The 564873-nt window shown below is 40.2% G+C and overlaps 2 protein-coding genes across 2 annotated transcripts; both read right to left on the bottom strand.

Moving 5' to 3' along the window:
- Positions 1-3393: 3393 nt before the first annotated feature.
- Positions 3394-82658, bottom strand: ABCC3 (ATP binding cassette subfamily C member 3). Its single transcript, XM_083353917.1, has 31 exons — positions 82097-82658; positions 66590-66766; positions 60535-60660; positions 58111-58248; positions 54462-54587; positions 52603-52664; positions 50711-50842; positions 47809-48027; positions 46806-46983; positions 39574-39735; positions 38518-38610; positions 36879-37082; positions 34607-34753; positions 33123-33210; positions 30948-31014; positions 25920-26046; positions 25646-25822; positions 22304-22471; positions 20574-20757; positions 19332-19437; positions 19080-19224; positions 17141-17348; positions 16153-16463; positions 14913-15112; positions 14678-14804; positions 11650-11751; positions 9933-10079; positions 8431-8589; positions 6837-7003; positions 5265-5459; positions 3394-3797 (listed from the first exon to the last, which is right to left on the bottom strand). Exons 1-31 carry the CDS (start codon positions 82124-82126, stop codon positions 3689-3691), a joined length of 4581 nt encoding a protein of 1526 aa, XP_083210043.1. The 5' UTR covers positions 82127-82658; the 3' UTR covers positions 3394-3688.
- A 49616-nt stretch (positions 82659-132274) lies between these two features.
- Positions 132275-557901, bottom strand: CACNA1G (calcium voltage-gated channel subunit alpha1 G; the record flags this gene model as incomplete). The annotated part of the gene is made up of 38 exons (XM_083353918.1): positions 132275-133304; positions 139053-139222; positions 145657-145849; positions 148964-149098; positions 156539-156679; positions 160022-160366; positions 161831-161952; positions 162063-162141; positions 164452-164522; positions 167016-167149; positions 169404-169513; positions 179882-180033; positions 187983-188033; positions 193665-193878; positions 194054-194143; positions 195329-195454; positions 204557-204683; positions 215756-215940; positions 218588-218656; positions 233088-233211; positions 236906-237006; positions 251507-251947; positions 252124-252308; positions 253976-254069; positions 259212-259280; positions 264785-264940; positions 266043-266157; positions 267142-267327; positions 269201-269352; positions 311459-311820; positions 319594-320392; positions 328032-328124; positions 328800-329091; positions 333930-334089; positions 343726-343823; positions 368811-368944; positions 370493-370604; positions 557648-557901. The coding sequence occupies 38 exons, from the start codon at positions 557899-557901 to the stop codon at positions 132444-132446; spliced, it is 7302 nt and encodes a 2433-aa protein (XP_083210044.1). The 3' UTR covers positions 132275-132443.
- Between the last annotated feature and the right edge of the window lie 6972 nt (positions 557902-564873).

Here is a 564873-nt window from a genome sequence, read left to right as displayed (position 1 = left end):
TGTGACTACTACTTATAGCTGCCATTAAGGCCTATCTCATGGCAGTAAAAGTGGTGAAACGTTTCCCCACTCTTACGGCATCTTCAGAGCAATGCCTGATGGCCCTGTTCAAGATCACCCAGTCCCTCCCGGGCCAGGGGGGCTCGGATATTCATTTTAAGGGTCACACACCTGACAGACAGATTTGCTTGAATTCATTCCCAGATAGAACCCATGCATTGTGCTAGATGCTTGGAAAGTAGTTATCTTGGAGCAGTTCAGTGATGAAGTGGACAGGCTCCTCGATGCTGTCAGTGCAACTACCTGTCAATTAGATCCTTCTACGTCTTGGGAGGTGAAAGCCTCCAGGATGCTGACTGTCAGGTGGTTTCAGGCAGTGATTAATTCTTCACTGCAGGAGGGGACATTCCAGGGTCCATTTAAGGAGGTCCTGGTTTGCCCCCTCCTAAAAATAAAAAATCATCTCTTGGTCCAACCCGCCTGGACAATTCTCATCCAGTTTCCAGTCTTCCCTCTTTAGGGAAGATGGAATAGAAAGTGGTTGCTTGGTAGCTTCAGAGGATCCTGGATGAAATTGATTATCTGGACCCCTTCCCATCAAGATTATGGGACAGAATTATGGGACAGAAACAACACTGGTCACACCTGATGGGGTCCAGGAGAAGAGTCTTTTCTGCCATACTCTTGCCCTATGGAACATTGTACCTCCTGAGGTGAGATCCACCCCCACCCTTTTAACCTTCTGTAAGGGCCTGAAGATGCTCTGCTAATTGGCCTGGAGCTCCAAGTGGGGCGGGAACCATTCTGGGTGTGGCTATTGGATTAGGAAAGACCCCTACTTCTTCCTGTGTATTTCATATTCCTCTCCTCCCCATCTTTTAATAGTATTTATTTTTGTTGTTATTTATTGTTTTATTATTTTAATATATACTAGTTTTAATGTTTGTAAGCCACCCAGAGTAATTTCCGGACAAGATAGGTGGCACAGAAATTTAATAAATAAATAATAAAAAGTTCTGGAATGATCTGGATTTCTACATGCTTCAGAAAGTAGCCTGATTGAAAGAGATCCATATTTAACTCTGGAATAGATTGTAATTTAAACACTTAACAGGGTCCTTGTTTCTCCTAGGAACTGGAGTTTGCAGCTCCAGAGAGAAAACCAATTGATTTATGACAATCAGTGACAGCCACCAAAGGTGCATAGCTGAAGCATCCTTCAGTTTGTGTTTGCCTAGAGCAGTGTTGTTGCAAAGTTACAGCTTCTCATTAAGTGTTCCTGAGTCTTGATTCAATAAAGATGTTCTCTTCAGATATTTTGTCAGCTTAAATATCCATCTACCTAAGTTAGAACCTAATACACTGACCCATTAAAAACCAATTGAATTTAGAGCCCCCACCATTCTGTTAAAACACAATATATTTTACATCAGTGGAATAATTGATGGCAATAGATCCATTTTGTCATATAGCCTAAATTTAGGAGATTAAGCCATATTCTATCACTATGATTGCAAGGATTTAGACCTACTAAATCACAGATAAATGAAAGGATACGACTGCCATTGATCAAGTTTGCCTAGGGCAGGAGTAGGCAACCTTGGTTTTTTTATGACTCGTGGACTTCAACTCCCAGAATTCCTGAGCCAACTATGCTGGCTCAGGAATTCTGGGAGTTGAAGTGCACGAGTCATAAAACAGCCAAGGTTGCCTACCCCTGTCCTAGGGCATATAAGGGCTGAAAAGCTAGTTTTATCCCACCCCTTCTGTTGCTATTTAAAAGGCCTAGGACTTAATCCTTGAAGGTGTAAAAGACATAGGTGCCCAATTAAAATCAGAGTTCATTAAGGGCTGCAATTTGAAGTCTGGGAAGAAAAATCTACTGTTTCAGATAAAAGATTCAAGTTACAAATTTTAACATGTTTTAGGAAGTAATGGAAAGCGAGAGGCCACAACCAGCACAGAATCAGTGTGCTTAAGAATGCTCTTATTATGTGTTGAAAAGTATTGGAAATATATTAGGTTTCTCATTTATAAGCAGATATCAACATACATTTAGAATGTTGTTGAAGAGTCATTGTTTGAGTAAATACAGTACAATTGCTGACATCTTTCTATGCACTCTGAGAAATATTTTTATATTGTGTAACTTCTGCAATTTATAACAGATGATTTTAATAGCTTTGCTAACCAAATGTATTAATTTATTGAGTAATTCTTTTTTGACATCACTGGATATAAGGGAATAAGGACTTCCTGCATTGTTACATAAATAACCTGGTTAAAATAAAGAATTGTCTACATGCTATAGGTTTAATATTATTTTTTTGGGTTGTATCCTTTTTATAGTTAATAAAATGTTATTGCCCATAAAATGAGTGATTTGCTTTTTTATCTTAAATGTTGATTGGAATAATTGTGTGCTACTTTTGTTGTGGAAGATTAACAATCCCAGCTAAGAGTTAAGTTTGAATTAACATTTTTACCTTAAAAAATTCATTATTGTTTGCCATGCCATGAAAACCAGTTCATCAAATGCACAGCTTTTTGATTGATGTTAACTTCATAAAGAAATTTATAAAGAAACAGAAAGAGAGTTGCAGTGGTTATTAATTAGAAGTTCCAGCTGATTAAATAATTGTGCCCCAGCTGTGATCTGACATCAAGAAATTAAGTATTTTTTCAAGTGCCACCTTTAAAATACATGTCCACCAGAAATGGGAACTATTTCCTTTAAAACAAACCCTTGCATGTACAGCTTTCCAAAGGAACTACATGTCTACGGTGTCTCATCCAGTGCAGGATAGAAATTCTGAAATCTCTACTAAAGGTAATGCATCTTGCTGGATTGGAAGATTTTTTTCAGGAATTTCTTCTATTAGAAATACATAAGATGGACTCTCCCAGAAATTGTAGAAATATCTTTGGGGGAAATAAATTGTATTCAGCCTAGGAGCAATCATTACCATGGTACAGTTTGTTAGGCAGCCAAATTTTACTGATCATGACAAGTAAACGAGGTTAATGGGTGAGTGGCAAACAACTAGGAAATCTAAAACTAAGGCTAGATGGGGAAATTTAAAAAGGTATTCCAAAATATGCAATGGCAAACTGTCCTATAGCTGTATTAATTGTACAGATGTGACCACAAATCACCTATGTCAATCATTTATGTTTGTTAGGCTGTGAAGTTGTAGGTGTGAGGAAGGTTTTATTAGGTGAATTGTAAATAATATATATATATATATATATATATGTATATATATATATATATATATATATATATATATATATATATATATATATATATATATATATTAAAATTACCTTTCTTTGATTTTTTTCCCCATTTAACAAAAACCTAACCCAAATAGGAAGACTTTAGTATTTCTATATCATCAAATGTAATTTATTAGAAATGAAATGAGTACAGATATGCATACATACTTGTATCCAAGTACTTAAGATGTTTGTCAATTAAAAAATATTTCAGTATTTAGAAAATACATTTAAAAATAGAAAATGACATTTTCTGTTTCTCAATCCCATGAAACAGTTTTGCTTCTCTACTGCTAAATCTGATAGAGAGGCCTGCTCTGAAAAGCACAGTTCATTCAAGATGCTATTTTGGAGTGAATATAACACAGCCCAATAATTATTCCTTTGATGGAACAGAGTAGCTCTGCTGTCATGCCAATCCAGCATCTTTAGCCATACTATAAAAAATCCCTCTGGATGAAATAAGACTTGAAGGAGAGTCAAATTCTGCAATTCTTCCTCTGTCCAGAACTAGGACTCTGCAAAGCAAACAAACAAAGAAAAAAAATTGATTGCTGAAGAGAGTTGATTGCCATAAAACCATTCCTTTCCTAATTGTGGAATCTAATAGAATCCTTTTCAGTTCTACAAAGGCCCTGAAACATTATTGCTGAACCACATGAACAAAAAAATAACATGAGAAAGGAAAAGCTAAATGTGCAAAATAACAGAGTCCGGTTTAGTACAAATGTACCGGATACATCATAGGGAAAAAAAGTTGGTGATAATTATTCCAGCATTTCTTGTTCCTACTGGATGATTACAAATCACCTGCTTTTTGATGAAGATGGCAGTGGACATGATCCAACTGATCCAACATCGATAACCAGCTGGCTTTAAAGGTTTGTTCCCAAAGAGGAACAAGCCTCATTGTAAGTTGCAACCTGTGCTGCAGCTTGCCAAAAAAGCCAACACAGTCCTAGGTTGCATTAATAGAGGGACATAATCAAGATCATATGAAGTGTTAGGACCGCTTTATAATGCCTTGATGGCCACACTTTGAATATTGCATCCAGTTTGGTCACCACAGTATAGAAAAGATGTTGAGACTTTAGAAAGAGTGCAGAGAAGACCAACAAAGATAATTAGGGACTGAAAGCTAAAACATGAAGAATCGTTGCTGGAATTGGGTATGTCTAGTCTAACGAAGAGAAGGGTGAGGGGTAACATGATACCAGTCTTCCAGTATCTCAGGGGTTGCCACAAAAAAGCGGGAGTCAACCTATTCTCCAAAGCACCTGAAAGCAGAACAAGAAGCAACGTTTGGAAACTAACCAAGGAGAGAAGCAACCGAGAACTAAGGAGAAATTTCCTGACAGTTAGAACAATTAATCAGTGGAACAATCTGCCTCCCGAAGTTGTGAATGCTCCAATGCCGGATATTTTTTTAAGAAGGGATTGGACAACCATTTGTCTGAAATGGTACAGGGTTTCCTGCTTGAGCAGGAGGTTGGACTAGATGATCTACAAGGTCCCTTCCAACTCTGTTATTCTGTTGTTCCTTACCCATCTGATAATGGTATTAATTAAAAGGATGGATTCATTTTTTTCTTGTTTCGAAGAGGACAGGGATATATCAGAACCCAGAGTCCAACAAACACTTTTTACACCACTTAACAGTTGGAGGTAATGTGGAAAACATTTAACTGTCTTTTAAGTTATAAATGGTGAATCTAGGAAGACTCCCAAACTCTGTAGCACACTGATCCCTTATCTCAACTTTGACAGCCTGCCCAGGAGGTTATCATGTCTATCTGCCCAAGTAGGGAGACTGATGGGCAGCAGTCGGCCGGACACTAACCAAATCCCCAACGTATCGCAATTGCCCAACACAAGGTACACACTTTCAAGAGTGGTACTCAACCCAGAGAGGAAGCCTGTTAAAAAAAGCAACTCCCTCTCCCCGACTCTCAAATTAGCATTACGTATTGGTCATACTTAACTACCTGGTGTAATCCATAATTGTATTCAGTCTATGAGCAATCGTTAGCACAGTAGAGTCTTCAAACTGCGTTCTTATTGTCGTCTGAATGAGATCATCTGTCTCAAGATCAATTGCTGCTGTGGCTTCATCCAGAACAAGTATTCTTGTTTTACGAAGGAGTGCTCTTGCCAAGCAAACAAGCTGCCTTTGGCCAACGCTGGAAAAAGTAAGTGAAAGTTTTGTTTTAATCAATGAGCGTGTGAAGGATGCGGCTTTAAGAAAACCTAATGCTGTGCCAAAGAACGATTCAGGGCAGAAACAATTATTAAGCAGTAGTGTCTGGCTGTTGATAACGGTATATCCCATAGAAACTCTTGAAAAAGAGGAAAAATACAGTTCCGTAAAAAAAAAAACACTTTGCCCTTAACATTTTCTGTAGTGGAAACAAGCCGCTAAACAAATGTGAGATTGTGATAAACTGTTTCATTTCCTCTCCACCTTGCCTGTACCATGTTCTGGTTATGATTAGCATCAAGACCTGTATCATGTATATAAAACAGTACTTCAACGAAGTGCAGTGTCTATCATGAAAACAGCTCCATGGGGCCACAGACATTTCTTATGTGCATTCAAGGAGAGCAACATAAAAGAAGTCTTCCAATAATTTATAGAGACAGGCAAAGAGGAGGACTAAATACAAACAGTCCCAGCCCTGCGGTATATTCTAATGTTATATTTTATGCCAGCTTGCATATAGTATTTCCCTCAATTGATTTATTATGTGCACCCATGAAGTTGGTTCTGACTCTTAGCAATTGCATTAGATTTTCTCCAGGAGGATCTGTTTCCTAGCTGGGTCTTTCAGGTTTTCCAACAGTGCACCCATCTTGCTGCAATAGAGTCATTCATCTTGCTGCTGATCTTCTTCTTCTTTTCTTTAGTATTCTGTCCAGGCGTCCTGGCCTGTCTATAGGTTTTGCATGAGGACAATGAGATGTTCTGTAACTCCTATTTTGCAAAGCACATTCCAGAGCTTGACAGTATTGAAGACCTTTCTATTAAACAATGAATATTCTCTTAAACAAAACAAAGTAATTCAATAGTGTAAAATGTCGAGAGACCCAAGAGGAAACAGCCTGTATGGAAAGACTGATAAAATGGGATGGCTGGGGAAAAATGAAAATTATGAAATGGCTGGGGAAAGAAGAAAGGAAACTGGGAGAGAATCAGATTGGGGAAAGACAGTAGAAAAGATTGGGATGAAAAAATAGAAATAACTAATTGACTAGATAGGTTATTTCTGGTTCAAGCTGACAGCTATTTTAAACTATTGCCCGGGATAGAAGTGAGAAGTATTCCCAGATACTGTAAGAATAGATAGACAGTATTCATGTGCATGCACACACATACACAGTTTGCAACAAAGGGTAGGGCAGGAGATGATGGGATCTTAACATAAAAATCTAATGAGAACTGAGCATAGACAGTGAATTGCTAGGGGAAAGGAGATACGAAGGCAATTCGTATATTTCAACCTTTTTCTTGAAATGTCTCCTTGTTATATTTATGTCTTCCAAATTAGAACTGTAATTACCTCAGATTTTCTCCTCCTTCTGAACATTCATAATCTAGCATAGCAGGCTGACTGCTGACAAACCTCTTCAGATGGGACAGTTCAAGAGCTTTCCATATTTCTTCCTCAGAATATTTATTAAATGGATCCAGATTCATTCGGAGTGTTCCAGAAAAAAGAACAGGGTCCTTAAGAAAATGATCAGACTGGATTTAGAATGCACGTCTAAAGAAATATGAGTTACCTACCCATACAGAAATATATATTAGAGTATTTCTGAAGTAAATTCTAACTCGAGAAGACATTAAAACAAGTTTGAGTGTATAATCTGCACTCTTTGAGATTGAGCAGCCATACCAGTATGCCCAATCTGGATTAAATTGTAAGGCAGTAAGCACTGGGAGAAGATAGTCCCTTAGATAACCCAGCCCCAAACCATGAATAGAGTAGAAAAAAGCTGGAAGGGACCTTGGAGGTCTTCTAGTCCAGCCCCCTGCTCGAGCAGGAGAACCTATACCATTTCAGAGAAGTGATTGTCTAGTCCAGGGGTATCAAACTTGCAATGTCACGTGATGCAATGGGGTGAGTGCATTTTTGCCATGATGCATCCGGCCCATGGGCCGGCAGTTTGACACCCCTGGTCTAGTCTCTTCTCAAAAATCTCCAGTAATGGAGCCCCCACGATAACCAGCACCTTCAATTATACCTGGAGAAACAAAGGCATTTATTTATTAAATTTATATGCTATGCATCTCCCCGATTAGGTGTCTCTGTGGCAGTGGCGTAGCGTGGGTTGTCAGCACCTGGGGCAAGGCAAGTAATTTGCGCCCCCTAACTCGCTATCTCTCCGCACCGCACCGCACGCCTGGCACCCCCCCTCCACAGTGGGTGGCGACCCAGCGGCTCGGATCGGATTCGCACAGCCAGCACTGCAGTGAGAGAGAGTGAGTGAGCCAGGCAGGGGCAGAGAGCTGCGAGTGCGAGCGCCCCCCAGATGTTGCACCCAGTGCGGCCGGGGCCCCCTGCACCCCCCACGCTACGCCACTGCTCTGTGGAGCTCTTGGAGCAGTGGTGTTACATAGGCTGAATATCTGGTAATATTTATTATCCATGCAGCCATGTTGTTATATTGTTTGTTTTGCTGTTTTATATTTGTTTTAATTGTTTGTAAGCAGAACAGAGTCATATGTATGAGATAGGTAGCTATATAAATTTTAATAATAAAGCTTCAGATTGCAGAAACAACTATTTTCCGGCACACGGAATGATACAACTCTGCTATTCACCAGAATCTTATGAGATAGAAAACTTTGAGGTAAAAAAAGAAAAGAAATAGGAAATCTTGCTTTTAGGCATCTTTAAAATTCCTTTCAAAGTAAGTGGACAAAATACATTGATTATACATACAAAGATCATCTCATTTAAATTACAGTGTTTGGTTCCCAACTTACATTTGTCCTGGGACACAAGACAATAATTCTAACACAAAAATCTGCAACTGTTACTGTTTGGCTATACATTTGCAATCCAAAGTCTACTGGAGTTGGGGAGCCAATAAATATAAACAAAGCAATAATCCCCACTAGAATGATTTAATATATAAAAGTAGGCTTACTTGGGGAATTATAGTCAGCTTGGATCGCAAGTCATGAAGGCCAATATCTGCAATTTTCAACCCATCAATGGTAATCTCTCCCTTTGTGGCTTCCAGTATCCTGAAGAGGCAGAGGGTCATTGAGGATTTGCCAGCTCCAGTTCGTCCGACAATCCCAACCTAATTCAGTTTTGAAGAATCAGCAATGGTTAAAATGATTGTTCCACATGTCACACATTAGCACAGGAAATGTTTTATGACATTTTGTATTATGTCATAAACTGCTTCATGACAAAGATTATGTCATAAATTGTTTTATAAAATTATCCAAATTTCAATTTCACTGGAGAAATGGGTCACAGATTTTGTATGCATTCTGTAAGTTGGCCTATTTGGTTCGAAAAGGAGTATTTTGGTTTTCCCCTGTACTGTGTGTGTATATATGTATATGTATGTATGGTATGCATGAGTGTGTGTGTATATATATGTGTGTGTGTGTGCACGTATACAGTATATAGGTATATGTATGTGTATACACACACACACACGTACACAGACATACACACACAAAGCTTTTCTAAACTTCCTTTAATGAAGCTTATCTCATTGATGCTGAAGCATGGTGAAGGTTCTGCTGACAGGATAAGTGTCAGATCCCCAAAGAAAATGTATTCTATGCATATATCCATTTGCTATTTTCTGCAGCTTTTCTTTGTGTCCTGTCATTCTGTTGGGAGCGGGGAGCTTTGGGGAATGCTTTGCACCGTCTGCTAAGATGCCCTTCCCCTCTTCCTTATCTAAGAGATGGTTTGTGCTTGGAGCCAGAAGAAATCCAAAGTGAGAAAGACCTTGAGGAGCCCTGCTGAAAAGACCGGTTACCAAAACACCAGGCCACCTGTGGATTGGCTGGGATTCAAATGAACACTGACACCATTGGGGGGAGAAATATTGAATGCTGCTTTTAATATACTGCTTGACGGGTTTTCCTCTCGGATCTCGCCTTGATTCCCTACTGTCACTAGCCCCTAATAAAAAATTCTTTTGAGACAACGCCTATTTCAAGAGTTCTGCTTTCTTGGGTGGCTTAGCTGAGGTAGGTCCTTACAATAAGTTATTGGTCATTTCTCCTGTTAAATGTGGATGCCAAAATTTTGAAATAGGTTTTGGGCAAATATAGACAATCTTTTTTATTTATTGGATAAAAACATTCTAATTTATACTGTGGCCAGATTTTTCCACATGAAATTACTTTCTTACCTATCAAAGTATCTCACGGAACTCATGAAGGTTGCCCTTTATATCCTCTTATAAATTTGATAACGGAACTGTGGTCTGTTTTATCAGAAAATTGAAGAACTTTTGGATATAAATGCAGCTAGGGCTGAACATAAAATATTTACTATATGATGATCAGTATATGTGTCATTGATAATTATGAATGTTCTATTTCTTCTATCAGCTAAAGAAAACCAAAGTCTTTATTGTTGATTCACTGCAGTAAAGTGGCTATGTTAGAAACATACCTTTTCTCCACCTTTTACACTCAGGCTGAGGTCTTTCAACACCAAATCCAAACCTTTCCTATACCTGACAGAATACTTTGTAAAGACCACTTCTCCCTGGGTGGGCCAGTCTTCTGGAGGTCTTTTATCCTCAATGATCCAGGGAGCCTGAACATGGAAGGAATGTTATAGAATACTGTGTTAGCACTGGAACCCTACTTTCAACTCTGAAGGAATATATTGTATTTAAAGCTCCATGATTAGTATTCAGTCTTCCACTAAATATTAACAGCAAGTGGCTTGTTTAATGAACCATTTAAAATGGGGGCCTTCAAACTTGGCCCTTTTATGACTTATGGACTTCAACTCCCAGAATTCCTCAGTCAGGCATGCAGGCTGAGGAATTCTGGGAGTTGAAGTCCACAAGTCATAAAAGGGCCAAGTCTGAAGACCCCTGATTTAAAAGGAGAGCTAGTTGGTAGGGTGGTAAGGTATTGGATTAGGTTTCATGTTCACCCTTATTTATGGAATGCCTTGGTGACTCTGGAACTCTTTTTCAGCCTCTTCTTCCCAAGGTTGTTGGGAAATAGGTTGGTTTATTTAGTTGAAGTCTAAGACCTAAGACCAATCATTGAAATTATATAAAATACAATAAATATATACACATGCACACACATGGAGAGTGCATGAGAGGCCTGAAACAATTAGCATATGAAGAGGGCACCAGATGGGTTTTATAAGCCATAGCAACTGATAATATTTTTTGAAACCTTTTGGATATCTGAAAATCAATCACAAAAGAGGATAATGGTCCCCTCACAGTTATAAAAGGAACTAAGCTTTCTAACAATTAGTAATATAATGTTCATTTGCCACTGTGTATACAATTGCATTTTAGTAATACATGTGATACAGTTTAAACCTCTGTATCAGAGTATAAACTTTTGCGATGCATGTAAGGGAGGCCAGTATATCTGCCTGTTGATTGTGGGGATAAAATGAAGATGTAAAGTGCCATCAGCTCTAAGAGGAAAGGCCAGCTGTAAATTTAATGAATCAATACATAAACAAATAGAGAAACCTTTCTTGAATACAAAGCATTTTGTACACAATATCATTAAGGATAAGACTCGCAATTATTAATCTTCTTTGGAATAACAAAGCTCCTAGCAACTTAGCACAACCAATGGCAAAGAATACTGGGAATTATAGTTCAACAACATTCATGGAGATGGCAAACTTGCATGTTACTTACTATATTCAATAATATAGTAACAATGAATGACACTGAATAACAATGACAGTACTAATCTTTATCAAGGAAAACATTGCTATATACTGTTGTATCTTTCATTGTTACAACTTGATGAAAGCAAAAACTACACTAGTTATGACGCAGGCTGACACCACTGTATATTAGTATGGAATAGTCTATAGGACAAATGCTCTTCCTTAGTGTAGGAGCAATCTGTGTTTTAAAAATATTTAATGTATTTTCCACTGCTGTGTTATTTCTGAAATGGAAAGAAAACTGGATAACAGTTGCTTAATGGGACTTCATTCTAGTATACAACCTAGAGTCTTATCTAGTTATTTTGGGTCCAAAGTAGACTATGATGAGTTCAGTCCGAGAAGCCTGTAATATGTAGCACTGAATTAATCCAAGTCAATAGAGGAATTATATATTTACATTACTGCTTGCTTTTTGAGAAGTAATTTCCCCCACTGAGGAACTCACCTCAGTTTCATTTTCAGAGTATTCTTTCACTCTTTCTACAGCCACAATGTTGCTTTCCAGATCAGATGTCATTCGTACTATCCAGTTCAGAGACATTGTCACCTACACAAAGATTAAAAAGGTATTACCTGTGTCAGAAGGTAATCATGGCTATAAAAAGTAACCAGGTAGCTACCATTGGCAGAGATACTTCTAAAATACTATTAAGCAGTATTTTTCCATAGCATATCTTTAAAAGATAAGGCCAGAAATCCAGATGTTATACGGTGATCAACATCCCCAATACCTATATCAGTGATGGTGAACTTTTTACAGACTGAGTGCCCAAACTGCAGCCCAAAACCCACTTATGTATCGTCAGGTGCCAGGGGCGTGGCCCATTGGGTGGGTGTGGCCAATTGGGTGGGCATGGCTGCAGTGGTAACGGCAGACTGGGTGGGACTAAAAAGTTCAAACAATCAATTCCAAATTTGCGAGATCTCTTTTTTTCCTGCAAGAAGTTGAAATTGATTGATTGATTGAACCTTTTTTTTTTGCACACGGCGCCGGAGGCCTAAAGTGAAAAAGTTTTATAAAACCCAGCTGAAGGCCTAGGACTGGGGCAAAGGCGCACATGCCCACAGAGAGGGCTCTGCGTGCCACCTGTGGCACATGTGCCATAGCTTCGCCACCACGGACCTATATCTATCTTCTTTGTAGAGAAACGGGATTCTCTGCTTGAAAAGGTCCCACTGATATCAACATTATCTGTAGGGAGGGCAGTATTACGAGAGGACAAAAGCTGAAACTTTACATTGGAAGACCAAGTAACTTCCAGATATATGACAGCCAAACTGAGAATGGGTAATCCTTAGGAGCTTTTTCCCAGGTTTCCATATGAGGTACTTATAATACTAATATTGAAAGATTGAGAACTGGTATCTGAGTTTGCATTTTTTTTCTGTGTGTCTGTTTTGAACTTGCGTGGTACCCTGGCTCAAGTGCAGAATAATAATGAAAACTAAATAAGAAAATAGGGATGGAAACTTTCTCTAAACCACAGTATCTTTACTACTGTATCTTTAATTATACTGAAAACTGCCAAAGGCATGTATTATTTCTCACATTTCATTTAAAAATAGGTAAGGCTAGAATTAATTGCTTTGCCAATCTGAATGTGTCACCTTATTGTTACCTGGGATAGAGATTCAATCGATGTGCTTCCTCTTGCCATAATCTCAACTTTAATAGCTTTTAAAGCTGGGAGGCCCAATTCAAATCCTTTGATCTTCCCAGATATTGTAAGTCCCAAATTTCACACGCAATTTCACTACTGCAGATTGACGTTTCTGAATGCACTTTGTCAGTGCTGTGCACATTTTAAAGCCCAATCTTTGGCTTTTCAATTTCGGGGCCACATAATCCACCCTGCTCTTAGTCAAACAGATGACTTCTCCTCTCTCCCCCCACCCCCTTCATACTGAAAGTGAAGTTAAATCCCTGACAGATTGTGCAGTCTGATAGCCTTCGTAATATGTTGTTGTTAACTAAAGGCCTTTTGTTAGAAAAGATATGGAAGCAAACAGTAAATCTAAACATGGTTTCTCCTTAAATACAAGCAGAACACAACCTTAGACAGGCCCAATGAAAGGAAAACTCATAGATGTTATATGCACATTTTGTTACAATGTAGAAAAATTCACTTTTTTCTTTTTCTTTTTCTTTCTTTCTTTATATAAGGTGATACTAATAGCAGTGTTGAAGCCAGGGAAGTTGTAACATGTCCACTTTTGTTTTTAATTGTATATTCAATAAAATTTGTAGAAAGAAAGAAAGAAAGAAAGAAAGAAAGAAAGAAAGAAAGAAAGAAAGAAAGAAAGAAAGAAAGAAAGAAAGAAAGAAAGAAGGAAGGAAGGAAGGAAGGAAGGAAGGAAGGAAGGAAGGAAGGAAGGAAGGAAGGAAGGAAGGAGGGAGGGAGGGAGGGAGGAAAAGGGCCCCCTGTGTATTCTGATTTATTTACCACCACTGGTTGCCACCTTGGACTGCAGCAATCACTGTCACTTTCTACTATTTGATCTTGCCCTACTGTGTGAAGCCCACACAGCTGGGCAGGATCAAATAAACAAGAACAACCCAGAGTCTAGGAAGGTGTACTTAATGCTAGTGTGGGCTAAATGTGGAATCTTGCAAAGTCAAAGAGGGAGTCCCCAATTTCATTTACTCAACTAAACTCTCTTTGATGATTGTACAATGTTTTTTCCTCTGGGTTTCTTTCCATCTGGACCAAGTTGTTCTTTATAAGATAAGCTGTCAAATGACTCACTCATTATCTGATGTCTGATCTGCCTTCCCTTCTTTTCCCAGCCTCCTCACAATATCTCACACTGCAATTGCTTCTAATATTGCCATTGGCTGTACCTTCCCAGAAGCAACTCAACCTTGATTTGAATCTAGATCACAAGGAAGCAGCTACTTCTTCTTTATGATTATCTCTTCTGTTGGACCAAGCTATTCAGACTGAGGCTGGACAGAGAGTCTGATTTCTAAGCCCAGAAAACATGGTTAGCAACAAAGCTGATGCAAGAATGCATTTTCAAACAATGGCACAGTAAGAACTACAATTGTGACTACATGTTCAAAATGGGACAACATGTCTAGAAGATGGCATCCACATGGAGAACTCCCTCCATTAGATGCACAGTTACTTGGCACCTTTTTTTAAATGTCTCTTGGGTGCCAAGCAAACACTTTATTTTCCCAAATGTTCAATCTTTGGTTAACATGCTGCTCATGTACATGATACAGTCATACTCACTTGGCATCCACTGTCCTGCTCATTACTGCCTCCTAAATCAGCCCAGCCCTAGACATAAGAGGCAACCCACTGCAGTTCATTCTTACATTCTTACTTTGCCACAAAAAAAGTGGAGAGTGGGAGAGGGAGAGATGCTGTAGCAATATGCAATTAAAACCAGAATGCCAAATGAAAAGGTCATAATGTAATGAGGTTTCACTTCCACTTTTAATATAAGCAATCTATTATACACACCTGAAGTGCATAAGATACAGAAAGTCCAACCAGGCCAGCACTCAAATTGTTTTTACTTAGTACGGCAAAAAGAGCTGCAAAGAATACCACACAGTTTCCCACAAATTCAACTCTAACTCCCAGCCACCTAGTAAATAAGAAAGCATTTTTAGTACACAACACACACTTCATTTGGAACTATTTGTCTTTTCAAATGAGAGCCTGACATTAGAAACAACTTTAAAAACAACTTTACCTGTTGGCTACAATTCCAGGATAGTAACTTTTCTGATTGTTATCCACCTTTGTGTCACTGCTGTAAACAAAAGACTTCCCTCTTTTGAATGCTCGGATGACGCTGGCTCCTGTGACCGTTTCCGAAAAGTGCGAATATATGGGGGATCTGCTAATGGATTCCAGTCGCTTTAATTGACGAGAGGTAGCTACATAGAACCGCTGCCATTGCCGGTTCAAAAGCATTATGTAAAAAAAGAACAACACAAAACCTCTTAAAGCATTTTACATATTTGATCTCAGCTTTCAAGACTATCACATCATAGATAACCAGTACAGTTCCCAAATGAGAAAGGCCTTGAAAAAAGAGGTTGTATCCAATTCTTTGGGATTTCTCTCACTAAATCTTGGGAAAGTCTATGAGATATCAGAATCAATAGTAAAGATTTTTCTGAGCTGTGCCATTTTAGGCTTCAGGTGATGTTTACATGCTTGAAAGCTCTAAGTACAAAAATGTATTGCAGACTGAAAAGCAACTTCTGAGGAAAAGCTAGATTTTGAGGGTATATTTTCTGGAAGAGTTTCAGATACAGATTTCGCCATCACTCCTCCCCATCCCAGTATATTAGCTGCATCCATGTCACAGTAAGGACAGCAATTCTGAACACAGGTCTTCCAATTATGGAATGCAGGAGGCAGGGAAAGAAGTCTTAGCTTATTACGATAAGATTCTTTTCCCACTGTTCATGTAAAATCCCCGTGCCAAAATAGTGCTAAGGTGATCTATGCCAGTGGAGATTACATTTATCTTCCATTTTTCTGCTGTATTGTTATTTTTTTTAATGTTAGCAACTGCTTTGACTTTGATGATGTTTAATGTTTTTTTTAAAATTTTTATTATTTTGGTTTCTGCCGATAAGCGTTTTCTACTGTTGCTGGAGCAGCTTATAAACAAAGGGCAGGCTATAATTATTTTAAGAAAGATCACAATAGCTATTTGGAGTTGCACAAAAATACTTAGAATAGGGCAGTAAGTAAATGACTGTGAATAAGTTATTCAGCCTTGTAAACTGAGATTCCTCTCAGAGCTGGCTTCGGTGTTTCAAAGAAACTGAACCCAGCAAAGTATACATCTATGTAAATATGTAACAGATTAATTCTTTCAAACTGAAAGAGTGCATTAACTGCCCAGCGTTCTGCTACTTCAAAAATGATCATGCAAATAGCGAGGTAACAAAAGGAAAAAAAATGACGTGAATTACCTGTGCAAAATAATACAAAATGGCTAAAGGTATTATAACCACAGCAAATAGCGGAGTGCTTGCTATGATCACAATCATTGTTGATACAGAGTTAAAGAAGGTTCCAAGAAACATCAATATTGTTGGCGGTATCACTTCATCAATCACATAGATGTCCTTAGAAAAGCGGTTAATGATTCGGCCTGTTGGAGTTGTGTCATAGAAAGACTGTGGTGTGTGAAGCTTATTTTCTAGCAGCGATGCGTGCAGAATACGGGCTGCCTTGATGCCACCGATGGCTAGGGAAAAGGAGGAGATCAGAACAAACAGCCCTGTTGCAAAAGAGGAGACATAAGAAGGAGATTTTGATCACACTGTATCCTAGAATCCTTGGACATTCTGTTTTAGGCCACTTTGCTACACTGCTGTTCTGTCTTCTTTGGGAAGGGTCCTTGGTGTTCTCTGAGCTTGCTTGTTTTCTTGCAGACGTTTCATTACCCAAACTGGACAACATCAGCGCTGACGATGTTATCCAGTTTGATTAATGAAACGTCTGCAAGAAAACAAGCGTGCTCAGAGAGCACCAAGGACCCCTCGTGTCAACCCTGAGTTACAAATATTCTCCTTTCTTAGTGTCTTCTTTGGTTTTTGCAATCACAGTATCTTCTCTCTTATTATTTATTATTATTACTACAGTGGTGTCAGGAGCACTGAAGTGCTTCTGGGTTGAAAGCATTGAATGGTGACATCACCATTGCTTGGGGTAAAGCAAGGATACAAAAGGCCTGCAGATCAAAACCCAGTGCTGCCATAATACAATAAAAGGATTGCTGTAGCATAACTCTTCAGTATTTTGTTCACTGTCTGTTCAAGGATCTTTTGAGTAGGTATTAAAGAATGCCAGAAACCACAGTTATCACTATTTTAAAATATTATTATCCACACCCTTATAATCAAGAATTTGAGTAATTGCCCTGTATAGACGGGCAGAAACACGTAACACAATTACCTTGCAAGATACCGAGGGCAGCATAGACTCCAATTCGCCTGTTCACATTCTGTTGAGTCCCATTTATCACCGGATCATTGGTCCACTCACTGAGCCATACATTGGCCCCAACTGCAGCACCATTTTGACAGGAATACAGGAAGCATATCAACAAAGAAATAAGAGGACCAACAGCCTTCATGTATTGCCAGAAAACAATAAATTTGACCTGTAAATTGAGGGAAACAAAGTAGATTTACATAGATGCAAACCTCTTACAATAATATTGTTGTTGTTAGCTGCAAAGTCGTGTCCGACCCATCGCGACCCTATGGACAACGTTCCTCCAGGCCTTCCTGTCCTCTACTATCTTCTGGAGTCCATTTAAGCTCACGCCTACTGCTTCAGTGACTCCATCCAGCCACCTCATTCTCTGTCGTTCCTTTCTTCTATTGCCCTCAATCTTTCCCAGCATTAGGCTCTTCTCCAGTGAGTCCTTCCTTCTCATTAGGTGGCCAAAGTATTTGAGTTTTAGCTTCAGGATCTGGCCTTCTAAAGAGCAGTCAGGGTTGATCTCCTCTAGGACTGACCGGTTTGATCTTCTTGCAGTCCAAGGGACTCGCAGGAGTCTTCTCCAGCACCATAGCGCAAAGGCCTCAATTCTTTGGCGCTCGGCCTTTCTTATGGCCCAACTTTCATATTCATACATTGCAACTGGGAAGACCATAGCCTTGACTATACGCACTTTTGTTGACATGGTGATGTCTCTGCTTTTTAGTGTGCTGTCTAGATTTGTCATGGCTTTCCTCCCAAGGAGCAAGCGTCTTTTAATTTCTAATATTAGCAACTCGCTAAGAAGAATTGGAAAACTGGAAATTGGAATATTTTACATGCAGACCATTCCGGGGGAAAAAATGGCTGAAATAAAGGAAATTCCAGAATAGAAGTACCACATTAAGGATGTGCTCCATGCAAAATTTGGTCAGGAAAATACTTTTTTCCCCCCTTACAAATCTAGACAATGTAAGCTTCCATTACATTCTATAGAATTACCAAATGAAAGCATTAAAGGGATTTTCTGTACCTGTGTTCCATTATCAAGAGCAATGACAAACGCTCCAGCATATCCCATTTTCAAACTGGCTCAAGCAGCTTTTTAAATTCAGCAGTAGTATAATATAATGTTAAAGCAAAATCTAGCCTAATGTCTCAGAATATGTGTGAACTCTGCTATGAATCCAATTTCCAGGATACGCTTAAAGAACCTGCAACCACGCCTTGATTCTCCATTTGTAACTGCTGTTCACATAAGTAATATTTGGATCACTTTTGGGGATAGGATCATCAAAAGCACATTTATTCCCTGTCCCACCCCAAAAAACATCCCTCATCTTATGCTGATGATAGCAAGAAGGGCATCACACTATGCATGTGTTCTAAAAATTAAAAAAATCCCCCCCAACCTAGTATGCTTAAACTCCCTAAACTCCAATCGGTAGTACTACTAGGATACTAGGGATTATAGTCTAACATATGCAAGGCATGCTAGATTGGCAAAAGCTGAATTATTCCTTTTTTCTCATCATAAAACAGCTGTGGGCGACCTACAACCCTAAATTCTCTGGATCACTTTTATAGCCGGCAGAATCTCTTTGAACACTAATTCTGAAAAATCAGGTAGGGAGGTGGTAGTTTCTGTCATCTTGGCAACAAAACATGAACATTGTGGTAGAGAGCTTTAAAAAGTTTATTAAAAAAATCCCACCAAAAATTTGGCCAAATTTTTTTTACATCATTGCCCTCCCCACAAAAGACTGTCGAGCTTTGTCTTAAAAGAGTAAGTTTCAAGGTCCCCTTCTAAGTTGCTAAACCTCTCCGATAGCTATTCTAGATCCCACATAGTTAATTATACAGTAACTCTACAACAAAAAAGAATTAATGTTTAGCAAAGGTTCCTTACTGTGCCAGTTTCAGCAGTTTCTGCCAGGATGAGTTTCTCAGAAGTGACTTTTACAGGAGGCTCCATGGGCTTTTTGTCACACACCTTTCGTTTGGTAGACTTTTTGGTAGATAATTCACCATCTGAAGATAATACACTGAGTTGCCTGGTTTTTTTATAGGAAAAAAAACCCAGAAAGATCCATTACTTTGAAGTACAGGTGCTTGATTTCAGTGGTCAGCATAGTGGCTTAAAAAGCAATTCCAGGTTTACCTTAGGAACTGTTTGCGGACTTCATTTGTCACCGGTTCACTATCTGCCAGATCTGTGTGGTTGCTGAGAGTATCTTCAGCGAGAAGGACCTCTTCATCCTCCATTACTACAGAGGGACAAATATTTAATCATTTGGGTTTTCTAAAAGAATATCTTCTAGAAAGTCTGAGTTCATTGCTTTCTAAGTCACAAAAAACAAGAAGCAATAACAAAACTCAACTACAGGTAGTCCTTGACTTACGACCACAATGGAGCCCAATATTTCTCTTGCTAAGTGAGACAGTTGTTAAGTGAATTTTGCTTCATTTTACAACCTTTCTTGGCACAGTTGGTAAGTGAATGACTGTAGGTTGTTTTTTTTAATTCCATTTATATCCCGCCCTTCTCCGAAGACTCAGGGTGGCTTACAAGCTTAGCAGTAGCCTTCATTCTATGTATATGCCTGCTTATTAGGGCTTTCACACACACCCCAAGCGGCATTATTACAAAGTCAGCTTAATTGCCCCCGACAATCTGGGTCCTCATTTTACCTACCTCAGAAGGATGGAAGGCTGAGTCAACCTTGAGCCTGGTGGGATGCGAACCTGCACTAATTGCAGGCAGCTGGTGTTACTTAAGGAGGCATTAGCCCACTGCTCCACCAAGGCTCAAGTTAAGTTAGTAACACGGTTGTTAAGTGAATCTGCCTTCCCCATTGACTTTGCTTGTGAGAAGGTTGCAAAAGTTGATCACATGACTCCGGGACACTGCAACCATCATAAATATGAGTCTATGATATGATACTGGCTCTGTCACATTTGAGTGAGCACATACTAAATGAAAGCAAGAAGCCACTGACTCTGAGATCTATGGCTGGACTCTAGAACAATTATTTCTGAAGTAACCAGAGAAGAATATATCCAATGGAAGAACTGAAACTTCCTATGTTTATCTTATTTATTTTAAACATTGATAAATTGGTGGGACTGTCTACTCTAGATCAAAATACAAGTGTTTAAGCCTGCTCAGTTTTAAACATTTCTTAAACGTTTTGTCACTATTCCTTTCTCTTTGTCAATGCACATTCTAATGTTTCTCAAATTAAAACACACACACATAAAGACATAGGGAGAGAGAGAGAGAGAGAGAGAGAGAGAGAGAGAGAGAGAGAGAGAGAGAGAGAGAGAGATTCTTGCATAATCTAACAGACTGAGCAAGTCAGAAGAAAAACAACCATAACAGCAACAATAAAAGTATTATCACTTGTTGGCTCATCTTCTTCTATGTCTTCATCAGGTGCATAATTGCGGAGGAATTCTGCAAAAGACCTATTTTGTTGCAAAAGCTCTTGATAGGATCCCATTTCAGAGATTCTACCATCCACCACAACTACAATGTAGTCCACCTGAGGCAAAAAATGAATGCCATGGGTCACCAAAATTCGAGTCTGAAAATAAAAATAGTGCAGTGGTCAGGAGTGCTATCTTGCTTTAAGAATTAAAGCATTCTAAAAACTCAATTATGATAATTACAATTAAGAAAAGCTTGACTACATCTTGTGAAATGAACACTACTACAAACTCCAAGATATGAATTGCATGTCACATATTACCAGTAGGCCTCACAATAAATAGTGGCATAGACATTTTTTAATAAGTTTTTTATGCCAATAGTGGCATAGACATCTTGTCAATCTGACTTTCAAGCATCATTTAGAAGTGACAGTAACTAGAGAGAGAAGATACAAGTAGTCCTTGACTTATGACCACAAATGAGCCCAAAATTTATGTTGCCAAGTCAGACATTTGTTAAGTGAGTTTTGCCCCCATTTTATGACCTTTCTTGCCACAGTGGTTAAGTGCATCACTGTAATAGTTAATAACTAGGTTGTTAAGTGAATCTGTCTTCCCCACTGACTTTGCTTGTCAAAAGGTCCCAAAAGCTGATCACGTAACTCCAGGACAGGGAAACCATTATAAATATGAACCAATTGCCAAGCATCTCAGTTGTGAACATGGGACTATGGGGATGCTGCAAGGGTCATAACTGTGAAAAAAGGTTATAAGTCACTTTTTTCAATGCCATTGTTGTAACTTTGAACAGTCACTAAATGAACTATTTTAAGTCGTGGACTACCTGTACAGAGGAAGAATATGTTCTTTCTTTTATAAACTGCTGTTTTTTTAAAAAATAAAATAATCAGAAAGAAAGGAATCCTAAGCAAAGAAAACACCACATATACGGTAGATGAAAACTAGGCACAATCAAGATAACATTGAAAGGAAAAATCATATTTCAAGACAGGTGTAGTGAATTTGCAGCCCTCCAGATGGTGCTGAACGACAACCTGCAGCAATCCTAGCCAACATGATGGTTGGTGAGGAATGATGGGAGTAGTGATTCAGCAATATCTGTGGGTTTCTTCTTCCTGCCCAAAGATGGAAGGAAAATCTTCCAGAAAAATATCAAAGGTCAACCAACAGTAATTGAGGACTAGTGAAATGTAAAGATTAGAGCCTTGGGCCAGGAGGTAGGAAATCCAGGGTCCAAATCAACCTTCAAATATAGAAGTTCATTGGGCGACTTTGAGCCAGCCACTATCTTTTAGTCCAGTGACAAAAGGGTTGTTGTTCTGAATGTAAAATCTGAGGAGAGACTATGCCACCTTGCACGTCAAGAAAAAAGTATGATGTAAATAAAATTATTTAATGATTCAAGAAAAACAGGACTGGAATTCTAGGATGGAATGGATGAGCAGTACTGGACTACAAGCTCCACTCTTTTTGCATAGCTTATAGCTGTACCAAGAATAGCCATCCGTGAACTGGAATCATTGCAGTCCATGGCATCACATAGGCACCACAGAGAAGGTTTGACTCATTAGACTTTTCAAGACATTTTTTCCAAGACTTTTAGGACCAGCCATGAGAATCTCTCTTTCAGAGATGATATGTGTCTATAAATATGCATATTTTAGATCTCTTTGGGCTCACCTTTCCTTTAAGTGTTCCTTCGGGTCCAATTACATTGTCAAAGATATGTTTTGCCACATGAGAATCTACTGCTGAAAGAGGGTCATCTAACAAATAAACGTCAGCATTGCTGAACACAGCACGGGCAAGGCTCACTCGTTGCCTCTGGCCACCTGAAAGATTGATGCCCTGTGTGGTGAAAAGAGGAGAAAGGAGAAAAAAATATATATCATGCCTTTCAAATGCAACAGGCAACGACGGTGTCAGTTCTACCGAAACCCACCATGTCTGCATGGAGAGCTCAAACATTTGAAAGCTAAGGTGCAATTCAGATTCCTTTGACCTGGAAAGACAAGAATCTTTGGTGCCTACTGGCTGGTTGCTCCCAAAGATAGTATCCAATTGATTCAAAAAAATATGGAAAGGAAGACCTGGATGGGTTCTAGATCAGGGCTTTTCAACCTTTTCACCCATTGTACCACTTTTAGGATATGGCAATATCTATGTACCACCAGTCGCCTAGCAAGCTGTCAAAAACATGATGACCAAAAAAAAAAAAGAAAGGAAAAAAAGTGAGTACAGGTAGTGCTCGACTTACAACAGCTCGCTTAGTGACTGTTTACAATGGCACTGAAAAAAGTGTTACAATGGCACTGAAAAAAGTGCCCCCCAAGCCACAGCCAAGCAAGACACCTGCCTGCCCGCCTGGCGGCGCTCTTCCTCCTGTCTGAGGTTTTCATTGTTGTGAGCATTTCTGTTGAGGATTGGCAGCGGGGGTGGGGTGGGGATGTTTCGTTTTTATTTTTCCCCCCCTCTGCTGGGTGGTTGCAGCAGGTTTTGGTCACTTCGCATGACCCTGGGACACTGTGACTGTCATAAATATGAATCAGTTGCCAAGCATCTGAATGTAAATCACAAGAACCTGGAGATGCTGCAACATTCCAGCTGATCGGCGCTTCTTCTGGGCTCAGAAGCACCAGGATCAGCGCCGAGCTCCAGCTGGAGTCTGGTGCTGATCCTGGCACTTCCGCTGAGCCCTGACAGCCCTGCAGCTCCAGCCATCTCTCGCTCAGGCTTGTGTGGTGCTGCCACCAGTTCAGCTCATTCCCCTCCCCCCGCTACTTTTCTAGGATAGTCACGTACCACTTGCCAGGGGCCAATGTACCACAGGTGGTACCCGTACCACTGGTTGAAAAGCCCTGTTCTAGATCACCTACAGTAATTCACCCTTCTGCTCAATGCAGGAATCCACTATTATAGCATCTCTGAGGGATGGCCATCCAGCTTCTGCTTACATACTGCCAGAAAACGAGAGCCCAGTAGGGAGGGAGTCTGTTCCATTGTTGCTTCACTTCACTACACCTAGATTGATGTGCAGCTTCAGCCTCGTCACAGACTTTCTGCTAGTTGGCTAGTGGTCTAATAAAAATAGGGAAGTTATAGTGGTCACTAGTTGCAAGACAAAAAACCCAAAGCAGTATGGTCTTGTGGCTCACAGGGCAATGGGGGAATGACCAAGATAAATGATTCCTTCTTTTTAAGAGACGACACCTCTGGATGATGCATTTCAAAAAGGAGACTTAAAAAAGTACAGAAAAGGCAACCTATATGATCAGGAGCTAGCTGAGGAAAGGCTGAATTGCAGGAAAATGGATCACCATAAAGCTGCTGGAAAGTTATGAAGCCAGAACTTTTTTCCTCTGTATTTCCCTAATTAATCCACTGAGGTTGCATGATGGGAATTCTCTGCTATAAGATCTGGTACCGATATTGCCAAATCAGCTTGAATGACTTTCAAAGGAGTCCACTTGAATAACTTTCAAAGATTAGACAAATTTGTGGAAGGTAAAGCTAAAATACCCTTTATTACTCTACTGCAATATTATAATTGGAAATTTTATATATTTCCTAACAATCTGCCATAAATAAATAAATGAAATGACGGTCCCTGTACTGCCTTAGACCATTAATTAATGTGTCCAAGAGAGACTTGCTGAATCCATGTTGGACTTGTGGCTTCTCCAAGGCATCAGAAAAGTAGTATGGAAAATGGATCCTGGACTGGGTCAGTTTTTGCTCTAATACAGTCTCAGGGCCTCTTCTTCCATGAGAAAATAAAAGAGCTTTAAAAAATGCTGAGGAATTAAGACCACTCTTCCATTTCAGGACCTTTCTTATCTTCTTAGACTAGTAATAAGAAAATAGCATCTGAATCAATCAATCAACCATTCATGCATGCATGTACTACTTTAGTAATTTGAATTCAAATAAAGAGTAATTGTTTGGAAAATCCCACCATCTTTTTCAAAATGATGAATGCAAAGCTTTAAATCCACTACATTAGTCAAATGTCACTTCTTCCCATTTGCTCTTCTCTTTCATTCTCTTCTCTTTTCCTCAACTCTGACTTTATAGACACACTTCATTTCTATCCCAATTACTCCTCTGCTTAGCATACTTTCTTTCACAGCCTGGCATATGTCTACCACGTTGCTTTCCCCCCCACTGTGCTTTCCTCCCTAGCTATATAAATTTGCAGAATGAATAAATATAAAAACTCAAGCTCACCACAGCCACTCCTCATTTAGTGATCACTTCACTGAATGGCCATTTGCAAATACAATGGTAAGAAACAGTAGTAAGCGGTAGTAAAAAAAAAATCACTTTTCAATCAATTCCTGCACTTAAGACCAAATTTCTGCACCCGACAACAATGCACATTGCTGTGAGGCTGGTGATGCTGTATGAGGGAATTTTATCTAAATTAGATGGCATCAACTCTCCCTCTTTCTCTCGCAGACACATGGTTTGCTTAGTAACCATTTTGTTGGAGTGAATTGCGGTTGCTAAGAGAGGAGAAAATATATAGCTTTCTTTCATTCTCACTATACACAAGGAGTTGATTGTCCTTATCCTATCTAATCTTATTTATCCTTAACTCCTGTGAAATGAGTAACTATTACATTTTATGGGATGAAATTACTTAATTTGACTTAGATTTGACACCTGACTTATACCTCTTTCTGGATCACATTACTGGCTTCTGAATCTCATTAGCTTTTGTGCAAAACATTTGATGACAGAAACCAGGATTCAGCCATGTGGATTTAGGCTCTGCACCTTTGTTTTTCTTTTTTAAGCTGCTTTTCTTTTTGTCTCACCCATTTATATTTTGAGAAAAGGGTACTGATGGCCATGCCCACCCGCAAATTATGTATTTCATGAATGGAATGAATAATGGGATGGCCATTTTGGGGAGTGTTCCCTAGCATGGTCAAAGGGTCTTCATCCAAAAGCCTGGCTGTGTTGGCAGTGGAGAGGACTCTGAGAGGCAGCTATCACAGTTCTTGCTAAAGGTCTTACCTTCTCACCTATTTCTGTTTGATCTCCTCCAGGAAGCATCTCAAGATCTTGTTTCAAGGCACATGCCTCCAACACAGTCTGATATTGCTGCTCATTAAGAGGGTGGCCAAACAAAATATTATCTTTCAAAGTATCATTTTGGATCCAAGGTAGCTGGGGTACATAAGCAATCGAACCCTAAAAGCAGCAATATAGGATGGATGTGATTAGAAGCTACAAAGATATTTCAAATGTTCAGATTGTCAAAATATTTTTCACACTGCTGAAAACCAACCTTCACAGCCACATCTCCATTGAGTTTCTCCATTTCACCAAGGAGAGCTGACACCAAGGAAGACTTCCCACAGCCGACTTGGCCCACTATGGCTACCAAAGAACCACTGGGGACTAGCCAATTTATACTGGAGGAGAGGACAAAGGCAAAAGCATAATAGAGCAAAATCAACAAAGAATTCAAAGGATTCTTAAAGGCTAACAGATGTTTTGTTTATTTATTTATTTTATTTTAATTCCATTTATATCCCGCCCTTCTCCGAAGACTCAGGGCGGCTTACAAGCTTAGCAGTAGCCTTCATTCTATGTATATGCCTGCTTATTAGGGCTTTCACACACCCCCACCAAGCGGCATTATTACAAAGTCAGCTTTTGTGACATAAGCTTGAGTGGATTACAGCTCAATTTGTCAGAACCTGAAAATGAAAATAGACTGCTGCTGCAACAGATTAAGACAGGCATGTCAAACTGCCGGCCCATGGCCCGGGTGCGTCATGGCGTAACCACGCCCACCCCATTGCCGGCAATGGAAAAAAAGTCACGATATGTTGCGACACATCACGCGACGTTGTGAGTTTGACACCCCTGGATTAAGACATGTTTCCTGGAATTTGTCATAATAAAAACACCAATTATGCCTGCCTATTTTCCTTTATGTGAAAGTACAATGCAAAATTCTAACGGGAGTCTTTATTCAATCAACTTTTACCTTATTCCTATGTTTCGGTAATCTGAGAAAGACTGAAGAAGACTAGCTACAGAAGAGGAAGGCATGAAAGATATTATGAAGTGGTCATGAACTCAAGGGCCGCTGTTTTCTCTCTCAGCACTGATTCCTAAGATCATGCTAAACAGAATGGGGTTGATTTTTGAAATCTGCATGCAAGCTAACTGGCGATAGCCATGATATATGGAAGTTTGTGACCTAAAGTGTAAAAGAAGTAGATGACAGTGTATGAATTAAGAAATGAAATGAAAAAAATAAAAACAGATATTTGTACATCTGTGAAATTAAAAAAAGGAGAAGGAAGAAATAGATCTGAATGAAGGTTATTTCACTTGAATACAAGAAAGTAATTGGCCTTTTGGAGATATTCAGATGGATCAGAAGGTGACAATTACCTCTTTAAAAATGTATGTTTTGAATATATGATTTAAGAACGTTTATATATACTCATTGTAAAAGAATGCATATCAATCTAAAAGAATAATTGATTCCAGATGACTCTAAATGGCTAATACTTTAAAAAGAGAAGAGCAATACAATAAAGATCATGCATGTCCAGAAAAACAAATGCAGCACACCAAAGAAAAACTGACAAGAAGACAACAATCATTCTTTCTCCAGGCCTAGGAGAACAGCCAGGTTTCAGTGATGTTTGGAATTAGAGTGGGAATTATATAGATCTCTGGGGAGAAGTTGTTCCAGATAGCAGGCATTATGACAGAGAAGGTGTGTTTCTTAGATTCCGATAGATGGAATTATTCAACTGAAGGGATGTGGAATGTAATCTTACTAGACTGGCAGAAAGTATTGGACACAGGTGGTCTAGCAAATAACTAGCCCCTGTGTCATAAAGTGCTTTATGACCTTTCACATTGAATTGCATCTGGAAGCTACTGGCCACCAATGTGACCAGATGCTATGGCTTTGGAACAGGCCATTTTTTTGACACAGATCTTGAGAAAAAAAATGGATATGGAAGAAAGAGGAATAAAATAAATAAAAGTAGAATGACTGCAGGAAGAAAAGTACAAATTCTGCACGAAAAGGTATTAAAAGACAGATTCATCACCCCAAAGAATGAATAGACAGTTGATATAAGGTATAGGTTGTAGAAGCTGCTTAAAACGGAGCGAAAAGAAGGCCGTTTGTTACAAAGTGCCATCAAAATAAGTGAACTTACATTAAAATGGGACACACACATACACACACACACACACAAAAGGCTTGACAGAATGAAGAAGTGAAAGAGGCTGAGAGTGAGGGTGGAAAGGTAACTCACAGAATGATTGACGAAAAAAATGAAAGCTCTGTAAAAGGTCTATAAAAAGAAAAAAATCTAACTACAAAGAACAGTGTCAAAGAGAGGAAGGAATGGTTAAGATTAAGAGGAAGAGAAAATGCAGAGTAGCTTTTAAGGAAATAGAAAGCTATTTTGGATGTATCAAAGAGGGTTAAAAAAAAGAAGTTGAATTTAAAATTTAAAATAAGGCATTAATACTGATTTGAAAAGTCACTCAAAAATATTCCTTGCAGTAATTTGTGCCAACGTGGACAAGTAAGAAGGGCCTGTGATTGGTGGGTCTAATAAGCATTTTCAGGTGTTTTTTTTCACATCTTGGATATGGGCAGCTGGGAGATAACATATCTATTGACATGAAAAATCTGTACAATAAATGGGAAGCTACCGTGCCATCCAAGAGAAAAGAGTATTGCATAATATCACAACCTTCCTTTCCTGTTGCTTGGTGACTGGTGATGGATCGTTTCCACTTGGATCAGGTGGCAGAGTTTCGACTGTGGGATCTTTTGTATCTTACTTGTGCATGTATTAAGATTCTTCAGAGGTAAACATGGCATTTTTTTAAACAAGTGATCACCAGAACCCCATCTCTACATGTCTCCTATAAGCTGCATAGGAAGGGGGACAAAAGCAAGCAGATTTGTCATGAACTAGTCAGGGGAAGTCCAATTCTTCTGCTGCTCATGGTGACTTCTGTTCTTTTCCCAGAATACATCAGGAAGATACAAATGATTCCCTGCTATGTCCACCATCTCCTGAAACATCCTGTGAGCTAGTCCAATGCTATTTATGGGTTGTTGTTTTTAACCTTTGAGGCTTCATTTTTCTTCTGTCCTCACTGCATATGCTCTGTATATTGAGATACTGTTAAGAAATTAGATTTCAGTTAAGAATAGTATAGTGGATATAATGGTATAACTGTTATAATCACTATGTATTGGAATATGAGCTTTGTAAAAGAATATACTGAGATACTGGCCTAATCAATTGCAAAAACAGGCTGTTTAAAGGAGGCACAGGCAATAAATCAGAGGTGCTCTGGGCCACAGAACACCAGAGAAGGAGAAATATTTGATGTAACTTCTGTGGGTGAGACAGTTATCAGATCTTATCAAGGACATTTTAAATCCAGAGAGAAGAAAAAGAATATTTGAAATGGCAAAGCCAAAAATCAAATTCTTCGGACTTGGATCAATCGGAAAGGAAAGTTTTAAAGAAAGAACCTGGACCTAGAATTTAAAGGAACCCCTAAAATCCTGACACAGGAGAGAACACCTCAGTAGACTTGGGCTTATGTTCTCCACTCCCTGTTTTTTTTTAAATCCCATTTATATCCCGCCCTTCTCCGAAGACTCAGGGCGGCTTACAATCTAAAGCACAAATCAATGTGCTTAGCAATAGCCTTCATTCTATGTATATGCCTGCTTGTTAGGGCTTTTGTGCCCCCCCAAGCGGCATTATTACAAAGTCAGCTTATTGCCCCCAACAATCTGGGTCCTCATTTTACCTACCTCGGAAGGATGGAAGGCTGGGTCAACCTTGAGCCTGGTGGGACTCGAACCTGCACTAATTGCAGGCAGCTGGTGTTACTTAAGGAGGCATTAGCCCACTGCTCCACCAAGGTTGGTGTTCCTCCTCTCACTTGCCTAGGAAAACATCTCACAGAGCAGTTATCAGGCTGGCTTTGTATCTTGCTAATTATTTATCCTCAGGCCTTTGCTTGTCACGATTATGTTCATACAGAAGAAAAGCTTAGCTGAGCTGGATTTGTTTAGTACAGGGGTGTCAAACTCAATTTCATTGAGGGCCACATCAGCATTGTGGTTGCCCTCAAGGGGCCGGGTGGGTATGGCCAGGGTGGGCGTGGCCTACTGGGTGGGCATGGCTAGAGTGCATATGGCCTATTGGGTGGGCGTGGCCAGCTCTACATCGTTCGCATCAAGGGTGCCTATGGGGGCCTGGGCAGGAGTGGGACAGATCTGAGGGTCTCTGGCAGAAGGAGGGTCTCTGGGCCAGGGCCAAGGCAGTGGGGGCTGTTCCCTCACTGTTTCCAGGATGGCTTCGCGGGCCACATGAAACCACGTTGCAGGCCGGATCCGGCCCCCGGGCCTTGGGTTTGACATGTCTGGTTTAGTATATTTGCCACTGCTTTATTGTAATATATTGTATGCATGTAGTTTTTTTCAGAAGTAAAATCTCTTTAGTGAATTGCATATATTTGTTTATGCTTACAGAGTCAAAATTAGTACACGAAACAGACCTCTGAGCATATATGGGCTTTGAAAAAGAATGTACATGCCTGAATTTTCTGACTTTTCCATGAAGATAAATCAGTTTGATCCTGGATATGAGTTAAACAAGGAAGCCTTAAGAGCTGATAGCAAATTTGCTACTTAAGGACTGCCATCCAGTACATAAATCATCCCATCAGTGCAAGGGATTGAACTGAAGAAGTAAGTTGCAGATTGGCTCCTGATATCACTGTTGTTCACAGTGCGCACCTAGAATTGTTCTACAGAACTTATAAATATATAAAGCCATCCTGCCATTTATGAAAGAGATGTAAAACTGCAGAATCCATTTTGGCCTGAGATAATCTATTGAAATGGTAGAGCCAACATTGTAAAGTCTGCATTCTCTTAATATGCAATGGAAAGAGAGGCACAGCAACAGCTTTCGAGACATTTTCATTTTGCAAAATCCCAGCTGCAGTTCACTGAGAATTATGTCACATGTGATGTAAAGAAAACCACAAGCTGTTTAGTGACATTTAAAGATCTTGCTCTTACCTCAGCAACCATTCAAGAAGTAGTTGGGATTAAAAAAATAGCAAAAACTCTGCCAAGTTTGAAAGGACTAACTTTCACTTACATAAGCCATCAGTTCCAAATTAAAAATATGAATTTGGGGGTGGGGGGTAGGTGGGTTTTCAAATAACATTTTAAAAAGCTGTTCACTCCCGGAGAGACCCCAACAAATATAATTGAAGAAAGTTTCCTTACTCCTTCAGAGCTGGGTCGAGATCCTTTGCCCAGCTGAATGTTCCGTTCCTTATGGTAACAGCATATCCTATAAACACAACAAAACATAAAGGAGAAAAAAATGAAGCTGCAATTCTATGCATCAGCTTTTCCCATTGAGGGGCCCACCAGATATGTTGAAATGTAACTGCACCCAAAGCCAGCAAGTCCACCAACATTTAAAGAGCAACATCTGAGAAGATTCCTATGCATGCATCCTGGTCGAAAGAAGTATGATTTATTTCAGAACAGACGTGCACAGAATTGTACTGGAAAGAGTATAGATCCTTAATGTAAAAGAAGTAGTAGACTGATTGGATGCCTTTGCTAAAAAGATTTGAGGAACTGCCATGAAAAGTTCACTCTTATTTTCCCCAACTCTTTAAGCAATGTCCTGTCACATGAGTAATCACAAGTCATGATGCTGGGGTCAGAGCAACAGAAAGCAGATTTTGGAAAGCTGAGGATCAGCTTTCAGTTATAAAATGTCAGAAGCTTCTGTAGCCTCTTTCAGTTGCTCTCTGAAGCCACACTGTTTATGAGATAAGGAGAACTATTTCAGCATAAGCAACCTTAGCTTAAATATTTATCCACTAGCAATTACTAAAACTCAGGCTTGTTTATCAGCTAGTTATAGCTGCTTCCTGGAGACTACGCTCAATCCTTGCTCCCTTTCCTTTTCCTACAAATGGAAAAGCCTCTCAAAAATAAAGAGTAAGGGTCATTAGGATGGCAAGCCATCAGTGGAAACTCTGACAAGCTTTCAAGTTGAACAGAGGGAAAGATCAGGCTTCGTCTGTGGCGCTACATGCAATACATCAGGCCTTTCTTCACCTCTGCTTCTTTTATTCAGACACATGCCATGGAAAACTAGATAAAGGGAAACAACCTGGAATCTGCCTGCACATCTAATTGGGCCTGGAGGCTTTTCCATACAGCTACAAGCAATCCTGCAACCTTGAAACCTTCTTTCTCAGTTTGGCTTCTTTTTCAATCCATCAAATTAAAAACAACCTGAGCAGAAGAGTACCTGGGATAGCCACCACTTGTCTTTCAGCTTGTGTTCGGATGTCACAAGTAAAGCCAGGGTTTATCAAAATGCCCTTGGACTTCCTTAGCCCTCAATTTACTCTCAACTTTCTACTCTCTCTCCTTGAAACCGCATTTCTATTAATCTATGGGTCTCATCCAAGAGTGGGAAAAAGTAATTAATCTGAACTACAGTTTATTTGAAACAAATCAGCTTTAAACTATGATTACATTCACACAAACCAAAATCTCATCTCCTTCTACCAGCAGAACTGGAGAAGGAAGGAGTGAATCATGAGCCCAAAAGATGTCCTTCCTGTCACACAAAATTATGGCTTATGATATCAAAATACAATAGAGATGAATCAATTAAGATTTCAGACACATGAAAGAAATACTGTTGTTAATCTCACATATAAACTACCAACAATAGGATTAATTAGTATAAAAATCCATATATCATATGAGAAAAGATTGCATGTTTAATTATCCTTATTCTATTAGAAATGCTTCAGGTAATATAATCAGTTTTGAAATATATAGAAAGAATGTGTCAAAGTTTAAAAATATCAAGTATGCTTCAAGCAAAATGAACCAGATTATTTATCTTATACATAACCATATCTCAAAGTGAGAAGCATCTATGCACAAGGCCTAAGCTGAGAATTTATCTAATTATATTTTTAAATTGCCCAAGCAGCAGTGTTCTCTTTTTAAAGCTGAAAATATCAATTGATTTCACTAAAAAATATTTGCGCACATTGCAGATTCTATTGAGAATATGACAGATGAACTAACATGAGTTCTCACTAGGTGCTGCAACCTTTCCATGCACTTATAAAGCATATTTTATCAGAAACCCAGCACTTTATCAAAAAAGCATTTATGAAAGCCTCCTCAACCAGGCACACTTTGGATAGGATGAGAATTCCCATGCCAGAATTCCCAGCAGCATAGCCATGGTGCTTGCAAATTATGGGAATTGCAATCCTAATGCACCTGTCAAATTGTACTAAGGGTTCTCTGTGTAACCTTTAGATGTTACAAATTAGCCCTTAGTGTCCTCCCCCCATATACAAACCCCACTTCACCCTCCATGCTTCTATATTGACCAAAGTAGAGTGTTACCTGGAGTAATTGACTTGGTTTCCACACAGTTTGGATCAAGTTCATCATGTGACAAGAAGTGCTGAATCCTTTGCAGTGAAACATTTGTCTGGGGAATACATGGGAAAACTGACTGTTTTAATAAGAGATGGGATATTCGGAGAATCCTCCCAAGGGGATACAGCAGCTCATGGTCATGATGGTTCTTAGTCTATGTCTCAAACTGTTAAGCTGTTGAAGATATTAGACTAGGCCTGGGGAGACCCAAGTTCAAGAACAACATCAGCCATGGAAGGTCATGGGATGACTCACTGGAGGATTCTGGACCAGCCACCATCAAAATTGGAGGAGGGAATTGGAGAGAAAGGCAACTTATACATTTGGAGGTATATAAATATAAAAAAAAATAATTTAGAGAGATGGTCAGGTTATAAATTTAACACGTGGAATTTGCTAGTGCAATGGTTGTCTTAATTATCTCAATTCAACAGAATACTGTATATCTGCATGTGATCCAGACTAGATCCAAGCTAAATGAGGCACACTACAGTGGCAGATTCATTTGGCAGGAGTTCGATATATGTTTTATAACAATTTTTTGATTTTATAACAATCTGCAAATTTGTCCCTCAGAGTTTGGATCCTCCCCACATCATTTTCTCTTTAAGCTAGAATTGCAACAACACAAATGAACATAATTGAAAATAGAAAGGAAAATAAAGAAACCAGAGGAGCGAATTAAATTTCTCTAACTACCAGGCTACTGGTGTAAAATTGGATTCTCTATTCTTATTTTATATTTGTGTATTAGCATTTGCTTTCAACTTCCCATTAAATATTAGCTGGCTAAAAGACAATCAAATACAGCATACATAAATTTCAATATCAGCAAAATAATCCCATATTTCCCCACAAATGATGAACATCAAGAATAATAACGCTCCACACCAGTTTTCCCCATAGATTTCCAAGTTTTCCACAACAATACTACAATACCAACCTACCAAAAGAAGAAGTGAGTCAGATATTCTAGAGAGGAAGTTTAAAACTTTGGGGCCATGGACGTAAAGGCCTTCTTAGCCTGTCATATACTAGTGGGAGTCAGTCACACCTCAGAATCTCTGAGAACCTCTTAAAGTAACAAGTTAGCTATTGAAAAGTGATGGCCTTTCCAAGTTAAAATTAGCACTCTGAGTTAGATCCAGAAAGGAACTCAGTGGTTGCATTTTTAGTAAAACTGAGCTAATATTCTCCAAGTAACCCAGTCCAGTTATCAATCAGTGAGCATACTGACTAATGGTTGCTAGAGGAAGCTGTGTAGAAAGGAAGAACTGTAGCAGGAGTTAAATGTGTGTATGCTCAAGACATGTATTGCTACAGCCCATATGTGATAGTGGCATTATATATAAACCAGCCATTGGTCTTACTTATAGGGGACGAGATAGCCAGTATTACCATCCTCTTTGCATTCAGTGCAGTTTTAAAAAAATAAACTCTATTCTCACCTGTACAATGTTACTAATGACCTGAGGAAGCATGTTGAGTGGGAACCTTAAGAGATTAAATAGGGAAAGTGACACAAAGGCTTTCTCTGCATCAAGAACATTTCTCTCATCCACACTGACATAGACAGCAAAGGTGGTCAGGGCAACCTGGAAACCAGAAAGCACAGACAATAACACGTCAACAACCCTTGACTTTGAATTTTTACTTTTTAAACTTGAACTTTAAAAATGAAAATTAACCGCCTGTCTTATATTGCTCTGTTAGAAAGGAAGATGGGGCCACTTCAAGGAAAGCACAGACCCTATACTTGTCCTCAACTTACGAACTCAATTGACCCCAAAATTTCTGTTGCTAAGTGAGTTTTGCACCATTTTATGACCTTTCTTGTCACATTTGTTAAGTGAAACAGTGCAGTTGTTAAGTTAGTAACATGGTTGTTAAGTGAATCTGGCTTACCCTTCGACTTTGTTTGCCAGAAGGTCGCAAAAGGGATCACATGACCCTGGGACACTGCAACAGTCATAAATATGAACCAGTTGCCAAGCATCTCAATTTCGATCACCTGACCGTGGAGATGCTATAATGGTTGTATGTGTGAAAAACAGTTATAAGCCACCTTTTCATTGTTGTCTTGTAACTTCGAACAATCATTAAACAAACTGTTGTTAAGTCCAGGACTACCTGTATGTCTGTAATAAAAGTGATTTAGTCTCTAGGAGGCTGCGATTCATAACAATCGCTCAATGTTCTATAAGGATCACAGACCGCCTAATGGTCCCAAACCATTACGGAGCAGAGTAGAAAGAGTTACATGTTTTCTTTCTATTGGGGTTCAATAGGAAATGTATCTGTGGAGCCTTGCAGCTTTCGAAATAATGAGCACAAAAGGCCCATCTTTACAAGGATGCTGTTCCTTGTATTTTCACTTCTATACTCCTCAGTTCCGAATGCCATCAACTTAGAGAAATTATTCAGAAGCTGGAGGAAAAAAAGGTGAGGCAGGATTGTTATGATTTACCCAAGTAGGTCTTTTGTGTTACAATCTGCTCACAAGATAAGTAAAACTTAAAATAGGCAGTTGGGGTGTCAGCTCCCACAAAATAAGAGACTCAAGAGTTGAATAATATTGGTGGAACTTTTCTATCCCACCAAGTGGGATGCAACAGACATCCTAGTTTACAGTTTCTACTTATATCTGCTAAGCAAGCTGAGGCCTTCTTAAAAGCTAGCTACAATCCCTGAAGATCCTTCCCCATTTGCTACCTAAATTATTCATGATGCGGCTGGGGACTGAAATGTGGTGACAAGCTGGTCACCAAATTTAGGGTAACGATTAAAAAAAAGCAAAAATTGGAAAAAATATTTTTGCCAGTTTAAATATAAAACCAATGAATAAAAGTAAATTAACAGTGAATTTCAGAATTTTTTTAGCATTTAGCTAACTGTTCAACAGTTTGCTTTAAAACATACATGCACTTCTTTCTGACCAGGATCTTCAAGGGACAAAAACTAGGCAAGCAAGGCAATGCACGTCCTTTATGGATTTGGGGGAGCATTTGGCTGGCCATTGCAAAAGATAGACTATGGCTACTGTTAATTCATTTATTTCACTTCCAACTCTAAATTTATTCAGGGTTAATGTGGGCTCTTTATTTGTGAGTTTCCCAGGATTTTCAAACAATTGTATCTGGGGTCTATTAGCTAAGCTATTTTATTTTGATTATCTCATAAATACTAAAATGATACGATTGGTCTGTCAAGAGGTCTTCTTAAGTCCGGCCATCTTCTGTTTCTGTCCAAGTGCAATTTTTTTAGGTAGCTCAGAATTTCCTTCTCATAGTCCTTTCGAAGATGGAATCAATCTTCAAATACACCCCTGCCTTCCATGAAGAGTATCCAAGCATGGAATGGGTCAACTCGCCATGGGCCAACTTGCCGCAGGACAATTCAACCAATACAAAAGTTGTATTAATTTCAATAGAACCATGGCCAGTAATAATAAAATAAAGAAAGTCAATCCAGAAATAAGAAGAGTTAAAATAACGTTGACGAAAACAGGGTCACCAATAATAAAAGTAACTGAATGTAATGATTAATACACTGTGGAATTGCCCTACGGCAAGTTGTCCCATGGCAAGTGGACCGTGGAGAGTTGTCCTGCAGTGAGTTGGCCATGGCGAGTTACCTGAGACCCATCTAAGCAACCCTTTCTAAAGCTGACCTTCCATGTACTTGGGAAGCCACAAAAATAGCTGTCCCTACAAGACCTACCAGAAATGGTGCACTGATCCAGGCAAAGGTCGATACAGAATTTAAATAGGCAGATTTCTTCAAAACCCGAAGTTCATTCTTCCGAATCTCCAGTACTTTTTCTGCAAAGGATGGTTCCCAAGCATAGAGCTTGAGTACTTTTATGCCACTTAGAATTTCATTCATTAGCTTAATGCGGGCATCTTTGTACTTCATCTGTTCTACCTAGATGAATATAAAGAATATCATTAGCCGGTGACTTTTATACCTGTGTGTCCTGTGCTTCTTACGGAGAGATTTCCATAAAATCAGACAGAAAAGAATCTTGAAGAAGAAACTGGTACTTTAAAAATATTACCCTCTGGTTCTGTGCAAGCATGGCATTTTTGCCTAGTTTTGGAAGCAGCTGGGTTGGTTACCATAAAAATGAAAATTTCTATAGAGGGAAAGGAAGTAAAATTTGTACTTTTCATAGGAGAGGACCACAGCTTGATAGGTCAGGAACAGTTAAGTCATTTCAGTCTTTTCAGTACAAAAGTTTTATACTCTTCTACCAGAGTTTAAATATTTCTTTTTTATGGACACTCTAAATGGGCATCTTGGTGACAAAATATGTACTTTGCAGTCCTTGGCAGGATAGAGTGACTTAAATTGAAACAATTTAAATCTCAAATTTGAATTAACAAGGGAGAAAAAAATGATTTAAATGAAGATTCTCACTGATACAGTTTTATGTATCTGCCAGACAGTAGTGAAAATCATATATTATGTATTATAGACTATAAATATTAATATTTGAGATATGATCAAATTGCATCTTCCCTGACATAGATCACTTTTTAACACACTGCAACTGCCAAAAGTATGGATTCTCTTTACAGGTTTGCACACATTTATGAACTTATTATGGTCAAATTATTATGTAAGAAAAAGTTAAGATTTACATTTTAAATTTATTTTTAAAATTGAAATTCAGTTTAATTGAAAATTAGCTTTTAAATATTTTTTTATTTATAAGATCAATTCTCCATTTTCAACCCGAAGTATTGTATTCAATTTATGTACTCAATTAGTTACCACTGTGCATCCAATTGGGTCTACAGAATAGGTGGACTGGGTGGGTACAATTGTTTGGCTCCGACTTTAACAATTCTAGTTAATGAAATGGCATTAGTGGAGATGTTTGCTTGATTCATTGCCCTTTTCAGATGTATGCTAATCATTTTAATCCAATAAACCTTGAAAAGAAGACAGAGCTTTTACCTAGAAATATTATATTGGTTTTATTGCTTTAAGACTGTACTTCATCTGATCTTGAAAAATTGTGCAAATCATCAGGAAATTCTAGGACTATTGGCTAGACTGAGAAATTGAAAAATATCTTGAAGAAAGGTATGGCAAACCAACTGTATGCAATGCAGAAAATAACCCAGTGCATAGTTAAATACAACTTAATTCGTTATCAGACGAGTGAAAAGCCACCCACAGAACAAAGTCAAGGAAAAGCCCAGATCTAAAACCATGAAAGCAGACGTATGGACAAGCTCTCCATGATGAAGGCATGTTGCTGTACTGACCAGTATGAAAGCAATTGTCCTGCCTTTTTTTTTAAACAAGAGATTCATTCATGGACAGAACTTCACTATGGACATACACCTACCTGGAATGCTCTGGTTTTCATAGCAATCACAGCATTCAGTGGGATGAGTAGAACCATTACAGCCACTCCGGCGAACACAGAAGGCCCTAAAGCCTTAAAATAATGTAAAATACATTCATTATTATTCTGGTCGCTTGAATTAAAAAAAATGGTGGAAATCATCATTCACTACTCTTTGGAAAAACTTGTAGGTTTAAAATCATCAGGAGATCTTCAACAAGGGATGAAAAGGTCATGAACACTCTTGCCTTCTCACAAAAGATTTTCATTCCCCCCCCTACAATGCAGCCAATGTAGAATACATATGAATATTAATACTTGGTGTTTTTGTTTTGTTTTTTCAAAATGGGTCCTTAGCTGCTTTTCATTGGCACTCTAGACAGAAACATGTTGCTGTTTTCATTTTTAAAAATATAACAACAAACAAATGTACCCTTTGGTGGCAGACAAGGCACTGTATAGAGATAACAGCAGAACGAACTTGTGCCCAGAAAGTTGTTTTTCTGTTTGACAGAACTTTCACAGTAGTGAATAAACCAGAAATTATAATAGTGCCAAGAACGTGCCAAAACAATGGTGTATTTTTAGCCTGTTATGTATAACTTGTATTTTGTATTCTGCTTTTTCCAGGCACCAGTAGTAGATTTCCAGTGGAATGTTTTTATTTGCATGGGACTTCTATAATATTATTACAAAACAGATAGGACTTTATGTCAACCACAAGCAAAGTATAAATATTTTAATGAAGAGAAAGAATGAGGTAAGAATTCCCCTCCCCCCCATCCCTAATACCATTTCTCTTTCACCATCACTACTATACCTTCATACTCCAGTTGTGGCTCTTGAAATCTAAATCTATTGCTAGTAATCTCCATAGGCTGTTGTATCCCCAGTTAATCACTTGATTATTAATAAAAGTTACTAAAACACATGCTTTGCATTATACTGGAAGCAACCAGTTATCTGTTGACTTCCTCTACTAGAGTTTCTCTAATACAGGGTCAGATGCAACGTAATGGTTTTACATAGCAACAAATCCAAGGAAAGGTTCTATACCTGCCAGAGAAAGCATAAAGCAAGGCAGATTTGAAGTGGTGCAGACCACAGCATGTTGAGGAAGGTAGTCAGGTCCATGAATCTTTGGGCATCCACTGACATCAAGTTGACAATTTCTCCAACAGTGGAAGAGCGCTTTGCTGAATTGCTGATGACTAAAGACTAAGAAGACAGGGAGAAGAATTCCATTATGCATTCTCTTTTTCTTCCAAAAGACTCATGATGGTGTAAATGTTCCTCTTCTTCACTGTTTAATCCTGAGAAATAATAATTGGTCCAGGCTTATCCAGTGAACTTCATGGATTTGAATCTGGCTTTCTCTCTATGTTGACCCTCCAACTTGTGCAGCAGACTAACCCTCATCTCATTGATTATTATAGCACAGCCATTCTACCTTTAAATGCCTTTCATATAATTTGCCTGTCAAAGGGTAGGGACAGCGATTCAGTATGTTTTCAGCTATATTCTGCATATTCTGCAATCATCAGCAAAATCTTTCACTGTTAATCCAAAGCAGTCCCCCTGAAAACTTGGATGTGGTCCTCAGAGCATTCCAAAATTTTTTGTAATTTTTAATGTAACAAGGGGAAAGATTATTAAATTTGGTGGAAATAATCATATTCATTGCCTAATTTATTTTTAAGTAAATGTAAACCAAACCCAATTTATCTTTTTTTTAAATCCCTTCCACACAATTCTTCCTTCTTCTTTGCCATATTCCAGTTACTGGTTTGGAAATGTAATCAGTTGGGTGACTTAGCTTTTGAATTAAAAGAATCAGAAAGAAAACAGCAATTTGTTTTAGGAGCAATTGGCAGACATGGTAAACGATTAATAAGGTATTGATAATCTTTGTTTCATCTAAAAAAAATGATAAAGGTTTTCCCCTCTCCAGTCATGTCCTACTATAGGGAGACTGTATACTTACTCTAGACTCATCTTTGTTTCTTAGTCAAGGGAAGACACTTCCATGGGTCATGTTGCCAGTATGACTATATGCTGAGGCACACAGAATGCTGTTACCTTCCCACCAAATTTATCTACTCACACTTGCATGCTTTTGGAATACTAGTCTGCTTTTCAGAAAGACTGTATTTCAGACAAAGAATTCTATAATACAAAGAATTCTACAATACAAATCTTTAGGAAAAGATTTTAACTATATGTTTTTACTCTCACCCATCAAGAAGTGCATTTTCTGCAACATGGCTTAAGGGGATATTGGTAGACATTTTTTTTCGCTGACTTGCACATATGGTTCTCATTCACAATCTTTCGAGAAACTTTCTTCAGTTTTATCTAAGCTATCCTTAAAAATCTCTTAGTTACCTTCACTACATCTGGTGAAATAATTCCCTGCATCTCCTCAGCTGTAGTAATAAAAGAACAGTGTTTGCCATATAGCGTTGTTGCATGAACTCCTGAGGTACAATATATAAATATGAGAAACAATGCGTTATAGCATTGAAGATACTGGATTAGGATGGAGAAATTTCAGCTCAATCTGCCTTTAGCTATTAAAGCTCACTGAGTGACTTTGGTTTGGTCATCTCTCACTCAGTTCAAATTATTTCCCAGGATGGAATTAGACAGTAAAATTGCAACAGGCAATAACATATATGCTGCCTTGAGCATCTGACAAAAAAAGATATAAATCTTATAGTGATCATGTTTGAAATGTATCATTTTCTTATTGGTGACTAGTATAATGACTTTTACAATAAGGGAGCCATTTGGTTTAGTGCACGGGTCGGTAACCCGCGGCTCCGGAGCCACATGTGGCTCTTTGAGCCTTCTACTGTGGCTCCCAGTCCTCCTCTGCCATTTGCAGAGAGAGAGAGAGAGACAGAGAGAGAGAGAGGCACTTGTGCTTCCCTGCTCTATCTCACTCACTCTCTCTCTCCAATCTTCTGCCTCACACTGTTCTCCGACAAGCTGACAAGCTTATTGGGTGCGGCTCTTGCCTTTGCTGCGTCTCTGCAGGAAGCAGCAGAAAGCAGCAGATCTCTCTCTCTCTCTCTCTCTCTCACACACACACACACACACACACACGCACGCACACACACACACACACACACACAAAGTCACACTCTCACACTGAGTGAGGGAAGAGGACTGGCAGACCAAGGGCAGGAGACCAGCCTAATAAGAATGTCTGTCAGCTTGTCGGAGAACAGTGTGAGGCCAGCTGGCCAGCTGAGCAAAAGATTGGAGAGAGGGGGAGAGGGAGAGGAAGAGAAAGAGGGAGAGAGAGGGAGGGAGGGAGAGAGAGAGAGAGAGAGAGAGAGACAGAGAGAGAGAGAGAGAGAGACAGAGAACTCATGCACAGCAGCCTCTATTTCTTTTTAAGTAAACTCTTCAATCAAGCCTCCTTTCCTGCGCGCGTGCATGCGAGTTTTGCAGCTCGTAGTGTTTTCTTTTCTTTTCTGTGGGAAATGGGTCCAAGTGACTCTTTGAGTTTTTAAGGTTGCTGGCCCCTTGGTCTACTGGGTTAAGGTACCAAGCTACAAACTGGGAGACTGTGAGTTCTAGATCTGTCTTAGCCATGAAAGCCAGCTGGATGACTTAGAGCCAGTCACTCTCTTACAGCCCAATCCACCTCACGTTATATTGTTGTGGGGTGAATAAGAGGAGCAAGGAATATTAGATATGTTTGCTGTCTTGAATTATTTATAAAAATAATAAAGGCAGATATAAAATAGGTAAAAATAAAGAAATTATAAAATAATGACCACTCTACTTATTGGTCCCTAAAATATGATATTCCAAACACATCCAATGTCCACTGATCTGCAGCTTATAGCTACTTGGCAAATGTTGTTCACAGTAAAGATTCTCTTCCACATAAGTTATTCATCTGAATACATAAACTTAAGCCCTTTCACTCTATCCAGTATTATGACTTAAGAACTATCTGGCAGCTGTTCTCTAGAATAATCATGAAAAAAACAGCTTCTCTTCTGCATTAGTCATTCATTTGTATATACAAACATAAGCCGACATCTAAAATATGATCTTAGTTATACAAATAGCTTGGAGAACATGCAAACATGAATAATTGAATGGGAGACATGCAAAACTTCTGAACAAGTGAAGGGGAAACATGCAAAAATCTGTATAATAAAATGGTTTTACTCAAAGGAGAGTCATTTATGAAGTTTTCAGAAGCAGCTGTGGCAAGTCTACTAAGAACTTCATGCATACACAGTATAAATGTAGTTTAGAATATGTGCTGATGTCAAATCTCATTACAAACATGCATTGCTCACTTATTCATGAGGGGCTGACTAGTTGTTCAAGAGTGATTTTCAATTGCCAAAGTTTTATTTAACTTGTAGATGTACAATTTGAGATAGATAGATAGAAGCATTTTATAAGAAAGAAACAGTAGGTAAAGAAAAAGTTAGCTTATCAAGAATTGTTACAGCAAGAACATTGAGAATATAAGATAAAATCAAAAGAGCAATTGGTTGCAAAGGGATTTAGTTTTAAATGGTTTTTCTATGCACAATTAAGGAAAAGATTTAAGGTAAGATAACAGGCAATTTAGAATTGAGCATCAGAAGACAGAATTTGAAGTTGACCTATGTAGAAATGAACATGTAATTGCTAAAATAAACTGTTACTGAAATCTAGTGAAAGAAGAACAAGACTATAATAAAATGGGCTAAGAATTCTGGACATACCGTATTTTCCGGCGTATAAGACGACTGGGTGTATAAGATGACCCCCCAACTTTTGAGATGATTTTCAAGGTTTTTCGTCTTATACACCGGAAAATCAGCGAGCCCGGGAAGGCACGCCCTCCCCTCTCACTGTGGAGGAAGCAGGGCAGGTTGGCGTCTGGCGGGAGCCGGCAGGGCAGTCCTGCGCACGCGCGTGCTCCCCGGCTGTTAAGGAGCATTCCTTAGCAGCCGGGGAGTGTGCGTGTGTGCAGGACTGCCCTGCCGGCTCCCGCCCGACACTCTTCCCTCTTGAGGCAGCATCCCCGAGGACTCCTTAGGAGCCAGGGAGCGATGCTGCCTCAAGAGGGAAGAGCATCGGGCGGGAGCCAGCAGGGCAGTCCTGCACACGCGTGCACTCCCCGGCTGCTAAGGAGTGCTCCTTAACAGCCAGGGAGCGCACGCGTGCGCAGGACTGTCCTGCCGGCTCCCGTCAGACGCCAGCCTGCCCTGCTTCCTTCACAGTGAGAGGGGAGGGCGTGCCTTCCCGGGCTCGCTGATTTTCCGGCGTATAAGACGACTGGGCGTATAAGACGACCCCCCAACTTTTGAGATGATTTTCATGGGTTAAAAAGTCGTCTTATACGCCGGAAAATACGGTAATGTGCTGATGAAGATTGGGAAAATATACAGTAGGAAAATATGTGAGTAAAAGATTGAAATTTACATGATGTTATAACTTAAAGGAATTTTTTTTATAAAATGATGTTCTGCTAGTATATGACTCCAAAAAGATTTATCATGGAAATATGGACAAGATCAAGGGTTATTTTTATCACGCTGGGTGGAGTAATAAAAAAGCCAGAAATTTCTGAGTGCAGAAGCAGAGAATTCTAAAGATTAGAATTCTTGCTGGGATTAATGTTACAATCAATTAGAAAAGAGCCACTTTTATAACGATTACTCATTACTGATTACGAGACTATTTTCTGCACAAAAATGGAAAGATTCTGAAATACCTACACTGAAGGAATAGTTACTAAAGTTGACAGAAATAGCAGAGATGGCAAAATTAATTTATTAGATTAAAGAAAGATCAACAACTACACTTATCAGTGACTGGAAACCACTTGTGGTCTTTTTGTTGAAGAAAAGAGAAAAATGAACTTGTGATTTATGAATTTGAAGATTAGAAACAGTAGCTTATGAAAAGGAAATTATGATGTAACCTTAGAAAGAGAGGGTAAAATATAAATGCATTTATAACTGCTGTGAAGAAGATGAGAAGTTCCTTCCCTTTCCCTTCCTTTTTCTTTTCCTTTCCTTTTTTCCTTTTCCTTCTTCCTTTCCCTTCTCATTTCCCTTGTTTCTTTTCTAATATTTGTACTGTTTTCATCTTGTCAAAAATGTATCAATAAAAATTATATTTTTAAAAAAGTTATATGAATATGCAAGGAAAATTTCCTTCACCCCCAAACTATGGATGCATTACACAGTGTTAATCATTGGGAAGACATGCACATCCTTGCAAATGATTTGTTATCTTACAAACATGGAAATCAGGCAGTAAAGTTAGCAGCTGGAAGCACAGTTCAAAAGCAGCATCAACAGCAATATTGATGATATGCAAAAAATAATGTAAAACAGTAACGAACATGGTTAAATTGCTCTAATTATCTGACTGAAACTATCAAAGGCATATAAGTTTATACCACCATGCTATGATACTGGCACATGGATATGGTGATGGAAAAGAATGCAACCAATGACTGGGAAGACACCCCCCCCCCCATCTTTGGGTCATGATTCTGTTATGTGCCCATCCAGTAGTAGTGTTGTATTAGGCATTACTTCCATCTGACTTGAAGTGAGGGTATACGATAAGCCTTTTATCAGGAGGTTATAGAAAAGCAGCCTGGCTGGATTGCTTTTAGAATACCAGTCAATCAAAACAAGATAAGTAGATCAAGAAGATGAAAAAATAAGTCAAGCTGCATGTCAAAATCAAGGAAATCAAGAGAAAACAAGAGTTCTGGAGCTGTCCCCTTTACTGAAGTGATGTCACTAGTTTAGAGACCACAGCTGAGAGATAGATTAAGGAATCTTGAGCAACAGAGAATATACTACATCAGGAGAAATTCATGTAGGCATGGAATTCATTTCAAAATATTTCTGAGGAGACTGCAAATACTAGACCAGCGTTTTTCAATCTTGGCAACTTAAAAGATGTGTGGACTTCCAACTCCCAGAGATCCTCATCCAGCAAAGCTGGCTTCAAGCTGCTAAGGTAGAGAAACACTGTACTAGACCATGGACCAGACCAGACCAGACCAGAGTGTTTAGAATTAGAAATGGCAGAAGCAAAATAGCCTCATGTATAATCTTATATTTAGTTTTCCTTTTGGTTGCACCTGAGGCACTCACTCCCTATTTTCCATCCATCTCTATCCAGAATCTTGCTGCCTAAGTTATTCATCTCATCATTCTACCTGGGTACGCTACGGTACTACTAGCTTGTCTCTATATAAATCCTGCACAAAATAGTTCGTTTTTAGTTTTAAAGTCTTCCTGGCCTTGCCCTGTATGCCAGGGTTGGTGCATTTATAGCTCTCTGCTCTCCGATTTAATCTATACCTGCAAAGCATGGAGATTTTTCAATTTTCTATGCTTGGCTATACAAAACTTTCTACTCTCTGCTAAAACCTCTGCAAATATCTCCTTTTCTTTTTATTCTACAACTTGAAGAAAAGTTTTTCCTTCAATAAACTTGCCTCAAAGATTTTTCCAAGGCCAATCTTACAAAGCCATTTCCCATTGAATTAAGACTGAATTTATGTAATTAAACTGAATGCATCTTGGGACTCATCTCCAGTTTTCATCTTTTTTCATGTCTAGAACAGAAGATTATAAACTTCTTGGGGAGAGGATTACCTTATCAGTATTGTTCAAAGCAGATTTTATAAACAATTTTATTATTATAAACTTTGTTCTGCCTAATCTAATTATTTCCATTACTTTTTATAGTGGCACATACCATTTTCAGATTTTGATGTATCAGCATCTGGTGAACAATGGATCTTTAAATTATTTGCAACTAATATCAGGCCAAAGAATAGCTAACATTAATAACATAATTAGCTCTTCCTTACTTTATGCTTTTCTGTACTAAGCAGCAGCTGGTAGATGGAAGGGTATTTTGAAGCAGAACAGAGCTGCAGTAATAGATGCCTGAATATCACACACACTTTAAAAATCCAAAAATTGCTCTAATTTGGCAAACTAGCTCTAGGGCTGATTTATTAATTTATCAAAAAGTAGCAATAGTCTGTTGAGAGTGTTATCCAACACTCATTTGCCATTTGTTGACTGTACATGCAGCAAGAAAATCAACTATTAAACCACTTCAGATTCTGCAAGAGCGTATATACACACAGAGATAAATATTTGATCTACAGCCAATAGTTCTAGTGTACTCTTTCTTATTTGGAGATAAAACACAACCCAAAGGTCTCTGGCCTCTAGACTGTCTGTGACTTTTCATGGTATGCTAGGATACACGCTTGCTCTTACCTTTCTATAGACCATCCCTATGATGCCAGTTCTCAGCCTCATTCCAGTAATGAAGCAGTACTGGAAATGGTGGTGAAGGATTATTGTCTGCAGCACAGCACAGAAAAACATCAATGCCGCAATCAGGTATCCCCACCATAAGGGAGCATCTTTATTCTTCACAAAGCTAATTAACATGCTGTTTAAAAAGAAGATTGAAATAAACAAGACAATACAGGGAGGAGAAAATAAAAAGATTAATGGGGCACAGCAAAACACCACTTCCTTTTAGGCCGCTGGTAGAGTAGCCCCCAAACTATCCCTCTGTGAGAGAGCCAAGCTTTATTCATGGGTCCAAATTATGGCCAAATATAACCTCAAACACTTTATTTATTTTGTAATGTTGCATTTGTTTTTCATTAAAACATTTAAAGTGAAAAAGGCATGCATTTATGAAGCAGAGAGAGGCAAAGCTATTATCCTTGAAATATTGTTCAATTGCAAAATATTCAATTTTCAAAATCCCTCACTTCTCAGTGTATGAAAATAGCAAAAGTATATTTCATTGGACTAATATGGAGGGTGCAGATGCTGAGAACTGAAGCAAATTACAGCTTCATAATATAGCACCTGCAGCAAAGTATGCACATCTGTAATTTTTACACTTGACAACTTACACTTGGGAATCTGAAAAGCAATTCTAAGCAGAATTGATTTTCCCTTAGAAAATGCATTTTGAATATGAGCAAGTCTAATTGTGAATTAGAAACATGGGACGAGAGGAATATTATGTCATCTACTAATGTTATTAGCAGGCCTAGAGGGGAAACCTCCATATATTCCATTCAATCCATCATTTTTATTCACAAGTAATCTTCTCCAATTTGGCCTCCTTCCCCCCATGTCTTAGGGATCATGTTCCCAGATTTCCCAAATAACTGCAGATTGCTGTACTAATGTATAATGCAAAAAGAGTGTGGAAATTCTCTTGCCCGTAAGAACTAAGGTTGAAAATGGAGCTTACCTTAACAACTGGGGATTGACAAAAGACAACAGATCTTGGATCATTTTGAAGAAGGAGCCAATTAAAAAATAAGGGCCAAAAGATCTGAGTAAGGCCTTGAGAAAGGAAGGCTTTTTCTGCTTAGTGGGAATATTTAACATGAATTCTGTTTCTCCTAGATTTTCATCCACATGATTCATCTCCTGATTAGAGTCCTTTGTATAGGATACGTTGTGTTTCCTAAGACAAAGAAACACATTATTTCACTCACTTGAAAAGAAGAGCCCTGTTACAAATAAGAAACTTGAACAGCAGGACAAGCAGTCTGCAAATGTAGCTTTGGAACAGCTGTAGTAACAACAAAATTACTATGGCACAACAGGAGCCACACTTTTACTGTCCAGAAATGAAAAGGTGTTTGCTCCTAAAAAAGAAAAAAAACAAGGGAAAAAAAAGCAAATGATTGTGTTCAAAACAGTTTCACTTTAATAATGTTAATCCAATGTTACTGGAAGAAGCGTGCTTGGGAAAAACTCGGCAAAAGAGTTTCTGTTTTGTGAAATTATCACTTCAAAATGCCATAAAATAAACCTGACTAGCTCAAATTTTATACCTTCAGAAGTCTCGTGGTGTTTTTTTAAGCAAAGCCCGTTCATTATCATGGCATCAGGTGAGACATTGGCTGTGAAGACTTGCTGCATTACTAGCGTTCACAGATAGGCTATTTTATTCTCAGACTTGGTGTGTATGCTTGCCAAACAGTGGCTTTCTTCTTGGAAACAGAAAAAGTCATTTCTCTTGCAATCGCTTTGCAAGATTCATGCAAATAGTGGCTTCTATTCCTCAGAATCTTTGTTTCATTTTGATAAGCACAGAATTTATCTTTGGTGTTTTGTTTTTCTTACCCCATCAATAAAGTGGACAGACAAAAGCATAGCATAGGCTTGGATTCTAAAATGTCAGTCTCTTGGAGAAGGTCAGAAAAGTTGAATATCGAAAAGAAAAGAAAAATTGACAGAAAAAAATCCTGAAAAAGTTCCTCTTAGCCTGGTGATAAGGTAAAGAAAGCAGCAAGTTATCTATTCCATGTCCAACCAATCCAGAAGCCTCATACTCAGTAACCTGAATCCTTTTTTTTTTGTTTTTGCTATACTGAAATAACTTTTCAAAGCTTATGCAGTGACAGTTCCAGGTGCTAACTAGACAAGCTGCACTCTCATCCTCCTTCTTCATTAAGCATTATAGTCCCATGGCAATTCTCCTAAAATTCAGCTGTAAAACAGGAGTTTATATGGCAATTTTTTATTTTCTTGATACAAAAAAAATTAAAATAGGTATTTTGTGTACCTAGTAACCTTAATACACCTATTTTAGTGCCATCCATTTGAAATGTCTTCAAAAGAAGCAAAAATTCTAAGGCTGCTCCTTTGGTGGTGGCATCACCTCTCTCTAGTCCCCTAAAGGCTGAAAAAAGTTTGTTTTCAAGTGTGATCTCTGACTGGAGAGATTTCCCATCTCTGTGGAAATTTAGATGGTATTTCCCTGATTTTCTAACTTTCTTTCTGACAAGATGTGACGTTAAGATGCTTTTACAGATTGCAGGGGAGTGGGATAATTCAGCATGGCGACTATCACAGAGGGCATAGCCACAATTATCATGAGAGTCACCTTTTAGGATTACACTGGCAGAAATGTAAGGGATGAAATGGTACTTTGCATAGGTTTAAGGCACCTATTTTGACCCTTAAATCCTCCCAAACTTTCATAAATGTAAAAAACACACACAAAAACCCAGCTCGAAAATCCAGATTTTGTTCATTTAGCTCAGTGTTTTTCATACTTGGTAACTTTAAATCGGTAACTTTAATATATGTGGACCCTCCAAAATTCCTTAGTCAGCATGCATAATTTAGCTCAATGCAGAATTGCATTTGGTATCCTCAAACCATTCTGTGAATGTTCTGTTTCAATGATTTTGCTGAGAAAATCCATTTTCTCTCCAATTTGCCACACAAAGGACAAGGTCTGAAAGTACGAGAGTTGTAGTAGAAGATAAAATCTTTAACACAAGATAAAATCTGATAAAGTACAATGCAGTTGGATAAGAAGTTCTAGAACTAATTTTAAAAAAGTATGTAATTCTTTGCATCTCCTACAAATGGGAAAGGTGATGTAAATTATGCAGAAAAGCAAATATATCTGGTAAATTAATGTGCACAATACTTTCAGGATTCAGAGTCTGTATTTTAACAAAAAATATGGATTATTGTGATATACGTTCTGCTCTTTCAAGAAGTCCTTATGCTGTGCACAGTATCTCCCCCTTAGCTCTGCGGTTTATAAAGACATTCTTCTATAAACTGTATCAAATTGCACAATGCAGAACTGCTACCTCTGAGAAAATTGAAAAGAGGAAACTATAATAATATCTGGGTGGGGGAAAACCAAGAGTTAAACTTAAGATTCTACAAGACGCACGGGAAAGAGGAGGACTTAATTTTTTTTTTAAAAAAAATGAAATAAAAAGGTTAAATAAGGGGAGTGCATAAAGTTAAGATGGGCAAATGCAGGAAGGCGGGGGAGGGTATCCATGAAAGAAAGCAAACACTGAGGACTAGTGAGATGGGACCAAACCCTTAATGGAAAAGGCAGGCCCAGGAAGCCTTGCACATTCCATTACCATCTATTAATGCTCAATTTCCCTGCATAGATGGGAAGGACCAAAAGCAGAGGAATAACCTGCACTGGCCCTAGAATGAACTGAGCATCAACCCCATTCTGCTGTCAACTCACAGCACGCTGGGAGCCGCACGGTGACAGGTGGCTTAGGCTACCATATACAAATGCCCTGCATTTTATTCATTGAAAGTAGAAGTACACAAAGTCTTTTTTAAAAACAAAAACAAAAACAAAGCCAACTTACAATTTCCCACGTTGTTTTTGTTTATCCCACTCTTTCTGGAGCTTCTGGACGACCACTTCAGATTTATCATCCGCATTCAGAGACCATAAATCTTTGTCTTCAAGAGGCTTCTTATAGCCTTGTATTGCCAAACTAGACAGCAGTAACAAAAGCAAATTAATAACTGAGTCAGTCTGGACAAACAACCTTTTTGTACCTTAAATGGGCAAATACCTCCACCGACAGCAGGCATTTATCTTAATTTCTCTCTCCACTACTCCAAGGGCAACCTACAGAGCAGGCAAAGCATTTAAAAGAACTATTCCACAATGCACATTAACAAGAGCCCCTCTCTTCAAAATGCTAAAGCAGTTTATCTCTTGCAAGGCTCACAGAGATGCCTTCGAATGTTATCCTACTTGTCTCTGTGTGCACAATACTATAATGAGAAGGCCCACGTGCTCTGCAGGTGATGCGGCTGCTTTTCTCTTTTAGTGTGTTTGTGTGTGCAGTTTTCTATATGTTAGAGCCTTGTAGGGAGCTTATAAAACTAATCTAAAAGTAGTGCCTAATCTTAACTGCACATTCTCCTGTCTCTTAATCGCTTCTGCACATCCACCATGGAAATAAGAATAGGAGTAATGTTTATATTACTGTTGGTTTTACTCCCTCTTTTCCTCTTACCCTCCCATAGCAATGCAGCTGATTGAAAAAAGAGTGAGTGTATTTGATTTTTATTTAATCAGAAGTTCTATAGCAAAGTAATAGAAATCCAGGTTGCACCTTTGTGTTTGAAACTGAAGAACTGGTTTAAAGGTTGCCAATTTTAAAATATTGTTGGCTTTAAGTGACCCATTTGATCTCATGCTAGTGCAGCAAATAACACACACACACAAATGCAGACTCTTATATTCATTACGATTCCTTTCCCTAAAGAAGCCAAAGAGACCAGGCACAGGATTTCTCCCACCTTCATACCAAAGTTGTGAGATATGCCAGGTAAAGAAACACTGGCTGGCTGAAAGTCACCAGGCAAATATTTGGCAGCATTCCATCTTTTAAAATATTTTTTTGGAGAGAAAGATTAGCAGAAATGTGATTCATCATTTTATACAAGATTTATGTTTCCTTCTAGTGGCATATTAAAAATAATTTAAAAGTTCTATAAAACGTGATTCCAACAGGAAATACAACCTGAACTTTAATTCCAAAGCTAACATTGCAGTGGTAGTTCTTTGTGGTAAAACTCAGTATTCTTACATTTCAATTCATTGGAATATCTGAGATTGGAACTCATTGTGCCTAAACTTATAATTTACAGTTTTACAGTTCTGAAAAAGCAATCTTCTTTGACTTTGTCAAATTATTAATAAAAATGTAATCTCATCCATGATAGCCTGACAATTAATCCTATTTATTTCAGGGCAACCTCATTTCAAGTAAGCATGCCTGCAATTATAATCTAAATTTCTATCACTAGCTGGGTTTTTTGGAGGGGTGGGAGGGTGAAGTGCTTGGTGGTTGACTCCTGGTGACTGCCTGGATAAATCCCTGCAGGTTTCTTGGTAAGGTTTTTCAGAGGTGGTTTGTCCTTGCCCTTTTTCCCCCCTCGGGCTGAGAGGGACTGGTTCAAGGTCACCTAGCTGGCTTCATGCCTCAGGCAGAACTAGAACTCACACAATCCTGGCTTTTAGCCTGGTGCCTTGGCCACTACACTAAACTGCCTCCCATCTCTACCCTACCAACATATAACTTCTAGCAAAAGAGGGAAGGGCATGAAATGTAAATGAATGGTATGGTACTTCTGTGTAGGAATGTAGCTGAATCACCAAGAACGCAAAGGACAGCTTTTCAACTGGCTCTTCTCCAGCAATACCAAAGAAGCAGAATAAAATGTGAAAAACCATGCTTACCTTGTGAACCACCAAAATGTTATCCTTGAAAGAAAACCAGCATTTAATTCTGGACAGGGATTCTATGAACAATTTTGGAGACATTAAGAGCAAAACAAACAAAAGGTTATTTTTTTTTAGCTAAAATTGCAGTGAAAGATCACATTACACCTTCAAAATAAGTTGAATGTAAATATGTATGAAGTGAATCTATGTATGAAATGAAGGTTCATCTCCAATTTCTGGTTCCCTCCCCCAGAACCTTGAGCAGCGGTTCAGTGCAGTAGTTGGATTCCAAATCACAACTTCTACTAACAACCACCCAAAACAAAGAGTCTAGTAGTTCTACTACTACCGGTATGCCTGTCTTAGGAAACACAGAAGAGTCTTGTATCTGAGGAGAAAGAAATTCTCTGACCAGCTTCCAGAAGACTTTATTAGGGCCAGGAGGTACAAAAGTAAAAGAAAACATTCTGCTCTTAGCCCTTGCATGGCTTTTGAGGGAATATGCAAATAAGGTTTGATTAGCCCAATATTTTCCACACCCGTACACCATTCAAAGGGGAACCATAAAATATACCAGACTATTGCTGCTTTCTAAATTATATCTCATGAAGTCTAACTACCAGCAAATGGACCCTGAGGATGGATCAGATTCTCTGTCCTCTGTGAGTCCCTGCGCTTTCAAAACCTGCTCCCAAGAAATGGAAAATCCCTTGGGGGAAAAAATGCAAGAACATATAATACGGAGAAAGGGAAAGGAAATTCCTCATGGTTGAGAGTAGTAGTCCTCTTGAACCAAAATGGATTAGCTCTTTGTTCTCCAAGTCAACATTCTGTCCTGGGGATTTTATATGGTTTGCAGTAAATCTCATTAAACAAGGATAAGATTTCTATAACAAACTGCACAGATGCTCTTCCATTTTTTTTTTTTTGCTAATTACCCTTTCTGCAGAAACTTAACATGTTCACTGCTAGGTCAACCAACCGTGCAAACTCCTGCTTCAGTTTCCCTGTTTGTGTTTTTTTCTTTTTTGGGGGGGGGCAAGGAGCATTTCAGCGAAATTAATCTATCTTTAATTAGATGCAGACCCTATCTTCACAGAAAGCTCATAAAAATGAAGATAGTCAATCTCTACAACCTGCCTTTTGTCTTCAGAACGAGCTGGCAGCTAGTTCTGCCCCCCCCTCCTTATTTGGTCCATGGTTGGTTATTGGTAGTCAAAGGACAATAAAACTTGTGAGTTTTATTATATGGGGCTTCTCATTAGTGATTGCTGAGAGGCAAACTTCACTCTAACACCGGCTAGAAACAGAGCAATAAACTGCAACTGGGTGTGTGATCTTTTGGCAGCCAGAGGCTTCATTTCACAGTTTTGAAGAACAGAGGATGAAGTCACATTATCAGGCAATGACTTACAGCAGGGGAGGGCATAAAATTCATGGAACCCCGTCGTGCTCTCTCTTTTCCTCTCTTCTGTTTGGAGGACATTTGGTAGCGGTTCTTTTGTTTTTATAAATGCACTTTAATCTATTCTAGAATTTACACAGCACAGTCATCATATTTTTCACTTAAAAACAGCAGGAAACTCTGGCGCTAAGTTTTACAGCAAATCAAGCAGCGACAAAACTAAGATTTCAAAAGCAAGAAGTGCAGCCAGGATCATAGGCTACCATCTCCCAAATTGGTGTAAGATGCAACCTATACAAAGTTGGGAGGGAAAATGGGTTTTGATGAACAAAACTGGCCTTCTGAAGCATGATGAGAACAGCCCATGCAATATGTAGAATGGCAGGCTAAACCCCGGGAAGAAGGCCCAGAACAAACCAACTATTCAGCATTCATGAAAATCTAGTGAGAATAACAAAAATGTACTTACCGGATCTAAATTCACAGGAGAGAAGAATGGAGGTTTTTCTTTGAAACACGAAAGAATAAATTCAATAAGGATCAGTGCAAAGTAGATATAAAATATGATAATCCTAAATCTGCCTTCCATTTGGTCCTAAAGAGAGACAGAGGTAGTCAGCAAGGGAGAAGTAACATAAAAAACAAATATGTTGCATTCTCAATGTATATTGAAATTGTATCTCTGAGGGAATAATGAGGATGAAGGTAACTATAACAATAGAATGTTACCCAATTAATGGATGAATTTCATTAAGATGGTGAATAACACCACGACTATCCTGATTTGGCATGCCAACGTCCTATGTAATGAGTAAAGAGATTTGCAAAACAGAAAGGAATCTTTTGGATTACAGGCACTCCTCGAGTTACAACATTTGTTCCGTGACCATTCAAGGTTACAGTAGTGCTGAACAAATGGTACTTATACCTGGTCCAAAAATTATGGCCATTACAGTACCCTCACAATCAGATGACCAAAATCAGATGCTTGGCATTCACCCTTAATTATAATTGCAGGGGTGCTTCATTTTCTCCACACCCGCCTATCTCCCCACCCCATCAACCACAATTCTGCCCTTTTGGCTGTCCTGCATAGTTGTCTTCCTTGGCAAAATGGCGGTGATGAGGCTGAATTAGTGGCCCAGACCTTTGGCAATCTCAGCTGGCTGCCACCATCCCCAGCTCCTCTACTTCATCCCTGGTGCTGCTGGTACCACCAAGAAGTGCCACAACACTGGCACAGTGCAAAGCCCCAGCTGCCACCATCACCCTGCGTTCCATTGGCCATGCAACTCTGCCAGCCCTGCTACCCTAGCGGCTTCTCTTGCTGGCCCTGCCAGCCTTAGCTGACCTTCGCTGTATTTCTCCTGCTATTTAAGAGGCACGCCAGGCTTGGCCGTAGGCAAGTCAGCTGCTGCCATGCCAGGGCTTCTTCTCAAGGCTGCTTGCACAGTTTTTCCATTCTCACGAAGCTATGGAAGACTTCTGAGGCTTCTGAAACCTTGTGAGAAGGCCACGCCCACCATTCTCCAAAGAGTATGGGCCATTCTCTTTGGAAAGTCTTCAGAAGGTTTCTGAGGCCTTTCCGAAGCATCCTGAGGACAGCCAGTGTGATTTGGAGAATGGCAGGCTCACTCTCAGGAAGAAGGCTCAGCACAGCCAGCAATTGCCTTGCCTAGGCCCAGGCCAGGTGCAATTCGTCAGCAGAAGGAGATAGAGGTTAAAGACAGCTGTGAGCAGCAGGGCCCACAGGGCCAGCAAGCACAAGCTGCCAAGGCTGGTACAATGGCAGGGTCAGCAGAGTGCAGGGTGACGAGGCTGGAAGAGGCAGTGGAGTGCAAGCCAGCCCAAAGGATAGAAATGGGGAGGTTGATGGGGGAGGGAGTTGAAGAGGAGGCAATCCCTTAACTTACCAAGGCTTAGGGCTGTGAGAGAGCAAGCTGGGAGTGGGTACTGGCAGGATTTGGTTAACAATGGCAACAGAGAGTGCCAGGATTGCTGTGGCTGAGTGATATGGTCACAAGCTTATGACCACATTGCTTAGCAATGGAAATTCCGGTCCCGATTACCACTGTAACTTGAGGACTAGTTTTATTTACTTTTGAGTTTCTTCCAGTTAATATACTATGAGTGATAGAAGATTGTGTATTGAATAAGAAAACTTAGGATGAATAATCAAATATTTATAGGTGCACTACCATGAGATATGTGATTTCCCATGTCCTACACTTGAACTTCATACCCATTATTACGGTTGTACCAAATACAGTTCCATGCACCCCACTCTGCATGGAAATGCCTTTTCTAAGGAAATCTCCCAGCAATCAGAGTTCTTTTTTCTGTCTCAAGCATTTGGCCAGAAGCTTTTTCTCACAACTCTGTTGCATTAGAATAGAATAATAGAATAGAATGATAACTTTTATTGTCACTTCGAATGTACACTAATTGGCATACATTAAAATGAAATTTCGTTGCATACAGCTCTCAAAGGGTCACCACCTCTGATATACACTACATAAATAGGGCATACATATAAAGGAAAATAAAAAAGGTTATTCTTTTATAAATTGAATCAAATGTAATACCAATGAATTGTATCAAATGTAACACTAAGATGTGGGGCTATCTATTTCCTGCTCAGGCAGAGGACTCACAAATGGTAATCAACAAAGTTTTTTTTTTAATGTTAAAAAGCTTCAAAGAAGATAGGAACATCCCAAGGTTACAAGTAAACAAGATAAGATAGTGACAGATGGAAGGAAGTTGTCACAATAAGTCTTTTGAAGTGTTAAAAAGCTTCAAAGAAGATCTTTTAGAAATGTAAATGACTTCAAAGACTAACTTAAGTTTCTTAGGGTGGGCATGTATCGAGAAAAGAAAGTATAAATGCCTGGTTTGAAACTTTCTCAGGGCGCTCTTTGAACCCAATCCAAATTGGGAAGGGTCTAAGAGGCCGAGTTTGCAAATGCTTTCTTTCTTTATTATTTTCAATTTTCTTTTCAATAAATCTTTGTTTTTGTTAACCAGACTTGTCTTCGAGTTGTGAGTATAAAATTTTGGGTTTTTAAATCTCACACATACATACATACATAAATAAGCATATACCCACATGCATTATATGACACAGAGAAACAACACAGTCTGGTTCGGGTTATGTATACATGTGCATGGTGAGAAAAACGAATCTTGCGTGTTTACCAGACGGATGGCATAGGGAACAAAGCTATTATAGAATCAGGTAGTCCTGCTAGAAATACTTCAAAACCTCCTCCCAGAGGGGAGCAACAGAAACAGACCATAAACTGGATGGGGTCTCTAATCAGTGGAGGGATTCAAATATATGAACAACCGGTTCTCTATGTGGATGCCCCTTCCGGAAGTCCATTCTGACCTGGGCAACAAAAAAATTAGCTACGGGTTCTGCTGAAGTGGTGTGAACTGGCTGAATCCCACCACTGTCTCTAATAATGCTTTGAGCTCTAAGCACATAGCGCTTATATGCAGCATCCTGAATACCAGGAAGTGAGCTTCCTATGATCTTCTCGGCTGTCCTTACCACTCTCTGTATGGGCCTTCTATCTGAAGCACTGCTGCCACCAAACCAGACAGTGATGCAGTTTGTTAAAATGCTCTCAACTGTGCCTCTGTAAAAAGTGGCCAGGACAGAAGGAGAAAGATGTGCTCTCCTCATCCGATGCAGGAAATGCAGATGCTGGTTTGCACGCTTCACTAAGGATGACGTGTGGAGAGACCAATTCAGATTAGTGCAATGTTTTGAAAAGCATATCACGAGCAGCCCTCCCTCCATGGTTTAATAGTTCTCAAAGATTTCTAGCTATTTAAGCTTCAAAATGACTTTCCTTTCATGACCCTAGGAAGAAGAATCTCGTTTTTCCCAGGTGTAATTCCCATACCACTGCCACAATCAAAACCTATTAAGTGTGCCCTTATCTCAGTCTGAAACAGTGTCTGCTACTCTACTTTTGGTTTTGGACAAACTATACATCTGCCACATACTCAGCCTTCATAACTCCCACAGATGGATTGTCAAGCATCTTCCTTCCAGCATTAACTCTGTGGAAAGATGGCATAATTCAACACAAGCACATTTAATTTACCTGAGCTGGAGAATGAAGGATTTTGGATCGCAAAGGACCAATAGCACACAGCACACACAAAAACCAGAAGATAATGAGGATCCCTGAAGACTGGACACCATGAAGTCTTTCATACTGGATGAGCAACATGGCTGCCAGCTGCAAGGAAAGTCAGTGGAGATGAAGTGGAATGGAATGATGAGAAACTGATTAAATTCCCTAAAGTTTTTTTCTCCCTGAGATTAATTTCCAGTGACCTGATGGACACCTCCATATCATGTTGTTAACAAAGAATAGAAAAGCAGTTAGCTGAAATATTCTGTTTTATATGGTGTTAGGTGTTATTACTTTTGTGCTTTGTGGCCTATGTTTTTGTCTCCTTTTAGAAACCCATTTTGCTCCAGTGATGGTGAATGTATCTTCATTTCTGCACATGAGAACACTGCTTTTCTTTCTCTGTCCTGGTATTCAGAGCGTATCAAATCCCCATGCTTAAGTCAATCTTTATTATGTAAGTGTTGGATTTTTAATATTTTCTCAAATATTATTTGAGTTTTCAAAGAATAAGGCAGTGGAAAAAATTCTCTAGAGCCTAGAAAAGAAAATATTTTCCCCCATATTCACCATTACAAGAAGAATAGACAATATTAAAGGATGAAGGAAAAATTGTTATTCAACGTTTTGGCTTGCCCAAAGCAGAAATCATAATATTTTTAATTTAATTCCTCTTAAATATATAATCTAAATTTCTTCCTTCTTTACAGAACTAAAATATTATTTCATACTGTAGATGTTGAGTGATCCAAGAAACTGTTATCTTTTTTATTTTTTTAAGTGGCAGACCTTAATGGGATCTCACTGCTGCAGACAAATAAGCAAATGAGTAACCAATCAGAAGCTTGCATCTCACATCTTTCATCTCTTGTCCAAGATCTATTTGTCTTTTCTACTTCAAACCAGAGCATGCATACACGTCAGCTCTTCAATACCACTCCTTTTTTTTATTGGACTGTAGAAGATGTAATTCATTATCGTAATGCAGTGGTGGTGAACCTTTTAGAGACCGAGTGCCCAAACTGCAACCCAAAACCCACTTATTTATCGCTGGGTGCCAGGTGGGCGTGGCCCATTGGGTGGGTGTGGCTGTGGTGGTCATGGAAGGTGGGTGTGGTCACCTCAATGTTGCTCGTGTGGAGGGACACCTGTGGGTGGTGAGCAGGGTTGGGGGAGCTCCAGGAGGTCTCTGGCAGATAGGGTGGTAGGCAGGAGACTCATCCTGTGGGGTGAGGTGAGGCAGGGTGGGGGTGCCATTGCCATGGGGCAAGGCAAGGGCTGGGGCAGCTGCTGCCTGACACCATCGGCCCCGCACACACAGAGGCCAGCGAGTAAATGGGGGCCAATGGTGTCCGTCAGTAGCCACAGCCTGCCGGCCCTTTGACAGGCACACTCTGGGGCTCTGCAGCCCATCGCCAGCAGTTCAAAGAAGCAGTTCAAACCATCCGAGAGGGATGGTTGGCCAACAGCTGAGGAGCTGATGCAGTGGGTTGTGCCTGGGAAAAGGAGAGCATGCGAGGCCAGGAGGGACGGGATGGGGGGGGAGGGAGGGAAACCAGCCGTGCCAGGATGCATTCAGCCAGGTTGGACCTCAGCAAATTAGCAGGCGGCTGGTTGAAGAGGGGCAGTTGCCACCTCCAGGGCATGGCGCGTGTGCCCACAGAGAGGGCTCTGCGTGCCACTTCTGGCACCCGTGCCATAGGTTCGCCACCACTGTCCTAATGCATGGTAGGTCCCAAATCCAACTGGGAAAAAGAAGACAAGTTCCAAGGTCTGAGAATTTTGTGTGTGTGTGTGTGTGTGTGTGTGTGTACGCACATACACACACATGTGCATTAGGGCTGTACTAACAATACAAAGCATGTTGGCTTTCCCTGGTGTTTTGCACATGTGTGCATACACATAGTATATTTCCCCTGAAATTGCCAATGAAACACAATGGCTATACGTGCACACCCATGTGCAGAGAACAGGGGAAAGCCTTCAAAGCACATTCTCCAGCCTTACAAAGTTGCAGGTGCTTTAATACTCCACAGGAAGATCCTTTGCCCATGCCATCATACTTTGCAATGTGTGTCTTTCAAATGCCTTCACTGCTCTTTTTTCCCCCCTCCTAGTCCAGCCTCCTGTTTGGAAGATGGAAGGGAACTAGCAGATCCAAAACCATTTTAGTTCCGACACTCCAGGATGCCTCCCTTTTGGCCAATATCACTGGACAGCAGGACAAACCCTTCTGTTACTAAGTAAACGAGACAGCTGTGAAAATGGAACTATCCCCTGCCTGTGGCTTTCCGTGGCTCTGTAGTACTTCAGCTAAGCAAAATATTTCCCATCATCACATTTGTTTTCAACATGCAAATGATAATAGAAAAAAGAGAAAGTCACACCTACCATTGTGATGCCAACAATTAAAGGTGTTACAAAAAACACCGGTGGTGGAGTTCTGTTCTGAGCGATTTCATGGAAGGCATAGAAAAGATTGGACCAGCAAACCCCCCAAAGTACAAAAGCAAAGGCCTGTATAAGGAGAAAGATAAGCAGTAAACGCTGCAAAAGCACAAAACTTATCAAAAGTAGTCACATTTCAGCATATTTGCAAATATTTGCAGCACTAGTAGCCTGTAAAAATTCTGTCTACACCTACATATGCTAGTTCTTGGAGATACACACTTTATTTTAGTTTATAAGTCTTTCTTTGCTGGCCATCTTGAGATTATATTCACTTGCCATTCCTAGCTTATCTTTTGTCGGCTAAGAGTTCTAATAAAGTTGATCTACGACCCAGCTTAACTTCAAATAACGATATTTGCTGTGGTTTCAAAGGAGCAGTGAGAATAATTTGGTAATTTTGTTGAAATTTTCCTGCAATATTCTTGCAGGATAGTACTAATCGTTATATCTTACTAAGGAAACTGTTTGTATTGCTGCTTATGTGAGCCTTCTAACGGGTGAAAAAGAATCTCAGCAGATGGTCATAGAAAGTAAATCACTGCTTAAGTAAAAGAAGAAGAAGGCAAAATAACACATTGCTGGAAGAATTAATCTTACAGATGTTACTATAAACAATCAATATTCTAGCCCTCTGATATTGAAATAGACTGAGAAGGATAGACACATTTCCTAAATTTTAAAGTGCAGATGAAGTGAGATAAATATGCAGGGGGAGCTTGCTTCCTTTGTTATCAATTACATCATAAGCAATAACAAACAAGCATCATTATTTGGGTGCATGTGGGAGCTGTTAGACAATTTCAGATTTAAATTAATTGAATTAATTTACACTCCCCTGGACCACCATGTTTATTTGGACACAATTTTCTTTCAAATTCCAGATTTCTCGTTTTGTTATGCAATTCTCTTGTAAAAGAATGATTCTCTCTCTCTCTCTCTCTCTCTCTCTCTCTCTCTCTCTCTCTCCCTCCCTCCCTCCCTCCCTCCCTCCCTCCTACACCAGGGGTGCGAGACGATATTCCACGGGGTGCAAAAAGTTCGGTTTTCAAAATTATACTGCATAGGCATAATTTGTTGCCGTTATTTTGAACTTTTGTAAGGGGTGCAAGAATATATCAGAAGCATTCTAGGGGTGCGGGGTATAGGAAAGGTTGGGAGCTGCTGCCCTACACACATACAAACACACAGAGAGAGACTTAGGTGGAGTTGGAGACAAAGTTAACTCTGCCGCCAAACAGCACAGGAAGCATGAGACAAATCCTAAACAAGCCACAGGTGGGTCAGGCTCTTTGGTAGCTGTCTAAAAACAGGAAGTGATTCTAATAAAGGAGAATATTTGCAGCTCAGGGTTGACATGAGGGGTCCTTAGTGCTCTCTGAGCTTGCTTGTTTTCTTGCAGACGTTTCATTACCCAAACTAGGTAACATCTCCAGCGCTAGCAAGGAGTGCTATTGGCTGTCCAAGCATTCTTTCCAAACGTGATTACCACAGAATTATCCTTAGCAAGGTTGATTGAGATGAAGGGGTTGAGGTTACACTATTTTCTAGTTAGAACCAATATAATACCATGTACAGTACTTGAGGGCGGGAGACTCTTCTTTTTCTTTGTAGTAACCTTCCTGTGATCATCATTAGGAAGGAAGAAGCTTGCAGTTAATGTAAGGGAGTCCCGAATACTTATCAGTCTGCAAATCAACCCTTAAGGCAAGCAGATATACTCATGACAAACACAAACTCTGCTTCACTATTTAATAGCTAACTACGGCAAACCATAATCTTTGTACAATGGGATACATACATACATGCATTCATACATTACATATATACATACATAAGCCAGCCAGCCTGAGAAGCATTCTCAGGATCCATGAGCTACAAATCAAGCTGTACAAATGGCATTAGTTAGGTTGGACTTAGTTAGGTTGGACTCCATTTTAAATCTGCTCAGCACAAAGACTACTAGAGAATAACATCCAGTGGTGGGATTCAGCCGGTTTGTACCACTTCGGCAGAACCGGTAGCTAATTTTTTGTTGCCCAGGCCCAGAATGGACTTCCAGAAGTGGCATCCACACAAAGAACTGGTTGTTCACATATTTGAATCCCACCACTGATTACATAATTCCACAACAGTGTTTTAAATAAAGGGGATAAAAGAACGAAAGAAAAGAGCTATGAGGAAAAGCTTATTCTAATTTGCAAACTGCAAATGAGCAGAACAATATGGCCTTGATCTGCTAGCGTTGGGTGGGTTTGAATTTTATCATTATCACCGAGAACCCAAAAAATCCCAAGGTCAGAATGTTTGCCCATGGCTCACATGAAGCAGCCCAGCATCCAGTGGACTTTGGGGCACCTAGTAATATTGGAACTAGTGGAAGACTACCAAGAATAACCACAAAACCGCAACTTTAGGCTAGACTAGAAAACTGAGAAAACACTTTGGGCTGGAAGAGACTATATATACCACAAACCACTGACATACTACTTTCAAGAAAAGTACATGAACTCAAAGGAAATTATCTCAATACAGCTCTTTTTTAAATAAAATAAAATAATAAAATAAATGCAAATGTACTTGCTTACTTCAATGGGATGAAAATATCACTATAAGCTTCTGAATTAGATGATGAATACATTTAGATTACTGCATTAAAATGATACAGTGGTAAAGTTGTTTTAATCAATTTGGCACTCACTTCTTTGATAAGTTACTGAAGTGATTAAAAAACCTGTTTGGATATTTTAGTACAGAAAATATCAGAAAAAAATATCATAAAAAACCCTATGAGCTGGAGTTAAGCTTCCCTCTCTTTTCTGATTATTGCCTTGGTTGAATCCCAATAAGCTTTTAGAAATATCGAACAACTACCTGAGAGTTTCTTAATTCCTAAGAATGTGATTGAAAGAAGGCAATGAAAGAGGGCAGGCAAGATTAAAGTCTAATTCAAAATTCAGTTCCTTAATCTGTGAATAAAGAGATAAGGAATGTTTAGCCACTTAAAATTGATAGCTAAAGGGAGCATTTACATTAAACACTGAGAATTCTCCTGAAGTACCTGTAAGGTGACTTTTTATGAATAGGCACGGAGGTGGAGGAGGAACATGAGCACCTGCGAGGACCGGGCAAGGGGACCAAATTACAAAATGTGTCCTATGACATCATGGTACAAAAAAGCAACCTCCACACTTGTGTCACACATTAGAATGCAAGTGTAGTATGCAAGGGGTGGATTTGCATCATGATGCTACCATGTGCATACAGGTAATCTTGGTGCTAGAGAAGACTCCTGCGAGTCCCTTGGACTGCAAGGCGATCAAACCAGTCAGTCCTAGAGGAGATCAACCCTGACTGCTCTTTAGAAGGCCACATCCTGAAGTTGAAACTCAAATACTTTGGCCACCTAATGAGAAGGAAGGACTCACTGGAGAAGAGCCTAATGCTGGGAAAGATTGAGGGCAACAGAAGAAGGGGACGACAGAGAATGAGGTGGCTGGATGGAGTCACTGAAGCAGGAGGCGTGAGCTTAAATGGACTCCAGAAGATGGTAGAGGGCAGGAAGGCCTGGAGGAATGTTGTCCATCGGGTCGCGATGGGTCGGACACGACTTCGCAGCTAACAACATCAACAACAACAGGTAGTCCTTGAGCCCCAAATTTCTGTTGCTAAGCAAGGCAGTTGATAAGTGAGCTTTGCCCCAATTTATTGTATGCCAATTTATGTGAATTTTGATCATGTGGCCATGGGTGATGTGGCAACTGTTGTAAATGTGAAAACCAGTCATAAGTTTCCCCCCCCCCACTGCCATTGTAATTTTGGTCATTAAAGAAATGGTTGTAAGTCAAGGACTATTTGTATGGTCATTTTGACATTCGTGGTTTGCTGCAGACACCCATGGGGAGTAAGAAAACACTTATCAGTCCCTTAACCCCCCCCCAAAAGGAAGGGACCTCGTTGTTACTACAGGCAAAGAGGGGAGTTTAAAGAGGTCAGCAGGACATTTGAGAAGGGACACTAGAGTCAGAGTGAGAACAAAATGGGGAAAAAGTCTTGTTTGTGAGAATAAATGGTAGACATTAATTCTTAACATGGGAGAGACTCATTTGTTTTTATGAACTGCTCTGTGTTTTGAAGTTCATGAGTTAGTCTTATAGGATAGCCAAATTTGTGTAGTACCCCACTGGATCAGAAGGTCAAAAAAAAAAACAGTTTCCTTAACTATTTTTAACTTAAAATAAATTTAAATTTTCTTGTGACTTCAGATTTGGCAGGTATTTTATGTTGGTTTATATCCCTCTAAATGCTTGTGTACATGTAGGATTTAGTTATTGACCATAATAAAATGACTACTAACTGAGTTGCATGTTAGTTTGTCCTTTGGTGAAATCAAGTGTTTCATGATCAATTGAAGTTCTTGATAGTGTAGTTCCTTAAAACTCATCATTGTCCATCATTTCATAGAGATGACAAGCCATTGTTGTACTCAGCAAGGTAACGGGCAATATGAATGAAAAGAGGGCTATCAAAAGGAACCTTCAATGACTTGTTCTCAATTAAAAAAAATACAGGTAGCCCCTGATTAACAGCCATTCATTCAGCAACTGTTATGGTGGGACTGAATAAGTGGTAGTTATGCCAAGTCCCCAAGGTTTCAGCCAAAGCAGGGCACCTGCAGTCACATGATCAATTTTCTGGCACTTGGCTGGCTACCTGCACTAAGGAAGATTTCAACTCCTTTACCTGTCTATCTCCCATCTCTGCCCTTTTGGCCGCCCTATATGCCACCTCCCACAGCCTTGGGGAAAGGCTACATGGAATTTGAAGGCCTAGCGCAGCCAGCAGCCACCTTGCAGAAGGCCAGGCCAGGCACATCTCATCAGCAGTGGGTGGAAGAAAAGGGTGAAGGTCAGCTGGAAAGGACAGGGCAAGTGGAGTGCAGGACAACTAAAAGGGCAAAGATGGGAGCTGAAGAGGAGACAGTCCCTCAAATCAAGAGGAGACAATCAAGGCTTGGGGCTGGCAGGGACCGACTTAGGAGTGGCTTAGATCAAGGTAGGTCCTCAGATAATGACTGGGTGGGATTTGGTTAATAGCAGCAACCAGGTCTGCCAGGTCTGCCATTGTTAAGTGATGTGATCATGTGACATTGTGCTTTGCATTGTTTAAGCAACAGAAATTCTGATCTCAATTACCATCATTAATGGAGGACAACCTGTACCTTACAGACTACCTCATTTAACAATCGTTCAAAATTATAACAAAGGTTAAAAAACAAAAACAAAAATGGTTTTGCAACCAATCCTCATATTTACATCTGTTGCAATGTCTCTTAATCATGTGATCACCATTTGGGTGCCCGTAATTGGCACCCATTTATGACTACTGCAACTCCTCATGGTCATGCAATCACCATTTGCATAGTTCCCAACCAGCTTCCAACAAGCAGAGTTAATGGAGAATGAGGAAATAAAACCGCAAGTCACAATCATGTGATGTTATGTATGTCCAATTAATTAAACAGGGTACAAAAGAATTCATTCTTCAAAAACAGTTGATATATAGTTGGAAAGCTATTGTCTGACTCATTGGTGGCAGGAGTATGATTTAAGAACATGACAGCCATTCTGAAATATTGTTTAATAAAATCAAGCTCTATTTCAAAGACTGTATTTGCAAGTTTATCTATTGCTCAAGTCACTATCAAGATGAATCATAAGCTTCAGATATAAAATATGATTGTATTCTGTTAGTTTTAACCAGTGCTTTTTTTGTAAAAGAAAAAGGTGCCGGAACTCACACATGTCATACAACCCGCCTTGCCTACCCTACAAGGTTCCATCCAAAAAAGGTGCCGGAACTCCATTCTGAGCATTCTATGAGAAAAAAAGCCCTGGTTTTAACTCATTTGGCACCACACTTTATCTATTCCTTGCAAGTTAATTGTTGCCACATCTGCCACTGTCTATATAGTGCCTTGGGGAGACAAAGATCTTACCGTTTTGAACCTGCTCAGCATAGACAATACAATGTAGCCTCGGTTATTGTATTTTAGATAAAGGAGGTAAAATGGCAAGATGCACCCAAGGTAGAAGCATGGGATCCAAGCCAAAACAGTGTTCTGGAAACACGGTGTTAAATCTGGATTATTAGTGTACAATGTAAGATTTGAATCCTGTAGAGAGAAACACAAATAGAAAAGGATTAATAAATACTTGGGGAATATTGGCTGCTCCAAAATTTTCAAACAAATCATCAAAGACTTGGGTACACTGTAATATATTTTTAAAAGGACATGAAATCCACCATTTTCTGTTTGCTACCCCTTTGGTCCTTATTCAAGAACTCAGTACATTTATTGGAAACTTCTTGTGGACATTTTAGGTAAAAAACAAAGAAACAATGAATTTGTGAAGTATGGTTAGACAAGAGGCTTTATAGTTTATAGAAAGAAGTGAGTCAGGATCTAACATTAGAGATGTGAAGAATATTTTTATGTCTTTATATCTTGCTCTTACTCTTTTCTATTTTCTTTTATTTCTGTTTCTTATTGCATTTTTAGCTTTCTCTTTTCCACTTTTTCTGATTTAGTTTGTTGTAGTTTTTATTATTGTTCTTCAAACTTTTAATGAAAAGTATACATAATGCAAGAACTCATTAAAACAAGCACATTTGTCTAATAAACTACAATACAGATAGTCCTCGATTTAGGACATTAGCATGAACTGGTCATTAAGTGGGTAACCATATGACAGTGCCTGATTTTAAGACCTTTTTCATGGCAGTTGTTAACAAACATGATGGTTGTTAAGCAAATATTATTAGCCAACGAGTGTCTTTTTCAGAAACCAGAAGTAAATGCTGGAAACTGGCAAAAAAATTGAATATTATTGTCATGTGACTGCAGGATACTGCAAACATCAGTAAAGGTGAGCCAGTTGCTAAACTCCCAAAATGGGATCACATGACCGCAGGGGTGTATGTGCAACTATCAGAATGGGGTTGCAAATACATTTTTTTGGGGGGGAGGTCTGTTTTTTTTTTAATTTTAATCCCATTTATATCCCGCCCTTCTCCGAAGACTCAGGGCGGCTTACAATCTAAGAAGCACAAATCAAATGTGCTTAGCAATAGCCTTCATTCTATGTATATGCCTGCTTATTAGGGCTTTCACACACACCCAAGCGGCATTATTACAAAGTCAGCTTAATTGCCCCCAACAATCTGGGTCCTCATTTTACCTACCTCGGAAGGATGGAAGGCTGAGTCAACCTTGAGCCTGGTGGGACTCGAACCTGCACTAATTGCAGGCAGCTGGTGTTACTTAAGGAGGCATTAGCCCACTGCTCCACCAAGGCATGTACCGGTAACTTGAATGGTTGCTAAGCAACTGATTATAAATCAAGGATAACTTTGTAATCTAATCTACTTTCTGCCTTTCCATATCTTCGGAATACACTACAAAATACAAATAAATGCACTGACATACAGCTGATAAGGCTCTGCAACTTAATAACAACTGTAATAAAGGCATGAGTAGATCTGTCACTTTTTCCCATGGGCTCTTTCTACTGCCTGCAAGTTCCATTTAGATCTATTTTTGAGGGCAAAATAAAGCTCACAGGAAAGTCAGCTATCTCAAAGCCATTTTCATTGCCTTCATTTGCAAATGTCACAGAATGCAAAACACTGGACGGTATTTTGGATGGGCTAGCAAAACATGTTCACTTATTTCTTTTTTAGTGGCATACAGGAAATTCATTTCAACTGGGTTATTCTTTGCTTTTCGTGTTTGGAATGCTTCAGTTTCCAGTTTTTGCACAAGAAAGAAACCATAGCAGCTGTAGCAAGCCTTTATTGACTCTGTCCATAAAAGTCATTGCAAGATAAAATAAAGCTAGGGAAACGAACAAGAATGAAAAGGAAATGTGTGACTATAAATCTGCCATGGGACCAGCTGTGAATGCATGCGTACTAGCAGTCAAAGTATAAAATAGAGGAACTTAAAAATATTTGACAGTACTTAACTTTTTTAAAAAATAAGTGTCCTCAATATGGCCTGTGATTCTTTGGTATATAGCAACAGACTAAATATTTCAAAGTACTTGCATCTAGAAAGGTCAGTATTGAGTAATAACATCAAATCTCCTATTTATTGTGCATAGTGACCATATTTGTGGAAGGAAATGGTCTTCTCTGGAGGCCCTGCTGAAGAGTTTCTGTTTCCAACAGCCTTGAAAAACATTTTGTCTCTAAATCATAAAAGGACAAAGAAAAACACCTCGCTGTATACGGTGGAGCAAATTTATTCCACAGACTGCTCCATTAGGTTAAGGTGGCAGTCTCAAAAACCAATAAACATGAATCGCACAGAGCAATTTCCTTTCAAAGATCACACATATTGCAATTTAGTCTTGACTAAGAGAGCTTTACTCTGGTTTAATTTTTTTTTAAATGATAGGAAGATGTGTCCCAGGAAACCCAATTGGGCCCAGATATACTCTGGAAGTTGGTACAGAAGAGGAATAACATATTATATTTACAGGCTGGCAGAAGCTGCAAGTTCCCCATTAATTTTAAAAGCAATTTCTCATCCAGTATATTGCCTTTCCCCATTATTAATTACTGCAGATACATTCCACTATGGATAGCTATGCCAACGACAGAAATGAATACAACTATCAATTTAAATTGAACAAAGGATTTCTAAGTCTGTCAACCAGAGATCTAAGTCCCCTTCTTCAATATTACCAGGTCTGGGTTTTTAAGAAGGGTTCTATCATATTTAAACAGCTTGGTTTCCATGCTGTCAGATGAGCAATTCTTCTCACCAAAATTGATTTTATCTTATTTTTAGGTCAATATGATATTGTGAATTTGAGCAAGAATGGAATATGAGAATGTGTAATGAATGAGAATTCCAAAGGCAGCGCACATCTCCATTAAAACAAAAAGACACATCCGGGCAATTTAATAGATTTTTGGATGTGCAGTATGTATACAGTAGAAGTATTTTCAGAAGTGCATTTCTAATTGTATTGATGGCAAATGTGATAGGCTGCTGTTGTTTAGAGCTTCCTTGCTGAGTTTAAGCTGTATTGTTTAAGAGAAATACTATAGAAGGTGTATTTTTTTAAAAAAAGAAGTGGCCCTTTAATACTGTAGAAGCTACCAGAATCATAGATGGTAAGGTTAGCCTGTTCACTTCATCTTCTACAGTGATCCAGAAATTCCTAATGTTCCTAAAATTTCATCGCCTTGGTGGAGCAGCGGGCTAATGCCTCCTTAAGTAACACCAGCTGCCTGCAATTAGTGCAGGTTCGAGTCCCACCAGGCTCAAGGTCGACTCAGCCTTCCATCCTTCCGAGGTAGGTAAAATGAGGACCCAGATTGTTGGGGGCAATTAAGCTGACTTTGTAATAATGCCGCTTGGGGTGTGTGTGAAAGCCCTAATAAGCAGGCATATACATAGAATGAAGGCTACTGCTAAGTTTGTAAGCCGCCCTGAGTCTTCGGAGAAGGGCGGGATATAAATGGAAATTAAAATAAAAAAATAAATAAAAAAAATATACATAGAATGAAGGCTATTGCTAAGCACATTGATTTGTGCTTAGAGTGTAAGCTGCCCTGAGTCTTCCGAGAAGGGCGGGATATAAATGGGATTAAAATAAAAAAAAATAAAAATACTAATTGTCCCACCAGGATAATCTGCCAGCAAGCCAAACACAACTTGCATCTTCAATCTATCTGGCAGATAATAGGTTGATCAAACCAGATATATGAACTGCTTTTGTCTTGCCAACAATTCAGCCACTAGATATTAAATATTTGTCAACACAGTATTCAAAAAAAACCGGCACATAATTGTTAGTAATGAAGTGGTAATTTTGGCTTTTTAAGTTCAGCACCAAATGCTGTTAAACTAATTGTGTAGTAAATCTCAAAAAGATCTTTGGAAGGGAACAAAATCAGCTCCAACCTTAGTATCTTTAAGAAGCAATTTAATTTGTTAGCAAATTGCTAGCAGGATGTTGCAAAACAGATAATCTTCATCAATATAACCCCAATTTTATTTCAGGAAAACCTGAGCATTGCATTTTTATAAATTTTGCAATTCAAGTTATTTTTCATTGGTTCCATTTCTTTATTTCATAAACTTTATTTCTCACAGGCATGAAATTAATGATAAGCTTTTCAGCTTTATGTCTGTGCTGTTTTCTATCCTATGGGATTTCTCTCTCCGATTTCATTTTTTAAAATAAACAAATAAAAAAAAAGTCAAGTTTCTCAGCATATTGAATGTCGACAAATAAAAATAAATGATGTGATATTCTGTGTAGAACCACAAAACACACAATACATAGTGACACGTTGTAGTAAAGTACAACTGACTTTATTCACCCAGGCTTTCTCACCAGCATTTTTACAGGACATTCTACACACGAAATTACAATTTGTTTCAACATTTCCAGTGCCAAGACTTACTTCTTTAAGCTTCCATATAAATTATAAAAAAATAATTGCAAAGTAAATATCTAATGATAGCTTTATAATTTACTAGACAAACTGTTAGGTAATCCTTATAATTAGTCCATTTGAGGTATCTTGGTTCAAAAATTGTTGCCCTAAGATGCACTGTTTTGTCCTGTAAAGGGTTATGAGAATGATACTTTTAGTAGTGTATAGGTATATGGCAACAGAGCATACTCACATGTTATATTCATCTTCTGTTTTATAACTCACACTGTCAATATTCTTGCCACACAAGTTAGTTTACTGGGATTTACTGCTTTCAACAAAAAACCTCTTTTTGTCCAAAAGAACACTTTGAAACCCTTATTCACTGGACAGTATATGCATATCCTTCAGTTTTCCTCAAGCTAGTTGTCCTCCAGACTTGCTACAATTTGGAAGGTACAATGGGGGAAAAGCTAAACTAATTTGTGTAGAATTGAAAATACCCTGGGATCAGGTAGTTCACAAATAGGTTGATATTTTTTTTTTGACTTAGCATGCTGTGTAAACACATTCATGATGGATTCATACTATATGTGTTCTCTGAGCTTGATTGTTTCTTTGCAGATATTTTCATTACCTATTCAGTGCTAGAAGGGAGTGGGGTCTGGTCTCTCTATAAACAGTGGCTCAAATAGTATTAGACAATCAAGCAGTAAACAACAGCCTAATCAAGGAAATACCAAGGAGAAAATAATACCCCCACCAATAGGCAATGACAAGGCAAGTTACTGCATATAAATAGAGAGCAAACCCAATGCCCTTCTAGCACTGAAGATGTAACATAGTCAGGTAATGAAAATGTCCACAAGCAAACAACCAAGCTCAGCACCAAGCACTTCAAGGCTGCAAAATTCTAGATATTTGTTAGGTGACTACAAAGGGTTAGAATTTCCTGCACTACTTTGCTGCCATATGATAGTCATCCAGATTTTCAGATCTGGTAGTTCTCTCACAATCATAAACTCTTTTTTTTAATAAACACAATGTTTCATTTTGTTGTATGTGTGTTACTTTTAGAATGGGGCTGTCTATGTGGTTTTAGGTTTTATCTATTTTAGGATTTTTTGGAAGGGTTTGTACGCTGCCCAGAATCTATTGGAGTTGGGCTAACAACAACAACAACGGGTTTCAGTGTTCATTTCTCCTAGAAAGCTCTAAATATCACTGAAATTTGATAGCAGGCAATAGTACAAGGCCAAGGGATGGTGCAGAAACTCTTCTTGTATTGTTGGATCTCTCATTGGTTTTTGAGAACTTTGTTAGAGACCAAAACAATCAGTTATTCTACAGAGGGTGGCTCGCAGAGGCCCTGTGGTCTCTGAACATGTCTGATAGCACCAAAATTGTTTGAGGAGCTGAACAAAGATACTGCACAGAAACAGCAACCCTGCCAATCTACTACATGCTTGTAATGGGCGTGCCACCAATCAACTGACTGACATCTTGCTGCAGAAAATGGGCAGTGTATTTTTGTACGTGGCAACAATCCCTTCTCCTGAGTGCATAAGGGTGGTGGTGACCTAGATGCCTCCGTGCTGGTGAAGATCAGGCTTCACGTTGTGCTGTAAGGAGACTGATGAAGTGAACTTTAAGCTGTCTGCTTTGACGGCTGCAAATGCTTTCACCTTATTTATATCTCCAGTATCAGAGGAAGTTGGGACTGCAAGGACTAAAAATTATGAGTCATGTTCTGAAGAACTGAAGTGGACGTTTTTCTTGAAAGAGTTCATTCTGAAATAAAGTTCATTTATTTTCTCTCTGGATATAAGATGGGGTGCTGGATGGGGAGAACAATATCCCTCTTACATCACGTTAGTTCAGGGTTTCCCAACCAGGGGTGCTCATACCCCCTGGGGGTGCAAGACGATATTCCAAGGGGTGCAAAAACTTGGGTTTTCAAAATTATAGTGTATATGCATAATTTGTTACCGTTATTTCAAACTTTTGTGAGGGGTGCGAGAATATATTAAAAGCATACTGGGGTGTGGGGTGTAGGAAAGGTTGGGAACAGCTGCTTTAGTTGGTAGTTGGGTTGCAGTGGTTTGTTTCTACATCTCTGAGGCTTAGTTGCACATCGTAGTCCCTAGTTGCTCAAGGTTATCATGCAGGTTCTGTCTCAGTGTCTGGAGGCTGAGGGAGACTGGATGGGCAAGAACCAGCTGGAAGTCAACCCTTGCAAGACTGACTTTGGCTGTGGATTTTGAGATTTCCCATGAGTGTTTCTGAATGGGGTTGCACTTCCTGTGGCAATCTCGGTATAGGTAGTCCTCACTTCAGGACAGTTAACTAGGATCAATAATTCCATTGCCAAACAATGTTGTAAAGTGCAATGTCACATAACTGTGCCAACATACAATGGCAGTTGCGATATAACCAGTTGCCATCTTTAAGCAAATCCTGCTTGGTCACAACATCCAGCTTAGCTTTCCTGTTACATTCACTGAAGCTGGCAGTGAAGGTTGCAAATGGCAAACAAATGACCACAGGATGTGGGACCATTGTAACTGCAAACCCGTTACCAAGCACTAGAAGCATGATCATGTGACTATGGGAACAATACAACCATCGCAACTACAAGGAACAGTTGGAAGTCCCCTCGCTCAGGAGCACTGTAACTTGAAATGGTTGCTGAATAAGGACCACCTGCATATAACGGGCTCTTCCTAGATTCACAGCGGCTGCTTGAAGAGCAGGTAGCCACTGTCACTCAAAGCATGAATCTATCTTTTGTGTTTAGTCCATTCCTGAATTGGGAGGCCTTGCTTACAACCCACCCATGCCTTGGTTATCTCTTACCTGGATTATAGCAATGCGCTCCACATGGAGCTGCCCTTGGAGACAACTCAGAAGTTAAAACTGTTCTAGAATGTACTGATAGAAAGTATTAATACTTAGGGGTATAAGATACACCCACTAATTACACCCAAGCAGCACTAATATTCCATAAGTTTGCCAGAGGGCTCCCAGCTGTACCTTAAGGTGCTGGATATCACCTTTAAAGTTCTCCGTGCCCGGTTATTTGCAGAACCACCTGAAAACTACCACCTGTTTCTAATTATCTCTGATGTCTGATAAGATCTGACAGAGTCACCATGCTCTGGTCCCAGCACTTAAGCATTATCACCTTTTATCAACAGAACAAAATAGTTCTGTCACTTAAGTACTTATCGACAGTGTTTTGTCTGTTGCTGCACTGCATTCTTTCCAAGATCGGGTTGGCCCTGATCCTGCCTACCTTTCCTACGGCTTTGAACATCTGATTTTTTTGCCCCCAGGCAGAGGGTTAGGTGATCTTCTCAGCCAATCCAGATTCACTGTCTTTGGCAAGAGTGTGTCCCATTATATTTTACGTTATTAAAACATTATTCTATTTGCGTAGTCTTATTTGTTGTCTTAGTTATGTTCGCATTCATGCCAAGTGATCAGCTATGTAAACAGCCTACATAAATAAGCAAACACAGTGCTGTATTTTTCATAGAACTGATAAAAACACTCAATAAATAATCACTATTGGCCAAAAGAGTAAGAGGCAGCCCTTGGTTTAAACCAAATAGGCACCACAAGATAGATGCAGGTTTTCTTTCCATCATCAGAATCTAAACATGCCAGTATAATAAAAATGCCTGCAACCAGCTGTTGATTGCACTAGTAATATCCCTACTTTCAATATTACAATAGTGGAGTAAGGAAGACAAACTGGACAGATGGGGAATATAGTGTGAGAGAAATGTATTTTCATGAAGCAATGGTTGCAGCTATCACGTGTCCTGATATAACATCACAGCTCTATGAAAGATGGCATGACTGCACACAAACTCCGAGTCAGTGGAGATTCACAGAGAAGTCTTCTGCATAGATCCACAGTCTCTAAGTCACAATTTTAAATTATCCAGAAATCATTAATAGAGCCAGCCCCAGGACCAGAAACAGCTACTTATAAAGGTTGGTTGAAGCCAGTGGGATCTAAAACACTAACTTTGAAGTGTTTGCTTGAAAAATCTGGACGATCAAGTTCTTCTGCACCTGCCTTTATTTAGTTAAAGGTTGCTGCTATCTACACATGCTTCTAATGCAGTGTTTCTCAACCACAGCAAGTTCAAGATCTGTAGACTTCAATTCCCAGAATTCCTCAGCCAGTATGCTGGGAATTGAAACCCACACATTTTAAAGCTGCCGAGGTTGAGAAACACTGCTCTGATGCGTATTATTTTAATACTGTACAAATTGCAAAATATGCATACAGGTGGGTGCAGAACCATTTCCCAACCCTCACCCCCAAATGTAAAGACTCCTGTCATACCCATGCTGCTATCTTTTGGAAAGCCTGCAGGGTTTATACAACTATGTTGTCGATCTTTCATAATTATGTTCATAACACACGCTGTGGTACATGTGTTTGAACATAATTCAAACACATTGAATTAAAGACATGCATAAAGACATGCATCTGTAACATGATGGCCATAACCTCTACAGAAGTACCAACTATGCTACCTATTTCATCCAATTCTGCCAGAAACCTAAAATGACTGTTTCCTTTAAAATAAATAAAGAGCAAAAGACAAAAACTAAACTCTGGCATCTATTTCTCAGACTTTGGAAGGCTTCATATCTATTAAGGTGTTATCATCCATCCATTTTTCTATTTGTCACAGCCATAGATCTGCTTGTTAATTTTTACTGATAAATCAACATCAAGACGGGGACGATGGGACTGGAAGCCAAAAATCTGATTGAAAGGAATTGGGCTGCTTTATAAGTTACCAAAATCTGATAAAATTTTGAGCGTCAGTCATTTCACATTGGAACAAATTTGTTCATCTAACAAAATATTTCACTGCTACAAGTATTTTAGATTTTATTAATTTAGCACCAGCTCCATTAAATTTTAATAAGCATCACCTTCAACGTCCCTTAGTGCACTGCATATACCCACTAATTGCTGAATTATCAGTTTGCAAGATACCCTAGCAAGGAATCCTAGCTTGATGGAATAGCATGAACATGTTTGGGTAAGTTGTGACTGGATGGATTTGACAAAATCGACAAGAAGACATGAGAAGTTAAAACAAGTAAAGGTACCAGGTGAATGTCGATGGAGATTCTGTCGTCCAGGTCATGGTTGTCCCAAAGGTGCTTTTTCAGGAGGCAAGTGGACTTTCTTGTTTTTCCCCACCATCTAATCAGAGCTGAAGAAGCTTCTTGGATGAAAAGCAAAATGTCTTCAATGAAAAACAAGAAAGTCCAGTTGCCTCCTGAAAAAGGACCTTGGGGAGTACCAGGTGAATGAAGTAAAAACAAGGGTTGTTTGTAAGAACTGAACAATAAGGTAAAGGTAAAGGTTCCCCCGCACATGCGTGCTAGTCGTTTCCGACTCTAGGGGCCGGTGCTCATCTCCGTTTCAAAGCCGAAGAGCCAGCGCTTGTCCGAGGACATCTCCGTGGTCATGTGGCCGGCATGACTAGACGCCAAAGGCGCACGGAACGCTGTTACCTTCCCACCGGAGTGGTCCCTATTTTTCTACTTGCATTTTTACGTGCTTTCGAACTGCTAGGTTGGCAGAAGCTGGGACGAGTAACAGGCGCTCACTCTGTTACGTGGCACTCGGGATTCGACCCGCCAAACTGCCAACCTTCTGATCGACAAGCTCAGCGTCCTAACTAGTTTTTGGCTGTTTTCTTTTCTCATCTCAAGCCTTTAATTTCTTTGGCTTCCTATTACTTACTCCTTCCAGGTGTAGCCCTGAAAGGAAACAGCATAATGGGTAGGTATGTAGCTACGTTTAGGAGAGCTCTGAGCAGCTGCATCCAAAATTGCAGGAGCTTCAGGAGACCTCGGATTGTACACCCTTATGCTAATATCATGGATTGTTTATTTTTAGCTCAGCATATCTGAATCTATCCACCTTGATTTGGACACCATAATTCTTCCTTGGGACAGTTCACGTACCATGCAAAGTGACAACCAAATCAAGCTTTAGTTTGGCCCTCTGGTTTTCAAACTCTGTGCCATGGCCTGTAACAAATTCACAGGGGTGCTGCAGAATATTTTAAATTTTTGTTGTGAAGCTGAGTTTGGAGTGGACTTTTGGCCTAGGGTACCATAAAAGATTACTGAGACTCTAAGGGTAATGAACCGAGAAAGTTTGGAAATTTCTGGTTAGTGTAAAACAGGGGTGTCAAACTCAATTTCATTGAGGGCCGCATCAGCATGGCGGTTGCCCTCAGGGGGCCGGGTGGGTGTGGCCTGGCTGGGCGTGGCCTACTGGGTGGGCATGGCTAGAGTGCGTATGGCCTACTGGGTGGGCGTGGCCAGCTCTACATCTTTCGCATCAAGGGTGCCTATGGGGGCCTGGGCAGGAGTGGGACAGATCTGAGGGTCTCTGGCAGAAGGAGGGTCTCTGGGCCAGGGCCAAGGCAGTGGGAGCCACTCCCTCACTGTGTCCAGGATGGCTTCGCGGGCCGCATAAAACCACTTCGCGGGCCGCATCCGGCCCCCGGGCCTTGTGTTTGACATGTCTGGTGTAAAAGAAGAAAACGTGATCCTCATCCTTGTGTACAGCCATATAGCAACTTTTAACACTTATGAGCTGAGCTCATGATTGATAAACTGTTGGAACAGGAGAGACTTCTATCAGCCCCTCATCATGGGCAGATCACTTCCTCTTACCTGTGTAGTTAACTGGCATTCTCTGCTGGAAGGATGGACCTATAAAGATGGCCTACCATAGGCAGCTAAATATGTAGTTATGGGCTTTCAAAGACATTTGTGTAATTTTCCTAACGACCTGTTCTGGTGGAAAGCTCTACTGAGCATCTAATTTTATTCCATGAAAGTTGATAGGTTTGCTCTTGAGTGGGCTCTCCCTGTTTGCCAAATCTTGGAAGTTAAGTTAGTATACTGAAGAGCTGCATGAAATGGGGTGACTTATAGCAAATTGGCAAGGACAAAAAATGAATATGACTGGATTCAGACACTGTATAAGCTCAAGTTTGAAGCGCTTATTGCATTTACCACACATTGCCATCTGGTGGTACTTCCGTCCTATTGTGAATGACGGACTGGAAGAATCTATAGCAGAGCACCATGATGTAAGACATTTTGCAGATAAAATCATTCATACTTGCTCAGAGGTGGAAACTGAGAATAATCTGAAGAGGTAACAGGGGTGACATTATGTGGGAGGTGTCTTTGAGCCTGTGGAGCTTAAAAAAGTGGATAGTATTCCTTGTGAGTCCACTCTGCCACATGCAGGCTTTATTCCAGCTCATCAGATAAGTAGACAAGCAGTTATATCCAGATAATATGGAATATAAAATTGTGATGGGCGTGTGTGTGTGTGTGTGTCTGTGAGTTGCCAGTAGTTTTGAAAGACATACCAGTATGTTCCTTGCTCAAGAAGGCATCCTTGAATCTGGTAGTATTACATGTCAAGTGCCCAGTCTTCATTCTTCCCTTTTTAGTAGAAGTGTTTTGTGGAGCATGGTGACTCACAAAATTAGGATGATCAATAGGCTCACATTTGAGACCTGGTGCTGCCGTGGGATGGTGAGTTCTCATCCCACACTCCAGCTCCTGCTGATCCAGCAGTTCAAAAGCAGGCAACTGCAAGTAAATAAATGGGCGCCACTTTGGTGGGCAACTTAATGGGGACATGAAAAGAACTCCCAAATAGGTGTTCCCTGGGCAACAGTGATGTCACCATTCAATCCTTTCAACCCGGAAGTCCTGACTACTACAGTCCTGACATGACTGTAGTAGTAGAGGTGTTGAGATGGCAATTAAAAAGGAGAAAGCAGATTACCTAGATCCATTTCAGGCAAGAGTCAGGCCTATACATGCAGGAGATGGAAACCAAACTATGCTAATGGATGATGTGGCAGGATTGAGGTTACTTGCATCTCAGAGGGAACATTGTTACCTACGGCACGTAGCAAGACAGAGAAGACACATCTTCTGGGTTCCTTAGATGATACTGCCTCATATTAGGGACTCAATGCATACACACAATGCCAACTTTTGTGGCAAAAGCAGAAACAATTGGAAATAGGTGATCCTAGCCTTGTCTCATGCAAGGGGATAATAAAAACCTTCAGTTGCATCTGGAAATCTATTAGAAGCAAAGCAGTAGTGTTGGGATCTAGATAGGAAAATCAAGACCAAGCTTAGTCCAAGCAGGATGGAGTAACTATGGCTGTAGAAGCTCAATAGTTATGAGATACGTCCAACTTCAGCTCTTATGGGGTTGTGCTTCTCCTAAAAGCGTAGGCTGGGGTGGGCAATTAGTTTTCCCAAGGGGTGGGCACATGAGAAACTGTTGCAGAAGGCTGATGCCGCCACCCCCTCTGTCCCACCTTTCAGCACCCCACCCCCTCCATGCCACCCCACCCTCAGTCACCGCACTCTTCCCCGCTATACTACCCCCTCCAATGATGCCCCACAACCCCCACTGCCAATCCCCTGCCCCCCACCAATGCCGCTGACACTGCGAGCCAGGCTGGGACTGCTTGCGGGCCACATGTGGCCCACAGGGTATAAAATTCCTAGGTCTGATGCGGGCTCATAATCTGGGAATGGTACTGATCTCATGGCTCCCATTATTAGAACAGGTGGAGGCTGTGACCAGGAAGACCTCTGGCTAGTTGCAGCACATGTGCCCATTTCAGTTTTTCTTGGAACCCTCATGGCTTTCTTGCCTTCAACCGGCAGCAGAATGCAGCTGCCTGATTATTAAAGAGTCGACCCCATTATTGCCACTTAACATGAGTTTCATTCTTGCCTTATTTATAACCAGCTAGGTGACTTTGTGCCTAGTTACCCCTTCAGCTCTGAAAAAGCAGCAATGGTGAACACTTCCAAAATGACTGCCTAGAAAGCAGTATGGATGGCTGTCAGCTTTGCTGAACAGAATGTACTGGTAGTCCCAGACTTATGGCCAGTTGCTTAGTCACCATTCAAAGTTATGATGGACCTCTCTGGAGGCTCCAATGATCCGGTTCTGAGGTTTTGACTCGCCCACCCACCCCTTGTTCATGTGACTGCATGCCTACATTTAAGGCTATCTGCAGTCTCCCAGGGGCACAGGACTGCGTTTTATTATGGTTTTGCTGAAATCAGGCATTTATTTCCCATTTTTGGAAAAACTGGCCGGTAAAGAACCATAGGTTCACTTTAAGATAGCAATGTTTGCTTTATGACTGGAAAAAGGTCATAAAATCAGGTCAGTCGTGTGGATGACCTGCTTTACAACCATGATGGTATTGGGTAGGCTCCCTTACAGTCATAAATCAAGGGCTATCTGTGTCCATCCAACCAAGTTAGGACTGAGCAAAATTCCAATAATAAAGATGAAAGGCTCAGCCAATCTCAATGTATACATGGTTGTACTTTGACAATAAAGGTTCATTCATTCATGAGTCATTTCTAATAATCAGTGAATCAATGCCCAGTTCCTTGTTCAAACTTGTATTGGTTCTATACAGCATCACAATAAAGTAGGATTGTAGTAACAAGAGTGAAAATACCTGTTTAGTCAGGTGATCCTACAGTTAATCTGCAGTGCTAGGGATTAACCTTATTTGCCTTTATAAACACATCAACAGGTAAAAGAGTCGTGTTTCTATTGATCTTAAAATACAGTTTGAAGTTTCTAGAAACTGAACAGGTGTGCATGTGCTTTGTTACATCATTTGCAGAACAAAATGAGGCATTTACATATCTGTGAGGAGTGTTACAAGTTTTGGATACAAGTTTTTCTTAATCTTCCAACATCCTTCCCAGTACATGGTGTGCAATACCTTCAGTGAAACTTACTTCTCAAAGAATAAAGAACAAGAATGTATTATTTCCCAATCACATTTCACTTCTGTAATACAAGACACACTAACAATATGGTATCTCATTTTTCATTTATTCTGGCTGAAAGTAGGATTATTTTGCTGCATAGTTTAGCCTCCATACAGTGAGATGCAGGATGTCCGAGAAGGACCAGGGACCCCCAAATTTAAGTCCACCCTCACAGAAGTTTAGCTGTTGACCATTATTTCTTATGCACACCTACTTCACAGGAATATTGTGGGGTTAAAGTAAAAAGATTGAAATCTAATCAATTAATGCATCACAAGAATTCCCAGATGTAGCTTAAAACCAGGGATCCCCAACACCCAGTCTGTGGACGGTACCGGGCCTCAGCTACTGGACCGGACAAACAAGGAAAGTCCCATCCGTGGGATGCAGGCAGCACAAAATCACACACTCTCAGGTCCGTGGAAAAACCTTTCTCCATGGAACCGGTTCCTGGTGCCTAAAAAGTTGGGGACCTCTGGCTTAAATTTTACTTTTAAGCAACTGTCCTACAACACAGGAGTGGAGGCACCTCAGGGAGTTTGGGACTTCAGTTCCCATCTGCCCCAGACAGAATTGTGTGTGAGACGAGCGCCAGGATGGTGTAACAATTAAGGGGTAAACTACCACCAGCGAAATAAAAGGTGTAAGGCCACCTTCAACCAGGAAAGAAAACTCAAGGAGTGACTTGGGGTCACTTATTCTCTCTCAGCCCCACGGAACTCTCCCGGTTGCTGTTGTGTGGAGCTAAAACGGGGAGAGCCTCAAGGCGAAGCCCCTTGAACTCTTAAGGACGACAGAAATCTAGCCTAGCCCCAGCAAAAATAAAATGCAATACAGTAGCCGGAGCACCACAGGCTCCTTTTCTCCACCCCCAGCAACCGAACTGCAGCAGCTCATCCCAAGCTTGGCTAAAGGAGAGCGTAGCAGACACGTTCGAAAACCTGGACTCCTTCCCACCACATTTCTCCCGTTAAACGGAATGCTTTGCCATTCCTCCCCCTCGAAGGAGCCGCGCTTTCCTCGTTGGGGCATTCCGGAAACTCCCTTCCCTCACAGCCGGGGAGAAACCGCACTTCAGCACGCGCTCGTCTCCAAAGCGCCCCCGAGCGTCCAAGGTCCGGGACGGGATAAAGCTGCTTACCCAAAAGCTGGAGCCGCAGAAAGCCTCCATCGCGCCGGGCTGAGCCGCTCAGCGACCTTCTCTTTCTTTCTTTGCCCGACCGCTTGTCTCCGGATTCGCCTCCGGACGCCGGCGCTTGATGCCACCGCTTTCCTTTCGTCACGGATGGGCGGATGTTGGCTTCGCGGAGGAAGGTGGGCGGGAATGGCTTTGCCCAGGCGGCGTCCGCCTTTGCCGCCAACCGGGAAAACTTGAGGTCTTGCTTTGCGTAGGCCACGATTTCCCGGTGTGGAGGGGGCTGTGTAAAGCGGAGCCCGCCCGTGTCCGGTCAGGGAGAGAGTTGGCCCCTCCTAGGTGCTGCGGGCCTTTAGCGATCCCGGCTCTTCTCGGCCACCTTCTGCGGAGGTGGCGCACATCGTCCCGGCCTTTCCCGCTTGACTGCAAGGGCGGCAGCCACCGCACCCTCGGGCTGCCTTGGCTTTTTTGCCTGGCTGAACGCCACAAGAGGAAGCGGGAGGAGTGTCTATGGGCGAGAGGCCTCTGTTGCCTCGGCTGCTTACTCGCTTCTTCGGGTCCCAATACTGTAGGGGAAAAAAAAATCCATACTTACCCCACCCTTGGCTTGCAAATGGAATATATATGCTTTTCTGCTTATAGTAATTGTACTAATACAATTTGCGATGTGCAATTATGTACACAATTTGGCTTTTAATGTAATGCTGTATACATTTTTTTGCAATGTATGGCAGTGAAAGCTGGACCATAAGAAAGGCTGAGCGCCAAAGAATTGAAGCCTTTGAACTATGGTGCTGGAGAAGACTCCTGCGAGTCCCTTGGACTGCAAGGCGATCAAACCGGTCAGTCCTAGAGGAGATCAACCCTGACTGCTCTTTAGAAGGCCAGATCCTGAAGCTGAAACTCAAATACTTAGGCCACCTAATGAAAAGGAAGGACTCACTGGAGAAGAGCCTAATGCTGGGAAAGATTGAGGGGAATAGAAGAAGGGGATGACAGAGAATGAGGTGGCTGGATGGAGTCATTGAAGCAGTAGGCATGAGCTTAGATGGACTCCAGAAGATGATAGAGGACAGGAAGGCCTGGAGGAACATTGTCCATAGGGTCGCGATGGGTCGGACACGACTTCGCAACTAACAACAACAACATATACATTTTTGTTGATGTGTAAATATAATTAATTAATACAAAAAAGAAAAATAGAAAAGAGTATAAGAAAAAGATAAAAAAGACAAAACAGGAATATATAAAGAAATGACTTCCCATATCCCTCTAATATACAGTTCTAATGAAACCACTTTCTCTCATTTAATCCTATTTTCCTTCTTTCTATAACTTTCTAATCATCAAAACCACAAGTAACACACACAACATTTGTCAGGTTTCACTGCAGTGGTAAGTGAAAATTACCTGTTCACTAAGTCCAAGCAATTGCACATTTGTGTCAACAACTCATTGAATGAAACCTGATTCTATCTACTAAGTATAATGTGGGAAATGCCATGAAAAGCAGTTTTCCTCCAAAGGTGTGGACACTTTTTGGAAATTGTTCTCCTTTAAAACTTGTTTGAGCTTCTGCATCACTCTGTAATTCAACTAGTGGTTTTTTCCCAATGGAGCAGCAACATCAGCCACATTCACCTGAAATGGATCCAGGCTGCAGCATCTACATTCAGCAGGTCACAGAAACAAACTTCTGTATTATTTGGAACTGCTTCAAGTGATCCACATACACAAGGTAGTCAATCTTTCAATTCAAGACTTAGTTGCTGCCAAGAAAGAAAACTGGGCAAATTCCCAGCATTGTTTGCGTAGCTTCAGTTTTCTAAGAAATCCCATATTAACCTCTTTACATGATAAAAGGTTATACTTTCTTCCCTTTGGTTGCTTGTCTAACATCTTAACATTAGTCCACGGGTAAAATGTCATCCTTAGGAGGTGATCTATTTTTTGTTTACTAGGGCAAAGAACCCACAACTGTCTCCAACAAAGCAACAAAACAACAATGGCAGTTCCCCTTTGATAACCAACAGACTTTGGATAACAAGAGTTTAAAGCCTTCCTCATTTGCCTTCGCAAAGCTGTCAAAGCATGATCTTGAAGTGCATTCAATTTTTACTACTTTTATTACAACACTTAAAGACTGCAAGCGTCCTGCCAATTTTTTTTTAATTCAAATGTTGCTAGTGAACCATGCAGTGAACACAAAACACTAATAACACAGCACCTTTCAAAAATAAATCTTCTGTATCTACCTGTCATGGAAATAGCACAACAAGCCATAATGTTTTTGAGAGGCTCTCGTTGAAATAATTGTTCACTACTTCAAAAATAGTTTCGCCTTTAGGGTCTGTTTTAAGTTTTTTAACAAAAACCATTTCTTCTCTAAAAAGAGTTGCTAGAGTTTATTATTAACAAAACCATAACTAACAAAAGCCATCAACATGGCTGATATTTCATCCATTTGCAGAGCAAACTTTTTAACTGGGAGACTTTTTCAAAATTGTCAGCCATTTCATCAATATATTTTCACCTGTGGCCTCCTTGAAATATCCTATGACCCCCAAGTTGAAAACACTAGGGATTTCTCAATATTTTCAAGCCCTGGAACCTGTTACTTAAAAAAACAACAGCAACCCAAGGTCCCCTGATTTCAGAGATTCTAATGATAGAAAAGTAATTGTGTTCAAATGAATATTGTGGTTTTTTTGCCCTTTGTCTTTCATGGAACCCCATCAAGTTTGGAGAAAAACCTGATTGGGTACAACATTGTGTGGTTAGTATATAGTTCATTATTCCTTGTGAACCCAGAATATTGGGTTAATTGAATAAACCACAGTTGAATTAATCCTTGGTAAAAGGGCACACTCCTTTGTTGCTGTGTTCACACAGTATGCCTAATCTGGTTACACATATACTGTTTTTGCAGTACATCGAACCAAGTAGCCTAATAGTGGAGTTAATAACATCCCAGGGTAAAATTTTGTTGAGCGGCTTTGGCTGTTATATCTCAGCCCCATAATTTTATTTGTAAATAACTGGAGGTATTAAATTTAGGGAAAATTTCAGATAGGATTCCATTGATGCATTCAGAAAATGTACTAAGGTAAAAATAGGATTAGCTAGTTTGAATTTAGCATGTGGTAAGAACTTAGAATAGAATAGAGCTGGAAGGGACCCTGGAGGTCTTCTAGTCTAGCCCCCTGTTCAAGCAGGAGAACCTATACCGTCTCAGACAGGTGACTGTCTAGTCTCTTCTTAAAAATCTCCAGCGCCCACAATTTCTGGAGGCAAGCTGTTCCACTGGTTAATTGTCCTCACTGTCAGGAAGTTTCTCCTTAATTCCAGGTTGCTTCTCTCTTTGATCAGTTTCCATCCATTGTTTCTAATCCTTCCCTCTGGTGCTCTGGTGAATAACGTGACCCCCTCTTCCTTGTGGCAGCCCCTCAGATACTGGAACACTGCTATCATGTCTCCCCTATTTCTTCTTTTCTTTAGACTGGCTAGCGGCTAGCCAAAGCCAAGTCCTGCAGCCATTCTTCATATGTTTTAGTCTCCAGGCCTTTGATCATCTTAGTTGTTCTGCTCTGAATTTTTTCCAAACTCTCAACATCTTTTTTATGATATGGTGACCAAAATTGGCTGCAGTATTCCAGGTGTGGTCTTACTAGGGCTTTATAAAGTAGTACTAGTACTTTGTGTGATCTTCACTCTGTACCTCTCTTTATACAATTTAGTTGGTGTGTTTATAAATTATGGTTTATAAATTTTAAAATATTGAAACCAGCTGTGGTTTGTGCAATAAATCCTGGTTAAGCCATTGATACCTTGACCAAATTATATGATCAGCTGGGATTTGCCTGGAAAAGTTGGTGAACTTTTTCTTTTGATGTTCTTATGGAAAGATTGGGAAAAAGAGAGGTATCATTTATAGGCAAACTGAATCCCCACATTTGCTTGTTTCTGACTATTGTATTCTGTCTACCCTGTTGTGCTTTTTAAAACTATAGCACATCAGATAGGGTTTTGTAAAAATGCAACTGTGGATTTTTCAGTAAAATTTGAATTAAAGAAATTATAGTTACATGAAACCATGGTTTAGTGCAAATCCAGCCTGAATCTGAAAGCACCTGAAATAATTTTCATTAGAATGCCCATTATAATAGTCAAGGGGCAAAGGATACCAGTCTTCAAAGACAATAATAATGATAGAAGATTAATGTGGGGAATGATAATAAAATTAGACGGGATATTAACCTTCAATATTTGCTCAATAGTAAAGAAATAGACTCCACTGCCAGAATACTCAAATAGGCAATTCACAAATGGTTGTTTTTAGTAATAATTTGTCTTGTAATAATTTATATTTTATTAAGCTTTCCAAAGTTATATTTAGCATTCTGGTTCAATTGCAAATGAATTGGTTGTATTCCAGCATTCAGACAGTATTTTGTAACAATAACAAGTGATGTCCAGTAACACATTCAATTATTGTCTAGATACTAAATTTGTAAGGAAAGTTGAGTTCTGAAGACTACTTAGGTATGTATTCCTACCAGTGATTGCATATATTATGACAAGAACTTTTGTTTTGCTGATTTCACTCTTAACTATGATTGCAATAACCAGCCTGTTATGGTTAATTTGTTGCACTATGGTTATAAATAATCCTCCCTGAAGTGCATACCCAGTTAGATTCATAGTAATTCCATTTTAGGTGGCTACTTTAAATCATTGATCAGATTAGGTTAAAATTACTGGAAAATATTGCATAATTCATATGATTTTTAGTTTCAAGTTGTCATATGCAGATCTACAAATATGTTTACAGAATTGGTTTTTTTAATCTGTTAGGAAAATTGTGATGAATACTCTGAATAAACCTAACATGTTTTTCATAAGTTTTTTTTTTAAATCTTGAAGTAAAAGAATGACAAGAATATTTATTTATTTATTTTATTTATTTATTTTATTACATTTATATACCGCCCTTTCCCGAGGGGCTCAGGGCGGTTTACAGGGTAATTAAAAACCAAAAATACAAAAGTTAAAAACCAAATTTAAAAAAGATTAAATTTATCCCTGTATAAATAAAACCCCAATTAAAATAAATTAGTCCTCAGTCTGGGCCAGAGAGCTCGAAGAGCCAGGTCTTCAGGCCCCGGCGGAACGAATGGAGGTCGGGGGCAGTCCTCAGCTCCACTGGCAGCTGGTTCCAAAGGGCAGGCGCCCCCACAGAGAAGGCCCTATCCCTGGGTGTTACCCGCCGGCAATCTCTTACCGGTGGCACCCTGAGCAGACCCTCTCTGTGGGAGCGCACTGGATGAAGGGAACTTGATGCTGGCAGCAGGTGTTCCCTCAGATATCCCAGACCCAAGCCATGTAGGGCTTTATAGGTCATCACCAGCACCTTGAATTTCACCCGGAGGGCAACCGGAAGCCAATGCAGCTTGCGGAGTAGAGGTGTTACGTGGGAGTATCGGGAGACCCCCATCACAACTCGCGCGGCCGCATTCTGCACCAGTTGAAGCCTCTGAGTGGTCCTCAAGGGCAGCCCCATGTAGAGAGCGTTGCAGTAGTCCAAACGGGAGGTCACGAGCGCATGAGTGACTGTGCGTAGGGCATCTCGGTCCAGATAGGGTCGCAACTGGCGCACCAGGCGAACCTGGGCAAAAGCCCCCCTGGTCACGGCTCCTATATGGTCTTCAAAATTGAGTCGTGAATCCAGGAGGAATAGCATAGGACCAATGCAAATTCCAACTAAGATAAGGTGTGTATTTTTGTACAGAATTATCTGTTCCATTTCCTGTTGAAGCCATTGTCCTGTTAGTACCTATTTATTATAAAGTCAAATGTAAATATTAAAAGCCAACAATGACACTATTCATTGAACAAATTCAAATGTAATAATGAATGGGAGAGTTTTCATCTAAGATGCTACTGTACCGTAACATGATATCTAACAGTTCCCTTATGTTACTGGAGGAAATATGTAGATAATCCTACAATGTTTTTCATGTTTTCATTTTCATGGCAAAGGATAATTTTATGTAAATGAAAATAAATTTATTCTGTTAATTTTAAGGATTGACTGCAGGTTATGAATATCTCTTTTTGAGAAGTTTCAATGTTCTAAAAATGAGAAGTTGATGCAATATGTTCCTACATGGTCTAGATTTAATGATAAACATAAGAACTGAATTAACATTAACATTCTCTTAGCTTTTCTTCTTTTGTCACATTTAGTTTATTTTAATCACCATTATATATCTAGGGTTTTTTCCCCCACTGCATAATTGCTATTCTTTCTTCTGCTTGTGATGTGGGTTTTAGAAATTTCACCATTAAAAATAAAGCAAATTAAATTTCATATAATTGTGAAGCTAAATTTAATTTAATGTAATTTAAAAAGTGGTTCATCTCTAATCAGAATCTTTATTCCATATTCATAATCTCCTGAGTCATAATAGGAATACCTGTTTTAATTTTGCATTTTCTAAATGACAACCTATTTTTAAACATACGCCAACCTTTCTTCCTGTTTTTCGCGTATAGTATAATATGGCTTCACTATGGGGGCTGCAGGGGAAGGGGAAAAGAGTTAAAATTACTTCCAGCACAAGATTAACCAGACTGCAGTAATTTTGGCTTCTTGGTCTTTTGGTTAAGATCAAGACGAATAGAATAGAATAGAATAGAATAGAATAGAATAGAATAGAATAGAATAGAATAGAATAGAATAGAATAGAATAGAATAGAATTGAATAGAATAGAATAGAATAGAATAGAATAGAATAGAATAGAATAGAATAATAACTTTATTATCACTTTGAATGTACACTAATCGGCATATATTAAAATGAAATTTCATTGCATACAGCTCTCAAAGGGTCACCACCTACACACTACATAAATATGACAAAAATAAATAAATACAGAATTATGCAGAATTATTTAGAGAAAAGCAACCCTAGAGCTAGCTCATGTTAAATTATGTGACATAATAGATAAATTCAATGCTTTTTTCACAGTGTAACAGATTTCTAAACACATTTTAAAGTTATCAAACCATGTTTTGTATATTTCTGGCCTGAGAGTGGTTTAAAAACAACTGTTAGCTAAGTAGACTAATTGCAGACTCGAATATTTTCTCTGTAAGGAAAACATACAAACCCAACTAATAACAGGCATTTATACCAGGACAAGTTTCTGGGACATGTCTAGACTGTATCTTCAGAGATAAAGGATTACAGCTTTAGAGATATTCATTATCTCTAAAGCTGTAATCCTTTATCTCTGAAGATACAGATATAAATGTGTAAATTTCTCTAAAGAAATGTCTAAATATCTTTAGAGATATTCATTATCTCTAAATATATTTAGACATTTCTTTAGAGAAATTTACACATTTATAGATACAGCAGGAACATTCCTATGAAATCAGTTCAAGAGTTCAAGTACTGTACATAAAAAAAAAATCAAAGGGAAATTGCAAGTAGAAGTATATACATGCAGTCATTTTGCCCTTTCAAATTACCCTAGTATTTATCTTCTATTTCTGCCATTGAAATTCATATATAGGTCCCGTTGTATGATTTGATGAATAAATTAGGGACCTAACATTGGAGGCATTTAATACGCATTTCTGTCCATAAAGCTGTGTGTACCCAAATAGAAAATACACTAAATTCATTGTGAAAAAACATAGGCAAGTTCTTGCTGGGATAAATTCCAAAACAAAGTCTGTGTAAAATATCAGGCTGGAATTACCTGAAGAATCATATTTTTATTTAAAATTTCTAGTCACTTACCCTTGCACTAATTTTCAGAGTAAGAATGTTTTGAATCTACTAGTAGCTCTATGGGTACAATTCTGTCAAGAATATGGAAGGTGGTTGCTATTGCCTTCTTCCAGGTCCCTTGGGGTAAAATGGAGGTGTCTCAGTTTAGCCTAGACTAGAGGATTTTCTAGTGGCCTCCCATTCAAATGCTTAATTCAGTGACCCTGAATTTTCTTCAGGATCAGCCAAGATCAGCTAGGTGGTGCCACCCGCTGTAGAACAGGAGTAAGTAGAATGAGAAATACCATCTGGGCGTAGGTACACTTTTTAAACAATTGCATAAAACTGGCATCTAGCAGGCTAGCAACTAATGCAACATTTTATAGAGATTAATTTCACTCTTCTGAAAAACTGTCATTGTTCTGAAAAACTAAACTTGTTACTTGAGAAAAAAACCATTAAAAACAAATGTCAGGCCCAAAGAACCAAAAATGACATGTGGAGTTATTTCTGAGTAGGTTTTTTTTAATTGTTATTCCCTTACAGACAGAATCTTGCCAGATTAAAGCAACTATCTGCATAACAATTAGATATACTCTGTGAATTACTAAGATGAACTAGAATTCACAGTTTCCTGATTGCTGGGCCAGCACTTTAACCTCAGGAACAAACGGATTGTTTTTTTTGTCCCCCAGGAATTACATATCTTAAAATGGTGCATAAATATCATGTTGGGTCACAATGGCTGCACCATGCCATGTGAAATACATGGTTCCAGATATATTTGGAATGTCCTTATTATGATATCCAATATGAACATGTTTGGATTTAGTTCTTAATAGTTCTTGATAATTTTAGTTGCATTTTATGTAAATATGTACATACTGCATTTACACCCTGTGATGTTATTCAGAATTATTGAATACTAATATATACAGTTATTATGCACTATATGTGGTGTGTTGTTTCTTTCAATTAACATTCCCAATATGTGAAGAAATTGGCAGTATGAGCATATTTGAAAGAACAGTCACAAGAAAATTATATTTTGGAATGGAAAAGGTGGATTGATTATATTCAAAACAAATATGGGACTAAAAAGTTTCAAATAGTATGTGAATAATTCTTAACAGTTATAGAAGTGTTATTATAATTACTTTAGTTTTGTTATAAGGGAGTTAAAGGGTGGAAGGTTTGTTAACGTAATAGATATTTAGCATATGTTTGCATAAGATTGCTATATGTAATACCCTGTATTCTGCTTTGGGAAGTCCGGGGGGGAAGGGGGGAGGGTTGATGGGGAGGGGGGATTATTATTAAAATTTTGTAAAACTTTTCAATAAAAAAAAAGAAATTGGCAGTATGGTCAACTGAAAGAATATAAATAAAGACAAACTACACGTAGTCCTTGACTTACAACCACAATTGAGCCCAAAATTTCTGTTGCTAAGCAAGACGGTTGTTAAGTGAATTTTGCTCCATATTATTCTTGCCATAGTTGTTGGGTGAATCACACATTTGTTAAGTTAGTAACACAATTGTTAAGTGGATCTGGCTTCCCCATTGATTTTGCCTGTCAGAAGGTCACAAAAAATGATCACATGATCCCGGGACCCTGCAACTGTCATAAAATACAGGGCAGTTGCCAACCATCCAAATTCTGATCAGGTGACCATGAGGATGCTGCAATGGTCGTAAGTGTAAAAAATGGTCATGACTTACTTTTTTCTGTGCCGTTTTAACTTCAAATGGCCACTAAACCTAAGTCAAGGATTACCTGCACTACAATAGATTTTGGAAAAGAATTGATCAGCAGGGTTTCTAATGGTAATAAACACTTGGAGGGAAAAAATGAAGTTTTGTGCAAAAGTATTTCTAAACTGGCTTCTGATACACTGTAGAATTCAAAACTTTATGGGCAGATCTCAGAACATTGCAGTAGTTTTAAAAACACATACACAAATTTTAATGAAGAGTCTTCCCCAAAATAAATGAACTGTACAAGACGAAAGAGTATCTGGGGATTTAGTACCATAAAGCATGAGAAGAACTACTCTGGAATGACATCCTGCACAGGGACCCCGGTTCTCTAACCTTGCACTGAAATGACAGGAATGGCTTCTAGAAAGCTACAGGGCAGGAGACAGAGATGTCAACTGCCTGGGGGTCTATTCAGCTGCAGAAAACGATCATTGCAAAGAGGTTACAATTTGCTAATGTCTGCAGATCACCTTACTATAATGGCAAATGGGCAAAACTAATGGAAGAAAAACAAACCCCTCAGGTTTAGATACAACATCAGCATTTCCACCAGTGTTTATGGGTGCTTTCATGGACTTATCAATAAGAATAACTGTTTGCTCTGCCATAGGTGATCTTATGGGGTGGTGATGGCATAACAGGAAAAAAAAGATAATTGTAAAATGTTACCATTGAGAGATAGCAAAAGACAATCTAATATATTAAGTTCTACAGTTTGACAAGAGATGAGGAGAAGATAGCTTTGCATTAAAACTAAACATATAGTTCTTTATCCAATGAACTTTGACTGAATAAAAGTGAGAATAAAACAAATCTTGGAATTAAAAAGCTTTTTTAGGGAAAAGAAAAAGAAATGGGGGAGAATAAGCTATTAGGTCTGAAAAGTGCATTGACATGTTTTTGCACTGACAATATAAGAGGCAGTCTTTTGCTTTAACTGTTTGGCTTTGAATCACTAAAGCGCGGGAGGAATTCAACCTGGATGTTTTGAGAAGATAAGGGACAGCACGCTTCAGAAGGGAAGTGAAACTTTGATCTGTCTCATTAGTTGGAACTATGACATGCAGCACCTTTAGCATCCCATAGAACAGGGGTCCCCAATCCCTGGGCAGCAGCCCACTACAGGGCCATGGCCTATTCGCAACTGGGCAGTGCGAGCTCAGTTTGACTTGGACAAGTGGTAGGTTACCACACATGCACACATGTGCACAGCTCAACTTGCATAAGTTGAGGTGCATGTTCATGCATGTGCACATCGGCCCACCACTTGTGCAACCTGAGCTGTGTGCATGCATGCACACCAGCCTGTTCTTCATGCAGCCCGGTTTCCCTCTCCCACCCGCCGGGCCATCAAGATGCAAAGTTGATACCTCTGCCATAGAAAGAACCCAATCTTTTAAAATAAGTGTTAAAACAATTATTGGGGAAAATGTGACTTTTCTTGGAAATGCCATCATCATAATCTATGTAATAAAATGCCTAAGATGAATGTATAATTCCCCAGATTAAATTTCCTTTAGAACCAGCCCAGTGAAGCTCAATCAGTTGGTAGGGGGAGTGACAATTTAGTTTTTCAAAGACAGAGAAAAAGAGAAAAACTGAGTACTTGTCAGCCACCTTTATGTATGCATCTAGTTGACAAACCAACTATGTATTCCCCGAGAGAGCTGTAGTTCAAAAATGATTCCATCTTTCATCAAGTGCTTAGAATGTCCATGCTAAGAAAATACCCAGTGATACACATTGCATACTTAGGTTTTTGAGGTAAAGGTGAAACAGAGTTATCTTGATGTAAATGTTTCCTGAAACTTACTGTTTGGACAGCTCTGGATGGCTGTTTTATTATTAACCTCAAAAACAGAGATGTAGCTTATGTAGTCAATCAATCTGAGTGTAATTTTTACCTCAAGATGCTTTGCTTCAGGAAGAGTAAAAATAAGTTTGTTTAAAGAATAATCCAACTGTCTTTGGCTTCATGGTCTCCTCAAACCACACTTAAGGAATATTAGAGGCTGATGTATATTTAGAGTAGAATAAGAATAGAATAGAATAGAATAGAATAGAATAGAATAGAATAGAATAGAATAGAATAGAATAGAATAGAATAGAATAGAATAGAGTTGGAAGGGACATTCAAGGTCTTCTAGTCCAACCCCCTGCTCAAGCAGAAAACCCTATACAGTTTCAGACAAAAGACTGTCCAATATTTTCTTAAATACTTCCAGTGCTGGAGTATCCCCAACTTCTGGAAGCAGGTATTCCACTGATTTAATTGTTCTAAATTTCAGGAAATTTCTCCTTAGTTCTAGGTTGCTTCTTTCCTTGATTAGTTTCCATCCATTGTTTTTTGTCCTGCCTTCGGGTGCTTTGGAGAATAGGTTGACCCCCCCCCTCCTTATTTCTTTTCATGTAATATCTCACAAAAACAGCTTTCTCTCTTTAGTGCCTTCTAAAAGTTCTAAGTTCTAGTTCAAATCCCAATAGCCAGTCTAGCTATCAGACTTTCCACTACTTATAAATGTAGTAAATGTGAACAATCGTGCTGCAGAAATAGGAAGCTGAAATGAAATATCTGGAAGGTAGTAGGTCAAAGTTAATGTTTCTCTTTGGCAGTCAAAGCAATTTCTACCCATTGTCTTAGAGAGGTGTGGTGATTTTGTAGCTGATGAACATTAAGCTCTGAACAAGATTCACAATTGTTCATACAGTATTATGTCCTTTGAGCCTCTCTAGAAGTTAAGGACCAGAGTATCCACTATATCCCTTGCCAATGAACAGATGGAATTGACAGAAATTGAAGTCCTGAATATGTGGAGAGCAAATATCTCCCTCTGCATTATGTAATCAAAATTTGTACTGTGAGGTATCAGATCTAGTCACTATTCTGTCCGTCAATATTCAGTAAAGAATATGTCTGTATAAAGGGTTCACAACTGCAAGTAGATTGCATACTGTGTTCCAGATTCCAGTTGTCATGAAAATGTCTACTGTTGTGCACCACCCAAAGATTGCCTTCATTAAGATGGGTGGCTTTGTAAATCTGTTTAATAATTAAATAAAATAAAAGGAAGTTGAATGGAGTGTTTGTTCTGCTGTGTCAACCATGCCCGTGAGCAGTTTCTAGTTCCTAAGGTTGATTCCCCCCCTGCTAGGTTAATGAGGCCAGGTGTTCCAGGCTGGCAGCAGCCTTTCACTTAGTTCAGACTAAAGCATATTCCCCAGGTGACTTCAGTGGGAGGAAACTTCAGGAGCAGACTTCAACGCAGCTACAGCTGGGAGGGCGTCTCTTCCCTTAAACTTCTGCCTTTGCAGGTGGCTGCTAAAAGTATGCAGGAAAGGAGGCAGCGCTCTATGAACCTTTATGGGATGCTCAAGAGTGCCTTCTGTTGGACATAAGTCTTCCCTCTTGGGCAGGAGTCCTTCAGTGAATCAAGGTCACGTTCTGCCCTCCAAGAAAGTTGCAAAAAGATCAGGGCACAGCAGGAAAGCAATGTGACACTCCTATTGGGTTGGTCAACAGTCCTGCCAAATTCTAAAAAGTGATTAGTAAGAAGAAAGCAGGCTTCAGTCTTCCTGAAGGCATCCCATATTGCACAAGATGCCTGGTGCCATTTCATGTCCAAATGTACATCAAGGCTTAATGCACTTTTTTTTCTCGAATATTCTTCCTGCTCTTCTGCACATTTAATTACTGAATTAAACCCTTGCTGAAACCCCTGTCAAATCAGACTTCCGTTTAACATTTTCTTGAGAAGCACGATCAGACTCTTGGCTACAAATGTTCCAGAATTCTCCACAGCCATTTAAAGAACAAGGCAGGTGCTCCATATATCTTTCCAAGAAAGAGAAGATTCCAATAAAAGAGAATAGCTGTAGCTCAAGGTTGACTGTGGAGACCTTTGGTGTTCTCTGAACTTCGTGGCTGACTTTCAGGTATTTCATTACCCAACTAGGTAAATCATCACATACTGAAATGTCTGCAAGCTAACTGCCAAGTTTGGAAAGTGCCAAGGACTCTAAAGAGAAAGTTGCATGAATTGTTTCTATGCTAATTTGTATATATGGGTGTATTTTAATAAAAAGGGTAGCATTAACATAGAATTTTATTTGGATACTTAAAATAATTGTGCACCATTCTTCATGATAAATTGAAACAAAGTATGCCCTAGACGAGGTAAAATAAGCAACCAAATTATCCATAATAGAGAATAAAAGTAATAGATGGGGGCAGAGATCAATATTTGAAGGTCCATCTGGTGGCAAAAGTTTGCAGTTTGGAATTCCAGAGACAAAAAGTATGGATGAAATGAGATAAAGAAAAATATCGTATGGCTGTGAAATTAAAAAAGGGAGAGATGTGATAGATCTGAATAAGGTTGGCCTGATCTTTTGGACTGGAGTTGTGGAATATAAGCAAAAACAGTGAAGGGTTATAAATTATAGGAAAAACTATTATTGTTATCACCTGTTTTATTTTGGGTACATATGATGGTAGTGCAATGAACCGAGGTTCCCCCACAGAATCAGTACTGTTGAGAACTTAACACTATAAATACACAGAAAAGCAGAGATAAGGTTGGCAATGATATGCAGGAGGTGTTTGCAGTTGAAAGATAAGATAACCCCACCTTGCTTCTGTAAAGGGTAACAGGGAAACTCAGGACAGCTTTTAAGGTAATGTTGTACTCTACAATAAAATTAAGTTCTAGTAGTCCTTGTGTATTTCCTGATGTAGCCTACTTTGAAGGGCTGACAATGGTTATTAACCAAATGTACAAATTCAGAAGTCCAAAAATAAAAGTATAATTAATAACCAATCAGTACAGTTTAAGACTGTAATGCATTCAAGGGGTACAAAGCAATCAAATTATATAACTTATTACTGAATGTTTTGAGTTAATATTTTGCAGACTTGAGTTAGTGGTTTCAAGGCTAAGGTTAAAATCTTGGTAATGGAGATTAATAGAGAGATTAAGCAACAATGATTAGTTCCACTAAATTGACTGACAGTAGCAAGGCAAGTGGATGAAACCAGCTTTCAAAGAAGGAAATGGACATTGTTCAGTTCATGAAGAAAATTCAAGAAAAGGATGTATAAGGAGAGGTGAAAAAAAAGGAGTTGCCTATCCTTGTCTGCTGGATTGGTTTGAATGGAATTTGAAGTAGCTTCTGTGGGATGTAAAAGTGAAGGCGAGAGAAGAGCCGTTCATTTGAATGAGAATCTCTTGGATAAAAATAAGAGAGACAGAGAACCTAAAGGAAGCAAGGATCCTGGTTTTTCTGTGAATAACAAGAAATGAGACAGAGAAAGAGAAAGAGGAGAGGTGTTAGTTGCCATGGTCTTCTCTGTAGGAAAAGGGAGATTTCTGTCTGAGAGCCATTGTTATATCTTCCTTAGGAAATTTAGCAAATAAGAAAACCAAAACCAAGTCTTTACTTCAGGAGTTTGGGAATTATTTGTAAGTTGTTATACAGATAGAAGAAGTGGAACAGCTTATTTTCTTATTTTCTTTTTTACTTAGGCTGAGAAAAGGGGACAAATAAGATTCTTTAGCACAATTAGTGCCCGCCAGTCAAAGGCCTGTAAATTATTACTCTAAGGGAAAGGCTTTACTTCATGAGAACCTCATAAGCCTTTAATACTGGAATGATAAGTATCTCGAGATGACTCCCCCTTTTTGGCATTCAACTGCTGAATAAAGGGAAGTATGGAACAAAAGATGTGTCTGTGTACACATGTACATAACAATCAGTGCTTTTTTTGTAAAAGAAAAAGGTGCCGGAACTCACACATGTCATACAACCTGTCTTGCCTACCCTACAAGGTTCCATCCAAAAAAGGTGCCGGAACTCCATTCTGAGCGTTCTATGACAAAAAAAGCCCTGTATACAATATAATTCATCCTTCCCTTTTGTTTTAAATAGGAAAATTTCAACCTCTATAGTACAAATCTTATTTGATGACCATTTCTATGCCTTTATACCTTTAAGCAATGTTTCAGCTTACAAATATTAACAGAGGAGGGGCAGTGTTAACTGCCTTACTCAGAGCTGACAAGAGACTTTTTCCTGGCACCGGTTGCTTTGCTAAGTTTCAAAATTGTGCTTTTTCTAAGCTTTAAGATGGAGTAGCTTCTCCTTAGCATAGCGAGGGGCAGCATCCTAATTATTCCCCTTGTTGCTGGGATGGTGGCAATTCCCAGCCAACTAAGGGAGATGAAGTCCACAAGTCTTAAAGTTGCCGAAGTTGGATTAAAGCATAAGAAATGGTTGGAGTGGAAAACTTTAATCGTGGGGAAAATGAATAGTTCATTGTCTGCTTGGGTTGGCGTTTTTTTTTCTGGTGTAACAAAGATGGCCAAAACAGTTGATAGTGTTAGGATTTTTTTTTAAGGCTCCTTCTCCTTTTTTTGGCCAAAAAGATGTCACAAGTTTATGTAAGACAGCTGCTGTCACTGTTTTACTAACAATAAGGAAGAGCTGTTTGCACAGTCTTAATCACATGCTCCTTATTGCTGTCAGAAGTTTGCTGTGCAAAAAAAAAAGTGGGTTCTCAGGATATTTCTTTTTGTGTGCTTGGCAGATGTAAGAGGTGATCAGGCTGGGCCCCAAGGAGGGGGGGGTGTCAAGCGCTTCCTTGGTTTGGAATCCCTTCATGCCCACGTGAGATCTAAGTCCAGCCCTCTCCTCCCCTCCCACCCCCCGAATTCCATATTGGCTCTTATCTGCTGCCAATTTGCCTTGAGCGTTAGCAGTTCAGATTCTTGTTTAGAGATGGCATGGAATAAACTTGTACTTATTTGAACAACCCCAGTTCCTGTGCCAGCCTCGTTCAAGCACAGAGAGGTACTGCTTTTCTCAATAGGAGTGAGCTGCTTGTTGCAAATAGTTTGTAGCTGTGATGGTATGTGGGAAAGACCTTGGGAGACAGGACAAAAAGATACGTCTAGGGAACAATCAGAAACAGTCAGATAAAAGACAGCATAGCCTGCAACTGGTTAGTGGGTGGGGCGAAATGCTCAAGAAAGACCCTTCCTAGTTTTTCAGGCTCTAAGGGAGATATGCAATATTCTGTTAGTGTAGTCTTACACTAAAGCAGAATTAGATAATTGGGTTGTCTTTCCTGTCTGACAGTAGCAGTGTCAGCAGCAGTGAAGACATCAGCTGTCCAAACCCTGAGTTACTTAGGATTACAGTTTAGTCACCTGGCAATTTCATAGGAATGGTAGCAGTTGAACATTACATTCTGATCAAAGTTTGGGAGAAAATTGAGTCGTTTTCTGAATGAACACAATCTAAAATGGTACAAATGAAAAAAGTGGAAACAAAACAAAAATCTTCAGGAAAAAGTATTGGGCTGTCTGGAGATTCAAGAATGAATGAGTATGACAATTTTGTGAGCATCAGCTTAGAAAAAAAATATTTTTGAATACATAGTTTGGCAATGGACTTGCTTAACCTGTGTGAAGGCTATATCTGTGTTTGACAGTTGGAATAATAGCTAATTGTCAATAATATTTTTATTCATTTTCTAATTTTACATTTAGGTATTTAAAAAGTAACATGGTGGCTGGGTTAATCAATAGTTCAGAAACATACAAAAATCTTTAGTACAAATCTCAAACTACAACCTCAAATATTTCCTCTCTTTTTCCCTTAATACCTACTATCTCATATTTAAGCTAATACAGTTATTATATCAACTAAATAAAAACATCATTATTACATTTATCAATAATTTTTAGCTTATACATATCTTAATTACTTTTACATTCAATCTTTACATTCAATCAATGTTCTGTTATTGGTTTCCCCCAATTTTTAGTTTCCCACCAATATTCAAATTTAACATTTGATATTTATAATTTCCAGGTTTAGGTAACCAAGGTTTCCTTTATCTCAATTCATAACAGAATCTAATATTCAAACACACATCTTATCTATTTGGTTATAATCTTGTTCTATTTCCTAAAAGCTATCTATTTTCCCCCAGCTTACACTATCTAATTAATAACACAGTATCGGGACTTCCGGTGGCTCCGCGGCGACGGAGGGAGCCTTCCCGGGCTGCCCGCGGCTCAGCTGGTGTTTTTTCGCCCGAAACAGCGCCGATCAGCTGTTCGGGCGAATCCGAAGCCCCCTCCTCGGGAGAAGAGGAGGGGGCGAGCTCCCAGGTAGGGGTAGAGTTCTCCAGGGCCGCCTGAGCTTATGGCTTGGGCGGCTGAAGGATTGAACTCCCCCGTAGCCTGTGTTGCTCCCAGCTGGCCGTCGCCTCTGCTCCTGACTTCTTGGAGCAGAGCCAGCCGTCTGCGACCACCCCTGCCTGAAGGAATGACTATGATTTAAAGGAGCAGGCAGAGCGATACAAGAGGAAATGGTAAAGAGGATTACTATGTTTTACTCTCCAGCTTGATGGACTTTTTTGGATTACAAATCTGAAGTGAAAGTGCGTCATATTTGGTAAAAGATGGCGGCTAAACCACCCCCTAAAACTCTTCGGAGTGCTGGAACTTCTCCCGTGCAACAATCATTATTGCAGGCGCTGCATCCTCCTGATGTATTGACATCAAAGGACTTACAAGATGCTCTTGAAAAACATACCCAGGTAATTTTGGAATCAATTAATATTAGATTTGCACAGATGGAGGAGAAATTGGAGAAATTGGAGGAGAGAATGGAGGAGAGGATGGAACAGAAGCTCAAAGCGATGAGGGTAGACATCTTGACTTCAGTGTTTAAAGTGGCTCGGTGTGTGGAAGAATTGGAGGAAAAGCTAGAAGACTTGTCTCAAAAGAATGCTATATTAGAAGCAAAACTATTGGAGAATGAAAATAAAATGGAAAGGGAACTGTGTCTTGCTCAATATTTCCAGATGCAGTTTGCCATTAGAATTAGAGGCTTAAAGGAGAATACTAAGGAAGATCTAAAGCAGCTGGTTTCTGAGGCTTTTGAAATAGTGTTGAAACAGCCAGCATCTGAAATAAAAGGAGGCATGGACAAAGTGTTTCGTGTGAATTCATGGATTGCCAGACAGAGAAAGTTGCCTAGAGATGTGGTGGTATATTTTGCAAAAAGGGAAACTAGAGATGAAGTTATACAAGCTGCTTATGATACTAAAGTTATGATTGCTAATCAAGAAGTTTTGGTCTTAAAAGAAATTCCTCCAAAGATTCTAAGGAGAAGGAAGGATTTTACATTTCTTGTGCAAGAGCTCAAGCAGCGAGATATAAGGTTCAGATGGGAGATCCCAGTGGGGTTGATGGTGACGCACGAAGGTAAAAAGTACCGTTTGGTTACTGTGATGCAAGCGCGTGATTTCTACAATAATGTTTTAAATGCAACGCCATTAACACTTTTGGAAGCTGGAAAGGGATCTGGAGAAGGAGTGCATCAAGAGGCCGAAGATGGTCAGATAGAAGACAACGGTGTTGGAGGAGATCAAGATACAACCTCGTCGGATGAATCTATAAAACAGAGGGTGACGCGTGCTGCTGCAAAACGATCTAAGAAGAGAAAGTAGCAGGAATTGCAGAAGTCTATGGAACTTTTACGATATAGTCAAGTAGTCAAGTAGGGGAGGGGGGAAAAGATTTGGGTGTAGACGCAATATATTTTTATATTTGGTGGTTCTGTGGAAAGGGTGAGCTTTTTTGGATTGTGGTACTGGAAGAGGAACGGCCGATTACAGAAGAGTTGACTTTAAAGTTTTTTGATTTGGGATCCTTGGTTAATTTGGAAAATTATTTGTAAGAATGTTATATCATGGAATGGATAAAATGGATGGAGTTTATTTAGGATAAGTATAGGGTTGAGAAGGGGTTTTTTTCTTCTTTTTCCTTTTTTTTTGTCTTTAATATATATTTAATACTATTAAGGTTTGTTCCATTCTATATAAGCTAGAGAGTGTCCTTTTCTTATTCTAGTTTTTTTTATACATATATTTAATATTGTTTTTTTTTTATTATTATTAAATTTATTATTTAAAAACATTGGACACAGTACCAGCGAGCTGACAAACCTTTTTGTCTACAATGTTTAAATATATATATATATATATACATGTATATATGTACATCAAAAATACACTTAAATACACTTAGATTACAAATCGGTGAAATACCACAATATTTAAAACAGTGAGCTAGTCTGTAAAACCTAATAGAGACCTTTCTTTTTATCCATCCAAAGATACAATTTGTTCCAAATTCTATAATAGTCTGATTGATCTTTATTCTTTAATTCCAAAGTTAATTTGTCCATTTCAGCTACATATATTTAATATTGTTAAGGTTTGTTTTATCCTATATAAGCTAGAGAGTGATGGATTTTAGAATTTATAGTTGTTAGTATATGGTTGCTTAGGTTTGCTTTTATATATATATATATATACCTTGTATTCAGCTCTGGGAAGTAGGGGGGGGAGGGGGGAGGTAGGGGGGGAGGAGGGAGGGGGAAGGGGGTTTTTAAAGGAAAATTGTATTTTAAAACTTTTCAATAAAAAAAATATAAAAAAAAATAACACAGTATCCTCTTTAATAAATCAAAGCCCATTATATATATATTATCTGAGTTAATAAATCAAACATATTCATAATATTTTTCCCCTTTTGGGTCTCATTTTTAAGTATTAAACAAATAGCATCCTTATTTTCAACTAATTTCCAAATATTTTAAATTTAATGACCAAAATTTCCCTTTTCTCAACTTCTCCCTTTGACCCTCTAATTAGTAATACGAAATCCCCTCTGATAAATCAAAACCCCATTTTTTTCAGCCTTATTCTGTCTTTCTTTCTTTGCCAACTAGCCTTCCATGTTAACACTTTTAAATCATCAAATAGATCTCCCTCTATTATTATATATATTGTTTGGAATAAGACAGACCATTTAGTTGCCACTTTTTTGGAAGGGCTAGCCCATTTGTATTCCTTAAACCATTTCTCTATTATTCCAAATCCCCACAATTGTCCTGGTATATTTATCCTCCATTCAGTCTGCTCTTCTTCTTGCTCCTCAAATTTCTTCTGATTTATATAGAAAGTCTTTTCCATTTTCAGTGTTGTCAGTCCCTTTTCTGTATATTCCATTGACTGTATTTGTTGGTCAATTGAGTCCTCTGTCTTAGTATTTGATTGTTCCATTTCTTCTGTTACCTTCTGTGTTGTTAGTTCTTTAGTTGTAGTCAGAATTTGAGTTTGTATATCCAAGCTGACATCTTGTTCTTTTCTGTAATGTCTTATTTCTTCACAGGCTGAAAGGATGGTTTCATGTATTGCTTTCAACATGGAAAGCATCAAACCAGAAGCCTGTGCTGAGGAATTTTAGAGGTGGACTTCAGTAATGGAAGTCCTAGAAGAAGTGAACCTAACTTTAGGGGAGAAATGGTGGCTGTTGTTTTATGCATGCATTTGATGTCTGATGTATGAAAAAAATGGAGAGCTCAGATAGCTGTTGAATGCCAAGCCTCTTAGAGTCTTAAAAATGTTCCAAGCATAGGAACACATTCCAATGTGCATTTTTGGTGCCTGATGTTTCCAAAAGCTTACCTCCATTTACTTTCCTATCAGGTGCATCCTTAAAAAAAAGACCCTCACTAATTGCACTCGGGTTCTGGTTTAAGCAGCTGCTTCCAATGAGACTTAAGCATCATATGAAAAGAGAAAACCTGTTCAGATCCTTGAATAAGGGAGTCTCACTGTCACTTGATAGATTAATTGCTTTCTTGTTGCAACTGTCGTAAGAGGTTAATTAAACTCACATCTTACTTTGGCTATGTAGTGGTTCTTCCTTCTGGGAAAGGAGATTAATCGGGTGAATGAACAATTGTAAGTCAAAAGACCAGTTCACGTGGGCAGGTTGATTTAATCACCAGCCTAGTACAGGAAATCCTCAACTTACAGCCATTCACTTGGTGACCATTCAAAGTTGCAGCGGCACTGAAAAAGGTGACATGGCTGTTTTTCACACTTACAACCCCTTGCAGCATCCTCATGGTCATGTGATCAAAATTCAGATGCTTGACAACCAGATCATATTTATGACGATTCCAGGGGTGTCCCAGAATGATGTGATCCCCTTTTGTGACCTTCTGACAAGCAAAGTCAATGGGGAAGCCAGATTCACTCAACAACCGTGTTACTAACTCTAACTTAACAACTGCAGTGATTCATTTAACAACTGTGGCACAAAAGGTCGTAAAATGGGGCAAAGCTCATTTAAAAACTCCCTTGCTTAGCAACAGAAATACCTCTAGTATAATGGAAAACTGCTGTGATATCCCATAAGCGGTATTCACACAGCGGGTATACTGATAGTTAATGCCAGTATAATTTTCTCAGTTTATTTTTTCCAGTTCGCAGAACCCACCAAATATAAACTAATAATATAAACTAAATGTTATATAAACTTGATATAAGAAACTTCTCGTATCTCTGTATGGGAGCATTAGACCATTTTCACAATACATCACAATGTAAATTATCGCATTTATGAGAAGTTGTCAAAAATATCCAATATATTCCTACCACTGCTACATTGCGATTCTGTCACAGTAGAGAAACAAAGAAATAAAGCACTTATACAAGAAAAATAGGCAGCTGAGTGTATCTCAAATGTGTAATTACCGTAACATCCTGTACTGCAAGTTCTCCCCTCCATAAATCAAAATAAATTCCTGCAGATGCCCACCTGCTTAGACTGATGGAAGAACTCAGTGGGTCTAGTTGCACATCGCAGCTGACTCCCCTTGTTAACTGACTCCCTAGGAGAATCCAGCAAAGTGATTAATGGTGACCCAGTTAGCTGGGTGTGGGTGGGGTGAGGGGGGAGGAACATAGTCATTTCCTAAGTCCTCCCACCCACCATAAAAATACCCTTGCCTTTTAAATGCCCCTCTCCCAATTTATCAGGGAAAAAAAATCTGCATTGGTGCAACTGAGGCTAGACTTCACGATAGGGCTCAGCAGTAAATCACAGCTCTCCTCACCCTTAACCTCTTCAGCACTTGGCTTGGCGGGGAAGATGTCTCCCAAAGATAACTTATCTGTGTAAGAATTTTACTGCAGACAACAATGAAGTTTTAAAAACAATAGTGGATTAGCGTTGAGGGCTTGTCTATTTGCCTATCAGCATTCCGGTTTGAATTGTCAGTTTTCATCTTTTGACTTTCTGAATTGAATCAGAGGGCTTCCACTGCCCCCCCACACACACCTTGGACCCTTTTCTCCCCTCCCCTCGGTGCAGTAGTAGAGCAAGCTAGTACAAAATAACAAAAATGAGAGACATGAAGTTCTCATAAGGCTGCTACAAGTAGTCATTAACTCACAAACACAACTGAGTCCATAAAATTCATTGTTAAGCATTGTAGTCATTGTCAGGAATCATGTGATTTTATGCCCCCCTTTTTTGCTGGGGTCATTAAGCAAATCACCACAGTGGTTAAGTGAGCCATCATAAGATTGCAGTTTGCAACCTGGGAAGGTCACAAATGGTGATCACATGACACTGCAACTGTTGTAAATGCAATCTGTTTACCGAGAGCCTGATTATATATATATATATATAACACTGCCTAATATGCAATCATCCCAGGTTCGAATCTCAGAAGGGTATAGCTGACTGATGAAGACTAAAGAGTTAGAAATGCATTTCAGTTTCCCTTTAATTCTTTGTTAGTAATTTACACACACACACACATATATATGTGTGAAAGCCCTAATAAGCAGGCATATACATAGGATGAAGGCTACTGCTAAGCTTGTAAGCCGCCCTGAGTCTTCGGAGAAGGGCGGGATATAAATGGAATATATATATATATATATATATATATATATATATATATATATATATATATATATATATATATATATATATATATACACACACACACACACACACACACACACACACACACACACATATATACTTATATACATATATATACACATACATACATACATACATATTATATATCTATATATATCTATATATATCTATATCTATATATCTATATCTATATCTATATATCTATATCTCTATATCTCTATATCTATATCTCTATATCTATCTCTATATCTATATCTATATCTATATCTATATCTATATCTATATCTATATCTATATCTATATCTATATCTATATCTATATCTATATCTATATCTATATCTATATCTATATCTATATCTATATCTATATCTATATCTATATCTATATCTATATCTATATCTATATCTATATATCTATATATCTATATCTATCTATCTATCTATCTATCTATCTATCTATCTATCTATCTATCTATCTATTGGTGCTGTTGCAACTTTGGTTGTAAGTTGGGAACTATCTGTATAGGACTTTGCCTCTCTTTTACATGGAAAGATGTAATTAGTTCTGTACTAACCCCCTAGTTCCTGTTCCTAGAAAATGGTCAACTAGAAGAGAGAGCTACAATCAATCTTTCAGATACACTAACTTTAGCAAGCAAAACGGAATGCCACTTAAAGATCTTGAAAGTCCTTTTAGTTTCTGACTCTTGTCTCAGAGGGTTAGCTAAAAGAATGACCTGACTGAGAAGTAAATTGTTAAACTATTGTTCAGGAGAAGCTTCTTGTAATGAGTCCTTTGGGAGAAGGGCGGTATAGAAATTAAATAAAATAAATAAAATTAAATAAGTAAATAATAACAGTCCCTTCCTCAGTGGCCAAAGGCAGAATTCAGGCATTCAACCTCCATAGAGAAGATCAGGATAATTCAAGTGCAGCTGTTTCCTTTACTAAAAGGAAGTGAAACCTTGTTTTTGTTGTTTATGTTAAATTTAAACATGGCAGATTTTAGCCCAGCTGGGAAGAAGCTCCTTGTGAATTAAAGTGAAGGCACTGTGTGTGCCTGCTTTAAAAGCAAAAAAAAAAAAAAGGTTAAGTAACAAACTTCAGCATCATGGATGACAGCTAGTTAAAATTCTTTCCCAGGTTTTCTGATGTTTTTCCAGGATTTCAGAAGAGAGGTTGGAATGTTTAGGACACGGGGGTCAAACTCTCAACATCACATGACATCTTGTGACATATCGTGACAGTTTTTCCATTGCTGGCAATGGGGTGGGCGTGGTTTCGCCATGACGCATCTGGCCTGTGGGCCGGCAGTTTGACACCCCTGGTTTAGGAACACCATGTAGATAGCATAAGGATAACTCAACTGCCTATCATCCCCTTTTGCAGAACATCATTGCTTTCCTATTCTTTCCTGAAATGCAGTACAATAATCACTTCAGTGGCATGCAACCATCTTCTAGTCTTTGCACTGGAAGGCAAATTACTAATTTATTGTTTTTATCCTGCCACAAAACAAGCATGAACAACATCTCCTCACAAACTGGGGTTGCAACATAGATGGGTGTAATCAGAGACAGATGATACCGTGTCTGCTTGTTGGATGACTCCCTCCATTGTTTTCACACAGATGTTAAAAAGGAAAGAAGCAAGAACTGACCCCTGTGGGGCCCCATCAATGAAGGTGTCAACTCCACGTCTTCGCCGGGGAAGCAAGCACTCAAGAAGAACCACGACGGAGTACGGATGACTGGAAAGAGTACCTTTAATAGCAGGATCTCTAAACATTAACAAAGTCAGCGTTGGGAACCACTCATCCCAACGCTTCTTTTAAATGTCTTTACTAATTGGGTAATAGCCCCACCCGTCAGCCCCACCCGTAAGCCCCACCCTCCTCCACGCAGACCAGCATCTGCGTAAAACTCCACCCCTCTATCCTGTTGCCCCATGGCCCGCTTCCGCCTCTGGCGCCGGAGTCCATACTGCGCGCAGGACGGTGTAAGTCCAATATCCCCCTCTCTCACCCCCTGGAATCCCTAACATGCTCCCCTCCACCAACCCGGTGTCTCGACTCACACCCGTTTCAGGCCGCCGCACAGCTGTTACGGCTGGCGCGGCTTCCCCATGTGTGACGAGGCCCGCTGTCGGCTGCTCAACAACCGTTCGGGCAGGGGCAGATCCTTTGCTCCGCGCTGCCGGCCGCCGATCAGCTGTGCGAGCAGGTGCAGCCTCGGTGTTGACGCCCGGGGTCCTCGTTAGCCGCCGATCAGCTGGTCGAGCCGGCCGCCGATCAGCCGTGTGAGCAGGCGCGGCCCGGGTGTTGACGGCCGGGGTCCTCGTTAGCCGCCGAGCAGCTGGTCGAGCCGGCCGCCGATCAGCGGTGGAAGCAGGCGCGGCCACAGTGGTGATGTCCGGGATCGTCGGCAGCCGCCGAGCAGCTGATCGGAACGTTGCGGCTGGAGCTTTCTTCGGCTGCGGAGCAGCTGTTAGGCGCCGAGCAGCTGTCGGGCGCGGCTGCGGCTGTGGCTGCGGGCTGCGGGCGGCGACCGGAACTCCCCCCCGGTGAGCATGTCGAGAGACCATGCTGGCCTCTTCTCCCCCCTGAAACCATTCATAGATGAAGGAGTGGAACCGCTCCAAACCAAATGCTTCCAGTCCCCACTGCCTGCAGATAATCGAAAAGGATACCATGGTTCAAAAGCTTCTGAGAGGTCCAAAAAGGCAATGTCCCCATCCCTGTTCCAAACTTCCAGGAGGGTGACCTTTGTTCCCTTTGTCCTATGTCCAAACCTGAACCCAGACTGAAAAGAATACGGATAATTTGCTTCCTGTGTCACTGATTTGTTACCATTGTTGCCAGTGTCTATAATCTTTCACAAAAAGTGAAGGCTGGAGGCCAATTGGTAATCATCCAAGATGACAGGATGAAGAGATAGCCTCTTCAGCAAGGGATGCCAGGAGCTGCCTCTCATAAAAGGAGCTATTGACAATTTCATGGATCCATGTGATCATTTCTCCATCCACTCCTCACATCAGCCACGATAAATAGAGATCCAATATATATATATATATATATGTGGCAGAGAAAGGTCTAGACCAGGGGTCCTCAACCTTGGCAACTTTAAGACTTGTGGACTTCAATTCCCAGAATTCAGTCAGCTTTGCTGGCTGAGGAATTCTGGGAATTGAAGTCCACAAGTCTTAAAGTTGTCAAGGTTGAGGACCCCTGGTCTAGACAACATATTATCCACTTCCTCAGAGTTCACAGGCACAAAAGATGCCCAGATAGCAGGCAGATACACTGCTCCAGTCATGCTTACAGACTCTGCACATTGGGGATTTATTGATTCTAAGTAATCAGTCCTACCACCCTGCAGATGTTATAAGTAGCTTTTATTCCCAACTGGATCAGGGCATAATCTGACCATAGCAATGGAGTAATAGAAGACAGTCAGGTTTTGGTAACTCTGCTGCTTTGTCCTCTATCACAGGACTTTTCAACCTTTTCACCCATTGTACCACTTTTAGGATATGGCAATATCTGAGTACCACCAGTTGCCTAGCAAGGTGTCAAAAACTTGATGACCAAAAAAAAAGGAAAAAAGTGATGAAGTACAGGTAGTCCTCGACTTACAACAGTTTGCTTAGTGACTGTTCAAAGTTACAATGGCACTGAAAAAGTGCCCCCCAAGCCACAGCTGAGTAAGACACCAGATGCCAGCCTGGTGACACTCTTCCTCCTGTCCGAGGTTTTCATTGTTGTGAGCATTTCTGTTGAGGATTGGCAGCGGGGGTGGGGTGGAGTTGGTTTTTATTCCACCCGTCTGCTGGGTGGTTGCAGCAGGTTTTGGTCACTTCACATGACCCTGGGACACTGTGACCGTCATAAATATGAATCAGTTGCCAAGCATCTGAATGTAAATCACAAGACCCTGGAGATGCTGCAACATTCCAGCTGATCAGCGCTTCTTCTGGGCTCAGCAGAAGGGCCAGGATCAGTGCCGAGCTCCAGCTGGAGCCTGGCACTGATCCTGGTGCTTCCGCTGAGCCTTGACAGCCCCGAAGAAGCACCGATCCTGGCGCTTCCGCTGAGCCCTGACAGCTCTGCAGCTCCAGCCATCTCTTGCTCAGGCTTGTGCAGTGCTGCCACTGGTTCAGCTCATTCCCTTCCCCCTCTACCACTTTTTTAGGATGGTCATGTACCACCTGCCAGGTGCCAATGTACCACAGGTGGTACCCGTACCACTGGTTGAAAAGCACTGCTCTATCAAATAATGGATAAAGATAATATTGTAAACAAACCTGGCATTATGCCACAGCACTTTGGGGCCAAGGCCTCCAAATTATGTTGGGATATGAAATTGGACCTTCTTGATACATACCCAACTCAATCACTTTGGTCTCTCTCCCGACATGCTCTGCTTTGTTTCCTTTCCAGAAAGTACCAGATATTGTAACCTGAACAGCTCAGATAATTCATGCATCTCTTGAATCCCTTGGGGGAAAAAAGCAAGCCATAATTTCATTCTCCTATCATAATATCTCTATTCTCGTATTTGGTAACAAAGAAAAGAGCGATTACATATAATTAATCTTTTAATAGCATTCATGGGGAGAGAAAGAGTGCAGATTAATGTGCAGATTAGCATCTCTGGAGAAGAACAATCAGACTGCACTGGAAAGGTTGTGAATTGTTTTACATACCTCTTGAATTCCTCAGGGTACTTCCACACTACTACAGTTTCCACTCTAAAAATCTCTATTAAATATTTTGAAGCTGACAGGCGATTGGAAAATGCCATAAACAGCCACTACCTGCTGCAATTGCTGTATCTGGAGCTCCAAAACTTCCTAGCGTTGCCAAAGGAAAAGAAGATGCATCCTATGAAGATTAGATTTAGATTAGATTAGATAATCTTCATTGTCATTTTTTTCCTGTGGGCACAATGGCACACATTAAAAATGAAATTTAGTGGCTTCCTCTCAAAGTGTACGCATACATAGCACACATTTAAAACATACTATATACAAAGACGGCTGCTAAAGCTTGTGGGATTAAGCAAGAATTTCACCTGATTTGCTGGACACAGATGATAAGGTTACAGAGCTTCAGATGGATTGATTTTAAATGTATTTTATCACTTTCATTCTGCCAGTCTCATTACAGTGAACAATGGTATCTCTACAGTAGTTAAAACATCCATGATAGAGATAAATTAAACATCCAATAAATATGAATTTTTAAGCAAAAGCAAAACATTGCAGCAACAATGATCACATCCCAACCCAGTTATCATAGATGAACATGTCCTATTATAATAATCATATAATGGTACAAACTAACATTTAATACCGTAGCAGTAACATGATGTTCTAATTGCTGTCTGGGTGGCCATCACTGCAAAGGGCAAAAGTAATATCTATTTTGAGGGTGGGGGGGGAAAGAGAGGAGCTGTTCCACAACATCAGTGCTGTATCAAAAAAGCACCATCTCCTTGTCATGGACCCCTCTTCTGGATGACTGGATGACTGAGAATCTCCATAGACATCTACTGGGTAAGCTGTTCTCTCAAGAGCTTGAGTCACCACCACCTGCTGCCAGAGGCCAATCAGGCAGTCAATGGAGCTGCTTACCAGATTGTTGGGAAATTCCCTAAGTGCCTGCTGGTATCTATCTGGGTCCATAAGTTATCTGGGGTACGCTATCTTAACCAGTCCATTGATCCTGGAGGGGCCCTGGGTAGTGGCCAGTTTCATCTTGATCAAGGTATCCGAATTGCCCATCTCTGTACTTACTACAAATAGGAAAATATTCTTTCTATGGTGCTATGAAATCTGAAAAAAGAGAAGAAGAAAGGCTGAAACGTTAATTTCAAAACAGCAAAGTTATAGCATTTTGAAATTCTGTTCATTCTATTTGAGCTTCCGGAGGAAAGGAGGGATGTAAAGCATTGTAAATAAATGGAATTCCTGTGAAATGCAAATCATTCTTAAACAATACAATATGCACACAGATGCAAACACACCTGGCTGTCCAACAGAGAGAGAGCAGAAGAACAGAGGAATCAAAATAATCTGTTAAAGCTGTAGCACCCATAGTGTTATGGAGCGTCCTTAGAGGTTCAGTCCGCTGTTCCTAGTCATGTTGTCTAAACAAAGCATCTCCAATTACCAGTATTTATCACTATACTGATCCCTGCACATGAAAAGATCTAGTTGGAACAAGTCTGGCATGCAGCTGAAATAAGTGTGTGTAGATGATGGTTTCGGATAGAACTGTTTGCTCTCCTCAGTCTACTGACCTCTAGATTTGTTGGCCAGCAGATCTGTAACACGTGCATAAATCTTTCTTTCTAGAGCAGATTACTGTAAAAGAAAAGCTTAAAGAGCTGGGTCCAAATCAGATGCCATTATGTTCACCTTAAAACACACAGACACTTTCTACCTGTTCATTGTAATAATGCATTTTTACATGATTTCTGATTTAGGTCATAAAAAATCTTTAAAAAACCCCCCAAACCTATTTGGATTATGGCAGTACAAAGCAACAGAAAACACACTAACTAATTAGACAGCCCCCTTTTAAAACCCTTCATTCTTCTACTGTAGCTCCAGGGGGATTTTTTTTTATTGTAATATGAAATGTATGGAGTTAGTTAACAAAATATATTCTACTCATACCCTCGGAATGGTTGCAAATTACAGTGTACATTGACTTTGGCAATAATACAGTAAAATTGTTCTGGAACTGTTGTGTTACATAATTTAATTTGCTTTGTATGCATCCAGAATTTTCCACATTTTATTAAGCGCAAAAGGGACTTAGATTCCCATCAAGCTCAAACAGTAGAGCATCTGATGGTCAGAAAATTTAAATAAAGGGCTGAGGGAGCACCATCTACTTAGGTAGATCTAGGAAAGCAGAAGTACCATTCCATCAAAAGCCTCATTTTAGTTCATTACTGGGTTGCCCTCTAGCGATCAGCATCTTCAGCAGAATTGCCTTCTTTTCCCAATGGCTTTGTCACTTGGCTTTATCACTTTATCACTTTATTCTCACTGGCTTTATCACTTAAAGCAGACATGTCAAACACAAGGCCTGGGGGCCGGATCCGGCCCGCGAAGTGGTTTCATGTGGCCTGCGAAGCCATCCTGGAAACAGGGAACGGCCCCCTCTGCCTTGGCCCTGGCCCAGAGACCCTCAGATCTGTCCCACTCCTGCCCAGGCCCCCATAGGCACCCTTGATGCGAACAATGTAGAGCTGGCCATGCCCACCCAGTAGGTCATATGCCCTCTAGCCACGCCCACCCAGTAGGCCACGCCCACGCTGGCCATACCCACCCGGCCCCCTGAGGGCAACCGCAATGCTGATGCAGCCCTCAATGAAATTGAGTTTGACACCCCTGACTTAAAGGATTTATGTTTTGCTTTGGCACAAAGATTTCTCTCTCTCTCTTTCTCTCTCTCTCTCTTTCTTTCTCTCTCTCTCTCTCTCTCTCTCTCTCTCTCTCTCTCTCTCTCTCTCTCTCACACACACACACACACACACACACACACACACACAAAGTATAGTAAAGCAAGTTGCTTTACTAAGCATATTCAGTATTGGCAATGGGATTCCCAAAAGCAAAATAGGTCTGAGAAATAGGAAACCATAATGGGAGAGCTGGAGGATTTATAAGGCCGGGATGAGACATAATAATAATAATAATAATAATAATAATAATAATAATAATAATAATAATAATAATAATAATAATAATAATAATAATAATAATTTGGAAGGGACGTTGGAGGTCATCTAGTCCAACCCACTGCTAAGGCAGGAAACCCTATACCATTTCAGACAAATGGCTGTCCAGTCTCTTCTTAAAAACTTCCAGTGTTGGAGCATTCACCACTTCTGGAGGCAGGTTGTTCCACTGGTTAGTTGTTCTAACTGTCAGGAAGTTTCTCCTTAGTTCTAGGTTGCTTCTCTCCTTGACTAGTTTCCATCCATTGCTTCTTGTCCTGCTTTCAGGTGCTTTGGAGAATAGCTTGGCTCCCTCTTCTTTGTGGCAGCCCCTGAGATACTGGAACACTGCTATCATGTCACCCCTCATCCTTCTCTTCATTAAACTACACATACCCAATTCCAGCAACCGTTCCCTATATGTTTTAGCCTCCAGTCCCCCCCAACCTGAGCTCCGCCAAGTCCTTTGGTTATTTCTCTGCCGAAGTAGCAGATGTTTCCTGATCTCTGAAGGGTCAGTTTTGAACTATAGAAGGAGAATATACATCACTACTCCACAGCACATCTGTAATTCTGTTCCTGGACCTACATTCTATGTAGGAAAAGCTGCATTTGGTTCTAATTGGCCTAGGTTATCCTTGCAGCAAATCATTTGTTCTGCAGACATTGAGATATGTTGCCAAGGGCCAAGGTAGCAGAAAGAAAGAGATTTGTCAGTAATGGGGAAAAAAAGAGATTTATAATCCAGTACAATTCTCAATCATTTTGAAGGGGAGCATGACAGAAGACTTGGGGGAATTGGAAAACTTATGTTTGCATTTAAGAGATTCCCTATTTTCCCCCCTCAAAGAAAATGTGCTTCATTATCTTAAAACATCTTCAGAGTGGAGAGACAGTTATGTTTAGCATGCCAAACTTAGTGGCCCATCAAAAGACAAATTGGGCAGATTTTTCACTGTTTTACAGCTTGATCGCAATGAGCATGTCAAGTTGATTTTCCAAGGACCTGAAAACAGCCATAGAATCATGCATTAATGTGCATTAAAAAGCAAAGCATCAGGCGAACAATGTGACTTTGCCAGCATTCCTTTTAAATTGGCCTTCATGGAAAGACCAAACCTTTTAATGGGAATGAAGTAGTAAATCCAATTACGATTAACAAATGGAAATGCTTATTTTCTACAGGCTTTCCCCATTTTGCTAAAAGTATGTTGTCGAGAAGTTTCCAGATGGCTGCTGGAAGCCACACTTAAGGGCTGAAGAAAAACTGTGAACTCAGGTGCACAAGTATTCCTGTCTGGATATAAAATCTGCAGACAGGGGTCTTCTTTTTCTGGCGCTGCGTGCGAAGAGGCCTCTTTAAACAAGGTGTCAAAGCAAGAACATCCGATGTCTCTGATCTGGTCAGCTATTTTGCAAGGGAAGACATTTCCCCACCAGCGACTTACAGCATCTCTTAATGTCTTCCATCTATCACTGCAGCAATATAAAACCTCTTTTCATTATTATTATATGTCAGCATAATGATGGTTGGATTGACTCTAGAAGATGCTATAAATTGTTAGGAGGGATTCTGCCTGAGGCTTCTGACTCCCCCCTTGTTTCTTGCAAACCATTACTCAGCAAGAAGCTTATTTTTTGAAGGAACTCCAGCTGTAGGAACATTTCCACAATGTCAGATTGTGAATCTAAAGAACATCCATGCCACACAAACACTGTATGGGCAACATCATTCTCTACTTGCCCTCAGCTTATTGCAAACATGGCTACTACCCATATTTTCCTGCTCCACAATGAGTTTTCTGGATTATGGCAAATCAAGGTGCAATTTATTTATTTTTCACATTTTTGAACTGTCCTTTGTCTTCAGAAGGGATTCTGAGTGTACAATAAAAGGTTGAAATATAAAAAGTGTATGTACAACTGAAAAATTTAGAAGGAGGCAAGGATGGTTATTATTAAAGTTGTTTTGCTTGCTGCATTTTTATGCTTTTCTAGGTGAAATTCTGCACATTTATTTGCTACTCCTCACCTGATTCCCTTGTCATCATTGCTGCAGTGCAAGTAAGAAAAAAAAATCCTTTATTGAATTTCCCTAGATTTGCTCTGTAAATCTCAGTAGCTGACTTCTGCTGCAATTACTATTACCAGTAGTATTCAAGTAGCATAATGGTTAGAACTTTTTCTTGAGTTACTAGAGCATTGTTGGTTTGAATCTTAGTAGCACCCATTTCCTTTATTTTCCTGGGCTACTCACTTTTCCCCTGGTTTTTTTTTTCAATACATAAATCCATTAGTGAACCAGTGAAATAGGCAGAAAATTAGCAGAGTCCATCCCTGAACACCAACTAGCGGTCAGAAGACATAATGAAAGCTCCTTAATTTCATAACACGTGGACAGACGTAACCATAGTTTCGACTGGGAAACTGAGCATCCTAAACCAAGCCAAGTCCAAAACTTCCTGAAAGCCTGGAATAGCCATCAACAGGCACATGGAGATAAACAACATCTATATGCCATTCAAAAGGGCTATTCAAAAAGCCAAAAAGGAAACACAAAGACCCAAACACCTCTTCGCTAGCAATCGACAGCCAGATGAGCAAAGATTAACACCAATATTAATACTAGACTAAAAATCAAGAACTAAACAAAAGCCTAATCCGATTCTTCCAGGATTCAATTTCATTGGGTGCCTTCTTGTTCTAGTAACATCTATTCAGGATTCTCTTCTATGGGAGAAGTAATTCATTTGAAGGAATGTTAGCATTTGTGTTCTAGCTTTGTAGTTCCTTTTTTATGAGATATTATTACTACGGCGAAATAGGTCTTTGGGAGGAAGTTGAAGTTTAAAGATGTCAATATCTTGCTGAATCATATTAAAAACATTTGGAATCTATCTATTTTTGAAGAACTTGTGCTTGAGTGGTTGCAAAAAAAGATGATTATGCATTCCTGGAAGGAAACATATTTCCCACAGTCTAAATGTTTGCTGTATGAAGTCAGTCAGTTACAACAAATCTTGGAAGTAGACAAGGTTGGAGAGGACAATATGATTCTGAATGGTCTAGGGCAGGAGTAGGCAACCTTGGCTCCTTTATGACTCGTGGACTTCAACTTACAGAATTCCTGAGCTAGGTGGCTCAGGAATTCTGGGAGTTGAAGTCCATGAATCATAAAAGAGTCAAGGTTGCCTACCCCTGGTCTAGGCTCAATCTGTGAATCAGAAAATTTATATAGTTATGTTAGTGAAATTTTGAAACCTGCAGAAAAATACTTTGGTTTTATTGCATTTTTCCCTTTTTTGTATTTGTGTGTGTGTTTTTTTCTTTTTGCTTTCTTTTAGTCGTTTACTTCACTTTTGCGATATCTGAGGGTTTTTTTTCCTTTTTAGATTGTTTTTAGCATTCTTTTTTAAGTATAGTAGTTTAGAATGAATGTAATAAGCTTTGTTTACAGTTGTAAAAACTTGTGTTAGCGATCAAACTCGATAATGTATTAATTTAAAGTATCTAATCTAACAAGAAAATAGTGCCAAGACTCTAATTTCAGCAGGGTGTGCCTGCACATATTTCTGAGAAACACTTGCCTGTTGAACCTCAGACAAAAGAAAGAGAGAAGGAGAAGGAGAAAAAAGTATGACTGCTGATACTTCTGAGTAGACAACATCATGCCCTTCAGGTGTTTGGGATGGCCAATCCCAGAATCTTTTGCCCCTTGGTCACGCTAATGGGGGGTTTTGTGCATTGACATCTAATGATATATCTAATCTAGGGACTTGCCTGAAAAGCTAATTAATGGATACAATCTCTGTCAGATGGAGCAGCTGCTCTACACTATAATGGCAACGTCAGCATTAACCTTCTCGGTGAATCCTTAAGGGAGTATGCATTTATGAGCTTGGTGAAGTTAGGAGGCCAACAGTTTTCAAGCCTACGCATTCCCATCACTCCAGTCTCACCAGTGGAGAGGAAATATGTGCTATTGAATTGTTATGTCTCACAAGTATACAACAGTTTGGTGAAGTAGTTAAAGCATCAGGCTAGAAACATGGGGGAGGGGGGCTGGGGGTTGTAATCTCACTTTAGGTACAAAATTAGGTAGGTGACTTTGGGCCAGTCACTCTCTCTTAGCCCTAGGAGGCGGGCAATGACAGTCCACTTCTGAAAGAATAACGGTATGTGGGAATGGCCTTGGGAGACAGGGGAAAAAGCAACGCTCTGAGGGAGTTAGGCTGCTTAGCTTGCAGAAGGAATAGGGGCATAGCAAAATGTCCCAGAATGAACCCTCTCTATATTTTCTGGGCTGTAAAGGCAATGGGGAGAAACTGACTTTTAAAGTAAAGTAAACTTACAAAAAAGTAGAATTAGATCATCTGGGCATGCTTTCTGTCTGGATTACCTTGCCAGGCTGATCGATCTTGCAATTCTGAAAGTACATTTCCCACCCCACCTGTGACCTATAGTTTGCATTGTCTGGGATTAATAGCAGAAGAGCTTCTAAGTTATTAAATCAGTGATCTCGATCCCCTCCAGTGCAGCTAGAAATTGGTCTGCTTCTCGTGCTCCCGTCACTTGAAAGGCTTGGATTATCTGGGAGTCAAGAAGTCTTGTGCAAATACAGGATTTGCGCAAAGCGCAAAATGAAAACTGAAGAGGCCTGAGTTTTTTTTTTAAACAAGTGAACAAACTAGGTACGGATGTATACGAAATGGAGAGGATTCTAGGTAGGTTTTTCCAGCAAGCTGAGAGTGAATATATTGAAATGCATTTGTGTGGCTGCCTCTTTCAGGCAAGAGGAAGGAGATGCCAAATGAAAGGTTCTGCTTACGTGCAAGCAATAATTACATTCATCTCACTCATCAACAAGATTGCAATTAGAATAATACAACCCCTATTTTTTGCATTTGTGTAGCACTTCACTCCTCCAAAGAGCTGTGATTAGCCAGCAGATGGCACCAGAGATGGGCTGGAGATGAATCTGAAAAGGACCAATAGCAGAGAAGAGGAAAAGATACATTTTGCTCTTTAAATGAATAATTACTGCATCTTGTCAATTAATTACATGAATGGAATGAGGGGGAACAACCTCTCTTTTTTGAAAAAAAAAACACAAACCCAGGATATGGCAGAACATCAACTTTATAAGCAAATTGGATATGAGGACCAGGGGAAGGGTGTTTTCAGAAGCCATGAATTGGACTCTGGATTTTCTAAAAATCTCAACATGGTTTATCAAGCAGAGCCCTGGGTGCCTTCTAGATTTTACTTGGGATGCTAGAAAAAAATGTCTTTATTCTGATCAGAGGATGGAGAAAGAACTAGTACAATGCATGATAATATCCCTACTCATGTGTTAATGTGTATCTTCTCCTTTGGATGTTGCAAGAGGACACCTTTTTACTTTATCTGCAATATGAGTGCTAAATGTGGTAATTTTTCCAAAATTCTCATCCATTCACTTTTTGCTTCTATACCACCACCAGCATTTCCCGATACTCCCATGTTACACCTCTGCTCCGTGAGCTGCATTGGTTACCAGTTGTCTTCCGGATTCAAGGTACTAGTAATGGTGTTTAAGGCCTTACATGGCATGGGTCCGGAGTACCTTAGGGAGCACCTGCTGCCGGCATCAACTTCCCTCCGCCCTGTGCGCTCCCACAGAGAGGGCCTCCTCAGGGTGCCACCGATCAGAGAATGTCGATTGGTGGCCCCCAGGGGGAGGTCCTTCTCTGTGGGCGCCCCGGAGCTATGGAATCGGTTGCCGGTTGAGCTCCGGATGGCGCCCGACCTTCGCTCCTTCCATCGCGATCTGAAGACACTCTTATTTGAACAAGCTGGCCTGGCCTGATGGGGGATGGGTTGGGTTTTTTATCGTCATTTTAATATATGTATTCACTGTTTTTAGTTGGGCATATGTTTAATTTCTTTTTAACTTTTGTATTTTTGTATTTTTTATATATCTGCTCTGTTCACCGCCCTGAGTCCTTCGGGAGAAGGGCGGTATATAAATAAAATTATTATTATTATTATTATTATTATTATTATTATTATTATTATTATTATTATATTATTATTATTATTATTATTATTATTATTATTATTATATTATTATTATATTATTATTATTATTATTTCCACTTCTCAGTTCCTCAGAAGCAATGTGAAGTTGACGTCTTCATCTTTGCTATTGACTGTCCTGAGCCAATCAATGCTCCCTCCGGCTGACCAATCATAGCTAGGAAAAAAGAATAACTGGATGGAAAGATGAAATATCCATTTTCCCATCTTTTAAATTCTGTGCCTGTCTTCTGAGATTCCCCTTCCACTGATTGCTCTGGAAGGGTGTATGCAAAACAACCAAGGGAGTATCCTTCTATTTTGGGTTAAACTCTTATGAAAAACACAACACTGTAAATGGTACAAATCACATTCATTTATTCATCTATATTAGAGGAAGAGGTAGGAGAAGGATCACACCCATCTGGGACTGCAAAGGAGTCAGCATTCTGAGTCAGGAATGTGCAGAAACTCTATATTCACTGATACAGTGAAAGGGAACAGGGATGCAGGATTTGTACTTGCAACTCACAGAATTAAGTGATGTAAATTAACAGTATTTTTCCATTCCAACCGAATTGTTAGTTCTACCACTTCCCTGAAATGAATACTTTCCCCTCTTTCACTATTGTATAGGGAAGTCCTCTGGATGGCAGCAGTGCAACCTGTATTCTCTGAGGGAAAGGAGACGTGGCTATACATTATTGCAATATTTTGGCCAGCGGTCAGCCAGCTAATGGAACTGAGGGTAGGAAGGTCCCTTAAGATTGCCTGATTTGTGCTGTCACACCATATAAGCATATGTTACACTCCAATAGGACCGTGGGATGGTGAAGGGAGCCCTTAGGCCACACTCATTGTGAAGAGGCAGAAGGCAATAGAGAATCAAGCTTCCCTTTCTTTGAAGGCTTATTCCATACAATGGCTGCATTCAGCCTAGCATGAAGGGGCCACCCCTCTGATCAAGGTGTGCTTTCCATTGTCTATGCTATTTCCAGATGTTGCATGCAGCCTGGGTTCTCACAGGCAGTTGCTTTCCCAGTTTGAAGCAGGCAGGCTCTAGTTACGCGGCGGCAGCAGACATACAAGAAAGACAGGACCACAACACTGTCCTCCTTTCGTGAACCATGTGCGTTTGCTGATGACTATAAGGTGGGGTTTTATTTTTATTTTTTTGCATAAAACCAGGAAGTGTTTTTCTCACTTAGTAATGTCTTGAAATTTTATCAAGATACATGGCCAGAACAGAGCCATATACTATCTGTACTTGAATGTTAGAAAAGCAGGAGTGAAATAAAAACACCTTGTTGAGGCTGTTAGTTTACTAAATTTTGAACCAGTGAGATGTGACGAGAGGCATTTCCACAGAGACTGTTACCTTTGAGAAAGGAACAGGGTCCTCCAAATAAGAGAGAGCTACTTTCAGTGACTTTAAGGGACGCGGTGGCTCAGGGGGTTAGGACACTGAACTTGTCGATCAGAAGGTCGGCAGTTTGGCGGGTCGAATCCCGAGTGCCACGTAGCAGAGTGAGCGCCTGTTACTCGTCCCAGCTTCTGCCAACCTAGCAGTTCAAAAGCACGTAAAAATGCAAGTAGAAAAATAGGGACCACTACGGTGGGAAGGTAACAGCGTTCCGTGCGCCTTTGGTGTCTAGTCATGCCGGCCACATGACCACGGAAATGTCCTCGGAGAAGCACTGGCTCTTCGGCTTTGAAACGGAGATGAGCACCGGCCCCTGGAGTTGGAAACGACTAGCACGCATGTGCGGGGGAACCTTTACTTTACCTTTACTTTCAGTGAGCAAAACAACCTGCTGCTAATTTGTTGTAGCTCCTAAACTACAAATGGCAAAAGCAGCCCAGAAGGCCCCCATAGCTATGCTCTCTGTATTTGACAAAGCCTGGATAAATTAGATGCACAAATATGATTATGTTTCCTTTTAATGGGACATAATCCTCAGAAAGTATTGGAGGGGTAACAATATATTAAAATTCTTCTAAGCTTTTAGAATTCCTTGGGTTTATAAAAAAGACCTCTTGAAAATGTATAATTTATTAAGCCATTGACCTCAACAAGAAGACATCACAGTACTTTCTTAGTCCGTGATCAGGTGACATCAAAGAATGATAACACGTTGCCCTCTTTTACTTCATTTGATTATGGGTATAAATTGGGCTTATTGACATCATAAGCAATATATCCAGGACATTTCAAATTACTCATACAAGCTAGCCATGGCCACATCGTTCTGGGTTCAGCATAGCAGACCTTTTGAGTCAGGGATGAAGCAGAACTTACCTTGGATTGACCCAAATCCATGGCTCCCGCAAGTTTAAAAGACTTGGGAAGAAAGTTCCGCTTTCCATTAAGGCAATAGTCAAATGTCTATGATGCAAATATACTATAAAATATTTGGTCTTACTGTAAAAAAGAATATAGATTAAAATTATGTATGAACTTATGAAAACTTCGTGAAACAGGAACTACCGTTTCCTGGAAATTGCCTTAGCAATGCAGAACAGTAAATAATGAAAGAACAGAACTAGATTTATTTGAATAAAGATTACATAAAGTATTTTCATTATGTGAAAGCACATTACTGAATAATAGAGTACTAAATTAGGTATTTACATGCAACATTATTGTGGCGCTCTTTCTTGGCAATTGTGGAACAATTGCTGGAGTTGTGCCAAGTGAATAAATGTAAGTAATCTAACAGATTTCAAAAGTGGGTCACAGGCCCAAGAAACCAAAAGTATTTAATGCCCTTGTATATCATTCATCTTCAATGAATCTATACTGCAAGCCTGGAAATGACTACGTGATGTATGTAGTCTGGAAGCTGGTTGGAATCCAGAGAAACAAGCTCAAATGAAACGGACCAGAATCCTACACACAATAGAACCATTTCATGTATTTCTTATTTCCATGAGGTCCCCAAGCCTGCTGAAAAAAATCATGCTTTGAAAGATTTTGAAGTTAGTAGACTCGGGGCTCATCTTACCTCGGGGGGGGAGGGGGTATGTGCCAGAGGATCGGCACTACAGCAGAAAAGGCTTGCCACCTGGTCCTGTCAGATGGAACTCTCTTAGTGAGAGAGAGAGGAAACCTGACACCAGCCCTTCTCAGGCTTGGCAAGATGTTCCCTGATTTACATCCCACAAGATGGAACCGGTTAGCACAGGGGTAGGCAACCTTGGCTCTTTTATGACTCGTGGACTTCAACTCCCAGAATTCTGGCTGGCTGGGAGTTGAAGTCCATGAGTCATAAAAGAGCCAAGGTTGCCTACCCCTGGAGATAGGCCAGGATATTAAGGAGCCTTTTGCCAAGCTTGATTCTACCCACCAGCATCAAAGAAGGACATGTTTCAGATTTCTTCTCTCCGGTCAGGAGATCAAGAAGTCTTAGACCAGGAGATAGGCCTTCTTAGTGGTCTCTCCTAGTTTATGGAAAACATTCCCCCTGGAGGCATAATCAGCTTCGAGTTAATTCAGGACCGCCTCAAAACAGTTTTATTTTAGAGAGCTCGGGAGCCCTAGGATGTTACTGGCATACTGTTTTTTTTGTTGTGGTTTGTGATTGTTTTTCTTTTATAACGATATTAAACAAAGTTTATTTTTATGTATGATGATATTCATTTGTTGGATTGTTCATATACCCATCTGGAGTTGTTCATACTGAGGTGGTGTACAATTTCTGTCAAATTAATTCTACCTCAGAAAGTAGCACAATGCAGTTATACTAACTGTTCATTCTGTTTGCTATGGCTTTGGGGAACATTTTCTTTGCTCCATGAATTTCAGATAGTCCACACACGCAAAACAAAAGCCAAAAAAGCCCCTTCTTTGTTTGCCTCTATCATACTGTCAACAAACCCAAGAATCTTTCACACTGTTTGGCACTAAACCTGATTAATTAAAAACAGATTCATCTGTTTTCTGGCTCTGATCTGGTTTGGTTGAAACCACAACAAAGCTGTTATTTTCCTTTGGATCGCTGTGCATCTGTAGAACTTTCGGGGCAATTTCCCATAGTTGGGAACTCTTGCTTCATCCCATTTCCTGGTTCCTGGCTAAGCCAGCCATTACTCTCCCCTGCCCCATCCCTAAATATATTCTTTCTAGAACATCTCTTTCTATGTTTTTAGAAATCGTTTTCTCCAGTTCCCCAACTGAGCCACCATCTCAACGTGCAATCATAATTGTGGCTACTATGAAAAGCATCTGGCTGTTGAATTACCAGCATGGTATTTGTTCATTCTCTTAACTTACAAGAGGTTTTAAGTGTAATTGAGGAATGGGTAGCAAGACCGGCATGGTGTCATTAGATTATTTCAGTGCATTTGTTTATATGTTTAACTGACCTTCCATCAAATAGCTTCCCTTCATAGCTGTCTGTCAGCACTGGAAAGTACATGTGCTGACAAACACAAAGACTAGAGGGCATAGCAATTTATTTCATTTCTGTGTAGAGTGAAGCGAAATGATTTTTTTTAACAAACTCTACAACTAGTAGTTGTTCAGGTCTTGAGAGAGGCTTTTCTTTGCACGCTCCAATTAGCTGGAGGGAAAGAAAAGGTCTGTTGACTCAGCCCTTTTCTGGGTCTTCTGTAAGTTTTGAGGTCAGCAGGAGTGAAATCAATTGTAGTTGCTTTTCAGAGTGGAATTGGGAAATGCTACTGTTGTGGAAATTTTCTATTTTAACAAAAATTATTTGGAAAAAATGTTTTTTTTATTTGGGTAAATACTGTAACAGTGATATTTTTCCCCATCTGGTACAAAAGTAAGAGCAAACAGTACTCAAATCATATTCACTTCTACAGAATAATAAAATTACAGAATACCTGTGCTGAACAGGTAGCAGTTTTGAGATGTGCTTTCTTGCTGCATAACTAAATGAGCAATGATGAATGATTTGCTTAAAAGCAAGAATGAAGAGCAGAACCCTGTTTGCCAACTGCTCTGGGGTAGAGCAAACAGGATTCAGCTTGATTTGAACCAATGGATACAGACAATCATGGCTATTATCTCCTCTCCAGAGATTCAGTCACTCGACTCAGCTCAAGTCTGAGAAACTGCTGGCTCTCCATATTTCGCTATTTTGCAACTCCCAGCAGCCCAAACGAGCCTACTAAAGGATGCTGGGAGTGGCTGTTCAACACTATCTGGATGCAAAGAGGTTTTCCCACCAGTGTCTTAAGAAAACAAGGAAAGGTAGGGTAATCTAAAAATCCCCGGTGGAGCCATTTCACTACTGTGGTAGACATCAAACTAAATTGGACAATCAAGTATGAGGAACAGAAGGCTTTGTTTCTACTTATTATCCTAGTATAATTTCTTATTGGGGATGACAGGAACTAAACTGTTTTGTCTATCTAGAGCAGTTTATGCATTGAATACTTGATATGTTCCTACATGTCATGAGAATTCCTTTTGAGTGGTATGCAAATCTTTCTGAGTTGAAGCTTTGTGAAGTGAATGTCTATGTTCCCATACATTATTTATAATTTGTAGAATGATATAAATCAAGCCAAATATTTAGAAAGGATCCCTCTTGGAATTTATACCAACTATAGCTAATAGCCCTGGAAGCTGGAAATTTTGTGGAATTATATTCCCAATGAATTAAGGAAATCTTTAATAAATAATAAATGTTCTGGACACCTGTTCTGTTAGATACATAGTTAAAAAGATAGAGATGTTAGGAATAAAATAACAAAGCTGCATATCTTTTACTTTCAAAATCTTTTAATAGTACACATTTGTCTTTGTCATATGTAAAGATTTACACTTGTTAAAAAAGACATTTTAATCTAATACTCCCCATTCATTTCACCTTTTGTTGCCCTGACCACATACCCAGTTTTCAGTCTCTGTACCTGATATAACAATAAGTTGATTATTAAATACAAAGTTCTAAAATAGTTACTAGATTGTTTATGGACATTGGTACTGTGGCTACTCTAGAAATTTTTGTGAAAGATTCTACACGGGTTATTATAGTCAGGGGGCACAGAAGGGAAGAAGGGGGCATTGTTAGCCCATAAAACTTTTCTTTTTCAGTTGAGTACATTCTACAGAAGCCAAAAAAAGTATGGATTGTTTTTGTTCTTCCAAATTATCTACAGTTTAAATAACCTGTTATCTCTCTAAAAGTCATAGAAATACTATGTGCAATGTTTGCAAATATGGAATTTACATTGTCTTTTTTCCCTTTGATGTGGTAGCAAATCTTTACTCTCATAAATTACTATAACCTGGCAAAAACAGAATTGTCTCTTCTTACCAGCAGACACTAAGTCATAGTATTAAAGTGCCGGTGTGCTTTGAAAAAAACTGGATAGAACTTGCCATGGGGGATTAGGAACAGAAATAATTTTTGATTAATGCATTTTAAAAAATAATGTAGAGCTGCAGCATTAGGGAGAGCTAGAGAGAAATCCAGTTCTAAACACACTCAGATGCACCAAAGTCTTAATGAACAAAATATATATCATATTCATGTAAATGATAATCAAATCGCAAAAGTTTTTTCTTCTTCTATAATGATTACAACATAGAGTTAGCCTACTTATTTGTAGCATACATTACATCTCAGTAGGGCTGTTGATTTATTTAAGATTTTTTTATCTGATTAAAAATGGACTTTTAAATCCAAAAGTCAGTGTCTTATACATTCATAAATTAGCCTATTACCAAAGCTGTTAGCATAACAAAATATTCCTTTCAATAACAATAATAAAAGCTGTAATATCTCTTTTAAGATTATTCATTCGGCTGCTTTTTTTCCTGTAATCAAGTTTTCCAATATACTAATTTATTAATATTAGCAGAGTTCGGACCTTAAACCAGTCACATCTGTAGAGCTCTTTTCCTACTTGCCTTCCTCATTCTTACTTTAGCATATATGTACTAAGTATGTGCATAAAGCTACACAATGCAACTGGGATCAATTATTTAGAGCTATACAGTATAGAACAGACATCTCACTCAAGTCATAGAAAGTGTATGTTAAGTTTGTAGCTTACTTTTTAAATCACATTGACAAACTGAAGTTTATAGTACGGCTTATCATGATCAAAGACAGAGTAACACACAGCTACATGAATTCCAGAATTCCATTCAGGTCAACGGGGGCAAGACACTTCTGACTGGAGATACTGGCCAATCTTTTTCTTTTCCCCCAGCCTGGCCTCAGCCATTTTCCTTTGGAAAAATCTCTTCCACAAAGAGACAACTGACCAGGAGTAGGGGACTTAAGGATTACATCTGCAAGCAACTAGTTATCTACCCTACCACCTTGAAATGTGTTTAGAACTGGGCAAAAAGTTTTAGTTTACATTTGGGAAAGCAGGAAAAACCCCAAATCAAAGCCTTAACATAGAACCAATTTTGCTCCTAAGTCTTCATATTAAAAGGCAAGACTTCAGTTCACTTCTATTACTAAGATGCTTGGCAGGAATAGACACTGCTTTAGCGATTTCTAAAAAAAATTACAAAAAACTTTGAACAGAACCATTCTACAGAACTGACACATATCTCTTCAGAACCATTGTGTTTTGCTTTTTATAAAAAAGTTAATGTTTAAAAATTCCATGAAGATTATTGCACACACTGTAGTACTTCAACTGGATTTTTCAAAAGGGCAAGTAGAAAATATTTGTATCACAAAGTATGCATGCTTTATTTTCCTGAATGCATTAGCTTACAGTAAGTTGTATTGATTGGTCTTTATTGAATATAATTCCATGAAGCAACTCCTTAGTTTGATTGACATTCCAACAATGCTTCCCAAGTACTGAAAATATACTAATTTTAATTCTTTTTAATTTGGGTGGTGTTAGTTCCTTTCATTTCAATGCAGGCTACATTTTGCACTTTAGTTTCTTCCTAACATATTGCACTTTACCTTACCCAGAGATTAGATACTGAAGGTGTTGGGCAGAATAGATTTCATAGTAGACAACTAGTGCACATTTTAACCACTGTAGTTACTGCCGTCCATTTGGTTGCCTTAGCAAATTAGGCTGTTAGCAGAAGAGCTGATTCAGATATTTGTTACTATGCAAAAGGCCTAGAACAGGGGTCTAGGACAACTCGCCATGGCCAACTCATTGTGGGACTATTCAATACTGTATTAATTGTTTCATTTAGTTACTTTTACTATTGGTGACCATATTTTTGTCAAAACTGTCATAATTCTTGCATTTCTGAATTGACTATATAATAGTCAATAATAATAATAATAATAATAATAATAATAATAATAATAATAATAATAATAATAATAATTGTAATAGTAATAATTGGGGGTCATCTAGTCCAGGGCTTTTCAACGTTTTCACCCACTGTACCACTTTTAGGATATGGCAACATCCGAGTACCACCAGTCGCCTAGCAAGATGTCAAAAACTTGACCAAAAAAAAGAGAGGAAAAAAGTGATGAAGTACAGGTAGTCCTCGGCTTATAACAATTCGCTTAGTGACTGTTTGAAGTTACAATGGCAATGAAAAAATTGCCCCCCCCCCAAGCCACAGCCAGGCAAGAGAACCTGCCTGCCCGCCCGGCGGCGCTCTTCCTCCTATCCGAGGTTTTCATTCTTGTGAGCATTACTGTTGAGGATTGGCAGCAGGGGTGGGGTGGGGTTGGTTTTTATTCCACCCCCTCTGCTGGGTGGTTACAGCAGGTTTTGATCACTTCACATGACCCTGGGACACTGTGACCGTCATAAATATGAATCAGTTGCCAAGTGTCTGAATGTAAATCCCAAGACCCTGGAGATGCTGCAACATTCCAGCTGATCGGCGCTTCTTCTGGGCTCAGCAGAAGCACCAGGATCAGCTCCAAGCTCCAGCTGGAGTCTGGCACTGATCCTGCTGCTTCCGCTGAGCCCTGACAGCCCTGCAGCTCCAGCCGTCTCTCGCTCAGGCTTGTGCGGTGCTGCCACCAGTTCAGCTCATTTCCCTCCCCCTCTACCACTTTTCTAGGATGGTTGCGTACCACCTGCTAGGTGCCAATGTACCTCAGGTGGTACCCGTACCACTGGTTGAAAAGCCCTGATCTAGTCCAACCCCCTCTTCAGGCAGGAAACCCCATACCATTTCAGACAAATGGTTGTCCAGTCTCTTCTTAAAAACTTCCAGTGTTGGAGCATTCACAGCTTCTGGAGGCAGGTTGTTTCACTGATTAATTGTTCTAACTGTCAGGAAATTTCTCCTTAGTTTTAGGTTGCTCCTCTCTTTGGTTAGTTTCCATCCTTTGCTTCTTGTCCTGCCTTCAGGTGCTTTGGAGAATAGCTTGACTCCCTCTTCTTTGTGGCAGCCCCTGAGATATTGGAACACTGCTATCATGTCACCCCCTCGCCCTTCTCTTCATTAGACTAGACATGCCCAATTCCAGCAACCGTTCCTCATATGTTTTAGCCTCCAGTCCCCTAATCATTTTTGTTGCTCTTCTCTGTACTCTTTTCTACTTTATTTTATTATCATTGGCCACACTTCTGTTCAAATTAATTTATCTTTTGCATTTGTTGAATTGTCCTGCGGTGAGTTGTCCTGCAGCGAGTTGGCCACGGCGAGTTGCCTGTGGTGAGTTGTCCCATTCCACCTGAACAGGATCATATTGCCTAATTCTGATGCTTCTGCATTGCTCTGTCTCATTAACTTTATTGCCTTCACGTGTCAAATTGATCTAAGTTCCATATATGGGAAAGCCAAACTGGATGCTGTGTGTATACAGACCTGGGGATAAACATGATGGATGAATGATTGGATGTTCAGAGGAGCATGGTTACATGAGGGGGAGTGACAAAACAAGGGGACACAATTCCTTCACTATACATGAGGTTGATTATCCGCATTTGATGTATAGAAACCAAGTAATTAAGCCAAAAACAAAGGATCAAAATCATTTTGATCATCATATTGTGCTTTTCCCTACCTTTTACAAGAGAAGATTGCAAGGGTTTTGTAAGAATTGCACTAATTGCCTATATATTAAAATGATTAATAGGTTCAAGAAGAGTAGTCTAATTTAGTTGGTGACCTGGTTAGATTTCATTTCCTGCTCAATGGACTGGAATAATGACAGCATTTGTATATTTATAATCTTCCACAAGCAGGGTAGTAAGAGTCTATTGGTATGGAGCATTAAATGAAAAAAATGAAGACTTTGATACACAATGCCCCTGTACTTCAGAGTGATTTAAACATTTACCAGTTGTCAAAATTAATTTGGAATGTGTTTTTAGGAAAGTGTCCATTGTGAGTTGATTTTAGAATCATAATGAGACATGTTTCAGTGTTTAAGATTATACCCTCATATTCAAACTGGGTTTTAAAATATGATTAGGGATTGTTTTCAGTCATTATTTATGTCTGATTTAGTTTCTATGTTTAACAAAACGTGGTCTATATGAATGCATGACCTAGAATATCTACTAACTGGGTTTAAAACATTTATTAAGACTGCAGTGGTAAATACAGTTAACAGACAGATTAAGCTGAAATCAATAATTTTAGCAAACATTCATGTGGCTTGAAAAGCAAAGTCATTTTATCCTACTATTCTTTTTAAGGATGAATAAAGGGATAATGTGATCCATAGAAAAGAGCAACTTGGTCACATCAATACTGACAAGTTCACATTTGGACTCTGAAAAGGCTCCCCAAATTGTGCCAGCACAGATCTGAGGATCCTTGTATATGTACAATACTGATTTATTTGAAGAATCATGCTTTTTCTTGGACACAAGAAATCAAAGATATGTTCAAAAACTAACTAACTCTTATATTTGCCAAGTTAGATCAGTACAACAGATAGCTGGAGACGACTGTAAGAATGTAAGATATTCACAGAGTTCTAATTAGACCTTCTAGTAAGAGCTTCTTTATTTTTTTGAAAAATAAGGCTGTGGATCATAGCACTCTAGAAAGAAAGGCTTGTGACTTGAAAAGCCTTATACCAATGGGGAATTTCTGCTGCTTATTTAGAATTAGAAGAAAGGAAATGCTTGGGGCATTTTTAATCTATTTGTTCTTCTTCTATTCCAAGGTTAAGCTCTGGCACTGAAAACTGAATCCTGGCATTCCACTAAAATGGAGAAAAATGTCTAGGACTAGGCATGGTTAATAGTTAAAGCCGAGTGAGGTTAATGCCAGCTGGAACTGACTTGCTTGGAAGCCATTCCTTATCAAGTTTGCATGTGGGTTTATAAGTGGTAAAAAGACAGCAGAACCCATCTCCCCATCTGTCTCTCTCTCTTAAATCTCTTAAGTGGGAAAAAGAAAAAAAACCGAACCTTTCTAGGATTTTTCTTTCATAATTATTTCAATATCAAAATACAGTTGGAGTCTCTCTCTCTCTTAAGCAAGGTCAGTAGAAAAAGAATGTGTGAGTGGATTGCAATATTGCAAATCAGCATCAGTTTAAGTAAAAAAAAAACATCCCATTTTGTAACTGCCAGTCCTCTTTGGCTATATGATGCCCCCTGTAGGGGAAAAAAACTTTAATTTTTAATTTAATTTCTACAATTTGTTTGATGATGACGAAGATGGCGGTGAGGAGGAAGAGGAGAAGAAGTAATCATTCTAGGTGTCTGATCATTAAATTGCCCATTAATGAAATCACTCTGGGCTGCCTCTACACTTGATTGATTAGAAGTTAATGTAACTTAAAGTTCCTTCACATAATTCTCCTACTGCAGAATGTGAAGCTATCCTCAGCACATACCTTAGAGGATTCCTTTATGAGGCGCCAATAGGACACACTGAATGACAACAGTATTCTCAGCCTCTCTATTGGGAATTAGAGCAGCTGAGCTACCCATTGATCAGGATACACATACCATTTCATTGATCCATATTGTGTCTTTAACAGTAGACTGACATATTTAGCATATCTCATATCTGTAGGGATGTGAATAAACAGTAGAAAACTTCACCTGCTGTATCTGTGGCAAATTTGATTTCCATCCATATGATCCACTCATTTTCACGTGTATGTTGCTGATCTTCTTAGCCGCAGGTGCCATTGAAACAAACAGAATGTACACATTTATACTACATATCACAAGTCAAAGGATGTATTCCTGTTGTCAGACAGTGTACATCTGCCACTACAGAGATTGAGTTTCAGGGGAGCATATGCTTTCCCATAGCGCAATGGTTGCACTGCATAAAGATAAACACAAATGTTAAGGACCGAAGTTGCTCAAAAGTAAGGAAGTGTCCACTCTCCTTGGATACATGGGCGTGAAATGTTCCAATTGAGATGGATTTGTAAGCAGCTGTTCTTGACCCTCAAGTTAGGTTCTTCCACCGAAAGAGAGAGTGAAACAAAGACTTTTAGGGGTAGGAAATAGCTGGAGTATCATTTTTTCCCCTTCTTTTCCAACCTACCAGATTTGGGCAGTGGGACCAGAGAATGTTTCTCATCCTAAGAATTCCCGCTCCTTAAGATTTTGGAGATTATGGAAAGCCATAACAAAATATATGTTTGTATATTAGTGGAAGGCAGTTGAATTCTCAGCGTAATCGACATTTTTGCAAATCTGTCTCTCTATAGACTGTTCATTGTTTAATTTCTGTATTTCCTTTTGCTTTGCACTGTGATAAAATCCAATTTGGAAACAGATATGGCTAATCTCTGCAGAAAATAGTGGATGGTTCAGTACATGAAAGGCATTATAATTGCAACAATTCTTATTTATGGTCTATTAAGGGGCACATGTTCTCTGTAATGCACTAATGGCTACATCTTGTGCTTTGCAAAAGAAAACAAAAGAAAGAATAAAGAAAAAAAGAGGGAGGGTTAAAATGTAATTTTAAAGTTTAAAATATTCATTTTTTTTAAAAAAAAGACCAACATAGTCTCAGGAATATTCTGAGGTACATAAAACAAGAGAAAATAAATCAGGTTTTTAAGCCACAAAATGTACTACATACTGCCATACTAGGTTCAATTAATTTAATAAAATAGACTATACATATAGACTCTGAACAATGTATTGCTTTTACCCAAGCAGAACTTATGCTTAAGTAAGCGTGATATAGCTTAACCATTCTTCTACCAGCTAGCTCTTTTTTAAACTTTGGATATTTAAAAAATCAGTGCCATTTTAGAATAGAGAGGTTTAATTTATTACACGAGGGAGGGGGAAAAAAAACTTTTGGCACCAGTAACAGAAAAGAAACCATTTCAAGGGTCGACATCTGGTTGATCAAAGGAAAAACTAGGGAGCGTCAACAAGTCTTTCTTTGGAGTCGGAGTTACTGACAGACTGTCTGGGAGGGTGGAGTCCCCTGCATCCACAGAGTCCTTCGAGTCCCAAGATGGAGCACGTCTTCTCAAGCAAACATCTGCACTGGAGGGGGATGCAGTGCAAGACCTCCTTAGTAGCAACCTCTGTTCCTCAGGAGGGTCTATGGATATACACGGGGGACTCATTTTTTTCTTTGGCCGTGTCCCTTGCAAGCCTTCCATTTCACTGAAGACCTGACTGATGAAGCCAGAAGAACTAGATGTGGAATGATGCTGGGGGCTGTTTTCCATGGAACAAATTTCTATGGAATGTCTCCTTTGATCATCTAACCATGATGATGGTTTTTTAAGAAGACCTTGTGTATCTACACTGTAGCATTTCTTCAGGTCCTTCAAAGGAACATTGCCACTGTTGCCTACATTTCTCTTAGGGGTCTCAGGCTGGACCACTGATGAGGCACTCATGGCTGAACAAGTTCCAGAAGTAAAACAGCTGTTTATTTCTGATACTTCTTGGTCCATTGGATCCCCAGGTAGTTCTTGAAGAGAGTCTGTACAGGCACACAAATCTGGAACATGCTTGGAGATGTTATATTGATTATGGGAATGTTGCTGAGTGTGAACACTTGATCGGACCCAGCTGGCAGGCTCTCTTGCTCCCGAGGATGTCAAAGTGATAGAAAGGTCCTCGGTTGATGGGGCTGACAAATTGGAATCAGAGAGCTCACTCACCTCAGCGTGGAGGTTCTCTCTGCTTTCTGAACTAGGAGTATCCGAAGAGTCATTCCGTATTGCCATCTGTGCCGGGGACGGGTGGGGGTGGGGGTTATCAAAGAATCAGATGGGAAGAAACACATAGAAGAAGTATTAGTGCAGGCAAGGTGCAAGATATAAATGGCATATTAAAGATGACAACTGGATTTTAGCTTTTGTGTGTGATGGATTGACAACTCCAGCAAGCTCTGCTTTCAAGGTTTCTTTACCAGCTGCTCTCATAATGCCCTGCAGTCACATTATCTATTTTGCACATGAGGTTTAGGTCGTACACTCTCTAATTCATGACATTCTGCTTTGGGATTAGTTGGGAACTCTTGCTATTTTTTAGATGTGCTCAGCCTAAAATTCCCTTTCCCTTATGCTCACAAAAGAACTGTGATAGAACAGCCTTCAGAATAATCTATATGGCATATATGGCTCAAAGCCAAGAGGTCCCTGCAGAAGACCTTAGGGAACACCTGATTATGAACACAACCTAAGCAGTTGTTTTACTCTTGGGAATGCCTCTTTTAGGCATTCAGGAGCTTAAGTTGCATTGATGCTGAATAAAACATGCAAATCAGTGCTCACTGTAGCATATTACAATAGGTTTGCCTAGCATAGTAGAGCTTGCCCCGATAATTCTTGTTTTTTCAAGGCACGAAATCAGCCCTAGGAAAGCTTTTATACAACAGGGTCCAGTTCATAGAAGAAGATGGAAATACATTAATAAGGGTAGGGGGTTGTTGTTGATTTTTTTTTAAAAAAAATCAGTGTTTTTAATTAAAGCTTTTACATGTTTATTTGTATTGCTAACAGAGAAAGAACAATTTTGGGCTTGATTATGCATTCCGATAAATAAAAGCATGTTGCTACAGTGTTATGAAACTAAAAATGCTGCATAATATTTTTATTTGTTGAAATGGCACTTTCATGTGTCCATGGAGACTGCTGTTAAGGTAAATAAATAACATTTATTAGATTTACTATAAAGGTGAGTTTTAGTATATTCACAGAAGATTTGTCAATATTCTTAGAAGGCTCTTGTTTCTACCACTGTAAGTCATATTTACAGAGGTAAATCTGTCTGCCCCCGGAAAAGCAAAGTAAATACAAGAGAGTCTTTAGACCTGCAGGAGGATATTGAGATGGTTGGATTCCCACTGGAACTGCTTGTAGAGGGGAGATGGCTCAAGTTCTCACAGTGCTAAACCTGGCAAATCTGCCCCTTGTCAATTTTGGAGCTAGGACGGTAGAAGGACTTGAACTCAACATGTCTGCAATTGGGTTTAGTACCTAGCATTTTGAGAAGTTTTAAAGTTGAAGGATGCAGTAGGTGTGAATATCCGTGTTGGGCTGACACTTAGAAGAAAAACACTTTTGCAGTGCACTGGCAAGGAACAACTCCGTACGCAAGATTTTCCTGTTCTTGAAAATCAGCAGATTGACTTTCACCAAGGAATCCATCACTAATTGTCAGGGCAGCACCAAGAAAAGAAAGGGAATTTGAATGGCAGGAGATTCTGGAACTATAAAAGAAAAACTGCCTGATGTACAAACTGGATTTGGAGGGAAAACACTCTGCTGACGCACAGAAGACAATGGAAAAAGCAAAAAGACATCTAAGTTTGCTGCCTGTATTATATAAAGAGTTTTTAGTCTATATATGAAAAAAAATCCAATAAATTGTGGATGGCCCTTAAAACAATAAGATATACTGGGCTAGCTCACCTGCCCCAATGAAGAATTGGTATGCAAACAATAGCTATAATGGAATATAGAACATATCCTGGTTCAGAATTGGGAAATAAATTTGTCATATGTTCATTTATTAAATGTATCGGCCACCTATCTTACCACAGGGTAACTCTGGGCAGATGTGTATAAAAACCTAAAATGTTTGGGCTCAAATATATACAGTGAACCAGAGGATTTTAAAAAATGAACGCTCAGTTGAAATCAAAACATTTCCTCCTGGGACTGATGGATAAACAGCTAGAAAAAAAGTCATGGAACACAATTTTCATATATGATAACTGCAGCAAATTATTGTATGTACAAAGATGAAAATACTTGCCAATACCTACAGTGGAGGAATGGTTGGTAAAGATGACAGAACTTGCCGACTAAGCTAACTTGTCAGATTAGAGAAAAGACAATATCTAAATTATTGATGACTGGAAATCCTTTACAGACTTTTTGCATGAAAAGCAAAACAAAATAAAAAAAGGAGTTTGCAATTTATAGTTCTGATTATTAGATAGGATCAGTGATTCTCAGTCTTGACAACTTTGAGATTTGTGAACTTCAACTCCCAGAATGTTGGCTGAGCAATTCTCAGAATTGAAGTCCACAAATTTTAAAGTTGTTAAAATTGAGAAACAGTGGGACAGATTATAGAAAGAAGAGAATTATGAGGTAACTTTACAAAGACAAATTAAAGTGTAATTGGTACTTATAACTGGTGTGGAAGTGACTTCTTTACACCTTTCTTTATATCTTTTTCTTTTCTACTTTATTTCTTAAAACTTCCAATTATACGTTTGTGTGTGTGTTTATGAGGGTGTGCACATGTTTACATGTGTACATAGTGGACTAGAAGACATACAAATTGGAACTAAAATTGGTGGCAGAAAAAACAAATGAGGAAGGTTTAATGGAATCTCTTGTTGAAGATTAAATAAGAAAGTACAAAACCTGGTCTGCAGTTCAATATTAAAAAAATAAGATTATGTCAACAGACATTACAACCAATGCAAATATGCAGAGGAAAAAATGAAGTAGTACAGATTGTACTTTTCTAGTCCCAAAAATTCATAAGGGTGACGATTGTAGTGAAGAAATAAAGACCTTTTATATGCAAGAGACTACAACAGTTTTAGGCAAAAATGCAGAGACATCACACTCGCAACATTATCAAAACTATGGTCTTCAGTTGAAACATATAGCTGTTTCAGCTGTTTTAGAAAGATTAAATGAAAACAATGAATTTTGAAAATATTGTTGAGAATATCTTGGACAACAAAAAGAACAACTCATTTAACACTAGACGATGTAAAATCAGACAGTTCATTGAAATAATTAATATTGAAACTAAACCTTAGATACACAATCCAAAGATGTTTGGATAGATCAAAGGCAATAGTAAAGGTCCGCAGAAGAGAAGGAAGTGAGATGACAGAGAAGGAGCTTACAAGAACTCAAAAGAAGCAAGTAGTGACAATCTATCAGTCCACCAAGATTGAATGAGCCAAAGAGAAAATAAATAAAATTCAGCTCAACAAAGAAATAATAAGAAACAAAGAAGTGAGAAGGAAAGAAGAGAGAGAAGAAGAAAAGAGAGCAAGAAATATTACACAGAGTAAAAATGTGAAATTTTATTTTATTATTTTATTTTATTTTATTTTTTGTATCACCAATACTTCACGTATAATTATCCTAACTGAAGTACTTTGAAGTAAGTGAAACAATAAGATATTTACAAAAAATGGCAAGCCAAATAACGGAAATACTAAAATCAGCAATTAAATAGTCAAGAGACATATTGAGAAGACTCATTTCAGGAACAAGATTTACCACAATTTCAAAGGCCTGTTGCTTGACTACATGCATATTTAAATGAAAGCATCTGGGGATGTGTGTCTTTGACATGAATATGCCTTTATTGTTTGCAATCCAGTTTTCTATCTTGAGAATAGCATTTAAATTTATGTGACCTGTCAGGTTCTGTATTTAAAACTTGGGTTTGGAAAAAAAAAATCAGTTAGAGTAAGAATAAAACAGCAGCCATGAAATGAATTCATAGTAAATATTATAAATAAAATAAAATAAAAATTATAAATAAAATTAACTTTCTCCCTCAGGTCTCAGCCAGATGCTTCACAATGTTGAGGGCAGGACTGCCCTCTCCTGGTTTAAAACAAAGGTGCACAGAAGAAATGAACTGGCCAAAATGACAGAGGGAGGCTCCTATTGATGGGGTATGACCCCTAAACCTGGTTCTCCCTTTATTAGAGATGTGCCAATCCTGGACTGCCTGCAGCCATCTCATAGTCTAAGTGGCAGTGCTCATCTCCATTTCTTAGCTGAGGGAGCCAGTGTTGTTCAAAGACATTTCTGAGGCACACGGAATGCTGTTACCTTCCTACCAAAGTGGTACCCATTTATCTACTTGCATTTGCATGCTTTCAAACTGCTAGGTTTGGCCACAAGCTGGGGCAGTAATGGGAGCTCACTCTGTCGCATGATGCTCTGGTCTCAAGCCTGGGTTGCCAGCTATCCGGCAGATAGCTCAGCAACTTTAACAGCTGAGCCATCGTAACCCATTTTATACACTGCATATACAATGTATAAAAAAACCTTAATAAATTGGTACACCCATCCTCCAGGCATATCACTGTATCACTTCCATGCCTCCTTGCAACTCTTCCACCCTGACATAGGGTAGATATGTATGTATGTATGTATGTATGTATGTATGTATGTATGTACTGTATGTATTATGCATGCATGCATGTATGTATGTATAAAATAAGGTCCCAACACTACAATGTGTACCTGGAACAAGCTGAAACTTTTCTCAGTGAATGGGAAATGAGAATGGATTTTGCATGGCTGTTAGATGGCCTTCCTAGTTTAGGAATAGACAAGATGTTACACTATTTGTAGCATCAACTCTTGGTCAATTCTGCCCTGAAATACTTTGTGAAAATTAGCCTTACACACAATGGAGGCTTGATGCTTAGTAACATTAAGTCTTTGGCTGCTAATTATAATGGCCAAATAGGCAGCTAATGAGACTTATTATCTTTGGGGTGCTGATTAAAAAGGTTTGGACTGTTAGCTTTTTAACAACAAGAAGCACATTCAGGAGCTGGAGCCATGAAAACAATCTGATTATTTGTTAATATACCCTGGACTAGCCCAGCATTGATCTAATAGACTTTAGGAATTTAGCTTACCACTTTAATACTCCATATTAATGTAAACAGTTTGCCTTGGAAAAAATTGCACTTTATTTAGTTAGCAGGGAAAGGAAATAATGGTTTTAAATAAACTGAATTCTGAAGTAATCTTAAATTTGTATAATATGCTATTTGGAGAAAATGAAGAGTGATCTTTTGCATTTAAGATTACAGTTTTTCAGTCCTAAATGCAAAAGATCTAAGCTTTAACTTTTCGGCAAATTAAAAAAAAACCACATAGATAAAAATTGTAGAATTTTCAAGAGAGTTCCACTGTCAAGCTGAAAAGCTGGCAGAATAAAATGCGTGGGCCAACGAAGCTTAAAAATTCATTCAATGTAAAGAATACTGAACACACATGGATGAAATAAATTTCTTAAAAATAATACTGTGATAAATTGATGCAGTTATGCAGGTAGATGATCTATAAGAGGCACAACTACATAGCTGGGGGAAATCAAAAGAGGGAACTAGAAGTAGTCAGCAGACGGAAACACCATTTGAGTAAATTTGGGTGTAGTCTGCCAGCAAGACTCAAGAACAAGGACTGGATCAGGATAAAGATATCACTTCTTGCCAGATATTAATGCTTTTTTCATGAAGTCATACATGTGACTTGGATAGCCCACATTGGCCAACACAGTTACTATGGTCCCGCTAGATGTATGTTCAGAGAGAGTGGAGAGAGTGGAGCCTGGACACATTATTTCAACCTTTCTAATTTTTTTCTGCTTCTTATATAATTTTGCAACCACATCAGATTAAGCCTGTGGCTTGCATGTTGAATGAAAACCAATGAGAGGACCACCTCGCTAGCCCAGCTTACCTGTCTACGAAGTAGCCGTTCTGCACAGGGAGAACGTGCAGGTGGAACCACTTTGGGTTTGCTTTCCCAGTCCAGATTGTATTGGGGCTTGAGAGGGTGGAATCGGTTTCTGGCAATGTGTAGAGCAGCATCAATACTCGCAGGCTGAGACTGCACCGACGTAGCTGACCCTGAGGAGAGGACAGGAGACTTGAGAGCAAGCATCTAACAGATTCCGTTCCATAATTTCATTTCTAATTGTCATATTCAGATTCTCTCTAAAGTAGCGAATCCTCTGAGGTAGTGAAGAAACTTAATCAGCAAGTCTCTATTTGGGGACTTACTGGTATGGCTAATGCAGGACAAGAGCAGTGGCGGCTGGTTGTATCAACAGCAAAGGAATTATGTTGACAGGCTTCAAACTCTAGGAAAGCTGGAAACTCTGGAATAAGAAGTGGCTAAGAAATGGTCAAAAGAGAACACACCCACAACTGAATAGAGATCTCATCTCTGCAGCTACTTTACACATGTGGTGTGCTTGATTCCTGGCATATACAGGTAATCCTCAATTTACAACAGTTCATTTAGTGATCGTTCAAAGTTACAACAGCACTGAAAAAAGTGACATGACCATTTTTGACACTTGTGACCTTTGCGGCATCCCCACAGTCACGTGATCACAATTTGGATGCTTGACAAACTGGTTCATATTTATCACGGTTGCAGTGTCCTGGGATTATGCAATCATTTTTTGGCTACCTTCTTATTCCCAGATCTAGGATTGTAACATTTGCAGCACACAGAACCTTATAAAACTTTTCCCTACAAGATCCAACACGATCTTTTTGTGGGGAAAAAAAGCAATTAGAAAAAGTAATTCATTTTATCTGGACCATCTCCCACAGAAAGGACCTCATTTGTCCTGGACTGTTTCCCAGAATATCTGTCCTATTATGCAGGATTATTGAAATAAATAACTTTTGCAAAGGCCAAGTTTACTTAAACACAACGTCCTTTTCCAGCTTGAAATCTAATGTTAATCTTATTAACGTATTGGTGATATATGGCCTTAAGTAACCATATAGCACTTTACAGAATTGCATATTAATAAACAGAGGTCAATGCAATCAGTTCTGAAAGTCAACTTTTTCACAGATGCTAAGTGTCAAAACAGAGGTTGCTCTGTTTTGGTTAGAAGTCAGGTTTCATCACTGGCAGAACATCTGTGAAATTAGGGTAGATGCCCATGTGATATTTATTTATTTATTTATTTTATTACATTTATATACCGCCCTTTCCCGAAGGACTCAGGGCGGTTTACAGGGTAATTAAAAACAAAGATACAAAAGTTAAAAACAGATTAAAAAAATTATATTCGTCCCTGCATAAGTAAAACCCCAGTTAAAATTAAAATTAAAACTAAAATTAAAATTCTCAGCCTGGGCCAGAGAGCTCGAAGAGCCAGGTCTTCAGGTCCCGGTGGAACGAACAGAGGTCAGGGGCAGTCCTCAGCTCCACTGGCAGCTGGTTCCAAAGGGCAGGCGCACCGACTGAGAAGGCCCTATCCCTGGGTGTTGTCCGCCGGCAATCTCTTACCGGTGGCACCCTGAGAAGACCCTCCCTGTGGGAGCGCACTGGACGAAGGGAGCTTGATGCCGGCAGCAGGTGTTCCCTCAGATATCCCGGACCCAAGCCATTTAGGGCTTTATAGGTCATCACCAGCACCTTGAATCTCACCCGGAGGGCAACCGGGAGCCAATGCAGCTCGCGGAGTAGAGGTGTTACATGGGAGTATCGGGAAACCCCCATCACAACTCGCGCGGGTTGGGGGTTCCCCATCTCTTCATTTTTTAGACTAATACACTATCCTGTATTAGGCTAACAAATGACAAAGAAGTGTAATCCTCTCCCACATAACTTTCAGCCAGTTTCTTTTTTCATTTCTTAATTTCTTGAATGTTCTGCAAACTGCAGATCTATACCTTGAATGGAACTAAAGTTTTTGCATCTTGCAGATGTGTAAAGGTACTACAAACAGTTAAAATGAAGAAAAAATTATCATTTGTGATCATGAAATAGCCTGATTTCTGATTCATATGCTTTGATTTCCTACTTGAGGAAGAACTCAAAAAGCCCCTAATTCATTTCTGGGTTATGAAACATATATATCTGTTTTCTTTTTGGCCAAAGGCTTGCAATTGCCTTTATAAACAGAGAGAAAAAAGTTTGCAGAAAAATATTCACAAAGACTGAACAGTCTAGTTAGAAGCCTACATTCACTAATTCCCCCCCTCCCCATTTTACACTATATAGATTTGATTCCAGGTGAACAATCTATCTCATTTTTATTCTGAAAGCCCTTTCCTTTGGTCTGCCTGTTCTCAGTGGTCAATCACATCTGAACTGTATTATTTGGTTTTTATTGCAGGCATGGATTCCCAAAATTGAATGCTCCCTCTTTGGTCCATATGCATGGATGAACATGTGTGCCCATCCTCACCATTCTTTTCATACAGACTAGTCTTAGAGAGCCAGCTTAATGTAGTGGTTAAGGCACCAGGCTACAAACTAGGAGACCGTGACTCCTAGTTTGGTCTTAGGCATAAAGCCAGATGGATGACCTTGGGCTAGTCTCTCTCTGCCAGCCCTAAAAAGAAGAAGGCAAGGGCAAACCAATTCTGAAAAACCTTGCCAGGCATCCAGGCAGTCTGAAGGAACACACAGATACAATTTGCAGATGGTAGAAATAGCCAATACTCCAGAAGATAGGCTTAAGATACAGGAGGATCTGGACAGACTCGAACACTGGGCACTATCTAACAAAATGAAATTCAATTGTGAAAAAAATAAGGTTCTGCATTTAGGCAGGAAAAATCAAATGCACAGGTATAGTATAGGTGGTACCTTGCTCGATAGTAGTAACTGTGAGAGGGATCTCGGAGTCCTAGTGGACAATCACTTAAATATGAGCCAGCAGTGTGCTGCAGCTGCCAAAAAAGCCAACACAGTGCTAGGCTGCATTAACAGAGGAATAGAATCAAAATCACGTGAAGTACCAATACCACTTTACAATGCCTTGGTAAGGCCACACCTGGAATACTGCATCCAGTTTTGGTCACCACGATGTAAAAAAGATGTCGAGACTCTAGAAAGAGTACAGAGAAGAGCAACAAAGATGATTGGGGGACTGGAGGCTAAAACATATAGGGAACGGTTGCTGGAATTGGGTATGTGTAGTTTAATGAAGAGAAGGATGAGGGGTGACATAATAGCAGTGTTCCAATATCTCAGGGGCTGCCACAAAGAAGAGGGAGTCAAGCTATTCTCCAAAGCACCTGAAAGCAGGACAAGAAGCAACGGATGGAAACTAGTCAAGGAGAGAAGCAACCTAGAACTAAGGAGAAACTTCCTGACAGAACAATTAACCAGTGGAACAACCTGCCTCCAGAAGTGGTGAATGCTCCAACACTGGAAGTTTTTAAGAAGAGACTGGCCAGCCACTTGTCTGAAATGGTATAGGGTTTCCTGCCTGAGCAGGGGGTTGGACTAGATGACCTCCAAGGTCCCTTCCAACTTCTTCTTCTTCTTCTTCTTCTTCTTCTTCTTCTTCTTCTTCTTCTTCTTCTTCTTCTTCTTCTTCTTCTTCTTCTTATTATTATTATTATTATTATTATTATTATTATTATTATTATTATTATTATTATTATTATTATTATTATTATTATTATTATTATTGTCTCACTCAAGTCTCCTGAGATGTTTTCTCTGCCACAAGAAGTACTTGTGATGATGACCCAGATATGAAGGACTTTAAGAACATGCAAAGTTTCCCTGGCACCATTTCTATTACTTTCCAGAGACCTTCTTGACTCTGAAGTTGGCTTTCTGGAATTTGGGCTGAGAAGGATGCACAATAGAGATTGTAGACTCTAGTCTAAGAAGTTCCCACAGACATTCTTAAGGAATGAACGTGGCTTCACAGATCAAGTCAAACATAGACTCAGGGCTTTGTTTAGAGGTGCACCTTCTGCTTGGAAAAATGAGCCAAATAATAGTAGAAAACATCCCATGCTAAGAGGAGATGGGCAGACTGAGCATCAGGCAGGGATCTCCTGGGAATGGACGTTCCAAATTTGCAACCCCACAGTAATATCATTTTGAGATTAGGCAGGTCTTATCCTTTTGTGTATAATCTAGCAATGGATGGGACGGGAAGTAAATTATTTCAGTTTTTATGGCTACTTGTTCCTGCAACCAGTGTTATTCCACCTTCTTTACAAATATTTAGTGACATAAACAAAATGGTCTGCCTTGGAAAACAAATAAACACCTTATGTAAGCTCTGACTTGCTTTTAAAATACTGGAAGATATTTAAAGCACTTTCTTCTAGAACAGGGGTTCCCAAGTAGGGGTACTCGCACACCCCGGGGGTGCGAGACAATATTCCAGGGGGTGCGAAAACTTGGATTTTCAAAATCATAGTGTATATGCATAATTCGTTGCCATTATTTCAAACTTTTGTAAGGGGTGCAAGTATATATCAGAAGCATTCTAGGGGTGTGGGGTATGGAAAAGGTTGGGAGCCACTGTTCTAGAAGAAACCCATCTCCCACTGTATTTCAAGGATGGCAACTCATTTTTTGTGAATGCTGAAAGAAAAAGACCTATTCTGTTTTGGAAGCAATTAAAAGGCATATGATCTCTTTTTTGGGGGAGTCTTCACATTAATCCTTGGACATTTTTATTTTTCCAGGAATTTGAGGACACCAGTTTAAAGTTTGGGGTACCATGTCCCAAGCATTTTGGGAAAACAGAATATTGTTTTGATGTAGCTTCTACTGGGACTTTAGCTGCTGCATTTATTATGATTTTTATTGTTATATGAAATACGTTACTACTTTTTTATTTTATCCTGTATTGCCAAGAAATTTTTTACACTGCCTAGGGAACTGAGATTCATAGCTGGTTTACAAATGTTATTTATATTCATATGCAAATATAAATTATGGACACTCTAGTATTTTTTAAAAAGTATATGCTATGTCTACATGGTAGTTCATCTTCATTATAAAACTTCAGTTTTCTGTTGTATTACCAGCTAGGTTGATACTGCATTAGACTCTAGTGGTTTTTTTTGTTTGTTTAGATTTTGTTGTGCTGTCCTGAAATCAAGGTTGATTCCTTGATTTTGACATTCTAGACATGGATAATTTTATAAACTCTTAAGTTATGCTATGTTGAATACTGCATGTGATTTTACATTATTTTATGCTAAGCTAAAGTGTCAAGGTACCCTTGCTTGGCTTAATAGCTATAGTTTCTGCGTTTTCATTCCTGCTGCTAAACAGCAATTAATATGCAAATTTTAATATCTTTCCACTAACCTCTTCACATATTGTATCTTTCTGAACAGTATTCTCAAGTGCTGGGTGAAGACACTTGACAATAAATTCTCCTTGATCCTGAAACAGGCTTTCTGAGAGAGAGAGAGAGATTTAGGAAATAAACTAGTCTCAGCCCGCCCTCTTAGGATTCTTGTTAAGGAAGCCTTGGTTCTTCTTCCGGGGACTTTAATAAGATTGCTTTTCATTGCAGAGACCAGTGATTGTGCAATTTCAACTCTTTAGAAAAATGAATACTGTACAGATGTTGTCCTATCACTTCACATTACAGCTAAGGGAGAGCAGTACTCAGTCTGAAACAAGTTGGAGTGGCTAATAAAGGGCTGCCACACAAAATAAACACTACTGCATCACTCCCTATTCTCATCCTGTAATATTGTTGGAGATGCAATCTCATTGTACTGTATATTCTTCTTCCCCACCTATTCCACCACTCTGTGTTTGGTCAGGCAGAATTTTCAGCAGTGCCACAGCAAGATTCACAGCTTTTCATTGTGTTAGGAAGAGGGGTGTCACAAGAGAGCCTTAGTTTGTCCTAGCATCCATTGTAAATTAATCTAGCAAGTTTGAGTTTCAATTTTCACATCTTAAAAAAAAAGTATACCTAAGATATTTCACAATTGAGAAAACAAGTGATGACATGAAATAACTTGATGAGTGTGTACAGCAGTGAAGGACAAGTTTAACCATCAAAAGATTTGAGCAAGGAGCCATTCCTAGAAAAGTCCAGGTTCTTTTCAAAAATAAGGGCCTTGCTCTACGTTACATGGGTGTATGATTCATGGAAAAAGCTGTTTCAGGTGGGCCAATCTGGAGTGGTAAAACAACGTGAGGCAGGTGGTCTGTCACTCTTCCCTGGTCTAAATAATTGCCATGCTATTTCATATAAAACTTGGTAGAAGAGCTTTTAGCAGAGAACCAACAAGAAATTGAGCATTCCTGCCAGCCCAGCTTGCTTCTTGTCCTCATCATCCATTTCCATTTCAAGTCAGTTGGGATTTGTATGGATTTATGCGGAAGGCCCATTCAATTCGACAAAGGGAGTTATCTGTCAGTTTCTGATCTGGAATTTCAGTCTCAGCACTAGACTTTTCCACACACCTTGCAAATTATATCCAAGGCTAAAAAAAGCAAACAAACTAACACTTCCATAAAGCTCTCCCTGGGAAACCACATTTGTATGTTTAAAAGGTGTTTTTTTTTGAGGCAATATGCTTTGTACCTGACTGAGATTTTTGATGAGATGAGTTTTTTTCTCCTGAGGAAGTATCAAAGGGGCCGGTATCTGGAGTCTGAAACATATAGCTGTCATTTGGCAGAGAATGGGTGCGGCCCACAGAAGTCTTCCCTACTCTCAGCAGATCCTGATTTGATGAGAGAATCAGGGGGTCATCATTAATGGAAGGAATATCAGTCTAAAAAAAGAAAAAAAGAGAAAGAGAATGTCACAGAAGTGGAAAAAGCATGTGTGTATTGGAACTGTGGTGACAACCACTGCAACAGACATGAGATGTGGTGAGCATGCAATTTATTAGGCTGTACAACTTCTAGTATAACCAAATGAAATTGCACACATGAGTTGACCAGGAAGCAATAATCCTACATTTTTACTATTACTCAAGCACCAACATAGAATGAACCACATTAAAAACAAAATATACAATACAGGGGAACAGAGAAACAACATTACAACAATAAACCATGACTATTTCGGGATTAATTGAACAAGCATCATGCCTCAAGGCTTGGTTAACAGTTGCACGCTTTGCAAAACTTTAGTCTTTTAAATGAGTAATACAAATCATTTCAATCTCTTCCTCTCACAGGAAGCTTTTGCAGGAATCAGCTCATAATTCTAGCTATTTTTTTTAACAAACAGGGAGCTACGTTTATCTATGGAAAGTATATTCTGTTTGTGACCTTTATTTTGTATTGCTAAAAATAAGCCTGCATTTACAAGCAGAATTACAAAGGAACATTGATAATGTATTTTCAACAATAAGGAAAATATTTTAAAAGGAAAAAAATCTAAATAATAAAAATGTACTGTTACAAAAGTCTCTGGTCTCATTCCAGCTGAAATATGATGTTAGATTTTCTAATCTAATTCACAGTGAAACAAAATATAAATAGAGTACCTTTTATGCAGTAGATTTAGCCAATAGTTTTAAATTTTCCTAATACATAGAATGAATTTAACTCTTGTTTTCAATTCAGGATTTAGATATTAGAATTATCTATAGCTAATGATTCAGATAAATACAGTTAAATGCATTGTACACTACTATCAAGTCTTTTTTATCTCTTAAATTAGATGATATCCTAATTCAATTAAAATCAGTGGAATCACTATATCAATTATTTTCCCCTCCCTACTGCAGTGATATATTTCATTTTATGGCAAATACTGGGCTATACCCAGACAGCTTCAATGAATGTATGTGCAATTTGTGGAAATTCATGGGACAAGATAAAATTGACATTCATTATGGTTTGGATAAATCTATACCAGCTGCTCCTTCTGTTGTCTACATATAGTATTTTTAAAAAAACTTTTATTATCTTTGCTTTGCTGCATACATTTGCTCTTCTAACAATACTGTCAGCCTGAGCAGATACAGGTTACTACTTCCAAATAAGGCTTTCATCACTTTGCCTTCAAAATCATTCCTACTTTTTCCCATGGTTTCATTTCTCTTAGCAGAAATAGAAATGTTAAAATCTGTTAAGATAGGATAGATGGAATAGTTGTGGGTTGTCATTCAGTTTGGGATGTACTGTAGAATATATATATTTTTAAAAAGGATACTTCAGAATAGACTTACTACTCATTACTAACTCAAGACCCAATAATTTCAATGAGATATGATATCATATAGTCTGGGATCCAACCCTATCTTTTAGAAATTTACTGATTTTTCAAAAGAATATGAATGCACACATGTGTTCTTAGATATTTAACTTTGCCAAATTATAGAACTGTAAAATAATTGGATACTGTACAGTCTGAAACAAGAAGAGTGAAAGTATCCATGGAGATTAGTAAATAAGTCAACATAAATAAACTGTTAATAATAATTACAATAAACTCTTGGGTCTTGTTGGAGTAAGAATGACCTGATAGCTTAGATGAAAAGCAATAATGTTTTCCATTGTTGTATTTAAGCACCAATCTTAATTAGTAGCAGTTTTATGAAGAATTCATTTCTTACGACTAAATCATACTAAGAAAACACAGTGGGATAATGTGTCAGATTAAGTCTAATATTATAAGCCACACATAACATTTGCTAATTTAATACACTGTGAAACACAGTTGGTGCAGTTATACCCATAGTTCCCTAAGAAGAAATAAAACTCATTTTATATTTGTGATATATCTGAAACTGGCATTAAAACAAAACAAATGATGAATTTTGTAACATATTGAACTCTTCCAAAATATTTTTAAAATTAAAGAGCCACATTTTAAAAACATAGCTTTTCTCAAATGTATAATAGTGCTGAAAGGTTTTTTTATATATTATGTAATAATATAAAAGCAATTCACATTAAAACAATTTGAATTATTCATACTGAAGGTATGCATTCTTAAATAATATTTAAATTTGTTTACAAGCTTCTATGGTTTGTCTGAAGTAAGAGCTCTTAATATTTTTGTCAAGTGAATGGATTGACTTGTGATTTGATACAAGTAATCTATGGGACTTTAGAGTTTGCCAGAGCTATAATCCTACTTTATGATTTATCTTGATAGATGGTAAAATGCTCCCCTTCATTTGGTATCTCATTTTGAATGGAAATTCACCATTCGAAAACTTTCACCGGAGCCTTCTAAGTCTTTTGCAAATGATGCCATGAAGCATGATGGGAAATACCGTCACGGTTTAAAAGAGATGTGTCCCACACAAGTAATAACTGTTATGGCAATCTACTAGAATGATAAGAGAATTCATCAACACGACACACAGCTTAAAGGTAGATATGTGAACAAGAGCAAATTAAGAATGGATCCACTTAATGTTGGGAAGGAGTTATGTCTGTTGTACAGCAGAAATAAAGCATTTGATTGCTATTAAGCAGCTAATAATATCTAATGTTTCAGGAGGAGATGGTTAAAGCAGGGCTCAAAATACTGATAAAAATGTTTCACAATGTTTTAAAAAGCCATTTTTGATTAAAATTTTAGAGCGTAAGTTGAGAAAACTTCCTAGACATCTGTTTGTAACAGTTTTGATTCAAAGTGGGATCCTTATATCATGGCATTTTCCATATAACTGTAATCACCTTGATGTTGCTTGATATACTTTTCAAGAGAATCTGATTTTCTTAGTGGCTAATACACATAACAAGGAGTACAAATACACTTCAAAGGTAGTATTGAGGTTAATCCCAATGGGACAGATTTCTTTATGCTAATAAAAGGTTAAGAACTGCTCATCTGAAAATGCCATAGCTGATATTACCCTCTTGACAACAGTATTTAGAACCCTGTAAACATCATAAAATACAGTGACCAGTGTATGTACATTGCTCTCCAGGGCATTAAGTAAGAGTGTGTTATTATCATCAGGTAAAGAGTCATCCGTCAGAGCTAAGGACCAGGAATTTTCAGAGAGAATATCTGACGTCAGAGACAAAGCCTCCATCTCAGCTAGAGGGATCTAAACAAGGGAGAGATGATCAAACATAAGAAACCAGGACACATATAAAGTCTTTGAGAAAAAAGAAAGCTATTACCACAATCATTATCTTTTAAACAATGAGGTGCTTCCCCTGCTATTAAGTGCATTTATGTCATGCACATTATTGTGTAGCTAAGATCATCAGAAAAAAAGCAAGTAAACTTTTTTTGGGGGAGGTCTTCTTCCCTTTTTTTCCAATTAATTTAACCAGGGTTACAAATAAGCAAAATGGAAACCACAAACTGCACCGATAATACTGTCTTTGAGGGATCAAAGTGCTAGCATCTCCAGAACATTTAAAAACTATCCTAATTACATTCAAATGATACATATTTTCAGAAATATAATTCTATAGCTCCGAATTTCAAAACACTAGGGCAGCACTCTCTTTCTAGTAGTCACTGTCTCTGATGTTTTCAGGGGTTGCTTTTTTTTTTTGCTTTAAAGAATTTAGCAAACTGAGGACCAAAGAACTACTGTATATAATTAAATCCAATTGCATATAAAAAGGCTATGATCCCCTAATTTTTTGAACAGAAGGATCCCTGGGCTTTATCAAAGTATTTGGCAACACAGAGTCCTTGGGTACCTTCATAAATGTTATTCCTCAAATTGTGCAACTTGCCCCAATTAAAATGATTTTGAAGCAACGTTAAAGCAATTTGAATTTAAAAGTTGCACAACTCTTCAAATTAGCAATCTCATGAAATTTTGGCTTGTTCTTTGGTGGAGAAGAAGCACCTGGTATCACACAAGATCAAGTATCTGAAATCTGAAGGAGTTGCCAACCCCTGCCTTATCCCAATCTTCTGAAAACTTTACTGTCCCAGGCTCAAGCAGAACCATTGTATAATGCAGCAGAAAAACTCTTAGCACAACACACCGGATCCAGCCTTTATATTTAACTATCAAGGGTTCAATGTAATCTTTTTTTTAATTTTATGTTGCAAAAAGATAAACATCAGATAGGAGAGCTAAAATAACTTAGCAATTATGATTTCAATGATTCTTTAATTTTATAGACAACAGATAGGTGAAATTTATACTCAAAACTGGAATTCATACACTGAGCACCTATGAAGAGTATTTTTTTCCCAATCCCTTTTTTGCCAGGAAATAGGCAATTTTTTTAAAAAAAAACAACCAAGCAAAAATAAAGATGAACTCTCCATTCCAAGTCTCAAGATCAAGGGGAGATAGATTACACAGGCCTTTAATCACACCAACAGCATGGTTAAAGGCAGGACACATACAGAACCACAGAAATGACCTTGGAGAAGGAATGTAGGAGTCAGAGAAACATGAACTAACCTAGGAAAAAAAGAAAGGTTTAGAAAGAAACTTGAAGTGACTCTGCCTCGACTCTCTTTAGCATAAGAGGGAGGGAAGGGAAATGCCGTTAGGCTTTCAAGATTGTTACTAATGTATACCCTATATTAATAAAGTGCTCCAGTATTTCTTGTGGAGTATATATGCCATGATCTATCTTGAAGGGCTGAGTGAATATGTTCAACTATTTAGTGCATATCCAATAAACCTATGTCTTAAATTTACTTGTTCATTATTTATATCCCACCTTTCAAGGTGGTGAACGCTTCTAATATGCCTTCCTCCTTCTATTTTCCCCACAACAACAACTCTGTGAAGTGAGTTGGGCTGAGACTGAGTGACTGACCCAAGGTCACCCAGCTGGCTTTCACGGCTATGGAAAGACTACAACTCACTGTCTCCCGGTTTCCAGCCTGGTGCCTTAATTACTAGACCATACTGGCTCTCTCTGTATCTTATATCTCTTAAAATTTATTTCCATTGATTTTAAAAAAATGCCTCCCAATAATTGTTTGAAAAAAATTAATGTTTCAAGACAGATTATTTCAAATAAATTGGCCAGACATCTCAATGTATTGCATTAAATAATCTTCTATTGTAATTATTACACTATACGAAAATACTTATATGCAAGTCAGATGTACCCCTCCAAACTGCATATCCAACTCTTGATTTCAAGAAGGAATCAAGCAAACCCTAGTTTTCAAGAAGGAATCTATTGCTCAAGTTGAACCAAAAATGAGTAATATCTTCCACTATTGGTGAACTAGCCTGTGTCTATATAACTGGCAATGCGGTGACTTTATCCTTATCCCAGTTGGACCTAAGGTTGAGTTTGCAATTAACAATATACTATAACAAAGTAATGTTAAAAAAACTATTACACCAAAACTAAAGACTCTCGGTAATCTTTACATGCAGCAGATATATGCATAATTGGAAGATTAATAATGTCACCATTGAGCAAGTGAAGGATTTTAAAGATGTAGAAGTTATCTTCCAAATCCTCTTTAATGTGGAAGAACCAAATGCACATTTGCCAAAATAGCCCCCTTCCAACTCAATTTGCTAGCAGCAAAGGCAATAATTTTGTCCCTGCAGCAGTAAAAGCCTTTAAGGCAAAGGTACTAAGCTTGATGCTTTATGGTGCACACACAGCATTAGAAACAGTACAAGGCTAAATTTATAACAGTGATGTTTCACATCCATTGCTGCATTCCAATGCTTTCCCAGATTGCAATTAGGTTTCCGATATAGAGGCATATATGAGAACTTGTCAGCTAAAACATTGGCTAAAAGTAAATTGCATAGAGGATTCTTATGCACCCTTAATTCTTATAGGCAAGTTCATTTCTCCTTGGAAAAATATAGTTATAGATTTAAATTACAGTGGCTTTTCACTTCATTTTTTAATTTAACAAAGATGGAGCAAAATGACATAAAAAATAAGCTCTGTGCACTTGAAACTAATCTACAGAGGCATAGAATTCTAGCACTATACTATTATAAATATAGTCTGTGCAGGAGATTGTTTAAGCTAGTTAATTGCTTTACTAATATTTTGTCTGTTCAGTACACAATAGCTTTTTTACAAGCTATACTTTATGCTATGTCATCCACAATTCTGGACTGCAGGTACAATAACATTCTTCTCTAAGACTGTCTGTATCCCTATTTGAAAAAATCCATAGTATGCATTTTGCATGTCTTGTACAGTTCCAGGTATTAATTTTGGCTCTATATTAATACAGATGTAAATTGGCTGGCTGAATTGACTGAACAGGAAAACATGTTTATTTCCTGTTAATTTTCCATTTTCCTGAAATATGTAAGAAAGTTGCTGAGTTTCATTCCATGATAACTGCTGTAAGGAGGATTTGGAGTCTAAGACTAGAATTGTTAATTCAAAATTACTGTATAAGGATTTCCTATAAATTTTGATTTGGTAGTGAATGGAACTGAGATTGAGAACTAAATACTATCTCAATTTGAACAAGACAGATTTTCATGTTATCGTCAATAAAAATTAAAATAATAATTCTTTACTTTCCACGTAGGGCAAACATTCTGGAAATGGATAGAACAGCAGGTATCTTGAAAAATTCCTCTCAACTCTCCTCTGTCCCATGGAAAGTAACTAAATATAATGGTGTATGGGAATGACCTTGGGAGATCAGGGAAAGAGATGCTGCCTGGGGAACAAGCAGACAAAGAAGGGGGGGAGGGGGCTACAGTTGAACAGAGGGCAGAAAAAGAAGAAAGGATTTGCCTAATTTATCACGCAGTAAAAAGTAATGGTGGGAGAGTTGTACATTTGGACTTGCAAGGTTCCGTTAATGTAGCTGTCAATGCTGCAACGAATTGAACTGAAGCCATTTTCACTTTGTTTTCGGTTGCCACATATTTAGAAAGGGAGGAGCAGGGGAAGTGTAGTTTTAAAATAGCCATAACAATTCTTAGGTATGGGAACCAAGGTCATTGCTGATTATGTTTTGGCAGGCTGGAGATCTGGGAGGAGTGCCCGCATTTAATAGCAATTGGTGAATGTGATTTATGACATCTAATTGGGGTGGGAATTTCAACTTTGCAACTTTGTAACCAGGGGGAGGGGAATTTAGTCATGGGTTCAACTTTGTACGTGCCATTATTTTGTAGCCAAATAAAAATGTTCTTTAAGGAAGAAATCCTTGCCTTGAAGTTTTTTTAGTTGGTCTCATCTATCGGGAACCATGACAGTAGCTTTACAATAAACATCTTGACATGTTTCCTCTCTGGTCTGTTTGGCTTGCTGTCTTAAATTATTCTTGGAAATGAAGTTTCCAGACTGATATTAGTACTTGTTATTTCAGCTGATAAAAATGAAAGTTGATTTGATAAGTATATTTTGGAGAAAATCACCCTTGAACTATTATATCTTTTCTCTAAAGTGAAGGCCAATCTACTAGCATAGATAAATGGAGCTGAGATCATATAGTCTCCACCATGTTGTAAATTGCTGCATCATAATAAATTTGTTTTATCCTCCTGACCAAGAAATTTTATAACTTTGTTGGAGAGGGAGTGGTCAAGCCAGGGAGAGGAGTCAAGTGAGGATTTAGTCTGGAATCTTTATGTAGGCACAAGAGGGCAAGTTTTAACCCTGCTTGAATGCCATTGAACCTTATGTAGTCTGGCTCAGGAGCAAACTGTCGGGCTGGGAAGATTGCTGTGAAATAGGTATAAAATAATAAAGTTGCTAATTTGAACTTTCACATGTTGGTCTGGTTGTTCGCCTCTGACAAATTTTCTGCTATTTAGTGGGCTGACAAACTTTGAAAAGGCATCTGGTAAAAACTTCAGAGAGCCAGTTTGGTGTAGGATTAAGGCACTAGGCTAGAAACCTGGAGACTGTAAGTTGTACTGCTGACTTAGGCACAAAGCCAGCTGGGTGATCTTGGGCTAGTCATTTTTTCCTAGCCCTTGGAAGGAAGCTGAAGGAATCACTTTTGAAAAACATTGCCAAGAAAACTGCAGGGATTTGTCCAAGCAGTCTCTGAGAATGACATGATTGAATGAGAAGAAAAGAAATCTTAACTCGTGTTTAATTTAATCATTTAAATTAGTTGATTTCAGTAATTGGGAGTTGATAAAAAAGCTTTTTTTTCCTCACCTAGAAAGAAGTACTCTTCTGTGATTATACCTTTTAGGATATCTGTATGGACCATTTAAGGGAAAATAAGTTTTATCCTTATCCATCTGCAAATTTAATTCAATGATCAATTAAACTATAATTAATTTACTAAGGCACCAGAACTACTAGGAACTCTTACTGGCAGACTGATGTTTCATTAAGCAAACTAAATCTCTTTACAGGAGTGGTGATATGAATAAAATAAATACATATTCTCAGCTGGTGGCTCACACATGGAAGGTGTGAGAGGGTTGGCATTTAAATGTGATCATTCTATGTTTTTAATGATCATTTTTTAAAATCATTTTTAAATCATTTTTTAGATCTCAAAATGATTGGAAATGATTGAAATCTGTGCTATCTGTTTTCAACATTTGTGATTAAGGAGAGTTCTAAGGACTATCAAAAAGGAAATTCAAGAATCATATGCCTGTCCCTGACCCCGAGAGAAACTTTGTTGGTGGTCTTACATAACATAACAGATACAAATGCATATAAATTAAAAATGTTTTTTAAAATAATATGTTTATCTGAACAACTCGGCTTCCAAAGAACTGTTGCAAATGTTGCAGTTTCAAAAACTTTAATCAGGAAACTGGGTTAGTGGGGAAAAACAGTGGGAAAAGGTTACAGATGGAGCACTTCGGACAAGGACATTGAATATTATCAGATTCTAATGAATATATGGCTTCAAAGGCTCTTCCAAAGCTTGCTGAATGAAGAAATAAAGTGTCAAGCCCTGTGGGCTTGCCATTTCAGGGAAGGGAAAGGGAGGGAAATTTCCCTTTGCCTGAGGAATCCCTTTGCCTGACCTCCCAGCAGCTGAGGCTCCTGGCTGCATTTTGGACTGCTGGAGACAACGCTGGAGGGGGGAGGCGGAGGCCAGCTATGCCGGTTTTAGGTACGGACTCCGGATGCTGGCTGGTTGGATGGGGGGTGGAGCTAAGGGGATTGCTTGTATATAAGGCACTGGGAGCAAGTCACTCAAGCAGTGCTGACTTTATTTGCTGTTTAGTTGCTGTTAATTGCTGTTACTTGCCGTCAATAAACACTGGTCAGAACGTTCCTACCTAGCCAGCTACCTTGTTGACCATCATTTATCATTTGTGGAACCAGGGCTGGTTAAGGACTCTGACACAAAGCTTACAGCAATTTTGTAAAATCTCAGTACTATAGGCCTAAGAGGAATACATAGCCTCTATGTATTTTGGATGTATTTGCTCCACTGTATTTTAACATGAAGTTATTGCTTTATTGTAATTAGATTATTTTAGCTCAGTCAGAATTGGATTTAAAAGGAAAAAAAAGAAAAGAAGCTTCTTTTTGATACCGAAATTAAATATTAATTTAATATTTAAAATGTCAAGTTACTTCAGCCCTTTTGTCCCAATGAATGTACTGAATATAGTGCCAAGAATATCTGTACATTTTCTTGGCTGTCCCCACTTATCTTGATTTCTAGTTATAAGCAGGCCAGTTCTTCATTTGTTGACATGTAACACAGCCCACAACTTTCAGCTTAGGTTTCATGTAGATGAATTGAAAGATCAACACCTTATCTCTACAGTTATAGAGAAGCTGTCCAGTTCAATTCCATACTAGTTTATTTTACAGGAAATTGCTTTTCATTGGATTCTGACCTCAAGACACTGTATGGCAGTGCTACGTTTTCCCTTTTAAATTGTCATGTTCATGAAAATAGGAGGGAAAATTTAAAGGGGAACAAAAAACATGATTTCAGAAGTGTATGCAGAATTCCATTTTAAAAATTTTTGGGGGTGGGGGAGGAAGAAGGATCTGCCTATTAAGTTTAAATACCATAGCTTTGTCTGATGTTCATTTTCTAAAGATAGTAACATATGGATAATTCATTTGGTCCTATATGCACATGCATTTTTTTAAAAATAACTTCAATTAAACTGAAGAATCTACCCTTGCAAAGTAAGATGATATCACCTTCCCCTAGTGTATTGTTTTGCAGAAACTATTTTGCCCTCTGCAAAAGGAGATAAAAAACTGTGCACGGCACTTTGCTTTTTTGCACTTTGCATGGAATAAAAGATCCAAGACATGCAGAAAGAAATCTTTAGCATGGCTTTTCATTTAGTAAATCCTTGGCTTGAATTTAGTTATGATTATACTTGTATACATAGTAATGGAATTAAATCCTACTGAATTCAGCAAGGCTTCTAATTGAACACTAATAAGACTAGGTTGAAAATAATGCCTATTTTCAACAAGAAGAAATCCATTTGCCCACAGCTTCATTTGACAGTGCAATCCTTAGAAGGTTTACTCGGAAATAAGCAATGCTGAATTTAATGTGAGAAACTTACAGGTGCATGCATACCCAATGGCATTCTTAGCTAAGTCTATTTTATATCAAATAAGAAACCCTTTTGGAAATTCATAATATTAACCTGTTTCTCAGGGTTGTAAGTGTCAGTAGTTGGAAGGGCATAATGATGGCATACAGAGCCTGACAGGTTGTCCATCAGCTTCAACTCTCCTTCCAGAGACTCTTGGATCAGCAGTGATATGGTATCAAACAAGTGTCTTTCCTGGGAGGAATGCCAAATAGCATGCAGAAGAATAGGCCAGACCAAAGAGAGAAAAATGGAAGGGGGAGAGAAAAGGAGGGTTGGGGAAGGATAGAGAGAGAGTGAGAGAGAGAAAGAGAGAGAACATGTAGAAGACAGAAGAAGGAAGAAAAGAGAGACAGAAAAAAAAATGTTTTCAGACAGAACAGTCATTGTTGAAATGGCCAGGAAGAAAAGACAGGGACAGAGAAGGGAAAAACAACAGTGCAGTAATACCATAGTTAGAACTTTTCTAAGACATTGCTACACACAAGACTGAAACTAAACGCATGGTAAAGGCAGTGGGACACATTACATTCATCCAGAGCAGCCACTGGCAGCTATTTACTAATTGGCAGAAGTACGGCTTTTTTGCAGGGCTATCATACCAACATGACAAGGAAGAAGTTCAGCAGAAATAAACAAATATGCATGATTTCAAATGGAGGTGAGAATGGAAGCCAGCATGAAGCATTGGCATCACGCAATAGCATCACCGTAACTACTTGAGAATAACATGGTTTTCAGAGGTGCTGGTGGCTTGCCATATCTGTGACTTAAGTGCTCTCAATCTCTAAAAATCAAACCCTTGACCTAGCCTCCAAAGAATGAATGCAACACAAACAGGAAGAGACTGAACGAACACTGGTTTTCCACAACCACTATCTGCTGGTGCAGGCATGTAAATGCTTCCTCTCAGTTCTTGGAAAATAAATACTATAACTCAGTTGTTACAGCAGTGAGCTATTCTTGCCTATGTCCTGCTTGAGCCAGGAATAATTATCTTGATATACTGGCAAACAAATCTCATATACAGCCGGTGAAATTCTGCTCTTAATCCTATTCCCAGATGTAGATACAGGCAGAACTTACCTGAGTCTGGCTGACATTTGAGTAATGCAGAATGCAAAAAGAGACACCCACTTGGTTTCAAAATACAAATCACAGCAATGTTTTCTGGTCTGGTAACAATTTCTGTTCTTTTAGTTACAAGTGAAGGGTGATTTACAAGAACTCCATATCGTCTTTTCTTTTCACCTCATCTGGTACAATAATTCCAAAGCATTTGGAGTTCAACATTAGACTAGGAACTGCGGCCATGGGAGGAATTTTCAAATAAAAGACCTTTAATGTCACTGGTAACAGGACTTCCTGCTCAAAATGCAGCCAAATGAATCACCTTTGTGTAGGAAACTATTGTGTGGGGATGCTGAAAAAAACAAGGGATTGGGGAGTTTATATGGCTGTAGTCCAGAAGAGGTGGGAGGGAATTCTAGAAAGAGAAAATACAAGTGTGGCTACACATGAACACGGGGAATATTAGTGTTAGTTGTCAGAACTACATTGGAAGTATTGTGATATATCTTAGTGCAGGGGTCTTCAAACTTGGCCCTTTTATGACTTGTGAACTTCAGCTCCCAGAATTCCTCAGCCAGCGTGCCTGGCTGAGGAATTCTGGGAGTTGAAGTCCACAAGTCATAAAAGGGCCAAGTTTGAAGATCCCTGCCTTAGTGGGAAGAGTCCTATTTACTTCAGTCACATAATACTACAGAGAGGGTTCATGAGAACTTCAGTTTAGCTACCTGTGGAAGCTCGGAATAAGGACTATTACATACAGTAAAGTTTTAGAATTGTTTTGTAGAAGTGGATATACAGTACTATCTGAACTCAGCCTTAAGATTATCTTAATGAGTTTCATAATTAAGATGGTATAAGAACAATGGCTGCACTTTGAATGGCCTCAAGGTAGTTCCTGCCACAAAATACATGCTATAGTCCGAACTCAAAGTCACTCCAAAGGCAGAGCTTTATGTTGCAATCTAGTCAGCTGTCAAAATCAACAAATCTAATCCATCTGAAATCCAAATGCTCCAGTTTAAATTATATACACAGCATCACTGAGTTCCCTTTGACTTTCCATGATAAGGGTTTAATCTGAGATTACAGAAATAATTAAAAGTTGTCATCCTATACATGCTTGCTCTAAATCCAGAGAAATATATTTTCTAATAGTTGAGGACTGAAACCTTAAAATATTGTGCCTGGATTGCGCACAGGATTCTGAAAGCCAAAGAATCTTTGAAAAAATATGATTCTTAATTTCCATTTGTCAGCTCCCAATTTCAGAAATCTCTGAGATGTTAAGATTAATATACACTGTAAAGCTTCTGAAGTAACAAGAGGAGTAATACCTTAGCAGCAGTACTACTTTCTATGCAGGAAACAGCCAATGTGCATGATGCCATGAGTTCCCACAGCTATAACCTAATACAACAATGCATATATTTTATGGAACATGCAAGCAAGGAAGCATGCTGATCATATGACTCTGCAGGGTTATAATACAGGAACTGTATTCCTCTTTCATCAGCCATTTCATGGAATGTAGAGGTTTTAATTAAGAAAGAGTACCTCCATTAGCTATTAAAATGACACTCAATTTTAATATATAATTGGCAAAGTAATGTGGGCAAACGTTATTTTCAGAAGTATTTTTTTAAAAAAATCAAGAGAGACCTTTCCTTCTGTGATAGGCTTTTATCAGAAAAAAGAATTGGCAGTTTTAGAGAATTTTGAGAGCTTCTAACCTTCTCGTTTTGATCAGACACAGTTTACAACCTATTTGAGTAATGGACAAAAATATTACAGCAATTTGCAATGGGCAATATTTCTGCAGGTAATGAACATATGATCAATTAATGAGGAAAGGCAGTTTCCAGATATGAAATAGGAGGTTCCCCCATTCTACTTATGTGGAGGTTTCCAGTCTTGACTGTTGGTGCTACACTCATGTGAACAGCAGCTGGAAGTTTTAAACAATGAAACTGAATATTGCTCTGTAATGGTAAAAAGCAGACACATACCTGAATAATTAAACTGCATGCCAGACATGTAGATGTGATAGTGAACAGGCACCTATGTATACAGGATGCCTGACATCTCACATACTACCTGTAGGCACAATTCCATTGAGCAGCCTTTAAACTGCAAAGGAGTATTTGAGAAAAACCTTAGAAAAACCTCTTCTCTAGCACTGCCAGTAAGGAAAGCTGTGTCTGAGGTCTCAGGGCCTCTGTTATAAATGAGCTGGTCAAGGGGCTGCAGAACACTCTTTGCAATTGATTAATAACTTTGCATGGACATCTAATGTTTGGCCTGCTTTTGTTGCCTAAGGCTTTTTGAGGGGAATTTTGCATAGAAAAAGGAATACAACTCCCTGATAAATCATTGGAACCACTCAAACTTAGATTTGAGTGCATACAGTATGTTGCTGGAGACAAGTGAAGGCCACTCCCCACTTCAACCACCACCTGAGGTTCTCACCATAGGATGAATCACTGACAGCTGAGAATTCACTTTGATTTGCATAGGGTTGGCATATCCTCCAGGACTCTCAGGCCGTTCTCCTGTGTTACCGCTTGTCCACATGAAAGAGTCAGAAGGTGGGTGCCCACCCGGTGTGATTGTCTTCATTTCCATTTCCAACTCCAGCTCCAGTTCCGCTTCTTCTTTAGCTTCCTTGTTACTCTCCTCCAGGTGCTTCATCAGGACAGCAATCACCACATTCACCAGGACAAACTGGGCTGTCAGCACAAAAGAGACGAAGTAGATAGGCGAGATGACGGTGTTGTAACAGGTAGATTCCTCATCGCAGTCCCGCAAAGTGTCCTGGGAGGGAACAGAGGGAAGTGAAGGGGAAATGGTTGTGGCTGAGAACTACTTGTTGGAATTGGCAGTTTATGCCACTCAGATTCTAACTTCAAGCCTATATGGCCCGAACCCATGTGGAAGATGGTGAATGAGTGTCCTCCAGGTTGATCAGTTTCTATAGAATTTTAGGAACTTGACCACTGAAAGTTCCTTCTTCTGGGTCTACTAGAATGTCTTATTTTTCATAAAAGGTAAACGTAAAGGTTCCCCCCACACATGCGTGCTAGTCGTTTCCAACTCTAGGGGCTGGTGTTCATCTCCGTTACAAAGCCGAAGAGCCAGCGCTTGTCCGAGGATGTCTCCGTGGTCATGTGGCCGGCATGACTAGACGCCAAAGGTGCAGGGAATGCTGTTACCTTCCCACCGTAGTGGTCCCTATTTTTCTACTTGCATTTTTACGTGCTTTCGAACTGCTAGGTTGGCAGAAGCTGGGACAAGTAACAGGCACTCACTCTGCTATGCGGCACTCGGGATTCGACCCGCCAAACTGCCGACCTTCTGATTGACAAGCTCAGCGTCCTAACCCACTGAGCCACCGCGTCCCTTAGTACTTAGTATTTTTCATATGCTGGATGAAATCTTTGAAAAGATTACCATCCCGCACACAGGCACAATGCATTTAGAACTGCATAACATTCTGACATCTACAGATAAATCAGTGTATTTGCAATGGCTGCTTTCTTGCTTTGGCCAAGAGAGAATGATTTCATGATTCCAACTGAAAAGGCATAATCCACCAGAGCATTTGTAGAAGTGATTAGGGCCTGGGAAATGTGAATAACATCAATTATGTGCTGAGTTTGGCCGCTGGCATTGTTTGAAAACATTTACCTAACTCAGAAGCTAATTACTCTGGCTTTACTCATATTAAGCCTTTTCCTTTTGATTAGTGCTGGGCCACTTTTTGGTGGCCTTCACTTTAACTGAAATAAAATAGTAGGTTGGTACAAAATGACATTGTGCATAGCCAGGAGTCTTTTAAAAAGTTTCGAAACAAACCATGATGCCAAACCTCAGATGCAAATTACAAAAGGATTCTGAAAGCTGCAAATATCAGTGAGGTCTACATGGTTCTGTGGGTTGCCTCTCCATGATCCTGATGATGTCACAATCACAATGTGATGCCTGATTGACTAAGGTCGTTCCATGAATAATGCAGAAAAAGTGACAGCTTAATCAAAAATGGGCGTGGAGGGGGGGGGAATGATACCTATTGTTGCAAAACTTAGAAGAAACAATTTGGATAAGTATATAATTTGTTATTCACTTGTATATCCTGAATACTGCCGGAGCATCTTACTTATACTTAAAATTCAGAGAATGAAAATATTCCAAACAGTAATTGTGCCAGTCTTTCAGAACCTGAAAATATATGTTGTGTTTTTCTACTCATTTTGTTTTTCTGATGACAGACAATTTTACCTTCATTATCCCATTCCAATTGTCTCCTGTGGATACACGGAAGAGTGTGAGGAAAGCCATTCCAAAGTTGCGAAATGTTGCATGCCTCCCTAAACCCTCGCAGGGATGAGTGTCATCACATTCTGTGTGTGCAATAAAAAATAAATAAATAAAGACAATTTAGTCATAAAGGGGTTGTTTTGATGTTATTGCCACAAACAATTCTATAGTTCAGGCCATGCAGAGAACTTACCAAGATCCCCAAACAGCTCCACCCCAAGAGCTGCAAATATGAAAAACAACAACATGAAGAGGAGACCTAGATTCCCCACCTGCAACGAGATAAGAAATGAAGGGGAAAAAGACTCATTGAGGTTATACATCACCCAAGTAACTTTCACAATGAGGAATGTATATGCTATATTAGTTTCCCAAAGGTGAGAACGTGCCACTTTCCACATACTGCTGAATTCGTTTTATCAGAGTAAACATGGCCAACAGTGAGGGATGCCGGGAACTGTAATTCATCAGTATTTAGACATTTGCAAGTTCCTGCATCTGAATATCTCTCCTTTCTTTCTTTAGCTTTACTAAATCTCATCTGGTCACTAGTCTATTGCTAAGATTTCTTGTGTGTGAACATGTACACGTATTTTAAATTTAGACAGTGGCGTAGCGTGGGGGGTGCAGGGGGGGCCGGCCGCACCGGGCGCAACATCTGGGGGGGGCGCGCTCTCACTGAGCTGCTCAGGGAGCCCCAAGGGCTGCACAGAGTTGGCTTGGCTCCGCTTTCGAGCTGCTCTTTCTTGCAAAGCGAAATGAGTCCAGCAGGTGAGATGGGCGGCCACATAAACTGAATAAAATAAATAGAAGCGGCCAACTCTCCGCCCAGGCTCAGGCCAACCGCAAGCGCCCCACAGGCGCCCTGGCAGGTTTGGCCGAGCGAAGACGGACCCGCTGGCCGGCCGGCCTAGCTTCGTGCGCATGCGTGGCTTTATTTAGCGGGGCTCACGTGCGAGCTTGAATGCAGCGGCTCTTGCAGGTCGGAGCCCCGCCCAGCCGCCCTCGAGAGGGACCCGGAAGCATCCCGCATGCGCGCGACTCTTCTTGGAAAGTCTACGCCGCTGCGGGGCACGTCTTTTCAGCAGTGCCGTGACATCACCGCCCGCCCGCCCCTCTATTTCCGCTTCCGGTTGCCTTGCCCCGGGTGCTGACAACCCACGCTACGCCACTGAATTTAGATGTCCATAAGTGTTGGTAATAAGAGAAGGACTTGCATTGAGAAAAATGATTCTGAAAGCTTTTCCTGATCCCCAAATGCCTGGCTGAATAAATAAACCAGTTTTAAATGTCAAGTGACTAGTCCACTGACTACAACTTGCTCCAGTAAAAAAAAAAGCAAAATATTTGAAAGTTTAAAAGCTGAGCATATGTTTCTGCTCCATCAAGAGTTGTAGCTTTGGGATGTTGTGCATATTGCATGGTGCATAAGCACAATATCAGATTACCACCTGGCCCATTATATAGCACTAACAAAAAATCTTGTCTTCTAAACTTGGTGCTTTTAAGATGCATTGGACTATAACACCAAATGGCCATACTGCCTGGGAATTATGAGAATTACCACATCTGAAGGGAACTAGGATGAAGAAACTTGTTCAGGGTCTGGAAAATTAACATTTCTGAGCTGTAGAATTGATTTTTGCTCTGAAGATAAGGAAAAAAAATCAGGAAAAGAAAAAGCATCTGAGTGCTTACATTTTTGGACTTTTGTTTCTATTTGGGTTTTTAAATTTCAAAAGAGGTTTAATTTTACACCATTAAATTTGTGTGAATTATACTCAAAAATACAGGAAGTATTGTCATGAGGCATCAACTAATTAGCTTTAGAGATTGCAATCTTTTCATTAGAAAGAAAGGTTCTCTCTTGAATTGGCACTAACTTACACACAATGTCTTTTGCTCATAGATGGACAAACATAATGCAATTTTCTTCCTCCAGCCTTTCCCCTCTGTTTTATTAATGCAAATTGTTTCTTACTTTTTTTTAAACAACTTATTTTAAATAGATAGATGGTTTCTGAATTGGCACAATTCCCTCACTCTTCTTTTTTCTCACTGTATCAAGTTACTGATTTACTTTGGGGTATGTAAGTACGGGCACAACTTATAGAAGGAATAGCAAAACCTGGGCGGCAAAGTTAAAAGAGGGATCAGCCTAGAATCCCTATGTAGCCACAAGCAGATTTAACTACATAGGGATTCTAGGCTGATCCCTCTTTTAACTCCACCCCCAGGTTCTACTAGTCCTTCTCCTTTACAAATGAACACTTATATTTGATGCAATTTTCTTGAAAAGGCCAAATCTCCAACTGGATAGGGGCAAGCAAATCTGTGATGATTAGCAAATGGATAACAAAACTGACCAGGAGGCAAACTACACTGAAAAACATACTAGGAAAAAAAATACTAGCTGAAGAATTCAGGGGAAAAGCAGTTGATTTCAGCCAATCCCCAACAAAGTTCTAGCCTTCAAGAAGACACAAATATAGGAACCTTGCACAGAATTATCTAAATTCCTAAGATAATTAGGCAGTGAAGGAAACTTAACTGAAGTCTGGATGATTAGACTGAAAGGTTACCTGAGGCAGTGCTTGCATGACTGTATCCAGAAGAGCTCTCATCCCTACAGCCATCTTCAGCAATTTTAACACTGCAGAAAAAAGGTTTGTGATATCATTGTCATAATAATGATGCATGGAAAGGAAATGTAAATTTCAATATTCACAACAATTACCCGAAGAATCGTGTCCTAACATCCTCCACTAACAGTCAATGTGCAGGACAATGTTTTATGGAGTCTTCTTCAGCCTAGAATACTTCAAATGTATTGGACTTCAATTCCCAAACTTTGCACTGGGAAAGCTGTTCAATGAGGTAGCCTATCATGAGAACACAGTGCCTAAAATGTCTACAAAACTATGTTCTACACAGAGGTCCCAAGGATGAAGTCCCAGTTCTTTCACGTACTAATTGAGGTGATGCCAACATTATAACAGGAATGCAAAAGGGGCAGTGGTGGTTCGGTAGAACCGGTAGCTAATTTTTTGTTGCCCATGCCTTGAATGGACTTCTGGAAATGGCATCCACACAGAGAACTGGTTGTTCACATATTTGAATCCCACCACTGAAAAGAGGCCTACACACACACACACACACACACACACACAAACACACACAAACACACACACCAGCTACTGAGCAAAGCAAACCAGTTTTCAAAGGTGAGAAATTTATCTAATCTATCATTTCTGAAAATTCATCTTTGATCTCAGAGCTAAGAGGCCAAGTACATGTTCACTGATTTAAATGGCACCAAGACTGAGGAGGAAATCAAAGTTGTTTGTACTCTTTGATTCCAAATCTAGGACACAGCAATAGTGAGCCTGTGATCTTCCAAGCTGAGGACTTCATAGCCTAATGTCACCAGCTTCACTTGTTCCATAATAAACTCCTTTAATACTTTGTTGCCTGGAGCAAACAACACCATGTATAATTAATAAATAACACCATTGGAATACAGTGGCACAAATTAATCAGAGTAGTTGGGACCAACTAGTTTTAATACATTACTATTTGTAATGTCTGACACCCAAACAAGTGTTCACAACAGTAACAGAAACCTGTTTTTGAGAAGATATGCTAGTCTAGTATTGGAGAGATCCAGAGACAAATCCCTGCTCAGCCATGAAGGTCAGTGATCTTGAGTTGGTCAGGTTGTCTCAGTTTAACTACATGCATAAAATGGAGGAAAGGGAGAACTTTGGGGGACACCTTGAGAACTGAGAAATGCAGGAAGCTCCTTTGGTTGAGAAAAATCACTGTTTCATCGTTGTTGTTGTTAGTTGCGAAGTCTTGTCCGACCCATCATGACCCCATGGACAACGTTCCTCCAGGGCTTCCTGTCCTCTACCATCTTCTGGAGTCCATTTCAGCTCATGCCTACTACTTCAGTCACTCCATCCAGCCACCTCATTCTCTGTCGTCTCCTTCTTCTATTGCCCTCAATCTTTCCCAGCATTAGGCTCTTCTCCAGTGAGTCCTTCCTTCTCATTAGGTGGCCAAAGTATTTGAGTTTCAACTTCAGGATCTGGCCTTCTAAAGAGCAGTCAAGGTTGCTCTCCTCTAGGACTGACCAGTTTGATCGCCTTGCAGTCCAAGGGACTCACAGGAGTCTTCTCCAGCATCATAGTTCAAAGGCCTCAATTCTTTGGCGCTCAGCCTTTCTTATGGTCCAACTTTCACAGCCATACATTGCAACTGGGAAGACCATAGCCTTGACTATACGCACTTTTGTTGGCAGGATGATGTCTCTGCTTTTTAGAATGCTGTCTAGATTTGCCATAGCTTTCCTCCCCAGGAGCAAGCAACTTTTAATTTCTTGGCTGCAGTCCCCATCTGCGGTGATCTTGGAGCTCAGGGAAATAAAATCTGTCACTACCTCCATTTCTTCCCCATCTATTTGCCAGGAATTGAGAGGGCCGGATGCCATGATCTTGGTTTTCTTAATATTAAGTTTCAACCCAACTTTTGCACTCTCCTTCTTCACCGCAACAAGAGGCTCTTTAGTTCCTCTTCACTTTCTGCCATTAGAATGGTATCATCTGCATATCTTAGCTGTTTCATCTAGCTAGCCCATAATTAGTTCCGGGGATGCAAGAGATCAAATTGTCATATTTTCCACGCAAAACTAGACAATGGGTTGGCTACAATGGAGTTATTAGCAATAGCAATAGCAATAGCACTTACTGTATATATTGCTTCATAGCACTTTACAGCCCTCACTAAATGGTTTACAGACTCAGCCTATTGCCCCCAACAATCTGGGTCCTCATTTTACCAACCTCGGAAGGATGAAAGGCTGAGTCAACCTTAAGTCGGCGAGACTTGAACTGCTGAACTGCTGGCAGCTGGCAGTCAGCAGAATTAGCCTGCCATACTACATTCTAACCACTGCACCACCATAGCTCTTAGCTCGATTAATAAGGCAAGATAATAGACCAAGGTTAGCATTAGCTTTGTAGTGGATGCTTAAGATGTATACATGCTACTAGGAAGAGTCTATTATGCCAGAAATTATCAGTTCCTATTTGGCCAAAAGATTTATAGGGTGAAGAGCTCCAGAAACAATGGGGTGGGGACTGACCTCGAGCAATCCTGAGGACCCTCATAATGCGGATAATGGTAGGGTTGATGGGCAGTGATGCATTCACCTCAATCTCTTCCAGTGTGATCCCCATGATGGACAAGAGGACGATTGCTAGGTCTAATTGATTCCATCTGAAGGTGAGACAAAAATCAAATGGAAAAAAATTCTGCTAAATTATTTGCTAGCAAAGGAGGGGGTTATGTGACAAAGAATTTCAATCATTTCAGGCATTTATGCATTCATGAACTGACACTCCACCTTTAGCAGTTTTTGAGATAAATCAAATTAAACAAAAGATGCATTATTAGAATACAAATTTAGTCAAGTCTGAATACACCAGCACCTGGAATGAATTAGTCTGCAGGGCAACAGAAAAAAAATAAAAAGATAATGTTGACTTCAGTTTTTAAAAATATTTTATTCAAGCTATGTTTCTCTAAATATTTTATTAAAGTGAACTTAGTTTGTCCAAAATGTTTTTAAAAAAGACTTGCTATTGTGGGGGGGGGGCAATGCAAGGAAAATTTTCAAGGTTATATGGCCAAGAAGGGGTTCAGGTACAAACAGAACAAGATGCTCTTGATGGAGAGGTATCACATTAATTCTATATCATCTGAGTTTATTCAATATATTCACTATTTATGTCTATGTCTGAGAGAGTTCTTCACAATCTAATCAGCTCACTAAAATAATGACAAATAACTAGTACTGAGAAACTCTGCTCTGCTGCAACTTCTCCATAAGTAAATGAATTATTTGGGACTGCTGAACACCTGAAGAGATATGACAGTGGCACTAACAGTTGGACCGTTCTACATGCTCATGAGGAAATAACATTCAAGATCCCCATTTGGCACACATGGGCACTTTTAGCACAAAATGGCTGCCATGGCAAACATGACCATCTTTCCTGAGCTTGCTCTTCACTGTCCCCTCTAAACTTCCCCATATAGCAGCTGTCACCTCAGTTTGCCTTTGACATTTTACTAAATAAGTAGGCACACCAAGCTGCAGTCTCCTTTCATTTCTTTAAAAAAGAGGTGCCTCAAGGATAAATGCATTTTTGGAAATAAAGCTTGTGTTTGAGGCTGGTATTTTGCATTGCAGCATGCTAACTTTTCATTTTAAAAACATAAAAGAATAAAGGCACAAGCTACGTACATTAAGCAACAAGGGAGAAGCCAGTATTTTCTCTCGTGTCTATGAGGGCCACAGTGACAACCCAAGATATCAGTGTGATGGGAACAAGATTGGTTCACATTATAGGTAATCCTTGACTTATGACCATAATTGGTATTGGAACTTTAATGTGGTCATTAATGGAGTTGCACCTAATTTTATGACTTTTTTTGGCCAGGGTCGTTAAGCAAATCAATGCAGTCATTAAATGATTCATGCAGTTGTTAACTAATGCTGGCTTTTCCTGATGACTTTGCTTTTTCAAAACTCCTGGGAAGGCTACAAATGGTGATCACATGACCCCCGGATGCTGTAACCATTGTAAATATATGCCGGTTGCCAAGCATTCAAGTTATGATCAGTGACCTTGGGGACACTGTGATGGTCATAAGTGTGAGGATCAGTTGTCACTTTTTCAACATTATAAGTTCAAACCACTATTAAACAAATGTTTTTAAGTTGAGGACTACCAGTAATAAGAGAGTTACAACTGCTGCAAATGTGGTGTGCAGATGTGGTGGAGCAAAATACACCAGTATGACATGAGTTTGGGGACAACTACTGCATTAGATGATTTTACCATAAAGAGTTTAGCAAAACACGGACTCCTTCATAGAGGGAAGCAGAAATTGAGAAAGGTAGGCATCCATGTTCATATATATTTCTGTATCATTTGAATTCAGTTGGCAAAGATGAAATATCAATATAAGCAGCTGGAAATACTTCTACAGATCACAACTAACTCAGCTAGTTTCAATAGGAAATCAACCTGGCATCTTTCTAAGTTTTGCCCACTTATTTTCTATTTTTTATTAAGTCATTAGTAGTTAATTGCCAAATGTGGTAAACAGATAGGTAAAATTAAACTTTCTAATATATAAATCAAGGCTGATTCTAATACGATGAGGATCCACTTTAGAAAGATTTTGAGGTACAATTAAAAAGGCATAAAATTACTATGTGAGTATTCCTATTTTTCCAGGTTTTCTCTTTTTTTTAAGTGTCACAAAAAAGATACTATTTATGTATTCAACTAATTTTTCTGTTAATTAGCACATTAGCATTAATAATGGTCCAAAAAATAATCTACATCTATATATTTAGACAACAGAAAGAGCTGTAACTGGAAGCATTAGGAATGGGACTTTTTGAAGGAAATAAACCACCACAAAACCACCTTGCCATGTTATTCTGAATCATTATTACCTATCTTGAAAGAACCGACGAAACCCAAATGCAATGAGCTTGAAAACTGATTCCATGACAAAGATGATTGTGAAAATGTAATTGCAGATCTTCAGAGCTTCCTCGAGAATCTGAAAGCAGAGAGAGAGACAAACGGTAGATAACTGCATATTGTTAGGAGGATATTGGCAAATTTCAATTTCAGTTGAGTCCATTCTATCCTCTGCTTTATAGGAAAAAGAGTGAACTGCTAAATGAAGAGAAGCTTGTAGATGTAGTATATCAGACACCAGGATAGTGTTAGTTTTTGAAATGTTGCTGTCATTCCAAGTAGAGAGATGATAAGGGCAAAAGTCAACCCTCGATGCTTTTCAGGAAAGTTGACAACAACAAGTTCAGGGCCTAAACATCATGAGGACTACCTACATCCACTGGATTTTGCCCATCCAAAAGAACAGGAGGAGTGGACTCTCTTTTCATCCCTTATTTAAGAGATCCCAGAGAGCAGCAAACTGTAAAGACTTGGCTATTCCAAAAAGTTTCCATTGAGGAACTGTTGGGCAGAGAGAGGCCCCCTGCTACAAGATATGTCCATGTAAGTTTACCCTTTCGGTGCAAAGTGTATTGCAATTGTCAGTCGCTGGTTTGCCTTGCCCTTTCTTTTGCCTTGCCCTTTCTTAATTGCCTAACTGGACAGGGTCTTATGGTCTGTTCTGAGTCTTCCTGGATTAGGCTAGCATATAAATCCAAGTATAATCAAGCAAGCAAGCAAATAAACAATTTAGGCTGGACAAATAACAATTCCCTTCGCCTTAGTTCTCCAAAAGACAGAATCTATTACTAATATGTCACTGCTTCCTTTTATCAAATACTGCTATCAAGAATGTATCGCTGAGTAGAGACTTTGGGGAGATAAAATTCTAATTGTTAAATGACAGTATTTCATGAATATTTAATCCTGATTCCAAATTTAGAGAGAGAAAAAATAGGTTATTATGGGAAGAAAATATCATGCAGTTATTAGAGGGAAAAGATCTGTATAGGAAGTCATTGATTTAAGACCACAATTAGGACCAGAATTTCTTTTGTTAAGTGATGTGGTTTTAAAGCACAATATCATATGACCACATAACTGAGCAATGGCGTTCTTGGCACTCCCATTTGCTGTCATTAACTGACTTCCACTGGTCATTAGCTGAGGACCCACCCCAAAACAAGCCATTTCACGCTTGGTCTCTCCCAGCCCCAAGCCTCAGTAGCATAAGGGACTACCTCCAATTCAACTTCCCCACAAACCTATCTACCCTCTATCTCTGCTCTTTTGACCATTCTGCACTCTGGCTTATGGGGCAGCAAGCAGTGCCATAATGGCTGCTTGCCAGGCTGTGGCTCAGAGGCTTCTTACCATATAGACCGCAAGAAGTCGCTGAGCCACAGTGCATGAAGCTATCAGGATTACCTGTAGATAAAATATAGAAAAGATAAAGCATCATGGAAATAGAGGCAAATGTCCCAATTCCAGTTTTCAATCTTCCTTGCAGTCATGAAAAAGTACAGAGAAGAGCAATAAAGCAACAAAGATGATCAGGGGACTGGAGGCTAAAACATATAAGGAACGGTTGCTGGAATTGGGTATGTGTAGTTTAATGAAGAGAAGGGTGAGGGGGGACGTGATAGCAGTGTTCCAATATCTCAGGGGCTGCCACAAAGAAGAGGGAGCCAAGCTATTCTCCAAAGCACCTGAAAGCAGGACAAGAAGCAACGGATGGAAACTAGTCAAGGAGAGAAGCAACCTAGAACTAAGGAGAAATTGTTCCTGACAGTCAGAACAATTAATCAGTGGAACAACCTGCCTCCAGAAGCTGTGAATGCTCCAACACTAGAAGTTTTTAAGAGACTGGATAGCCATTCGTCTGAAATGGTATAGCAAGGGGTTGGACTAGATGACCTCCAACGTCCCTTCCATCATCATCATCATCATCATCACCACCACCGTTGTTGTTGTTGTTGTTGTTGTTGTTATTATTATTATTATTATTATTATTATTATTATTATTATTATTATTATTATTATGATGCTTGTTTTAAAGAGAGGTGGCAGGTTTTGCAGTTTGCTTGTGAGCAGATTGGCTAAAATGTGTGGGATTCCATCTAAATTCACAGCCAGGATGTAGCCTTTATAGACAATCAGTTTAGCCAAACCTGGAATTAATTATTCTATAGATTAGGATATTTTCTTTTATGACAGGATAAGATTCCTCTTGGTGAATTTCATTTTTTTTTTGGATTTACAAAACTAAAAATTTAAAGGTTAAAAAACATTTGACAAAAAATCTTAACAGGAGATGATTTAACAAAGTTTAAAATGGGCAAAGGGAAGAGTTATAATAAAAAAAAATAAATTATTTTATTAAAGTGCATTGGAATAACTACAACTGAATTAGGCAAAATCAGATCTTCCATGGGAATGTTTTTTACATATTGCTAAACACTGCAGATAGTTTGCGGAATTTACAAAACGAAAGATAAGTGTAACATGAGTTGGTTCCAAGCATGATTGTAACTATAAAGATGTTGATGTGACATTTGACTACAATTATGGAATTAAGAAGATAAAACAAGAAAAAAAGTAGGGAGAATTTGCCTTTCTTTCTTCCTTTGAGATACTTTCCACTTTTGGATTACAAAACTCAGAAAGTAGGAAAAGAGGGAAGGAGAGTATCCTTAGAGCAGCCTGAAGAGAAAGCAATTCAATTAGATTTACTTCAAAAAAATATTTGAACAACTTGGCAGTAAATTAACTGAATTATTTGAGACTACATTTACAACTTTTGAGGAAAAAAAAGGATAAAAGATTTGTAAAGATGAAATAGGAGATGAATAATGTTAAAAAGTAGGAAATCTCTGTCAAGTAAGTATCTGGAGATATAAAACAAGTTATGATAGAGTAGAAGTTGTGGATCATAAGACAGACGTTATTGATAAAACTGAAGAGAGAACTGCATAATTCCACTGGAATTGAGAAAGAAATAATCTTGTCTGAATCTATTCCAGAGAATTCTGATGAAAATATTAGAGAAAAAATTCTACAGGTTTTGACAAATTTTACATTGGGGAGAGGAAGACATAGAGGCAGAGATAGATAATGTTTATAGGCAGTTGGAAAGAAAGGCATGGAACTATTTTTATATATGATAACTGCAGTGAATTGTTATATGCACAGAAGTGGAAAATTTCAACATTATCCACTATAGAGGAATCTATGGTGAAGACGATGGAACTTGCTGAGATGGGCAGTTAGACATCTCTGATCAAAGACATTGTCAATATGTATTGCTGACTGGAAACACTTTATAGATTTTTTTTTGCATGAAATAGAAGAAAATGAACTTATATGTTTTTTATGATTAAAAAAAATTAAAAAGAGTCATGCTGTATAACCATAGATCAAGAGGTAAATTTATACTTATAACTGCTGTAAAGAAATTTTAAAGGCCTTTCCTTCCTTCCTTACAATATTAATAAAGTTATATATAAAAAAGAAAATGGAGTACATTTTTGAACTTTTTCAAAGTATAATGGGCTTTGTGTTTTTGAATGTGTCTTTTCCCTTCCAGATTACTGCCTTGCCTGATCTTCCTATGTTTGTTCAATTTTTTAAATGTTTTTCTTCCTGTTCTTTCTGGGTCCCAACCAATCGAAAAGTCTACACCTGAGTAGTAGTATCATGGTGCTAAGTGGCCTGTCAGATTTGTTTATATGGTAATATCCTGCCAATGAGGTTCTAATATTAATGCCAATATTCTACTGGACAGATAGAAACTAGGGGTGACATGATAGCAGTGTTCCAATATCTCAGGAGCTGCCACAAAGAAGAAGGAGTCAACCTATTCTCCAAAGCACCTGAAGGCAGGACAAGAAGCAAAACCTAATCAAGGAGAGAAGCAACCTAGAACTAAGGGGAAACTTCCTGACAGTTAGAACAATTAACCAGTGAAACAACCTTCCTCCAGAAGCTGTGGATGCTCCAACACTGGAAGTTTTTAAGAAGAGACTGGACAGCCATTTGTCTGAAATAGTATACTATAGGGTTTCCTGCCTTAGCAGGGGGTTGGAGTAGATGACCTCCAAGGTCCCTTCCACCACCACCACCACCATCATCATCATCATCATCATCATCATCATCATCATCATTATTATTATTATTATTATTATTATTATTATTATTATTATTATTATTATTATTCTGTTGTTTTTAATATATCTATTTATTGTTTTAGCTTGGGCATTGTGTTTAATTCTTTTTTAACTTTTGTATCTTTGTATTTTTATATGTTTGCCCTGTTCACTGCCCTGAGTCCTTCGGAAGAAGGGCGGTATATAAATAAAATTATTATTATTATTATTATTATTATTATTATTATTATTATTATTATTATTATTATTATTATTATTATTATTATTATTATTATATTGGTCTAATTTGCAAAACAACCAGTCTGATCCTGCCAACAGACAACAGAAGCAGTTTATCATTGGATTCTTTGCTCCAGCTCAGGAATCATCTGTGCAAGGAAGTTTCTACTGCTACTTGTTGGATCACAAAGTTCACAGGAACTCAGAGTGTTTCCAAATGAAGATGCCATTACAAATCTGCCACTGAGATTTGTGAAGCTGTGGTTGCATGTTTCAATGGAAGTTATGTAGTATTTAGTGACCAAATGTACTGCACATTCAGTTCAATTTACATCAAACCTATTTGGCTCATTGTATCGGCATGAGACTATTATTATTTCTAGATGGTGACACTGGCTGACAGAATTAGCTAAACATTTGGGTAAAAAAACCCAATGATTGCATCCTTCTGTGTTTCATAATCATACAAAGCTAGTCACTGTTAAGACATAATTAACAATCTACTTTAGCGTGAAATTTACGGGATCATAGTATAAGCAACCAGCCACTTGTTCAAGATGAAGCAGCCACCGAGGTTATACACTCCCATATTTTCTCATCATATTAGACTTTTAAGTACTTTTGAGTTTCCATCTCTACTTCATCTTTGTTTACCTATGGCATTTGTTCCTTCTCAAAGCGGTAGGAAATAAAAATAACTCTGGTACACAAATTGGCAGCCATTTCCATCTAACTGTCATAAGTAAGTGATTTGGAAGCAGTTGTTCTTATAATTTGAACGCACAATTTTAAATGGAAGAGTGCGTCTGCTAATGGAGCAGGGAGTAGCTGCTCAGCCAAAAAGCTGAATCATCACAGCAGGAAAGAAAGACAGGCCCTTAGTTTCTGGTCCTGCTGAAAATTAAATTGTTGAGGTTACAAGAACAGGTTGGGCTGTTATTTTGTGTAGTCATGGAGTTAGGTGAGTTTAAAGATTTCAGGATTCTGAATATAAGGACAGGATTCTGAATATAAGGACAGTAAAATCAACATTTATACTTTGCTTGAATTAGTCCAACCATGGTTGGCCTTGGATATTATTAATTGCTACCACCACCACCACTACTAAAAAAACCCCTTAGGGCAAAATGGCCTATTCTCTTAGCATAGTATAGTCGTACTCCAGCATTTAAGCTTCTACGCTCTGTTGGTTCTATCCTTTCTTACTTAGTCTCCATTTCTGCCTCCAAGAAGAGGAGATCTACAGTGTGTACTACTGTATATGTATGTGTGTGCGGGTGTACACACATCCACATCCATGGTTCCAGGGCTCCTGTGATATCTCATTAGCATTTCTGCTTCAAAGCCAAACTAAGTTTACTTCTGGCTGGATTTCCCAAATTTTAAAATGGCAGAACAGTTCTGAAATTTGAGAGGATGAGCTCCTTAGGGAAAGGATTGTTTTCCCCAAACTCCCCCCAACCTCCCAACCTTCCTTTTTCCCATTCTTTCATCCCACTGGCTGGCAAGCTGTCCTAGTGTCCTCATATACTAAGTTTCAGGATGGACTGTCAGACATAATATGGTGGGTTTTTGTTTTGTTTTTGCTGCATCACAAGTGTGGCAATGTAAAGGCAAGCCACTTCTAGCAATTTCTCTGCCAGTTGGAAGTGGGTGGGGCTGCCTGGCATTGCTAACAATTATGGTGGAGGTTCTTGTGACCTGAGATCTGAGGGAATGGTGTGGGACTGGGTGAGGGAAATGTGTTGGTGCAAAAGTGTCAAGTGGTATCATGAGTGTTACAAGTATTTTATATTTACACATCTTATTCCATTTAACTGTGGCTCAGATCATGAGCTTCTCGTTGCAAAATTTAGGCTTAAACTGAAGAAAGTAGGGAAAAGCACTAGGCCACTCAGGTATGAACTAAATCATATCCCTGACGAATATACAGTAGAGGTGACAAATAGATTTAAGGAATTACTGTAGATCTGATAGAGTGCCTGAAGAACTATGGACGGAGGTTCGCAACATTGTACAAGAAGTAGCAACTAAAACCATCACAAAGAAAAAGAAATGCAAGAAAGCAAAATGGCTGTCTGAGGAAGCTTTGCAAATAGCTGAGGACAGGAGAGAAGCGAAAGGCAAGGAAGAAAAAGAAAGATACACCCAACGGAATGCAGAATTCCAGAGAATAACTAGAAGAGATAAGAATGCCTTCTTAAATGAACAGTGCAAAGAAATAGAAGAAAACAATAGAATAAGGAGGACTAGAGATCTCTTCAAGAAAATTGGAGAGATGAAGGGAACATTTCATAATGCTTTTTCCTCTCAAGACACTCAGCAAGTAAAGCCAGTTTTCTGCTGAAGTTCTTCACAGAAGAACTATACAAGAACGAGCTTAACGTCCCTGATAACCACAATGAGGTGGTCACTGACCTCGAGCCAGATATCCTAGAATGTGAAGTGAAATGGGCCTTAGGAAAGCTGAGCAACAAAGCTAGTAGAGGAGAGAGTATTCCAGCTGAGCTATTCAAAATCTTAAAAGACGATGCAGTAAAAGTGCTACACTCAATTTGCCAGCAAATGTGGAAAACTCAACAGTGGCCACAGGATTGGAAAAGATTGGTTTACATTCCAATTCCAAATAAAGGCAGTGCCAAAGAATGTTCAAACTATCGCACCATTGCACTCATTTCACATGCTAGTAAAGTTATGCTTAAAATCCTACAAGCTAGATTCCAGCAGTATGTGGATCAAGAATTACCAGAAGTACAGGCAGGATTTTGAAGAGGCAGAGGAACTAGAGATCAAATTGCCAAGATATGCTGGATCATGGAGAAAGCTAGGGAGTTCCAGAAAAACATCTACTTCTGCTTTATGGACTATGCTAAATTGTGTGGATCACAACAAACTGTGGCAAGTTCTTAAAGAGACCATCTTATTTGTCTCTTGAGAAACCTATATACGGGTCAAGAAGCAACAGTGAGAACTGGACACGGAACCACTGATTGGTTCAAAATTGGGAAAGGAGTCTGGCAAGGCTGTATATTGTCACCCTGCCTGTTTAATGTATATGCAGAGCACATCATGAGAAAGGCAGGGCTAGATGAATCAAAAGTTGGAATTAAGATTGCCGGAAGAAATATCAACAACCTAAGATATGCAGATGATACCACTCTAATGGCAGAAAGTGAAGAGGAACTAAAGAGCCTCTTGTTGTGAGTGAAGAAGGAGAGTGCAAAAGTTGGGTTGAAACTAAACATTAAGAAAACCAAGATCACGGCATCCGGCCCTCTCAGTTCCTGGCAAATTGATGGGGAAGAAATGGAGGTAGTGACAGATTTTATTTTCCTGGGCTCCAAGATCACCGCAGATGGGGACTGCAGCCAAGAAATTAAAAGACGCTTGCTCCTGGGGAGGAAAGCCATGGCAAATCTAGACAGCACACTAAAAAGCAGAGACATCACCCTGCCAACAAAAGTGCGTATAGTCGAGGCTATCGTCTTCCCAGTTGCAATGTATGGCAGTGAAAGCTGGACCATAAGAAAGGCCGAGCGCCAAAGAATTCAAGCCTTTGAACTATGGTGCTAGAGAAGACTCCTGTGAGTCCCTTGGACTGCAAGGTGATCAAACTGGTCAATCCTAGAAGAGATCAACCCTGACTGCTCTTTAGAAGGCCAGATCCTGAAGTTGAAACTCAAATAATTTGGTCACCTAATGAGAAGGAAGGACTCACTGGAGAAGAGCCTAATGCTGGGAAAGGTTGAGGGCAAGAGAAGAAGGGGACAGAGAATGAGGTGGCTGGATGGAGTCACTGAAGCAGTAGGAGTGAGCCTAAATGGACTCCAGAAGATGGTAGAGGACAGGAAGGCCTGGAGGAACATTGACCATGGGGTCGCGATGGGTTGGACACGACTTCGCAACTAACAACAAGAAGTCCATTTAATCCCCACGATGTATTTATATGGTTGGATGCATTACATTTATAGTGGATTTTGAATTGAGGTGTGTCTGGTGGAAAGGTCAAAATCTCAGAAAAACTGGCTTCTTCTAGTTTTTCGGTGAAGGATTCATTATCAGACTAATTCTGATAGTCTGAATTGAGAAGAGAAGAAGTTGAGGCTTATTGTGGCCATTTTCTATATTCTAAAATTGGAAATGCTTTTCACATGTAAACAGCCATAAATTAAATGCAAGAGGATATAAAATTGGCAGTGTTAGTCATCATCAGACGAAAATAGATAGCTGCAGTAGTGGAGAATATACTGTATTTGGGAGTTTGGCTGGTTCTTGATGGTATTTGCCCATTTTTTTCCTCCTTGCAGGCATTTCTATAACATGTTACCTAGTCTGATAATGAGTCATCTCTAAGAAGAAAAGTAAGCTTAGAGAACACTAAAACACCCACAGAACTAAGTAGATTGACACATCTTTTGCCTTAAACTTCACAATGAGCACAAATGAGCCTTGGTGGAGCAGTGGGCTAATGCCTCCTTAAGTAACAGCAGCTGCCTGCAATTAGTGCAGGTTCGCATCCCACCAGGCTCAAGGTTGACTCAGCCTTCCATCCTTCCGAGGTAGGTAAAATGAGGACCCAGATGGTTGGGGGCAATAAGCTGACTTTGTAATAATGCTGCTTGGGGTGTGTGTGAAAGCCCTAACAAGCAGGCATATACATAGAATGAAGGCTACTGCTAAGCTTGTAAGCCGCCCTGAGTCTTCGGAGAAGGGCGGGATATAAATGTAATAAAAATAAAAATAAATAAATTTTAAAAAAGCTTCAAAAGAATTGCATGCATCCTTCTGTATGTATGTCCCCATAATGACACAGGCAGAATAAACATACAGCATTCAGATATACTGTACAGTGCTAAAGCTACTAATTATCATGTGGTTAAAAGCAGAAAACTGGCTTTACTTGCTGAGTGTCTTGAGAGGAGAAAGCATCCTGAATGTTAAAAAGTCACCAAATTTAGCCCTTCCTTGGGAAACACTAGCTTTGGCACAACCGGTGTTCAGAATCTTGACTGCTTCTACAGTATCTTAGCAGCAATTAACATCAAAGGAACAAATTCTGTGATTCAGCAGAGGAGCCAGTTATACAGACACCGGCCCCGCCCCAGTCACTGGAGCTGTGGCAGCCATCTGGTTGGGTGTTTAATCAGGATTCCGTTCAGAGAAACATAGTGGACTCATTGGCCTAAATGGCACTTTCCAACTTCCGTAAGCTTAAAAAAAGGAGACCTTTAGAATTTCCCACTGAGTTTTATCCACCAAGGAGGTTTAAGATGTAAACCCAAGAAGGCTTATTACCTGAGTTAATCTTTATTTAATTTTTCAGCATATTCATTCATGCATTTTTTTGTAACAGATTATTTAGATATCTGAAAATCTGAACAGTTATTAGAAAGAAGGCTGTTAGTACCAAAAAGCTTTGGGACTGAAAGAAATTACACAGAATGTTCAACTTTTAGGATTATTTTATACATAATAAAAGCCCTTCAGTGGAAAGCAACCTTGTAGCTTCTGTAACTCATTCTTGCATTTAGTTTGTAATATACAATGCATATTGCATGTCCCCAATCCAGGGAAACCATGTTTCCTACATGTTTCCCTGACGCCATAGGAATGCAGCTTACCTGATCTTCATGGATTTGGCTGTGAATTGATGTCATCTGCAAATACTGCATAACTCTTGGAAAAATATCAAAGTGTCAAAAGTGCAGATATGATTGTGTGTCTGTGTGTCTGTGTGTGTGTGTGTGTGTGTGTGCGTGAGAGAGAGAGAGAGAGAGAGAGAGAGAGAGGGAGAAATGTAGGGTTTGCGAAAGAGTATCTTAAAGTATTCAAGTCAATCATATTTGGCTAAAATCCAACATTTAAATAAGTGTGTGTGTGTGTGTGTGTGTGTGTGTGTGTGTATGTGTGTGTACGTAACAATCAGAACTAAAGGAACTGAGTCTCTGATCCTCAGTGCCATCCAAGTGAAGAAAGCAACATGCCACTACCAATTATTCTATTATAATTAACAGAAATGCAGTTCTAATTCTTTCTAGCAATGATGCTAATATCCACCATTGACCAATACTCTTCTATCCTACCTTGGGCTGGTGGTAATGCTCCATGGCCATGGTGATGACATTGAGCCCAATCACACCTGTGATGAATAAATCCAGATAATGGGTGGTGCACATTTGGTGAATCAGAAGTCGGAAGCGAGAATAATCAGAGTAATACGGTTTACACTGTGCTTCTGAAAAGGAAAAAGTGAAAGAGCAGTTCAGAAAACAATCCCTTTTTCTCAAGGCCAGGTTCAGCACTGGCTTTCAGATCCATTTAAGTAAGATTCCCCCCCCCCCACAGAAGTGGGGTAGGGCAAATGTGTTTACAAACTACTGTAATTAATGCACAGCAAGACAGTACATTCATATACCTGTTCTAGCAATTCCAATAAAACATGCACAACAGCCGGGCTTCTGTAACTAGATATAAGGTGAGTGAAGCATAACATCATTTCAGGTTTCAAAATAATCTTAGTAAAAAGATTATTGTTTAAATATATTACATTTTCTTGTTATTGCTGTAGAAGGGGAAAAAAACTACCAGACTTAGTAGTATGTGACCAATTTTATTATACATAATAACAGCAGCTTGAAGCATTAGCATGAGATATTGAAAAACATAAAAATTTGGGGGGGAAAAATCAAAGTTTGGGGCAACTTGGAAACAATATACAAAGCCTTTTGACAATAGTAGTCTTACATGTAGAGATCATTCATGACATATTTAGGGTAGAAATGCTGTGGTGGAATGCTTACATGTCTGCGACATACACCTTTTGTTTTACAATGTCCAGATAACCTGGAACCTTGTATATGTCAAGCTTGTGCTCTACAGTTTATCCAAGAACTTAGGGCACTTAAGACAGTGAACAGATAAAAGGATACTGTGTGAGAGTAGCATTTTACAGTAAAATACAAAAACTTAAAAGGAGATACACGATTGTAAGACATCTAAACAAACAAACAAACAAAAATAAACACCCCAAGAGCATTTCAAAATACATGCTAAAGGAGTAGAGAGAAAAAAGTGGAAACATCTTGTTCTCGATTTCAGGAAAACAGTTTGTGAAAAAAATGTTTTCTGAATGCTCAGAACTAAATGATCTTCCATTTAAGTGTGACTGCTAAAATGCAGCCATTCCTGTGAATCCCTGAGGTTTGGCTGCATCAGGGATGACACTCTCTCTTTAGACCCTGAATGTTCCAGCAGATAAACTCATTATACATCTAATCTCTAATGAGGAAATGTCAAGTCTGTAATTCAGGGCAATTTTCGAAGAGGCATTATAATGCAACCTTAAATGAAAGGCACTGTCTTGAAGATGTCAGAGATAACATTATGCCTGCAATTAAATGATCAACTGGTTATGAACATGACTGAGCCAAAGGAATTGAATGGTATGGTATTTAGCAACACTGAGCAAATATAAGAATTCATTTGGGGTGGGGGAAGTGTGGCTATTTGTGATTATAAAGAAAAGCTACATTTAGGAGCCATCAGTTTTGCATGTAGAGATCATCTAGCACAGGGGTGTCAAACTCAATTTCATTGAGGGCCGCATCAGCATTGCGGTTGCCCTCAGGGGGCCTGGTGGGTGTGGCCTGGGTGGGCATGGCCTATTGGGTGGGCGTGGCTAGAGTGCATATGGCCTACTGGGTGGGCATGGCCAGCTCTACATCGTTCACATCAAGGGTGCCTATGGGGGCCTGGGTAGACGTGGGACAGATCTGAGGGTCTCTGGCAGGAGGAGGGTCTCTGAGCCAGGGCCAAGGAAGTGGGGGCCGTTTCCTCCCTGTTTCCAGGATGGCTTCGCAGGCCGCATGAAACCGCTTTGCGGGCCGGATCCGGCCCCCGGGCCTTGTGTTTGACCTGTCTGATCTAGCTTGTCTCCTAGGTACTGAAAGGTTGATGTTCTAATTCCATCTTAGGGACTCAGAAGTCCTTTTGCATGGCAGAAGGACATTCTTGTTTCTGTCTGCAAACCTCAAGTAAATAACAGCTCCACATATAAAGATCCCTCCACATAAATAAACATTTGTGTTATCTTTCCATCTGATTTGATAAGAAAGAATCAAATGTGCATGATACCTGTGAAGTTGTCAGGAGTCAACACATTATGTTAGGAATGATAGCACAAATCTGTTTTTCCTGAGTAAAATGATTGTCTAGATATGGAAGGTGCTGAGAATAGGATTATTTTTGTAGGCAGGATTGACACTGCATATCTCTTGCTTGTCGAAGAGAAAAAAAAATATCTTCTTGAGACTCTACTTTTTGGAACTGACAAGAAAAAGGAAAGTGTTGTATTGTGAGTTTTCTTCAAATTATCCTAAATATTTGCACCAGTTTTTCAAAGAGAGAACTTGCTGCTAGTCTATATGCTGTCTGATCCTGAATGTCATGTTATAATATGGAAATTGAGACATACAAGATGAATCTGAATGCTCAATTCATTTCTAAAAAGAACAGCAAAAAATTTAGACAGGTTGGTAGCTGGCAGAATCACAACTTTCATCAGAACTGTAACATTCTGCATAAATATCCATAAAAACAGAGATATCTCAATGGCATTATGCAAAACTCTGAAGAGGAAATTAACTAAAATGTCTGAATAAAATTAAGTTTTGAACTGGAGCCCTGGCTATGAACCAAGTTATACTTTCAAAGAGAAGCCCTATTCTAATTTGCTGATCTCTTATTGTTCAATGCTTATCCATAATTCACATTCAGGCAGCGAAAAAATGTTACAATTTCTGTCTTTTATTTGGGACAATTTATTTATGAATAATTGCACTGGCATCCAAGGGTTCAGCTATGACTGGCAGATTAATTCCAAACAATAACAAAAGAGGCTGTTAATATATAGCAGGGATTTATACTTAGATTGCAAATATTACCTGCATAGCAACAAAGCATGTGGTAGCATAATCTTATAAGCAGGGTTGCTCATTTCCCATTTCTTATGCTGTGGGTGAAGACAGACCTTGTATTTAAATAAAAGCACAGGGAGGTTATTCACCTGCAGTGTGTGAATTCAGCTTCACAGATTAAACAACATATATATGTATATATAGGTGAATCCCAGATCGCTATCAGCCTTGCCTCTCCATATACCTCCTCAGGTGAAAAGTTCACCTTATTTTGTTTTCTTCCTCCTTTTGTTCCCAAAATGCCATGTGTCTTTTTATCTGTTTTTCGATTCACTTATTTATCCATTTTTTTAAAAAAGGAAAATGCTTAGAAACAGTTGCAAAACAGTTCTGAACAATAGAGGGAAGTATATCAGTCATGGCTTAGACACTGGCGATTGAGACTGGTCCCGCCAGCTTTGGATTTTTCCTTTGATATCCAAGGAAGATTTGGGTATCAATTCTCCCGATTTGGAGGGGGAAAAAATGAACTTTTAAATGACAAAAAAATCTGCATATTCCAACAGCTCCTTTCGCCTCCTGCACATTGTTTAGTCTGTCTTCACCATGTATTTCCAACTAATATCCTATCCTGTGATTCAAGGGCATTCACTATCCCCAGTTTTTTTAAAAAATTACAGTTAAAATTATTGTGATAAATTTGTAATGTCGTATTTTATTAATGGCTCTGCATCTGCCAATAAAGTTATTAATATGGTATTTAATAAGCCCTGCTTCTAAATCTTGCTAACCACTAGCTTTGTCATGCTTGGCATTGCAGTCATGCATATTAGTAGAAATTATATCTTTTACTTTGCAAAGAACCACACATAGTGACACCATGCTTCTTGTGGGTTTTAAAGTAACAGCTCCTGATTTTAAGAGGGCAGGAACCTTATTTTCAAATACCAATATTATTTCTTTTTAGGAGATATAAAGAAGCCAGATTTATGACTGTTTGTAAATATTGGTATTTAGACATTTTTTATATATACCTTAAATCCATGCCCTCCTTTCGAAACAACATTGTTTGTACCTGTACATATATATCTTGGGAAATACAGACACCTGTTCAAAGGATGAGTCACACCAAATAACACAATACCACAAATACTGCTACAATACATTGGGATTTAAGATGACAGGATGCTGCAATTAGTCTGGAAGATTCTAGAAAAATTGAGATAGCATCCTGTCACTGAGAAACCAGTGGGGTCTGTGACTGTTTATATGTGTGTAGGTAAAGGAGAGAAAAGGGAGGAAAGAAGATAAAATGATTGAGTAAGAACATGCATCAACTGGGAGATATCCACCAAAAAGCCCACAGTAAGCACAAGATATTGACAGATGATCAAAACAGGTTTTAAATCAAGCTGCTGTATTATGGCCCAGAGGAAACGGAGTGGACATGCATTGATTTAAACTCATCCTGATTCCGTCAAAAAGTAGAATGAGAACAAAGTTGCTTTTTCTATAAATAGCAAAGTATCTGCCCTGTAACCTGTAGTTGGTTTTCAGATATCTATTCATGATCGTAGTAGGTAATTTACCCTCTCAAATCATGTGGAGAACTACTTGTCAATTCCCATCTCTCTCTTGATGTTTATTATTTTTTACTTAATGTTCACACCAGAGAGAAATTTTAAAATGTGATCATATTATCATATATATATATATATATATATATATATATATATATATATATATATATATATATATATATATATATATATATATATATATAATATATGTTAAATGCTTGTTAACTATTTAGATTACCTTGCTAGGCCCCAAACATGGGACAAATCTTTATTTCCTGTTTCAGCCTAACCAAAGGCCATCGACAGGCAGTAGTCACAACAGTGACAGCTCATATTTGTGTAAATTTTTTAAATTGCTAACAAAGAATTAAAGGGAGACTGATATGCATTTCAAACTTATTTGTTTTCATCAGTATGGGTATGGCTGACTGATGAAAACAAATAAGTTTGAAATGCATATCAGTCTCCCTTTAATTCTTTGTTAGCAATCTAAAAAATTTACACACACACACACACACACACACACACACACACACACACGTGTGTGTGTGCTACTACTGCCTTAGCCACATTGTGACTAGAATATTTATGAATTAAACAAATTTATATGGCCATCCAACTCACACATAGCATCAGTGGGAAGGCAGTCTTTTATTCATCATATAACCTGAAGCCAGGAAAACTTACTCTTCTTCTTTTCTTCCCTATAGATTTTCTAGAATGATGCTGTGAAGAGATCTGGTGTGGCAGCTGTAACCAGCAGTCTAATAGCATTGGCATTTATGTATCATTTTGAATGGCACATGAAGTGGCTGGTTGCTTAATGTTTCACAGGCAGGGAGTTGAATGCTGCCTCAAGCTTTCATAGAATGGAGGAGAGGTCACAGGCAAGCAATATCACTAAGCAGCTGGATTTACAAACTGTCCAGGGAATATTAAGTTGAAGGTGATGTGCATGGAAGGAATGTTGACATTTAAAGAAGTAGCTTTATTAGTCTTTTTAGTGAATGACATTAAAAAAAGCAATGTGGAAAATGATTAAATTATTCCCATTGAGATTTTTAGTTATAAGAGGCAGCATCTTCCAAAAAATGAAATATCCACTCCAAACCAGCAATCAACAGAAAGAGATTATGCAAATATAGAACATATTTTCCCACATGGTTCAGCTTGTAAAATGCAAAAGCAAGAATAGACAACCTGCATTTTCACGTACAAATTACTCATTTGAATAAGGAAAGTTTGCACAAGGTGATGTAGCATTCCTTGTTTCCTTGCAACTCACACGTTTAGATACTGTCTTTTCACACTAACAAGCACTGCAGATTACATATGATAGCACTAATACGAGTCTCAGACAGCAACGAAGAAACACCAAGTACCGCTTTGAAAATAATATATACAAAAGCCAAGAATTACGAGATTATTTCTGAGCCTGCCGTGATGAATGGCCCTTTTTGAACCCAACACATTCAAAACATAATGAAACACTCAAATATGTACAATGAGTATTTAACCACACTGAAATTGCACATCTAAGAGATGTTCTCCTAATATCTGTCCAAAAGGAGACCCAGGTTTAGCCTCCCAGCCCATATGGAGAATATAGATATACAAACACACTGAAATGAAATGTAGGAAACAGCAATGTTAAGGAGATTTAGGATTCAGTAAAACAAGCTGGGTCAATTTTAATTAAGTCATAATATATGGATAAATATTTTCTGGCTTATTCTTTTTCATTGTTTTTTTTAAATGTAATCCTAGGTGTTCTTTCAGAGCTGCATTTCAGATGAACATGGCACATCAGGCACTTCTAAAATCATCTTAAGAAAAATAAGATAAAATAAAATGAACTTGTATCTTTCCATGGGCACCAAATTCTGATTTTAGAAAAAAGTAACAAAAATGGCAAAAAATTGTTAGCAAATTTATATAGAGTAGAAAAAAAAAACAATGTTAAATTTAAAAAAATTACAAGATTCAAAAGATAGAGGCATTCTTGCTGTTCTAAATTTCAAACTATATTACAAAGCTAGCTGTTTTGTCATGGTTATAGGATGGGCTTTAATTTTAAGAACTCACCCAGTTTAGGAGTTGGTGCCCAGGGAAATTTAAGAGAACTTACTTTCTAAAATGTGGAAATTGCAACCTCCTTCCACCACTATCCAATAGAATCAGTTTACACTCTTCCTGTCTGAATTCCTTCTTCAAATGTATTGGGTAGGATGCAGCTGTGGCCAGAAGGACAGGGCTCCAGTTGCTCCCTCCCTCCATTGCCAGAGAGAAGAAATTTACCTCATTAGTATGGTCACCCCAGTTAGTATTCCTGCTTAGACATCTAGACTTGAGTCCAACCACCCATCTTTATTTCAGTACATGGACTGGAACTGAGAAATTAGCAAACAGTCTACAGATCCTTCCTCTAAAACAGGCATGTCAAACTCCAGGCCCGCAGGCTGGATGTGTCATGCTGAAACTGTGCCCACCCCATTGCCAGCAATGGGGAAAAAGTCATGATATGTCACGCGATGTCACATGATCTTGTGATTTTGACATGCCTGCTCTATAAGATGATATATTATGAAATAAGAGAATGCAGCTTTTTATTATAACTCTGAAACATGTGGCTTTGGTAATACCATCTAACTTCCGCAGAGTCTTTCTTCCCATGCCTTACGCATGTTCCATGTACAAATACCTGGAGCCTCAGAGATAATGAAAAGGACTGATGACCAGAATGTAAATCAAATTCACCCTAAACTAATCTGAATATAAGGTATACCCAAGATACCTACAGAAAAAGGCAGTTAGGCCTGATGCAATTAGAAGTAAAGTGAGCACATTCACTCTTTCCATGCTGGGTTTATTCTATTGTTGCTATGCTAGAAGAATTTAAGCAAATATAAACTGCCTTCTAATGTGGAAGAACACTGGGTTCAGAAATGCATAAAACCAGTCTCCATTGGTTAGCCTGGTGCCTTTCTTATGGTCAATGGAATTTTCTTCTAGATTCTTTAGGAAACTTGGAGAAGGAATTATTTAAATTTCCTTAAATTTTGGCAAGAAGGGGAGAATGAGAACTGTGTTTCTTTCTCTTTTTCTCTCTCTGCTTCTCTCCAAGGTCCAGCAGAAAAAAAGAGGAACATTTATTTATTTTATTTTTATTTTTATTTATTTTATTACATTTATATACCGCCCTTTCCCGAAGGACTCAGAGAACATGCAGAGAACCTGGAGGAAAAGCATGGAAACTGTAAGTTAGAAAGAATAATTATTGAGGAGAGGCAGAGCCTGTTGGATCCATAATTGTATAAAGGGCCAAGCTGTTTAAAGGCAGAACATTACAAGGCTGAGTGGTGCATATAGAATAACTCTAAAGTAGATGACCCAGACATCATCCAAAAATCTCTTTCTGAAAGCAGCAAAGGAGGACAATGTTCATGATGAGAAATAAAATTATCCAAAAACCAAGACAACATACAAATATCCCAAATTAATTGTGTCAGTGATCGGCCAAGCCTGCAGATGTTTAAATCAAAACAAAGCATGCAGAGTAGAGAGTGAGCAAAGAAAGACCTTCCACTACACACAGTCTAGTGAGATGACTCAAAGAACCCATGGTCAGCCGTTAAGTCACACAGCATGAAAAGTCACGTGAGACAAAGACGGCAAGGACATCCCAGTACCTGGCACTGCACTGGCTGAGCTGTCCATTATTACATCATCCAGCATTAGATCTAGAAGAATGAAAGGTCATTAAATCACCTGAGAGGACAGGAGGCAAACCCTTCATCCCACTTCCAGCATTTATCACCATTATGGCAAGGCAAAGCAAGACCCCCCCAATGGCTAAGGCACTTCCTTAGAAGGAAGCATTGTGCAAACTCTGGAACACAATTACACCCCATGGAAACAGCCAGAGATTCTTTCTGTTCTATGACTCACCAGAGCTTATAAACTGGACATATTATGGGCTATCCTTTACATGGTGCCTCAGTTGGCTTTCTTCAGTCTGTGCCAACCCTTCTGGAAAATGCCCACCTCAGGAGGCCTATACTAGAAGGTCAGGATGCATCCTTCTTTTTCTCCAATCCTGCCCCTCACATTACTGCAACCTCATTACTACTGCTTACCTGGCTACTCAGATTAAAATCTTCAAGATAGCTTTTGTGAGTGTGTATAAATTAATCATATTAATTCTGTTAGATATTAAGCATAAAAATAGGACTTTAGAAATTCTTTGGAATAATGCAACTTGAAGACTTTGTTTCCTTTCTAAAGCAGATATTCTCTTTCTACCAATTAGCGGAAAGCAAATTTTTATCCAATTCCTGAATTTACATCCAGATTACAGGAAAATTATACATCTATACGTAATTTTTCCAAATTTTGTGAACCACTTTACAACTCAAGAGAGAGAAAGTAAGAGAGATCTGTGCAAAAATCCATATATTAGGAAAAGGTTTGCAGCTAAAACCACTATATTAAAGATAATTATTTCTAAATATTTTGTACATTAAGATGTTTACAAAAATGCATGTGAAACTTTTAAAAATGCAAATTTTATGCTACCTTCATTGCAAACAAATTCAGAAAAAAATTAGATAAAGTTATGGCTGGAAAAATTGGATTATGAACATAAACAAACTTGAAAATTTGTCTACTTTGAGTGATACTTGGGGATGGTATATATTATTAATTGGATGTTCATATGAGATGCTTTTATTCCAGTAATACAAGCCATGGAAGCTCATAATAAGCTTTATCTTTGCAAGATTTTTGCATTATGAGCCTTGGAATTAATAATACGTGGCACAGGACAAAAATAATTTTCTCCGCTGTGAGATAATGGTTAGCAACTACTGTTAGGGGAAAAAATCTTTCATGATAATAGAATTTTTTAGGAATCTGTAAATCAGGGAAGAAGAGGTTTACATAAATAGGAGCAGCATTTTATTTGGTAGTGTTTATATGGAAGTTCCCTACAGGATTACTGGCTAGGTTCCCAAAAGACACTAAATTAGGGTGAACCATGTGTGGCCCTTAAATTCCTTTCTTGCATCCCTCAGAGACTTCTCTGACCATGACAACTGAAAACTTCCCATATAGAAGTGGTCAGCACATGAGAAAGATGAGTAAGTATATAATAGGTATGTCACAGCTTATTTAAACTGAAATATCCCATGTCACATGTATGTGTGTGATGTCAGCTTGGCTAATTTGGCCCCCAAAATGTTATGTGGCTCTTGACTATCAAATGGTAATCATCTTTACAGTAAGCCATGGTGTGGACAGTGTCTATTCTGCTGTTCGTAAAAAGTGTCTATGACTTTCTCAAGAAACACGAAAATGTTGTGCCAGGTGGTTACTTGCCTCACTGATTTTTGTATGATGTTAAAATGTAAGGTATATTAACATTCCTTTTATTTTGCAAAGCACTATTAGATTATGAAAGAGTTTCCCTTAAAATGAATTATTCCTCTCGATGTGAAATTATTTTTTTAAAAAAAATATTAATGGATAATGAAAAGCCATATTATTCAAAAAGCTTTCAATAAGGCTGTGTTGGGGAAAAAGCAATTATATGTTCACCACATTTGTTATAACTTTTTCTAATGAGACTCATTAGTGAGAATCATAATTGTTTTATTATGTTATGGAGACTGTAGTTTTGTTACAGTTTATACTAAATAACTTTATTAATTAAATTGGACTATGTAATATTGATTCTGTTCACACATAATACTATGTGAACAGCAAATCAAGATTTGCAATAGTGATGAATAGCGTCGAAAGCAAGATTTTTCAAAAACTGTGATTTCTTAACCTATAATGATCTAGCTTGCACACAGCATATCACTCATAATAAGTGGGTTAGCAAATCACATTGAGGTAAAAAGTAACAAACCAAGTTATGGCTAAGCATTATATATGAATCCACCATTATATTTATTACCTCTAAGTATAGCTTTATTCTTCCAATTTAGCTTATCAAAAGTTTATTTACAATAATATGTAGTTAGAATATTTTATGTTCTGCATTATTATGTATAAGTAAAACTACTGTTAAATATCACTGATAACATGAGACTGTGAATATTATTATAGTATTATAAAAATAAGAATTGTAAATAATTTTCTCAATAATGGAGTAATTATTCTTAAATCTGCAATTCATTTGTCTGCTTTAGCTCTAGTCACCTTTTTCAGTGTGGGCTAACTCCCTAGAGATAATTATTATGATTTATAAAATTTATTTCTGGACTGCTTGTATTTTTGTTCTTAGATACTTCTATGTAATTCCTGAAACCTTAATTCTGGGATTTTGGGAGAGCAGCAAGGTTACACTACTGATGCAACATCAGATGACTGGAAACATAACGTTTTGTATATTTCTGTCTTCTGAGGAACAAGAGCATGGCTGGAGGTCTGTGCTGTAGGCCAGGGCTTTTCAACCTTTTCACCCATTGTACCACTTTTAGGATATGGCAACATCCGAGTACCACCAGTCACCTAGCAAGGTGTCAAAAACTTGATGAGCAAAAAAAAAAAAAAGGAAAAAAGTGATGAAGTACAGGTAGTCCTTGACTTACAACAGTTCACTTAGTGACTGTTCGAAGTTACAATGACACTGAAAAATGTGTCCCCCAAGCCACAGCCGAGCAAGACATCTGCCTGCCTGCCCGGTGGCGCTCTTCCTCCTGTCTGAGGTTTTCATTGTTGTGAGCATTTCTGTTGACGATCGGCAGCGGGAGTGGGGTGTTTGGTTTTTATTTCCCCTGTCTGCTGGGTGGTTTCAGCAGGTTTTGGTCACTTCACATGACCCTGGGACTGTCATAAATATGAATCAGTTGCCAAGCATCTGAATGTAAATCACAAGACCCTGGAGATGCTTCAACATTCCAGCTGATCGGTGCTTCTTCTGGGCTCAGAACTGCCAGGATCAATTCCAAACTCCATCTGGAGCCTGGCGCTGATCCTGGTGCTTCCGCTGAGCCCTGACATCCCTGCAGCTCCAGCCATCTCTCGCTCAGGCTTCTGCGGTGCTGCCACCGGTTCAGATCATTTCCCTCACCCGCTACCACTTTTCTAGGATGGTCACATACCACCTGCCAGGTGCCAATGTACCACAGGTGGTACCGTACCACTGGTTGAAAAGCCCTGCTGTAGGCAGCCCAAAGCAATTAGAGGAAGCTTACACAATAAGTAATTAACAGGAAAATGACTTTTCTGGCAGAAAAAAAAAGGCAAATTAGGCAAGGCACTGCTTCTCAACCTGGCCAACTTGAATAAGTGTTGTCTTCAACTTCAACTCAAGAAGGCAACAAGAGCTAAAGCAGACAAATGCTGGCTGGGGAATTCTGGGAACTGAAGTCCACACATCTTTAAGTTGCCGAGATTGAGAAACACTGAGGTAAGCTAAGCTAAGGTAAAATACATTATACAGTGGGGCAATATATCAAATTTTAAATAAGGATTCATTGAGAAACTAAAGGCAGATTATAAGGGTGGAGAAAAAGTAGGTCCTTAAAAATGCAGTACAGAATGGCATGCCAGATACAGCCTTTTTATGCCAAAACCTGTCAGAGGAACAATTCTGTGGAATATTTCAAAAGTATTCATAACTTTCATTCTTCACAGGACTTTTTTCCCAGATAGTTCAACAATTCTTAAAATGGCACATTAAAAAAAGAATGGCAAAAACTTGCAGCTGGGAAGACAAAAGGATTGCTGGTAGAGTTGAGTAACATGAGAAAAAAGTCTATGTCTTCTTTATGCAAAAAAATATATCCAAAGATTTGGTGTATATTATGCCCTTCACCACATTTATACTGTAAATAGAAGTGAAGATGTGCAGAAATTATGAAAGTAGAAACCCAGTTGTGGGGTGTTTTTTTTACTGACATGCTATATGATTAAGACAGTCTACAACTAGCTTCTTCACTTTTGCACAATACATGCATTCTGAACCCAAATCCCAAGGATTTTAGCAGAAGTAAATATGGCTTTAATATTAAAGAAATTGATAACCCCTTGATATACATTTCTTGATACATAGGTCAACATACTTGTGTCATGTCAGTTGTGCAAAGATATCTGGAGCACCTCATAGCATCATAGTTCATAACAGATCTCTCTTCTTTTAAAACATGAAGTTTCATAGAACTCAACATAAGGAACCAGAGTGCCAGTATGACTTAGCTTTGAACGTTCAGTCTGGAATCCTTATATTTGAATAAAGAGAGTTAAAATTTAAGTTTTATAAACAGCTTTATCGTATGATAAAGAAGGATTAGAGGTGGATTGATTTGTTTATGGCCTTATTAATTAGTATATGAAACAAGCAGATAGAAAGCAAAGCAAAGCATAAATAGATTAAACATCCGTATTAAAATGAAAGAGAATTTCCCATAGATATACTGATGCTTCTCTAAAAAGGATATAATAAAAGTAAAAATTGGAAAAAGTTTCAGAATATATTAAGATGACTGTAACATGAAACACCATGAATGGGCACATGGAATGGTAACATGACAATAGATTTCAGGAACAATAGAAAACATGCAAAATGATGGAGAGTTCCTCTGACCTGTGACCTCTGACCTGATCATTACCTCCTGCTTTTGCAATCAAATAAAAATTGAAGTAAGAAAGACAGCATGTGAAGTTTCTCAGATTTCATGTAAGTCTAATGTGGTTATCAAAAGTTCTAAGTTTTATTCCACAGTAAATAGTTTTACGAAGTTTGGGTTTCAGTAGATTTATTCCAAATTGGTTAATTTTATTTGGTTAATTTCTATTTTGACATTTTGTTGTCATTGTTAAGAAAAAGAATCTGTATTTCTCAAGTAAATGCATTATATTTCCAAGCAATTCTAATACAAAATGGCTTTATTATTATATCCTTGAAATTTTATATTTTGTCAGTCCATATGGAAATTAGCCTCACAATTAGCAAAAGTGATTTCATTTTGACATTACAAGGCTTGTAATAAACCAAATAGTGAAACTAACTATCAGCAACAGTGCAAAATGTGCCTAAGGTAATTGGCCCATTCTGGAACCGTTGGTCTTTGCATTCAACACTATTTGGGTAAAGCTATGCTTATGCAATGGAAAAAAATTATATTTAAATTACTGTAGTGCGTTTTAAACTACCTAGCATATAAAATAATTGCAAATCATGCAGCCATTGATGGATTTCTAATGGGTTTTTGCTTAGCCTGTACCAGAGCTATATTCTTCATGCAAATTTTGTAGCTGGACATGCTTGTGAGGGGAAATCTAGCTTTCAAATGCTAGGTAAGGAATAGGGGAAACTGTCAAAGGTCAAGCAGGGCTCAGAAAGATGAGGAAGGACTACCGACCAGCCATCTGTTTCTCCTTACTCCTTCTCTTTTTCTCCAGGCGTTTGAGCCTCTTCTCTTCTCTTCTCTTGGCTTCTTCTTCTTCCTGATGCTGACGACATTTATGGAAATTCTCCACCACGACCCCCACAAACATGTTGAGCACAAAGAAGGCAACAATCAGCAGGAAGGAGATAAAGTAGAGGAGCATCCAAGGGTTATAGTTCATGACTGGCTATAAAATAAAGGGAGAAGTCATTACGCCCTATCAGGTTTAGAATTTAACAATGTCAATGATAAATTTAGGAACTTCAAATATTTGTATTTCACATTTTTTTTTAAAAGAGTAATCTCCAAAACAAGCATGCCTCTTTCCTGGGCTTCTGGCAGTGTAATACCAAAACACCCACCTGTTGATCTACTCCTACAGCATCCAATCCATCGTACATGATGTCCACCCACCCGTCTTTAGACGCCAGAACAAACAAAGACATTAAAGCCTAGAAAAACAAAAGGAGGAAAAACAATATAATACATATCGTATTCTACCTGCCTCTTGACTCGTGTTTGAATTTGGACTTTTTTGTTATTCAATCTAGTTGATAATAATAAGCCAAAACTTCTTACTAGGAAAAAAGGTATCAAGTATTGATCTCACAAGGAGAGTTATTCCAACAAACAGGAACAGCCTTAACTCTAACCTTCATACATTTTTTACTTAGCCCTTATCATCGTGCTCAAATATGATTTCCTGGGATAATAGTAAATTTATTTATGGCCACCCAGTCACTCTCAGTGACTCTGGGCAGCTTACAAAGAATAAAAACCCAATATAAAAGAATAAAAAACAATAACTCCCCATCCTCCTAGTGACAACATACAATCAAACAAGCCACTTGATGGGTTCCATCTCACTCTGGGTTCCCCAGGCCCGTTGGCAAAACCAATACCTCAGGGCCTTGTGGAAGTAGGTCAGAGTGAGGGGCCAGTCTAATCTCTGTGGGGATGATATTCCAAAGGGAAGGAGCTACCATGGAGAACACATTTCTTCTGGATCCTGCCAGGTGTATCTCCTTAGGAGACAGGACCTGCAATATTTCCTGCCTCCCCACTCTAATGGGTTGGGTGGAGGTAACCAGGAGAAATGGCCCTGGTTAGATAAACGGGTCCCAAGCCATGAAGGGCTTTACAGGTGACAACCAACTTCTTGAATTGTACCTAGAAGCAAATCATCAGCCAATCCAGCTGCCACAGGAATGGTGGCACACATGTATACCTGAGTCTGCACAAAACCATGTGGGTCACTGCATTTTGAACCAGTTGGGGCTTCTGGATGTTTCAAGAGCAGCCCCATGTAGAGCGCATTGCAATAGTCAAGACATGCATGAGAGAGTAGATGCGCTGGTTCATGGTTTCAGTCTCCTGAGACAAACTTTTCTTCATGCTAGATATGAGTTTGATTACACTATTGTACAGTCATTAAATGTCCAAGGAAAAAGTGTGTGCTGGTCTTAATTGTGATGTGAATGTATACTAATTGAGGATCTTTAAATGTAGACACTATGACTAGGAAGTGCTGTAGATGATTTGCTATGGTGGCTGCAATATATACAAAGCTATTTCACATCTGCTTTGAATGAAAGCAAATAAGGGAGCACTGCAGCAGATTACCGTTCCATCAGTACCTGGCCAAGATTATCAAAATTATACTTGTGCCGGATCCATTTATAGTTGGCTTCTGCACAGTCTGACTTGTTGGTAATGTTCCTTGTGTCTTCCCCTTGGCAGACAAAAAACTTCCCCTTGAACAGCTGTGAAAAATGAGAGTATACTCAGTCACTGAGGGGTTTTTTTGTAGGCTTCCACAATGTACCATTTGCAAATGTCTGATTTTAAGCTCTTCCTACAGAGAGGGCCATCTGCATCTCACTTGAGCTTTTGGCACTGGCCCCAAAGCTTTTAGCCATCCAATTTTATGGAAGGAATATTGTAGGATTGCTGTTTTTAAGTGCTGCTTTTCTTCATTTATACACATTTTGCTGTATAATTACGGCACTATACATTTTATACTTTGCTGGTTTTCAAAAACATAGTAATGATTTAGTGTGAGCCCATCCTATTTCACTAAAAGGTAGCATTAAAATACTCACAATAAATGAAAGAAGCAAATTTGTCAATAAGTTGGTCATGGCTGAACCTTTCCTAGCTTGGAATCCCCTTAAAAATGATAGAATCTTAACTCTTGTAAAGTCCACGTGGCTATACAAAACAAGCTGTACAATGCTCTTGTAAAAGGGAAGGGGGTGGTGTTTTCAGATTGAAATATGAAAAATGTATTTGAAAATCAGGCATTAACTGAAGACTCCAATCAATGCAGATTTTGGTATTCTGTAACGTTTTTCAATAATATTATCCCTTTGTCAATAGAGCTTTGGCATTCTGTTTAAAAACCATCTGAGTGCAATGGCAATGCTAGGATAAATATACCTTCATCTTACTTATTACAAGTATCTTGCCTGGAAATTACCCTATGTGCTAATTTATGTTCCAAGTGAATTTTGCACTTCAGCCTTAATGGATACTTTAACACAAATAAGCATAAGGACAATCCATAGTTGACTAGAGGCAGTGGGTAAGACTTGGACACCCCTCCTCCTTTTTAATGATTACATTTTTCCAGAAATTAACTACCCTGGGAGCTGCCAAGCAGGACATGAGGGCACTAGCAGTCTCCTGCCCTTACTTCTTAGCAAATTGGTATTGTCTTAAAAACGGCTGCTAAAATATACCTTTCATGATCAGTAGCAGCTAAAAAACTTATTATCTCTTTTTTGGTCTGTAAGAATGGTAGAAACTGCATGCCAATGGCCTTATTAGTCTAGCTGTGAAGGCCGCCAGGGAACTAATAAGAGAGGAGGATTAGAATAGATGGTGGTGTATACATACTTGAGGGAGAAGCATTGATCTAACCACCTTGAGAGAGGCAATGGTGTGCCTCCTTCTTAAGAAACTATCCTCTGACCCAGCTAATTTATACAACTATTCCCTGGCTCCAAATTTATATTTTTAGATAGTACTCTATAGGGAAGATTTTGAAAGGTGGACAGTATAAAGCTATAGATTATTTAGACCTTTGTTAAAATCAGGATTCATGCCTGACTCTGGGATGGAAATCAGAGTGTTCACCCTGTTGGATAATCTTCAGCAGGACTGGAATGGGGAATGTGGCTAGACGTTTTCTGAATCTCTTGGTAGCATTTCCATTGCCATTAAATATGCTATCCTTCTGGACCAACTGAGAGGCTGGGAGTGGGAGAAACTGGGTTGAAGTGGTCTCCCTTTTTCTTGAGTTTTAGTTTTAGTTAGTGATGGTAGGGGGACAGGTTGCACCCTTAGCTACTCCACTGTGGGTTCCCAAGAGGGCTCAGATCATTCTCTCCTACAGTTTAGTATCTATATGAAACTGCTAGAAAAGGTAATCATTTAGACTAGTGCTCGTGGCCCGGAAGGAAGGAGAGCAGCTTCCAAATTGGTGTGCGCGCACACACAAATGGACCCACGGGGACTGGTGCGACACTAGCGGCCCCATTCACCCATGAGCAAACAGGCTGTTGCACACCCGCCCAGCACTAGCAACACCATTTACGCATGTGCAAACAGGGCCGCGGGCACTAGCTCGAGTGGGGGGGGAGTGCACATGGCACGCACACCAGCCAGCCATTTCCACGGCCCACCAGCCAAGAGGCCACGGCCTGGTAGTGGGCCAAGGCCCATAGGTTGGGGACCACTGATTTATTTATTTATTTATTTATTTATTTATTTATTTATTTATTTATTTATTTGATTTATATACCGCCCTTCTCCCGAGGGACTCAGGGCGGTGTACAGGGCAATTAAAATATAACATACAAAAGTTAAAATTAATTAAATTAAATTTAGCCCCAAACAAAATAAATTAAATTATGAAAATTTAAAACCCCAATCCCTCAGTTCAGGCTGGCAAGCTCAAATAACCAGGTTTTCAGGTCACGGCGAAAAGAGCGAAAGTCGGGAGCCATCCGGAGCTCCACAGGTAGCAGATTCCAGAGGGCAGGCATGCCCACAGAGAATGCTCTCCCCCTGAGGGCCGCCAGCCAGCACTCCCTGACCGACAGCACCCTGAGGAGACCCTCTCTGTGGGAGCGCATGGGGCGATGGTTTGTTGACGCCAGCAGCAGGTGCTCCCGTAAATAATCCGGACCCATGCCATTTAGGGCTTTATAGGTCATCACCAGCACCTTGAATCTCACCCGGAGGGCAACCGGAAGCCAATGCAGCTCGCGGAGAAGAGGTGTTATCGGGAGACCCCCATCACAACTCGCGCGGCTGCATTCTGCACCAGCTGAAGCCTCCGAATGGTCCTCAAGGGTAGCCCCATGTAGAGAGCATTGCAGTAGTCTATTCAAGAGGTCACGAGTGCATGAGTGATTGTTTGTAGGGCATCTCGGTCCAGATAGGGGCACAACTGGTGCACCAGGCGAACCTGGGCAAAAGCCCCCCTGGCCACAGCTCCTATGTGATCTTCCAAACTTAGCTGTGAGTCAAGGAGGATGCCCAAGTTGCAGGACACCTCACCCCCCATAGTTAAAGATGGAATAGGCTGGATTGCCCAAGATGCTGGTATGTACAACCACTCAGTCTTGTCGGGATTAAGTCGAAGCCTGTTCCTCCCCATCCAGACCCAAACTGCCTCCAGGCAGTGGGACATCACGTCGAGGGCATCACTGGGTTGGTTTGGGGTGGAGATGAAAAGCTGGGTATCATCAGCATACTGATGATACCTCACCCCAAAACCATGGATGATCTCACCCAGTGGCTTCATATAGATATTGAACAGGAGGGGTGAGAGGACCGACCCCTGAGGAACTCCACAAACGAGAGGCCTCGAGGCTGACCTCTGCCCTCCTGCCAATACTGACTGTGAACGTCTCAGGAGGTAGGAGGAAAACTACTGTAAAACATTGCCACCCACTCCCAACCCCCTGAGGCACCGCAGTAAGATACCATGGTCGATGGTATCAAAAGCCGCTGAGAGGTCTAATAGGACTCGGACAGAGGAAAAACCCCTGTCCTGAGCCCGCCAGAGATCATTCACCAGTGTGACCAATGCCATCTCCGTGCTGTACCCGGGCCTAAAACCCAATTGGTACAGGTCCAGATAATCAGCTTCCTCCAGGAACAAAGGGAGCTGATGCGCCACCATGCTCTCAACAACCTTCGCAAGGAAGCGAAGGTTGGAGACCGGACGATAGTTGTTCAAAATAGCTGGGTCCAAGGCAGGCTTCTTGAGGAGGGGCCTCACTACCGCCTCCTTCAAGGTGGCAGGGAACTACCCTCTCTCAACGAAGCAGTTATTACTGCCTGGAGCCGTGCCTTATTGGCACGGGTCCAATAAACACGTGGTGGAACTCAGCCTCCTCATGATCCTGTCCACCTCTTCCGGAGTCACAGGGTCAAATTCTTCCCAGATAACATTCCCAAGACTGCTTGTCTCCCCCCCCCATCAGACTCTGCCCAGTCGGAGTCCATACTGGCCCGAATCTGAACGATTTTGTCCGCCAGATGCTGACTAAACTCCTTGGCACAACCCTGCAAGGGATTCTCCCTCACCTCCTGATTAAGGAGGAAGTGAGTCACCCTAAACAGGGTGACCGGGCGATTATCTGCGGACGCGATGAGGGCAGTGAAGTATTTAGACTTCGCTGCCTCCATCGTCGCGAGATAAGACCTCGTAGAGGTTCTTAGCCGCAATTGGTCAGATTCAGACCGGCTGGACCTCCAACAGCTCTCTAGGCCCCATCTCCGATGCTTCATCTCCCGGAGCTCCGTGGAAAACCATGGAGCCCACCGGGATCTGCGCCAGGTCAGGGGCCGCATGGGCACAACGCCGTTGAGTGCCTCCGTGGCTGCCCTTTCCCAGGCCTCCACCAAGGCATCGACCGGGCTGTGAGCGAAGGTGGGAGGCACAGACCCAAGCACCACCTGGAACTGTTCAGGGTCCATTAGGCGCCTGGGGTGGAACCACCTGGTCGGTTCCGCAGCCCGGCGATGGGGGGGTGGCAAAGCGGAAGGCCAGCCACAGGAGATGATGATCGGTCCATGACAGGCCGATCCCCACTCTGTTGGACATCCAACAAGATGCAAAGACAGGCCTCTTCAGGAAATCATTAGGGATGATGGAGATTTATCTATCAACCTTAGGTGGCACAGTTAGAGAAAGCTTTTATAATGTTATTAATCCTGTTTGTTGCTTAATGTAAACTGCTCAGAAATAGTGGGAACTGAATGGCATAGAAACTATAGTAAATGAATATAACAGATAAATGATATATTCAAGATCATTCCACCAAACCTTTTAGGGAGACTTCATTTCAACAATTGTCAGAAAATTCTGGAATTTATTTTTTTCTTGAAGTGAACATATTTACATTTTGCCTCTCCTTAAATTTATGGTGTATTATAAAGCATTTAATTAAAGCCTTAAGACACTACAGCCACAAGATGTAGACATTAATTTACCAAGAACTGCAAGGAGATCAAAGTAGATATTAAATTTGTGAGTTCAGCTATCAAAACCTGTTCAGGAAAATGGAAGATAAGATTCTTTTTTTCTCCCAAAACTGCACTGAGGGGAAGAACTGATGCACCATTTTCAAAAGGAGAGACTAAAACCTCAACTATATTACTGACAAAGCTGTGACTTGCATAGCTATTGTTCTGACTGCTACCAGGACAGAAGCTAAGCAAGGCAAGCTAGCTGAACCACAACTATGTATAAAGAGAGTGGCTTCCTTTTTTAAATTGGAGATTGATCTTACTTTTGATAAACATGATGTACTAGCTGCTAGGTTAAATAAGATACAAGAGTGCGCATCTGAAAAAGTGACAGAGAAGTGAGAGTTTTGAAAGGTGCTGCTTCTCCTACTTGAGCAGAGACGTCATACAGATTAGCAGATAAATCACTTTGTATTGAATCAAGCCAAACAACCCTTAAGTCTTGACTTCAACAATGTCAGATGTGATTATTAACTAGGAGTAAACTATAAAAATCATGGAGGATTAATTTTGTCACATACTCAGTGGCAAACATAAAGTGGCAGAGCATGACAGCTATTATGATAGATGGAACATAGTGGCCTGTTTCAGCTTAAACTGAGATGCCTTCACTTTTTTATTGAGTGACAGCAGGTCCTAGCATGGTCATGCCTTGTTTCCCTGTGGCAAAGCAATATTCCCACCAGCTTTCAAAATATTACCTTTTTATCTGAACTCAAGAATAAATGTCAAACCTGTGAGCAGTCTAAATAATAGGGATCAGCATACTCTGACAGATCTCACATAAGGTGGCATTTTTTTTTTTTACCTAGGAGAACTAACGGGGTGGTAGCAGCATAGAAAGCACCAACAGTGGGTGAGTTCCCTTAGCTTAATCATAGTTGGGCAGTAATTCTGCTTTCTTGACTGAACTTTTTCAAACCAAACCAAACTAACCAGATTCTTATCATAGTGTCTATGACCATGGTGGCGAACCTATGGCACAGGTGCCAAAGGTGGCATGCAGAGCCCTCTCTGTGGGCACACGCACCATTGCTCCAGTCGTAGGCCTTCTGCTGGGTTTTATAAAACCTTTTTGCTTTAGGCCTCCACCGCCGTGTGCAAGAAAATAAAATCAATCAATCAATTTCAATTTTTTGGGGGAGAAAAAAAAGTTCTCACAAAGTTGGAATTGATTGATTGAACTTTTTAGTCCCACCCAGTCTGCCATTACCACTGCAGCCAAGCCCACCCAATGGGCCACGCCCACCCAAAGGGCCACACCCACCCAAGGGGCCATGCCCACCCAGCACCCGATGCTACATAAGTGGGTTTTGAGTTGCAGTTTCGGCACTCGCTCTGTAAAAGGTTCACCATCACTGGCCTATGACATTAATTTGCTGTTGTTTAGTCTACAGCAATGGAAGCTAAGACAGAATCCAGGAATCAGCATATTTGGAAAGAGTTCCAAGCAAGGAATGGAATGTCCAATAGACAATTCTTGTGTTTGGGAACGGGACTGATTGATAGATTGACTATATGCTATCAAGACTGTGTCAACACTTCAAGATCTTATCAGACCTTCTCCAGAATAATCTGTCCCCATCCTGACCTTTTGGGTTTTCTTTGGAAGGCCAGATCCTGAAGTTGAAATTCAAATACTTTGGCCACCTAATGAGAAGGAAGGACTAACTAGAGAAGAGCCTAATGCTGGGAAAGATTGAGGGCAAGAGAAGAAGGGGACGACAGAGAATGAGGTGACTGGATGGAGGCCTGGATGAATGTTGTCCATGGGGTTGCGATGGGTCGGACTCAACTTCGCAACTAACAACAACAATGGTACACCCCATTGCCACTATAATAGACTTCCTCCTCTTTGCTGATGATCATTCTTCCACCTTTCTCAGCACTGTGAAATTCTCAAGGGATTTGAGTTTTTACATAATGTGTCCAAATATGATAATTTGAACCTGATCATTGCCCCTTGTTTGAGAGCGCTAGATTGACTTGTTCAACCATTTCTTTGTCATCTCCAAAGTCCTCTCCAACATCAGCACTCAAAAACAATAATATTCTTTCTATGTTGCTTTTTCAAAGTCAAATTATTGCTTTCATAGTATAACACCAAGAAACCACTAGAAGACTTAAAGGACCAGGTTAGGGACCAATTCTTCTGTAGAAAATCTATGAGATCACTAACAGTTGACACCAATTTGAAGGCACTTAATCAAATCCCCATGTTATTATCAATTTTAAGGTTGGTTGTTGTATGTTGTCATTGGTTTGATCTTGTGATTGAAATGTTCAATGCCAGCACACATCAATCTGCTATTGCCTAAAATGTCAATGTGTAGAACATTTTGTCTTTTACTATGCTGAGTTATTCCATGTTCATGCTTCTTATATTCTGTATTTCCATTGTAATTCTCTCTTTGCAGCTTGTATTTTTTTTCTTGCATTACACCAGCAATTAAATGTTCAGAAGGCTTTAATCTGGCTGTGTTATAAACACCATTAGTGCTTCAAAGGATCCTCAGGGCTTCCTAAGTAACATGTTGAGTGTCATCTGACCTGAGGGGTGGATCATCTGGCACTATATTGTCAATCATTTTGTATGATCTATCTATGTTGTTTTCTTGGTAAAACAAAGGACTGTTTTACCTTTTCCTGCACTGTTTGAAATAATACCTTTGCCACTGTTGTTGAAGTGATCATTCAACATCTTCTCATATTGCTGCTTCCCTACATAGGCAAGCTTTAACTCAGGGGTCTTCAAACTTGGCCCTTTTATGACTTGCGGACTTCAACTCTCAGAATTCCTCAGCCAGTGTGGCTGGCTGAGAAATTCTGGAAGTTGAAGTCCACAAGTCATAAAAGGGCCAAGTTTGAAGACCCCTGCTTTAACTGGTCAGCTGGTGTGATCTTGGTATCTTGAGTGATGCTATGGAGAGTACATATATGAAAGATAGTTGGGTGACTTTAAGCCAACCACTCTGTCTGAGTTCTGTTCACCTCACAGGGTTGCTGTTGTGTGGAACATAAGAGGTGGAAAGTAGGTTGGATATGTTTGCCACCTTGAGTTATTTATAAAAATAATAAAGGTGGAATACAAAAAATCAAACGCCCTTAGTGTATATGCCCTGCAGTCTTTACTCATCCCTCCCAGGAGCTGCCATCCCTACCATGAGGCAGCACAGGAGGACTTTGGAAGGAAGAAATGGAACTAAATATGGATAAATAAAAGGCTTACAAATGCTGAACATGAGCTCTGGTTTAGTTGAAAGGATGAAACAGATTATGTATCAATACATTTCTCCATAAATAATATATGAAGAGAACAGATTGGCAACATTATTAAATTACTACAAATCTTGCACTCACTTAAAAAACAAACCACTGGCATTATAAAAAATATGTGGAATGAGTTTAAATTTTAGTTGTTTTCATTCCAAGTTTTGATTGGCTTACAAAGAATGCTCATTCATATTATAATATTTAATAATGCTATCATGTTTTTTTCCATAGAGATCATGTACTTATCTAAAAGGAGAGCCCTGAACTTAACTTTCAAAAAAGTAGATAGAAAAAAAATGAAATTGCTGCACAATATCTTTCTTCATGTTGTTAATCTAGTATGTCAAATCTAGCTGAAACCAATGAGGATTCCCATGCCCTCTAGAATTGTGCACGTATGTATGTATGTATATATGTATGTATGTATGTAAATAAAGAGAAGAAATTGATGAAGAAGAATGGAAGGGAAGGGAAGGGAAGGGAAGAAATTGGCATCAATGAGAATCATTGTATGATCATGCAGGGTAACAAAAGTCACTCTCACCACAGGCATGCACATGGCCAAAATCTTATGATTTTGCAAAATCTTTTAAGATTTTGATTATCTCAACTCAAAGAATTTAAACTCATGAGCATGCTGAAATCTTTCACCCGCTTTTCTGAAATCTTTCAAGAATTCATGAGGACACAGAAACCTCCTGAGATTTGGAGATCTCTTGAAATGTTGCCCATTCTAAACTTGGTTGAATTTAGGGGTTCTACAGACTTCATGTATGAATGTCACAAGCACCACTCTGCTTTCCCTGCATTATGTGTCCACTGTTGTGATCCAAGGTTTCATACTGATCTCTAAAAAAGGATTCTGTATGAAGCAGCACTAGAACACTCAAGTGTGGACTTATTTTCTTCTTTCTTAGTTGCGTCAGCACTTGTAGGATCTGCCTCTCATGAGAGACTCAATATTAGAAAAGATTGGTGTGTATGAAATTCTCAAACCCTCTGCTCTGAATCCGTAAAGTTCTCAAGGAACTCTATCCAAAACCTACCTGGACTCCCAAGATGCCAAAAATGATGAAAAAAGCACAGCAAATCACAACAATGTTTCCAATGGGTTTCAGGGAGGACATCAGGGTTTCCACAACCAGCTTCAGTCCTTGCGCTCGACTGATGACCCTGAAAGGCAAAAATGGCTTATTAATCATGAGACTAGCAAACCACTTGGAAGAGAGCCTTCCAACTCTTCACAAAGGACTAATCAATCCACAGAAGAGGAAACATGGAACTGCCAAAGTGCCAATGAGAGAGCTCCATTGGCTGACACCTATTCTGTTCAATAGACTTCAGTGACACCCAAGAGACGAAACCTCTCTATATTTTAGGCAATACATTTATCCAACAATGACAATCACAACAGCAGGCTAAATGTGACGCATGGCATTTTCATTTTACAATGGCTTAGAAAGGCGGTGATTCTTCTTAATGTCTGCATTTTTTTAAACTTTTCCTCCATGTCACAAAAAGTTTGTTTTATTGAATTACAATAATTCCTGTAGGAATCTGTACCAAAAAGTGTCTTGCTGGCTGGGGATTCTAGGAGTTGGTCCATGCATCTTAAGGTGGTCAAGTTTGAAAAATACTTATATGAAAGTATTTTGTCAATGCTGCTAACATCGGATGTTTTTGCATTGACAACAGATGGAAATGTAGCCATCTTTTCCCTTTCGCTTTTAGAGTTAGATGAAGCTGGGAGGGGGGGATGTGAATGAGAATCCAGCTAGACATAAGACCATTAAACCTAGTGTGAGAATCAAGGTTAATGAGCCCAGAGTTGATAAAGAATTGGCAGGCTGGAGAGCTGGAGAGGAAGCCCATGCTTCAAGCTAATTGGGGAATGTGATTTATGACTGTTAATTGGAGGAGGGAATTGTGCTTTGACACTATGTGCCCAGGGGAGGGGAATTCATTTTTTGGCTTTGATTATGTAGTGCCGATATTATGCTACTTGAATAAAAGACCCTTTAAGGCAGAGCTTTTCAACCAGTGGTACGGGTACCACCTGTGGTACATTGGCACCTGACAGGTGGTATGCGACCATCCTAGAAAAGTGGTAGTGGGGGAGGGGAATGAACTGAACTGGTGGCAGCACTGCACAAGCCTGAGTGAGAGAAGGCTGGAGCTGCAGGGCTGTCAGGGCTCAGCAGAAGCACCAGGATCAGTGCCAGGCTCCAGCTGGAATGTTGGAGCATCTCCAGGGTCTTGTGATTTACATTCAGATGCTTGGCAACTGATTCATATTTACAGTATGATGGTCACAGTGTCACCCAGCAGATGGGGGGAATAAAAACCAAACACCCTCACCCCACCCCTGCTGCCAATCCTCAACAGAAATGCTCACAACAATGAAAACCTCAGACAGGAGAAAGAGCGCCACCAGGCGGGCAGGCAGGTGTCTTGCTCAGCTGTGGCTTGGGGGGCACTTTTCAGTGCCATTGTAACTTTGAACAGTCACTAAGCGAACTGTTGTAAGTCGAGGACTACCTGTACTTCATCACTTTTTTCCTTTTTTTTTTTGGGGTCATCAAAGTTTTGACACCTTCCTAGGCGACTGGTGGTACTCGCATGTTGCCATATCCTAAAAGTGGTAAAATGGGTGAAAAGGTTGAAAAGCCCTGCTTTAAGGTAAACAATGCCTCAAAGTTCTTTTGAGGAGTTTCATCTGTCAGAACCATGACATATTTGCTATCCTGAATGGAATGAATATTATAGAACACCTGACTTTTCAGGTTGTAGCTTTGAGACATTTTTTAAAGAAAAGCAGCTCATGTAATGTAGTAGTTGAGGTGTTTGACTAGAGAAACAAGGTCTTCAGCTATGAAAACCCATAGGGTGACATGGTCAGCTGCCAGCAATCAGCTGAAGCTACACCACAGGGCTGTTGTGAGTTAAAATTGGAGGATATAAGTCTGTCTATCTAATCCCTTAACTCCACTTTGAACAGCAGATAGGACAGTGGCAAAACACCCAAAGTAACTGGATTGCAGAGTAATATAATAACTTTGCTACTGTAGACATTTCTGAACAGTTATGTCTAGCTAAACTCTCATGCACATTCCACCCCTCAGCATCATCTAACTCTAATTCTAAGAGTAAAACATAAGAAGAAAATGGTTGCATCTCCATCTTTTGTCAAAGCAAAAACATCCAATGTTAGCAGTGTTAACACTTTTTTATAAGGTTCTAGTGATAGAATCTTGCAAGTCTGAAAGTGCTTCCCCCATCTCCCCTGCCTTTACTTTCTGGGGAACTAGGGAGGGTCCCTTCTGATTCACTTTTTCTAGCCCCCTCCTTTCTTTGGACTCAGATTTTTCTTACCAGATCATTGTCTAAGCTGTAGCTCTTTCTTCTGTCTCCCAAGGTTATTCTCACATCCCATTACAGAGACACATCAAAAATAAAATAAATCTAAAGGACGTTCTCCATTGTGTGAAATATATTAGGCTACTACCTGCAATTTTTGTCTTTTGATATAGAATTTTCCTCATAGTTTGACATTTTTTGTTGGCAGTAGCCTTAAGGGGAAAGAAAATTGGAGAGATGAAGGGAACGTTTAATGCAAAAATGGGCATGATAAAGGACCAAAATGGTAGGGACCTAACAGAGGCAGAAGAGATTAAGAAGAGGTGGCAAAATTACACAGAAGAACTATACAAGAATGAGCTTAACGTCCCAGATAATCACAATGAGTTGGTCACTGACCTCGAGCCAGACATCCTAGAATGTGAAGTGAAGTGGGCCTTAGAAAAGCTGAGCAACAACAAAGCTAGTGGAGGTGACAGTATTCCAGCTGAGCTGTTCAAAATCTTAAAAGACAGTGCAGTAAAAGTGCTACACTCAATCTGCCAGCAAATTTGGAAAACTCAACAGTGGCCACAGGATTGGAAAAGATCAGTTTACATCCCAATTCCAAAGAAGGGCAGTGCCAAAGAATGTTCAAACTATCGCACCATTGCACTCATTTCTCATGCTAGTAAAGTCTTGCTTAAAATCCTACAAGCTAGACTTCAGCAGTATGTGGATCGAGAACTACCAGAAGTACAGGCAGGATTTCGAAGAGGCAGAGGAACTAGAGATCAAATTGCCAACATACGCTGGATCATGGAGAAAGCTAGGGAGTTCCAGAAAAACATCTACTTCTGCTTCATTGACTATGCTAAAGCCTTTGATTGTGTGGATCATAACAAACTGTGGCAAGTTCTTAAAGAGATGGGAGTACCAGACCATCTTATTTGTCTCTTGAAAAACTTATATGCGGGTCAAGAAGCAACAGTGAGAACTGGACATGGAACCACTGATTGGTTCAAAATTGGGAAAGGAGTCCGGCAAGGCTGTATACTTTCGCCCTGCCTATTTAACTTATATGCAGAGCACATCATGAGAAAGGCAGGGCTAGATGATTCAAAAGTTGGAATTAAGATTGCCGGAAGAAATATCAACAACCTAAGATACGCAGATGATACCACTCTAATGGCAGAAAGTGAAGAAGAACTAAAGAGCCTCTTGTTGCGGGTGAAGAAGGAGAGTGCAAAACTTGGGTTGAAACTTAACATTAAGAAAACCAAGATCATGGCATCTGGCCCTCTCAGTTCCTGGCAAATAGATGGGGAAGAAATGGAGGTAGTGACAGATTTTATTTTCCTGGGCTCCAAGATCACTGCAGATGGGGACTGTAGCCAAGAAATTAAAAGACGCTTGCTCCTCGGAAGGAAAGCCATGGCAAATCTAGACAGCACACTAAAAAGCAGAGACATCACCCTGTCAACAAAAGTGCGTATAGTCAAGGCTATGGTCTTCCCAGTTGCAATGTATGGCAGTGAAAGTTGGACCATAAGAAAGGCTGAGCGCCAAAGAATTGAGGCCTTTGAACTGTGGTGCTGGAGAAGACTCCTGCGAGTCCCTTGGACTGCAAGGCGATCAAATCGGTCAGTCCTAGAGGAGATCAATCCTGACTGCTCTTTAGAAGGCCAGATCCTGAAGCTAAAACTCAAATACTTTGGCCACCTAATGAGAAGGAAGGACTCACTGGAGAAGAGCCTAATGCTGGGAAAGATTGAGGGCAAGAGAAGAAGGGGACGACAGAGAATGAGGTGGCTGGATGGAGTCACTGAAGCAGTAGGCGTGAGCTTAAATGGACTCCAGAAGATGGTAGAGGACAGGAAGGCCTGGAGGAATGTTGTCCATAGGGTTGCGATGGGTCGGACACGACTTCGCAGCTAACAACAACAACAAAACTCCCTTCCAGTCTGAAAAGTGGCCCATTTCTCTTTGTCTTGAGTGTTAAGTATTCCGGGGGCTGCAGTTGTATTTTTTCAGGGCAAGCTTCCTCAGCCTTACTAGCCATCCTTTATTACGGCAAATCTTGGTGGGACATGAGGGGAAGTTCAGCCCTGTTTAAGGTTACAATACATGTATAACGCAGGCTTTCCTGGTCTGGCGATTTTCAGATGGGCTGGAATGTCAACTGGTTTTTGAAGAGGAACTGCTTTGGCTAAGACTGGTAAAAAAATAATCTTCATGCATCTGAGTAGTTCTGATTAAATTAACCATGCTAAGCCCAGTCTGCAGTATTTCACTGAATAGTTAAAAGCAGTAGAGCTTTTAAAAGCTGTCCCTAAGTGATAGAAATAAACTAATTATATTTTCAATATTATACATACACAGAGGATCACTTCATGTTAATAATAGAATATTGGATTCTCTGCTTTTTTTTTAAAAAAAGGAAGCAGATGGATTGTGTTTATTTTCATCAGCTATGCACAAATGCGCAAACTTAATTGTGCCTTAATTCAGGTAGAAGGTAAGATATGTGGTAGCCATCACGTCAACTGCCTTAGACAGGAAGCCTTGAGTAAAGTCGCAACCACATGACTCTGGCCACTATTAACGATGCTTGCACAACTTCTATGAAAGCGAGGGTTTTAATGGTGTGGTTAAAGCTGGCTTGGAGCAAAAGGCCAAGACTTCACACAGATGGCATACCATGTAGAGCAATGCCCATCTGGTTTGCATCCTCTGTGGCCACCACATCACAGGGTGCATGTATGAAGTGGCGCCCTTTGGGCTAAAAAAAGACAAGTTTTTGTTTAAGCTGTCTTCTACCAAAAGAAGGGGGGAAAAGCCATGTGCTGGAGAAACAGTTTTGGAAATATGCAGGCACGTTTTGATGAAAGGTTTGTATGAGCTATGTAGGCTTTCCAGCAGTCTTCAGAGCCAACATGAATTCTTTGTCCCTTTCTCATGACCTTTGTTCCCTGTCTCCTATACCCTTCTCCTCCAGAAATCTGACCTTCTATGGTTTCTGGGGGATGGTGGAGAAAGAGGGAGGATAATAGATTCCTTGAAGCAAACTGTATCATGAAAAATAATCATCTGCAAATGGTTACAATATGCATTATGCAACTTGCATCACTTATTCTGAACCCTGAAACCACATTCAGATTTCTTTCGTGCAAAGGACATACAGTTTGGCCTTAAAACGCCTATACCCTTTCATTGGCTTCTATGATAATGCAGTTGTTATGTCTCCAGGAAATAAAAATGTAAAGACTTTTTGCAGAAAAAACTAATCCTGAATCACTGAAAGACGACAGCACAATTTTGTTCATGGACTCCAGGCATCATTAATCGATGCAGTTTTCTCAGATGCAGAGCACTGCCGGATCCTGTTTGTGAAGGACCACCAACAATGAAGAAACTATATTTTCAGCATCTTAATGGTAACTTGGACAAGCAAATTACCATATCTTATCCATGGGAGCCATTTCCATTTGCCACAAAGAGAGGGAAGAGGCATGTGGCAAGAATATGAAAGAAAAGAGCTACAAAATGATTCTTGTATCCTCATGTTATGAAAGCTGAATAATTCATACATACTGGAAGTCAGGGCATTCAACTTACCAAAATTATTCTACATAAATTTGTCTTGAAGATGATCCCAGACACTGCAGTTTGGATTCTTTTGGTAGAAATACTTTGATTGTGATCAATTCATACATACAGGTAAAGGTAAAGGTTTCCCCGCACACGCGTGCTAGTCGTTTCCGACTCTAGGTGCCGGTGCTCATCTCCGTTTCAAAACCAAAGAGCCAGCGCTTGTCCGAGGACGTCTCCGTGGTCATGTGGCCGGCATGACTAGACGCCAAAGGCGCACGGAATGCTGTTACCTTCCCACCGTAGTGGTCCCTATTTTTCTACCTGCATTTTTACGTGCTTTCGAACTGCTAGGTTGGCAGAAGCTGGGACGAGTAACAAGCACTCTCACTCTGCTACGTGGCACTCGGGATTCGACCCGCCAAACTGCCGACCATCTGATCGACAAGCTCAGCGTCCTAACCCACTGACCCACCGCGTCCCTATATACAGTATATACATACAAGGGAACTACAAATACTACTGTACATCAGGGAATTTTTGATAAACAGTTGTTATCCTTCCCTTCCCTTCTTCTTAAAGGGCTTTCAGAGTGGTGTCATATACCATAAGCCTTAATAAACAAACCCCTCATCAACTCTTATGTCTCCAGAATAAAGTATGTCACTTTCCTAAAGGCAGTCTAGATAAATTATTTATCCCCAAAGACCTTTTCTCTGGATAAGAGGAAAATAGAAGTGAGAATACTGTTCCTATATTTCATATAATCCTGCTCTGCTCAACCATAAATCTTTTATCAATTAAACAAGGAATAATATCAGATGGTAACTGGTTGAAAATCCATTTCATCTTTATGGAACCTATACTTAAATATTAGTTTTTCCCCCTTTATCTCCTTTTCTGTTATGGTAAATTTCTAGAAAAAGAGATTCATCTGGATAGTATGGTATAAGGTTTATGCAGATTAAGAATATGCCATTTTATACTTTGTGGTTGAAGAGACAGAACTGGAAGACAGGAGCAAAACCTGTACTTTGTATCTGATTGTACCTGTAATCTGACTTAGGCAGGAAAATATCCATGGCATTCTTCTGGAACAATAAGAGAGTCAGTTTGGCCTAGTGTTTAAGGCACCAGTCTAGAAATCAGGAGACTGATGTCTGCTTTAGTCATGAAAGCCAGCTGGGTAACTGGGCCAGTCACTGTCTCAGCCCATGACTTCAAGCTTGAGCAACAAGCCAGCTAGTCCATTCCTGTTGCAACCAATGGATCAACACTCAGTTGATGTGAAAAAAACAGACCCTGCACTTGTAGGAAAAGGCTGGGAAGAAAAAAAAATCTTCTGGGACAATGAAAGACAACTAATGGCCAGGAAAACTAGACAATCTTATAGAATGGTAACTATAATGGTTTGTAGGAATGATCTTGGGAAACAGGTGGAAGAACCATAGCCATGAGAAGAGTTGGATAAGATGCAGCTGAGCCAATGGGAAAAAACGAGCATGTTAAATGGTTCAGAAGGGACCCTCCCTAGTTTCTTGGGCAATAAAGGCGAGAGAGAGAGAGAGAGAGAGAGAGAGAGCAAGAGAGAGAGAGAGAGAGAGAGCTGTATTTTCAGACTTGCAAGATTCTGTTAATGTAACCTTACAATGAAGCAGAATCAGTCCATCTGGTCATGCTTCCTATATGGAGTACCTGGCAAGACTGACAGCAACAGAGAGGGCATTTCTTGACAGGGCTGTCTATGTGTGTGTGATATCTCCCTTGGGCGACTCCCTAGATTCCTCCTCAGCAGTTGGCTCAGGGGAGATTGAGCCCATTCCTAGCATGTCAGGAACTGGGTTGATTGATGGCTGTGAACCTCCAAAAGAGATTTGGAGGAGGCTTCAGCTGGGGAAAGTTTGCAGTGGCAGATGGCCAGCAAATAGGAGGAGGAACTGTCTTCTGCACCTGATCTGAGAACAAGCAGGGCAGAGAAAAGGCAGGAGCAGTGGAGGTATGTAGAGAAAGAAAAAAGAAAAAAAAACAACAACAAACAAGAGGAGCAGTGGAGGTCAGCCAGACTACTTGAGAGGAGAAGATCCTGCTCATCTTGAGGGGCTGCCCTGGAAAACTGGCTATTTATCACAGCAAATAGATGGAAGCATTCCTGGGAACAACGTGTTAGTTTTCTAGATGATTGTTTGATCATTGTGATTCTTGCTTCATTCTGAATTGACACCATGTTTGGAATTGTGCCTTGAAGACTTTGAACTTTTCTTGTCATGAGTTCACATGTGTGTGGATTTAAGTTTTGCCTGGTGAAGTTGTTTTGTTTGAGCAACTTTCAATTGCTTTGGGGACTAGTAGGCCATTGCTCTGTGTACTAATTTTGGCCTGCTCATGGCTAGACTTAACTGGGACAGTTCTAGTTTTTGGTGAAGGGAATTGCTGGGAAATATTAATCAACTCGCCAAACCACAGTTATCTGCGTGTGTGAGTGAATGGGGCAGCACAGTGTGTGAAGTTGGCTCATCAAGCATGTAATCGCTGCTGAAAGGGTGGCTTTGGCTGCAGGAAATATCGCTATACAAGGAGCCTATAGAAACATTGTAGTAGTGCTTCCGAAGATGCTGTGGCCACTAGTAGTTATTGTCCCCACTAGGGTCGCTGCTCTGGAATAAGTGGTCTCTGAGAAAGAGGAAAAATAACTTTCTCTTTCTGCTATGTATCTTTAAGTCTGCAACCAATATCTTCCTGAAAGACCTGAACAACAATTTGCAATCATGAATTTGTCTGTGTTTATTTCAGTTACTTGTTCTCTTGCCGTTATAACAAGCTTTGGACCTTCCTGCTACTTAAATTGTTGAGTCTTTCTTAAAAATTATGTGCAAAAAGAAAGGAAAATACGAGATGAGATAGAAAAAAGTTCCATAAAAGCATACCTCTTATAAAATCAGAACTAGATTTACATTTATAGTCACTATGAGTCATATAGTTAAATAATTATGCAAGTTTAAACTGACTTAGTTTATTTAATAAGAAGAAAATATAGAAATTGAACATATAAACTAGTATATGCAGTTCTAATTTTTAAATAGTCCCCCATTAGGATTCTTGCTGATAAAATTCATATTTATATATAGAAAAAGAGGCATGTTTTTCAAACCATTTGTTTAATTGATGGCAAATGGAGACTCTTTTAAACCTTTTCTCCCTTATGTTGTTCATAGTAATAATCACATTGCGTATTTTATTATTTTAATGATGTGGATTGCTGCTACACTCTGATGGCAGCTGCTTTAAAGCCTTCTGCAAGGAAATTCTAAAAAATGCAATACAAGTATTTGCAGTAATACATGCACACTGTTCTACAATGTTTGTGTATACTGTATTTAGTTCTTTCCTTCTTTAGGCTTCTACCTCACTAAATTCCCACAGGTTCTAAGCAGCTTACAGAATACCAACAGAGGGAGTTAAAATAGTCCCATGTATTAAGGACCAATCATGACAAGGCCACCCATGGGGTAAGCTAATCTCTGCATCTCAGAATGCCTTCCTAAAATTCCAACTCTTTACAGCCCTCTGGAAGTCCAGTAAAAGTGGAGGAAGACTGGCTATTTGGGGCTAAGATGTTCTGTAGAAGACACTTTGTTCCAATCAAAGTTTCCCTCAAATGAAACTTTTTCCCAGTCTAGGCACAATTTTTATAGCAAAAGACACTGGCAGTGTATACATGTGGATAGATGATCCTAAATCTCCAGCTAGCAAGCTATTCAATCAGTGAAGCCCTGATTTGGCCATCAAGACCTGGGTTGCCATTTCAAAAATCAGCTGGAACTATGTGGAAAATTACTACTGTAAATGGTTTATTGCAGAAAACTACAGAGCTCATATATTTAATTTCTACTGGATTACTGCCAGTATGAATTGGGTCTCAGGGCAATCCTGCCTTAGTCTTTAAAGAAAACTAAACAAGGAGAGAAACAACCTAGAACTAAGGAGAAATTTCCTGACAGTGTGAACAATAAACCAGTGGAACAGCTTGCCTCCAGAAGTTGTGGGTGCTCCATCACTGAAGGTTTTTAAGAAGAGATTGGACAGCCATTTGTCCAGAATGGTATATAGGGCCTCCTGCTTGACAGGGGGTTGAGCCAGAAGATCTCCAATGTCCCTTCCAACTCTGTTATTCTATTGAAATATGTATGATTCTCATTCTTTCATATATATCTTCTGGAAGCTTTGTTAATCATAAAACCAGATTGCTTTTGGCAACGCCATATGCAAACCTCTACACATCTCAGTTACGTAATTTTCAGATTGCAGAGGATTCTGTGGATAAAACAGGCACTCTCAGCTCACCCATTTTTTCTTTCAGGCCAGCAGATGTTTTTGGTGAATTAGACTCAAAGGGGCCATAGACACAGTAACTATACGAGAATATAAAAGACATTAGGATAATATATATTGGGGGATTAACAATTAGCACATAGCCCTTCAGGCATGTTCTCTACGGTACCTAAAATCTGCCTCTCAAAAATTGAAATTCTTGTTTGCTTTGTTTGCTTTTGTTTTGCTGTTTACTTGATACACATTTTATCACAAAGTGTAAGCATCTGAGTCACAATTATGTACACAATTATATTAACAAAAAATACCCCCCCTCCCCCCAAAAATCAAAGGTCTGATTCTGCACTTTCTGCGCAGTTAAATCCCATGTGTTATTTAACCTGAGCAATAAGTTGCTTGCACCAATAACATGCTGAAGTGGTACAGTGTATGTCAATTATCTCTGACAGGTGTCCAAGATCTCTTTCAATGATTGGCTTTTTATTTAGTTATCAGCCTTTATTATCAGAATCTTCTTTCACTCACAGTTCTCTAGCATCCTTTGTGTTTGGCCTAGTTTGCCTATAATACTAACCATAAGTGGCATGTATATTTTTTGCTTTTCAAGGTGTGTGAACTATAGATAGCTTAGTGCTATAGGCATGGCTATGGTGGTGCAGTGGTTAAAGTGCAATATTGCAGGCAAACTCTGCCCAATGCCAGGAGTTTGATCCTGACTGGCTCAGGGTTGACTCAGTCTTCCATCCTTGTGAGGTCATTAAATGAGGACCCGGATTGTTGGGGGCAATATGCCGACTCTGTAAACTGCTTACAGAAGGCTGTAAAGCAGTGTGAAGTGGTATATAAGTCTAAGTGCTATTGGTATTGCTATGGCAGACTACTAATATTTGTTAAAATGTCCTTGCCTCGTGTTTTGTATCCATCACAAAGTTCATTAGTTTCTCCTTTCCTAATTTATGCCAGTTCTGCATCACTCAGACTTTTCTTACCTTAGTGGCCTAAGAGTTCGCAAAAGCCTTAAAACTCTTAGCATTCCAAGGATTTTCGTTCCACTATCAGAAACCATTGAAACCAGGACGTCAGCCACAGAGATGAGGACCAGCACCCCATCCAGCACATTCCAACTGCTTCGCAAGTAGGCCTTCTCTCCGAAGCACAAGCCCAGAGCCACCACCTGCCAAGATTGCAAATTGCAACAAAATATGACTAATTTAGTCACCACACCATCAGTGTGTTTATAATGCATGATTTACACATACGTGACTGCAAATGCACTGACTTCCCAGTTATAGAAACATAACTAAGCAGTTCTACGAAGTGTTATGGTGTAAGATTCATAAAAATAACTCTGCAGAAACATTCCAGATTGTTCCTTTAACACTGATGTATTTTTAATGCAATTCAAATCCTAAGTGCCATATCCACCATAATATGTGGCAATTTCGTAAAAGAATGGCACACGTGATTATTTTTGTCAGTAACTACAGAGGCAAGCACTGAGGATATATTATCCTAGACCTGAAACTTTGGAATAATGTTCAAATCTTTAAACATTAAAGAATGGTTAGTTCATTTATTTTTGTATATGCATGCATGTCTATGTGTATATATACACACAGACACACATACACTTTAACTCTTTGCTGGAATCTTTTTTGTTCTCCTTAGAGTCTGTTGAAAGAAGGATGATTTTTTTCCCCTCAAGGAATTAAAAAAATATGAACAAAGCACTTTAGAAAATGTATCCCTCTGGTTTTGTCTTAAGCAAGCAAGTTTAAAGGGGAAGGGTTTCAAAAAGAACATGGTACATACAAACTGAGATACTGAAAACAAGTCCTGAAATAAGCATAATCTTTATACAATGCATGCACCACACTAAAATGTTGCAGAGAATCTGAATTCAGTGTTTACAAGTATATGCAATGGATGGTGGTATGTAGTCTATTATGAATGCCACAGACTTCAATTTTTACATTTCATTACCCTCTAAATTTGCTTCTTACAATTTCTTGCCCCAACACGTGTCTCATTTAGAATAACATTTTCTGCTCTTCATTTTGGAATGAAATGGATTCTAATCCATTAAAGATTACTCTTTAGTAAGTTTGTTTAGGCTTTGCATTAAAACACTTTGTTGTATTTTCTGCATGAGTTCAACCACGACCAGCTGCTTTGTGATTAAAAGCCTTTATGATTACAAAGATATTATAAGAAGACAGAGGGGGAGAAAGAAGAGAAGAAATCCAGCAAATAGATGGCAGCTAGTTTTAACAGACTAGCTGCATTAGCATCCTACTTCTGCAAACAGTTCTTTCGCTGATTCCTCTGCGTCAAAATGAATATTCTGTTCCTCATAAGATGTTACCAAACCATTCAAAGCAAAAATAAATAAATAAATGTCTTTCTGTAAATGAAATACCTGTGGGGAAAAAACTTTGAAATTTGCCATCTCAAGAAAACATCATTGATATTACAATCTTAATCCAGAATTGGTTTTATTTTATTTGGAGGGAGATTCTTCTCCAGATTCAGAGTTCAGTTTAATTGAATAGCTATAGCTGCTGTATCTCCAAGTCCCTCTATAACTAACTTCAAATATAGCTGCAATGAGAAACCCATCAATCAATCAGAATTGGAAGGAACCATAGAGGTCTCCTAGTCCAACCCCCTGCTATACCATTTCAGACAGGTGACTGTCCACTCTCTTCTCAAAAACCTCCAGTGATAAAGCACCTACAACTTCTGAAGGCAAGCTGTTTCATTGGCTAATTGTCCTCACTTTTAGGAAGTTTCTCCTTAATTCCAGCTTGCTTCTTTCCTTGATTAGTTTTCATCCATTGTTTCTTGTCTTGCCTTCTGGTGCTTTGGAAAATAAGTTGACCCCCCTCTTCTTTGTGGCAGCCCCTCAAATACTGAAATACTGTCATCCCTAGTCCTTTTATCTAGATTGGACATACCCAATTCCTGCAACCATTCTTCATATGTTTTTGTCCCAGGCCCTTAATCATCTAACTTGCACTTTTTCCAAAGTCTCAACATCTTTTTTGTAATGTGGCGACCAAAACTGCATGCAGTATTCCAGGTGTAGTCTTACTAAGGATTTATAAAGTGGTACTAATACTTCACATGAAGTGTTAGATTAGATTAGTATTAGTATTAGATTAGATGGGATAGATGAGACAGAGATTCCCATTTACTGCTGCCTGAATCTCGTCTCCTTTCCTTTCCTGCCACAAATAATATAATGCAAATTTTCTGGGCAAGTAATTTTCTTATTTAAATCTACTATGATAACATCATGTACTCTGTTGGTATAAAGTAGGTGTAGTTGTAGAAATGATGATACTATGATGAGGCACTTTATAAAAGAGTATATGTTTGATATTCTTTCCATAATGCACAACACCTTTAACAGCAGCTTAATTTTAGGCACGTGCTTAAACTCTGGAAAGAATAAATAATACACTTTGGGTGGGGGAAAAAGCATTTTCTTATCGGAATCTATATATGCATTCTCACATATGCATTTTACAGAATAATATACAATCTACACAGACATTAAAATTACAGAAATCATTAACCTTATTTTAAAAGAAACTGCAGTTCACCACTAAAAATGTGAGTCTAGCACCTAGCCCTAGGAATATGGATCCAGCGCTCATGGATATTTATGAGTTTCAATCACACGGAGCTTTACATGGATCTGGGAAAATTCATGTCCATGGTGATATACAATGTGGGTAGATAGGATACGTTCAGTGATGGTGAAGTTGCATAATGAGATGATAGGCAATGATCAGAGACTGGATTATGCTATTTACCTTTACGGTCATTTCTGCCAAGAACACTGCTGTGAAAATATAGTTGGAGAGAGTGAGGAAAATCCGTTCCTGTTGAAAGAGAAAGGGAAAGGTGGAGAGAGAGAGAGAGAGAGAGAGAGAGAGAGAGAGAGAGAGAGAGAGAGAGAGAGAGAGAGAGAGAGAGAGAGAGAGAGATGGAATTTAAAACTGTTACTTATCAAGCTTTTCAAGAAACAACACCAAAATAAATGCAAGATCAACCTTTTTCTTTTGTAATCCTTTATTTCTCTTAGCACCTTGGACAGCTGCCAGATATTGGGCTGGAACAGAGATCTTATTTTTATAACATGGTGCCTTGCTCCTGTCAAGACTTGTGATGTCATTGTAGTTGTCCCAAAAAATTCAACATACATAGAGGGACATAGGAGAAAGTGGAACGCATGAACACAGTATCATTCTTTCTTAATCTTTAAGCTTTTAGAATAAAACTTTGAATTATACAATAGAATTTAGAATCTTATAATAGAAGATAGTATTGCTAAGCACATTGGTTTGTGCTTAAATTGTAAGCCGCCCTGAGTCTGCGGAGAAGGGCGGGATAAAAATGGGATTAAAATAAAATAAATAAATAAAAAATATTAAGTGTTGAATGGTTAAGACAAAAAAATCTTTTTAATAATTGGTGATGTGTTAAGATGGAAATTAGATTTTACTGTTAAATCATAAGAATGATTTGTAATGAACAATGTAAGTTTTGTAGACAAGAGAATTACTCTTTATTGAAATAGGGAATTGTAGGTTATCCGAAAAGTAAGCTCTTTTTTGTATATTATAGGCTACCTTAGAGTATTTTTATTGCAATTAGGTAAAACTTAAAGACAGGATTTTGATATGTATTAGACTAACTATATTGAAAACTTTGTTAATTGACTAGCTCATAACTAGAAATGTATTAACTTAATTACTTTGACTATGTGAAGATTAAGGGAACCAGAGAGGGAATTTTTATTGATGCAACCTGAACTACGTACAAACAACTTGTTATTTGTTACTTTTGACTACCCAACCACCATATTGCTTCACAAATATATGTATATACCCCAACCCCTACCCTTAACCTTTCTGCTACCTTATCCCAAATCCCCATTTCCTTACCTTCCTTTTTTTTATTAAAGAGTTTTACAAAAACAATATATCCCCAAATCCCTCCCACCCCAAACCCACCCACTTCCCCCCCCACTTCCCAGAGCTAAATACAGGATTATAGTTACAATAATCATATTCTAAATAAAAAATATGCATAATATACAATTAACCAAATTCATAATGCGCTTTAACTCTCTTTTAACATAACTACAAACAACGTACCAATAACAATATACCACTAAAATCTACTCATAAGCTAAATGGTACTTTTTAGTCCCATATTTGTTTTGAATATAATTTATCCATCTCCTCCAAACTGAAATATATCTTTCCTGTGAATGATCCTTCAGATAAGCAGAAATCTTAGACATTTCTGCAAGATTCGAAACTTTAAACACCCATTCTTCTACAGTGGGCAAACTATCCTTCTTCCAATATTGTCCCACCAGTAACCATGCTGCCGTTATCATGTTCAACATCAAGTTAGTTTCTTTAACATCACAATCTACAACAATGCCCAATAAAAACAATTGTGGGGAAAACTTTATCTTTCTCTTAAAAATCTTTTGAATGTTTCACCAAATTTTAATCCAAAAAGCTTTTATATTTCTACAAGTCCACCACATGTGAAAATAGGTAGCTTCTAAACTACCACACCTCCAACATTTAGACTGTAAATTAGGATACATGTTGGACAGCTTCTTGGGATCCAGATGCCATCTATAAAACATTTTATAAAAATTTTCTCTTAAATTTTGAGCCTGGGTAAATTTAACATTTCTGACCCAAATTATCTTCCAGGTGTCCAACGAAATTGGTTCCTGAATATTTTGTGCCCACTTTATCATGCAGTCTTTAACCAGTTCCGTTTCCGAATCCAATTCAATTAAAGCATTATATATCCTCTTTATATGTGCACAATTTGAATCTCTAATTTGCTTTACTAAATTTTGATCTGTCTGAAACAGAAAGAGAAACTTTGGTAGAACATTCATTTTAACAACTGCAATTCTTCCCAGTAATCATAATTGTAATTTTTTCCAATTATTTAAGTCCCTTTGTACCTTCAACCATAGTGTTTCATAATTATTCCTATACAATTTTACATTTGAGGCTGCAATATATACTCCTAGATATTTAACCTTCTTCACTATTTCAAAACCTGTTAATTTAGATAACATATCCCTTTCACTCATAGATAAATTCTTGGATAATATCTTAGTCTTATTACTATTCACCTTAAACCCAGAAACCTTACCATACTGAGTTATAATTTCCATCAAGTCTATAACCGACTGTAACGGTTGGGATACTGTCACAACCAAGTCATCAGCAAAAGCTCTCAATCTATAATCATTCTGTTTTATTTTAATTCCCCTTATCAAAGAGGACTCTCAAATTTTAATTAGTAAAATCTCTAATGTTAAAACAAACAATAATAGTGATAGGGGGCAACCCTGTCTTGTACCTTTTTCAATTTTAAAAGTCTCTGTTAATCCCCCATTAACTATAATTTGTGCAGTTTGTTGTTGATATATAGCTTTAATAGCATGTAGAAAACCTTCTCCAAAATTCATCTCCTCAACAACTCTTAATAAAAATTGCCAATTCAATTGGTCAAAGGCTTTCTCTGCATCCAAAAATATCAATGCTGCGGAGACTTGATTGTTCTTATCCAAATATTCAAGCAAGTTAACAATTTGTCTTACATTATATTTCATATACCTCCCAGATATAAATCCTGATTGATCACTATGAATCATTTGTTTCAAAACTTGCATTAATCTATTAGCCAATACTTTAGCAAAAATCTTATACCGTATATACTTGAGTATAAGCCGAATTTTTCAGCCCACTTTTTGGGCTGAAAAATTCCACTTCGGCTTATACTCCAGTCAACAAAAAAACTTACCGAGGACTTGTGCGCGGCCGAGGCTTTGGAGCTTCCGGGATCGCGCTCACCTCTCCCAAGCCGCCGTCCAGAGACCTGCCGAAGTTTGGGGAGGTTTGGGGAGGTGCGCGCGCACCTCCCCAAACCTCCCCAAACGAAGCTGGGTCTCCGTTCCTCCGCCCCCTGCCTGCCTGCTTCTTTCCACAGCGGAAAGAAGCAGGCAGGCAGGGCTCGGAGGAACGGAGACCTGGCGACGTTTGGGGAGGTTTGGGCGCCTCCCCAAATATCCCCAAACGTCGCCGGGTCTCCGTTCCTCTGTGCCCTGCCTGCCTGCTTCTTTCCACAGCGGAAAGAAGCAGGCAGGCAGGGGGCGGAGGAACGGAGAGCCGGCGACGTTTGGGGAGGTTTGGGCGCCTCTCCAAATATCCCCAAACGTCGCTGGGTCTCCGTTCCTCTGTGCCCTGCCTGCCTGCTTCTTTCCACAGCGGAAAGAAGCAGGCAGGCAGGGGGCGGAGGAACGGAGACCCGGCGACGTTTGGGGAGGTTTGGGCGCCTCTCCAAATATCCCCAAACGTCGCCGGTTCTCCGTTCCTCTGTGCCCTGCCTGCCTGCTTCTTTCCACAGCGGAAAGAAGCAGGCAGGCAGGGGGCGGAGGAACGGAGACCCGGCGACGTTTGGGGAGGTTTGGGCGCCTCTCCAAATATCCCCAAACGTCGCCGGGTCTCCGTTCCTCTGTGCCCTGCCTGCCTGCTTCTTTCCACAGCGGAAAGAAGCAGGCAGGCAGGGCACAGAGGAACGGAGACCCGGCGACGTTTGGGGATATTTGGAGAGGCGCCCAAACCTCCCCAAACGTCGCTGGGTCTCCGTTCCTCCGCCCCCTGCCTGCCTGCTTCTTTCCGCTGTGGAAAGAAGCAGGCAGGCAGGGCACAGAGGAACGGAGACCCGGCGACGTTTGGGGATATTTGGAGAGGCGCCCAAACCTCCCCAAACGTCGCCGGGTCTCCGTTCCTCCGCCCCCTGCCTGCCTGCTTCTTTCCGCTGTGGAAAGAAGCAGGCAGGCAGGGCACAGAGGAACGGAGACCCGGCGACGTTTGGGGATATTTGGGGAGGCGCCCAAACCTCCCCAAACGTCGCCGGGTCTCCGTTCCTCCGCCCCCTGCCTGCCTGCTTCTTTCCGCTGTGCAAAGAAGCAGGCAGGCAGGGCACAGAGGAACGGAGACCCGGCGACGTTTGGGGATATTTGGAGAGGCGCCCAAACCTCCCTAAACGTCGCCGGGTCTCCGTTCCTCCGCCCCCTGCCTGCCTGCTTCTTTCCGCTGTGGAAAGAAGCAGGCAGGCAGGGCGCAGAGGAACGGAGACCTGCCGACGTTTGGGGAGGTTTGGGGAGGTGCGCGCGCACCTCCCCAAACCTCCCCAAACTTCGGCAGGTCTCCGGGCGGCGGCTTGGGAGAGGTGCGCGCGATCCTGGAAGCACCGAAGCAAGTCCTCGGTAAGCTCTGGGCGGTCACTTGCTTCGCGTCTCCTGAGGGAAGGGGGGGCAACTGGAGCAGGCGTGTTTCCTCGCCTGCTGGGCACCGCGATTTGCCCGGGGAACGCACGGGCCCCGAATAGCAGCGTGGAGCGAGGAAGCGGACAGCCAGGGCTTCCCGGAGAGCCAAGGCCACACAGGGTATTCCTGTGTATTCAGGCTTGCAAAATGGCGGATCGAGCCTCTGCTGGCGGCAGAGGCTTGCAGAACGGCGGATCGGCTTATACTCGAGTCAACAACTTTTTCCAGTTTTTGGGGGTGAAATTTGGGGTCTCGGCTTATACTCGAGTCAGCTTATACTCAAGTATATACGGTAATCTGTATTTAAAAGCGATATAGGTCTATAATTTTTAGGTTGAGTAAGATCTTGATCCTCCTTTACCTTCCTTTTTAACCCTATAAAACTAATAATTTTTTTTTTTCAAAAAATAAAATAAAATAGAGGTAGTCCTCAATTTATGACCACAATCAGGATCACAACTTCTGATGCTAAGTGAGTTTCACCAGATTTTACAAACCTTTTTGCCATAGTTGTTAAGCAAATCACATAGTTGTTTACACAAAGGTCATTAAGTGAATCTGTCTTCCTTCATTGACTTTGCTTGTCAGAAGCACCCTGGAAAGACTGTAAATAGTGGTCAGGACACTGCAACCATTCTAAATACACTTGCCAAGCACCTGATTTTTGATCACGTAACTTCAGGGATTCTGCAATGGTCATAAGTGTGAGGACTGGTCATAAGTCACTTTTTTCAGCACATAGGTTTGAACAGTTCTTAAACAAATGATTGTAAGTCAAGGACTACTTGTACAATAGCTATTTTGATGTACAGTACCTGTTGTGAACCGTGCTGTCTCCTGTGTTAACTGTGTGGGCCAAGAAGGGTCATAATAATTTTCATATTCACATTAATTAAGATGCACAAGCACCATTCTTTCAGCTAAAGTAAAATGTATTTTCTACCTTTATTTAAAAGCAGTGGGTGGTTCAGAAATAGAATTGTAGTGAGAATTCTTGCCAATGTTGCTCCTTTCATCAGTAAATAAAAGAACAATAGTGCTACATTAATTTACAAACTGCAAGGGAATTATACAGCCGAAGCAAAAATATAAGCAGATGCAATGTGAGTTTCAAAACAATTATAAATCCAGTTAACAAGCTCTGAACAGGCGGTCAAACTCTTATTTATTCCAGTAACTCTTTTTAAGTGAACAAAACCTCATTCTTTCTCTATGATGCCTGTCACTTTGAACTAAGTTTTATATTTCCTTCTTAGTCACCTCAGCATTAGTGGGTAATTAGCTCCACTCAAGATTTTAGTGTTTAAAGAGGAAGACAGTGCCAAAGGGCTATTTATGGCACCAGAGACAGCTTGATTGAACAGGTGGTGAGCTTCCAGTTAGTATAACTTTTATGTTACATGTTACTATAAACATGCAAGATGTCTTACAATACATATAGCAAATTCGTTTTCATAATAAAGTCTCTGTTGTTATTCTTCCCATTTTACTGAAATGAAGAGCCAAAAACATCCTGACAATTCACAGTTCATCCCAGAGATAAGGCATCTGGTGTCTTCATACTATTATGAACGATAATGCCCACAAACTCCTGCTGGCCTATGGATAATGTAGTCCATGATGTCTGGATAGCATCAGACTGACTATCTTAACCAAAATTATTAGCTGCCTTATAATCTTCTGGACAACACTATTATGGATAAATTGAATGGCTCTAACAAAAATAAAATAAAAATCCCCTTCATGGATTACTGCCTTGTTGTGGCAAAGGGACTTGTGTAATTCAATGAAGTTATGAGCTATGCCATGCAGGGCCACCCAAGACAGACAGGTCATAGCAGAGAGTTCTGACAAAATGTGATCCACTGGAGAAGGAAATGGCAACCCACTCCAGTATCTTTGCCATGAAAACCCTATGGACAGTACTAAAAGGCAAAACGATATGATGCTGGAAGATGATCCCCTCAGGTCGGAAGGCATCCAATATGCTACTGGGGAAGAGCAGAGGGCTAGTACTAGTAGTGCCAGAAAGAATGAAGTGACTGGGCCAAAGCCGAATGGATGCTTAGTGTGGATGTATCTGGTGGTGAAAGGAAAGTCCGATGCTGTAAAGATTTTTTCTCCATAGGAACCTGGAATGTAATATCCATGAATCAAGGAAAGTTGGACATGGTCAAACAAGAGATGACAAGACTGAACATCAACATCTTAGGAATCAGTGAACTAAAATGGACAGGAATGAGGGAATTTAATTCAGAGGACCATCAGGTATACTACTGCGGGCAAGAATCCCTCAGAAGAAATGGAGTAGCCTTCATAGTCAATAAAAGAAAAGGAAAAGCAATACTGGGATACAATTCCCAAAATGACAGAATGATCTCAGTTCGAATCCAAGGCAAACCATTCAATATCACAGTAGTGCAAGTCTATGCCCCAACCACCAGTGCTGAAGAGGATGAAATTGATCACTTCTATGAAGCCCTACAGCACCTTATAGAACTAACACCAGAAAATAATGTCCTTATCATCATGGGGGATTGGAATGCTAAACTAGGAAGCCAAAAGATAACCGGAATAACAGGCAAGTTTGGCCTTGGAATACAAAATGAAGCAGGACACAGGCTGATAGAATTTTGTCAAGAGAATACGATGGTCATAGCAAACACACTTTTCCAATAACCCAAGAGACAGCTGTACACATGGACATCACCAGACGGTCAACGCAGAAATCAGATTGACTATGTGCTCTGCAGCCAAAGATGGAGAAGCTCTATACAGTCAGTAAAAACAAGACCAGGAGCTGACTGTGGCTCAGACCATGAGCTCCTCATTGCAAAGTTTAGGCTTAAACTGAAGAAAGTAGGAAAAAGCACTAGGCCACTCAGGTATGAATTAAATCATATCCCTGTTGAATATACAGTAGAGGTGACAAATAGATTTAAGGAATTAGATCTGATAGACAGAGTGCCTGAAGAACTGATGGAGGTTCGAAACATTGTACAAGAGGTAGCAACTAAAACCATCCCAAAGAAAAAGAAATGCAAGGGCTTCCGGTTCGTGCAAATTAGAGAGGGCATCTCTGTTGATGTAACCTGACCTATTTACAAATGGCTATTTCTTATTTTAATTACACAACCACCATCTTGTTTCATAAATACATGTACATGTAAATATTAAAAATCAATAAAACTTTTAAAAAAGAAAGAAAAAGAAATGCAAGAAAGCAAAATGACTGATTGAGGAAGCTTTGCAAATAGCTGAGGAAAGGAGGGAAGCGAAAGGCAAGGAAGAAAAAGAAAGATATGTCCAATTGAATGCAGAATTCCAGAGAATAGCTAGAAGAGATAAGAATGCCTTCTTAAATGAACAGTCCAATGAAATAGAAGAAAACAATAGAATAGGGAGGACCAGAGATCTCTTCAAGAAAATTGGAGAGATAAAGGGAAAGTTTCATGCAAAAATGGGCATGATAAAGAACCAAAATGGCAGGGACCTAACAGAGGCAGAAGAGATTAAGAAGAGGTGGCAAAATTACACAGAAGAACGATACAAGAATGAGCTTAATGTCCCTGATAACCACAATGAGGTGGTCACTGACCTCAAGCCAGACGTCCTAGAATGTGAAGTGAAATGGGCCTTAGGAAAGCTGAGCAACAACAGAGCTAGTGGAGGAGAGAGTATTCCAGCTGAGCTATTCAAAATCTTAAAAGACGATGCAGTAGAAGTGCTACACTCAATTTGCCAGGAAATTTGGAAAACTCAGCAGTGGCCACAGGATTGGAAAAGATCAGTTTACATTCCAATTCCAAAGAAAGGCAGTGTCAAAGAATGTTCAAACTATCGCACCATTGCACTCATTTCACATGCTAGTAAAGTTATGCTTAAAATCCTATAAGCTACACTCCAGCAGTATGTGGATCGAGAACTACCAGAATTATAGGCAGGATTTCGAAGAGGTAGAGGAACTAGAGATCAAATTGCCAAGATACACTGGATCATGGAGAAAGCTAGGGAGTTGCAGAAAAAACATCTACTTATGCTTCATTGACTATGCTAAAGCATTTGATTGTGTGGATCACAACAAACTGTGGCAAGTTCTTAAAGAGATGGGCGTACCAGACCATCTTATTTATCTCTTGAGAAACCTATATGCGGGTCAAGAAGCAACAGTGAGAACTGGACACGGAACCACTGATTGGTTCAAAATTGGGAAAGGAGTCTGGCAAGGCTGTATACTGTCACCCTGCCTATTTAACTCATATGCAGAGCACATCATGAGAAAGGCAGGGCTAGATGAATCAAAAGTTGGAATTAAGATTGCCGGGAGAAATATCAACAACCTAAGATATGCAGATGATACCACTCTAATGGCAGAAAGTGAAGAGGAACTAAAGAGCCTCTTGTGGCAGGTGAAGAAGGAGAGTGCAAAAGTTGGGCTGAAACTTAACATTAAGAAAACCAATATCATGGCATCCGGCCCTCTCAATTCCTGGCAAATAGATGGGGAAGAAATGGAGGTAGTGACAGATTTTATTTTCCTGGGCTCCAAGAGCACTGCAGACGGGGACTGCAGCCAAGAAATTAAAAGATGCTTGCTCCTGGGGAGGAAAGCCATGGCAAATCAAATACTTTGGCCACCTAATGAGAAGGAAGGACTCACTGGAGAAGAGCCTAATGCTGGGAAAGATTGAGGGCAATAGAAGAAGGGGATGACAGAGAATGAGGTGGCTGGATGGAGTCACTGAAGCAGTAGGAGTGAGCTTAAATGGACTCCAGCAGATGGTAGAGGACAGGAAGGCCTGGAGGAACGTTGTCCATGGGGTCGCGATGGGTTGGACACGACTTCGCAACTAACAACAACAACAAAAATAAGCAAAAGTAGTTAAAACAATGCTTCCTAATAGTGATGTTTAAAGAAATTATCCTTTAGATCAGTATTTCTTGAACTTGATGACTTAAGATATGTGGATTTCAACTCCCAGAATTCTCCAGCCACCTGATCCAGCCATTTGTCTGGAATGGTACAGGGTCTCCTCCTTGAGCAAGGGGTTGGATTAGAAGACCTGCAAGGTACCTTCCGCTATTCTGTTAGAACTGGCAAATTCTGTTGCTAAGGTAGGAAGGCATGCTTTAGGAATCAATGAAACATCATTCCTTCTGCAAGAAATAGTCTACAGTAGAACAGACAATATTACGAGTCAACAGCAAAGGATGCAAGACTCTGAATGCATACATCTGTCTTCAAAAACAAGTTCCATTCATTGCAAGAAGGCTTGCTCTTAAGCAAGCGAGCACAACATTTTATTTTCATAATAATGTCTCTCTTGTTATTGTTCCCATTTTCCTGAAATGGAGAGCCTGCATCTGCTTCTAGTTACTGACTGCAAGTAATTCCATTTTAATACACAGCTCCCAGTTGGAAAAACAGTTTGATGTATTGGTACCAAGGCCTACTTTTCCTCAAAGTAGAATGAGCATGAAGGTGTGGCACGGTTTTGCTCAGTCAGCCAGTTTATTTAAAGTACGGACCATAACAAAATCACAGCACTGTCTTAAAATATCCAAGATTATAAAACTTTCTTAATCATAGCCCTGAGTAACCTGACATATTTATTCAAAATATGACCCTACATAATTTTAAATAAAATTGCTTCATTATCCTAATTATCCTAAAGACCTTTGGTCTTTCCGCTGTGACCTGAAGACTTGGTTATTCCAACAAGCGGGTCTGGACTGACTATGTTTTTTAAATTTGGCTTTTATTGAGTTAAATTGTCATGTATCTATTACATTTATTGTTTAATTCTTTTTTAAATTTTGTATTCCATGTTTCTTAAATTTTGTTGTGAGCCACCCTGAGTCCTTAGGGAGAAGGGTGGCATATAAATTCAATAAATCTAATCTAATCTAATCTAATCTAATCTAATCTAATCTAATCTAATCTAATCTAATCTAATCTAATCTAATCTAATCTAATCTAATCTAATCTAATCTAATCTAATCTAATCTAATCTAATCTAATCTAATCTAATTGCACTAGTTAGAAACTTTAAGACCACTAAAATCTGACTAACAAAACCAGGGGTCTTCAAACTTGGCCCTTTTATGACTTTTGGGCTTCAACCCAGAATTCCTCAGCTAGGCACTCTGGCTGAGGAATTCTGGGAGTTGAGGCCCACAAGTCATAAAAGGGCCAAGTTTGAAGACCCCTGAACTAAACATTGCTTAGTTAGGGCTGTGGTGGCGCAGTAGTTAGAATGCCATATTGCAGGCTATTTCTGCTGACTGCCGACTGCCAGCAATTTGGCAGTTGGAGTCTCACCTGCTCAAGGTTGACTCAGCCTTCCATCCTCCTGAGGTTGGTAAAATTGTTGGGGGCAATAGGCTGACTCTATAAAGCACTTAGAGAGTGCTATAAAGTACTGTGGGGCAGTATATAAGTCTAAGTGCTCTTGCTGTTGCTCAGGGTTGTACCTTCATGGTAAATATTAATGTTAATAATAATAACTCTAAAATCTATTTCTTCTTGGTTTGAATCCTCACAGAAAAGTACCAATCCCAGTGAAACTTACACATTCTTGTTACTAGCTATACAACTGAAGCTGAAAAAACAGAAATTTTAGTGGCTGGTTCTCAACATATAAAGCATTTCAGTAGCTGACACCAAATTTGCTTTATTGAAATGTTTCATTTGCAGATTTCAGAGGACCCCAGAGTGCCACAATAATTGCTTATTCAACTTGCCAAATATGCATTTAACATCAGTTTTTCTTTATTCATAAGGAGCCAAATGATTTATGCTGCCTGAAATGAATACATTTTCTCTTTGTTTTGCATATTATTAAATTGGTACCCCTAAACTTACAGGAAAGTAAGCCCCACGAAACTCTGGATCTATGCTCAAGTAAACAGTTGCATTTCCAGGCAACAATAAATTAATATGAAATCACAGAATAACAGATTAATGAGGGTTATCTGGTTGGCCCTTGACTGCTTGGAAGTTCTGGCTTGGATAAGAAATTATGCAAATCTAGCAAAACAAACCCGACAAAGAACCAAAATAAAGACCTTTGTTCATATCAGTACTGAGACAGAGACAAATGAAGAAAAAGAACGACAAAAGGGATCATTCTCTTCTCCTCCTCCCTTGCCACACTGGAAAGCAAGTGCAGACAAAGAACCAAAACCAGCACTAGAGCAAAAAGAGAGAGAGGAAGAAAAGGTTTTGAATATTTATTGATGAAAATCATGACAGACAGCATTATTATATCAAGTAAGCTATTTCTGCTCTGAGGAAAAGGACGCATCTCCCCTCTGTCTGCCAAAAGAGAGGAAATCTTGATCTCTTTAACATATAGATGTTGTTGTTCTTGGCTACAACAAAGTAGAATAGAGGCAGTTTGGCCAGGGCAAAATTAAGAATAGCGAAAACCCTTTTTCCTTCCTTCCACACTGTTGGACAAGGAACATTGCTTGCTGGAATTAATAATACACACTTAAAAGCCACCCCCCCACACACCCCAACCCCCAAACTAGACAATTACAAACAGATGAGTCCTGAGCTTCATTTGTAGCCAACACCCCTAGTCTAACAGCAGGGACTAAAAGCAGCACTTGCGATAGAATTTCCACTTAAATTAAATCTCCCTTGGAGGCTAACTGTGCATCCATAATGGACAGATGCACAACTAAGTTGCTAGGGCTCCGTGGCAGATCAACAAATTCCGCCAGGATGGGGACTGGAGCCAGTTTTGCCACGGAATTGAACACTATTGCTTGGATTTAGCTGGAGAGCCTACTTAGCCAGTCAAGATGCTGATGTTGCTTGGATACAGTACTAGCACTGCCTGTGTTCTTGCTTTCGTGACCCTCCATAATACTTGCTCAAAGCTCTGTATTGCAAAAGAGGTAAAGGGGCCAGATTTGAATCAGGTTTAAATCTCTAACCTTCTCTAATCTCCTGAAGAATATACAAGGGCATTTGCATTCATTTCTTTAACAGTTCTATGGGACTATGCATCCTACGCAGTTTCCAAGAGAACAGTTGCATGTTGCACTTTGGTTGAAAAAACAATGTAGAGCATGTTTTTCTCTATAAATGGGTGTGCTTTTGATTCCTGGTGACTGCTTGGACAAGACCTTGCAGTTTTTTTGACAAAGTTTTTCAGAAGTGGTTTACCATTTCCTACTTCCTAGGGCTTAGAGAGAATGACTGGCAGAAGGTCTCCTAACTGCCTTTGTGCCTAAGATAGGACCATAATTCACAGTCACCTGGTTTCTAACCTGATGCCTTAGCCCAAACTGGATAAAATTGCCTTTTTTTGGGGGGGGGATAACCACACACAAGGGGACGCGGTGGCTCAGTGGGTTAGGACACTGAGCTTGTCGATCAGAAGGTTGGCAGTTTGGTGGATCAAATCCCGAGTGCCGCGTAACAGAGTGAGCGCCTGTTACTCGTCCCAGCTTCTGCCCACCTAGCAGTTCGAAAGCACGTAAAAATGCAAGTAGAAAAATAGGGACCACTGCGGTGGGAAGGTAACAGCGTTCCGTGCGCCTTTGGCATCTAGTCATGCTGGCCACATGACCACGGAGACGTCCTCGGACAAGCGCTGGCTCTTCGGCTTTGAAACGGAGATGAGCACCGGCCCCTAGAGTCGGAAACGACTAGCACGCATGTCCAGGGGTACCTTTACCTTTAACCACACACAAACCTGTTACCCAAGCACAATAGGAACATTTAAATAGAAGTAGTCCTTGCCTTACAACCATTTGTTTGCTGCCATTCAATGTTACAGCAGCAGTGAAAAAAGTGACTTATGACCATTTTTCCCACTAACAACCACTGCAGCATCCTGGTGGTCAGTGATCACTGCATCCGGCATGTATTCATGATGGTTGCAGTGTCCCAGGATCATGTAATCACCTTTTGTAACTTTCTGACAAGCAAAGTCAATGAAGAAGCCAGATTCATTAAACACCCATGTTACTAAATTAATTACAGCGATTCACTGTAAAATGGGTCGTAAAATGGGGCAAAACTCACTTAACAACTGTCTTGCTTAACAATGGAAATTTTAGGCTCAGTTGTTGTCATAAGTCAAAAACTTTGTATAGAATAGAATAGAATAGAATAGAACAGAAGTTGGAAGGGACCTTGGAGTTCTTCTAGTCCAGCCCCCTGCTCAAGCAGGAGAACCTATACCATCCCAGACAGGTGACCGTCCATTCTTTTCTTGAAAATCTCCAGTGATGGAGCACCCACAATTTTTGGAGGCAAGCTGTTCCACTGGTTGATTGTCCTCACTGTCAGAAAGTTTCTCCTTAATTCCAGGTTGCTTCTCTCTTTGATCAGTTTCCAACCATTGTTTCTCATCCTTCCCTCTGGTGCTTTGGTGAACAACCTGCCCCCTCTGCCTTTTGGCAGCCCCTCAGATACTGGAACACTGCTATCATGTCTCCCGGACTTTCTGAGTGAAAAGGACCTTCTGTTAAGCTTTTTTGGGTAATGAAAAAAAAAGTTTGAGAAGCACTACCTTAACTAAACTACCCCTTTAGGTAGCTTTTCACTAATCCTTCTTATTGTATCATTTTAAAAGCACTGGCTTATACATCACATGTTTCTAAGAACTATAAGAAATGTTCAGTTCAATGGGATTGGGGAGGCAGAATGGTCAAACCTTGACAGTAATCAAACAGAAAGGGTACGCTGAGACAGCTGCCACACACATCTGCTCTAATCTTTTGTCTGGACTATCTCTTAGCACACACATCAGGGTAATTTAATTTCACTCCATTTATTCCCTTCCATGGCCTCTGAGTTCTACCTTCTGTTGATAAAATAAACTAATAGAAAGAACAAATATTGACAAAAGTCCCACATAAATCCAGCACGACAAAGTGGCTAGGTTAATTGGGAAGTGATAGAGTTTACTCACAGCACTGTGGGGCTCAATTTTAGGACGCTCCATTGCAATGGTGATACAGTTCAGGAAAATGATGACCAAGACGATGTGATCAAACATCTTGTGGGAAATGATTTTATTGCATATGATACGGAATCTAAAGGGAAGAGGAAGAGAGGTCACTGGAAGCTGCTGTAGAATGAAACCTGTGGAAAGCAGAGAAACAATCCTATTGGACTACCTTTTCTTTCCTGTTTTATATATATATTTTATACACACACACACACACACACACACAAAGACAGACTTTTCTTGACAGGGACAACCCTCGTCTGACTTTTCCCTCCTCTTCTATCTCCTGCATGCAAGTTATCTAAAGAAAATCATCGCCCAAATTGGTCTTGACCTATACTACCTGTCTTTCCCAAATGGTGAGATACTGCTCACATGTCATGAGGAAGGAATGGATGAATGACTTTTGTGAGGTAAAATAGGCATATGGAGAGCAGGCTGCCCAGTGTTCCCTACAGGATTCAGGCTTCTGGCCTAGCTTCCTTGCAGTTGGACTTCACTGAAGGCTGGAGGTGGTTAATTCGTTTCTTCTGTGGTTCTGTTTGGGATCTGTTGGAATCGTTGACTCACTCCTGATGGGCAACATGGTTCTTTTTATAAAAGCCAGTGGTTCATGCTTGCCATCTTGCAATTAAAGGGATGGGTGGGAAGAGCTTCCTTAGATTCAACGACTGGCAAAGATTCTGAGTTCCTCAGCCTCAAACATTCCCCAAGTTCATCCCTATCCTGTCCTTCAAAAAATTACAAAAAGGTGTTGGCTGTAACTATAGTTTTGTTTTTTGTAGATAATCAAGGAAGGAAGAAAAAAAATGATTTGTTCAAAAGAGGGGGAGGGAGAAGAAACAATACAGGTAGTTCTTGACTTACAACCATTCATTTAGGGACCATTTGAAGTTACAATGGCACTGGAAAAAGTGACTTATGACTGGCTTTCACACGTACAACTATAGCAATACCCAAAGGTCACATGATTAAAATTCGGACCACTTGGCAACTGCCATATATTTATGACAGCTGCAGTGTCCTGGGGGGGTGTGTGTCATGTGATCACCGTCTGTAGCCTTCCCAGTTATCCTCCAACAAGCAAAGTCAACGAGGGAAGCCAGATTAATTTAACAGTCACATGAAGCACTGAACAACTTTAGTGATTCACTTAACAACTGTGGCAAAAAAGGGGGCACTGTTCACTTAACAACTGTTTTGTTTAGCAATGGCAATTTTGGACTCAGTTATGGTGGTCAATCAAAAACTAACTGTAAAGAATAGGCTGGGAGAAGAAAGAATGGTTAGGAGGGGAAACAAGAGGGAACTGGAAGATGGAGAACTCAAAACTGTGTGTGAGGGCTCCCCTCAAAAGATCTTGCCAAGTTTTTCCTTTAACCCGCAGAACTACTGGAGATTAAATTAATCACGCTTATAAAGAGATGGGGAAGGCGGTTGAGCCCTAGAGGAAAAGCATTCTCACTTGTTCTGAGAGGAAACCGCTCTTGAAACTGTTGGCAATATTTGACGAGAATTCTGAGAATAGAGTCCCAGCATATTGGGAAGGAAATGGGTTGGGAAAGGCCAAATTAAAGCTTTGATGTAAGTTCCTTTTTTCCTAGTAGCCTCTAAAAGTTAAACCAGTCCTGCTCATGCTGGTGTCTTCCAGATGTGTTTACACTCATACTAACTTGGAATTCTGGGAGCTGTCCTCCCAATACATCTGGAAGACACCAGGTTGGCAAAAGTTCAGCTGAAAGAACCAGAAAAGAGGTAAAGGTCACAGGAACCTGGACAACTTCTCAGTCAAGCAAAGAGCAATTTGAGGGAAGGAAATTACAACTAAGAAAATATCCCTACTCTCAATATACAGTAGTTTATTCTAATTTGGGTCCACCTGCTTTAACATTGGAGAGGGGAATGATGGATTATTCATTGAGGTGGATTTTACATTTCTTTTAAGTGTGACATTTTATGAAGTAATAAGGTAGATTAGCATTTCAAACATTTGTTAATTTTGTAATTACTTTGAGGCATATTTATGGAAGCCTCATGTGATCCAGGAAAAGATCCCCCTCCCATAATCTTATAGTCCAAAGGACATAAAAACATTTTATAGTCACCTAGGGACACGAAATTGCTGGAGCTACTCTGTTCAAAATGTTATGCCCAATTTACTCTGACATTAGCTTATGATGAAGATATTTTGGGGATCCATTTGGTGTTAATTTTTATGGCTATATACTGTATGTATGTGAGGGAGACCGTGAGAGAAACTGTGTACATTTAATGTAAACAGATTCTAGCAGAAATTTTCAGCAAAGTGTTTGTTCTCCAGGAAAAGTTTAAAAACTGTCTTATATTAAATTTGGTTATAACAGAAAAGAATATATGTAGCTCAGGACTGAACTGTGGAATCTTTCGTGCTCTCTGAGTTTAGTTGTTTGCTTGCAGACATCTCATTATCTGACTAGGTAACATCATCAGTGCCGGGTAAGTGTGGGGCTTGCTCCCTGTTTATATACAGTAGCTTACAATACAGTACTGTAGCATTGGTTGGGGGTGGGGTTTTTTTCTAAGTAGTTCCTTTATTAGGGTTCTCTGCTTGTTTGTCTCTTGTTAATTCCAGCTTATCTGGTTGCTGAAGGAGATGGTCTTTTTTGTTTCCACTTTAGGTTTTTGCTAAGCACTATTTGTCAGAATGCTAAGCTTCCAGGAATTCCCTAGTGGTTTTGGATTTTAGCTTAGGTGGCTGGATGGAGTCACTGAAGAAGTAGGCGTCAGCTTAAATGGACTCCAGAAGATGGTAGAGGACAGGAAGGCCTGGAGGAACGTTGTCCATGGGGTCGCGATGGGCCGGACATGAGTTCGCAACTAACAACAAGAAGTCCATTTAATCCCCACGATGTATTTATATGGTTGGATGCATTACATTTATAGTGGATTTTGAATTGAGGTGTGACTGGTGGAAAGGTCAAAATCTCAGAAAAACTGGCTTCTTCTAGTTTTTCGGTGAAGGATTCATTATCAGACTAATTCTGATAGTCTGAATTGAGAAGAGAAGAAATTGAGGCTTATTGTGGCTATTTTCTATATTCTAAAATTGGAAATTGGGAAGTTTTAGCAGTAGACAAATCCCCCAGGATCCAGAAAGTTTCTGATTCCTTCCAAAGTGTAATAAAAAAAATTTGACTTTGTGTAGCAATACTACATTACCTTCATATAATATTGATATTGCTGGTGGGAAGGCTTTATAAGACAAGGGTAATGTTGGCATACTAAGGAAGGATTTTAGGGGCCATGGATGGTAGGTGAGGTGAAAACTGATGAGCAGCTGAGCAAAGCTAGAAATAATTTAATAGTTATTGCTGCTACTACCATGATATACTATTTTACACTATGACATAATTGTCTGGAAACTTTGCGCTTCTCTAAATTGGCAGCAGTTCTTCAGGATCATTCCTCCATTACTTCATACTAGATACTTCTTTAAAATGGAAATATCATATCAGGACTTTTGGCATGCCAATCACATGGCTTTTCACTGGGTTATAATTTTCCCCTAAATCCGTCTGTGTTATGATTTATAGATTATAACATATAGTAATTGTCTTCTCAGAAATATTAGATGCAGACAGAACTTGTGAATACTGATGCCAATCTTTTAGATAAGAAGGCTTCTTTCGCCATTTTGGCCTCTGATAATTCTGCAGGAATGTTGTGATTGCTACTCTCAGCAAACATTAAGCCCAGCATGTTCCAACATACTTCCACCAGTCAAATATGGGATGCCTTACTTAGATTGAGGAGCAAAGATGTAGACAGACCAGGAATCTCTCTCCTTGCACCAGGAAGGAAGGTGTGCCCTTATCCAAGCCTTCATGCGATCCTTTTTACTCTTAAAGAGAAAGAGAGAAAGTCATTGGGAAGTCAGTCATTCTACATTGAACACCAGGATCTGAAAACCAGACAGCAGACCAGTGAAGAGTTCATTTGGTTCTCTAATTTCCGTTCTTCTGCCCCCAGTCCTGAATATATTTTGCTGGTCCTCAAGCCGGAGATCATCTCTGACTGGGACATCTAGGTTGTAAACCATGGACTAAAACAAACAAAGCTACTTTTCAATCCTTTATACAGGTAGACCTTGATTTACAACAGCTCATTTAGTGACCGTTCAAACTTACAACAGCACTGAAAAAAGTGACTTATGGCCATTTTTCACACTTGCAACCAGCATCCCCCTGGTCACTTAATCAAAATTAAGACACTTGGTAACTGGTTTATATTTATGATGGTTGCACTGTCCCAGGGTCATGTGATCACCTTTTGCAACCTTCTGACAAGTAAAGTCGAAGGGGGAGCCAGACTCACTTAACAACCATGTCACTAACTTAACAGCTGAACATTCACTTAAGAACTGTGACAAGAACGGTAGTAAAATGGGGCAAAAAATCACTTAACAAATGTCTTAGCAACAGAAATTTTGGGCTCAGTTGTGGTTGTAAGTTGAGGACTACCTGTAGTATTTTTATGAGACCAAAATGGTGTGGAATGGAAGCAAATAATGGGTATCCTTTTCCACTCCATACAGGGAAGGAAGAAAATATATGTAAAATACACACAGTTTAACAGCTTAACACCGGCCTCCCAAGTCAATTCTGCATAAGTTCACAGAGATTAAAGGTTCCCCCGCACATGCATGCTAGTCGTTTCCGACTCTAGGGGCCGGTGCTCATCTCCGTTTCAAAGCCGAAGAGCCAGCGCTTGTCCGAGGACGTCTCAGTGGTCATGTGGCCGGCATGACTAGACGCCAAAGGCGCACGGAACGCTGTTACCTTCCCACCGGAGTGGTCCCTATTTTTCTACTTGCATTTTTACGTGCTTTCGAACTGCTAGGTTGGCCGAAGCTGGGACAAGTAACAGGCGCTCACTCTGTTACGCGGCACTCGGGATTCAACCCGCCAAACTGCCGACCTTCTGATCGACAAGCTCAGCGTCCTAACCCACTGAGCCACTGTGTCCCTTACAGAGATTATGTCCCATTTAAAAGCCTAACAGCCCACGGATAAAAGCTATTTTATACAGCTACCGGCACAATGAGACAATTGTGTTGCAATTGCAGGTGGCCAGCTATGACTGTAAAAATTTCCCCAATTGGCATAAAATGAAGCCACTCCCCTCACATTTGCTTCCTGGAAAATCCTAGAATGAGGCCATCCACCATACTGCAGAGGTAAGGGAGTCTATTTCTCTTTAAGAGGGCATCAATCCTCTAAAAACAGATTTCACTCTGACAGGAAGCAAACAAACAAACAGAAGCTAAGTTTCCATACCACGCATTTTGGAGAGGTGGTTGGTTTAAAAAGCCACAATGGCTTTACACCAAGAAAAAACAAGTCAGATTGTCTCCAGGGGTATGGATGGGTGAGTGTAGGGTTTCTGCTGCTACCTGCATTATCACAGAAAGAGATACATTGGGATAAATTTTCCAGCACCAATCCTACAGTAAAAAAGCAACCTGTGCATACTATATAGGCAAAAATTAAGCAATGTCAAAAAATATCCTGAAATGAATAATATTTCAATTCTCTTTTACCTCAAAAAGCTCTCTATATTATGAAAGGGACATGGTGGCTCAGTGGGTTAGGACGCTGAGCTTGTTGATCAGAAGATCGGCAGTTTGGCGGGTCGAATCCCAAGTGCCGTGTAACAGAGTGAGTGCAGCTTCTGAAGATGGGATTGCTGGTCTCCCTGGGCTTTTAGCAATTCTATGATACTCCGAGAGCCACTTTAACTAAATGTAACCCACATTGAACTGCACTGAATTTATTTCTGAAGAAATACATCTTGCATGGTGGTGCAATATGAATAATAGTGCGTATGGTTGATACAAGGGACATGGTGGCTCAGTGGGTTAGGACGCTGAGCTTGTCGATCAGATGGTCGGCAGTTTGGTGGGTCAAATCCCGAGTGCCGCATAACAGAGTGAGCGCCTGTTACTCGTCCCAGCTTCTGCCAACCTAGCAGTTCGAAAGCACGTAAAAATGCAAGTAGAAAAATAGGGACCACTACGGTGGGAAGGTAACAGCGTTCCGTGCACCTTTGGCATCTAGTCATGCTGGCCACATGACCACGGAGACGTCCTCGGACAAGCGCTGGCTCTTCAGCTTTGAAATGGAGATCAGCACCGGCCTCTAGAGTCAGAAACGACTAGCATGCATGTGCGGGGGAACCTTTACCTTTACCTTTATTATGAAGTCCAGCTTTCAGATATAAGCTCAGGCATGTGACTAATTCAATACTTCTGGCAGAATTTTAGGAGACAAATGTAGCTGAATCAAAATATGTCACCTGGTTATAAGGCCAACATAGAGTTTACAAAAGAATATTTTCTCAGAGACAGACATTGCCCAAAAGCACCAGGGAAGAAAAAAAATCAACAAAGCTTGAATTTCTTGTGTTATTATATGGGTCAAGTCACTATGATGTAAAATCACAGTCTGCTGGAAAGCAAATTAAGCCAAGTGAGACAAAACAAATCAAAAAGATTCCCAAGGTGGCAAATGTAAATTTAAAATTATAAAATTCTAAGCATTAAAATATTATCTACAAGCTAGAAAACTATTCTTTGCTTCAGCTCTGAAAAACCTGACAGCTCTCTTGTTGCTTATTATTCAAACCTCAGTGAGCATGCATTGTTTGAAACAAATGACTACATTTCAAATTAAATATATTTCTAGTCATTGGGAATATATGAACAGTTTGCCAATTAAAGTCAGACCTATATGTTATCTCTCCCAAGCTGCATGGTGGGAAAGCAGGGTGGACCTGTACCATGCATTAAGATACCGTAGCTGTAGTTCATGTTAGATAATTAGGCAAATTGGAAGAGAAGTCCTGTACAATAAATTTTGGTCTTTATTGCTGCTGTGCCCACAAATGCAATTTCTAACAAATGAATAGCAACTGCTCAATTATACAGATTGTATATAAAAAAAGCAAGCTTCAGGTTCTTCATGGAATTTCACATGAAATTTGGTTTCTAAGCATTATGATTCCAATTACTAAATGCATGTTGATTTGGGTTTAATCCTTTTTCCATAGTCCAGTTGGGCATTTGCACTACTGGGAAGCAACAAAATATAAACCCATCATGCACAGACAGACCTTTCCTTGCTAAAAGAGGATCCTATTGCAAACAGATGACTAGAAAAACAATAGCACAAAGTGTCATGGTCAATAACAGCCAAAGTCAATGACTTGTATGACCAAAACATGTCCATAAGCTTTCCCTGGCAGGTGGATATTATATTAGCAGTATATGAACACTAAAGGTAAACATTCCCATTATTAAAGTTCATGTATTTTGCTCTAGGGCCATCAATGCTAGAGGGACTTCATTAAAAAAAATCTCTGTTACAGTAGGACAAATCCCTGTGCAAAAATGTATACAGTACTGCAATTATTTTAAAAGAAGGATACTGTTTTAAATGTCAGGCTAAAGGATACGTTTTCTCTCTCTGTGTCAATACTTGAACCATCTCCAGACAATATCAGAAGTCCCTGGGGCAACTGTTGGGTTTGGATATATAGGCTAAATTAATAGAAATCATTTGTTGATCAGTTCTGTCTTATCTACATGGAAGCTGCTTTGCTGAAGGTTATATCTTCTTTCCTTCCTTTCCTTCCACATTCTTCGCCTCTCTGCTTTGTTCCGCCTCTGGGGATGGAGGGGGAAATTTACTCTGCACCTTTTCCTCATGTTTGTTTGTGTGTGTGTGTGTGTGTGTGTGTGTGTGTGTGTGTGTGTGTGTTTGAAGCCTCCGTTTGCCTGCCTGGCAAGGCAGGGGAAATTTGCTCGGCCTCCTCTCTGGTGTATGTCTTGCTTAGGTAAGCTCCACTTTAATCAAATCCTGTTCTGCACACGTGCATGCACGTGCGCATGCGCACGCGTATTTTGCGGCTCCCAGGGTTTTTTTTAGTGAGAGAACCGGTTCCAAGTGGCTCTTTCACCGATTCAGGTTGCCTACCCCTGGTCTAATGAGATAGGAACTCCCTTTTGGTGTAGATGTTTAGATGTTGACCCTCAACCCCTTATTGTCCTCCACCCAGTGCCTTTCAGTGATGGCAAATCTAAACATAATTCAGAAGCGTAATGGCTGCAAGGCATCTGATTAGAGAGGGCAGTTAGATTATAAGAAAGAAATGTACCTATATCCCAGTGATAGTTGGTTATAACAATATTGTTACTTATGTAGCATTTCACCACATCAACTGACTCCTTTTCTTGTTTTTTTTCCTTACAAAGTATTTACTATTTAGGGACTTCTATAACAGGAAGTTGCAAATACACACGAAAGTCATCAGACGGAATGGACCATGTTGTCCTCAAATACCAGAAGCAGCCCCCCATCCCCAATGAATTCCAACATTTCTTAAAAATAAGCAAAACTGGGTTTTTTTGGATACTTGGCAATAAATCCAAGATCTGTGCATATAGTAGAAGTGAACTAGTATATACTATGAGCTCAGTTTAAAACCTTTTAGCCATAGATATTAAACAGAACAATAAGCCAGTTTGATCTAGTGGTTAAAGTGCTACTCCAGAAACAAGGAAGCTATGGGTTCTAGTCTGGCCTTAGGCACGGAAACTGGCTTGCGGCTTTGAGCCAGTCACTCTTTCTCATTCCTACTCATCTCACAAGATTGTTGTTGTGTAGAAAAGAGGCAGAAGTAGGAGTATTGAATATGCTTACTGCCTTGAGTTGTTTATAAAAATAACAAAAGTGGGATATAAACAAACAAATAAATAAAATGAGCACTGTGATGAAAGTGCTTGGGGATGAACAGTATTTTGGTATAAGAACATTACTTGTCAACTCAAATATGAACTGTTCTGATTATACTGTATGAATAAATAGAGTATATCCTTGTCTTTTGCTTCTTTGCTCCATAGCAAAAAATATGCAGTATTTGGTCTACTGACTAAACCCGTGATTGCCATAGAACACAGTTTAAGTTCTGCCCTACCCAAACAAGGTTTGCATCTACTGTGGAGCACCTGATTCCCCAATGTCCACCAGACCTTTTATTCAAAGCATTACATGAAGAAAACTCTGTAGTTAAGTTAAAACTAATCAGTGGTCTAGAACCATCTTTTATATTTTATCTTTTGTCCAATTTTCATGTCAGTGATGGTTTGGGTTTATTTAATTTATTTAGCTTTGTTGTTAGCAGTGAAGTCGTTTCTGACCTATCGCGACCCCATGGCCAATGTTCCTCCAGGCCTTCCGGTCCTCTACCATTTTCTGGAGTCCTAAATGGTATCTGACTTTCAACTTCTGGCCTTCTAAAGAGCACTCAGGGTTGATCTCCTCTAGGACTGACCGGTTTGATCGCCTTGCAGACCAAGGGACTCGCAGGAGTCTTCTCCAGCACCATAGTTCAAAGGCTTCAATTCTTTGGTGCTCAGCCTTTCTTATGGTCCAACTTTCACTGCCATACATTACAACTGGAAAGACCATAGCCTTGACTATACACACTTTTGTTGGCAGGGTGAGGTCTCTGCTTTTTAGTGTGCTGTCTAGATTTGCCATTGCTTTTCTCCCCAGGAGCAAGCGTCTTTTAATTTCTTGGCTACAGTCCCCATCTGTGGTGATCTTGGAGCCCAGGAAAATAAAATCTGTCACTACCTCCATTTCTTCCCCATCTACTACTGTTGTTTATTTTTGTTGTTTTTGTTGTTGTCAGCTGCTAAGTCATGTCCGACCCATCGCGACCCCATGGACACCATTCCTCCAGGCCTTCCTGTCCTCTACCATCTTCTGGAGTCTATTTAAGCTCACGCCTATTGCTTCAGTGACTCCATCCAGCCACCTCATTCTCTGTCGTCCCCTTCTTCTATTGCCCTCAATCTTTCCCAGCATTAGGCTCTTCTCCAGTGAGTCCTTCCTTCTCATTAGGTGGCCAAAGTATTTGATTTGCCATGGCTTTCCTCCCCAGGAGCAAGCGTCTTTTAATTACTTGGCTGCAGTCCCCGTCTGCAGTGCTCTTGGAGCCCAGGAAAATAAAATCTGTCACTACCTCCATTTCTTCCCCATCTATTTGCCAGGAATTGAGAGGGCCGGATGCCATGATATTGGTTTTCTTAATGTTAAGTTTCAGCCCAACTTTTGCACTCTCCTTCTTCACCTGCCACAAGAGGCTCTTTAGTTCCTCTTCACTTTCTGCCATTAGAGTGGTATCATCTGCATATCTTAGGTTGCTGATATTTCTCCCGGCAATCTTAATTCCAACTTTTGATTCATCTAGCCTTGCCTTTCTCATGATGTGCTCTGCATATAAGTTAAATAGGCAGTGTGACAGTATACAGCCTTGCCGGACTCCTTTCCCAATTTTGAACCAATCAGTGGTTCCGTTTCCAGTTCTCACTGTTGCTTCTTGACCCGCATATAGGTTTCTCAAGAGACAAATAAGATGGTCTGGTACTCCCATCTCTTTAAGAACTTGCCACAGTTTGTTGTGATCCACACAATCAAAGGCTTTAGCATAGTCAATGAAGCAGAAGTAGATGTTTTTCTGCAACTTCCTAGCTTTCTCCATGATCCAGCGTATCTTGGCAATTTGATCTCTAGTTCCTCTACCTCTTCAAAATCCTGCCTGTACTTCTGGTAGTTCTTGATCCACATACTGCTGGAATCTAGCTTGTAGGATTTTAAGCATAACTTTACTAGCATGTGAAATGAGTGCAATTGTGCGATAGCTTGAACATTCTTTGGCACTGCCTTTCTTTGGAATTGGAATGTAAACTGATCTTTTCCAATCCTGTGGCCACTGTTGAGTTTTCCAAATTTGCTGGCAAATTGAGTGTAGCACTTTTACTGCTTCATCTTTTAAGATTTTGAATAGCTCAGCTGGAATACTCTCTCCTCCACTAGCTCTGTTGTTGCTCAGCTTTCCTAAGGCCCATTTCACTTCACATTCTAGGATGTCTGGCTCGAGGTCAGAGACCTCCTCATTGTGGTTATCAGGGACATTAAGCTCATTCTTGTATAGTTCTTCTGTGTAATTTTGCCACCTCTTCTTAATCTCTTCTGCCTCTGTTAGGTCCCTGCCATTTTGGTTCTTTATCATGCCCATTTTTGCATTGAACGTTCCCTTTATCTCTCCAATTTTCTTGAAGAGATCTCTGGTCCTCCCTATTCTATTGTTTTCTTCTATTTCTTTGGACTGTTCATTTAAGAAGGCATTCTTATCTCTTCTAGCTATTCTCTGGAATTCTGCATTCAATTGGACATATTTTTCTTTTTCTCCCTTGCCTTTCACTTCCCTTCTTTCCTCAGCTATTTGCAAAGCTTCCTCAGACAGCCATTTTGCTTTCTTGCATTTCTTTTACTTTTGGTTTCCTACTTTAGTATTCCAATCCCCCATGATGATAAGGACATCATTTTTGGTGTTAGTTCTATAAGGTGCTGTAAGGCTTCATAGAACTGATCAATTTCATCCTCTTCAGCACTGGTGGTTGGGGCATAGACTTGCACTACTGTGATATTGAATGGTTTGCCTTGGATTCGAACTGAGATCATTCTGTCATTTTGGGTATTGTATTCCAGTATTGCTTTTCCTTTTCTTTTATTGACTATGAAGGCTACTCCATTTCTTCTGAGGGATTCTTGCCCGCAGTAGTATACCTGATGGTCATCTGAATTAAATTCACCCATTCCTGTCCATTTTAGTTCGCTGATTTCTAAGATGTTGATGTTCAGTCTTGTCATCTCTTGTTTGATCATGTCCAGCTTGCCTTGATTCATGGATCTTACATTCCAGGTTCCTATGGAAAAAAAATCTTTACAGCATCAGACTTTCCTTTCACCACCAGATACATCCACAGCTGAGCATCCTTTCAACTTTGGCCCAGTCGCTTCATTCTTTCTGGCGCTACTAGTACTAGCCCTCTGCTCTTCCCCAGCAGCATATTGGACACCATCCGACCTGAGGGGCTCATCTTCCAGCATCATATCGTTTTGCCTTTTGGTACTGTCCATAGGGTTTTCATGGCAAATATACTGGAGTGGGTTGCCATTTTCTTCTCCAGTGGATCACATTTTGTCAGAACTCTCGGCTATGACCTGTCCATCTTGGGTGGTCCTGCACGGCATAGCTCATAGCTTCATTGAATTACACAAGCCCCTTCGTCATGACAAGGCAGTAATCCATGAAGGGTATTTAATAGATAAAGATAGTTAACTATGTGGTCAAACCATTAAAAGGCTAAATGAGATAACATTTGTTTTGTCTATAAGAGATGATGTTTGTGTATGTTTGGACTCTCCTGAGTAACATATTGGTACCTGTTCAGATACAATATTTTGCATGTTTTTAAAAAAGTTCTTCAGACTCAGTTCTCCCAACCTGGAGTTCTCTGGATATATTGGACTATGTGTTCCATCACTTGCAGTTTATTGTATATAATATTCAGTGCCTGTGTTGGTTGAGGATTATAGACATTGGTATCCAGTATATTTGAGAAACATCAGTGGAACAAGAGTGCCGCAGTATAATTTCAGTTTCTCTCCTTGGGAAGACTAGAAGTGCTAGCTTGCTTACAATCAGCTTGATTGCTTCTAGAGTTCACATTATGTTCAAAGCGATGGCTCAGTTATTTTATTCAAATCTCATCTACTTCAGAAGACACACCTGGTCAGCATGAATAAAGATGTAGGAGAAGAAAACACAGCAATAAATGCATTTAAGATAGTAAATATTGTGAAGAGAAGCTGAAATTTAGCAATGCAAGCCAAGACTGAACATATGTATCCCCCAAAAAGAACATTTGGCCGATGGTGCAACCTGCTTCATTTTTAAAAATATCAACTGGTGTATTACATATATAGGAGCCAATTTGGTATAGTGGCTAAGGTATCAGGCCAGAAAACAGGAGATCCTGAGTTCTAGTCCTGCCTTTGGCATGAAGCCACTGGGTTACCCTGGGCCAGTCACCTCCTCTCAGCCTTAAGTAACAGGCAATGGCAAAAAAAAAACCTTGCCAAGAAAATGGCAGAAATTTGTTCAGGTGGGAATTAAATACTGACTTAAAGGCACATTCTACTTATACAGGTGGTGAACAAATTGGGACCAAAACTGTCATTGCTAAGTGATGAGGTTGTAAAGTGTGACATCACAACTACACCACTTAGTAATGGCAGTCTGAGAAGCTGTCGTTAAGCGAGGATCTCGATTTCTGACTTCTGCCAGAAGTCAGAAGTCATTAACTTTGCCTGTTAGAAGCTGGCAGGGAACGTCAGAAATCATATCACATGGGGTCTATGACAACTCGCCACAGCCAACTTTTCCACAGGACCACTCGCTGTGGGAGAAGAGTTACAGTAATATCAAAGAAATGGTGGAATAAAATCATTAAAGAAAGGATGCCGAATGAGTGACCGAATGAAATGTGAATGGCAAAAATGAAATGATTTTTTAATTTACTTTAAATAACTAAATTGAATTGTTAAATTGTCCTGTGGTGTATTTTCCCGTACGAGTTGCCTGCAGCGAGTTGGCTGCGGTGAGTTGTCCCATTCCATATCATGTGACTGCACGATGTCATAATTTTGATCCAGGTGCTGAGTGCCCAGCTTGCAAAAGCATGTTTGTGAGAGTGCTGCAATACTGGAACGCAGAGGACCTGTTGAAACTTCAAACAGTTGCTGAATGTATGGAGGTAACTTGACGGCCACCTGTTATTGACAAATAGGGATATATTTTTTTAAGCCTTCAGAGTTTCCACTGAGTAGGCGTATTTAAATTTCTCTGACTATAAATGTACTAAACAAAGCAGAACTGCTTCTGGTCAGAAGAAAGGTAAGCATACAAATTATGGGAGTGAAGCTGTTCCAGAAATTTTGCAATCCTAAAAGATCAGGTTCCTAGCGTGAGAGTGTCCTTGATAATTTACTCTTGTTGATTTTCTAGGAGAGTGAAACAGAAAGGATTGTATTTGAACAGCTATACTTAGTGTACTAGCTTGATTTTGACTGATTTGTCTTTAAATCCTAGTTCGATCATATCTACATGATTATCATGTACTTAAAAGGGCTAACTCTGAACAGCAGATGGTTAGATGCACAAAATATTGCACTTGAGTGTGTGATTTGGAGATATTATATCAATATTGAAAGATCCAAAACTGATTACTTTTGCTTTATTCAAGATAACGGTTTTAATTTTAACTGTTTTAATGGTTTATATTATTACAAATTAAGGGACTATTTGTCTTATTATTAACATATGTTGCTATTAAATTATAGGAAAAGGCCTCTCATTTTTCCCCCCATATTGCACTCAAACTGTAGTATATTTAAAATTACCTCACACTCATTGTTTCCAAAAAAGGTTTCAAAACATTTTTTTTAATTTGGCCTTGTAAGTTTAGTGTTTTGTTGTTTTAATGTTTTCAACCATTTTATTATTAACTTCTTGTCATTCCATTAAGAGCCTTGGTGGAGCAGTGGGCTAATGCCTCCTTAAGTAACACCAGCTGCCTGCAATTATTGCAGGTTCGAGTCCCACCAGGCTCAAGGTTGACTCAGCCTTCCATTCTTCCGAGGTAGGTAAAATGAGGACCCAGATTGTTGGGGGCAATTAAGCTGACTTTGTAATAATGCCGCTTGAGGATGTGTGTGAAAGCCCTAATAAGCAGGCATATACATAGAATGAAGGCTACTGCTAAGCTTGTAAGCCGCCCTGAGTCTTCGGAGAAGGGCGGGATATAAATGGAATTAAAATAAAATAAAATAAATTATTTTTTCACACTTTGTGCAACATTATAATGATTTTTAAGCAAGAATATTCAGTTGATTGATTCATCAGTCCAAACAACCAACCAACTTTTCTGGCTGGGCAGCTACAGTACAGGCATAACAGACTAGCTCCAGGTTGGCAAAGGAGTGAGACAAGGCCGTAAACTCTCCTCTTATTTATTCAACCAATATGCCAAATGTGTATTAAGGGAAGATGGACTGAGAGAAATTCATGTAGTTATAAAATATTTAGAAGAAAAATCTATAACCCGCTCTATGCTGATGATACTACAATGATAGCTGAAAATGTAGCTGAAAGAGAATCTGTAAGTCCTAATAATAATATTAAAGGAACACAGTGAACAATGGGGCTAAGTTTAAAGAGCCTTGGTGGAGCAGTGGGCTAGTGCCTCCTTAAGTAACACCAGCTGCCTGCAATTAGTGCAGGTTCGCGTCCCACCAGGCTCAAGGTTGACTCAGCCTTCCATCCTTCCGAGGTAGGTAAAATGAGGACCCAGATTGTGGGGGGCAATTAAGCTGACTTTGTAATAATGCCGCTTGGGGGGGGTGTATGAAAGCCCTAATAAGCAGGCATATACATAGAATGAAGGCTATTGCTAAGCTTGTAAGCCGCCCTGAGTCTTCGGAGAAGGGCGGGATATAAATGGAATTAAAAAAAAACAAAACAAACAAATGACAACTGGTAGAACAACCACCCACAGAATAGACAATGAAGATCCTGAAGTAGTGAATAGATTCAGCCTTTTAGGATCAACTATCAGCAATCAGTCAATAAATGTGTTATAGACTAGCAATAGGTGGAGCAAATATTAGCCTTGTAGCTTGCACAGTGCTGATATTTGTAGGTGTAAACACATCGTGGCATTTGAGGTTGACTCAGCCTTCCATCCTTCCGAGATAGGTAAAATGAGGACCCAGATTGTTGGGGGCAATTAAGCTGACTTTGTAATAATGCCGCTTGGGGTGTGTGTGAAAGCCCTAATAAGCAGGCATATACATAGAATGAAGGCTACTGCTAAGCTTGTAAGCTGCCCTGAGTCTTCGGAGAAGGGCGGGATATAAATGGAATTAAAATTAAAAAAAATTAAATTAAATTTTCCAAGTCCTTTAGGGCTGCTCCACCAAGTGATGAAGAGAAGTCCAATATTTAAAAAATGACGATACTGAAAAAAAATCAGCTACTGAATATTTCAGGGGCATACTAGATTTGGCACAATTACAGTGTATTTGTTAACCTTGCAATATAAACAGGAAATGAAGGAAAGCCTGAACAGTCTTTAAAGGATGCCACTTACTGTTACCAATGGAGTCCTTCCTAGAAAATCCGCTTAGTCTATATTTACCTAACAAAAACATTAGTGCATACTGTTTTTGTTATGCATTATGAAAGCGCATAATTAACGGTATATCTACCTTGGTCCTTGGTCTTCCAGTCCACTCATTTTCTCTACTTAAAGCTGGTATGCCTGCTCACCTTCACTATTTTTTAAATGTGATGTTGCAGAATTGGAGTTTGACAGATTGAATTCAATTTCATCAAGCCTTAATTGTTTTTGAGGCTAATTAAGTTACTATCATTATCTAGCATGATGCTATCATGCAGTCCTTGCTTGCCATTCCAGGAGTCAGGGCTACACAAGGGAGGATTTCTACAGACTGTTACTTCAATAGTTATATTCCACACCGTCAGAGCACCCAAAGACCATGTTCCTTTCTAATGGGTGTCACGTACAATCTCTCTAGTTGCCCTTGATCAAGTTGAAGTTTCAGGTTTCTGTCTTGCAATTTGCTTTCTTATAACCATCTCTGATGGTTTTTCTGTTGTCTTGAGCAGTGCTGGAATTTAAAGATCCCACCGCAAATGGCAGTGTTTTGCTGTCATGTAAAAGCTAATGTAGCTTTATCTTTATCTGCTTCAAATTGCAAGTGACTTTTTCTCTTGTTTTTAGGACCATGCCTACTGATGTTAACTAGCATTTCCTTCTTGGGAAATGGCTTCTTAGTGGCCCAGAAAAAAAAAACATCGCTAACAAGAGCATTACCTTTTTATATTGAAGTTAATACAAAAATTCCTATGGCCCTATGAGACAAAGAGGCCAATTTTTGCCCTTTACTTAGGAATCTTAATAACAGTTAATGCCAGAAGAAATCACCTGCTTGAAATTAAGGAGATTATATAGCCCTGACTTTTAAAAAAGGCTATTTTCCCTATTTCTTTTGTGTGCATAATTGCTGAAGGCAATCAAATTACTCCTGGTGCCTCACACATCTTCTAGCAAACAAAGCACAGATTCTTGGGCTAATGGAGCTTGAGTTTGTTCTCCTCCTTCCTGTTCTGACATGAAAAGGAAGATTGGGAGGAAAAGGCTGGGCATTCTCTCTATACTTCTCCCCACCCCCAGTCGAGACTTCTGTTGCACAGCTCTACTGTTAAGCAGAGTGATACAGCTAACTCAGCTCCAATCTGCGGCCTTAAGCTGGCCTTAACCTTTAGCTGTTGTAAAAGATGTTGTCTTGTGATGAATTCATTCAACAACCAATATAGGTTGTTTTCCTTAGGTGGGATTAACTTGCCCTTTGTTCAGGCCAAACTGTAACCAGGGCTAGCTCTGGTTATAAAAATATATATATATATCCTGACCAGGTTTATCTTCTCTTTCAATCTCCCAGCTGGAGTAAGGCAGAAAGTGATTGTGCCCCTGCAATGCATTGGCCAATGTGCCTTTCTCCTTACTTTCCAATAAAAGCAGAAAAGGCAAACTGACAAAGTTATTTGGATTCAAGATGACATACAGTATGAAGATTATGTGATGAGAGCTAGACTAAAGAATAAAAAGATAGGAAGTTGGAAACATATAGAACTTCTAGATATTTTTGTCCAAATGACTACTTAAGTTTAAAGATTTGTGCCAGCCCTGCCAATATGATATATTATGATATACTGTGATATATTATGATATGATATGATGGCATGACACAATCTCTTATGGGCATGTTAAAGTTACGAAGACTCTGATTTCTCTAGCTTACAGTCTTCAGTTATTTATTAACAAATGGGTATGTCAGTGCCCAGGGGACGCGGTGGCTCAGTAGGTTAGGACGCTGAGCTTGTCGATCAGAAAGTCGGCAGTTTGGTGGGTCGAATCCCGAGTGCCGTGTAACAGAGTGAGCGCCTGTTACTCGTCCCAGCTTCTGCCAACCTAGCTGTTCGAAAGCACATAAAAATGCAAGTAGAAAAATAGGTACCACTACGGTGGGAAGGTAACAGCGTTCCGTGCGCCTTTGGTGTCTAGTCATGCCGGCCACATGACCACGGAGACGTCCTCGGACAAACGCTGGCTCTTCGGCTTTGAAATGGAGATGAGTACCGGCCCCTAGAGTTGGAAACGACTAGCACGCATGTGCAGGGGAACCTTTACCTTTACCTTTTTATGTCAGTGCCCAATAGATAAGAATATATTGGCACGATATGTTATGCTACTGCAAATTAACAAGGATCAAAACATTTCATTCTCTTCTATGGCAAACAATCAAAACACAAGCAAAAAGGTGCCAAGTAAGCTAGCTCTCACTTACTAAATTGCCTTCATCATCCAAATCATCACATTCTGGGAACGGATCATCCAAATGAAGCTGCTGAATCAAGACTCTTGAGGTGGTTTTGCCATTGTAGTCTGCTGCAGAGCTGTGGCTACTGTGGATGCTGCTGGTCCGGTAAAGAGAAGGCACCTGCAGGGTATCTTGGAAATCAAAGGAGCCTTTGGTCTCTAGTGACTCCATGCGGTGAGGTATAGAGCTGTTGATGCTCCCAGTCCTGCTGCATTGCTCTTCATCTGAGCTTTCCCCTTCCTCCGAACTCTGCTTCCCATTCCCTGACAAAAGGGATTTATGCTCACTGCTCTGGTTTGTACGGCGTTTCAAGCTAGGTGCCCGCCCGATGCTGTTCCAGCTCGACCTGCGGCTGTTCCAACTACTTCCTGCATTCCATGGGCTATGTGGAGAACTCCGGGCACTGACCTGAAGTGATGCAAGTGAGAACACAAGGGATATCAACAGAATGCTAGAAGCAAGAACTAAAGTAACAGTGCCAAAAAGACATCCAACCGGTGGAATAAATTAATTTTAAAATATGCTGGCAAATGGGGAGCAAAGGCAAGGAGCAAAGGATACAAGGGAGAAGGTGAGCCACATACCGGGGATTTGAGATCAAATGTATTAGGCTCCATGGAGATGCCACTAGCTCTTCGGGAACCATAGTCCTGAGCCACTTCTCCATAGATGGCACTTTTTGGCATGGACATGGGTGTAGCTGCTGTGTGAATGATAAGTGGGGGCGTCAAGCTCTTCTTTAGCTCTGGGCGGTCACAAAGAGCCATCACTGAAAAAAGAAAAAACCAAAACATTCGTATCATGCCCTATATTGTCAGAGACATACGATTTGATGTGATCAGGACAGTTTTCATATGTGTCTTGATCATTCCTCTTTCTTATGCCTCTCAATCTTCTAATACAAGACTCTTAAATCTTCATTTTCCAGGTTCTCTAGTCCCTTTAATGTATGCTCATGAATTTTTTTTTTTTATTTGTATACCGCCCTTCTCCTGAGGGACTCAGGGCGGTGAACAGGGCAAACATATAAAAATACAAAGGTACAAAAGTTAAAAAAGAATTAAACACAATGCCCAAACTAAAACAATAAATAGATATATTAAAAACAACAATAAAATCCCAACCCATCCCCCATCAGGCCAGGCCGGCTTGTTCGAATAAGTGAGTCTTCAGATCGGGTCGGAAGGAGTGAAGGTTGGGTGCCATCCGGAGCTCGACCGGCAACCGATTCCATAAATCCCGGGCGCCCACAGAGAAGGCCCTCCCCCTGGGGGCCACCAGACGACATTCTCTGACCGATGGCACCCTGGGGAGGCCCTCTCTGTGGGAACGCACAGGGCGGAGGGAAGTTGATCCCTGAGGTACTCCGGACCCATGCCATGTAGGGCCTTGAACACCATTACCAGTACCTTGAATTGCCAATTGCACTCCTCTGTTTTCCTACTCTTGATTTAAGATACTACCAGCTTCCTCTCTGTAGTATGCAAGATAGACGGCAATCACATCTAGCAGAGGTGTGCTAGAAACGGTCTTCTTGTTGTTTCTGAACTGTAAGCACTACTGTTTTTCTATCACAGAAGTCAGGATTTAACAGGTTTTAACCTATGATGGTCATAGATTTCTCATTCTTAAGGTACACTCAGAGCAATCTTTTCACTCTTTGCCATGGAGAGATATTTGTCCCAAATATGAGCTTTATGATGAGCCACGCATCACATTCCAAATTATCTACAACATTATCCCATGCTCCTCTCTCAAGTGAAGAGAATCTTTCTCAAGGTATCTCTTACATCATATTGACTGAAGCTATAAACACACACACACAACACACACACACACACACACACACACACACACAAAAACACACACTATTGTTGCTGCAGCTACTGTATGTGCACTACTAAAAATCTGGTAGATTTTGCCACTAGATCGTAACAAATATAGAGGCATCTGAACCCCTTGCTGCCATCTAATGATCAATCAGATTTTTGCAGTCCATCTAGATACTACTAAGGAAACTAATTCAGATATATTATACAAAGACTTCTGTGGAGATTCTCAGTCTTCTAGGTCATAGCTGCCTGAAAGGTGCTTTTTTTTCCTTCAAAAGGCAACTCGAGTGTTTTTTTTCCTTGAGAAAGAAGAAAATGTTTTGCTTCTCATCAGAACAAGATGGATGGACTCAGATACGATGGTTATGGGTGCATCTCTGGAAGACTTGAAGGACCATGTTGGAGAGTCCTGAGAAAAACTATTTATGTGACTGCTATGAGTTGATACCAGAATATAAATCAATAAAGGTATTACTAAAGAAAGGTAATGCATTTCCTCTTTTTCTGCTTTTTTATACTTAATAACCAAGAAAATAAGAATACGTATAACAAATGGAAAACATTTCTTAGCAGGAAAAACAGCAATAATCACTTTGTTACTTACAAGCTGGATTTGAAAAATTTTGCTTAAGTCCACACTCTTCTTCCAAAGTATGGGGAAAAAGTTCCCCCTCAGAATCGGACTTAGTAGCATCCCCCTAGAGAGAAACAAAACTCCTTAGCCAGCAGGAAAAATAGGATAAGTTACCTGGCCATTCCCTGTCTGAATAAGAGGACTCTTCCTCCCCCCTACACACAAGGTTCACTGCTCCACAGAAACTGTTGCCACATTAGGACACAACTTTCCACAACATGAGGCATGCAAATATTTAATTCCACATCTGTAGTCCAGTTGTACTAAACAATACATTTTTGAAAAGGGCAACTAAAGCAGCTAAGGGCCTTGAGAGAAGCAAAAATAATTGTTTTAACCTCATTCTGCTAGAAACTTGGCCTGGAAGCATTGTTAACTCTCAGCCTTCTAACATTTTCCCCTCAAGGTCTTCAAAGGAATCATCTTAATTTCCAAGCACTTATAACTCTTTCTACTCTAATAAATATTTTAGCCCAATCACAATAGATTTAATCAGACATCTGAAAGTATGTCTTGGTTGTTTATATTGACTAAATGGAGGTGATGGAGGTGGTAAGTAGAAGGCAGAAATTTTAATCAATTGCATGCAGCCTTGATTCAGAATTTGCTGTATATACTTTTCAGATCGATTCCTATAAAGTACAGACCCATTAATTTGAATAGTTGAAAGGAACAAGGCAGGGATCAACTCTATCTATCTATCTATCTATCTATCTATCTATCTATCTATCTATCTATCTATCTATCTATCTATCTACCTACCTACCTACCTACCTACCTACCTACCCATCCACAGAACCACTGCAGTTTCATACAACAGCCTAACTTTTACCTCTCAAAATTGGTTAATTAGAGATCTAGTTGAGATGAAATGGACATCTATTTTAGTAATATGATTTGGGGGACAGACATTCTGGGCCTATCCTTGATTTAATTCAACAGTCATTAGGATGAATTGAAGGGCTGTCTCTCAAAAGTAATGTTTGGCTTCTGACAGTGAAATCAGAATCAAGAGCCTGTAAATAATGGGCATTTGCCATACTGACAAGGCTTTTTTATCAAATTATAATGAAGTTCACAAGGCCTTTTTTATTTGAGAGTTACCCTATAATTTCTTTAACATTCAATGGTAATTGTCTTTATTTGTCCACTTCATTTTCTTTCTTGACCTCATTTTCAAATCAAACTTTATTACCATTTTGGAGCCCATCTCTGGACCAATCAAATGATAATAAGACTTAGCACTAAGTCACATGTGCTTTGATTTTGGTTTAACATGTTTTGTGTATAAGCACTGTAATTTATAAGCCATGGTTAATGACTATCTATGACATTTGAACTCAGTTAACTATGGTTTAAGGAAACCACAATTAAGCGATAATGACTTAATGTAACTTAATAATCTATTGTATGAACCAGGAATAAATAGTCCAGAAGGACTGAAGGCTGCTTTTCTGGCAATTATGACCCAAGATAGCTTCATAGAGACAGTCAACAGAGGAAATCAATAGGTGATAACACACACATATGCAAAAAACCTTATGAAATCAGGAAAAAAGGCAATTAACCCAGCAAAATATGACAAGATCCATGCTGCTGTACTAAAAAGGTTTAGCTCACCATGATGGCACTTGATGCTTGAGAAAAACTTGAAAAGTGGAACAGGTTTGGTTGGGAGGATAATGTGCAATAGCAGGCTTTTAAAATTAATTGAAATGTTTGCCTGATTAGCATCCAGGTCACATCATCAATGCACTGACCTTTATTTTTCCAATTAAATGTGTGCTTGTGCATCTGTGTAAACATATCTGCAAGGCATTTCTTTCCAATCAAGCTATGGACTTTTTAAAGCTGTATCTTGCATTTAAGCACAGGGAATTCATAAATAGGAAACCCTGCACCTTTCTATCCCTATTCAGCCCTTGGAAAACATAAAACAGGGAAAGAACATGAGTTCTGCATGATGCTCCCTGCTCTTCTCCATTTGGGTCTGGCTACTGATTGTGAAAATTTGAAGAAAATCTCCTACTTGATCTGGATTTTCCTTGGATTTGACATCCAGTGAATTGTATTCATTCAAACAGGATTCCACCAATTTCTACTCAAATCCTCCTTACTAACACTTAAGAGGTCAGGATCAAGGCAATGAAGCCAGCATGCACGTCCTTGGGCTCTTTCCAACAGGACAGAATCCTGTTTTTGAAGGTTTAAGTAAAGCTATTCTAAGCAAATGAAACCAACAACAAACCTCTGAAGAATACATGATACAGTTCAGATGAACTTGTGACTAGATTTTTATTGTGATTCAGAGTTAAGTTGATGTCCCTTCCTTTGGATATTTTTCCAATAAACATATTAGAAGTCATCTGCTTCTTTTAATGCTAAAATAAGGCTAGAAGCAGTAATCCATCTGCAACTATATGAATTAATTTATTAGTAATTTAGTTAGGTCTTACCCATATTTCTTCATAAAGTATTATAAGAAGTACAGTATATAAAAAAGATAAAGTAATTTTCTCTTAGTGGTTGCCTTAATGCATGTTAATTTAAGTGTAGTATTTCAATCTTTCATGATTAACCGATCCCTTATACCAAAATAATTTAGTCCAATGTAAGGGATGGTCTTTATTTATTTTGTGTTGCTTAAATGTCATAATGGAAATGGTCCCTTGAGAATGATCCTCAGAATTAATAACATGGTAGTAACATAGCTGCCCATTTCTCTTTATTGAGACAGTGCATTTGAGCTCATTTTCTCAATAATAAATGATTAACTTGAGATAAATGGCAATCTTAATTAAATATTTATGCTGTAAGCCTCCTAAAGTCATTTGACATGAGATGGGCAGTAAATAAATTTCATAGTAAAATAAAAATAAAATAAATAAAAAATATTTCCGAAATGTCACCTCTGTTCATATGCTTCAAAATCTACACAGTCCAATGGGTAATGGATTGGCTTTAAGCTTGGAGAATGGATGGATGTCTGTGTCCTGTCAAGCAACTTTTCCTGCAATTCAAATCTGACTTTAAAAAGATCGTGTGAACATGAGAAAAATGCCTGTGCAGACCTGTTTCTTTACAGTTTTGTTAAACATGCAAATTAAATATATGTATATTATATTACAAATCATGTAAAATGATGCTGGGTCTACATCACATACAAAAAAAAATCTTCACAGATGTTTGAAGATAATGCTTGTTAAAAACTCAAAAAAAGCATTAACGATATTGGTCAGTAAAATCATCCTTATTTTAAAATAAGAAGGAAGTCTGCATTAAAAGCCTTTCAATAACATTGCAGTTTGCAAAAATTGAATTTGATATGCTTTCCCCATTTTTTTTTGTCTGCATTCCAAACAGGTGTTTTTACTTATTAGGTGACAGTTTCTCTGATGTGGTATTTAATACAAGTGCCAGTGTGTTTTATCCTCCCTCCCTTTAGCACCAAACCCATTTTTTTAACAGCATCCTGCCGTAGAACCCAACAGCAACTTGAAAATGCTAAGCACACTAATTTACCACAGGCAAGCCTTACCCACCTAGGTTCCCAAAGAAAGTACCTGTTTTTTCACTCCAAGTTTGCCTTTCTGAATGAAAAAGGCATTAGGTGAGCAAAGGTACAGTTTGTTTATGATAAGCATGAGATGCGCCAGGAACTGACCAGTATATAGGGAAGGCAGCCTATGGCTATAACAGTTGTCCTCACTCTGGTGCTCTCCAGAAGTGTACATCATGCTGGCCAGAGGATGGTGTGGTTTCAATATCTATGGAAAGCACCAGATTGGGAGAAATCTGGGTACTCAAAACAAAGGATCTAAACCAGGGGTCTTCAAACTAGGCCCTTTTATGACTTGTGGACTTCAACTCCCAGAATTCTTCAACCAGCCATGCTGGCTGAGGACTTCTGGGAGTTGAAGTCCACAAGTCATAAAAGGGCCAAGTTTGAAGACCCCTGATCTAAACAGAAGCCCCCACTTCCAATACCAGAAGAAACTGAGGAAAATCGGGAAAGACAGGTTTATAAGAGAACACGGCAATGGCAGAATTTGTGATGTGCTTGACTTCATAGATATAAGACAGGGTAGAAGATTTGCATGATGTCGGTATTTGACACATACACAAGTATGTTGTCTTTTTTATTCAGTTTTAAAAGGCTGTAACAATATTATAAAATAACATTTTATAAATCCTTTAAGAAGGGAGTATTCCTCTTTTTTTCTGACCTCTCCTATGTACCCTTTTTTCTAACCTCCAGTCAATAAAAAATTTCCCAAGGTCTCTGGTTATATATTATATATGCTGTCAGTAGCTGCCTCAATTCTAGAATGGCCATTTTTAGGACAGAGTCTTCTCACATATGAACATCCACATAGCATGCTTGATTTTAGGTCCCGTCTGTCTTTGGTACGTTTTCCTAGTGTCTCTGTCTCTCTCCCTTTCTCTCTCTCTCTTTTTAAAGGGAGTCAGCATTGGCATGCAGGAGGGTTAAGTGACATTTGTAAGGCATGTCTATAAGGGAGATTATGATGTGCAACTATATGCATTATATTTTCTTGTTGGGCATATGGGCAAATTTCTTACTGACCTGAATGAACTCCTGGGCCTAAGTTTACACTCCTTTCCTGTTGGTAATACAACTGAGACAGCTGAAACAATAATACTCTGTCTCCAAAAATTAGGAACATAAACCTATATTCATTGAAATGAGCGTATATTAATAGGTAAATGTAAGCAACGATCAATTATCTTGGCTCAATCAAAACCAAGAATTACATGGAAAGTTACAGCAAGTGGCAAGTGTTTCTATCCATTTATGAGCTGAAGGGTTAGGGTTAGGGCACACTGGTAGGCTTCTAAGATGGTAGGAAGTTCAAGATCTTCCTCTTTTAGAAATGCTAGCAGGGGCCATAAAATTTATAAAAAGGAATCTTGATAGGCAGGAATCTCAAAGAGATTTACACTCATTGGAGAGATATGCTCTTAATTCCCAGCAAAGAAGGAAGAGACTTAAAATCAAGGTCAACTTGACAATGAGAACAAATTCATAACCAAACATCTATCGTAATGAGAACAGTGGCAATGATGTGACTGCTCACAACACAGAGACAGAGTGTAGACAGGCAGAGAGAGAGAGAGAGAGAGAGATTGAGGCAAAGAAAACTATCAGACAAAGCTTGTGGTGTTCATGCCAGATCTTACATACCACTGACGAGTCGACAGGCAGCTGAATACAGCTTAACTGCCTACTCGCTGCTTCCCGTTTGGTGATTTCCTGAAGTAAAAATGAGGAAGGAAAGTGAGGGGATGGAAGGAAGGCAGGAAGGAAGGTGGATTTTTCAAATTTTATAAATCTTAACATCAAAATTGACAGAGTGGATAAAAGGGTAATAAAGATATTGGGGGAAAAAGGAATAACAATAGGAATGGAAGAGAAGGGGAAGGTACCCATTGCAGTAAATTTTGCACTACGGAGAAGCAATTGAACAGGTTACACTACCCTTGAGTTATCTGAGGTAGCCATTTATGGACACATAATCCAGATGTTTAAATTAAAAGCTCTGTTCATATTTATGGCTTATATGTGAACAACTGTTAAAACAGTAAATCTTGAAATTTATCTATCTGAAATCTACTGTTTCTTTCTTCAACAACCAAAGGGATATTAAAAAAGGGACAAGAGAATCTTTATAGAGTTATAGTGTTTGAACAACATTTCTCCATAGCTTAGAGTTGGTTAAAAATATGTCCAGTCATGTACCCTAGTTTCTTCCTCCTCATGCTGCTAAAGCTGCCACTAGTTGCTTACAGTTTGTTTTGTAAGGTATAGATGCCTTAAGACAAGCTTAAAATCTGACAGCTACCCAGACATAAATTTGGGATTGTTTGGCAATAGTACGGGGGTGGTTGCCCTTACTATATTTTTAAAATTTCTAAACCTAGGCTACAACCATGGGGTTTCCTGCTGGTCTTGCATTCCAAGTACAAACCAAGTGCAGTTTTGCTTAGCTTCTGAGCAAGCCAGCAAAGTTAACCAAATACTAGCCTTTGCTAAAGTTACAGAATTATAGACAGAGCAAAGTACCTGCTTACTGATCATTCAAATGAGGATTCCACATGTGCTGTTATTAGCAAGGGACATTAATCTTTAAGTATTTTTAACTGAAAACATTGTGGTAATAATTTAGAACTATAAAAGACAATTTATATTAATAAAATAGCAAGAGCACTTAGACTTATATACCACTCCACAATGCTTTACAACACTCTCTGAGTGGTTTACAGAGTCAGCATATTGCCCCCAACAATCTGGGTCCTCATTTTATCGACCTCGGAAGGATGGAAAGCTGAGTCAACCTTGAGCCCCATCAGGATTGAACTTCTAGCAGTAGGCAGAGTTAGCCCACAATACTACATTCTAACCACTACACCACCACAGTTCCTACATTGAGACAAACTCTTGCAGATTAAAGATGATAAGTATACTCCAATTGTATTTGGCAGAACCCTATTTTATACAGCATGTTATGCTTTAGGAGTTTTAAAAAATCCAATACACTTGCAGTTATTTAATAGTCATCCATCTGACAATTACTTTTAAAAATAAATGCTATAGCAGCCTTTTCCAACTTCATGCCCTTGAGATGTGTGAGATTACAGTTAGAGTTAGAATTTCTAACCAGAATCTGATTGGGGAAGGAAAGAAAGTAACTTTCAGTTCCTAGGAGAAGACAAATATAAAAAGCAGCTATTTAATCATAATAAAAACTTTTTTTTGTTTCTGGAAACTGAAAATGTTGGTCCATCCCCTCTTTGATTTAAGAAATTGGATAAATTATTCTGGCTGTACTTCAAGTCTGCATTTCTTAGATGAAGACAAAAAGCATTTTGGAACATCAAAGTGAGCACCGTACTTGTTAAGTCAGCCATATTTTTCTGTACAAATGGACAGTTTTGATCATTTTTCACTTTGTTACACAGACAATTATCTCTTTTCAGACATGACTGACTATGGAAGCAGCAGTGGAGTTCAATTCTAGTGTGCTGGTGCCCATTTTTTATTTATTTAATCTATTCATTTAATTTATCTCTTACCTTTCTCTTCAGTTCAAGATGACCAATATTTTTTTTATAATTAGTGAAAAAGATGAGCTCTAGGTACAAAGGAAGCCTAACACGCCTTATGAATGAGAACTACTGAAAAAGAGCAGTTTACTAAACTTTGTGCCTAAAGATCTATTAGAATAATTTGGGCAATCATACCTCAGGTTACACAGTGAAATAAAAGCACCTTACAAATAGCCCATTTGATCATCCCATTCAATAAGTCCGCAAGCAAAGTAGGAACTTTTCAATTAATATTAATTTCCAAACTAGTAATCTACAAATAACAACTTTGGAACAACAACAACAACCAAAAGATACAATACTGCAGATATACTGTACTACTTTTCTGCTATGCTTCTTTCTTATTCTGCTAACTTACTGTTAATGACAAAATGGGACACACTTGTTAATGGATGATTTTGTGGTTGGTTGCTAATTTGCAGAAAGGGAGGAATGGAGAAGTGGGGTCAATCTAAAATGTGATCGTCTGAATTGAGAAGTCCGTTTCACGTCTTTTTAAACTGATTGTGGAAATGTGTTTGTGTGTCAGAAAAAGTAAAATGTAAGGACTACATTGAAGCCCAATGTATGACCAGGGTCTTTCTAAAAAAAAAATGCTACTAAATGTTAAATGAAGGTCAAGCAAATGATTTTCCTGCTTTCATGTTTGTTGTTTTAGCTGGTTTTTCCCAATCTAGTGCTGCCCAGACAGATGTTTGGCTGTAGCTCCAAGAATTGCATAGTCAGCATGGTGCTAGCTGGAGACAACAGGAGCTGAAGTCCAACATAAACTGGAAAGTATCAGATTGGGGGTGCTGACACCTACCATCATTCTTTACTAGCTGCTTTGTGCTACAAGAAAAAAAACAATACAAAAGAGGAAGAGGAGATAAACTAAGAATTGTCAAAGACAAGCACAGAATCTGTAGGGAACATGAAAGGATTGCCAATAAAAAATATGTCTCACAGATAATGTTATCATGTAGTCCCCCCAGGAGACAAGTTTTATCACTGATAGAAGTTTCTCTCGCTGGTGTCCTATGTTTCTTTCTTAGATAAAGTCTCCAGGGCACAAATCTAAAAGCTCACTCTGTCATTTTTGTATTATATAGTCTTTATCAAACTGAGTCCTCCCCTTGCATATTCTATTTTATGCAATATAAAAGAATAATATTCAGAAGGTCCAATAAAAATAAAGCCCCACTGAGATGCTGTTAGCAACATGCCCTCTGCACACAAAATGTGAAGCATTAGCTAGGGCAAAGTTTTAAAGAGCTGTATATTGCAAATATGTGCACATGCATATTAAGAATAGGCCCAGTATTTTGTATATGTGTCTGCTGCTTAGCAACAGAAACGTCCAGTACATTCTTATACTAAAATTAACAAAAGTGTTTTCAGAGTCAAGAAAAGACACTTGAGGGCACAAAGATAAAACTGTCACCAGCATTGAAATGAGATTGTAGAGGAGAAGTGGGTAGGAAGGGACTTGACAAATAAAATTTTCATTGACTTTTAAGATTACTGTGGCAGACAAAAGAATTTTTCCTCCTTGGAAGGACCATTATTAGTATATGGAACACATGGTCCTGTGAAGGAATGTACATCTGGCCTTGGGATTGAGAAAGAATGAGCGAACCGTTAAAAAGTGGATGAGCTGGCAGGCAAAGATTTAGAAAAGATAACTCAGCCTAGAGAAAGAGGATGACATGAAGAAGAAGCTCCACCCCACCCTGATTTTGTTTGATGGGACAGAGAAATCCTGACAGGATTTCAAGATTCTGTTACGTTATAGCCGAATATTTTTGGAATCTCTACCCTGCCAATTCTGGTCTATCTTGAAGATTTGACAAACCCAGCCTCCAAATTTGATTTCAATTCTTTTTTCAATGATTGACATGTGATACCAATCAAAATAACGGATCCTAAGTTTGTTTTAGGTGACATTTTAGCTCATCACAAAGCTGTGCCAATTCACATCAGGGAACATTTTGCCTACAACAACTTTCTGGTTTAGACATGGGGAATCATAATACTGTCCAAACATACACAGCAGCGTAATCATTGGGAGCAAAAGAACTAGGAAGGTTAAATAGATATTTTATTTATTATGTGTTATTTAAATTAGATATGCTAAGATACACCCCAGAATATCTCCTCAGCAGCTATTGGCATCCAGATAAAACAAGGATTAACACTAGGAGCAACACCAGACAAACAATCAAGCAATAAACAATACCCTAATCAAGGAATTACTAATGCAGACAAACAGTCAACAGCAGCCCAATCAAAGAACTACCAAGGAAAAGACAACACCCTCACCCAACAGACAGGGTGGGCTACTGTATATAAACAGAGAGCAAAACCCACTCTCTTCTAGCACTAGTCAGTTAATGACATATCAGCAAGCAATCAACCAAGCTCAGACAGCACCAAGAACTCCACAAACCTCTGACTGCTCAGTGGGATTGGCACAGTATCTCTTCTGATATTATCTCACAGAAAAAAATAGCTAGGACCTGGAGGCTGAAACACAGAGGCAAGTACAAGGAACTTAAACTAAGTACAGCAAATAAGATAGAAGTAAGCAAACAGAGAGCTCATGGTTGCTTTGTCCTAAGAGGCTTCCATAAATCTTCTTCCTATACTGCATTGAGATGAAAATAAATAAAAGGCCTGGAGGTTTTCTAAAATGTTTTTCTTATGCTGCAAATGAATAGGATAAAAAGAGAAGCAGGCAACAAACTCACACTATTGACATGACTTTGATTTAGAAGCCCACGTCTAGATGCTACCGAATAATCCCAGCCATGCTACCTATGCCTGGGGGTTGTGTTGAACACTGCCACCTTGAGACCTGCAACAGTGTTTTGACATTTTATTGCTTGAAGGCTGGCTTATTCGCTGTCTCCCTAAGTCTGCAGAAAGAACAGAACAGAATAACAGAGTTGGAAGGGGCCTTGGAGGTCATCTAGTCCAATTCTCTGCTTGAGCAGGAGACCTTATACCATTTCAGATAAATGGCTGCTCAGTTTCTTCTTGAAAGCCTCCAGTGTTGGGGCACCCACAACTTTTGAATGCAAGCCATTCCACTGGTTGATTATTGCTAGCTTTTGCAAGATGCAGACATACTGGCTTGCCAGTAAAATTTCAGAAGCCAAGTTGATTGATCTTATTTATCTAAAACATTTCTAGGCTGCCATGAAAGGTGGAAACCATTCCAGATTCAGTTCAAATGTCTTTCTTTCAGCTGCCTGGCAATGATGGCAAAGGTGAACTCTAGTTAATGAAAGATGTAGCTTCAATCCAAAAGGGGCAGGCAAAAATAGAATAAATAATAGATGCCAAAGTGTTGCTTTTATGGAGGCGGGAAAATGTCTACAAAGATATAGCAGCAAATGGACAATCGGCTCACTTATCTCATGCATATTTATCAGGCAGTTTTGAATTTGGCTCTTAAATGCAACAAAGCTTGGTTCAAAGGCAATGTGTTTGCATGATCATGTGCCCTTTCACAACACTGAAACTGTGCCTTTGATACCAACTAAAGGGTTTGTCTTTGTACCGAAGCAATTACTTCTTTTGGAAATTCTAATCATTTTACAAACAGGTTCTGAACCCTACATACTCTCTTTATCAAAGAGAAATCAAAGAAGTCCTTCAAGGCTTTACCTCTGTCTGAAAACCTTCCACCAAGATAGCAACCAACAAATTAAAGAGAACGTAATTCCCAAATGTCATGAGGGCAATGAAGTAGAGAGCGGCCCAGGAAGAGGTAGAAGCCATGCCATTGTAGAGGACTTTATTCCAGTCTTCCTGGGTCAGTATCTGGAATGAAAACAGGAACCATTTGATGTGAGACAATTTTAAAGTGCATTCAACTTTTTACCAACCTGTGATCCAGGTACCTGTAAAACTGTTGCATTTCTAAATGCTAACCATCATGCATAGAAGTAATCTTGAAAATGGTAGTATAGTATGGACTTAGAAAGGGGGTGTCAAACTTGCAACATCATGGGACGTGTCGCGACGTACTGTGACTTTTTTTCCCATTGCCGGCAATGGGGTGGGTGAGGTTTCGCTATGATGCATCCAGCCCGCGGATCGGCAGTTTGACACCCTTGACTTAGAAATTGTTATGCCTTCTTTGCCTCTTGAGGTGTCTCACCAGTGTGATTCAGAACTGTGGCAAAGATTGCCTTATCCTTGTGGACTGTAATTAATTTTTTAATGGCTAAGAAACTTCACAGCTGACTGAGTAACACATAATGCTCACTGTTCCTGGCCAGATGTGGCTGATTCTCCCTAACATTCTTCTAACTAGTGGCTGCCTCAGTTTTGCAAGCCTAGCAGGCTTCACCGGAAACAGTAAACAAAAATAAACAACTTAAAAACACCTGGAATAAGTGTTTCTCTGTGTGTTTTTAACTGTATATATGTATATATATTCTTGACTGTAACAATTTGTTCAAAAGGGATAATCAGTCCTTAGTCTTTCACAATTCAGAGAATTTTGTTTAAGGAAGTTCAATATTATGGGTTAGAATTAACAGATACTTTAACTTGTGCTGCTAAATGGCCCTTTCTTTAAATAGCATTTTTTATTTAAAAATATAGGCATTGTATAAAACAAACATAAAATCAGTGTAAAATCCCTATTTCTACAAAGGGAATGTATTTGTTTGCACAAACATAATCAGAAGGTAGAAACTGTAAGGTCAGTTTATACTGGGGCTTTATGTATTATTTAATATCTTAATTACTAGAATCTGTTGCTTGCTTTTCATTACACCCGTGTTATTGACACATGTCTATGAAGAACCAATTGACATTCACTATATTGTTTTCAAAAAAAAAACCCAGCTGTAAAACAATTTAAAATAACAGGCATTTAAAGATAAAAAATTATAGGCCATAATTGATGTATTACCTGGAAAACAGTAACAATGGCCCAGAGCAAGGAATCAAAATTCTTCCTGTCAGGGAGAGTGTCTCCATCTCTCTCTGAGGCAAACTTACACCCAAAGAGATGCATCCCAAGGATACTGAATAACAAGGAGAAATGGATTAAAAGAGAGATTAAAGGGTTAGAATTTGGAACACGTTTCTTCTTATTCTGTTCCCTTTCATTTAAGACAGGGGTAGGCAACCCCGGCTCTTTTATGACTCATGGACTTCAACTCCCAGAATTCCTGAGTCAGCTATGCTGACTCAGGAATTCTGGGAGTTGAGGTCCATGAGTCATAAAAGAGCCAGGGTTGCCTACCCCTGATTTAAGAGAATGAAGCTGTTTTAATAAGTTAGAAAATAACTTTGGTATTTCAAATATATGCAACTTGTATTATGGCTTAAATAAAATATAAAACCAGTAGGTTTCAAATTTCTATATTAAAAAAAAACATCCAGAAGGATCAGGTTGTTTAGGATCTGAATGCTTCTAAAACTGATTATTTCTCTTCAAATTCTGACCACTTCTAATAGAGCAAAAGTGAGCTACACAGAAGAAAGAAGAATAGCTACAGATTTTCATTTACAGAGCTGTAGCAGAAATTACCGGTACTTCCCCATTTAAATGTGGATAATTTCATGTTAAACCAGAAGTTGAAGTATAACAATCATGAATGATCGTTTTATCCACTCATAACTAAAACATGCTAACTGCCCTATAGGAAAAGGTTTTCAGTAATAACCAAGAAAACAAATAAATCCAAAACAAAATATAATGAAACAATAATTAAAATACTGTAAAAGGAAGTCACTAAGAAGCTCAACAAAATAATCTAAGAAATATAGGAAAATTAAAAGGCTGGATACTTTTAATTTTCTTTTTTATAAATATCGTTGCCTGACAGCTAAATAAAATGAAGGTTGGCAGGCTGTTTTAGAGAAGGCATTCCTCCAAAGTTGGAGAACATCACTAAAAATGTCTACTCTCACCTGCTAAAATGTAGCATGTGAAAACACTCAGAGTGGGGTCTCTGATAATAGTCCCAATGCTCAGGTAGGAGTTTTTTTTATTATGAACTCACCTGAAGATAAAGATGAAGAGCATCAGTAGCATGCAGAAGGTGGCCACATTATCCATTGTTTTCATGAGGACCACTAACTGGCGTTGAAGAGCAGGCATAAACCGGACCAGTTTTAGAACTCGCATAAGACGGAAGGTTCTTAAAACAGACAAGCCTCCACCTTGCTGTCCAACTATCTCCCACACACTAAGAAAAGAGAATATATATTAATGTAATAAATTAGCTTTTGAGAAGAAATATTATTACTGCAATTCTGTTGTCCTTGGAGGTTTGTCCTAGTGACCACAGGATTCATCAGATTCAGAATTTTACCTTTAAATTTAAATTTCTCTTTAGAGGAAGAAATCTACCAGAACAATTCCCCCCTCTGAGCATCTGAAAGTAATTCTTTATTACATTGGAGCTCTGACATTGAAAAAAGACACAAAAGAATAATGTGGGTGGTATCGTGGGAGGGCTGTAGATCCACCAGATCAGAAATCAATCTGGTTTTCTGCTTATCTCTCAAATCAATAATTAGTTGGATAGTATTCATTAATTTTGTTCCATTGGTTTCAATCAGAGATATTTTTTTAAAAAAAAAAATTAGCTGTGGAGGGGAAACAGAGCCCAGCGAGATGTTGTATATAGACATTCTCTCACTGACAGGACTTTTTCTCCTCTTGTTCTTTAACTGAGAATATTAAGATGAAGAGTTAGAAATTTTTGAGAAAAAGCTCTGAATCCTACGATTGCTGAGGAGCTTCCAAAGGAAGTTTCCATAATTACACTCCCAGATCAAGAACTGCATAGATTTCAACGTTTTGCATGGTTTTAGGATTTCTGGGGGGGGGGGGGAAGCAGGGAAAGGCATTCATAGTGGCTACTTTTTAATTCCTGCATACCCTCAAACACATTTTGTTATGTGCCCTAAAAGTGCGCCGAAGTAGAAAAGCAGATACAGAGGTGCTCTGAGGATAAATGTTGCATGGGGAACATTGTTAATGGATTTTTTCTATTGGAATTCTGCAAATAGAAACTACATATAATTTGCCCTGCATTTTCTTCAGGGAATTCGTGTTAATGATTTACAGAAATACAATACAGTCCTTTATTGAAGCAGGCCTTACTCTCAGAACCAAATGTGCTTTTAAAATAAAGAATGTAAGAAGGCAATAGTCTTATACCAGGGGTCCCCAACCCCTGGGCCATGGACTGGTACTGGTCCATGGTCTGTTTGGAATCGGGCCACACAGCTGGAGATGAGCAGTGAGCAAGTGAAAGGGTGCATGTGTGGGATCTAGATTGTGCACTTCTCCTCCCCCCCCGGCCCATCCATGGAAAAATTCTCTTCCACAAAACCAGTCCGTTATTTCAAAAAGGTTGGGGACCACTGTCTTACAGTCTCCATAACAATTGTTAGCATTTGGGCAACAGCCTGAGCAGACATGTAGTGTTGTAGTGTTCATTTTGGTGAGCCATATTTTTTTTCCTACTTCAATTATAATCATTGTTCAATGCTGGATGACTTTTCTTACACTGGCAGGTACAAATCTTATCTTTCATCTTTTTATAAAGTGATGTGTAAGTGGCCAGCTAGATATAAAAAGTAAACAAGTACTGTCACCAGCCCTATTATTTATAGTGATTGCTGTATCACTATAATATAGCAAAGAAAATAATAATGGTGGGTGGATTACACTGAATAGTCCCTCTGTACTAGAGACTATAAGTCCTTCTCAAAAGAAGAAGCCAATTAGTATGGTTCTAGGTAAACATCACCATACATATTGTCATAAATTAGTTTATTTGGACAGGGCATCCTTCACATGAATTTTAACTCTTAGAATTATTAGCAGTTCCAGAGAATATACCATATACAACACCTGAGCAAAAAAAAACCCCAAAATATATTCAAAAACATTTCAACCCATTTTTAAAAAAAAATTCCCACAGTTTTATTGCAAAATCCAGTTGAACGAAATCAGTTTGAAATAAGGTGACATTGGAATAAATAAATGGATTAAATGTCATAGACTGCAACCACTTATGGTAATTAAGAAAACTTGTTTTTAATTACCTGATCACTACAATGATTCCATCAAAGATATTGTAGGGATTTTTGATGTAACCAAAAGGACCATACACAAGAAGCTTCAGAAGCATCTCTAGGGCAAAAAGGCTAGTAAACACAATATTGCTGATTTCCAGTGCGTTGGTGAGTTCTTCTGGCTGGAAAAAAAACCCCAAATAAAATTGTCAAGATTAATAAAAAGAGTGCTGTGAAATACCAGGAAACGTCTAGTCATGTAAATTGTAACATCCATAAATATATAAGACAACCAGACAGAATGAAAAAATCTCTTGGGCCATCCGTTGCCTGTTTTTGCAGTGCTGGGAGCTTCTTTACCATTGTCAGAAATAATCCTAAAGCTCAAGGCACAGTTGATATGATTTGCTTACTTACTAGATCATATCCTCTTTCTTCCAATCGCCTTAACAATTCAATGACAAATCAGCAATGCCATTTCTCATCTTAGCAAACGTCAAAACCAGCAGGTTGCCATAAAATCAGTGGTAGCTGAGGAGAGTGAAGGCACACACAAAGGCTTGGAGGATGCAGTGCCCTGTGCTAAGACAATGGTGCTTTTGTGCTTCATACAATTGAAGAATAATAACTGAGGAACTATCAATCCTACAGCCCTTGCATGAATAAAGGGTGGTTTTCTCAAGCAGCTTAGGCAAAAAACACAGAGAGGTCCATTTCTATAGAACCTCCAGAACAAAATGGCTGCTACAGCAGGAACAACCAAATATGACTTTCCTTCTGGGCAGCAAAGCAAACTGCAGGGTTATGCTACACAGCATATAATCCTGTTCAATGTTTTATCACTTGTTCTGATAAAAGGGGTGTAGTAAGCCATCTATATATTTTATATGCTCATCTCGGTTCTCTGTTTACCTCACCTGAGGTGAAAGGTGTTCAGGTGAAACAAGCATTATAAACATGAAGATGGTGTTTTGAATTTTAGAAATATAATATTGACACTTCAGCATTAAAAGGCAAAAGAAGCTGCCCCCAACTTACTGATTGATAATTTAGGGAGGTCTGAGGTCAAATTCTGCCAAATTCTGCAGACAGAGGATATGAAACTGCCCATTCGCTCTTGGGTTCAGTTCAGGTTTTATACTTTAAATGGCTCAAATTTGCAGCTTCATAGTTGCATTTAGGCTTTTACCAACACACTTTTAAAAAAGAAAAATATGTTAGTATACGTTTGAGTCTAACTGAATTTATTTCAACGTAATTTATAATGCTGAACTGGGTCAACCTGATTGATGGCATTTCAGCACTCTAGGTTCCTGCAACCGCCCAGAGCTTTGGGGAATGGGAGCATTAGACAGCCAAGTCCAGCTCTAAAGCACCTTTTGCACACATCTAAATCTCTTGGTTGGTTTTCAAATGTTCCTATAAACTGTGCCTTTTCACTTGCTTGCCTCCAATACAACACTCCACCACAAAAAACTGGACAGCCAAACAGGCTGCAATCTTGATACCCCTGGAATGTAATTGACAAGGGATTAAATTGGCATTTGTCAGAGGCTGTTGGGGCAAAGTCCTCCTAAATTTCATGGGGCCAAAGGCAACATCAAGGCACATCCTAGAAAAAGATACAGCTGCACTCACAGTTAGGATCTTTTTGAAGTACTTTATGCCTCTTAGCTCATTTAAGTAGGGTTTGGTTGCCTTGCTGTATGGGCTGGCATCAACTGAAATTGGGTTTCTCTGACTGAGGGACTCCTTCTACATCTATATTCTGACTTTTTTTTAAATTCCATTTATATCCCGCCCTTCTCCGAAGACTCAGGGTGTCTTACAAGCTTAGCAGACTTTATCTATACTCTGGAGGATCATCCTGCATTTTTCAGGTACCTCCATTCTTTATTTTAGCAATAATTTGATATTGAAAATCTACTCATCAAGTATGAACAGGTGACCTTCAAGATCACTGTAACCCTATGAAGCTGCCATGTCTTGGAGGGCTGAGCCAATAATGCTAGTTCAGCTCTTGCTGCTGCCACGTCAGTGAGCACCACCTCCTGTGCCAGGAACAGAAAACAGAGACAAGCAGCACTTAGCCATTACAAGTCCATACCAGGGTTACAATCCTTTTCCGGTCTTTAAGTCAGGTTGTGTCAGAATCCATTTATATAATATTCATAAATGTATGTTTAAAACATTATCCCCCCCCCGGATTCTGCCATCTCCCGAGGAAGGAGGAGCGCATGTGGATTCAGCCTGCCTTAGATTATTTCAAAGACCAAGGGAACCCTTTTGAACTGGGGGAACAAAAGGGAGGGCTAGAGAAGAAGGCATCTGGCCTGTGTCTTCATTTAAATCTGTAGAGGAAAAAGGCAATAACCATAAAGATTCGAAGTTCCTTTTTTCCCCCATGAAAGGGATGACATGAAGTAAAATGATGGGGACTGACCAAATGGGGTTGAGGGAAGGGGGGGTTGAACCAGGAACCCTTTATAAAGTTTCAATTTGTAAAACAATACTAAGTCCTGTCTGGCATTTCCACAACCAAGCATGTCCTAGTAAAAATTCCTTTTGGACTAGAGCTGACTCCAAGAGTTTTTGTTTTCCTAAGACGTGGATTGGGGTGGGTCCTGACAGGTTGCTTAAATGCTACCCAAATCAGTAGAGTTTAAACCACAAGATTGAGTGCAGGATTATTTCCCATTTCTCAAAAAAAAAAGAGAGTTCATTTAAATTCTATATTGAACCTAAATGCTGTTTTATTTTGTATTTAAAAACTGAAGCCCTGAAGTAGAGCAAGGCAAAGGGCTACAGCTCAAAACTTGGATTTCCTGTCTGTTTAATAAAAGCCTGGGCAAATCATATGCACAGTTATACAATGCCAATATGAAGGAAAGTGTCAATATTTTATTTTCCTCCTTCCAGTTCAGACCAAGCGAGTAGCTACCTCGATATACTGGAATTTGGCTACTTGTTTGCAGTTGGATGTAGAGTCTTATGTTAAACAGTTTCTCTCAAATTCTGAGCCCCATCAAATATTCCAGATAGGGAAAGTGAGTGGCAAGTTTAGGATGTGTCTTGTGAACTGGAGAAGCATGGTTCTCTCCTGCCCAGCTATATATTTTTTTCATTCACTTGCAGAATACCAGTCTCAATCCTGAACTTGGGAGATTGGAAAGGAAACACTATGTGTGTGATAGGCAATTCCCTAAAGCTCTATTTCCAGATAACCTTTGAGTTACAGTGCCACTGTCCTAGCTGTTTCCCCCTTTTTTTCTCAACTTCAAATGTCTTCGTGGGCTTCCCAGCCTCCTTCTTACTCTTATATTAGGTAGATATGCATATGTGGGAGAGAACTACATGAATGTTTTTTTACACAGAAGGCTACTTAGGAAAGGAACAAAACTTGACCACAAGCACCAAGCCACAAGGCCTTGTTTGCACGGCTTTTCTACAAAACTGCAGACTGTGCAATTTGGAAACAGATTCTAAGCATCTCCCTGTTCAGTTCTCTGTGATTATAGTTTCTTTTGGGGTTTAGAAGGAAGAAGGAAGGTAGCCCTTATTAGTACATATTTATTTTTCCTTGCACATTCATACAGCGGGCAAGCTGCACAGTAGCATAATTTCAGATTGCCTTATTAAAACATGTACTTTGAAAGAGAAAATATCTTATTTGCAATCTCGCTGGCACCAAGAGAGTTGGCTTGTAGCTATTTTCATCCTGGAGACCATATTATTTCTGAAGCAAATGCAGAAAGCTTATATACTAGAAATGCAAATCTTCATTTTAATCTAGTATCCCACTAATTTATTATGCAGTTTCTGTTGAAATGTCATTCAGCCTGGTATATGCCTTATTGTTTTAATTCTTGGACAGAAATCACTTTTGCACTGGTCAAGCTCAATTCATGTGGTCAATTTATATGTTCTTTGGTTCTGTGATTGCACCGATGCTAAGAATGACATAATATCTGAATAACAGTAGTGGTAAATATTACTCTGTTTTGCTTCACTAGAAAATTCCTCACTGCCATAAGTAAATGCATTCTGGCTCAGTGCGACCCAATGGTTTGGGGTCAACGGGCACATTATGGATTTTAAATTATATTGTATTATTCTGGTTCCCCTCCATTCACTCATGTCCACTTCTCAAAGGCTACCTGGACAAGTCCCTGCAGTTCTCTGGACAACATTTTTCAAAAGTGGTTTACCATTGCCTCCCTTCTAGGGCTGAGAAAAATGGACTGGCCCAAGGTCACCCAGCTAGCTTTGTGCCTAAGGCCAGACTAGAATTCAGTCTTCCAGTTTCTAGCTGGATGCCTTAGCTACTACACCAAACTGGCTCTTGCTCATGGGTACAACCACTTATAAAACATTTATATAGTAAGAAGCAATTTTTCTTTCTATCACCCCCTTGGCTTACCTCATTCTTTTTCCAGACAGGTGGGCCTACTTCTAGCTGTTAGAGAAAACTCTGTTTTCTAAGAATGTCTCTGACCATGAGCACCTGTTTCTAACCATAATATTCCAAGCTGATGAAATATGAGCTGTGCCCTTTTGTACTTGGGCTACAGCATCACCTACAAGTTTACAGGGAGTCCTCGACATATAACTGGTTACTTAGTGACCATTTGAAATTACAATGGACTTCCCCAAGGGCTACATAAGGCCCAGATTTGATGTTCTGATTGCTGTCATCCTCCCACAGTCATTAGATTGCATTTGGTCTGCTCAATAACTGGCCTGCATTCATGGCCCTTTGCATCATCCTGCAATCACGTGACCACAATTTATGAAGGTTTTTTTTGCCAGAAACTGGCATTTATTTCCAGCTTCTGGCAAAAATAAAATGTCCATTGAGGACAAGGGATTCGTTTAACAACTGCAACATTTGCCTTGCCAATGTGGTGTTCACTTTATGACTGCCATATTCATTTAATGATGGTCACAAAAATGTCATAAAATCAGGCACAGTCACATCGTGACCTGCTTAACGACTGCCATAACTTTAGGCCATAATTATTGGCTCAATTATGGTTGTGTTGAGGACTACCTGTATAAGAATAGAGTTGCATCATGACATCGCCATGCAAAAAGTAAAGGTCATTGCTTGCACCTTGCTGTACCCTCACAATATTTATGCCACTGGACTCAAAAGCAGAGGGCTCAAAAGCATTCAGAGAAAGAAAGTTTTGACATTAGGTTCATAGAAAAGCATTTATGTAGCAAGCTAGCTTGCTTTTTTTTAAAGTAATTTTAAAAGGAAGAAAGGAATGTCTGCAGACATACTAGTGCCTGCAGTTACTTTGTTGGAAACCCTGAATCTAAATGCTCACTGCTGTTTTCCCCCCATTATGTGACTCTATTTAATAGTACAATGTTATAAAAGATATGTGATAAATTATAGCAACAATTCTTGCAATAATGCTGTTTCAGATGCTTCACTGTGCTCCTCATTGCCCTATTTTCACTACAATATGTGCTTTGAAACCAATGTCTCAGAACTCAATATTCAAAAGAAACAGCTCTACAAAATTAAGTAAAAGGCCACATGCAACTGCAGTGCTTGCTTTGCCTTCTTCTGGATGAAATAATACTTTATAGCTACCAGAGAATAACTGCAGTTTACATAATTCCAAGTACTAAATTATGCTATCTTACATCCAAAGGTATATTCAACAAGGCTAAACTAAGCCAATGTATTTGCTGTCACACTGTTCTGTCCTTTTTCTTCTAGCCCACAAAGGATAATGGAAAAAACTTCAAAGCGTATGCATATTCACACGTATTTAAACCCCCCCCCCCCCGTGGGTTGTAATAGTCTTTTCATTTCAGCAAAGAGAGAAATGTGATCTATAACCAGCAAAATTCAACATGCCTTACTGGGAGTTACCAGGTTGGGTCAATTCAACTGTCCCAGTCTAACACACATTTTTGCGGGGAAATAGATTTGGTTACGTCTGCTGAGAAATCAAAATAATCCAAGAAAATACTCTGACTTTTCTTCTTCCTTTAGCTAATTTGGTATGTAAGAATCTTATAGAACTCACTCCACTTCCAACGTCTACTGGCAAATCATCTTTATTTATGGCGTAGTTGTTTAGTTTTCAAAAATCAAAGTCAATTTGAAAGTAAAATTAGATGTTATTTCTAGCTACCAGTGTCCAGAAAAGGGTAAAAGGGCCCTCTTTCCCTCAGAAGCCATCTAGGGTAATTTCAAGTTTAAAACCTAAATTCTGACCTCAATTAATCCATCTACAAAGCTTCATTAACTTTATATGACAGCTTTCTTTCTGTTTGGACAAAAATGATTTTGCCAGTGGTCTGCATCTGATTCTATGCTCCGTGTTCATCTTATTTCTTTACATATGAACATATTGAAGGAAAAGTGTTTTTCTAATCTGATGGTTGTCTGTATCATCAAAACTAGAAAAGGACAGCAGCATTTTTTAAATCTAGCCTGTGAACAAGATTGGCTGGGAGCCAGACTTTATTCGGCCTTCCTGGAGGAAGAAAAATTTAACATTCATTTTCTTTCAAACAGCTACACACCTTTATTAATATGCTTTCCCACCTGGAATTTATACTATTTATAAAATTTATACTATTTATAAAAATGAAAAGATGCATGTAATTAACTATTGAAATGAAACAAGAATGCTCTGAGGAGGATGGGTGGGATAAAACAGAATAGACTTTTTTTTTAAAAAAAATGTGACCATTTCCATTTAGAGCTTCTAATTTTGCCACTGTGGCTTTTTTTTTTCCCTCTGAAACCACTGCCAGGTAAAATTTGGTCTGGCATTATTTTCATTCCATTATATGTCTACTGCCTTGCTTTCTCTCCCTCTCCCATTAGGCTCTGTCTCATTTCATATTGCAGATCTCTTATGTTCAACCTCCACTTTGGCAGTAATGAAATAAATTGTATGGCCTGCAAACACCCTAACTGTGATACCTGCAGCATCCTGGCAACTGATAATTTTCTATAAGCATGTAGAGTCAGCTTTTATATCAGGATTCTTAACAGAGACTGCAATCCTCTAATCTCTATACTTATTTCTCTAGGAATAGTTTCTATACAGATGAGTAACATTGATTTCTGAGGAAATACTGAGAATGAAAATGAGCTTGTCAGTCAGCTAACGTCAACCAATCCTCTCTATAAAAACTGTTGTGCTGATGGCTGGAGAGCATTCCATGTACAGGTAGTCCTCAATATATGGCCACAATTGAAACCAGAAAATATATTTTTAAGTGGTACAGTCATTAAGTGTGATCTCAAATAGCTACGACTTTCAACCTTCCCTGCTGGCTTCTCCACTGACTTTGCTTGTGGGAAAGACAAAAATGGTGATCACACGACCATGCCTCAACACAATGGTCGTAAGTGTGAGGACAGGCTATAAGTCACTTTTTTCAGTAATGTAACTTTGAACATTTATGATACGAAGGGTCTTAATTCAAGGGCTAGCTCCATTTATTACATTTGTATCCTTCCTATTAAAAAAATGGTACTCAAAAGATTCCCTTTCCTATTTTATCTTCAGCCTGATTATGAAATAAGTTAACACCATCAGATCTCACCTCTCCTTCCCTTGCCCCAAAAGTTAGCTAATAATCTTTTTTCACTGCAGTGTACATTATTATTATTATTATTATTATTATTATTATTATTATTATTATTAGTTCACAATCTTAGTTGGTGTGGACCTTCATATGCACTAAGTTCTTCCCAGGAACCTAGGATGTCATATCAGCATAGTATATATGCAGATCCAAGCAGTGTGGCCTTTTACAACTTGACAGATGGACATTTTGTCAATGTGCAGATTTTTTAAGTGCCATCCAAGATTTTTTGGTATGGCACCCAAAGTGCTAATTATCACCAAGAAAACCATCCTTGGTTTTTGGCCACAATCTTTCAATTTTGATTTTTTCAGACCTTGATATTTTGTGATCATGAAATCAGAATATGTGCTTAAAGTCAACCTGATTGCTGAAGAGGAAGACTGTCTACTTGCATTTTTACGTGCTTTCGAACTGCTAGGTTGGCAGAAGCTGGGACGAGTAACAGGCGCTCAGGATTCGACCCGCCAAACTGCCGACCTTCTGATTGACAAGCTCAGCGTCCTAACCCACAGAGCCACCGCATCCCTTAATACTGGAATACAATCCCCAAAATGAGAGAATGATCTCAGTTCGAATCCAAGGCAAACCATTCAATATCATAGTAGTCCAAGTCTATGCCCCAACCACCGATGCTGAAGAGGATGAAATTGACCGGTTCTATGAAGCCCTACAGCACCTTATAGAACTAACACTAAAAAATGATGTCCTTATCATCATGGGGGATTGGAATGCTAAAGTAGGAAGCCAAAAGATAACCGGAATAACAGGCAAGTTTGGCCTTGGAGTACAAAATGAAGCAGGGCACAGGCTGATAGAATTTTGTCAAGAGAATACGATGGTCATTGCAAACACTCTTTTCCAACAACCCAAGAGACGGCTCTCACATGGACATCACCAGATGGTCAACACTGAAATCAGATTGAATATGTGCTCTGCAGCCAGAGATGGAGAAACTCTATACAGTAGTAAAAACAAGACTAGGAGCTGATTGTGGCTCAGACCATGAGCTTCTTGTTGCAAAATTTAGGCTTAAACTGAAGAAAGTAGGGAAAAGCAGTAGGCCACTCAGGTATGAACTAAATCGTATCCCTGACGAATATACAGTAGAGGTGACAAATAGATTTAAGGAATTAGATCTGATAAACAGAGTGCTTGAAGAACTATGGACGGAGGTTCGCAACATTGTACAAGAAGTAGCAACTAAAACCATCCCAAAGAAAAAGAAATGCAAGAAAGCAAAATGGCTGTCTGAGGAAGCTTTGCAAATAGCTGAGGACAGGAGGGAAGCAAAAGGCAAGGGAGAAAAAGAAAGATAGACCCAATTGAATGCAGAATTCCAGAGAATAGCTAGAAGAGATAAGAATGCCTTCTTAAATGAACAGTGCAAAGAAATAGAAGAAAACAACAACAACAACAACAACAACAACAACAACAACAACAACAACAACAATAATAATAATAATAATAATAATAATAATAATAATAATAATAATAATAATAATAATAATAATAATAATAATAATATAATTTCTATACCGCCCTTCTCCCGAAGGACTCAGGGCAGTGTACAGGGCAAATACAATAAAAATACAATGTACAAAAGTTAAAAAAGAATAAAATAATACAGCCCAATTCCAATAAATTTGGAGAGATGAAGGGAAAGTTTCATGCAAAAATGGGCATGATAAAGGACCAAAATGGCAGGGACCTAACAGAGGCAGAAGAGATTAAGAAGAGGTGGCAAAATTACACAGAAGAACTATACAAGAACGAGCTTAACGTCCCTGATAACCACGATGAGGTGGTCACTGACCTCGAGCCAGACATCCTAGAATGTGAAGTGAAATGGGCCTTAGGAAAGCTGAGCAACAACAAAGCTACTGGAGGAGACAATATTTCAGCTGAGCTATTCAAAATCATAAAAGACGATGCAGTAAAAGTGCTACACTCAATTTGCCAGCAAATTTGGAAAACTCAACAGTGGCCACAGGATTGGAAAAGATCAGTTTACATTCCAATTCCAAAGAAAGGCAGTGCCAAAGAATGTTCAAACTATCACACCAGTGCACTCATTTCACATGCTAGTAAAGTTATGCTTAAAATCCTACAAGCTAGATTCCAGCAGCATGTGGATTGAGAACTACCAGAAGTACAGGTAGGATTTTGAAGAGGCAGAGGAAGTAGAGATCAAACTGCCAAGATACACTGGATCATGGAGAAAGCTAGGAAGTTCCAGAAAAACATCTACTTCTGCTTCATTGACTATGCTAAAACATTTGATTGTGTGGATCACAACAAACTGTGGCAAGTTCTTAAAGAGATGGGAGTACCAGACCATCTTATTTGTCTCTTGAGAAACCTATATGTGGGCCAAGAAGCAACAGTGAGAACTGGACATGGAACCACTGATTGGTTCAAAATTGGGAAAGGAGTCCGGCAAGGCTGTATACTGTCACCCTGCCTATTTAACTTATATGCAGAGCACATCATGAGAAAGGCAGGGCTAGATGAATCAAAAGTTGGAATTAAGATTGCCGGGAGAAATATCAACAACCTAAGATATGCAGATGATACCACTCTAATGGGAAAAAGTGAAGAGGAACTAAAGAGCCTCTTGTTGCAAGTGAAGAAGGAGAGTGCAAAAGTTGGGCTGAAACTAAACATTAAGAAAACCAAGATCATGGCATCTGGCTCTCTCAATTTCTGGCAAATAGATGGGGAAGAAATGGAGGTAGTGACAGATTTTATTTTCCTGGGCTCCAAGATCACCGCAGACAGGGACTGCAGCCAAGAAATTAAAAGACACTTGCTCCTTGGGAGGAAAGCCATGGCAAATTTAGACAGCACACTAAAAAGCAGAGACATCATCCTGCCAACAAAAGTGCGTATAGTCAAGGCTATGGTCTTCCCAGTTGCAATGTATGGCTGTGAAAGTTGGACCATAAGAAAGGCTGAGCACCAAAGAATTGAAGCCTTTGAACTATGGTGCTAGAGAAGACTCCTGCGAGTCCCTTGGACTGCAAGGTGATCAAATCAGTCAGTCCTAGAGGAGATCAGCCCTGACTGCTCTTTAGAAGGCCAGATCCTGAAGTTGAAACTCAAATACTTTGGCCACCTAATGAGAAGGAAGGACTTACTGGAGAAGAGCCTAATGCTGGGAAAGGTTGAGGGCAATAGAAGAAGGGGACGACAGAGAATGAGGTGGCTGGATGGAGTCACTGAAGCAGTAGGGGTGTGCCTAAATGGACAAATGGAAAAACCTTTCTCCATGGAACTAGTCCCTGGTGCCCGAAAGTTGGGGACCTCTGCCTTAATGTAAACAACATCAATGGTATCTTAAAAAAAAAATGAAACGGCCACAAAAATGGAGAGGAATCCGTAATTAGAAACTTACTGAAATCCACTTCACAGAGAACTGCTGGCACAAAGCCACTATAATGGTATTGGGTAGTCAACAAACCTTTTGAAAAGAACAAAATAAAAGCCCAGTGACCTGAAATGATTGGCGGTGACTCTCTATTTCTCCCTCAGCGGCAGTTGTATAGATGGCTTGTGATGTGCTCACACTATAAACACAAATAATAAAGCAGAGGCAGTCTTTCCAAGTAAACACATTATATCTCATGTTGAACTGATTAACTTGTGCCCACCAAGCAGCAGTTGCATCTGGGAAAAATATTAGTGCAGCAGCACTTTGGAAACAAAACGAGTCCCACAGCAGATTGTGTTTGCTGCTAGTTCTTCACTGTCTTAAGTAAGGATCTTTTGCATCCTCTGCTAACCAAATAGTTTCAGTCACTAAGATAACTTTGGAGCATTTTATATGCAAACATATATTCAACAATAAACTCTTATTCATTCAGGTTCTGCTTTTATTGTCACTGTCCACAAAGACACCAGGAAAGGAGCTCCATTTGAGGACATTATTTTCTTTATTTTTCTATGTCACTCCATGTCAGCCCAGTATTTCTAGGTTGCTTTGCTAAAAATCTTAAGCCACACTTCACTCATTCATGCATTACACTAATCTGTTGCTGAGTTTTCTTCAACATATTTGTTAATATTCTATTCTTCATTTTTTTTCTGGATTCATTTTTAATCTACCGGTACTTTTATTACATTGTTGCAGGCTGCCTAGAATTAGTTTGGTGATTGGGCAAATAAATAAATAAAGTGTGGCCCAAATAGAGCTTTTGCCTTTTATCAATGAGTTGCCTTTTATCAATGAGCTTTTGCCTTTTATCAAGAGCTTCTATCTTGAAAATATTTCATACCGGGTTTTTTTGTAAGGAACTGAGTGAAACTGAAAAGGAATATAATAAAAAAGAGTTTCAAAAATGTTAGATTTTTTTTTAATCTAGGAAAGCTGAATATGTATGTATGTATGTGTATATATATACTGTATATATATATGTATATGTGTGTATATATGTGTGTGTGTGTGTGTATGTTAAGTATTTGTCAAGTCTTTTGAATACACCTTGCTAATTAAATCTTTCTTTCCTGTTTTGGCCTAACTCAAGGCTATCCACAGGATATAGTCACAACTTATGACAGCTCATTATTTGTGTAAATTATTCAAATTGCTAATAAAGAATTTAGGGAGGCTGATATGAACATTTCGAACTTCTTATGTTCTCATCAGTCAGTCATACTCTTTATCTGAGATATTATACACACACACACACACACACACACACACACACACACACACACACACACATATATATATATATATATATATATATATATATATATATATATATATATATGCAAATTATTCAAATTGCTAATAAAGAATTTGGGAGGCTAAGATGATCATTTTGAACTCTTTATGTTCTCATCAATTAGTCATACCCTTTATCTGAGATTCGAACCTGGGCTGATTATATATATCAGGCAGTGTTTTAACTTCCTGAGCCACGGGTTCTTTCTCCCTTTTATTAGCTGGAAGGCAAGGCAAATGTATGTTTAAGTATTTGTCAAGGCTTTTTGAGTAGACCTTGCTAATTAACTCTTTCATTCCTGTTTTGGCCCGACTCAGGGCTTATCCACAGGAACTAGTCAACTTATGACAGCTCATTATTTGTGCAAATTATTCAAATTGCTAATAAAGAATTTGGGAGGCTAAGATGATCATTTCGAACTCATCATCTTAGCCTCCCAAATTCTTTATTAGCAATTTGAATAATTTGCACAAATAATGAGCTGTCATAAGTTGACTAGTTCCTGTGGATAAGCCCTGAGTTGGGCCAAAACAGGAATGAAAGAGTTAATTAGCAAGGTCCACTCAAAAAGCCTTGACAAATACTTAAACATACATTTGCCTTGCCTTCCAGCTAATAAAAGGGAGAAAGAACCCATGGCTCAGGAAGTTAAATCAATGCCTGATATATATAATCAGCCCAGATTCGAATCTCAGATAAAGGGTATGACTAACTGATGAGGACATAAAGAGTTCGAAATGATCATCTTAGCCTCCCAAATTCTTTATTAGCAATTTGAATAATTTGCACAAATAATGAGCTGTCATAAGTTGACTAGTTCCTATGGATAAGCCCTGAGTCGGGCCAAAACAGGAATGAAAGAGTTAATTAGCAAGGTCCACTCAAAAAGCCTTGACAAATACTTAAACACACACACACACACACACACACACACACACACATATATATATATATATATATATATATATATATATATATATATATATATATATATATATATATAATGTTTGTTAAGCATTCAGAATACACTTGCTTAGTCCCAGACATGGGACAAATCTTATTCCTGTTTCAGCCTAGCCCAAGGCCATCTACAGGCAGTAGCCACAGCAGTGGCAGCTCATATTTGTGTAAATTTTTTGGCTTGCTAACAAAGAATATATATATGTTTTCTGAGGTTTTTGCGGGTGTTTGTATGTAGATCTTTGGTCATTCAGGTTTTTCCCCACGTGTATATATATATATATATATATATATATATATATATATATATATATATATATATATATATATATATAACGAAACCAAGATATTAGTGCTATAGTAATGCAACAAGATGAGATACTGGGGGAGGGGAGGGGGAGGCAGCTTGGAGAAATTTGCATTTCAAGTATCTTCTCTTGGTACTTTTAGCTGTCTCAGAATATTGCTGAACCACCTGCTCAGTGATCACCAAATAAAAAAAAACAAATCTTCAGGAAAGAAAACTAGAAAGATGTGAGTGGAGAGTGGGAGAGAGAAATAGAATGCAATAACCTGATAGTAGTCATAGTTAGTTGGAGCTATTTACACTGCATAGGTATGATCTGTAATTCATCTCGGTGATCTATAATTCACTTAGGTGTCATAAAGAGTATGGAAAGATCTTCTTAGTTGTCTCCTCTGTAAACCAAGTTGTTTTGAGCCACCAGTTCTGCTAGTGCTTTCCAGGATCAAGTGACCACAAGCATGTAAATCATTTTTCTTTCCCCCATAGAATAATATGAAGAGCTTCTGAATATATTAGGCTTTAGACTACTATAGTTTCTCAATTACTCAGAACAATCTTCAATAGGAAAAAAATATTGTAAAAATCAAACAATAATATCAACAGCAGTTCAAACCAATATATTTAGAAAATCTAATATTTAATTTAATTTGATTGTCCCCCCCAAAAAAGGGGGGGATTAATTCCTTAGCAAAGACTCTCTCTTCCACTTGTAACATTCTGAAAGTTGCCTTGCAGAATTAAGGAACTCTAGACTGATTAGCCTGAAAAGTTATGGCAGAGTGGGAGATGTATTATTCACCCCCTCCTTTTATGAATAAAGAAGAACCCAGGGCCCTCAGAACAAATGGGACCTTATAATTTACTGAATGGCCTTTTCAAATTCACAAATAAATATTGCCCGAAGATTCAAAATGAGAGATATCAGTGATGTTTGCTGTGCTCAAATCCAGAAACAAGCTAGGGATTTTAATAACACTCCTCTCAAAAGAGAAGTAACAATTAGAAACCCTTTATTTTTTCCTTGCTCATCTTAAATCCAAAAAGGAGAAAGATCCATTTCCAAAGACCCTTTGGGTCACTCATTATTAGCCTCTGTTGCTTTTACTATGAAAAATGACCTGTGAGAAAATGAACAGTCTGTAGATACCTCCTTTGGGGTTGAAACCTGTTTGATCAAAACTCAGTCCCTCATATGGCCTTACTTTGACTTAAAATTCATTAGATGCTGGTTCCTGCTGTGCTGGCAGGTAATTCAAATTTAAGTGCCAAAAATGAATCTAGCTGCATTTATTTATTATTTACAATTGCATATCCTGCTTTAGGCATTTAATAGCATGAAGCAAAAGAGTGCATACATTTTCCAGAACATTTCATTAGCAAAATGTTATGAATATGCAGAGTCCAAAAACTAGGCTAAATCTTCAGCCACAAGGGATGCACTTGAACTACCAATATTGTCAAAAGGATGATAATAGCCTGAATGCAGAAGTCCCTGATAAATTGCTGATCTCAGTTATAATCACCCACCCTAGGACAAAAATAAAAAATAAAAAATGGTTGCACATCTCAGTTCTGAACACACAGAAGCCTCCGTCATGTGTTTCAATTTTTAAGTCATTGAAACCAAAGAGCAATTTAAGAACTGTAAGTAAAACAAACATAAAGCAAAAGTGCATCATTCTGCCTAACGGCTCAGGTGGGGGATGCTGGTGATGATCAACAAGCTTCTTGTAGGTTTGGTGTTTTTTTTTAGCATTGGTATCTTATTTAAATCCAACTGATGTATTATGGGTGTGGGGGGGGGTGTAAGTGAAGGCTGCCCTGTGGTATCTCTTCTTATCATTGTGTCAGGACTGTCAGCTACTGCACCAGCCATGCTTTGCTAGATGCCAGTCTGCCATAAACTATGGGGGGTGGGGGGGAGGGACCTGCAAGGAGACAAGGAGGGGAGAATGGGATAAGGGGAATCAAAACTATTCATCTTGCCATCTCATGAGAGCTACCAGCTGGTCCAAGCCCACACCATGGAATGCAACACCAAGCCAGGAACCATTACGAAAGCAATTTGTTTGAATGTGATTGGACAAGCGGAGATATCCAGGGAAAAGGTGGGGAGAAGGGAAAAGTTAACCATGCTTTGAATGCGAAAAATCAGATTCGGCTTTGCTAGACTTGGCTTTAGTAAAGTGTACTTTCACTAATGATGGAATCAAGAGTCTTTTCTAACTGACCAAGTTGGGATGGCTGACACACTGTCTGATATTACATAAATGGAAAACTCATTCGGGCATGAATGCAACAGCCAATGAAGTCGATAGACCTGTGGATGAGAAAACACAAATGTCGATCTTTCCACTCCCATTACCAGGGCCAAGTTTTTGGCACCTGTTCGCCTCTAAATTGTTTCATTTCTTTGGGGCTGATCTTCCTCCAAGAACTCTTATTTCTCTGAATCATCTGAGCACAACTTCTTATAGCCACTGCAGTAATTTTCAGATGTCTTCTGTTTACACACAGCAGGTGAGCTATTGGTTGAAACACACAGCGAACCAAGGAAACACATAACTTTGGCCAAGCCTCACAGAATCAAGGCCATTTTTTTAAAAAAAGAATAATAACTGATGTAGCTTTTTATTAGTTAAACAGACTTTTTATTATGATTGGCACTCTGAGTAAATTAGCATTCTTTCTCTCCCCCAATATTTGTATCCAGTATATTTATTTGAATTCATTCCTCTTCAATCTACCATGGGTTTAACACAGAATATAATATTGGATCAATAGCACCATTTATTTCCTATTTCAGTCAAAACTGTGATTTCACCCACTGTCCCATTCCAAGAACCTCCTTTTAGCAGCCACACAGTAGATGACTAAATTAAATATAAAATTAAGTCCACCACTTCTAGCTTCTAAATTACACTCAAATGAAACTAATGGTATAGATCATCCATAAAGACATTGCTTCTGGCTCATGGCACAGATTAAGGCACAGATGTCTTTAAGAATTGCTGCATTTGATTGTCAGGCTTTTTTGTTGACAAAGTTACTCAAACGAAGGAACTTTTCAAAAGTGAGAATTGAGATTGCCAGAAGATGTGTGTACACACACACACACACACACACACACACACACACACACAGAGAGAGAGAGAGAGAGAGAGAGAGAGAGAGAGAGAGAGAGAGACTCTTCCCATTCATATTCTGTTACATGCACATGGTTGAGGTGCTGTAGTAATCCACTTGGCTCTATTTCAAATGCAGAGAAGATACTGCCATAATATTAATATGAGCTATTATTACATGCTTTATTGTCCAATTCTATCTATTTGTTTTCTTTCCAGGGAAAATTAGAAATGGGCAGCTATACAGAGAAACTCATGTGCAAGCTGGACAGTGGGGGCGTAGAGAGAGAATAAGCATCTGATTTTGCCTTCTGTTGCAGATGTCTGTCTGCACTGCATTACACTCAGTGGGGTGCTGTTTTCTACAATTAACACAACCCAACACTGCCATCCCAGCCTTCTACCACAATGCACATCAGTTGAAACAACTGAATTTTTGAGAATCTAATTCATGGACCTACATTATTTGAGCATGCAGGAATCTCTGAGATGTTCCCTGGAATTCCCACAGGTAGTACAGATAAATTTAAAAGGTTGCAGGATAATAAAGGGACAGCCTTTTCACTCCAATAGCACATTTACTTTTGAGAATATCAAACTGATTTAAACCACTACACCCCATTATATGCATTGTGAGACTTGGTGGCATTGTGGTTAGAATGCAGTATTACAGACTAATTCAGCTCATTGCCTGGAGTTTGATCCTGACCGGCTCAAGGTTGATTCAGCCTTCCATCCTTCCAATGTCAGTAAAATGAGGACCCAGATTGTTGTTGACTCTGTAAACAGCTTAGAGACGGCTGTAAAGCACTGTGAAGTGGTATATAAGTCTAAGTGCAACTGCTGTTTCTACATACACAGAAATAGTGAAATGCAACTACTGTTACCAAAGACATCAAAATATCAGAATGACAAATTTATACATTTATACCATTCATAGACCCAGGATATGGGCTGGCACTGTGATGTTAAAATTAGCCAACAACAGTGTGTATAATATTAGATTGATATGCAATTGGATATGGATTAATTAAAAGACTTCGTATCTTCCAAGGAAACTGTTTATTAATGGTGGGAAAAGGCTGAACACTGGTCCTAAGCATGCTAGCATAGATGCAATGCAGGGTGCAGTTTCTAGTATTGGGACTATAATTTTTATAATTTCCTTGACTATTCTTGCCGTTGATCCCAACAGGCCACACCAGGTTGGGTAAGACTGGTATTTAATACGGGTATCATTATTGTTGTATCATGCCACCTATGCTTAACTTGGAAAAAGGGTAAAGATAAATTCTCATTTCTTTTGAATTCGACTCTTGAAGATTTCAGGGAAATGTCTGTGTAACTTTCTTGTTACACAAATGCTTTGCTTCTTACTTCCCTCAGCCCTACTTTCTAGTTTTAGCCTACAATTCTGGTCTATTCAGGTGACTTCACATCCAAATGGTAACCAACTCTCTGCTTAGCTGTTGTCAAGATCAAGCAAGATTGACAAGTAAGAGAGACAGTAATTAGAATGAAGATTCAATTCAATTCAGAATAGAGCTGGAAGGAACCTCTGAGGTCATCTAGTCCAACCCCCTGCTCAAGCAGGAGACCCTATACCATTTCAGGCAAGTGCCTGTCCAGTTTCTTCTTAAAAAACTCCAGTGATGAAGCAAGCACCCACAACTTCTGGAGGCAAGTTGTTCCACTGGTTAATTGTTCTCACTGTTAGGAACTTTCTCCCTAATTCCAGGTTGCTTCTTTCCTTGATTAGTTTCCACCCATTGTTTCTTGTCCTGCCCCTCTAGTGCTTTGAAAAATAAGTTGACCTCTTCCTCTTTGTGGCAGCCTCTCAAATACTGGAATACTGCTATCATATCACCTTTAGTTCTTCTTTTCTCTAGACTAGTCAAACCCAAATCCTGCAACCGTTCTTCATATGTTTTAGTTTCCAGGCATTTAATCATCTGAGTTGCTTTTCTTTGCACTTTTCCCAAAGTCTCAACATCTTTTTTTTTTAATTCCATTTATATCCCGCCCTTCTCCGAAGACTCAGGGCGGCTTACAAGCTTAGCAGTAGCCTTCATTCTATGTATATTTATTTTATTTATTTTTTATTTTAATTCCATTTATATCCCGCCCTTCTCCGAAGACTCAGGGCGGCTTACAAGCTTAGCAGTAGCCTTCATTCTATGTATATGCCTGCTTGTTAGGGCTTTCACACACACCCCAAGCGGCATTATTACAAAGTCAGCTTAATTGCCCCCAACAATCTGGGTCCTCATTTTACCTACCTCGGAAGGATGGAAGGCTGAGTCAACCTTGAGCCTGGTGGGACTCGAACCTACACTGATTGCAGGCAGCTGGTGTTACTTAAGGAGGCATTAGCCCACTGCTCCACCAAGGCTCTTTTTTCTGTAATGTGGTGACCAAAATCTCCTGCTTGATGTTCTGAGGTAGCATTTTTTTCTTTTAAAAATCCAAATGCTTTCTATCTGAGGATTTATAAACTCCCTCGCTATTTAATATTTCTATTTGACACAGCACATAGATAAGAATGTTTGGAATCAGGCAGCCTAAACTGTCATCATCACACAGCTCCAGCTCTTCCTTTTTAACAAATATGCTTCAACAAAGAGTGAAAAAATCCCCAATGTTTTAGCTTCATATCCCTTTAACATCAACAAAACTACGTTGAACATGAGCCAAAAGAGATGAGACAGGAAGGCCCCAGAGACCCAACTGATAATGCCCACTTGGCATTCAAAACTTTCTAGTTATAATTAATTTTTTTTAAGTGAAAAAGCCCAACTGGATATGAAACTATTTCCGTGGCAACAAAGGATTCCAGGGAAAATATAGAAAGAAGGAATGGGGAAGGGAAAAGAGTGACCGTATCTATTTCTCAGCAGTCACCAAGCAGCATTTTTATTTATTTATTTTTATTTTAATCCCATTTATATCCCGCCCTTCTCCGAAGACTCAGGGCGGCATACAATTTAAGCACAAACCAATGTGCTTAGCAATAGCATTTACTGCCTCATCAATTAAAGATATTTAATGTAAAAATGAATTTCAAAAAGTTAACAGTACCAATAAAGAAAAGAAAACAGTCTTGTCTTTCTCTGCCACTAGAGTTATTGCCAGTCCATGATAATAGATTAGAATAGATTAGAACAATTGAAAGAAAACTATTTATTTGTATAGTCACCCAGCTCACAAATAATGACTGCAGGTGACTTACCTAAAAACAGAAAATCCAATAACCAAACATACTAAGCAGAACAACGGAGGCCAAGCCAGAAATATCCCAATTCAAAGTCATTACAGGGTGGACGTATCTAATACTCTTGCCCAACGCCCAGAACAAAAACCAGGTTTTCAAGGCCTTAGAGAGGCCAATAAGGTTGGGGCCACCCGAGTCTTTGCTGGGAGGGAAAGGCTGTTCTAACGGGCCAGAGAAGGCAACAGAGAAGGCATGCTTTGTACAGAGCCTGCTAGGCAACACTGTTTCATGGAAGCATCTGGAGCACGCTCACTCTGCTGGATTTGGTGGGATGAGCAAAGGCAACAGGTAGCCTTGCGAATATTGAGTAAGAGCCCCAAGAAGAACTGGTGGAATATGTGAGTCAAGTTCAGGGAAATAGAAGAGCACTGGAGGATCCCAATTTGATTTTTAAAACAATGGGCCAAGGGGAAAAGCCATTCTTCTATTAATTCAAGCCCTTATAAACAAACAAAAACCCCAGCCAAGCACAGAAATAATTCAAGCATTTTCCCCCCCATGCAGAGAACTGTGCTTCCTGACCAAGAAATTTGCTGTTGCTGTTCTGTTTTATTTTGCCATGCTTTACTTTGTTTTAGCAGAACAAATTAAGAAGGAATCTTTTAACACAGTTGGAACCAGAAATCTCAGACCTTAGAAAAATTGCAGCCCAGCTTTATAGGATCAAGGCTGCAAAAAGAAGACGGGAAAGGCAACATGGCCAACTCCATTTAGAGTACCAATTGTATTCATACTTGTTACCGGGTGGTGGTCACTAATATCTTAATCACTCTCAGCTGAACTATTGCAATACACTCCACATGGGGTTGTCCTTGAAGATCACCTGGAAGCTGCAAATGATCCAGGACGCAGAAGTACAAGTAGCTATATAGCAGGCGTGTCAAACTGCCAGACTGCAGGCTGGTTGCATCATGCGGAGGCTGCGCCCACTCCAGTTCCGACAATGCAAAAAAAAAGTTGCAATACATTGAGACATGTCATGTGATGAGTTTGACACCCGTGCTATATGGTCCCCTCGGTATGCCCATATATCACTTCACCTTCCAGAGCTGCACTAGTTTCCAATAAGCTTCCAGATGCAATTTAAGGTGCTGATTGTAACCTATATAGTCTTTTGTGGCATAGGATTAGGCTGTCTGTGGGACACCCTGTCCCCAGTTGTCTGTGCACATCCATCATGCTCCCACAGAATGGGCATGCTCCAATTTTCTTCCCTGAAACAAGGACATCTGATGGGACCTAGGACACATTGCCTTTTTGGTTGTGGCAGCTGCTCTGTGTAATGATCTCTCCACCCCACCCCCACCCCAATACCACAAGATTCAATTGACCCAACCCTGTTAATCTTCAAAAGGGCTTGGAACACCTGGATGTTCCCTCAGCGTTAGGGCAGGATGTTAAATGAGCTTGCCCTTGGAGATGGAGTACAGGTTGTTATGGCCTGACTGGGAGAAAGATTCGGGCTACAGCAATGCGAAAGGCAAGTTATTATGAAGATGTCAACTACAGCTGTAAGTTTAAAAAGAATAATTTTCAGCATTTGCAGCTGTCCATCTGGCCTCTTCTGGCTATGCTAAGCATGCATGATGTTCCCATCTGACTGCAAAGCCGGAATAATACTATAGCTGTTCTCATCTACACTCATTTCATTAAAGGATCTTGATCAGGGGTGTCCAACTCGCAATGTCACATGGTGACTTTTTTTTCCGTTGCCAGCAATGGGGTGGATGTGCTTTCGGCATGACCTTATCTTGACGGACAGCCTATTAGTCACTCATGCTTTCTTAGAGCTATACCAGTTACTGTTGGGTTGCTTGTATTAATTTAATCATTCCATTCCGGCCCTATCAGATTGTGCTATAAAAAGGCATATCTAGCCATTATGTTGGATGGAAGCAATCCTGCATCTCTCAGCTATCAGACCTGGCCATAGTCTGTTCAAGATGTTTCATGCTGAGGGAGTAGTCATCCAACCACTGGGAGTGAGTGAAGAAGGAGCTACTACTCACCACTATGCAAGTTTCAGTTTATAACAGGGCGTTACGCCTGAACTTTAACTATTTTCTTCCTTCATTATTTTTCCCTACTCAGACTGGGATAAACAAAAAGCTACTGTTTGTTTACTCCTATTTTAATCCTTGTTGTATAATACACATCAACTCAAAAACATGCTATTTGGACTGGACGTATTTGGACATCTGTTAGAAGGCAATACAGACTTTTCTGTAAAGTTCTGGAGTTGGTCTGTTAGCCCTAATGATGATTATCAATACAATCATCTATTTTTCCATTCTATTTTATTTGCCATTTCGCCCCCTTTGCTGTAGCTGTTTTTCTCCCACCAAGTAACTTCCCTTCGGATTATAGGAAAACTTGTGTGCTATACTTCAGCCCTCTTCAGAAAATTTAAGAGCTCTACCGGATTCTTTGCTCCCCTATGAATAGGTACAGGCAAATAACCACCCATTTGTAGAAAAGCTTGTCTTTTCTTCAATATATAGAACATTGTAGATACTATAAAATGAGTCTTGCCATGTTATAAATAGAAACCAAATCCACAGTTCCTGTACTTATTCTCTCCAAATTCTCTCTCTGTGGGATAATGTATTTCTACTAATACGCCTCATGCTGTCTTTCCTAATCTGGTATTCTCAATGTCTTAGCTGAGAACTCTGGAAGTTGAAATTTCAACTCTAGAAGAGTTGAGGGCACTAACTTGGGGCAAGTGAAAGACTTACTCCAGTGGTGGGATTCAGCCAGTTCACAACAGTTTGGTAGAACCAGTAGCTAATTTTTTGTTGCCCAGGCCCAGAATGGGCTTCCGGAAGTGGCATCCACACAGAGAACCGGTTGTTCACCTATTTGAATCCCACCACTGGCTTACTCTATTTAATTACATAGACAATCTTCTCTACTGGTTCTGTTTTTCCTCTTAACAGACCCAGCTAAAGACTACACCAGTGGCCCCCAACCTTTTGGGCACCAGGGACCGATTCTGTGGAGTTTTGTGTGTGTGTGGACCAGAGGGGGTGTGGTTTCATGTGCTGCCTACATCCTGTGGATGGAGCTTCTCTGGTTTGCACGGCTCGGCTTCTGGCATGCCGTGGATCGGTGCTGGTCCACGGACTGGGGGCTGGGGACCCCTGGACCAGACAACCCATGACCTGTTGAGTCATTGTTTCAGAGACATTTCCTTACCTAAACAGAGAAACAGAATCACCAGGGGCAAAAAAGCAGAGTGACTGGGAACGGTTTCCAACTTTCTACAATTTTGACCATGGGTGACTGCCCTCTGGCAGCTGCTGATGGAAACCCAGGGTCTGGAGGACTAGGGCAGGATCTCCCTGATCTTCAGTGGTTGAAGAAGGGCAGTGGTGGGATTCAAATATGTGAACAACTGGTTCTCTGTGTGGATGCCGCTTCCGGAAGCCCATTCTGGACCTGGGCTACCGGTTCTGCCATAGTGGTGCAAACTGGCTGAATCCCACCACTGAAGCAGGAGTAAGGTTATTCAGTCTATGGAGTACTGGGGCAGGATTGGTCAACTGAGCCTCCAGGTGGTGGCATGACAGGGTGGCAGCACTGAAACAACCTCCATTGGCTAAATTTCAATCCCATAGGAGTTATAGGTCTTGAATTTTGGACACATTCTGTAAATTAGCTCACTTGGTTCAACAAATGGTTGCCCTATAATGTACCGTTTTGCCCAGTTAAAGGTTACAGACTTGAGAGTTTTAGTTGTATAAAGATGCCATTCTAAAAAAAACATAATTATTCGTGCATTTGGTATGTTTTCCACCAGAGCCTTTTCTTTCATTTTCTTTCTCTCTCTGATACTGATCCCTCTGATTTCTTTCATTTTTCAACCCTCTTTTTATAAGAATGCAATTTCTGAAAATGACAGGATGTATTTGGACAATAATCTGCTCTATGTGAAATAAAAATTTCCAAGCTAAGCTCTAGATATCTCCTCTTAAAGTCCCCAGAGGATGCAACCACATTTAAAATGGGCATTTGAATTTCTTTTTGAGCAGATGGGAAAGGAAAAGACAATCTTAAGCTCATGTCACTCACTACCAGCAAGTTGTGTTAACAACAGCAAGTGTTGATAAAGAGTTGTGGTTTATACATCTGCCATTTCAGCTTATTTTTAAAATATGCCTACTTTTCTCCTTTGCAAAATTGACTAACTTTCTTTACCATCTTTTTTTTAGAAAACCCATAGCTAAGACAGGTAAATTTCATGTCTCTATCACAGGTGTCCATGTATGCCTCCATCTCATCCATCCTGAACATCAGCTGTCAATTACTGCAGCTTGCAGAACAGGAGTATAACATGCACCATTCCCAGGAGCATACATCACGGCCCAAGGCGCTGCCTTGTGTGCTAGCTGAAGCTTCCAGATACTCTTCAAGGGCAACCCCATGTAGAGCACATTGCAATAGTCCAGTGTGAAGGCAATTAGGACATACATGAGTGCAAGCATGCCCTGCTGATCCAGGAACAGATGCAATGGATGTACAAGATAAAGCTGGGCAAAGGCCCTCTAGCCATGAGTGCCAACTGTGCAATCTAGGAGGATCTCCAGATTGCACACTGTGTCTGTCTGGGGCAGTACAATTTCACCCAGCCCCAAAGACGGTACAGTCCTGGAATCAGTGGGCCCCAAAATCCAGAGCCACTCAGTCTTACCAGAATTCAGCTGAAGCCTGTTGCTCCCCATTCAGACCCTCATACCTTCTGGACACTGGGATAAGATGTTTATGGCATCACTTAATTTGGGTTGGAGATATACTGTATATCAAACACCTAATGCAAGATCTGCTAAAGCAGAGTTCCCCAGCATTTCTGGCTTTGCAGACTGGCAGTGGGGGAGGGGGATGATTCACCGCGAGTGGCTGGCAAGCAAGCAGACGCACATGCACCTACCACTCACACAAATGGAGTGCACATACATGGGCTTGCCCGCTGCTTGTCGAAGTGAGGATCTGTGTGTGTGTGCATGCGCTCGTGTGCTCACCAGCCGCTTATGCAGCCTGGTTGCAATCCCCTTACAGTCCACTAGTGGGCTGTGGCCCACAGGTTGGGGACCCCTATGCCATTTCAGTGGAATATCCAACCTCAAGATGTCAAGTGAAGGGGACCATGAGGCAACCTAATCCATTGGTTTGAGAACTCTAACCATCAAAAAAATATTCTCAATATCCCCTTTCTTGTAGTTTCAGCCCACTGGTCCTGGTCCTTCTGGCGCCACAAAGAACAAACTCTCTTCCTCCTTTAGATGATAACCTTTAATATATCTGGAAGCTGTTTTCATATTATTCTTTCTTCAGAAGACTAAATATACCCAGTTCTTTAACTGTTCCTCATAAGGTTTAGCAAGAAAAATCACAATCTTACACAGCGGGCTCTGTGCTGGTATAGAAGAATGCTAACTCTGGCTGATTGTACATAATGGGCCAAAATGATGGAGGACAGATGCTCCCTCAGATGACCTGGCATGAAAGACTTCATAGGTAAGAACCAGCACCGGGAAGTGTATTTATTGGAGATGACCAGGCTGAACCCAAGGGAGGGGTGAAGAGCGTTATAAGTTTAGAGTCCCTTCATGCCCATAACAGACCTAAGTCCAGCCCATTTTGAATTCTACCACCAATTTGCTTTAACCATTAATAATTCATATTCTTACAGAGAGTTTTGGCATGCAATAAAATAAAGATTTATTGCACCTGGCATTTAGATCACAAATACAGATCATGAAAAAGAAGTGTTTTATGGCCATACTATGGCATGCCCATAACTGCTGATGCCATTGCATTCTAGACCAGTTGCATCTATTATGTGGTCTCCAAGGCAGTCCCATATAGAATGCACTGCAGTAGTTACATGTAAGGTTTCAGAAGCATGAGTGACTGACTGTCCATTATCTAGAAACAGATGCAATTGGTACAAAGGGCATTTTGGCCATAATTGCCACCTGCTTTTGAAGCAAAGCTTTGAATTCAAGATCACCCCTTAATTCAACAACTGTCCTGAATAGGGAAGGGCTACCTCATTCAGTTCAATAATCTTAAATTTTTCAGTATAGACAGCATCTAGGTCCTCTTTCCCTTTTTGAAGGCAGGGACAACATTTGCTCTCCTCTCCTCTTCTGAGACCACACTTGCTTCCCCAGAAGTTCTCACTGGGTTCTGCAATCACCTCTGGTAGTTCCTTCAGTAGCCGAGGGTATAATTTATTTGGCCCTGGAGATTAATTCATTTAAATGATCTAGGTGCTCTTTTACCCTCTCCTTGTTTGGTTCTTCCACTACTGGTAACAAAAGAAATATGATTTAGGAGCTTCTGTCTTTTCGCCCATCATCTATTACTAATTCACCCCCTTTCCTTTGCAACAGAATTGTAGATGCTTTGCTTTGGCTTCTGATGTTTCTGCAAAAAGATTTTGGGCATTTCTTTCAAGCCTCAGATTTAGCATGAGCTTTAACATTTCTGGTGCAATTCCGACAAATCTTGGCAATTGCCTGGTATCCTTCTTTGGTTATACACACTTCCTTTGATCACCTATATGAACACCACCTTTTCTTTTCAGTATCTAAGCAATTTCTGTCCATCTCCACATTGACCTCTTTAGATGCTTCTCACTTCTCCTTTGAGTAGGAATTGTTTGCAATTGTGCCTATATAGGGGTGTCTGGTGGTAGGGCAGAGAGGCAGGGGAAAATATCAAGATGGCAGGCATGATTGCACAAAGCCCCATCCCTTTGTATATGCATGCAACATCCTCAGTGTATAAAGGGGTAGGGGCTTTGATTTTGCAGTCATCCTCACCATCATGACTTTTTGCCCCCTATCAATGAGTGTTTCCATGCTTTCAATATCTTATTTTGTAGGATTTCACATCCTTCCCAGAGTTTTTATTTTCCCTTCATAATTTTAAGTCATTAGATCTGCTCCATCTTCTATCTGAGTTCATCCAACCTGCACCACTATCATTTCTTTCCAAAAATCAATATAGAAATGTGATATTCTTCTCTAATCCATCCTTTGATATCGGAACAGACAACACGGGTCCCTTCCTCCCCTGGTTCCAATCCCTTTGCTTCTTCAACCAAGTCTTCTCTCTTGGAAAGGATTAAGAGTGGGTCAGTGGACAACCCCCATCCCATCACTCAAGCTTAACCCTTCTTCTTTGTTCAGACTAACGAAGTGGTCAGCAAGAGAAGATAGGGTGAGTTACATTTCCATCAGGGTACTAAAATCTCCCAATGCAACAATTGTGTGTCTCTTTGAAAGTTTGGTCCTCTGAAACAGAAAGTCCTCATCTATCTCTTCTGCCTGTCCTGGTGGTCTATAGTAAATGCCTACCAGTTATTTTTGTTTCATTCTACTGTATTCTTAGCCAAACACCCTCAACAGCACTTCCGTGTTGAATGAGAATAAGAATAACCAATTTGGAAGGGACCTTGTAGGTCATCTAGTCCAAACCCCCGCCCAAGCAGGAGACCCTATGCCAGTTCTGACTGATGGCAGTCCAGTCTCTTCTTGAAAGCTTCCAGTGTTGAAACTCCCATAACACTAAAGGCAAACTGTTCCAATGGTTGATTGTTCTCACTGTCAGAAAATTTATCCTTATTTCTAGGTTGAATCTCTCCTTGATCAGTTTCCATCCATTGTTCCTTGTCTGGCCTCCAGGTGCTTTGTCCTCTCTGTGACAGCCCCTCAAATATTGGAAGACTGCTATCATGTCTCCCCGGTCCTTCTCTTCACTAGACTAGCCATGCCCAGTTCCTGTAACCGTTCTTCATACGTTTTAGCCTTCAGTCCCCTAATCATATTTGTTGCTCTTCTCTGCACTTTTTCCTAGAGTCTCAACATCTTTTTTATAGCGTGGAGATCAAAATTCATGAATTTTTGTGCAGACCCATCTTTTTTTTTGTACAGTTTAACACTCCTCCCTTTTGAATGAGTCTGTTGTATTTTACAGGGTCATGCTTCCATCTTGTTTCTAGTTTCATTTATGCCTATGGCATCTAATTGTCAGCACAGCATGTCAGCTCAGGTAGCTGCTGATCTGTGTTCTTCTCATGCTGCGGAAACAGAGTAAAAATCAGTCCAGTTCCTGTTACATTTTGTTTTTAACTGGGGCCACAATAACTTGATAAATATGCACAAGTACTGTAGGCATTCCCATTGCTAAAAGGCAGATGACATGTTTTGCCTCTCCGGGGCTGTGCCACTCTGCATTACAGCAGCTCTTGAAAGCAGCAGCAGGGATTTATTTATTTATTTATTTATTTATTTATTTATTTAATTTATATACCGCCCTTCTCCCGAAGGACTCAGGGCGGTTGACAGGGCAATACATAAAAACAAGTTACAAAAATTAAAAATTATTAAAAAGTAATTAAACAGTGCCCATAATAAATTAATACAGATTGAAAATTAAAATCCATTTATAAAATCCCACCCCGTCCCATCAGGCCAGGCCAGCTTGTTCAAAGAGATGGGTTTTAAGATCGCGCCGGAAGGAGCGGAGATCAGGCGCCATCCGGAGCTCGACCGGAAGATGGTTCCATAAATCCGGTGCACCCACAGAGAACGCCCTCCCCCTGGGGGCCACCAGTCAGCATTCTTTGACCGGTGGCACCCTGAGGAGGCCCTCTCCCTTAAGAGCTTCAGTTCCTGAATTTTCTTCACAATGTCAGGGAAAATAATATCCTAGCAAAATAACAAAACTGCACCACCCACCTCACACTTCTGTTCCTCTTCCTAGATCTGGAAATCGCTTAAGCTGAACAAAAAGGTACATTTCCATTTGGTCATTTGATCTTTAATGCCTTCTGGGTCTTGTTAATCTAAACTATATTAGACTTATCTCCTCATTAGTTGAAAATATATCTGAGATGAAATAGGATCCCCCCTCCTCCAATTTCCCTTTCAGCGTAGCCTCCTGAGTGAATTCCGGTAAAACAGAACTTCTTATGTATATAAAGCTACTTTAAATGCTGACTGATTTCAGTGCAAGAAATGTCTAGGGTCATCAAGATAACTATGAAGTACAGTTATTATGGACTTTTGAAGGTCTGTTTCATGGCGCTTTTTCTATCTAGAAAAACCAACAGGGAACTGTTGAACAAAATATAAAATGTGGTATACAGACAGTGGGGAAGAGAAGACAAGACAAACTGCTTGCCAGAGAGAATCAGACCACTAGCCTCTCAAACTGTCAATCCGTCTATGACAAGTAACAACACAAGTAGTTATGAGGCCAAGGGAGGCTAATTTTATGCAGCATGTCTCTTTAAATATGGGAGTGAGAATTTGGAAAAGTAAATATATTTTCAATAGTTTGTTCTGCAGGTGATTGGAACTGGAAATGCAGGGCTCTGAGCCAAAAGAAACTGTGAACCATGAGGAAGGATTACAAGCCAAGAAGAAGCCATGACTTGTTAAACAGCCATCAAGCTGGAGTGCTTGGTTCTGAAGTTAGGCTACAGAAATGGTTCTTGGTTGGTCTTTTAGAAGGAAGCAACCAGATGATTTGAACTATCATTTCCATAATACCTGATCCTTGGGGCAGATGGAAATTTTAGTCCAAAATGCCTGAGATTGCCCTCCCCTACTCTAGGAGGAAGAACAACAAAAAAGAGGACAATGCACCTTAAAGGTCTTTCGTAACAAGAACTGTAGCATATTATTCTATACAAACACTTACTTTGTATGTTTATTCAGAGCTACATCCACCAAATGCGAAGACAGTAATTGCAACTAAAACTTGACAAGGCTAAGTTAGAAAATATATTTTGGATAAATATGTCACCATAATATAACATATACATTTTTATTTCCCATTTTCCAAGATCTTTCATAGCTGTGGCTTTGTTCCATTAGTATCACATCTACCGATATCACAAATTCTTTGTTACAAATACATATTCTCCTTTCCAAAGGATGAATTCCAATTTTTCCTTAATGGAAAAGCCCTGCCACTTAATCTGGTGTCATCCATACAGATATCCCCTCTGATTTTTTACTGTTACAAGCATGCTTTATGTCTCTTAAGTTTCAAATGTCAATCTGGATGCACTGCTTTTGCAACGTGCTGACATGCCCTCATTAGATTGACATTCATTAAACTAATTTTCCAAAACAAAACTGGAAGTGGGGTTTTGAAAGTCAGCCAACATCATGGGCAATCATAACCACAGCTACTACATTAACACTGATTTAATTCTGTTAGGCTCCAATAGAATGTCTTTAGTAAGAATAATATCTGTTTACACAACAAATGTTGTGAAGATTCTATTTTCCCTCTCTCCTGTATCAGCTTAATCTATCGATTTGACTCAATTCACATAAGCTCCACCATCAGTTTGGAAGACAAGGAAGATACAAAAATGATGACAAATGTTTGATCAATTTGCAGAAGAACGTTGGCCTATATTAAAACCAATTTCCTCAAATCCAGACAAATTTCATACTAAAAATTGGGTCTCCTGCTACAAGTTTGTTAATTTATTCATTTATTCACAATTCATACAATGTGCCACAGTAACCAGAAGACTTTAGATGATGCACAACCATACACAAAATAAAAGTGCATAATCCTCAAACCCCAATATTAAATATAGAGGAGGCATGCTCCCATTCAGGATTACTAGAAGACCAAAGACTCCTTGAAACAATTCAGTCTTGGCTTACTTATAGAAATCCACAAAGTAGGGACTACAGTTATCACTGGAGGAAGAGTGTTCATATGTGTGTGGGTCTTTGGTGCTCTCTGAGCTTGGTTGTTTTCTTGTAGACATTTCATTACCCAACTAGGCAACATCATTAGTGCTAGAAGAGAGAGAGGTTTGTTCTCTTTATATGTCATCTACTCCATGTCCTGCGAACCTCATAAAGGTTCGCAAAAGGACAAGATAAAAATAGAGAAGAGGAAAGAAGAAGAAACTTTACAGTCTACAAGACCATTGACTCTGCATGTAAATTGAATATATGCATTCAAATTTGCAGAAAGAAATCCTATGTCATGTCGTGTCCTATGAATGATAATATATAAATCCTGATATATAGCTCCAACCTAAAAAATTTTTATTAATGGGATTTTTCCCGTTGTCTGTAGGTATGTTAGAAGAGTTACATTTTAAAAAATGAAACAAAATCAATCAAACAATTAAAACAGAAAATCCCAGACCTAATTCTCCAGTTTCAATATAAACATTAGAACTAATGAACTAACATTTGTTAAGAATGGTGTTCCTAGTTATAATTAATTCCCAATGGTCTTCCAAAAAAGCTGTATTCCAGAGTTATTGTGAACATAGAAATGTTAAGATATACCAAAAATTATCTGCATTAAATAAATGTGTTGTAGCAAGATCTACAATTTGGTCACATCACAAGTGAGATTTACCCAGAAATTATAGCCTAAGACCTTCCATGTGCCTCTGTCTACATATTCATCTCCCTATGACCTGGAACCCCTACAGCAAAAATACCACTACTTGCTTCAATATCTTGTCTAGGAATGATTATTATTATTGTTAGACAGACACTTATCTAACATAGTCAGGTTCAGGAAGCATGTATCTGTGTCAGTCAACTAAAGTTTTAGCCCTGCCTTTTGGATATACAGACACACTGACTTCTTAGCTTCCATTAAATACCATCTAGTTCTGGTATTTGGCTACCCCACTCTACTGATTTCATTGGTTCTTCTGAAAATCAGACAATTTGTTTGCCTCAATGTAGCCCAAGCTGGCTAATGGGATCAATAAAGGCACATTGTCTGGTCTATACTGTATCATCTTCCTTGCACTCAAACTAGGCTTTGACGTAAGACAAAATGACAAGAAAATTCTCAAGAGACATGTGGAAAACATTTTGAACCTCCAACACCCTATGAAGTGCATTATACTGTACTCTGCTCAAATTCCATGAGTTCAGTAGTAAACTCTCTATATTCCATATTTATATCACCATGATTGCACTCAACACAGAAACCCAATCTAATATGTCTTTCAGTGACTGGATGTAGTTATACATCTACCATGGATAGCAATATAGTAACAAGATGAGCCTCTAAAGTGAACTGAGAAGAGGTAACTTCCCATAATCATATAATTTCCATTCCTTCCAAAGGTTTAGCATACTATGTAGTCTTTTTTTAAATTCTCCTACTGAACTTCTTCGTCTTTTAGATTTTCAATAACTGTCTTACAATGCTTCCACCAGAGAAGGTCCCAATCCATAGCTTCTGCCACATCCAAGTTATCTCTCTTGTTCTTTTATGGCTACTTCATGTTTGGGGCCAGCATAAACTGGACATACTTAACAATGTGGTACTAACGCTCCTTCATGAGACAATATGAATCCACCTTGACTTCATACTCACATTTGAGATTCCTATCTTAGTCAATCTTGTGTTTGTCAGTACAGCAGCACAAGAGGGAATTAATATGAATTACAAATGAAAGTCTCAATGAGAGCTAATTAAAATACCATTTTCTTTATTATATGTAAGTAGAAGTTAGGAAACCAGCACTTACTTCTAACTGTAACAAAAAGACACTTTTCTCCAACATATATTTAGAAATCTCTTAAAATCCTTTCTAGTGCTCAGATTCCTTCAGAATGAATATCTCTATCTTTATCTCTGTCTCTATCTATCCCTATTGCTATAGCTTCTCCATCTCTGTCTCTGTCTATCTCTATTACTATCTCTATTGCTATCAATGAGATTTTATTTACTTTATTTAGCAACTAAAATGATCAAAGGCCTGGAGACTAAAACATACGAAGAATGACTGCAGGACTTGGGTTTGGCTAGTCTAAAGAAAAGAAAAAACAGGGGCAACATGATAGCAGTATTCCAGTATTTGAGGGGCTGCCACAAAGAAGAGGGTGTCAAACTATTCTCCAAAGTACCAGAGGGCAAGACAAGAAGCCATGGTTGGAAACTGGCCAAAGAGAGAAACAACCTGGAATTAAACTTAAATTGTTTAATTTACTAATCGTTTAATTTACTAAACTTCCTAACAGTGAGGACAATTAAACAGTGGAACAGCTTGCCTCCAGAAATCATGGGTGCTCCATCACTGGAAGTTTTAAAGAAGAGATTGGACAACCATTTGTCTGAAATGGTATAGGGCTTCCTGCCTGAGCAGGGGGCTGGACTAGAAGACCTCCAAGGTCCCTTCCAGCTCTATTCTATTCTATTCTATTCTATTCTATTCTATTCTATTCTATTCTATTCTATTCTATTCTATTCTATTCTATTCTATATCAAACAAATGGTAAACTCTCTCACACCATGGCCTTTTTTAGATCCTACATTTGTATTTTCCAACTCCCTTCCTAAAATCAGATCACTGTTGTTTTTATTTCTCTTGGCCATCAACACAGGAACTCCACAGCAGGCCACTGCATTGCAGTCCTAATTATTTCTTTGCTGCTTATCTGAAATTTATTTGGAAGAGCTTGGTTTATTTGCTGCTTTTACAGTTTCTTTCCATTACCACGTGGAACCTTTCCTCTTCTCCAATGTTTCATCTGCTCTTAGAGGCCAATTTTAGCTGTAGTTGAGATAATTTTGTTTTCAGATCAATTGATTTTCGGCATGTGAGGAGGGCCTCTACTCAAAATAATTGGTGGAGCCACGCTTTTTTGTCTCTGAGGGAAGCAGGGCAATTGAAGAGTTTGCAGGCTAACTGGGATAGCATTGAGATGATGTTCTTTACAAAATGATGTGTGTGCGTGAGGGAAGAGAGAGAACAGCATTACTCTTCACACAGTAGACCTGGACATGATGGTTCAATATACTTGGTTTTTACCATTTATATCTCTTCTGCTAACAGGTTTCTTGAAATTTCTCAGCAAGTTAACTCACCATTTTTTTTACAAAAGGCATCACACCTGAATTAATAGAGAGAACAGGCCATTAATAACAAAAATTCCAATTGCTCATTATTACAGAAAGCAAGCTTAGTGGCTCATGTGATGCCTTAAATAATTATGACAGTTTCTTCTTTTGAAGAAATAGCTGATCTTCCTAAAAAACGAATATGCTGAGATTGCCTCATTTTATTTTTTATAACAATGATGTTCATGAGAATGACTCATTAGTGACACATATTCAGAAATAATGGGCAAAAGCTCCCAAAGTATTTAATGGATGGTTGTCAGGAGGATATAATGAGTCTCTTAAAAATGTACAACATTCTCCTTTTTCGTGCTCAGGAAGGAAAGTTGGAAAAGAGATTAGTCTGGCTATCAAGATATTCAGGGAGCACAGATTAATATCAGGATTGGCCAGCCATTAGCCAGAACAATAGAGATATCTCAGTATGATTTTGGGGTACTGTAAAATGCCAGGAAACTGTCTATTATTCAATTTATTGTTATATTTTTATTGTCACAATTGCGTACAGTCTGAGGTACAAAAATCACTAGACTTTCCTTGACTTGGAATATTTTCAAAACATCTCCTGACTACCTCACTCACCTTGTATTGCCATTCATGTATTATTCACTATGACTGTGAATAGATTTAGAGCTTTTACGCATCCCTGCCTGTTCCCTAATAGAATCCCAAGACTCACGAGTAATAATTTCACATTTTAAAATGATTAATTTCATCTAAGGTGACTGGTTGACAAAAAGTAAACTAGTCTGAGAACTGAGAACACCAGCTACAATCTGAACTCTATCTAGTGCTGATCTGGTTATTCTGGCAGATCCAAACTGAATTATCTACCAGCTTTTAAAAGGTCCTGAATATTTTGATGCTATTTTCATCTTAAAATATACTTTAAAACACATTTAAAATATTTTGTATGAGCAAACTGGAAATATACCTTTGTAAATGAAATATCTTCTAAAACGAAAACTCTTCCCATGAGTTAAGCATGCTTAAAATATTAATTCAAAATATTAATTCAAAAACTGGACTTTCATGAATCCATGAAGAAACGAACCACAGAGGAAAAGGGGTTTACAAGCATTATTTGTCATGACCATCCATCTTTTCTTCATGCCATTTCAAGAATAAGCACCTCATTCAATCCATCATCATTCCACAGGTTAGAAGTTCTGCTACTATTTTCTGATGCATATCAGTTATTGGTAGTGAGAAATCTTCAGGCCTTATGATGTAAATCCCATTAGCCACTCCATTAATCATAGAGAAAGATGAAGGAAATTCCAAATAGCACAGCTGAAAAAAGTATCCTTTTACTTTAATGTAAGTAGCCCTTTTTGGTATCCTTTCTACTATTTTATAAATCTTGTGAGATATCTCTAAAATTTCTAACAGAGACTACTTTAGTTTACTGTAATTGAAAACCAAGTTTCAGTCTGTACAGATGCTAAATGTTTATATGTAATTAAAGAGACAAAATTCTCTAATGCAACAATAACATATTTATTTATTTTAAAGTATTCCATCGATGAAGATACACTTTGGTAAGCTGATTTGTTTGTTGTTACAGTGGGCTGGGTAGATGGTAAGATGACATTCACAATAGATCATTTCAGCAAAAAGTCAGAATCAACAATTCTTAGCTCTAACACCCTATCTCATAAAACTCAGATTTGGAAGCAACACATTGTAAGCTCCAGAAGTTTACCAAAAAAAAACATTTCCTTATGTTTTACTGCCCCTTGGTTAAATGAATTAATAAAAGCAGGATTCGACAATTAGTGTTCATTCTGAGAGTCCAGAAAAAGAATGGTCACATTGTCAAGGTAATGATTTAAAAGCTAACCACCTGATGTAATGTAAGATGTATGATGGAAGATTGGGAATGACTCAGCAGAGTCTACGTCCCTTTAAGAGCCAGCTGGGTCTGTGTCTCTTTAAAAGCCTTTGTATAAAAGGAAGACTCTGCTGATGTGCTTTCTTTCTCTTCTGTTTCCTGCTGTAACTGCTGTGTGTTGGATCCTCCTGTATTAGCACGGGTATATATATTGTTTCTGGTGTATGATATTGTTGATAGTGTAATATAAACCACCATTTAATACAGACCACTGTTTACTGTGTTTACTCCTGGGTTATCTCAGCACAATAGGACTGCATGCTCTGACACACATGCATTCTCCTGACTGATAATTTTTGAAAAAAGAAAGAATAACATCTGTACAGTCTCAGTAATATTGCCTTCTTGTATAATTACAGGTACAAAATCTTTTGAACTCCTTTGTGCCGGCCATGTGATCCTTTTTAGACTACATTCCTAAAGACAGAAGTACAATAAGTGCCATCACTTAGAACAGGGATCCCCAACCCCCAGTACATGGACCAGTGCCAGGCCATGGCATGCCAGCAACTGGTCCTCACAAACAAGCAAAAACCCATCAGTGGGATGCAGGCAGCACACAAAATCATGCACTCTCTGGTCCGGGGAAAAACCTTTCTCCATGGAACCAGTCCCTGGTGCCCAAAAGGCTGGAGACCTCTGACTTAGAACATATACAACTTTTTGGGGTGGGGCGGGGGTTCTAAGAGTATGTTGTGAACAATTGACAAAGTGGTGCTTCGAAAACTTATCTATTCACAAAAAAGTGACACAATGGGCACAGTTCATCTCCAAACATTTATTGACCAAAAGGCATATTGGTCCTCCAGGATGCTTCCAACCCATCACAGTGGAAATTTGGGGTGGGGGAGGGGGAAGGCAAATAAATAAATACAGACTTCTGCCTTGCTTTGAACAGTGTCATTCTATTTAAATTCATAACAAACAACAAAAACTGGTCCATCTTGAGTTTAGATCCCAGAACTGCATGCGCTTGAAACATACATCAAGCATACAAATGGCCTTGACCCCATAATGTATAGCCACTGTTATATTAATACATTGTGATGACATTGTCACCTGCATTAACAGCTGCAGATTTGAATTTGGAGCTGCTATTCTGCTGCCAAGGGCTGAATACAAAAAGAAAAGGAATTGTGTTCAACAGCAAAAAGAAAGAAAACCAAGGTTGAAAAACAGCAACCGTGATGCTTTCAAACCAGTTTGGTCCTGTACATCAGCTTTTCCTAAATTGTTCCACTTTGTGCTGGGGGTGTGTGTGTCATCCAGTACACCTGTTAGGCACCAGGCTGGAGAAGACAGCTAGCTCTATACTGTATGTTCAATGCAAAGTAGTCTAGGCATTTTCAGTGTCTCTTGTTCCCAGTGAGGTACTTAGAGATTTATAGCTGGAAAACTATCTGAAAATTATACAGCAGGGACTGATTTAAAAGGCAGACACTCCAATAGTCACATTTTAATAGGGAGAAATTAGTATCAACAAAATGTGAATTTGGGTAGAAGATTGGCTATGAAGAGCATGTGGCAAAATACAAAACCTTTTCACTGCCAGCCTTTTCCCTATTTAATCTCCTTTTAATCTCCCCTTCCTCAAACTGCTCTTCTACTCCCCACAGAAGAAACATGGGTAGAGGAGAGATTTTGAGTGGAAAAATGATTTTCCCCAAAAGAGCTAGACCCACCTCCAACATCAATCTTGCAATCAACCTTCAAAATATATGACCTTTCGATCCTCTGGAAGAGGTGGACAGGATTATGAGGAGGCTGAGCTCCACCACCTGTTTATTGGACCCGTGCCCCTCCTGGCTGGTTTATTCAGCTCGGGAGGGGACACGAGGCTGGCTCCAGGCAGTGATAACTGCTTCTCTGAATGAGGGTAGTTTTCCTGCCGCCTTGAAGGAGGCGGTGGTGAGACCCCTCCTCAAGAAGCCTGCCCTGGACCCAGCTGTTTTAAACAACTCAGTCTCCAACCTTCACTTTCTTGCGAAGGTTGTTGAGAGTGTGGTGGCGCAGCAGCTCCCTCTGTTCCTGGAGGAAGCTGATTATCTAGACCCGTACCAATCGGGCTTCAGGCCCGGGTACAGCACGGAGACGGCATTGGTCGCGCTGGTGAATGATCTCTGGCGGGCTTGGGACAGGGGTTGTTCCTCTGTCCTAGTCCTATTAGACCTCTCAGCGGCTTTTGATGCCATTGACCATGGTATCTTACTGCGGCGTCTTCGGGGGTTGGGAGTGGGAGGCACCGTTTTACGGTGGTTCTCCTCCTACCTGCTGGGACGTTCGCAGTCGGTGTTGGCAGGAGGGCAGAGGTCGGCCTTGAGGCCTCTTGTTTGTGGAGTGCCTCAGGGGTCGGTCCTCTCGCCTCTCCTGTTCAACATCTATATGAAGCCGCTGGGTGAGATCATTCGTGGTTTTGGGGTTGGGTATCATCAATATGCTGATGATACCCAGCTTTTTATCTCCACCCCAAACCACCCCAGTGATGCCCTCTCTGTGATGTCCCGTTGCCTGGAGGCGGTCCAGGTCTGGATGGGGAGGAACAGGCTTCGACTCAACCCTGACAAGACTGAGTGGCTGTGTGTGCCGGCGTCTTGGGAAATTCAGAATATTCCATCGCTAATTATGGGGGGTGAGATATTACCCCCCGTAGATAGGGCTCATAACTTGGATGTCCTCCTAGATTCACAGCTCTCCTTGGATGATCATATAGGAGCTGTGACTAGGGGGGCCTTCGCTCAGGTTCGCCTGGTGCGTCAGTTGCGGCCCTATCTAGACTGGGATGCCTTGCGCACAGTCACTCATGCACTTGTGACCTCCCGTTTGGACTACTGCAATGCTCTCTACATGGGGCTGCCCTTGAGGACTACTCGGAGGCTCCAGCTGGTGCAGAATGCAGCCACGCGAGTGGTGGTGGGGGCTTCCCGATACTCCCATGTAACACCTCTACTCCGTGAGCTGCATTGGCTTCCAGTTGTCCTCCGGGTAAGATTCAAGGTGCTGGTTACGACCTATAAAGCCCTAAATGGCATGGGTCCGGGTAACTTACGGGAGCATCTGCTGCCGGCATCAACTTCCCTTCGTCCAGTGCGCTCCCACAGAGAGGGCCTCCTTAGGGTGCCGCCGGTCAAAGAGTGTCGACTGGCAGCCCCCAGGGGGTGGGCGTTCTCTGTGGGCGCGTCAGACCTTTGGAACCATTTACCGGTGGAGCTCCAGATGGCTCCCGACCTTTGCTCCTTCCGACGTGACCTAAAAACATATTTATTTGAACAAGCCGGCCTGGTCTGATGGGTTTAGGGGTATTTTAACATTTTGTATTAATTTATTTAATTGGGCTACTGTATTTAATATTTCTTTTAATTTTTATATATTGTATTTGATTGTATTGCCCTGTACACCGTCCTGAGTCCTTTGGGAGAAGGGCGGTATAAAAATTAAATAATAATAATAATAATAATAATAATAATAATAATAATAATAATAATAATAATAATAATTATTGTTATTGTTATTGTTATTGTTATTATTGTTGTTATTGTTATTGTTATTGTTATTGTTATTGTTATTGTTATTGTTATTGTTATTGTTATTGTTATTGTTATTGTTATTATTGTTATTATATTTAGTGTACATACATTTTTGTTTGCTTTGGTGGAGGGAGCCTTTGAGTTGGTGTGAACTAGCTGTGACTGCCTGGATAAGTCCCTAGACTAGAGCATGGGTGTCAAACTCGCCACGTCAGGTGATGTGTCACAATGTATCACAACTTTTTTTTTTGCATTATCGGAGTTGGGGTGGACACAGCCTCCGCAGGATGCAACCGGCCCGCAGGCCAGCAGTTTGACACCCATGCCCTAGAGTTTTCTTGGCAAGATTTCAGAAGTAATTTGCCTGCTTCTTCCTGGCTTGAGGTCACTCAGCTGGATTTTGCCTAAGGCAGGATTAGAACTCACAGTCTCCCAATTTCTAGCCTGAAATCTTAATCTCTGCACTAAATTGACTCGCTTGCCTGCTTAGGTTAGGATTAGTTTAAATTTATGCCATACTTTCTAAAGGTCAGTGTCCTTGTTTGTAACCAATATCTAACCCAACCTGGCTTTCTTCACAAGCCAGGATTGTCTGAACCTCAATATTAAGCGTAATGCTGCTTGCTACTGTTCACTGAAATCTGAAATGCTTTAGTTTCTTCACTCACAAAACCATGGGAATTTGTGGTCTTCTCAAATTGTTCCTGTGAACAGTAAATAGTACTATACAGTGCCTTTTTTGTAAGAAAAAAGGTGCCGGAACCCAGCCCACTCCCCCACCCCGCCAGACCATTCCTTGATCGGCAACCTTTCACTCCCCTCCCGAGCCGGACTGCCATGCTAAGGTGGATAGGATGGGTGGAGTAGGCCCGGTCCCCCTCCGTCGTTTCAGAGCCAGGGGGAAACGATGGTTAAATGGCTCCGCTGCTGTTGTGCGCTGCTGGAGAGGCTTTCTTTAAGCTTTGCCCCCGCAGATCACCTGCCCGGGTGCAGCTGCCGCCTCCTTGTTCTCTGCCAACTCTCTGGTGGCTTGCGCTGTGACCCGGCGGCATAAGCCTCCCCTGCCGCCTCCCTCCTCCAGTCCTTTGTCGCCTGCCTCACGGAGAATGGAGAACACAGCAGCTCTGCACAGGGATGCAGAGCAGAGAACAGTATTTGCTTCCTGCCCTGCATTGCTCCACATCTCCCTTCCGAAAATGGCAGCCCTGTTTTCTCCCGCTTCTCCTCCTGGCGCAGCTCCTCCCTCTTCCCAAAAGCATTTCTTTGCTAACCTGCTTTCCAGCTCTGGCGTGTTTCTTGTAGTGTATGAAGCTTAGCATACACGTGTGACAGCTACTGAAGGAGGTGAGGAGCTGGACAGCTCCGGGCAGGAACAGTGTTCGGCGGGAGAGCCGGATTTAAAGGGATTGGCTGACCCGCCGGTGCGAAGCAGGGGTTTAACTCTATTGGCCAGGTATTCACCTGGCCAGGTATAAAGGTGACTGGTACCCTTTGTTCTTCCATTCTGGACCACGTTTCCCTCCTAATAAAGTCATGCATGCTTGAAGTCTGAGTCTCTTTGATCTTCGAACCCGACACAACATTTCTCTTTTGCTGCAGGGAAACGGAATTTGTGGGACTTTAAAAAAAAAAGTTCAGTCAGACCTTCCAACTCCTCGTGAGATCTTTTTTCCCCCGCAAAGAAGTTGGAAGATTTGACTGAACTTTTTTTAGTTCCACAAATTCCATTGAAAAAAGATGCCGGAACGCCGTCGGAACGTGTGTTCTATGTCAAAAAAAAAGCCCTAGTACTATAGTTGGCAGCCCCAGATCAGTGATGTTCTATTAATCCCATTGTTTAAACACATACTCTAAGCACAGATCCTACATCCTAAATAGGCTGGGTCTGAGCAAGCAGCATGTCTACTTAAAGGGTGACAACATCCCAACTGCAAGAAAAGGAAGACATTAGGTTTTGCAAAAAGCATGCAGGTAAGTACAGTACTTATTTCGCTGTACAGTTTGCCTCTAGCATACTGATTTCATATTTTTCTATTTATAAAATAGCTATTAAGAAATATTAAATGATTTAACATAAATAATTATTTATAAAGTAGCTATCAAAAACAAACATTACATGATTTCACATAGGTCATGTTTGCAGTACTGATCAGGTCATGGAACTCTCACTGTTACTGCAAAGTACAGAAGAGTCTAGCAATTACCAACTCTCATTCTCATCTCACCTCCTGTCTTCAACCACCAACTGATTATAACTGTATTACCTTAGTTAGACTATCAGCCATTAAAGCTATCCTTTTTTGCTACCTGGGGTGGACCAAGATTGCCTCCCACCCCTTTCCCACACCCTAAAGCCACCCTGATAACATTTGACAGTGGGACAAGACATCTATTGCAGCTGAGAGTAACAAGCTAACTTAGGTGGGTTGGGTAGTTCCCTGTTCCAGGGGGTTCCCCCCCCACAACTTCCTGCTGTCCAAGACTATTGCTGCCATTGACCAACAATAGAGCCAGCCAACCTCCAAACTTTGGCCAACCTACCAAAATCTAAACTACCCCCTTGTTAACTTTAAAGTTTCAAGGCTCTGTACTTTACTCATTTTCAAACCAACCCATACGTTCCCTGCTCAGATGTGTCTCTCCCAATTAGTCAACACACTAAGAAGTATTTACTGAAGCTCTGCCACTGTTGCTGCCCTTAAAATGCACTGCAGTTTCATCTAATAACAAGCAGAATTAACCTAGCTATCCAGTGTAAAGCACAAAGTAAAGGGTCAACATTAATCGATGCTGAAAGGCATGAATTTTCACTCCAGGAGCTAAGAGCAGAAGCAAGATGAAGCTAACAAGGCCAACCTTTGGGTTCTTTGGCTGTAGGGAAAAATCGATCCAAAAAGATTAAAATAGAGATATGGTTCTGCTTACCTGCTCATGATATTCAATGCCCATGCTGAGTGTATTGATCAGGATAGCAATCATGATGCCACGGCCAAAGTATTTGCTATCCACAATCTTCCGAAATGTCTCACAAATCACCTTCCAGAAGGCTAGAAGTTTTAGTGTGTTTCTTCCCCGAGCTTTCTGGCGCTGAGGGTCTCGCTGGTCACTATAGTGAGCATCCTGGGTGAATTCGTATACTGCATCGCTGTCTGAGTCTCCTGCCTCATGATCCTTCTGCTCTGGATTGTTAGCCAGAGTTTTTGTGCAATAGGGACAACTGTCTGGGCTGCAAATATTGTCAGGTTTACCCCCTTTGTTGGAAATCTTGCAGGAACTTTGACAGGGACCTAAAATAAGGGGGAAAAAACCAAATCTTCGTTTAACAGGCTTCTTAGAGGTCCTACTTTGGAGCAGATGAACAATGTGATATTGACAAAACACAGATGTGGCCTTTTTATTTTATTTTTTTTTTGAGAAATCCTAAGAATTTTAGGCCATTTCATTTTACTGCTGACTTCAACCAGTAGTAAGAATGGGGAAATATTACTTTGGTTCACACTTTCCTCTTGATAATTTATGGTAGTTGGAACCTAACACAAGTTTTTGCAAATTTCAGCAACTGTGGGCATCCCAAGTCTCAGAATTCCCTAGCCAGCATGGGAGTAGAGGTCCTCACATCCAAAGTCACTGAGGTTAAGAAATACTGACCTAATCCAAAGATTATCAGACGGGGGAAGGTGACTTTACATGGACTGCGATGTTAATTAGCCATCAGCATTTAATTTTCTTCAGAATATGTGCTATATTTTTGAGACCAAAACAGTATAGGTAGTCCTCAACTTCTGAAGTTTGGTTAGTGATCGTTCAGAGTTACAATGGCACTGAAAAAAGTGATTTATAACAGTTTTTCACACTTATGACCGTTGCAGCATCCCCATGGACATGCGACCAAAAATCAGATGTTTGGCAAAACTGACTTATATTTATGATAGCTGCACTGTCCCAGGGCCATGTGATCACCTTTTGCAGCCTTCTATCAAGCAAAGTCAATGGGAAAGCCAGAGTCACTTAACAGCCATATTGATAACAACTGCAGTGATTCACTTAAGAGCTATGGCAAGAAAGGTCATAAAATGGGGCAAAATTCACTTAGCAACAGAAATTGTAAGCTCAGTTGTGATCATTAAGTCAGTGATTACCTGTACATATAAAGAAGAGAATACAGGGGGAAAAAATAGAGCCCTATACAAGATCCCATGTGACACAGTGGTTAAGAAATCAGATCAAACTATGGAATCTCATTGGGCAACTCTGGGACAGTTATTTTTTCTAAGCACCCCCCCCCTATCCATAGGGTCACTGTTCTGGGGAAATGATAGGAAGGGAAATGCTATGTGGGACAACTTGAGAGAAAAGCTGGATATCAATTTAAATAATTAACATTAAATTAAATTAGTACAAAAATCACGTAATAGAAATATGCTTGAAAACATGAATGTTTATGGACATTTTCTGAAGTCAAGGGAAAAGACACTAAAACAGCAGAAAACGAATGAATGGGTTTCAACATGAGAAACCGACTGAGATCAAATCAGATAGATTTATTCATTCACACTTTGCACAAGAGGGCATTTTATATTGGCAAGAACTACATTTGAAACCTAGGAGCCCGGTTGCATAGAATGGTGGGATGTATGGCCTAACAATTTGTAACCCAGACCCCTTTTTTTGTTGCAGAAACAGCAACAGCACATTGGTAGTGTCGATGAAGATGAGGAAGGTGATGGAGGTGATGGTAATGGTGGTGGTGATTGTTATGTATTGGGCTCATCAGTAATACAATGTGGGTTGCTGGAGCAGCTAACTAACTACAAGTCTCCACTACTGCTATCGGCTATCCCTAGATGGCAATGGTTGCTTCAAACCTATTGGCTGCCGCCTAGGGGCTAGACTATATATTGCGGCTAGTTACAGCCATTTCCTCAGTTAAGATTCTGCAAGCAGTAAACCATGAGTTTTCCTGAACTCACTTGCCTCATCTTCATTCCTGCGCCAAAGAACCTGCTACACAACACTGGTGACGAAGATGGGATCCTGTTTCCCTGAAAAAGAGCTGAAGTCTACGAGGGGAAGGCAGCGCACGCCGGAGGGAAAAGGCATTTCTCCCCCCCCCCTCAAGGTCAGCTAGCTAGCTACACTAGCAACCTTGTACTCAGTGGACTCATTTCCTGAGCCTGGGAAGCAGGATCAGAAGAAACCACAGGAACCAGCAAAGACAGAATGCTGAAGGTCGGGAGACTTTGAGAATTCGATGTGAAGCACCCAGAGGAATGGCCATCCTATTTGTCCCAGGTAGAAAACTACCTCCGGGCAAACCAGATCATGAAAGAAGGACTGAAGGCTGCAACGCTACTCTGCCTATGCGGCCCAGCAACCTTTGATTTGGCCGAGAACCTCTTCGCTCCGACACCAATAGAAGCGGTCTCCTACGCAGACCTCAAAAAGAAGCTAACTGGACATTTCCAGCCCAAGATGTCTGAAATGGCTTGGCGTTTCAAGTTCGACCAAAGAATGCAGCAACCCAGCGAATCAGCTTCAGAATTCATAGCGGGCTTGAGGCAGGCCGCACGCCTTTCCACACTTAGAAAAGCGACTATGTGACCGGCTCATCTGTGGCCTACGGGACCGAACACTTCAGCAGAGACTCTTTGCCAGACCAAACGTAACGTTTTCAGAAGCACAAGACGAAGTAATGGCTGACGAAGCTGCCGGACGTGAAGTTTAAACAGTACAGCCCGCCAAAATGACAAAGCATGAAGAAACGGTCCACTATGAGGATGCCAAACGCACCGAAGAATCTTCCGAGGAAGAAGAGCCTGAAATCAACATACTCCAAAAGCAACTCAACATGAAATGCCGCAACAGCCAGCAGCAAGAGAACTTTACCTCTCGACCAAAACCCCCGAGGGGGCTGCACAAATGGCAATTGGGTTTGGGCCAGGAACTATGGTCATGGGAATCTGTGGGTTCCTGGTCAAATAACCAAAGCATCCGGGCCTGTCTTATGAAGTGGGGTTGGAGGGAGGGTGAGTTGTCAGACGCCATATTGATCAACTCAGAAAACGGTTTCCAGAATGGCCACTAAGTGAGGACTGCGTCATAAGTCCCTCCCAAGGTCCTCAAACCAGTGGCCAAGCCAGTCCTCACATGGACTCTCGGGACGTTTCCTTCATAACTGAGGAGGAACCAGAGGGAGAAGTGGGGAGTCCAGGAATGCAACATGGATCCCCTGAAGGAGCAAGCCAACCGGACTTCAGAAACCACTGTGCCTACTCTGCTGATCAGTCTGACTCTGGGGTGGGCCAACCTGGAGACTGATCTCCCTCTCTTTGTTTCAGCTTGCTTTCTGCATTTGGGATGAAGACTCGAGAGAGGGAGACTGTAAGGAGCGCAAGATCAGCGCGGGCTGAGAAACGCCGAATCTCGAGTGTTCATCCCAAATGCAGAAAGTGCTGATCTCACGCTCCTTACAATCTCCCTCTCTCGAGTCTCCAGTCTTTGTCCCAAATGCAGAAAGCAAGCTGAAACAAAGAGAGGGAGACTGTAAGGAGGGCGAGATCAGCACGGGCTGAGAAATGCCGAATCTCGAGTCTTCATCCCAAATACTTGCCTTCTGCAACGCAAGCAACTGGGATGGCTCAGCAGAGGGAATTGGCATTTTTCCCCACACGCTGATCAGCGGGCGCGGAGAAACACAGATTCCCTGTGCACCCTTGCGAGATATGGAGGTGCTCCTGGGAAGTAACTGGGATGGCTCAGCAGAGGGAATGGGCGTTTCTCCGCACGCGCTGATCAGCGGGGGCAGAGAAACGCCGAATCTCGAGTCTTTGTCCCAAATGCAGAAAGCAAACTGAAACAAAGAGAGGGAGATTGTAAGGAGCGCGAGATCAGCGCGGGCTGAGAAATGCCGATCTCGTGTTCAGATTGTTGGGAGCAATCTCGCTCCAGTATCTCGGCAAGCACACTGGGCCACCCCACTCCTTGGGGCTCACTGCTGCCATGGGGACTGGCACGGGGATTTGTTTCTGCGGGTTAAATCGGAACCAAGCAGCAAGTGGAAAAGTTAGCAGCAGTAGCAGGAGTGGTTTTAATTGCCAAGCGTCCCCATGGAAGTCAATGGAGGCGCCGCGGCTGGCCTTTTGAGTTGGTGAGTGAATGAGAGCGAGAGTGAAACGTTTTTTGAGCAGTGTGAGTGAATGAGAGCATGAAAGAGGCTTTTTGGAGCAAAAGTGAGGGAATGAGAGAGCGAGAGAGAAGCTTTTGCAAACAAAACATGAGTGAATGAGACCGAGAGAGAAACTTTTCCAAGCAAAGGTGAGTGAAAGAGAGCGGAGGGGGCAGGGCGCCTGCATGTCTCCCCTTAGGCTCCTCTGTTCTGTCAAGCCTCTTGTTTTGCACATGTGCGCGCATGCGCATCCTTCTTTGCGGCTCCCAGTTTTTTCTTTTGTGAGGGAACCGGTTCCGGGTGGCTCTTTCACTGTTTCAGGTTGCCGACCCCTGGGCTAGACTATATATTGCGGCTAGTTACAGCCATTTCCTCAGTTCAGATTCTGCAAGCAATAAACCATGAGTTTTCCTGAACTCACTTGCCTCGTCTTCATTCCTGCGCCAAAGAACCCGCTACACAACAGTGATGATGTTATCAAGCCCAACAGTGGCTGTAACAGTTTTGCAGGCTCATAATCTGGAATTCCAGAAAGCATCAACCATCTCCTCTGTATTCCTTTTGTAACCCTGTGAAGGTTATTTTATCCTCCCTGATATTCAGTGTTTCAGTTTTTTGAAAGTGGTGATCCTGCCTTTCCACCACTGCAGATTTTACTTTGCTTTTTTATTCTTTAGCTGCTTTACATTTATAAGGCTTTTTTAAATGTTATTCTAAAAGTTTTTCACACTTTGGAACAGTTTTAGCTGTGAAAATGCAGGATCAAAAATTTATAAATACCCTTCAATAAATAAGGGTGCTAATATTTTATGCTTGTAAGGTCTGTACTAAAAATGAAGGAAGGAGGCTGTTTTGGAGTACACAAATGTAATCTTTGAATAATAAAGAAAGAAATATCTGCTGAACCTGACTCAAAACATTTCTGAAGGCTAGGCAAAATAGATCTAGGAACATGATTAGATTTATAAAAGCTGACTGTTTTAAAACATTAACATACTTTTTGTTCTGCAGCACTATTCCCAGAAGAAAAGAGCATTGAAGTCCTTCAGAAAATGAGAGATTATTTTGAAATTTGAGGTCCCTGATTTTACTAAGTAAAAAGTTAACCAATTAAGGTTGGTCAAATTTATTGAATTGATCTGGCTGATCAATCTGTTGCTAAGCAAATGTCAGGATAGGATCTTTCTCTGCTTCCTCTCTAAGTAATGTGGGTCAAGGAGATTCTTGTCTGGGAAAGGCAAGGCATGACTTAGGAGCCTTTCTTATCTATTGTGCCAGGAGTAACCACAGAGTGTATCAAGAAAAGTCAAGATGGTGGCCACAGTAAAATAAGACAGAGCTTTGATTGCCCAAATTTTTGGGCCATATCCTGAAGCTACCCTTGAATACTACCTGAGAAAATGCAAAGTTACAGAGGAATAATGGGAAGCTTTCAAGAGCACCCCTAGAAAACTATCAGAAAAACTGCCGAAACAGTGTAAACTTTGAATCATCTATGTTCAAGCTGCACATTTCTAAGTGACCGTGAATATTACGAAAAAAAGGGTTTTCAGTTACCTCATTCAAACCATTTCTTGGGAAACATTTGCATCTGTTAGCAAACTGGAATGTAAGTTGCAATATCTCCACAAATTATTAAAGCTTAAAAGAATACACAGCTTAATGTACACCACCTTTTCATTCAAGCAGAAGCGTCAGTGGTATATAACTACGCAAAAGGGTTTTCCATTGAGCAAGATCGGAATTAACATTCCTGGTTAGAAAATGTAAAAGACTTTCAAAACAACACAATGTTGTGTTTTGTGCTGTACCAATTAAAGATTACCTTTGCCATAACAAATTGGGGGAGGAGGAGAAACACCCCAAATATTTTTTTCAGGAAAATGACCATCAATGTTATTTAGCTACATCTCTTTAATCCCAGGCTAAAGTAAAGAACAATTCTTCCGAAGGTTACTCAAATAATGTCAGATTTTCTTTTTCTTTGTTTAATGTCAACAGCAACTTTTTTTAAGGGGGAGTAAGTGCTTGATGGTTGCTTAGTTCCCTACCTTGAATTTTTGAAATCTATTCAGATTCACACATTGAAGGTGAGCCGAACACACGTGCATACATGCACACCTTAAAACTCATCAGTGAGTGCTGACCACTGGCAAGCATTTGCAACTGTTTCATTACCCGTTTGGCCATTAAGGTGAAACAAAAACCAATCAAGTCTATGGCACATGTAATACAGGTGGTCCTCGACTTACAACAGTTCATTTAATGACCGTTCAAAGTTACAACGGCACTGAAAAAAATAACTTATGACCACTTTTCACACTTGCAACAGTTGCAAAATCTCCATGGTCACATGAACAAAATTCAGATGCTTGGCAACTGGTTCATACTTATGACAGCTGCAATATCCCATGGTCTTATGATCACCTTTTGTGACCTTCTGACAAGCAAAATCAAAAGGGAAGCCAGATTCACTTAACAACTTTCTTACTAATTTAACAACTGTGGTGATTCGCTTAACAACTGTGACAAGAAAGGTCATAAAATGGGGCAAAGCTCCCTTAACAAATGTCTTACTTAACAACAAAAATGCTGGGCTCAATTGAGGTCGTAAGTTGAGGACCACCTGTATTAGGAGATCTACAGATACCACCACAGCCTAGGCACTCCTGCCGCTTGCTGATACTTCAGTGGTAACAACTTTTCTTCCATCTCACCATTCTGAAATGATTTCCTGCAACCCCAGCTGACAGATGGGCTTTCCAATGCAAGAAGAGCCCCTAATGAAGTTGGCTACAGTGAAGTGACGAGTTTGTCCTCGGAACTCATTCTGAATCCAGCCTTAACTCCTATCTCATTTTAAAGTCAGCAAGGAACCTTGGATCACCTAGCCTGACCTTCTCTTGGAGACAAATTCTAAGATTTTGGCAAGCTGGCCCTGCCTCATTCCCAGAAAGTCTCTCGTGCTTAGCGAGATTAAAAAAAAAACCAAAAACACCGCAAGCACACAGAGAAATCTTGGAAAGTGAAATGCGGACTCTCCAGAGGCCATTCTTACATTACATTAACAGTGTTGTTATAGGGGGAACATTCACACTTCTGAATAAATATTTGCAAGAGTTTGGATGATGACTGAACTTCCCCATTTCCCGATGGGAGCTTCTTACAAATTACAGAAAATGCAGGCTGGACCTGTGCCTGTTTGCTTAGAATTATCCTTGATATTCAGCAGGACCGGATCAGTGTGACCCCAAGTCAACCCTGTGCAGAAAGAAGCCCACAGCCTCCAAAAAGGTCAATCACTGGTTTTCAATTGTTTTGAAAGGAGATGGATGCAAGTAGGAAAAAAACATGGCAAACAGAAATATATTACTATCCAACAATAACACCTTGTATATTTATATTATAAAAGCTCCTCTCTCTCTCTCTCTCTCTCACACACACACACACACAGAGAGAGAGAGAGAGAGAGAGAGAGAGAGAGAGACTTTCAGCTTTTAGACAAATCCTCAGAGAACCTAAATTCTCAGGAGAATGGTTCTGTGTGAGTTGGAAGTATATTTTGTGTGGATTTCTCACTGGTTTCAAATATTACAGCCAGAGTGGCTCCTATAAACGCTGTGTGAGTCATGCAAAGTGTGAACTCAGTCATTAAATTAAATCCTTGTTTCAAAATGCTGTCCATGAGATTCCATGCTGTAAACACTGATGGGCAATAGCTTTCCAAAACTGCAGGCAGGAATTTTTGCAACCTTTTCTGGGACTCCACAAGCAAAAACACACCCATTGTCCCTGAGATGTAGCTCGTTGGAAATGCTAAGGACAAGATAGAGAAAAGGGGAACACAGCGATTATTACTCTGCCTCCCATTTAAGCTTGACTGCTTAATACTTACCAGTGCTCTGTGTTTCCAATATCTTCTGCATCGGACTATAAGGCCCAGGAGGGATGTTGAGATTCATCAGCGTGCTAGCCCCAGGGTTCAATGTGGACTCCGCCAAACCTTTATCATTGAGGACCTCGTGGGAGCTACTTGGGTGTACAGTTGGGTAAACTTTGCTGCCAACAACAGTCCTGGGAAGCACCTCGGGTCCCGGCAAACTGAGACCAGTCTGAGAGAGAGAGGACTGGCAATGAATTGGCTCAAAATGACAGTCCGCATGGTAGATACTGTGAACAGATTCCGTGTTGCCAGATGCCACGTGAGAAGGATTGACTACTGAGGGAAGCATCAACCGATTGGCACCGTTGTGAAGGGAGCTGGTTTCCACATCACTAATTTCTGGACTGGCTCGTGGGGCTCGCAGGCTTCCGTTGCCTAGGTGATAGTGGTGGTGGTGGTGATGGTGATGGTGAATGAGGTGATGCACTGATGACCTTTTCCGTGGACGATGTTTGCACGGTTGTCTCTCTGCGCTGATCTTACTGCCTGGGCTGGAGAGGAAGCCCATCATTACCCCTGTGGTCTGACAGGTTTCCACCACTTGCTTGCCAGCCTTCCGAAGGACATAGACAAGATATTTGAGAAGTTCATCGTAACAGCTTCCAGGCTCTGAAAAGCTAGCCAAAGTGCTTGCATTGGAGAGGTAGCGGATCCGTTGCTCCTTCATCAGCTGGCTCTCTCGCTGCTTGGTCTCTGAGAACTGGGTTGCTATGACCACAAGGCAGAGATTTATCATGAAGAAAGAGCCCACCTAAAAGGGAAGTAGGTTTGTGATTAGCCCTATTTATGTGGAGAAGCCCAACTGAGAGACCATGTAAAAAATAGGGGGGGGGGGAAACCATTCTTTTTTCAAAACAACTGTGGTCGCCAAACTAACATCATATTATTTCAAAACACGAGGGGAAAGAAGTTTGCACTAACGTCTTAACGTTTCATCCAAGGGACAAAGGCTTGAAGGCTTATCTTGCAACAAACACTGTAGCTAATAAGCTGGCCTGGATCTGGTCAGGATTAGGATGGGAGATCACCCGATATCACTCTTTTGAGATTAAAAATGTGGAGAAACTCCAAACTAATGGTGCAATTCTGCCCATTTATTTCAGACTTCCTCTTAAATTCAGTAGGGCTCGTAAATGAATGCAGGTTTGCATCATGACCAGGTGATCCCACTGAGTTTACCAGATTCTGCCTTATGAATGGAAATAAGTAAATCCATTTTAAAAAGGAATAGAAGCCATTTTTCCATCATGGTTGCTGCATTTCCCTGGGAAAATCTGGCAGCAGGGTATATGTGTGTTGCACACTCATTCTAATGATGCACAGTGCTAAATCTCTATACACATACATGCTTTCGTATTATTATGAATAGTTGCACTGTCAATCAGATGTTAAGACTGGATTTTGCATTTCTGTCCATCTATTGAGTCCTTCTCAAGGACCTGGGATTGCCTTCAAGCCAGGCTTGACCCAGTCAACTCAATTCCTGTCCCTGTAGTTTTCTTGGTAAAATCTTCAGGAGTGCATGGAGATACTTGATCCATATTGTCCATTTTAACACAGGTTTACACATTGGAAGAGGGGAAATGAAATACTTTGCAGTGTTTGAAGGAGTACCTATGAGGCTATGTATCCCCCCTTATCCAACCTTATCCTACAATTAGACTTTGAAAAAAGCTCCATAGTCTATAGCAAGGATAAAGACAGATTATGTATATTCTGCTTTCAAAATCCCCAACATATATAAAACAAATACCAATTTTGAAATCTAAACACATGCTATAAGTTATATTTTCAAAAACTGGCTGAAAACCAAAGAAGTGAGTAGTTCTGCTGCATTGTTTTGGTTCACATTTCTTAAACAGCAGTTCCTCTGAGGCACATGACAAATTACCTTTACAATTTAAGGAGATGTAAAAAGAATAAAATATTGCATGAAGAAGAGATGGTTATAGCAAGAGAAGGACAAATGTGCTGGGTATGAAAAAGTTCCTTCGTTTTTTATAGGATTTTAAATGCTTAGGCAATGTGATAGAAAGCAAAAAGCTATAAAAGGCATATGGCAAAGCCACCTCATTCCTTAAATGTATCATATTACAGACATTTTGCTGTTGTGACAGCAGAGAAGCCTTTGATCAAAAATATTTGAACTGGTTTATATCTACATAGTTCTATGGCTCTGGGTGTCATTCCTTCATTCTGCCACATCAAGCTAGGCAGATTTTCTCCTAGACTGCAAGAATGTAGTAAGGGACCTGTTGGAACAGACCAAAGGATTTTTGGAGGGATCCCCAACCCTTGGACTGCAGCCCATTGGGAACCAGGCTGTGCAAGCGGCAGATGAATGTGTTTGCGTGCACAGCTCCATTTGTACAAATAGTGGGCACTCATGCTGGTACGGAAAGTCAGAACCATCCTCTCTCCCCCCCACCTCGCTATCGCTGCCACTGGTCCACTGGTTCACAAAGGGAAAGGTTGGAAACCATTGGTAGGCAATTTGGTGTTTCCAGATGTTTTAGGCTATCATTTCTACAGATGGTTACTCTTAGTAAAGAGAGCTGAAATTCAAATGTTCTGAAGGAAGCCAGATTGCTTCTTCCTGAGCGTGCAGCACTTGGCTATTTCCAACCAGAAGTATTGAGAGACACAGTGCCACTAAATTCCTTCCTCTGAGACCAAGTTCCATAGTTTAGCCATATGGTGCATGAAGATGTCCTCCTAAACCTTGTCACCATTTAATTTCACTGAATGACCACCGATTCTTATATTTTGAGGGTGTGAGAAAAATTACTTGGCCACTAATCTCACCGTAAGTTCATACGTGTCTCCATCTATTTGCCTTTTTAATATGTTTATCCTGTTCTCCACTTGACGTAACCATCTCACATAAAAGAATTAGCTCCAGCCCCTTGATAATTTTGATTGCCCTTATCTGCACCTCCTCTAGCTCTTCCTGCTTCTTTCTGAGCCACAGGGAATAGAACTAGGCAGAGTAGTCCAACTGTGGCTAGGCAATAACAATATGGGGATTAATGTTATTTTCAATTTCTTTCCTAATGACCTCCCACATGGAATTTACAGATGAACTGGCAGTGACAAGAAGGGGACACAGCAAGCGGAGAAAACTCAGTAATTAGCAATCTTCCCCTTGGACTTTAATAACTGCTGCAATGATGCCTCAATCTTCTCTGCTTTATACCTTCTGAGTTAGTCGTGAACTTCTCAAGTTCAGGAATCATGTGGGGAGCACATCTATGCTTAAAAATCACAATACAGTAGTGGCTCTCAACAAAGACCGACTTTAACCAGCTTGAATAAAAAGCTGCAAGTTGTTGTTAGTTGCAAAGTCGTGTCCGACCCATCGCGACCCCATGGACAATGTTCCTCCAGGCCTTCCTGTCCTCTACCATCTTCTGGAGTCCATTTAGGCTCACGCCTACTGCTTCAGTGACTCCATCCAGCCACCTCATTCTCTGTCGTCCCATTCTTCTCTTGCCCTCGATCTTTCCCAGCATTAGGCATTAAGCTGCAAACTCACTCCAAAATGACAGCCATCAGTCATGATTAGCCACAGGAGAAGCCTCCAAGGATATTTTCTACCCTTCCTCCCTTCCTTTCTTTCACATCAAGACATGCAAGCTTCCTCAGCTCAGGGGAACCCCTCCCCCCTCCATTCCTCACTCCACCAATGACAATGCAGCTCAAAAAAGATTATTTTGACTTTAAAAGTTTTCTTGGTAGTTTGTACTTGTAATTCTCACAGTTAAGCAGTTTTTTCCCCCTCCCCTAAACATATTCACTTGAATTGTTTTCAAAGCAGATATTTCCCTTATGGAGTCCCTAGCTGCTTTCTGAAGAATTTTTTTTGTTTGTTAGCTGGCACTCCAAAGGCAGCAGTTGCCTGCAGTTAAAGAATCTGAATTTTACTTCAAATCCGACTCTTCATTAGGCTGAATTTTATGTAGTTCCTGATGGCTGTTCAGTCTGAAAAAGCAGCCTACAACTAATTCTTTTCTCTTGGCTACCTTAGTTCTATGAACTGAGTGTTTACTCAGACCATCTCAGAAGGCAGAAGTTGCTGACTCATCTATGTAGCCTTGTGGGGGCAGGGAAGGCATGTTTCTTTTTAGAGACTTTTCAGAAGCATCTACACTAGAATACCCCAGTTTTGTCAGAATGAAAAAAAAAATTGCCACGATGTGTGTGTATATAAAAAAGGACACAGCGTACATCGTGATGTTGATTTTGCCCTTTGCTTTTTCTTGGCCCTGGTAAGTCTACTTAACCAGGAGGTTGCCTGTCCATGGAAGCTGTTGCTCTTCTTCCTTTGTGCCCAGCATTTTTTGTTAAAAATCTCATGTCACAATTTTTCCACCCACTGCAGATGTAATCTATTGGTATAAGATCCTTGTTGCGATTATAACATGAGTACAGACTGTACATTTGCAGAAGAAACAGATAATGTAAATGGACATAATAAAGGAGAATATTTATAGCTCAGGGTTAAAATGAGTGCACTCATGATGTTACCTACTTTGGATAATGAAACATCTGCAAAACAACAAGCTCAGGACCCCTCAAGGACCCTTCATGGACATGATTGGTATGTGAAACTGACTGGCAAGCAAAAAAAAAAATTGGTGGCAAAAAAGCCTAGGCTTTTCCTAGGACAGGGGTAGGCAACCTCGGCTCTTTTATGACACATGGACTTCAACTCCCAGAATTCCTGAGTCAGCTGACTCAGGAATTCTGGGAGTTGAAGTCCATGAGTCATAAAAGAGCCGAGGTTGCCTACCCCTGTCCTAGGACTACACGGCCAGGCAGTATTGGTGTAATAATGGGTTTGGGGGCTGAAAAGGATTCAAACAACCGTTGTGTACCTCATTCACAACTGCAAACCTCCCCTTTATCAGAGAAGAGACCCACTTCTTCTCTGGTATATTATGAGGTTGTGAGAAAAAGATTCAGAATATTTCCACCTTAATGCAGACATAAATACTATGCATTGGTTCCTAATTCAAGAGTTCAGTTGCTGAAATGGTTAGAACACTCTTGCTTTCTTCTTAATCAAGTTTAAGAGAATTTTGGAAGATTTGTGTTTGGGGAAAAAAATACTTTAATTCAATCAGCTACCAAAGATCTACCAGCTGCAAAGCTGTTAAAATTCAGCTGGGGTCCCAGCTTCTGCCAAGCTAGCAGTTCGAAAGCACGTAAAAATGCAAGTAGAAAAATAGGGACCACTACGGTGGGAAGGTAACAGCGCTCCGTGCGCCTTTGGCGTCTAGTCATGCCGGCCACATGACCACGGAGACGTCCTCGGACAAGCGCTGGCTCTTCGGCTTTGAAACGGAGATGAGCACCGGCCCCTAGAGTCGGAAACGACTAGCACGCATGTGCGGGGGAACCTTTACCTTTACCTTTTAGTAAACCCTAGGTAAAATGACTGTAATGCACTATATCTTTGAAGTATATTGAAGGCTATTGAAACTGCAGTTAGTGCAGAATCTAAATTCTACATTTTTATCTCAACCTGGACATGATGATATGTCTGTCTTAGGCCAACTGCTCCTGGCCTTCAGTCCATTTCTATGTTTAGATTCCAGATACTGCTTTTGGCCTTATAGTATTCATGATTTAAGACCTAGAAGCACGAAGAAACATTTATCTCCCTATGTTACCGCTTATACCTTAAGAGCTTCAGCTGAAGGCCTCCAATGGAACCTTTGCTAGCTGAGAACCAAAACAAAACAATACACAGAACAACCTTGTCTCAGTGGTAGAGCTACAGTTATGGTGCACTCTACATCATGTTTCACCTGATACAAAAGCATTATGTCTTTTGGTTTCTGGACAGAATCTTTATTTTTCTGAGCTTTCTGAAACATGTTTAACCCTATTTGTTTCTCATTTTTGTTTGCTTACGGCTACGTGTCTTATTTGTAGAATAGGACTGAAGGTTCCTGGAGAATAATTTAATTTAATTTAATTTAATAATATTTATATACCGCCCTTCTCCCTGAGGACTCAGGGCGGTTCACAGGGCATTAATAATATTTATCTATTATTTATAAGAATACACTTCTTATAAATAATAGATAAATATGATCCAGACCCTGAAAAATCTTAGGCTTTTTATAGGCTTTAGGTTTGCTTATGCTACATGTTACAGATTCTGCCTTACTCTTTTGGCTCATTACACTCTTTCTAAATTTAACACAGCCATGGAAGAGTTGAACCTGTGGAACCCACGTTTAGTGTGACCTGTAGGTCCTTCCCTAGGAGCATTTATCTAAACTCTGCTTTCTGAAAAGTGGCCTTAATGGCCTGAAACAAAGCATCTAAATTCCTGACACCTGTTTCACATTTATGTTTCCTCATTAAAGCGCACAAATTGTTGCACTGTTCTCTAATGCTCTGTAAATAATTATCTGAAAGTCCTCAAACCAGTATTCTAGAAATTATTAATTTTCCTGTTTTATTTACAGTTTGTATTTTTACCCACCCTCGTTTACGCAGCATCTGCATCTTTGCTGGGGCCAGTTTAGAAGATCATATAGGAGCCGTAGCCAGGGCGGCATTTGCCCAGGTTCGCCTGGTGCACCAGTTGCGCCCCTATCTGGACCAAGATGCTTTATGTACGGTCACTCATGCGCTCGTTACCTCCCGTGTTGATTACTGCAATGCTGTCTACATGGGGCTGCCCTTGAAGACCACCCGAACACTTCAGCTGGTGCAGAATGCGGCCGCGTGGGTTGTGATGGGAGCATCCCGATACTCCCATATTACACCCCTCCTGCGTGAGCTGCATTGGTTACTGGTTGCACTCTGGGTGAGATTTAAGGTGCTGGTTCTTACCTATAAAGCCCTACATGGCTTAGGCCGAGGATACCTGCAGGACCATCTGCTGCCAGGAATGACTTCCCATCGCCCTGTGCGCTCACACAGAGAGGGCCTCCTCAGGGTGCCGTCGGCCAGACAATGTCGGCTGGTGACCCCCAGGGGGAGGGCCTTCTCTGTGGGGGCACCTGCCCTGTGAAATCAGCTTCCCCTGGAGCTCCGGATGACCCCAGACCTCCGGTCCTTTCGTCGTGACCTTAAGACATTTCTTTTCCAACAGGCCGACCTGGACTGATGATAAGGGGTTTTTAATATGGTTTTAAGGTTTCATTGGTTGTAGTTGGGGCTATAAATATAGTTTATTTTTTAATATTTGTATTTTACTGTTGTTAGCCGCCCTGAGTCCTTCGGGAGATAGGGTGGCATATAAGTCCCATTAAATAAATAAATACTCCAAATTGGTGGGGCAGGACAGAAATTAAATGGGATTTCATTTGATTTATATGCAGTCATGCATTTAATAATTTTACCCTCAGTGACAATTGTGATTTCCAGATGCTGAAAAGAGATCACCTTTGGCCCCACAGCTTCAGCTATAGATTCTAATCTATGTCTACTTAGAGAACCACAGATGATCTTACAATCTGTACCCTGTCTGTATTTGCAATAGCCTAGAGCAGGGGTAGGCAACCTCAGCTCTTTTATGACTCATGGACTTCAACTCCCAGAATTCCTGAGTCAGCTGACTCAGGAATTCTGGGAGTTGAAGTCCATGAGTCATAAAAGAGCCAAGGTTGCCTACCCCTGGCCTAAAGTAAGAATGATGCTGATTATTGTTGGATTAAAAAAAACTTGCAATTCTAAACAGTTCCTAAATAATTACTACCCTTGTAGGTTAATGTGAATGTATCTGGGGGTTGTTTTTTTTTTTAAAAAATGACTCCTATATCTAATCTATTTGCCATAACTCTGTTTCCCATTTTCCCCCAACACACAAGCTTTGTATAATCTTGATAAACATTGGGGTAAGGCAGAAAGAGACAAAACCTAAGCAGCTGTTATTAAATCTGTTATGCATATTACAAGGAAAACATAGAGGTTATTTGAGGCTACCAAAACAAGAACAAAAATATCATGGTCAGCAGGTTTCTTTAACATAATAAAAGCCAATCAAGATCAAATTATTTGCATTTGTCTTTGTCACCATAGATCAAATTCAAGCATCATCTAATGCCAATTATATGCTAACTTTTAAAGTTAGTTCTCTTTTTCTTCAGCATTTGCTTATTAAAAGAAAAATGAAGAACAGAAAACATGAGTAGTAAATAGTGAGGAAATCAGTATCACTGACTAGATTTTTTTTAAGTGATTTCAATGCCACCTTGTAAATGCAAGAAACCCATGGGATCTGGTTTGCTTTTTTATCCAGCTACTGTGTTTTGGGAAGCTCTAATTATAAATCCCATCTTATTAGTCCTTCCATGCACCCCATATGGCTCCTCAGTGGAAATCTAGGTTTAATGCTTCTGATTGACACAACTGGAGACGGAACTCACAATGATCAGGAGAATGAAATAGATGAAGTTGTAGAAGGAATGAGCATCCATGACGAAGTACATGATATCTACCCAGCCCTCCAGGGTGATGACCTGTGATAAGGCAAAAGAAAAGGAAGCCATTGGTTAGCTCATCTTGATGGATGTAGGGCTGTGAAGGACAAGGAATGGTAGAGATCTAAGAAAATACCTATGAAGCTTTTAAGTCGCCCACATGATATTTTGTCTTTATTGAGGATCACATTCTCTCAGAGTAATCTGTTCAAAGCTACTTGGTAGACAAGGCTAAATCAAGTAATAGGATGCTCCAGGGCTTAAAGTGGATGCGATATTTATCATTCTTTTCTTTCACATTCTTTCACTTTTTTTTCTTACTTATTTTCTGTCTTCCCCAAAGTAGCAGTTATGGGGAAGGGTCAGAAAATTCTTACCAGAGGATCTAAATAGGTAACTTTCAAAGGGATGCACTAACTGATCCTAGGGCTCCCAATTGCCCACCTCTGTATTCAATCTTTGCATGAAAAAAACATAACACAGTACTGTAAATTGAAATAATTCAATGGAGAAGAACAGAAAAACATATGCACTTTTGATGCCCACAGAACCTATATTTATTATAAGAAAAACAGGACTTGCAGATTCTCAACAATTTAATTATTTGGTTCAGATTTGAAAAATAAATGTACTTCTGAACAAAAATAAACACAAACTTCTTTTTCCCAGTTAAGGCAGCAGCACGAGATCATGGTTTATGTCCTTTAGATTCACCTGAAATATTGCAATCCATGCATATCCAATGTTATCAAAATTGATAGCTCCTTTGAAAGGGTTGTGATCCCCGGCAGAACAGTTTGTGTAATATTGGTTCCAGTTGACACAAGAGGTGTTGCTGGTGTCATTGTAGGAATAATAGTTCAGGGTGCACACCAGGCCTTCCTCCCTCCGTATGGGAACACTGCGGCAATCCCGCATCCCATTTTCTCGAGGCTGGGAGCAGATAAAAGGGCTTTCGTCTTCATTCTCTGTCTGATAGTAGGATTCCAGCTCCAATGTGTAAGGCCTAGAAGAAAGTAAAGCAGGACTGGTTATAGAACCAAAATCACGCCAGCTGGGGATGAAGTAAAGATGGAATGTTTTTTTATCACAATGCAAAAAGTAAGTGGGAAATCTCAGTGTAATTCTTACAAAGCAACAGTATGAAAATGGAACAGAGCAAAGGTGGCATCCAGGTAGTTAACAGAGCAATATGAGGAACTAATGGCTCGGAGATGTTAGAGGGGCCAATAGGATAATTGAGTTCAGAGCGAGCAATCAGAGAAATTAATTATAGGTGGGAGCACTCTGATTGCCTGAAATGGCAATTCTCTCTTTTTTAAAAAAAATTGTCTCTAAAAACTACTGATGTTTCGAAGCTAAAAAAATTATGTCAAACAAGTACATCATTCCAAGGTATCTCTTTCTCTCAAATAATTTGTGCTGGTTGTTATATGAAGTAGGATGCGACATTAGAAACGATACATGTACAGCTTCAGTTCCATATACCTGCTGTTATTTCTTTGTGGATTATGAAAAACATAAAGCACTTCAAAAGGGGGGCAGAATTTTATAACAACCCATCTTGTTACTGGCATAATTGCTACAGCACATCAGTAAGGAAAGAAAAAGTGGAAACAGTCATAGCCCTAAATAAACTGGCTTGAAGTCAGTGGTGGACAACTTGCAATTCCAAACTGCTTGGCAGCCCAGGGGCCATTTCTGCAGCTCCCCCTCTAAGCCATCAGGTTTTTTTTATCACAAAAACTGATGGGCTACATGGCCAATATAAAGCAAGCTATGATCCACCAAGGTTTTTTCATTAGGGGGAAAAAAGGTGCGTTTCACTTTCCTAACACACTTAGGTCATAAAAAAGCTTGCAAAGGAAAATTTAGGAGAGGTTTAGCCAGGTGCATTCCTGAATAATTGCTTTGAATGCCATTTGAAACTTAGCCATCCCTCACCCTCCATTCAGCCTTTTACCCTTCACTCAGACCACATACAAGGAGAGTCATGTTAGTCTATTATGGCTCCAAACAGATAATTAGAAAAACTAAAGGATCTTTGTCCCCCAAATTAATGGTTGTCAGGACTCAAAGCAAAGACAAAGTAATATCAGTCAGATAATATCCACTGAAGACATCAAAGTGACCATTTTAGAAATATAGGCCTTTTAACAGCATGATTAAGAGACTTCTGAACTCACATACTTTTTTTTTTATTGAAAGGTTTTAAAATACAGTTTTCCTTTAAAAAACCCCCCTTCCCCTGTCCTCCTCCCCCCCTACCTCCCCCCCTCCCCCTCTCCCTCCCCCCCTAGCTCCCCCCCTCCCTCCCTCCCTCCCCCCTACTTCCCCCCCTCCCCCCTTCCCCCCCTGACTTCCCAGAGCTAAATACAAGGTATATATCTAAAAAAAAACCAATCATAAACAATCATATACTAACAACTATAAACTCTAAAATCCATCACTCTCTGGCTTATATAAGATAAACCAATCCTTAATAATATCAAATATATATATAAAACTAAGATAAAAAGAAAACTAGCGTCATTCATGTTAAAAAAAAAAACACCTTCCTCCACTGTCTATATTTTCACAATTCTCTATTTTCTAAACAAATTCAATCCCTATTATCCTAATCAATCTCTAACCAACATAGTCTATAATAGATAATTCTTACACAAATTAACCCACATTAGCCCATAAAGCTTTCTTCCATTTCCTCTGTAGTAAATTTAGTCCATTAGTTCCACTGTTTAACTATAAGTATGTAGTAAGTTTAGTCCATTAGTTCCACTGCTTAACTGTAAGTACGTTATAGAAGTTCCATAGATTTCTGCTAGCCTTATTTTTTAATCTTTTTTGAACGTTTTAAAGCAGCACGCGTCACCCTCTGTTCTCTAGGGTCATCCAAAAGAGTTGTGGCTTGATCTCCTCCTACACCCTTCTCATCTGTTTGTCCATCTTCATCCTCTTGATATTCTCCTTCTCCAGATCCCTCTGCAACTTCCGAAAGTATTGATGGGGTTGCTTTTAAAACATTGTTGTAAAAATCACGCGCTTGCTTCACAGTAACCAAACAATACCTTTTACCTTCATACGTCAGGCTCAAGCCAACTGGGATCTCCCATCTAAACCTTATATCTCGTTGCTTGAGCTCTTGCACAAGAAATATAAAGTCCTTCCTTCTCTTTAAAATCTTTGGAGGAATTTCTTTTAAAACCAGAACTTCTTGATCAGCAATCACAACTTTAGTATCATAGGCAGCTTGTATAACTTCATCTCTAATTTCCCTTTTTAGAAAATAAACCACCACATCTCTAGCCAGCTTTCTCTGTTTAGCAATCCACGAGTTCACACGAAACACTTTATCCATGCCTTGTTTTATTTCAGATGCTGGCAGGTTCAATACCACCTCAAAAGCCTCTGAGACCAGCTGCTTTAGATCTTCCTTAATATTCTCTTTTAAACCTCTAATTCTAACAGCAAACTGCATCTGATAAAATTGAGCCAGACTCAGTTCGCTATCCATTTTGTCTTTTAACTCTTCAATTTCCAATACTTTTTCTTCTAATATAGCATTCTTTTGAGTCAAATCTTCCACTTTTTCATCCAGATCTTCCACACATTCAGCTACTTTACGCACTGAAGTCAAAATGTCTACCTTCATCTCTCTAAGTTTTTGTTCCATCCTCTCTTCCATTCTCTCCTCCAATTTCTGCAGTTTCTCCTCCATCTGTAGAAATTTAACACCCATTGATTCCAAAATTAACTGGGTATGCTTTTCAAGATCCTTCAATGTCAATACATCAGAAGAATGCAGCGCCTGCAATAATGAATGTTGTTGCACCGGAGAATTTCCAGCACTCCGAAAAGTTCTAGGAGGAGGTTTAGCCGCCATCTTTTACTTACAGTTGTGACGCACTTTCACTTTAAGTTTTAGAAAAAGTCCATCAAGCTCGAGAGTAAAATAAAATAATCCTCTTCATCTTTCCCTCTTGTACCGCTCTGCCTGCTCTTTTCCTTTCATAGTCTTTCCTTCAGGCAGGGATGGTCACAGACGCCTGGCTCTGCTCCATAAAATCCGGAGCAGAGACGCTGGCCAGCTGGGAGCAGCCCAGGCTACGGGGGAGTTCAATCCTTCAGCCGCCCAAGCTCAAAGCTCAGGCGGCCCTGGAGAACTCAACCCCTACCTGGGGGCTCACCCCCTCCTCTTCTCCCGAGGAGGGGGCTTCAGATTCGCCCGAACAGCTGATCGGCGCTGTTTCGGGCGAAAATCACTCAGCTGAGCCGCGGGCAGCCCCGGAAGGCTGTCTCCAGCGCCGCGGAGCCACCGGAAGTCCCTGAACTCACATACTTGAAAAGGTTTTAGATAATCTCAAAAAATCTCACCAAACACAATGGATGTTCACAATGGTTAATGGATTAGGTACTTGTAATCTGCCTCATCAGTAATTGCATAATCAACTGTCTTCCCCTCTCTTCCCTTTGCTTCATCCCAACTGAAATCTTGCATCTATTTAGCCACTCCCAGCAGTAACTGCATTGGAGAAGTGTGTACTTGATCACAATGTGGTTTAGATTTGCTGCTAATTTATTTAGAGGGGTTACTGAAACTTAATTGTTCTCTCTTCAGAACAAACAAGCCCAAAGGGGAGAAAACGTCCAAATGTCCGAAGAAAAACATCCTTACAAACTTTTATTTTATACGTTTCTGATTCAGAAACTTTAGCTGTGTTTGATAACTCAAGAATTAGAGGCCGTGGTGGGATTCAGACAGTTCACAGCACTTCGGCAGAACCGGTAGCTAATTTTTGGTTGCCCAGGCCCAAAATGGACTTCTGGAAGTGGCATCCACACAGGGAACTGGTTGTTCACATATTTGAATCCCACTACTGATTAGAGGGCACTTGAATAAATTTTCATAAGCTTCAAAAGAATGCTTCTATGCTGAAATCTGCTTAAACTGTTTGGATATTAACAAGATACTCTTTATGTTAATTACCTCACATTCAATCTTCAATCATGATAACAGCCCTACTGCACAACTAGTGGTTACACATACGTAAGTAGCACTGACTTCAATGCAGCCCAAACATAATGATCTTTCTGAATCAGAATGAAGACTTCTCCCAAAACACTACAAAAATACATTTTGCATTCATAACTATATGTGTGCTAAACATTTTTTGTGTATACACAGTTTTAGCTATATTGAAAAGATACCATATCATGTGTACACAACCATAAATCAGGAAAGAGGTCTGCATTCCTCTAAAGCTTGGTTTCATTATATGGTGCCGGCATTATTAATAATGACTTCTTCCATACTTTCCTGGATTATTTTCATGCCGTAGCAGAGATGAGGAACTGAATATTGATAAGAGTGGATTCTTCTTCCTGCCCCATTCCTATTATCTCTGATAGATTTGCACCAAATTCTTTCCTGAGCCAAATCTCTTTATTTGCTGTTTTCCAGCTCTTCCTCTTCCATTTAGTTAGAGGCTGGAAATTCCCCCTCAATTTGCAATGATCCTCAGAATTTTGGTTGCTGAGAGCTGCAATCCAGTAGCTGATTCTCCTTTCTTGGAGTATTGTGACTGCTGATGGACATATTTGAAAGAGGACATTTCTATCACTGCTCCTGGGCAGCTATCAGCCATGGCAATGGGACACACTCTGAAAAAAAAGTTTTAGATGTTCGTGTGGTTTGTTATGACTTTGCTAGAAAATTTCCACTTCTGTTATATCAGCAGGCAGAGATATTCACAGTGCATATGGGAACTACTACTTTAATTCATTAAAAAAAAACAACCCTGCAGGTACAAAGAACCTAAGCAAGCCTACCTCATTCATACTTACAGACTGAAGTTTTCAGGTAGAAAGCAGCGGTTCCTAAGTAGCCCTGCCCAAAGCTGGACTCCAACAATACCAAAGATGAAGAAGACAAAGAAACAGAGAAGGAGGACATTCCCCAACATAGGAAGTGTGTCCAAAAGCAGGGTGACCAGGATGCGCATACCTAAGAAAGCAAATAAAAGCCATAGTTTAGGATGAGAAGTTCTAGTGAGTTAGCTCATCCTGAGTTCTAAGAAAAGAAGGATATTAGAGCTAATAACCATACATCTACAGAAGTTGTCTCCAATCTGGACTCTTCTTTTTTTTAAACAAGTTTTATTGGTTTTTCAGTTGAAATCTATATATTTAGAAAGCATCGTGATGACTGGGTAATCAGAGATTCAGTAACAGAGGTTTTAGTACATAATTCAGGTTACATTATCAAAACATCCTTCTCAATTTCCCTTAACATTTCATACAACCAGTTTGAACTAATAAATTTCTAGAAATAGCATGGTCAGTTGAAAAAATTGTCAATTCAATTTCATTGAGATATATCTGTGTCCTGTTATTAAAGTTTACCTAAATTTAATTTTATTATTCAAATTTAGCCTTTAACATCCCAAATAATATTCACAACCCAAATTTCCCTTATTTCATTACAGCAAAAAAAACCTATAGCATCTAACATGTGCACAGTGGCTGAGTAGCTATGTTCTACCTAATAAACATTGTCTGTTTCACATCCTAATACATCACATGTTACTGACAGGACCACAGCCTATGTTTATCAATCTACAGCTATTTATACACAATCAGATTCTGTTTTAAATTTTAGCTAATTCTTAAATAGAATAATCAAACGTCTTTTAACATCAAACGTGGGATCTATAAACCAAATTTCCATTATGTCAGTGCACAAATTATAATGTCTAAAATAAGCCTAATTGATACATAAACACATTCTAGTTCTATCTCATAAACATTTTCTATTTTAGATCCTGATAGGTTACTGATTACTAAAAGGATAACCTTTAATAGTTCTCTAAGAACTCACTTTTTAACTCTAACTCTGGGTTTCTTTTTTTGCCAATCAGGTTTCCAGACCAAGGCCTTTGAATTGCCAGATAGATCTCCCTTCGCTCCAATACATATTATTTGAATCGAAGGAGACCATCTAGCCATCAGTGGTCTACAAAAACCAAACCATTTGTAATCATTATGTTGTTGCCCTGTTAGTTCTAGTCTCTGTATTTGCTCTAAAAACTTTATCTTGAGTTCGGTCTGGATTCCTCTTCCGTCTGGGTTCATCTGCTTTAAATAGAGAGTCTTATCCAACTTTGTAATTAATGCTTGGCTATCCAGGCTTTCAGGAAACTGTCTTTGTTGATCTTCCACATCCTCTATGTTAACATCACTATCTTGCATACTAAGTTTTCCCATAGTATGTTGTTGGTCCTTAAGGTTATTTGCCATAGTGATAGTTCCTTGTACTTTTAAAGTTGTCAGTCCTTTGGATAGTTGTTGCTTATTTTCCTCTGTCTCAATAGTAATATCTTCCAATTTTGTTATATTGTGAAGAGCAAATTCTTTTTTTATTCAAGTTTTATTGGTTTTTCAATATTTACATATACATGTATTTGTGAAGCAATATAGTGGTTGGGAAGTGAAAAGTAACAAATAATAAGTTGTTTGTAAATAGTTCAGGTTGCATCAATAAAGATTCCCTCTGTGATTCCCTTAGTTTTCACATAGTCAAAGTGATCAAGTTAGTACATTTCCAGATATGACCTAATCAATTAACAAAGTTTTCAATGTAATTAGACTAATACATATCAAAATCCTGTTTTTAAGTTTTACCTAATTGCAATAAAATACTCTAAAGTGGCCTATAATATACAGACGAAAGCTTACTTTTTGGGTAACCTACAATTCCCTATTTCAGTAAAGAATAGTTCTCGTCTACAAAACTTACAATGTTCATTACAAATCATTCTTATGATTTAGCAGCAAAGTCTAGTTTTCATCTTAACAAATCACCAATTGTTAGAAGAGATTTTCTGTTTTAACCATTCAACACTTATTAAAATACTATCTTATGTTATAAGATTCTAAATTCTATAGTATAATTCAAAGTTTTATTTTAAAAGCTTAATTTTGTTTTCCTTTAAAAATCTAAAACCTAAATATGAAATCAGTTTATATATATTTTTTAAGATTCCCCTTAGTCCATCAAAAAAGATTTTTTAAGTTCTGTCCTTATAAATCCCAAAAAAGAGACAAGTCTAAACCTTTAAATCTAACTCTCGCCTTCCTTTTGTGCCAATCAGGCTTCCAGCTTAGTGTCTTTAAATTCTCAAATGTGTCTTTCTTTCTTCCTCCACCTCTTATTTGAATCCACAGAGACCATCCAAATGACAGTTTTGCCAAGCTGGTGTCCCCTTTATAATCATTGAAATATTGCTTTAATAGCTCAGTTTTTGATGTTTGATGTAATTCTTTTTCCATTTCCATCTGGGTTAGGTAGAAAGTAGTAGCTAATGTTGTTATCATTTGATTAGCTGAATCCTAAACATACTGTATTTGAAGGCCTTTGATATCTTCGCTCTTATAGTTGCTTTCTTCGGGTGTTGTTGTTTTTTGAACTGTAAGTTTTGTAGTTAAAGTTGGAGTTTGGACTTCAAAGTTCTCTGTAGGCTGCGTTTGTTGCTCTTTGAAGTCTCCTATTTTAGTGTTAATTTCCAGTTCTTATATATTTTTTGGGGTTGTCAGTTCATCATTTAAGGTCAAAGTTTGGTCTGGTGGCTTTGAGTTGTCAGGTTTATCATGAAATTTGGCTTTAATTTGCTCAGTTATAGCCAAGATTGTGTCCAATATCAATTTGTGGTTAAGCGGTGGGATATAGTCATCCATTTCATTAGTGTTTACAGCTAAGTCTTCCATGGAGGCTATTTTAATAAGAGTCAGTAATTTTCCACCTCCAATGCTCCTAAAAGTTGTTTTCAGTGCCAGGTGTTCCCACACTTGTATTTGAAGATAATATCAAGGACAGCTCTGTTATTCAGTCAGCTGTCAGAATAAGCAAAAGGTTTACTTGCAATTCCACGTTTAGCCACAGGATGTCATCAGTAGCATATAGAATTAGTTGTAAAATTCTTTTCCCCCCCCAAATTAATATAAAGCTTTTGTATAATTAGTCCATTCTTTTTTCCTTAGTTCACATCTTAAACAGAAAATAGGGTAGTAGATCCCCACAAAAATATGAGCTTTTTAATAGGTAGGATTGAGATTGCTTAGTATCTTTGCTTAATCAGATTTTTTTTCTTTCTTTCTTTGCTTTAAGGCTTAAAATGTTATCCCCCCAAGTATACAAAAGCTGTTTTTTCAAAAAAGGGAGGACAAGATTTTCAGAAAAATCCCACAGGCAGGCAGTTAGGGGGATAAGAAAGGAAAGGTCTCACCCAAGTCCTCCAGATTGCTTTGTCGTGCTAGATGGTGCTTTGGGCTTTCGGCAGGGAATGGCTTAATGATCGGCCATGTTGATGGCCGGTCTCTTTTTCTTTGGGCCAAAAGGAGCTTCTCAGGATTCAAGCAGAGGGCTGCCACCCTTCCATGATCACAGGAGGGTCTCCTTGCGGTGGTCGCCCCTACGGGCGACCTTTGACCCTTTTCAGGGTCCTCCAATGAAGAAAGATCGGACGGCAGGGAGGGAGTTCTCCATGAGCGTCTGAAAGCGACGCATGCGCAAACCAGAAGCCAAGAGTAAATTCTTTAGTTGCAGTCTGGGTTTCAATTTGTGACTTAAGGTTGGCATGTAAATTATTAAATCTGGAGAGAGACATCTCAGTGACTCTGTAGATTGTTTCAAGTATAACAATCTGGACTCTTTTAAATGTGTTGGGGCAGCAGTCCCAGAATAGGCTGGGAATTCTGGTTGTGTCACATAATTTTAAGACATCAAAATGGAAAGGCAGTTTTGCAATATAATCTCTCTGGATTTCTTCCTAGTGAATCCACAACATATTCTAATTAATCAATGGTAATATAATCAGGTATGGTAAAAGAGTCAAAGGTTCACAATTGGTGTGGTCCTGTGGGCTCAGCAACACATACCAATTGATATCAATTGATTGTTATCAGTGAAGACATATGGAGACATACCACCCTAGAACATGTATGAAAATAACCCACTTTCTTTACCTCTTAAAAAAAAGAAAATGTACAGTCAGCATGATGGACAATTCTGAAGCGCAAGAGCTTGCCATGAGTACCTCTACAGATTCAAAGAAATCCAGAGTTACACCTCAGTAGAGATGAATCCTGATAGAAGTATCCTTTTTTATATGTTAAAAAAGCTTTATTGCTGTTTCTTTAAAAAAAGCCCTTCTTATGCTTGATTAATAGCTACAGTATAAAACAAAGGTATCAGAAACAAATCACCAATAAAATGTCATGCTTAAATTTATGGAGCATGACTGCAGTGGTATGCATTTATTGGCAAAAGAACCTCCATTGAATTTAACTTTAAAACATATTGAGCTTTGACACAAATCTTTAACAAGCTGTAATACAAAACGCCTGACTTTGTTTTATAATGATATTTGTTCTTCGACTTTCTGTTTGCTTATTTAAAACATTTTGTTACCCTCTTGTTCGTTTTTCACTTAGGGATAGATACATCAATTTAACTTCCTTCAGTTTTTAATTTTTCCACTTTTAAATCAATCTGCCTTCTTCATCTACATCCAGCTTTTCCAAGATCTGTCTGTAAACTATACATTTTGTATGTGACATTGTCTAATATTGTATTTTAGTAAGCAGGTTTCCTAAATGTAAAGCTTTTTCATGTATTTTAAAACCCCATTCCTCATATTTTTGTGCACATTTAATATATGCATTTCCTATCAATGCAAAGCTCTGACAAATGCAGATATTAAAGGATAACTGCATTCAGATCCATATATTCATTCAGGAGATGCAAATTTGGCAAGTTCCTATCAAAATAAGAATTCATGGCATTCTTCCCCATCTGTAACCAAAGCTCACTGATCATCCTGGACACTCAACAGATGACATAATCATCCCTGCTCTTAAAAGATTGAAGCCCGTTGTTCTTTTATGTCCTCTCTCCCATTAGATTATAGTTTGCTGTTCAGTTCCAAAGGGAACTTAGAGACCTACAAAAGTTGTTGTACTTGTGATTATGTCTAAATGCCTTGCTCTAATTATTTGGAAGTATACACTATGGTTGTGTAGATTCTCAATAATCTATTTCATTTTAATTTGGTATTTTCTTCTAAGCTTTTTTTTAAAATTTATAGATCCCCTTCTTCCCCTCATTAGCACTTTGTGGAATTACCATTTAATCATACAACGTCATTTAATCGTAAGATTTATTCAGGGAAGACTTTGCAGTTTGTAAAGGGATCCACATTGCTCTTAAGTTTCCAAGACTTTTCCAAGATTAAACAAAACTGGAAAAGATCCCTTCCTCACTTCTACATGTAAGAAAAGTGCCTCCATCCTCAAATTACTCTTCAGATTTTCCTTTTCTAGGGAAAGCAAGCCTCAGTTAATCTTTGAATTCAGCCCATTGTGGATTTTTCTGTGGTTTGCTGTCCAGCAGAGTTCATTTGTATGCTGACTATGCAGGCTCTACAGCCAATGTAGAGTTAATATTAAAAGTCATATTTCAGGCAATATAACAATGACATTTTTTTATTTTATTTTTTTTATTTTAATTCCATTTATATCCCGCCCTTCTCTGAAGACTCAGGGCGGCTTACAAGCTTAGCAGTAGCCTTCATTCTATGTATATGCCTGCTTATTAGGGCTTTCACACACACACCCCCAAGCGGCATTATTACAAAGTCAGCTTAATTGCCCCCAACAATCTGAGTCCTCATTTTACCTACCTCGGAAGGATGGAAGGCTGAGTCAACCTTGAGCCTGGTGGGACTCGAACCTGCATGAATTGCAGGCAGCTGGTGTTACTTAAGGAGGCATTAGCCCACTGCTCCACCAAGGAGTAGAATATTGAATATTGAATATTGAATTGAATATTGAATATTGAATTCTATCTCAGTCACCTTCAACACAGCACCAAAGTATATAAAACAGATCCAGTGCCATTAGACTGGACTCTTCACAATTATGTATGTTTATGTATAAATTTTTATTTATGGTTGTATATATTGTATGTGAGTGAGCACACACATATTGCATCAAATATAATATTTTACTCCAGTAAGAAAACTACCAGGTCTGTCTGTGTACAGAAACATATATATGTAATAGGGTCTTCCAGCTTTTCCTTCTGCATTTTGTCTGTTCTTTTAACTCAGCTACCATTCCCTATTACCTGCTTGACTTCTTGTCAATATCTTGCTCCATTTATAGACAAAAGAACAAAGATTCTATCTCACTGCCTATCTTTATGCTGGGAAAAACAGCCTTTGTATTCTTACTGCTCATAAGTCACTAAGAGTTACAAGCACCTGGCAAAGAAGCAATCCTAAATGTTCCCATGCTCCCCCACCTGTGTATTCATAAAACCTCTCTGTCCTTTTGTTTCTCAATACATTAACACTTCCAACTCATACTGACTCTACTCCAATTGCAAATATTCAAAAATGTATAAGATCATTTATTTTTTCTAGTTCGTCTCTTGGTAACTAAACAGCCCCTCACACACATCCCTATATGACCTGCCTTAAGTCACTACATTCATTTGTGATTCTTACTTTTCCTCATTCTGCTTCCTTATGCTTCCTGGGCAGTCTCGGCTTTGCTATGTACAGTAGTATCAAAGATAAATTACCCAGGATTCGCAAATGTATGAAGCAAATTATATCCCCAGTTAGAGAGAGGCAGATAAATTCAGCCATATCTATTCTGCTTGATGGTGTGTGTGTGTGGGGGGGAGAGAGAGATGGGTGGAGGAGGAAATTTCAACTGAGGTTCTTGTATCATAAAACAATAAAAGCAGCAGCAACAATAACATGGAACATCCTGGTAGATTAAGTTTAATTTAACAAGATTAGAAAAGCAAATATAGCCTAGGAACTTCCAGGTTCTGACAGATGGATCCAGGTCAGAATTTCTCGTGTTGTCAAGGTAACAGACAAATTCAACCAGATGGGTCTTCTTCTATGCTACAGAGCTTTGCACCTACTTAAGCTATTAAATGCAGGGGCAAGATGGAAATTTGACTTTTATTTAGGCACTCTACTGAATTAGATGCATCAGATTTCAGATGCTTTGGACTTTCAGCTCGTTTGATTGCCTTGACATAATTAATTCAAACAACCTCTTGCTTTTGTTTAGGAAAGAGAGAAAAAAACCATAAGGTATATGAAATAGAACAGGTGTTCTCCACTACAACAATAAATTATTGTAACCTTTCAGAACTAATGATTTCATTGGGTTTAGGGGTGTGTAAGAAACAAATGCACAGCTTAGTAGAAGTTATACAACATACATCATACTGTTTTGACTGAACATTACTTTTATCAGATTCATCATGCTTAACTTTTTCATTTATCACAACATTTTCATTTTGCAAGTCTAGAGATTTACAATAAGTGAAAATCACTAACATATACACTTCTGCAGAGACTCAAAGGACTACACAAGTATAACAAGTACTGTTGCAAGTACTGTTACATGCCATCTTGGTAGTCACCAGCTGGTAAGTAACCATTTGCCACCCACTGTTATGTTGTGCTTGGCAGTGATTTTGATGACAATTAGACCCACAGGTTAGGCATCCTTTAAGATCACTCCAGGCTTTGTGCCCCACTTTAGGCAGGTGAGTTCACTTCAAGTTTGCTCAGGACCCAAGTTCTGACAGTGCTTCCACTATGATCAGTTTTTAAAAAAAATCTATGATCCCTTTCAAGTTGCTCAAGATCTCACTGGGGGTGGTGGTGGTTAATGGTGGTAGTTTAAGAAACCACAATTGGAGAAGCCCTGAAATAGAAAATAGAAACTAATTTCCTAAAACATCTGACCAGTAGTTTGCTATCAAAATGGTGCTATCAACTTTTGACTTTCAGAGATACAAAGGAGTCCAAAATATACAAACCCTCAAAATGCAAATATAAAATCAAAATCCTCTGGAGCTCTCTTATAGGCATAGGCATTATAGATGTACAATGAATTCTGGTTTCTTTATGGTTTGTATTGATATCTTGCCTTCTCTCCAGTAACTCAGGAAGACTTATATAGCACTTGCTTTTCCAATTCCTCCTCACAACAGCAACTTTGTGAGATAGTTTGAGGTGAGTTTGTATGATCATCCAGCGAGCTTCTGTGACCTGTGTCTCTCCAGTTCTAATATGACCACTATTGTTCCATATCTCTGGCTTTAATGTCATGATTTATCATCAAGGGTACCTGCCCTTGAAAAAAATATTTTTTCTAATTTAAACGTGTGTGTGTGTGTGTGTGTGTGTGTGTGTGCCATGCTTAAATAGAATAGCCATTCAAATCTAGGAATAAAGAGTAACAGAGTTGGAAGGGACCTTGGAAAAAGAACAAATTCAAGTAGAGGTTCTAAGATGAACACTGAACCTATAGTCCAAGTGAAGAAGGCCGAGAGTTGCAAATCTCTTTGTTTTCCTCCTGATAAATCAATTCTCTAAAACAATAACTATATCTATTATTTTGCGCACTGTTTTGATAGGATTAAGTGGAAAGTGTATCATGTGTTCCTTTTCATGATTTCTGGAGAACTCATTCTTCCCAGAAGGTCAAGGATGAAAGAGATCACATTAAAAGCAATGGCTGGGCACAAGGGATAAAGATACAGTGCATAGCTGAAGATAAAAAAAACAAGTACTCCAGAAAAATAACTGGTTCTGAAATGGATAGAATCTAACGCCCAATAATCTGTGATATTGGATGGACGTATTGTCCTAAAGGCAACAGGACTTCCTTGTTTTTCTTTGAAAATGATTCGCTTCTCATCCAAGAAACTTCTTCAGCTCTGACTGGATGATGGGGAATGGAAGGATCCAGTCAGAGCTGAAGAAGCTTCTTGGGTGAGAAGTGAAATGTCCTCAAAGAAAAAAAAAAGAAAGTCCAATTGCCTTGTGAAAAAGCACCTTTTGGACCACCATGACCTGGATGACTGAGAATCTCCATAGACAGACTTACTGCCTTAAATCAAGGAGCATCTGGCAACTCAAGGAAGAGGATTTGTTTATCATCCTCTGCAAGTGACTTAGTGCTAGTGGAAGAAAGCAGCCTTCCCTAACTATATCCACACATGTCCCCATACCAACGTTGTGTCTAATAACTTATCCATCCTTTTCCATCACAAACCACTAATGTCTCCAAATCAAGGGAATGAATGGTAAGAATTAAACAAGCTGCATAATTTATTCACATGAGACATTAACTGAAAAAACACTTCAGAAAGAGAAGCAAAACACAAGAAAGGCAAACATTTTTGGAAACAAAATATGAACACTTCTTTGCATGTTTGATCATAGTAACACAAACCACTCAGAGTCATTTAGATAATGAGATGGGGAGTGCATAAATCCGATCAATAAATAAATCCCTCATTTGCTGTGGGATTTCTGTCAAATGGCAGGACAATTCATCAAAAGGGAACAAACTGGACTGTTCATTCATAATGGTCTGGCAAATACCCCGATCATTGAGGTGCTGAAGAGACAGAAAGGGGAGCATGTTCAGTGCAATTTTGGAAAATATGTCATAGCTCCAATTTATTCTTTTGATTCCTCATTATCAGAAATGATGAACTATTAACAAAGGGAGGGGGAGAAGGGAGAAAAGAAATTCAACTTACTGGGAACTCTATTAATGGCTCTCAAAGGCCGGAGTACCCTGACTGTCCGAACAGCTGAGAAACTGACATTCTGCAAGTCCAGAGAGTATTCCAGCATGCTGCAAAATAAGTATATATACAAATATGTTATATGTATATGTCATAAGTAGAATAAACATTTCAGAATTCTGCAGGGAAAAAACCAGATGAAGCATCTAAACCAAATATACATACATGGTGATTTTTTTAAAACGAAAACAAAAACCCACTATTGGATTTCTCCCTATCAAAGAATATTCCTAGAGGAATTTATTAATGAGTCATTTGTACACCAGATTTAAGTTTGTGAATCAAAGCTATTTTGTAAAGTGTTCTCTCATCTTTATTTTGGTTATATTTTAGGCGATAGGTGAAGTTTCCCAAAGTTTATTGTACTTTTCAGAATGGAGAAATTTGTCCACATAGCATAAAAACAGTATAAACTAACTAAAGCTTTCAAATTTGGATTTTGTTTCCAACATATGGGAGCTATTCAAAAGTGATCCAAGTATAGGATCTACATAACCAAGTCTCCATTTTTGGCCTATCTTGGAGCAAGGTAAATTCGTAGAAATATGAATTATCCCATGGAACCAGTGATGGGATCCAGCCAGTTCGCACCGCTTCGGCAGAACCGGTAGCTAATTTTTTGTTGCCCAGGCCCAGAATGGACTTCCGGAAGCAGCATCCACACAGAGAACTGGTTGTTCACATATTTGAATCCCACCACTGCACAGCACCATGTTTACATAACTGCAATTTGCTGTCAGTCTGCAGACTCCTCTTAAAGCAATAATTTGGGGGAATTCTCTCATTACTCAGTTTGTGTTCATCTGCACTGCTATTCAAAATTCCACTGTCCAAACCATTTAGTTTCTTTCTTTGCTTCAGATCCTTTTCCTGGCTTCTCATTCCCTTCTCCATCTGGTGTTCTGTCTTCTCTACAAAGTGATTCACAGTTTCCCAACTTTTAGCTTTTTGTTTGTGCTTATTGCTTCTTCTTTTTTTTTTTTTTGAATTCCTTTCTTTCCACAAAACAAAAATCTCTGCTCAACTCAACACTCCTTTCATTTCCCCCCCCCTGGTTCCAGGAAATACCCCTCCTGGATGTGTAGGAGATGCTCTTTCTGTTCCTTTCCTCAAATGGAATGGGACAACTTGCCATGCCAACTCACTGGGGCCAACTCGCCATAGCCAAGTTGCTGCAGTCACCACACTACAGCCAATTTGCCATGGGAAAACATGTCACAGAACAATTCAAAAAAATACAACAGTAACATTAAATTTCAACAGAACCATGGCCAATTATAAAAAAGTAAATTCAGGAATACAAGAGTTACAATAATTTTGATGAAAAAGTGGTCACCAATAATAAAAGTAACTAAATGCAATTATTAATAAAGCTTTGAATTGTCCCACAGCAAGTTGGCTGTAGCGAGTTGTCCCACTGGGATTTGGCTGTGGCAAGTTGGCTGTGGCGAGTTGACCTAAACCAGGGGTAGGCAACCTTGGCTCTTTTATGACTCGTGGACTTCAACTCCCAGAATTCCTGAGCCAGCATGGGAGTTGAAGTCCACGAGTCATAAAAGAGCCAAGGTTGCCTACCCCTGACCTAAACCTTCCTCAAATCCATTTTCATGGTCCCTCAAAGCATGTATTTAATAGTTCACTCTACAGCCCATAGGCTTCATTTGCCTCCATTCTTTCCTCCCCTCCTCTCACTCCTGTGATTATAGGGCCCACTCTCTCTCTTAAAAGGCTGTACTAAAGCTATAAAGCTCCAAGTGTTCTGATAATACAGAATAAAATAGCAACAATATAATTTACATTTTGCAATTGCTCTGAGACTTCCAGGTATCCCACAGGGAGGTCTTTCCAAATTTTGTCAAAAATCCATCTAAAAACATGAATTTCATGGCTGAGTGTGGACTTACACCTGGATCTTCACAGTAACAATCTAGCACTTCAATCATTTTCCAGGTTTCATTATTCTTTTTCAAGTCTCTTGGAAAGCTAAGAACTGAGAACCAAGAACTTCTGCAGCACCATGAAGAGTATCCGAACTCAAAGAAAGAAGATACTTAGGGAGACTATTCCTTCCTTTCTCCTCTTTGAATTCAGCAGCCACCTGCCTGCCTACATTGGCAACAAGCATTCAGGGTTCTATAATAACTAGGATAAGCTATGATTACATTTTAGTTGAAAAAGCTGTACCGATGTAATTGCTAGTATTTGTTTCCTAGTGCTCCAGTAAGGAAAATGGTTTATGAAATAACTTAAAAATCACAGGCGCACTTGCACAGTATTTTAGATATGATGGTGTTTAATTTTTCTTACTGCTACAGAAGTGAAAAAATAATTTATGGCGCAGCCTTGAGGAGCAGCTAAACACTTTCACCTCACAGTTCTGGAAGATGTCACAACTTTATCTGCTTTCATAACATAATCTCCATGTCACATCATTGAAATGTATTCAAAAATGCCACGTAATTTACCATGTCTCCTTCGCTCAAGCACAGCTATTTGGGAAGCACATTTTAAAAGTTATTTAAAGATAGAGCTGTGCAATTAAATTTAATAGCAGTTCTGAATCATAGCAATGAGAAATGGACCTCATCACCAGGGACTGCCCTGAGACGGTCTGATGGTCTCCCAACACTTCCAGCTAACAGAGCCAGCTAACAAGTTGATGGAAACTGCAGCCTTCTAATACCTGAAACACTGAAGCTGTATTTTTCTTACATAGACTGTTCCCAAATCCTGCTTTAAAAATTCAGCCAACAATGTATGTACTATTAAAGAGTACAGCTACGAATACAGTACAACTAGGGCAGAGCTACTAGATTAAAGCTACCAAAGCCTAGGGCAAAATTATCTGCAAAAGTTTCAGGTTTAATCTCCAGTTTCTCCAAGTAGAGTTGATAAGGGCTCCTGAAGAGCTGCTGCAAGTCAGTGCTGAATTAGACAAATTCAATAGCATAACTTGAAATAATGCAGCCTCCTATATTCCTCCTTTTCTGTAACAACACAGTAAGCTCATCAATGGGCTCATCTATGGCCCATTAATATGTATTATATCACCAAGCACATAACAGTGCTTGATGAGGAACAGCAATATAATATGGAATGATAAAAGAAAATTCATGACATGGCAAACATTATATTATAATATCAAAGGAGGAGAACCATGTTAGTCTATCATAGCCCCAAATCACGAGAGTTTAGTAGCACCTTTTCTAAATAACAAATGTTATTAAAAGGCATATCTTTTGGTCAGTACAGCTTATTTCATCAAGTGCAGTGGAGTGGCTAAATGAATTTAAATTGAGATAGGAGAAATGGAAGGGCAGGAAGACTGGGGGGTTATGCAGGTGTAATTTACACACGACAGAGATTACATATACCCTCGAGGTATTTTGCCACTTTGGGATCTGCAACTGAGTGTCTTGCAAAGTTGAGATGCTGCCTGTTTTGAGTCCTTATGTCAAGCTGTTCATTCTTTTACACAAAGTTTGACCTATTTGTCCTTGGTAGAAGGAAAATTACCGATAGAATATGACACATATTTTATTGAAGGAATAGCATGTCAAGGTGGCTCTCATCTTGAGTGTAAAGCTGTTGGGGCCTGGGATAGCATTGTTGGTGTAAATCTGGGGGCAAACTAAACATTCAGGTGGTCAGAGAGCAGATTCCTGTGTTAGCATCATTTTACTCTTGTTGCTTGTAAGACTGCTTCAAGTTCATCACTATCAGATTAGGGGGATGGAGGCTACAACATATAAGGAACAGTTGCTGGAATTGGGCATGTCTAGTTTAATGAAGAGAAGGACGAGAGGTCACATGATAGCAGTGTTCCAATATCTCAAGGGTTGCCACAAAGAAGAGGCAGTCAAGCTATTTTCCAAAGCGCCTGAAGGTAGGACAAGAAGCAACAGATGGAAACTAATCAAGGAGAGAAGCAACCTAGAACTAAGGAGAAACTTCCTGACAGTTAGAACAATTAACCAGTGGAACAACCTGCCTCCAGAAGCAGTAAATGCTCCAACACTGGAAGTTTTTAAGAAGAGACTGGACAGCCATTTGTCTGAAATGGTATAGAGTTTCCTGCCTAAGCAGGGGGTTGGAGTAGATGACCTCCAAGGGCTCTTCCAACTTTATTATTGATCATTGCACAGTCAGCCAGATGTTCACACTGGATTTGGCATTTTTGTCAACCTATGGAGTCCTTACCAAGGACCAGGGATAGGCAGATATAGATGTTTGATGGTACTATAGATATTGTCGCAGGATGGAAGCAGTTCCTAGTAAGGCCGCCTTTTGCAATTGACTAATAGCGAATTTGTCAATGCCAATGGTGTTCAAGTGGTGCTCCAGTTGTTTTGGGATTGCACCCAAGGCACCTATTACTATTGGTACTACCCTTGCTTGCCTTTGCCACAGTCTTTCTATTTCTATTTGTAGGTCTTTGTATTTTGTTATCTTCTCCAGTTCTTTCTCGTTTATTCTTCTGTCTCCAGGCACTGCCACGTCCACTATCCAGACTTCTTTGTCTTTCTTATTGACAATTGTTAAGTCCAGGGTGTTATGTTGCAGATGCTTGTCTGTTTGAATTCTGAAGACCCAGAGCAGTTTAACTTTATCATTTTCTATGATTTTCTCTTGTGATCCCACCAGTTCTTGCTTACAGGCAAATGATATTTTTTGCAGATCTTCCAATGCACCATCGTTGCTACTTTGTATGCCTCTGCTTGTAGTCAGTCTGTGTGATCTTCTTGCAGCAGCTTACCAGGTGGTCCACTGTTTCTTTAGCTTCTTTGCATAGGCGGCACTTAATGTCTGTTGCCGTATTCTCAATTTTGACTTTGTATGCATTTGTCCTTAAGGCTTGGTCTTGTGCAGCCAGAATTAGTCCCTCAGTCTCTTTCTTCAACTTTCCTGCTCTTAGCCATTTCCTGGTCTTGTTATTATCTGCTTTCCCAGCTATTAATGTACTGGCCATGTAGTGCTTTGTCTTCCCATGCCTCTATTCTGTTCTTCATTTGGTCTTTCTTGTAGGCCAGTTTGGTCTCTCCAGTACTCAGCAAGCCTTCCTGATATACTAATTTCAGTGCATCTTCATCGTTGTCCTTCAGATATTCTTCCAAAGCCATTTTTTCTTCTTCAACCATCTGATGTACTTGCAGCATTCCACATTCACCTATTTGCCTTGGTAGATAAGAGTCTGTCAATGTCACTGCGTGGATGAAGGGTATTATTATTATTATTATTATTATTATTATTATTATTATTATTATTATTATTATTATTATTATTATTATTGTCATCATCATTATCATAATTGAAAAAGAGCTTATGGAGCTCATCAGAACTCACACATCAAATGTTTACAGACTGTCTCTGAAGGTCTCCTCAAACCCAATGGATTTTATCAAATTGCAGTTGTTCGTGAATAAGGTATTTATATTTGCAATTGTTTTGTTTTGCATACAACCAGTTTCTGCACAAGTCCCTTGTCCCCCAAACTTCATCCCAATTTAAAGCCTGCATCAGCCTAGCCCAGGGATCAGCAACCTGAAACAGTGAAAGAGCCACTCGGAACCGGTTCCCTCACAAAAGGAAAAACTGGGAGCCACAAAAAATGTGTGTGCATGTGCGTACATGCGCGCATGTGCAGAACAGGGTTTGACTGAAGAGTGGAGCCAAAGCGAGATATGCACCTACCCTGCATATTTGAATTGATTGGTTGAACTTTTTTAGTCCCCTTTTTTTTGGAGATGGCTGAAAGAGCCGCATGTGGCTCCGGAGCCGCGGGTTGCAGACCTGTGGCCTAGCCCAAGGGTAGGCAACCTTGGCTCTTTTATAACTCATGGACTTCATCTCCCAGAATTCCTGAGCCAACATAGCTCAGCATGGAAACCTCTCCCTTCCCCTCAGCATGGCTGGCTCAGGAATTCTGGGAGTTGAAGTCCACAAGTCATAAAAGAGCCAAGGTTGCCTACCCCTGGCCTAGCCACTCCAAGCATCTGACGAAGTGAGCTGCAGCTCACGAAAGCTGAAACTTTTTAATAAAATGTGTTAGTCAGAAAAACTGCTACCAGACTCCTTCTGAGACTTTGCTTACTATAGCACGTAATCTTTGAGGGAGGGAAGGGAACCACTCTTCCCTCCACCCCTCCATCCTGCTTCTAATAGAAGCCAGAATGGCAAATGCAGGAAGTTTTCAACAAGTAAAAGCAACCCATGAGCCACAGACTCCTTTCTCAGAGACTCCAAAAGAAGATGTAAAGTCTGAGACGAAGAAGATGAGGTTGATGTGCCTTTGAGTTAGCATCGACTCCTAGGGGCTGCCTGGACTAATATCTGCAGGTCCCCCCCTCCCCACAACACACTCTTTTGGCAAGATTTTGGAAGAGCCAGCTTGGTGTAATGATTAAGGCATCAAGCTAGAAACCTGGAAAGTGCTGAGTTCTATTTCCCTCTTAGGCACAAAGCCAACTGGGTGACCTTAGGTCATTCCCTCCCTCTCAATCCCGGAAAGGAGGCAATGGCAACCACTTTCAAAATCTTGCCAAGAAAACTGTTAAAGCATTACTAAAAAGTGGCACACAAAGGCAAATTAGAACGGTTCACTTTGTGCTGACTGCAAGCTACTCAGGGCATGTGAATAATGACAGCCTTAAGGAGAAGGAAGAAAGATGAGAATCCAGAAGAGGGCTTGATACCTACACTGGTGAAAAAGTTGCCGCTATTCTGTAATCCTGTAACCCCCAAATCTTCCTGCAGTTGCCTCTGGCAATTGGCAAAGCTGTCCTCCCCCCCCAAAAAAAGAGGGGGAACACATCTCTATAAGGTAGGGATGAGGAAACCATGGCCCTTTCATGACTGGCTCAGGAATTCTGGGAGCTGAAGTCCACAAGTCAAAAAAGGGTCATGGTTCCCCGCCCCTTCTATAATGAGACTGAAAGGATTTGAAAAGACAGTGGCATCAGGGAACGTTTGAAAAACTCTACTTACAATCCCCCTTCTTGATTATTCAAATAGCTATTTAACTTTATTTTTTTACATGCATTTTTCAGAATGAGAAGATGGATCAAGGTGACAAAAGTGAAAAGGACTAATGGCCCTTTGACAAATATTTCACCTCTCTGCTAGCTGGAATTCCCGTGACCATGGTGTTGTGCCCCCCAACCCCATCCTGCCACCCAAGACAGTGTAGTTACTCTACATTGATGAAAATGGAAGAGGCTATTACTGGGTATACATGGACTTGTTTTGTGTGAATTAGCCACAAGATGGCTCCCTGAAGCTGAAGTATCATGTATGCCCTGGTAGGGTGAAAGCGATCAAATGGAAAAAAAATGGATTAGAATCTAAGCCTAGCCCTGATTTATTCCTTCAAAGGGGGTTAGATGCAGGCCCACAGACCTCCTTTTCCATTGTTGTGGTGGTGGTGGGGGGGATGCTTGGAAAAGACCAGTTTAAACCATTATGAACATACGGCTGGAGCTTTATGTATGGATTAGAAATGAGATACATTCCTTTGGGCAGCAGGCTCTCAGCAATTTAATTTCTAATGCTAGGAAGAAAAATATATATTTACTTTCTGGTGTATGTTTTGGCCACCCTGTCTAGAAAGGTCTTTGCTACAACCTAGTGCTGCTAGAGAGCACAGTCAAATGCACTGAATTGTGAATAAGATTTACCAAACCCAAGAGGTTTAGTTCCAAGTACAGATAGCTTATCAGTATCTGTTTTATATCCAGCCTGTCCAGCTCAATGGTTTCTATACTGACTGGCAGAGCCTGTCCAGGGGCTCAGACAAGACTGTTTTCCAGCTCAATCCTGAATCCAGGAGAATCTTCCGCACCTATGCTAGGCTGTGATGTGTCCTTCCAGAATTAAGATGAGCTTCAGATTTTCCAATTTAGTTCCTCTATAAACAACCTTTATATATACTCGGAATCAACGTTGCATTGAACAATCCTCTATAAACCAACTTAGGGTATCATATTAGAACATTTTGTTTTGGACACTGTATATTTTAAAACTAATTATATACAGGACCCAGATTGTTGGGGGCAATTAAGCTGACTTTGTAATAATGCCGCTTGGGGTGTGTGTGAAAGCCCTAATAAGCAGGCATATACATAGAATGAAGGCTACTGCTAAGCTTGTAAGCCGCCCTGAGTCTTCGGAGAAATGGAATTTTAAAAAAAAAGACAAATGAAATTCCATAATCTCCTACTGATTCACCTCAGTGTTCTAGTGAACAATAGCCATGAGATAAAATGAAACCATGACTCTACTGTTATTCAGGCACACATCCTTAGACGTTAGAAGCACAGGATGAGATTGAAAGGCAGAAATCAAGGGAAATCAATCTTTGCACAATTGCTCCTTTTCCTGAAGCATCCAGTATTAACCAGAGTTTTACTGATGCTTCTAATATTAACTAGCATTAAGGTCGGGAGTCATGTAGATTGCTGACTGATAATTCACAGATAAATGAGCAGACGCCACAAAATCACTTGTCACAATAGCTCCATATTAAGAATCAGAATGGATAAAGCGAACAGATTGGTATGCTTCAATTACATTTGGGCTCAAAATCATCTGGGAAACTGAGTTACAATGGTTGCACATACAGAAAAGTATATACAGCTTTCAAGTTTGCTTGTTTATTCACTTTTTTTCTCTATCTCAGTTGTTGCACATCTCATCAGACAGTTGGCTGGCTCAAACTCATTAGTTTGTACTGAAAAACAGAGTTCCACATCAGAAAAATGAATGCACTTATGCAACTTATAGCCATTGTTTTAAAATATATTTAATCAATGTATTGACCATCTGTGCAGACTTCAGTGTGCACATGTGTCATCTCTCCTGCTGCATTGGTTATTGACTTGCTTCCAGGTACTAGTTGCTAGTTGTCACCTTTAAAACCCTTCATGGCATGGGACCAGGTTATCTGAGGGACCATCTCTTGCTGATAACATCTACCTGACCCATGAGAGTGGGGAGGCAAGGAATGTTGTGGGTCCCATCCCTTAAAGAGGTATATCTTCTGGGACCCAGAAGAAGGGCCTTCGCTATAGAGGCTCCCTCCCTCTGAAACATCATCCCTCCAGAAAATAGACTGGTCCTTACTCTTTTTTTTTTCTGCCCAAGATGGCGACGGCCGCAACCTAAGCTTCGGGCGCTCTTTGAGGGCCCCAAAGGATTCAGCTCGGGGAAGCCCACGGTATGTGGAGGCGATTTTGGGGGTGGGGGATCTAAAACAGCTGCTGGGCGCTGTTTTCTGTGGCGCTGAGCCCCCCCCCTTCGAACTAGCGGCGCTTGACATCTGCCGCCTGCTGACCTGCCGATCCCATTATGGCGCCGAGCGCTGCTATGCTGTGAAATCCGGGACGTCTGCCTTGCTTTCTTCATCTGCTGCTGGCTGAGGCGACTCTGGGAATTGGGGTTTTTTAAAACAGCTGCTGGGCGCTGCTTTTCGTGGCGCCGAGCCCCCCCCCTCCAAAATAGCGGCTTGTTGATTCTAACGAGCGATGCTGAGAACTGCCTGCCGACCTGCTGAGCTCCATTATGGCGCTGAGCGCTGCTACGCCGTGAAGCCCGGGACGTCTGCCTGGTTTTTCATCTGCTTGCGGGCCGAGGCGACTTTGGGGATTGGGGATTTTTGAAACAGCTGCTGGGTGCTGCTTTTCGTCACGCTGAGCCCCCCCCCAAACTAGTGGCCTGCTGATTTGAATGAGCAGCGCTGAGAATTCCCTGCCGACCTGCTGAGCTCCGTTATGGCGCCGAGCACTACTACAGCGCCGTGAAGCCCGGGATGCCCTTCCTGTCTTCCCTCCTCTGCCTGCTCGCCGTGGATACCCTCTGCTTGTCGGAGGGGCAGCGGCGACGATCCCACCGGACGGAGATCCTTCTATGACTATCTGCTGGCTGGCACCGTTTTTGGCGGTGCGGAGCCTCCTTCTCCTTCCGGATGGTGGTTGCAGACTGTGGGCCTGGTCATCGGCCTCGGCGGACATGCTAGCAATTTCCCGGACTCAATATAGCTGCTGGGATCACCTCTCTCTGCCGTTGGAAGATGGTTTGGACTGGCGGACGGGCATTGGGGAGAGAATGTTTCTGCTCTCTCCCCCCAGACTGGCGGCGCTGGCTGGCGGTGTGAGGATCGACAGAGGCCTGGCCTGCCTGTTCTCTACTTTCTTTGTTGACAGGCAGGCTCCGTACCTGATGGGAATTAAGATCTCCCTAGTGATAGTCCAGTGTGGACGGGACCGAACCGTGGTGGGAGGATGGTTTTGGACTGGTCAGCGACCACCTCACTGGTGTGAGAGACCAGTTGGGGTGGGCCTGGCTCAGGATCCCTCTTTTCTCTCTCTGCTCCAGTTAGACTCCTCAGCCGGAGTGAGAGGACGGCTGAGGTTGTCCCTTGGATTTCCATCTCAGGTGAGAGCTGAGATGGTCTTGCAGACTGAGAGACATGCCCACTGGACTCCTTCTTTTTCCATCTATGTACCATCAACGAGCGATCCTCTGGACATACTTACAACATCGGCCCTAAGAGACTATTTGAGCGCAATATGGTCTATCGTTATTCCGAAGCGGACGTGTATGCCCTTAGGGCGGTTCCTGCCTCATGGGCGCGCCCTGTCGCCTGTTTCCATACTTCCCTTAATGACGGGCCCAAGCTTTGGGACCCCGAGAGGTGGTTGGGCTTAGATAGGGGCCTCGAGTTAAGACGTGCCAAGAGGCCCCTGATAAGATTCTTAGCCGGTTATTTTAAGAGGTTAGGGAGGGGGAGGGAGGGGGGGGTAGGGAGGGAACCTGTAACCGGCACTCAGTCTGGACCTGTTAGAGGTCCTGACGGGACGGGGTCGGGGGAGGTGGCTGCTGGTGCTGGGAATGTGGGGGTGGGGCATCGAATCCCCACGGCGATAGGGTATGGCAGCAGGTGTTTGCGCGGAGGGCCATATCAACATCTGGGATCGCGCCCCCGCTATCTCCGAGCGGTGGCGCGCTCCGACCCTCCGGTTAGCACCCTTTTACCCGGGGATGAGGGTGATCAGGCCCCTGAGCTCAGGTTGGTCTATTTTAACGCTAGATCCGTAGTTAACAAAGCTCCCCTCATCCGTGACCTGATCGAGGAGGAATGTGCGGATCTAGCGTGCATCACGGAAACTTGGCTGGGCTCGGAGGGAGGGGTGCCTCTCACCGAGTTATGCCCGCCAGGTTTCCGGGTGCTGCACCAGCCACGGGCTCAGGGCAGGGGTGGTGGGGTGGCAGTGGTAATTCGGGAGACTCTGTGTCCCCGGGAGGCCACCATTGTCCAGATGGCTGGGAGTGAATCCCTCCTCTTGAGATGTGGTCCTCAGGTTCAGTTGGGCTTGTTGCTTACATACCTGGCGCCCAGCTGTGTGGCAACAGCCCTGCCTGAGCTGCTCGACACCCTCTCAGGGTTGGCGGTGGAGTTCCCCAGGCTTATAGTCCTGGGTGACTTCAACCTGCCATCACTGGGAGGGTCGTCGGAGTTAGCTCGGGAGTTCATGGCTTCCATGACAGCCATGGGCCTGACCCAGGTTATTGAGGGCCCGACTCATGAGGGGGATCATACTCTCGACCTGGTGTTCCTGTCTGGACAGTGGTTGGACGATCTGGGAGGGGGTTCCCCGTCCATCACCCCTATGTCATGGTCAGATCATCACCTCCTGAGGCTGGTTTTCCGTCATGCCACCCCCCGCCGCTGGGCGGCGGAACCGACCAGGTGGTTCCGCCCCAGGTGCCTAATGGACCCGGATCGGTTCCAGAGGGCGCTTGGGCCTATACCTATCACCCTTACCCACAGCCCAGTCGATGCCCTGGTGGAGGCCTGGGAAACGGCTGCCACCAGGGCACTCGACTGCATTGTACCCATGCGACCTCTGACCCGTCGCAGATCCCGCTGGGCCCCATGGTTCTCTGTGGAGATCCGGGAGATGAAGCGTCGGAGACGAGGTCTAGAGAGCGGTTGGAGATCCAGCCGATACGAATCCAACCGATTGCAGTTAAGAACCTTTATAAGGTCTTATCTTGCGGCGATAAGGACGGCGAAGTCTAACTACTTTGCCGCCCTTATCGCGTCCGCAGATAATCGCCTGGCTGCCCTGTTTAGGGTGACTTGCTCCCTCCTTAACCAGGAGGTGAGAGAGGATCCCTTGCAGGGACGAGCCGAGGAGTTTAGTCATCATCTGGTGGACAAAATCGCTCGGATCCGGACCGTCTTGGACTCTGACTGGGCAGAGTCTGATGGGGAGGAATCAGGCGGTCTTGAGCATGTTATCTGGACTGAGTTCGATCCTGTTTCCCCTGATGATGTGGACAGGATCATGGGGAGACTGAGCACCACCACCTGTTTGTTGGATCCGTGCCCCTCCTGGCTAGCTTATGCGGCTCGGGAGGGAACACGAGGCTGGTTCCATGCAGTAATAACTGCTTCCTTGAATGAGGGTGTCTTTCCTGCTGCCTTGAAGGAGGCGGTGGTGAGACCCCTTCTCAAGAAGCCTGCTTTGGACCCGGCTGTTTTAAATAACTATCGTCCAGTCTCCAACCTTCGCTTTCTGGCGAAGGTTGTTGAGAGTGTGGTGGCGCATCAGCTCCCTCTGTTCCTGGAGGAAACTGATTATCTGGACCCGTACCAATTGGGCTTCAGGCCCGGACACAGCACGGAGACGGCATTGGTTGCGCTGGTGAATGATCTCTGGAGGGCTAGGGACAGGGGTTGTTCCTCTGTCCTGGTCCTATTAGATCTCTCAGCGGCGTTCGATACCATCGACCATGGTATCCTGCTGCGGCGTCTCAGGGGGTTGGGAGTGGGAGGCACCGTTCTACGGTGGTTCTCCTCCTACCTCCAGGGCCGCTCGCAGTCGGTGTTGGCGGGAGGGCAGAGATCCGCCCCGAGGTCTCTCATTTGTGGAGTTCCTCAGGGGTCGGTTCTCTCGCCCCTCCTGTTCAACATCTATATGAAGCTGCTGGGTGAGATCATTCATGGCTTTGGGGTGGGGTATCACCAGTACGCTGATGATACCCAACTTTTTCTTTCCACCCCGAACCAACCCAGTGATGCCCTCTCCGTGATGTCCCGGTGCCTGGAGGCGGTTCAGGTCTGGATGGGGAGAAACAGGCTTCGTCTCAATCCCGCCAAGACTGAGTGGCTGTGCATATCGGCATCTCGGGTTAACCAAGTTATTCCATCCTTAATGATGGGGGGTGAGGTATTACCCCCCGTTGATAGGGCTCGCAACCTGGGCGTCCTCCTGGACTCACGGCTCAATTTTGAAGAACATATAGGAGCCGTGACCAGGGGGGCTTTTGCACAGGTTCGCCTGGTGCGCCAGTTGCATCCCTATCTGGACCGAGATGCCCTACGCACAGTTACTCATGCGCTAGTGACCTCCCGTTTGGACTACTGTAACGCTCTCTACATGGGGCTGCCCTTGAAGACCACTCGGAGGCTTCAACTGGTGCAGAATGCAGCCGCGCGAGTTGTAATGGGGGTTTCCCGATACTCCCATGTAACACCTCTACTCCGCGAGCTGCATTGGCTTCCGGTTGCCCTCCGGGTGAAATTCAAGGTGCTGGTTATTACCTATAAAGCCCTACATGGCCTGGGTCCGGGTTATTTGAGGGAACACCTGCTGCCGGCATCAAACGCCCTTTGCCCAGTGCGCTCCCACAGGGAGGGTCTGCTCAGGGTTCTGCCGGTGAGAGATTGCCGGCGGGTGACACCCAGGGATAGGGCCTTCTCAGTGGGAGCGCCTGCCCTCTGGAACCAGCTGCCGGTGGAGCTGAGAACTGCCCCCGACCTCCGATCATTCCGCCGGGGCCTGAAGACCTGGCTCTTTGAGCTCTCGGGCCCAGGCTGAGGAGAAATTTTTAATTGGGGTTTTTAAGTCTACAGGGTCAATTTAATATTTTTTAATTTGGTTTTTAACTTTTGTATGGTGGACTTTTTAATTCCCTGTAAACCACCCTGAGTCCTCAGGGAAAGGGCAGTATATAAATGTAACTAAATAAATAAATAAATAAATGATGCTCTTTTGCAAGGCCATAAAGGCATGGTTTTACCATCGGGCCTGGGGAACCCAGAGTGAGATGGAGCCCATTAAATGGTTGATTTGAGTCAACCATTTGTGTTGTTGTTAAGGAGGGGTGGGGGTTTATCATTATTTTTTATTATTTTTATTGTTTCTACATTGTGCTTTTATTATCTGTAAGCCGCCTATAGTTGCTGTGAGTGAGTAGGTGGCTATATAAATTATCTAAAATAAGTAAATCAATAAAATAAATAAATCTCAATTGCCAAAGCAACAAAAAAATTGATTAAAAACAAATCCAAAAAAAATACCCTGATCCAACAGTAAGAAAGAAATTAGCTAAACACGCTCTTATGTACATTCCAGTCCTATTACTGGATAAGCCTTGATCACCATGGTGGATTACCTTCATAAGGCCAGAAGAGATGTGAGTTTGGAACCCTTACTTGAACTCTCAGCAACTTTTAATACTGTTGGTCGTGGCTTCCTTTGAACTGGTTTTGAACTTAATTTGGTATTGGAAACATCATTATATGATTCCACTCTTATCTGTAAAGTAGACTCTAGAGAATAGCATTAGGTTAGTTTCCTGGCAATTTTGCACAACTCAATGCACCGTCTTCTCTACAATGCTGTTTAAAATCTGCTGGGTGTATTATGGAATTTAGAAAGAACTTTAATCAGTGCAAAAAGTCCTCGGGTTATGACAGCAATTAGATCATGACCACTAAGCAGTGTGGTCTTAAAGCATGACATCAAACAACTGCATAACTTACTGATGGCAATGTCAGAGGTCTTTCTTGCCAACATTAAGTGAGGCTCACAAGGACCTCGTGTGATTGAAACTTGTAACTTCTTGCAAGCTTCCAACAAGCAAAGTCTATGAACACAGATCATGAATGTGTTTTATGAAAATCACTCAGGCAGATTGGCCTCCCACCTCCAATTCACACGGCAATAAAAGAGGGATAAGGGGAAGTACTCTGATACTTGCAAGACTCTATTACTATAGTTATCCTAAGAAAAGGAGTTTTATATCTACATAATGTCTGTTCTTAGTATGGCTTGCCTTATAGGGCTGACACAATTATCAGCTTTGACTGATACTGTATGTTAACTGCATTCATTCCTGGGCAGGAATACCGCTGCTACACAATGATTCATTTAAATATTGTTCTACAAAACCCTAAACAAATTAAAATTATTCCAAGTATATTAGCCTCCCAACACCAATATCCTTTAGGAAATGTCCTGTTCCATCTTTTAATCTCAAAGATCTCATACCTCTCCTGCCCATCTCATTTCCTCTCCAGGGCCCATCACTAATGTCCTGTAAGTGTTATTTTAAAGTCTTTAAAGTTATTTTAAAGTTTAGACTGAACTTTCCCTGGGTATTAACTCCCCTTAATAGCCATCTTTTAAAAGGACTGCTTTTAATTGTTTTTCATTGGACTTGCAAACCATGGTGAGATTCTTTCCCATAAGAAATGGTATAAAAAATAAATACATGGAATTTGTCACAAAATGAAAAAGTCCAAAGCCCATAGAAAGTGCAGATATTTGTACCACATGGGGTTGGTTTTTTTGAAAGGCTACACCTGATAAGTTTATGACATTATTGGGATTCATCAAAATGTTGCCTCCCAATGTTTAACACTGCAGACAGGCATTTCATCAGAATGTATCACAACTCTATCAAAATTAAGATGAACCTTTCTTTCCTTAATTCTGGGTATCCTATGACAAGCATATTTGTCCTAAATATCTCAGCTTCTTACATTTTGAAATGCTTCAGTTATATTACTCTTTGGATGACAAAGTATGCTGCCAAATCCCTGGTTAAACTTCAATATTACTTTTCAAGAATGCCCAATGAAATAATGACCTATAATTACATGAGTCATTAAAACACCTCATTTCTATATCCAGCCCTGTTCTAGGCAGAGCTGCTGTTTTAGAAAGATGTGATAACATGCTAATGTTCCTTTTCAACTTCAATAAGCCCAATTGTTAAGCAGAGGGACACATGGTAGAAAAATACTTTGGGGCAGAGTGTTAATACTTGCATCATATAATCAGAGTAAAACATGAAGTTCCTCAAAATTTAGCTGCGCAAAATGTAAAGGTAAGGCCTTGTCTAGGAGATTTGTGTAGAAGGAACCAGATGGCCTCAATACGGATAAACAGAAAATCATAATAGTCAGGCTGCCCTAAACCTAAGCTAGTCCAGTGCTGCTAGAGCAGAGGTCCCCAACCTTTTGGGCACCAGGGACCGGTTCGGTGTAGATTTTTTGTTCCATGGACTGGAGAGTGCGTGGTTTTGTGTGCTGCCTGCATCCCACAGATGGGACTTTGCTTGTTTGTGCAGACCAGTTGCTGGCATGCTGTGGCTCGGTACAGGTCCATGTACCGGGCATTGGGGACCCCTGTGCTAGAGGCCATTGTTAAAGCAATTTACTACCCCATTGAACATTCTTGTTTCAAAACAATAGATAGATAATGAGAGAGAGAGAGAGAGAGAGAGAGAGAGAGAGAGAGAGAGAGAGAGAGAGAGAGAGAGAGAGAGAGAGAGAGAGAGAGAGAGAGAGGCAGACAGACATTACATTTTTTCCAATAACTTTCAGCTCTCTCTGTAGAAAGTAAAGCTATATAAGGTAACGAAGGAAAAAGGGACATATATTCCTCAGCAATGAAACTTCAATGAAAGTTGATGATCTTGGGGAGGAGGAGAGGGAAAAAGAATATTTAATTTCATATTGAAAATGTTAATCTTTGCTAGCTGGATGTCCCAAAAGGAATAGGGCAGTTTACAACAAATGCTGACGTGGCTGTTATCCCGAATTTCTGGTTAAATTCCAAAGTAGTGGGACCTTTAAAAGAGAAAGACTACCCATGTGCTCAAAAGCATGAAGAATTATTACTTATTGTTATGTAACTAGCGTAGCATTGCTTAGGGCAATATTATACAAGATTAATTAGCATCAAAATTTCCGAACAATCTGAGGAGGCTCTGCTTCTCCCAGCATGTTCCTCATGCTCCTGTATTGAAGTAGCCCTATCTCTCAAAGATTCGGCATGGCCCTTTCAAAACCCCATCTAAAGCACATCAGCATAGTAGAAATGTCTTCTCTGCAGGCACACACATGCTTCAAAAGTCACGACCATTATGACCCACCAAGCAGCAAGTTCTGAGAGCAAATCTGTTAAATACTCCATCAATATTTCATCATATATGTAATTTCAGGCAGCCTGCCCTTCCATAATATCTGCCTGAGGCAAGCAACCATTTTAGAATTAGAGCCAGCAGGGTGGTTAAAGTGCTGGATTAGCAGCAGGGAGAACGAAGTTCGGCCTACTTTCAGTCATAGAAGTTTACAGATTGACTTTGGGCCACTCACATTCTCTTAGACCAATAACCCCCATGGGGTTTATTATGGGGGAAAAATACTGAAAGGGGATAGTGGTATCTGCGTTGTCTTGAGTTGCTAGAGGAAAAAATGGGGATAAATCTAATGAATGAATAAATATTTGGAATGTTGGGGGATGTCTACCAGGTCCAAAAATGATCTGCCACAGTGAGGCATAGCCCATCACAAAAACCATATGGACCACCCTGAAACCACCTCCATTTGTCCCTCTGGCATTACAGGATCTTCTCTACCACCTCCAAGCTCACATTCCTAAGAGTTTCTTTTTTTCTTTTAAATTAAAGTTAGGTAGGGGAGGGAGATAAATGGCACTAAGGGAAATGTCTGCATTTTATTTTTGCTATATTATATTTGTTGCTTTAATTGGTTCTGCAGAATGCTTTAATTGCTGGTTTTATTGTATGCCACCCAGAATGACTTTGGGTGAGATGGGTGGCCGTATAAATTGGACAGATAAAAATAAAATAAATAAGCATGCCTAAATCTACCAGTGTATTGAAAAATACATTGCCTGTCTGTGATATAACTGCTTAGATAAAAAAAAATGTTGCATAAAACAAAGGCAGAATGAATGAGTGTGAACTCCAGACTAATTATCCTTACATTTCTTTGCTTTGATAATGGAGGAGGGAGAATTGCTTTTAGTCCTTTAAACATATATATGGAGAAAGGGGAAATAGTTCCAAACAGAATCAATTTGAAGCAGAACAAAGCAAAAATAAATAAATCTCTAACTTCTGGAATAAGCCACTTAAGCAATATGATATAATGACAACTCTGAAAGCTTCAGTCTTTTTTCCCTTGCTCCAAATTCCCTCCTGACTTCATTTTCCAATGTTGCTCATGTATCTAGACATCACCATGCTCTCTATCCTAACTAACTGGCTGCTCATTGAAAATTTTCAACTATGGCTACCAAGTGGCATATTCTTTCCTACTGCAAGTTAAAATCCCTCTGCAGTGTAAACCAAGGATCAGCTCACGGAAGATCTTCTCCAGACTGGCCTCTGAAAGACATGTTCGGAAAAGGAGTTTCAACACATCTGAACTGGCCCCCAAAGCCTGGCATGAACAAAGCACTGCAGATGTTATTAGACTGTGCTAAATTGGCCAAGCAAAAGCCTAGGAGGGAAGCCTCGGCTAGGTTTCAATTCAGCAAGCTTCACACATGTTCAGAATTACATGCTGTCTTCTTTGCACGCGACTCTCAGAACGTGCTGGTGAGAAAAGGGGCAATGCAGCCTAGATAGCAGAGAGGAATCTGGATGCACAAAATGATGCTCTACGTTCCCCAGAGTTCCCCCATGGATAATGCAGGATTGTTAAACAGGATTCTCATAGTTACCATGATGTCATAACTGAGCCCTTGGGGGTAATGTGAGACTGAATTGATAGCTCTGTTGCACACATTCTGTTTGTGTCAAATAGTTGGCCCTGAAATAAAGAATCATCTCTGATGACTACCGTTTAATTTACTTTGGGCTCAGCAGAAGTAGATTCTTTCCCAAATTCTGATCAGTGTTTTTGCCCTGCTAAGCAAACAATTTTTCTTTTTAAAGGGATGTTAAAATGCACTTTTGTTTGTTGGTGGATATTCTGACCATCTCTTAGCCAGCTGTAATGGTTTGTGAGAATGACCTTGGGAGAGAGGAGGAAGAGATACAGGGTAGACAATCATCATGTCAAAGGTAACTGAGTTCACAGTAGGGAAAGGAGTGTGGGAAGTGTTTCAGAAGGGCCTGTCCCTAGTTTTCTGGAGAGTACAAGAGAAATATTTGCAGTCTTGCAAGATTCTGTTAATCTAACCATATAATATAGAGTTAGTATGCATAGTTGTGCCGGTGGTCTGACTACCTCAAAGAGCTAATACCAAAACATGAAGATGTGGTGTTTTCTTTCTCAAAAAAAAAGGAAATAAATCATTATTTATGCTAGTGTTTCTCAACCTTGGTGACTTTAAGATGTGCAGACTTCAACTCCCAGAATTCCTCAGCCAGCTGGCTGGGGATTCTAGGCTTTTGAAATCCACACATTTTAAAGTTGACAACTTTGAAAAACACTGCTCTAAAATGAGACAGGTGGAGTTAGCTCTCTCTCTTTAAAAAAAAGGAGGAGACAAGAATATAGCTGTCCTTGATCTGGTGTCTATCTGATAATTTGGATTTCACTTTGCAGAACAGCCAACTCTGTAATTTGGGACTGATAGTTCATCACATTAGGATCATCTTTTTCAAAAGTACTAAGAATAAACTACCTACTTACAAACTCATAAACAAATGTAAGATGTATTTAGGGATTTGGGTTCATTTTTTTTCTTATACTTCCACTTTGACAATCAGCTTTAGGTAAAAAGGACTTCAGTTATTATGCAGGTGTCAAAGTCACGTTTTATGCATGTAAGGATTTAACTAAGTTTGAATAAATTTACACACTAATAAAAGAAGAATCAAAGGAAGTGTGTAGTAGGGTGCCCCAGGGCTCTGTTCTGGGCCCAGTGCTCTTCAACATCTTCATCAACGATTTGGATGAGGGGATAGATGGGGAACTCATCAAATTTGCAGATGACACCAAGCTGGCAGGAATAGCCAATACTCCAGAAGATAGGATTAAGATACAGGAGGATCTGGACAGACTCGAACACTGGGCACTATCTAACAAAATGAAATTCAATTGTGAAAAAAGTAAGGTTCTGCATTTAGGCAGGAAAAATCAAATGCACAGGTATAGTATAGGTGGTACCTTGCTCGATAGTAGTAACTGTGAGAGAGATCTCGGAGTCCTAGAAGACAATCACTTCAATATGAGCCAGAAGTGTGCTGCAACTGCCAAAAAAGCCAACACAGTGCTAGGCTGCATTAACAGAGGGATAGAATCAAGATCACGTGAAGTACTAATACCACTTTACAATGCCTTGGTAAGGCCACACCTGGAATACTGCATCCAGTTTTGGTCACCACGATGTAAAAAAGATGTCGAGACTCTAGAAAGAGTACAGAGAAGAGCAACAAAGATGATTGGGGGACTGGAGGCTAAAACATATAGGGAACGGTTGCTGGAATTGGGTATGTGTAGTTTAATGAAGAGAAGGGTGAGGGGTGACATGATAGCAGTGTTCCAATATCTCAGAGGCTGCCACAAAGAAGAGGGAGCCAAGCTATTCTCCAAAGCACCTGAAAGCAGGACAAGAAGCAATGGATGGAAACTAGTCAAGGAGAGAAGCAACCTAGAACTAAGGAGAAACTTCCTGACAGTTAGAACAACTAACCAGTGGAACAACCTGCCTCCAGAAGTGGTGAATGCTCCAACACTGGAAGTTTTTAAGAAGAGACTGGACAGCCATTTGTCTGAAATGGTATAGGGTTTCCTGCCTTAGCAGGGAGTTGGACTAGATGACCTCCAAGGTCCCTTCCAACATTATTATTATTATTATTATTATTATTATTATTATTATTATTATTATTATTATTGTCTTAAACTTGGACTCTACCATATTGTGATTTATGGCAATATCCAGAGTCCTTAGGAAGAGTAGGAAAAGCAAGATCAGATTATCTGCGATCACTAATAGCCCTTGGCCAACTAAGAAGACTGTCCTGGGTTCAAAATCCACATTTACCTAACAGGAAATGTTTGTTTAACTGAGTCCTATAGCAAAACTCTGAGGAGCAGGCTTGAGACCCCCCAAAAGCATCCTCAAGCGGGTATCAGAGTTCACCACTGCTCCCAACATTGCTGCTGGACCACCTTCTCTGCTATTCCATTGATGAAACCTGCATGACTATAATTATCTATATAATCTCAAAGTTAAATTATGATTATTCCTTGACCTTGATGTACTCCCCCTTCTTGGCAAATCCCATCCAAAGTTCATTGTAACTAGTAAAAATAATAGAGATTGAATTGCCTGCCAAGGGCTTCCTCAAATCCGCAGCCAGGAGCAAACCCAACGCAGATTTTTATATCATACATCAGCCTTCTCCAACCTGGTAGCCTCCAGGTTGTGGAGACAGCAAATCCCAGAATCCCAGCTGTATTTCTGCCAGGCTGGCTATGGCTTCAATACTTCTGGACAGCATCAAGTTAGAGAAAGCTTCCAGATGTTAGAGAGCTGCAATAATGGAGCTGGCTAAGCTACTACTAGACCTTATATACTACAATGGATTATAAGTTTGAGCAGAGACTTCTTTACACCCGGACCCACACCTCAGTCCATGTGGTTGTAAGCAAGTCTGATTTGACTTAATCTTCCTCCCTAAAGGAAAGATGCACAACTCTGGGGTGGCCATGGGTCACAACCATCAGTTCGAAGACAAGCCAGGCATTTTAAAAAAGTGACAAAACATTTTATTTATACCAAAACCAACATTTTGTTTAAATTAAAACAATTTACACCTAATACAATTACTGCATCCCCATGTATTTTACAATTCTTCTTTCCTGCCACATGAAACACAACTGTGGTTGCAGGGTTTGGGAACACCATCTCAGGAATCCTTGCAACCATGATGCTGTGCCTCCTACACGTGTGTGCACTGCTTTGAACTCTATAGCTTAAATTAAAGAAAAGTTAAGTGCTGCTGCTGCTGATGAACATCAGGAGGATCTTATAAGAACCCATCATCCCTCTAAAAAATTGCTTCTACCAGCATGATGGGCTTCTGCTGCTGACTTCCTAACCCAAAGAAATGTGGCCATTGTGGTTTATTTCTCAAATCCTTTAGTCCAGGGGTGTCAAACTTCCAGCCCGTGGGCCAGTTGCATCTTATGGAGACAGTGCCCACCCCAACTCTGGCAATGCAAAAAAAGTCGCGATTTGTCACGGCACATCACGTGATGTGGTGAGTTTGACACCCATGCTTTAGTCTATTTCGGGAAATTCCAGTTCATTATATACAAAAGTGTGTGGGTGTGTGTGCGTGTGTAGGGGCAGAAGTCTAAGAGATTCAAGCCATTCTTTGTGAATAGGAAGGTGGAGAGAGAGAGAGAGAGAGAGAGAGAGAGAGAGAGAGAGAGCCTCCAAGCCCTTTATGTGTCAAGGAAATTTAACCCTCTTGGCTGAAGGCCAGAAACTTTTCATGTGGATTGGAAACCTCAGCCAGGAGATTCTCGGGTGCTAGGGGAAAAAAAACTTTAATTTAAACCAGGTGCCTCTGGAAGAAGAAAAAAAACACCACTTCATGAAAGGCAAAAACTTGGTCGCGTTCCCTCAAAACAAAAGGGCAATCACGCACATTTTGACTGAAATATCCCCTTTTTGGAATGCAGCCTTCATGCTTTAAACAAACTCGCTGAAACCTCATCCATTTGGACAATCGGCATGAAACTGAGACTACCCATATTTCTGGAGCCGGAGCAAATGCTTGAGGAGGATGCCAGCTATGTCCGCCCAAAGCTGCAGAGGCCTTACAGTATGGAAAGCAACACATAGGCTGGCAGGGAACAAAGGAAAGTGGGGTTTGTGGCTGTCAGCCTTCACAGTGGCCTTCCTTGATTGCTGCTGTCTGCAAATGTTAACACTGTGAGTGCCATGGGAAGCAAGGAGGCCCATGGAAGATGGCAAGGAACTGCATTCATACTGCCTGCTTGCTGGCTGCAAGGGGCACAGTGGGGACAGAGAGGTATTGGGGACATCTGTTGCTACTGTCACACTTTTGCCTAAAATCCTTATTCCGGAATGGGACAAGTCACTGTGCCCATTTCACCACAGCCATATCACCATGGCCAATTCGACATTGCCATTTCAAAGCAGCCAACTTGCCACAGGACAACTCACCACAGAAAATTCCATATAAATGTTATCTTCCACTGTTTCTTTGACATCATTTCCATTTGGAGCTTTATGTCAGGATAATGATTTAAATGCTAACCAGCTTATGTAATGTAAAATGGATGATGCAATGATAGGAATGACTCAGCAGATGTCTGTATCTCTTTAAGAGCCTGAGTATAAAAGGGAAGGCTTTTGCTACTCTGTTCTCTCTCATCCGTTTCTTGCTGTAATTGCTATATATTGGAGTTTGCTGTATTACCATGTGTATGTATTTTGTTTCTAGTGTATATTGTAGATAGTGTAATATAAATCACCATTTAATACAAACCACTATTTACTGTATTTACTCCTAGGTTACCTCAGCACAATAAGATTGTGCATGCTCTGACACTTTATATTGGTAAATCAAGTACTCAATCACCAAAAAATATCCTTTCCTAAGTAAACATTGGAAAATCCTCTACAATAACCAAAAGGAGCAGTAATGATGAACTGCAACTGATTAGATGAATGAGACCTTTTAAAAGTCCTGTCCTAGGAGACCTGACCACCTCCTGTGCCAGGCATAAAAAAAATATAAGATCCACTAGGACTTCTTCTTTGTTCCTCATTCTGAGTTGTGAGGCCAAAACTCTAGTCTTCCTTCTCTCTCCCCCCCCCCCCATTTGGAGGGCTTGGATATTTTAAGGAGTAAAACTGCTTAAATGCTGCTTAAAGCATTCCATTCATTCCTTGTCAGAATGGGTCTGGTCCATCCACTTTTGGAAAGCAGCTCCAAACATGGCACACAAAGTCTGCCACGGAGCTAACAAACATGGGCTCCTGCCTGATCCTTTTACTCTTAAACAAGTAGGGCTAAACTGGACAACCAGACTTTATGACTCTCTATGTCTCCTAATACATCTGCCTCTCCAGTTTGCCAAGGTTGTTTCCCCCCCCCCCCCCGAGATATGTGGATCATTACAGGAGGAAAAGAACATGTGCCGTGCATAAGAACACCATCTTTTCATTAATACTCTTTGCAGGTAAGAAAATACTTTTGGAGAAGTATATGAGTATCGCACAGAAGGAAACTAATCTGCTACAAAGTTAGAGGTCTCCGAATTTTCCTAACAATACCCTCCTCTTCCATCTTCCACCTCCCCATGTCCATATCAGCATCTCCTGAGCCTTTTGCATCAAAAGGAGAAGAGAATGACTCTGAGGCCGCTGGTGCAGGAGCCCCGGAAAATTCCAACTTTGCACACAAGAAATAACATTAACATAGCAACTCTTGGCTGGGATTTATAAAACACTCCATAAATCTCCAATGCGATTATTTATAGTGCCTTTAATGTCTTTCAGTAGCTGAAAGAAAGTACTCCAAATGCCGTGGAAATGTTCGCTGACATCTATCATGTAATTCTGAATGGGGAAAAATAAATAATAGGCCTCTGTTGCATTTTCGCTCTTTGTACGTATGGCATAATTGGCGTGTATGAGGATTGCAGTGCTGAGAATTTTCAGCCAAGGCTACCATTGGTTGCACTCTGGGAATTGCAGTTCCCAACACATCTGGAAGGGCCCTGGGAGAGAAAGGTTGCCAGAGTAAAGCTTGAAATGTTAAAAAGTAGAACTAAGCAATTGAAACTCTATACAATTTGTGCTAGGCACAATATTATGCTAAAACTTTCTACATTTATTCTGTTTAGCTAATGTAATAACTAAGAAATATGAACACGATAATCTATTTCTCAGCTGTTTTCAGCAGAAAGTTGCTTTTTGTTTGAGAATTAATTTCTGACTTACCCAGCTATAACTATAAAAAAATCCAGACGATTCCACGTGTCTCCCAGGTAGCACTTCTTCCCAAAAATCCCCAAGGCAATCATCTTGATTATCATTTCCACCGCAAAGAAGGCAAAGATAAAATCATCAAAACTCTGGAAGATAAAGAAGCAGGATCTGTGAAAAAAATCTGAGGTAGTGGCAGTTCATTTTTCAAGAAATCTGACCCAATCTGTTTTAAGGCCATCTTCCATCACAATTTTATATGCTCCTGAAGACAACACTTCCCACATTTCTAAGTGTAAAAGAAGGAAATTATTTCATCCCCAGAAAAGAAGTGAGTTGAAAATGCACAGCTATATTATATCTGGACATTTCCTCAGCTCCAGTGCCAAAGTGAGTGAAGAAAGCCTTTTCAGCTTGGTTATGAGTCTCCAATCACCATCAGATTTATTTAGGTAAGAAGCCAAGATATGAACAAACTAGACTATAAATTACCCTCATCTGACAGATTGTTTGCCCCACTTTGTGTCAAAAACAACTCCCCTATATTTTAACAGTGGAAATTGGTGGCTTTGCTTCCTCTTTAGATCCAAATTTCAGTTCTTGGTAGATCTCCCACACTGAATAATGTTTGGATTTGAGGTGAGTTCCCCATCCCAAATAAATGTTTGGCACTCAGTTTTCTAATTTCTGCTAGTTTCTGCAGTAAATTTAACATTTACTGCTTTCCTTGGATATATGTTAGGAAAACTATGCATATGGATAGCTCAAGAATGATGGGTAAGAAATCCATCTTGGTTCTTTACCCATATGGCAAACAGACCAGAGAGAGAATTGCATCTAAAAGAACTTCCCTACATCCATGGAATGTAGGACATGGGATATAAGGTCTTAAATCAGGTGAAAACATTTGCCATGAGAGCTATTCTGACTCAGACTTGCATATCATGTTCCTTATTTTTTTATTTGTGAAAAATTATATGACCTCCCAACTCACTTTCAGTGACTCCCAGTAGCTTACAAAGATAAAAACCCAATATAAAAAGCAATAACACCCCCCCAACACACACACACCTGATGACAACAATCAGTCAAATTTTGATGGGCTCCATCCAACTCTGTGTTCCCTGTGGTAAATCCCCAGGGACTTGCAAAATAGTGTCAAAGTGGGGGGCAATTTTATCTCCTCAGAGATGATGTTCCATAGGTAGGGAACCACCACGGAGAAGGCCTTACTTTTTCATCCTGCTAGGTCATTAGGAGAGGGGATCTATAACATTTCCTGCCTCCCTGCTCTCCCTCTGGTTGGTGAGGTAGATGTGACTGGGAAAGAGGGTCCTCTAAATAACCTGGTTCCAAGCCATGTAAGACTTTGGAGGTGACAAACAGCACCTTGAATTGGGCCCAGAAACAAATTGCCAGCCAGGAGGAGAAATGAGATATGTGCACAATTAGGCCTGCACAAAACCATGCAGGCCACTGTATTTTGGACCAATTGAAGCTTCTGGATACCTTTCAAGGGTAGGTCCGTGTAGAGTCCTAGTTGGTCCTTTAAACAAAAGAAAAAGAAAGCTAGAGATGTTAGAGATTGAACTGGAAGCCTGTTGCAGTCAAAACATGGGCTTCTTTTCCCACTAAGCTAAGGCCTCTTTCTTGTATTACACTTTGACAAACTGGCATAAAGATAAAACAAATTTTACCTGGAGAATCTTGCAGCGTGGAGAGTCACAGCCCATGTCTTCACAAGGGTGGAACATGCCCAAAGTGACACAGTTCAGGAGAATTACCAGCATACTCATTCTTTCAAACCAGGTGCAAAGGGGATCAGTCAAGGAAAAGACCAAGTTCAGAAAAAGACTTTAAAATGAAACACACATTCAAAGGGTAAGACATGGAGGCATTTTATGCATATTTTAGTTAAGTCGCTATAGAAAAGAGTAGCTAAAACATGTTCTGTACGGATTTGAGTGCCAATGTTTTCCTGTAACAGTAATAGTACCACTTCTTTCTAATTTACCTTCTCCAGAAAGATCACGTATCTTGCTCCTACCAACCAGTCACACCTATAGGCACCCCAGTTCGTATTGCAGTTTTGTAAAACACACATTTTACCTGCTTACTATCTTTGGCCAGCAAATCTTGGGGAAGATATGAGGGTTAAATGAAAACTAATGCCTTCACCTTTATAACTAAATTTGGACTATTTTAATAAATGAATTAGGAAAATAATCTTTCAAATGAGCTCTTTTGTTACTTGTATTTACTTCTTCATATATTACCACCATTTACTGCACTTCTGCCAACAATTGGCAAGCTAAATAGTGCTAAAGAACCCCAAGATAATCCTTTCCACCTCTTCTTCTGAGTCCAACAGATGCCCACAACCAGTGCTTTTTTTCTAAAAAAAAAAAAAAGGTGCCGGAACTCAGAGGTGCTGTCACTGGGAGCGATGCCGGTGTCTTGCTACGGTGTCGCTGCCCGTCCTTTGCACCCCTGCCCCTGTGGCTCAGAGCCACATGCCGCACAGATTCCCCTCCCCACAGCCGCTGTGGGGATTCCCCTCCCTGCAGTTGCCTGCTGAGCCCCCACCCGGAGCTGCTCCGAACCCTGACCCAGAGCTGTGTTCCTCGTGGCAGTGGTCTCTGGCACCAAACAGCCTCTTTCCAACCACATCCAGAAAAAATTATAACAAACATTGGAATTCTCAAGGCCATGTTTGGTATTTCCCAGCAATCTGTTACTGGAAGGAAAAAGCATTCACTGCTGCGTTACTCATCCCAGAGAAGCATTTGCATGTATGCAGGTATCCTTAGGGTGCCATAGTTATGGATGAGAAATATTGGTTGCAAAGTTGGCATTTCTGGATGTAATACAGATATTTTAGACTTATTTTTGTTTCTTTGCATGTTTGATATTTTTAAAAAGGCATATGCTACCGACTACACTTATGCACATATGTAACATCCTTTGCTAGGATACATGACCACAGGTTGTCCAGAATGTGAAAAGTGAAAGGTTGTGACTAAACAAAATTTTAATGTACAGATAATACCAAAAAGAAATTATTTTAGCCTTTTTAATAAATGTTATTGATGTTAAGCTCACCATGGAAAACATCATATATTGTTATGTATATACTAGGTTAATTATTTAAAGACTGAAGTGCAACATAACTAGATTCTAAATAATCTATTTTTCAAAACACACAACAGTCCAAACAGTAAAAGTAAAGTCCAAATTAAGAATATTTCATTCTTAAGAATTGTTTAATTTAAAGTGGTTTAGTTGTAATAGATGGTTATAGATTCAAAATAGTTTTCAAGAGTGTACAAAAGATACTATTTTTTCCTAGCATCAGCTAAATTAGACATATTACATTGAGAAAAATGTTTCTCATTTCTTTCCTGTTACCTTTATTGATTTCATTGCAGAGATGTTAACATAGGAAATAGATTATTTTGTTATCTAATTTTACCTTCCAAAAGACAGGAGCAGATGAAAAATGTGAGGTTCTTTCCTGTTGGCTCTTTTGAATTAGCTGTTTTAGATTCTAAAAGTTTAGTTCCTAAAGAAGTAACCTTGTAAATAATTTTAATGTCCTTTTCTAGTGCAGGGTAGGCAACCTTGGCTCTTTTATGACTCAAGGACTTCAACTCCCAGAATTCCTGAGCCAGCATGGCTCAGCTTGGAAACCTCTCTCTTTCACCTCAGTGTGGCTGGCTCACTCCTCGTCCTTCTCTTCATTAGACTAGACATTCCCAATTCCAGCAACCGTTCCTTTTGTGTTTTAGCCTCCAGTCCCCTGTGTTGCAGTGTAGTGTTCTGAGATGATAGTAGTGCCAGGTTCAAGAAAATCCATTTGACCTTGATCACAGAAAATCAGCTGTTCCTGGTTTTCACCATAAACAACCTGCACTAAGTGGTACATTTCAGTTGGAAGAAGACTTTCAATAGTCAAAAATTGAATCATGGCACACTACACTGATGTGTATTCGCTGAAAGCTTTGATTTCATGAACAATAACATGAATGTGTTGTCACAGCAACTTCCTGAAGTGAAATAACAGATGCTAAAGGGCACGTCAAGAACCAGTTTTGTATAGTGGTTAAGGCATCAGGCTAGAAACCAGGAAATTATGAATTCTAGTTCCACCTTGGGTATGAAGCCAGCTGGGTGACTTTGGGCTAGTCACTTTTTCTCAATCCTAAGAAGAAGGCAATGACAAACCACTTCTTAAAACCATGCCATGAAAACTGCAGGGATTTGTCCAGGCATTTTCCAAGTATCAGATAATACTGAATAAAAGAATTAAAAAAAGAAAAGGACATGCCAAGGCTTCTAGCATGTTAATACTGCATCTGTTGGTCACTTATACTATTGGACATATTACTTCTCATTCAACCCCTGTAAATTTGTACCAAAGAATCTGCACTTGGTGAGCAAGTGGGAGGATGACAAAAAGCACATGGATGTCATCATACAGATATAACTTACATGCATGAATCAAATGTGGGGATGCAAGTCCATAACCAAAGCATTTGCATCTTAATATCACTGCACAGATGGCATCATGATAATCTGCTGTGCCAACTTCTGCTTCTTTCTTTTGTAATACAGATAATAAAGGCTTCTTCAACGTAACTAAGGTCCAGTATAGCTTTTTGATAGTTTTCTGTACTTCATAACACTTTGTAAGTTTATTTATATTTGACAAAATCTACACGATCAAGTTTATACCAAGGGCTATTACATTTGTACTGGTTTTCATATAAAACTATGCTCTGTGATTTGGAAACTAGCCTGTTAGTACAAACCCCTATGATTGTTACAACAGATGGAATTTTACAACACATCCTGCCTGTCTTATTTTTGAGCAATTCCACCAGAAGTGGTTGAATGAATTCTGAAATTATTTAAGGACTTGAGGTAATGATGAGTCAGTGAGAGGCCAGTGCTGTAGGTGTTGATGTTTTATGAGACCTTCCACTAAGGAATATGAGGAAAGAAGTACTCCATAATGAAAGGGGAATAAAGCATGCTACTCTTCACTTAGGCAAACTCAGGCACAGAATCTGCCAAAACTCAAAGAACCTCGAGCTAAAAGGGCCTATTAGCAATTAGAACTTCAAATTCTGACCTAAATATTATATCATCTCTAAGCTTGTAAAATCACATGATCCCAGAGATACCGATCAGATGGAGTACAGGCTGATGCATTAAGCAACCTCTGTGTTTGCTGATATTTTTCCCTCTCACAAAACTTTTCCAAGTGTACATAGCACTTTCATTTGATTCCCATTGTCTCTTTCCTCTACCTACGGCTATCCAGTTCCCATAGTCTGAAGGAGTGCCACAAAAATATAATCAGGGACATAAAAGTCAGGACAACTTTGGATGTTGGTAAAGAAATGGCAATTAACTGTCTTGCAACATGGCTTATTTTGGGACTACATTTGGAAGTAACCTAGTTGTAACCACCTCTGACCATTTTATGATTAATCCAGTCAGAGGCAACTACTTAGGTCTCATCTATCTTTCCATTTATGGACTATTGCTGCACATAAGCACTGATATTTAGGGGTACTTAATACTAATGGATTAAAAAAACAGTTGCACATATACTTACCAAGAAGTATTTGCATGGCCTTCAGCAAAATACTAAGCTAGGGTAAGCGAGACAGTGCAATTTCTGGATTGGGGGAGATTACTTTGGGGAAACATTAATTCCCAAACATTTCTATTCCGAGTAGAAACTATGGTTATGTCAACAAGAGTTACCTAACTCCAAGACTGAACATGTTGGGCCAAATAACAATTCAACCATGGGAAAGGCAGGAGAAAAAATGTGTTTTGCTCCATATTTACAGAACCATATGCTTCAAATAGCTTCATTCTAGTCAGTAAGAAAGATCCTGATCTAGCTGTGCCATGTTGGGTGCCTGGGCAGTTTCTGCTCTGCTCGAGCTGTGAGAGTTCTTACACTGGAAATCTTATACCAACCATGCTGGGCACTCCTCCTTGTAGTTTATTCCTTTCTTCCAGGCATCCCTGAGTCAGCTGAAATCCTGGACACTGTCAGAAACAAACTTGATGAGGAGATCTTGGCAGCTGCCTAAGATTGCCATGTGATGATGTCAAGCTCGATGCCAGTCATGCATACAGCAAGGCTGAAGGGCTGGGGATGAGGAGGATAGGCCAAGGCTCTGTCATATTGTACCCAAAAAGTCTCCCTCAAGACACCTGAGGCATTAGGTCTGTCACTTCTATTGGCTGCACTGAAAGCAAACACTCTCAAAACTGAATGCTTTTTCATGTTATGCTCTGAAACCCAAGAGATATAGCTCTCAAGCTATAAAATGTCCTTGTTCTTGGTTTGTAGGATTATTTCTTCCTGCTTTCTTCCTGTTGAAAAGACTATCATCAAATGGGAATAAATGTAATAACAACAACAACAACAAAACAACAACAACAATAATAATAATACAGCAACAACAATGCAAATATGTGTGCTACATATTTAACATGTTCACTCACTATTTTATATATACATATTCCTTCTGTCATCAATCGGGATTGCCCAACGGGTTATGTTATGAAACTTTATATTATTAAAGTCTTTGCACCTCATTGGTGGTTCAGGTGTTAAAGCCAATGACTCCAATGACGGACGCCATCCAAACTACATACAATGAAAGGAACTATACTTTTCAAGACAATTAAACTACTTTCTCTCTGTTGCTCATTCTGTCTGCCCCCATATTGCTTTATGTGAATTTCCAAGAAAGCTATAATCTAAGCTATGAGCCAGAATTCTTGCTCTCAAAATGTGTAAATATTTCTTTGAAATGAAATGAAAGCATTAAATATCAGCATCAGCACTTATATAGAACTTAATAGAAGTCTATATATAAAAACTAACCAATTCTTTAGGCATCAGCCTCACACCTTCCAGTTCTAAGCACTTACAAACATGCAAATAATTCCACCGGGAGAGACTTCTATGAATCCCAAATTTCTTAGAGTAGAACTCTGTATTTTAGTGAGTAACCAGAACCTGAGCAAAAGTTTCTTTGTAAAACTTTGATGAGAATTTTTGGTTCGTGTATACATGAACAGTTTCACAAACTTAATTTTTTGATTTAGCATTTAGTTGTGTGTGGGCTACAACATAAGCAGCAATACTAATGTTCATTGGAAATTTGCTGATTAGTGACTACCGTATCATTTTTCTCTTGGTTAGCCTGGTAAATTTTCAGAGGTTGGGTACCATCACACAATAGTGACCCAAGGCTGCCCATTAAAAAAATAATACTAATCTTGAATCTTCCAAGAATATCACAAAACAAAAAATATTTACTGTGATTTATTAGTCAAATGCTAGCATTTGAAGAACAGTCTGTTGCTACAGCTAAAGAAGCCTGGGATAGCATTGTGCAATACAACTGCTTTCAACATGAATTTCTAGAGATGAATAAATGGATAAATGATGATGATGGTCAGCAATGAACCTATGAGCTTCTGCTAATAGGAATCTCAAGTTGTTAGCCTAAGTATCACAAAAAGGGGCCCTTCCATGAAGGACAATAAATGTGCTGAGCCTCCATGATCACGACTGCACTTTTCCCTCCAGGGCCTTTGCTATATTGTAGGCATCATTTGGATAATGCAGTCTGAATAGCATCATTATGGATTTTATTCATCTCCTAAGGCTGAATGCAAGGCTTAGGCAAAATATTCCAGAAATAAATTCTACAAGGGTTTTTGTAGTTTGTTGGGGGAAAAAATACTTATATGAAGGTGATTTTTTTTTCATAGCAGCTTTATTGGGGTGATTTAGAAAATTACAACAGCATAAAGAGAAATGGTTAGATATCCATGCAATCAATACAGGAGAATATTTGTAGCTCAGGGTTGAAATGAGGGCTCCTTGGTGCTCTCTGAGCTTGGTTGTTTTTTGATTGACTAGCCATGGGTAGTCATGTAATGGCTGGATAGTCATTACCCAACTCATTCATTGGGTAATGAAACGTTTGCAAGAAAAACAACCAAGCTCAGAGAGCACCAAGGACCCCTTATTCCTGTAATGCTAAGTTGGGGTCTCTCCATGGCTGCTTGAACAAACAGGAGAACGGTGGAAGATCTGATCATCCAGCATCCCATCTGGGAGACAGTGAGCAGAAAAATCTGGCTTGCAATTGAACAGTCTGTGTTCTAAAATCTCGTATTCTTTCTGTTCTTTAGAAGCAAATGCAGGGCTTAGTTGACTTTTGACTTCAGTTGTCATGTACCAAGACCTTAATTCACTTTCTCCATCAGCCAAATAAGGAGCATGGGGAGCAATCAGGAGCAGTCCCTAACAACAAATGACTGACGGGCAGAGGAATTACAGGAAAGAGGGAAGTGAAGCTCCTATCAACTCCTCAAACCTACCAGAACCTCCAGCCATTTTTTCCTCGTTGATCTGTTGATTTGATGGCTGATCAAAAGCCAAAAAATGTTAACAGGGAACCATGCAACAGTGAGAAGAAGGGGAAAAGCCTTCTTGTTTTCTAATATTTCCTAGTCACCATATTATAGACTGCTAGTCTTCTTCCACCGTGAAGAGGAGGTGTGTATGATAAAAGCAAATCTGCATGTATTTACATACTGATGAGGCCCCTGGCCCAGTTCCTAAGGAGCCAGCTGGAGCTAGGAAAAATTCTCAGTGTTTTAGCATATACGACAGCTGTAGCAGCAAGGCTGCCTGAAGTTTGAAACAGGAGTTTACAATACAGTAGTTCATCATAACTGGTTTGTATGGAACATTTGTGATGAACAAGCAGGTGGAAAGGAAGGTGGGCAAAGCTATGGGAGGGAGGGAGCGAACTCTCTTGGAACCTGGGATTGTTAGAAATTCCTCTATGCCCTTCCCCTTTCTTGTCCCTAATTGCATAGTGGCAAAGACAGCCGCCTTTTCTCTCTGCATAATCCATTTTCAATTACAAGATTCCCAAGAAAATGCATATTTCCTCTTTGCTCTTGCATATTCTTCCCATTAATGATAAGTAATAATAGGTTGTAAGAAGCAGAGATGACTTTAAAATTACATAACAGAGTGTGAGAGTAAAGTTGAAGGAAAGAATTGCAACAAATCCTTCCAGCCATGCAATTAAACAGCCCTACCCAGCAATATGTAGACCATCCTTCCATGGAGAGGTATTACCTATTTCACATTGTCCTTCATAGAAATTTCTCCATGAGGAGGAGCATAGGGTAAGCTCAGATGAACAATTAAACTGTCTCTCAAGCAATGCCATAATTTGCCAGCATACCTCTATAAAACCGGTACGCAGTTCTTTTACCTTAGATGTTTTTCCATTTAAATGTCCTGAGCATCGTTGATATTTCATAAATATAACTAGCAGTTGCCCTTACGCTAAGGCAATTCTGTTGGGATGACTCAGCATTCATTGTCAAAGAAGAAATGTAGAAGTGAGGAAAATGTCTACATAGAAGAAAAACTTGAAATTTGGATAATAACTAAATCTTCTCGTGTTCTTTCACTGAAAAAGACTGAATCTAAATTCTACCTATCTATCTATCTATCTATCTATCTATCAATCTATCTATCTATCTATCTATCTATCTATCTATCTATCTATCTATCTATCTATTTATTTATCTATCTATCTGGTATTATTTGAGAGCCAATTGGTGTAGTGGTAAAGGCATCTGATTAAAAACTGGGAAATTGTGAGTTCTAGTCTCTCCCCAGGAACTAAGTTGGCTCGGTGAGTTTGGGCCAGTTGCGCTCTCTCTCTCTCTCTCAACCTTAGGAAGGAGGCAAGAACATATCACCAGGTCTTTGTCAAGAAAATTGCAAGGATTGTCCAGGCAGTTGCCAGGAGTGAAAAACTGACTTGAAGGGTGTGAGGAGTGAAAAACTGACTTGAAGGGTGTGTGTGTGTGTGTGTGTGTGTGTGTGTGTGTGTGTTTGTGTGTGTAGTAAGCACACACATAGGCACATGTGTGTGCACACACACATAACACACGCACACACAGAGCCAGGCACAAGTACCTGCGCGCACATACATACTGAGTGTTATTCAGTCTCTCTTTGTCAATCATATTATAACACCTAATGAGGTCCAATCAATGCTTTTCAGTAGACTGACTTGTATCATAAACTCATTACCTAAATGTATGAGCATGGTGATCCGATTTCTAATATCAGATTAAATATCATGTGACAGTAGTTCAGCATAGACAATATTTCATGGTTTAATACAGTGTATCCCAATTCAGTAACTTTTGCCACATCAGTTCCCCAAATTCATGTCAGCCTGGTCAGTGTTCTTAGAACTTGGAACATCCACATATAGAGAGCCTGTTGGCTCTAGGAAGAAAATGTCCACTCCATTTCTTGATTTCCTTACAGTGGAATAAGGTGTCTCTTTCTTCAGGCAAATTAAAAACAACTAATTTCAGAACTCTCCGGATGAGGTCTAAAATCAGACAGTAAATACAGCCTAATTTAAAACCAGTATTTCCCATTGCGTCACACTGGCCCACAAGAAGACTTAGATGGCATCTCCATATAATTAATGGAGAGTAATATTTCAGTCAATTCTGTTCTTACTGTATACATCCTATAATGCAACTGTAAGAAAATATAAGGAAAGTATTTATCATCCCTCCATCTAACTACTACTATTATTCTGATAGCAATTTGTCTGCTGCATATCAATGGAACCACAGAATTTCTATTGTTGCTGCTGCCGTTTAAAATTCTACACAGCTGTCATAGACCCAGCAAAAGGACTTGGGAGAAAAAAACAAAAAGTATTGCCCTAGCTGATTTCCCCCTTAAATTATACCAAGACCCCCACCCCCTTGCCCCATTCTCAAATCAGCAGATTTCCCCTTGTAACAAATACATCTGAATATAAAATGCCAACCTGATTAAGGGGGAAAAATGTTGTGGAAAAAGAGTAATTCAAAGATAGATACCATAGCTCTTAATGTGATATGTTAATAAACAAATGATGGAAGTCCTCCCCCTTCCTTTTGTTTTTTATTCCTCCACTCTCCCCTTATTTTTTTTCCTGCCAAAAGAAACTTCCAGTTCCTTCTACTACTAATGGGATTTTGGAGATACACAAAATGCTGATGGATACTACTTTGTACTTGACATTATTTGAGCTGAGCAGCTGACAAAGGAGGATGCTTCAATTAGCCAGGGCACAACCAGTCTTATTGGATTTTTCAGCTGCTGCTGCAGCTTCAGCAATAAACACAAAATAAGACATATCGAAGGGATAAAAGCGAAAGTTCCAGCAAGATTAAGAGGTCTAAGGGCAACCAACTCTGTAAGAAGGACCACTAACAGATCTGAGCATTCAGGTCTTGCAATGTCCAGGACATTGACAAACTGAGGTGTTCTTGTAAGTGGGAAAATAGCCACTCCTCCCTAAATCCAATTTCAATTTTCCTCTAGCAGTAGAGAACACTAACGTTTCTTTTAAGTTTTTATCATTGTTGGTGTGAGCCACCCAGAGATAAGGCAGCCCTATAAGTCTCATAAATAAGCTAGCAAACAAACAAATAACCTTAAAATAATTTTAAGGTTGCTTAAAATGTAGTCCTAGGATCCTTGGTGTCCCCCAAGACCCTCTCAAAGAGGCTGTAAAATCAAAATTATTTGCCAGCTAAAATCCCATCAAACAATCATAATTGTGAGAAGCACTAGCAACATCAAATGCATCAATTTAATTTTTTTATATGGTAAATATCAATAACTATATCTAATCTATATATCTATATATATCTATATAACTATATCTATATCTATCTATCTATCTATCTATCTACCATTCCATTTATGAATATGATATAAATGGATTCTGACTCTATCTATCTATCTATCTATCTATCTATCTATCTATCTATCTATCTATCTATCTATCTGTCTGTCTGATACTAAAGGCAAGGCAATACTTCAGTTTATGCACTAAGGTGGAAGAGCCCTACTCTATTTAATCCAACATACAGCAAAATATAGCAACAAAGCATGAAGAGGAACTTGTCCATTGATCCACTACAAAGATGAAACTTTGGCATTCTTGGCATTCTTAGTCCAATCCATTTTCTTCTCTCTTCTGCTACGAAACAAATTTAGCCAAATCTTATATGATGGAGAAGAGTTATTTTCCAACTTCCAGTAGGCTTCTATTGAAATATCAAAATTAACATGCATCATAGGATACCCATCATATAATCACCCAGCACAGCTTTCAAAGTATAACAAGTATTTACTGAATCCTTGATTCTTTTCTTCTAGACAAGTAATTTGCCTAGTGGAACAATTACGTACATTATGCAAAGTGGAGAAAACAATGCTAATAATTATTTTTTCTCATTGTTTCCTCATGGCTGCAGAAGTTTCTTAGGGACTGTAAGTAACTGTCAGATAAACACTGTGGTAAGTGACTGGGAAAAAATTTTTTCCCCTCTCTCCCCATTAATTTTGCTTGCAATATCTTATATTCCTATGTAGACTACCAATTAGAGTTCTTTGCGCAGTATATTTTTAAAGTCTTTTAAAGAATTTATATATCCATCAAAATACAAAATGCAAGTGTACAAATTGCTTAAGACTTTGGGATAATTGACTTGTCCCAGAAGTGATAGTCATTTTAATAATTTCCACTTCAAATACTAGGCTTCTTGCTGATAAAGGTGTTCAAAGATGGGGCACCACTGATGGCAGCGTTTGTCTGTTCGAGCATTGTTCCCAGACTGAATTCAACATCTTTTCATGCTTAGATGAACATTTGTTTTCTTCTTTTAAAAATATATATATCCAAACTTCTTAGTTTCCATTAAAGGTAAAGGTAAAGGTTCCCCCGCACATGTGTGCTAGTCGTTTCCGACTCTAGGGGCCGGTGCTCATCTCCGTTTCAAAGCCGAAGAGCCAGCGCTTGTCCGAGGACGTCTCCGTGGTCATGTGGCCGGCATGACTGGATGCCAAAGGCGCACGGAACGCTGTTACCTTCCCACCGTAGTGGTCCCTATTTTTCTACTTGCATTTTTACGTGCTTTCAAACTGCTAGGTTGGCAGAAGCTGGGACGAGTAACAGGCGCTCACTCTGTTACGCGGCACTCGGGATTCGACCCGCCAAACTGCCGACCATCTGATCGACAAGCTCAGCGTCCTAACCCACTGAGCCACCGCGTCCCTATTAGTTTCCATTAGAAACTATTTTAAAATATTTTCACTGGTGGTTGCAACCTGGAAAGGACACTGAAACCATTCTGGGGGCAAGAGAACACAAAATGCACAAGCAACAGGGAAGCAGAAATGTCATGCTGGAATTCTAAAAGCCTCCAGTTGCAAAGCCACTACATCCTGGAAGTTCAGGAATGGTACTCTGTAAAACTAGAACCCTGAATAGAAAGGCAGTGCTTAAGCTTCCCTTCATGCCATCCATTTCAGAAATAGAGCTCTTGGTACCAATAAGAGGAGAACTTTCAAGGCTAGTCCTTGAGAGACAGAAGGAAAGTCTCAAAGGCTTTTAAGCACTTATTCAAACCAAGTCTTTTGAAGCCCCATCTTCCTTCCTTTCATGGAAATAGCCCAGTTTTCCTTTTTTGGTTCTTGATTATGGGAATCTGCAGCCCCAAATGATTCCTGACACACAGTTTAACCAAAAGGATTGTGGGATTCCTATCACAACATTAGGCATGTAAGAAGACTTTTTCTTGGGATGCTATAGATTTCCAAGCTTATCTATTTTTCCTTCTTCCTCTCTTCCTCATTAAATATTGTTTTCTGTATAAGGCTCAGGGGAGCTGTTTGCATACAACAGTACTGTGCCTATGTTATTACAATTACTCTGACCTGAGTTTGTTTGGAGAGCAACACTATTTTTCACTAGCATTGCATTTCAGACAATAAAATGATGATTAAGGACAGTTCTCTTTCATCCCATTCCAGTAGGAATCACTGTATGACAAAGAAGTCTTGTTCATAAAAATCATCCTGTTCCATACTTTACTGTTACATCTTGTTCCATATTTTAGTATTATATATGGATTTGTCCTATATAAAATAATCTCACATGAAATGAAGTTGGATGGAATTCCAAACAGGTTCATGTATGGTTTCTTCCTCCTCCTTCAAGTTGGGGTGTGAATGTCAGAATAATAAAAGTTAATGTTTAACTAAAGCAGGGGTCTTCAGACATGGCCCTTTTATGACTTGTGGACTTCAACTGCCAGAATTCCTCAGCCAGCGTGGAAGACCCCTGAACTAAAGTCTGACCTCTTATGCATCTAAAACAATCCTCAAAACAAACCAACACAAAAAAACAGTGAGTTGGTTTTCAATTGTCTGCCTCCAGTTCAAGAATAGCTTCAATTCCTACTCCTACTTTATACTTCTGTTTTGCAAAACTTGTTTTGCCATGATATCTTAATGTGGAAAAGAGAAGTCCTCAGATGAAAATCTAGGAGAGATAATCTAGACATTTTTGCAGTCTCTATCAGCATTTCTGGGCTCAAGATATATAGACTTTTCTATGTCCAAAATGTAGCCATCCTACAACAATAGAACAAGAATCAAAAATTCAATTTTCAAGTTCCTGGTTGAAAAAAACAAATCATAAAGCACCTGTCTGAGATAGTCTGTAAAACCAGGCTGCTAGAGACGTCTTTAGATTGCAATAAATCCTTTTATTGAGATGTCTATGGGACAAAGGGATGCCCTGCACACTCCTCTCTCCATCTCTCTCTCGCTCTTTCCCAGTTGTATACTTACAAAGCTTTGCTCATAAAATTAAATTGATTTTATTCCTCCCCATACACAGTACAAACAGAGGCATAAAACAGGTATGACTCTTCAATATAAAGAACAAACTCTTTAATCTTTGGATACTTACGTCGGGAATAAGTCCCATTCAACACAGGGAGCACACCAACTGTTGAGAAAACATGCACAATACTGTATACAAGAACAATGAGATTTGACGTACAGTCACACAATACATATTCAAATTAGATGAAACTGGGGGGAGTCAAAAAGTCTCCTTGAACAATTAGAGGTATAGGATACGTACAATGAATAAAGCATTTCTGGATAAAATGATAGCTCTTTTATCAAGCAAAATACATTAACTTCTGTAAGCAAATAAAATGCTCTCCCTCGCTGTGCAGTTCCCCCTTAATTCCCTTCAGCACAGCTGCAGGCCTATCACGTTTTACATAATTCATCCAAAAGAGAACACTTTGTAAGCAATCTTTTCTTCCAAAGCACACCAGCAAACACCAATATATGAAAAAAAACCCACAATTCAAACTTCAAAATGGCAACATGGGAGCAAATACCTTTTGAGGTATCAGAGTGAATCATCCATGGCTTGCTTAGCTTAGCACTTAGCAATATTTGAACAGAGAATGCAATTAATATCTTAGGAACAATGAATAAACAAAGAACATTACCGAATGCATCTGAAACAGGATCTGCACAGTCAACATGGTCTCCTTTCTAAAGTCTGGCTGCCAATAGATCAGTCTTTGAGGGGAGCTTGGCTACAAGATGCTTTTGTATTCTAGTGAACCCATCTTGGTTTTGGGCATGATATGAGCAATCATATGCTAGGTCTGTGAGTCTCCAAATACTTGCAAAATCCAAAAACAGGTTGAAATTGGGGATGACAAATCTAAAAAGTTAAGACTACTCAACTATGTCCCAAAATTTTAAAGGAACTTTTTTAATAAAGGCAGTCCTTGACTTATGACGATAATTGAGCTCAAGATTCCTGTTGTTAAGTGAGACATTTGTTAAGTGAGTTTTGTCCTATTTTATGACCTTTCTTGTCATGGTTGTTAAATGAATCACTGCAGTTGTTTAATCAATAACACAGTTGTTAAGTGAAACTGGCTTCCCCATTGACTTTGTTTGTCAGAAGGTCATAAAAGGGGATCACGTGATCCCGGGACACTGGGACCGTCATAAATATGAGTCAGCTGCCAAGCGGCTGAATTTTAACCATGTGACCATGGGAATGCTGCAATTGTCATAAGTATGAAAAATGGTCATAAGTGACTTTTTTTAGTGCTGTTGTAACTTTGAACAGTTGCTAAATGAACTGTTGTAAGTAGAGGACTACCTGTATAAAAAGGTAAAGGTAAAGGTTCCCCCGCACATGTGTGCTAGTCGTTTCCGACTCTAGGGGCCGGTGCTCATCTCCGTTTCAAAGCCGAAGAGCCAGCGCTTGTCCGAGGACGTCTCCGTGGTCATGTGGCCGGCATGACTAGACGCCAAAGGCGCACGGAACGCTGTATAGGAACACTTAATTAATGGAGTACACAGATGATGCTTGCTCATCATCCCACAAATAGCTCAAAACCTAACATGCTAAAAGGTAACACAGACTGTCTTTTTTTTTACCCAGGCATTGACCATCGATGCCTTCTGGATATACTGTATTGGATTATAACTCCTGCAATCCTTTCCTATTAGCACTGTTGGCTGTAGCTAATAAGACCTGAAGACCAAAGTATTTAAAGGGCCCAGGTTGCCTAGCTTTGCTTTAGTTAGCTACTGTTATTTGGACTGTCAGATATTATGATGCAGAGAGCAAGAGAAAAAGCAGCCTTGGGTAGAGGTTTTTGATTATTTTTATCTTGCTTTTATTGTTTTTATAAATAACTCAGGGCGATGAACATGCCTAATACTCCTTCCTCCTGCTTCTATTTTCCCCACACAACAATTCTATGAGGTGGATTGGGCTGAGAGAGAATGACTGGCCCAGCTGACTTTCTTGCCTAAGGCAGGGCTAAGAGGTCACAGTTCCCTGGGATAGAAGCCGTGAAGACAGTGGCCTTGACATAATGAAAACACAGGATTCTCTTTTCTGTTTCCTCCTTGTCTCTCTGTGCTTTTTTTCCTGCCTCACTATTAGTAGACAATAAAAAATGAAAGCTCAGATGACTGCTAGATTCCATATTGTCAAAGGAAAGAATGAATTAGAATCAGTATTTGCTCCTGGGTTTAATATCAACAGTGGGCCCAGAAGCTTCCTAGATGTGGCTCACTGGAACCAAGTGATCCAGAGAAGAAAGGGCTGCCTGATTCTGACAGTCCCTCTATGGCACTACCAGTCAGTGCCTGCTGCTGCCTCATCCCTGCCTGAGGGAGGAGTCAAACACCATGAGTCCTTTCCCGTCCACAAGCTTAAGCTTACAATAACCTTTTATATACATTTGAACTGCCTGGATCTTTTGATTTCCCTGGTGCTTGACAATAATGCAACACTCCCAGTCTTGAATCTGCCCAGTTTGGATCTCCACTTCATCACCTTCCTGCTCAGCAAACATGAAGCCGGGATCAAACACAGCATGATTGAGTACCTGCTGGCAGATGTGCTCTTCTGCTGTACCCAGGGTAGCTCACCTTTGGGACAGAAGTGCTGGCGCCTTGGAATCTGAAACTGCAGCTACTGCTGTGCGAGGGAGATGCTGGTGGATGTCCACTGTGAAGTCCTTCATGAAGCCAAACCTATTTTCAAATCCTTATGTGTCCCCTGGGGTATTACACTGACTGTGGTGGCAATGAGAGTCTGGAGTGTGCTACTGTGGAGACTTGCACCACTGAGACTTGCACCACCATCTTAGGCATGATCATTATTTTTGCACATCCCAGTGAAAACTGAGAGGAACCACCATAGGGAGTCCAAAAGAAACCGGGAGAAGCCAAAAGGAAGCCTCCCCATTTCCCCAACTCTCCAAGTCCTCCTCTATAGGCAAATGTGATGTTGTGAGCAGGGGCTGGGAAGAGATGCCAAACCCAGCAGAAACCCAGGATATGCCTTTGCCTCTAAAAGCCATTCCCTTCTGAATCTCGACTGGAGCCCACTGCTGCTAGCTGGGACTGTGCAGGAGGACTGGGGAAGGCTCTCACTCTCAAAGGCTGACTGTGAACACTCCTTGCAGCACTGCTCTCTTTCTGATGTTAAGGGGCTGGGAAGGTACAGTGTGTACGATCTCTGGAGATGTTGGCTTATGCCTTTCTATAGTTCTGTGGCCTCCTCCATATTGACTATATCCAAATCTCAGGGGATGCCACAAGGAAGAGGGAGTCAAGCTATTCTCCAAAGCGCCTGAAGGCAGGACAAGAAGCAACGGATGGAAACTAGTCAAGGAGAGAAGCAACCTAGAACTAAGGAGAAACTTCCTGACAGTCAGAACAATTAATCAGTGGAACAACCTGCCTCCAGAAGTGGTGAATGCTCCAACACTGGAAGTTTTTAAGAAGAGACTGGACAGCCATTTGTCTGAAATGGTATAGGGTTTCCTGCCCGAGCAGGGGGTTGGACTAGATGACTTCCAAGGTCCCTTCCAACTTCTTCTTCATCATCATCATTATCATTACACACACACACACACACACATATATATAATGCATTTTTTTCTTTTCTAATAATCCAGCAAAAAGAGTACCAATTTCTGCATGAAATACCAGCTTGCCCTTTATTTCTGACACATCTTTCTTATGTCTAAAGCACAAGTGCCTTTCCGACCAATGCATCTCCCTCAGGGTTTGCAATTCTATGCAGTGTTGGTTTTAATGGCTTTTAGTAAAGCATTCCATGTAATATACATTTTTTTTTAAAAAAAAAGTGGTTTGATATGTTCCCCTGTCATCCAAGAAGCTGGGAAAAAAATTCTTGGTTTATTCTATATAATATAGATAATGTCTTTTGTTCCTGTTTGGGTCTTTTCAATGCCTTATATAGTGTCTTTGAATATAGATAATGATGGGCACAGAACAAGAGTTATCTGAGCCCATCTTTCTTGGTCTTTGAACATCTTTACTTGAGTTTGGTCTTTTGGTTTCTCTGATCAGACTGTTTGAATGAAGTGTTAAGTGGAACAGATGGCCCTGGTTCTTCCCATTGCCTGCTTGGCCAACCACTGTCATTCACCTGCTGGTTTCTCACAGCCAAAACCAATCCTTTATTCTTTCCCATAGCATCTGCCACAAAGAGATATGTTCATATGAGGCACATGGGCTGTATCAAGGTTTTCAGCACTTTCCTTCACAATGGATCGGCTTGATGGAAACGTCACATATCGTTCCCAGTAGCTGCCAGAGTCCAAAACACCATGGTGACCTTGAACTCAGTCTCATAAAAGAGGATGATAATTCATCCTTCCTATGCTGACAGCTCCACAAAACTCATTTAATGCAGTTTAACAGAGAAACACTTCCCTTGACAATTTGAAATTGTCAACAACTCAAGATTCCACAAGGTAGACCTTGCCAGTAAGATGCAGAGAAGGATATTTTTTTTCCTGCTCTGTCAGAAGTAAAATAAAAAGGTTACAGGAATATCCAAATTCCACATAATTTGACAGTTGAAAAATCAGCCCTGAAATGCATTATGGGGAATCGAGTCAACAGAATATTTTTAAGATAAATTTCCAGTGACAATGGCACTCTGTGGGAATCTTTTGATCCAGCAGAAAAACTGTGCTAGAAGAGAAAACAATCTTACTCATTCCCTTACTCTGAAATTCTCTGTAAAGTATCCCCTTTCTGAATGTGCTCTGATGGGTTGTTTATACTTCAACAGAGTAATAGAATAATAGAGTTGGAAAGGACCTTGGAGATCTTCTATCTAGTCCAACCCCTTGCTCAGTGTTCTGTACCAGCCTACTACCGGCCCTGCAGAAAAGGCAGGGACAACCCCTTTACAAATGGCAAGAGGCTGGAACTAAGCCTGCCAAATTTATTAACATAAAACAGAGCAAAACAAGACACGAACAATGAAACAGGAGCTATTCAAATGGTTGCCTTCAGCAAACCAGCCCTCCCACACATTCCCCTTTTAAACAGTTCAGGGCGTGGCTTCTCTCTGCCTCCTTCCGAGGTGCCCCATTGCCTTCCTCTGTTTACTCCTGATTGACTGCCTCCTGCATCGGGCATCCTTGACAGGGCCAGCTGTGGGTCATCTTCACCCACGCTGTCAGGCTCACACAGCTGGGTCTGCGTCATAACCAGATGGGAGGGGCCTGGCTGAGGGCTCTGCGGAGCCTTATCATCAAGCTCTCCAACACCCTCAGCAAGCTCTCCAACACCCCCCTCCTCCTCCTCTGAATCGTCCGACCCAACTGCCGAACCCACAGGCTGACCCTGAATCACAACACTCAGGCAGGAAAACCTATACCAGGGGTCTTCAAACTTGGCCCTTTTATGACTTGTGGACTTCAACTGCCAGAATTCCTCAGCCTGGCTAAGGAATTCTAGGAGTTGAAGTCCATGAGTCATAAAAGAGCCGAGGCTGCCTACCCCTGCCCTATACCATTTTAGACAAATGGTTGTCCAATCTCTTTTTAAAAGTTTCCAATGCTGGAGCATTCACAATTTCTGGAGGCTGGTTGTTCCACTGATTAATTGTTCTAACTGTCAGGAAATTTCTTCTTAGTTCTAGGTTACTTCTGACAGAAGGTTTTACTTTTATTTTTTTTCCCCAGTAGAATAAAAATTGGGTCTAAACCATTGGGCGCTTTTTTGGGTGAAATTTGGAAAAGTGTTCAACTACTGATACCAAAGCTAAAACTATTTCATATTAGTCTCCTTAGTCATCTTCTCCATTTACTCTTCTCTACCTCCATGTTACAAAAAGCTACAACAAATAAGATCAAAATAATAACCAGGAGAAACATCATGCAGTTGGGCCTCTGGAAGCTAGACCAGATCTAATTCACAAAGTGGGCCAGATTGCATGTACTTTAGGACTCTACTATTTCATTACAGATTCTTGAGTAAATGTATATGTAATGGATCTTATATATACCTGGCAGTAGCTTCCAAATGCATTCATGTACAATAAAACAGGACACATGTGTTCTTCTATATGTTCTACATTTATAGAGGAATAACGTAAGTAACATGAGAAATAAATTGAGTAACTTATTTCTGAGACTCCATTTACAGTGGAAACTTTCATTAAATTAGTATTTCCTAATCTGGCAACTCAGCATCAGCATGAGTGATCAGTGGAGCTAAGCATCTACCAAGTAACATATAGACCCATCTCAACCATTCCAGTCTTGCAAGTGACAATGTTTTTGGGTATGAAGACAATCCTCCCCTGCTATCCACCATCTCATATTATCCAAAACACAATGCCAACCATTAATGTTTTGGCAGTCAAAGACAATGAGCAGTAAGAGTGCCCTGCAGCCTAAAAATAACTTGGTGCTCAGTCAAAAGCACCAGATCCCATGGAAATATTTTTCTGATAGATGAAAAAAGGCTGGAAGAAGCAGCACCATACTTGATATTCCTCTGATTCTTGGATTGGGCAATTAAACCTGGTTTTAAATTTTAAAAAAATCAAATAAATTATACATATAATGTATCTCTAAAATTAATGCTTCAAAATTCTGCAGAGGGCAAGACAGGAAACATTTTGCTAAGATCTGCTGTCCAACAGCACAAGTTGGTTTATGAGACCTGCTAATACTGCCCTAGACTTGGCCAACCTTTACATTCATACTGTTTAAGTACATTCATTTCTCCCCAATAAAGCCCATATTTATAAAGAACCAAGGCTATTAGGACATATTTGTGGCTTCTCATTTATGAGGGCCACCTTATAAACCTCTGTTGTACAGTGAATGTCTACCAGAGAAGCGAAGAGTCTTATGCAAACTGTTCAAAACAGCGAGTCATAAAACCTTTATAACATTCCAAGGCAATATATTGTCAGGATATTTCACATCACTGGCTTGGTTTATTTTCCTTTCCCAGTCCTATTTTTAGTCACCTCCTGCATTTTCTTCATTATTTCACCATATGAATTATTAAAGAAACAATAAAGCTCAGGGGGGTGGACAGAGTTCCAGTGCTATCTACGAAGTGTGGGGTAAACTTAAATAACACTTTGTGGAACATGAAAGTTTACAAGACAGATTTCATGATTATACACAATACCAAGCAGCTGTAAGGGTGATGCTATCTAAAAATCCATTGGTTTCTCCCTTAGCAGTTTTTAGTAAAGTCCTGATCTGAGCTTGGCAGAGACTTGACAGAGGGTAGACCAAAGAGCGCTCTAAGAGATTTCAAGAGAGGACACACTTAAGTTTGTGCCCCAATTTTGGCCTTGAAAAATGCTCTTGCTTCCAAAGGACTTTGGATTTCAGAGAGGGAATTCCCCCAGGAACGTTACATCTTATGTTCCACAGAAGATGAAAACAAAAGATGGAGCAGAAAAGCAGTATCTTATACGAGTTGCAGATGCAAAGGGAATAGAGTGGGGGTCACTACCCAAATCCATTTCAAACATTCTTTTGGGTCTGCAATTTTTTTTAAAAAAAGAGATGACCTCACATGTCTGACAGACAGCACTCATTCATTAATGCAGAGCTGACCAGATGTTACTAGGAAGCAATACAGCAGTTGTGCTGGTATCTAAATTCCTGTGCATGAGTTTCTCATTCGGGAAGGAAACACATAAAAGCAATTTCAAAATTTCAGCACTTTTACACAGTGTTCTGAGGAGTCTTTGGTGCTCTCTGATCCTGGTTGTTTTCTTGCAGGAATTTCAGTGCTAGTACTAGCACCGATGATGTTACCTAGTTTGGGTAATGAAACATCTGCAAGAGCAACAAGGACCCCTTATTTCAACCCTGAGCTATAACTATTCTCCTTTATTGATAACAAAGCATTCTGTTAATGCTTGGAGGGCAAAGGTAAATGTGTGTGTGTGTGTGTGTGTGTGTGTGTGTGTGTGTGTGTGTGTGATGGGGGGAGGAGAGTCCTAAAGGCATTGAATATAAGATGTCTTGTGCTTAATATGACTTCCTCCCTGGCTTAGGTTTTGTCCATGAAAGCTCCCCAAGAAGTCGCTGCCCATAGTTCAACCCAACCCCAGACAAAGCTCAAATTTTGCCTGCCACCACAAACCAGTGTGTTGCACATTGTATGGATGCACTTGAAATCCCAAGTTCTCCTCAAAGGGAAGACAGTGAGTTAGCCATGAAATTACTACAGGAAAAGAAAAATGGCAAAACTGAAGAAATATTCTCAAAGTCAAATGCCTGTTGTGTCTTTATAAGTTTTCCTGCCTCCTTGCATGTGCATGGCTCAGGGCATCTAACCATCTGATAATAAAAATCAACATTACATTACACAATGCCAGAAGGCTATCTGCCACAATCTACACCATCTGAAACTTCAAGGAAATAGAATGCATTAAACAGGATATACTCGAGGCTATGAAAATATGAATGATAGTCATGACATCAGATTCTAAAAATCAGAGTTTCAGTCTTCTGAACTGGTAGCCCTTTGAAGAAAAATGACAAGGTAATTACACCATCAGTCCCTCTTTGAAATGCTGCTTAGCTATCCTGGAATGATGCAAGACAAAACATTTTCCTGTACCCATTTTAAGTGATGACAATAACATTATGAAGTACAAATCTTATGGGGAAATCCTTACATATCTTTAAAAAAATTCCTTATGTATCCAATGATGCCCAACTGAGTGGCAGCATCTAGCTGAACCTGAAAAGCTAAGCAAGACCAGCGTTATTAGTGCTTGAATGAAAGACCACCATGATGCACCAGTTATAGCTTAGTTGGGAAGAATTTTTTTTTTAAAAAAAACCCACCATCCTGGAATAAGGCAAATTTCAAGTGATTCCTGCATTCTTATTTAAAACAAAAAAACATAGAAAGCCTTGACAGATGTCCATGAGGAATAAAATACAGATTAAAGGAGACTTGAACCTACGCAACCTGATATCCAACAATTGTACCTCGGGATCCCTGCTTCGATTTTGCCTACCTAGTTCACTTCTAAACCATGACAATGAGCAATTGGATGGGTAAATAAATGCCTGTTTAAGTAACTCTGACAAATCTGAAAAATCCAGCCTTTGCTGGGATTCTGCCTTTTTTTTTCAGAGAGAAAGCAACTGGTGGTTAAAATATATAAACTTCATATCTTTAAAAAGTATGAAGTCTATCTAACTAATTGGCAGACAGCAATCTTTGTGAATGCAAAGGGTCTGACAGAGTAGTTTGTTCAGCATTACACTTTCAAATTTTTAATATCCCAAGTCCCATCTCAATCCCTGAAGACCTGACCTGGTCTGCTTGGCCAGTGGTTCAGGGACCAAGGATTGTCCTGCCATCCTGTTCAAATTTTTAAAAATCGACCAGGCCGTATATATCCAAGCTTGCACATGATTTGGCAAAATCTCATGGCGTTTAAAATCCATGAAGTGAATTTATGAAAGATTAATTCAGGGCAGGGAACAAGAGCTGGCTCTGAGACAGGAACACAAGAAAAGTTACAGCTCTACTGGGTCCATAGCAACCACTGATTAATTCAGCGCTTCCTTAATATCTATAACAAGCGAGCGTCAGGAAATCAATAGGACACAATAACTAAGCAATGAGGACAAAACCGTGATAAGGGGAGACAAAACCCAGAAAGTGTCTGCAATTACAGTTCTTTATTTTACACATTTCCACCCAGAATCCTTCCAGCCTCCAGACCAGGGCAAAGTTAAAAGGGAATTCCTTTAACCTACTCAGGATACAGGCCAGGGAAAACACTCTTAAGAGCTTTCAGGAAAAGTCACTTATTCAAACCAGCTAAGCAAATAGGATCCTACTGTCCAACTATTACTTCTAAAGCAGCTATTAGCTGCAAGATCAGATTTAAAAGTGCCCACTGAACTTAAAAAAAAAAAAGCAAAACACCAAGTTAGGACCCACCACAAAAAGTTCTTTCTCGTGTGTGTGCTGTACTTTGAGGTACATGGATTATGCATGCCACACAAACTATCAGCACAGTGGTTTCAAACCAAGGGTATTATGTATATTCATCCAGTCTTCCTCTGGGGCAGGGGTGTCAAACTCAATTTCACTGAGGGCCGCATCAGCATTGCGGTTGCCCTCAAGGGGCTGGGTGGGTATGGCCAGGGTGGGCGTGGCCTACTGGGTGGGCGTGGCTAGAGTGCGTATGGCCTACTGGGTGGGCGTGGCCAGCTCTACATCGTTCGCATCAAGGGTGCCTATGGGGGCCTGGGCAGGAGTGGGACAGATCTGAGGGTCTCTGACAGGAGGAGGGTCTCTGGGCCAGGGCCAAGGCAGTGGGGGCCGTTCCCTCACTGTTTCCAGGATGGCTTCGCGGGCCGCATGAAACCACTTCGCGGGCCGGATCTGGCCCCCGGGCCTTGTGTTTGACATGTCTGCTCTGGGGTTTCAAATTACGGTGGACCTTTGCAGTGAAACACAGATGGATGCTTCTGATGATGATTACTATTGTTATGGTAAAACTTTGAAAAAGATGAAGATATATGATTTTCCACAGAGTTTAAAACAGGAGTGAGAAGAATACTTTTCACAGGAAAGGTAAGATCTCCATATGAATATTTTCCAATTTTATGTACCCAATTCAAAGATCCTGAAACAGAAAACATGACCAGGCCTGAAGTATTGTATCCGTGTGAAAATTTCAAAGAAACCAGTTCGTCTCTCTTGTAGCAGTTTGTTTAAAATATTGATTCGTGGCTGAATCACCATGTGGTATACAACATTAAACTCCATTTTGTGCATTTTTAAATGCAATGTCTGTCTAAACCCATTAAAAAAAGTAAAACCTATAAACATACAGCCATGAGCAATGGAGCAGAATATCAGCAGTGACGTTTTAGTCATTTGTCCCACATTCTCTCAACCATCCTTGTGGGTACTTCTGACTGGAGGTAGCAAAGGTGGTCCCAATATACAAAAAAAGTAAAAAGAAACATCCAGCTAATTATATATTTATGAGCCTTTTGAGTGTAGTAAGGAAAATCTCCAAAATTAGATGGAGCTTAACAATAGAATTGGAGATGAACAAGTAGGTTTAGAGTGAGGCATTCAACTGTAGATCATTTTTGTATACTGCTCATTTTATTAACAGGACTATAAATTTCAAATTTGCCTTTGACTCTACATCTTATAAAAAAAAAACCTTAAGAATATGTCTTTTGATGGGTGTCTCCTTTTCCTGAATCAGAAGCTATAGAATATCTCTTTAACAGTGAGATGCAATCCTCATGGTCTGATCTCAGATATGATGACTGGGCCTCTGTCCTACTTAACGTCTAAGTCAACATATGGCAGAAACATAAAACAATCCAAATTTCCAAGGGAAAATGCAAAGAAAGGATGGGTCCCTCACCTAAATGGTAGCAAAATATTGCACAGCCACAGCAAAAACAGAGCAACAGATCATGTAAATATAATCAATCATTGCTTTATTGATGCCCATATTTTTGAAAATTTGCTGATCATTGGTTATAAAGATATACAGTAATGTTTTATCTACCTAAGAATAATCCATTGAATGGATACCTAAATGAAAAGCTCCACTTTCTAATAACTGCCAAATTCATGACCACAGGATATAGCACAATTGGACCACTATTGACAATCTCTATAGATTGATGGATATAAAAGGAGGGTTTCTCTAATATATCCTAGCCCCCCCCCCCCATTACTTATTTTGAACACATACATACTGGTAGCCCTCTGCAGAGTGTGTTACATTAATGAAAACATAAAGTTACCTGTACCTAGGTCTCTATCCAGGTGCAGGATTGGTTGAAGGTATCATATGAACTAAAGGCAATAAAACACATCCCTTGTCACCCCTGTTATTTGGGCCACAAATAACAATTACAGTTCTATAATACCCTTCTAAGCAAACTATTCTGATTTCCCGGATCTGGGGAACCATTCATCCATTGATTTTTTTTCCATGTAGAATTCAAACATAGCTTACTTGACTCCCATTCAACCATTCTCTGCATCCAAACATTAGCCCAAACCCACACACCTTTCCAGATTGTAATGTAACAAAAATCCCAGGGCATTGTGTTAACACCTTACTTATGAAGTGTTTCTTCAAACTTCCTAATGATTTTTCACAAGATCCTTTTAGAAATTCAAAAAGTATGGAACAAGATGGTTCCTTGGTACTCTGTGACAAAATTGTCAGAAAGTTGACAAGTATTAAGCAAATGCTATTTATTGTCACTAGCGTTGTAGATGCAAGCAGAATCACTACCAAAAAATGTTCCATACAGTCATGAAGGTAATCCAGTGATTATTATGGTCAATGGTATCAAAAGCTACAAAGAAATTAAGCATGACTAATAGGTAATACTCTCCCCGCTTTCCAGAAGAACGATCAAAGCTGATTCAGTCCCCAAATCTGGTCTGAAGCTCATTTCAATTCTGACAAAGAGTTCAGGCTGTCTCGCATTTAGCACAATATTCTCATAACTAAAAAGCATGATGATCAAGATTAGCCCCTGAGCTTCAAAGATGAGCAACCATTCTCTCTCACTCATGACAAATACAACAGGACTGACAAACCTGTAGTCATCCAAATATTATTGAGCTAAAACTCCCCCAAACCCTAATAGTAGATTCATTGATGGAAAATGTCAAGAGTTCTTGTTCAACTCTATCTTTTTCAATAGTAACTGAATTTGGATTTTCTGCTGACAGAAATGGAAATACATAATTTTGTCCTTAGCACTGTAATTTAACAGTCATATCCTGCCAGGAGCATGAAAATTATATCATCGCAACACATCACAAACACTGGACTCATTGTCACTACACAGCACGATCTTTTCCTAGCACCCGTGTGAAACCAGGTAAGTTCTGTCTCATTCTGCTGGCCTCTACACTCACTTAAATGGATGAAATGTGGCTGGTGTCATTTCTTTCTGTGACATTCAGATTAAGTTGATTCAAGTTTTACTTATCTGTATATAACTTAGAGTCAATATACTACATGAAAAACCAATAGGTTATAGAAAGAATCTAGTCATTAAAATATAAAATGCAAAGTCTACAGTCACTAAAATTCTAAAACAAAGACAGGGTAAGAATGCTTTAAGCTTATGGATCTATAAAAGAAAAACTCAATCATCACAAGTGGTGGCTTTGGAGTGCTACCAACAGAAGAATAAATTTGGTAATTGATCTATGATTGATAGAGAAATGGTAAACATTACATCAAATCAGCTTGGTGTACTGGTTTACTGGTAACAGAGATGAAAGGGACCTTGGAGGTCTTCTAGTCCCACCCCCTGCACAAATAGAAAACTTAATACCATGTCAGACATCAGGAAATTGTGAGTTTTAGCCCCACTTTGGGCACACAAGCCTGTGTGACCTTGGCCAGTCATTCTCTCTCAGCTCCAGGAGGGAGGCAATGACAAACCACTTCTGAAAAACCTTACCAAAAAAACTGCAGGGTCTAGTCACCAGGAATAGAAAACTGACTTGAAGGCATGCACACATAGAGAGAGAGACACATTACATTAGATATCCGTGTAGCGACCATCATGGTTTTTTATTTAACCAATTTATTTCCCATCTTTTCCTTCATACTGAACACGCAATGCAGTTGACAGCAAAAAAAACCCAAGTAATTATGCAACATGGCAATATATATCTTTATAGTAACATAAATATCATTATCATCTAAAATTCTGGCTAAATTGGGAGAGAGAATTGAGCCCAATGGCAACTCTTGGAGTGATGTATTTTATACACTGAGAGTGGCACATGCCATTTTTCTCACATGCCTAATAAACAGCCTCTGAAAGCAGAGGGGATTGTCTGAAGGGTCCCTTTCTTGCCTATCATAAAGGAACAGAAGATGCAGCTTCTCAGACAAGCCCAAAGCTATACCCAGAATGCAACTGGCATCCAGTACACATCTCTCAACATCGACCTCATGTGATGCTGTGCCAATTAACAGGCAAGACTTTGTTGGATATTTTTCAAAGCCTCTCACACTGATCACACTGCTAGAGTCAAGTTAAAATAACCAATGAGATGCCAATGTAAAGGTGATAAGAAAAGCATGAATATAATTCTCCCCTCCCCCATTTACATTGTCTAGTTAACAGGTCTTGGGCAGATTCCCAGAAGCTAGTGAAAAGCATTATGATTGGGATGGTCCCCTTTACAGGAGACCCAGTTCATGACTATCACTGCTTGTGAGGTAGGAAAGCTGTTTTTATATAGAGGTCATCTTGATGGCTCTTTTCTGGACTTCCATCTTCAGGACAATATCCCTGTTCAGAATTGTTCTGGATAAAGGAGGAGAAGTTTCAGAATTTTAAGGAATTAGAATCAGTGGGAAATACTTAGAGGTTACACTGTGCCAATCTGCCACCATCCATCAGTTTCCAAAAACATTGCTCTCACAGAACTTCACCACCACCACCTCCCTTCTGTTTTTGACATTTCCACAGTCACAGAGTGTCTGTTTCCACTTTGTCACTGTGCAAAAAAAGGAGAACACATTTCAACTTATCAGGAAGATTTCACATCCTGTCCAAACCTCCATTGATTTTAACAGAGATCACAAAGTCATACTTGGAAAGCTTCAGGGATGGAGTCATACTGCTGCCTTTTGTTAAAGTTGAAGACAAATGTGGCATTTCTGTTTGCAATATTTAGGAACAGTTAACACTTGGAGGACCAGGTTGCATTTATAAAACATTCCTATCAGGAAGCCTGCATTCTGTGATGTTTAGTTTAAAAATTCTTCACATATCATCCACTTGGTCACTCTCCGAAACATAGCCACAGAGACAGGTAATTCTTCAGTTTTTCTGTACATCCCTCTCCCCATTACATTTTGGCAGGGTTGGTCCACCCTGCCAAAGGCACAATAAAACAATGGGAGAAAAGATCTTGTTCAGATGGTTGACATTAATAATTGTTAGGAATTCTACACAATTGTCTGCACATGAGCAATGTCCGAGCATTAGGATGAATTCTACACAGCTATGAACAGAAGATAAATCTCTTCATAAATTTTGAACAAAACTGGTAAACTGGAACAAGAATTTCTGACTTCTCAGAGCTTCAGGCACCCTTCCCTCACATGATACCCTCCAGATGGATTGCATCTACAGCAAAATGTGTACACACACACAAAGGTGCTTTCTTTAATAAAACCTTGAAAACTACCCTATCTTTGTATGTGTGTGGAGAAAAATCCAGAGATTCCTTTTGTTACAAAAAATAATTATTGGACTCTGCAGGTATTTGGAGATATACTGTATATCATTGGTTGCTTTCCAAAGGTCCTGGAGGAGGAAGAGGAGGAGGAGGAGGAGGAGGAGGAGGAGGAGTCTCCAGGTTATCTACTCCTATTCAGGCAGCACAGTGGACCTTAATTTTAAGTATAGAGAAGCCTGCCTATAAGTTGTCATCTTGATCTCATTGGTGACACTTTTATTGTCTGCAATCCCTTTCAGGAGAGAGGCTATGGAAAACATTCTTTGTGGCATGTAAACACTTCTGGTCATCCTAAAACATTGCACCACTCTCCTCAGTCACGTGACTGTATTTCAGGTGCTTGGTGATTAGCTATTTATGACCAGTTGCAGTATCTCATGGCAATCATTGGTGCCAGTTTCTGGCAAAAAAATGCCTATCTGGAAGAATGGATTCACTTAATGACCATTTGATTCACTTAATGACCACCATAAAAGCCAAAAAAGTGTCCAGTTACAACTTACAACCGCTTTGACTTGTGACTGAAATTCCAGTCTCAATTGCGGTCATGAAACTAGGATCACCTGTAGTCAGTATTAACCAAGCAAATTTACAAATGTATTTATTACAATTTATAAAGCCTGATATTTTGCACAAATTTTGCACAATTTACCTGCAAAGAGATTCAGAATGATGGAAGTAACAATTTATGAGCTGTTCCCCCTTCCAACTCCACGCTACCCTTTTCCCCATTTTTCCCCACTTTGCATGTGTGCTTATGTTCCTATACTTCTACAGTATATCATGTATCCTATTTAATCCTGGATTAGGTGAAATGTACACTTTGTGGCAGCAGCTGAGAGGTAGCCAACTAATTGTAGAGTCTCCTCGGGCGGTCTGAGATTCCAATTTTGCTGACTCCCTCCCCGTCCCATAATAATAATAATAATAATAATAATAATAATAATAATAATAATAATAATAATAATAATAATAATAATAATAATAATAAAAAAAATAAAAATAAAAAAAATGCTAAAGAGGAAGGGGTCAGAAGGGACTCTTCCTGGCACTGCAACCCAACGGAAACAACAGCCTGGTGAAAACCAGGTTGTTTCATCAAATCCCCACCCAGCCAATGTTATTTATGATATTTATTTATCCCCTGTAACAGGACATTCCATTTAACTACTGTGGTTCAAAGCTACCGATGTAACTACAGTTAGTCCTCGTTTAAAAACCATAATCGGGACTGGCAACATTGTCAGTAAGCAAAGCAGTCGTTAAATAAAACTGCAACTAGGCTTACAGTCTTGTTTCGGCTTCCTTTGCTGTACAAACCTTCTCAAAGGCTGCAAATGTGAGGATTGGTCTAAAGTTAGTTTTTCATCATCATCGTAACTGCGGTTGCTATAAATGAATCAGTTGCTAAACAAGAACTATCTGTATCTCATGTCTTCATAACCAATGAAACCTTGTGCTGAAATCATCCACCAATAGGCTCCCGATGTCTTCCCATATGGAAGGTGCTTCTGTTTTTCTACGTCATTTTCAGTTTTAACTCAAGGCCTTTTGAGCAGAGAATATTATTATTTTCTGTTGTCCCCCTCTCAGTGGCTCCAGTTTGCCTTGTGCTTCCCACTCTGGAAAAGCCCAGCGAAATCGAAAGTCATTTGATGATTCCCCTCTCCCACCCTTGAGGTATGGGACTCTTGGGAGGTTGCAGACAACTAGAGACAGGACTGCGGGAAGAGAAACGGGACACTGACTGGTTTTCCCTAAGAGGGGAATTTCATGCCAACTTTCTCCTTTAGAAGAAGAAAAAAGTCATTTATTTTTTCACTGAGCTGAACAAGAATAAATGGGAAAAACGCAGAAGAAATGTTCAGCACAGCATTGGATCAGTGCCACTCCACATTAAGATAAACCTATAAGGATCTTAGATTGAAAACCAGTGACTGAGGTTTCCTCATCATTTAAGCTCTGGGTGCTAGCTTATTAAATCTCACTGCCCATGCTGTGTGCTAGCGCAAGCAGCCTTTCTTACTTTCTGTTTTGCTGCTCTGCTTGTGTGAGCAGGTGAACAAACCAGCCCTAAATAGCATAGCATGATGTGCAAACATGAAATTATGCATTGCTCTATTGAAAGAGCAGTTCAGCCAGCTTCAAAGAGCATTTTCATTGTTTTTGGAGTCTGATAAATCCTAGTTTCCCTGAGGGAAACAGAACAGAATCCTGGATGCAGATACAATTTTAAAATGCTCACATTTGGTCTTTTTTATTGGCTTGTGCAAGCAGCAGAAACAAAACAGGAGTGAGCCAGTGCATACACTATAGCATACAGTTCACGCACAGTGAATAGGCCAAGATTCCTGGCTTAAGTGTGGAAAGAATGAAGCCAGTCACTGGCTTGACTCCTTTTTGTAAGTTTTACAAGTGAACAGATATAGCAAGTGAAGTTTCCTCATAAATTTCACTTTCTTTACTTTTGCTAAGTATTTATACTGGCTTTCCACCAGGATATTTGAAGGTGCGGGAGCACATACAAGCAAATGAGAGAACTTGCTCTTGGCCAATAATCATTTTACTTTCTTTTTTTTAAAAAAAAAAGATTTGTAAACAAACTATCATATTTTCTTACTCCAAAAATGAACACACTTCAAGGTTGCTAGTTCATTTCTTTTGTACACTGGGAATATCCCCGAGGATGCCAGCAGATAATCAAAATTGTCTTGCAACTTCTGGCAGCATGAGCAATTGGATCAGAGAGTAATAATATTTTTTTCTGGGAGAGATGCTCTTCCTCTTACTGTTCTCACTTGCTTCAATCATTTTTGTGGGTGCAATTTTTTTTTAAAAAAGCACAGGCACAAAACTCCCCAGAGTTTGGAACTCATTAACATGAGGCAGCAGACTGTGCGAAGATGATTTGTTGTACACATGGTTTTTCTTGGTGGAAAAATTGCCCCCAAATTGGTGCTAATTGGGAACCAAGGTGGCAATCTGTCATATGATAGCAAGAAGCCTGAATATAGTCCTCCAGAAAAAGTTGATGATGTGAACAAAACAACACATTTCCAAAGGGCAGAACATAAGAACTGAGAGCTATGACTTTGCCTCTGAGCAAATTATACACACACACACACACACACGCACACACAGACACACACATATCCAGAGATCAAAAGCAACATCTGGCTGGAAGAAAATGGGTGATGTGAAGAGGTAGGAATCAAAGCCACACTGCTTCCCCAAAGCCTGTCCAAGCCAATGGAAAGGAGAAAGACTAGGAAAGTCTTTTGGAGAAGGAAGTGGCAGCTCTCAGGGAATCAGTTTTGTCCTTTTGTGCTTGTTCTGGAAGTTAAGAAGAGGGAAAGATCACTTTGTTCCTTCCCCAGGAATTCCAGCTTGCTTTACAGCAGTATTTAGGGCTTGCACTCTCACTCTGGCTCCAGCGAATTTCATTGCAGATGTCTGCATGACATAATTGCATTTCTTTTTAAACTGTAGAGCTCCCTTGGAATGAAGGGAAACATTTCAGTAGGAACAATAACAAAGCAAACCCAAGGCCAGGCTTGGAGGAGGGGTATCCATCGTGGGGCTACTTCCCCTTCTAAGTCCTGCTAACACAGGAGATGGGAAAGGTTGGAAAGGCAATTCTGCATCTCCAAATTCTTACATAGCCCGGATTACATTATTTCAAACTTTCTTCAAGGCTTCCTCTCTCTCTCTCTCCCTCTCTCTCTCTCCCTCTCTCTCATCCTCCCCCTTTGAGGATCATTTTCAAAATTTTCACAATTGTTATCTTTCAACATATAACATGCCAACAACTACGTAATATCATGGGATAACGTCACAAGATCCTGCCAATAATGCATGCACTATAAAAGGAGGGAAGGCAGGTTAATACCAATGCTATTAGTATTGTTCCCCTCAGTCAGAAATTAAAATGAAGGTACCATTTAACAAGCCGAGCATTCTTTCATAGGCCCATTGTAGCATATTCTTATCAGCATCACGATACCCCATTAAACCACAATATTTAAAAGGGCAATGACATTTGACATGTCTAACCAAATGCTAGAAGCTGAATCGCACATACACAAAAGATATGCAAAACCACTTAGAATGCTAAGAAGTTATAATTGACATTTGGGGGGAAAAGTCATAGTCATTGAACTTTGGAAAAAAAATTGTGCCATTTTAATTTATTGCCCAGTTGATTTTAAACTTGCAGCATTTGTGGACCCCACAAATGTCAACAATCCTCCTCTATTAATTAAAGCCAAAGATATTGGATATTCGGTATTCGGAGTTTCTAGAACAGTGGGCTCCTGATGGCCATGTATAACTGCTAAAAAGTTTCCTCTTATGTCAAGGAACTCCCAAATCACTCTTTGGAATATAGAATACGATGCAATTATTTTTACATAGCTCTGATGTACCCAGTAGTCCTGTAAATCAAATAAAAGAAAAAGATGCTTCCGGGCCAGCATATAACAGCAAGTATCACAATGAGTGTCTACAGCAGAGACACTAAAGAACGCCAGATGTTATTTTAAGAATTCAGAACTATTGACTTCTAGTTCATGTGCTCCAAAAATGCTCACTGGAGCACATGTATATGTCTTCCAGTCTACTTCACATATTTTTGTTTAGTCATATTTTGATTTCTCAGATTCTTTAATATTTCTGTAAAGATGAATATAGACTATTGTCTACAGGCTGCCATGAATTTGGGTTGGGTTGTTGATTTTTATAATTTTATGAGTATTTTGTTAATTCTGAACAAAACCTGCCTTGAACATACTATATGTTCTCAAGTAGCTGCCCCTCTGAGCATTGATTCAGTTGGGGGATTCTGTCATAAATGTAGTGATATCATGGACCCTCATGCATTGTCTGCAGCCAGTTGGATTACAGGAGCAGATGAGGCCAAGCGCTGTGTGAGCCAAGAGAGAAGAAAGGAAATGGTGCTGAACAGCAACAATTTATGTAGAGACAAAAGGATCCAAAAAAACATTAGAGAAATGCAAATGCTCAATGGGGGGCGCGCCTTTTTCAGTATTCTGTTCATTCACAACTTTTGGAGCTAGTATTAACATCAGAGATTCTTTGGAATACCTAGGCAGATCTTATTGGCTGCTTCACCTGAGAACATAAAAGTTTACAGAGTCGCTTATGTTATAAAAGTGTTCTGTATTCCATGCTGGGAAGAGATTACAAATCTCAGTGCCGGGTGCAATGAGTATAATCTAGTCACTCGGTGCAGGTTCAGGACATCCACCCCCCAATCCCAGAGCCACCCCCCAAGTTTGAATTAGTTTCTACCTTCCCTCCCCACCTTTACCCATCCTTCAGAGAAGTGATAATGCCAGGCACGATTCCAGTTTCATTCTGGGAAGTTTTGGAGAAGTATTTTATGGAATCAGGAAAAAAAAGGGCTACTTCAGCTGGGAAAGGGGGTGGAAAGCACATTAGAGGCCAAGAGATGAGCTCGAGAAATATGGAAAAGGGAGGATCTGGGGAAAAGGAAAAATTGGATGGAGCATCAAGAAATATGGGCACAGAAGAGGATCTTGCTTAGGGCCTTCTGCAGTTAGGTCTGCTGCTGGGCAGTTTGGTCCCAAATAAACTGCTCTACAGAGCAACCAACTTTTGTTTTTCTTCACATTGTTTTGCCCCATAGCTATAACACACACAAGGTGACTCTTCTACTCAGAGCTATAGACTATGCAAGCCAAGCTGCTTCACAGTACAGGTTGTGTACATTTGCTGCTCCAGAGGCATGCTAGAAACTACCTTCTACCATGACCAGTCCAATTTGTCCAATCCAGAAATGTACAGTATACTGCAACTGGTCATAAAAGTTCTCTCCCCATTACTGATTACAGTAGAATAATAATAATAGCAGAGTTGGAAGGGACATTGGAGGTCTTCCAGCCCAACCCGTCTGGTCAAGCAGGAGACCCTATGCCATTTCAGTCCAATCTCTTTTTGCAAGCCTCCAGTGATGGAGCACCCACAACTTCTGAAGGCCAGCTATTCCACTAGTTAATTGTTCTCACCGTTAGGAAATTTCTCCTTAGTTCTAGGTTGCTTCTCTCTGCGGTTGGTTTCCAAACATTGTTTCTTGCCTTCAGGTGCTTTGGAAAATAGTTTGACTCCCTTGTCTTTGTAGGAGCCCCTCAAATATTGGAACAGCGCTAACATGTCCTCCCTAGTCCTTCTTTTCACCAAACTAGACATACCTGATCTTTTTATCTGGAGATGCTGGAGATTAAGCCTAAGGCCTTTGATACAGCAGGCATTCATTCTGCCCCTGAGCTGTTTCTCCTTCCTGACATACTGAAAATGAATGAATGATGTGGGAACAAGATGAAGCCATATGCTGTCAGCAACATATTCTGAGCTGTCAGCAGCCCGTACAGGAACTACCTGGATCTGTTGCAGCAGAAGGGAATTCTGTGCTGTGAAAAGCCAAAGGATAAGAGAGCAGTTGGAAAGAAGCTGAGCAAGCTGGGGAGGGAGAGGAAAAGGAGGAAGGTCAGGAAGTAGAACTGCAGCTGTACCTGAGAAACATGGATACAGTACACTGCAAAATCCTTCACTAACAAAGTAAAAGTTCCCATTGTGAGGGAAAAGACAATGCCGGCTAGGAAAAACAAGTTAAAATTAACATTTCAGACAAAAGATAAAGCCAGACAAAGTCCCACTGGAAATAGCATAGCGTTCTGTCTTAGCACAGTTCCAATCACTTATGCCAATGTGCTCCTTATTGCATGCTGGAAAGCAGAGCTAGTCAACAAGCTTGTGAAAAATACCTTCTGCTACTCAGTGAAAATGAAGCGTACTGTCCCTGTTCTTCCATATCCTACTTTACCCACCGTATGGTTGCTGCCTTCCATTGAATAATATCCTGGATATTCTCACTTGCACAAGGAGAAATCAACCAGATCCATCAAAAGAGAGCTTCGGGATTCAGGTTAGGGGAGCACTTGAGCAAAATGAAAAATCTCCAGGCCACTTGGTCGAAGCAAGTAGCTTCCCTAGAGCAGGGGTCCCCAACCCCTGGTCCATGGACCAGTACCGTGCTGCGGCATGCCAGCAACCAGCCCGCACAAACCAGCAGAATCCTATCATTGGGATGCAGGCAACACACAAAATCATGCACCCTCCAGTCTGTGGAAAAACCTCTCTCCATGGAACCTGTCCCTGCCGTAGAGCATTCCTTGCTGACTTGCCCCACTGGTTCCTTGCCAAGATCAGGAAGAGACTGATCAGTTTAACAAGATATCATACGTCCCCTGAGAGCAAAACCCTGAAGGTGATTGTCAGAGCCAGACTGCCTTTTTGTGAGGTGACTTGGAAGAGAGCACAAATGAAAAGCTGGCCAGAGATGCTGGAATTTTTCATCTACCCCATGGACATCAACCTCTCCTTAGCTTCATGGGCTTATTTATTAAAGAACTTTCAATATCAACCTCTTCGGTATGTCATTTGATGAATGTCAAGGTGTGCCACTGCTGGAGAAGCAATAGAAAAGATACTTGACCTACTATGCACACTGTTCCTATGTGACTTTAATCCATAAGTAGCACTTTGATATTTAAAAGATATTTGATTGATGGGTTCTCGGCAAGGGAAACTGTATTAAAAAAAATATTTCGGAAAGCAATCCGGTATGGGTGACTAGAAATAGACTCACAAACACAATCAGTATGCATTAACCGGGTACTGTCAACTCTACAACAAACCTGGATGCAGCCATTTTTGCTCGTTCTAGGTTGCCGCAAGAACAGGAGGGGGGTGTGGAGGATTTCTACTAGTCTAAACATTTTACTGTCCCATGGAAACCAAGGTCACTTTTGTCAGTTAGATGGAGGCATGAGCTTTTGGTCAGAAAGCCCGCCAAACTCTTCTACAGGGGAACGTAGCTGATTGCATTGCGCTGGGGTGGGAAGTTTAGCTTTGTAATATTATTTCCCTTTGAAGGGAACTTCTGACTTGGTTTCACTTTTGACTGTGCCAATACTGTGTAGCCAATAAACATGTTTCTTGAGGAAATCTCAAGCCTGAGTTCTGATTTATTTGGTCTTGACTATCGGAACCTTGACAGGTACATCTTGAGATATCTACTTTCCAAACAGGGTCACATATACACAAGCAGGACCAAGATGAACATAATCCCAGTATGACTCTGTGAACAGTCTCCCCTATCTCTGCTCCATACAACCTGGGGGAGGGTAAGAAAATCTGGAAGATACTAGAGGATTCTTCAGTGCATCCAACGTCAGGCTTAAGGAAGACTGCCCACCTGGGTTTCATAGATGGGGTGGGACATTGTTCTTTCACAAAATGTTCTGGATTGGCCCTGTTTCTTGCAAAGAATCCTAAGATACTCACCCCTTAGCTTGAGTAAGTGAAAGCCTGCAGAAAGATTCTATGAAAAGCACCACATTCTGTGGGCATACAGAGGTAGTCCTTGATTTACAACCACAACTGAATTTCCACTGATAAGCAAGGCAGTTGTTAAGTGAGTCATACCTGATTTTTTGCCACTGTTGTTAAGTGAATCACTGTAGTTGTTAAAGGAATTGTGTGGTCATTAAACAAATCTAGTTTCCCCTGCATTGATTTTGCTTATCAAAAACTGGCTGGGAAGGGTATAAATGGCAATCACATGCAGCAATCTGGGATGCTGCAACTGTTATAAGTACTCGCCAGTTGCCAACCTCCTAAATTTTGATCACATGACCAAAGGGATGATGTGATTATTTGTAGGTGGGAGGACCGGTTGTAAGTCACATTTTTTCAATGCCACTGTAACTTTGAATGGTTGCTAAACGAATAGTTGTAAGTCGAGGACTACCTGTATAAAATATTCTTTCTCTGAAGACATCTGATTCAAAGTGGATTAATCCTGACCACCAATTAAGACTTTTAATTTAAGTCCATCTTTTTCTCCCTCAGTCGATACCTACCTTAAAAAAACATACTTTAATCTAATGCCCACTTTTTTGATTTGCTGCTTTCTCGGATCAAAAGCATCTTCTCTACGTGCCTCCCCACCCCCTCACCTTCTCCAATCCTTCTCCACTTATGCCCTCCCATCGTTTGGAAAACCTTTTCTTGTCAGTAGAGTATGAATGTTTTAAAAGTCTGCGGCAGCAAAAAGAGGCATCAGCTGCTGCAAGAACAAAATTAATCCTATAAATCGTAGGAAGTAGAGGAAGCTGTAGTTCACAACTGCCAGTGTCAGAAACCCCTCAGCAACCCCTCATTAGTTCCATGTTATTCTCCTTTGTGTGGCTGTCTGCTTAAGCAGCCCTGCTTTGCTGCTGTTATATAACCGAGAGGGAACTTCCATATTCTCTCCCCTCCTTTGCTCGTAGCTAAATAACTGTCTGTTATATAAGGCCCTGTTGGACACATTTGCAATATTGTTCATTGTCACTGTTTATGCAGATGTTGATGGGGATTAGCCTGCATGTGTCAAATCTTCTGGAGGGAGGGGGTTAGAGAGAGGAAAGAAGAAAAGGGAGAAAAAGGGGAGTGGAAGTGAGTGAGTGTCTTATCTTCCACTCATAAATACATGAAGAATTTTCCAGGGATTTGTGCATTGTGCCACTGGCAGAGAATGTTCCCATCTCCTTAACACCATCCCCCCCCCCTGCCAATGTCAGCAAAGTAGGATTGGAACAAAGGGAGCTTCCTAAGCGGGAAGGTTTCTCTCTCTTATCCTTCAGGTATTCTGGCAGGTTACACAGTGAATCATTTCACACCTGCTGTGCTCTTTTCTGGGCCCCAGATGGCACCATGGCACCGAAGAGGTAGGTGCTGATTCAAAAATGAAGGATCTTTAAATCGAGGTCACATATGTTGGGGCTGCACCCCTGAACAGGCTTACTTGCAAAATAAATCCCAACGGGAACCAGCAGTGCCAGCTTCCTAGGAAGCAAAGAGAATCAACTGGTGGTCTTGAAGGTCCATTCAAGAGTTCATAGGGGTCTCATGATCAACCCGGAAAGAGAAACTGCAGCCATCTTTTTAGCTATTTTATAAAGCAGCTATGGAGGGAAGCTGTAAGGGCCTGTGGGAATATCCTTGAGAGACAGAAGGACGAAGATCTGCAGCCAGGGCACAGCGGTCAGATAAGAGACATCTCAGTGCACAAAAGAAATGGGGGCATGGTAAGTGTCTCAGAAGGGACCCATCCCCCAGTTTTGGGAAGGGTAAAAGTAAGGGAGGGGAGAGATATTTTCAGACTTGCAAGACTGATGTCAGCCCTTTGAGGTAATCCAGACAAGAAACCAATACTAGGATTGCCTTCGTTGTAAGGTTACAGTAACAGAAATAAGTCTGCAAGCATGCGTCTCTCTTTCCCCCTTCCCCACCTTGACTTTCCAGGAACTGGGGAGGTCTGTCAATTTACAATTTTCACAACATGCTAAACCACAGTGAAGCAGGTGCCTGTGTCTAGAATGGAAAGCTTAAGTATATCAAATGCATCTGGATTAATTTGGAAATTGCTGTCTGAATTTCTCTTGATTTCAGACATGAACACAGGAGTGTAGCAGCATGGAGTTGAGAATGGTTTTACTGCCTGATGATCCCAGAAAATCCTTGATGATTCTACTAGGGAATCCTAATCCTGAAGCAGCAATCAAAGTTAGCAATGTTATCTTCTGCAGAAATATATATTATCCTTCACACCTAGCAGCTCCCTTAGCCAGTCCTGAAGTGATATGATTTAAAACTGTCTTATGCAACCTCCTCTTTAGATGGCAATGTTGGCCATTATTTCACAAAGAGACTGTACTGATTAAGAGCTCTTCTACTTATTCTATTAAATGGGGCCATGGATTGCCCCAGAGTCCTGGCATGTTGGCACTACTGTCCCTGACAAAACTGGGAACACACACATGAGCACAGTTTTAACTTTAATAGACCCTGATAACAAGCCAGATTCATGTTCAATCACATTAACAAATCTTTCCTCCCAGAGAAGGGCAGTCTGTGGATCCACCTCTCACGTGTTAATTTATGAAACACAAACACTCAGTTTAATTAATAGCCAAGCTTGACATAAACTAACAAAAGCAGGCAGACAATAACTCAACCTTGGAAATGGTGGGAGGGAGGCTCACAGTGGCAGCTGGAGGTGCACCCAGATCCTGAAATATGTTATTTTTAAAAAAGCATGTTCATTGACACCATTTATAAAAAAGGGAATAATAGTGGAAAACCAGCCATCCTGTTAGTACTGAAGTTGGATTTACTTATTTATGTGTCCCACTATACTGCGTCACCCTCACCAGAAGGTACAGTGAAATTTTCCTGAAGAAACTTTGTCTTCCTTAGCATCTTAATTTGAGGAACATAGCACCTCATATACCCAATGCACTTACCCAGCTGAGCAAGCCTAATCATGCCCACTTAGGTGAGTGAGTATACAGTGGTGTGGACTGAGGAAATAGATAATCATATAATCACCTCAGCATCCATTTTCATGACACTGGCATTTTTTCCAGTGAGTTCAACAACCACAATAATTGCTTCTGTTTCTTTCAGTGATTGCAATCTTTGTGCTGTATATTTGTCCACTTAGGCATACTGTCAGTTAGGGAACAAAAAGCTTAGTCTATGTGTTGAGTTGGTAATGATTTTACCCAAAAGACTCTGCAGAGATTTTGAGCAATAAGCAGTGATCAGAAGCCTCAAGCAACATTGTCCCTCAAGAGAAAAGCCTTACTATGCACAACTTCCTTTTATCCTAATTTAATTTAATTTAATTTAATAACATTTATATACCGCCCTTCTCCCTGAGGACTCAGGGCGGTTCACAGGGCAGAATAAAATAACCAATACAAACATTAAAAACAGATTAAACAATTGCCCTAGTTAAAACAATATGATACAACGCTAAAAACCCCCAGAAAAATTAAAAAACAAAAAATAAAACAACCCCAACACTCCCCCTCAGGCTAGGCCGGCTTGTACAAACAAAAATGTCTTGAGATCGCGGCGAAAGGAGCGAAGATCGGGCGCCATCCGGAGCTCTACCGGTAGCTGATTCCACAGCTCCGGAGCGCCCACAGAGAAGGATCTCCCCCTGGGGGCCACCAATCGACATTCTCTGATCGGTGGCACCCTGAGGAGGCCCTCTCTGTGGGAACGCACAGGGCGCAGGGAGCTTGATGCCGGCAGCAGATGTTCCCTGAGGTACTCCGGCCCCATGCCATGGAGTGCTTTGAATACCGTTACCAGTACCTTGAATCTCACCCGGAAGACAACTGGCAACCAATGCAGCTCACGGAGCAGAGGTGTAACGTGGGAGTATCGGGAGACTCCCAACACCACTCTCGCGGCTGCATTCTGTACCAGTTGGAGCTTCCGAGTGGTCCTCAAGGGCAGCCCCATGTAGAGAGCGTTGCAGTAATTGAAAAAAATCCTACAGGTTGATAGCAATACAAGGCCCTAGCAAGTGCATATTTTGTTATTTTGCAGGGACAACTGATCATCTTAATAATAATAATAAACCTTTATTGTCAAAGTACAACATGTGTACATTGAGATTAGCTGAGCCTCCCCCCCCCCGTGCTCTCTCCCCCCAACACACAGTGACAACAAACCCTCCATCCCACCCCACACTATCTGAACCAACTACACCACACACCGGCCTCCCAAGTCAATTCTGCATATGTCCCATTTAAAAGCCTAACAGCCCACGGATAAAAGCTATTTTTCAGCCTGTTGGTACGGCTGGCTATATTCCTATATCTCCTACCGAATGGTAGGAAAGTAAAGAGATACCGTCCAGGGTGTGAGTCATCGCTGAGAATCTTCCTCACTCTTCCAAGGCAACGAGCCATGGCGATGTCATCCAGTGGTGTCAGGGAACAGCCCACAATGTCTTGTGCTGTGCTCACTACCCTCTGTAATACTTTCCTATCCGCGGCTGTCAGCATACCAAACCACAATACCATACGAGAGGAAACTCTCTATAGTAGACCGGTAAAAGAGGGTCATTAGCTGTTGTTCTACCCTGTTCTTCCGCAAGACCTTAAGAAAGTGAAGCCTCTGTTGGGCCTTTCTAGCCACCTGAGTTGTGTTAATTTTCCAGGTCAGATCTTCGCAGAGGTAGACTCCCAGAAATTTAAAGGAGGAAACTCTCTCTACACAGTTCTCTCTGATGTGAAGTGGGGCAGGTTCCTCCTTTTTTCTCCGGAAGTCTAACACCATCTCTTTCGTCTTGCCGATGTTTAGGTGCAAGTTGTTGTTACTACACCATATGGATAGTTTTTGTACCTCCGCCCTATATGCTGTCTCATCCCCTCCTGTAATAAGACCCACCACAGTTGTATCATCTGCGAACTTGATTATCGCAGTGGATGGGTCAGATGATACACAATCATAAGTGTATAAAGAATACAGGTAGGGGCTAAGCACACAGCCCTGTGGCGTGCCGGTGCAAAGCTTCAGGGGGGTGGACAAAGCAGAGCCGACCCTCACTGTTTGTAACCGATCCCTAAGAAAGTCTTGAATCCAATCGCAGATGGCGGGGGAGAATTTCAAGTCAGTCAGCTTCTTGATGAGAATGCTCGGCAAAATGGTGTTGCTATATATATATCTTGCTATATTAAAAAAAGAGATTACCCTTATGTGGACACTTATCTGTTAAATACAATCTTATGCTAACTTCTCACATATTCACTTGTTAGAGGGTATTGCAATAATTTATAGTAGTGTTTCAAAACCAATGTGTTGGATGTCTTATCCCATTATTTCTTATCAGCTTAGCTAAAGGGTTAGATGGGAGCTGAATCCAATACAACTGGAGGAAATCAGGTTGGGGAAAGATGGCTTATTATATACTCTGACTAATAAATCAGCTTTGAAAATGCACAGACAAAAAGGAGTAGTAATTGTAGTAATAGTAATAATAGCAACTTAATTCCCTGATATGTTCAGGCTTGATTCTCCTCAGATAAACTTTTAACATTCAAACCAGGCTGACAAGTTTGGGACAGCCTCTCCCAAAGCCAGGATCCATCCACTATATGGACTGCCGGTACCTTTTCGACAATTGCCAGTATTTCTGAGTGACTTACTGGCACCAAAGTTTTGCTTACAGGAATTCAAGCACTACATCCAGTTTATGTACCAGTCCATAAAATCCATGTACACATTGAATGGATACACATATACATATACATATAACCTGACTGGGAGCTGTACTACCAAGCTGCAATACTCACCTGGGTGCAGAACTGGATAAATTTAAAAGACAGAAGGCTATTAACTCTAGAGGGTCATGATTTACAATCTGGATGGCATGCATTTTTGTGGGATGAGAGATATAACGTTCATCAATACTTCCAGAGACACCGTATCAGAGCAGCATTACTTAATGTGTGGATTAAAATTAAACAACAGAACTATATAGAAACACCGTTATGGCTCTCAACATTGGAAGTGCTAGTGCATCCAAATTTCATGAACTTGGGAAAAGTAGTTACGTACAGAGATATTTTAAATGAACAAGGGGAACTTAAATCTAGACAAGAATTAAAATAAATCGGGGTACAATTGGAATGGTGGGTGTACCTGCAAATCCAGTCACGTTATAAGAAAGACAAAAAGGAATGGGGTATACAGACAGATCTGACAACACTAGATAAAATACTATTAGGAACGGAGGAGAAAGCAATCAAAAGAACATATAAATATTTATTGGAATATAAAATGGAAGAGGAGCAGGTAAAAGAAGTGATGATAACATGGGCCCAAAATTTCAGATACAATATTGATTTAGACAAATGGCAAACGTTATGGGAAAGAAATAGAAAGTTAACCTTGGCTACCTCATATAAAGAGAATCTGTACAAAATGTTTTACAGGTGGCACCCCCAACAAGACTGGCAAAGATGAGAAAAGATATATCACCACAATGTTGGAAATGCAAGAAAGTGTTAGGGACTTATCATATGTGGTGGACATGTTCCAAAGCAAAAGAATTTTGGCGGCTAATAAAGACTTGGTTGGAGGAAATATTGGGACTGAAGATAGATCTCAGACCAGAATTGTTTTTACTGGGAATGATAGATGGGAAGTTTAACGAAGGAGAGACATATCTAGTGTTGCATATCATAACAGCAGCAAGGTTGGTTTATGCCCAGAACTGGAAAAATGGAAATACCCCGGTGGAAAGTGAATTAATTAAAAAAAATTGATATGTGCAGAGATGGATAGACTAACCTTAGAAATTAAAGTCAAAGATGAAACAGAGTATTACGAAGTTTGGGATAAGATGTATTATTGGTTAGACTTGAGGAGAAAAAGTCAGAACAAAGAAAGCTTGTCTAGAAGAGAGAAAGTGTAGACTTTCAACCCCAAAGTGAGCGTAAGATAGAGATCAGAAAGAATATGAAATAAGAATGGAAATGGAAGTTATGTTGTAAATAGACATAAATATGTATGTAAATATATAAATATGTAAATAGCCTAAAATGCAATATGTAAATGGTATAAAAGATCAATGACTAGGGAGATATATGGTATATGGTATAGTATGTATGGCAAAATAACAGCCAGAAAAGTCACACTGTGTTCAACCTGTTTTTAATTGTTTATTCAATTAAAAAAAGACATGCCCTTGTATAAGATGCCCCCCCAATTACTGGTACTTTTCGGTACCATCACATAAGGGAGGCAACTTCCTCCAATCAGATGGCGCTCTGCAGGCTTAGTCCTGTCCACCCCCTTGGCTGTCAATCACTGTACTGAGGCGGCTTCCCAGGGCCTCTTACGGCTTCAGCCCGAGCTGCGCCAGTGAAAAATGGGTCATAGAAGGCAGATTCAGTGGGACCGGCAGCATCCTTGCGGCAGCACGATCCTCCAGCACCAGGCGGCATCTCGGGCCAGCAATATCCTCCTGCACCAGGCAGCATGGCAGTGGCATGTAAAGAACCCACACAGGCATGCCCGGGGCTACAGAGGTTACCATTATTTTTTCATGTATAAGACACTGCACTTGTATAAGACGCACCTGATTTTTGAACAGGGTGTTTGCAGGAAAAAAATAGCGTCTTATAGACAGAAAAATATGGTACTGCTGATCTACTGTATATTCCTCAAGAAGAGAATTTATTATTATTTCTAACCAATGTATATGTCACCCAATCCCAAATGGCTTAAAAATATAATTTATCCCAATAACAAAATCCTGCTCTATAAACAAAATATTAGAGTCCTGTGTAAAGTGATATGCTTTGAGCCTCTTCCTGGACTGCCACAATGAGAGGGCTGGCTTCAGTTCTGACAGCAAATGGTTCAAAAATCTAGTGCCTATCATTGAAAAAAGATTAGATGCTAGGTGTATCCATGCCAAGTGCTGCAAAAGGTGCTTCCTTAAGGCAAAGTTACATTGCTGTTTTCAGGGGGGGAAATAACATTTACTCATGGTTTTTTATCTGAATGCTTTTAAATCACACACAAAAAAGTTAAGGCAAAAAAAACCCCCAAGCCCAAACTATTAAGAATTAACAGGAAAAGAAGCAGAGAACAAGTAGTATTAGAAATTCACAGCAGTCAATTGCAAAGGTAAAAATGAAGCTAAGCACTTCTGTCTCTTATCCTAGCAGCTGGCCTACAGAATTTTAACCATTTTAAAAGGGCCATAAGGAGGTAAAATATATAATGATGGCAGGATAAACACAAAATGAAAGGTAAACAGTGCAAAATGGTTTTGTTACATCAATCTTGTCAAAGGCTGTTTGTCTGTCAGAGTTGAGTGCACTTTGCTGGTTGTGAAGGGCTGACTCTTAAACCCATGGTGCAAAAAGTAGAAATTCATTATAAATGTACATTCTTAAAATGGAGGGAGAACAAGGAGTGGTAGGGATTAAAGTGTAACACCTAGTAATAACCTTACCTAGTTTCTCCAGAGCTTATAAGCAAGCAAACGAAGTCAAGTTTGAAAATGCCCCAGATTTTTGCAATGAGAGCTATGTAGGGCAGAGTCAAATAAGGAGAGTCAATCATACAGGTTAGTCTATCACAAGACCAAGGAAAGTGACAGGAGAAAGCAGCTGTGCAAATTCTAAAGAACTGCACTATCAACTCTTTTTTTGTCTGAATCTGGCTTATCATTATTCTCATTTCTGCAGACCTCAAAATACTGAGAACTTCCCAGAAATACCATAAACCAGTCAGCACTCACTCCACAGTTGACACAAAAGAGATGGCAAAAACAGTTGTCCAATCCATAATCTTCTGCCCCCTGGATTACTACAGATTCGGGGGAACAGAAATCCCCTCAACCCCACTCCACCATAAGGGAAATTAAATTGCTAGCCAATTCCCATCAACAATTTCAGTTCATGTTATCTGCATTTCTTAGTTCATTTGCTTTTTAAAAAATGACCATTTGCTATTGGGGAAACTGGCTGTAATGACATCATTTTTCTGTTGTCCTTGAAAACCTCCTGTAAGGTATTATGACAACATATTTGCAACCAGGTCCTTTCCCCAAAAGCTATAATCATAGTTGCATGGTGCTACAATGACTGCAAAGGTAAGCAAGGATAGAATATGGCAGCTCTAGAAATCACTTTGAATTAAGAGGCAGAATGCATTAGTAGATCACAGCAACAGGGAAAAATAAAATCTCCACACAAACTTTATAGAAATACTACTTTGTAAAGAAAAAAAACCCTTCATTCTGATTTCAAACAGAGTAATACAAATCCAGAAATAAGTCAACTCAGCTCCCCTCATCCTCTATGTAACTTCAAGTAGGTCTGGATTTGCTTCTGAACTATTGCAAAGCTCTTCGTAGCTACTTATGTAGAAATGCCCTTAGTAATTACTATTGATTTAGGATCTGGAAATAGTAGCTGTCATTTTTTAAAATCAAGAGCAGACTAATTAAGAGATTCACACTTTGATCTTCATCTGACTTGGAATGACAGATTTCCTGATTGCAATATGTGGCCTGATTTTTGGGGGGATTCTTCCTCATATATTATTATTATTATTATTATTATTATTATTATTATTATTATTATTATTATTATTATTATTATTATTATTATTATTATTATTATTATTATTATATTATGCTACACATTATCTAGTCTAATTTGAGTTGTCATAATGAAGCAATCCCTAAGTTAGCTTGAAATAAAGCCACCTTCTTTTCTTTGTAGGCACAACATATCCCAAATAGCAAAAGTCTTCAAAAGTCAAAGGGACAGTTGCAACCAATCTTCATTTTCCTATTTGATGGAAAAGGGAAATATATTGAACAATTAACTAAAATTGTTTGGAAGGAGGGGAAAAGGGGGGAAATTCTGTCTCTACCACTATACAGTATATCATCTCTTCTCTAGTTCTATCTCTATCTCATGACCTCAACTTCTCCGTTTATTTATATATCTAGTAGCTCTCTCTGCAATAGATTTTTTAAAAATAATAATAATGAGAACAACAGCAAGGAAGCAAACCAGCAAAAGTGGATAGGATATTCCTTCATAACTAGATACTACTGCCTCTTTCTAATCCAGTATGATCTCATCAATTTTCTTCTAATAAAACACGGTTGTTTTATTTCTAATGAGTAACGTAAAATGCATGCATGAACACATAAAGAACCTGGAAATAAAGACATCATCTGCCTTAAGCCTGATCTGTGCTTGTTTTCTTTCTAATCCCATTACTGTTCTGAAATGAGGCCTATGGATTGCCATCCCTTCATTAGCAACTGTTCTGATATTCCTTCAAAAGCCCTGAGATTGGATTGAACTGAATCCTCCAGTCACAAAATACTTTCAGTCACATGGGCAGTGCTGCAGATGAGAAGAAGGATTAGAGACTGTAAAATCTAGCCATGCTAATATTTGTGATAGTCCTATTGGAGTATTTTTCAAAACTGCTGCATAGAAGCCCCCACAAAGGTACTCTGTGGCTTTGTCACTCCTTGTTCCTGCTGTATTGCTGAGCTGCCTACTTTGGTGGCCACCAGCTGGCTTGACTTAGCTTCACCCTCATCCTTCACCTACACAACAAGCTGTTGCCAGTGAGGTGTTCAGTTGGTTTGCCCAGCAGTCTTTATGTCTTTTTATTTTTAAAAAAAATTAGCCTGGCTGATAAAATCAGAGCCTTGGTGGAGCAGTGGGCTAATGCCTCCTTAAGTAACACCAGCTGCCTGCAATTAGCGCAGGTTCACGTCCCACCAGGCTCAAGGTTGACTCAGCCTTCCATCCTTCCGAGGTAGGTAAAATGAGGACCCAGATTGTTGGGGGCAATTAAGCTGACTTTGTAATAATGCCGCTTGGGTGTGTGTGTGAAAGCCCTAATAAGCAGGCATATACATAGAATGAAGGCTACTGCTAAGCTTGTAAGCCGCCCTGAGTCTTCGGAGAAGGGCGGGATATAAATGGAATTAAAATAAAAATCAAAAAATCAAAAAAAAATCCAAAGTAGTACTGTATGTGCATATTTTCAAGCAGTCTGCATGTCTTCCTTTTAAAAAACAAACAAAACCAAAAACTGGCTTCTAGTTTATTGCCACCATGGGTAAGGGGAAAGGTGGGAAACCAAAGTGACTAGAAACACCTAGGTTCTTCTCATTTGGAACACACACACACACACACACACACCCGTATAATAATATAACACATAAGAGCTTAATTGTGGAGGTACTATCACAATAAAAGAACCAGGGTGCAGTCAAGGAGATTGGGTCAAGGCATAGGGAAGCATAGCTAGTTTCTTATACAATAGCGATATGCGAAAATGACCTTGGGAAACAGGGGGGAAAGCCACAGCCAGCGGAATGATCAGACAAGAAGCAGCTTAGTCTGCAAAAGGAGTGTGAACATGGCAAATAACTCAGGAGGAGCCGTTCCTAGTTTCTTGGGCAGCCAAGGTGATGGGGGTAACACTGTACTTTCAGACTTGAAAGATTCTATTAAATGTAACTATATAATAAAGTAGAATTAGTCCATCTGGTCATACTTCCTATTTGGACTACTTCACTAGACTCATCCCAAATCACATCTTTCACATCTCTGATCCTGCCTCATCTTCAAGTGGAGACATGTAACTTACTGATCTGGGTCCTGGCTAGCAAAGTTCAGCAAGGTCTGAACAGATTTGTCCTGCCTCTATTAATGTGGAAGTCATTGTTTGAACAAGGCAACTAAAGGGATGGTCTGCTTCATTGTATTGGATGGGTTAAGGGAAAGGAGATCATAGTCTCTCTCTCTCTCTCTCTCTCTCTCTCTCTCTCTCTCTCTCTCTCTCTCTCTCTCTCTCTCTCTCTCTCTCTCTCTCTCTCTCTCTCTCTCTCTCTCTCTCTCTCTCCACACACACACAGAGATGCACACAGCTAAGATACATGTGACTAACTAGTTATGTGCCATGAAGTTAATATATTTTTGAGCAGTCACATAAACATTTTTTTCAGGATGAATAAACATATGTACATTACTGAATAACTAGATCTAGGCCACAGATTGCCAGATGTTTCATGCCAAAATCTAATTTGGACAGATTTTCACATATTTTGCTGATATAGCCATGCGACTAGGCCAGTCTGCTCTACCACCTCAGTAGAAAGAACATAGGCCAATTGTAAAATGCAACTGCCACTGGCTGAAATGTTTGTGAGAGATGACCTTCAGTTGCAGTAGACAATGCAGGAGAGTGAAAAGTATTGCTTCCATTTAGAAAAACCCCAACACGCTGCATAGGTTTTTTAAAAAATAAATAAATAAATGTTTTATTTAAAAGCATATCCCCAGTGATGCTTTTCAATAATAATAATAATAATAATAATAATAATAATAATAATAATAATAATAACAACAACAACAACAACAACAGCAACAACAACAAGAGTTTGTCACTTGAAAATCAGCAAAACATGGATCAGCAAAAGGGCTTATCCATAATTACTGTTTAAAATGGTCCTGTCCTCTGCTCAGGCCAGTTTAAGACAATCCTGCAGGTCCAAGACTTTCCAAGCAACATTTTGTAAAATATTTAGTCCAGACCACAGGCTGCCACAACCTCCCATTGGACAATCCTTCTTCCATTGTATCCTGCCAGCTTTCTGTTCCAGGAAAACAGCAGCCAATCACCTTCTTTCCTGTGGTTAGATCTTACTGGACAGATATATTTTCATGCGTGTGTGTACAAGTATCGGTATCCATATGCATCTCTGTGTAATTAAACTGAATGTATGTACATTATTCAAAGCATCTAAATGCACGTACATGCAGGCACAACATACATAAATATATTTCATTGCCCTACAGTGCTGCTTTCTAATGCCATTTAATGCGACTTTCATCCTTAATCCTGTAATAGTACAGTGGGTTATAACATTTGCTGTGTAAAGACAGTTCTAAAAGGTATTAGAGACTGTGCTAAGGGATATTGTTGCCTCTGCAAAGTCACCAATGAACTGCTGGAGTTGGCCTGCATCGAAAGCAGGCAAGACTCTGAAAGGAAAAATAGTATTTTGTATGTGAAACAGAAAAATACATCCTAATGTCGCTTTTTACAGAAAGTGGGGGATTAAGAAACAGTGACATTGTCCATTTCTATCCCCTGAAACAGTTGCTGCATTAATATGCAGGAAGTGCACCTGAGTCCTTACAAGTAATTCTCATTCTCTGATGACAATTGGGACCAGCAATTCGGTTATTAAGTGAAATGGTTGCTAAGTGAAACCATGACTGTTTCACCCAAAAGTGCTTTTCCAAGAGGCGATTGGGCTTTCTTGTTTTTCTTTGAAGACGTTTCGCTTCTCATCCAAGAAGCTTCTTCAGAGAGCCGAAGAAGCTTCTTGGATGAGAAGCGAAACGTCTTCAAAGAAAAAACAAGAAAGTCCAGTTTTCTCTTGAAAAAACACCTTTGGGACAACCATGACCTGGATGACTGAGAGTCTCCACAGACGATGACAGTTTCATTTTATGATCTTACTTCAGTTTTACTTTGTTTTACAGAACTGAGAAGGTGCTAAATGGGAGGATTGCTTGCAAAGTTGTATTTTGGTAACTGTGAATGGTCGCTAAACAAGGCAGTTGCTAAACAAGGATCCACCTGTATTCTCAACAGCACATTTCAGTATTTTAAAAACAACATCAGAACAGCACTTTTGGGGAAAATGTTCAGGAACTTCCTAACAAAGAGAAAGTCTATCTTCAATGGCAGCAGATCTGGCTTCCCACATTTTTGAATCAGTAACCCATATTACCAAATCCACAGAAGTTCCCTTTCTTAAAATAATCCAGTCTAAAGCCTTAAAGTTATAAACTGTCCTGCTTGGAAGCTAGGTTGTTTTCTAAACAGTGAATACAGGTAGTCCTCAACTTACAAGCACAATTGAGCCAAAATTTCTGTTGTTAAGTGAGACATTTGTTCAACGAATTTTTTCCCCATTTTTAAGACCATTCTTGCCACACTTGTTAAGTGAATCATTGAAGTTGATAAGTTAGTAACCTAGTTGTTAAGTGAATCTGGCTTTCCCATTGACTTTGCTTGTGAGAAGGTCACAAAAGTTGATCACATGGTCTTCGGACACAGCAACGGTCATAAATATGAACTAGTTGCCAAGCATCTGAATTTCGATCAAGTGACCGTGGCGATGCTGCAAAGGTTGTAAGTGTGAAAAATGGTCATTTTTTTCAGTGCCATTGTAACTTTGAATGGTCACTAAATGAGCTGTTATATGTCTAGGATTGACTGTATTTGGGAATTAAGTGTATTTCTGGGTTGTTTCAGGCAAGTAGAGAGAATGCATAGGCAGAGAGGGATTCAATCGCACATCAAATAAAATACAAAGTCAAAGGCAAAAGTTTTGTATAGAGAAATGCAAGGTGACATGGAATTTTTAAGCGGTGTCATGCACTACTTATTCTTGTTATGTATCCTTGTGAAGCACAGATGCTTGGAGAATAAATTCCTTCCATGCCATTATTATGCAGGGTCATTGTAATAACCCATGACTAAATGCAATAAAGTCTTGTAGAATCTATTGACGGTCATCTTTAAAACAGAGTTGCTGCTTCGGTTTTCACAATACAAGCTGAGAAATCTCACTGCCAAAATGCAGAGATGGCCTTGCCATCTACTGCATTTTGAATAATGCTGTTCCAAATGGTATGGAATTGCTCGTTATTTAAAATAGGGCTTCACTTCACTTTTTACTTCTCTTTTTATCTGTCAACGTTTATATTACTTCTCCACTGACATATGCACAAGAACCCTGATTAATGTGGTTTTAAACACAGACATCTTGTAAAATCCAGAGTGGCTACAGCTATGGCACCACCTGGCAAAAATGCAGGGAAGGGGGCATAGAACAGACAATGTTACTTCCAGGTGTATGCAGCAGCCTAGTCTAAAATTAGATTGCTACCGTAACAGACACATAGCATATCCTCACTTCTATTTCAAACTGCAGCAGCTCTGGAATAAATATATTTCTCTTCAACCCAGCTTTGCATCAGGGACCAATATTATCTGATGAGTGACATGTATCTTAAACTTTGGTTTGCCATTGTTCATTGCAGAGAAACAGGCAATCTGAGATATTTTCCAGCAGCAGTCCCCAAGATATGCCCAGTTTCAATAAAAGGGTAAGAACCAACCTTCACCAGCTACAGTAAAGTAAAGGTAAAGGTTCCCCCGCACATGCGTGCTAGTCATTTCCAACTCTAGGGGCCAGTGCTCATCTCCATTTCAAAGCCGAAGAGCCAGCGCTTGTCCGAGGACATTTCTGTGGTCATGTGGCTGGCATGACTAGACGCCAAAGGCACACGGAACGCTGTTACCTTCCCACCGTAGTGGTCCCTATTTTTCTACTTGCATTTTTACGTGCTTTCGAACTGCTAGGTTGGCAGAAGCTGAGATGAGTAACAGGCGCTCACTCTGCTACGCGGCACTCAGGATTCGACCCGCCAAACTGCCGACCTTCTGATCAACAAGCTCAGCATCCTAACCCACTGAGCCACCGTGTCCCTGACCCAGCTACAGTAGTTGCCACCAAAACAAGGCAATTCTGCCTTTTAAGTCTGAGCCAGCATAAAACTGGTATCTCACGTTGTTTCAACAGTCTTCCTTCCTCCAAACTTCTTACCCTTCCACAGCGGCCATCTTCTTCAGCACAACTCCTTCAGGTTTTTTTCCCTTTGTTTAAACTGGAGGTTACTTTGTCATCCTTTATAATCCTTCATCTCTCCCTTCCCGCTGAACTAACCCACTTCCTTTTGGCCAAAAAGAGCTGCTTGAATTGTGTATTGCTTATACCCCCAGGAACACGGGCTCTGCCAGAAGATACATTAGTGAGAACCCAGCAGCGGAGAGGGAATAAGATCGCCAGGATGCTTCCTTCTCTGCAGCTACAAATAAAGTGGACTGAGCTGGATTAGAGCTTATTGTCCAGCTCAAGGGTTCTTTCCTAGGAACTAATTGATTTTCCCCGGTTTTTCTCTCGCATGATCTCCACTGAGATCATGTATCGAATCTGCCCTCTCTCCCAGCACTTACTTCACAACCTTGCACTGCTTTCCTAAAATATGCACCTCTCTAAGCATTCACCACTGAACCTGTGACCCAGCTCCCTGCTAGAGAAAGAAGCTTCTTTTGAACTTCCAGCCAGCAAGACAAGGCCAACAAGCAAATAAGTGAAGGCAGAAGCAGAAGCAGAGAGCTCCGTTTTAACATCCCAATTCTAATTCTCACTTTGCCTGTTAAAAGCTTCTCTTTGGCCCCTGCTGTTTACAACCTCACTAGGAGAAAGGGAAAAAAAGACCATTAATAGTTGTGTTAAATAGCGGGTTCTTTGGTGCAGGAATGAAGACGAGGTAGCTGAGTACAGGGAAACTCATATTTTATTTCGTGCAGAATCTGTACTGAGCAAATGGCTGCAACTAGCCGCAATATATAGTTTAGCCCCTAGGCAGCAGCCAATAGGTTTGAAACAACCATTGGTGCCTAGGGATAGCCAATTGTAGTGCTGGAGACTTGTAGACGTGGTATTCCTATGAGCCCAGTACATAACACCCCTCCCCTCTTAGATCCGACAATATTAACATGTTAGTCTCAATGCAATTATCAAGACCCATTATCAAAACACACTAAAATAAAAGTAATAGAACAACAAAAAAACCCATATAGGTTACAACATGATTAAACAACCTCTGAATGAATAGGTTTCAAGGATAGCATACTTATACAGTTACAACATAGCACTAGTTTCTGTAGTATAGTGGCATATAGCAATACACAATATTATAGCTTTTTATTTTACAATGTAGTCAGCAAGATATGAAAGAGGCTTGTGTGCCCTAGTGGAACATCTCAGAGTCCCAATCACTTTGTGGTCTACCAGCTTACCCAGTGGGCTGGGTAGACTTGTGTCCCTTTGTGCTCCTAAGTCAAGGGGACTGGATGCTACCTGGCTGGCCTCTCCTGGTTGGCCCACCCCAGAGTCAGACTGATCAGCAGAGTAGGCGCAGCGGATGCTGAAGTTCAGATTGCTTGCTCCTTCAGGGGATCCATGTTGCATTCCAGGACTCCCCACTTCTCCCTCTGGTTCCACCTCAGTTATAAAGGAAAAGTCCTGAGAGTCCATGTGAGGATTGGCTTGGCCGCAAGTTTGAGGACCTTGGGAGGGACTTATGACGCAGTCCTCACTTAGTGGCCATTCTGAAAACCATTTCCTGAGCTGATCAATGTGTCATCTGAAAACTCGCCTTCCCTCCAACCCCACTTCATAAGACAGGGGTCCGGATGCTTTGGTAATTTGACCAGGCAGGACTTTTGCCTGTAGCAGTGCAGGTCATGGAATGCTGGCAGAGTAAAAAATCTGCCAATCTGTGATGCCAGTCACCTGTGACAATGCGGTTGAGTGATTCCTTCATTGTCCTCACCATACGTTCAGCTTGACCATTAGAAGATGGATGAAAAGGCACAGACGTTGCATGTCTGATGAGATTAGCTCTAAGGAAGGCCTGAAATTCAGCAGTAGTGAATTGGGCCCCATTGTTTGAAACTAAGACATCTGGCAACCCATGTATGGCAAAGAGTTTTCTCAGCACCTGGATGTTCCTAGCAGTAGTCATGTTAGGAACTGGAATTACTTCCAGCCATTTGGAGTGGCTATCCACTACTATAAGGAAGAGCTGTCCCTGAAAGGGCCCAGCATAGTCTATGTGAATCTGAGACCATGGAGTGTGTGTTTCCTCCCACCTGTGAATTGGAGCCTGTGGCATTTCAGGCCTATACTGCTGGCATGTATAACAACCATGAACTTGTGTCTCAATGTCCTTATTGAGGCCAGGCCACCAAAGGTAGCTTCTAGCTAAAGCTTTCATTCTGACAATGCCTGGATGGCCTTCATGTAATGACTGTAAGACCCTGTCCCATAGGGAAGTGAGAATTATGACTATTTCCCCATAAAATGCACCCCTTGTGGGCAGATAACTCATGCCTTCTGACAAAATAGTTTTGAAATTCAGAACCTGGGCTTTTATCCAACCAGCCCATGTATACCCATGACAATACTCTACTAAGTATTTTATCTGTGGCAGTTTCAGCAGCAATGTCCCCCACATGGAGGGACAATTCAGGTATGTCCTGCATGGACAGTATTTTAGCAGCTGGAGCCGGATCTGCTTCCATTAGTGGCAGTGGTAGTCTGCTGAGGCCATCAGCATAGCCCATTTCTTTGCCCAGTTTGTGAATCAATTTAAAAGTGTATGCAGATAGAAAAATAGACCATCTCAGCATTCTTGAAGAAAGTATGTGGGGGGTTTGTTTGTCTGTTGTGAAAAGTCCCAACAGAGGTTTGTGGTCATGAAGACCATGAAGTCCCTGCCATATAAATAGTCATGGAATATTTTTATTCCAGCAATGATGGCTAGGGCCTCTTTGTCAGTCTGAGCATAGTTGCGCTCAGCAGAGGACAATATCCTAGAGTAAAATGCTATAGGAACCTGTGTTCCATTTTTTGCTATGTGGCTTAAAACTGCCCCCACCCCATAGGGAGATGGATCACATGCGGGACATACTGGTTTAGACTCTTTGTAGTAAGTTACAGTGGACGTTTCTGACAATAGTGCTTTTAAGTTTTTAATGTAAGTTAGTCCATTTCCATGGAGCTTTCTTATCTAGAAGCCTCTGGAGGGACTCTGCTAGTGTGGCCTTATGAGGTAGAAATGTGTGGTAGAAGTTTAGGAGGCCCAAGAATGCTTGTAGCTCTTATTTGGATTTGAGCCTAGGGGCCATTTTAATGGCCTTCACTTTAGAATCAGCAGGGTGAATGCCGTTAGCATCAATTCAGAAACTCAGGAATTCTGTTGAAGGAACCCCAATACTACACTTGCTTTTTTAAAAATTTGAGGCCTGCTTTGCGAAGCCTCTGCAAAACAGCCCTGAGCCTACTGGCTAACACTTCTGAGGATTCCCCTGCAATGAGAACATCATCAAAATAAGGGCAGACACCCTGAATACCCTTAAGTGTACGCTCCATGATTCCCTGGAAAATGCCCGGTGCAACACTGACTCCAAACTGTAAGCGTTTAACTTTGAAAGCCCCCCTGTGAGTCACGATTGTTTGAGCCATGGCTGTGGGCTCATCAACCGACAATTGCTGATAGGCCTGTGCTAAATCAAGTTTAGCAAAAATAGTACCCCCTTGCAAGGAGGCTAAAATGTGGTTGACTAGGGTAAGCATGTTGCTTGAGGGCTTTATTTATAGTGCATTTATAGTCAGTGCAAATGTGAATTTCCCCATTGGCTTTAAGTGGAGTGATGATAGGAGTTTCCTACTACCCACCATCAACAGGCTGTAAAATTCTACAAGCTTATCAATTTCTGAATCAATTTTATGTTTTAAGGCAAAAGGGACCCTATGAGGCTTAACCCTGATTGGAACTACATTGGGATCTAGCTTAAATGAGATAGGCGGACCTGTGTATGTTCCTAGGGCTGAATCAAAAACATCTGCATAGTCCTCACATACTGATGCAAGGTTTGCAGTTTGTGTCCGGTTTATACCAGTAATCTGAATACCTAAGGCATCAAACCAATTGAGTCCAATGAGACTCATTCTCTGGCCACCTACTACAATGACATCCAGGTGCCCAAAAAAACCCCTTAAATTTTACCGTCAAAGTGGCTTCTCCCTTAACTTTAACTTGAGCATTTTGAAAGTCACTTAGGATTATATCTGATGGCCTTAGTTTGGCCCAATTATTACTGCGCCTACACATGAAGTTAAAAGTATCTTAAGAAATAATTGAGACTGCAGAGCCAGAGTCCAATTCCATTTTATATGGAACTCCTTGTAGCGCTACCATGAGCTTAAGTTTGGGTTTGAGGGGGCGTCGAGCCCCGATGCAGCACACGCTTCTACAGCTTCTGAAAAAACCCACACTAACTGGACCCTGGGCCCCAGTAGCTCTCCTAGTCGGTTCTTCCAACTGGTGTTTGGGTGGCCGGTCTCTCTGTCGGGCTCTGCAAACCACTGCAATGTGGCCTGTCTTTCCGCAAGCTCTGCACGTGGCTGATTGGAATCTGCAATTGGCGCAAAAATGGTTGCCACCACACCCCTTACATCTCGGTAAGAGAACTGCCTTGTAATTGTCCTCTCGCTGCTGCTTGTTGCGGTGTTACGCGTTGGGTTGCTTTTGGAGTCTGTTGATTTCAGGTTCTTCTTCCTCAGACGATTCTTCAGTGCGTTTGGTGTCCTCAAGTTTCTTCAAACTTTTCATTTTGGTGGGCTGTACTGTTTGAACTGTGTCTCTGGTGGCTTCGTCAGCCATCAGTTCATCTTGTGCCTCAGAAAATGTTAAGTTGGGTCTAGCAAAGAGTCTCTGCTGAAGCGTTCTGTCCTGTAAGCCGCAGACGAGCCGGTCTCGTAGTTGCTCTTCTAAATATGAAAATTTGCAAAGGCGTGCAGCCTGCCTCAGGCCCGCTATAAACTCTGAAGCTGATTCCCCGGATTGCTGCACTCTCTGGTCGAACTTGAACTGCCAAGCCATTTCAGACATCTTGGGTTGGAAATGTCCGGTTAGCTTCTTTTTGAGGTCTGCGTAAGAGACCGCTTCAATCAGTGTCAGCGTGAAAAGGTTCTTGGCCAAATCAAAGGTTGCTGGGCTGCACACGCAGAGTAGAGTTGTGGCCTTCAGCCCTTCTTCTGCGATCTGATTTGCCCTGAAGTAGTTCTCTACTTGGGACAAATAGGATGTCCATTCTTCCAGGTGCTTCACGTCGAATTCTCGAAGTTTCCCAACCTTTGCCATTCTTTCTTTGCTGGTTCCTGTGTTTCTTTCTGAATCCTGCTTTCTAGGCTCAGGAAATGAGTCCACTGAGCATGTGGTCGCTAGCATAGCTTGCTAGCCAACCTTGACGGGGGGGAAATGCCTTTTCCTTCTGGCGTGCACTGCCTTCCCCTCATAGACTTCAACTCTTTTTAAGTGAAGCAGGATCCCACCTTCGTCGCCAGTGTTAAATAGTGGGTTCTTTGGCGCAGGAATGAAGATGAGGTAGCTGAGTACCATATTTTATTTTGTGCAGAATCTGTACTGAGCAAATGGCTGCAACTAGCCGCGATATATAGTCTAGCCCCTAGTTGGCAGCCAATAGGTTTGAAACAACCATTGTAGCACTGGAGACTTGTAGTCTGGGTTGCTGGAGAGCCGTTAGCTGCTCCAGCAACCCACGTGGTATTACTATGAGCCCAGTACATAACAAGTTGTATATCTAGTTGTACACATTTTTCCAGTGGACATAATTTTGTGCATATTTTATGAATTTGGTACAATGTTTTGAGCTTTGTGTCACCAAATTTTGAAAAGCGTGAATTTTATTACGCCTGCACATTTCAAATGTCTCTATGTATTTGAGGAGTCTATTCACCCCCAACCCAACCCACTCATTTCTCCCCATTCCTTTCAGCATGGTCCCTTAAAAAATTGTTTCTGTCAAATTATACATTCGGCCACCAAATTTATGGTATGTACATGATACATGGTATAGGCATCTCATGCTATTAATCTAACGAAGGAAACAGATATGCGGCAATTATATCTGAAATGGCAGTATGCATTTCATTGTTCCAATCATGTCTGTTTTTGTGCAACCCTCATTTTTAATCTTTCTCTTAAGTCTGCTTGTGACCATATTTTGTTAAACAACCAAAACAAAGGGCCCTGAAGGAGGTACAGTTTTCCAGGGACAATTTTATTTTTCAAATCTTCAGTGTTGCTCCTGGGCACACATGCACTGTACTTTTGCCTAAAGTGCCATTCTTTGTTTTGCTGCTACGAATTTACTATTTGGCTAAGGAGCTTCTCATACACTGAATAGATATAGTCAAAAAATCCTTAGAAGGAGCTCTAATCTGCATCTGCGAAGCTCTTTTTTTATCAGAATTCAAAAATAGTTACAGTAACTCAAATAAACATAAAATCCGTTTCACCATAGGATGGAATACAGTACCATAACCAAATGAGCAATCAAATGCATTAGTCAAGTCAGAATGCCTGCAAATAGAAAGCTATATTGAGTAAAGTAGGGCACAGTGCAACATTAGCAGTAGGGTATCCCTTCTTATAGCATAACACTGTTTGCTGAAGCAGAAGACCTCCTTGGTTGGTAGGTATGTTCTGATGATCTTCTGAAACTCAGCCTGCTTCAGGAGAAATCTCCTCTGCTTGCCAAATGAGATCTTCAGTGAGACCTTTCAAGTGATACTCCAAATGGTAAAATTTCTCACAAGGCAGATGCAAGCAAGGCCCTATTATTAGAAATTCCATTAGGAATTGAGTGTTTTAAATCTTATATTAATAGCACTGTCGTTACCACTAAAGTAATAATGGCCCTGGTGTTAATTTGAGTGTCTCCTCTTTTATGCTGTATTTGAATCTGAATCTGATGTGTCTGACTTTGGATGTGCAGGCAGACAAATGAATAGAGGAGACCTTCTAGCTTGTCTTCTCATCATCTACTGTTTGTAAGAGCTTGCCTGATTTTTTTTAAAAAAAGGGTTTCATAAAATTATACCTGTCACAGATAAGAATTTTGAGAGAGTTCTCCATTTCACACTCAGTGCATAGTTTACCATAGACTTCACTGCCAACAGTTGTGGTAATGGCAATCCATCTGGATGGTTTTAAAAACAGGAGTGGATTACGAAGGATCAGGCTATTGTTGGCTAGGAATACCAATGAGTGTTTTATTCTCTCTCGACTCACACAAAGCCATACACTGTGGTTTCTGAGAAGCCACCATACAAGTATTATGAGCTCCCTGAATGCCACTGTGAGATTCAGAATGCTGGACTAGCCCAAACCAGCAGGACTCTTGGCTCTTTTTCTGTTCTCATTTTCTTATGTAAAATCAGCAGTGTTACAGGTGAGGGGAGATGACAAAACAAGGCCACCAGAAAAAACTTCAGAGACTACTATATTTAGCAATCTTAAGTATTAGTGCCGGATGTATGCACCTATAATTAGATTAGCCCATGTTAAGGTGTGAAGTAGTTTCAAATGCCACTGGGTCAACAAGAATTGTTCTCCCTTCCTCCGCCCCCCCCCCCTTTTTTTTTTTTTAAAAAAAGAGATTAAAAAAACAGCAGTAATATTTCTAGCGTTAAATGGATTACATTCAACAATTTCTCCTTAATACCTCTCATGATCCATTTTAAGATTTACAAAATGATTGTTTTCCATTGCTTTCCATCTCTGATCCTACACTCAGTTATTCTGCCTTACTAACCACCTGGAATTCTCAAAAGCTTGATTTTTGTAAAATGTTTAATTGGAACTGAAATAAGCTCTGGGGGAAAAATTCTTGAGGGAAAAAAATGTTTGACTAGAGCACCATAATTTCGGAAGTGTAACTCTAATAGGAGGCTTGTAACGGGTAAAGCCAACCATTTCTGTCCAGTATGTAAAGATGGCATCCCAGAACATCATAATCAAACATGATAGGGAGAGAGCAAGCAGACCACTTTTCCCATCAAAATGAGACTTTGGCCAAGAGATATGGCTGCATCTTACCTAAGCTGGAAGCTGAATCTGGTAACACAAATGTCCCAGGAAAGGATGGGAAGTAAGTAAGAAATAAGATGTAAAAATAAGTACATAAGAGTAAGACGGTCAATTTTTCCAGACCACAGATATGTGCTATATTCATAACCAAAGAGAAAAGAATAAAACATCCCCTAATAAGCAAGGTATAACTTATCTCTGGAGAGCACAGCAGCAGCGTTTGAAAGGTTTTTGACATAATGTCATAAACATAGACATAAGTATAACCATTTGTCCATCCTGGGTACAAATATTGACTTAGCATCAGTGTCCCAGGGTGTGATGCCCGAGATATCCATCAGCTAGCTTTGGAGTCAGCAAATTCTGCTCCTGCAATATCTGCTATGCTCAGGTTCCAGATTATTTCTCTGGTGTACAGCATCTTGTAGGATTATACCCTTGGATGTTCTAATAGTAGTAATTATATCATTTTAGCTCAGCTCAGCAAATCAATCAAAGTCTACTGTTGCAGCTTTTCCATGCACTTCTTAAGCATACACTGCTAACACACACTTTGATACTGAAAATTATTGCTCTCCATTAATGACTAAAAGTCTTTTTTTAAAAAAAAAACCTGACCTTTGCTTTAAAACTACTGACTATGGGGCTTATATTTGTATAGGATAAATATAAACTTAATAGAAAGACGGGTCCATTTATAATACTGTAGCCAACTTAATTTGTTTTCCTTGTACATGGTGGTCCATGTTAAAGTTGCAGACATGCAAATGAATTACATTTATTACAATCTGTTTGATTTTTAATGTTACGTTGTTGTTGTTTTTTTATCACAGAACCATTTTACTGCCATGGAATTCCTGAGGGCTGAGACTTCCTTTTTAAATGAATTTTAAGAAAAGGTGAGACTGAGAGATACTGGGTGCCTTTAGCGTGCACAACCAACCTAGCTTATTGTTCCTTCCTACCACCCTTGCACACTTCTCTGATGGCTGCCCTTTATATATTCAAAACGTACAGTGTCCTCTGTCTGCAATTTCTGCCCTTAACACTCAATTAAATAAAATAACCCATAGCTTCTTTCAGTGGTGTTCTTCTGGCGGGCATACAATGGAAATCATTGGAGATGGTGGAACAAACCTTTTAATTGTTTTGGCTAGATGTATTGTCAGAATATACTCAGTGATTGACCCAAGGTCTCAAAGAGTTTCAGATCTTAGACAGAATTTGAATCTGGCTTTCCCCTTTGCAATCCAATATTCAAATCACTGCTACATCACACCAGAAGGCAGGCAGAAGTTCTCACTTCATGTGACCTCTCAAGAACACCTGTAGTTTTAGCTGTTTAGTTGGATAACAATTATTTTGAACAGTTAAAGGAGAGTAGGAGTAAAGAAACATGGGAAAAAATAGAAATTTAACCCTGGGCTGTATTTTTCCTAAAATATTTGCTTTAAAATCCTCAGTAACCTCTGATAGTTAACATTCTTTAACTATGAAAAAGGTATGCAAAAAGCCACCAGCTAAATACAACCTGAAATTTAAAGATTTCGTAGCAAGAACCGACAGATTCAGCAACAGCTGACAAACAGAAACAGCAGTCAGGGTTTGATACAATCTCATCACAGAGAAACACAGCATTTTGCAAAATAGATGTTAGAGAGTTCACTCCCTCACTTACTCAGTTTAATAAACATGCTATAATTGATCTGATTTTTACCACAAAAGGCAAATATTATAGTTTGATGTGTAGCAATGATGTTGATGTAGTTCTAGTCACAGAGTTGAAAAACCTAAGCAGCCTAGATCTGATTATTCCTTGGATATGAAATTTCAGAGCTGTAGACCAGACTTAGCAGTTTTTGTTATTATTTTTTTAAAAAAATACCATAAGAAAGGAATGCCAAGTCTATTACGTATGGTTGCCAATAAAGTTACATGGACATGTTTCATGTAGACATCAGCTCAATGTAAAGGCACCTTTTTCACAGGCATTGTGCTGACTGTGAATTTGAACTGTCAAGCCAAGGACAGGGAGACATCATTATTATTACTATTATTTATTAAACCTATATACCGCCCTTCTCCCGTAGGACCCAGGGCGGTTCACAAGGCAATTAAAACAACATTACAATACAAAAATTAATAACAATTAAAATAGATTAAATTTTCCTTAATTAAAACCTAAAACCCTATAACTCTGATTAAAAACCCAATTACAATAAGTTAAAAAAATTTTTAAAAATCCTCAGTCCTGGCCGGAAAGCTCAAAGAGCCAGGTCTTCAGGTCCCAGCGGAACGAATGAAAATCAGGGGCAGTCCTAAGCTCTACGGGTAACTGGTTCCAGAGGGCAGGCGCGCCCACAGAGAAGGCCCTCCCCCTGGGTGTTGCCCGCCGGCAATCCTTTGCCGCCGGCACCCTGAGAAGGCCCTCCCTGTGGGAGCGCACAGGACGAAGGGAACATCATGTATCTCCACCTCTGAAATAGTCTCTCCCACCATGTTCTTTCCCATCCTTCCATGTAGTGAATACTTCTTAGGGATAGGAGCCTTCATATGTGTAGCCCATCACATGCAACCTTAATGGCATCTGATAGCGAATGATTATACATGACATGGGAGCTTCATTGTCTCCACTGTGCATACCAAGCTCCTACTTCTTCCTGCAAAAATGTTGCTATTTTCCACCTACCTGAACAGCATATGTGGCCAGCAGGGTGAGGGACATAGCTACCTCTTCTGGTCTGCACATCCAAAAGAACCCTAACTAGCATGCCTGAACAAACCTATTGCAGTTAAATGCAACATAGCCTGAACCTAGCCTATTTTCTACATTCACAAGTCCATCACAAGGGATCATCATCACCAAAATAGAACATTTTGGTTTTTAGCAAAGGAAACTGAGGCCAGCTCCAATTTCAGGAACAAATCCTTCATTTGCCAAAGTCGAAAAAGGGATTGCAACCAATGCATGGCTTTTTCTGTAGTGGCAACATTCAAATATTGGCCCTCCTTTGCTCACTGAGATTCTGACCCCTGCTTCCCTGAAATATTTTCTTCCTGAGGAGAAGAATTGCCTAAAAAGTAGTCAAAATTGCTTTGTGCATTTAGAGCAGGGGTGTCAAACTTGCAATGTCACATGACGTGTTGTGACGTATCGTGACTTTTTTGCCATTGCCAGCAATGGGGTGGGCACAGTTTCATTATGACGCATCCGGCCTGCAGGCTGGCAGTTTGACACTCCTGATTTAGAGCATGGTAGTGTTAGTAAGTAGTGGGTGGATGGATGGGTGTGTGTTTCAAGGAACTGAAGTAGGAAAGAGAAAGCCAATGAAGGTCTTAGAAGACTTTGCTCCTCGCCCTTGCCTCATTTCTGCTTGCCTTCACTCTCCCATCCCCAAACCCCATTCTTCTATTCCCTATTGATCCCCACACCACCACTTTCTTAGAGTTAATGCAATGTAAGTAGACTGGCTGCATAGACACTTAACGTTAGCAGTATGGTGTTAGAAATACATAAATAAATGAAATTCAAGTTTTGTTTCAGGGAAACTCATGTTGTGCCTATGATATTAAATATGGGAGGAGAAGAGGAGGCAGAGGAGGAGGAGCAGTAGACAACATGGCAAATGAAGGCCTTATTTGAAAAGGATTTTATGTTACACTTTGAGAAAGACACTTGCCAGATGGGGAGCAAAGGGCAGAAGCTTAGTAGAGGAACTGCATATTCATGAACTTCCCAGTCACTGTTTGTCACTAGGAAGCATGAGTGGTTTTGTGCATAACTCTGTGATAACACAGAGAGAGGAAAATCAAAAGGTGTTCCCCTTGTCCGCTGACTTCGTTTCTCATCATTTCTCCCTAGAGATTTTTTTTAGAGTTGCCAGTTATGGTTTATATTCTTTTTTTATTACTCCTTTACATAAAGAGTCATTCCAGAACATTTCTCCTTTGCAGAATCAGAGAAAAAGCAGCTTATTTTCTGGAATGAAGTGGGGGGACCTGCTTCTGAAGCTCAAAGAAGAGAAATAATTTGCTTTTCGTTAACTTATACTTCCAGATTCTTCCTAAGTCAGATTGCAACTAGAATCAACACCCATCCCATTATCAGAGGGAGCTTCATTTTTCTCAGAAGGATGGATGTGAAATATGTGTGTAAATCCCAAGGCTTATGCAAGTCATCCATTTATCACGCTGGATTTAACTCTTATTTGTTGTTAAAAAAACAGCTAGCATCAGGTTATATCACCAAGCCTTCTACAAAAAACAAAAAAATGGGGCTGGAAGCCTCAGTCAATGTCAGAAGCCTGTATCTGCTGCTTTTCTCACAAAAGGATTCAAAAACAATATCCCCAATCTATTTGCAGGACCCATAAGGAGATAATAAGAGAGAATATACAAATGTGGCAGTGCCCCTAAGAATCTGCACAGACTCCCGCAAACCTGGCACTATTATATACTCAAAATATTTGTAGTCCCGTCCACTATCAAGAGGCCTTGTGGCAGATTGCAATATAAGGCATAAAAAGCAGGTCAAACAATAAAGCATAAGTAAGATAAATATTTAACTAATATTAACATGCAATACTAATCATACAGAAAGACTCCTTTGCATCCCCAAATAACAAACTTCTTCCAATCCCAGTGTGGGTCTCCTTGTAGATCAATCTCTGTAAACGTATATCCTGAGAAAGGCACTGATTCAGATTTAAGAGTTCTAAATCTTATTACCAAAGGATTAATTCCAACATGTAGTCTCTAAATCAGTGAATACAAAAATTTTGTAGCCACATCAGAAAGGATGCTAAGTCTCAAGAACTTCCTGGATGAGACAGGGGTAGCATTACCATTTCCAAGAAGATACAAAGTGTAGTATGAAGACTGCATTTGATCAAATAACCTGGCTGTTCTCCCAAGTATATGTGAATTAATTTTATTCTTTATGATTTGGATTGTTTATGGCCTTGAATGCTTGGTTTTTGTTACACTGTTGTTGTTTTTAAGCCTTATACAGTGCCCAAAAGCATTTTTGAGGGATGGGAGATCTCATTCATTCATTCATTCACTCACTCACTCATTCATTCATTCAATTTATATAGCTGCCTATTTCACATACTTGATACAGGACAGCTCACACAAATTAAAAAAATAAAATAATTAAATAAATAAATGAGGCAGTTTTACATAAACCTCTAAATCTTCTGAAATTGGGCAGTCTCTAGTCTGAAATATAATAATAATAGACTGATAATTGATAATAATAAAAAAATAAAGGAAAAGTGGATAAAGATAAAACTGGCAATATTTTACAACTGAAATATTAAAAAAAGAAACTGAAGGCTTGAGTTTGGCTATGGAAGAGCAAGCTATTTGAATGAATTGAAAAATCATCAAATGATTCAAAGTGCAGATTGTACAAAGAAGCAGAAGAAATAGTAGATCATATATTCAACTTGTGCAAGGAAATTGCACAAACTGATTATAAAAAACAATATAACATAGTTACCAAAATGTTTTACTGGAACATCTATAAAAATTATCATGTGCCAGTGTTCCCAAAATTGGTGGGAACATATAGTTGGAAAATGTGGTTGAAAATGAGCAAGTTAAAATATTGTTGAATTTTGAATTACAAATTGCTAAAGTCTTGGTTTATAACAAACCAGATGCAACTGTGATTGAAAAGAGGAAAGAGTGGATAATTGATGTAGCAATCAGGGGTTATTATAAAAGAAGTCAAAGAATGGAAGAATATCACAAAATATTAAGATCTGAAAATCAAAATTGAAAGGTTATGGCATAAACTGGCCTTCGTGGTCCCAGTAGTTAACAGCACACTGTGTACTATACTAAAAAAAAATCTCAGACATGTAGTGTATGCTGGGCTAGCATACACGTGGAGCAGCCGAATAAGGAAGTGCGGAGCTGGACAGCTCCATGCAGGAAAAGCGTTCGGTGGGAAAGCCGGATTTAAAGGGATTGGCCACCCCGCTAGCAGGAAACCTGAGTTTAAACTTATTGGCCAGGCATTCACCTGGACAGGTATAAAGCAAGCCAGGTAACCTTTGTTCCTCAGTTCAGATCACGCTGTCATCTAATAAAGACTCCTTATACTCCTCATGTTCGCATCTCATCAATTCATGAACCCGACATAATAATTGGCGACGAAGGTGGGATCCTGCTTCGAGTGGCGGTAAGACCCCCACAGAGGTAGCATCCGCCAGGCAACCGGCTGAAGTCGAAGCAGGATCGGTTGAATTCAGATGCGATGGCTCAGGTTGGTCAGGCTCCCGTTTTTAATAGCGCCCAGCCAGAGGAATGGGAAGCATTCGTGGGGCAGCTGGAATTTTATTTGAAGGTGAACCGCATTAAGGAGGATGGCATGAAAGTTGCTGCCCTACTCAGCACATGTGGTAAGGACATTTACAAACTGGCGGTGGGTCTATGGCCATAGGTGAGGTGAAGTTCAACGATCTCATCGCTAAACTGAATCAGCACTTCAACCCGCACATGTCCAAACTGGCGTGGAGGTACCAGTTTGTAAAGAGAGACCAGCTGCCAGGTGAATCTGTATCAGCGTTCATGGCCGCAGTCCGGCAGGGGGCTCACCTTTGTAATTTTGAGAACTTGGAAAATAGGCTGCAAGACCGAATCATCTTTGGTCTCTGGGACTGGAAATTGAGGCAGAAATTGTTTGCAAAACCTGGTCTGACCCTCAAAGAAGTACAGGAAGAAGTACTGGCCTTGGCGTTAGCAGAGAAACCGGAGCTGAACGAAGCCAGCCACAGCAGCCCAGGAAGCATCTCCATTCATCAGTCGCACGGGGCCGGAGGAAGCAGCGAGGACAGGTTTGAAGCAGAGGTGGATGCACTACACCTTAGAGCAACCCATCCATCGGGGCAGCGTGATAGCCCGAGGGGTCAACGGTTGACCAACGGCAGCCAATGGCAGCCAACAGCCAGGACAAGAAATGCTCTGGGTGCAAGTGCTGCGCAACTAAACTGAAATGCGCTGGGTGCGGAGGGAATCATCACCAATCCTCCTGCAAATTCAAGACAGCCAAATGCTGAGCGTGTGGCAAGATGGGACACATCACGTCCATTTGCTGGAGCCGGAGCCAAGATACTCTGCATGAGGTGGATGCTGAAGTTCACCTGCTGTCAGGTACTGGGGCTCCGAAGCGCATCGCGCCTATCAGCTACACCGAGAGCAGATGGGCAGTTGGTAACATGGGAACTCGTCAATCACTCACCCAAAATCAAGCTAGATGTGCAACTTCAGGGGGTTCCCTGTAAAATGGAGCTGGACTCCAGCTCCTCAGTCTCAGTCATTTCTCACGAGACTTATAATTTGCAACAGGAGCGGCCAGCGGGTTCCCTTGAGGTCATCTAGCATCACCCTAACCGATTTTCAGAACACCCCAATACAAGTCCGGGGGGAGGCTACTCTTATCGTGTGGTACAGATAGTTCCATGGGCCCTTGGATGTCCTAGTGGTCAAGGGACAGAAGACCAGTCTGCTAGGGTTAAATTGGTTCCATTCACATTATCGGAATTCACCAGACTCAGGTCCTCGGCATCAAATCCGTCTGTAAGGCATTCACAGACGTGTTCGATGAAATGCTGGGACCACCAATTGTGTTCAAATTAAACCCCAAAGTACAACCCATCAAAATCAAACCCCGGAGGTTACCGTTCGCTTTAAAACAAAAAATAGAACAGGAACTCAACAAACTAGTCGCGCAGGGAGTTTTGCACCCGGTCGAGGGAGCTGAGTGGGAAACCCCCATTGTGACCCCACTCAAAGCAAATGGCAATGTCAGGATCTGCGCTGATTATAAATGCACAATCGATAGAGCATTAAACCCACATGCGTACCCTGTGCCAACAGTCAGCAGCATCCTCGCATCGCTCCAGGGAGGCGCTATCTTCGCCAAACTGGATCTCACTCAGGCTTATTTGCAACTCCCAGTCAACCCAGAGACCACCGCTGCGCAGACTATAGTCACCCACAAGGGGGCGTTCCGGGTAGACCGGTTACAGTTTGGAGTTGGTGTAGCTCCAGGCATCTTCCAGGAGGTGATGGAGCGAATGCTAAAGGGTATACCGGGGGTATGCCTGTACTTTGATGATGTTCTTATCGCAGGGGACTTGGAGGAGATTTTGGCAGAACGACTGCAGGCTGTTTTGGGGAAATTTCACGCTGCTGGCCTCAAGCTTAAAAGAGATTGTACAGCATTGGGGTGCCAGAAATGGAATTTTTTGGGTTTAGAATTGATGCTCAGGGGGTTCACCCCACAGCATCCAAGGTGCAAGCAAGGAGACTCCCACACCAAAAAAACAAGGCGGAGCTGCAAGCTTTCCTGGGGTTACTTAATTTTTATCACACCTTTCTACCCCACAAAGCATCCATTGCTGAACCATTGCACAGATTATTGGACAAGCACACCACATGGAACTGGACCAAGACACATGACATCAGTTTCCAGTCCCTAAAAAATCTTTTAGCAAGCAATGCCACAATTACTCATTTTATAGAAAACAAACCAATTTGCATTGCATGCGATGCATCCCCTTATGGGGTGGGGGCTGTGTTAAGCCACCTAGAGGATGATGGCAGACAAGTCCCCATTGCATATTACTCCAAGACATTGTCAGCGGCTGAGCAGAACTATGCTCAGATAGATAAGGAAGCCCTGGCAATAGTTGCTGAAGTAAAGAAATTTCATGATTATTTGTATGGTAGGGATTTCACTATTTTCACAGACCATAAACCCTTACTAGGTCTGTTTACCACAGACAAGCAGACCCCACAAATCATGTCACCCCGAATGCTCCAATGGTCCATTTTCCTTTTGGCTTACTCGTGTAAATTAATACACAAGCCGGGCAAGGAAATGGGCCATGCTGACGGCCTAAGCAGACTCCCTTTAAACAACGCTGAACCAGATCCAGCACCGGCAGCCCAAATATTGGCCATTCAAGACCTGCCAGAATGTCCCCTCAGTGCCAGGGACATTGCAGCTGAAACACTAACATACAAGATTTTGAGTAGGGTTCAGACGTGGGTGAACACTGGGTGGCAAGACAAATCCCCAGGGCCTGAATTCACAGCATATTTCACCAGGAGGCATGAGTTGTCCTCACACAAGGGCTGCCTGTTGTGGGGATGCCGGGTTATCATACCACAAAAATTGAGAGACAGGGTCATTCACTCACTACACGAGGGTCACCCTGGGGTGGTACGAATGAAGGCATTGGCATGAAGTTATCTGTGGTGGCCAGGCCTTGACAAGGACATTGAGGTAGCTGGCTGCTACACCTGCCAAAGGTCTCGGCCAGCACAGCCTCACGCCTCAGTTCATAAGTGGGAGGAAACACACACACCCTGGTCCCGAGTCCACATTGACTACGCCGGTCCCTTTCACAACCAAACATTCTTGGTAGTGGTGGACAGCCACTCCAAATGGTTGGAGGTGGTAACTGTAAGTAATATGACCATAACAGGGACTGTCCAGGTGCTCATGGGACTCTTTGCCACACATGGCCTTCCTGATGTATTGGTGTCTTATAATGGTTCACAATTTACTTCCTCGGAATTTCAGGCGTTTCTGAAGACCAATGGAATTAGACATGCCACCTCTGCTCCCTTCCACCCTTCAACTAATGGCTTGGCTGAACACATGGTGCGCACCACAAAGGACGCATTGAAGCGCATTATCCAAGGGGACTGGAAACAATGGTTGGCCAAGTTCTTACTGCACCAACACACCACACCCTGCACCTCTACCGGGAAGAGCCCAGCTGAACTTCGTTGGGGCAGGCATCTCATAACCACTCTAGACAGACTACACCCGGACAGGGTGGCAGCAAACGCCCAAAAGTCCCTAAGGGAGACTCCATTTGGGCAAAGAACTACAGCTCTGGTAAGGCATGGGTGCAGGGGGAAGTGGTTGAGAGAACAGGCCCATTGTCATACATCATAAGGGTGGAGGGAGGTCTCCAATGGAGGAGACATGTTGACCAGCTCAGGCGTCGGGTTCCTGAAAAAGTTCCAGCGAGTAACAACCGGGAAAACCTTCCCGGACCTGAGCTTACTCAAAATGACAAAGGGGACACAGGGGAAAGGGGAGTGTTTTCCAAATCTTGGTCTTTGGGACAATTTCTACCCCTTCAACACCTGGACAATAATAACGGGCCTATGACATCTTCCACAGTACCAGGGAGCCCTCATAACTCCAGGTCCATTGTGGGCAGTCGCAACACCACACCTGAAACATCATCACTGGTACCTTGGGCACGCCACAACCTCAGGCCAAATGAGAGACATGGCAACACTTTGCCTGAGGTGGGGGAAACCCCTGAGGCATTCTGGCCGATCCCACAGGCCTCCTGCTTACCTCTCGGATTATGTGCAAACTTGAGGAGAGGGCACGGGAAGTCTGTGAGGGAGGTTAATTGTATATAGTTATGGGGGGGATTGGAAATTGTAACACAAGTGCATTGTCTATTCTTATGGGGGAAGGGGTGTAGTGTATGCTGGGCTAGCATACACATGGAGCAGCCGAATAAGGAAGCGTGGAGCTGGACAGCTCCGTGCAGGAACAGCGTTCGGCGGGAAAGACGGATTTAAAGGGATTGGCTGCCCTGCCGGCGGGAAACCTGAGTTTAAACTTATTGGCCAGGCATTCACCTGGACAGGTTTAAAGCAAGCCAGGTAACCTTCATTCCTCAGTTCAGATCACGCTGTCATCTAATAAAGACTCCTTATACTCCTCATGTTCACGTCTCATCAATTCATGAACCCAACATAACACAACACTTAGAAACAACCTAGAAATAAGGAAAAAAATTCTAACAGTGAGAACGATCAACCAATGGAACAGCTTGCTTTCAGAAGTTGTGGGTGCTCCATCACTGAAGGCTTTTAAGAAGAGCCTGGACAGCCACTTGTCAGAAAAAGGTATAAGGTCTCCTGTTTGAGCAGGGGGTTGGACTAGATGACTTAGAAGGTTCTTCCAACTCTGTTATTCTGTATTATGTAAAGTCTGTGCATTGACAGAATATCCATCTGTCAGTCACAAAAGCCACACTGCTTGGATCTTCACATATACTACGCCAATACATTATGACATTGTAGGTCTTGGGAAGAACTCAATGCATACGAAGGCCAATACCAGCTAAAGAACTGGCAGCTGTGACTGCACATTGTTGGTCATATAATAGTCCTAGCTGACTGTGTGAACAACCATCACCATCATCATAATACACTCTGGACCCATTCCCTTGGCTGTTCTACAGCATGCTAATAACCAAGATTAGCAAGGATGAAAACAAGTGTAGTAGATCCAAAAGAAGCAAGCATCTTTTTTACATCCCCAAACCTCAGCAACTGAAATTGCTCTAAACAAATGTCCCCATCAGTGCTCTGGCCGTCTTCCACATTTCCTCAAAGCAGGCAACTGAGAGTTCAGGATACATTACTACTAGGCCATTGTCTAGTGCCTTCACTATCCAAACAATTCTGCCAGATGGTACTTTTTTTTCCCCTTTCCTGACAAACACACAGGACACACACAACCATAATCTCACTTCTAGTTTATCCTGCTCATTTTTAGACTTGTGCCATCCATGCTGTAAATTGCTCACTTCATCACCCCAAGAATCAATTATGTTGAGGGTCCTTTCCATTGTGTTATTCTGTAAATGGAGAAAGTTTCAAAAGAATCACCACTTATATTAACTGGGAAGCCCTCAAGTGCTCAAGAACCCTACAAATTATCTGTCTCTGTGGCCAAATCATAAACCTCATGAGAAAGGGGCTTGTTCCTGACAAAGGAGTTACTGAAGCCAAGACCACTGAGGTGATAAGTCTAGAGAGTTACCATTTTCTATTCATTATAGTGACCACAAAGTTCTCAGTGCAGTGTCTGAACATAAATGTGGAAGTCCAACAAGGCTACCAGTCTCATATTCTCCTCCAGCACCATCTCCGAGAGTAAGCTCACCTAGCCCAGCCTGATAGAACTTTTAGGGAATTTGATAAACAATTGGTCAGCAACCTTCCTATTCTATCTTTGCTGCTCAGCACTAGAACACAAGGTTTTCCTAGCGAGATAATGAAAACAACATTCTCCATTCTTGGTCCACCAGGAAGCAGAACTAGATTAAATCTACTCCAAACCTTAGTACTGGAATACATGCCAGTTTGGGACTCTCATCCATGATCAAATCATGGATAGTTTTATGATAGACTGACCTGGCAGAGCTTTTAAGCATTTTTCCAGGTCATCGCCATTCATTATTCTGAACATTCTTTACACTGTCCCCAAATGTATGAAGAAGTTTCAAAAAAACAATCCTTTTAAAAATATTACCCTCTTTTTGCTACTCTTAAGGTCTCTGGCCATTTCAGCACACTCTCATTTATTTTTCCACCACTAGAAGGACTTAGAAAAGAAGGAATCATGGTGTCCATCATTTGTAAATGGCAAAATTAAATCAGCATATACTCCTGCAATGGGAACTCACCACTTTCTCTCTTATTTTGTGTGTGCTCTAAACTCCTGCACTTGCTCACATATAAATGTACTCACACTTGAAATGGAACAATTCTCACATAGAGTGATGGGATATATATGCCAATCTTGTCTTTCTCAGCTTTAACTAGATCTGTAGTCACACACCATAGACTTATGCTCTGTTCAAATGAATGTAAGTAGAACTCTATAAACACAGCCACTTAATATTTTTAAAGCATTCAAAAAAATGTGAGAGGTTAGAGATGAATACAGTAATACATAGGAACCAAAAAACTGTGTTCATGATCCCCTGGATAGGACTTTTATCTCATTTAAAGCCTGTTTGCTAGTAAGTTTGGGCTTGCATAAGATACCTAGTAGATGTTAATTGAAAAGGGAGATAGAGAAGGAAGCCTGTTGTAACCAAAATACCAGTGGTTCAAACCAGCCAGAAAAACTGAATTGCCTCCATCAAAGATAAGCACTAGAAATGTGTGCCATAGCCATTTTTATCAAACAGCTGTTTGAAGCACAAACAAAAGCAGAGAATCTCACCAGACCTAATGCGTATATGTTGTTTAAGAAGTGGGTGGATCTAGACAGTATGCTAGGCTTCATCCATGTGTAACACAGATGGATAATCCCCACTCTGCAGGACTTGAAATAAAGTCTATTTTACATCTCTGGAGCATCTCTCGTGGTTTTGTCACAGCAGCCCAGTGTCTTTTTCAAAGACAAGGGCTGACCAAGATTTTCAAAGCTCCTTTTACTGGTGTTTCAAGTGAAATCCTTTCCAGGCAGTTGGAATTCACATCCTCCCTAGCAGGGAAAAGCTAGCGGTGGCTGGCATTGCTTCATTAGGGAAAAGCAGAGGGCTGGTAGCATTCCTATCAGGCGTGAAGAATCAGGACCACATGTTATGTTCCAGTTAAGATTTATGCCTATATACAACAATCCAATCAACTTAATGATCAGCACTAAATTGGTGCTAGATAAGGGTTAACAGAATTCAAGAAGTATTACTTAAACTGCTTGTGAGAACATAATGATTTCAGGCTGATTCCTCTCTTGACTCCACTGCCAAGCTCTGCCAGTCCTTCTCCTATACCTCCCCTTGCCCTGCACAACTAAAGGAAGTATTTTCTCTATCTGTAAGTAGAGTATTCTTTCACTATGACTGATGCAAGGAGAAACATTGGAAGCAGACATAATGCAAGGATGAACCTCATTAACCTGATTCCAATTTCCTGTCCTTAATATAAAGTTAATACACATGCTGCTTTTATTCTGTATGAAGTTGACCTGCTAGTCTACTTTCTATAGAGAAGGCTTTGAAAAAACTATTTTGATCTATTAAATGTGTTTTACTCATGAGCTAAATAATGTATGACAAGTTCTTAATTCACAGGATTCAGACTACTTGTTTGGAAATGCCCATAGTGATATTCATGGTGTAACAAAATCAGGCACTGAAAAGAGAAAAAAGGGTGACATTTATCTTTCATACTTGTACCAAATTAATAAAATGTAGTGAGATAAGGTCAAATCCTGCCATTAAAGCTCATTCTGCCACTTGAAGTTTCTACAGGATTTTTTTAATGTTCTCATTGCTAGGCATGGAATAATTCCATTTCAGCCCATTACAATGGAAAGTTATGATTCTTTTTTTTTATTCTGTTTATTAGGTTTATATCCCACCTTCAGGAATTCAAAGTGGCTTCTATGGGGATTTCCACATTACCCTCATAGCAGAAATAACCCTGTGAGCTGGATTTCACTAAGAAAGAGTGTCTAGCCTAGAGTCACTCAATGAATTTCCCTGGCTGCACATGGATCTGGACCTTGATCTCTTCACCCCTATTCCCACAGTTTTATCCCTACAAATGACTGATTCTCAGCAGGGCATATTATTCTGTACAGCAGATTTTGCTTAGAAGGAAAAGGCTGTTTCTTACTAATGATACAATTCTATTCTGTCAAAAGGTTATAATCAGCAGAGCAAACCTTGCTTACCATTAAAAATACTTTTACACTTTCTCATTCACAACTCAGCATTCTATAATAAATACCTCTGTAATTTCCCCAGACATAGTTCTCAGATCTGTGTTCCTTGTTCTAGGCTGATTTTCTATTCACCCCACTAAAAGGTTACTATGCCGTTTCTCTCTGAAGAGTTGGCATACAGCAACCCTTCAGCAATTTTTTTTAATCCCATTTATATCCCGCCCTTCTCCGAAGACTCAGGGCGGCTTACAATCTAAGAAGCACAAATCAATGTGCTTAGCAATAGCCTTCATTCTATGTATATGCCTGCTTATTAGGGCTTTTGTCCCCCCCCCCCAGCGGCATTTTTACAAAGTCAGTTTATTGCCCCCAACAATCTGGGTCCTCATTTTACCTACCTCGGAAGGATGGAAGGCTGAGTCAACCTTGAGCCTGGTGGGACTCGAACCTGCACTAATTGCAGGCAGCTGGTGTTACTTAAGGAGGCATTAGCCCACTGCTCCACCAAGGCTTTAAACTCAATCCTGCTAAATTGAATTGTTTACCACTCGCTGTAAGATTTCCTCACTTCAGTAACAATGGACAACAGGGCCATCAAAATGTGCCAACACAACATTATCACTTCACCTTTGCTCTTCCCTTGTCTCTTCAGATCTTTAGATTTGGGATGTTTCTGGGCAATTCAGTTTGCAATTACTGCTCATTATTCAGAGGATGAAGTCACTTAAACCACGATGCTAAAGAATCATTTGTTTCAAATCTCAGTAAGTATTCATATATTTCAATTACATTTACTGTTATTCTTTATATTAAGCATGGAGTTTCTTTTTCCTCTGAAGGTCATTTTCCCTAGGTAGAAAGCTGGGGTGAATACTGTATATACAGTACAGTGGAAAATTGGAAGGAAAATGTACATTCTAGTGAACATTCTAGGATGTAATATGTCCTACATCAGTGGTGTCAAACTTATTTATTTATTTATTTATTTTTGGGACTTATATGCCGCCCTATCTCCCGAAGGACTCAGGGCAGCTAACAACAATAAAAAACAACAATACAAAAATTAAAAAAGAATTAAATAACAGCCCCAAAATAAATTAACTACACAGTTAAAAATTAAAACATATTTAAAAACCCATCATCAATCCAGGTCAGCCTGATGGAAGAAGAAAGTTTTGAGGTCGCGGCGAAAGGACCGGAAATCCGAAGCTCAAGGGGGAGTTGGTTCCAAAGGGCTGGCGCTGCCACAGAGAAGGCCCTCCCCCTGGGGGTCGCCAGCCGACATTGTCTAGCCGACGGTACCCTGAGGAGGCCTTCTCTGTGTGAGCACACTGGGCGATGGGAAGTCGTCCCCGGTAGCAGACGGTCCTGCAAATATCCCGGGCCTAAGCCATGTAGGGCTTTAAAGGTAAGTACCATCACCTTAAATCTCAAACTGGCGCGCCCACCCCATTGCCGGCAATGGCAAAACAGTGCCAAAACGTTGCGTGATGTCATGTGACATCGCAAGTTTGACATGTCCGTCCTACATGGTGTTTGATCCAACCAAGTGCTTGCATATTATGACCCCCACAATCCTTTTCCTTCTCTTCCTCTCTTTCTACTTCTCCTCCTCCTCCTTTCTCCTCCCACCTTCTCTTCCCTCCTTCCTTCTCCCTCCTCTTTCTGCTTCCATCTCTCCATCTCCCCCTTTCTTTCTCTCTCTCTCTCTCTCTCTCTCACACACACACACACACACACACCACACACCACACACACAGTCTCTCTCCAGTGTCTTCCATAGATATCAAGTTATCCTTTTCAAAGGGTTTCTTTTGCAACAAAAAAGTGTGGTTGTGGCAGCAGGTTTTATTGTCTTTTTTGTTTTTATGATTGTATATATTACTTTTATTGGTTGTAAATCAACCAGAGTTTGGTTTTAAGATAGGCAGCAGTATAAATGTTTTAAATAAATCAATAAATAAAATAACTTCTTTGCTAGTGCAAAAATAGTTATCCCTGTCAATTTATCCCTGGCCAATTTATTGATTAGATAAGGTACATTTATACATACTGGTGAAGAGACTCAACATTTGCAGGTAATAAAATCAATATGAATATGATGTAGAAAGGCACGATCAAAGCAACAAGAAAAAAAGCATGGCAGTATACAACATATGATTGAACACACTTCTCTTTGGATACATGTGCCCATTGCTTAATCCCCCCATTGCTTAATCCCTTACAGAATTGTAAAAGCTCTGCCAGCTATCCTACATGCAACGAGACACCATAATAAATCATAATAATTAACACTTGGGTAGTGCTGTGCCCAAAGATCTCAAAACACTTCAGAAACATATGCTGACAATCAAAGGAAACACATAGATTGCACAGCAAAGCAGCCCAGCTGCAAAGCAGTCAGAAGCCTGTACAACTGCTGTACCTTGGAAAAATGGTAAGGCCTGAAGGCAATATTAAAAGGGTTCCATAAAATTCATGTTCCTTCATCAGTCACTTTGCAGTGGAATAATTCTGTAATGTTTTGAGGACTCCTTGGTGCTCTCTGAGCTTGTTTTTTTTTCTTGCAGACATTTTATTACCCAAACTAGGTAACATCATCAGTGTATCGTCATCTGTAATGTTTCTCCTCAAGCATCAATTCCTGGTTGTTGTGTACGCAAGAAATCTTGCCCATTCCAATTCATTACTGCAGCAAATGAGGCTTCTTGCTAAATTTGAGCTGGGAAATATAATTTTACACTTGTGCATTTACTATACACTTTCTGAAACTGAGGAGAACAAATGGCACTAAGACGACATTTCTCAGGCCTTATTCCCACTACAGGTCACTTGAATCTTCTCCCTCAGAATTATACTTCCTTCCACTATAGCTAGCAAGCCCTCCAAGATCTGCCATAAGGATTAGCATTCTTTCTGTCGTATTATTTATTTGTATGTTGTGTGAGAAATCAATATTCACCTAACTGTTCAGGGTAAGCCATCACTAACCCCAAATTCTTTTCCTATTTTTTTCAATTCTCATTCTGGTCTCTGATTCATGGATCTGTAGCAAATACCTGCTTGCTTAGCTTCTATGGTACATAATCTCCCAATATGCCCAGATATGTAAGTCCCTAAAACTGAGATTTCTTAGGAATGAAAAGAAGTCCCAGGAAGTAATGGTGAGCGCTCAATCATGGCAAAGCACAGAGAGGCAATATGATGCCTCCATGTTTTTATCACCCTTTTTACCATTCTCTGCATGGGCTAAACTGGTGAGAGCTAAATGCAGTGGTGGGATTCAGCCAGTTCACACCAGTTCAGCAGAACCGGTAGCTAATTTTTGGTTGCCCGGGCCCAGAATGGACTTCCGGAAGTGGCATCCGCACAGAGAACCGGTTGTTCACATATTTGAATCCCACCAGTGGCTAAATGGAAGTTGGGGGGGGGGAAAATAGATGATAACAGAATTCCTATCCTTGCAGTACAAGATGATACTGGAAAAGTCTAAACTTTTGTTTCATCATATAAAAGTATTCTTACTTGTTCCTGCTATTAAACGTGATTCTTAATATGCATTCCTAGCCCGTGTTTCCTGCCTCATCCCCTAATCATTTCCAGTAAAAGATGTCTCTATTATTTTTGGTTTCTTAATCTATTACATCATTCTTCCTTACCCTGGCTCTTCTGCAGAGACAGAAAAAAAATGATAAGCATAGATTCACATGCAAGGTGTCTGGATGGAGAAAACAGCATTCCTCTGGCATAAATTTGTAACTTCAGAGTCCAATGCACAAAAATAGCACATGTATTGAGAAATCTCTCTTTTCTGCTGTGACTTCTTTCCTCCTCCTCCCACAGGATGCAACTGGAAGAATCTAAACAAAATTTATCAATCAATTCCAGATGGAGCTTCTCTCCAGTTCTTTTTGGGAGGGTAGGAAAAGATGATGGGGGTAGCCAGTTTGGCGCAAGAGTGACAAATTATGGGAATCCCATTTAGACTCTGGAAACAGAACAGACAGTAAAAACAATGATCTAAACAGAAGAATGGAGTTCCCTCTCTCCTCAGAAATATGCCAAGTGCATTCCTAGGGCAAATACCCTCAACAGACTGAGAATGAATGCAGATTACACAATGACTCCAGTCTCAGGAATAGTCTAATGAGCAGAAGGAATACTCATGAGAAACGGGAGGAAGACCAAGACAATGATCATGTAAAAGAATTTTGAGTTCAAAGCAGAAATGTAATTTGAGAAAACATCTGAGACTTCAGATTGTTCCCTGGAAGAAAAAGGAGCGGGGGGAAAGCACATTTGGGCTTGAAGGATGCTATTATGATAATCCTATCAGCAAAATAACATTAGCATCCATAATTTTGGTTTCCTAGTCTGGTCTACCCTGAAAGGTTGCAAATACAACATTGTAGATTGAAATATATCACTACAAACTGACAAAAGAATCCCGTTCTTGGCTGCAGAATGTGGCTGCCACTCCAACATTCCCATCATGGTTTATTTCCTCACGATCCCATTTGACCTGATGATAGAAAAGCTGAGACAGATGAACGACCTAAAGGACTCGATCAAGCACTCCATCCCCACTGTAAAGAATATTATGCCACAATAAGTAAGAAGCACATTATATAAGTAATATACAATATAAACGATTGAGTAGATGCCTTCTAAAGTACGGCCCCTTGGGCACGACAGACCGGTTCTGTGGAGAGAGGTTTTTCTGCAGACCAGTGGGGGCATGGTTTCACATGCTGCCTGAATCCCACAGATGGGGCTTCGCTAGTTTGGGTGGTCTGGTTTCTAGCATGCCACAGACTAGTGCCGGTCCACGGACCGGGGTTGGGGACCTGTGTTCTAAAGCAGAGGTCCCACACCTTTTGGTCACCAGGGACCGTTTCTGTGGAGAGAGGTTTTTCCATGGACTGGATAGTGTATGGTTTTGTGTGCTGCCTGCATCCCGTGGATGGGACTTTGCTTATTTGTGCAGACTGGGTGCTGGCATGCCACAGCCCAGAACTGGTTCACAGACCGGGGGTTGGAGATCTCTGTTCTAAAAGATGAGTGTCTTTTGCTCTGGGAGCTGTATTATACTGCCTTTGCACAGCCTGATATAGCCTATGGCATTTAAGATGTAATTTTCTGTGTCAGGATCAACATAGTCCCTGTGTGTGAGAATACACCCTCCAGAAGTTTATTTATTTTTATTTATTTATTTTTATTACATTTATATCCCGCCCTTCTCCGAAGACTCAGGGCGGCTTACAAGCTTAGCAGTTACTGAACTCTAAATCTCAGTAGCCCTAGCAACCAACATAGCTTGGATGATGGGGGCAGAAAGACCAGTATTGCTGTTCAGAAATATTTCCTGGGGCAGGCATTGTCCCATTCAGAAGTATTATTGAAAGTACCAGGCATCATATCCACACTTGCTAAATTTTGGGCTTGAAATTCCTTCAAACTGCATTCATAACAATCATCGAAGCATTTTAAATCCCCACAGCATTCACACTTCTATCATAAGTGGGCTTTTAAAACATACTGAGAGTTTTACCTAAGGCTCACAACTAGGACTTTGGTTGCTGAATAAGTAAAGAATAAGAGAGGACTGGGAGGCCAAAATCACTGAAGATTAATACCTGCACAGGTATTAAAAAATGACAGAAACAGTACCTCCCCTATTCTCAGCTTCCCAATCATGCACACATTGGCTTTGGGTTAGCTAAAAATGGCCCTGAAATGCAGCACACTGAATAAAATTAATGCAATTTGGGAAGGGGAAATAGATTTTCATCATTATTATAGGATTACTCTAGGTCAAAATATTAGATCAAACTTGACAAACAAACAACCATACAATTAATAAGCAGCTATGTTTAGTCCAATAGGAGACTACAAACACACAATGAAAGAGGGTAGCCCTTTCAAATTAAGGACTGAAGTTTTGTTTTTGTTTTTTGATACAGTGAACATAAAATTCAGCAAATTCGACATGATTTGGAAAATAAAAAGGGTTATCTCATATAGAAGCTGAAATTTGTACCAAAATTGTCTATGGCATGTCACACTGCACTAGAATAAGGAGAAATAGGATAAACATAGATGGGATATATATTCCACAGGACTATAGCCAGCTGGAGGAGAGTTCATTAAAGAAACTGGGCCCAAGGAAAATGCTGTTTGACACACGAGCTAGCCAGTACTGACACCTGACATTTTTACACTAAAACAATAGTGTGCTTGCCTATTCATCTGGGGCTGCCAGACTAAAGCTCCTTTCTTCATCTTTCACACCCTCTTTTCAATGGCACACAGATATATCATAAAGCAGCTATTGGCTTTCAAGCCTCCAGAGAAAGTCTGTATGCATACATATTTCAAAGTTGGGGATGAAAAAATAATAAGAGAGATACATGAGGTGACTCGCCTTCAAAAACTTTAAGCAGCAGATCTTCCTAAAGTTTCTGCTGGAAGTAGCTGCTTCCAGTTGCTTGATGCCAGGGCAGAGAGCTTAAGCAGCTGCCGTAGGAAGAAAGAAAAGATATTCTTCTGAGGGCTATGTCCAGCACTTTCAAGACAATCCCTAAAAGCAGCCTTGGAGAGTTGGGAGCATGCATGTAGCACTTTGCTGCAATGCCTCGAAGCAGCCACACTTCTTTTTGGGACGACGCCATTGTCCTCCCCAGCTGCTGCCTGAGTCCAGGATGTAGCTGCTACAAGGTGATGCAAAGGTGCTATTATATTCATGTTCTCTGCATTCTGAAGCCCCTTTTGAAGAATGAATCCAAAGATTGGACATGTAAAATTTCCTGCATCCTAGCTCTTCCTTAGAGATATATTGTAAAGCTTCTCAGAAAGTGTATGCACTGTTTCCCCTTGAAAGTGGGAAAGGAATTACTCCAATTCCTTCATGCCGTGCCTATTAATATAGACTAGCAATAATATCACTAGGAAGGTTGTTATCATCACATAACTCTCAGCCTCTAGCCCAGACATGTCAAACACAAGGCCCGGGGGCCAGATCCGGCCCGCAAAGTGGTTTTATGTGGCCCGCAAAGCCATCCTGGAAACAGTGAGGGAACGGCCCCCACTGCCTTGGCCCTGGCCCAGAGACCCTCCTTCTGTCAGAGACCCTCAGATCTGTCCCACTCCTGCCCAGTCCCCCATAGGTACCCTTGATGCGAACGATGCCTGGGTGGCCACGCCCACCCAGTAGGCCATACACACTCTAGCCACGCCCACCCAGTAGACCACGCCCACCCAGACCATACCCACCCGGCCCCCTGAGGGCAACCACAATGCTGATGCAGCCCTCAATGAAATTGAGTTTGACACCCCTGCTCTAGCCTTTTGATTTTTTTAAAAAAAACTATTAACATCAGCAAAAACTTTAATATAGGAAAACAGAAAAAACAAATAAATATAAAAAGGAGAGCTGGGAAAGAAACAAGGTTAGGAATATAAAACAGAAAAAAGAAGAAAACTGAAAAGGAGTAACTTCCAACTTTCTTCAGTACAGATACAAATAAAAAATATAGCAACCTTTTACGCTAAGATTAACAACAGTGTTTCTGTACATCTTAAACAGGTCCTAATTATCAAATCCCAAAATTAAAATTTCATTTTTTTTTGTTTCAAGCAAAAAACAACAGTGCTTCCCACATATATTTGACACACCTGTGTGAACCTTTGACAATGTTTCATGTGTTAAATACCAATGATGCAGCATTATATAAAAAAAATCCCTTTCAAGTTATAATTCTATGTGAATTTGAATCCTTCACTCCAGTTATTCTCCCATTGATCAAACGTAACTATTTTACCCATTTAGTTATACAGTATTTAACATATTCACCTTCTATATTTATTTTCAATAACAATTTATACATCTTACCGATAGCATGCTCATCATCATACATTCAATTCAAAATCAGTTTTCTCATTTGTAAAACCAAAACTCTTCTTATCCATTTTAAATCTTTCTAACAATTGAGCATAAGCAAACATTTGACAAGTATGATCCTCCATTTCCAATTCTTCTCTTGTTTTTAGTTTAGGCTCTCCTTCAGAAAAAGTCAACAGCTCTCCAAGTTTATATAACTATTATTTCCTTTCTAAAAAAAGGTTTCTTGGGGTGACCACCATGGAGTAGTTTGGGAGTCAGTCTTGTTTTATAACTATTCCAAACCTTCAATTTGGCACACCTAACAATGTGATTTTGGAAATCCATATTAACCTTAACTTTGTTGTACCATAGACAGTTGGGCCACACAAATCTCAAATCATGTCCTTCCAACTCCAATAACCTCCTATTTCTCAAAGTCACCCCCAACCCTTTCACTCTTGAGTGGACGTCAAGGCTGCTATATTATTTCACTTTTCATTCTGGAATGTCCCAGTTCAAATAATTGACAGCAATTATAGAAGGATATATAAAACTCTAGAGTATTGGTGAGAAAGGCCATATTACTCTTGTCTTCTGTTGCATTAAAGTTTTTTTTCCTCAGTCACTTAGTGCCAGGTTTAATGATGACTTGCATCAGTGGGTAAGCATTATTCTATTTCTAGGCTAAAGCAAGAATCACAAATAAAGCCATAAGCCAGGAAATATCTTGAACCTCTTTCAGCACATTTGAAGGGGGCATAACACCTTGCCCCAAACATGAAAGAAACCCTGCTCAAAATATGATACATGTTTTCCACTACTTCAAGCAAAATACAAGGTTTCCTGTGATTTCAGACACATCACAGTTCTGTTAGCAATCAAACACCTCAGCTCCCAGCCTACTCCAACAGGCACATTGAAGAGAACTGGTTATGAACTGGCCCCATATGGAAATATCCTCATTGGTAGGGTTTTCTCACTTTCTCATATTCACTAATCCATTGATTTCAATGAGTAATGAAAAAAGGCATAGGTATCAATGAGAAGAATGGCTGGTATTCTGCCCCTACCTTAAAGCCGTTTTATTTGTTTGTTTATTAAACTTAGACACTGCCCAACTTCAAATGACACTTATAAATTGAGAGCATTGTTATTTCATAGACACACACACACATTTTATGGTTTTATGGTTCTGCAGTTTTATTGTTGCTGTGAACCATCCCAGTTATGCTTTAAGATGGGCAACCATAAAAATACCGGTATATTAAATAGACTCACAGATGAATAGAATTTCTAATACTAGCATAAGCTTCCATATACCCCAAACCCAGATCCTAAAATCAGTTCCTCAGACAGAAACCCCTTACAGAAATACAAAGGTAAGCAGGCAACTTTTAAGACAAGCAGTTGCTCTAAAACCTTGGTGATACCAACCAACAGCAGGTCAAGCCTGAAACTATTGTGCTAGGCAATGTAAGCCCAAGCCAATCTGTTCCTTCCCACCTTCCAAAATTCCACCTATGTCCTTGGACAATGTCCAAGCAGATTGCCAAAATGGAGAAATAGAAGACACTTTGCACAGCCATTTCAGCTGCAGATTGTCAGTTTCCCTTTACAAAACAGGTATGGCAACTAACCCAGCAATATACCTCGGTGTAAAACATTGCTATGAGGAAAAAGAAGAAGTTATTTCTGCTACGTTCTGGTTTATAGAGTCTTTGTAGAGCTGCCTGTCCACAAAAATTCCAAACTCTTACCAGTCTCAGAGTGTCTAGGAACCTCTTTGTTGCAGGTCGTTTCACTTTAATTAATTACAGGGAGCGCAATCTGGATTCTGATTCCTTTTGAAAGAGTTAAGCATTACAAGCCCATTAGACAAAGCCTCCAGTAATTACCATGTCAGGAAGGGTTATGGTAAGGGGTAAAACTGTGGGCTGACACAGTAGGTAAATCAGGGTAGTATATGGAAAGCAATTAAAATGACGAGAACTTCCTAAAGTCAACAAAATTATTTGGTTGCTCTTAATTTTATAAAATCAAACATATTTCTTTATTTAAAAGGGAAGATAAAGAAACCTCTCTCTTTGAAGAGGACAAAACAACAACAACCAAGAAATAGAGAATGACTATAAAGGAGAAAAGTCAATTTCTGAAAGAAAAAGTATGTGAATCTAGCCTACCACAGGCAGATCACAAGGATGTGTATTTTGGATACAGCCACATTTCATACCATTGAAAGCTCTTTACTTTTTATTAAGAATGCAGTCCAAACTGATAGCACCCAAAAACACCTGATGGGCATGTGGCTGGTCACTCTTAAAATGGCTGTGTTCCCTGTATTGCAATCCCCTACCTAAAGGGCTTCAGAAGACATCTCCAGGTTTTCTAAGGTTCAAGTATCCAAAATTCCATACAGTGAACATTCAAAAGCAGCAGCTGGACAGCCTGCCAACTATCCATCTAGTCACAGACCTCTTACTATAATAAGCCTTTTTCCTAATTATATTAATGGTAATTTTCATATCTGTATAAATTAGCACGTTGGAAACGCCATACAAGTCTACGTTTATAGGACAATACGTTTTTACTTTCTTTTTACTGTATAAACGGTTACCCTAATAAACCTATGAGATTCTATTTTTGATAAAGTGAAGTAAAGTACAGAAGTAGGCAGCTGGACTGTTTTTTTTTCTTTTCTGGAAGCAGATTAACAAACCCTTCTGCTTTTCATCCATCTGCAGATGGTATAGATTTGACCATCACACATCTGTTCACGTTTTATAGGGCATCAAGGAACAGGGATAACCAAAAGGAAAGATAAGGAAGGCAAGACTAAAAGAATAAGAAACAAGAAGATGCAATACTTAGATGTGTGCCTCATACAATATTAAATTCTAGATGAATCGAAAGTGAACCCAATAGAATGGCAGGCTAAAATAGTGAGCCTTAGATTTTCATACCATTTTTCCCTCTTACAATGTTCTGTTCCTTACAATGATATTTCACCATGAATAGACCTGTTTCAGTGGCTGTGTTTGTATAACACACTAAATCATGGTTTAATCATAGTTTATTACGCAAGGCATTAAGCAAAAAGTAATTTCCTTTATGCCCTAACCTCAGAACCAAAGCTTCATCTCTTAACACACTTTTGTGCAATCTTATTTTTGCAAATTTATCCAAAAAGGAGATGACTCTGAATTTAAGAACTTCCCCCCTAACCCATAGAAAGATTAGATAAAAAAAGAAACAATAAACACAAGCAATAATGGGGAACTTTTATGATGGATTTCTTCAGCTTGACACAAAATGGACTTTGGCTGCTAACCATGGTTATTTTGTTAAAAGTAGCTTTGGTGGTTTTATACAGAAAGTTGGTATATTGTTTTTTTAACTTATTTTTATTGGATTATTTTGAACTGTTGTGAATCACTTAGATGAGATGGGTCACCATGCAAATCAAATCAAATCAACAAATAAATAAAATTAATTCCTGTATTGTACCCAGGTATCTTACTTTTTCCACTTCTCCTGAAACAAGTCCTAGAAATTTTGTCCCCCTCAACAAATGGATGCCTGTTACTCACGTGTGTGTGTGTGTGTGTGTGTGTGTGTGTGTGCACGCGCACACACACACACACACACACACACACACAGAGAGAGAGAGAGAGAGAGAGAGAGAGAGAGAGAGAGAGAGAGAGAGAGAGAGAGAGAGAGAGACTGGCCAGAAATCCGATTCCAGGAAAGGATAGGGGAATAACAAAAAATATTATTAGTATTAATGACTTATTGAAATTACAAATCTGTAAAATAAGGCAACAATTTATTACAATAAATTGTGCCCTATCTGAAGATTCACACACTTTCTCATATATAGAAATTATGGAAATTAAGAATCAGCAAACATAAATCCATGCATGTTTATTCTATATTAGATCTCATTGAGTTTCATACCACTTTGAGAACTACTGATTTAATTCATATGGAATATTCTCTTTTCTTTACTTAGAGAGTGTTATTGCACTCTAGCTGTCCAAATTATACCAAGAACAGAGGCAACAAGGACCATTTTTTCCCAGTTAAAAAAGAAAGATCAGATAAAAAACCTCCAGACACCCTATTTTTGAAAGCAAATCCAGATTTTCATGTTGTTCTTTTCTGACACTGAAAACTATCTGGAAAATATACTTCAGTTATCATCAAGCTGAAGTCCAAAGTTACTAACTAGGAATGGGAGGGAGGGAGGGAGGGAGGGAGGGAGGGAGGAAGGAAGGAAGGAAGGAAGGAAGGAAGGAAGGAAGGAAGGAAGGAAGGAAGGAAGGAAGGAAGGTAGGTCACCAACTGAACGACCAAAAAACCAAGATAGTGCTATGAGAAGCAAGGAAAATTGATGGTTCCTCCTCCTAAGTGCACCTATAGGATAACATGGGCAGAAACCTGCATTTACCAGTATAAATGCTATATGCAGTTTTATAGATACACACAAAATGACAGAATAATTAACCAGTGGAACAACCTGCCTCCAGAAGTGGTGAATGCTCCAACACTGGTAGTTTTTAAGAAGAGACTGGACAGCCATTTGTCTGAAATGGTATAGGGTTTCCTGCCTAAGCAGAGGGTTGGACTAGATGACATCCAAGGTCCATTCCAACTTGATGATGATGATGATGTAGGGGGAGAGAAGGAGAAGACAGACTTTCGACTAGGATGCATCAAATGTCCAAGCTCAGAACCAGAACAGCAATTCTCTCCTCTGCTCAGAACATACTTCCAGGTTTTCATCCAAGTGCAAGATTACATACACTGGCCCTATGAATGGCTTGTTAGTGATTAATGACAGTGATTAATATGTATATGTATTTATATGTAAGAGCTTAGGTATATACATACACATGTATATAGCATGTTTATATGTGTGTTACGTTTTGTACACTTTTTAGAGCAGGCAACAGAATTTCATTTTTAATGTGTGCCAGTGTGCCCACAGTAAAAAAAAATGACAATAAAAGTTATCTACTTTCAAAATTGGGACTCAGTTGTATAATTCTTTTGCAAACTTAAAAAAAGAATTTGATTTACTGCTTAAGAACTTGGAGCTTTCCTTAGAGGTAGTTTGCAAAACGTAACGCATTTCCAAATTTTCCTATGTCAGGTTTCTGAGAACTATAGCAAGCAGACTTGATCCATAATGCAAACAGTGTGCAGTGCAGTGAACCTAAAGCAAGAGAAAAATGTATTTTTGCTGTTGTTACTCATGGGTTATGCTGAAGTAAATTTTTTGGTTACTGATGTAGCTTCTTGCTATTCTTTTGCCAAAATATGCTTTTAATTCATAGCCTTGTTTTTATGAGATTTTAAACAATAGTTTCATTCATATATTTTTTTAAAGTGTCCTTTGAGCAATTTTTCTGTAGTTAGCAACTAGGCGGTCCGCAGCATGGACTGTCATTCCTACATAAATATTAAATGATTTATTTGAAGTTCCTATTGTTCTTATAACAGGGCACTTGAAACATACGAGGTGATTGTACCATCCCAATGAGGAGCACTCAAGTCATTCAGAGTTTTGTTTTGTTGAAACACAGGCAACTTGAAAGATTGCAATGCCGTGTTGTGAGTAGGGTTAATATGCCCCAAATTCAAAACAAAATATCTTTTCTATTTCATAAATGTGCTGTTCTATCCCAAGGGGCAGACTCTATTTTTTTTCCTGTGGAAAAATAACTGGGTAAATTGGAAGTGCAATATTCTATTTGCTGCTGCAGCAACAAGGTATTCTCTCTCTGCAAACTAAGAGTTTAGAAACTGGAGGTGGGGGTGGGGATACAAATTGTACTCCTCCTGATGGTTCACAGGGTAACATGTATCCTTAAAGATCAAGTTCAGGCCCTGCTTTTTCCTGGGGGAAAAAAAAAGAATGGCAAGAGACAGTGAACGAGAGAGCAAGATTTCTATGAATTCCCATATAAGTCCAAATGGTAAATAACTTATTTTTGCAGATTATTTATTAGTATGAGATGCAGCCCCAGCAGTCTATTTATTGTTGTTTTCGATGCTCCTTTCCTGACAACTTCATCAGAGTGACACAAATGGATAAAACTATTTGTAATTGTCAAGTTGATTGTGTATGATGTTATGTTCACTGACAAGGATACCTGGAATTTCCTTGAGCTAAGAGACAGATCATCATCTATTCAATCTACTGGGATATCCATAAGGCTTCTGCTTCCTCCAGTTTCTATGGAGGAGACTCTTAAAGGCCAACCACAGGCCAAGTTTGGCATTTACTGATGTCTTTTCTTTTCTTGGTGTTGTGAATCAGGGTCAGCCTGTGGGTTCGGCAGTTGGGTCGGACGACTCAGAGGAGGAGGGGGGTGTTGAAGAGCTTGCTGAGGGGGTTAAAAATCTTGCTGATGAGAGCCCTCAGCCAGGCCCCTCCCACCTGGTCACGACGGAGACCCAGCTGTGTGAGCCTGACAGCGTGGATGAAGATGACCCACAGCTGGCCCTGTTCAAGGACGCCCAACGCAGGAGGCAGTCAATCAGGAGTAAACAGAGGAAGGCAATGGGGCACCTCGGAAGGAGGCAGAGAGAAGCCACGCCCTGAACTGTATAAAAGGGGAATGAGTGGGAGGGTTGGTTTGCTGAAGGCAACCGCTTGATTAGTTCCTGTTTCATAGCTCCTGTTTCATGGTTGGTGTCTTGTTTTGCTCTGTTTTATCTTAATAAATTTGGCAGGCTTAATTCCAGCCTCTTGCCGTTTGTAAAGGGGTTGACCCTGCTTTTTCTGCAGGGCCGGTAGCAGGCTGGTACAGAACACTTGGCTCTTCTGAATTCCACAGCAGCTCATCAACCATGTCTTATGTTTCAATTCATGTGAAGATGTCTGTGTCCTTTCCATGTCCCACTTACCAAGTATTATAGAAGTATTCTCTACAGGTGAATGTAGAAAATCAAATCTAAGCCACCGCAAAGAATGTGTGATGGAATGTATACAACACTGCAGAATTTTATTTAGGAGGAATGTTTAAGATAGCCAAAGTGATAGATCATGTCTGCCTGAAGTCCACTAGGGTTTATTTTCTGCTGAGTGCTGCTGGCATCTGTGGAAGAATCGGCATCTGTTGTGCTGAAGATGAAAGAGGGGGACAGGGGGGAAAAAGCCAACAAAGCCTTTTGGGATCCTACAAGCCAAAATCAAAACTCCAAAGGGTCTTGCACGTGCATATTCAACTGACATCTGGCTATCTGGATTGCTAGCATCAGATTCTTTTCAGAAGGATAAAATAGAGACAAAAATCAGCTTCTATCAGGGGAGAACTAAGCTTGTGAGTTTCATAGAGTCTGTCTTCAACTTTTCAGATTCTGCTAGTCAAGTCTTTGGAGCTTAAGGATTTGCATCCTCTCGCCAAGAGCCATGTGACACTGCATTGCAGAAGAGCTACATCTGCTACCGTCACATGGAGTTGAGGATAAAATCATTTCCTAAGTTACATGCCTATAAAATAGCTCAGGCATATGCTACCACATTTTGGAGTTTGTGCTGGTCTTTGAAAACTGACTGCACACAGGTTTAGAAGGTCAAGGGTCATCTATTTGATGTTTATCCAAAGGAAGGCAAGATGGAGGCCATGTGGAGGTCAACCACAAGCCATTTGGCTTGAAATACTGGCTTTCTACTAGGAAAGCAATAAAAAGTAAATTTTCTTCCACAGCTACTTCTATTATTTCCAATTAATTTTAAAGTGCTGGGCCAATATTTGAGATGTGCAAAATATTCCATATATAACCAGATGGTTTTGAGTGGTTGTGCATGAATTAAAACATATTGCTTTTCAGATGTTTTGGTCCATATATACATGGAATGAAAAGGTGCGGTTTTGTTTCTGATGTGCACTGAAAAATAGTGGTTCTGGGTAGATGTAGCTCCATTGAGGGGTAAACTGAGTCTAAGGTAGAAGTGGTGGTGCAAGGGACTAAGGGAAGGGAAAGCTTTGGGAAAATTGGGGATGAACAGGCTATAGGCATGCACTACATTGGGAACTGCTGAAGCGAGACAGGGGGCAATACATACCAGCATTTATGTAGTATGCACGTACAGTGCCCCAGAAAATCCTCTCCAGCTTTTGTTTCAAGGAAAATCCAGAACAAACCAAGTGTTTGTTTTGCTTTTGGTAAACCATGGCCAACTCAAAATCATTTTTCAGATTTTTTTATTTTCCCGAATGCAGTCAGGTTTTTTTTCTCTCCTGGTTTTGAAACATTTTCTCTATGATTCACAAAAGCACCATCCAGATGATGGTAGACACTGGAGCAGACTTGGAAGCTAAAAATCATGCCAAAAGAGGCAGTGGGAAACCAAGGAAATTGTGTCCCACTCAGAGAGTAGAGCTCAACTTCAGCACAATATGATACAGACAGCACTGACTAACATTTACAGGAATGCTCCAAATGTTCTGACGTTTTCTTGGCTTCCTGATGAAGTTCCTGCCTCCATCCTTTTCTGGAGAAAGAAATCACAATGAGCTTTAGATCAGGTAGCATCTAGGAAATATTGTGCTGATTCTGCCTGCACAAGGTCAAGAACACACACAAACACACAACATCCCATAGAGATGAGCTGGAGGCACGGATCAAGTCAACACTGATGGAATTTTGGCACTTTGTCTTCAAGATTCTATCATCAGTTTCTTGATAAGAAACACCTTTATTTTTTATAGTTTTCCCCTCCTTTATTTTACTGAATAGTTTGAAGAACATAAGTGAAAAAAATATAAAGAAATATAGAACATGTAGAAAACAAAAAAGGTACAGATAATTAGCTCTATTGGACTTTAGACTGAATTTACTTATTTAATACTGTACAAAGCACTGGCAAAGCTATACAGAGTAAGTAATAGATTAAATCAATATGATCAGATTGATATATAATTCTATAGATATGGAAATCCAAATAATTAAATATGGCATAATCTGTAAATAGTGTTATAATCTAAGAATGGTTTCCAATTAAAATTAAACTCTGCATGAGATGTATTTTTATATAAGAAGTTATTCTGGACATCAATGCATACTCCCACAATTTATTTAGCCATTTTTCCAAAGAAGTTCTTTTCCTGTAAAATCCTTGCAGCCATTAACATATATATTGTGAGTTCAGTGAATTTTGAAGCAAATGGTGAAATTTAATAAAAATTGTAAATTATAACTTTCTAAAAGCCGTTCCACTCTTCTATGAAATATGTTCCAGTATAACTGGGATTTACATTTCTACCACGTTACATTTCCAACATTTTTTTAAAAAAAACTATTATTCATTACTACTACTATTATTTTTGAATTATCTGATTTGAAACAGCATTTAATGGACAATTATAGCCTTGTATAATTAAACCATCTTTAAAAAATACAAGTCTGACCTTTAGCAATATCTGTATTTTGAACGTTCATGAACATTTCTCTGACAACCAACTGGTCATACGAGCTTGTTAAGACACAATCCGTCTTCTAAAAGAAGCTTGTTACAAACCAGGGTCTGCCTTTTCCTTGCCACTGTCAGCTTTTTGCCATTTTCACTGAATAGTTGGACTATCAGTATTTCTCCCCTGCCATTTCCTTGAGATATGCCCAAACAGGCCTTTTTGTTATTCACAATAAAGCTTCAGCTTCCCTGACTCATTCTCTGCCTATAATTGGCTTTCCTTTCTGTATTATTGGTCTCTTACTAAAACAAAAAACAAAAACCTAATATTTTTTTTTAAAAAGACAACTACAGGTCATGGAAGAAGAAAGTTCCAGACCCTTAAAAAAAATGTAGCCACATCTAAAAGATCAGCTAGCTAATTTCAAAAAGCTGAGCAGAGGAGAATCTGGTTGGTATTTCAATAGGAGACTACCAGGGAATCTCATATTTGTAGGGAAGTCAGTGAAACCTTCTGGAAGAAGGCAGGAGAAAAACGCATCTGTATTGCTGCCAAGAAAACAATATGATCAGGTCCTTGTAGTTAAATAAATCAGGCTCCATTTCAAGGAGACTTTACATTTTTATTGATCTATTCTGTTGTCTCCCATTTCTTTCCTCATAATGACTGCTTGTAACAATGCCTTTAGAACATTTTTTTTTCCTTAGGAACTCCCATCCAACTTGAATGCCTTCATTACTTGTTCCTGATGTGGAATTCTATTTATCATTGCTGTGGATTTATAAAATGAGTTTTACTGACATCTCAGGTACATGTTTGATTACAACTCTAGCATCACATAACGGTATCACTTACTATTGTAGTGGTCACAATAAAGTCAAAATAGTAATACAGTCAATCCTTCCATTAAATTTTTTCATCATGACAAAAACAACTTGGAAAAAGGTTTAGTGGAGTTTGTGCCCCAAAAGAAATCAGGATAATTAAAATGGCCCGTTATCACTTTTATATCTTCCTTGGAATATGTATCTGCAGTTTGCTTTTGGCAAATACACTCTCCTAAAAATTTAACTGTAAAAAGCTTCTTATTTATCTATCTTCAGTGCATCTTGAAGGCATACTGCTTCTGGACTAGAAGAAACTGCATGAAGAAAATGCCACCATTTTGACCAGCTAGGAATTAGGATTATCACTGAAGAGATTCAAATGCTTGCAGCCAAACTGTTTGAAAATAATCAATGGACCCCCCCCCCAAAGTACTCAGAAATAAAATTGTTTGGTTTACAATTCATGCAAATATGAGGAACATGTTAGCTGCTTGTGGACAATTTTTAAGGAAAGAAAGAGATATCAGTTAATAAATCAGCCACACGAATTGTTGTTTTATTAATGATTCACTCAGCCCAACAATTGCAAGAAAGAGAAAAGCAAGGAATGAAGTACACTGAAGAAGCTTATGTAAAGACTTCAAATGAATTTGGCTGGCAGGAGGCGGCTTAAAAGTCAATCAAGCATTTGATTCCACCAATTCCACTAGGAACTCTGCCCCAAAAATAATTATAAATTTGGTCGGCTTTAATAAGGAAGACAAAGCAAATGAAAGAGAAATGCCACCAGAGAAACTTATTTAGTACAGCTACCTTATGGCACAAATTATATGTGTCATAAAAAAAATAGGAAGTTGGAATCAAACCTTCAAATTTTCCACTCTGATTTGATGGAACTTTGGTTCCATCAGATGTACCAATAATTGAATCTGAAGCATTATTTAGCTACCTTTGCAGTAGGCTGAAATTTGATTCATGGAATTTGGTTTTTATTTTTAGATGCAAGCTTTCAGGTGAATACCCAACTTATTCTTCATAAGTTGTCTATTTTATCTCCAAATTCAATGTTCCTTTCAGAACTGACAGCCATTTATAGAGTGCCGTTTTGGCCACCACAGCTGGCTAAGAGTGATGATGACAGAAAGAGTTCTCTGGAGCCCGGCTGAAGGGATATAACTATGAACAGTGAGCACAAAGCGCAGTTCATTTTTGTACTCCAGGAGCAGGCAGCACTTAGTTCATGGAATCTTCTCAAGTCATGGTATCTTCTAAAGAGACAGAAAGGTAGAGGATCTTCTCAAGATACCATGACCCACCACCTTTCCTGTCTGTTTTGTGCTTCCCGTCTTTTTCTAGGCAAAGTTCTCCTTCATTCCCATATAATTCCCCCCTCCTGAGTGAATCTGCATTTCATACGAAAGCTCCATGTGCATGTGATCAAGATAATGACATCTGGTCAATTCAGCCATCTGATTTTATAATTCCTAAAGCAATGGAGCCTACATATAAAGCTCTAGATCAGGGGTGTCAAACTGGCTTACGGTAATCCCTGAACATCTAGAAAGAACCACATTATGAAACACAGACTAGAAGAAAATTTCCAATTAAAGGCATGAGAATCTTAAACTACTTCAGTATGCTCTGCCTGTCCACAATGGACATGCTGGTGCTGAATTGCCTTTAAAAAAAAAGAAAAATGGTTGACAAAGAAGCAAGCAAACAGAGCAAAAATTGAGAATCTTGGAAGCGATACAATATGGATTCTCTACATACAAAAAACATGTTATTTCCATACAAGATGGCTGAATAATTACCTAGCCCTAGCCCAACCTTCCTCAACCTTTTGCATACCCACGCTTTACAACCACTTCACTTAGAGACAGAAATTCTGGTCTCAGTTGCCATTCTAAGTTGAGACTTCCTATCTACAGTGACTGTTTTTGCAGCTGGCTGTAACTATAGCAAGTGAAGTCCAACACATCTGAAGAGCTGCATATTGGGATTGCTATTATGCTCTCTCATAAAAGAGCAGATTATTTTGAAGAAGGTCCAGGGCGAACCCTGTATGTGAACTCAAAAAGCACCCCTTCTTTCTGATGGGACTTGAGATTTCTTTTGATAACATTTATTTTCAATAGAACCTGCTCCTTGTCAGAGATTTCCTTTGCACTGATGTGACCTCTGAGTCTCTGGAGACATACGGATGTCTCAGAGATCCACTCATAGTTAGAAAAAACAGCAGCCTATTATAAACAAGCACTTTCCTCTTAAAGGGAAAAGTCAGCAAAGCAAATACTGACAACTAATGATGGGGAGCAGAGGGCAGAGGATAATTAGGAGTAGAGAGACCTCATTTTCCCACATTAACACAGTGGGGAAGGATAAGATAATTTGAAGCTGCAGACAATGTTGGCTATGCAAAAGCAATACAAGTCCAATAATTCTTTTCCCTGTTGTTTTAATCTGAGCCTTTTTACTATGTAATAATATACTCATCATGCTACATGGTTGAAACTGCATCCAAAGGCCAGGCAGTACCAATAGCAGCACACAGGCTCTTCTGCAGAGTGAAGCTTGCACTCCGACTTATCTCTCTCCTGAATTACAGTCCAGAGAATGGAAGTAAAGACTAAGGATCATGAGCCGTGGTGGTGCAGTGGTTAAAATGCAGTATTGCAGGCTAATTCTGTCGACTGCCAGCAGTTTGATTCTCACTAGCTCAGTGTTGACTAAGCCTTCCATCCTTCTGAAGTGGGTAAAATGAGGAACGGATTGTTTGAGCAATATGCTGACTCTGTAAACTGCTCAGAGAGGGCTGTAAAGCTCTATGAAGTGGTATATAAGTCTAAGTTCTATTGCTATCATTTCTTGGATACAGAAGGTTTTTTTCCTTCCAGGTGAAACAGGTAGGTGACCTTGCTAAAGGGACAAAGGAGCCACTCTCCTTGGCAACGAGACAAAAAAGTCATTTTCTTTTACAATACAATGTGCTGACTGTTGAAGACTTTTTTCTTAAGCCAATTCCTGACTGTTCTCAGGAACTAATTCTCAACAGTGCAGTCTAAAAGGGGAAATCCCGTGTCCTGTCTTCAGTGAAATTCAGAGCCCTATTGTCTCCCTGCAGTCAGGGAGAAAAGTTGGTGACTATGTTTACCTCACCTCCCCAAACACTTATTTCTCTTTTGTTTCTTTCCTTGTCAGCCATGAAAGAAAATTATCTAGTAAGGGTCAAGGGCTTGAAGAGTCTATGGGAAACAAATAAAAGTGTCCTACAGGCAAACTGAGCTCCTAGTAACTAAATGGATATATCCATCGAGAAGGGGTTGTCATTGTCTGTTTTTTTTTCCCCAGTCAAGCCTACACCATTTCCTAAATGGTCTCCCATCCAAGTAGTAACCAGGCTTAACTGTATCTAACTTCTAAGACAAGGTGCCCATCTGCTGAGACCCAAGGGGTCAAGTGCCCATGGTTTCAGAAGTCTTCTTTGACGTTCTGTTTTCTGGGCCGTTGCATCTACAGACAAATCCCTAAGTACGTGTCCTCTCTACTATGAAGAGATCTCTTTCCATGGGTCTCCTCTTAATCTGCATTCATTGCTGAAGCCAGCAGGCTTAGAACTGTTCTCTTAATACGTAACAGCTTCTGAATTAAAGTAAGCACACAGTTGCCACCTCAGGTAATATGAGCAGAATTTGATTTTCCTTCCATCTATTTGTGCTTCAAACATTCTGCAATGTATGGCTGAGCCTCCCTCCCTCCTTTCCTTCCACCCTCTCTCTCTCACACACACACACTTTAAATTTTCAAAACTACAGCATCCACATTATATAAGGATTGTCTCAACTTTTTTTTTTAAAAAGTGTGTTTTTCTAGTTTGTTTGATAAACACCTGCATTAGGACATTAAATTCCTTCTAAATTGAATACCACAAGTTTTAACATAAGATTCTTTGTTAAAAAATTTCAGGGTTTTGCAATAGCGTTCCTTAATCTTTCTGGCTTTGCAGACCAGTGGCAGTGGTGGCGTCGGGGGGGGAGGGGATGGTTCTGTGCAAGCAGTGGGCGAGTACACTTGCATGTGCAACTCCCTTTGAGCAAGCGGTGCACGTGAGCACCCACTGCTTGCACAAGTAATGCTTTGTGTGCACCACGAGTGCCTGCCACTTGCACAAGTGGAGCTGCACACACTTGCACCCTCACCCGTTGTTTGTGCAGCCTGGTTCCAAATGGGCCATGGCCAGTACCGACCTGTGGCCAGGAGATTGGATACCCCTGCTCAGCAGGAATGAGGGAAGTATTTTAACTTTACATTACAGCAATAGCAAAACGTTTCAGCAATGTTAGATCCTTTGCATATAAAATACTCCTGAAATCTATGGCATTCAGGAAAAAAAATAGTTGACACAGAAAGACGTCACATAATTCTGCATATAGTGCTTTTCTTAGAGAAGTTAGTTTCATGGTTGACAAAGAAAAGTCTTCTGAGCTTTTTGTTATCAGAACAAGTGATAAGTCTAGAAATCTGCATAACTGCGATAACTCGGCACAGACTTTAGCTGTTCAAGGTAAACCAATCTGTGTGCCATTTTTGAATCTACTTTCTGATGTTTCCAAACTAAATAATATTATATAATCAAGACTTAAGCCACACTAAGCACAAATATTAGCACTCCAAAATTATTGAAACAAACCCTCCTACCCTTCCCCAGAATGAATATGATATAGGTGGTCCTTGAGTTATGATCACAATTGAGCCCAAAATTTCTGTTGCTAAGCAAGACATTTGTTAAGTGAATACCCCCATTTTATATCTTTTTCTTGCCATAGTCATTAAGTGAAACACTGCAGTTGTTAAATTAGTAACACGGCTGTTAAATTGAATCTGGCTTCCCCATTGACTTTGCTTGTCAGAAGGTTGCAAAAGGGAATCCCATGACCCCAGGGAGACTATGACCATCATAAATATGACCCAGTTGCCAAGCATCTGAACTTTAATCATTTGACCCTGGGAATGCTGCAATAGTCGTAAGTGTGAAAAACAGTCATAAGTCCTTTTTTTCAGTGCTGTTGTAACTTTAAATAATCACTAAACAAACTGTTGTTAGTCAAGGACTACCTGTATGTACCGAATATGCTTTGTTGCAAAAGGATGGGGACTTAAAACATGGCAGCCGGAGCGGCGGTGGGTTTCTGGGCACTCGGTCTCTAAAAGGTTCAGCACCACCGCTCTGTCCTGCCTGCTCCACCCCCAGCTCGCCCCACCTGCCGGCCCACCCACTGCCTCCATGGCCCACTGTAGATCACCTCTGCAGCACCATGGTGGCCAAGTCCTCTGCTCACACACCGCAGCATCATCTGTATGCGACAGGGTGCAAGGGCGGAGTCTTGTCCTTGCTGCCCAGCTGCCATGTCCTTGGCTCTGCTGCTCTGCATTGGGCGCGCCCAGGGGTGACTCTCCTTTGGGGGGCTGCTGGTGAGGAGGTGTCCATGGGGGGAGATGGGCCGACGGCACGTGTGCCCACAGAGAGGGCTCTGAGTGCTGCCTCTGGCACACGTGCCATAGCTTCCCCACCACTGCGATAAGGGAAGGAATAAGCAAACATGAAAATAAAAACCCAGAAATGATGATCGGGGAGAAATTACCATTCTGAATTGCAGCCCTCCACTCTGTAAAAATTAGTTGCACAATCTACTTATTTAATTTCTGCCTTGCTCTGCTCTGTGAGCTCAGAGCAGCTGACAACATTATTTTTTCCTAGCCATTAATGACTGAGTACTCCTGAGATTCACAACTTAAGAAAATCAAAAAGGCTCTGTGCTGTAGGAGTTCAAGTTTTAAAAATTGACATCATAAACATGAAATCTGTTTTATTAAAAAAGAACAAAAGAACAAAAAAACCCACACAACTCTAGATGCAACCAGTTCATCATAGTCATTCAAAGAGCAGACTTTCCTGCCAGGAAGCATATAAGCTCTGCTTATTTGCTAAAGCACATCTGTAGAATAGGTTGGACAGGGCAGATAAGAGTCAGTGGCAGACGGGTGATCATCTAAAGCTTTACCCTAAAGCAGGGGTCCTCAACCTTGGCAACTTTAAGACTTGTGGAATTCAACTCCCTGGCTGAGGAATTCTCGGAACTGAAGTCCACAAGTCTTAAAGTTGCCAAGGTTGAGGACCCCTGCCCTAAAGAACTGTGGATTCTTCACCTCAAGAACTAGAATCAGTAGTGGAAGCATGAACCAAGACATAAGCAAGCAACGGTTGTCATCAAAATGGCTTTGTTCACACTGTCTGGCTTTCTCACCGGAATGAACATCTCACTGAACAGCAAAGATTTAGATGGGAGACTTAGATGTGTTTCAGAGTGCATTTTATAGCCATCATTACCTGATAGAAAATGTAAGTGACGAGCTATGACTTCACTGAATTATGACACCTCTACAGTCAACACAGGGCTATCAGGAGACAAGACGGTAATAACACTACTCCAAACTTTGCTGAAACAGAAATAATTTATGAAAGGATAAATCCTTTAACATGAATTCAAAAACAGCTAACAGACATCTGAACATGCTCATACACAGCAAAAAGTGGCTGGATAAGTGGAAAGAGAGTTGCAACTTAGTATTTTCCATTCTTAATTTCTAATCAAACATGCACTGAACACTAACTATACAATCTTGATAATTCCTTTGTCCACTTACAGATATTATATTTCCAATTATAATTATTATTTATTTTGGCTTGTTTCCTTGTTTTTCTTTTAAAATAGTTAATAAGTGAAAGAAGGCAAAGACAATAGGAGGGGTTTGGGGGATGAATTTGACTGCAACTCTGAAGATTGCCATCCTACTGCAACTTCTTTTACAAGTTCCACTTCCCCGTCCACTTCACATAGGTAACTGTACCAATTGTGTCAGACTAAAGAACAGCTGCCTGGTTTTCAGAATGATTAATCTATCCATTCAACTTTTCAGGTTGCTTTGTAGATTCTAAGACATATTATTAGTTTATATCTCTCTCTTGCTTGCTCTCTCCCTCTCTGTCTCTCTCTGTCTCTCTCTCTCCCTGTCTCTGTTTGTCTGTCTCTCTCTCTCTCTCAGGTGAACAAATTGAATGACATGAGCAATTCAAAAGAATATCTTCATTTTAATTCAGTTATCTAAAATTTGTCTGTAACTCACTGAGCTTCTCAAATGATGCAAATTGTTCTAATTAGAGCATTTCGAAGATATAAACACTGAGAACTTACCTATTCATTTCAAACGTCTTATTAAATTTCAGCTTTGGGAATTATACCGAATTGCACCTGTAGCCACTCACAGGACATGGTTTCGAGGAAATTAAATAGGAGAGGAGTGGGGAAATAAGGCCCAGGTCAGCAGAATGCAGCTGTTGCCAATAGGAGAAGGATCAAACTCGTGCTAGAAAGGGACTGAATGTGGCCTCAGGCAAGTCTCCCGTGGGACGGGCATTTGACATACAACATGGGACACAAAACAGAAGATCATATTCTACCCCAGTCACTATTTCTCTACCTTCAGTGATGAAAGTTCCCCTGGCCACAAGATAATCACACATTTCACAGAGTCCCATGTGGTGTGGAAAGCCAAGGATTGTTCGAATACTTGGCCCATCAAGAGGCAAGAACTGAATTCTGGATCTCTAAAGATAGCTATATGTTGTGAACTATAAGATTCCTACTACAATTGTGCCACTTGTGTAGTAGCAACACAGTTCTGAAGTACTTGAGGCCTGATTCCTTTACCAACAAGGCCATGTCATCTGCAAAATCTTCAGTCATGTTTCCATTGTAGGAAATAATGGCAACTCAAGCAGAAACATACAAGAACAATGCCTGCCAGAAATCATGTTGCTTGGCTGCCAAAAAGCAGTTAAATTAATCCTACAGTCTATTAGGATTCTTCAATTTCACATGACAGTGTTTTCCAAAATGGGTTACGGCCACATGTTTCTTCTACTCTCTCTCCTTAAGATGGCATTTCCTCTGTTTCAAACAGTTCTTCCTGCATTTACCCGCTCAAATGCCTTCCAATCTGCATGTATACCACTTTTATTTACAGTTATATCAGAGGAGGAGGAGGAGGAGGAGCAGGAGGAAGAGAGGTTTCTATCTATGGGAAGCTTACATTTTTCTGGCTTCCTTAACATAGGTGCAGCAGTGTTTTCTGCCATCCCTCAAATATTAGAAATGTTTTCCAAAAGGAGAAGCATCCTTTAGTGCAGGGGTGTCAAACTCAATTTCATTGAGGGCTGCATCAGCATTGTGGTTGCCCTCAGGGGGCCGGGTGGGTGTGGCCTGGGTGGGCGTGGCCTACTGGGTGGGCATGGCTAGAGTGCGTAAGGCCTACTGGGTGGGCGTGGCCAGCTCTACAACGTTCGCCTCAAGGGTGCCTATGGGGCCCTGGGCAGGAGTGGGACAGATCTGAGGGTCTCTGGCAGAAGGAGGGTCTCTGGGCCAGGGCCAAGGCAGTGGGGGCCGTTCCCTCACTGTTTCCAGGATGGCTTCGCGGGACACATGAAACCACTTGGCGGGCCGGATCTGGCCCCCAGGCCTTGTGTTTGACATGTCTGCTTTAGTGTCATACTAATTCAACTGGGCTTATTACAGCTGTTGTTAAGTTGAGAAAATGCTCCAACCTTTGCTGGGCTCTATTTCGACCTGATGGAATAAATGGCATCTTTCTCTTGCAGATCGACAATACTTTCCTGCAATGGAGGGGAAGGAGAGGGGCATGAAACCAAATATTTTTTGCAATCACTTCCTCCTTAAATGAAAACATTTACACCGGCTTTCTGACAGTCTAACTGGGGCAAATGAGGCTCTAAGCCTTGCTACATACCTGATCTCTGGGCTGACTGCGTCCCAATGCCTCTGAGCATCTGGCACTAGTCCCAACCCCCTTCCATACTCAATAAGAGGTGTACCTACAGCAGGACAGCCAGACAGGGTGACTAAGAATTGACTAAGAAAACTGCAGAATGAGGTTTGGCCTTTTTCCTCCAGTTGTCGGAAGGGGGAATTCAGCTTTTGCCAACTCCAAAATTTGCCACTGCAGGCTGGGTAAGCCTATGTCACACTTGTTTGCAGCTAACTTAGATATACAGCAGTGAGAGTACATCTTTCCTGTAGAGAGATAATGAGTCCCAGGAGGCACCCCTGCTGCTCCACACCTCCCAAAGCTTGCCTGAACTGTAACACAGCTATATGGTCCCAAATAGGAAAGGAGAACTCCCTGGATAATTGCACCAAGAGAGGAAATCAGAGATGCAAGAAGTAGAAAGGAAGAACACCTAATTTACTAAGGTCTCTGTAAACAAAGTGAGTCTCTTGCTCTCATCCTGTTACTTTCTCTGAGAAACATTCTAATTTGCAGGAATTTCATAAGGAAGAGCGAATCCCATTAGCATAGTCCAGTAAACCACTCTGGCCATTGTGACTCAAAGAGACAAAAGCCCAAGACAGATTCGCATTAGAGCTGAAGAGTTGGCTCTCGTGTAAAATCCCAAATGCTCTCATCTATGGTTGCACAGAAATGAAAAGGTTTAGATCCTGCTTTTGAGAGCAAGGTTTTAAAGGGTAAAAAGGGTGCCTTAGGATAGGCGTTTCCCAGCTGTGTTCCAGAGAAGCCTCACATTCTACAAGAACACGATAGCAACAGCACTTAGCGCTTAAATTTATATACCACTTCACAATGCTTTACAGCCCTCTCTAAGCATTTTACAGAGTCAGCCTATTGCCCCCAACAATCTGGGTCCTCATTTTACCGACTTCAGAAGGATGGAAGGCTGAGTCAATCTTGAGACTGTCAGGATTGAACCCCTGGCTGTGAGCAGTGAGTTAGCCTGCAATACTGCATTCTAACCACTGCGCCACCACAGATTCCATCGTGGATTCCATTAGAGACTATAACCAAAGAGAAAGAATTCATTTAAATGCAACCTTCTTCTATCATTAGAATATTGACTCTTGATAATACATTCTGGGAATTTTTTTAACTAACAGGTTTTGCAGCCTGAAAAAAAAGTGAAAACATCTGCATTAAGGAACTGCAATGATTAAGGCACAGAATTCCAAAAACTGATTTTCCCAAATTAAGGCTCTGGTATTTAGGATCCTAGAGGCTCTAAGGAGCTAAATGAGGCAAAACAAGCCTAGATTAAATCCTATCAAGATGTAGATAGTGCTGTGAAGGTGATAGTGAAGGAATCTCTCTCAGGATTGGTTATATGGATTAATTGTACCATAACAATGTGACAAAATGGCATCTCTTTGGAGCCTCCATTGGCAGCGAACATCAGTCAACCTCAAGGTGACAATCCAAAACTACTTTCCTTTCTGAATTATGAGCACTGCTTTATCTACAATGTACTACTATTTCTGATGGCTGTTTCATAAAGTAGAGCAACTCTCTGCCTTCCTTAAGACTGTGTAGGCTACCGATGAAAATTACTAATCAAAAAAGCCACTACAACCTCATAACCTTATTAAACTCAATGAGTCAGCTGAATTTTATGGTAACCATTAGCCAAGATTAAGAATAATGGCCATTTCATGTTGGCAATTTGGTAATTTCTTTTGTATTGAAAATGCAATGTTTTCTTAAAAATCAATTCCCAGGGGGCATAATTAGGACTCTGCTAAAACAGATAAAAAGCCCTTATTTCTTCTCATCTTACCTAGCAGAATATTGCCTTGTGTAGGTATGTAACCTGTATCCTACCAAATGTAAGAAACCTTAACTACAAGCAACATAGCCAATGATCAAATTATGTGATTTGTTATCTCAAATACCTGGAAGTTACCAAGTTGCACAGTCCTGGTCAAGGTAAGGAAGGATCTAGGAAGTTAAGAAAGTCATTAAGTGTGTTGCTTTTTGGACAAAAATTGCTTATACACATTTGGTTATTATCTCCTCTCTACGTCTTAAGTATTCTCCATTGCTTCTATTCATCTATTCTTTCTGGCTTACAACACCTATTAGAGAAGGAGCTTTTGTATGTGCTACTTATTGTCTTGCTTATCCTGAACAGTTGTTCTATTATTCTAGTTTCCGAGAGCTGAAAGACACAGCAAATTTCTGACTTGCTAAGACTCAAGAAGGGAGAATCTGGGCCAGCCAGGTGTCTTCAACTCAACTGCACAATTTGTTCAAAACTGGAATGTGTCTTTTGGCCTCTGTGGAGTTATTGGGAAGCTACTTCTCCAATGCCTCCTGAAAACCTCAGGGGACTTGTCATCCTGTAGATTCAATACCCTTAGGGTGTAATAGCTCCCAGATGGCTGAGTAAATCTTTCAGAGTTCTGAAGACATTATTTGAAAGAAAGCCCATACTGAGGAAACTGAAATGGATCACGTAAGCTAAAATCTACTTGACAACAGCCACCTCTAAGCTACCAATTCTGCTTTGCAGATAAGTGTAGCTTATCAGCAAATTATAACAATGAAGCATGTAGGAGGCAGCTAGAACCCAAGTAGCAGAAGAAGCAGAGAATACAAGTAAGCCTGTTCTGTGAAGATAATGGCAATAAGGAAGCCATGTTTCTTACCTATCATCATGTCTCTGGAAAGTTAATGGACACGTTTCCAACTGGCTTGGAGATCTCCCCAATGAGGCTTGCTTCCCTCAACCAAGGGCCTTTCTAACATATTAAATTAAGAAATTACTGAACAATTTCAGCATGTCACAGGCTCCATTACATCATGATTCTCTTCTGTTCATCTAGCCGGGATATAGCACTGCTTTTCCAAATTGCACATGGGCATCTTTGCTAAAGTACTCCTACTGTATAGTATTTAATGTTCAACCAGTCCCTTGAGTAACACTAGGTTTCCTGTATGAATTCTCTAAAGCTTTTGTTTTGATGCTAATTTTCATGTTTCTTATATTTCTGCATTGCCTTCTAGAACCCTTTACAACTCCTCAAGGTATGCCTTTTGTAGTCTGTCACCTAATTCAGCCATCCCTTAACCTACAAATTGGACCAAAAAATTTTTTTTCCCCTATAATGATCACCATCTTCTTCTGGGCCAAGCCCATTATGCGTGCACATGCAGAGAGTCATTTGTATACTTAAAACTCTCAAAAGCAGGAATTGGGTATGGCTAGTCTAGTGAAAAGAAGGACATGATAGCAGTGTTCCAGTATTTGAGGGGCTGCCACGAAGATGAAGGGGGAAAACTATTTACCAAAGCACCAGAAGGCAGGAGAAGAACCAATGGTTGTAAACTAATCAAGGAGAGAAGCAACCTGGAATTAAGGAAAAAATTCCTATCAGTGATAACAATCAACCAGTGGAATGCCTTCACTTCAGAAGTTCTGGGTGCTTCATCACTGGAGGTTTTCAAGAAGAGACTTTAACAGCCACTTGTCTGGAATGGTATAGACTCTTCTGTTTGTGCAGGGAGTTGGACTAGATGACCTCTGAGGTCCCTTCCACCTCTGTTATTCTATGTTATTCTATGTTACTTGAGTGAAACAGATAAAACCATGAGGGAGTGGGAAACCCTCCAGTACTCCTTACCCAACCTATCTCACTGAACAGGTGTAAAGAAAGTGTTTAGGGCTCTTTCACTGAATGGATGATGTGTCATAACATTGACTTTCCTGGTGTCTTATGTTCTGAGATGACACATCTGGGTCCCCAAAGGCCAATGGCATGGCTCTTTCAGCCTCCTCCGTGTCCCCAAATTCTTTCTCCTGTGCTTCCCCCAATCTCACTCACCACTGTTCTAATACCGGCTATGATTGAACAATCTGAGAACAATCCAAGAACAATTCCAAGCCACTGCCGGCTATTACCAAATTGTGCAATGCTTAAATGTCATTGCGGTTTCTCCCTTTCCCCCCCCCCCTGTTCTAGCCTTGGGAAGCAAAGCCAACTGTGAGCTCCCCTCCCTCGATGTGCCTCCCCCAAGAGCTCCCTCCTCCACCCCCCCTAACCACAGCAACCTAAATGGCAAAGGAGGAGGAGGAGGAGGAAGGCCTGCCAAATCCTCCACCAACACCCTCCTCCAGGAGCCAAGAGGCTCTTGCTGGAGACAGGGAAAGACTGCTCCCTCTTTTATTTTATCCTAATCAAAACCAAGGTCTCCTTTCAACACCCAGAGGTGCTGGCTCTGCACATATAGCCTTGAAGCCCTGGGGGGAAAAAGGCATGGACCAAAGGAGCCCCAGCTGCCTCGTTAGGTTACTAGGTTTCAGAAAGAGGAAAATGCTGTATTCCTTTTTTTTCCCCTCCCACCACCTCAAAAATTGGAACCTTCTCCACTTAGCCTTCCCAGCTTCTCCCTCTGTTGCTTTTTAACCACGCTCCAAAATAAATATTCCAGACTTTTTCTTCCTGCCAAGCAATAATTTCTCAATAATTCTGCACCATTTAATAGGCAGTGAGCAGCAGTTCAGGTATTTTCCTGTCCAACAGCTTGGAACCAGCAATTTAAAGCCTATAAATGGTTCCATCCTGATCCTATTGGCCTTTGAATGCTTGATTGGACCCAATAAGCCTGAGTGATGAGCAACTGCCACTGTAATTGCCTTATGCACATGCCTACCAGAGAGCTACAGCTTCAGCCCCTTGACCCCGGGTTTCCTGTCTCACCTCTCCCCACACTCTCACAGTTTATTTTTTTATTTTTATTTTTATTTTAATTCCATTTATATCCCGCCCTTCTCCGAAGACTCAGGGCAGCTTACAAGCTTAGCAGTAGCCTTCATTCTATGTATATGCCTGCTTATTAGGGCTTTCACACACACCCCAAGCGGCATTATTACAAAGTCAGCTTAATTGCCCCCAACAATCTGGGTCCTCATTTTACCTACCTCGGAAGGATGGAAGGCTGAGTCAACTTTGAGCCTGGTGGGATGCGAACCTGCACTAATTGCAGGCAGCTGGTGTTACTTAAGGAGGCATTAGCCCACTGCTCCACCAAGGTTTAGAAACCACCAGAGTGCTCCTATTCTTTGCTTGAAGAAGAAATGGGTGTGTGTGTGTGTGTGTGTGTGTGTGTCATTAAGAAAGGAGATACCCGAAGACATCGGAGGTAAATCACTTAAATTTTGCGCTGCTGGTGAATTCCAGGGAGAGGCAAGCTTCATGTCACTCTTTATAATGGAATAGTGGCGCAGTCCTCTCTTAAAATAATATTGGTTTGATAATATGTAAAGAGGGGGGGAAAAGATCCTAGGCTTTCGTAAAACCAAGATATTCTGATGGAACCGAGGACAGGATGTGCAGACAAAAGGGAATGGCATGTTGCTTCCAAGAAATGCAAAAGGACAAATGAAAAGGAAGGGGGGGACCCAAAAAAACAAACAGGCTGCATTTTAAGGTAGAAAGCTGGAGAAGATGGAGAGCGGAGAAAGGAATTATAAAATTTGCCTCTTACCTTATATCACACTGCCAGAGATTTGGTGATTTATCTTAAAGATGGGCATTTCATAGCTACCAGATAAAGAACGAGGCTGGGCCCTGGAAGACCAACATTCAAATTCTAACACCTCATCTGCAAAATGCTAAGTGTAGCGATCTGCTTTGTGGAGTAACTATAAAGTCACAGGCTGCAAAGTCTATGAAACTAAGCATCCTGTGTAGAAAAAATACAGATTCTGTATATGACCCAATCAATAGTAACAACAGAAGTCATATTAACAGTCATCAGTTGCCTTCAGAACACTGTATATGTTTCATCTGGCAACAAAAGCAAGCAAGGTCCACCAATGATGCCATTCTGAGACTGACATTTGCTGAAAATCTGACAGCTGTCACAAAGCATCAGATCCTTCACAGGATTGCTGTAATGCCTGGTATTAGGATCTGGCAGTGCCTATCAGTGTGTAAACAGAGGTGTGCTGTCAGGCCCCAGGGCAGCTTCTCCTTACTTGAAACCTTCCAGATGTATTAGGACTGCCATCCCTCCTTGGCAGCCTGCTGGTAAGAAGAAAAAGTGGAAAATGGAGGCAAAAGGAGGAGGAGGAAGAGGAGGAGGAGGAGGAGGAGGAGGAGGAGGATAGGTGTCTCTGCCTATTCTTGACTCTGCCTTCATCCACCTTCTGTTTCATTCCCATCCAGGATGGTCTAGAAACTACCCTGAGGGAATATGACCTTTGACCAAATGTGATTTAGAAGCAAAAACATCTAAGGTGCAACAGCCAGATGTGCTTTTCTGTAGAGGGGAACCTCACAGAACATCAGGGAAGGTGCAAGTCCTATTAAAAGTTCCCAGCAAAGTGTAACACTTTAACACGAAACTATTAAACAGATGGAGTTCTGGATTAAGTGCATGTAATTGATTGAACTGAATTTAAATTTGAATGAAAATAAATTGTATTTGGCCCCAATCAAGCCCATATTTTGGAAGAGGGCTCCCTCAAATGTCACCGAAAGGCCAAGCATGGAGCATGGCCTAAAAAGAATAACTGCCCATACCATTTTAAGTAGGCCTAATACAAGGGCCAGAGGAAGCAAATGGTTTTTTTCCCCTCCTTCGTCTCACACCCAGTGCAATGTTGAAAAGGTTTTAAAATATTTTACCCTTCTTAGTATGTGAAAGGACAAAGTTTATTATGTAATGGGGGCTTAATGGTAATAATACCACACGAGCCCTTGAGAGCCAGCAGTGCAATGCAAAGCTACATTTCTGTTAGCATCTTGTCATTTTAGAGGATGGTCTTTTTAAAAGTTTCCATTAGTGCCAAAATGGAATAGACTGGAAGTCACTTGCTATCCTGTCAAATCAATCTCAGCACTCCATTAAATTGACTGGGACCAGGAGAAACAGCTGAAATCAAGAAAATGGAGCGAAGAGTGTTCCCCACCACACACGCGCACACACACACACGCGCACACACACACACATACAGAGAGAATCCATTTTGCTTTTAGAGTTATTTAATTTAGTACCATTTGGGCCAGAGTAGAGAGGAAAGAGTAATAAGGAGAGAGTTGTGCAAGTTGTATCATATAATTGCTTGTACATTTTTCAAAACAAGAAAGTGCCTGCAGATATTGTGGACTTGGAGAGGTCCACAAAACCTCAGTATGTCTTTTGCTGGTGGGAAAATCTGAAATGAAATTGAAAGGCACATTTCTCAAATCTTCTCAATTAGGTTCCTTAATAAAAGCCTTGGACAATGAGCTTTTCTGTCTGAGATCAAGATATCTAAAATGATGTTCCATACTTTAGACTGAATTTCTAGCTGTCTCAACAGTAGAATATTAAATATGAATAATGAACAGTATTAAAAACCACTAGATATTAACATATGATGCCCAAATGAGCTCTGGATTCTGCCTCGGCGTGGTCCTTACAGAAATAAAATATTTTTTTCATGAAAAAACCCTATATTTTTAATAAATAAAAATAATGATGAGAAGAACACTGCCCTAGTATACGTAGTCCTTGTTTATCATCCACAATTGTGACTGGTAAATTGGTCGTTAAGTGAAGCAGTTGCTAGTGATCTTACTTCATCTTTCCTTTGCTTTACAGACCTAAGAACAGACATGTGAAACTCGTGACATCACGTGACATCGCGCGATGTATCGGAGCTTTTTCCCCATTGCCGGCAATGGGGTGGGTGCAGTTTCATCGTGACGTGACCGGCCCATGGGCCGGCAGTTTGACACCCCTGCCTAAGAAGGTTTTAAATGTGAGGCCTGGTCACAAAGTTACAGTTTCATCACCATTGTAACTGTAAACAGTTACTAAATGACTCAGTCACTAAATGAGCATTATCTATATTATTCCCTCAGAAGAACATCAGAGTTCATACACTGTATTAACCCAGGCATCACATCTCTCTGCATTACAGCATCAACCGTCTTAGAACAGGCCAGGTGGAGCCACTGGGAGCTGTACTTCAGCAACATCTGAAGGGCTACAACTAACCCATTCCTGCCATCGTATGACCTGTTTGGTTTTATTTTAGTGAGATGTGGGACAAGTTATAGTTTAACTCAGCATGCTAAATAGACTGAGGCCAGGACTCAGTATTAAGCCTCTTCCCCTAGATTTTTCAAAGTATAATTGTAGACATCTGAAGTATTATGTTCACATGTTTACTTTCTTCAAACAATGTGTTTTACATTTACTTGGAGTCTGTTCACAAGTCAGTAGGAAAAGAAAGTATTTTCAGGCATTTTAGGAAGGAAGATTGAAATAGTGGATTTCAATACAGTATTATAGATTTTTTTTCCTTATCACCCCTCTAGATAAATTGTATAGTAGCTCCCCAAATTCCCAGCCAGCATACTGGGTGGTCAAGGGTTGGCTAGGATTTCTAGGAGCTGTAGCCGATTCAGTCAGAAAGCATTCAATCAGAAAGCAACTGTTTGGAAAAAATATGTTTTTAAAAATACAGGATCTCTTGCTTTGATTATGTTCACTTATTGCATCAGATAAATTTTGTTCTAACCTCGGTTACTTGAATAAGCCCAAATTTATTAAGATCACATGTAATGCTAAGCCATGTATCCGTGATTTCTAAAGCAGAAATTCAGTTTAAAAAGCAGTGTAAAAAGGAAAGTGAAATGCATCATATTATGGCTAAGCATAATGAACATATCCAATCTCACATTCCCTCTCTGAAAATTATAGCTCTAAGATAATGGTCTTCTTGATTTATGGAAATGGCTAAAAAAAAATCAAGCTGCAGGTCAGGTTTTGTCCAGTTAAAAACCTGTCAGTACTGTGAACCGACATTACTTTAGGCAAAGCTGCTTGCTCCTAGCCTTAGTTTCTTGTAGTCACGTATTACACAGGCCAATGGAAACATCTGCATACAAATGTATGAATTCCCTTTTCTTATTGTCCTTTTTAACCTTTTTATCTTTAGTAAAGGTAAAGGTTCCCCCACACATGCGTGCTAGTCGTTTCCAAATCTAGGGGCCGGTGCTCATCTCCATTTCAAAGCCGAAGAGCCAGTGCTTGTCCGAGGACATCTCCGTGGTCATGTGGCCAGCATGACTAGACGCCAAAGGCGCACGGAATGCTGTTACCTTCCCACCGTAGTGGTCCCTATTTTTCTACCTGCATTTTTACATGCTTTCACACTGCTAGGTTGGCAGAAGCTGGGATGGCGCTCACTCTGCTACGTGGCACTCGGGATTCAGCCTTGGTGGAGCAGTGGGCTAATGCCTCCTTAAGTAACACCAGCTGCCTACAATTAGTGCAGGTTCGAGTCCCACCAGGCTCAAGGTTGACTCAGCCTTCCATCCTTCCGAGGTAGGTAAAATGAGGACCCAGATTGTTGGGGGCAATTAAGCTGACTTTGTAATAATGCCGCTTGGGGGGGGGGTGTGAAAGCCCTAATAAGCAGGCATATACATAGAATGAAGGCTACTGCTAAGCTTGTAAGCCGCCCTGAGTCTTCGGAGAAGGGCGGGATATAAATGGAATAAAAATAAAAAAAAATAAATAAATTCGACCAGCCAAACTGCCAACAATTTGATTGACAAGCTCAGCGTCCTAACCCACTGAGCCACCAGGTCCCTTTTTTATCTTTAAGTGACAGTAATAAACAGTAGCTCTACATAATATATAGTGGCAAACATGGGCTTGGTCTAGGTTTAGAATGATACTCTCTTAAAGTCCTTCTTTGCCCATAATGTATAATTAAGATACAGTATGTCATTGTTCTGTGACTCTCTCCACTGAGATTTAATTTTATTAGGTGCCCTGGCAGAGCAGTGGATGGTAGAATATGTCTTCTTCTCATAGGATGGCAGAGGAGGTGTGTGTGTGTACCAGGTTGCAATGGCTCAACACTGAGATCAGGAGAACATCACAAACCAAATTCTGAACCTTCAGAAGCCACTAGTCCACACTGGCTCATCTATGCATTAAGGGAAGAAAAGCAGCTGAAATGACAGCACTACACCAACTCTCCAAGCTCGTCATTTCAGCTCTCCAAGTTGATCATCCTGTCTGATTTCTGTCCATGTGATTTTTTTTACCACCATCCATTTACAATATGAGGTAGAGACTACAGTACTCTTGGATGTCACAAAGAAAATAAGGTACTCTGCGGTTGGTTGGTTTTTGGCTTAGCATAGTGTACTAACCCATCCCAAGGGGATGGGAGGAATCACAAAGTACAATGTGAATTTGTGATTTATTGTTTTATACATCTTGGCTTGTTGGGTAAGCAATTACCCTGATGGGGAAAATGTAACTCAGCTTAAGTTCTTGAACTGGCTAAATGACTTGAGAACATGGCGCTTTTCCAGAATTCCTGGCTGAATGGATAGAAGAGAATATTTGCAGCTCAGGGTCCTTGGTACTCTCTGAGCTTTTTCTTTCTTTCTTGCAGACATTTCATTACACTTCATGGCATTGCTCTGATGATGTTACCCAGTTGGTTGATGAAATGTCTGCAAGAAAAAAAACAAGCTCAGAGAGTACCAAAGAGTCTACATTCCTGGCTGTGAAACGTCACTCTGATCAGTGTATTATTATGGAAAATATATAAGAAAACAGGCAAAGGACAGTAGTTCTCTAGCTCAAAAATTGAGAGAGAAAACCAGACAGCTATTGAGCTTTCCCTTCTCTGTATGCGGCAAATGTGAGGCTGAAACCCGTTGATTATTTTGGGCAATAACCCCTGTTTCAATGGTGATTCTTTGGAAAAGACTTCCTAGATTAATTAGAAGGGAAAGGCAGGGGAAAAACTAGAAAAGGAAACAGCCTAGCTATAAGTTGTGCAACAATTTCTTAATCAAGCAAGGCTGCTCTTCCAGAGCACAAAGGACTCAAGCCGGCTTATGGTTTGGAAGGCTTTTTCCTCTTGGCCCAAATTTCCTAGTCTCAGATTGCAGAAAGCTTGATCTAGGCTGGAGCTGCTTGAGTCAGAAGAAAGGAAAGCATGCAACTTAATTCGAAGTGACACTGTTTACATTCAGTTCTCTATAAACATGTGTCATAGCCCCAGCAACCTACGTTGTACTCTTTTGCAGTCTCCTACAGGAGATCCCAGGCATTCCTCTATATCAAGTTTAGCCATTTAAGCCCAGTCCACTCAAGGGGTCATATGGGCAGCAAGCCAACTTGGAGCTTTTAAATATCCACTTTCCCATCCCTTACTCTGACCATCTCTTAAATCATCAGACATTGATTTGCTGTAGCCATTACACTCCCCTCCAGCAACTGTTCCACTGGAAGCTTGTACTGTGTGGCAGAATGGTTAGAACACTGAAGAAGCAATGCTCTGACTCAGCCATGAAATTTAATGGACAACTTTGGGCCAGTCATCATCTCTTGGACTAATCTGCCTCACAAGGTGACTGAGAGTAAAATTTGGGAAGGATCCATCAGCCAGAACTCCTTGAGAAAAAGGAAAATATACTGCTCAAAAAAATGAAGGGAACACTTAAACGACACAATGTACTGTATTTAATAGTAGGATGTCTTATCTTGTGTTCCCTTTATTTTTTTGAGCAGTATATAACAAACAAACACAATTCCTGCCTATGCCAAAACATTGGAATGAAGGCACTACAGGTTCTCCTGAAACCTCCGGAACAAATGGCTAAGAATTTTATACTGAATGTGCTACCATGTAATCATCAAAGTAACTTTTCATCAACCTAGTCCCTCACAAACAGACCGTTAAATGAGATTCCAAAATGATTTCATCTCAGATTCAGAACCAGTCTTCCATTATTAGGAGTATTATGCTGGTCATGAACAGGGGATCTGTAAACCATTGTTTCTGAACTCTAGTGACTTTCAGAACTTCAGACAGAGTGCCCAGCGCTGGCGCAAAAACATCTAGGAAATCACAGGTTCTCCTCCTCTCCTAGTCTTCCTTTACTAGAGATGTTAACAAACTGCAGCCCTTGGTCTCCAATCATGCCATTCCAGCGTAACTTCAAAAGCCTTCTGCAGTGTATGCAGAGTTCTGATAAGTATAACCTGCCTCTTCCCCAGTAATCTGCTATTTGCAAAGAGACAGAAGAGAGTAATAGAGTGTTAAAGGAAAAGGATAATTAGGAAGGGAAAAAAGGGGCAATTGAAACACCCCTCTTGGTTTCACTCCTGCCTAACCTTAAGAGATTGCCTGCAAGGGAATATTACTTTAATAAGAAAATACAAAAGGTGTCCACTCTTTTGTGGACGTTCTGAATTAGGCAGCTTCCTGTTTCCTGGCAGAACACCAGATCGATCAGGGATTGTACCTTTCTTCTTCTTTTTTAAGATTCTGAAGGTTGTCTTGGTTTATTTAAATACAACCACCATGCATTTAAGAAGCTGCTTTTTAAGGCTCAACAACCGTTTCATCCAGTTGTTTATAGTCTGCAGTTCAGTAAACTGATTTTGATCAATCCATAGGCAGCTGAGTTCATCACCAGAGCAGTGTTGGAGACAACATTTGAGTCTTGGCAGTGCGTGCACAGTTTCGAAAGAGTCCTTCGTGTGTGTAACCAGTCCTTCTCATCCAAGGGGTATGCTAGAATTTATAACCCCCTCCCCCTCCCCCAAATCTGGCTTTTGTATTTCAATACACTGAATCTCATAACTACAAATAGCAATGACAAGAATGCATTTTTATAGTATCATTATCTCTTCTGCACCAGGTTTTGGTTGATGGTTCTCTGAATTCCAGTAAGAGAACAAAAAAGAACTCAGAAATGTGAAATCTGCCTTCCCATGTCTACAAGTACAATGAGGCCCATGAGCCAAAAATGCAGCCTCCTTGCCTCCAACTGGGGGATGTAAACAGAATGGTATTTGATTTTCTGTTTCTTCTATAAACTATAAATTCCTTCAACTGCTTTAAGGAACTTAGTCTTTCATCCATAGCTTGCATAGACAACTATGAATTACCATCTTCTACCAGTCATACATTGAGTAAACTATCTTGAACGTGAGTTACACATGCCAGATGTTTCTCCTTTATTCACCAGCATGATGATATCTGACTGGCTGACCTTTAGATTAGAAAAAGAAAGGGGGGAAGATATATAATAGCCACTTTATAACTTATCATCATGAAATTATTTTATAGAACTCAGTAGACATTATCAACTCCTTCACGAGTCCTCCCCAAACACAAGACACTGGAAATCTAATTAACTTTGTATGCTGGTGTTCCTGTACATTGAAGAAAGACTAGAAAAAAATAGTACATGAATAATTCTCAATATGGTAGGAACCTTACATATGGGGTAGGTAAACTTGGCTCTTTTATGCAGGGGTAGGCAACCTTGGCTAATGCAGGGGTAGGCAACCTTGGCTCTTTTATGACTCATGGACTTCAACTCCCAAAATTCCTGAGCCAGCTCTACCCCTGCTCTACTGTCTTTAACCACCACAGTACTTTGACTGAATTAGATTTTCTTTCTGGATTTAACATTTCTAACCTGACGTAAATGAATAGGCAACTGCTTGTAAAATACTTTCTGGAAAAAGTCAATTTTACCAGATTATCTAGAAATGTTCACTGAAATAGTTGAACTGCTTCCTCTTGGTTAAATCACATGACAATGCCACCTAAAGCAATAAGAGGTGCACAAATCCCCAAGGATGAAATCATTAACTGCTTTATGAAGAATTCAGAACCATCTAGAGCAGGTATGTCAAACTTGCAACGTCACATGATGTCGCGTGACATATCATGACTTTTTCCTCATTGCCAGCAATGGGGAGGGTGCGGTTTCATTGTGATGCATTTGGCCCGTGGGCCAGCAGTTTGACATGCCTGATCTAGAGCACTGGAAACTGTTAGCATGAAGGATCATTACTTGGAGTGCATTGGATCTCATCTCTTCCATCTTTAAATTAACAATCGTGATTACCGGTACATTTTGTGTTACAAGCCACCAGGCAATAATAACAATAACACACATATGACTCAGGGCCACGATCCCCTTGGGGAGAAGGGCGGCATATAAATTTAATAAAACTAAACTAAACTAAACTATAGCAGGGTTGTCAAACTCGCAATGTCACGTGATGTGTTGCGACATATTGCAACTTTTTTGCCATTGCCAGCAATGGGGTAGGCATGGTTTTGCCATGATGCATCTGGCCCGTGGGCTGGCAGTTTGACACCCTTGCCCTATAGTGTTTCTAAAAACCAGGTTTCACAATTAAATAGCCCAGCATCTGCTTCTTACCACTATCTCAGGACTTTCCTAAGTTACTTAGGAAGCCTGAAAAACATTCTTTATAGCAGGAAATTATATTTGAAAGTGCAATACTTTTAAGGCGCGGCATCCATGATTTTCATGGTTTCATAATGCAAATAGACATTGTTAACATAAAATGAGTTTTCCTGATGAAAAATGCCTGGAGATACTGAAAGCAGTAATAAACTCTATACTCTGGTGACCTTTCTGTTCCCCAAATCTTCCTATAGAATTTTAAATGCTAAGCGGTTTAATCCCTTCTCATTACTCTCTCTCCTTTCCTTCTATGCACACATTTCCTTGAAAGAGCAATAAAAAGGAAAATATTAAACTGCCAGGATGGGCATCTGCTAAATTACAGGGTAATCAAAATATTAATAAAGTTTGCAGTGTTCCAAGGAAAAGAATACATTAGCACAATTCAGGCCACCACCAGGCCTCGGATCGAAGACCCTTAAGGTTCACACAAAATACTTTAAATAATACTTTTTTGCTTCACAAAAATGTGGAAGCTACATCCTCGGAAACCTGTTCAAAATAACACTTCAGATATTAAAAGACTGGTTATAATTAGGATAGAGGGAATCTGGCTTACGCTGAGGATATTTGTTTTACAAAGTGCATTAAATGCAGCTGCCAAAAGAACCCATAGAGAAAAAATATATATACAAAAAAGCCTTCTGCAGACATTTTATAGTTCAGTTGTGGATGGGTTACGTAGATGCGTATGTCCGTCCCATTTCTTTCCCAAAACTTTTTACGTTGAAACTGAAAGGAGATTGTAACCATATTTGACTGAATGAGGTTACAGTTCTCTGTGTGATTAGATATTCCGGACAATCAGGGATGTGAATCAATGAAAAATAATAATTACATTCCACAAAAATGAGTTGCAGCCTCATTTTAGGAGGGCTCGCGCTTCCCTCCATGATTAGTCCTGAACATATGAAAAAGGATATTTCCTTCCACATTCTTAACGCTCAGGATTCAATCAGCATGAAACAATTAAGGGAGATTTAGCAGATTATTTCTTCATATCTAATATGAATGGATGCATTTGTAATTTGTTGCTCTTTCAAGTTCCTGAATAGGTAGATTGACAGTGAAACTAATCATACATATATGGATTACTGGGCCGATATAATCCAATCACTTCCAAGAGAAGTACCTTATTTTCTGAAGCAAGACAGGCAACTGTAATCCTTGTATTTATTTGATTTATTTATTTATTAGATTTCTATCCTGCCTTAATTACTTTATAAGTAACTCAAGGTGGCAAACATACTAATACTCCTTCCTCTTCCTATTTTCCCCACAAGAACTTTCTGAAATGGGTTGGTCTGAGGAAGGGGGAATGGCTCAAAGTCACGGAGCTGGCATTTATGCTCAAGGTGGGACTAGAACTCACCATCTCTAGGCACTTGGTCCAAAATCACCCAGCTGGTTTTCATGCCTAAGGCAGGATGAGAACTCACAGTCTCTTGGTTTCTAGGCCAGACTACTTAGAAATTAGGAAATCCAGTTGTAAGTAATGTCCAAGTGGGTACCATATTAAAATTCTAGGGGAATCCTAGAATCCTCATTCCTGTTGCCACAACAACAACAGCAACAACAACAACAACATAATGTTGGAAGGGAACTTGGAGGTCATCTAGTCCAACCTCTGCTCAGGCAGGAAACCCTATACTATTTCAGACTATTTCTGGAGGCAGGTTGTTCCACTGATTCATTGTTCTAACTGCCAGGAAATTTCTCCTTAGTTCTAGGTTGCTTCTCTCTTTGGTTAGTTTCCATCTGCTGCTTCTTGTTCTACCTTCAGGTGCTTTGGAGAATAGCTTGACTCCCTCTTCTTTGTGGCAGCCCCTGAGATAATGAAACACTGCTATCATGTCACCCCTCGTCCTTTTTTTCATTAGACTAGACATACCCAAATCCAGCAACTGTTCCTTATATGTTTTATCCTCCAGTCCCCTGACCATCTTTTTTGCTCTTCTCTGTACTCTTTCTAGAGTCTCAACTTCTTTTTTACATCGTGGTAACCAAAACTGGATGCAGTATTCCAAGTATGGCCTTACCAAGGCATTGTAAAGTGGTATTAACACTTCACGTGATCTTGATTCAATCCCTGTTAATCCAGCCTAGCACTCTGTTGGCTTTTTTGGCAGCTGCATCAAACTGCTGGCTCATATTTCAGTGATTGTCCACTAGGACAATCTAGCTTATCCTCTTTTTTCTTTTTCTTTCTTTTCTTTTCTTTCCTTTCATCTTCTTTCTTTTTTCTTAAAATACTGGCTAGGATACCTGGAGGACTGACCAACATAGAAACAAATGGAACTAGTATTTTCTCCTTGATTTGGAAACTATAATTCTATTGATGAAGCCAAAAACTGCAGTTGCCTCTTTTAGCAGCCACAACACATTCTTGACTTGCATTTATCGAGTTACCAGATATAATTCCACAAACATTTTCACATGAGGATTGAGACAGTTGATAAATAGGTAATATTACCAAACCAAATATTCCTCATTTCTTCATTTCATTTCACTCTTCATTTCGGTCTACTTCTTTTACTTATCAAGATCATTTTGGATTTTGTTACTTTCTACATTATTTGCTGCCTCACTTAGTTTTATACTAGCTGCTGGTTGATACTGAAAGTAATCCCTCCAGCTCATCATCCAAGTTATTAAAAATCGACTTTTAGATAGCTGGTTCAGGTAACACCCTGTAATGCTCTCACCAACTACTTCCCTTAGCTTAATTCTATTTTATTTTTATTTTTGCACGGTGCTGGCACTCCCCAGCAGCTTCTTGAAACTGAAATCCCAGAGAAATGCCTCTTGCCATTTTCCTCCTCTTCAACTACCTCCTGTTTGAAGCAAGAAAAGAGTTTTCATCCACAGAGGCTCTGGAGAGGGACCAACCAAAAATCAGCTTTCAGAGCCATTTGGAACAGAAAGTGTCAACCAGATTTTTTCTCTCCCCATCTGGTTTAGTAGTACTTTTGGATTTAAGGGACATTTTTAACTCCTCTTCCACAAGTATCTGAAACGTTTTCAGGGCAGCTTGCCCATAAGGATTCCCCCTCCTCTTAGCTAGTTTTTATTAGCATGCTGCTGGTTGAATGGAGTCCTGGGATTTTCAGGGCATTGCCAAAAATGTGCTCAAAAGTGAACATTAGGTAAGACAGAAAGGGGGGAGAAGTTGCGGAGAAGAAAAAGCGAGTGGGACTGAGCTCTTCCATCATCACCAAAGAGTCTGGAACAAAACTTCTTTTCCCCAGCTTGATGTCGTTAAAGGTGGCTTGCAGGGTGTCCTCCCTGCAAAGCCATCCAGCGGAAGCAAGATGGACTCCATGGCTCCCTTGGAATCCCCCACTCTGTACAGAGAAGCTCATTAACCACTTAGCCTTTATTTGCCTTAGCACTCACGCGCTAGAGAGGTGGCCATTGCAACAGATGATTCCAAAATGTTCGTTCCATTGTTTCAGTGACAAAAGAAAAAAAATAGGCATTGGGGCTGGGTGGTTAGGCGAGCTCTGCTAGCTAACATTGGTTAATATCAGTGTTATGTATTGAGCTTTTGGGAAAACCTTATCACGTGTACGCTGGGAAGCTAACGGTTCTCCAGCAACACAGCTGGGACTTTCCAGTCCGGGCTGCAGTCAACTTGGCGCGAATGATGGGTTCAATCTGATTGGTTGTTCAGACTGTGAGAGACTATATAAAGACTGCATGAATACCCCTAACCCTCAGTACAGTAAAGTTATGAATAAAGCAACTATTCTTCTGTACTCATCTGCCTGGCGTCTTTCCTGCTCGTCCGAACCCGAAACATAACAATCAGTTTTATGAATTAGATCTCCCTTGTGGCCCTCGCCATTATGACTATTGTTAAATTGTTGTTTTTAACTGCAGAACACCACCCAGAATCACTTTTTGAGATGAGTGACTATATATTTTTTTTGAATAAGCAAATAAATAAATAAATGTTCTCTCCCAGAGAGTTGAAGTTGCTTGAAAAGACAATTGCCAATGTAAGCACCACAACCCCCATTGATTGACTGGAAATTAGGAGAGACCTGATCCAACGTATCTAGACCACACCAACTCAAGGAGACTGGTATGGCTCTTCAACCATTTTCATCTGATTTGGTTTCAGAACTTTGCAAAACTCTAGAATATGGTAAGACAAAAGCATCACAAACTGCTTTCAAATGCATTTTGTTTTAAAGATGTGATAATACTGTCCAGCTGCATCTGGGATTATCTTTCATAAAGAGTAATCCTTCTTTTTCCATACAGTGTTTCTCAGTTTTTGGAGAAGGCATAAGCATGCTACACACACTACTTCAAGCGTACCAGCCAAGGTACCAATCAAATGATAATCTAAACCAAGCCAAAAAGCCAGTTTGGCTAGAAACCAGGAGATCGTGAGGTCTGGTCCCATCTTAGGCCCACCAGTTATTCTATCTCAGCCTTAGGAAGGAGGCACTTCTGAAATCTTGCAAAGAATATTGCCTAGGTAGTTGTAAGGAGTCAATGTTGGCTTGAAGCTACACACACACACACACACACACACACACACACACCAAGCTACCCACCAATATGCAAGTGAAAAGCAGCATACATAAAACAGTGCCCCCAACATGCTTCTTCTCCTGGCAGACCAGAGTTTTTATGGCAGTCAGAGCTGTGGGTCTCAGGTTGAGAAGACTGAAAGAGTATTGGAGCATCCCAACATGGAATTCCATGTTCACTTCTGGATGCACAGGAAGAGACGAGAAACAAAAAGAAGAAACACCCACAAAATACTCACAAGCTTCTCATTGTGAACCACTTTGGAATGTTTTTTTTTAATCCCCAGTGGAAAGTAATTGTAAGGGTCACCAATTCTGGAATATTATCCCCTGTGGAAAATAATGGTCAGGGTTTACAGAAATACTTGACTACCTTGATGAAGGTAGCATGGAGTAACCTTCTGCACAGGTGAATAGGCTATCGCGGAGGAAATCCATGGGGTACCTTGTCAAAAATTGCTTAGAGAGAACCTTGTCCCATAAGGTTGTTTAAAAACCTTTTTAATTAAATAGTTTTCCCTCCTAGCATCTGAAACTAAGATACACTACTACTTTCAGGGGTGTCATTTCACATATTCTCCTGCCAACCATCAGTATTCAGAACTCAAAAAAGAAACATGATCTACGATCCAGTAAGATTTTTTTTTAAAAAAGCAGACAGGGTCTTTTGGCAATGCCCTCCATGCCTCAGCTTCCTGACTGTTAAATAGCGGGTTCTTTGGCGCAGGAAAGAAGACGCGTAGCTGAGTACAAGGTAACTCATAGTTTACTTCATGCAGAAACTGTACTGGGGAAATGGCTGCAACTAGCTGCAATATATAGTCTAGACCCTCGGCGGCAGCCAATAAGTTTGAATCAACCATTGCCACCTGGAGATAGCCAATTGCAGCACAGGAGACTTGTAGTCTGGGTAGCTGGAGAGCCGTTAGCTGCTCCAGCAACCCACGTGGTGTTCCTCAAGAGCCCAGTACATAACACTGACAGCCAAATAAAAAGATGTCAAAATAAATTACAAATCTTACAAATTGTTTCCAAGCTAACAAGGAACCAATTCCCTTCTTCCTGTGTCATTTAATGGGATTGATCAAGTGGGCCCCTCATACTTGATCCACTCATTAAAGTCATTAAGTTTAACAAGCCCACAATTGGAACAAAAGTACTCTCAGACAGCAGTGCCAGATGGGTCAGCTTGGGAATGTGCAATGCATTTAACACAAATGCATGTGAAAAGCCTTAGCATGGGCAGGATTTACACTTGAATCATTTCAACATAAAAAATATCCTGGTGGCAGTATCCTTCCAAACAACAAGCACTATTTGGCAGGCTTATGACAATCAGCACACTGCTGTGTAGAATGCAGTGCAATTGATACATGAGCATATATGCATCCATCTTAACTACAAGAGAAGTAGGAGGTGAGTTGCTGGTAACCAACAGCCTTTCCATTGTAGATTCTAGTTGTTTGACTCTACCACTGATGGTTATTGCAGTCATCTTCCCTTTCACGTTCCACACAGTTGTGATCTCACTTACTCCAGCAGTAACATAATGGTTCACAGCACCAAAGTCAGCTGCCCACAGATTATAACATTACAACAGGGAAAGTGAGCCTGGCTGCTCCAGTTCCTCCCCATATGGGCTTTTATTTGGCAGCAACTGGTCTGTAACTGGCCAACCACCAGCAACAGCTATTATAAATTTTATTAGTTAGGCCTAATGCCCCAGTTCATGTCCCAGTATATTTCTCTCTGGTGGCAAAGGCAGTGGAGCCTATCTCTCCTCTGGGAGAAGACCCAACTGACAGCTGCAATTATAGTGTAGTGGGTCCGACGCAAGGAAGAGACGCCAGCCGGAGTGTGAGTTCAGCTCTTTATTGGAGGGGATGGCGAACTGGGAAATGAGGGTTACCTGGCCTCCTTAAATACCTAGCCAGGTAAGCGGACAGCCAATGGGGTTGGCCCTAGGTTTCCCGCCGAAACTGGGTTTCCCGCCAAAAACCATTCAGGCCAACGCCCCCTGGTGGCTGTTGCTATGCAGGTGCCTGCATACATAAGAGCAATGACACCACTAAGATTTAACTGGCAGTGACATTGTGTTTTGGGGGAGGGGGGAGACAAAGTTTTGGTAGACATACTCACTTTAAAACACTGAACAGCAAATTCTAACAAGTTTGAAAACTGTGAGCATCCTAAACCAAGTTAAATCCCCCCCCCCAAAAAAACCTAGGATTTCGTGAAAGCTTGGCACTCAGAAAAATGAGCTATCAGTAGGCGTATAGAGATAAACAGCATTAACACACCATTCAAAAGAGACAATACAAAAACCAAGAACACAAAAACTAGAACACCTCCTCACTAGCAATCAACACCCAGATAAGCAAGGATTGACACCAGGATGAACACCAGATAAACAATCAAGCAGTAACCAATACCCTAATTAAAGAATTATCAACTCAACCAAGCAGCAAACAGCTAATCAAGTAACTACCAAGGAGAAAACAATACTGATGCTGATGGGACAAGCTAGTGTATTAAACAAAGAGCAAATTACACTCTCTTCTAACAGTGAAGATGTTACCTAGTTTGGTAACAAAATGTCTGCCAGAAAAGCAACCAAACCCAGAGAGCGCCAAGGACTTCCGAGTTGAAAAATGAATAAAATGTCAGATGCACAGGGACACTGACACGAAGAGGTTGTGAAACAAGACAAGAGTTCAACAAAATGGTACGCATGTGTTGGTGGATAGATACTGCTATTGTGGAGACTAATGATAGTGAAGCCGAGGTTTCTGTTTAATCCTTTGTTTCTTAAATCCAAAAGAGTTATGATTCTCAGTTTCCAGACTCAGACTTTTAAATAATTTATAGTTCATGTTTCCATTTTGGGAGAAAGACCAAGTAATATGACAGAAAGAGATTAGAGGAGGACTGCAGTTCATCTGTAAATGAATACGGAGGGGGTTGCCAGGCGATCAGAAGGAATTATACACATCAATATCATTATTCTGTCTATGGATTTTGCGTAATTGTTTCCAAGAAAACACAGGGGAAAATACTTGTCACATACATCAGAGATGGTTTCCCTTTAAATAAACCTTACTGTAGTGTTTCCAAACTCCTTTAACCTCTGAAAATATAGAAAGCAATGTGGAGCTACTATGCAGGCAGCTACTGAAAAATATCTTTTTTTTTCCCTTTGAGGCATGAGTACATCTTCTTGGGATTTGCATGAATACAACTCCCTAGAATTGTGTATTCTATAGTTCCATCAGGTTGCAGATGATAAATAAAACTGTGGTTGATATGACCCTATCGTCAATCCTTTCCTCTTATATCCTATTAATTCTGTTTGGGACTCTCTCATGGGGTTCAGCAACTCATCTTCCCATTAAAACTCTGTAGATCTAGGTGTCTATTGCAATGTAACCTAGGACTTTTCCATATTGTGTCTGTGGATGTTTGGAATCAGCTCCAGACCTGTCTCTACTCTCCATGCAAGTACGGTTCTGGGAGTTGAGCCCATTTATTACTAGCTCCATTTCAACATATGTGAAACCGGCAACCTGCCTTTTTCTCCTGAAGACTTCTACCCCAATAACAGCAATTCCACCCTTCACTCATCTACTGGCAAGAAGTCTCAAATGACTTTTCTCATTTGATACTTCATTTTCTTCTCTCACGTTAGTGTTCTTTATTGTTTTGCTGGTATAGAGGGCTCCATCACATAAGAATGAATCTTAGGTTTTACTGCTCTGAAGCTAAAAAAGTTGTCTTTCCAAAATTCCTCGGATATGCCCATCGTTCTTGTCTTACTATTATTATTAATACTTGGACACTGAAATATGTTTGAATGGTTTGAACATTCACTGAAGCATATAAATCCTTATTTATATTAACTGTAAACTCAAGTACTGATTAACAGTAACTACATTCTTAAAGTAAGGATAGTGTGAGAATTATTAATATGTAAAGGGTGCTGAAAGATTCCTAAAACAAGAATTAGCAGCACTCAATTCTTTCCCACTTTGCCTCAATAGTCCACTGAAAACAGAGCATGCTCCAGAGATACCTATTACATTTACCTCTTGTTCTGGACACACAGATAGGCCATTTTCAATTGCTAAGAATGGTACAATGATTACAGTCTTAAAATAATTTGACCTGTGGACCAGAGTACCTGGCAGGCACCATCTTTTCTTCTACAAGAAAGCTGATTTCTATCGACATTATGTTGCCCATGCCATTTGACCATGCTATCTAGAGAATCATGGAAATGTTACTACACCTACACACATAAAGTATACCTGCGAATTTGATTTGTTTGGGATGAAAGGGGCTGGGTGCTGACATACATGTAGGACTTTTCTCAGTTTACCAAGTATAAATTTGTAATAAAGACCTAGCTATTTTCTCTGTTCTTCCTCCCAACTATGCATCTTGCAGAATTTAGAGTGGTTATAATGTGTGAAAGGTGACATCATCACATGCTAACTTATATATAAAACCAAAGGTTACAATAGTCCCTGCTAGAAAAAGGCCACCAGGTTTTTTCTGACTAGGTAGACTATAACACTAAATTGGCTGTCATGCACAGGAATGGACTGCTTTGCATCTGATAATACATGTGGGCCTGCAGTGGCATGCAAGGCATTATGTTTCTCTACTGAGAAGGCAGAAATGGCTTGCAACAAGCCAGAGGCCACTACGATATTTCAGAGCAATTATGGTCTATTTGGGATTCAAGGGCATTGTCAGCTTAACATAATCATACTGTATCAGTTGTTGTAGGAAGGAATTGGTCATCTGAATCTATCTTTCCTGGGGGGAGGGGGAAGCGGGGAGGGGGTGAAACACAGGGGATAACCAGAAGTATCCAAGCAGAACAGTTTTCTCTTTGACAGGATGCAAGCATGCAAACCGTCGGAGGAGCCGGAATTGATTTTGAACTGCACAACATTCCAGATAAGTTAACTGTTAATTGGAGAAGCAGACAAAAGACCCTACACGTAACCCTTTACTCATCTACTCCTGGGTATTGCTCAGCAAATGAGAGCAGCCTGTTGGCATCAGGTACCTTATAGATTAATTGACAATCATTTACCAAGTGGGCCTGAACCAGGGCATTCCAAGGCTTAACACGTTCTTCTTCTTGGCCTGTGACCAGAAACAGGACAGTATTCTTGTTTTCTTCATATTCGCAATGGGGAAGCAGTTTTAGCAGGAGCACCATACAGTTCAAGCTTTATTTATTTATTTGATTTGTATCTAACCCTTCATTCAGGGGCACAAGGGAGTGTACCCAAAGCTTGCTCTCCTGTTAGATTCCCCTACAACAACTACCCTGTGAGGCAGGGAGGGGCTACAATACAATCAAACTTGCGAGGCTGATTATTAGCCCCACTGGTAGACCGGACAGGAAAACAACTCCCCAGGAAGGCTAAAATTAATTTTACTGAGATTCGCTAGAATAAAACAATCTATGTTGTACTTTCTCCTCTTATGCTCCAGTGAAATCAGGGAAACATCTACCTGAACTGAATGTTATCGCATTGCTCTGGACTTAAAAGAATCTTTCACCCTTTCTGCCTAAATAGGAGTTCCTACTTTTCTCCATTAAGATCATCTTTCTTACTCTCTGCAATGCTACAACTTTGAAGAAGAAGAAAAATCACCTCAGCTCATAAATATGGGAAAATGTCATAGGAATATTGCTTATCTGACCATTTTGAAAAAAATTGGTCATTTATACTTAGGTCTGTTTGTAACAAGTTTACTTGAGGTCCAGTTCCAAGAGGCCATCAGATGTTTCTCTGCATTAATCCCAATAGATTTTCCTTAGGTTCTGTTGCTGTTGTGATAACTTTGTATCTGCCTTAAGGACATAATCTTGCTTTCCTTTTTCTTCCTGCACATCACAAACCAATGGACCAAATGAAAGGCAAGTGCTCAGGAAGGAGTAAAGTATCTTATAATATTTAATAAATTCTGTCATACGCAGCACATCTGAGATGTTGCTTACAAACCTACCATAGTTATTAAGAATGTAAAAGAGAAAAAAATATCTCCAACATTCCTTGAGAATGGTAAAAACCTAACCCATGCTGTACCAGGGATGAAACCTTATGAGGAAAAGAAATCTTTGCAGGGTGCACTGGGAAAAAGTGATATTATTTCATCACCATTAAAGGCTATTAAAGGAAGATTAGAGGATTATTCTGCTTGTGTGTGTGTGTGTCTATGTAGATATAGAGATAAAGATTGAGATATAGACACACACATTATTCTGCTTGTGTGTGTAGTATGTGTGTGTGTATATGTGTGTGTGTGTGTATATACACATATATGTGTGTGTATATATATATACACATATATGTGTATATATATATACATATATATATATATATATATATATATATATATATATATATATATATGTATGTATATATATATATATGTGTGTATATATATATATATATATATATATTGCTCAAAAAAATAAAGGGAACAGAAAATAAGACATCCTACTATTAAATACAGTACATTGTGTTGTTTAAGTGTGTGTGTGTGTGTATATATATTCACAACTTCTGGAGGCAGGTTGTTCCACTGGTTAGTTGTTCTAACTGTCAGGAAGTTTCTCCTTAGTTCTAGGTTGCTTCTCTCCTTGACTAGTTTCCATCCGTTGCTTCTTGTCCTGCTTTCAGGTGCTTTGGAGAATAGCTTGGCTCCCTCTTCTTTGTGGCAGCCCCTGAGATATTGGAACACTGCTATCATGTTACCCCTCACCCTTCTCTTCATTAGACTACACATACCCAATTCCAGCAACCGTTCCCTATATGTTTTAGCCTCCAGCCCCCTAATCATCTTGGTTGCTCTTCTCTGTACCCTTTCTAGAGTCTCGACATCTTTTTTACATCGTGGTGACCAAAACTGGATGCAGTATTCCAGGTGTGGCCTTACCAAAGCATTGTAAAGTGGTATTAGTACTTCACTTGATCTTGATTCTATCCCTCTGTTAATGCAGCCTAGCAGTGTGTTGGCTTTTTTGGCAGCTTCAGCACACTGCTGGCTCATATTGAAGTGATTGTCTACTAAGACTCCGAGATCCCTTTTACAGTTACTACTATTGAGCAATATATATATATATATATATATATATATATATATATATATATATATATATATATATATGTGTGTGTGTGTGTGTGTGTGTGTGTGTGTGTGTGTGTGTGTGTATGTGTATGTGTATATGTATATGTATATGTATATGTATATGTGTGTGTGTGTGTGTGTGTATACTGAACAAGGTTAAATGGTATGCTCTAGCAGGGCTAAGGAAACTATGAAGAAGTCTATATTACTCCTGTGATACAAATAATTTTTACCTTCTTACTTTCTCCAGCACATCAGGAAGTATAAAACTTTAACTTTGCAACAAGAAGAGGCAGACCACAGGAACAGCACTGAAGGAATCGGAACAGGGAAAGTGAGAAAAAGCCTCAAAGCTTGTGGAGGACAATCCAGATATACTTTCCACCATGCAAAATGTCCTGCCCATCTTCACGGTTGCCCATGGAGCTAAGGAAGGGGAATAAGCATTTCTTTTTCTATGGTGAGCAAAGGAAAGGGAACTTTACCTCTTGGGTTTTTCTGCCAGGCAGCTGTTAAGCACCGTTCATTTTGCCCTGTTTTTAATTTGATCAGTTTTGGTATACTACTAGCTGCACATGCAAGCAAATCAGGAACAAACCTTGTAGCTATAAGAATGAGGGCAGTTATGGCAACCAAAAGCATGTGCCTTACCTTAGGCCACAGGTCTGCAACCTGCGGCTCCGGAGTCGCATGCGGCTCTTTCAGCCGTCTCCTGCAGCTCCCAGTCCTCTGCCATGTGCAGTCCAAAAAAAAAAAGTGGGACTAAAAAAGTTCAACCAATCAATTCAAATATGCAGGGTAGGTGCATAGCTCACCTTGGCTCCACTCTTCAGTCAAATCCTGTTCTGCGCATGCGCGCATGTACACACATGCGCGCACAGTTTTTGCGGCTCCCAGTTTTTCCTTTTGTGAAGGAACCGGTTCCGAGTGGCTCTTTCACTGTTTCAGGTTGCTGACCCCTGCCTTAGGCTCTTAGAAGCTCTGGAGCCCAGTTATAGAAGGGGGGAAAAATCTAACCATGATTTTGAATCATCCTGAGACAGCAACTCATATTTAACCCTGTGTAAAGGACAGTTGGAAACGACTAGCATGCATGTGTGGGGGAACCTTTACCTTTACCTAAAAGGACACCATACAAGGTTGTGGCCACACAGCATCTATGTTATACCACTACTGACAAGTTGAATCAAAATTCAGACTATCCTTAATGAGTGCTTCCTGATCTGGCTTGCAAAAATCCAAGTGACCACAAGATGGCAGAAAACTTATCTCTCTTTGCTTACATTTAGTGAACATCTGGCAGCCGGATCCAGATCCTCTCCTGAATACTTAGCACCTGTATGTCTCATTAGAAAACTTATTCTCAGAGCAAACTATGCCATGGATATTTTTTTGTAAATAAACACACTGATACTAAAAGCCCTAATGAGTAGGTTTCCATGGGGAGATGAGGTACATGTTGCTATGTGATGTTCATCTGTTACTATGGTTACCGAAAGTTTTTTGTCACCAGGCAGTACTGCTTAGTTACAGAGCTGATAAAAAAAAATATATCCCTGTAAAATCCAACCAGGATGTTGGATATCTTTTGCTTACAGTCACTTGAGGCAAGGTGCTAGATGTGTTGAGGTATCCAAAGAGTTACCTGGGAGACAGGTGTCACACAATTACCATGGTTACTAGAGGCCTGGTGATACAGTTTTCCAGGTATCCGGTTTAGACCTGTGAAGTCACATGCACCTCATGTTGCCATGGTGATTGTCAAGTCTTGAATGCCAGCTAAGTTGACATTAATTGAGGGTTGAAGTCCAGAGATTTTTCAGAAGGGTTCCAAAGAAGGAGGACGAGGAGGATGCCTTGCCTGCCCTCTTTGAAAGGAAACTGGGAAGCTTCAAAATTTATGTTGAAATTTATGCTGGGTTGTGTGGCCCAGCAGCAAGAATGGTAGATTCCAACAGATTTTTTTTTCTTTTCCTAGTACTTCTATTTCTGGAGAGTGATGAGCCCTCTTCTGACTCCCAAAACTGAGACTAAGGAGTTTATATGGAAAAGGGGGGCAACAAGAGTGTGCTGCAGCTGCCCCAAAAGCCAACACAGTGCTTGGCTGCATTAACAGAGGGATAGAATCAAGATCACCTGAAGTGTTAATACCACTTTACAATGCCTTGGTAAGGCCACACTTGGAATACTGCATCCAGTTTTGGTCACTACGATGTAAAAAGATGTTGAGACTCTAGAAAGAGTACAGAGAAGAGCAACAAAGATGATTAGGGGACTGGAGGCTAAAACATATAAAGAACGGTTGCTGGAATTGAGTATGTGTAGTTTAATGAAGAGAAGAGTGAGGGGTGACATGATAGCAGTGTTCCAATATCTCAGGGGCTGCCACAAAGAAGAGGGAGTCAAGCTATTCTCCAAAGCACCTGAAGGCAAGACAAGAAGCAACGGATGGAAACTAACCAAAGAGAGAAGCATCCTAGAAATAAGGAGAAACTTCCTGAGAGTTAGAACAACTAACCAGTGGAACAACCTGCCTCCAGAACTGGTGAATGCTCCAACACTGGAAGTTTTTAAGAAGAGACTGGACAGCCATTTGTCTGCAATGGTATAGGATTTCCTGCCTGAGCAGGGGGTTGGACTAGATGACCTCCAAGGTCCCTTCCAACTTATTGTTGTTGTTGTTAAGAGGGGAGATCAACTTTTTGAAAGCCACTCTCAATTCCAAGCTACATCCCCTTGGTCCATCAAAACTCACCTCTTCTTTACAATGATAGCCCCATTTTTGTTTTAGTTCAGCGGATAAGACAGCATTAGCTTCTGAATGATTGCCAGTTTGAACTCCAAAAGGAACTCAAGAGAAGGTAATTTTGGATTCTGGATCTCCTTGCCAATGTTTTTCTACCAAATGTATTCATTTGTTCTGCTGCAATCCAACATTGTCTTACTGATAACCGTTCTCCTTATAACCCATATTTATTCTCTATGGCATGGGTCTTCAAACTCGGCCCTTTTATGACTCATGGACTTCAACTCCCAGAATTTCTCAGCCAGGCATGCTGGCTGAGGAATTCTGGGAGTTGAAGTCCATGAGTCATAAAAGGGCCGGGTTTGAAGACCCCTGCTCTATGGGAACATCGATAATGGATAGAGATGAGTTAGACACAGTTGATCGTTAGCCAATATTAACCTATTGGTTTTATGAGCATCCCTTCATATACTACCTCTGGTGCTTAGGAGACAAAAGCAAAGCATGCGTGCAAATCTCATGGATATGGCACTTAATCACACCTTCATACTTATGGGAACATATTAGCCAAAGATGCTCTCCCCAAAAAAAGAGGGAGGGGAGAGGGAGATTGCAGGAATCACGTTTCAGCTTGAATGTTGCCATTGTACAGAACCTAAAATCTACTTGGAGAGATTTTACAGATTTAACAAACTTCACTGACCACAAGGAGGAGAAGAACATGGAAACAGAAAACCCACAAGACCCCTTAAATCAATTTCCAGGTTATATACAGATGATATTTTTATTCAGCAATGAACATTTTTCTTCACAGAACAACTAGTCAGAAAAATAAACAATCTGGCTAAAGGCAAGGCCATTTCTACCCTATCCACATTTTTTAAAAATACATGTTGATCTGTGTCCAATAAATGAGCTCCACATCCAGTCCATTACTGACTCCTTCTCAGATGCAAGAATATGAGAAAGAAATGTTGTAAATTATTGTTCGGTAATATCTGGACAGCGTTCCGTGCGCCTTTGGCATCCAGTCATGCCGGCCACATGACCACGGAGACGTCCTCGGACAAGCGCTGGCTCTTCGGCTTTGAAACAGAGATGAGCACCGGCCCCTAGAGTCGGAAACGACTAGCACGCATGTGTGAGGGAACCTTTACCTTTACCTAATATCTGGAGAACACAAATCTCTCACCTGTTCACAGTGGAGCAGAATTAAATGAATTAATATTGTAGACAAGCAGGTCTACCAGACACAAAATGGTGCATCTGAGAAAGGGGGAGAAGTTTTACAGTAATTTCTTCTGGGTCTTATAATATTCAATAGAAATTTTTCCCTAGAATTATAAACTAGGCTATGTAACTTATGTTCTCTCATTCTTGGAGTGCTCAGAATTACCTGATGAAAGAGCTATTATTTATTGTTACCTTTTACCCAAAGAGTTACATAACTTTGTGGAAAAGAACATTAAATGTGATAAATAACAATTACATTGATATCAAAGTGATAATCCCATTGCTAATACTATTGATATAAATTGATGACCCTATTATACACTATCAGTATTAACAGATTCCTCTCTATTTCTGCTTGAAAAGGCTCATAAAAGACAGTATAGTGTCACGATCTGCCAGAAATTTCTCCTCAAGAACTCCAGATGACAAAAGAATTAAAGAAAAGTACCTGAGTTGTCAATCCAGTGAATTGAAATCTAAGAGAAGAAAATGTTAAAAATCCAGTCAGGAGAGCAGTCTCCAGTTTGGGGGCGAAGGAAGCATTTGTAAGCAAGTAATTGGCACACAAGCTAGGATTAGGAAGAGTACTGGCATAATTTTTATAAAGTGAGATTGAGCTGTGAAAATTTGCTCTGTTCTGTATGCTTGTGTAAATGCCTGGAGGGAGCAGCTCTTTCTAAGGAAGCTGGTGATTATTTCTTCCATTTCTTTTTTTTCCCTTTTCAATCTTTTCTGAGTTTGTGAACTTGTTACAGTCTATGTAATAGGATGTAGAATTCTTAGTGAACCAACTGTGTTAATTCCAAGAAAAGGGTTTTAGCACCTACTCCCCTGCTCGGTCATGCTACAGAAGGAGAGAAGATATCAGTTACTTCCATTCTAATAAATTAGTGGCAGAGAGGATTTCTCTGGAGTGCTGGGCTCCTGGGCAGTTGGCTCAATAGAAAATAATCACACAAAGTCTTCTTAACAGGCTGTACAATACTGAGGGGAAAGGAGTGGTTACAAGAAATTCGGCAACTGAACTATTTCCCATTAGAACTAATTTATCTCCTAAGATATTACGGCAGATTTTGGTAAATTCTTTCTAATGGCTTTACAGTGAAAGGATAAAGTACCCACCTTCTGTTGCTGAGCATGCAGGCATCTTTCTACAAAGCCGTTTTCTGAACCCTCACTCACCTCAGAACGGAACCTTTTCTGACTAAAGAGACTGGCAACATCAACAGGATTTGTGGGGAGAGTGCACCACAGTTCTCAGGAGAAGGCTGGTAGGTCCTTTGTGGAAAATATCAGGTCCAAAGCCATCACAACTCATACATGCTTGTACACCTCATTAGTGAGGGATTATAGATTGAGGAGGAATAATTGAAAAGTCTATCCCCCCCAAAAAAAAAGCTATTAAAAAAATTGAGGTTAAGCTATTGAGCCCAAACGTGGTCCTATACGCTATATCAACTCACAATGAATCCACAAGCCTACCCACATTAGATGATGCAGAATTCAATGTGACTTTAATTGAAAAACCCTCTTCTGAGCTGAGCTCATCCTCAGATGTCATAATGGATGTCGTTATTTATTTATTTAGAAAATTTATATTGCTGCCCGGCGACTCAAGGCGGCTTACGGGACATCAAAAAAACAATATTAAAGAAATAAAAATAAAAGATGAAAATAATAAAATAATAATCCCCACCCCAGTGACAACACACACTCATACCAGCCATTTAATGGGCTCTGTCCCGCTCTGGGTTCCCCAGGCAAACTGGCAGAACCACGTCTTCAGGGCCTTTTGAAAGAGTGTCAGAGAGGGGGCCAGTCTAATTTCCGAAGGGATAATGTTTCAGAGGGAGGGAGACACCACAGAGAAGGCCCTTCTTCTGGGTCCCACCAGATGTATCTGCTTAGGGGACGGGATCTGCAACATTTCTTGCCTCCCCACTCTAGTGGGTCTGATGGATGCGACTAGCAAGAATCGGTCCCTCAGATAACCTGGTCCCACCCAAGCCATGAAGGGCTTTAAAGATGACAACCAATACCTTGAATTGCACCCAGAAGCAAATCAGCAAACAATACAGCTCCAGTAGGAGAGGTGATACATGTGCACACCAAGGTCTGAACAAAACTGTGCATGCCACTGCATTTTGCACCAACTGGAGCTTCCAGTTGCTTTTCAAGGGTAGCCCCATGTAGTGCACATTGCAATAGTCAAGAAGGGAAGTGATCATGAATAGGGATTGTTAGTCCAGGAAAGGGCATAACTCATGCACAACCTGCAGTTGTGCAAAGGCCCTCCTGGCCATGACTGCTACAACTGCCACCTCCTCTTTGTGGTCCAGGAGAACCCCCAGATTATTAATGTAATATCAAGGTATTCTCAGCAGAGTAAAGTGTTTTGCATTACTTTTCTTCCACTTTCTCTTTTGACTTTCCAATATAGCCTTTTTTTCCTGACTGTCTCACATCAGAGTATAACTATGTTGAAACCTACTTAGCCACGGTTAACCAGGTGTTACCACCTGAAAAACTGTCATTAGGAATTACAAGAGTCCCGCAGTGATGTCCAATGTTGTGTAGCCCAGTGAAAATGAAAATTAAAATGGTGTTTTGGTTATCCTATCTCTAGGTGGCTCCAAAAATATATATAGAAGGCAAAGTGAAGGCAGACAGATATGAATAGCATGAATCCAAGTTGACGAGCCTGCTTTGTCACAAGTTTTCTCCTGACAAAACAAACGTATATTTTGCTTTCATGATATTTAAGACGCTTAGTCTTTTTCTGTTTGGTCTGAGAGAATTTCCAGTGTGGCTTACGAAATTATCAAGCACTAAAAAACAATTAAAGAAATATGAAGTAATAAATCAAACAATCTTCCAGCATTAATATCGAAAGTGAACAATGGTGACTATACTTCATGTATCAGCTGGTTCAGTCATTTCCTGTTGCAACTAATGGATCAACATTTGGTTGAGTTGAAAAAAGTGACCTTGCACTTGTGGGAAAACACTAGAAAAAAATATGTTGTAGACAGGATATAGAGATATAATGGATACCTTACATTGCTTTAACAACAAAAAAACCCCTCTCTTGTATCCTTTGATAAATTAAATAATCCCAGTCCATTTTTATTATATTTTCTTGTCAGTTGTTAGGAAAACCATAAGATGTTATATGATATTTGCCAAATATTGACTTTATATATCACAGTAAGCCATGGTTTGGTTAAGTGTGGTTTGCTGAATAAATTACAATTGGCTTGGTTTGAATAATAGATCACATCATGGCTTAGGATAATCAGACACATTTGATAAAATGGAATTGCAGACCTTGGCTACTGTTTTTTGTTTTGTCAATTTGTATCAGTAATTGAGAGACATTTTCTAAGAAAACAATATCTCAATTATGTTTACACGGATATAATTGTGTCTACATAGTCTACTGTAATATTTCATTAACTCTCCCATTAATTTAGAATCCAAATGCCTACACATTGCCATCTGGAGCACAAATACCATGAAGCACATTGAGCTCCACAGAATAGGTGGAGAAGAAGAGAGGCTTTACACTGCTGTGACAACATGGGTCAAAATGACCATAAAAATGGTCGTTACAACCACAATCAGAAGATTTATAAAGCTTGTGCTGAACACTGTGCGAAATAATTTCAGTTAACTAGTCTCTGGATTTTACATCCTGGCAGTATTGTTATATAGATATCAAAAAACATTCTTAACTTGGTGCTTCCAATTGGGTCAAGACTGAAATTCACAGTATTTGAACCCATCTCAAAGGCCACCATGTTGGGGAAAGCTGAGTTGGTATTTTAAAACAGACTGGAGACCTCCAGAAACACAAGACATTTGTGGGCAAAGCAAAGCATACATGTTGTGGCTCCAGTTTAAATAAATTCCACACCTCTCCCACTCTTCCAGCATTTGCTGCCACAAATATAATATGATTTTAAAATAGACAAATCACTATACCAGAAATGACCTCTCTCTAACACAGAGACAGATTTGTGCTGAAAAAGTTCTTCTCCACAGTTGCTATAGAGACTTTTTAGCTCAGCCCTGAACATCCAAATCCTGTTGAAAATGGAAGAATTTCAGATTCCAATCAGACAGAGAGGAAACCACAAGCATCGATTTCTGCACCGTCCTGCATGGCCACCGCTTTCAAAAGCATGTTCATTTTCTGTTAATCGTGCTGATACTGAGAAAAAATGAATGGACTGAAAAGAAGCAAAGATTAAGGAGGGAGTAGACTAGCCGGGACATTATCCCAAGAAAAATAACTTTCGGAGTGCAGAGGAAATAAATAAGGTCATGTCAGAGAGATTCCACTAAAACTCTCATTTGTTGTTCTATGCTTCCTATTTCCAAATACCAGAAACAGGTTTGTTTTAGTTACTCCACCTTTACTCTAATCAGCTCCAGAGGAACACAGACAGAGGTAGGAGCCTCTGGGGAACCCTGCCATAGAAAGATCAGAAGGAGAGCAGGAGAAGACCAGACAGCAGCAATCTGTTCTTTCAAAGAGAAAGTATGAGTATGGGGACAGATGAATAAGAGAGGGAACAGGTAAATGAGAGGGGCAAAACCATTTCTGTTACATGCTGTGGTGGCACAATTCTGGCCTACCCAGCTGGAAAAGATCAAGATCTGCCAGAAGGAAAGAAAAAGTCTTCATTATTTTCCATATGTAGCTGTGTCTTAAAACCACAGCAAAGGCAGGTAGCCTGCTGTCCTCTATGCATTTCTACGATCGTACCAAGCACAAATCCACAGGCAGGGCAGGGCCTTCAAACCACAAAGTCTTTGAGGGAATGGCGTCAAGAGATTGTGTGGTATTGACATTCTGATCGCTAAAAGCTAGCAGGTCCACCTGTGACTGTTTTTAACACTGTTCTGGTGGTAACACAGACCTCAGCTTCCGTTAAACGTAATCATGGTAATTACATAAAGGCTAAAGGTGGTAATTACATAAAGATAGCTTTGTTCTATCACCATCAAGCAAACAAACCAGAAGGGAATCCTATGCTGTATCTTATTCTGAGTTTAAGGAAACTTCTCAACACAGGAAGGCTTTAGGGGTGGAGAAAATATTAGGGTAATAACATTTCCTTTCACACAACGCCATAGCATGTATATGAGAGCACATACACTAAACCTATACAAAATGAATGTCTATCAGTCTTTTTTTTTAAAAAAAGGTACTGCTTTTAAAATAATAAAAGAAAAGGAACAAAACACAGAGATTGATACAAATGCATACATTCTCCAAGAAATCCAATGCATAAAAAGTGCTTTAAAAAGTGATACAACATAACAAAAAAAGTATAGTAAAACAAATAAAATAAAACAAGATCTATTTGTAATTTTATCATTAGATGCTGAAAACGTCTTTGACAAAATATATGAACAGTAGCTGTTTACCTTACCAAACAGTTTTGGATTTCCTTTGGAATTCATAAAATGCATCAAAATATGTGAGTAAAAGTTAACAGAATGTTTTCTGCTACTTTCCCACTTTGCAGACAAGAATGTCCACTTTCATCCTTTTTTAAAAAAAATACCTTTATTAAATTTCAAAAACAAATGTTTAAATACACACTAAGACAATAGGGAGACAGGAATAGCAGGGCAAGTTAAAAAGCGACAAAAGAAATACATCAAACAAATGTAACAAAAATGGCCTCCGACTTTCTCTAGTACAGCGATAATAATGAGATATAGCAACCTCTGACTTTAAATGGATAATACCAATACTTAAGATTCCTTAAGATACTAACAATCAACATTCTAAAAAAATATTCATATTCTCTTACTTTTACTAAATTATGTAGTAGTAACATATAGTAAATTATCAAATATGAATAACCATATAATTAAAAAATCCTGATATTTCTCTAGTCAAATCAAATCTAGTCCTCAAACGCCAAAGTCAAAAGGTGACTTTTCACCTATTTATCTGCCATGCCTAATAGAAAAACTTCAAGTCTCAATTATATATTTTCAAAATTTTCTGCATCAAAATAGATACCAGACTCCAAAATTTCTTGGTTTTTGCTTTAATTGACTTCTGGACAGAGTTTTTAATGTGTACATCAGTGCAACATTTGGAAGATCTAGTTGATATGGTCATATTTTAGTAATAATCTCTCTCTTCTCCAGTTTTGTTTCTCCTGGAGATAACATAATTAGGCAAAAAAACAAAACAACAAAGTAAATAATGTGTAAAAGATCCACAACATTTTCAAGATTCATTGTATATTTGCTCTGTAGGGAACTGAGGAATGAATATTTTGATGAGGTCAGCCACATTCGTCACTTACCCCCTGCTTTCTTGCATATCCATCTGAATTGTTGCAAGTTTTTGAGGTTCCCGAACCTCCTCATATTCCTATTTAATTTCAAAATAGCATTTAAAAGGTACAATTTTAAAAGGTTCCATAAATGTACCTGCACAGTTAGAAAGTAACATATTCCTGTTGTCAAACCTATCTGACAACATTCATCCTCAGGAAGGAAAGCAAAGGCATAAAATAATGAACTATCACACAATAACAAACCCACTGTTTTCTAGGAATAATTCTCTTAGACAACCTGATGGTTGCCGAAGCTGATCTCTTGAATCCTATTATTAAAAGTTCCAGTGCAAATATTTACTTAGTTCATGATTAAGATAAGGTTAGATATATATTATGATAGGAGTCCTTATTTCACTGTAACAAAAGAAGTTATTTCAATATTGTGATATATTGTGGTTCCAATGAAAAAAGGAAGTGAAAGGTATTCAGGTATGTTGAATCCCTCAGAGCCGCTGTATTCTGAGAGGATGATCAGCGAATGGAAGAGAAAGTGAGACAGATGGTTCTAAAAAACAGAAAACTGCTCTATCATGATCCATGCATTGGAGTGGAAAGGTTATGCCAGGTTCCTTTGCAATAAATGATTTAATATGTGGCTGCTACACTGCCATTCAACAGGCCATAAGAACAGAAAAACAACAATATAATGTGAAGGAAGTCTCAACAGCCTTGATGTTACGCTAAACTAAATACTGCTGGCACTTTTTGGGGAGGGAAAAATAGCCACTGGGACAGCTAACTTTGTTGCCATAGTTAAATCATAATTAAAGTGGGGAAAGGGTTAACTTTTACAATTCCTTATTTTAAATAAACAAGTTGCTTTTTTTTTAACCTTACATTTTTAACTAAGGGTGCTGTCATTTCCCCGATCACATCAAGGAAACTTTGAAACTTCAGCTATTTCATGGATTGGAGAATTCTACTAATTCTAGAGATGTTCAGAGAAAGAAAGATGGCCAGGACCTTTGGCATTGGCCACATCCCCCTTCTGCTGTCAGTCTTCAATTCGGAAAGCAAACGGTCAGTCCCCTGGAGTGCAGAATCTGAGGCATATCAGTCTTCCAAAGAGAGCAGAATCCTTCTGAACATTGCCACTAAAAAGTGTGGCAAAGGGAACATTATTGAATAAACAAAGTTTAAAGGTATTTAATTAATTTCACTTAAATTCAAATACCCATTCAATCAAGAGAAATGGAATAGTTGAATCGGACTCCTCCAACTTTTGCCCTGGCTTTGCCTGCTTTGGGACGTACGACTCCCTTCATGGCACTCAAAAAACCAACAGTAGCCCTCATCTCAGGTATTGCCCACTTCTGAGCTACTCCATGCCATAGAAGCAGCACAGCCTCAACAACAGGCAGAAATCATTGTACTTAAGCAAGAGTTTATGGGTCTTAAAAGCTGCTGTGGGCCAACAACTGAAATTAAAAGCGTTTTTTTTTCTCCCCCATTGAGCAGTGTGGCAAATTAGACGCTGTCTTCTTTTATCTTTTCAGCACCTACAAGGGACAAAGTCTATCCTATACTTCACTGATTCAAGGACATGTGAGCTGCTGCTCAACAGAAGAAAATTACTGGGCATGGTTTTCCAACCTCTTAATTTTCTCAACCACAAATTTAAAAGAACCAGTAATTGAATCATTCCTACAAACAGTCTGGTCTGTGATCATCTCCTGAGATTTCTGTATAAACTGGCCATCAGAAGCCTCCTCTTGGTGCATTTCATTCCTCGGTCCTCATTTTATCTAGTAAGTTGAGCTGTTCTGGAGTTCAGCTCTCATCCTTCTTACCCAGCCTAGCAAACAGGCACACTGCCAAGGGTAATGGGCACTATGGGGAGGGAGGGAGCAACCAGTTGGAGAAGACTGCGGTAGAGAGAAAAGAAAGTTCTGCCTTCTTGACTTCCTCATTCATGCAATGCAGGCGCTCAAGCAGTATTTCCACAGCAGATAGAAGAGTTTGTGCATGTACACTCCTGTATATCACAATTACAAAGACAATTTGAAATGGGTCATTATTTATCTAGCTTGCTTTAATCCAACACAAATGCCTACATGGAAGAAACAAAAGCACTGTGAGTACAGTTAGTCCTCGAGTTACGGCCACAATTGAGCCCAAAATTTATGTTGCTAAGTGAGACATTTGTTAAGTGAGTTCTGCCCCGTGTTAAGACTTTTCTTGGCCCAGTTGTTAAGTGAATCCCTGCAGTTGTTTAATTAGTTAATGCGGTTGTTAAGTGAATCTGGCTTCCCCACTGACTTTCCTTGTCAGATGGTCATAAAAGGGGATCCCAGAGACATTGCAACCATCATAAATATGAGTCGGTTGCCAAGCGTCTGAATTTTGAGCATGTGACCCTGGGGATGCTTCAATGGGCGTAAGTGTGAAAAACGGTCATAAGTCCCTCTTTTTCAGTGCCATTGTAACCTTGAATGGTCACTAAACAAACTGTTGTAAGTCGAGGTCTAACTGAGCAGCAGATGAAGGAAAATGGGACAAAGCCACACATTCCTGGGATTTTTTTCCCCTTTCCAAACTATCTTCAGCCAGAAGAGGGAATTTCTCCTGGTAGCAACATAGTTCTGTATTTTTTGTTCCTTTTGAGGGATGCTTTGGGGAAGGAGATGGGAAGAGATACATGTGCGAAATCTTATTTCTAAGTATTTTAACAGAGCACAAGAGCCTTCGTTGCCCATTTTCAAGGCATCTGTCCTTCTCTCCAGATGTAATATTTTAGCATCTCAAGGGCCAAGAGCTTGTCCCTCCAACTGTCCCCACTGAATGTAAGCTTTCTGCATTTTTTTCCTTTCTGTAATACTTGCAAATCTTCCATGATAGTTTCCCCAAATATTCCTCTCCTCTCTCTCTCCCCCTCCCTCCCTCCCTCCCCCCCTTTCTCTCCCTCTCTGTCTCTCTCTGTCTCTCTCCCTCCCTCCCTCCCTCCCTCCCTCCCTCCCTCCCTCCCTGCGGCTGTGTGTGGGTGTATTTGGAAATGAGATCTTTCCAGCTGAACTGCAAAATGAAATGCAGAGATCACAACTCTTTCAATAGCTACATCACACTTACCAACATCCAGCTTGTCCCTGATGTATAAAATATCACTAATGCAAAACTAAGTCAAAATATAGAAAAGAAAAGGGGGGGGGGAACCAAAATCCTGGGAAACAAAAAAGAAGGGATTTGGAGGTGGGAGAGGTGTTTTTTTTGTTTGTTTGTTTTAAATAATGAATGGAAAGCCGCAAAGAGTAGAAAACTGCATGGGGGAAGTAGAGATTTGTGTCATTTCAAAAAAAGTGCTTTGGTACAAAAATGGAAATACAGCTACTGTATTTCATGTGAGTCCCTCTTCTCCCCTCCCCCAATTTGCTATGCAGATTCTGTGAACTGAAGGGCTGTTAGAATGAACTGCATGGACCACTGGAATTGTTTTATTTTATTTATTTATTTATTTATTTATTTATTTATTTATTTATTTATTTATTTATTTATTTATTTATTTTATTACATTTATATACCGCCCTTTCCCGAAGGACTTAGGGCGGTTTACAGGGTGATTAAAAAACCAAGATACAGAAGTTAAAAACAAATTTAAAAAAAAATTATATTTGTCCCTGCATAAATAAAACCCCAGTTAAAATAAGATTAATGCTCAGCCTGGGCCAGAGAGCTCGAAGAGCCAGGTCTTCAGGCCCCGGCAGAATGAACGGAGGTCGGGGGCGGTCCTCAGCTCCACTGGCAGCTGGTTCCAAAGGGCAGGCGCCCCCACTGAGAAGGCCCTATCCCTGGGTGTTACCCGCCGGCAATCTCTTACCGGTGGCACCCTGAGAAGACCCTCCCTGTGGGAGCGCACTGGACGAAGGGAACTTGATGCGGGCAGCAGGTGTTCCCTCAGATATCCCGGACCCAAGCCATGTAGGGCTTTATAGGTCATCACCAGCACCTTGAATCATGAAACATTTATGTATGTATTTGTGTGTGTATGAAAGGCGGAGGGGCAGGGAGAAAGTCAATCTTGAAACTAAAGCTCTATCAAGAATGTAAGATGGATTAACCCTTCTAAAGCCTAATGTCTGGCCAACTTTATTCTCATCACAAATAGAATATTCCCAAGCACAGCTGACCGGCTAGATAAGCTGTTCTAGAAGAATGACAAGAGGGTCTGTACGGGTAGTCCTCGACTTAACAACAGTTTGCTTAGTGGCCATTCAAACAGCACCGGAAAAAGTGACTTATGACCATTTTTCACACTTAAGACAGTTGTAGCATCCCCATGGTCATGTGACGCTTGACAACCGAGTCACATTTATGACGGTTACAGCATCCCGGGGTCATGTGATCACCTTTTGCGACCTTCTGACAAACAAAGTCAGTGGGGAAACCAGATTCACTTAACAATCGTGTTACTAATTTAACAACTGCAGTGGTTCACTTAACAACTGTGGCAAGAAAAGTTTCAAAATGGGGCAAAACTCACTGAACACATTTCTCACTTAGCAACATAAATTTTGGGCTCAGTTGAGGTCATAGGTCGAGGGCTACCTATACAATTTATAGCCTCCAACTCATTAAGCAAAATTTGAAGCTAAGGCAATGATGTATCCATACTCAGCCCAGATTTTACTCAAACATAAGCAGCCTGTTAACAACTTAGTGAGCTTATATAGAGTGGTCCAAATGCACCCAATATTACTCTAGCATAAAAACACATCTTTTTACCAGTCAATTTTCATACTTTTTGCTTCTTGTTTAAAAAGAAGAAGAAAAAGCATCCTGTGTTTGTCATCAAACATCTGATAGCTGGCAATTTCACTAAAGGCAAGGTTTTGCAGAAAGACACATAGAGCATCCATAGAGGGAAGAAGGAGTTCTGTCATATTAGTGTGGCACAACACAACACAAAACAATCCTGTTCTAATTAAGTGGATTTTCCTTTGGCCTTTTCTTCTTAGCTGCCACCAAGCAGCATATTGTTCTGAGCTCCTTTTTGTTGTGCCTATTCAGCCATTTTCTTACTGTAAGCTCAAGGGACACCAATAGTCCAGATATATAAAGAATGGTGGCTTGAAATGATTAGAAACCAAGACACTAAAGCAAGCCAACCAATTTCATCTGAGCATGCTGAATTTGAATAAGGATCTTCCTTTGTTTCTGAAAGTCTGATATTGGAATAACCCACTAATTCTCCACCAGGGTAGCAGAGGGAGAAAGATGAATGAGCCCTATGGAAAACTTCTCATCTTATCAAATGAAATGGCAAGCAGTTTCTATTCTTTGCATTTATGCATCCACAGATAGGAGCTTATTAGATGTTGCCTAGCAGGGCCTCATCTTCCCTAGGACCTGATCTGTAGGAACAGTATATATTATAATATGAAAAGCTATATGATTAAGAAACAGTGTTATTCCATTGCTCTTTCTTTTTTGCTGAAAGCAAGAAAAATGTAGCACAAGCCCTCTCAGAATCTCAAGGAATGTCATGCCTATCTCCTGCTTTAGTTTCCTTCCTACTTTAGCTTGGGGGAGGGGTGTCTCTGCTGAAACATATAACAACCTTTTTTTCTTCCACCATATAAAAAAAACAACCCTAACCCTTTATTGTAGAAAGGTAGAAGGTAGAACGAACATCAAGCAGGACTATGACAGATGAGTTTTCCAACTCTATAAACTGTACCCGCAAAACTCTTATTGGTCCCTCAAGGAAAGACCTTTGCAATCTCCTTTGCAAATGAACGACAGCCACAGATTTATTTACTTATTGCACTATAAAATGTTCATCTGTAAAAAAAAAAAAGTCATCGTGAGCTGTGAGTGAACGCAACTTGTGCCAGACAATCCAAACCAGAATTGCTAAGAAGCCCAAGTGCATCTTCACAGAGACAGAAACACAAGTGCATTCGGTTCTTTGCCTTTCGCAACCACGCTCACAAGTGTGGTGCCATTCCATGACATGGCTGACTGGAAGAAGTAAGACCCTTTTTACAATATTTATCCTACTGTAGTATCTTTTCCAAAAGAATGCAAGATAAGGCAGCTTCCATGAAGGAGCATAGATGGAGAGATTAAGGCAGTGGTGGCGAACCTATGGCACGGGTGCCAGAGGTGGCACTCAGAGCCCTCCTTGTGGGCACCCACGTCATGCCTCGGAGGTGGCAACTGTCCCTCTTCAACCAGCCGCCCCCCACGGGTGTCCCTCCCCACAAGCGACATTGTCTCTAAAAGGTTCGCCATCACTGGATTGAGGCTTTATATTGTCTGCATTGTTCTTCAGTTGACATTGTAGAGGAGCACCTAGCAGACTGAGTCAGAGCATTTATTCCCTCAGAGCCCAAGCCACAGGACTGGATCAAGCCCCTGAGACCCCCTGCAGGGCCTCAGCTGTGGTGTACAGATAATTTTGCCTTTTTTCTATAAGAATGAATGAATGAATCTTTATTGTCAAAGTACAACCATGTATACATTGAGATTGGCTGAGCCTCCCTTTGTGCCCCCACCCCCAACTTACAGTGACACAAACCCTCCATCTTATTACACCATGTGAATTAATTGCACAATGCACCTGCCTCGCAAGTCAATCATGCATAAAAGTTTATAAAATTATTTCCCATTCAAAAGCCTAATAGCCCATGGATAAAAGCTATTCTTCAGCCTGTTGGTGCAGCTGGCTATACTCCTATATCTCCTACCCGATGGTAGGAGAGTAAAGAGATACCATCCAGGGTGTGAGTCATCCCTGAGAATTTTCCTCACTCTTCCAAGGCAGCGAGCCCTGGCGATGTTATCCAGTGGTGTCAGGGGACAGCCCACAATGTCTTGTGCTGTGCTCACCACTCTCTGTAATGCCTTCCTATCCGTAGCTGTCAGACCAGCATGTTGTTGTTGCTGTTAGCTGCGAAGTCGTGTCCGACCCATCACGACCCTATGGATAACGTTCCTCCAGGCCTTCCTGTCCTCTACCATCTTCTGGAGTCCATTTAAGCTCACACCTACTGCTTCAGTGACTCCATCCAGCCACCTCATTCTCTGTCGTCCCCTTCTTCTATTGCCCTCAATCTTTCCCAGCATTAGGCTCTTCTCCAGTGAGTCCTTCCTTCTCATTAGGTGGCCAAAGTATTTGAGTTTTAGATTCAGGATCTGGCCTTCTAAAGAGCAGTCAGGGTTGATCTCCTCTAGAACTGACCAGTTTGATCACCTTGCAGTCCAAGGGACGCGCAGGAGTCTTCTCCAGCACCACAGTTCAAAGGCCTCAATTCTTTGGTGCTCAGCCTTTTTTATGGTCCAACTTTCACTGCCATACATTGAAACTGGGAAGACCATAGCCTTGACTATACGCACCAGCATACCAAACCACAATACCATACGAGAGGACGCTCTCTATAGTAGACTAGTAAAAGAGGATCATAAGCCGTTGTTCTACCCTGTTCTTCTGCAAGACCCTGAGAAAGTGAAGTCTCTGTTGGGCCTTTCTGGCCACCTGGGTTGTATTAACTTTCCAGGTCAGATCTTCGCAGAGGTAGACTCCCAGAAAATTAAAGGAGGAAACTCTCTCCACACAGTCCTCCCCGATGTAAAGTGGGGCAGGTTCCTCCTTTTTCCTCCGGAAGTCTAGCACCATCTCTTTTGTCTTGCTGATGTTCAGGTGCAAGTTGTTGTTACAACACCATATGGATAGTTTTTGTACCTCCGCCCTGTATGCTGTCTCATCCCCACCTGTAATAAGACTCACCACGGTAGTATCATCACTTAATTATCGCAGTAGATGGGTCGGATGATACACAGTCATATGTATACAAAGAAAGAACAAACACACCTTCCATAAATTCTCCTGCAGATGGACATAAAGATCTCCAACTGGTGCTGGCAGTTGACGAGCCAGGGCTTTTGTAAGTCGCAAATAGCCACAAGCTTGTGAGCCTTTCTATCTCCTTCAGGAGGGAAATCAACGTAAAGGCCGATAAACCTCACATTTTCAATGTTTCCATCCTACACTCCAGCAACATCTAAGCAGCATCTTCTTTGTAGGGCATATAATTGTAATCTGAATTGCAGTTTAGCACCAGAATGCTAATTTTGCTCCAACAGCATCAGCCAAGAGAAAGGAAAAATGAAAGTAATTCTTGCTAAGGAGGGATTCTGTTTAGTCCTATTTGTCAAGAGCTGCCATCTATTTTCAAAAGGGCCAGAACAAAACATTGTATTCACTCCCATTTCTGCCGCCTTCTAGAATGTACATGCCTTTCCATTGCCTTTTGATCTCATTAAAGCAAAAGTAAAAACATGAAATACTGCATGCATGTTGCAATCCTGCTGAATTTCCACAAGGCTGATGAGGTGCCTACGTTTCATACCATCTGGCAGCTTTGTAAGGCATAATTTTCTTCTAACTCCCAACTGAATGATTGGCATTAAGAAATGCCCAACAGAAGGACTAACTAATTACATATGTTATTGTACTTGTGTAGCAGACAAACAGCCTGTGTTCCTTCCTTACTTTGTTACAAAATGCAAGAGCTTTTGAATCTCATGGAATTTTGCAAAATATAGTTGGGGGAAAGAATGGAAATTGAGTATCTAATATAAAAATATTGTTTATATTTATATTTATAGTCAAACAAACAGATATAAAATAAAAATGAATAATTCACCAGACATGAAGAAAAAAAAGGGGAGGGAGCCCTAACAGAGAAAAATGCCCCAAATACTTATGATAATTTGTTATAAAGTTTATACAGACTTTCTAAGTCTGGTGCATTGGACACGAATTCCCACAATTCCCAAGCATATATATTGCCAAAAAATTCTGGGAATTGCAATCCCCACTCCATCTGGAGGAAAATTAATTTATTCAGATTACCTATATGGATAGCACTGTTATATTTTCATTTAGAAGGTCCACATTTGGGAAGAATTATTTCAAAGTAAGTATGCCAGACAGCAGTACCTGAGAACCACTGATTTCAAAATTACTGCTGTATTTTAAGCAAATTATCTATGTGGAAAGGCTTCTAAATCACTTTTATATTATTAATTTCTTCAGAACCATAACAATTAGAGACTAGGTGTTTTATCAGTTTGGCTTTACACATGTGAAACACTGTTTTGTTTGCAGGGCAAATACATCCATTCATTTAGGGGAATTACCACCAGAAGTCTAGTTAACTAGTTATTAGTTTATTAGTTAATTACTTATTAGTTAAAATTGAGGTCTTCCTGACTCTAGAATCCATGGGTTTTTAAAACTGTTATAATATACAAAAAATACAAAAAGAAAATGGGTTTAAAAAATTAAAAAGAACTATATACACATCCACACCATACATACCCACACCCATGTACATATATACATGTGTGTAAAAATATTTGTTTTTAAACAAAGCTTTAAAACTTTCCACAAAGAATAATATTACCGTATATACTTGAGTATAAGCCGACTCGAGTATAAGCCGAGACCCCCAATTTCACCCCCAAAAACTGGAAAAAGTTATTGACTCGAGTATAAGCCGATCCGCCGTTCTGCAAGCCTCCGCTGCCGGCGGAGGCTGGATCCGCGTTCTGCAAGCCTCTGCCGCCAGCAGAGGCTCGATCCGCCATTTTGCAAGCCTGAATACACAGGAATACCCTGTGTGGCCGCGGCTCTCGGGGAAACCCTGGCTGTCCGCTTCCTCGCTCCACGCTGCCATTCGGGGCCCGCACGTTCCCCGGGCAAATCGCGGCGCCCAGCAGGCGAGGAAACACGCCCACTCCAGTCGCCCCCCCTTCCCTTAGGAGACGTGAAGCAAGTGACCGCCCAGAGCTTACCAAGGACTTGCGCGCGGCCGAGGCTTCGGTGCTTCCAGGATCGCGCACACCTCTCCCAAGCCGCCGCCATCCGGAGACCTGCCGAAGTTTGGGGAGGTTTGGGGAGGTGCGCGCGCACCTCCCCAAACCTCCCCAAACGTCGGCAGGTCTCCGGACCTCCGCGCCCTGCCTGCCTGCTTCTTTCCGCTGCGGAAAGAAGCAGGCAGGCAGGGCGCGGCGGTCCGGAGACCTGCCGACGTTTGGGGAGATTTGGGCACCTCCCCAAACCTCCCCAAACGTCGGCAGGTCTCCGGACCTCCGCGCCCTGCCTGCCTGCTTCTTTCGGCTGCGGAAAGAAGCAGGCAGGCAGGGCGCGGAGGTCCGGAGACCTGCTGACATTTGGGGAGGTTTGGGCACCTCCCCAAACCTCCCCAAACTTCGGCAGGTCTCCGGACGGCGGTGGCTTGGGAGAGGTGCGCGCGATCCCGGAAGCACCGAAGCCTCGGCCGCGCACAAGTCCTCGGTAAGTTTTTTTGTTGACTGGAGTATAAGCCGAAGTGGAATTTTTCAGCCCAAAAAGTGGGCTGAAAAATTCGGCTTATACTCAAGTATATACGGTAATCAGTTTATGTATTACTGCTACGAAGAAACAGTTTCTGAATAGGTATTTTTTGGTATATAACTTCAAATCACATTCATGTTTTAAGCTAAAATATTCTTCTCAAAATCAAATTTACTAACTTTCATATATTAAATCAAAATTGAACAGTAGAGAAACCCAAACCTAAACCCATATAGTAAGCATTCTTTCTATTTTCTATTTTTCAGCATGATGAGAAATGCCTTTTCTTCAATTAGACTCAATTTAATATAATCAGAAATGGAACAACTTCAGTTCATTTTAATTACGATTATGTCTATTTTTATTATACTATCACTGTTGTGGTATTTTCTTCGTTATATTTCATAATGATATTAAAGATCATTAAAAATATTCTTAAGAACTTTAATTGATTTGCTAATACAGCCTATTCTAGTTCTTGCAGTGATATCCATCTTGAAAGTGCTCTTTAATTTATAATAAAAAACAATCTTTAGATCCAGAATAATTCCAAAGATATTTTCATGGAATATACTGCCATTCTGCAGACAATTCAAATATCTCTTGCAGTAACTCCAATGCTTTATAGACTTGATTGGCAATAAACTGGTTTAAAGAATTCTTGAATTGTTGTTGAAAAAAAAAGTTACCTGCTATTTTCAATCCCACAGGATTATCTCACAGTGTAAGTTTTTCATGTGAATAAGAATTAAAATGTATTTCTGTCCCAACATCTTCCAAGAGAATTGTGATGGAAAGAGGAAAAAAGGTTCTATCATAATATCAAAAGTATTTATATAATAATTTTAAAAATTGGATGAGGTTCTTGGATGAGAAGTAAAATGCAGCATATTCCCGTAAATGACAGCTGTCACAGGCCGCTCCACGTGGCCGCACTGACAGCTGTCAAAAGAATCGCGCACGCGCAGTCACGCTCCACGGACTGTCAAATCCACTCCACGCAGCCGTTTGACAGCTGTCAAACGCCGCACATGCGCTCTGCCCGCGAGCTGTCAAAACAAAGCCGCGGGCTGTCAAAATGGCGGCAGCCGCTAAACTGTCAAACTGGCGCATGCGCCTGAGCCGCGTATATCTGACAGGCGCTAGCTGTCAAAACACCGGCTGCTTGGGGCAGCCAACTGACAGGATTTCCCCAGCCAACGCGCTTGCGCTATCACTGGGGAAATGTCAAAGCTGCCAGCTGACTATTGGCACAGGGTCCCTCGGCGGGAAAACACCCGCCCCTGATTTGCTGTCCCGTTTGACAGCTGCCTATAAAAGGCTGTTGTACTGCTCTGTTTTTGTCCGGGCTATGTTAAATAAACGGTTGAACTGAAGACGCGTCTCCCTCGTCCTTGCCGTCGCTAATTCATAAAACACCTTCAAAGAGAAAAAAAAAGTTCAGTTGCCTCGTGAAAAAGCACCTTTGGGACAACCATCATCTGGATGACTGAGAATCTCCATAAACATTTAGTGCCCATCATTGGTTTTGGATGATCATCAGGTTACAAATGAAATTTAAAATGTATGTTTAGTGATCAAACTGAAAATCAGGAAAGTAAAAATCCCCTCCATATAGAAATCATAATTAAGACAAATATATGGGTTTAGCCTTTTCCAAGAAAGCTGTTAATAACATATCACTCTGCCTGAAATATCTTAGATATTGACATAAGAATTCTTTAGTATGCATATATAGTATCTGGTAGTAATACTCATTCTTACAGTATTTATCTTTCCCCATAAATTTGGGGGGGATTTTAAATCATTATTTATATCAAACCAAGATAAACAATCTGAAATATTTGCATCAACAAATTTTTTTTCTTGAGATAATAATTTCAAGACCTCTAGGTTTTACAGTTCATAAATGTGTTAGATCCCATACAAAGTTTATGAGATTTATTCCATGTATGTATTCATTTATTTAAATGATTTATATGGCTGCTCATTTGACAACAGTGCCTCTGGTCAGACTGTAGAATTAAAATAACATTTAAACACTAAGACATGATATCTAAGGTTAAAACAATAAACTCAAATAGTAAAAGCAGCATTCCCAGAAGCGCTCAATTAAACATTCTAGTTCACAGACCCGGAAAAAACATTCAGGTGTTCAGACCCTTATGAAAGGCCACATGGGTTAGGATCATCGGAGCCGTGATCGCACAGTGGTTAGAATGCAATATTGCAGGCGAATGCTGACTGCCAGCAGTTCGATCCTGATTGGCTCAAGGTTAACTCAGCCTTCCATCTTTCCAGGGTAGGTAAAATGAGGACCCAGATTGTTGGGGGCAATATGCTGACTCTGTAAGTCTATTTCAGTATAAATTGTCTTACATAGCCTTTATGTTTTTTATTTTTCCATGAAACATTTGCAAAATACAAAGTACCCCGAATATCTTAAAATTACTCCATTGAATTTGAAAATTATCCTTTTTTTAGAAAATTAATATATTTTGCCTATTTTATATAAAAGCAATCCCTTAATAAAGTGGCATTAAACCCAGCTTTTTTAAAAAATAGTATGTTTTTCTTTTAATACTTGTTAATATTATTGGTGCCTGATCAGAAGCTGTGATACAATCTATATTAATTTCACCAATCCAATCTACATGTGACTGAGATACTAAAAATAATCAAGTCAGGAACAAGTCTGGTGTGTAATTTTAAAAAATGTTTATTCTTTTCTGAAGGATTTAAAAGTTATTGACTTTGGCCATTTTAAGCTACAATTTACAGCATTTTGTCCGTAGGAGAATTAAATTCAGCTGAAATAGTATTACTATTTAACAAATGATTTATAACTTGATAAAATATAAGGCCATATTTATCTAATCCACAGCTTTAAAAAGGCATTTAAAATGTTTATTTTAAACTTCTGAATTGCCCTTAGTTGGGCCACAGTAATTAACAAATGCAATTTTGAAAATGTTTAATTGCCAATCTAAAAAAATATTGTCTTGAATCACTTCTTTTTCCATTACAAATTTTGCACGTTTATGTATCAAACTTCCTACATACACAGCAGATTTTAAATTCCATCAAATATTTAATCTGCTAATTCATTAATTCATGGGAAAATCTGATATGGTTGCCAAGAGTCAACAACTTGATGGCATATTCACCATCCAGGGGACTGCCTTCCCGGAACCCCTTGTGACTATGCTCCTTCAATACTCCAGCACAGTACTGCACGCCCTCAGAGGTTCCCCCCTCTCCTGGGTGCGACCCACCTGCACTACACCCAATCTCGATGACGGGCCCGACCACTGGGCCTCTGAGAGATGGCCGGGCAGGGTCAGGGGCCTCCAGCATAAGCCCAACAAGAGGCCCCTGATTAAGTTCTTAGTTAAGTTTTTTGTGGGGTTAGGGAGGGGGGTGGGAGAAGATTATGGTTGCTCGGGAAAGGCACGCCTTCCAGCCACCATAACGCAGGCCAGGCCTACGACCATTCGCGACGGTGTAAAACGAGGACCAGTTGCCGATAATACCCAGTGGCGTATGGACAAACAGCCCATTCCCAGGATGGTGGGGAACGGCAGAAGGTGCACAAACAGAGGGCCGTATCGTCACCGGGAGTGTCATCTCCGCTCTGTACAAGCGGTGAGACGCTCCGACCCTCTGTACTTCCCCGGAGGACCTGGGAGCGAAGGCGTGCAGCCTCCTATGCTAAGGCTGGTCTACCTGAATGCCAGGTCCGTAGCTAACAAAGCTCACCTCGTTCGTGACCTAGTGGAGAGCGAGCATGCGGACCTGGCTTGCATCACGGAAACCTGGCTGGGCCCAGAGGGTGGTGTCCCCCTGGTTGACCTCTGCCCGCCAGGTTTCCAGGTGCTGCACCAGCCTCGGACTCATGGGAGGGGCGGGGGAGTGGCAGTTATCATCAGGGAGTCCCTTAGCCCGCGAGAGACCACCGTCCCTCAGATGGTCGGGTGTGAGTCTCTCCTACTGAGATACGGCCCGGGGGCGCAGTTGGGCCTGCTGCTGGCGTACCTACCAACTAATCGTGCAGCGGCGGCCCTGCCCGAGCTACTCGATGTCCTCTCAGGGTTGGTGGTTGAATTCCCAAAACTCATGGTCTTGGGCGACTTTAACCTACCGTCCCTGGGAGGATCGTCCGAACTGGCTCGGGAGTTCATGGCTTCCATGACGGCCATGGACCTGTCGCAAATAATTTCTGGACCGACTCATGAGAGAGGCCACACCCCAGACTTGGTGTTCTTGTCTGGACGGTGGCGTGATGATATCGGTGGGGGTGCCACGACTGTTACGCCCCTGTCATGGACCGATCACCACCTCCTGCGGCTAGACTTCCCCTTTGCCACCCCCCACCGTGGGTGCACGGTGCCAGCCAGATGGTACCACCCTAGGCGCCTAATGGACCCTGATAGGTTCCAGGCAGCGCTTGGGGACGCACATGCACTCCCTGCTCACAGCTCGGCGGATGCCTTAGTGGAAGCCTGGGAAAAGGCAGCCACGGAGGCTCTGGACCGAGTTGTACCCTTGCGGCCTCTGACCCGGCGCAGATCCCAGCGAGCCCCATGGTTCACCGCGGAGCTCCGGGAGATGAAGCACTGGAGACGGGGCCTAGAGAGCCGTTGGAGATCCAGTCGATCCGAATCCGACCGATTGCGATTAAGAATCCTCACCAGGTCTTATCTCGCTGCGATAAGGGTGGCAAAATCCAACTACTTTTCCACCCTCATCGCGTCCGCAGATAATCGCCCGGCTGCCTTGTTCAGGGTGACTCGCTCCCTACTGAACCAAGAGGTGAGGGAGGAACCCTTGCAGGGTCGAGCCGACGAATTCGGTCAATATCTGCTGGATAAAATTGCTCGGATTCGAACCGGCCTGGACTCCAACTGGGCTGAGCTGGAAGAACAAGACATGGACAGTCTTGTCGACGTCATCTGGGAGGAATTTGATCCTGTGACTCCTAAGGAAGTGGACAGGATTATGAGGAGGTTGAGCTCCTCCACATGCTTACTGGACCCGTGCCCTTCCTGGCTGGCTTATGCAGCTCGAGAGGGGACACGAGGCTGGTTCCTGGTGGTCATCTCTGCTTCTCTGAGTGAGGGTCACTTCCCCACCGCCTTGAAGGAGGCGGTGGTGAGACCTCTCCTCAAGAAGCCCACCTTGGACCCATCCTCTTTGAATAACTTTCGTCCAGTCTCCAATCTTCGCTTCCTTGCGAAGGTTGTTGAGAGCGTGGTGGCGCACCAACTTCCTCAGATCCTGGATGAAGCGGTTTATCTAGACCCGAACCAATCGGGCTTCAGGCCGGGCTACAGCACGGAGACGGCATTGGTCGCTCTGATGAATGATCTCTGGAGAGCCCGGGACAGGGGCCATTCCTCTGTCCTAGTCTTATTAGACCTCTCGGCGGCTTTCGATACCATCGACCATGGTATCTTGCTGCGACGCCTCAGGGGACTGGGAGTGGGAGGCACGATTCTGCGTTGGTTCTCCTCCTTTCTCCAGGGTCGCTCGCAGTCGGTGCTGGCAGGGGGACAGAGGTCGACCCCGAGGCCTCTCGCTTGCGGAGTCCCCCAGGGGTCGGTACTCTCGCCTCTCCTGTTCAACATCTACATGAAACCGCTGGGTGAGATCATTAGCAGCTTTGGAGTAGGGTACCATCAGTATGCTGATGACACCCAGCTTTTCATCTCAACTCCAAACAACATCAGTGATGCCCTCGACGTAATGTCCCGCTGCCTGAAAGCGGTCCGGGAATGGATGGGGAGGAACAGGCTTCAACTGAACCCGGACAAGACTGAATGGCTGTACGTACCGGCAAGCCAGGATACTCAGAACATCCCATCCCTTAACATCGGGGACAAGTTACTACCCCCTGTTGATAGGGCCCGCAACCTGGGTGTCCTCCTAGACTCGCAGCTCTCCCTGGAAGATCACATAGGAGCTGTGACCAAGGGGGCCTTCTCCCGGGTTCGACTAGTTCGCCAACTACGGCCTTATCTGGACCTGGATGCCTTACGTACAGTCACCCATGCCCTTGTGACCTCTCGCCTAGACTACTGTAACGCTCTCTACATGGGGCTGCCCTTGAGATCCACTCGGAAGCTTCAACTGGTGCAAAGTGCAGTGGCACGGACACTCTTGGGAGCCTCCCGATACTCCCATATCACACCTCTCCTCCGTGCGCTGCACTGGCTTCCGGTTGCCTTCCGTGTGAAGTTCAAGGTGCTAACAATGACATACAGAGCCCTACATGGCATGGGTCCGGACTACCTACGGGAGCACCTTCTGCCAATGTCAGCACCCCACCGTCCTGTGCGCTCCCACAGAGAGGGCCTCCTCAGGGTGCCACCGCTCAAGGAATGTCGGCTGGTGGCCCCCAGGGGGAGGGCATTCTCAGTGGGTGTGCCAGCCCTCTGGAACTGCTTGCCAACCGAAATCCGGATGGCCCCTGACCTCCGCACCTTCCGGCGCGACTTAAAAACTTACCTGTTCCAGCAGTCCGGCCTGGCCTGATAGCTCTAATTGGGGTCCCAGTTTGTTTTTACTATTGTTTTTCACTATTGTTCAATCTGTATATCTACCTTACTCTGTACACCGCCCCGAGTCCCTCGGGAGAAGGGCGGTTTATAAAAATAAATAAATAAATAAATAAATAAATAAATAAATAAATAAATATGATCATCAATCAACCAATTAATCTCTGCAAAATCTTGAAACGATATCTAAGGCCTATTAAATTCCAGGAAAAACAAAACAAAAGATGATATGGGTGAATTAATTACATACAGAAAAAACAGTATTTCTAGAAGTCAAGGAGGGGGGGAGAAAATACTATTTTGATTTGAGAGAAAACTTTTTTTTAAGTATGAAAAAGCACCTAGAATAAAATGGGGAAAAAATTAGCAATACAACTTATTTATTTCCCATCTTTATTTTTTATAAATAACTCAAAGCAGCAAACATACCTAATACTTCTTCCTCCTCCTATTTTTCCAACAGCAGGGGTCTTCAAACGTGGCCATTTTATGACTTTTGGACTTCAACTCCCAAAATTCCTCAGTCAGTTTGCCTGGCTGAGGAATTCTGGGAGTTGAAGTCCACAAGTCATAAAAGGGACAAGTTTGAAGACCCCTGCCGTACAGCAACAACCCTGTGAAGTAGATAGAGCGGAGAGAAAGGAACTGGCCAAAAGTCACTCAGTTGGCTTTCATGCCTAAGGCGGGAATAGACTTCAAAGCTTCCTGGTGTCTACCTACCCTGGTGCCTTAATGACTAGATCAAATAGTTTTAAAAACTAAAGGAAGCAAATTAGAGTATTGGCATTTAGAGTATAGTTTTTAAAGGGAAAAAGAGTTGACCAAAGAACTGTAATCAGAAATACATAAAAATATATATGTTTATAAATATTACATACCAGAATATAACAAAAGGGGAGTTGGCAACTAAATATTTTACTCATGTTTTTAGTAATTTTTCTTCTTTCTTCTTTTTTGTTTTTAATGGTACTGATATTACTGATATTGTCTTTGCATCAATTATTTTTCCTTTCCTTTTCTTTGCTTGTTCTTTAAAAAAAAGATTAAAAATTATTAAACTGTGGGAAGTCAGCCACCTAAAGAAAGAAATATTAAAAGGGCAGAAAAATATATTTCTTCAAAGGATCTTAAAGAGGCAGTGTTCCAATATCTCAGGGGCTGCCACAAAGAAGAGGGAGTCAAGCTATTCTCCAAAGCGCCCAAAGGCAGGACAAGAAGCAATGGATGGAAACTAACCAAAGAGAGAAGCAATCTAGAACTAAAGAGAAACTTCCTGACAGTTAGAACAATTAATCAGTGGAACAACCTTCCTCCAGAAGCTGTGAATGCTCCAACACTGGAAGTTTTTAAGAAGAGACTGGACAGCCATTTGTTTGAAATGGTATAGGGTTTCCTGCCTGAGCAAGGGGTTGGACTAGATGACCTCCAAGATCCCTTCCAACTTTACTATTATGAATTATGAAAAGAATGCCCAGTTTTCTTAACAGCCCCAAGTCTCCCTCCCCCAAGCAGAAACCAGCTCTGTGGAAATGCAGATGTAATAATCCATTCAGGAAGGTTTGGAGCCCTCCAGCTAGAGGCTTAGGAAGACAAAGACACCTAAAATCTACATACCCCACCCAAAGTCTAAAACAGGACATAATAGGTTTAACTCACAGATGCCAAAGGGCACAACCAGACTCAGGTCAGAATACATGACCCAGGAAATACAAAGCCTCAAACAGGAACAGGAAACAACTCCAAACAAAAGCTCCAGAGGGTATAAAAACCCACTCCCCACATGGCTCTTTCTTCCAGAGCCATCTTTCTGTCTGGCTCTCCTTTTCAATAAACTACAACCTTTTTTCTAAAGCAGTTGCCATGTTGTTTATCCCCAGCTTGGACTGAACCATGATGAAGACTTTTCCTTCAACAAAACCATAAAAAACAAAACTAAACTCACACTTAACATAAAGATTTAAAACAGTAGCTGCAGCAACAATTCTGCCCCCCCCCAAAAAAAACCCCTCTAATTCTGGAAATGATGCACTGAAAATATAGCACAGTATAGGAATTCCTTCCGAGGCAAAGTGACTTATGTTCTCCTTACATTTTAAAACAATATTATTAAAAATCAAAATCTTCTGTCTTTTCTTCAAATTATTCCAAATCTGCAGTACCTGGATCAAAATATTCTTAACAGAGAAATTAGATAAATAAACAAGGGATAAAACAAGAAAACTCTAGAAAAATCAAGATGTATAAATATCCTTTTGTTTTGTAGCCAAACAAATTTTGTTCAGCAGCTTGTGGTCTAGAGCCCTTTATAGAGACATACTTGGAAAAAACTCTAATCTCTTTATTCCACTACAAATATCCTGCTTGCTGAGATAAATGTTGGATATGATCCTGTGTGGTAGATTGCAAAAATGTAGCTACAGATATTATGGGGCTTCTGTAGTGAATGAAAATGAAAATCTTCAGGAAAAAAATATTTGCAGCCTGTATTTTGGTTGCAGGGGAAAAAAATCTCACATACACATTTTTCTATAAAGATGGCTATAGGCTGATCCACGATGTAAGAAATGTTTAAAAATTGTAAATTATCTCTATAAAGTAGAACTTATCAACTGCCCAGTTCATCTTGAATGTCTTTATTTCAACATAGTTTCAGCATCTATGACATGCTGCTTTCCACATTCTCAAGTTGGGTGAATTTATTTGAGTCAGTCAATAAGATTTCCACTTACTGGTTCAGCAATAAAGCAATCAAAAGATGACCGGGCAGTCCCTTAAACTGTGAAGGAGTGAGGTAATAAATTCAGCACATTATCATTACTAACCAGAAGTCTGGATTTCATGTTGTCCAAAGCCCAAATTTCTAGATTTGCAACTGATCAATATGCAGTCTGAGCCTCAGTAAGAAATTTAATATTAATTTAATTCTATTCCTACTTACCTGTCCATATAGGCATTAACCTAACTACTATAATTCAGCCAATAGTAGTTATTAACTCCAAGATTTCTTTCTTCTCTAGGTAGAATCAAGGTATTGCAAACATCCAGAGCAAAATACTGTCCTTTACCTTCCACTTCCTGCCAGGACTAATTATGATCCCATTATTGACTATAAGACTGCTAGTTTGGTTTGTGCTACTGTATGTTTTTATATCTTACAAACATCATTTGAAAGATCGAAAGATGAAAAATACACGATAGGATCACTCTAAATCTAGTGTCAAGAAATTACCTTTAGTATAGTAGTATCATCGGTTATTCTCAAGAAAGCATCCAAGCATCCATGCATTTGCTTCCACGTTTTAGCCCACATTTTAGATGTTAAACCAAAAAGCAACATGTTGGTTCAACTGAGTCAAAAAGAAAAGTGGGGCTTGTGTGTAAGGGTCTACCCTAGGGTGCCAACTAGTGGCAAATATGGTGGGAAAATTAGAGCAACATGAAACATCCTGGGTCAGAATCAGAACTCCATGTTTTTTAAGTGTTCCATTTAAAAAGAACAAAAAGAACAAAGCTCAGTTCCTGACTGGACATGGACTCTTTAACTCTCAAGACCTACTGAAGGAGACAGCCCCACATATTAGAAGAATGCTAAATGGAAAACATAATGTGAATGTGTCTTTTGACACGGCCTGCAATTTTCAGGCCTACCAACTGACTTGCTCTAATTTTGGGTGACAGCAGTGACCTTTACTATGCCATTCCAGCTGTCTTTTTTTTCTAAGCCTCTTTAAATTATTGGTTTACAAACTGTAAGATTGGGTTTACAATGCATACTGTGCTAAAATTCACCCAAATACATTCTGGCTTGGTGCATTGTATATGCTCAGCAAGAGTATAAAATGTGCCCCATGTAGATAAGCTTGAGTGAAGTTTTTCACTTCAAATTTATATTTTGTTCGTACTTCACATCCTCTCTTCCCAGCAGATCCATAAAAGCAGGCAAACCCCACAGGGGAATTCCAAGGAGCAAAGTTTTAACTCCTCACCTAAACCTCTTCTAGAATTTCACACTAGTTTGCATCCGTACCTTTGGCCAAAACAAGCTTGATCTTGACTGAGGCCTCCAAGTGCCTTAACAAAATTTGTAGTAAGGAAAAGAAAATATAGTCATCATCATTCATTATATTCCAATCTAAATATTTTGGGACTCCCATTTTCCTTGACAGCAATCTGAATGCCACCGTCAATGCTCTTCTCATGCAATATAAAGAGTGACTTGTAATTAAATCACTCATATGAATGACACACATTATTTTTGTATAATATAAATTCTTTGATAAAGATTCTTCCTCATCAAAACAGCAGTAATATATCCAGAAGTCTTTAGAAACAGATTCTGCAAAGCAGAGTGACAGCATCCAGCTGACCAAAGGAACTATTTTTTTCCTGACAGGAAATAATGTGAGGATTGCTAAATATCATTCTGAAAGGAAACTTAAAAGACAGACTCAGGATGCAGGTGATACAGCTTCTGGTTATGTGACAAAGATCTCCATTAATCAGGGGCTGGTATGTTTTTTCTAGAAAGTATGTTACTGAGATGCAGGCCAAACCTTTTCTAACTGAATAAATTAGGGTTCCACTTGTACATGTTGGCAACATCACAAAGAAATTTTGACATGTGGGCTCTCTATTCACCTACAGTACTGTTCTCTTTTGTTAACATTGTCTTAACACTCGGGCTTGAAAATCCATTTTGTTCTGGAAAAAGCAGCAGAGCCTAAGATCTGGGAGACTGCTGGGAATCAGCATAATGCCCTGGAAGAATGCAAAAGGGCCAGAATGTAAGAGCCTCTGTGTTTCCTCCACTGATTGGAATGAAGCAATTAAAAACACTTGAATACTTCCTCCCTTTGCATTTTCTCACTGCCTATTGGCCCATCCAGAAATGTGGCCCAATAATTCCATCTCCAAAATAGGTCAGATAACAAAAAACACATCTTTGAAAACATATCAGAGTGACGTGTATGTGCTACCCTGTGCGTGCATATAACCTGCCACCACATGTCTTCCACGGCATGACTTTCCTATCAGCCAGTCAGTCTGATTTAGCTAAATAAATTTCTCCGTTCCAATGATATAAACTATGGTAAATTCTATCCCAAGTCCAATACAGCCTTAAAATCAACATCCTGGTTTGTACATTGGGTTAAGCCAGAAGTATTCAGCCAAAGCTTTTTCAATAAATGGCAATGGACAATAGTCGGGCTAAAAGCTAAAGGGTAAATAAGAATAAGCCAAAACTAAATAAACCATATTAAAGTTTTTTTTTTTTTGCTTTGGGTGATTTCCAATGGCTGGATTCACATATCACACAAAGCAATTACTTATTTATAAAGAGAGAAGAGTTTTAGGGACAAAGCAACAGCTGATAGAAAAGTTACACTGTTTGCATGTGTGTGTTTTTACAAACACCTCCCAATAGGAGATTTGCCAGCCACACAAAGAGTCTAAATATACAGTTTCAAATTAGCCCAAAATGCTTTATTGGGCTATTTCCTTGTTATAACTTTTTTTTCTGCATCCACAAATGCATTCTACTGTTTGAAATTAAGAAGCCCACAGTTCTCTTTTTTGTCTTGCAAAATTTACTTCTTTTTGTTTGGATACTGGCCCATGCATACCCATTAAGAAAATAAGGACATTCCTGCTTTACTCTGTTTAAAGGTTAAAACAAGGCTTGGCATTATTTCCAGGGATTGATGCCCCATTATCCAATGCTGTTGGTTGCCCCAAAGACCCCAAAGATGTTTTTGAAAAATTAAATAAACAATATTTTTGCAAGAAACCTTAGGAGATTTCCACAAGTTCACAGAAGAATACCAAACCTCACAAGAATTCAGTAACCTTACTTGAAATATAATTTCTTATACCAGAACATGGAAAGCATACAATCTCAAAATAGTCTACCCATATAAGAAGGAAGGAAGGAAGGAAGGAAGGAAGGAAGGAAGGAAGGAAGGAAGGAAGGAAGGAAGGAAGGAAGGAAGGCTGGCTTCTATGTGTGCCACAGTGCATTTAAGGTAATCTGATACTGACTCTTCAGTGGGCTATGTTGGTCAACCCTGCCTGGATAGCCTGATAACTTGGTTCTTACAATAGAAAGCTCTCCCAGTGGACTCTATAAATCTATAAGCAAACTGACTCATGTCAGACTGTGCCTCTAAGCACAATGCTTGCAGGCACCTATCATGGCTTGACTGCTGTTGGTGAGTGGGGACTTGAGACTAAATGTTACCATATAGAACACTCCAGTTTAGTTCCAGCCAAGCAGGCAGGCTTTCTTAATTTCTTTTCCCATGGTCCTTTTAACAAGCCATGGAAGATGCTTCATTCCTATGTTGTTCTTCTTTGAGATGTGTTTTCACCTTTGGAAGCCTTGGGATCCTTCATGCCAAACCCTCTAAGGCCTCCTTGGTCTACATGGATGGTATGTTTTTAATTATATACAGAATTTAACTCCTCAAGCATCAGCAAGAGATGCAGTGGAAGTGAGAAATTGCCCATGTTTCATAGCTTGTATTTCCCCAGCATGGTCTTCAAAGGATCAAGCTTATTCCTGAAAATCCCCAAAGGTTCCCATCATTGCTTTAATCCTTTTTAAAACTATTCAAGGGATGTTGTCATGTTGTGGAGCTGTTGAAAGAAACAAAGCGCAATATCAGAATATTATTCAACTTTGCCTTTCCAGCTGCTAGAATATATACCTTGAACTAGATTCATTTCTCCTTTAGGTCTGAATTTTGGAAATTGTGCACTGCCTTCTGAAAAATATGCAAAATACTACAATACACAGATATAAAAATGGTGTTTGGGTCTAACCATTCCCTGTTTGACTTCATGAAAAGTAAAAACTCCATTGAGTCAAGCTTGGGTCCAGCCATTTACTGAGTAGCATCTCTTATTACTGGTGGTAACATTTTGCAAGTGGCTGAATGTTGGCATTGCCCTTCTCAAGGATGTTTTTTCAACTTCATAGTCTTGCCTGGAGCCATGTGGTTGGTTGGTACACTATGTACTTAATGGAATTCAAAAATTCAAACCCAAATACATAAAGGAGAAATATTGCTGGAACTTGGATAAAGTCACAAAGTAGATATTGCAACAGCTGGAAAGGCAAAGCTAATTACAGGTAGTCCTCGACTTACAACAGTTCATTCAATGACCATTCAAAGTTACAGCAGCACTGAAAAAAGCGATTTATGACTGTTTGCATCCCCATGGTCACGAGATTAAAAATTCAGATGCTTGGTAACTGGTCCATACTTATGAACATTGCTGTGTCCCAAGATTATGTGATCACCTTTTGCAACCTTCTGACAAACAAAGACAATGGGGAAGTCAGATTCATTCAACAACCAGGTTACTAATTTGTCAACTGCAGTGATTCACTTAACAACTGTGGTAAGAAAGGTCATAAAATCAGGCAAAACTCACAACAAATGTCTCAGTAACAGAAATTTTGGGTTCAGTTGTGGTCGTAAATTGAGGACCACCTGTAATACTCTGCATTACACTTGGATTCTTTGATCTTGCTAAAAAATTAGCCAAAGTTGATTTAGTGCCACCACCTGCACATCCTCTATACTATAGAGGTTGCTAATTCATTCTGTACAGTTAAAGATTTACTTCTGTTTGCCTCTTGATTTATAAAGTTTGTTCTGAGGTTGGATTGAATATGGCTAGCAATTTTTAAAATATATTCAAATTCCCCTCCCTCCCCAAAACCTCATAAAAATAGTTTAACTGCATTTGAAAGTAATGTGGTGGCACAGTGGTTAGAATGCAGTATTGCAGGCTTATTCTGACAACTGACAGCAGTTCGATCTTGACTGGCTCAAGATTGACTCAATCTTCCATCTTTCTGAGGTTGTTAAAATGAGGACCCAGATTGTTGGAGGCAATATACTGACTGTGTAAACCACTTAGGTAAAGGTAAAGGTTCCCCCGCACATGCGTGCTAGTCGTTTCCGACTCTAGGGGCCGGTGCTCATCTCCGTTTCAAAACCGAAGAGCCAGAGCTTGTCTGAGGATGTCTCCGTGGTCATGTGGCCGGCATGACTAGATGGCAAAGGCGCACGGAACGCTGTTACCTTCCCACCGTAGTGGTCCCTATTTTTCTACTTGCATTTTTACGTACTTTTGAACTGCTAGGTTGGCAGAAGCTGGGACGAGTAACAGGCGCTCACCCTGTTACGCGGCACTCGGGATTCGACCCGCCAAACTGCCGACCTTCTGATCGAGAGCTGTAAAGCATTGTGAAGTGGTATATAAGTGCTATCGCTATTGTAGTCATAATTTAAGACATGGGGCTGCATCCCATTCACAGCTGGCTTTATCATCCACTAAAATAGTGTTTCCTAATTTTTAAGGAAATTTTTAAGTTGAAATGGACTTCAACTCCCAGAATTCTATGAATGTAAGACCCAGGGAAATGAATCTGCCCACTCTCCTTTCTTGTGAAATGCTTGGTGCCCATGATGAAACAAATTTGGAAATAATGGGAATAATAAAACAAGGAAATTCATGGGAGCCTTCCTTGGATCAAAGAACCTTCAGTGAATCTAAGAATACTGTTACACAGTCTACAACCCATTGATAATATAATTCATCCCCCAAGTGCAGACAGATTAAACTTCAAGAGGTTCCAGGGCATGTTAAGATGACGATTGAGTACATACTTTGTGTTAAATTACTACAGTATTTGTTTAATGGTGGATTACTGAATAAGCCATAGTCAGCTTAACACAACATGCTAAGCCATCATTGTGCACAAATCAAATATGAATAAGACTAAATCAGTGGTCAGTAAAATTACAATACAGCTAAGCGTGATGGAGGAATCCAGTCACTAAACAGACTATCACCTACATTGTTTGGAATTGGTGCTTTCTCCAGGTTTTCTGAATCCTGAGCCCATCTTATGGCTGCTAAAAAAAACACCTCACTGCATGTAACAAAAACATTTCTTTAAGCAGGGATGACAATAGTATCTCAGCTTCCAGAGAAAGCTTGCACTCTGGCATGTTTTCAATCAGCTTGACTAGCTGCTCATTGTGTATATCAATATCATTTAAATGTATTAGCATATGCAGATGAAGTGTAGCAGTTCCCTTCCTCAGAGAGCAGGCAAACCAACTATAAAAACTAGAATTTCAGAAATTCCTTTCACTTGAACAAATTAAACCCAGACTTCAGAAGTCTCTGTCTTTAGTCATAACTTGTTGGAATCCCTGTTCTGGATTTCCTGCAAAATCCTATCTTGACTATCACAGATCCAAAGAGTGAAATTCTGCTTTTCAGTATCTGCAATGCCACAAGTATCTCTAAGAGGTGGGGTGTTGTTGTTTTTTCAAAAATTCTTGTCCTTGAAACAAAACTCCCATTTCTCATCTTCCCTGCTCAAATTCCACAGCATGGCAACCCTTCAGTGACTAAAAGAAGTAAATTCAGTGAAATCTAAAAAGAAAAGGTAACAGTGGCAAATACATAATTTCATTTAGACATACGTGCAGTTTTCAAAGACAGAAAGAAACTGTGCCCAGGAAAACTTCTGGAAACCATTTTCAATTCTCCTCCAGCCTCCCATTTGGCTGATAAATTCCCCCCACCTCCTTCTTTCCCCAGCCCTCAATTCAAAATGCCAGTCTATGATTTTTAAATGAGAAAAAGCTGTAACTTTGCTGCAGTGCTTGGATAAACTCCTATACAAACTTCCAGATGTGACACAACCTCCCGGAAGGGGGAATTTATGATCCTGGCTCCTTCAAAAATTTACACATAAGCTCAAAAAGCAACTGAACACCCTTCCCCATCTAATGAAATAGCAATCAAATAATAGAAGGAAATATACACAACACAATAATGTATTATTTGGGGAACTTCAATTTTATCAGATGGGAAAGGATGTTTGTTTGCCTTCTGTACTTATGTGTATATTTTTGATTGATGTTTACTAGGACATAATGACAGGTTTGTTGACTGCCAAGGAAAAGGTGAATTTATCTGATTATGTCTGCTATGTTTTAATTATTAATTATTGGGCCTTTGTGTAGAACAATATCATCTTGTGTTTGGATTCTGCAATGTGTTCTACATGGGGCTAAGCTTGAAGAGTAATCAGAAAGTACAACTGGCGTAGGGATCCAGACAGTTCTAGGCTTCCAGGTCCCATTCAAGGTGTTGATGATCATTTTTAAAGCCTTTTGTGGCATGGGTCTAGGCTACCTGAGGAATTATGTCACCTCAATGGGATTGGCACACCCCACTCATTCTGGCAGAAGGGGCATGCTACGAACCCTGTTGGGCGAGGAATTTCAGTTGCCGGAGTCCAGGAGAAGAAACTTTTCTGGCCTGGCTCCCGCCCTTTGGAACATCCTGCCCCTCAAGCTGAGATCCATCCCCACGGTCTTAGCCTTCCCAAAGGGCCTGAAAACCAGGCTCTGCCAACTGCCTTGGCACCCTGGCGGGGATGTCCCACCAGGTGGTAAATAGATCAGGAGAAAATCCCAGCCCCACCTTTTTATGAATTGATCCCTTTCTCAATTGGTTTATTGCTAACTTTTAATGTTTTATTTTTAATATTCTAATTGTTTTATATTGTGCTTTTATGATGTTGTATGCTGCCCAGAATTGCTTGATAGTGAGGTGGGTGACATATAAATTTAATAAAAGTAATAATAATAGAAATAGATGCCTTGGGTGCAATACCAAAGAACTGGAGCTCCACTTGAACATGGTCAGCATTGACAAAATCACCATCAATAAATTGTAAAACACAGCTTTACAGGGAACAGCTTACATTCTCCAACAATACCTTTAACACCATCAAACAAGAACACCTGCCTATCTCAGGTCCTTGAGAAGTACTTGGTAGGTGGATAATTCAAAGTCCCATGTAAACATCTGGCTGACTGTGCAACAAATAAATAATAATATACTGTGAATAAAATAGAGTTTTGACTCAAACTTGCAATGTTCTGGTAGGCAGAAAAGGAAGACTGGAAAAAAAATAGCAAGATTTTTCTCCCATCTTTCTCCAGTATACATCAAAAGACATGTTTTTCTCTGTTGAAAGAAAATTGTATCTCAGCTAATTGAAACACAATATATCTCATTATTATAGACTCTCGACTAAACATAATTATCCAGGTTCCCAACTTCTACATGGACCTGAATATGAATTAGAGTGGTTGTAATTGTATACTTCTCTTTCTTCCTCATTTGCTATTTTAAATATCTCATTTGCTATTTTAAATATTTTGAAAAATTCATGCAATTTGTAAATTCTTCTCAACTAATAAACCATAGTAATAAACAATTTGTAAATTCTTCTCAACTAATAAACCATTCATACTGGCAAAAGCTGACAGTGAAGGAGTTATCTCTGTCTGCCATTGAAAAGATGTATAACCAACTGGGAAAACCTTATTAGACAATTCTAATTCACCATCAAAATGCCCAGGAGTTTGAACCCAAGTTCTCAACAACTAAGCACTCAAACATTTCAGTTTAGATAGTGAGTCTGTCACTTTGGCTTTCACCCACAATTTTTTTTAAAACATGAGTTCTTTTCCATCTCATTCATGAACAAATTAACATTGCTGGAAGCTCACAAAGGAAACCAAACTTCTTTTCTTAGAGAGATCTAAATCTCTGGTTCTCTGCATTTGCTTTTTTATACAGCTGTCTTTTTTCTTAAGGGCTCAGCTAATGCAAGAGAGGCAGCCTGGTGCCCTCCAAACGTTTTAGAGTTCACTTCCCATCAGCTTCACCCAGCATACGGACAACGGTAAAGGATTATTGGAGATGCAGTCAAAAGCATCTGCAGTGTACCAGTTTCCCTTCCCTTCATCTAATAATTCTCCCATCCAGTTATTTGACATCTGGAGGGTTTGTCGTATTCTAGCACTTGCAACCTCAAACTGCTTTCCTTGCTGGGTGGCCAGGTGTCTTATTTACAAAACAGTGTCTTGTTTTAAGGGTAAGTGTTGTCTGCTTCAAGCCTGATCAACAATTCCTTGGTAATGGTTTGATCAGGCTCACAATTCACATAGTCAGTTTCCCTCCCGTATTGCATTTCTATTTAAACTACAGGTATTCTGAAATTGGCCATGTAAATTAGAATGTGTAAATGTTATGTGAATCTGTATATTTTATTTGAATTTGCTTTATATGTTAGGATTGTGGAAAACTTTTGATTTAGTTCCAACATGATTCTTCAGGGTAAATGGGAGCACCCATCCACCTTCTGCAGCTCTTTGAAGTAACTCCACAAAACTGAGGGAAAAAATGTTTCTGCTTTAAAGCCTGTTAGAAGCGGGTATTACACATACAGGTGGTCCTCAACTAATCACTGGTCACTTAGCGACTGTTCAAAGTTATGAATGATCAGATAAAGGGGACTTATGACCTAGATACAATAGTCCAATGGTCAGTTCCTCTCCAAAGTCAAGTGACTGAACTTCAGGCGCTTGGCAACACGGCTGCTTTCAGAGTCATTTGCAGCATCCCATAGTCAGGTGCCCATGTTTTGTGATAGCTTCACTGAAAACCAGCATTTATTTCCAGTTTTTGGCAAAGCCCTACCCATAGTGAACCATTGGTTCACTTAAAAACCATGGTGTTTGCTTAAGGACTGTGGGGCTTCCTTAATAACCACATCATTTGTTTAGTAACCACATGACCCATTTTATGAACATCATGATATACAACTGTAATGCACAGTCTCTACTACACTCAGACCTTTTTTTCTCATAGAATGCCCAGAACAGAGTTCCGGCACCTTTTTTGGATGGAACCTTGTAGAGTAGGCAAGGTGGGTTGTATGACATGTGTGAGTTCCGGCACCTTTTTCTTTTACAAAAAAAGCACTGACTACACTCATATGTTGAGGACTATCTGTAGGCTCTGAAGCACCTTTCTGAAATCAGACTCGAAGCACTGTAAAAATCCAAAGTCCTATTCCATTTATTCATATAATATTATTCCATTTAACTTTTAGCATTCCAGTTGACACTGCCATATGGTGAAAAGGCTAGCCTAGCAACTGAAATTTCTAAAGACTCTTAGTGGTAAAATGCTTGTTAACTGCAGAAAGAAAGATAAACTCTTTAAACTATTTTATAATCAATGGGGAATGGTTGCCTTTCAACTTTGTATTGCCACTCTCTTTGTGACTATGAAAGCACAATATGTAAGGCCCATTCACATTGCCTGTTGCCTCCTAGTAAGTTTGTATACAGTTGAACAGAACATGAACATTTTATAAAAGCCAGCAAAGCTTGCAAAATAAAATTAATATGTAAAATAACTTCTATCCGAAAGGCAGATGCTATAGCTCATGCTCACGATATGAATTTGTATAAATTAGAACTAGATGATGCATGTTTACATAAATATTTATTATATATTAAGTCATTTCTGGTGTATTGCTTGTGGGCATCCTATTAACCATCAGGATAGAAAATAGAGTCTATGCTACACTCATATATCACAGTAAAGTATCAACATGATACTAGTATGTAGACAGCCATGGATTTTTCTTGGAATAAAAAGATTGAAATACCCTTATGTTAAAATACTCTTATTGTATATCCCTATGAAGAATCACTTCTTGCATTTGAATATCCTGAAAGAGAACTTGAGAGAAGTCCATGTTATAGTAAAATACTGAAGTAAGACTTTGCATGCACACAAAACATTTTGCAAAATTATTAGTCTAAGGAATAAAGATAATGAACAGACATTTATGAAAAATAATCTGTATGTATCACATACATCAGTTTTCAAATGTAGACTTGCAAAAGCCTGGAAAATTCAAAAATAGGCCTCACTCAGTGATCTAAAGTCTTAATTAAGAGCTAATATTGGTTGACAAGCACTAAAAACGGAAGCTGGATAGTAGAAACCAGCAGTGCTCAGGCCAAAAATAATCCCTGTGTAAATGGGAGCAGGGATTCCCAATTTCAAGGCTGGAAAATAGAAAGGCCAAACATCCATTGACTTGAAAGGATGGGAGGAAAATGTTTAGGATTTAAACTCTGGGATTGCTTAAACTCAGGGCTTGATTTCTTGTTCTGCAGCAGGCAGACCTTCATAGTCATTGCCTATGACTTATTTCTTGTCTACAATAAAACAGCAGAGCATCAAACCTTGGTTGGGATGCTTCTGCTGTTATCTAGTTACTGAATACAAGGCTGAGTTTCTGGAAGGACAGAAATTTATTGCCATGTCTGTGTGAATTCTGAACAAACCAAGAATATGACTATGAATGGCTTGATTTCCCCCCCCCCCTTGCCGGCCCGGGGGAATCATTGCATCTTATGCTGCTTCCTATGTTAAAAACATTTGGTCGATTCTCGTTTGCACTGCAATGTGACATTACCCTTTACGTTGGGTTGGAAGATATTTCCATTTCATTGGGCTAAAACTATCTGCTATAATCTTTAGAAATGAGGATGCGCAGTCTTGGCAAACCAATGGTGATTGTCTGGTCAGAAGGTTCTTTGAACATAGACTGAGGGATTCTGAATTCACGTCAGTATGTCTCTGCTATTCATTTCAGCAGACCCAATTTTTCAGGCATTTGTTCAAACCTGGGGAAAAAAGTGTGGCCACTCTAGGAATGGTAGAGAGGTGCAATGTTGGCATGAAGTGCCTGAAGCACTTCCTCCAAGTCATTAGCAAAATATACACACATAAGAAGATTGTGATGCATATGACTCAGCAAATCCCAGGCTTTTGGATGAATTACAGCTACACTAATCCAGGCAACGTGAATCCATGCAAAATGCTTCATTATTTCATGTAGGTTTCGTTACACATGGGACCAAATGAACCACTTTTATAGAAGATTCTTCTCGGGTTTGGTTTCTACATTATCTTTTGAAGTGTAATTGTTAAAAACAGCATTTTGGGTGCCCCATTTTGCAATCTTTGCTTACTAAAAAATATCTGGATGGATGCTGTGTTCCAGGCTTATAAGATCTGTGTGATGTTAAGGAGTGGGTGGGGGAGGAAAGAGAAACCATCAAAACCTTTTGAGATGAGATTAGACTCTGTGAAATCCACTGAAAAGTTTTCTCAAAGTCGAATTATCAGCTGTCACTATGGGAAGCCAGAATGATGCATTTCCCTACAGATTTCAGAAAAACAAATAATTACAGCTCCAGTGCTAGCAATGCTATTACTGATTCAGAAATGAGTTAGGATTATGAGCAAGCCACTGGCTGTTATCCTCTGTTGCTGTATATTCTGGCATGCACATCTGAGTTCTAGTATTTAGCAAATCCAGGATGCATCAAGTTACAGAAGCTATCTCTGTGATAAAGGGAAAACCCAAGCTTTGGTCAGTGACTGGAATACAGTTGGGGAAGTCAGTCTTTTATATCCCAGCTGTTTGATCTTTGCAAGGTCAGCTATAATTTCAGCTAAAGGAAAGGCATCCAGAGCGCCTCTTCTGCAGGGCAAGGTACTAAAAACAAGCTGGCTGGGCTCTGCTATTCCAAATTTGGCTACTGCTCAATTGGACAGGAGAACTTGATATATTTCCCAGTTCAAGTCAAAGGTCTCAATCCTGCAAGGTGCTAATGCCATTTGTTGGCCAGAGCATCAAGCACAAAACTTTCCAAATTATAGAGTACAGGGTTGGATGAGGTAATCTGCCTTAGCAGAGAGAAACTGAGACATAGATGCTCAGCAAATTAGATATTGTTATTAAGACCACAATGGGCACAATTTCATCTTCACTCCCAGGAACAACATTTCTTCTTATACATCTGACATAACATCACAGCTGTCAAAAGAAATTAGTATGAACCCCATCATGTATACATCTAAGTGGCCTTTGAAGAATAATTAAAACCTTTGGATGAAAAAGGTTTTGTACTTAGATACTGTTATGCTACAGGAAGCTGTAAAGAGAATGTACAAATCATCACAACAGCTAGAAAATTTGAATGGATAACTACTCAAAGAAAATGGTTCAGCTTTACAATGGATATTATTGATTTAATGGAAGGTCTACTTATAATTTACACTGTGAAACATCAATGCCACAAAACTGAAACTAGAAATTTGTTCAGAATTCTAAGGTCCCATATACCACAAGATAGTAAAACAACATTATCAGAAATGTAACTGAAATATCAACTGATTCCACATTTCAGACTGGAGCTCTATAAATCAGTGGGAAATACTCTTCACTTCCTTAAGTGACAGGTGAAAAAAGATCCCTTCCTATAGGAAGTTAATGTCACTTTTTTTTTTTTGCTGAGCATTTAGCATACACTGCCATCATGCTTTCAGCCTTCTCTCTGCAACCACAAAGGCTCCAGATATACAGAGTTGTGTGGTGGTGTTGTTTTCTAAAAAAAATACCTTTGTTTTTCAACTATAACTGCATCTTTCATGAGGTAATAGGAAAAATGGAAAATTGCACACAATCCATTATGAAAATTACTAGAGATTACAATTACCCATTACAACCACAAGCACACTCCGATAGTTTCCTCTATAAGATTGTGATTCAGACATCAGTACTACCATCTGCATTCAAATTGTGGAAAGCCGGAATTTATGTAGACGTTTGGAAATAAGCTGTGTAAAGTAGCATCTCACAACAAAGTGCTTTGCATCATCTCATCTTTACAGTGCAATGGTCCTTTTATAATTATTACACTGGCGCAATATAATTGAACTATAATTATGGCCCATGAAAAACATTCTGTAACTACACAGTTAAGAGGATATTGTCATGCCTGATTTCGCCGAACTCTGCTCAACTGTACACATGAACCACTCTTATAAATTCACACATCAAGCTAATCTAACATACATAATTTGTTGAACAAAATTTAGTGATCTAGTTCAACATAATGCTACAGCTCAAGCCAAGCACCACATTATGGCCTTGTTTCTAGAACAGGCTCAAAGCATTGTGGAAACACCAAAAAGAGTCAAGTGCCTCAATCATCTACCACCCATGGAGTTGGACTTCAACTCAGAACAGCATCATACTATCACCAATTAAGCTAACTTCGCCCACTCAGTTATGTTGTGAAAACACAACAAATTGCCTATGTTACATTTTTAATCTTCCAAGAGAAGGAGAGGTTGAAAAGGTAAGCTTTCTCTTTGGTTAACATTGGTGAACCACAGTGTCCAAGCCATGCCTATTGCTGCCTGCCCAACAAAGAAGGGTCTGTGATTCTGGAGTGAAGATATGCATATTAGTACTAGAGGGCAGCAAAGGGTATTGAATAGAGTTTTCTTACCTCTTGGCTATCATCTAGTGGTCATTTTCTGCAACCCAAACAGTGTAGCCTTACTGTCAGTGATGATATAAAATCTTGCTAAGATTGTCTCATGAGAGGGATTATAGAATAGAAGTCATTGTCTGGCAACAGTGGGAAGTGACTTTAGTATGATTATATATACCGCTTTTCATCCCTCCATATGATACAAAATATGATAAAACAGATGCAAACTAATCATATAGAGGAAAGCAATAAAAATACAAGTTAGAACTAGCTGTTGGCATGGCATCCGCAATCTCTCATCAGAGAAAAATGATGTTTTTGTCATCAAAACTGAACAACACACAGGCCAATTGCACCATTCTAGGAAGGACAATCATATCAGAAGCATTAGCCACAAAGAAAACCCTAGTCAAGGTCCACATCAACTGGCCAGCAAGAAGTTCCAGGCAGAGTCTTTGCTAGGCTCACTGCTTGAGAATATGTTTAGCTGCTGATGTAAGGGCAGGGCAAAGAAGACAAATTCCAGATGTTTGGCAGGAAGTCTCACCAGCCCCAGCCAGTTGTCCCCAGCCAATGGGACCTGTATCCCAAAGCATTTGCAGGGCAACAGGCTGTCTTCCTTTGCACAAAGGGATTGGTTGAATAGTTTTTAGAAGCACAGCCTATGCATTCTTCAATATTAATGACTATGCATTTGTTCCTTTTTATTTATTGAAGAGCAGCCCACAATGGGATCATCTGAATGAATTTGTTAGTTGGACTTATCATGGCCTCTTGCATACCACTCTGGTGAATGCCGAAACTAGAGGGAAAACTTAGAATGGGTTCAGAGGCAATGGTGATGAGAGTTAATTTACCTCTTCAGCAGTGTTGCCATAAAACTGAGAGAAGCAGCATTTTATTTCTCAATTACGTGCATTTCTAACGAGGTCAGCTCTTGATTTGGCTAATCCACTGTGACAGTCGTGGATGACCTTTTTTGCAAGCTGATGATAACAAATGGAAATTTCTCTGTGTTTGGGACTTTAGGTGGACCACTTTCTTTAACTCCTTGGATCTGAAACCTGCCTGGCAATTTTGTTGTGCTCTTGCTATCCAGGTACACCAAGACATAACACTCTAATTGTGAGTGCCAAGCTAACCAGAGCCACAAAGGCTACTCTTGAGTTCCAGCCAAATGATGAGGAGGGACATTTAATAGTTTGCCCATAGTCCCTGGACTGATAGATTACCTGAGTACCTCCCTAACCAGAAAGTCTGTCATTGTTTACTTGAGCAAGACTCCTAAAATAGATTGGCTGTTATTAGATAACAACATATATATTTACCCATCTCTTATGGGAATGGTATCTGGTGGCAATAGTAGAAGCCTTTGGACACTGGTAAGGACACTGACATAACTATGCAATCAAGTCTGTGTAAACTCCCTGCAGGTTAGCCAGTTTCATGATAGGTGGACCCAGTGAGATGAGAATTCCTCTAATTGCCCAATGTAGTTCTGTTCTGTGTTCTAGTGACAGAGAAAGCTTCTTTTCTATAGGACTCTTAGGTGTAGCATCCATTTGAATGGAGGGAAGCATTGACTGTGTCTTCTACAAATCCATGGATGTTGCTCTAATTCGTAACTGACCATGTTGTTGTTGTTAGCTGCGAAGCCGTGTCCAACCCATCACGACCCCATGGACAACGTTCCTCCAGGCCTTCCTGTCCTCTACCATCTTCTGGAGTCCATTTAGGCTCACGCCTACTGCTTCAGTGACTCCATCCAGCCACCTCATTCTCTGTTGTCCCCTTCTTCTCTCTTCTCTTGCCCTCAACACTTTCCCAGCATTAGGCTCTTCTCCAGTGAGTCCTTTCTTCTCATTAGGTGGCCTAAGTATTTGAGTTTTAGCTTCAGGATCTGACCTTCTAAAGAGCAGTCAGGGTTGATCTCCTCTAGGACTGACCAGTTTGATCACCTTGCAGTCCAAGGGACTCACAGGAGTCTTCTCTAACACCATAGTTCAAAGGCCTCAATTCTTTGGTGCTCAGGTTTTCTTATGGTCCAACTTTCACTGCCATACATTGCAACTGGGAAGACCATAGCCTTGACTATACGCACTTTTGTTGACAGGGTGATGTCTCTGCTTTTTAGTGTGCTGTCTAGATTTGCCATTGCTTTCCTCCCCAGGAGCAAGCGTCTTTTAATTTCTTGGCTACAGTCCCCATCTGCAATGATCTTGAAGCCCAGGAAAATAAAATCTGTCACTACCTCCATTTCTTCCCCATCTATTTGCCAGGAATTGAGAGGTCCAGATGCCATGATCTTGGTTTTCTTAATGTTAAGGTTCAACCCAACTTTTGCACTCTCCTTCTTCACTCGCAACAAGAGGCTCTTTAATTCTTCACTTTCTGCCATTAGAGTGGTATCATCTGCATATGTTAGATTGTTGATATTTCTCCCGGCAATCTTAATTCCAACTTTTGATTCATCTAGCCCTGCCTTTCTCATGATGTGCTCTGCATATAAGTTAAATAGGCAGGGCGACAGTATACAGCCCTGCCGGACTCCTTTCCCAATTTTGAACCAATCAGTGGTTCCATGTCCAGTTCTCACTGTTGCTTCTTGACCTGCATATAGGTTTCTCAAGAGACAAATAAGATGGTCTGGTATGCCCATCTCTTTAAGAACTTGCCACAGTTTGTTGTGATCCACACAATTAAAAACTTTAGCATAGTCAATGAAGCAGAAGTAGATGTTTTTCTGGAACTCCCTAGCTTTCTCCATGATCAAGCATATGTTGGCAATTTGATATCTACTTCCTCTGCCTCTTCGAAATCCTGCCTGTACTTCTGGTAGTTCTCGATCCACATACTGCTGGAGTCTAGCTTGTAGGATTTTAAGCATAACTTTACTAGCATGTGAAATGAGTGCAATGGTGTGATACTTTGAACATTCTTTGGCACTACCTTTCTTTGGAATTGGAATGTAAACTGATCTTTTCCAATCCTGTGGCCACTGTTGAGTTTTCCAAATTTGCTGGCAAATTGAGTGTAGCACTTTTACTGCATCGTCTCTTAAGATTTTGAATAGCTCAGCTGGAATACTGTCACCTCCACTGGCTTTGTTGTTGCTCAGTTTTTCTAAGGCCCACTTCACTTCATATTCTAGGATGTCTCGCTTGAAGGCAGTGACCACCTCATCACGGTAATCAGGGTCATTCAGCTCATTCTTGTATAGTTCTTCTATGTAATTTTGCCACCTCTTCTTAATCTCTTCTGCCTCTGTTAGGTCCCTGCCATTTTGGTCCTTTATCATGCCCATTTTTGCATAAAACGTTCCCTTCATCTCTCCAATTTTCTTGAAAAGATCTCTGGTCCTCCCTATTCTATTGTTTTCTTCTATTTCTTTGCACTGTTCATTTAAGAAGGCATTCTTATCTCTTCTAGCTATTCTCTGGAATTCTGCATTCAACTACGTGTATCTTTCTTTTTCTCCCTTGCCTTTCGCTTCCCTCCTGTCCTCAGCTATTTGCAAAGCTTCCTCAGACAGCCATTTTGCTTTCTTGCATTTCTTTTTCTTTGGGATTGTTTTAGTTGCTACCTCTTGTACAATGTTGCGAACCTCTGTCCATACTTCTTCAAGCACTCTGTCTATCAGATCTAATTCCTTAAATCTATTTGTCACCTCTACTGTATATTCAACGGGGATATGATTTAATTCCCATCTGAATGGCCTAGTGCTTTTCCCTACTTTCTTCAGTTTAAGCCTAAACTTTGCAAAGAGTAGCTCATGGTCTGAGCCACAGTCAGCTCCTGGTCTTGTTTTTACTGACTGTATAGAGCTTCTCCATCTTTGTCTGCAGAGCACACAGTCAATCTGATTTCTGTGTTGACTGTCTGGTGATGTCCATGTGTAGAGCCATCTCTTGGGTTGTTGGAAAAGAGTGTTTGCTATGACCATCGTATTGTCTTGACAAAATTCTATCAGCCTGTGCCCTGCTTCATTTTGTACTCCAAGGCCAAACTTGCCTGTTATTCCGGTTACCTTTTGGCTTCCTACTTTAGCATTCCAATCCCCCATGATGATAAGAACATCATTTTTTGGTGTTAGTTCTATAAAGTGCTGTAGGTCTTCATAGAACTGGTCAATTTCATCCTATTCAGCACTGGTGGTTGGGGCATAGACTTGAACTACTGTGATATTGAATGGTTTGCCTTGGATTCGAACTGAGATCATTCTGTCATTTTGGGGATTGTATCCCAGTATTGCTTTTCCTACTCTTTTATTGACTATGAAGGCCACTTCATTTCTTCTGAGGGATTCTTGCCCGCAGTAGTATACCTGATGGTCATCTGAATTAAATTCACCCATTCCTGTCCATTTTAATTCGCTGATTCCTAAGATGTTGATGCTCAGTCTTGTCATCTCTTGTTTGACCATGTCCAGCTTGCCTTGTTCATGGATCTTACATTCCAGGTTCCTATGGAGAAAAAAACTTTGCAGCATCGGACTTTCCTTTCACCACCATATACATCCACAGCTGAGCGTCCTTTTGGCTTTGGTCCAGTCACTTCATTCTTTCTGGTGCTACTAGTACTAGCCCTCTGCTCTTCCCCAGTAGCATATTGGATGCCTTCCAACCTGAGGGGCTCATCTTCCAGCATCATATTGTTTTGCCTTTTGGTACTGTCCATAGGGTTTGCATAGCAAAGATACTGGAGTGGGTTGCCATTTCCTTCTCCAGTGGATCATGTTTTGTCAGAACTCTCTGCTATGACCTGTCTGTCTTGGGTGGCCCTGCATGACATAGCTCATAGCTTCATTGAAATACGCAAGCTCCTTCGCCATGACAAGGCAGTAATCCATGAAAGGGAGGCAGTAATCCATGAAGGGGAACTGACCATATGTGCTGATAAATGCATGTATTTAGTTCTCATCATGAAGTCAGTTAGCACTATGCTCACCTTGGCAAATAGAAATCTGCAGAGGGACACAGAGACAGACTTCAAGCAGATCTACTAATATTAAAAATGTTCTCTGGATTGCATCTGCCTTGATTGCTGAGCCCTTAATCTTGAACATTCTCTGATGAACTGGCTGAGCGCTTTGAGATTCAGAGTTTTCTTCAGTTTTCAGATGGTAAAAAAGATGAAAAGTGGGTAGCTCTCTCACAGATAGACTGTCTGGTACCTATTTCTAACAGCTGATTAATAGCTTGAATTATTCTTACTTTTTTTTTCTTGAAGACCAACAATGGTAGAAGGTTGTCCCTAGCTTTTTTTGCAGCATTCCAGGGGTTAACCGAACCTCACAATCTCTGTACCCATCCAGTTAAATAACTGGATTCCCATCTTGAGCGGTGAGGTGACAAGGCAGAATTCAACCAGGTTGTTGGAGAAGCATCCTTGAAGAGAATGCATAGTTGATTTCTCCAGAGTTCTGAGTTTGACAGATAATCCCCCACCAGCTGCTTCATACTGATGCTTTTGAGGTTGTCTGTCTGAGGTATTCTGCTAGAGGATACCAGGATCAGCTTCTCCCAGATGCTGCAACCCCTTTCCTTTCCTACTGAAACAGGAGCTACAAAATTGAGGAGAGAAGCATTCGACTGTTCATTGGTAGATCTGCTATGTCATCTCCCTTTCCCTCTTTTCTGTATTTTCCAGAGACTAGAGCCAATAGGATGCCACTGTTTTTCACAAGAAGACAAATACCAAAGGAAGTTTCCTTCAAGATCTTCTTTCAAGGAACAGGAATAAAGTTCTTTTTGTCGCTGGCTCTCTCTTTGCCTTGCCAACTTTATCAGTCCAGTGACCAAGAGGTTACTTGTTCTCTTTCATTTATTTTATTATTTAGTTATTTATCTGTATCCTGCCTTTGTTATTTTTTACAAGTAACTCAAGCCAACAAACACACACAATATTCCTTCTTCTTCCTATTTTCCCCACAACAAGGTGACTTGGGCTAAGAGAAAGTGACTGGTCCAAATTACCCTGCTTGCTTTCATGGCTAAGGTGGAACTAGAATTCACAGTCTCCTGGTTTCTAGCCTGGAGCTTAAACAGTAGATCACACTGCCTACACATATACACACAAACACACACACACACACACACACAGAGAGAGAGAGAGAGAGAGAGAGAGAGAGAGAGAGAGAGAGAGAGAGAGAGAGAGAATGGCACAGCATGTAGTACATACAAGTAGAATCTCTTTTGCCTTACGGAGTGTAGGAGATGACCCTGGCACTTGACAATGGAGGATCTATATTTTGATTCCACAGAAAGCCAAAATGCAATGGAGCTATGTCCACTAAGCTGTGATAGGAAGAATATTTCACCTTCTGAATCTTTTAAAAATAGAGAAGACCCAACACAGGAATAAGGTAGCCCATAGATACAGAATCTGCAGCCATCCATATGTTATCAGACTGTGTTGTGATTCAGGGTCAGCCTGTGGGTTCGGCAGTTGGGTCGGACGATTCAGAGGAGGAGGAGAAGGGGGGTGTTGGAGAGGTTGCTGAGGTTGTTGGAGAGCTTGATGATGAGAGCCCTCAGCCAGGCCCCTCCCATCTGGTTACGACGCAGACCCAGCTGTGTGAGCCTGACAGCGTGGATGAAGATGACCCACAGCTGGCCCTGTTCAAGGACGCCCGACGCAGGAGGCAGTCAATCAGGAGTAAACAGAGGAAGGCAATGGGGCACCTCGGAAGGAGGCAGAGAGAAGCCACGCCCTGAACTGTTTAAAAGGAGAATGCGTGAGAGGGCTGGTTTGCTGAAGGCAACCGTTTGAATAGCTCCTGTTTCATGGTTCGTGTCTTGTTTTGCTCTGTTTGCTTTTGTGTCCATAAATTTGGCAGGCTTAGTTCCAGCCTCTTGCCTTCTTGTAAAGGGGTTGTCCCTGCCTTATCTGCAGGGCCGGTAGTAGGCTGGTACAGAACAGACTGCTTCTGTCAGTCCCAATCAGAAAAGTCTATAGTCAGGGATGATTGGAGCTATCCACAAGAACATCTGGAGGGCTGCTGATTCCTTACTTCTACAAGATGTTTCTTCCAGAACTCCAAAAGGTGAGTTTCATGGAAAAGTACATTTCACCATAGTTAAGATCAGGGCTTTTTTTCTCATAGAACGCTCAGAACGGAGTTCTGGCACCTTTTTTGGATGGAACCTTGTAGGGTAGGCAAGGCAGGTTGTATGACATGTGTGAGTTCCGGCACCTTTTTCTTTTACAAAGAAAGCACTGGTTGCCACTATTAATATCAAAGGGCAAAGAGGGGAGGAATTTTGAGGAGTAAAAGTATAAGCAAATACTAGATTAAACTGTAACACAATGCAACATCAGAAAACCTGATGGTAATAAATTGTCCTAAGTTCAGGACAATTTTTGTGCCGTATGATTAGGCTACATGCAAGAGTTTAAGGAGACCTGGCCTTTCCATTCAACTTATATAGCCTGAGTTAAGTTGAGGGGGATACTGCAGGTAGCAGGAATTCAAGCTGCCTTTAATCTGCCAGCCAGAGAATCTGGCACATTAGGAAACCCAATTCACAATCCAAAGGAAATATTCTTTGATTTATAACCACACTATGCAACATTTTCAGGAATGTCAGGGAAATGATCGTCCTAATTTGCATTCTGAAAGCTCCATTTTGATGACAGAATTTTTTGATTGGTACAATTAGTATCAGTTCAAATATCTGCTACATCACAAAGAATTTCCCCCAGATGTGGCTCTGTACTACTGTGTGTTCTTTTGGTTGGAACCCAAATCTGCAACTGTATATATGCATGAGTGAGAAAGAGAGAGGGAAGGTTGCCTTCATCCTCAGTCAAATTTCAAGGGAAAAACAAATAGCTCCTAGCTTTGAAGGAGCTGTATGGGAGAATTTCTCCAACTTTAGTCCTATGTAGATGATCACAACCTGCTCCAGCCAAGTGTAGTTTACTTCCAAGACTTGCCTTAGCTCAGAGACACAAAAAGGAAGCCAGGGGCACAGGACCAGGGCTGGCAGAACACCCAGGCCCCCAAGAAAATGGCAAACTTTTATCATTTATATTACCATATGACAAAAGCCCACACGGGTAAGTAAGGGCTGCCAAACTGGGGGACTATGTTTCCGCAATCTGTCCTTGTCTGACAAATAAAATAAAGCTGGCAAATTAATTGAATTAATAAAGGGCAAGGGGGAAACCAATGAAGGTAAATAGGAAGGAAGCAGATGGCATCTCACAAAAGCTCATCATCTGAACTTTGCATAATAGTTATTTTCTCATTGTTGTGTCAATGAGCCTGTCCTCTGAAATGGTCCACAGTTGGCAAGATTGGGGATTTCAAGAGAACACCTACATTCTTTAGATATTTGTCAGATTTCTTGCATGACTGCAAACATTTTGCCCAAAACCCTTCGTGATATTTGAAGGAACCGCATCCTGATTTATATACCTCTGATCATACAGTTCAGTTGTGGTAAGGATTATGAAATACCTTTTGCTTTGGCTGGGGAACTCTGGCAGTTGAAGTCCACAAATCTTAAACCTGCCAAAGTTGGACACCCCTGCTTTAGATAACTTTTTCCAAAGGACAAAACAGTATAAGACAAGGCTTACACAATCAACTGTTTTAGGATTTTAGTTTATTTATTAATTTTTTATGTCACCCTATAAGATGACTCTATATTGATGATGTCTTCATCTCTTCTCAACAACTGTGGATCGGAGGACATTTCAGTCACAGATCACCTGAAATCTAGCCCACCTCCCCTTCTTAGAACTGCCAAATAGACTGGAAAACTGCGGCTAACCCAACTGCATCCAAATTAGGACTGATTCATTCATTCACACGAACTTTCAATATTGGTATGCAGCAAGATACCTTCCAAAACAAGTAAACTAATGAGGTGGCAGGGAAAGCCATAAACAAGCAAACATCCAAGCTCCCAGCAGCAAACACTAATTAAAATGAAAAGTAGTCATATACTTCCAAAAGGAAGGGGGATGCCAACTGATTTAATGGCATTTATTTAAATCTTTCCAGGAAGCTCTGATCAATACTCTAAGAAGAAAAAGAACAGTCCCCTTGCTCTTCACAAAGCAAAGCATGCATTATACTTTTTAATTTTCTTTGATGTTGCTGCAAACAACTTCTGCTTCCCCACATCTTATGCTCAGCATGGCCCAATGATCCCCTACTCTTTACTTTGTCTCTGGCTTGCCAGCCTGTGATTAGTAACTGCCTTGCTTTGAACCAAAGCCTGCAGGTGCCCAGTGGGAGGCTTTTTAAATAATGTGCATTTCCCCAAAGACAGAAAGGCTATTGGTTTTGCCTTGTTGATTTGTTTTTAGGGCCACATTACTTAAAAAAGCATTTATCCTGACCTGAGCAATCTGGTGATGGGCTTCAAGAAGAAAGAGTGTTGTGTGGCATAGCAAACCAAGTCAATTTACAAATGTCACCCAGGCTTACAGCCTAATCCTAAATAAGAGAACTTGGATGTCAGTCCTATTTGTAAGTTCAGCATAGCTTACGTTTGAGTAAACACGCTTATGGATTATAAGCGGGAAGACTACTAAAATCAGATATCCTTCTAGATGTAATAATCACACTATATCACATCACAAGACTGGCTTTCTCAGTCACATCATTCCCATAGTATCAGCTTTGCTTTCTATTTCCCTTTATGTAGAAATTTTACAATCTCGGCTTACAGCATAGAAAACTGATGGCAGAAAAAGAGTTAGTGATCCATCGAGTCTGCCCTTTAAGTTTATTTGTTTTATTATTATTATTATTATTATTATTATTATTATTATTATTATTATTATTAATTTATTTATTTATTTATTTAAAATTTTTGTCGGATGATGTTCATGTCTTTATCCCAAGCATGTTTAAACTCAGTTACTGATGACTGACCCACCTACTGGAAGTTGGTTCCAAGCTTCCAATACTCTTTCTGGGAAGTAATACATTCTAATATTACTTTTGAACTTCCCTCCGGTCAGTTTGACATTACGCCCCCGTGTTCTTGTTTTTTGCTCAGTATTGAAAACGCTGCCTTCTAGAACCTGATTCATGCCCTTAATATATTTAAAGTTTTCAGTCAAGCCCACACCCTTTCCCTTCTGTTCTCCAGGCTGTACACATTCAGTTCTTCCAGTCTCTTCTGATATGTTTTGTCCCTCAGACCTTGCACCATTTTTGTTGCCCTTCTCTGGACTCACTCAATCTTTTTTTAAAGTGAAATCTCCAGAATTGCACACAGTATTCCATATGAGGTTTGGCTGAAGCCCTATATAGCGGGATTACAACCCCATTTTTCCTGCTGGTGACCCTTCTAGTGATGCATCCCAGAATTTTGTTTGTTGCATATGTGATATTTTTATGCTTTGATGTACTGAATTACATAGGAAATTCTGATGGTAGTTATTATCCCCATTTTACAGAGATTGTAAGCATACACTGATGATACTGCAAAGCATGCATAATTCTACAAGACAATCAGGCTATACATAAGTATTTTCAAAACCTATCATTTCAATCATCTCTTTATCATCCATTTAGCAGCACCCTGGAAACAAACTCTGCTACTGAATTTTTCTTGGAAAAAAATGGTAAACATAAAAGATCAAACACATATACCAGTCATAAAGAATTAAAAAATAATCATAACTGCTCAATTTACAGGCAGAAAAAAAATTAAGAGAACAAAATATTCACAATGTGAAAAAAGTGAAGAAAAAAATAAATCCAGGAATATTAATGAAAATGTTGAGATTCAGATAAGCTCTTTAAAAAATATTTAAAAAATAAATGACAAAAGACCTCTCTGGGAATATAGATTATATACAGCACCCAGTAATAAAACTGCCGGCACCCCTAGCTGTAGCATTGAACATTATCAACAAGAGATGAATGCTGAAAAATATCTTTCCTTGCCTATGAACTTCTAAGAAGAGTTGTTTGGATCAGATTCTAAGACATGGGGTTAGCCCAAACACGTTTTTTAAAAAACAATATTTTACAACTCTCCAAGGCAGCAAAAGTTTATTTAGGAATTGTTTCAGCATTGGGGTTTCAGCACAAATTACTTTCTATTGAGGTTACAAACTGAAAAACATACAGCCCCCCCAACTCAAAACCCCCCCCATATCTCAAGCTCATGATACCTCAAGTTCTTGACTCACCAACACATCACATTCAAATGGAATCAGCCAGGCTTGCTCACTCTTTATTAAAGGTCTTATACCTTGGCATAGTGAGGTTGTGACCTTAGGCAATTGATTTGGGGCAATATTAAAAGTCAGTAAGTTGTTAACGTCTTTGTTTGCTATTATTTTATTTATTTATTTTTTATTTTAATTCCATTTATATCCCGCCCTTCTCCGAAGACTCAGGGCGGCTTACAAGCTTAGCAGTAGCCTTCATTCTATGTATATGCCTGCTTATTAGGGCTTTCACACACACACCCCAAGCGGCATTATTACAAAGTCAGCTTAATTGCCCCCAACAATCTGGGTCCTCATTTTACCTACCTCGGAAGGATGGAAGGCTGAGTCAACCTTGAGCCTGGTGGGATGCGAACCTGCACTAATTGCAGGCAGCTGGTGTTACTTAAGGAGGCATTAGCCCACTGCTCCACCTAGTTTTAGAACTAGGATGAGAGAAAGGTGCTCCTGGGGTTTCTGTCTAAAATGTCATGTTCAGTTGAACTATCCTAGATACCATATACTGTTCACTGGAAACATAAAGAGGATTGGTGGAAAAAAATATATACTTTGGTTAGATTTACCTCAATATTGCTTTATAGATATGTGCCTAGAGCTGCTACTTCAGAAATTCTAAGTAAAAAACTGAAGAGTGAAAACCAGAGCAGATGCCTGTTATTAAGAAGCCCAAATTCCACCAGAATTTTGGGATTTTTCCTCAAGTTAGGTTTTATTTTGGATCAGAAAAAAATAGTTACAGGCATGCTTCATATAACGTGTCTTGCCTTTCCCTCCACAGAAAACTGACCCAGTTAGAGAGCAAAATGCAGAACCCAGACAGAACATATAAACTTGATGTTTAGAACGGGTGTACAAGATCTGTTTTAATAAAAATGCGTATCTTCTTGTAGGCCCACCTCCGGATTGATTGGATTTGGACAATTCATACAATGAGAGATGGACTAGCAAACTTTGCGATCCATCATTTCATTTTCTGTCTATTTTCTAGTCTTCTAGTGCTAAATTCATAGTTGGGGAGTGGGCTTAACTCAATCCGTCTTGTCTACATCATAAATTTATCTCATGTCCATACTTACTTAACTCTCTTTGATCCATCTGGTGTGTGGCACAATACGGATTAGCTGTTAATGTGCAATAAAGCTGAATTCAATTTCCTCTCATGGTTTCCAAGTGAGGAACCAGACTACAGTCAGCTTTCTTACAACTGTAGCCTTCAAGAGTCTTTCAAAGAAATCATAGTCATTAAAATATTTCAAAAAGGTTTTAATTCAAAAATTGTGGCTAGATTTTGATGTATCTGAATTTCTCTTGTCGGGCAAAATGGCGGACTTGTTCTGTAGGATTATTTTCTCCAGGGTATTTATATGACTAGACTGTTTATAAATAAAAAGAAAAGAAAAGAAAAAGGAGACAGGAAATCCTAGAAATACAGAAAGACCCTGCTGGTTCTTAGGCCACAACAGGCTGAGCAAGCTACAATATAGTACCACCAGCCTCCTATTTTTTTGTGAATTAATATTTAGACTTCATTTCTGCTGCCGATTTATTATTGTGTGTGAACTACACCAAACTATGGACACACTCCAGCCAAACTCCTATCAAATAAGTGGGAACTCTAGTATGGTTTTCCTCTTAATCTCAGTTGGATTTATGTAGGAAGAAAATCAAGCTATAATAGGAAAATGTCTTTCTTCCCATCTAATTGGTCTCCTCCTCCTCTCTTGTAATAACAGATGTAACACTACATTTCGAACAGCTTTCTGCCTTTCAGAGCTTCCATGTCTCCCTGTTCTTAAATTGTAATCATATCTTATAATATATATAGCATGCCTGTGAAAAGAGCCACTGCTAGGAACAGCTTTGTGTACATATTTGCCAGAAAGACTTTCTTTTTTTTTTGTCATGCAAATGCTGTAATTATATTTTGAAACAGAAGAGCATCCCCTTGATGCTGCAGTGGAAGAGACCTTTCCAAAGCTCCTTTATTATTCCAAGTCTCCCTCCTTTTCTCTCCTACTTTTGAGCTGCACAGTTGGGAGAAAGAAAGATAGAAAGATTTTATGTATGGTTTGCTTACCTCCAGCTACAGCTTAAGTGAAAAAGAAAGAAATGTCTGGAAAACACTAACTTTAATACATTTCAGATCCGGGCAGAGTGTGTCTGGGGTTGGGGGAGGGTTGTAATGTGCAGGTATAATAAATAAACGGATGCATTGCTCTTTTCTATGCCAAAGGCTTTCCTGAACACGGACTGCTTGTCTCTCTTTTGGAGAACTGCAACATTATCTGAACCAGAATCCACACACCCAAACAGGATCGTTTTTAAAGGAAGGGGAGGAACTTTTTAGAACTGGCACGACTCCCACCATCACTAAACCCATCTTTGCTGGGGAGATGAATCCGGTGCAGTGAATTTTATGAACGAAACATTTCAGGATGCTTCACCTTTTCTCTCTTTTCCACCTCGACTAAAAGGCTGAGGAAGCAGGGGAGGGGGAGAGGAGGCGATGCAAGAGGGAATCCAGCAAATCCGCCTCGGAGGGAGAGCGCACCAGAGACCTGCTCTTGTTTTCTTTCCGCAGTTTTTATTTCCAAGAGAGAGAGAGAGAGAGAGAGAGAGAGAGAGAGAGAGAGAGAGAGAGAGAGAGAGAGAGAGAGAGAGAGAGAGAGAGAGAGAGAGAGAGAGAGAGAGAGAGAGAGAGAGAGAGAGAGAGAGAGAGAGAGAGAGAGAGAGAGAGAGAGAGAGAGAGAGAGAGAAAGAGAGAGAGAGAGAGAGAGAGAGAGAGAGTGTTACATATTGTTTCCATTTTCTAGTATTTTTCTGGAATTTTATGTTATGACTTCAGCCCTAGAGAGAAATCCCTGCCTAGTAGAGCAGGAAATATTGAGAAACCCCTTCCACAGATTTTTGGAAGAACTTCCAAGGAACGAATTGGAGACAGGCGTCCGGGAGAGACACAGCGGCGGAGAACTTGCCACTGATGCAACACACACAGGCGTGTGCAAGCAAACAAGAACGGGCGCGCGCGCGCGCGCACACACACACACACACACACACACACACAGACAGAGGGGGGGAGGGGGGAGGGTCTGCTAGGAAACAGGGCTTTCTCAAAGTTTGGCAATTGCAAGTAGGGCGCCTTGCGAAGTCAGGCTGCCCACCCTTCCCGGGTTGGAGTCCAGGGGCCAGCACAAAGCCTACCTGGGCTGTCCCGGATCTTTCTTATGCGAATCCCTAATACACGCATAGAGATGCATCCATCAGGAGAACCTTGGGGGCTGCTGGTCCCCGCTCAGCGAACCACCCCTTCCGCGGAGGCCCAGTTTCGAGGGCCGGCGGGACGAGGAAGAACTTCGCTGACTTACCTTGGCGGTACATTTTGGGAGAGGGTGCCCCTTGGGAGCACCAGCCCGTACCCCTGTCGGGACGGCGGCTTGAGAAAAGGATATGGGTTGCACACCATCTTCAAGCACCAGCTCCTCGGCCGACTGTGCTGGCTCAGGTAGAAGAAGACGGTCGGGGCCAGGGCGGGATAAGGGAGCGCTTCCCCGTCCGACTCTCCACTGCCTGGATCCTTCTCTTTGTCCCCGGAACCCGAGCGACCTCCATCTCCGGAGAGATCGTTAAGGCGGACGAAGGTTTTGGAGCGGGCATCCTCCTCCGGATCCTGCTCCTCGGCTCCTCTCGGAACATCTTCGTCCATCCTCCGGCCAGCAGACCCCGCTCCGAGCAAGTGGCAAAAAGAGGGAAAGAGGCTGAGGAAAGCGGGAGCGCTGTCAGGCGTCAAACCCCGCTAGCCATGGGCGAAGCGGGGGGCGGGGGGGGGGGCGGACGGGGGGCGGGCGGGCAAAAGAAGCGGGCTTCAAAACCGGCCGGGCGTCGTGGGCTCCCAGCAGAGCAGCTGCCTCCGGTCCTCTCGCCCCATTGGGATCCAGGCTGAGCCGGCTGGGTGCTTCTCGTCACTTTGCAGTCTTTTTTTTTTTCCCCAGATCCCGAACCAGCCGGGAAGGCGAATCCGAGGAGGAGGTGCGGTGATTCGGGTGCCCCCCGATTAGCAAAGCAACCAGAAACTGACGGTCTCGACCATCTACAGCGCCAGCAAGGAGAAGGTCCTCGCTTTGGGGTTGGGGGGCAGTGGGGAGGGGGAGGGAGGGAGGGAGGCGCTGCCCTTTTCAAGTCCGACAGGATTTCGAGTCTCCGTTGCCGCCCGGCTTCAGCCTCATTCTCCGCGTCCTGTCCGGGTTTGGGGAGAGGAAGCAGAGGAAACGAGGTTCTCGGCGGCTCCCCCGGGGGTTGGGCTCCTCCCGGCCAAGGGAATTACTGGAGGCGGAGTGGGGTAGAGACAGAAGACGAAGCCAGCGGAACTGAAGCCGCAAAACCGATGCTATGCTTCCCCGCCGCCGCCGCCGCCGCCTTGGTCGGCCGGGAGAACCGAAGGGAAAGCTCAGCGCACCTCACAGCTGGATCCCTCACTCCAACTTCAAGCCGGAGCTCCACCTCGCAGCTGCGCCGCCCGCCAATCGGCGGTCGCCTTTCGCCTCGCAGCCCCGCCCCTTCGGCCGCGGGAGGACCAGGGCGAGGAGAGGCACCGCTGGAATCCGCCACAGTTCCTAGAGCTCCGGGCGTCCCCTTGCCTCGCGCCCAGACGGGGCCTGAAGAGCCAATGGGGCCAGAGGCTGAGGCCGACCCCCGCGCGGATTGGCCTTGAAAATGCCGGGGGTGTGTGTGTGTGACGGGTCCCGCGTGAAGCCGCTCGCTGCCGCTTGCCAAGTTCACTCGTGGAGGGACTTGGATGCTCTTTGATGCCGCGCATCGGGACGGCTTTTCCCGTCCCGCGTGAGGCGGGAGAAGAGGGTCGCAGCCCTTTTCAAACGCTGCAAACGACGACAGCCGCGCTTCCCGGGCTTGCAAGGCAAATATTTTTTTTATTATTATTTTTATTTTTATTTTTACCTAAGAGGCGCCAAGAAAGATCCGGGGAAGCCTGAACGCGCCCAAACGCCGGCTGAGGAAGCCGAAAGAAGCCGGCAGGGACAAGCGGGAGAAGAAAGAGCGGGACGGAGCCCCCCCCCCCCGTCTCCAAGCGAGCTCGAGTCGAAGAAGAGTTGCGCGCCTTCCCTCCGGTTCTCCGTCCCTCCTCACAGACTAATCCAGACTGGATATGAAGAAAGAGACCCCGCCCGCCGGCCCTGGCAAAGCGACCGTAAAGAAAGACATTCTGGCCAGCGATTGGGAGCAATAGTCCTCCTCTCTTGTTTCCCGTGCTTGGCCCGGGATTCCTTCCCGATTTGAGGAAAGGACGCGGGATTTCTCCCTTGCTCTTCCGGGCAGAGAAAAGCCGCCGAAGTGGCTTTTGCGAAGGAGAAGCAGCTACGTCCTTCTCTGGAGGAGGAGGAGGAGGAGGAGGAGGAGGAGGCGACCCTTTGGGAAGCCATGGGGACACGACCCGTTACGCCCTGAGGGAAAACGACTTCCTCCTTGCTGGACACGCTTAGCCGCTGGTGCCGTTTAGGCGGAGAGAGGGTCGCCCCGGCGGCGGTCAAAGAAGGGAACCCGCATGGAAACTGGGGTTCCCGGTGATGCAATAGGCAGCTTTGAACAAGCACCTCCTTGGCTCGGTGAACAGAAACGGTTGAAGACGCAGCTCCGGGATTCCCGTCTCCACAGCTCCGTCCATTATTTCTCCTTTCTACAGCGGAAGCCTTATTCAGCAAAGATAGCGGCAGCAGGATCGAGGCAGCAGGGAAGAGATAATACAGCAGCAGCAGCAGCACCAAAAAGCACCGTTTTGAATCTGAAGCTGTCACGGGGGAAACCGAAGCGTGCAAAATAACTTTACCTAAATGATAACTGGTGTCAAATAAAATTCTGGGGAAATCTGAGTTTGAATGTGTTCTTTCCCGTCTAGAGCCAAGGATGCCTGGCTCCAGCCTTCAATCCTTCTCTTTCTTTCTTAGATGCGTACATGTTGATAATTCACACAATTTACTGCACACCCAAGCATTCTGGCGCTAGTTAGTTCAGCTGCAAACAATTTTAGTTAAGAAAAATCAGCTGAGGCTATATATACCTCAAAGCCGGTAATTTGTTCCTTGTTGTGCTCAAGGGAGTAAATTGCATGTCAATTTTTCCCTTGTTCAGTCGTGTCTGATTCCGAAGAGACTGCCTGGCTGGACAAGTCCCTACAGTTTTGTACAATATATGCAAAATGGCGGGTAGGCAGTTGCAGCATCTCATGGGTCAGAATAGCATTCAGTGTTGGTTGTTTCTTCCCCTTGTTTAATTGTCAGAGGCAAGAGCTATTACATCTACATCATTCAAAGAGATAAGCAAAGGACTTGAGTGCCTGTTATGTTGCTTAAGGCTGCCCAGTGCATGCTGCAAAAATCCCAATTACCAGTAGGCAGTAGGCCGTAGTTACAGTAAGTGATAGTTGATTATTTTTGGCACGGAAGAGAAAGCTACACCTAAGACATTTTGAGTTAGTTTAATTTGACAGGTGATGATGCTATTGGCCAAGTATAGTGTCACCAAGAATTAGAGTGCATTTGCAGCCTTCTTTCTTAGTGTTTTCACCTTCCACATCTTAGCTTCCCGACAGTGGAACGGCTTGCCTTCAGATGTTGCAGGTGTTTCATCACTTGAGGTTTTAAGAGAAGACTGGACAGCCACCTACCTGAAATTGTATAGGGTCTCCTGCTAGAAGTCCATCCCAGCTCTGTTCTGATTGAAGCTAGATTTGAGCAGCTTATAGCAAGCTGAAGAGAAAGCTTGATTTTATTAAAACAGGTTTGGATTCACCTCCTCATCGAGAATCTCAACCAGATTGCATGCTAATGTTTGGGGGTTTTTTCCTATTACTACTACACAGGATGACAACAACAGGAGGGTTACTACAATCCAGAACAGTGAAGTAATACTTGTACATTACTGGGCATCTGCTTCATATGAAACATCTAGCTATGGGGATGGCCAATTGCCTCCAAGATAACAAAGTAGAGATGCTTCCAAAGGAGCTGGATTCCTGCTGAGTATAGTTTTGTTGGCAGGGCTGTCTTGCTGTTTCAATTCCAATACCCTCCAGAATTTTTTTCCCCTCTCCCCCAGCTTCCCAGTCTAGCCTACAGCCTCGGAGTTCTAGTTGGTCCTCCATCCAAATATTAACCAGGGATAATCCTATATGGCTTATAATATCAGTCACGATCAGCCAGGTGCTGCCCTCTACTGAGGTTGAACTTACAGTATTTCATTTATGACATTGGGATCTTGAAGGAAAGCTATGGGAAAATATAAGAAGTATTAATTAAGTAGGAATACACCATAATCAGTGGGAGAAAAGAATAGCAAAGGTTGACAGAGCCAAAGTCTTGCTAGTTTTGCTAGCAAGTTTTGATTGCTAGTTGATACTTTTGATTCAGCATTGCCTCCTTTCTCTTTTTTGTTGCTTTTAGTCTATTAGTGTCATTCTCTGGCTAAAAAAGGACTGGATGAAAAAATAATTTTAAGTGATGATCAGAAAGGGGGAGGTTCTCTGAAAAGGAATGATTTTTAAAAAATCTATCAAAGTTGGGGAGGCCAGACTCAAGTCCAAAGTAATAAGCAGGTCATCTAGCTGGTGATTTGTTCTTTCTGAATAGACAAGCAAGAGAGGTGCAGTAAAGGGTGAAAAGAAGTGTAATCTATTCAGTCAACTGAAGTTGCAGAAAACTGTCTCATCTGCTTAAGGAAGAAAGCTTTTCATTGGTTGGTTGGAAGTTCTAATATGAACATCTCACTTGGAATCTGCCAAGTTTCTAGTCTCATCTGAGACCCAGTTTGGTGTGGTAGTTAAGGTGTGGGCCTAGAAACTGAGATGGTAAGTTCTAGCCTTCAATGAGTCATAAAAGCTGGTTAGGTGACTTTGGGTCCGTCACTCTCAATCAGTCTGACCCACCTCCAAGGGTTATGGTGTGCAGAAAATAGGAAGCAAGAAAATAATGTATGCCACCTTGGACTGTACAAAATAAAGACAGGATGTGAATACAATAATGCAAGTTTGTATTTTCCCCTCAAAAAAACCTCACTGCCTTTTAATTCAAACAGGGAAACTGGCAGACTGCAGAACAAAGCACCAGCTTCATTTCATTTCCAAAATTCCCTTGTTCCCCCAAGGCTCCCATTATAGACATATGCCTTCCTGCGTAAAAGAGGACAAAAATAAGCAGGGGGGACTGAGAAGTAGCCTGGGGAACAGAAGACGAAGGAGAGGCAACTTGAAGTAAGCAATCCATTTGGCAGTTTTGTAACTAGTTATCTCTCGCAAGGAGTTCTTTTTATGAATGGACAGGCCCACCCACCCTTCCAATGGCAATCCTTCTCTGGAAAATGTGAAGAACATTTGTATACTTAATTTCAAATGGGCCCTCTAGGGCCAGAGGTTGGGGACTCCTGAAATATTACAGTGATTTAGATCCTCTCATATTCCTGCTGTTCTCTGTGCTCTATTTTCTGCAGGTCACATATGGGATCTGTTTTGCTCTTGCATAAATATTTATGATAAAGTAACATCAAAAGGTAGAAAACGTATGCATGTTATGTGAAATATGATCAATACTAATATGGTTAAAATCACTGCTTCACTGCTCCATGCTTTTTTGGAAAAATACACATGTTACCTCTTTTGCAGTCCACTCTGTTAGAATACATTTAGAATGTAGACACTTTTTAAAAGGGGGTGATATTTACATCAGGAAAAATTGCGTTGCAAAAGGTGAAAGGAGCTGATGTAGTCTTGGGGTTCCTGATTGGATAGGAGATCTCATGCAAGAGATCTCCTATCCAATGTTTCAATGAGTTTTTCTTCCACCCTACCCCAGCCCTCCTTTAAGGAAGTTGTGACACACACAGGTATATTGCAATACTAACCCATCATAGTGACACATCCACAACACACACACACATCCCGCAAGCCTTTGAATGTTTTTGAATTAACATAGCACAATTATGAGAAGCTTAACTTTAAGTCTTTGGCTGGGTAGCAATTGCCTCTACTTGTTAAACTCCTGTTTTTCCTGGTATAATTATTGACTTCAGGTATCTAAATTGCTATTGAGTTCTGATTTCATTGTGTCCATTAAGGCCCAGCTCTAGCAATCAGATCACTGCGTGTTCTTTTAATAATGTCACAAAACTACTTGCCTTTCCTTAAGTGGAAAGAAATTCTGATTAAAGGAGACTGGTTCTCTTTAATTGGCCTCCCCAAAAACTATGTCTGATTTAAAGAACCTATATCAGTTGAAAGCTCTTCACTCTCATTTTCCCAAAGAGCTTGTTGAGCAAGAAAATTACCTTTATTTAAACTTTTCCAAATAGCCACTGCAATATAAAAACTTTCTGTGTCATTTACATTTCAGCACCTAGCCAACCCTGGTTGATTTCACAAGCTAAGCAAAGTGGTCCTATTTAGTACTTGATTGGAAGACCACATGGGAATCCAAGGGTTGTGGGTTAGCTGGAGAAATTGAAAAAAAATCTCCCAGAAGGTGATGACAAACCACGTCTGCAGCACTGCCAAGAAAAGCAAAGTGATAGAATTACAGGGAAACTGCATGGAGATCCAACAAATTTTTCATATTTATGTTAAAAATATTTGCACCACAGATTCTGAGCTGTTAATTGGTTTCTCAAATATTGGCCCTTCTCTGTGAAGTTACATACTGCAGTAAAGGCAGCATTATGTCCAAATTGGGCATTTTCTAGTTAACAAAAATCCAGAATCCATCCTAATTTGACTTAGGTAAAGATGCAGTATTTTGATTTCAATAGGCAAGAAGTGCACAGGCTTGGGAACCAAGACTGGTTTGCAGAACAGGTGTATGGAGAAACAAAGAAAAGTCTGAGTGCCTACAAACTCCTCCTCCGATCCAATGCCTTTCTCCAGATGAAACTTCCAGAGGTTGTTTTTCTTTAAAAAATAAATCTCTTTGGTTAGTGTCATTTGGAATATCAGAGTGAGGGCAGAATTAGAGGGTTTTTTGACAGTGGCAAACAAATTAATGGTGCTGTTCAATGAAGTTTGGTTAAAAGCCCATAATGTCAAAAGTTGGAATAGTCAAATTTTGAATTACTAAATTAACTAACTGTAATTATAATCTTCCTGTTCCTCCAGCAGATTAACAAAAATGGAGGAAACAGCTGTTTGTTTCCTTCAAAGCCTTTTCAAGTGCATTAACTGAATTGTAAGTCTGTATAAGATTTGTAATAACAATTTACAGATTCTGAGTTAATTCTAGTTTCTTTTCCGATCTTTATCTCCAATTCAAAGAAAGAAAGAAAGAAAGAAAGAAAGAAAGAAAGAAAGAAAGAAAGAAAGAAAGAAAGAAAGAAAGAAAGAAAGAAAGAAAGAAAGGAAGAAAGAAAGAAAGAAAGAAGGGGGGGAGGTTGGCTGAATTTTTGAGATCTCTTTTTCTATAAATGAACATCAGTTATAAATTGTGGGTCTAATTAGACATCCATGTTCATCAGTTGACATATTCAAAATCCAGTAGTGGATTTCATTCCTGAATGAGATGTCAAATCAAAGATCTAATAGCTTATACTGAGCTCTATTTAATTACTGATTTATTCATATAATTTATACCATATCCTCCTTCCCCCCAAACTGAAAGCATCCATCCATCAGCAATATGTTATTTTT

Source organism: Vipera ursinii (genome assembly GCF_947247035.1).
Source record: "Vipera ursinii genome assembly, chromosome: 2".
Taxonomy (NCBI): domain Eukaryota; kingdom Metazoa; phylum Chordata; class Lepidosauria; order Squamata; family Viperidae; genus Vipera; species Vipera ursinii.
This window is presented reverse-complemented; position numbering and strand designations above follow the sequence as displayed.

What these genes read in the sequence shown, in the direction of transcription:
- ABCC3 (XM_083353917.1), bottom strand. Translation starts at nt 82,126, where the DNA reads ATGGAGGCTTTCTGCGGCTCCAGCTTTTGG. An exon ending in ACATTTTGGTGGTTCACAAG is followed by an intron (nt 50,843 to 52,602) that starts GTAAGCATGGTT and finishes ACTGCTGTCTAG; the next exon opens with TTTGGCAATACAAGGCTATA. An exon ending in CCTGGAATTGTAGCCAACAG is followed by an intron (nt 14,805 to 14,912) that starts GTAAAGTTGTTT and finishes CTTATTTACTAG; the next exon opens with GTGGCTGGGAGTTAGAGTTG.